This window comes from Rhinatrema bivittatum, chromosome 4 (assembly GCF_901001135.1).
Source record: "Rhinatrema bivittatum chromosome 4, aRhiBiv1.1, whole genome shotgun sequence".
In the NCBI taxonomy this organism is placed as follows: Eukaryota; Metazoa; Chordata; class Amphibia; order Gymnophiona; family Rhinatrematidae; genus Rhinatrema; species Rhinatrema bivittatum.
In genome coordinates this window covers 132545705-132970390 of record NC_042618.1, presented here as the reverse complement: position 1 = coordinate 132970390, position 424686 = coordinate 132545705, and the positions used below count along the sequence as shown (strand labels likewise).

Genomic DNA, 424686 nt, shown 5'->3' with positions numbered 1-424686 from the left:
TGCGATGAGGAACAGATGCGCTTGATTTTTTTTTTTTTTGTATTCAAATCCGGTACATGGCAGATTCGCCTGGTCTTCAATGCATCTCTGGAGTGTTCGAGAGATGAATAGTATCAGAGGGAATGAATAAATATGCATTGTGACTAATTGATGAGAAAGGCACTTGACCTCTGAGTGGGCTCAGAGAAATCGAATAAAGATCCCCAATTTTCTGTTGTCCCATGTTGCAAGAGATCCATTTTAGTGAGATGTGTTAATGAGAGTATGTCTTGGGTTACCTTTGCAGTTAGCTTCCCTGTGAGGGAGTGAAGTTGATGTTGAGTTTGTCCGGTCTGGAATCATCCATTATGGGCAGATAATTGATTGAAGTGAGATGGATATTCGATGCGGGTGATCCAGACTCTGAAATGACTCTTCGTAGAGGTTCCAGGAGCAGGATACAGTTCCTTTTTTTTTTTTTTTTAAACAATGGAAGTCAGATTCAGTGTGAATCTTATCTTTCCCTTGTAGGGAATCCTGAAGGTTTATGTGCAGTGTGTGTACGAAGTCGATAGAACTTGTGTCTGAGATTCGTTTAGATGCTGTGGTGAGTATTATTTGATGTCACAGGGAAGACAGGGGTGAGCCCGCTGAAAAGTCTATGGGAGTAGCCACCATTGTGAGTCCACCCCTTTTTTTTTATTGCAGGCCAAGGAATATGAGTGGTCAATGAATGTAGAAAAAGTGGAGTCCATTGGTGCCTGAGGCCGCATTGTAGGCGGTGGGTATGCAGGTGAGTATGCAGACAATGTAGGTGGCTGCCTTACGTGTTCCAGAAACTGTTATGATCTGGCGAGGGATCACTGTAGTACCATGAAGTAGAGTTGTAGCACATGTTGAGAGGGTTAATTCACTCGGGCGAGGTAGCAAAAGCCTTGTCATGAACTTTGTGATGTAGGCTCCTATGAATTGCAGTTTGAACAGACTGCAATGTTGACCCCCTTTTCCACCTTTTTTTTTTTTTTAAATTAGGAGTCCTAGTTTATCTAGGCAAAAAACCCCTGCATAGTCTGCCGCTTGGTAGCATTGAAATGGATGGCATCAGGGAACTAACGTGCAGATAGGGAATAAACCCATACTATCTGACAACGAATGGTGTGGCAACATTATGTCTCAGCATTTGGTGAAATCTTTGTGGGGAAAAAGCAAGGCTGTATGTAAGAATATTGTATGGTCGTATGGCACCTGCCTGTAAAAAAACGCCTGCTGGAAAGGTGGGGCGATTCCCAGGATGAAGGACTGAAGAATGGTTTTGAGAGAAGCAGTCCGTATCCATTAGTATTATTATTTGAATGAAGTGAGAGATACTGTCTCTTACTCACGCTGATGGAAACATTGAGTCCTTGAATTTGTTTATAGGGGTTATTTATTTATTTTGGGAGCTTGACAAAGGGTTCGAGAACCCCATCGCTCACCTTGCGAAGTGCAGAAGTTTAGATAGAAGTCATCTAGAAAGATGATCTGGATGGGTTATCTGCGAACAGAGAATGAGCTATACTTTCTGTTTTTATAGGTGACAAAGGTTGTTCACCTTGTATGTTGCCAGGTGGAATTGAATCCTGGCTGCAATGGTTTAGGGTCCCTTGTTCTGACCACTAGTCCAGAGTCTTGATTCTTTTCGCCAGCTTGATAGTAAAAAAGGGCGGAAATAAAACTGTACTCGCCCGCAAGGAAGCTCAGCGACTAGTGGAAATGGAGTTAGCGCAGGGACGTTTCCCCTTTGTCATGTGGTGGTCAAGACTGTGACAGATAAATTATGTGATTCTCTATTGGCACATGCAGGTGTGAGGATTGGAGCGGCTTTGTATCGAAAGAATGAGAGATACTTCTCTTGTCCGGTGGGTATGGGATGAAGGGTAGCACTGGGTACGTTCGTGATCCCCATATTTGATAGGAAGTTAGCAGTTCTCCGAAGGAGGATTGCTAGGTCACACTGTGGTGTCAGAAAAACTTGGAGGATTTCTAACCCTGTTGTGTGGTTACAGACTTTATAAGTCAGAACCCTGAGGTTGTGTGTCACTCTTCTCTGCCAAGGAGAGACTGAACATAATAGATGAGCAAGGTCTGGGAAGTATCTTGTGGGAAACAAAAATGCACAGATGGACTGAATCAAATCATGGTGAACCTAGAAGATGTGGTAGGCCTGATTGACAAACTGAAGAGTAGTAAATCACCTGGACTGGATGGTATACACCCTAGAGTTCTGAAGGAACTAAAAAATGAAATTTCAGACCTATTAGTAAAAATTTGTAAACTATCATTAAAATCATCCATTGTACCTGAAGACTGGAGGATAGCAAATGTGACCCCAATATTTAAAAAGGGCTCCTGGGGCGATCCGAGAAACTACAGACCTGTTAGCCTGACTTCAGTGCCAGGAAAAATAGTGGAAAGTGTTCTAAACATCAAAATCACAGAACATATAGAAAGACATGGTTTAATGGAACAAAGTCAGCATGGCTTTACCCAGGGCAAGTCTTGCCTCTCAAATCTGCTTCACTTTTTGAAGGAGTTAATAAACATGTGGATAAAGGTGAACAGGTAGACATAGTGTACTTGGATTTTCAGAAGGCGTTTGACAAAGTTCCTCATGAGAGGCTTCTAGGAAAAGCAAACTGGCTAAAAGACAGGAAACAGAGAGTAGGCTTAAATGGTCAATTTTCTCAGTGGAAAAGGGTAAACAGTGGCGTGCCTCAGGGATCTGTACTTGGACCGGTGCTTTTCAATATATATATAAATGATCTGGAAAGGAATATGATGAGTGAGGTTATCAAATTTGTGGATGATACAAAATTATTAAGAGTAGTTAAATCACAAGCGGACTGTGATACATTACAGGAGGACCTTGCAAGACTGGAAGATTGGGCATTGAAATGGCAGATGAAATTTAATGTGGACAAATGCAAGGTGTTGCATATAGGGAAAAATAACCCTTGCTGTAGTTACACGATGTTAGGTTCCATATTAGGAGCTACCACCCAGGAAAAAGATCTAGGCATAATAGTGGATAATACTTTAAAATCGTCAGCTCAGTGTGCTGCAGCAGTCAAAAAAGCAAACAGAATTTTAGGAATTATTAGGAAGGGAATGGTTAATAAAACGGAAAATGTCATAATGCCTCTATATCGCTCCATGGTGAGACCGCACCTTGAATACTGTGTACAATTCTGGTTGCCACATCTCAAAAAAGATATAGTTGCGATGGAGAAGGTACAGAGAAGGGCAACCAAAATGATAAAGGGAAGGGAACAGCTCCCCTATGAGGAAAGGCTGTTCAGCTTGGAGAAGAGACGGCTGAGGGGGGATATGATAGAGGTCTTTAAGATCATGAGAGGTCTTAAACAAGTAGATGTGGCTTTGTTATTTACACTTTCGAATAATAGAAGGACTAGGGAGCATTCCATGAAGTTAGCAAGTAGCACATTTAAGACTAATTGGAGAAAATTATTTTTCACTCAGTGCACAATAAAGCTCTGGAATTTGTTGCCAGAGGATGTGGTTAGTGCAGTTAGTGTAGCTGGGTTCAAAAAAGGTTTGGATAAGTTCTTGGAGGAGAAGTCCATTAACGGCTATTAATCAAGTTTACTTAGGGAATAGCAACTGCTATTAATTGCATCAGTAGCATGGGATCTTCTTAGTGTTTGGGTAATTGCCAGGTTCTTGTGGCCTAGTTCGGTCTCTGTTGGAAACAGGATGCTAGGCTTGATGGACCCTTGGTCTGACCCAGCATGGCAATTTCTTATGTTCTTATGAAGAAGAGACAAGGCTCTTGAAGTTAGGGAGTGCTATCCTTCAAGGTGCCCTACACAGCCCAAGGACTGGTCGCGGACCACCTTGTCCACTGCGTGCCCTACACAACCCGGAGGCTGGTCACGGACCATGCTAAGAACGGGAGGAGCACCAGACGGAGAGGAGTCAGGCAGCACTCGACGAAGTCCAACGGAGGGATTCCAATCTATTAAGCATAGACTGATTGGAGAGTCCGGGGAACACCAAGATCTGCTGATTATGTTCTCCAGGATAAAGAGGTGTAGTGAACAGAGAGGTACGCAGAAGGCAGTACCTCAGATCTTGACATCAGGAAACCTGGACATCTGAAGAGATGGACGACAGCAGGAATGGGCCTCTGCTTAGGGTAGGATCTGGAAGTCTTTGATAGAAGACAATGGACGGACATCTGGATGGAGGACGTTGAGACACCAAGGTATCTGGAACTCAGAACAGGTGGACTTCTGGATGTCAGCACATCGAGACATCGGAGCGTCAGGGACATCTAAGAATAGACGAGGGACCCCGAAGCTTGATGAAGGAAAACCTGAGACTGGAACATACCACGAGGAAGGTTGACGACAGGGAAGACCTGGACGTTGGACGAAGACATCACGAAGACGACATCACGAAGAGAGAAGACTTGAAGACGAAGTCTTCTGGACAGGAGCTTGAAGATAACCATGTTGAAACAGTGGCACTCCGAGGATGGAAGCTGGTGCTGATGGAACTCCGAAGATGGATTCTCTGGAGGATGTTACTCCATCTGAAGGCACTGAAGGAATGGAGCAGTGCCCTTTTATAGGGCAGGAGCAGGAAGAGCCCTGAAGACGTCATCTGGGAGGGCTGAAGAGGAACTTCCTGCTTTGTCCCTTTAAATAGAAAGAAGAGCCACGCAGCCAGCCCCTAGAGGGAGCCCTGGAGCACAGGGGGCGGAGCCAAGGCCTGCACAATGTCGAGGAGCGAGAGAGAAGGCCGGAGGCGGCTCCTGCCGCTGAAGAGGAGCAGCACTGGGGCTGGACCGGCCCTGAGGAAGAGGAGACAACGTTGGCGGCTCCCTGCTGCTGAAGAGGAGTCGGCGGTAGCACTTGAGCTGCGGTGAACGGGAATCCCTGTGAGCGGAGGTCTCCGGCGGCAGCACAGGCCGCGAAAAGAAGGGATCCCCGGCAGGGGGCTCCCCCGAAGATGCGTCAGCGGTGCGGCTCCAGCCGCGCAGTAGGGCCTGCAATAAGGCAGCAGGCCACGAAGAGAGGAGGCAGCGCGGCTTGGTGGCAGACCGGGCAGCAGAAGAGAAGGTAAGGCCCTGGCCGCGGAGCACAAGGTTTCCATGTGAAAATGTTTCACCTGCAGATGACAGTTGACACCTTTAAGGTCCAGGATGGGACGAAAGGAGCCCTCCTTCTTCGGCAAGACAAAATAAATGGAATATCGCTGCGTATTTTCTTGCAACGTGGGCACTGGGATCACAGCCTTCAGACTGAGGAACCTTGCCAATGTACTCTCCACTGCTCACTTCTTCTGCGGGGAGTGACAGGGAAACTCCATGAACACATCCTGAGGAACACTGCAAAACTCCATCGCATATCCTTCTCGTATCACTTCCAGGACCCACTGATCCGATATGATTTCAACTCATCTCTGATAAAAGAGAGAGAGCCTTCCCCCTATCTTCTGTTCCCAAGGGTGGGTCGGCAAACCTTCATCGAAAGGATCAGAAGGTGCCACTACCTGAGCCTGCACCCCTTCTGGGTTGTCTGGAACAAAAGGACTGAGACCTATTGAAAGGTCGAGTCCTCTGAAAGGTCGCTTCTCTATAGAGGTGAAAACGCCTGGATCCTCAAGCACATCCTCTCATGTTAAAGGAGTGCTGCGTCTGCCTCTTATCCTTCAGCAAACGAGGAATTGGAAATTCACCCCACTTATTTGCCAGTTCCTCCAACTCGCTTCCAAATAAAAGCGAGTTGTCAAAGGGCAATTTGGTGAGGTTAGCTTTGGAGGTCATATCGACCGAGCAATTTGTCAACCATAACTGATGCCTGGCTGCTACTATAGAAACCACCCCTCTGGCTGAAGTGCGGACCAAATCACAGTCCACAACTGACAAGAAGGCAGCGGCTGTTTCCATAACTGCCCTGGAGCTTACCCCAGAGTCATCAACCTCCTGGGAGAGACGCAAAAAAAAAGTAAGCCACCAAAGAAGCAATCTGCAAGGTCATTGCCACTGCTTCAAATGCTTAAGGATATACGCAATCTTTTTATCATAAGCATCCTTCAAGGCCACTCCTCCTTCCACAGAAATAGTGGTTCATTTGGAGACTGCACGCACAAGTGCATCTACCTTTGGAAAACGTAATTGCTCTCTTACCACTGGATCCAGAGGGTACAGGCCTTCTAAAACTTGATTCCCTTTGAAATTAGCCTCTGGGTTGCCCCACTCAAGATCAATCAATTCTTGAATGGCCTCCATCACAGGGAAAAAACAAAAGGTTTTACGCAAGGAAACCAAATGCGACATCTCTGTGGCTCAGACCCGGAATCTGCCCCAGGAACCTCGAGCATTTCCAAGGTCTGGGAGATCAGAGCTGGCAGTTCATTTCTATGAAAGAACCGTAGCATAGCTATATATGGTTCTAATCCTGGAGGAATTTCACCATCCTCAAAAGAGGCAGGATTGGCACCATCATCTGCGCCATCTGAACCTCTATCAGGAAGTCCCACTGCCGCTCTAAGAACATAAGAACATAAGAAATTGCCATGCTGGGTCAGACCAAGGGTCCATCAAGCCCAGCATCCTGTTTCCTACAGAGGCCAAAACCAGGCCACAAGAACCTGGCAATTACCCAAACACTAAGAAGATCCCATGCTACTGATGCAATTAATAGCAGTGGCTATTCCCTAAGTAAAATTGATTAATAGCCATTAATGGACTTCTCCTCCAAGAACTTATCCAAACCTTTTTTGAACCCAGCTACACTAACTGCACTAACCACATCCTCTGGCAACAAATTCCAGAGCTTTATTGTGCGTTGAGTGAAAAAGAATTTTCTCCGATTAGTCTTAAATGTGCTACTTGCTAACTTCATGGAATGCCCCCTAGTCCTTCTATTATTCGAAAGTGAAAATAACCGAGTCACATCTACTCGTTCAAGACCTCTCATGATCTAGGAGTACTCCGGCACTTAACAGAAGGTCCGGGCAAGGTTCTTATCTACGCCTCTGCTCTGGGAGCATTGGACAGGGTTTAAGACTTCGCCTGAAGAAAAGATTTCAACTTCTGGAAAAATTCTACCCATGAAAAAGTAGAAGTATCCAAACCAGGAGGCACCTGAGGTGTACTCACTGAGTACCACCCTCTGCTGAGGAACCAGTTAGGAGAGGTCCAAATTCAGGCGCCCCACCTGAGTCATCTTTACCCAGACCTACATCCAGCTGGGAAGAATCAGGTTTAGTGAAATCAGAGGAAGATAATTCTCCCTGAACCTCCAAACAGTCCTGGCACAAGTTAGCATGCACTCCTGGCTGAGATGCCCTAATATAACAGGCACTGCAAAGAGAAAGGTGCTTAGGCTTCTTAGGTATAGGTGCCATTATGGCTGACAGTGTGCTAAGCAGCAACTGGAGGTCTGTGTCTCGCTGGTTTTTTTTTTTAATATATACTTCCAACTTAGGTGCCCAAAAATTAGGCATCCACACTTAAGCGACCTATACCTAGGCGCCTAGCTAGGCATCCAAGACATAGGCGTCCCAAAGATAAGTGCCTCATAAAACCTAAGGGGCGGATTTTAAAAGCCCTGCTCGCATAAATCCGCCCGGATTTACGCGAGCAGGGCCTTGCGCGCCAGAGCGCCTATGTTCCATAGGCCTACCGGCGTGCGCAGAGCCCCGGGACTCGCGTAAGTCCCGGGGTTTTTCGAGGGGGGCATGTCGGGGGGCGTGTCGGATTGGTGCGGCGTTTTGGGGGCGGGACGCGGCATTTCAGGGGCGGGCCCGGGGGCGTGGTTTGGGCCCGGGGCGGTCCGGGGGCATGGCCGCGCCCTCCGGAACCGCCCCCAGGTTGTGTCTCAGCGCGCTAGCGGCCCGCTGGCGCGCGGGGATTTACTTCTCCCTCCGGGAGGCGTAAATCCCTCGACAAAGGTAGGGGGGGGGGGTCTAGATAGGGCCGGGGGGGTGGGTTAGATAGAGGAAGGGAGGGGAAGGTGAGGGGAGGGCGAAAGCGAGTTCCCTCCGAGGCAGCTCCGATTTCGGAGCGGCCTTGGAGGGAACTGTGGCAGGCTGCGCGGCTCGGCGCATGCCGGCTACACGAAATCGGCAGCCTTGCGCACGCCGATCCTGGATTTTAGCGGCTACGCGCGTATCTACTAAAATCCAGCGTACTTTTGTTGGCGCCTGATGCACCAACAAAAGTACGCGAAGGCGCGCTTTTTGAAAATCTACCCCTAAGTGCACAGAACAACTTGTGCGCACAGGTAAGCTTGCGGCCACTACAGCACCGCGTAACTTGGACACAGACTATAAGGCCCAACTGTGCGTCCAAAAACTGGGCGCACAACCTGGACGCACAGCTAGATGCACATGCTGAACCGACAGTCCTGTAGAGAGCAGCCCGAAAAGGTGTGCGAAATGCCATTGCGGCCTACCATGCGGCACGCAGCGAAAAAGCCTCAGAGCGGGGTCTAGCCTAAGAAGGTTGCTCAACCCGCCAGGCTGCCCACATCCCTCAATCTCCCACGGAGCGGGACGAACATCAAAACGGCGTGCCAGCATGGAGACCAGGGAAAGGAGGAAGCCCTATGCAACAAAAGCCTCCTTCTAACTCTCTGTATATTACTTAAAAAAAAAAAAATACCAGAGCTCAGCCTTACCTGGCTGAGTACAGAGACGGTCTCCAGCTGTGGGGGGAGAGGGCATGTGCCATCACCGCCGCACTTGGCTTCCTGCACCCAGTCTTTCTGCTGCTTAAGCAGCTAAGTCCACACCAGCTGGAAACTAGCTACCGACCAAGGGACCATGGAAATCACCTCAGGAATTCGCAACTGGGGGAGGGACCATTTGATATCACCGCAAGAGAGCGGGGCAAATTCATTTCCTTAATTCTCCTTTTTCAAAATGAAGCAATTCCCAATAGGGATATGTACGTCCACCATCTGCTGGAGATGGAGAATACTGACAGGCTGATGTCACTGCAGGAGTATATATACTGTGATGTCAGTTTGCTCCGTCTCCTGCTGGTAGAGGTGAATAACCCACTTGTTCTGGATTTATCTGACTGGACGCTAAGAAAATGGCAGATGAAATTTAATGTGGACAAGTGCAAGGTGATGCATATAGGAAAAAATAACCCATGCTGTAGGAGGTTCCATTATAGGAGTTACCACCCAGGAAAAAGATCTGGGCATCATAGTCGATATTACAGCTCAGTCTGCTGTGATGGTCAAACAAAGCAAACAGAATGTTAGGAATTATTAGGAAGGGAATGACATATAAAATATTGGATGTCATAATGTCTCTGTATCGCTCCATGGTGAGACTGCACTTTGAATACTGTGTGTAATTCTGGTCACCGCATCTCAAAACAAGATATATTTGCACTGAAGAAAGTACAGAGAAGGGTGACCAAAATGATAAAGAGCATGGTACAGCTCCCCTATGCAGAAAGAATACTATCTTGCAGAACACCACTTGTAATTTTCGCACGGAAGATCCATCTCCCAGTCAAATAAGAACTGAACAAGGAGTATAGGCATCCTCCAATCCCAATTAATCGACACAGCAATAAATTATGATTCACTGTGTTCAAGGTTGTGGAAATATCTAAAAACAACGCAATTACTGCATTCTCGGTATCTACCTGACGAAGTACAATATCGGAAGCAGAAATTAATAACGTTTCCGTACGTCATTATCACTATGCCATGTTTCCGAAAAAAAAACAATAAATCCAGGCTTTTTTTTTCCTGTATTAATGAAAATATCAATTCACGTTTCTGCTTAATAGACTGTATATTAATATGGTTCATTTTCAAATTAGTATGCATCGGGGGGAGCACAGTAATTGTTCACACAGGGCAGCAAAAAAGCTAGCACTGGCCCTGATTCAGTTACCAAAACCAGTGAGGCCAAAATATTTAGCAACCCCATATTTGTTAACTTAGGGTTTCATGGCTGATCAACAGAGATCATCCCAGCCTTCTCAGAGACGGGATGCAGCCAAACTGCTACCAAGAGTTGTAACTACACTTTCCTTAAATATTCACTGCCTGGCTCGTAGTATTAAAATTCTTGTTGCGGTCATTGATTGGGATGCGAGGGAATAGGTGGCTTTGGATCAGTGTCCATTTAGCTGTTCTTCAATACTTTGCTGCATGGACTTGAGTGCCCTCCTCATGCTTTATAAATGCTTTATCTATGAATACTTCACTTCTATTTCTCTCCCGCTCTCCAACTACCCAGTCCTCGCTCTTCCTCACACTCCAGGTAGCAAGAGTGCCTCTCTCTTCCACTTTGCTCGCAGCCGGCGTCAAAGAAACCAGGCTGCCGTCTTGGCAACCGGGAGAAAAGCGACACCGTGCGGCGTAAACGCGGAAAGAACGAGGGGAGAGGGAACTAGGGAAGTAACATTCGTTCCTCTCGAAGCCACGCCTCTGTCGCTCTCTCCTTCCTGTCACTAATGGACTCAGCTGACAGCGGTCACGTGATACAAGAGCCAAGATGGCTGACAGGTTCACGAAGTAATTCGGCCGTGGGAGGAAGGCACGACACCTTCACCTTATCCTCTGGGTGGGGAACGTATGAGGAAGGGTCTGCGGTTTAGGAGAGCTCTGGGGAGGGTGCAACCTAGAGGGGTGTGCAACGAGGGGCTGTGTCCCGGGAAACCCTGAGGCGCGTTTGATGAGGGGGGTTGCGGCTCTGGAAGCCCTGAGGCGTATGTGAGGAGGGGGCTGCGGCCTAGGGGTGCCCTGGGAAGAATGTGAGGAGGGCGCGTCAATCCGGGGAAGTGCTGTAGAGGGGGACTTTAGCGAGGGGTACCTGGGGGGAAATGTATGAGGAGGGGGTTACTGACTGGCAAGACCGGGGGCACATGTGAGTAGGAGACCGCTTCAGCCCAGGGAAGTGTGCCTGACGATACATGTGAGGAGGGAAGTTGTGGTGTAGAGTATCCTGGGGAGCGTTTGTGGAGGGCACGTGGTCTGGTGACTAGCAAGATGCACCCATTTGGAGAAGAAGAAGAAGCCTCAATGAGATGCCTCTTCAAGTTTTTCTGTGAATGTTTGGAGAGGGGAGACTGGGTGTTAGCCCGGGCCTGCATCCCGCAGCTCCATCACTGGAGCGGGGATGGTGCCCAGCAGGTGGAAGATCTCCTCAGGGCCATGGTGGCAGTGCCCTCAATGTTGAGGTAAGCAGGAGGGATTAAACAGGGCTTCATATTAGTGGTAAATAATGTGTTTGGAAGGAGAAGACTGAATCTGGATGGGAAGCCAACCAGTGATGCTTCTGCACCATAATGGGATTGGGTAACAAAATGTGGGATGGAGTCTGCACTTGTCATTTTTAATTTCATCATAATCTCAGTACCACCACGTTCATTTTGTCCTAGGACTCAGAACAGGAGTTGACACCAAGAATAGTTATGGCAGTGCCTGAAAAAATGATATAAATATCAGCCTTTCTTGGGCCTGTTGTAGGGTTCTGGGTGGTATTCTGGATTTGCAAAACATTCATTCTGTCCACCTAGGCATGTGTGGAAAATGTAAAATAAGCAAAGATAGAAAAGTATTTTAAATTTATTTTTATTCCAAAAGGGTCAATAGTATTAATTCTGTAGAAATACAGGTATTGGCCTACCTTAATACCTTTTTGACTAACTTTAAATTGCTATGTTTTCTTCAGTAACTCTGAGCAAAGTGAACTAAGCATAAAGCTGCTCAAATACACAAGTAAATTAGTTTGTATTACAGTGGTAGTGGTTGTTTTCAAACAGGCTGATACAGTAAAATTCGCGGGCGAGCGCACAGGCCACTCTCCTGTGCACGTGATTCAGTATTTAAATGAGGGCTTGCTGTAAAAAGAGGCGCGAGGGACACTAGCGCCTCTTTTTTTGACAGGAGCAGCGACTGTCAGCGAGTTTGACAGCTGACGCACAATTTTGCCGGTGTCTGTTCTCAAACCCGCTGACAGCCACGGGTTTAGAAATCGGACGCTGGCAAAATTGAGCATCCGGTTTTCAACTCACGAGCCGAGGGCCAATTTAAAATTTTTTTTTTATTATTATTTAAAATTATTTTTTACTTTGGGACCTCCGACTTAATATCACCATGACTTTATATTTTGTATTGCTGCAGTGGTAATATTTGGTGGTAACTAGTTCCTTTACACCCTATTGATAGAGCAACAAGGGAACAGCTAATTTAAATGGAAATCATTTTAAGAACATTGGGATAATATTCAGCCTTGGTCCGGCTTGCAAAGTTAGCTGGATATTCAGCAGCAAATCTACACCACTGAGCGTACTCAACTATCTTAGGCCTGGATTTATCAAAATGCACTAAATATCGCATGTGATAGGAAAAGGGGTGTGTTTTATGGTAATAGTGCACTTTGCGATAAACAGGCTATCTTAGCACTTCGCATAGGTATTACCACAGACTGCGATAACTTTTTTCGCACTATGCAGTAAATACCACAGTTGTTGCAATTCCTACTTACAACCACTGGGGGGGGGGGGGGGGGCGGGAGAGAGAGAGACTAGTTATAAGGCTCTCATACTAGGTAGGTATTTATACCTCTACAGGAGGCCCACCTAGCTACTTGAGGTAGGTTTAGGTATTAGTGTAGGGGTTAGGGCCACTTGGACATACAGAGTGCGACGTATGAACAGAACAGTGCACTCTGAAGATTTGATGACCTTGATGGACTACATCAAGCTAGGTTGAGAGAACATTGCCCAAATCTCATCTTTGTGCGAGTTTCCTCACTCCGAATGTCAGCAAATCTTCACAGGAGTGCACTGTTCTGTTCGTACGTCACACTCTGCATGTCCAAGTGGCCCCTAACCCTTACACTAATACCTAAACCTCACCTCGAGTAGCTAGATGGGCCTTCTATAGAGGTAAGAACATAAGAACATAAATACCTACCTAGTATGAGGGCCTTATAGCTAGTCTCTCTGTCTCTCTATCTCCCAGCAGCTTAAAATAGTGAAAATGCTATTTGTGAAAACATCGCAAAGTGCGATAAAGCCATATCGCACGGCTTAACGCAAATGAAAAAGGTGTAGTTAATTTCCATGTTAAAACTGTGCGATATGGCTTTGCAAATTGCGAAGCCAGCCCTCTTGGCCAGAAATCCCGCCCCAAACTCCTCCCCTTTTCATAATTTGAATCGCACCATGCGTTATGATGTTTTCGCATGCGTTAAAGGTGTTTTTCGCATGCGAAAACACCATATATCACTTTGATAAACTTATCCAGCTAAGGGGGTCATTTATCTGGCTAACTTGAGGACTACTCTATGGTATGGCTTGAGTTAGCTGCATAAGTTATGTGGCTAACTCTGAATATTGGAGTTAGTGGGATAACTTATCTGGCTAGCTTGACTCCACCCCAAAACACCCCTACATTACACGAATAAACTTTTAGCTGGACAATGAGTTATCCTGCTAAAGTTTAGCCGGATGCATGGTGGAAATTTAAATAAGTTGGCCTTTAGCCAGATTACTCACGGATCCGATTATATCTAGAATCCTGTGCTGGACCAGTATATTGCTTCAGTCAAATGCAGTGGTGCGTGGCTGTGGGCCTTGAGCATCACGAACAGCTGTAGTTTACAGAACACCCAAAATATGCAAATTGCCTGGTTTCTTAGGCCAGGTGTTTGCAAATATATCTGCTAACTATTCAGCGTAGGTGGCCTGAAAACCTGACTTGACTCTGGTTATTGAGGACCAGAGTTGCTGATTTTTGATCTGGTTAGTAGATGTTGCTGAGGCATATTCAGTAGACAGCATATTTATGATATGTGGTGATATTGCCTGAATTAAATTTTATGATTCTAATTTGAGCACAATACATGCCCTGTTTTCTTCTTTTTCACTTTATGTTGCTTTGGACAAAGCATAAGCACTCACCAGTGACTTAACACAGCTGTTTTAATTGTGCCAGCATATAGCTCTCTGTCAAGTGTCACAACCATCTGTCTTGAATTTCTTGGACTCTGATTGATTGATTGTGAAGTTTACCTATACCTGATTGTGTTGTCCTCATGACTGAAGAGATCATATAGCAAGGGTAGGTAACTCCAGTCCTTGAGTACCATAAACAGGTCTGGGTTTCAGGATATCTACAATGAATATGCATGAGATACATTTGCATGCACTGCCTCCACGGTATGCAAATATATCTTATGCATATTCATTTTAGATATCCTGAAAACCAGGCTTATTTGTGGCTCTTGAGGACTAGAGTTGGCCACCCTGACTTCTGGTGATATGCTTCTGTACAAATTGCACAGACTAGAGGTAGATGACCCTGGTCCTGGAGTGCCAGAAACAGGTCTGTTTCTTAGGATATCCTTAATATGCATGTGAGAGACTTGCATGCATTGCCTCCATTAAATTCAGATATATCTCCTACATATTTGTTGTGGATATCCTGAAAACCCGTTCTGTTTATGGCATTCCGCAAACTGGAGTTGCGTACCTCCTCTGTCAGTTACACAGACCCCATTTTTTTAAACAGAAAATAAGGTTTTAGAGACAAGATGTGCTGCTCTACTGTAAGTAGTTTGTGTATGACCACTGCTGTAAAGAGATGTTGGTCATTCAGTAGTAATGAATTTGCTCTTTATTTAACTGCAGATTGATTGATTGCTGCAGTTGGATAGCCAACTTTTTTTTTTTTTCTTCCCCCTCCAGATGTGATGAAGAGATTACACCGCAACGACTTGCCTGGTTCTGGCTTATTGCACTAGAGAAATGGTTGTCATGGGATCAGGTATGTAAGAATCCATCTGGTTGAAGCAGTCTTCAGGATGCTTCAAAATGTTTGCACATGGGATGTAACCATGCAATCCTGAAATGGAGTTGTTCTGGTCCTCTCTTATGGGTGATGGGGAATTACTTTTTCTTGTAATGTAATCGTAGATTCTACAGGAAAATAATTTCTTGGACCTTTTTGGTTTTTGTTTATTTTTTTGATGGCCTAGCAACTTCCTTCTGCTTCTTTAAGCTTTCAGCTGCGTCTAAACTGGCCTCCACTGGAGCTCTGGCACCCTGAATCTTCATTCACATATGATTGCACTACAGAATGGAAGATACTGAAGAGTTGTAGTAACTGTTGGTCCTGAAGAAAGCTGACAAAGGGAATTATGTGGCCTCAAAAAATTCTTGTACTGAAACACAAAAAATGTTGGCAGATAAGAACCACTTGGTCTATCCAGTCTGCCCACTTCTACCTTCCAGGTCTTCTTTTGCTGTACATACTATTCAATTTGTGTTCCTCTCCTGACCTTTTCCTACCATTGATTCATCCCAGGATACTTAGGGGACTCTGTGAAGTACTGATGGATCTGCTGAAGGACCTGTTCAATAGAACCTTGGATTCGGGAGTAGTGCCGCAGGATTGGAGCTGGGCGGTGGTGGACCCGCTTCACAAAAGTGGTAGCAGGAAGGAGGCTGGAAACTACAGGCCGGTTAGCCTTGTCTCAGTGGTGGGAAAATTAATGGAAACATTGTTGAAGGAAAGGATTATGAACTATCTACAATTGAATGGGTTCCAGGATCTGAGACAACATGGTTTTGCCAGAGGAATGTCCTGTCATGAATCTGATTTCTTTTATTGGGTGACTAGAGAATTGGATAAAGAAAGAGCGCTCACTGTGGTTTATGCGGATTTCAGTAAGACTTTTGATATGGTCCCGCATAGGAGGTTCATAAATAAAATGAACAGCCTGGGAATGCGTCCCAAGGTAGGGGAATGATTGCAAATTGGCTGACATACGTCAGTGAGTAGCAGTAAATGGAACTTATTCTGAAGAAAAAAGTGATAAGTGGAATTCCTCAAGGTTCTGTTCTGGGACTGGTTCTATTCAATATTTTTTGTGAGCGATAATGCATAGGGATTAGAAGGTAAAATCTGTCTTTTTTTTTTTTTTTTTGTGGTTGACACTAAGACCTGAAACAGAGTGGACACATCCAAAAGAGATGAGAGAATGAGACGTGACCTAGAAAAACTGGTTGAAGGGTTTGGCAGTTGGGATTCATCCAAGAAGTGCAGAGTCATGCATTTGGGGTATAGTAATCCAAAGGAGTTGCATGTGTTGGTGGGGTGAGGTGCGAAAAACTGATCAGGATCTACTGAGAGAGAGACCTTGGGATGATATGACAAGGTGGTAGTTAAGGCCAGAGGGATGCTAGGCTGCATAGAGAGGTATAACCAGCAAGAAAAAGGAAGTAATGCTCCTGTACAGATCATTTGTGAGGCCTCCCCTGAATTACTGTGTTCAGTTCTGGAGTTCTCATCTCAAACAAGATAAGGACAGAATGGAAGCGGTCCAAAGAAAGGTGATCAAAATGGTGTGAGGTCTGTACAGCAAACCGTATGAGATGAGACTGAGGGAGCTTGAAGAGAGAAGAAAAAGGGGACATATGATATAGACTTTCAGATTCTAATGATGCACAAAAACCAAATCTCTTCTGTTACCTTACCTGCAAAGACTATAACTTTCTGCAGGACCTATATGGCTACTAGAACTCTGTGCTGCATTGCTTGCTGATTGTGTTAGGAAGAGTAAAACATATGGTAGGGTCCAGTGGGGGCTTGAATAACTGATGAGAGAAGTGAGAACTTTCCTGGTGTATACAAGCTGAATCTTTACAAAAAAGCAATCTTTTATTTTCCTGATTTAATATTGCCCAACTATTACAGGGACCATAAACAGCCACTCCCTCGTAACCCAGCTAATGTGGACTGGCATGTGTCGCTTATAAGCAATGGCTGAGATTTTCTTCTCTTAGGGCCTACAGCATCCCTAGGCTTAGCTGGCTCAGGATCAAACTCAGGTCTTCCATTTGGCAGTGTGCACCATTGTTACTGAGCCTACCACAAATAGTATCTTTTATAAAACTTTTTTTTTTTTTTTTTTTAAATCCAGGTGGTATGTAGTTTTATTCACTTGTACATTAGGTTTTCAACAGAGGCACACCAGTTACATACTAAAGCCTTCAAATTGATATAATTTTTGAAGTGCATACTTAGATCGTGAAAGCTATATTTTGAAATATGAAAAAGATGTCTGCTGCACCATAAACCTTATCCATTTAGAACAATCTGTTTACTTCTAACATCTTGAATACTATATGTGATTTTTAGTAGTTTGTTCAGATTTTAAGAGTTCAGTCTTCTTTGATTGAGGATCTATCCACACACAGCAGCCTGAAGTACCCTGTTTCACTCTTGATTTTTACTAGTGTGGTTTCACCTTGTGACTCCTTGCTAATCTTCCTTGATCTACTTTTGGGTTCTTATCCTGAAGGTTGAGAATTACTGGCCTTGACTGGCTTCTAGTCCTGCTTCTTTCATCAACACTGTGAATTTCAGCAAGTTATTTGATCTCTGTGCCTCTGGTTACCCACCTGCAACTGGAGTACACAGTACTAACATTGTTCCATCCTCCCTTTTCTACTACACAGTGTAAGGCCATTCACACAGCTTGTACATTTGACTTCCTGACTTTCAGATAGATAACATTTTATTTTCTTTTGAGAATTAAAGTAAACATTTATTTTTTCAAATTTCTCTCTTCTTTTCATGGCAATCCTAAGAAACCACTTCCAGCCTTCCTCCGAAGTGAAACAGAATTCCTATTGCTAATGGAAGAATTGCAAGATCAGGTCCCAGAAGTCATCCTGAAGGTGAGCTGGTTTTTATTTTGGCCTATGTTCCTCTCTAAGAGGGTCATTTGCTAAGGTGTTGTAAGGGTATAACATGCAAATGGGCAATATTTTCCCCCAAAAAGCACTCCTATTAAAATGAGCTGCGTTGCATGTGCTTCACAAGCATACTTTTTTTTCAAATGTATGTAAAGCAGATCATGCCTAGCTAATTCTATGTAAATACAATGAGGCTTGCCAAAAATAGCCTAAGCCGTGATATTTCCTGAAAAGTTATCCTCGACTTAGGGGCTGTAGCTAACTTTTTGAGAAGGCATCAATTTAAAGGGCCACCAGCAGCCCTAAAATTGCCCTCCCCTATGTCGAAAAATCCCGCTCTGGGTTAGACCCCTGCCTCCCCCACCACTTCTGCTGCCCTCTAGAGGTGACTCAAAAGTAAGAATAAAATACATTTTACAATTGTGTGGTGACAGCCTGCCCCCTAACCAAACCCTCCCCTTTCACCAAAAAGTCACTTGCCCCTCTCCTCCCCCTTACACAGAAAAGATTCCTTAGTGTCTAGTGCCCCCCCTCCTATTTGATAAGGGCAAAGACCAGGTGGCTCAATTTTGAAAATAGCTGCTACCCAGGCCCAGAGTCTACGGGGTGCTCTGGCCCCTTTGGATCAGTAGGGAACCTTTTTGATGTGTGTGGGGGGGGTCTACTAGATATCAGGGAGTCTGTTCTGTGTAAAGGGGGGGGGAGGCGGGAGGGTCCACTTACTACCAGGGAGTCTGTTCTATGTAAGAGAAGGTGGGGTATGAATCGTGGGGGAGGGGGGTGTTTACTTAAGAGGCAAGTGAGTTTTTGTGAAAGGGGATGGGTTTGAGTCGAGGGGGGAGGAAGGGGGGCACAAGGACTTCGCTGTGTGATTGTGAAATGTATTTTTTTAAATTTTTACCTTTGGACTGCCTCTGGAGGTGGCGGGTGGGTGGAAGTCTACCCAGACCCCCGGGGGAGGGGGATTTTTCAACATTGAGGTGGGGTTTAGAGCCATTAGTCACCCTTTTAAGACCATGGTGGCCCTGTGCGAAGGGGTCCACTATTGTGTGTTTTTCCCTTTTCCCTCTATTTTTTTCTCACAGAGTTTTTTCCATGAGAGAAAATATCACGGGGAGCAGCCACAATATTTTTTCGTGGGAGGGGAAAAATACTGCAGGAATGCCCCTCGCATTATTTGTCCCCTCTTATGATTAAAATGTCACAGCTTACTAAATGACCCCCTAATGTAGTTGTTGCTATGCTCTTCCCATAGTATCGTGTAGAAGTTTGATCCCCTGCTTCTGTCTGAGGCTTATGTCCATATCGCATGTGCTTTTTCTTTTTGGAAGTCTTAAGAAAACTGATTTGGTTATAGATCTAGACATATGTAATCTGTCAACCGTTCGGTTACAGCAGATATGTTTTTACCTAGAAGAGAAGAAAAATAGATTTCCAGTGCAGCAGTATTAGGAATGTAAGGGCCCCTCCGGGCATATTACTTTAAAGTCCTGGGTGCTCCTGTTTCCGCTAGTGCAGTCTAGGACAGCGAATATGGGGATACACCATTCTGTACAACCCCTCCCTTTGTGGGTGCTGCTATGGCCATCCCCTTTGCAAGGATTCATAAGCAGCTCTCTCCCTGAGAGCTCTGGAGGCAGTAAGAGTTACTTTTGTATTTACTAGAAGAGGTTGGAGCCTTTGCCTATGTTGGATATTTGGACCTTCTCTTTTGGACTCGAGCACACCCTGCTTGGAGTCTGTGAGATCTGCCCTACTTAGGCACTTCCTGGTGGGTAGGATCTGGATCCCGGAATGTTTTGTGGTTTTTCAAAGAGACTTTTAATTTGTAAGAAGCCTGGTGGGAGGGCCTGGGGAACCCTTTTCTCTGGAAGTCCCAGGCTAGGAAAGATCATCCTAACTGCACCCTCTAAGATAGTGGTTCCCAACCCTGTCCTGGGACCCCCCGCCAGTCGGGTTTTCAGGATATCCATAATGAATATGCGAGAGAGAAAATTTGCATGTTATGGAGGCAGTGCATGCACATTTTCTCTCACGCATATTCATTGTGGATATCCTGAAAACCCGACTGGTTGGGGGGTCCCCAGGACAGGGTTGGGAACCACTGCTCGAAGAGGACAGAGGAATGGTGGTGACCCGGTGCTTGGACCTTCTGGTGTTTTACTTTGGTTTTTTGGGAAGAAGAATGTTGTTGAAACATCTGGGAGGAAATGTTTTGGCTTTCCCTCTTCTTACCCAACCATGGAACAATTGGAGTTGCTTGTTCCAGAGGAAGATAATCTAACTCTGAGTTACAGAACCGTTTCAGATTATTGAGGACACCCATCCAGAGTCTTCACCCTGGGGGGGGGGGGGGGGGGGGAGAAGATTTGGGCACTCTGTGCAGAGACTATTTTATCTTTTACCAGTTTGGAGGGGTTATCAGATTTAAACATAGGTACCCTGACTACCTGGGAGCTCCACTTAGCCAAGTTCTGGAGGGTGGAGATTTCCCTGGTCCTGGAACTACACCTGCACAGATAGAGCTATTGTAGTGTCTAAAAGTTCACATAGCAGCCAGTGGAGGCAGCATTGGAAACTGGTTGACTGTGGTAATAGGGAGAATAGGAAGGTAAGAGAGGGTGAAAACTGAAGGAGAGGTATAAGGGGGAGGGAGGGGTGATGGAAGGAGCAAAGGAAAGGAAGAAGAAGTATTCATAAGTTTTATTTTTTTAATACTTCTGATGAAAATTGAATCTTTACTCTTTTGATTTCTAACCTTTGTCTCTCTTTCCAGGAATTCTATGAAGCGTTTTTGTACAGTCACAGTGAACTGGTTGACGGCAGAAAGGATGCTGATTCTTACAGACTTAGTTTAGAGGCATCTTCCTCTCTCCAAAATATAATTTTCTTGAATCCCCGACTTGCCCAGGCTATAGTTGGTTTCCTCCTGGTAGAAGAGAAACAGGTCTCTGGAGCTGAGTACAACCACTCCTTGCAAAAGATATTCATTGACTTTCTCTTGGATGCTCTGAAGTCTCTACAGGAGACTGAAGGAGACTCTGAATTTTCACAAGAAGGTGATGCCAGAAGGACAGCAGATCTGATTTACAGTGTCCTTAGTGTTTTACCTGTCAGCATGGAGCATCAATGCCCTGAGCTGCGACGCCTGTGCTTGGAGCTTTTTGATGCCTGCTGGGATGAAGAAAGCCCTCTCAGCGAGAGACGGTTATTGGGCTGCATGGTGAGGAAGCAGAACTGTGCTTTGATCTCGCTGTATGGCTTGGTCTCCACTGAAAGAATGAAGGAGAAACTCTTAGGACAAAGGACATCAGAAAAAGGTTTGTGTGTTTAATTGATTAAGAAGCAGTTTACAAAGATACACCTGCTGAATCAATTTGGAGAGTTGACTAAGTTGAAGTGCTACCTGGGGAGTTTTTAAATGTGTTTAAATGTTCTCTGAAATTCAGGAAATAGCACTCAGAGAATGTATTTCTTTGTCAGTATTGTATTTTAGCAACGCCCTCCAGCCCCACCCCCACCTTCCCACAAACACACATACAGCATGGTCATGTGCTCCTATAATGGCTTCCAGGTACTACAGATCCAGGAAAATACCCAACAGGAGACCAGAGGGCAGCCAGAGTCAAGAGCTTGTAATATAGCCACACTGTATTTTGGCCTTCTGCACTTGTGCCTAGTATAGATGTGCAGAGGGACGCCATATGTTGCATTTGGGATTCATATTCGTCAGGGGGCAGATACGTTGCATTCGGCAAGGGGGCCCCCGATAACGTACAAGCGTTAATTCTTATTAGTTTCCCGGCTAAAATTGAATTAAGTACAACGTCCCACCCTCCTGACCCCCCCCCCCCCCCCAAGACTTACCAAAACTCCCTGGTGGTCTAGCAGGGGGTCCGGGAGCCATCCCCTGCACTCACACCCTCGGCTGCCAGTATTCAAAATGGTTCCGATAGCCTTTGACCTTCTATGTCACAGGGGCTACCGGTGCCATTGGTCAGCCCCTGTCACATGGTAGGAGCATCTGTGACATAGTGAGGGCAAAGGCTATCGGCGCCATTTTGAATACTGGCAGCCGATGGCCTGAGTGCAGGAGATAGTTCCCGGACCTCCGCTGGACCACCAGGGACTTTTGGCAAGTCTTGTGGGGGTCAGGAGGGTCCCCCATCCTTTGTTATAAATAGGTTTGTTTAAAAAAAACAAAAAACAAACAAAAACCCTTTTGTATTCTATTCTAAGTTTATTGAAAGAAGACACTGTCAAAGTGGCACATGTGTTAAGTGTTATTTAAGACATTAAACTGACTGCAATTCTTATGCATATTTTTTTTTAAATATAACCATTATTGAAAGAGACAAATATTGAACAGATCCAACATACTGTTACATGCAAACAGTGTACCCTTATCTTTTAGTGGTTCTACACCAGACTAATATTAACAAATGTATTTATAAAATTGATAGCCTGCTGATCCACAGAGCTCAGTGGATTACATTTCAACATAGCAACCAGGACCCATAAAGAGACATAAATAGCAACTTTCCTAGTGTGTAGCCAGATGAACTCAGGACCAATGGGTTGTGCTCCCCTGCCAGCAGATGGAGATAGTCAGTCAGGTTTAAAAGCTGATGTCACCCTAGATTCACCCATGCAGTGACCTCGGCCCTTCAGTATTTCTCCATCTCCAGCAGCTGTAGACATGCTTTCCCTATGGGGATTGCTGTACCTTTTGGAAGAAGAAATTTAACTTTTAAATTGGAGAAAAGACTGAGCCGTGCTCTCCTGCGGTGATAAATAAAGGTCGCTCCTCCAGTTGAGAATTTTTGAAGTGATTTCCGAGAATCCTCAGAGATGTGCCTTAGTTTGGTAGCTAGTTCCTGGCGTGGACTTTGCTGCTCAAGCAGCTGAAAGGCAGTAGGTTCAGGAAGCCCAGTGCAGCGGTGACGGCCAAAGCCCTCTCCTCCCGCACTGGAGACAGTCTCTGTACTTAGCCGATAAGCACTGAGCCCAGGTAAGGTGTTTTTTTTTTTTTTTGAAAGATTTACCTTCAGAGAAGAGGGGTTTCAGTAAGACTTCCTCCAGTCTCCTTGCTCAGCGAGCCGTACCGATGTCGTTCCCGATCCCCCTTGGGGGGCATATGGGAACGGGTTGAGTGGCCCCCTGGTGGGCTAGGCCCTGTGTTAAACTTGGCCAGCACAAAGCGTGGTAGGTCGCAGTAGTGCTATCTTGCATGCGTCTTTGTGCTTCTCGTATTGCCTGCCATAGGCCATCGGTACGTGCAGTGCGTGGGCTCTGCGCATGCGCCGCGCACATAACGTCGTGCGCGTACTTATGCGCAGGATACAGGAGAAGCCGAGCACCCAGGCTGTGCGTGCCCCTCACCGCGCCCCACCTAGGCGCTCAAAATTTGTGCGCATAAATTTTTAAGCAGGAGCCAATCGAATGCACAGTTACTGCTGCCAGTGGCACCGGCAGCCAAGAACATAAGCACCATGTTCGCTGCGCTGCTTGTCATATTAGGGCTTCTCAGCGTGACCTGAATTTCAACTTTGTGTCAGCACTGTGAGGAAGCCCAAGGGAATTTGACCTCCCTGGACTTTGCTGAGACCGGTTCCTCCCATTCAGATGATGGATTGGAAGCCTTAACTGGAAGTACTCCGGATCTGAGTAACCCCTTGGCTGGGTCTTCCATGGGAGAGGGAAACTCAGCTGGGCCTACCCCAGTTCCCCCTGGGCTAGGCATTGACCTGGCAGCCTTTTCTTGGGTGGAATTTTTCCAGGCACAGTCTACTTTCCTCACTTACCCCTGTTCGGACGGAACCCCAGCCAGCCGCTTCTCCCTCTCCCATTCCTGTTGGCAGACCTTGAGGCATGCCCTGCCTGACCAAGGGTATCCCTAGTGGGGGAACCTGATGGCACAGAACAGAGTAGGATCCCTTGCACGAAGGGGAAATTCCCCTGGGATTGGAACCATATCGAGCCATGTTATGGTTCTTTTATAGAAATGACTTGCCGGTCTTGGTTTCCCAGACCCTGAAAACACTGGGAGTTCCTGGAGCGGAATCTATGACAGAACCAAAGAAGAATCTCATTCTGATTTTCTTGCGCAAAGCCTCTTGCTACTTCACAGCCATCCAGGGGTTGATTGACCTGGAATAGGTGCCCCAGAAGCAAGTTTTTTGTAACAGTATATTTCAAACAGACATGAATATATCATTTAAAGTAATAAGTCCCAAATTTTAATTTTTCATACAGTTGAAAATGAAAACAAAGTCCAGCCTATATAAATTTCAAGAAAACAACTGCACAATAAATCTGAAACCTATTTGGCTAAATTCAAGAGAAGAATGTTTTAGAGCAAACTTTAAATTAAAATTGAAAAAATCAGCACACATACAGTTAGATTGTTTCTAACTCCTGAACATCAAACATCTAGGCCTGAGAAGCAAGTTTTAAAGGGGCCGGGCATTAGAAGCTCTATACCCACTGGATCCAGCAGTGAGAGAACATTTGCGTTTCCTTAAAATGGATGCACTGGTCTGCGCTGTCTCTAAGCAAACAACTATCCCAGTCGAGGGAGGAGCGGTCATAAAGGATGCGCACAGTAGACGTTTGGAGTCTATCCTTAAACAAGCCTTTGACGTAATAGCAATGATCTTACAGATTGCTTCTTTCCTAGCATGTAGCCAGATGGACTCAGGACCAGTGGGTTATATGCTTTTCTGCTAGCAGATGGGAGACAGTCAGATTTCAAAGCTGACATCACCCTAGATGTACCCCTGCAGTGACCTCAGCTCTTCAGTATCTCTCCGTCTCCTAGCAGATGCGGACACTATCCCACACTAGCACAGTGTTAGGAAATTACAGCAAGAAGACAAAATTTACCTCAAGAAGATGAGCCCCGCTGTCCTGCGGTGATACCTAATGGTACCTCCCCCAGTTGAGAATTCCTGAGGTGATTTCAATATCCCTCAGAGGCGAGCCTTGGCCCGGTAGCCGGTAACCCTGGCGTAGACTTAGCGCCTAGAGCGGCTGAAAGGCAGTGGGTGCACATCCGAGTGCGGTGAAGGTAAAGCCCCCCCCCCCCCCCCCCCAGCTGGAGACCATCCTGGCACGCAATCGGTAAGAGCTGAGACCACGTTAGAGGAAAACTTTAAACTAAGGTCTCCAGTCTCTGGGGCTCAGAATGCCGTCCCGATTCCAAATTCACCCAGCAAGGTAAAAGGGAGCACCGATCAGGTTGAGCAGCCTTGGTTGGGCTAGGCCCTGGTTTGGTGCAGGGGGTCCGAACACGTGGAGACCATGCTATACGCGGGGGCATCGGTGCCATCTTCCCTTCTCGTCTGGTGGTACGCACAGGGCAGGCCGGTCAGTCAATGCACCCAACTTGTGTGCCCTCAACTTAGACGAGCGCACAACCGCACGTATAACTATACGCACAGCCATGCTTAAAACTACACGCGTGCATTGTGCTCACACTCATAACTGCGCGCATATTGAAGCACAATTCCTGTGTGCCTAGACATAGAGGCAATGGCACCAACATCCAAGAAGCCCAGAAGGCACTCTTTGCACAGTCTGCCACATCAGAGCCGCACAGCCTGAACTAGAGTACTGCCTGTGTCATCATTGCGAAGAAGCCCAGGGGGGACCAAAGCCTGGTCCTTCACTGTTGGAGGATGGGTCCGGAACTACTACATACGATAGCACCCCGGATCGATGCAGCTCTGAAATGGCATCTCCGAAGAGGGCACCTCAGGGGCCCCTACTCAGACTCCCCCTGAGGTTAACATGGACCCCAGGGACCTTTTCCTGCCTAGAAGTTTTCCAGGGGCTGCATGCTTTCGTTCAGGCACAATCAGCCCCAGCTGTGACCTGGGTTCAACCCCTGCCGGAAGCACAGGATCCTCCCGGCCCTGTTCGGATGCCTCGAGTCATGCCTCGCCTAACCAAGAATTTCCCAGACGGGGACCTGGATACCTCAGATGATGGTGGCGGCTCTCTGGAAGAAGGAGAAATCCCTCCAGGCCTGGAACCATACAGAACCATGCTTCGCTTCTTCCACAGGGATGAATTACCAGCCCTTGTTTCCCAGACTCTGGGGATCCCAGGCACGGACCCTATGGCGGAACCAAAGAAGGACCCCATCTTGGTGTCCCTTCGTAAAGCCTCATGCTACTTCCCAATGATGGAAGCCATCCAGGAACTGATTGACCTGGAGTGTGATGCCCCGGAGGCCAGCTTTAAAGGAGGTTGGGCCTTGGAAGCCTTGTACCCTCTGGAACCAGTGACCAAGGCAGGCCTGTGTTTTCCGAAAGTGGATGCCATGATCTGTGCCGTCTCAAAGCAAACAACCATTCCTGTTGAGGGGGAGGGGCTGTATTGAAGGATACTCAGGATAGACGATTAGAATCCATCCTTAAGCAGGCCTTCGATGCAACAGCAATGACACTGCAGATTGCTTCCTGCTGTGCTCTGGTGGCACGTTCCTGTTTGCTCCTCTTGAGAGAGGCAAACAATGCAGGAACATATACCGGTGAAATGATTGAACCTGCAGCAGAGCTTCCTGATGGATGCAAGCTCCGATCTGGTGCGTACCTCAGCCAGAGGAGTAGCCTCGGTAGTGGCAGCCAGAAGACAGTTATGGTTGCAGAATCGGTCTGCTGACGCGACCTCTAAAGTGAATCTCACAAGGATGTTTTTTAAAGGATTTCTCTTATTTGGAAGCGAATTGGAGAAGTTAGCTAGCAAGTGGGGTGAATCTCCAGTGCCTCGGCTACCGGAGGACAGGGGTAAAAGATCCCAGTGCCCATCCCCGAGAAGAACTAGGGGCAGAGGCTCTCAACGCTTTTGCTCCTACAGGAAACATAGAAACATAGAAATGACGGCAGAAGAAGACCAAATGGCCCATCTAGTCTGCCCAGCAAGCTTCACACATATTTTCTCTCATACTTATCTGTTTCTCTTAGCTCTTGGTTCTATTTCCCTTCCATCCCCACCTTTAATGTAGAGAGCAGTGATGGAGCTGCATCCAAGTGAAATATCTAGCTTGATTAGTTTGGGGTAGTAGCCGCCGCAATAAGCAAGCTGCACCCATGCTTATTTGTTTTACCCAGACTATGTTATTAGCCCTTATTGGTTGTTTTTCTTCGCCCCTGCCGTTGAAGCAGGGAGCTATGCTGGATATGCGTGACGTATAAGTCTTCTCCCATGCCGTTGAAGCAGAGAGCCATGCTGGATGTGCATCGAAAGTGAAGTATCAGGCCCATTTGGTTTGGGGTAGTAACCGCCGTAACAAGCCAGCTACTCCCCGCTTTGTGAGTGCGAACCCTCTTTTCTTCTCCCCTGCCGTTGAATCAGAGAACTATGCTGTATATGCATTGAAAGTGAAGTATCAGGCTTATTTGATTTGGGGTAGTAACCGCCGTAACAAGCCAGCTACTCCCCTCTTTGTGAGTGTGAATCCTTTTTTCCACATTTCCTCTTGCTGTTGAAGCTTAGAGCGATGTTGGAGTCAAGCCTGTGTATGTTTATTTAATAAGGGTATTGACTCCAGGCAGTAGCCATCATTCTGGCGAGTCACCCACTCTTCATTGGCAGCCTCTTGACTTTATGGATCCCACAGTGTTTATCCCACGCCCCTTTGAAGTCCTTCACAGTTCTGGTCTTCACCACATCCTCCGGAAGGGCATTCCAGGCATCCACCACCCTCTCCGTGAAGAAATACTTCCTGACATTGGTTCTGAATCTTCCTCCCTGGAGCTTCAAATCGTGACCCCTGGTTCTGCTGATTTTTTTCCTTAGGAAAAGGTTTGTCGTTGTCTTTTGATCATTAACACCTTTCAAGTATCTGAAAGTCTGTATCATATCACCTCTGCTCCTCCTTTCCTCCAGGGTGTACATATTTAGATTCTTCAATCTCTCCTTGTACGTCATCCGATGAAGATCCTCCACCTTCCTGGTCGCCCTTCTCTGTACCGCCTCCATCTTGTCTTTGTCTTTTTGAAGGTACGGTCTCCAGAACTGAACACAGTACTCCAGGTGAGGCCTCACCAAGGACCTGTACAAGGGAATAATCACTTCCCTTTTCTTACTCGATATTCCTCTCTCTATGCAGCCCAGCATTCTTCTGGCTTTAGCTATCGCCTTGTCGCATTGTTTCGCCGACTTCAGATCATTAGACACCATCACCCCAAGGTCCCTCTCCTGCTCTGTGCACATCAGCCTTTCCCCCCCCATTGAATACAGTTCATTTGGATTTCCACTGCCCATATGCATGACTTTGCACTTCTTGGCATTGAATCTCAGCTGCCATATCTTCGACCACTTTTCCAGTTTCCTTAGATCCCGTCTCATTCTCTCCACTCCTTCCGGCGTGTCCACTCTGTTGCAGATCTTAGTGTCATCCGCAAAAAGACAAACCTTACCTTCTATCCCGTCCGCAATGTCGCTCACAAAGATATTGAACAGGACCGGTCCCAACACCGATCCTTGCGGTACACCACTTAAAACCGCTCTCTCTTCAGAGAAGGTTCCATTTACCATCACACATTGTCTTCTGTCCGTCAACCAATTTGCAATCCAGGTCACCACCTCGGCACTCACTCCCAAGCTTCTCGTTTTATTCACCAGTCTCCTGTGCGGAACCGTATCAAAAGCTTTGCTGAAATCCAAGTATATGATATCGAGCGCTCTTCCTCTATCCAATTCCTTGGTTACCCAGTCAAAAAAGTCAATCAGATTTGTCTGACAGGATCTTCCTCTGGTGAATCCATGCTGCCTCTGGTCCATCAATTCTCCGGACTGTAGATAGTTCACTATTCTCTCTTTCAACAGTGACTCCATTACTTTTCCCACCACTGAAGTGAGGCTAACCGGTCTGTAGTTACCAGCCTCCTCTCTGTTCCCACTCTTGTGAAGCGGGACCACCACCGCTCTTCTCCAATCACTCGGCACCACTCCCGTTTCTAGGGATCTATTGAACAGGTCGCACAGCGGTCCCGCCAGCACATCTCTGAGCTCCCTCAATATCCTTGGATGAATCCCATCAGGCCCCATGGCTTTGTCCACTTTCAGATTCTTTAGCTCTTCCCATACATTATCTACTGTAAATGGATTTTCCTCTGTTCCGCTTCCCTCCAGTTTCTTGTTGTGTAGAGATGGTCCTTCTCCAGGGTCTTCTTTAGTGAACACAGAGCTGAAGTATTTGTTTAATATTTCTGCCATTTCTTCGTCTCCCTCCACACATTGATCATTTCCATCTTTCAATTTCACTATACCACTTTGGACCTTTCTCTTTTCGCTGATGTATCTGAAAAATGTTTTGTCACCATATTTTATCTCCTTGGCAATCCTCTCTTCTGCTTGACTTTTTGCCAACTTGATTAATTTCTTTGTCTCCCTCAGTTGATACAAATATTCTTCTTTGTGCTCCTTCCTTTGGGATCTTTTGTATTTCTTGTATGCAGTTCTTTTAGCTTTAATTTTGTCAGCCACCTCCTTTGAGAACCAGATAGGTTTCATTTTTCTTTTGCTTTTCTTTACATTTCTAACATATAGAGCAGTTGCCTTGGCGATTGCTCCTTTTAGATTGGTCCACTGTTGATCCACATCTCTCTCATTTTCCCATCCATTTAGTTCTTCCTCTAGGTACTTCCCCATTTCCTCAAAGTCTGTGTTTTTGAACTGTAAAACTCTGGTCTTTGTGCTCCTTTTCCATATTCTTTTAGTGATATTAAACCATACCGTTTGATGATCACTGGTGCTGAGGTGGGCGCCCACCTTGACATCAGAGACGATTTCTCCATTATTGAGCACTAAGTCGAGAATAGTTCCTTCTCTCGTGGGTTCCAATACCATTTGTTTGAACAAAGATACTTGCATGGCATCCAGTATTGCTCTACTGTTTTTAGATTCTGCAGATGGGATTTTCCAGTCTACATCTGGCATATTAAAGTCACCAATGATCACCACTTCCCCTTTCTTACCTATCTTATGGATGTCTTCAACCAGATCTCTGTCCAGCTCTTCCTTTTGGTTTGGAGGCCTGTAAACCACTCCAATATAAATGGATGCTCCATCATCTGTTTTTAGGTCTACCCATAGTGCTTCTTCCTTGCCCCAACTTCCTTGCAGCTCAGATGCTTGGATATTATTTCTGACATAAAGAGCCACACCTCCCCCTTTTCTATCCACTCTGTCCTTCCTTAACAAATTATAGCCTGGTATTGCTGTATCCCAATCATGAGATTCTGTGAACCATGTCTCTGTGATAGCAACGATGTCCAGTTCTGCCTCTGTCATTAGGGCCTGCAGATCTGGGATTTTATTTCCCAAACTATGAGCATTTGTAGTCATAGCTTTCCAGGTACTCTCTTTACGGTTATTGCTTTTCCTGTACTCCTTATGAGACTTTAGTTGAGATTTGTTATTCACTTTACTTGTTCCTTTTACAGTTGTGCCATTGATGACAGAGTTATCCATCTCAATGTTTTTCTCTAGAATTTCTTCAGTTAATATAGGGAGGGCTTTATGTTCTTGTTGTATTTGATACTGTGTGTCTCTCCTTGTTACAGGTCTAATTCTACCAGAGCCCACTGTGATCCTGTTTTTTAATGATTTACTTGATGAACTGATTGAGTGGGGGGGTATACTTGTTGGCTTCCCATCTGTCAAGAATGGGTGACTGTGGGACACATGTGTTATCCTACCTGAGTCTACTGTATTTCTTTTTCTTGACTCCTGGTTATTCTTTGGTGTTGGGGAATTATTTTCTGAGTAATGCAATGTGGGTGTAATTCTTTTAATTGAAGCTAATTGAGCTTTAACCTCAGTCAGCTCCGTTTTCAAAGAAGAGAGCTGTGCACAGATCGGGCAAGCTCCAAGTCTCCAGATGCTTTCCCTCAGAATAAAGGCACTACAACAGTTGCATTGGATAGTTCTCATATTGGTTAAGTTTTGGATTGGTATGTCCTTAGCTGTTAACTTACTAATTGATCTTGTTGCTAATGCTAATTTAGACAGTCTATATTAGTAATCTAATCCCAGGGGTGGGTGGGTAGAGGGGTAGGGTGCGAGGGAAACAGTTGAACCTGGGACAAGCAGGACACTTTCTGGAACTTTATTAGTCCTTTAGCTATTAAAGGACCCCCTCAGCACTTCTGTGCCAATATTAACCAGATTATTAAAGAACAGCTATACAATAATAGAAAAGCAGGTATACTGGATCTTAAAAATAACAGTTTGCAAGCAACAGTTACAATTATTGTATAATAACAGACCTAGAGAAAGGTATAAAACACAGAAGTTCTACTGCTCAGAGAGCCCAGATTTTAGTGCAGCACAAAGCAATTAGAAGAATAGTGAAAGAAAACAAGCAGGGGTTTTTTTTTGGTTTTTTTCTTTTTTCCCTCAGAAGAGCACCCCAGAAATTTAAGAGTCTTTTATCCCCCAGAAGAAATTTAAGAGTCTTATCTGCACAGGAACAGAAGAAGGAACCTCTCTGGGACTGCCTCAAGTAGTCTGCAATGCCCAGCCAGGTCACTATTTACCTTCTCTGCCACACCCAAACTGGCCTTAACTGGACACCTTAGGAAACTTCTAGTTCTTACCTATTAAAGGACCCCCTCAGCACTTATGTGCCAATATTAACCAGATTATTAAAGAACAGCTATACAATAATAGAAAAGCAGGTATACTGGATCTTAAAAATAACAGTTTGCAAGCAACAGTTACAATTATTGTATAATAACAGACCTAGAGAAAGGTATAAAACACAGAAGTTCTACTGCTCAGAGAGCCCAGATTTTAGTGCAGCACAAAGCAATTAGAAGAATAGTGAAAGAAAACAAGCAGGGTTTTTTTTTGGTTTTTTTCTTTTTTCCCTCAGAAGAGCACCCCAGAAATTTAAGAGTCTTTTATCCCCCAGAAGAAATTTAAGAGTCTTATCTGCACAGGAACAGAAGAAGGAACCTCTCTGGGACTGCCTCAAGTAGTCTGCAATGCCCAGCCAGGTCACTATTTACCTTCTCTGCCACACCCAAACTGGCCTTAACTGGACACCTTAGGAAACTTCTAGTTCTTACCTATTAAAGGACCCCCTCAGCACTTCTGTGCCAATATTAACCAGATTATTAAAGAACAGCTATACAATAATAGAAAAGCAGGTATACTGGATCTTAAAAATAACAGTTTGCAAGCAACAGTTACAATTATTGTATAATAACAGACCTAGAGAAAGGTATAAAACACAGAAGTTCTACTGCTCAGAGAGCCCAGATTTTAGTGCAGCACAAAGCAATTAGAAGAATAGTGAAAGAAAACAAGCAGGGTTTTTTTTTGGTTTTTTTCTTTTTTCCCTCAGAAGAGCACCCCAGAAATTTAAGAGTCTTTTATCCCCCAGAAGAAATTTAAGAGTCTTATCTGCACAGGAACAGAAGAAGGAACCTCTCTGGGACTGCCTCAAGTAGTCTGCAATGCCCAGCCAGGTCACTATTTACCTTCTCTGCCACACCCAAACTGGCCTTAACTGGACACCTTAGGAAACTTCTAGTTCTTACCTATTAAAGGACCCCCTCAGCACTTATGTGCCAATATTAACCAGATTATTAAAGAACAGCTATACAATAATAGAAAAGCAGGTATACTGGATCTTAAAAATAACAGTTTGCAAGCAACAGTTACAATTATTGTATAATAACAGACCTAGAGAAAGGTATAAAACACAGAAGTTCTACTGCTCAGAGAGCCCAGATTTTAGTGCAGCACAAAGCAATTAGAAGAATAGTGAAAGAAAACAAGCAGGGTTTTTTTTTGGTTTTTTTCTTTTTTCCCTCAGAAGAGCACCCCAGAAATTTAAGAGTCTTTTATCCCCCAGAAGAAATTTAAGAGTCTTATCTGCACAGGAACAGAAGAAGGAACCTCTCTGGGACTGCCTCAAGTAGTCTGCAATGCCCAGCCAGGTCACTATTTACCTTCTCTGCCACACCCAAACTGGCCTTAACTGGACACCTTAGGAAACTTCTAGTTCTTACCTATTAAAGGACCCCCTCAGCACTTCTGTGCCAATATTAACCAGATTATTAAAGAACAGCAGTTCCAGGCACCTCATCCCTCAGGAAGGTCTCAGCCCTTTCGGAACCGACAAACCAAGAGAGGAACAGGCCCGGGGGCAGGTATGGGCTGTACTCCCCAATGAGAATGGGATGACCCATCCACACGAAGAGGAAATAAGGGGTCGACTTTCCCTCTTCTATCAACAATGGTTCGAGATCACGTGCGACAAATGGGTACTAAACATCATTCGAGAAGGTTACTCTGAAGTTCCACAGCATCCCTTGGGACAAATTTATGTCACCCTGCCACTCCCACACCAAGAGACTGGCAGTGGAAGTCACTCTGACAAGACTACTCAGTCTGAAGGCAATAACTCAGATTCCTACGCCCCAACAAAATACGGGGCGCTATTCCATCTATTTTATCTTTCCCAAGTAAGAAGGGTCATTCTGACCCACCTTGGATATCAAGAATGTCAACCATCATCTGCGGATACTACACTTCTGCATGGAGACTTTTCGCTCCGTAATAATGGCAGTACAACCAGGAGAGTTCCTAACCTCCCTGGACCTCTCCGAAGCCTATCTTCACATTCCAGTCCATCAAGATCACCAGCGTTTTCTATGCTTTGCGATACTGGATCACCATTACCAGTTCCGAGCGCTACCCATCGGCCTACCAACCGCCCCTAGAACATTCTCCAAAATTATTGTGGTCGTGGCGGCAGCACTGAGGAAGGAAGGGATCTTGATACACCCTTACTTGGACGACTAGCTGATCAGGGCAAAGTCTTCGGAAGAGAGCCGGCAGGTGACCAGCAGAGTCAAGAACCTACTGCAGAAACTCGGTTGGGTCATGAACACGGTTAAGAGCAGGCTCTAGAGTACCTGGGGCCCTGTTTCGACACTAAACAGAACCAAGTCTTCCTCCCTCTCCCGAGGAGAAGGAAGCTGATGGAACAATTAAGATGATTGATGACCAATGCACGCCCCAAGGTATGGGACTATCTTCAAGTCCTCAGGCTCATGGCATCAACCCTGGAGGTCGTTCCGTGGGCAAGGGCTCACATGCGACCACTCCAGGGTTCCTTACTGTCACGCTGGAACCCACTGTCCCAGTACTACTCAGTTCGCCTCCAAATACCAGCAGAGGTATGTTCTCAGCTTCAGGAAGACCACTTAAGCAGTGAGTAAGCCTATCCCCACCAAACTGGATCGTGCTCACCACGGATGCGAGCCTATGAGGGTGGGGAGCCCACTGTCATGAACTGACGGCCCAGGGACAATGGAGCAAGGAAGAGACGGGATGGAACATAAACCGCCTGGAAGCTCGAGCAGTCAGACTAGCATGCCTGCGATTCAGTCACAGACTCCAAGGCAAAGCGATTCGAGTAATGTCGGACAACGCTACAACGGTTGCCTACATCAACCGCCAGGGAGGAACCAGGAGCCAGCAGGTGTCTCTGGAGATAGACCCTCTCATGGCATGGGCGGAGATAAACCTACAAGGGATCTCAGCCTCCCACATCTCAGGAAAAGACGACGTCTCAGCAGACTTCCTCAGCAGAGAGAGCCTGGACCCGGGGGAATGGACGCTGTCGATCACAGCTTTCCAACTGATAGTAAATCGCTGGGGCCTCCCAGGGTCAAGCGGTCCACATAATGTCGGACAACGCAATGATGATAGCCTACATTAACCACCAGAGAGGAACTGAGAGCCAGCAGCTGTCTCGGGAGAGAGACCTCCTTATGGACTGGGCAGAAATACATCTACAAGCAATCTCATCTTCACACATTGCAGGAAAAGACAATGCCAGAGCAGACTTTTTAAGCAGGGAGAGTTTGGATCCAGGAGAGTGGGTGTTGTGCGGCCGAAGCCTTTCAACCGATAGATTGCTGGGGCCCTCCCGTCCAGTGACTTGCTGGCTGCATCTCACAATGCGAAGTTTCCCAGTCACAGAAGAGATCTATGGTCCCTGGGGATTGATGCTCTCGTTCAGACCTGGCCGGAAGAAGAGCTACTATGTGCCTTCCCTCTGTGGTTCCTGCTGGGCAGGATTATTTGCAGAAATGAGCACCACAGGAGGTTAGTTCTACTAGTAGTTTCAGATTGGCCCAGGCGTCCATGGTATATGGACATGCGGAGACTCCTGGTGAAGACACCCCCCGCCTCCCACTGCCAGGGACCAACTTGATTCTGTCTTACGGTTGCCCCTTGAGAGGGCTCACCTGATGAAGCGAGGATATTCTACGGTGATAATTGCCACCGTACTCCACTCGGAAGTTCCTAGTGTATGTGCGGGTCTAGAGAGTATTTGAGGTCTGGTGCGAAGAACACTGTGTCCCTCCCTCCCCCCCCCTTGGGCAGTCAAAATCCAACTTATTCTGGAATTTTTGCAGGATGGCTTGAATAAAGATTTGGCCTTTAACTCCTTGAAGGTGCAGGTAGCAAGTCTTTCCTGTTTCAGGGGTGAGGAGAATGGAACCTCCCTGTTGGCTCATCCGGACATGGCCTGTTTTCTGAAAGGGGTGAAGCACCTTTGGCCATACCTATGGTGGCCGGTTCCCTTGTGGAATCCTAATTTAGTACTGCAATTTTTGGCAGGGCTTTCCTTTCAGCGCTGCATGGTCTTTCCTTGCGTTTATTAACCTTGAAAATGGTGTTCCTGGTGGTTATATGCTCGGTGTTTCACATCTCTGAACTGCAGACTGTCATGTCGAGAACCATTCCTCCGGATGACACCAGGAGCATTACAGCTTCGTACTGTTCCATCCTTCTTGCCCAAGGTAGTCTCGGAGTTTCATTTGAATCAGTCCATTTTATTTCCTTCCCTAGATAGACACAGGGATACAGAGGAATACCGCCTCCTCTGTCATTTGAATGTCAGTAGACTTTTGGTGCGGTATCTGGAAATTTCAGAGATGGTCCAAAAAATGGACCGCCTGTTTGTCCTTCACGGTGGAAGGAAGAACATAAGAACATAAGAAAATGCCCTACTGGGTCAGACCAAGGGTCCACCAAGCCCAGCATCCTGTTTCCAACAGTGGCCAATCCAGGCCATAAGAACCTGGCAAGTACCCAAACACTAAGTCTATTCCATGTTACCATTGCTAATAGCAGTGGCTATTCTCTAAGTGAAGAAGGGTGAACTGGCTTTGTGGGCTACCATAGCTCGCTGGATTAGGGAGGTAGTTATGGGAGCCTATGTGGAGGCAGGAAATCCATTACCTTCTCAGGTTAAAGCTCATTCCACCAGGGCTCAGGCAGTCTCATGGGTGGAAATTAGACTGCTGCCCCCCGTCGATATCCACCAAGCAGCAATGTGGTCCTCCTTGCACACCTTTTCCAGGTTCTATCGCCTGGGGGTACAGGCCTGAGAAGATGCAGCCTTTGCAAGGGCTGTATTAACTGGACCACAGGCAGCTTCCCTCCCTGATCAGGAGTATCTTTTGTACATCCCATTGGTCCTGAGTCCATCTGGCTACACGCTAGGAAATGGAGAAATTACTTGCCTGATAATTTAGTTTTCCTTAGTGTAGACAAATGGACTTAGCATCCCGCCCACGGCTGCCCAAGAGCAGAGCCAAGGATTTGCCTGTGGAGTGGATATCGATTCCAAGACATTATGGGTAAGCCATCATCCAGTCCCTAGATCAGGGCATCTATAATCTTACTGGGGTTCCGTGTTTAGCTTTGGTAGAGTACAGTTACAGTTATGTGTTTTTAATCAAGTTTTTTCGATAGTATGTCCACAGTGGCTTTAGAAGAGCATACTGAAGGGCTGAGGTCACTGCAGGGGTATATCTAGGGTGACATTGGCTTTGAAACCCGACTCCCTATCCATCTGCTGGCAGGGGAACAGAACCCATTGGTCCTGAGTCCATCTGTCTATACGAATGAAAACAAAATTATCAGGTAAGTAATTTCTCCAATTAAAACAAAACTAAAAAAAATCATGTTATAACATAATAGCAATATCTGTGGGCCATGCAAACCTGGTAACATGTACAGGTTATGACTATAATTACCCAATCTTCAAAAGAAATCCTGCAGATATTTAGTCTCCTGCTTTTGCTGCGTGTTAAGATAAGTCTTCAATAATTTTCTAAAACATAACACGGCTCTCTGCTTTTAAGAGATTTGGGAGCTCATTCCAAAGTGTGGGCCTAGCAACTCCAAAGATTTGTTCTCTGGATTCCTTTAATTGAACATGTTTATGTGAAGGTACCACCAGTAATTGCTTAAAGGAGGACAGTAAACTTCTACCTCAGGGAAGCAGCATCATGTAAGGCCATTAAGGGATTTAAAAATGAATACGAGGATTTTAAACCTAATGCGTCAGAAGACCGGACATCAGTGTAAATCAGCTAATACTGGGGAGATATGGGTATGCAGAGGGCAACACGAAACAAGGCAAGCAGCTGAATTTTCTATGAATTGTAGCGTCTTGAACGAAGACTTTGGCTGACCCAAGGTCAGGGAATTACAATCAAGTGATGAAAGAATTAAAGCCTAGGTTACAAGCTGGAAATCCACACCAATTAAATGGTTTTAATGAACACAAATGATGTGATTTTAAGAATGAACCATGAACTAAAATCTGTATCTATGCATGTAGAGAGAGTGGAGTTTACCACCCCCAGGTCTCTCGCTTGGGACTTAATTGGAATAGGTATAACCTTAAAAAGCCAACATGCAGGAATATCTGCTGTCTCAGAGCAGGAAAGCAAATATTGTCTACCTTTCTAATTTTCTTCTTTCTGTTCTAGTTTACTCTGAGCAATTTGATACAGAGAGAGCAGTGCTGGCTTTGTTCTCCGACCCTGAACGAATACGTTCTTGGAAAAGAGTGTTTTTCTATTGCCTGAGCAGTGGCAAGCATTTTTTGGAGCAGGTTCTGGTATGTATGTATGTGGGGTGGGGGGGGGGGGGGATGGGACAAGATTTGGGGTTTTCTTCTGTATTAAGTTGGAACAACACCTAGTCCTGTTTGATTTCAGATGAAATCCATTTAGAGCTATTACTAATAAGTTATTGCCTGTACGTACCCAGATCAGTCCAGACACCTGGGTTTTGCCTCCCCTCCAGCAGATGGAGACAGAGAAGTTTTCTCAAACATCCCTGCTACATATATGAAGTTGCCACCCACAGTCCCTCAGTCTTACTCTGTCTCTAGCAGATGGTGGAGGTGCAAAACCCACAGTCTCTTCTGATCCCTGATTGAAACTTTTGGTAGTGTAGGATTTAGTCAGGGTCTTGTTGTATTTTGGTGAGCTATCTCTTTAAGGTTAAGAAAAAAATAAAATTAATAGGAGCACAAGTCCCTTGTCAGCAGTTCTGAGAGCCTCCTGGGGGTTGTAAGGTTCTGAGGGGGACCATCCCCCCATGTGTAATTGGTGACCTTTCCAGGGTTACACACAGTATGTCCCAGTTGTACTCTAATCTATGAGCCAGAGTTTCCCAGAGTCAAGGGTTTTAATTCTTTTTAATTTCTATTTGATATTTCTATACTACCTTTCTTCCAACAGCCCCAGAGCACTTTACAAAAAAAATGCAAAAACATTGATACAACAATAAATAATAAATCACATTCAGATCACCCAAATAAGTAATCAATCCATCCCATAACAAAAATTACCAAAGTATAAAATAACATTCAGAAATCTACAGTACCTTTGTAAAATCTCACACCCTTGTACAATTTTCACAGCATCAAAACCTGATGCTGTACTTTCTGTGACCTGTACCTTTACATGACTTACCATTTTTGTAATTTTCCCTCCTTTTTCCTTTTTAATCGTTCTATATGGTTACTTTGACATTATGTAAAATTGTCATGTCAAAGTGAATCTGAGACTGATATCTAAAAATAAAAATGCTTTAAAGTATTTATTTATTTATTTATTTAGCATTTGTTTATATACCGAGGTACAGCTGACAATGCCTTCACTCCGGTTTACATTACAACGAACCAGTTACATTTAAATTCATAACATTAAAACAGATAGAAACAGAGTATTAACTTAGTAAAAGTTAACAAGTACATTGAACAATAGATAAGAATGTATGCAGTTCTTGAAGTTGACGGTTGAAGCCGTTAAAGAGAAAGAAGGTTTCTGCAAGTCGGGCGAGAGTCAGAAGGATTGTTGGAATAAAAAGGGGGCGAGAGGTGGATATGAAAAAGGATTTATGCTCTGTTATCATTGGGTGAACAGTCATTGTAAGACTGTGAGAGTACAAAAAACAAAGAGGAAGGCGGTCAAGAAAAGCCGTGAGGAACAAAAGAAGAAGGAGACCGGAGGTCCTTCAAAGGTGCTTTATTAGTTGCCCGACTCTAGGCCTGAGTTTCGCCTGTAAAGGCTGCTTCAGGGGCTTTTATAGATATCTCTAACGAATTTAGAGATATATTCTTCAATGCAAAAAGATGTTTATTCATCCATCAATCGGAAATTCCTCGATTGTGATCAAAAGCAGTTTAAAATTCAACCCTTTAAAAGTCACAAGAACTTTCGTATTACTTACTGCGCGTCTGGGATCAGATAAAATTTAAACAAAAAACATGTTTTTTGTTTAAATTTTATCTGATCCCAGACGCGCAGTAAGTAATACGAAAGTTCTTGTGACTTTTAAAGGGTTGAATTTTAAACTGCTTTTGATCACAATCGAGGAATTTCCGATTGATGGATGAATAAACATCTTTTTGCATTGAAGAATATATCTCTAAATTCGTTAGAGATATCTATAAAAGCCCCTGAAGCAGCCTTTACAGGCGAAACTCAGGCCTAGAGTCGGGCAACTAATAAAGCACCTTTGAAGGACCTCCGGTCTCCTTCTTCTTTTGTTCCTCAAGACTGTGAGAGTAGCCATTCTTTAAGTTCCTTTTTAAAGGATTTAAGATTTTCTTGTGAATTGAGGTGTAGAGGTAATTTTCACTGATCTGCACAGCATACTTTTATCATGAAAGAACAATTATAGAAATATTGCAAAAGTAATTTAAGACCCCCCCCCCCCCCCCCCCCCCCCAAAGCCTTGATTAATTACCTAAGTCTTGACATCCTTTGTCATAGCAAATCCAAATTAGTTCTGGTTCAAAAAATTGCCTTAAGTTCCATGATAAAGCCCACTTTTGTTTTATCACTGTAGTTGAGCTTATTTGAATACTTCTGGGTGAAGAATCAAACTGTTTCTGTTGAACAAAATGAAGGTGGTGGAGTGTGCTTAAAAATCCTCCTTAAACAATACTGGCATGGTCCACCTTAAAAGTGGTGAGGGTGATTCCTTTCTGCATAATGCAGTGTTGTGAAATGAGTAATACTGCTTCATTAATGATACATTTTTAAGGTTTGTTTGTTTTTTAAATTATATAAAAAGGTATACACTTTTTCTGTTGGGCTATTCACCACTTGTGCACTATTATTGGTACCACCTTAAAAGTTAGATATACAGGTAGCTCTGTGGGCGGGTCCCCTGAGAGCAGGAATAGGGGCATAGGCCCAGAGGGGAACAGAGATGCCCTGGATCTCCAAGAGAAGGCAGCTTCTGATATGTCTCTGTCCTGAAGGTTAATGCTGATTGTGACTACTGCTGAAAGTGGGCAGTTTATGTGGAAAATAGTTTTATCTAAGAAGAGCCAAAGACCTGTGTGTGTGTGTGTGTCCTCTGGCAAGCTGCAGTTGCTCGGCTATGCCACAGTGAATTTGAAGCAAAAGGGACTTCCACCATACTGAACAAAGAGTTCCTGAAAAACTCCTGGATAAAATTATTCAAAGGTACAGATTGAAGACAGGGTTAAAGGAAAATTTGAATGTCCCTCGGGGCACTGTCAGCTCCATCATTGTAAAGTGGAAATAGTTCGGCACCACCAAGACGCTGCCAGGATCATGCCGTACTTCCAAAATCAGTTGCCTTGGGATAAGGAAACAGCTGTGAAAGCTGACTGTGAGGCTTAAGGTTATATTAAAAGAACTACAAAGGTCTGTGACTGAGACTGGGGAAAGTGTTGACTGTTTAAGAGCTTCCAGATTATTCCACATACATGGTCTGTATGGGAGGGTGGCAAGAAGAAAGCCACTGCTAAAGAAAAGTCATATGGCATGCTGTGTAGTGTTTGCAAAGAAACCTTAAGGGACACTGCAAGCATGTGGGAGACGGTTTTGTGGCCTGATAGACCAAAGTGTAACGCTGGACTCTGCTATACAAAATATCTGGCATAAAACAAACACAGCACGTCGCCCTGCTAATACCATTCCTGCAGAAAAGCATGGAGGAGGCAGCGTTACATTGTGGGAAGTCCTTGCTGCTGCAAAGCAAGGGAGGCTTATGACGTTTGAGGGAAAGATGGTGCAAAAAACACAGGCAGATCCTAAAAGAACCTATTCCAGTTTGCTGTGAATCTGGGGAGAAGGTTTACCTTTCAGCAGGATGATGATCCTAAGCACAAAGCAAAAGCAACAATGGAGTGGCTCAGCAAGAAGAAAGTAAATGTTCTTCCCTGTACGTACCAGGATCAGTCCAGGACACCTGGGTTGTGACTCCGCACCAGTAGATGGAGACAGACTAAAACTTGTGGGCGGAGCATATATGCCCCTGTGCCAGTCACAGCCCCTCAGTCTTACTCTGTCTCCAGTAGGTGGTGCAGGTCTGGTCACAGCCCTGTCGGGCCTGATTCTGCTTTTGTTGTCAGGTTCGCTTTTGGCTTTTATTTTCTATTAGGCCTATTTGGGTTTTTTTCTGCAAATTGAGGTTTGTTTAATTGTTTAGTTTAGTCCCGGTTGCCCTGCCTCCCTGGGGAGTTGAGAGGTCCTGAGGGGACTACCCTCCCCAGGTTGAGGCCGCTGCTAGGGTCGAGGACCCGGCTGGTCTAGTAGCAGCGTCAGGGGTGACACCGGGGAGCCCGGTTCACTCACCCCTGCAGGACATAGGGCTTTTCAGTACCAGGGACAGCGTTTTTTTCTGTAAAAAAAAAAAACAAAAACAGTGTTTTATTTTTATTTTCTGTCTGCTCTCCGTTTCCTGGCGTTGCGCTCCGTTCCGCTCAAGGGGGGGGCATCGTCGGCAGGGGGGAGGTTGCCGTTGTCTGCCGCGGTGATTTTCTAATTTTTTTCAGCGTCCCTCATTGTTTTTCGGCGTGTACTTTTCTTTCCCGCGGTTTCAGCCATGCCGCGCGGCTCGCAGTGCAGGGCCTGCGGCTCGGCGCGCGCGCGCGTCTCTCCCGGGACGGCCTTTACTCGGACTGCGTCCCGGGAGACGAGGGATCATCGGGGGCACCTCGGGGGGCCCGTTCCCGGGTGGCACGATCGCCGTCGCAGGTGGGGGGAGCCCCTGACAGGCCTTCTGATCCTTTCCCGATTTCTGCGGGAGTGGTGGCCATCTTGTCTCGCGCGAGACGGTGGGGGGCCTCGGTCTTGCCCCCTGAGCTATCCCCGCAGCGGGGTGCGGCGGGGGAGGGCCCCTCGGAGGGGCCCCGGTCCCGGGGGACTTCGGAAAACGATTCCTCGGATTCAGGCGAGTTCTCAGAGGTTTTGGTGCTTTTGCTGCGCAAGGTGCTCCGATATAGGCGAAGTAAGCACAGCCGGGGGGACGCCTCGCGCGCGTCCACCGGTCCCCGCCGAAGAAGAAGCCGGCCAGGAGGGCGGCGAAGGTCGCCCAGGGCGCGGACCGGAGCAAGCGGCTTCCGCGAGGGGTGCCGCAGGACTCGGAGTCCGAAGAATCCGCTGGGGCGGACACGGAGGCCTCTGAGGAGCCCGGGCCGGGACGGCAGCGTCAGATGGCTCCGCGCAGCCCAGTACAGGGAAAGGAGCACAGGCCGTCGATGGGGATGACCCCAAGGTGGTGCGTTTGTTCCGTAGGGAGGAACTGTCGCCGCTTATCCCGGCCATTCTCCAGGAGTTGGGGATTGAAGCCCCTCCGGTGGTGGTCCGTCAGGAGGCAAATATGGATCCCGTTCTGCTCGGGCTCACAGGGCCGGCGGTCGCTTTTCCTTTTCATTTTTCGGCCACGGATATCCTCTTCAAGGAATGGGATACTCAGGAGTTGGGTCTGAAGGTCAGCAAAGCCATGGACAAGCTTTACCCTTTGCCGGAGGACGCGCTGGAGCTCCTCCGGCTTCCAAAGGTGGATTCGGCGGTGTCCGCTGTCACGAAGAGGTCTACCATCCCGGTCACGGGAGCAACAGCCCTCCGGGATATTCAAGACCGGAAGTTGGAGGTTCAACTCAAAAAGATTTTCGAGGTTTCTGCCCTAGGAGTGCGGGCCGCCATTTGCATGAATTTTGCTATGCGGGCTAGTCTGCGCTGGGCTCAAGTCCTTCAGGCGAATGCGGATCTCTCTGCAGAGGAGGCTTCTCAAGCAGACAGGTTGGAGGCGGCCATTGCCTATGGGGCTGATGCTCTCCATGATCTTTTGCGCACCTCAGCTCGCTCCATGGTGGCAGCGGTGTCGGCGCGGCGTCTTCTTTGGCTGCGCAACTGGGCAGCGGATGGCTCTTCCAAGGCTCACCTCGGGGCATTGCCATTTAAGGGGAAATTGCTATTCGGCAAGGAGTTAGACGATTTGATGGTTTCCCTGGGTGAGAATCGAGCGTTTAAGCTGCCGGAGGATAGGGCCCGGCCGCGATCTTCCTTCTCAGGAAGAGCCCGGTTCCGGGGGCCCAGGAAGTCCAGACCGCAAAGATCCTCTGGACCCACGTATAGACCGTCGTCCTCGCGGAACGTTCAGTGGCAGCAGTCCTTTCGGGGCAAACGTTTTGGCCGGCAAGGAGGGGCTCCGTCTGGTGCGGGGTCCAAGCCTTCACAATGAAGTTCGGCCGGCCCATCCCTCCTCGCGTCCTCGGCACGTTGTTCCAAACGTGGGGGCGCGTCTCTCCTTCTTCCTCGAGGAATGGGCCAGCATGACGTCGGATCAGTGGGTCCTCGACGTGATAAGACACGGCTACGAGTTAGATTTTGCTCGCATCCCAGCGGACAAATTTCTGGTCTCACCCTGCAAGGATCCCAAGAAGAAGGCGGCGGTGCTAGACACCATCCAAAGACTAGAAAGCTTGGGAGCCATCTCTCCGGTTCCGGCCGATCAGTACGGCAAGGGCCGTTACTCCATTTACTTCATAGTCCCCAAGAAAGACGGCTCTTTCCGCCCCATTCTGGATCTGAAGGGAGTCAACAGATGCCTTCGGGTCCCTCATTTCAAGATGGAAACCATTCGTTCCGTGATCGCGTCAGTGCGCCCCGGCGAATTCCTGGCGTCCCTAGATCTCACAGAAGCAAACCTTCATGTGGGCATCCATCCAGCGTATCAGCAGTTCCTGCGGTTTTGCATTCTGGGCAGGCACTTCCAGTTCCGGGCGCTCCCGTTCGGCCTGGCAACAGCGCCTCTGACATTCACGAAAGTGATGGTGGTCGTAGCGGCGCAGTTGCGACGGGAAGGCCTGCTGGTTCACCCTTACCTCGACGATTGGCTGATCCGGGCGAAGTCTCAGAGTCTGTGTCGGCAGGCGGTGGCCAGGGTGTTACAGCTCTTGCAGTCCCTGGGCTGGGTGGTCAACTACAACAAGAGTCATCTCGAACCTTCTCAGTCCTTGGAGTATCTTGGAGCCCTTTTCGACACGAAACGAGGCAAGGTGATTCTCTCTCAGGAACGAATATGCAAACTGCAGTCTCAGGTACTACGTCTTCTGTCGCTACACCGGCCACGAGTCTGCGATTACCTGACGGTTCTGGGATCTATGGCATCCACGCTGGCGTTAGTCCCTTGGGCGTTCGCTCATCTACGGCCGCTGCAGTCCTCATTGCTTTCCTGCTGGAAACCAGTTTCAGAGGAGTTCTATCTACCTCTACCTCTCGAGGGGAAGGCGCGATCCAGCCTGAGCTGGTGGCTGGATTCCACACATCTCTCCTGTGGCGTGTCCCTTATGGTGCCCGACTGGACGGTGGTGTCCACGGATGCCAGTCTTTCCGGCTGGGGGGCAGTGGGCCAAGGGAAGTCGGTTCAGGGTCTGTGGTCAGAGTCGCAGACCCGGTGGTCTATCAACCGGCTGGAGACCAGAGCGGTCCTTCTGGCGCTGCATGCCTTTCTACCCCTAGTACGCGGACGGGCGGTCCGGGTATTGTCGGACAACGCTACCACCGTGGCTTACATCAATCGCCAGGGCGGGACAAGAAGTCCTCTAGTGGCGGAGGAGGCGCGGCTCTTGATGCTCTGGGCAGAGCGGCATCTCAGCCATCTCGCTGCGTCCCACATCGCAGGAGTCGACAACGTACAGGCGGATTTTCTCAGCCGTCACCGCCTGGATCCCGGAGAGTGGGAGCTGGCGGACGAGGCGTTTCTCTTCATCTGCAAGACTTGGGGAACGCCCCACATGGATCTGATGGCCACGTGGCACAACGCAAAGGCTCCGAGATTTTACAGTCGACGTCGCGAAAGGGGCGCAGAGGGAGTCGATGCGTTGGTGCTTCCCTGGGCGGCGGGAGTGCTTCTGTATGTGTTCCCACCGTGGCCCATGATCGGCAAGATTCTGCGGCGCATAGAATTGCACCGGTCCAACGTGATCATGGTGGCGCCGGAGTGGCCGCGCCATCCCTGGTTTGCGGACTTAGTCCAGTTGTCGGTGGCTGCACCCCTTCGACTTCAGGGGTTCGCGGGGCTTCTTCGGCAGGGCCCCGTCTGTTTGGAGGATGCGGATCACTTCTGTCTCGCGGCATGGCTTTTGAGAGGTATCGCTTGAAAAGAAAAGGCTACTCTGATGCGGTCGTTGCTACGTTGCTGAGATCCAGAAAGCAGTCTACATCCCTAGCTTATGTTCGGGTCTGGGTCGTCTTTGAGGAATGGTGCGTGGAGCGGGGTCTGGATCCCACTTCCGCTTCTATTTCCGATATTTTGGCGTTTCTCCAGGCGGGGCTCGCCAAAGGCTTAGTGTGCAATTCCCTTCGGGTTCAAGGTGCGGCGCTTGGGTGTTTGCGAGGTAAGGTCCGGGGAGTCTCTCTGGCTCTTCACCCGGATATCTCCCGTTTTCTTCGGGGGGCTAAACACCTCCGTCCTCCTTTGCGCCTCCCTTGCCCGTCTTGGAACCTCAACTGGGTGCTCTCTGCCTTATGTTCCGCGCCGTTTGAGCCCCTGAAACGTTCTACGCTCAAGGATCTCACGTTAAAAACTGTATTCCTGGTGGCGATTGCGTCGGCCCGTCGTGTTTCGGAATTACAGGCATTGTCCTGTAGGGAGCCCTTCTTGCGCATCTCCGATTCCGGGGTTTCCTTGCGGACGGTTCCTTCCTTTCTTCCTAAGGTCGTGTCGCCTTTCCATTTGAATCAATCGATTGAACTCCCCGCTTTCGCGGTTGGGGAGTCTTCGGACCCGAAAACGAGAGACTTGAGAAAGCTAGATGTGCGGAGGTCCCTTCTTCGCTATCTTGAGGTTACCAACCCGTTTCGGGTGACGGATCATCTGTTTGTGTTGACTTCGGGCCCAAAGAAAGGTTCTGTGGCGTCCCGCACAACCATTGCCCGTTGGCTCAAGGAAGCCATTGGTTCCGCGTACATTCTGTGCGGAAAATCGCCGCCGGTGGGTCTTCGGGCTCATTCGACGCGGTCTCACGCTGCGTCTTGGGCGGAATCTACTCAGGTGTCGCCTCAAGAGATTTGCAGGGCGGCTACCTGGAAGTCGTTGCATACCTTCATTAAACATTACCGGTTGGATGTTCAAGCTCCTGAAGCTGGGGGTTTTGGAGAGAGGGTACTCCGAGCGGGACTCTCTGCTTCCCACCCTTGGTAAGTTAGCTCTGGTACATCCCAGGTGTCCTGGACTGATCCTGGTACGTACAGGGAAAGGAAAATTAGTTTCTTACCTGATAATTTTCGTTCCTGTAGTACCAAGGATCAGTCCAGGATCCCGCCCACAGTGCTGCGCTATAGTAACGGAGAGTCCGCTCATTATTGTTTTCAGTGCGCTGACCCCTTGTTTATTCGTTCTCCCGGTTGGAGAGTCTGGTTCCTGTAGGGGTGTTGGAATTTTTTTCCGTTTAAATAGCAAGTTTGTATGGTTAGCTATGGTTGCCTTATGGCTTTTCTACTTTGACATTACGTATGACTGAGGGGCTGTGACTGGCACAGGGGCATATATGCTCCGCCCACAAGTTTTAGTCTGTCTCCATCTACTGGTGCAGAGTCACAACCCAGGTGTCCTGGACTGATCCTTGGTACAACAGGAACGAAAATTATCAGGTAAGAAACTAATTTTCCTTTGAGCAGCCCAGATAAAGCTCAGATCTGAATCCAATAGAAAATCTAGGGCAGGACTTGCAGTCCATGGATGATCCCCCAGCAAACGTCGGACAGCATGAGCTCTTCTGCCAAGAAGAATGGGCAAAAACTACACCATCTTGCTGTGGAAAGTTGGTAGACGTTGATCCTAAATGACTCGTGTCTGTGACCTTGAGCAAGTCACTTCACCCTTCATTGCCTTAAGGTACAAACTGAGGCCTGGACTCATCATTTCGCTATAATTATAGCAAAATGATTGCGGGGCAATAGTGAGCAGGTAGCTGCATCGCGGTGGTGTGTTTTTTGTCCGCCACAATTGCAGCAATGCTGCACACTATCTCCCCCGTAGCGCCATTGAAATAGCTGTAGCTATTTTCGGTGCTAATGCAGGCGATTAATACATGATATATTATCGCCCGCAGCTCTACGGGCCTCTAAATTTCCTTAACCCTGCCCAAACTCCTCCCCTTCCCTTAATTTGAATTTCCAAATCACGATGCGCTGTTTATCGCGTGTGTTATGGCGCTATTGCATGTTATACCGCCATAACGGCCCATTGCAATTTGATGAATGACCCTGTTAGATTGGAGTCCTCTGGGGACAGAGAAATACCCACAGTACCTGATTGTAATCTGCTTTGAAGTGTCTGAAAGTTGGAATATAAAATAAATAAAAATACTGCTGCAAAAGGGGCTTCTACCAAGTATTGAGTCGAAGGGTATTAAGACACATGCAATCCAGACTTTTTGTGGTCAATATTCAGCCGTTTACCTGGATAATTCTCAAGTTATCTAAATAAATGGCGGTGTTTTGAATATTGGGGCATTTATCCAGCTAGATTGTAGCTGGATATATCATTATCCAGCGAAAATCTAGCTTAATAAAGAAGCTTTCTAGGCTGGCTTAAGATAGCCAGCTAACTTAGCTGATTTTCATTTGTATCTGGCTAAATTAGCTGGGTAGTTTTAGGCATACCTTAAAGCAGGTTTAAAGTTATCCAGGCATGTGTGGCTGGATACATTGTAGCTTAACCAGATACTTTTAAATATATCTGGTTAAGTAGCAGCAAAAGAAAAGAGTGTAAAAAAAAAAAAAAAAGGTTTGGGCCTTTAGGCCTGATCCTGAGCCGCGCCCCCCCCCCCCCCCCCCACATAATTGGAGCCATAATCACCTGGCCTCCCCTCCCATCTTTCAATTTTAAATTAATGCACTGGAGGGATACCACTCTGAGCCTGGACCCTTCACTTCCTTCTCCATTGTTGGCACAAAATAGGGATTCCCTGAACGTACCTGGATCAGTCCAGACTCCTGGGTTTATTCACCCCTGCCAGCAGATGGAGACAGGGAAGGTTTCACTTTCGCTTGATAAACCCTGGAGTTGTGGTGATTGTTTGTTTGTTATTGGTTATAACTGTCATTTTGGTTGATTTTTCTGTACCCACTTTGGGCTGGTGGTAAAGTGGAAATTGAAACAAATATAAATTAATCTAGATTTAGATTAGCTGTATATAATTAAAACTCATGATGACTCATTATGGATTTAGTGAAATGTAAACCTGGTTGATGACTCCCCAGGACTGGGTTTCTGAAGCCCTGTAATAAACTATATTGCTCACCTGACACTCTGTGAGCTATACTCCTGTTATGCATTAGTCCTCACTTGAGGAAGTAGCAGTGCTTCCAAAAGATGACTTCATCTCGCGCTGACCTACAGTGAATATTATAAGGGAAGATAATCCATACCTAATAGACTTGAATATCTGCTCCAGATATGACTAATACTTCATTTAAGGCGGCATGTGTAATTTAGGATCCGATAGGCTCTGGAGGAAACCCCCAGAAGTCTTAAGGGTACAAGTTGAGGGGCAGTTAGTTTCCCTCCTCCCAAAGAAATGATCAGTGGGAGGAAGTCCCCCAAACCTCCAGAAATCATGGGGAGGAGAGTTTCTGCTCCCCCCCCCCCCCCCCCCAAAATCAGAGGGTGCAGAGCCTTTGCACAGGTCTTACTCTCTCCCCTTACCTCCAGGTCCTGTCCGCTAAAGCAAGAATGTCCCCAAGACAAACTTGGGGCCTATTGCACCAGCACATGCATTCTCCACACCTGCTATATAACATGGGCTTTCTGTTATCAGAGCAACCCAGGCTAGGGGTTGGAGCACCACAGGACCTGCTGTGAGTGAATATGCGCCAGGGCCAAAAACTCTGCATTTGAGAGACATTCTCGCTGCAGCGGAGGTGGGACCTAGAAGAAGAAAAGAGTTTTGTAGGCTTAGATGGGCAGCAGCATTGGCAATGCTCTGGCGCCTATCAAAATTTGGCACCAGATGCAGCTGTCTATGCCTAAATCCAGGCCTGACTTCATTTCTTGATCTTAATTTGTCCTTACTTTCTGGATGGCATGTACACCTGATTTGTAAAAGTCTACTGTCAAGGTCATTAACCAGCTGTTTTACAAGAATCTTGATACACATTGGAGTTTGGGAAACAGAATTGGACGATCAGCCTCTACCTGGTTTACTTCCTTCTGAAATGGGGGTACTGCTAAGCATCAAGAAGTTGCAAACTTTCATTTAAGGAATGAATAGAAATTTTAAAAATAAGTTACAGATTTATTTTTGTTATTGACTGCATTCTATTGAAACAGTTTGTTACTGCTGCTTTATGCATTTTTTTGTAGGGTTTTCATGGTATAATTTCCTGATGTTGCATACTTCCTCTGATGGTCGTTTTGTGCATTGTAGGTAACGGCAATTGCCTTAATGAAGAAGGAGGATTTCTCTGCTTTAAGAAACCTCCTGAAAAATGAATTTAAACCTCTTAGCCGGCTCTTACTGTTGCTTGGCTGGACTCACTGCCAGAGCTTAGAATCTGCAAAATTCTTATTATGCACTCTTCATCAAGATAAGGTAAGTATGATAGAAGGCATTTTCCGTAAGTTGCTGTAAGGCCTTTCAGATAGCTGTATATTTTATGCCAGAGCTGTGTGCTGCATGTCAGTCTCTATGCACACTCCAGTCCATTTAAAAACTTTTCAATATTACCAGACTGATACGTCTGTCTTTCCTGTTATACCTCTTTATCTCCACCTCCTTCCATACTTAGCCTTCAGCATTGTGTCAGTAGCCTGAGAATAAGCTGTGCCACTAGTGCGACCCTCGCTCACCAACCTTGCTCAGCATGTGGCAACATTTTCTTTTTAGCCTCTGTTTGCTTGAAAGTACCTATGTATTTTCAGTAGAAGAATTATTCAGTATATATATTCTAAAGAATTGGTCCCCAACCTGGATCCATGAGACTACTTGAGAGGTTCACTGGAAAGAAATACATGAAAGTTTAGCTGGGGACAGTGTTATAGATTCACTCTGTGTGTGGTAAGATACAAGGACAGTATCCGCCAGGCAGCTTCCCTGGCAAGATCCACTACCGCAGACACAAAACTGGTGTCTTGCAGGCACCTCCCTGCTACCCAAAACACGAAGCCAGTATCCAGCAGGTTTCCTTCCTGATGTGAACTGCTACTCAAAAGCACTTTCACACTTGCACCATGAGTTAGCACAACTGTAGATGCCAGGATAAGCAGTGGTTTTATTAGTAATGCTAAATTATGCTCCAGAAAGCACTACAGTAAAAGCAATATACAAGTGTAGCAAAGACGATAGCTGCAATAATGTAGTACAAACTTTTCTTACAATTAGGAGGGTGGCTGAAATTTCAGGATTCTTTCCCTGTGTCCCTTTCCCTCCCATGTCTCCGTTAGCTATATCCTTTTCTTCTGTACATCTGAATGCTTGTTTTGAGAAATGCATCAAATTTTCCAAAACATGGTTCAGGGAGAGAACTAACTCCCTCACCTGAGAGTCTTTGCATATGTTTACTTCTTTCTTTGCCACTTGTTTTTTATAATCACTTTATTTTGATTTTATTTTGTCATTAACCTCTTTCAAAAAAAATGGTCACTGATTTAACGATCCACTTCAAACCAACTTTTCACACAAAAAAAAGTTTCCACCAAAAAATTTTTAAAGAGCATAAGGTGATGTTTCATAAAATGTCAGGGCACCATCCCAGTATCCCTTGTTATTTTTAATCATGAACACCACCATCCACCCTATATACCTTTTTATTATTTTTATCAAAAAAACTTTTTTTTATATATCCAGAATTTATTTTTAAAAATGTGAAAAGTTCAAAGAAAAGGAACAGTTCACCAATTTATCTTTTAGAACTCAAAAGCCATCGAGATGGCACTTTTGCAATATTATTGTCTCTGAATGTTACTTAGCTTTAGATCCTGAGACTCCCATTCAGCAATGGCTCAGGATCTAAAGCTAAGTAACATTCAGAGAAAATGAATGTTACTAACTGCTCTGTTATCTTACTCTAATTCTCTACCCAGTTATATGAACCTTGTTGTAATGTAACTTTACGAACTCTTTGCACTTGTTAATGTTCCATTTCTGTGTTCACACCCCCTGTTATATGTAAACCGGCATGATGTGATTTTTTAATCTCGAATGCCGGTATAGAAAAACTCTAAATAAATAAATAAATAACTGCCGCATGTCCAGCAGAGGCGGGGAAGAGAGGGACTGATCACAGCCCTCGAGCCATATAGCACACTGCTGTACATCAGGAGCGTGTGGGGAAGAGAGGAGCCGATTTTGGCTGTCAGAATGTTTATCAGCCTCCGCTACATGCTGAGGAAAGCAGAAAAAAGCTGGGTTATCACAGCAGTGAGAAATATTTCCCTATTGCCATATATAGGAAGGAAGAGATGAAAGCCAGGGATCAAGGAGGAGGGGGGAAGAGACAATGGCCAGGTGTGGATATGATATTAAACACACCTGGCGACACACAGACAGATCTCAAAAACAATTTTTCCTTTGAAAAGCAGGCTGTTTTGCTTGTTCCAAATTGTTGACTCGTTTTGTGTGTTTGGTTATAATCATAAAAAAAAAATATATAAAAAATCAGCTAAATGATGAGGGGGTCAGATTTTAAGGAGGGTAATTTTGAAACTATCCCTCTTAATCCCTGGAAGTGGTCTCTTATGATTCCTGGCGACCTCTCTCCTTCCCATCCCAGTCTCTGGTGGTCCTCTCTGCACTGATAAGCTGCCACCCACTCTTACACCCTTAACCAGCTCAATCATGGGTTCCTGTCTCCCTCCTTATCCTCCTCTTCTTCTATCATTCCGGTCTCATTTCTTTTTCCCTCCGTCTATATATATATATACAAGCCGTAAAGCCCGTTAAAACGGGCTACATCCCTCTGTCTCTCACCTCCCCCTCATTCTCTCTCCCCTCACTCTTCACCACCCCCCTCCCCCACTCCTCTCCACCCTCCCTCTCCTCTCACTCAGTCCCCCCTCTCCCTCACTCCCTCCTCTCCCTCCCTCCCTCCCACTCAGTCCCCCCTCTCCCTCCCTCCCACTCACTCAGTCCCCCCTCTCCCTCCCACTCACTCAGTCCCCCTCTCCCTCCCTCCCACTCAGTCCCTCCCTTCACCCACCTCCATTTCCTCCCGGCGCCGTAAGCGCGACTTCCCGCAACCCTCACCCGGCTCCATTAACTCCTCCCGCTCCTGCCGGCAGATCTCGGGGGGGGGGTGTCACTCCCGCGCGCGCGGCAGTGACCCCCCCGAGATCTGCCGGCAGATCTGGGGAGGAGAAGTAGCGGCACCGCGCGCGCTGCTTCTCCTCCCGCTCCTGCCGGCAGATCTCGGGGGGGGGGGGGGGCGCGGGAGTGACACCCCCCCTCCCGAGATCTGCCGGCAGATCTGGGGAGGAGAAGTAGCGGCACCGCGCGCGCTGCTTCTCCTCCCGCTCCTGCCGGCAGATCTCGGGGGGGGGGGGGGCGCGGGAGTGACACACCCCCCCCCCGAGATCTGCCGGCAGATCTGGGGAGGAGAAGCAGCGGCACCGCGCGCGCGCGGCGCCGCTGCTTCTCCTCCCGCTCCTGCGGCCCCACCGCCATTTTTTTTTTCTGACCGACGTCCTTGCCCGCACATGCGCAGTAGAGCTGTGCTCTACTGCGCATTTGCGGGCCGTCGGTCACAGGCCATTTATAAGGTAGATATAGGCTTTTTGAAAATTGTCATTCCCTGCCACTAAGGGCAAAAGTACCTATACAATGAACAGCATGCATACGTTTGCTCTTGGGGGGGGGGGGGGGGGGGAGAGGAGCAAGGTTAGGGTGGGGGAGGGAAAGTACATGCAGGGATTTAATTTTGAAATCCTTATGCATACTTGCACCAGTGCATTTTGCACCCGCTTTCCCATGCTGATCTCAGCTTTCAAAGGAAACCTCTGCAGGGAATTTCCCTTTTAAAATCCAATTACAGCTATCAGTGCTGATTTTCTGTCAGTTCACACCAGGTCGCTGGCCTGGAACCGTTTTAAGCTTTCTTTCCTCCATTGCAGCTGGGGTGAAAAGTGGAAGCTGCTGCTGGTCCCGACCTGCAATTATGCAGGCAATTCTTAGTTTTGGGAATTGCCCTTGCCATGTATTCATTTTAGATCAGTAAGCATTACTTAGTTTGAAATGTTATAAAATATGAATAATTCTGGCTTGCATATCATTTCTTTTGTTATGGCAAACAAAAATGAAAGAGAACGGGGGTGGGGGGCTGAAAAGGGGTCTGCGTTCCCTGTTGGGAACCTCTGTTCTACAGCTTATTTTTACAATCAAGTCATAAATGCAACTGTTTTAGTCATAAACAAGCTAAGTGGGCAAAGAAGGAATATCAAATATTTATAAATGAAAATAAATGTTATAGTGTGCGTGTTTTGATTTGTACATTTTAATCAGGATCTATGCAGCGATTCCGTGTTAAAGGACTTTTGCGATGGTCTTTTGGCTCAAGTTGAGTTGCTGGAGTGGTGCATAAAACAAAACAGGTAACATTTTTTAAAGCACTATATTTATATTACATTTCTGCAATATTCTTTCACAGTCCTTGAGGTCTGATGTCTGAATTCTCATTTGTCAGCACCCCCTGATTAGTTACTGGTGACTTACACCAGTCATCGGTTTACTTGTTTCTGTATTTGTTCATATGCTTTATCCTCTTCCATTCCTCCTCATATACCACAAGCCCATAAGAATCATTGAGATACAGAGCTTTGAGAAATCTTCCAGGGTTTGACTGAATTAACTTTCCATGCATCATTTGTGCCCCAGTGTGCAATAAAGGTAACCTCCTCCTCCTCCATAGCTTCAGTTGAACTGTTTGGTCCACAGTCCCGCCTAATGCTCAGGTTTTGGTTGAAATGGATTCTTGAGAAGTATATAGTCCTCTGCTTCATCTGGTGGAATACTGAGCGTATTTTAACTGAAATAGAGTTGTGTATAAAGAATTGAACCTCCACCAGTTCAACGAAGTGGGGAAAATGGGGAGGCTCGATTGCCATCCACAGATATGGGAGAGGCATCAGAGCTAGGGAGCCCAGAATCCCAAGTAGGAAATAAACCATAGACAACCATTCTGGCTGTCTATGGTTTATTTCTAACATTACCCATCTCTTTATCTTACTGATGCACAAGTTTCAGTAATACTGTGAGGCAAGATTTTTTTTAAAGAAAAATTAATAGTAGTAATGTAATCTGTAATATGTGTGCAAAGTAGTTATTTTTATTTCCAAATTATTGTTGGTTGAAGAGAAACATACAGTGATTTATTTATTTATTTATTTAACATTTTTTTTTATACCGACCTTCATAGTAATAACCATATCGGATCGGTTTACATAGAACAAGGGTATAACTGAGGCAATAAATAAAATAGTAATTAACAAGAGAAGAATAAGGCAAAGTTACATTTAACAAGGAGTAAAAACTTGGGAAGCTTAAAGCTGGAAGAAAGGAAGGCAGAAGGAATTATAACATAATACAAAAGGAATTTAAGTTATTTATTTATTTATTTAAAGTTTCTTTTATACCGATGACCGTTTACACATCGCATCGGTTTACAGTTAAAAAGGAACAAATGGGCAGAACCCTTACATATAACATTGAAAAAACAGGTTAACTTTTGGGCAGGGCCCTTACATGTAACTGAGAACAAGGTGGTTAAAAGTGGGATAGGGTATAGAGCTGACTATGCCGCGAGCGTCCGTGATATCAATAAATAGATACAGCAAAATCAGTAAAATCACAACTATTTACAAAAGCTAATTACATAATTAGCCGAGTCAAAGTACAAAATCGATGGGCATGAGACATATTCCGAGAAATAGATTCCTAGTCATGTAGCAAATTCTTAGTTACTCAATTTTTAGTTAAACAGTGGGGGTTTATGTAATGGCAGGTGATGTGTGGTAAGCTTGCTGGAAGAGCCATGTTTTCAGTTTTTTCTTGAAAGTGGGTGTGTATGTTTCCAGGCGTATATCGGGAGGCAGGGAGTTTCATATGGAGGGGCCAGCGAGAGAGAAAGCTCTGCTTATGGTAGATGATAATTTGAAAGATTTGATGGGTTGGGCACGTAGGGTTCCTTGGAGGGCTGTACGTGTGGGTCTATTCGAGGTACGGGGGAGGAGTGGGGGGTTAATCCAATTGAGGTTAGAGTTCAACAGACTTTTGTGGATGATGGAAAGGGCTTTATAGAGAATTAAAGATTATCTACAATTCTCTATCTACAGATTAAAGCATAATATGCTTTAATCTGTGATTGTTCATCGTTCAAAAAGGATAGTGGACCTCTATCCTCTACGTCCATGAGAACTAAAATATGATTAGAGATTGTCTGGGGGGTCATCGAATGCTTGATGAAATAGCCACGTCTTGAGTTTTTTTCTGAAAGTGGTTAGGCAAGGTTCTAATCGGAGACCTGAAGGAATGTTGTTCCATATAGCTGGTCCTGCTATTGAAAAAGCTCTGTCTTTGTAGAGGAAAGGCGTGAGGCTTTGGTGGGGGGGAAATTCAATGTGCCTTTGTGAATCTCTCTAATTGGTCTGTTGGAAGAGTGTAATTTGAAGGGGATTTCAATGTCAAGATGGAGTTGATGATGGATAGATTTGTGTATTATGGTGATTGATTTGTAGAGGAATCTAAAATTTACTGGTAACCAATGTAGTTTTCTGAGGATGGGTGAAATGTGATCACCGCGGATGGTGTTGGTTAGTAATCTCGCTGCCGCATTTTGTATCATCTGCAGTGGTTTGGTGGTCGATTTGGGGAGGCCGAGGAGAAGGGCACTGCAGTAATCTATCTTAGCAAATAGTAGTGCTTGGAGGACTGTCCTAAAGTCTTGGAAGAAAAGAAGTGGTTTGAGTCGTTTCAAAACCTGGAGTCTATGAAAGCAGTCTTTGGATGTAGTGTTGACCATTTTCTTTAGGTTTAGTCTATTATCCAGCAGTACCCCTAGATCTCTCACATGTTTGTGGTGATGGATTTTCTGTTTTAGTATCGCTGTTTCTAAGAGGGAGCTTTTGCGGCATCTACATAGTTTGGATTGCCATTCTGCACTTTATTTTCTGCATCACCTGACCAATCTTCCAGCGCTAAATGAAGATCAAGTCGTCAAGCTGCTTCAGAAGGCCCCAGCCAGCAGACAAGAGGCACCTGGTAAGTACTGGGGGCACTGTCTACTCTGTCTCAAGAATTGATTTCAAGAGACTTGTCACATTGTGATTTCAAATCTTTTTATTTTAAGTTTTCAGTTAGTCAATATATTTAATCATGTGTGTAATGAATGCAAATTATGTACAAGACTGATATCTTAACTTTTCTTAAAGCACTTGTAATCCTCTTATTTCAGCATTTTGCAGCTGGTGTTGACATCTTGAAAGATTTCTAATGCCGTAGTTGGCATTTAATTTTAAAATTCTGGCATATGTTGGCTGAGAGAGTGAGTGCCGGGGAAAGAGGAAATAGATGTGCTACCCGCTAGTTGGGTCTGTGATGTTACAGCAGACTGAAAGCTGTCAAGCTTATTCCATGGCACTAGAAATCTTTCTTCAGGTCTCTTCTTACCATCAACAAAAATCATTGCTGTAGGATATTCAGATGTTAATGAGCACCACATACTTAGTATCTGCAGAAAAGGGGTTCCCACATGTTAAGAAATCCTGGTGGTGTGCAAATTTTGCCACAAAATATATTGCCTTGCAATATTTTATTTTGCATAATTAAAGAAGAAATGATGTGAATAAGTTTTCCTGTAAAAAGTAATTGGAAGAATATTATGAACATGGCTTGTTCATTTTGCTCAGTGGGATAGAAAGACCATGGACCTGTATGCTCCTTCATGAGGCAACTTTTAAGCAGATTCATTTAATAATCATTTCACTGTTTTCAATTAGCTGTAATAAAGACAATCCAGTAGTTGTTTTAACTGTCCAGACAGTTTCAGGACAGCGGATTTTCAAAATGGATACTAGTGAAAATAACTGATACAGTATTGGCATTGATAGTGGTTTATACCTCATGCAAAATCCAGTATCATTCTTGAAGATTAGCTCAGTTTCCGAGAATTTTTCACAATCCCCAAATATTCTTGCATTCATTGATACTGACTATTTGAGGCTTCATAGTGATGGATGGTACCCTGGAACTCCGAACACCACTCTCTTCCCCCAGTCATTTAGGATTCACTTCTACTATTCTGTCTTGGCATACTTAATTGGAATTTGTTCCAGTGCCACACTGATAGCTTAGGACATTGAAGGCCATAGACAGAGGCACCATAGCAGCATGGTCCCTACTCACTGAACTTTTTCCCCTTAGGCCCAGTCATCATTTTGCCACTTTCCCAGACTGCAGATGGGTCTCTCATGAAATCCTAATTGAGGCAACATAATTCTGTATTCGTATAGGGGTCAAATTCCTAGCGTTTTCCTCCCCATTGTGATGACAGCAAAGTTGATACTATTCCTGTAATTTGGAGAGCAGGTGGGGTGTAACGCTTGTACGCTGTTGAGGTTAGTTTGCCAACAGGATCTACTCAAATCACAGTGCTGATACCTTAATTGAAGTGTTACCAAATTCTGCTATGCAGTGTTGTGTGAGGTTGCATTGCATCCCATTAACTGTAGATCGCAGAATGGTGGTGGTGGGGAAGGGGGGCAGGAAAGCTTGAATGAAATATTACATGTTAAAAATTAAAATCTTCACAAGGTTTCAGTTAATTGGATTATTCAACTTATTTTTTTAATGTAATTTTTATTGACAAAAAAAAAGCTATCATAGTATGACAACAACAGTTAGGTCAATACAGTTATCCAATGAGAAAACCTTATGATCCCTACCCCCTCCCCTTCCTGTCTCTTCCCTTAAATACACTATATGTTATCTATACAGATTAATTGTTACAATAGGTATAAAAATATTATCCAGACCAAAAGTTGGCTGGTGTAAACAACTATGTGGATCTCTTCTCTGCACGTGTGTTGTTAAACCCATACATGCCGTGAACATGACTCTTGGTGTTATTTCTCTTAAACTTTTAGAAAATAAAACTTAGCTCATCCAGATGAAGATTGAGCAATTAGCCAATTAAAGAAAGGTTTCCAAGTTTGTTGAAATGCAGGCAATTTGTCTCGTCTGATTGCGGTGAGGTATGCCATCTGGTATCTCGAATGAAGTCTGTGGATTACTTTTGAAAGAGATGGAGGGTTAGGAAGTTTTCATACTTTAGCTAGTTCACAGCGGGCTGCTATAAATACTTGTGAGGTGAATGATTTTGTTGATTTATCCATAAGAGTCAATAAGACATGAACAGGCTTCATCGGTGGGTCCACACCAGTCACTTCCTTCAGCCACCCTCTGACCATGTCCCAGAAAGGGGCCACCAAAGGGCAAGTCCACCATACGTGGATATATGAACCCGCTTGACCACATTGTCGCCAGCATTTATCAGATACATGAGGGTAGATAGCATGTACTTTAACTGGAGTCATATGCCACCTATATAGTAATTTATAACAATACTCTTGAATTGTGGCAGAGAGATAACTTTTGGCTGTCCTCTGAAATACAATATCCCAGTCCTCTTCACTTAGCACATCCTCCAACTCAGACTCCCAAGCACGTATATGTGTAAATGCATAAGGTGAATGCATATTTAGAAGAGTATACAATTTGGAAATAACTCCCCGAATCTTATCAGCATGTTCACAATACGATTCAAACAGTGATTTGGTAGGGTGAACTGACTGAGTGGTCTGGAGCTTTTTCAGAAAATGTCGGATCTGTGCAACACCCAAAAAGTCCTGCGTACCTCCCCAAAATCTTTCTTGAAAAGCATTGGATGTCATCAGATCCCCCTCCTTCCATAAATGACTTATGCACACAATACCTTGGCTTTGCTCATTTGTGGAAAAACTGGGAATGGAGACCCACTGGGAAACATATGTTGTGGAATAAGTGGGTTGATTGGAAATACAAAAAAGAGCCCACCATATTAGCCCTCCATTGAGACCATATTGTAAGTGTAGTCTTCAATGCTATCGGGAGGAAATCTAAAGATCTCTAGTTATTTTTAGGCTGCCAGAATATTGCCTGCAAGGCTAAGCGTACCTACTGTTTAATATCTGTCTTATATGTATCTACAATTGCCCGCATGTGTGCTGCCCCATGATACCATGATAAATTGGGGATCCCCTTCCCCACTTTGTCTAGAAAGAAATAGAACGGCTCGAGCCACCTGTGGGGATAGTTTTTTCCAAATTTAGTCGAAAAATTTCTTCTGCCATACTTTTAAAATCGCACTTGGTACTGGTATGGGAAGGGTAGAAAATAAATATAATAGGTGTAGCAAAACATTCATTTTTAAGATCGCTATGCGACCCATCCAATAAAAATTTTCCCTGTTCCAATTATGAAGGTCGCGCTCTATTTTCTTCCATATGGGAGCATAATTATAGTTAAATAGCTCCATCAAATCAGCTCCAATCTGGACTCCTAAATATTTGATTTTTTTGCCCAGCGAAAGGGGAATGTCTCAGTTATACGAGCTACCTCTAATTGGGGTAGGTTAACATTCAACACTCAGCAACTCTATGAAAATCCTCCAGCTCATCCACCACAGCTGCTAAGGAGTCCTAGGGTTGTGTCGGAGTAAATAAGACATCAGCAAAAAGTGATAGTTTACAATGTATTCCCTTAAGCTCCAACACCTGTCACCTTGGTCGAGGTACACTCTCGATGCTAGGGGGTTCCAAAAAGAGGGCAAATAACATTGGGGAAAGCAGACAACCTTGTCTGGTACCTCGCTGTATATTAAAGCAAGGGCCGTAACCACCATTCATCTTCACCCTGGCTTTCGGGGAATTATATAACGCCTTCACCCAATGCTGAAAATACTGGCCAAAACTCAATTTTTGCAACACTTTAAATAGAAAGGGCCAATGAACCAGGTCAAAGGCCTTTTCAGCATCGATAGCTAACAGTGCGGGATCTGTTTGTCCTTGACCCAATCGCTAATATCAATTACCTTTCGAATGTTATTGCTGGCCGTCCTAGAAAGTACAAAATCAAATTGTTCATTATGGATTAGGGTAGGTAAAATAGTCTTTAATCGCTCCGCTAAGATGCGCACCAGAAGCTTGAGATCAAGGTTTATGAGAGAGATTGGTCTGTAAGAACCACAGAGATCTGGATCTCTCCCAGTTTTCGCTGTAACAGTGATGCCCACAACATTGGCATGTGTGGCTAGGACTACATTTCTCCTCAGTGCATTGAACATGTCCATCAGAGGGCCAGATAAAGTGTGTGCTAACTTTTTATAGTAAGCTCCCAAAAGTCCATCAAGATCCAGTGACTTGCCATTTTTCAACATTTTAATAGCATATTGAACCTCCATTTCCAATCTAGGCCTATCTAACTGCGCCTGTTGTTCCGGTATCAATGTTGGCAGTGATATCGAATTCAAATAACTATCGATAGCCTCATCTTTAATATTCTGCTCCATTTAAAGCTGAATAAAACTCAGTGAAGCAGTGGCATATATCATCAGAGGTCGTGAGTACCTCCCCACTAATATTTTTAATTTTGGCAATGTTGTTTTGGGCTAGAACTGCCTTAAGACGCCTAGCTAGGAGGCATCCCGCCTTATTGCCGCCTTCATAATATTGTTGTTTTGTGATTTCTAAGGCCAAGGCTGTAGTCTCCGCATCTCAAAGTTGTAAATCTGATCTAGCCTGTTCCAACTACCGATAGAGTTTTGGACACTGTCTGATTTGGTGTTGATGCGCTAATTGGGTGATTGTGGCATAAAGGCGAGCTCTCTTTTCCCCTTTCTGTTTTTTTACAAAATGTAGCTTGAGAGATAATCAAACCCCTAGTCACAGCTTTAGAGCATTCCCACACTAGTGGGGGTGAACTCTCTGAAGTATTATTCATCTGAAAATAAGTGTGCAATTCCTGCCCTAATCTAGTCAAAAAATCCGTATCATTTAATATGGTTTCATTTAGTCTCCAAAATCTTTGTCCCTTTTGGGGTGTGGTTAATTTAAGTGCCAAACTCACTGGTGCATGATCCGTCCAGGTGATTGGTTCGATTCCCACACCCACCACTCTTATTTTGCACGCACCTGAGAATCAACTAGAAAATAGTCAATTCTAGAGTAGGAGTGATGTGCAGTAAAAAGATATGTATAAAAGCGTGGATTTGGAAATCTATGCCTCCACACATTTTTAGGTCCCATCTCGTCATGACGGATTTCAGAGAAAGTCTCACTGCCTGTGAAGCAAATGAGGTTTGAGCAGAGTTGTCAAGGAGTGGGTCAAGAGTGATGTTAAAATCCCCTCCCAATATCAAGGGCCCCTCAGCATGCTTCAGCAATAAGTTATCTATAGCTTTATAGTAGGGGCCCTTTCCAGTATTCAGGGCATAGATAGTGACTAATGTTAGGACTTCATCACCTGTGTGGATTTTCAGTAAGACAAACCGCCCTTGGGGGTCAGAGATGAAGGCAAGAACTTCGTGAGTAGAATCTCTAGCTATCAAAATACCCACCCCTGCAAATTTGGAGTCTTTAGTACTTGCCAACAAAGATTTATGGGGGTATTGTCTATACGATAAGAGGTGTTCATAACGCTTCCAGGGATGGGTTTCCTGAATGAACCCCAAGGGTTGCTCCATTAGCCAATAACTCTAGCTCTAGAAGAGAGCGTTTGTGCTGGTGGTTGAGACCTTTTACATTTAATGTAAATACATATTATCCCAGCCATGTGTCATAATCATAAGAATCCCTCGCCATGCGTGAGCATATAATCACTAGTGTCCAGAAATTAACCTCCAAGACATGTTGCTTAGTGAGTATTCTTGCAGAAGAGACAATCCCACCCCCCTCCCTCCTCCCCCCTTCCATCCATCTAGCAGGATGGCTTGCTCCAGTACTGGAAGCGCTCCCAGTGCAGTCGGGGATGGCTACTTCCAGATCTCCCTCCCAGAATAGTAGTAACATACAAAACACATGCAATACATAACAAACGTGAACAGTTATAACCGGTAGAATACTAGTAGAACCTGCTTCCCTCATATTGAAGGATATAGTGTTAAGGCGGCTGGAATTGGATCAAAAGCCACACATATGGACAGGGCAGTTATAACAGAAGCCTGTCGAGCTATATATAATCTGGATCCTCATCCCGTCAGCCTTGATCTGAAAGGGCTGCTCTTGAGTCCTCTGCCTCCTAAGTCTCCTGTCACCCTTGCCAACTCTGTGCCATCTCGGTTGATCCACAATTCTCTGTTGTTTGGATGAAGGCCTGGCAGCTGTTATGTTTAGGCTGTAACCTGCCTTTTCAAGATCCTCCACTGCTGCGCTCAGCATTTTGACTCTGTGCGTCGTACCTTTCACCCCAAACTGTAATCCAAACAGAAAAGTCCATTTATACCTTATATTCTCATTTCTCATAAATGAGGTTACCTCTCTCATTTCAAATCTCCTAAGTGTGGAGGAAGCCAGATCTTGATAAATGGCAATGGAGTTGCTCTCCCACAGCCAGGTATTTTGCTTTTTAGCAGCGTCCATTACTGAGGTCTTTTGGGCATAACTATGGAAGCAGAGCACGATATCTCACGGTTTAGCGTCTGATCTGGGTCCAAGAGCTCTATGTGCGCTCTCCAGTTTTATGCAAACAGGTTGTGCATCCTCTGCTCCATTAGGTAGATTTCCTCCCATTAGTATAAAGCTGCAGATCTTCTCAGCCACCTCTGAGATGTTGGAGTATACAGGAGATTCAGGCACTCCCCTTATTTGCATGTTGCACCTCCGTGTGCGGTTTTCAAGATCTTCAATCTTGTCTTGTAATGCGGTAAATTCAGATTCTAGATGTCCCTGCTGCAAGTTTAAAATATTCAGCTCAGCTGCGTGGCTGAATACTCTCTGCCCCAGTGCTGCAAAATCCATCGCAGATCTGAAATAGAGGCCAGTAATTCTTTTTTGTGGTTCTTAAGGTCTGCCCGAAACTCCACAAACCACCCCCGAATCTCATCTCTCAGCTGTGTGACCAGTACGGGGTGCTCGATTTCGGTGGCTGCCGCGTTTCCTGTGTCCTCTCCAAAATTTATCGCGGTGTCATCTGCGGCGGCCTGCTCGGGCCTATCGGCAGGATCATCAGTCAGCTCCGGCGGCACTTTGGTAAAAGAAAAACTGCTTCAAATCTGCAGTTTTTCTTTTTGCTGCCATGGTTGTTGTCTCTGGAGCTTGTGGCCACTTTGCCCTAGTATTTGCCAGTTTCTAAGCTTAATTTAGGTTGTGGAAGTTAGCTCTGGGAGGGAGAGCTCGGGTTCATGCGACCATCTCCGTTGCTGGCGGAATTTATTTCTGTTTTTAATTGCCATGTTTTAATCTCTTGTCCACATCACTACCCAGCTTTAGATATAATGTAGCAGAAATCCAGTGGTCCATGTCAAGCATAAAGGATTTGATTGCCAGATGTAGGGATTTTTACTACTCTAACGGTATTGCACGTGTTAATGGCATTCTGTTAATAATACAGTTCTTATTTCCATGTATAGATTCCTCAAGCAAACTGCCCACCAACCTCCTGGTTCAGCGTCGGAACCTGGTTCTTTTCCAAGCATTTTGTGCCATGAAATATGCAATCTATGCACTGTGTGTGAATGCGCATAAGCATTCTGCATGCAAGGAATGTCTGAGCAGCCTTTTGAGTCAACATATTGAAGAATCTGGGCTTGATACAGAAGCCAGAAGGGGCGAGCTTCATTGCCAAGGTACTTGTTTTTTCCTGTTTAATACATGCACAGTAATGTCTTGCTCTGTCTCTTAATACCTCTCTAACAATGAGATTCTCCAGTGGTTAGTACTATACAGACTTGCGCATAGGAGAGCCAGGTCTGGGCACTTTACACCTGGAGCTACAAGTCCTGAAGTGGATATGCTTGCAGCCCCGGACAGGGAAGACTGTTACTGTATGCAACCATTTCCTACCTTCTGGTGGCTGTTCAGGATTAAAATGAAAGGGGACATCTATGTGGAGACCTGTGGAAAAACCTTGAGCCTCTTAATTTTCACCTTCAGGGATTCTAGGGTATGGAATGGAAATAGCGATAAACTGGGACAAAGCCATGTTAGCAGTTGGGTTTGGGAAGCAAACAGCTAAGGAAAGGAGATACTACGTGCACCAAACCACAGACTGGATAGAAGATGATTAAAAACAAAACCTAGAAAGCTTAATTTGCCTGTAAATAGGATTAGTTTTATATATATATATATATTTATTTATATATTGCTTGTCTTGAAAACATCATTTTCAATGCGACAATTCTGTTAGAGATTGCATGGTTTTGGAAATGCCATTTGCAGTCGCAGAACAACCAAACAAGGGAAAGGAATTTAAAATGCACAAAAGAGAACTTATATTTATTTATTTTTTTATGCTTTTTGTATACTGTTGTTCCAATAGAAGATCACAGCGTTTTACATAAATTGCATTTGATTATATTGTATTAACAGGTTCTTATTTAAAGTAATGGTATCTATTTTAATACTATTTTAGTACATCTTGCCTCCTATTGATTTGTAATGAAAATTTTCATCTGTTGAGTCTGTGTCCTTGTGGCACACTGAAATATAGGCTCTGGTAATAAATAGTAATATGTATGATTTTTGTCAGGTGAAAGCTGTCCAGATAGCAGTTGAGATGTTTTTCTCAAGGAGAAGCACATGCCTAACCTAGGGACATCTGGTTCTCATACCCAGCTGTCTCCTCATAGACTCTGCTGGTGCTTATCTGGGTGGCAAGGTGGAGTGGTGTGGAGAAGTTGGACTGTCTTTATAGATTATCCAAGGTGGGCTCTGATAAACCTCTTACAGGGCTGTATAAAACAAGCCTTAAATAGTTAACATTTTGAAGAAATTTTCAATAAAAACATGAATAAAGAGGGGGGAAGAAGGGACAGCCACGGTAAAATTAAGAGCAATAAAACTAACAAATGATTGTAACATAAAAAGCTGAGGCATGTTAATAGCCAGGATACCTACAAGAGGAGAAAATTAGCTATTTCAAAGTGAAAATTAATTTTTTGCTGTCTACCAATGATTTCATTATTTTCCATAATTATTGCTAGGAAAATTTCATCTTGCCCTCAAGTTAATTTTTCTTTCTTATTGTTTTGTATGCAGATTATCCTTCTCTTTTCAAACACTATCTTGCCAAGTGCAAGCATTTTTTGCACATGATTCCTGCATGGCTGCGCTTGGAGGTTTTGGAGAACATCTTTTCCCTGTTGTTTATTTCCTTTGGTGATCTCTGTTCTGAGAACATGCATCCCGAAGACTATGCTTTTGAGGAGGATGAGAATGACCTGGAGAGAAAAAGCGATGGGGCAAAGAGTTTGGACAGCAGTACGGACAGGATAGACAGGCAAATGTTGTCCTCTCCCTCAGGAAGCCCACAACATGAAGCTGTGTGGGCTCACAGAACAGATTTTGCCAACTTGTGCATGGCTGACTCAGAAAACCAAAGTCTCTTTGCTTCGGAAGGGCTTGAAGAAAGCATCTGCAAGTCCTATAGGCAGGACTTCCTGGATCTGAAGCACTTTACCTGCAGTGCAACAGGTTTTTTAGTAGATGAAGTGGCTATCAGTGCTTTTCTAGAACTATTGACATCACTCCTGGAGGAAATTAAGAACTATGTGCCATGGGATTCAAGTAAGGTGTCCAGGGAGGAGCTGGAGCTCTTGGATTGCCTGCATTTCTCAGTCGGCAAAGAGAATTTCATGAGCCGCCTGCTTCAGTTCTCCAAAGTTACATCTGAGGCCCAGTGGAGGTACAAAGTGGTGATGAGCAACCTGGGTGCAGGTGAGATTGTATTAGGAAATTGGCAGCTACTGCCGACGCTGAAATGATGAGCGTGAGTTTGAATGAGCACCATGATAAGTTATTGGGTGGCTGTTCTGCTGCATATGGGTGTGGTGCAAACACAAGGGCCCGAGTCCTGCAGCTTCCTCCTCTGACAAGCTTCAGTACGTTTCACTCTGTGCTCACACACACAGCCAGCCAAAATGATGATAGATTCGAGGAGAATTAATATTTATTATATGTGCTCAGGTACAATAATAATACAACGAGAAATGTTATATAGTAGGAATAATAATAATGAAAAGTAACACATCCCTTACATAATATCTGCAAAAGGGTGCAGGGCTGCAGTATCCCTCTCTGGTCTTCTGTCTGTCTTCTCTTTCTGTGTCAGTCTGCTGAATTTATTATTATGCTGTGTTGCTGGCAAGGGAAGATAAACACCCCCCCCCCCCCCCCCCCCCCCCCCAAAAAAAAGAGCAACTGCCAGGTAGCTATTTTCTGCATATCAAATGAAAATTGTATCGGAGGTCTGTTTAAACTATAACCTTATTTGTATGTGTCTTTCTGCCAGTAGAAAGCAATTGTGTGGGGACTAACTGCTAACCCAGATGTGAGGGACAGTTCTCTGTGGCCCTGCACATTTGTACCAGTCCGCCCAGCTTTGGGTACACAAGATACAGCGATTCAGCAGCCAGTAATGAAGAATTCAAAGCCCTTGGTTTACGATATGTATCCCAAGTGCGTCCTTCATCACTGAAGTACTTGCAATTGTGCATGCTGCACTACATAGAAATAATGAGCTTGCCCAGTCGTGTAGATCTTAAGGACACAAACTAGCCATGTTGAGTAGGACAGACAGCTGAGTCGTCAGGTAGAACTAGGTCTCCATTTTGCCTGCGAAGTCGGCTGTTCCTCTTGCTGACGTGTTGCCAGGCCGGGAGCGTACTTCTAGGAAACTTGCGTTTGTCCGCAGGCAAGGGCTGCACGGCTGTTTTGAAGCCTCGGGGTTTCAAGATGACAATTGCTTCAGACATATTGCGAATTTTTGTGGAGGCCCCATCACAGGTGAATGAAAGTCTGAAGGGGTGTAGCCACCTACTCTTGATATTTTCTTTATGAAGGTACGCAGTAACTTCCTTCAATTCAAAACGACTCTGCAGGGTCGCCCAGGATAGATCAGCATAAACGGAGAGCTTTTGATTTTTCCATGTCGATATTTGCTGCTGTCTGGCTGCATTTGCAATCTTCTCTTTAATTATGTAGTCACGAAAGCACACCACTACATCTCTGTCGGTTGTTAGCGGGCAGCCCCAGTGAGCGGTGCACCCTGTCAATTTTGATTTCCATTGTATCAGCCATTGTCTCTGTGGAGTTGGTACCAAGAATAAAGCGACAGAGCCTCTTTACCTTATCTGTACAGTCAGTGTTCTTGGGCATCTCTTGTAGCCCTGAAAACCACAAATTATTTCGTCTGGATCTATTCTCCAAATTCGCCAGTTTTTCTTCTAGGGATCAGTTGTCATCCTGTAAGGTAGTACAGATTTCTTGCAGGCTCTTGTTCGCTTTCTCTTGGCAATCTAAACGCGTATCAAGCTCTCATCCACGCGATGTCCCAAGGAGGAAATGTATTATTTTATCTCGGCCATGCTCTGCAACAGTTCTTGTTTATTGGTTTTGATATCTTTTTGCAGCTCACAAAACCAATCCCTAAACTCCTCTCTAGTTGGTAGCTCAGTGGAGGTGGAAAGTATAGTCTCCACAAGGTTTGGGCCTACTTCATCCTCCCCAGGCCTGTCCTTGCGGCCTTCCTCCTCATCTGTTGCCTTGCTTTTCCGGTACGAAAATGGCGAAAGTCGACTGTTTAGCGTCTTGCAGCCGTGCTCACGATTTATAGTATCTTATTCAGCAAAAGTAGAGTGGATGATGGTATTTTGGAAGGTTTGATGTGGATAGATTCGCCGGGAGTTTGAGGAGACCCACGATCAAGCTGCTGCCACCATCGAGGATGTCACTTCCTCCCCATCGATGACATCACTTCCTCCTGGCCCTGCACATTTGTAAGTTAACTTGGTTCTGAGTTAGCCAGGTCGGAACCAGCACCTATACATATTCCATCCCCCAGGGCTCAGCGAACATCACTGACGTATGTCAGTAAAAGACGTCCTGCTTAATAGACACATTTAGTATGAGTAATACATAACGCAAGATTAGGAATTGGCTACCTCAGAACCGGCTAAATTACAGTGATTTCAATTTAGACTGTCACCACGTAAATCGTTTAATCTGTATGATATTGCTGTGGTGAGTAAGAGTTCACAGTCTGTCCCAATTAAAGAATGTCCTCTTAGAGCAGAACTGCTCTGCTCCATGGACTGTAGAAAGCCATGGCAATCCTTGTATTTTAAGTGAATTTATATTCCAGTCTTTAAGTTATGGAACAATGTATATGCCAGGTAACATTAAGAAAGTAGTTTTTGTTGAAAAATGTTGACGTGCTACATTGTTCTCACCAGTATAAAACCACTAAAACAGAAGCGTATGTAAGAGAGAAAAATACAATTCTGCTACTTCAGTAAACTTAGGGTAATTTTCAAACAACTCACAATAGTGATAAAGTTTGTGTGTAGAACAACTTACATAAGTTTGTTTTGAAAATCCTCGAATACTTGGCTGAGTACATGTGTGTATTCGCTCATATGTATAGTTACACCTTCTCTTCAGAGCTATAACTTGGGCATGCACACTTGTGTGTACTTTTTAAAATAAAAATGCACGTAAGTTTAGAATCTGCTGCTGTCCCCAGATCACCTCTCTGCAGTTCTTGTAAAAGTACATATATAACAGGGTTATACACGTACGCTTACATGCAGAGTCCTCAGCTGTTTTAGTAGAGACATTATGTGCATAAATGGCTTTGAAAATTACCCCCTTCCTCTATATCCAGTCAGACTATTCCAGATGAATGGGTTATGCTCACCGACCAGCAGATGGAGACTGAGATCAGGTTTGCTAATGTTACCCCTTATATTCATCTGTATTATCTGTATTCTGTCTCCAGCAGGTAGTGGGCAAGTATCCCATGCTGTGAGCTTGAGGGCTAGTTAGGCTAGATGAAAAAGAAAAATTTTGGCAAAGGCAGCTCCTGCGGTGAAAGGCCAGTCCTCCCTCTTCCACTTGTCATAGCTCTAGGGGAAGAGAACAGCTGTTCCTGAGGTGAACAATTTTTTTTTTTACTCCCTTTTTGAGTTGAGCAGTGTCTGGTACACGGGGGGGGGGGGGGGGGGGGAGTGTGCTGTCAGTAAGTGCTGATAACTGGAAACTCCAGTTTACACTTTCACCCTCCTCCCCCATCATCTTCCTTTGCAGTTTTAAGGCAAAAAAAAAAGAAATCCAGAGAGATGCATATCTGATGTTTTCAGAGTAGAGTTTTGGATCTGATCAAAAAAGAAAAGGAAGGCGGACAAGGTTTCTGCAGATCTTTTGGAGCACTGAGCTGGTCAATGGGTGCCTGAGCTTCAGTGAGTCTTTGCTCTTTCCTGAAAGGTCCCTTGACCGTGGCAGAGCAGGACTGGGATCCTCTCGAGACACCAAATAGATGTTTGGGAGTCCTATTTTTGGCTCCTGAGATTGGTGACAATCTGTCACATGCTTTTGGAAATGGGCCTGTATTGTCAAAGTTCAGTGGGTCTTTGAGATTTTATGAAGAGGATATGCCCTAGCGTTTCCCAAACATTTTGTTAAAGTCCTGTTTTTCCATATCACTTACCGGGAAGAGAGACACTGTAGAAGTATTGCTGAGACAGCTTCTTGGATTAGAAGCAGTAGTAATGGTCCCAAGGGGGCAAACATGTCTGGGACATTTATTCTTTTTCTTGTGATCCCATGATGGAAGAATTCTCCTTTCCTATTCTAGGTGTGGAGCAGGTTAGGAGCATCTGCTAGTCTCTCAATTCAGAACTCAAACTTCAGATTCAGTGACTTTGAATGCAGCCTTTCAGTGAGTCAGAAAAGAAGATTCTAGCCTCTAGCTAGGTGAAATCCAGTTTGAGACTGCCCTGGTGCACTCTGAGATAAGTAGAATTCTATTCTTAAGTTTGCTGGAGGGCTATCTTCACATGCTGATAAGGAAAGTTGTGTGTGGTTTGTTTTTTGTTTTTTTGAAAATTCTTTTTACTCAACAGCAAACATGATACAATCCACAATGTATAAAATTATCATCCAAAAACTTGTATACATGAATGATTGTGACTCACTTAGGATCCACCTTAGACACTATACTGTGATTCCACAACCTTAGAGCAAGAGAAATTATAAAACAGCATAGAGCCCGAGAACTCATCTGATTGTGACATAACCGTCAAAATTGACACATCACAGTTCACTATTGCCTTTTTCCAGAGTCTATGCCTATCAAATTCTAACACCCTACCCCTCCTCTTCCCCCCCCCCCCCACCCCAGTCAAGCCAGTCTTACATGTTCAACCTCTGCAATCATTCTCCCATCCATTGTATTCACCTTTCCACTTACATATTTACTTGTACAATCCACGCTGATCTTAGGGAACTCATCCATACATCAATCTCAAGTGGACTCACTGTCTGCCAAAACCTTTTAGAGTATTCCTCCAACCTCCTGGTTTGCCCATTCACCCAATCAAACCATCTCAAATTAGAAAACATACTATTTGGGGTACTGAAGCTTCCTAGCTTACAAAGAAGGAGAGGTGACAGATGAATCGCCCCACTGTGTAGTATAGCCCAGCAATGATAACTTCTTCTTTTCCTTTAAGGATGACAACTGTAAACCGTTGTGATGGTGCTCTACTATACGACGGTATAGAAAAGTTTTTAAATAAAATAAAATAAATAAAACCCATGAAAATTTGTCCAAGCTGCACTATATTTTTCTGTGGCTTTCCTTCTATGATATAGAATATTGATTCTCTCAAGCAGCATCAGTCCAAGCATTTTTGATTGCCACTATGTTATAGGTGGGGGTGAAGCATCAATCTACATATGTTATATACATTTACATGCCAACTGTAGTGCCAAATATGTAAAGAGATCCTTTACTTTTTTAAGGTCAAAAATCTCCACCACATCTCCTAAGATTAGTATGTTTCCCAATTTGGGAATTGAACCCCCAACACAATTACCCACAGAAAGCAGTATGCCATCCCAAAAAGAGATCTGCTCTGGACATGTTAGAAATTTATGAAGTAAGGTACCCCTAGCTAGCTGGCACAGAATACATAATGGGATTGTAGCAATTTTCATATTACACCTGAGAACATCATCTATATAAGCATGATATAATATTTTGTATTTCATTTCCTGCATGTTCACATCTATGTTGTAACTGTAGAAGTTGCAGATATCTCTTAATCACAGATTCTGAACCTCTTGTAGCAACACTCAACTATGTCCACTACTTTGGTCATGAGTACCTCCTGGAGTAAAGTGCTACTTGCAAACGTTATACCATGAAGAGATGGAATTTCGACCTTCACTCAAGTCTTGTACCTCCATAACAAATGAAATTTTCTTTACCAACTCATGAGACCATTGAAGAGAATGCAAATAGTGTCTGGCCTACAAGAAAGCAAAAAAAAACTGCATTGAGCAAGCCAAATTGCATTTGTAGAGTCTCAAAATCACAACACATTGACTTCTCTATCAAGCATATGGAATAGATTACGAAGGCCCACAGACTGCCAGCCTTGAAAGATGTATGCATATTCCTGTCCCAGTGGGAAAAATGTTTCCACAAAACAGCAAAAGCAAGAGAAATTTTTGTGGATATTTGCTATTTCCTTCTGGTCCATCTCCATGCCTGGACAACTGGCTATATAAGAATATTGTCTTGTGTTAACTATGGCGTCATTAACATGCAAAAGATACAGTGGAGACCATGGCATGCTAGTACCTTCCACCATATTATCGAGAGAGTTTATATCTGTCAAAACACCATTCCTCCAGAAACCATAATTGACAGGCAATATTGTAATGCCTCAGACTGGGCAATTCAAGCTCCCTGATCTATTAGTTAAAATTTGTAACCTATCATTAAAATCCTGAAGACTAGAGGGTGGGTAATGTAACCCCAATATTTAAAAAAGGCTCCAGGGGCAATCCGGGTAACTATAGACCAGTGAGCCTGACTTCAGTGCCGGGAAAAATAGTGGAAACTATTCTCAAGATCAAAATCATAGAACATATATAGAAAGATATGGTTGAATGGAACACAGTCAACATGAATTTACCCAAGGGAAGTCTTGCCTCACAAATCTGCTTCATTTTTTTGAAGGGGTTAATAAACATGTGTATAAAAGTGAACCGGTAGATGTAGTGTATTTGGATTTTCGGAAGGCGTTTGACAAAGTCCCTCATGAGAGGCTTCTAAGAAAACTAAAAAGTCATAGGATAGGAGGCGATGTCCTTTCGTGGGTTACAAACTGGTTAAAAGACAGGAAACAGAGAGTAGGATGAAATGGTCAATTTTCTCAGTGGAAAAGGGTAAACAGTGGAGTGCCTCAGGGATCTGTACTTGGACCGGTGCTTTTCAATATATATATAAATGATCAGGAAAGGAATACGATGAGTGAGGTTATCAAATTTGCGGATGATATAAAATTATTCAAATTATTATTATTATACTCTCCAGAGCTGGGACAAGTGGAAACATCTCCTTGTAGGGAACAGGCAATATTTCTTTAATACCCATTTATTCTACAACAATAGATTTTTACTGGGCTAGAATTCTTCTTATTCCAAGATATGGAAGGCGAGTGGCATACATACCTTGGGCCAGATATGTAGTAATGTCGCTATGTTTTCTTTTCCACAACTTCAGGAGACATATTTGATCCCATCCTTAGCTTTTTATTATTATCTCCAACTCCGCCACTTTGTGGCGCAGGAACTCATTCAAAATGATCTCGGGAAGGGCAAATCACAATTTGAAGGTTGGTGTGATTTAGCTGACCGTATTAAAGGAGGATTATCTAAGATATATATATTACTACAAGGGTCCCTAACAGGGAGACCTGCCTATACTCATAAATGGGAGGTGGAGCTGGGTCAAGAATTCACAGATGAGGATTGGGATCAGATATTCACCAGCACCAAACGCAGTTCTATTTCTATTTCACTTACTGAAAATGGCTATAAAGTACTGTTTCGTTGGCATCTTACCTCATACAGAATGCCTAGGGCAGGCCTCCGCGAAGATGTCTGTTGTTGAAAGGGGTGTGGACAGATAGGAACATTCCTCCATTTATGGTGGGAGTGTGTACATGTACAGAGACTGTGGCAGGATACTATGGATATTATCTTTTGCACACTACACAAGAAGGTGGTACTGTCTCTGACTCAGGGATTAACCAATGTACCTGTTGATGGTTCCACTTCTGAGAGCTTGTTGATTAATCAATATTGTATAGGGACTCGCTGTATTTTGGCCGCCTCTTGGCGACAGCTCAGAGTCCCCACCAAGGAAGATTTGTGTCAGAAACTTGATGTTATGAGCTCCATGTACAAGATAGCCCAAAAGCAGCAGCATTTCCCTAATTTTCAACGGATCTGGCAGCCATATCTTACATGGAGGGATAGCATGCAGTCAGATAGCCATGTTATCGATACATAAACCAATTACGCTTATTTGCAGTATGACAATGTGTTTAATTGATTCTGTTGCTTATATACATTATTCATGTTGATCAGATGTATTTAGATTTCTTACAAGAGTCATATAGGCCGTTACAATCTCAAGATTGCGGATTACACACAAGTATCACATGTTACAATGCTTTTGGGGACAGCATAATCTATATGACATGTGCTTATTTATTTACCTGTTTACATTGACTGTATACACGTATGATGTGCTTATATTTGTTGTTAAAACTGTTCAATAAACTTTACATTACAAAAAAAAAAGGAAGGTGAAATCTAATCTTACCAGATAATTTCCTTTCCTTTAGTCCTAGCAGACCAGTCCAAATACCCTCCTGAAAAAAAGGGGCGTAACCCCCCCTCCCCAATACAGAGCATCAACCTAATAGGCTAGGGCAAGAGGCTACTGAGAGACCTCCCAGCTATCCCAGGATGATATAAAGTGACATAAGCAGAAAAAAAAAGTGGAAGAAGTTCTCTTCCTCCACCTATTGGCAAACAGGAATCCCGCTGGTGTGGAATGGTCTGCTAGGACTAAAGGAAAGGAAATTATCAGGCATATATAAATTTCACCATCTGCCAGTTAAAAGCTTTAGGCGCTGCTGGGCCCACTTCCAATTGAAGTGATATAGGTGCATGATCTGAAATGGCAGTAGCTTCAATTGAGGCCTTGAGCCTAGTGAAAAAACTGCTTGTTAATAAAAAGTAATCAAGTCTGGAATAACTATTCTGAGGATTATAGAAAAATGTTTTCCCGCAGATAAGCAGGCTGAATTAGCCATACTGTCTGGGACGTCCCTCCAGGGCAGCCGTGGTAGAGCTTCCAAAAATGACAGAACTTTGCTCTGTGTGCGACTGCGTGTCCTTTCCCATGTGGCTCCATTTTCTCCTCAGTCTATTTTTTTCTGCGTTGCAGGCCGCACACAGAGCTTCGCATCTCCTCAGAGATCACCTTTTTGTTTCTACGGCGATTGTTTCATTGCGACTTAAAGATGCCTCCCAGACTGCCTGGCTTTAAATTCTGCCAGTACGGAAAAATTATGTCTGTCACTTGTGGACATAATTACAGTTATCTTTGCCTGGGCCCAGACCATGATCAGGCCTCCTGAAGGGACTGCAGCCGCATGTCCCCCCGGGCCCAGCGTCAGCGGGCTGCAAAAATAGCCTGGCTTTGAGAGGAGGAATCTGGGTCCTATGCCCCCAGTACCGAGCGCCTATCTGCCCATTCTTCCTTGGGGCTGTGTCACGATTGCCCCAAGAAATCGAAGAGGACCACCTCATTAGGACCACTGGACAAGCGGCTTACACAGGCCTCCGTGCCTCAACGCCCCCACGACTCCAAAGTGCCTGGAGCATCAAGTGATGCGCTGCCACTTATGGCAAAGTTGAGGGCATAAGTGTCAAGGCTTCAACTCAGTCGCTGGCCCTGGCTGATGCGATGCATAGGCCAGAGCACCACGCACAGGATGTTCCATCAATGCACTCCTCGAAGCCAAATCCTCCACTTGAGGAGTCTGAGCCTGACGCGTCAACCCGCCATCACCCTGCGTCGGCCAGCTCGAAGCATGTTCTAGCCTCGATGCAAAACTGAAGCAAGGGAAGAGGATGCTGACGCACTCGGTACAAAAGACATCGAGGAGTTGCCAGCATCAGTCGACCTCCTCCTCAAAGAAATCCACTAAAAGAATAGACCCGCGGGTGGTCTTTACCCCTGATGAATTGATCAGGCTGGGATTTTCCGATATGGAATGGGTATCTGAGTCACCATCAGTCTCCTCTCAGTCCTCGGAGAGAGTGTTCTCAGACATTTCATCTGTGTCTAGGAGGAAACATTCTTTGCCTCAACTCCAGGAACCCCTCCACAAGAGGCAGAAAGTCTTGGCCAGGACACTCTACTTTGTCTCAGGGGCCCAGACTTGGACATTCTGCTAATGGCCTTGCCCCCTTCTACAGGATCGATGCCTTGTCAGGGGCAGAGAGATCTCATCTCACAGGCAGTTTCTTAAATATCTCAGTTCTTCATCTCAGTGGAAGATCAAGGCGTTGACCAGCCTCATTTATACTCTGCATGAGGCTTCCCCTCAGAGAGGTGCCTCTTCACCTATACGTGACCAAAGCAGTCCAGAGCGAAGGCCCAACAGTCCAATCTCTCTTAGCCGGACATTTCCCCAGAGTTTTTGCCATCTACTTCACCAGGCTTCTCCACAGTCTATCCATTGGTTAGGAGCCAGAATGATTTGATAGATCATTGGGAATTTGTGCCTTTATGCTTGGGCCAGTCTGGGCTATTGCCCAACAAAGCCTCAGTGGTAGTATGTATATACCTATATCAGGAGAGTCCTAGAGTTCTTGGAGGTCCTTGCATGTGGATTACTGCTTGCTTGAGTGGAAAGCAATTAAAAGGTTTAGCTGGTGTCACACATAGCAGATGATTTTCAAGTGTTTGGTCTCGGATGCAATATGGTTGGGCCTGTAGAACTGTTTATCTTAAAAAAACCTTTGTTTGAGTTATGGCCAGATGGTGAGTTCCAATAATGGATCTTATAGCATCCATCTTTAAAAAAAAAAAAAAAAAATTGTTCTCTTCCGGCTGAACATACTCTCAACCAGTGGTGATCCTCTCGTTCCGATCTGGCTGATGGACAGTCCTGTACACCTTCCTTCAAGAACTATGACAGGGTCTGGTATTCGGTTACATCCACACTGACTGTATTTATTTATTTATTTATTTATTTGGCACTTTTATATACCGATATTCATGTAACAAGTTACAAATCACCTCTGTTTACATTCTAACAATAACCGTTGCAAAAGGATGCATTACATTGAACTGTAGTATCCTTGTTAACCGGATCATATAAGTTTGTTATGTGGGAGACCCTTAAGACTTCCCTCCTGCAGGGTTTTGTCAAAGGATCTGGTGCTGTTCAAAGATCCGATTTGCTTTTGGCTTAAGTCCTTGAGAGAATACGATTTTAGGGAAAAGCTGTTTTCTAGTTGTGGTGGCTACTCTTCGAATGGCTAGAAACCTTCTACTTTATTAGCATATATGTGCATTGGTGCATTATTGGAGGATTAGAGTACCAGTAAGCAGGTACTTCTAAGAATGCTCTGGTGCCAGTGATTCAGGATCCTTGGTGGAGGGTCTTTTCAGGTTTTGAATCTTTGTTCTTAGAGAATATAGGGGGCAGCTCTGATATACTGTGGAGGTTGTATATTGAATAGTCTTTTGTCTCTCCTCCAGAGGTGTCGTTTGTTTGGGAGGAGGATCTAGTGTATTAGGCCTCCACCTATGGCTTACTATTTTATCTTGGGGCCTGAAGCAGGATTTTGTCCTTAGTGGGGTAAAAGAGACTTTTCTTGGCAGCTGTGGTTCTAATGGTTTTTGTTTAGCCCAAGGAGTTTGTTGGCAAGGTCTTCTTGCAGAAAATAGTTTTCCTTGTTGGTTATAGAAGACATAGTTGAGGTTCTTACGTTTCCTTCATTTCAGTCAAAAGTGATCAGTCCATTTGATTCAGATGTTTGTTTGCCTTTCCTTAGCTAACAAACAGACTTGGCTGAGAACAGGCTATTTCATTCCTTAGATTTGGAGAAAGGTCTTTGAAATTTCTCTGGGTCTCCATTGCTGTAGAAGGTCTGATTGCCTTTGTGGTAGGTGGTGGAATGCAGAAAGGACTTGAGCTGCTTCTTGGGCAGTGCTTAGCTTGATATCTCCTTAGGATTGGTAGGGCTGCAGCTTAATTTTTCTTGCATTCCCTTTCTAAGCAATTCCGCTTAAGTGGCAGAGGGAAGGTCTCATTCACCTCAGAGGTGTAGAGTATGACGTTTTTGGCAGCATCCCGCCCTATTTAGGAGTAGCTTGGGTACATCCCATTGGTCTGGACTGGTCTGACTGGATGAAGTGGAAGGTGAAATTAGTTCTTACCTGATGATTTCCTTTCCTTGAATCCACTCTGACTAGTCCAGAACCCTCCCTGTGCTGCCAAACTTGCGTATCACTTCAATGTTAATTTGGAGTGATATTTATGATCTTCAAGTTTCTGCTTTTATGCAGGTGAGTGGCTTCATGTTGATATATGGAACTTGCTGTTTCTTCAACTGCCACGTTCTTTCTGGGAGTATACTGGTAGTTGATTGCTATGAATCAAACTTGTCCACACTTAGCTTGTTACAGATAATACTGGCAGGATGAGGTCAGCATGGGTGCATATATAAAGGGTGATATCAGCGAACCTGTTGGTCTCTGTCTCCATCTGTTGGTTGGTGAGCATAATCCATTTGTCTGGACTGGTCTGACTGGACTCCAGGAAACGAAATTATCAGGTAAAAACTAATTTCACTATAATGAAATAAGATAAAATGGCCCTTTTTGTATTGGATTTTTATTAAAGTGCTACTAAAACTGTGAAAGTTCAATGTTAGATTGTAGAGTTATGCGGCTATTACCATCTAGGTGATATGTGGCAGTTCTCCTTTAAATTGTTCTGGTTGAAATGTCAAGTGAATGCTGTTCTCATGCAGTTCTCCTTTTCTTTGTTATTGTGGGTTGCTTCTTCCATTTTGGCATGGGAGAGGTATGGGTGCTTGTGAAGTATCTGACATCTCAGCAAAGTTTATTTTCAGGTATTGGATGCAAGCTCTTTGTTGGTACTAGAAAGTATTTTTCCTATCCAGACAGCTGTTTTGCTGTTGATAAATAGCTTTGAGTTTGCTGGGTGTAGCTGTGATGTCACAGCTGCTCACCTGGCAATTGACTTTGTATTATTGAAAATATGTTTTTAGATCGCTCATTTGGCAGATAATACAAGGTATTAAGTTTTATGTTTTTATTCTTATTCTTCTCTAAGTGCTAATCCTCATCAGTAATCTTACTAAAATGCGTGAATGAGGACTCCAGGTGAGTCAGTCTGAGGAAATGTCTTTTCCAGCCCAAGTCAGCTGCATGATCTCTTTATATACCCAGAGAGATCTGAGGAAATGTATTTTAAAAAGGGATAATATAAAAAAAAAGTAATTTGAAAGATGTTGCTGACACTGCTTTTTTGCAGTAAGGGAAGACTCTGTTGATGCTGCTCAATGGATTGCTCTTGGCTCGGAATTGCTTTGCATTTACAGTGACGGTGTGTTTTCTACTGTCATCAGTTGTTCAGGGTTGTAGGGAATACTACAACTTCTGTTGCTTAGAGTATAATTTGTATTTAGGATCAATTGAAATTGGAACAAGAAACCTCTTTAATTTGTCTGAATTCAGTAATTTCTTTAGGGTTTTTAATTAAACTTGATTAGGTATTACAAGATAAATTGCAACTGCTTTAGTGATTCAAGACAGATACTTTCTCACAGTTTCTAAATTAACACAAAAATCAAAAGTATGCACAGATTTAAATCATAAATATTGCAGGCTAACTAAATCCAGATTACTTTTAATCAACTCTGACCTTAATTGGGTCAAATATTTTGTCACCACTGTGATAAACAAGTGATTGATATACTGTGCATTTTCGCTCTCTCTCTCTCTCGCTCCCCTGGCCAGGAAGCAGGAGTTGGTTTGTTCAGGTGCAGTTATTTCAGTGGTGGTGTCTGTCTTAGAGCATAGGGCAGAAATGTAGGCAGGTCATAGTAGCTTGAGCAAAGGTGCAGTTTTTGTGTAGAAATCATCTGCTTTTGTTGGTGTTGGCCCTTGGGGGTTAATGACTATTGATGATGACAGTTGCTCATGGTGATTGTTCTCTTTGATCCTTGGATTTTACTTTCTTTATAAGAGCACAGGCATAGTGCATATATATGGATGAGTACCAAGCACAGGTTTTAATTGGAAGATTTGCCTATTTTTATTTTATTTTTTTAGAAGTGGAGTTCATCATTGCCTAGATTACCACATAGTCTTAGGAAGCTTGAAGATGAGCAATATCCAGTTAGGATCAGTGTTCTTTGTTTCAGGCAAGGCCAGAGGTAAACAGATTTAGGTCTGGTCAAATAAACTTTTGTGAACTTTTTCTATAATCTCTGCATTTTCTGAGTCTTCCAGAGTGTGGTGGAAAATCCTAGGTGCTTGCTGTTTCATTTTAGTTTGGTTCAAAGAAAATGGCTCTTGGCCTAACTCAGATTTGTGCCTACAGGTGTGAGTAAGTTCTGTTACCTGAGTTCAGTACCCCTCTCTGCTACTGATATTGTGTGATCCCGTGCCTCTGGGACACAGTGAAAAACTAGGCATCTAACTTAATCTTGTCTACTAATTGACTGATACCTTTTCAATGGCAAAGCTTGAGTACTGAGAATAGTTATTATTTATAGACATTTGATATTGTTAGAGCAACTCTCATCAGTGATTTATGGATATTTACTGTGTACACTGTGTTGAACATATTTTGGAAAGCTGTGGAATATAAGAAATGCTGAATAAAATAAAATTCTTACTCTTTCAGAAAAGAATCTTGCATCCTCCAGGAGACTACTCCCTCGAACAACCAAACGCTCAAACCTTAGGAGGCGAAGTCCAAAGAACAAAACTGGTCAGTATTGATGTAGGCTTGTTTGGGGATTTTCTCTCTCTCTAGTCTATATTTAGTTTTCATTTATGATCTTGCTCATGCTGTTTAACTTCTCTGTTTGGTCTGGCATGAAGTAGAGTAAAGCTCTGCAATGGTAAAGCGATCCCTTGACTAAAATTTGAGTGTTGCTAAAGCCATTCCTGTTTGCCTCAGACACAAGGGCAAGCCTCTCTTATTCCATGTATGACACCTTTATAAGATCCGCACTTTTTTACCCAATTAGATAAACCACAAAATGCTGTTAACAGACGCGCGCAAGCCAGTAATTCAGAGCCTTAATTGGGAGCTCTTTTAGGAGGAAAGAATCCTCACTTACTTCACTTACATGACAATAAAATATAATGTACCTTTATGTATAATACACACCCCAACTTAACTGCCCAAATCCCAAAAAACTCTGTGTATATATGCATACTCACTTTATGATAACCCCGCCCCTCCAAGTTCTGCAATTGTCTTCAGTCCCCATGTTGCTGGTCCCAGGTCTGCTGGCACTATTGTAGATCCCCCTCTGACTCTGCCGCCTTTTCCTCCACCTACAGCAGCACTGTGCAGATGGAGGCTGCGATGCTGAAGGGTACCACAAGACTACAGTAAGCCCCATTTGTTCAAATATGTGAAGTTTAAACTTCTGGGGTCACTAGAGTCTTGCAGGATCTGGCAACATGACCTCCAACTTTACAGTGCTGCTACGGGTAGAGGAAAAGGAGGCTGAGTGAGTGGGAATCCACACTAGTAGCCACATACTGGGAAGCCAGTAGTGTGGGTATTTTGGGCAGACATGGGACCACCTCATAGAAACATAGAAATGACGGCAGAAGAAGACCAAATGGCCCATCCAGTCTGCCCAGCAAGCTTTCGCACTTTTTTTTTCTCTCACATACTTATCTGTTTTTCTTGGTTCTTAGTAACCTTTTTTATTCTATTTCCCTTCCACCCCCGCCATTAATGTAGAGAGCAGTGTTGGAACTACATCTAAGTGAAATAGCTTAATTAATTTAAGGCAGGGGTGGGCAATTCCAGTCCTCGAGGGCTGCAAACCGGTTGGGTTTTCAGGATATTCTTAATGAATATGCATGAAAAAGATTTACATATGACTGAGGCAGAATGCATGCAAATCTCTCTCGTGCATATTCATTAGGGATATCCTGAAAACCTGATCGGTTTGCGGCCCTCGAGGACTGGAATTGCCCATCCCTGGTTTAGGGGTATTAACCACCGCAATAAGCAAGCTACACCCATGCTTATCTGTTTATCCAGACTATATAATTCAGTCCTTGTTGGTTGTTGCCTGAATATAGATCCACCTTTCTTCATTCCCCCCCTGCCGTTGAAGCAGAGAGCCATGCTGGCTTTGCATTGAAAGTGAAGTATCAGGCTTATTTGGTTTGGGGTAGTAACCACCGTAACAAGCAAGCTACTGCCCGCTTTTTTGTGAATGCAAATCCTTTTTTCCACATTTCCTCATTGCCGCTGAAGCTTAGAGCAATGTTGGAGTCGCATTAACCGTGTGTATGTTTATTGAATAAGGGTATTATCACCAGGTAGTAGCCATCATTCCCGTGAGCCACCCACTCTTCATTCACATCCTCTAGACTTTATGGATCCACAGTGTTTATCACACACCCCTTTGAAGTCCTTTACAGTTTTGGTCTTCACCACTTCCTCCAGAAGGTCATTCCAGGCATCCACCACCCTCTCCGTGAAGAAATACTTCCTGACATTGGTTCTGAGTCTTCCTCCCTGGAGTTTTAAATCATGACCCCTCGTTCTGCTGATTTTTTTCCAACAGAAAAGGTTTGTCGTTATCTTTGGATCATTAAAACTTTTCAAGTATCTGAAAGTCTGTATCATATCACCTCTGCTCCTCCTTTCCTCCAGGGTGTACATATGTAGATTCTTCAATCTGTCCTCATAAGTCATTCGATGAAGACCATCCACCTTTTTGGTCGCCCTTCTCTGGACCACCTCCATCCTGTCTCTGTCTCTTGGGAGATACGGTCTCCAGAACTGAGCGCAGTACTCCAGGTGAGGCCTCACCAAGGACCTGTACAAGGGGATCATCACTTCCCTTTTCTTACTCAATATTCTTCTCTCTATGCAGCCCAGCATTCTTCTGGCTTTAGCTATCACCTTGTCACATTGTTCACCGACTTCAGATCGTTAGACACTATCACCCCAAGGTCTCTCTCCTGCTCTGTGCACATCAGCCCTTCACCCCCCATTGAATACAGTTCTTATGGATTTCCACACCCCATATGCATGACTCTGCACTTCTTGGCATTGAATCTCAGCTGCCATATTTTCGACCACTCTTCTAGCTTCTTTAAATCCCGTCTCATTCTCTCCACTCCTTCCGGCGTGTCCACTCTGTTGCAGATCTTTTTTTTTTGTGTAAATATTTTTATTGGAGTACAGTAGGTAAAAGAGCATCTGAAAACACACAAAGTGCTAAGAGTGCGACAACAACATCAAGAAGAGCCATAGTGCAATGAAACACAAAACCAAGAGTCTGATCTGGAAGTCAGCTATGAAACACAGGACCCCAGTTAGGTAATCGCACAAAGAAACCAAACTGTAAACCGGTTGTTTTTTAACAATAATAAACTACAGAGATACCCTCCCCGCCTCCCCCCCCCCCCCTTTTTCCCCCGGGCAGAGCACTGGTGTATAAGCTAAGAAACAGAACATTATCAGCAGAGGTTACGAAGAGCCATATACTTAACTAATAAAGTTAGTGTAACGTGTAGAAGTCAAAAACAGGGGACAGAATACAAAAGTAATAATACACATCATGATATGACTCCAGATTCCTCCACTGGCAGAAGTTTCACATAGTCCTTCCATAATAATTGGATTTTTTGGTATTTCTCACTAGAACTGTGTTTGGCAGTTAAGAGTTCCATATGCATGAGGTTGTGAAATTTAGTTTTCCAGACTGGAATGTAAACAGGCGTGTGCTGAGTCCATTGCGCCAAAACCGCTGCCCGCGCAATAAGAATAATCTTTTGGAATAAGCCCTGTTGGAGGCCAGTAAGTTCGGTGTCCGCCAGCTCCCTCATGCCAAGGAGCCAAAGTCGAGGGTCTAGAGGAAGATCAAGTTGCCACATTGAATGAACTAAAGACTGCAAATACCCCCAGAAAACCTGTAAAGTTGGGCATGACCAAAAACAATGATAGAAATCAGGGTGTGAGGCGGCACATCGAGTACAGTGTATATCTGACGTAAGTCCCATATAATAAGCATGACATTGAGAGTAGAAAGCTTGGTGTAGAAACTTGTACGTCTGGTCCCGTAGCGTGACATTCACCACAGTTCGAGAGATATGTGTAAAGCAGGCCTGAAGGTCCCGCGAGGAGACAGCCTGTGGCAAAACCTTATTCCATTTTGCAGTAACGCTCTCCAAGGTTGGTGCTAAAGTCAGTATCGCCAGTGCCGAGTAATATTGGGAGGCAGACATTCTTTTCCCGTCCTCACCAATCAAAAAATCACGGACCTTGTGGCCCTGAAAAAAGGTCGGATTTGCCTTTTGCTCCTCCACCATAAAATGCCGAAGTTGTAAGTATCCATACAGATCAGAATGAGGGACAGAAAAACGGTCCATGAGGTCTTGAAAACTGCACAGCCGATAGCGATCTGCTTCCGACTCCAGGAGTTGGTACATACACTGTAAACCTTTAATTGACCACAACTTGAAGATCATTTGCGACATTCCGGGCTGGAATGTTTGACAGCCACGAATGGGTAAGCAAGTGGTCACTCCCGGAGTAAGTTTAAATTGCCGACACAGCCGCCTCCACACTTGACGCAGGGGCCGTACCACCACACTGGTAGTTATTAATTTTGGAAGGGAGGAGTCCGATAGGTGTAGAGTAGCCCCAGGAGCGTGTGGAGAGAGCCAAGCTGTGTAGTGGTCCATTGGAGAATAAAAAGCCGTGCCACAGATCCAGTCCCTTACATGCCGTAATAAACATGCTTGATTATAGCGCTCCAAATCCGGGCAATTGAGGCCTCCCTGTCCTTTGGGTTGCATTAGAGTCTTTAAGGGAATGCGGGCCTTTTTACCATTCCATAGATATTGCTGAAGTCCTTTGTTAACATCTCGCACATCCTGTTTCCTAAGCCATAGCGGCAACATATGAAAAAGATACAACCATTTTGAGATTTCCATCATCTTTAATAGCAAAATTTTTCCAGATAGTGACAAGGGTAAGTCCCTCCACGCCGCGAGATGGGTAAGCAATTTCTGCTTCAGAGGGGTGACATTTAACCCATAAAGCTTACTAGGTAAGGCAGGGATGTGGATACCCAGATACTTTAGAGAGGTGCCCACCCACCTCAAGGGGAAGGTACCCGGCCACGTCGAGTGCAAAGTCCCCAGTATATCCAAAGCCTCTGATTTTTCCACGTTGATTTTTAACCCGGAAAATGTCCCAAACACAGCCTGTAAATGGAGGACATGTGGTAAGGAGGCAGCAGGGTTACAAAGAAAAACCAACATATCGTCAGCAAAGGCCGCTACTTTGAAATTCCCATTCTTGTAATGGAGACCCTGAATAATAGAGGATTCAGCCAATTTCCTTAACAGGGGGTCAAGGGTAAGAATATATAGAATCGGGGATAGCGGGCATCCCTGCCGTACCCCACGTGCAATACCGAAGGCTTCCGATATAGTGTCATTAGCTACAATATGAGACATTGGTTGATGATATAGAATAGAAATGGCCTGTATAATCTTATTGGGAAACCCAAAACGCCGCAGGACAGAAAACATATAATCCCAGGAAACTCTATCAAAGGCTTTTTCTGAGTCAAACCCTACCGCCATGGATTCAAGACCAAGGGAATGCGATGTTTCTATGGCAGAGAGTAGGCGAATAACATGGGCCCCTGCATTTCGGCCCCCCACAAACCCTGCCTGGTACTGTGAAATAATAGAGGGCAAGACAGAATTCATTCTTTGTGCCAAAATCCTTGCATATAATTTTAAGTCGCAATTTAACAAAGATATGGGGCGGTAAGAGGAGGCTAAAGTGGAATCCTTCCCTGGTTTGGGCAAAACAGTAATAAATGCTTTGTTAAACGAAGGGGGAAATTGGTTAATATCACAAGCATGGTTGAAAAAGGCTGCTAAAGGCCCCGCCAACGAAGCACTCAGAATTTTATAATATTCTAAGGTAAACCCATCCGGACCTGGGGACTTATGGTTTTTACCTGTTTTAATAACACCCCGTATCTCCCCTTCAGTAATAGGTCTGCAAAGAAAATCCCTCTTGTCCTCTGGGACCTGAGGCAATCTTATATCTTGAAAGAAGGCCTCTTCTTCTGCCGAACCCCCTGCTCTGTCCTCACTGTAAAGTCTTTCATAAAAATCACGCAAAACTGTACAGATCTCTTTAGTAGAGGTAACATGATGGCCAAGGTGGGTTTTTAGGCCCCCAATAAAGGTTTTTCGGCGTTTTATGGCTACCATCCGTGCTAGTAATTTACTAGATTTATTCCCATACTGAAAGAAAAAATTTTCAGAGGCTTTAAGTGACTTTTGCGCCCGAAGATGAAGGTGGGAATTTAAGGCAGTGAGGCAAGCGTTATAGGCATCTTTATGCACCTGGGACGGAGAGTTAGCTAACACTCTCTGGGCTGTGTGGAGCTGGGAATCAAGCTGCAAAATGAGTGCGTTTAATTTTTTCCTCTGCGCAATAGAATAGGCTATAACCTCCCCTCTTAACACTACCTTGCTCGTTTCCCAGTATAGAGTGGGGTCTACTACATGCTGCTCATTATTCTGAGCATACTCATCCCACTTTGTCCGGAGATACAACTGAAAATCCTTATCTGCATGTAAAGATCCAGGGAAGCGCCACGTCCTCTGTCCTGTCCTGGGAGCAGCTAGCCAGAGGTCCACCCACACTGGGGCATGATCAGCTATCACAATAGATTCAATATCTGCTGTGTCCACCTTGTCCAACAAGGGTTTGGACAGTAAAATGTAGTCTATTCTTGACAAGGTATAGTGCGCCCTAGATATATGTGTATAAACTTTATTTTCTGGATTTAAGAGGCGCCAAACATCTAACAGCCCCAGACGTTTACAGAATTGGCGAACCCCAGAGTCCGCGGAGTCCTTGAAGCTTTTTGGAATGTAAGATTTATCCACGCCAGCCTGAAAAACACTATTAAAGTCTCCCACCAAAAGGAGTTCGCCCTGAGAGCTAGTTAGTAAAATATTAGTTACCTTAGTAACAAAGGCTGGGTCCGGAGTATTGGGAGCATATATAGTGCCAATAGTTACCGTGTTCCCTGCTAGAGTTCCTATAACTATTAAAAACCGTCCTTCCGGATCCTTAATTTCCTGGATAAGTGTAAAGGGGATATTCTTATTGATAAGTACCGCGACGCCTCCCTTCTTCCCCTTAGCTTCCGAGAAATAGCAAGCAGCAACCCAGTCCCTGCAAAGTTTCTTACTTTCAAGGGCAGTTAAGTGTGTTTCTTGTAAGCAGGCGATACCCACCTTTAAACGCTTTAAATGTTGGAAAACTTTCTTTCTTTTAATAGGGGTACCCAACCCATTAACATTCCATGAAATTATCCTGCATTTACTACCCATAACGGCCAAGGTATGGTGTGAGCCATAACACAGGATGAATAAAAAACGGAAGAGCAAGCTCCCAGCCTAACTCACCCTCCCTAGTAAAGAGCTGTGTCCAGCCAACAAAGGTGTTCATCACACAGAGAAATACCAGTAAGAAAGGAAAATGAAAATTCAAAAGCATACATAATCCCAATAACACCAGTGCCCTCCCCCCCACCCCCATCCCCGATCCCATAACCCCAACAACTAGTAACCCGTCCAGACACATAAGCCTGGTAGTGGAGTCAATCATGAGTGCTCGGACCTTCCAGAGCTCCCCCTCCCCCTCCATTTTAACTATATAGCCTTCCATGCGGTATTAATACTTAAGGGCTAGAATTCAGGGAGTCCAAGAACTTCGTAGCCTCTGCCACTGTTTCATACGATTGCCATTTGCCTTCATAATTAACGCGGAGCTTAGCTGGAAACTGCATGATAAACCGTAAGTTCTTGTCAATTAACTTTCCGCAAACAGGGGCAAAGGCTCTCCTCATTGCAGCCACCCTCGCCGAGTAGTCCGGTGCAAGCCGAACGTTTGCTCCCTGGAATTGCACGGTACCACATTTCCTAGCTGCTTGCATCAGTAGTTGCTTGTGATGGAAATTGAGTATTTTCATAATGACCACTCGCGGCCGTGACTGGTCTTGACCCTTGGCTCCCATCCGATGGGCCCGCTCGATTTCTAGACAGCCCTCCAATTCCGGCAGGCCCAAAGCCTCTGGCAGCCATTTTATAAGAGAAGGCCTAAGCAGGTGTTCCTCTACGCTTTCCGGTATTCCTAGGCATCGAATATTGGACCTGCGGGCCCTATTCTCAAGGTCATCAGTCTTAGCAATCTGCTCTTGTAGCATTTTATCAAAAGTAGCCACCTGCCCACGCAGGCCCGTGACTTCGTCTTCCAAGGAGGACGTGCGGTCCTCGATTTGATTGAGTCGTGGCGCATAATCCGTGATCACCTCTCTCAGGGCCCCAATCTGGTCTGAAATGCCCGTCAATTTGCAGTCCAAAGCCGCTAAGACTGCTTCTTTAATTTCAGTCACCGTAAGCGAAAGCGGCACAGTTACCTGTGCTTCGCTCTCCTGCATCGGCACAGCCGTTCCGGGCGCCATCTTGGGATCCGGCCCCTTGCCTTTTTCTTTATCACGTTTTGCCAGCTTAGGAGGCATGGGGGACGGCGTTTTGGACATAAACGAGGTAATCGACATAGGCTAAGTCCGTCTTGAGCAGAAAAGGGGTACCGCAGAAGATTGTTGCCAGTGGATGGAGGCGGAGGGGAGCCTGGCGTCCGGAGCGAGATCAGATGCGTCCGATCCCGTTCACCACATCACGTGACTCCCCCTGTTGCAGATCTTAGTGTCATCCGCAAACAGACAAACCTTACCTTCTATCCCATCCGCTATGTCGCTCACATAGATATTGAACAGGACCGGTCCCAACACCGATCCTTGCGGCACTCCGCTTAACACTGCTCTCTCTTCAAAGTAAGTTCCATTTATCATCACACATTGTCTTCTGTCTGTCAACCAGTTTGCAATCCAAGCCACCACCTCGGCACTTACTCCTAAGCTTCTCATTTTATTCACCAGCCTCCTGTGCAGGACTGTATCAAAAGCGTTGCTGAAATCCAAGTAGATGACGTCGAGCGCTCTTCTTTGATCCAACTCTCTAGTCACCCAGTCGAAAAAGTCAATCAGATTTGTTTGACAGGATCTTCCCCTGGTGAATCCATGCTGCCTCTGGTCCAGCAATTCTCCCGACTCTAGATAGTTCACTATTCTCTCTTTCAGCAGCATCTCCATCACTTTTCCCACCACCGAGGTGAGGCTAACCGGCCTATAGTTACCAGCCTCCTCTCTGCTCCCACTCTTGTGAAGCGGGACCCCCACCACTCTTCTCCAATCACTCTGCACCACTCCTGTTTCTAGGGATCTATTAAACAGATCACACAGCGCTCCCGCCAGCACGTCTCTGAGCTCCCTCAGTATCCTGGGATGAACCTCATCGGGCCCCATGGCTTTGTCCACTTTCAGTTTCCCCAGCTCTTCCCACACATTTTCCACTGTAAACGGAGGCTGACTCGAAGCAGATGCTGGAAAAACCTAAGCAGTGAAGCAAATGACAGAGAAACTAGGGAGATGCATGGCTGCTTTTAAACTTAAGATGGAAGAAGTTGCTGAAAAAAAAATTGTTACACAGTGATGGCACATAAGTTGAAAATTGAGAATAATATTTCGATTTTGGAAGAACTAAAGGGAATGGCTAAAGCAAGGGTTCTCAATCTGTTCTCAATCTAGTCCCTGGGACACATAGAAACATGATGGCAGAAAAAAAATATGGCCTATCTAGTCTGCCCATCTGCCTGACTAATTCAGTTTTACAATTCCCATCGCTTCCTCAGAGATCCCTGATTTTATCCCATGCGTTCTTGAATTCAGATACTATTTTTGTCTTCACCACCTCCACTGGGAAACTGCAGTGCAACCACTATCCTCTGTAAAGAAATAGTTCCTTAGATTACTCCTACCACTTTCATCCTCCTCTAATAACCCCTCGTTTTAGAGCCTCCTTTCCATTCAAAGAAGTTAGTCTTCTGTGCTTGGAAACCCTTTCTCTAGGGTATATCTCTGTACCCATATGCTTTAGAACAAAGACCATTGACCACTTTAATAGCCACCCTCTGGATTGATCCAAACCAGTTTATATTCTTTTTGAAGGTAAGGCCTCCAGAATTGAGGACAGTATTCCAAATGAGGTCTAACCAGTGAACTATATAGGGGCAATATCGCCTCACTTTTTCTGCTGATCATTTCTTTCCCTATGCAGCCATGGTGTTTGCCATGTTTCTGGTGTTTGCCATTTCATTATCCATCTGTTTGGCCACCTTAATATTATCATAAATGATCACCCCCAGATTCTGCTCTTATTTAATGCTTAGAAGAATTTCACCCCAATACCCTTGGGTTTTTGCAGTCTAAATGCATAGCTCTACATTTTTTTAGCATTAAATCTTAGCTGCTGGATCTTAGACCATTCCTTGAGCTTCACTAGATCCCTCCTTGCCTTTTACACCTTTCTGCTTGTCTACCCTGTTAGAGATTTTGGTATCATTAACAAAAAGACAGTTTTCCAACAATCCTTCCACAATGTCGTTAATAAAAATGCTGAAAAGAAGCTGTTCGAAGACTGATTCCTGAAGCACTCTGCTAGTAATGCCTCCCATCCTCAGAGTGAAATCCATTTACCACTATAATTTGTTGCCACCCACTCTCTTTAGGGCCCATGCCAAGGGCGCTCAATTTACTTATAAATCATCTATGTGGAACCATGTTGAACTTGGATTCCAGTAAGACCTTCATGACATTCATTGTTGTCCTTTGATTGGGTGACCAAAGTTGGATCAAAGAAATTGATCAGATTTATCTGACAAGATCTACCTCTGGAAAAACCATGCTGCCTTGGATCTTGTAATCCATTGGATTCCATAAACTGCATTATCTTCTGTTTTAGCAGTCATTCCATTAATTTGCTCACTACAGAGGTTGGTCTAACTGGCCTGTACTTCCCAGCCGCCGCCTCATGTCCACTTTTTATGAATTGGAGTGGAGGAGTAGTTTAGTGGTTAGAGCAGCAGGATATGAACCAGGGAAGCCAGGGCTCAAATTTCACTGCCGCTCCTTGTGAGCTTGGGCAAGTCACATACCCTCCGTTCCTCGGGTATAAAATTAGATATTATGCCCTCTGGGAATGGGGAAATATTTACAGTACCCAAATGTAATCCGCTTTGAAGTGCCAGAAAATATGCTCTTCTCCAGTTCTCTGGAACAAATCTTGAATCTAAAGAGGCATTTATTTATTTATTTATTCTTTTAGGATGCTAAATGGAAACAATTTTATTCAGAGCGATGTACAACATTAAAATACCAATAAACAATATTGACCAGCATAAAATCATACATTAAAATGATGACGTAATCGGTTACAAATAAAAATTAAAGCAGTAACCCCTAGCAGAAACTACAAATTTTCATAAGGTTATAATTAAAACAACCAGGCTTTTACTTGCTTCCTGAAGACAAAATAATTTGTTTCCAGTCTTACTTCCCAGAGCAGTCAAATCTTCTGTAAATTCTCTTGGTACCTTCAGATGTATCCTGTCTGGCCCTATCACCTTATTTACTTTGTTAGCTCTTCAAGAACATGCTTTTCTGAAAATCGGTTGAGGTTTAACTCACTTGCAATCTTTTGTGTTCATTTTATGTGGTCCTGCTTCTTGCCTTTCCACAGTGAACACCAAACAGAATTATTTGTTAGGCAATTTTGCTTTCTCCTCATTAGTCTCTACATATTCCTCCCCTTCACCTTAGAGTCTCACAATGCCACTTTTGCTCTTCCTTCTATCACTAACATATCTAAAAAAAAAAGTGTCTTGTTCCCCCCATTTTATCATCTTAGCTATTTTTTCTTCCATTTGAATTTTTGTTTTCCTGACTGTTTTCCCAGTTTCGTAGCATTTCCAGATTTTATCACCTGTCTTCCTCCTTTCTGTGATCTCTTGTAGTTTATAAATAATAACCTTTCTCCCTTTATCTTTTCAGCTACTATTTTAGAAAGAGTAGCTTTCTTAGGTTGTTTTTGTTTTTTTTTTTTATGTAGGTTTCAATTTTGGCGCTATTGTGGACAATGCTTTGAAGTCTTCAGCTCAATCTGTGGCAGTGTCTAAAAAAGGAAATAGAATGCTAGAAATTATTTGGAAAGGAATTGATATCAAAACAGAATATAATATTCTTGTAACAATGTGTGATGCGATTGCTCCTAGAGAATTGTATGCAACTATAGTTGCCAATTCTCAAAAAACACATAGCGAAAAAAGAAAAGGTACAGGGAAGGGCTACAAAAATAATTAAGGGATGGAATAGCTCCCGTTTGAAGAGAAGTTCCACAGGTTAGAGCTCTTTAGTTTAGAGATAAGGAGACGTGATGATAGAGGTGTACAAAATCATGAGTGATGTGGCACAAGTCAATAGGGAACAGTTATTTACTTTTTCTAATACTAGGGCTAGAGAACACACCATGAAGCTAAATATTAGATTTATATTTAAATCTTTTATTATTAATAGGCATGAACCATACATACAAGTGCTGGCACTTGCTTGTTTCTGGTAAGCGCCAGGACAAGAGTAAAATTACATAGAGCTTAAAGTTTTACAATTTTCTCCCCCCTCAGACCTTCCCCCATTACATACTGAAAAGCTAACCCAAATAGCAATAACAAATATACACCATTACATCTGAGACTGATCCGCCATCTTCTTGAGCCATATCCTTCTCTCCCCTCCCTCCCCCTTACCCTTTCAACACCAAGAGTTCTGTTGACCTCTTTGCACACAGCATAAGCAATTAGGTAACCCAAAGACATACAATGTGCCCACCAGAACTGTTATACTAACGAGCCTTTTCATTAAATTAAATTTGTAATATGTATTCATGCAATATGCAGAGTCATACTCACTAAGGGTAGTTAAGCACCAGACTCCTCACTTTAGGGGGAAAGTGATTGTAGATACTTATCCCAATTTGCCATAAATCACAATTTATTTTTAAAAGAGCTTATAGTATTTACATTTTCTAATTGCATTAGTGCATGCAAATTATTTTCACGTAGATAAACAGCTGAATTAGCCATGCTGTCTGGGACGTCCTCCCGTTCTGTAGGTGGCGGAGCTCTCACAGCAAAGTTCTAAGTCTTGCTACAGTGTATGCCTGCTTGGCATCTCCCCCTCCCCTGTGTAGAGTCTCCTCAGTCCATTTTTTTCCGCGAGCCTGACAGCACGCGGAGCTCTCTGCCTCCTCCAGCTTTTTTCTCTGAGAGAAAAGTTTGTTTTTCAAAAAAAGATTTCTGAAGTTTTAATTACTTCTTAGTAGTTAGGCTTAACTACATTTCAAAATTTTCTTAAAGTCACTTAAAAAATGCTTCATCCAGGATTCAAATTCTGTGACTGTGGGAAAAATGTCTGTCACAGACAGGCATCTTAAATGTTATATTTGTCTGGGGCCCCAGCATGAACAGAGTACTTGTGCTGATTGCGGATGCATGTCCCCCAGAGCACAACATCAAAGAAAAGCCAAAGTTGAAAAAATTGAGGAGTTGAGAAAATTAACAGTAGGATATGCCCCCTCAGAGGAATCAGCAAAATCCTCCCCAGGGCCGCAGCGCACCCCGAAAGAGCCGGAACGGTCGTGTGCAGTGTCGCTGAGTCACACTGCATCGATTGCTCCACACAAAACATCATCCAGAGTGGGCGATGCACCCAGTGGAGCGAGTGCGTTGACCATCATCGCACCGGCACCTTGACGCTCCTCATACATCTAAGTCAAGCCATGCTTCGGGCTTGAAGCAGCTTCAGCATTCCTCGATGCATCGACGCAGTTTAGAGCCAATGCATCGCAAAAAACATGTGCATTCGACTCCAGCGACTCATAAGGCCTCTCAACCCCCCCAAAAAGCATATATCAGGACATAAAAGGAGAAGGGAACCTTCTCCACTCCTAGTTTTGGAAGATGATCTCGCATCCTCTCCTCCAGGACACTCTTCCTTGACAATTCAGTCTGAACCAGAGGAATCATTACCAAAGAAACTGCATAAATCATCAAAAGATAGACCCAGTCCGGCTGGACACCCTGTACCGACTCCTATGGAAACACCACTGACTACTTCCACACAACATGTACTAGCATCTCAGGCAATGTCTGAAATTTCCATGATCTTAGTAAATTTTTTAGCATCTTTGGCTAATCTGGAGCAACCTACTGGTCAACTACCATTAGAGACACCCCAGTTGCCTTCAGATAACCCTATTCTGGGCACTGAACCACCACCACCAGCGTTTTCGCCACTAACATCCTCCCCTGGATCTTCTACGGGATATCCATCCGACCAGCCAGAGCCAATTTCACCTCCGGAAGATCTTACATATTCGAAATTCCTGGAGAAGGTAGGAAACACCCTGGGAATAGAAACCAGAAAATTACCAGATCCCAGATGAGCGGTCCTCGGACTACTGAAGGTTTTCAAGACACCATCAGAACCAATAGCTCTGCCTTCCCATGAGGTACTTGACACCCTCATGAAAAGAGCTTGGGAAACACCTCTCACAGGACAGGTTACTTCAAGAAAATCTGAGCTAAAGTACAGGATGCGAAAATCTTCCTACTACACCCACCTACAACTACCGCACGCATCAGTGGTGGTAGAATCCGCCATGGAAAAGGTGCACAAAACACGACTTCATGCCAACATGCCTCCAGGTCGTGAAAACAAGCTTATGGATGACTTCGGGAAAAAGAGCCTTTCAATCAGGCATGTTAAATGCCCGAATTCAACAGCATCAGTTCGTAATAACCCAATATCTGTTTGAATGCTTACAATTATTAAAGCCAAAACTACAGGAATCATCTGATGCTCAGCTGCCAACCGAATTCCACAATATGGAGGAGGGACTGCGCCACCTTATACGCACAGTATATGAAGGCTTTGAAACTTCATCAAAATCTACAGCTAATGTGATTGCCACAAGAAGACTTGCTTGGTTAAGGGCTAGTGCGATAAGGGAAGATGTACAGGAAAAACTAGCGAATCTCCCTTGTCTCCCAGACAATTTATTCGGAGATCATTTCAAAGACACCATATCGCAACTAAAAGAACAAAAGCTGGCGGTCCAATCTTTGACCACTCCAACTACCTTCCCATATTATAGAGGATATTACCGCTCTTACAGGCGATTTCAATATCAACGGCGACAGTTCAGACCTTATCCACCTTCCAGTCTAGCCTATTATACTCCATGCGCTTTTTCGTCGCAAATTCAAATATCCCGTCAGCGATAAAGAACTCCTAGGCAGACAAAAAATCCTCGGGCTCAGGCACAGCCTGCGACTTCTAAGAGTTTTTAGACCATCGGAAACCACTGCTACCTCCCTTAGTCGGTGGCAGATTAACTCAATTCTTGTCTGCATGGACATCCATAACCACCGACAGCTGGGTATTAAGCATTATAAAACAGGGTTATGTGTTAAATTTCAAAACCCCTCCCCTGTTACCACATTGGATACCCGAAAAAAATCAACACAAGCATTCTCAAAACTTACACCTAGAGATCAACAACCTCCTACAACAACAATGCATACAGGAACTCCCGGTGTTGCATCCCCGCACCGGTTTCTATTCCCCATACTTCTTCATTCCAAAGAAATCAGGAGGACTTCGTCCAATCCTAGATCTCCGGTCACTCATCAAACATCTCAAAACAGAGAAATTCACGATGACTTCTCTCAAGTCTATTCTGCCCTTCATTCAACCCAGAGACTGGATGTGTTCCATCGATCTCAAAGACGCATATTCACAAATACCAATGCACCGAGCCTCCTGGCAGTACCTTTGTTTCATGGCAATGAATCGTCACTTCCAATACAAGGTTCTTCCATTTGACCTCTCATCAGCACCCAGAGTGTTTACAAAATGCCTAGTGATAGTGGTGGCCCATCTAAGTCGCCAGGATATTCAAATATTCCCTTACCTGGACGACTGGCTTCTAGTAGCACCCAGCCCCTCTATCCTACAGAACAATCTTCTAAAGACAATCCAATGTCTAGACATGTTAGGACTACTAGTCAACTATGAAAAATCAAATCTACACCCAATACAGGTGTTACAATTCATAGGAGCCATCATAGACTCTACAAAAGACAAGGCTTTCCTTCCTCAACCAAGAGCAATAGCTCTAACAACTCTGGCACAACATCTATCCCACTCATTAAAGGTACAAGCCCGTCAGATTTTGATCATACTTGGCCATATGGCGGCTTCGATATATGTAGTCCCACAAACACGACTACACATGAGACAATTGCAGTGGGGCTTAAAAGCCCAATGGAAATAATACTCCAACCATCTCTCCACTCCAGTTTCAGTGACAAACAGCATGAAACAGGATTTGAATTGGTGGCTGCATTCACCAGCCCTTACTATGGGAGCTTCCTTAAGACCTCTGGTTCATCGGATAGTACGACAGATGCCTCCCCGAAAGGCTGGGGAGCCCATCGTACCCGCCTAGAAACTCAGGGCCCCTGTAACGCATGGGAGAGGAAGCAACAAATAAACCTCTTAGAACTTTGCGCGATTCGGAACGCACGTCAAGCCTTCCTTCCTCAACTACAAGGAAAAATTGTCATGATTCACACAGACAACCAGGTAGCGATGATCTACATCAACAAAGAAGGTGGGTCAGGTTCCTGGACACTGTGCCAGGAAGCGGTATCAATTTGGGAATGGGCAACAGCCAACTCCATCATTCTGCAAGCAACATATCTTCCAGGGATAGACAACACCAGAGCAGACAAACTCAGCAGAATTTTCCATCCCCATGGAACACAATCGGAAAGTCCACCATTTTTGCTCCATTTATCCCAGCCCACATCGGATGTCACAAGATGCATTCCTCATGGACTGGTCACATGACCTACTTTACGCTTTTCCCCCTACACCACTAATTTCACGCACAGTACAGAAATGCATCAGGGACAAAGCAAATCTCATTCTCATAGCTCCAGCATGGCCCAGCAGCTATGGTACGCATATCTAGTTCAACTCTTGATAGACACTCCAATGCCACTGGGAGACAACCCTCATCTACTTACACAAGCCGGGGGAACACTTCTCCATCCACTCCATTCTGTGTTGAACCTAACAGCATGGAGGTTGACTGGCTGCTATTTCAAGACCTAAACCTCCCACCTCAAGCAGAAGATATCCTACTTTCCTCCAGAAAACCTTCCACCCTGCTCATGTATTTCCACATACTGTATCAGAAAGGATTAGCGATGGCTTCCCTCAGAGTCCACCTCTGTGCCATAGCTGCTTTAATGCACCAATTTCCACTCATCCTCTCATCTCTAGATTTATGAAGGGCGTTTTAAGACTCCGCCCACCGGGCTCAAAACCACCTGTACCATGGGACTTAAATTTAGTTTTGGAGCAACTAATGCTTCCCCCTTTCGAACCATTAAACGCCTGTCACCTCAGATACCTGGTGTGGAAAGTACTCTTTCTCACAGCCCTCACCTCAGCAAGACATGTCAGCGAGCTACAAGCGCTAGTCCATTACCCACCTTACCTAGTATTTCATCACGACAAAGTGGTTCTACGACCACACCCATCTTTCCTTCCCAAGATGGTTTCATCATTTCATCTCAATCAATCCATCACTTTACCAACCTTCCACCCTCGTCCTCACACTGATGAGGCTCAATGATGTTTGCACACATTATACTGTAAGCGAGCACTGGCATATTATAGACAACGAACGGCTTCTCCTTCAAGACCTTCACAATTATTTCTATCCTTTAATCTGAATGCACGAGGAGTACCAGTCTCCAAAAGAACTTTGTCAATCTGGATAACAAATTGCATCCATTTCTGCTACGAGACGAAGTCAACACAACTTTCGTCCAACCCTAAAGCACACCAAGTCAGAGCAGTAGCAGCTTCTGTTGCCCATCTTTGTGAGGTTCCAATCCTGGACATTTGCAAGGCAGCCACTTGGTCCTCACTGCATACTTTTACCACTCACTACTGTTTAGACAAACTGGCTTCGTCAGACGCCTCCATGGGTATCTCAAACACCACAAGAGACTATCCGCACTCTACCTCAGCAATTTGAGCACCCACATCAAGAACAAAATCAAAACAGCTCAGATTGCTAGCTGGGGACTCCCAGACAGCATGGCTAATTCAGCTGCTTATCTACATGAAAAGAGCAAGTTTGCTTACCGTAAACGGTGTTTTCCATAGATAGATGAATTAGCCATGCTGACCCTCCCGCCTCCCTGGACAGTCTTGCACTATATACTTGCTTAATTACGAACTGAAGAGACTCTACACAGGGGAGGGGGAGGTGCCAAGCAGGCACACAATGTAGCAAGACTTAGAACTTTGCTTTGAGAGCTCCGCCACCTACAGGACAGGAGGACATCCAAGACAGCATGGCTAATTCATCTGCTATCTACGGAAAACACTGTTTACGGTAAGCAAACTTGCTCTTCTCCATGCCCAATACATAGGAGCACCCATATCACACTACACCTATAATATGGCCTTTTTTTCACCAGTAGAAAGACTTTCCAGATAAATAAGCAGTCTCCTTTACCCACAGATTTAAAATGAATTCTAGAAAGTGTTTTTTCAGTCAGTGAATAATTAAATGATGGAATTTTCTGCCAGAGAATATGGTCAAGGCTAATAATTTAACAGAGCTTAAAATAGGTTTGTAAAAGTTTCTAGAGGACAGGTCTATTAACCATTATTTAGTCAGATAGCCTTGGGCGTTTCCACCTCGTGCTACTGGGAGCAAGAAGCATAAAATGGGATTTCTAATTTGGGATATGACAGGTACTTCCATGTGACCGGGACTGGCCACTGTCAGAGACAGGATAATGGGCTTACAGGACCCCTGGTTAGACCCAGCTTGGCACTTATGTTCTTATCATTGAGTTCAAATGTTTTGTGTATTTCTAAAATTCCCTTTTAAGCACCCTGGTTATGAGATTAATGGAGTGATCTTCTTTTGAGAAATATTGCTTTTACTTTCTGTAATGTGAACCTGCCATTATCCACCATAGCATATGATTATCACTCTCTTGAAGAGAGAGTTTCATCATGGCAGAATAAAGTCTACAAAATAGCATGTGGCAACTAAGATATTACTTAACCAGTTGATTGATTGCAATCTTACTCAGGAAAAATTAAATGCCTTGGATTGATAAGCAGCTATTTCAGTCTGGATTTGATAGCAAGGAATTTCCATTTCATTTTTTGTCTAAATTGGAGCCTTGCTTTTAAATCCAGACTTGTATTTTTTTCCTGTAGGATTGACACACTTTTATCAACCAACTCTCTCCTGGTACTGTGCAAAATCTAGCTTGGGAAATATCTTGGAGTTATGTGAAACATGATATAGACAATATATAGCAATGCAGAAGGTTAGCTCTTTATTTTCCTTTAGTCTCTTGCACATTTTTATGTCCTATCCCTCGCATGTCTCTTCCACTCATAATGAAGACCACCCGAAGCCCCCACTGAGTGCCTCTTGTGATCAGTATTAGGGATGTGAATCGTTTTCCATATCGTCTTAACGATAGAAATCGTGTGGCAGGGCAAGAAAATCGTCTTAGGCACGATTTTTTAGTTAAAAAATCGTTAAAAATCGTTTTTTCCGATTAGTGCGCACTAACTCGAGTTAGTGCGCACTAACGGGAGTTAGTGCGCACTAACTGGGAGTTAGTGCGCACTAACTGAAAATGATACAATTTGACACTTTTCAGGTCAGTTAAGGTCAGTTTAGGAATGAATATGTATTCCTATTGGCTGCCCTCTTATTTATTCATGTTACCAAGTTTCCTACTGACAGTATATGGGGGATGGGAAATGGAAACAGTTGGTAGCTTGACAAAACAAGTAATGTGATCAGTCAATGTGACTAGAACTTGTGCCCTAACCCTGATACCAGGGGTATTGTGATCTTCCTGCACACAGTGCCCTATCCCTATTAATACCAGGAGTGTTGTGATCTTCCTGCACACAGTGCCCTATCCCTAATACCAGGGGTGTTGTGATCTTCCTGCACACAGTGCCCTATTCCTGATACTGGGGGTGTTGTGATCTTCCTGCACACAGTGCCCTATTCCTGATACCGGGGGTGTTGTGATCTTCTTGCACACATCCCGGTATCAGGGATAGGGCACTGCATGCAGGAAGATCACAACACCCCTGGTATTAATAGGGATAGGGCACTGCATGCAGGAAGATCACAACACTCCTGGTATTAATAGGGATAGGGCACTGCATGCAGGAAGATCACAACACCCCTGGTATCAGGGATAGGGCACTGTGTGCAGGAAGATCACAATACCCCGGAGGAGTGAGGGTCAGGCAGCTCCCCCCTGTCTGTGAAGCCAGCCTCTCACTAGTAATGCAGGGAGGGAGCTGTCTCAGACTTCACCATCCTCCCTCCCCCCCCCCTCACCCACACACCATTCACTAGCTGGGACATGGGGGAAGTCAGGAGTGAGGGTCAGGCAGCTCCCCCCTGTCTGTGAAGCCAGCCTCTCACTAGTAATGCAGGGAGGGAGCTGTCTCAGACTTCACCATCCTCCCCCCCCCTCACCCACACACCATTCACTAGCTGGGACATGGGGGAAGTCAGGAGTGAGGGTCAGGCAGCTCCCCCCTGTCTGTGAAGCCAGCCTCTCACTAGTAATGCAGGGAGGGAGCTGTCTCAGACTTCACCATCCTCCCCCCCCCCCCTCACCCACACACCATTCACTAGCTGGGACATGGGGGAAGTCAGGAGTGAGGGTCAGGCAGCTCCCCCCTGTCTGTGAAGCCAGCCTCTCACTAGTAATGCAGGGAGGGAGCTGTCTCAGACTTCACCATCCTCCCCCCCCCCCTCACCTACATACCATTCACTAGCTGGGACATGGGGGAAGTCAGGAGTGAGGGTCAGGCAGCTCCCCCCTGTCTGTGAAGCCAGCCTCTCACTAGTAATGCAGGGAGGGAGCTGTCTCAGACTTCACCATCCTCCCCCCCCCCCCCCTCACCCACACACCATTCACTAGCTGGGACATGGGGGAAGTCAGGAGTGAGGGTCAGGCAGCTCCCCCCTGTCTGTGAAGCCAGCCTCTCACTAGTAATGCAGGGAGGGAGCTGTCTCAGACTTCACCATCCTCCTCCCCCCCCCCCCTCACCCACACACCATTCACTAGCTGGGACTTGGGGGAAGTCAGGAGTGAGGGTCAGGCAGCTCCCCCCTGTCTGTGAAGCCAGCCTCTCACTAGTAATGCAGGGAGGGAGCTGTCTCAGACTTCACCATCCTCCTCCCCCCCCCCCCTCACCCACACACCATTCACTAGCTGGGACATGGGGGAAGTCAGGAGTGAGGGTCAGGCAGCTCCCCCCTGTCTGTGAAGCCAGCCTCTCACTAGTAATGCAGGGAGGGAGCTGTCTCAGACTGGTATCAGGGTTAGGGCACTGTGTGCAGGAAGATCACAACACTCCTGGTATTAATAGGGATAGGGCACTGTAAGAGATGACTGTAGTAGATTGAATAAAGATCTGATGTTTCTGCTCTCCTCACACCAAACAAAAACAACACACAAGCAGAGAAGCCCTTCTTACAAAGCTGAGCTAGTGAGTTAAGTAGGAGGAAAAGTAAACATACTTGTGCCAGTGTGGCTACTTAAAAAATACACTTACCAACAATCAATTACATATATTTGAACTGTGTACAGTTCCAGCCAGGACCACCTTTCTAAAATGCACAGTGATTGGCAAATTCAACATGCACTAGCATTTCAGGTGCCTGCTAACAAAAATAATAAACAAACAAGTTCTAGTCACGTGAGTGCTGATCATTACATTACTTTTTTTGTCAAGCTTCCAACTGTTTCCATTTCACATCCCCCCAACCATTACCTCAGTATTAGCCTTGGTAACATCAATAGATAAGAGCACAGCCAGCCAATAGGAATACATACATACATATTCATTCCTAAGTGACCTTTACTGACCTGGGAAGTGTGAACACTTTGTTTCATTTTCTGTTGGTGTTCGTTAGTTTCCAGTTCCATTTCCCATCCCCCCAACCATCACCTCAGTGGTAACCTTGGTAACATCAATAGATAAGAGGGCAGCCAGCCAATAGGAACACATATTCATTCCTAACTGACCTTCAGTGACCTGGAAAGTGTTTATTTGTATCATTTTCAGTTAGTGCGCACTAAATCGAGTTAGTGCGCACTAACGGGGAGTTAGTGCGCACTAACACGATTTAACGATTTTTAACGATAAATCGTTAGAATTTCTATTGTATCGTGTTCTATAACGATTTAAGACGATATAAACATTATCGGACGATAATTTTAATCGTTGAAAAACGATTCACATCCCTAATCAGTATATTCTGTCTGGTTATGATCCTTGTTGATGCTTCAAGAGTCATGGGTTGTAGCCCAGGGTTATGCTGCTCATTTGGAACTTAAGATCATTCAACATTTTTGGGGTGACCTCTGGACTCCTTTGCCCTTTACTTCCTCTTTCATGCAGCAAATACTTGTAGCACCTTCAAGTGGCTTTGAGATCAGTGGATAGCATCTCCCTAAATTTTTTTTCAGAGCTCTTGCTAGTGCTGCTGTTAACCTATGGGGGATACAAGTCTTCTGGTAATTTTTGTGTGCAGTTAAATTTATGGGAAAATGTATCTTAGTCCATCGTCTGTGATACCACCAATACCTATTGGCATTCTGTTTTTTTCCTTTATATCACAGACTATAAGGAAGAAACACAGCAGCCTATGGTGGAAAGCACAAGTGGTGAATTAAGCACCAGCACATCAGGTAAAGAAATGTCTTGGATTTTTTTTCTCCTTATAAATTTAGTTTTGGTAAAGATGCTTTATTGCTAGCACTAGAAGTTGACTGATGGTGAAGATATTGCTTGCCCCGGGAAATGACATGGGTTAGAAAGCATGGTCGGCAAATTGTCAGCATGCATTAGCACTCCACTTCTCGCTTCTGGGAGTGAGCAGCATGAAATGGGCTTTAAATGGGATCTGATGGGCACTTCATGTGACCCAGGCTGGCCACTGTCAGAAACAGAATGTCAGGCTTGATGGATCATTGGTCTTACCTAGCATGGCATTTATTATGATGGTGATGATTTCTACGAGCATATAAAAGCCATGAAGAAGTGTGTATAGAGTTTAAAAAAAAAAAAAAAAGGCAGAGTTTGACTACTTTATTTGAAGGGTAAAGGCGTGTGTAAAATATATTTTCATTCAATATCAAACATTCTCCCTCTTTTTTTTTTCCTTTTTCTCTGTTCCCAGTATCTCTTGGGTCTGTCTGGGTTGGTGAAGCACTACATAGTAACAGATGCAGTGTGGGTAGGGCTGTCACTTTCCAAAAAAAAAAAAAAAAGCTATGAACCTTTTTCTTTTTATAGCAGGGGCCAGCAGTAACTCATTGTAAGGCACATGGGCCAGGGACTGAAGCAGCACATGCTCTGCTTCCAGGCCTTTCCCTGTATGGAACCCAGGAGGGAGTCTGGCCACTGCAAGGCCTGGGAGCAGAGTGCATGCTGTCTCATTCTCTGGCCTGCATACTGTAATATTGAGCTACTGCTATTAAACCTCAAACCAACTTTTGTTTTTGCAGACGGGGAGGTGGAACATTGTCTCCCACCTCTCTCACTCTTCTGCTGCGATTAAGAGTAACTTAAAATGGGTAGACAAACTAAGGCCCATGGGCCAAATCCAGCCTTATCAATACCTTCTTTCGGCCCATCTACCTTTCTTAAAAGTAGCATTATGTGTGGCCCACGATGTTCTTACCAGCCTGCCTGAAGTCATCATCAGAAGTGGGAAATGTCACCTTTGACACGCTGAAATGTGCAACATCAGGTCAGGCCTTTGACGTCAGGCATGCGGGCAGATAGGTCAACATTGTGGTCTGGGCTGGACATGCCTTTTTCTTCAGCAAGCCAATCTGTGCAGCAGCTGCCGCCTCTTGCTTCTTAACTGCAGCAGCTACCTACACGAGGAAGCAGCAACCGTATTTTCTCACAGGACAAGCAGGATGGTAGTCCTCACACGTGGGTGACATCATCAGGATGGAGCCCAATCACGGAACACTTTTGTCAAAGTTTCTAGAACTTTGACTGGCACCTACTGGGCATGCCCAGCATGGCACTAACCTTGCATCCAGCAGGGGTCCCCCTTCAGTCTCTTTTTTTCCGTGCAGCAGTAGCCATGCGGGTTAAGGAGCTCTCCAGAGATTCCTGACAGGAATTTCCTCATGGAACTTTTTCAAAAAATTTCAAACAATTTCTACCCCATAGGGATCCCCCTATCGATTCCGTAGTCCGCGGTCATAAGGTAAGGCTTTACCCTCATTTGCGGTCGATTCCCGTCGAGTTTTCCCTTTGGGGCCTACTGGCCATCAACCGCACTGCGGCAAAATTTTTGTTGAAGCCATGGCGTTGGGATTTCGTCGATGCCCCGATTGTCCTTGTCCAATGTCCATCACAGACCTGCAGAGGGGTTTGTGTATTGTGTGTGGGGTCGGACCATGACATCTTAACCTACACTAAATGTGCCCAAATGACGCTGAAGGGCCGAAGGGCACGTTCCGAGAAAATGGAGTTTCTCTTTCAGGCAAAGCTGCTGACTCTATCGAGTGCTTCAACATCGTCTTAGCCGGTGCCATCGACTACTCAACAGCGGGACACCGCTGCTGCCCTTCCGTCACCGGCTACTCCGAAGGCGTCGACCTCTTCCTCTTCGGCCCCGGAAAAGGACAGAGGAGATCATCGAGAAAAGCACCGGCATCGAAAGGCTCAGTCCGCTGATCCAGGCAAGCCCTCGACATCAGCATCGACAGAGCCACTGAAGACGAAATACCGTCCAGAGAAGGCCCCATTCTCCTCTGCGGCCGGATCACCGAGGCATTCCCCACCTTCATTGGTGCCGGGAGCCGCGATTCCACTTCCGGTGGACTCTCTGGCTACGCCTGTGCTGCCTCCTCCGGAACTGGGGTTACATGCCCCAGGCTTCCGCGAGGAATTGGATCGGATGATCCAAGAGGCCATCGGAAAAGCACTGCAGGACTTCCAACCTCCATCGGCGCCGGCACCAAGACCAGCCCCCCGGTCCCCGACCCGATCCCCATGGTGCTCACACGGCTCCTCGGCAGGCTGGATGTGTTGATTGATGCACTTCCACCAGCGGACCCGAGGATACCGGTGTTTCCAGTGCCTTCTACCCTGATTCCATTATCATCATCAGAAGAAGATGCACTGAGACCGGAACCCATACCCTGGATGTCTACCACCGACTCGCCTGTCGATGTCACCGGTTCCATCAGTGCCTACTTTACTATCGATGCCACCCCGTCCGCGATTGGTGCTGCCATTGGTGCCTCCTCCGGTGCCATCGATGGCTAGGCCTGATCCTTCAGGATTAACACCATTTCTTCCCTCGGGTGCTCCTATGGGAGCTGGTGATCAGCCTTATGATCCTTGGACCGATGACTCTTCCCAGGATTCGGATGATCTGCCTTCAGAGCCCTCTCCCCTTGAGGAAAGACAATGCTCTCCTCCAGAGGACCTGTCCTTTATTAATTTCATAAAGGAAATATCTAAAACAATTCCATTTCAGCTTCAGACAGAAGAGGATTCAAGATGCTGGAAGTACTTCAGTTTGTGGATGCACCTAAGTAAATCATATCTATTTCTATTCCTGAAGTCTTTACTGACCTGCTAAAGAGGAATTGGGAGCATCCAGGCTCCATACCACCTGTCAACCGAAAGACAGATGCCACTTACCATGTTCAGACAGCCCCTGGTTTTCAAAAACCACAGCTGGATCACCACTCTGTAGTCGTGGAATCAGCCCAGAAGAAGGCACAACGTTCTAAACCTCATTCCTCCATACCCCCAGGGAAAGAACAGAGGTCCCTGGATGCGTTTGGCAGATGTGTCTTCCATGGCTCAATGCTCATCTCTCGCATTGCTTCATACCAGTTATACATGACCCAGTATAACAGAGACCTTTTTAAGAAGATCCAGGATTTCTATGAATCTTTACCCGAGCAATTCCAGGATCAAATCAATGCTCTGGCTCAGAAAGGCATAGATGCTGGCAAGCATGAGGTCCGCGCTGCCTATGACATTTTTGATACTGCCTCTAGAGTGTCAGCAGCGGGGATTAGTGCAAGAAGGTAGGCCTGGCTAAAGTTCTCTGACCTATGACCAGAGGTACAGGACCGGTTAGCTGACCTGCCCTGTGCTGGAGATAACCTCTTCGGAGACAAGATCCAAGAAACAGTAGCACAGCTGAAGGACCACCATGAGACGCTGCACCACCTTTCGTCTGTACCTTCTGATCTCCCGTCCACTTCTAAGAGGATATTCCGAAGGGACTCTAAGCGGCCGTCTTTCAAGCCACGGAGATATTACCCTCCTGCTACTCGAGGTTGTCCTTCCAGGCCTTACCTGAAGGGTCAGCCCAGACAAGCCAGACCTCAGAAGACCCAGCCAGCCCCTCCATCGAGCCCAGCGGCTGAGTTTTGACTCCTCGCTGGAGAGCATAAACCAACCTCCTCTACGTCCGTACCAGTCGGCGGTCAACTGTGCCACTTCACCAATATTTGGCACACGATCACTTCAGACCAGTGGGTACTAGCTGTAGTGTCTTACGGTTACCACCTCAACTTCCTGACTGTACCGGCAGACTCCCCTCCTCGGCTGACGGTGGGGATCATCCGACCATTCCTCTCAACTGGAGGAGGAGCTTTCCGTCCTCCTCAAATCCCGTGCAATAGAACCCGTGCCCCTCTCCCAACAGGGGCAGGGGTTCTATTCTCAGTATTTTCTCATCCCAAAAAAGTCAGGGGGCATTTCTCCAATCCTGGACCTCTGTGCCTTGAACAGGTATCTGCAAAAAGAAAAATTCAGAGTGGTAACCCTGGGTTCCCTACTTCCTGTACTGCAAAGAGAAGATTGGCTTTGCTCTCTAGATCTTCAGGACGTGTACGCACACATTGCCATCACGCCATCTCATTGAAAATTCCTTCAGTTCCTACTCAACCCCAGGCACTTCCAGTTCCGGGTGCTGCCATTCAGCCTGGCATCTGCACCTCTAGTCTTCACCAAGTGCCTCATAGTGGTCGCTGCCTACCTGAGGGATCCAAGGGGTCCATGTCTACCCTTATCTCGACGATTGGTTGATAAGGGCTCTGACTCACAAACACACACTAGAATCCTTATGTCTAACTCTCAATATACTTCCGTCTCTCGAGTTTCTAGTCAACTATGCCAAGTCCAAACTAGTTCCGTCTCAAACCCTTTCCTTCATAGGGGCAGATTTGAACACCTTACAGGCAAAGGCCTTCCTCCCTCAGGATCGAGTTCACACTCTCACGTCCCTGGCACAATGCCTCCAGGCTCGAGATTACTCAACGGCTTGTCGTTTCCTAATCTTGCTGGGTCGTATGGTATCATCGGTGCATGTCACTCCCATGGCCTGCCTGGCCATGAGAGTGACACAGTGGACCTTGTGATCCCAGTGGGCTTAAGCTTCTCATCCAATGTCCAGAATTGTCCACGTTACCAAACAGCTCCGCCTGTCGCTGGCTTGGTGGATACAACACTCCAATCTCCTTCAAGGCCTTCCTTTTCAGGCCCCAGAACCTCAGATTACCTTAACAACAGATGCCTCCAACTTAGGGTGGGGTGCTCATGTCGGCGACCTATAGACTCAGGGAACCTGATCTCCAGAGGAAGCCAAACATCAGATAAATTTCCTGGAGCTTTGGACAATCAGGTATGCCCTAAGAGTTTTCTAGGATTGCCTCTCAAACAAAGCTATCCTGATTCAGACCGACAACCAGGTGGCGATGTGGTACATCAGCAAGCAAGGGGGAACAGGCTCCTACCTTCTGTGTCAGGAAGCTGCACAGATATGGGCGTGAGCTCTTTCCCACTCGCTGTACCTCAGAGCAACCTACTTGGCGGGTGTGGACAATGTTCTGGCGGACAAGTTGAGTCTGACCTTTCATCCGCAAGAATGGTCTCTCACCCCACGAGAGCAAACGCAATCTTCCAACATTGGGGTTATCCACAAGTAGACCTCTTTGTGTCCATCCACAACCGCAAAGTAGGGAACTTCTGCTCGCTCACTCGCGGTCGCCACTCACAACCGAGGGACGCCTTCGCCCTCTTGTGGTCCAGCGGTCTCCTTTACGCGTACCCTTCACTTCCACTCATATCCAAGACTCTCGTGAAGTTACGAAGGGACAAGGGCTTAATGATTCTCATAGCCCCTTATTGGCCACGTCAAGTCTGGTTCCCAATCCTCCATGACCTATCAGTTCGCCAGCACATCCCTCTGGGGGAGAATCCGCTTCTGATAACTCAGAACGTCGGGTGCCTTCGCCACCCCAACCTCCGAGCCCTCTCCCTGACTGCCTGGATGTTGAAAGGTTAATACTACAACCCCTTAACCTTTCGAAGTCGTGTCTCGAGTCCTGGTAGCTTCACGAAAACCTTCCATGAGACGCTCTTATCGTTCTAAGTGGAAAAGGTTTACGGTCTGGTGCACGTCCATGTCCGTCAACCCTTTCACTTGTTCCACTGCCAAATTTCTGGACTATCTCTGGCATCTGTCAGAGACAGGCCTGAAAACGTCTTCTATAAGGGTGCATGTCAGTCAGGTAGCCGCTTTCCACAACGGCGTGGGAGATGTCTCTATTTCGACACAACCCTTAGTCACACGCTTCATGAGAGGTTTGCTTCACCTGAAACCTCCGTTGCGCCCCCCCCCCCCAGCCCCCGCTTGGGACCTTAATGTGGTCTTAGGACAGCTCATGAAACCTCTTTTTGAGCCTGTCCACTCCCGTGATCTCTGCTGTCTCACCTGGAAAGTGATTTTTCTTCTCGCTATAACATCTGCTCGCAGGGTTAGTGAGTTGCAGGCGCTAGTCACCTATCCACCCTACACTAAAATTCTTCATGACAGGGTGATCCTCCGCACACACCCTAAGTTTTTACCGAAGGTAGTATCGGATTTTCATCTTAATCAATCCATCATCCTATCTACTTTCTTTCCAAGGCCCCATTCAAACCCAGGAAAACAGGCTTTACATTCCCTGGACTGCAAACGTGCCCTAGCCTTTTATCTAGAGCGCACGTTAGTCCACAGGAAATCCACTCAATTATTTGTTTCTTTCGATACCATCAAATTGGGAAATCCAGTGGGAAAACAGACCCTTTCCTCCTGGTTGGCGGACTGCATCTCCTTTTGCTACCAGCAAGCAGGCATTCCGCTACAAGACCATGTGAAAGCACACTCTGTTAGGGCCGTGGCAACCTCAGTGGCACATCTTCGTTCAGTGCCACTTACTGATATTTGTCAAGCTGCGACCTGGAGCTCTCTCCATACTTTCACAGCCCATTATTGCTTGGATAAGGCTGGCAGACAAGATTCCATTTCTGGCCAGTCTGTTCTACGCAACCTATTCTCAGCTTAACTACCCAACATCCTACCAGCGACCCGTTCAGGGTTTTCAGGATGCCCTCCTACCCAAATCCACACCTGTTGTTGTGCCTGTTACACGGTTTTGGGTGCATTTGGTGCTTTGCCCGGGCATCCTCAGCTCGCTTTTCACCCATGTGTGAGGGCTACCATCCTGCTTGTCCTGTGAGAAAGCAGAGTTGCTTACCTGTAACAGGTGTTCTCACAGGACAGCAGGATGGTTAGTCCTCACGAAACCCACCCGCCACCCCACAGAGTTGGGTTCACTTGCGATTTGTTGTTTTATTTTTCACACTTAGTTTACTATACACAAGACTGAAGGGGGACCCCTGCTGGCTGCAGGGTTAGTGCCATGCTGGGCATGCCCAGTAGGTGCCAGTCAAAGTTCTAGAAACTTTGACAAAAGTGTTCCGTGATTGGGCTCCATCCTGATGATGTCACCCATGTGTGAGGACTAACATCCTGCTGTCCTGTGAGAACACCTGTTACAGGTAAGCAACTCTACTTTCAGCCTGCTCCTACTGCTAAATCCATCCCTCCCACCTCTACTCTGAAGGTAAGGAAAGCTGTTGAATAATGCTGTGGAAGTGGTTTGCAAAGCAGAAAGACTTCTTCCAATGTTTTGGGGTCTGCTTTCTCTTCAGGTGGGCTCACAATCCTTGGGTTGTGGGGTGGGGGGCAGGCTGCTGGACAGAGAGAAGAAAAAACACTTTTTTTTAAAAGAGATGTTTGGTGATATTTTTAGAAAGATGTAAGAATATATTAAGTTGTATTAGTAGTATATTTTTAGTGTTTGTTCTCTCTTGAGGAGCTCCAAGGGGGGTACCCTTATCCCCATTGTGGACCACAACTTATGTGGCCCCCAGCAGAAAAAATGTTTGCCTACCCCTCCTTAAAACATCTTGCTCAAAAGTTGAATACATTGTGATCCTTTGGGCACTTGTCTGGTATAGTATAAAACTCATATGGCCATCTAATGAGGTAAAGTAGAAGCTAAAAGGAAGTTAGGCGTCAACAGACTATTGAATTGGAGACAAAACCCTTACAGGTTTGGTAGTTGCACAGTCTGCTCCTCGTTGAACTTGCTATTTGCTATAAAGCATTGAATTTTTGCTTGTGGGTCATTCTTAGTGAAGGCCAAAATGAAAGGTCTAAGGGAAGGATTCTGGTGTAAGATGCATGCTGCCTTGCATGACTGCATATTAGGTACTTAGTAATACTAGGTACTTTAATAGTTTTACAGCCTGCAAGGATTATTGCTTCAATGCCCACAAAAGGAGAACATCTTTAATGGCACAGAAATATTGTCAGCTAGGGTAACTATTGTGGTCTTTCTGACCTCCTCTTTTTTAGAAGGCAGCACCAGTACTTTGTCCGGAAAGAGCGAGACGCAATGTAGACCACAGCCCCCACTGCACAGCCTGCTCATACCTATGATGCTCTCCCCACCCGAGTCCCTCCTCATTTCCTGTATCTTACGAGAAAATTTCATTGAAGCACATCAGGTAACTGAACCGTCCAATCATATGTGAAGATTTTATTTTTCATGTGGATTTTGTTTATATCAAAAACCAATTTTGATTAGGAAATGGATGTGAAACTGTAGACTCAAGTTGTGTTCTGTGACTGCAGCCAGCCTTTTTATTAGGAAATTCTAGGGGGGAAAAAAAGACAAATTATTAAAAAAAAACAACCCCCCCCCAAACTATCAAAAGTCTTATAAAGAATTTCATAAGCTAGATTGCACAAAGTATATGTATGCACCCTAAGTTAAGTGAATGGGGCATCAGATACCTCCTGTTGGGGAAACCTTCAGTCCATTGCTCAAAGAAACAAGGCAAACAAATCTTGTCAAAAATAAAACTGATTTTAGATTTAACTGGCAGAAGAAAATATATTAGTATTAGAGTTCTACTCCTGCCACATTTGTTTTGCTGAGGGTTCACCTCCATCAAGGCTGGACTGTTTCAAGGGATCGAAATGTGTTGCCCATTTTACTAGCCAGTCTAATCTCTGTTAGCATTTTACAGTCTCCTTTCCAGAGGGAGTGTGACAATGGAATCTTCATCTGCAGGAGGGTAAATTTGGACTTGCTGAGAGAAAGCGCTTACATCTTGAGAATTATTATTGCTGGCTGTTTGTATTGTGTGCTGGTTTTAAGGTTAGAATTGTATGTGTACTGGGAAAATAGACTTTTGATTAATTGTGCAAGCTAGTAAAAGTTAGTATTTGCCAGTGTTAGAATTGTGAGTTTGCAAAGGTCACTTGATCTGAGGTGGTGAGAGTACTGGTTCCTGGACAACTAGTCGTTGGTTTGATTCCCACCCCAGTCACATTTTTTGGTATAGATTACCTCCACTAAGAGAAAAAAACTTCAAAATAAGAGTTAATTAGTGATTTAGAATAACCTTCAATTAATGCTGACTTTAGTGATCAATTTTAATCCTGTTTCAGGTTATTTATTAACTAACATTAATCACATAATACATTTTTACAACTGTAGATTTAAAGAACACAATAAAAACCCTAGTCAAATTTAACACCCCTTATATAGAGACATACCCACTTCTTAATCAGCTATTAAGATTTTAGCAACTCAAAAAAATGAAGATGTAGACAGAAGCCCAGCAGTAAGATAAGGGCTCTCCATTCTTTTGTATTGAGTTCCACATGTATGATGATCTACGTTTGAGAGAGGTTTTATGTGTGCACCTGCTGCAGAGAGCTCCTGGCTATCAGAGAATGAGTCTGATATCTGGAGACCAGAGTGGGAAACGTGGCAGAGCTGAGGCAGACAGAGAGGAGACCTTCAGGGACTTAGAGCGGTCTCCACTTAAGTTTAGCAGCCCTTGTGCTGCTTTGAAGGAGTAAGATCGCATGACAGGAAGCGATGCTGCATCTAGGATTTGCCCTCCAAATGTTGCTTTATCCTCTTATACCAAAGTTCTGTCTAGGGGTCTCTGCCCAGGAGGGAAGGGTTAGGGTAGTCAGAGTAGTTGGTGATTTGATTATTAGGAAAGTAGGTAGCTGGGTGGCTGGTGGACATTAGTATTGATTGGTAACTTATTTTCTTGGTGCAAAGGTAGTTAACCTTACATGTCACCTAGATATGATTTTAGAGAGTGCTGGGAAGAAGCTGGCTGTTATAGTACATATGAGAATCAATAACATAGGAAGGTGCATGAGAGAGGTTCTGGAGGCTACATTTTGAATATTGGCCTTGAAGTACGCCGTAGCCTCCTTGCTTGGTTCTCTTGTTTCTTTTATCTTTCCTTAATTTTTGTTCCTTGTCCATGTTGCATGCATGTTTCTCCTCCCACCTCATTTTTCTCCATTTTGGTACCCCCCTTCTCCCCAGATGAGTGACTGAGACCAAACCTCTCAGTTCTGCACTTCTTCCTTATTTATTTAACAGGTTTTATTGACCATCGTTTAGTTAACACTTTCACAATGGTTTACAAACTTTAAGAAAATAAATACATCTTCCTGCAGCACTGAGACATCACTCCTGTAGCAGCAGCCGTCCTCTCTCCTGAGTGCATTGCAGCTGTGTGAAGCACCTGAGCTCTTCCAGATAAGAGACTCAAACCCTTGCCTATTTTCAACATGGCAACTTCTTAGAACCTGTATGCAGTTAGGGTCAGACTGTCAGGTATCTCATGTCATTGGGCCTTTCTACATTTCTTATATAGTGAAATGTTATTAGCATGTGAAGATTATTTTCTTTTTCACAGAAGCAACTTTAGATGGCGCGGTCTTATTTTTAAAAGTCTAACTTTGTAACTTTCTAAGAGGTATTTAGATATTTAGCAGCATGACAGTTTTCTCTCTGTGTGAATGTATACAGAATGTAGGGCACACTGTGGTGCTAGTGATACATAAAAGGGAAAGGTTGGTGCACAGCAGTACATGATGTAAGTCTGCCCCAAGGAGAATTCAGTATCGGTGCAGAACTTGTGCTTCTTCAGACTGCTACCATTTGCTCTTTATATTCTCTTGGTTAAGCTGTATGCAATGCACTAGGTTTCTTTTCCCTCCTCCTTTGTTAAAATATTCTAGTCTTTCAGATTATTCCCATGATAGAATTTAGCATCTAGAAAAATTCCCCACATTCTCCCCAGGCTATTGCTCCAAAATGTCACCTCCTTGTGTGACTTGACAAAATGCTGAAGCTGGTTTCCCATACAGATCCATCTCACTGAAAAAGCTGATTACTGTATTACATCTTATAGGTGGCTATAATGTTCAGTCTGGAGTCTTCTGCCTGCTACAGTGAGCTACCATTCATGGAGTGCTATCAGGAGGTGGTGAAAGAACTAACAAGAGTGGAGCAGAAGATTGAAAACCAAAGCTTGGACATCAGCAGCAGGAGATCTGGCGGTGGGTGCTCTACCCTGCAGGCCATTGGGAATGCAGCAGCAGCAGGTATGGGCCAGTCCTGTTAGCTCTCCAGTAGTAAGTCTCCCTTTTCTAATGCTAATCTACACCCCCTCGGCTTGTTCTGTTAGGAATTCATCAAGGAGGGGTTTTCAAAGTTTCATAGGTTACTTTGTCATGCTTTTGAGTGTTAATTTGAAGATTATGCCTATTTTTATCCACATTGGTGTTGGACATTGTGGAATATGAGAACAAATAAAAATAATAGACAGCGTTGATTATAGACCAGTGCGCAGCAGATAATTTATTCATCAACTAAAAAATGATGTGGAAGCATTTTGGCGCATGCTGTTATGATTATTTATCAGGCCTGCTTTTCAGAGTTGTTTATGGGCCAATAATGAAAAAAGCCCATAGGCCTACAAGCTAATTTTCTAAGGGAAATTCCCTATGGAATTTTCCTTTGAAAATGTGGGAATATAGGTATATTCCAACTACTTTGAAGCACGTACAAAAGCACCCTTGGGAAAGCACGTGCAGAGATTTCAAAATTAAATCTGTGTGTGCTTTCCTTCCTCTAACCCAGTGATGGCTAACCTATGACACGCCGAGCCGTTTTTGCTGACACGCGTAGCGTTTTGGGACTATCGAATTTTTTTTTTTTTTTTATCGGCTGTGCCGAGCCTTTTTTTTATCGGCTGCGCCAACCCTTTAAAATTAGTTTTTCAGTATCTCCCCAATGCCCCCGGGCGCAGCGACAGGCAGATAGGCAGGGCTGTGGTGAGGCTCACGTCACCACAGCCCAAAGAAAAAGATCGTGTTTGAACACGCTGATGCTCCTCCTCCTTCCTGCCTGTGCAGCCCCGGAAGTAAACGTTGCCGGAGCCGCGTGGGCAGGAAGGAGGAGAAGCATCAGTGCGTGCAGAAGAGGAGCATCACTTGCGCTTACGGGCCGCCGCGAATCCCAAGTCGCAGCGGCCCGAGAAGAGGAAGAGGCCCGGTAGCAGGGCCCATCCTGCGGCGACCCGCGAAGAGGAGGCCCAGAGGTGAGAGAGAGGCTGAGGGTCTGTAGAGGGTGTGTGCGTGCGTGTGTGCGCGCGTGTATGAGATGAGTTGAGAGATTGTGTGTGAGGACCTGAATGTTTGCAGAGACTGCATGTGCTTGAGCAAGACAGCATGTGGGAGTGAGAGAGAGCCTGTGTGTGTGAGTCAGACAGCATGTGCCAGTGAGAGCCTGTGTGTATGAATGATTGTATGAGAGAGAGCATGTGCCAGTGAGAGCCTGTGTGCATGAATGATTGTATGAGAGAGAGCATATGCCAGTGAGAGCCTGTGTGTATGAATGATTGTATGAGAGAGAGCATGTGCCAGTGAGAGCCTGTGTGCATGAATGATTGTATGAGAGAGAGCATGTGCCAGTGAGAGCCTGTGTGCATGAATGATTGTATGAGAGAGAGTATGTAACAGTGAGAGCCTGTGTGCATGAATGATTGTATGAGAGAGAGCATGTAACAGTGAGAGCCTGTGTGTATGAATGATTGTATGAGAGAGAGCATGTGCCAGTGAGAGCCTGTGTGCATGAATGATTGTATGAGAGAGAGCACGTGCCAGTGAGAGCCTGTGTGCATGAATGATTGTATGAGAGAGCACGTGCCAGTGAGAACCTGTGTGCATGAATGATTGTATGAGAGAGAGCACGTGCCAGTGAGAGCCTGTGTGTATGAATGATTGTATGAGAGAGCACGTGCCAGTGAGAGCATGTGTGCATGAATGATTGTATGAGAGAGAGCACGTGCCAGTGAGAACCTGTGTGCATGAATGATTGTATGAGAGAGAGCACGTGCCAGTGAGAACCTGTGTGTATGAATGATTGTATGAGAGAGAGCACGTGCCAGTGAGCCTGTGTGTATGAATGATTGTATGAGAGAGAGCACGTGCCAGTGAGAACCTGTGTGCATGAATGATTGTATGAGAGAGAGCACGTGCCAGTGAGAGCCTGTGTGCATGAATGATTGTATGAGAGAGAGCATGTGCCAGTGAGAGCCTGTGTGTATGAATGATTGTATGAGAGAGAGCACGTGCCAGTGAGAACCTGTGTGCATGAATGATTGTATGAGAGAGAGCATGTGCCAGTGAGAGTCTGTGTGTATGAATGATTGTATGAGAGCATGTGCCAGTGAGAGCCTGTGTGTATGAATGATTGTATGAGAGAGAGATGTGCCAGTGAGAGCCTGTGTGTATGAATGATTGTATGAGAGAGCACGTGCCAGTGAGAGCATGTGTGCATGAATGATTGTATGAGAGAGAGCACGTGCCAGTGAGAACCTGTGTGCATGAATGATTGTATGAGAGAGAGCACGTGCCAGTGAGAGCCTGTGTGTATGAATGATTGTATGAGAGAGAGCACGTGCCAGTGAGAACCTGTGTGCATGAATGATTGTATGAGAGAGAGCACGTGCCAGTGAGAGCCTGTGTGCATGAATGATTGTATGAGAGAGAGCATGTGCCAGTGAGAGCCTGTGTGTATGAATGATTGTATGAGAGAGAGATGTGCCAGTGAGAGCCTGTGTGTATGAATGATTGTATGAGAGAGAGCATGTGCCAGTGAGAGCCTGTGTGTATGAATGATTGTATGAGAGAGAGCATGTGACAGTGAGAGCCTGTGTGTGTGTGAGAGAGAGAAATGCATGTGAGAATGAGAACCTGACTGTGTGTTTGAGGGAAGAAGATGGAGAGAAAAGAAACAGAAAAAAAGACAATATAAAAGGAATTGGCAAAAAAAAAAAGAAAAAGAAAGGGAAGGTGGAAAAAAAAAAAGCCTGTGACCAACCAATTAGAAAACTAAGATCAGACAGCAAAGTAAAAAAAAAAAATTCTTTTTAGTGATTGGCACATGTAATCTTTGGGAATGTGCAAGAATAGCAACATCCCCAATAGTCATGTGGCAGCAGTGACAGTGGCAGCAGAGGAATGAGAGAGGCTCCGAGGTTGCTGGCAAAAGAGAGGGGGATCTGCCTTTAGTGTGTGCATGTGTATGAATGGGACTCTGCCTGGGGGTGTATGTGTGTGAATGCATGGGTGTCTGCCTGGGGGTCTGTGTGTGTGAGAATGAATTGGTGCCTGCCTGGACGATGGAGTGGGAGTGGTGTGAAAATGAATGGGAGCCTGCCTGGGTGTGTGTGTTTGTGTGTATGTGAGGGAGCCAGTGAGTGTGAGAGCATGAGTATGTATGAGAAAATCCAGGGGAGTAAGAGTTTTTGTGGGAGGGGGGTGAGTGGAGGGGGAGAGAGTGTTTTAATTGAAGATTTAGCTGATGAAATTCAGCAACAAAAAAGTCACTAAGCAGGTAAGGTAAAGAATTATTTGTTTTTGCTTTATTAGTAAATACAGTACATATATTAAAATTATAACTTTGTTATTAATTAGAGCTACAAATATCACAATTATGGATTTTTCTAGAAGTGACACACCACCCGAGTTATGCTAGTTTTTTTTAATGAATTTTGACACACTGAGCTCAAAAGGTTGGCCATCACTGCTCTAACCTAACCCCATTCCCTTTTTGCCATGGATATTAGTACCTGTACTGTAACCAGTGTGGGTACATTAACCCATGAAAGTGAAGGAGAGCAATTTTTTTGTAACTCCCCAGTTCCTAGTGTAAAAAGCTGTTTTACCTATGGAAATGACTTTAAAATTGCCATCTTAATGATGGATTGTCAGAGCAACCAGCTTCCTGCCGGTAACATTCAGATCCTCTGCTAGGCCTGTGCTAGCAAAGATATTCCCATATAGGTCATATTCCTCTTCAGTGAGTCAGAGGGCACCTGGTGCAAGCACAAAAAGGGCACAGGTAAATAACTTTGCTAAAAGGTCATCTTTACCTTTTAAAACTAGCAGTTCAACTTAGTATTAGTTTCAAAATGCTGTTTTCAAGCTAGTTTTCAAAAGCTGACTCCAAAGCTATAAAAATAAAAATGTGTCTAAATTTAATCAAAGGTTAATGTTACTTTGAGACATTTGAACCCTGTTACCCAGAGGCAAAACGAAAAAAAGATTTAGATGTACGTAGACACAAGTAGAGGACTTGCTATAACTCTCAAGGGGATATTTAACTGTGGACTTAAATGTTAATATTCACTTTTTTAATTGGATCTTGCCTGGGAAAGGTATCTTGGTAATGCTTTTTTCTCTTAAATCATAAATCTTGGCTTATTCTGTCTCCACCTTTTAAGCCCTTGAATTTGTTATTTAAAAAACATGCTGGATGGCTGCTGGGCGTGAGGATCGCTTGGTAACTTGCCTGTCTGGTGCAAATCTGTTGGACCTCACACACCACTCAGATAAGGTTTTAGAGAGTGCTGAGGAGGGAACTGGCTATCATTGAATGTCCGCTAGCAATAACATCTGCTTTAGAACTGGTATCAGTGCAAGAGAGGCATCCAGCCTTTCTGTTCAGTAAATTAGCAGCCCAGCAGAATCCCATGCATGACCCAATGCATCCTTGGATGTTATGATCAAAGAGAATTTTCAACTCAAAAGAAATTTTTTTTTGTTTAATATTCTTTATTTTACTTTTTCAAACGTCAACGAATTACAAATACACTAAACTCCCTCAGGAGTGTAAACAAGGATACAGCATTGACTCCCCCATCCCCCCTCCCTGCATATAGCCTCAGTTAAAGCATTGACACTTGGAGGATAAAGGTCCAGCTTCAGCACCTCATAGAATACAGTGTGCTGTAGCTTCTTAAGTCATGTCAAACAGTCTACTCCTCGCTTTCACCGACAAGAATATGATATATGGATTCCACCTGTCCAGATATTCTTGGTATTTTGCAGCAGAAGACCTTCTAGCAGATAAATGTTCAAACACCGCCATCTGGTGTAGTTTCAACCGCCATTCTGTCATCGTCGGGGCCTCTTCCTTAAGCCGCCACTCTAGAATCGATTTCTTCGCAAGCCAGAATGCTTTTTGTAGAAATTCCCATTGGATTGCCATGGTTGAAGAATACGGTATATGTCAGTCATTACTCCAAAAAGATAGAAGTGCGCCATCTCTGGTAAAGGTGCAATTTGTAGGCTCTTTAAAAAGAAGGCAATAGATCGCGTATGAACTTGCATTCCCAAAATTGGTGGTAAAGAGTTCCCTTATCCGTCTTACATTTAATGCATTTATCATTGTCTGTCAGGTTTACCCGGTGTGCCCAAACTCTAGAGGCACATAGTCGTCTGAGAAACTTAAATTGAGTTTCTGTTAAAAGTACTTTCTTTGACACGTTTTTAATACCCATAAATTCAGTTCTCAATATATTAGTAGTGAGTGGCTCTTTCAGTTCTTGGTTCCAGCGTTCCACCAGCCCATTCATTTGCCCACAGACCCTTATGTTCTCCAATTCCTTGATCAAGAATGCACAGGACATTTTCTGGCCTTTGGGGAGAGAAAAACATTTTATAAATCTCGGAAATGTCATTGCGCTGGTCTGCATCTACAAGCCATGCTCCTCAAAGTGACGTACTTGGAGGTAGGCATAAAATTCCCTATGATTCAGGTCATATTTTTGCTTAAGTTCAGTGAATAGTATCATTTGGCCTGTCTCCTTATGTGTGAATTGATGGAGAAATTCTAAGCCCTTATTTTCCCAGCCCTGGAAAATCGGATTTTCCCACCCTGGTGAGAAGCCGGGGTGTCCTCGTATAGAGATAAAAGGTGATACTTACTTCCCATGAAACCCAGAGTCTGCTGCATAACCCTTTCCAGGCTGCTCGGCAACTGGTAAAAATAGGGTTCGTCTGCACAGTTCTCGGCATCTTGCTGCTATGGATATACAGCAGATTTTGAATTTTTAGAGGGTGACAACAGGCTTGAAGAAATTGTAATGGAGAGAACCGCTCAGTGCCCAACAGCCAGAGAAGGCAGGCCAGATTATAGTCCTGTATCTTGGGACACTCCATACCCCCTTTCAGATAGTGCAATTTATTTACAATGCTATCCAGAAGAATAATGGTTACAGGTAAGCAATTTCACTTTAGTACTATTGGAAAAGGATAAATAACTGTTCCCTGTTTACCCATTTCACCCCGTTCCTGACTTTATAGATGTCTATCACATCTCCTCTGACATCGCTTTTCCAGGTTGAAGACCCCTAACTGTTTAGCTTTGCCTCATAGGGGAGCCATTCCATCTCCTTTATCATTTTGGTCTCCTTTCTCTGTAACTTTTCTAGTTCTGCTATATCTTTTTTGAGATGGGGCAGCCAGAACTGCACACAAGACTCAAGGTGCGGTCACAGCATGGATCAATACAGAGGCATTATGATATCTTTCGTTTTATTTTTCATTCCTTTCATAATAGCATCTAATGCCACTGTGCCAGCGGCAGTCAAAGCATTTTCCCCATTTATATTTATTTGTGCCATCCTTAAGCCACTTTCATTTCAATTTTTAATTTTCCTTTGTATAACTTCATTTGAAGACATGTTCTAGTATAGGACTTGCTAGTAATTCCAGTTCCTTTTGTGATGAGTCTAAATATTTTGTTGTTGGATTACTCAGGTATGGTGTGTTATTCTATCTCGGATGTTACTGATAAGCTGCTTGCTGTCTCTGGAGGTTCATTGCAAGAGGAGTTCTGGCTCAGCAGTGTCCCACTGGAAAAGACTGACCCTCTGAGGGATGTGCTGGAGGGCCTTAGCTCTTCTGCCATGGCGGCGTTTGACTTGGCTTGTACTCAGTGCCAGCTCTGGAAAACATGCAAACAGCTGCTGGACACTGCTGAGAGGCGCCTGCACAGTAGCCTGGAGAGCAGAGGTAAGTTCTCACTTGGCTGTCAGCAGAGTCAGCTCACTTATCATCACCAGCGGGAAAATAGGAACGGGTAATAGTATATTATATTTGAAGATTGAATATAATAAGTTATGTTTTATGTAAGTGGACATAAATGTCCTTCATACTCAGTTTCCTTTCATTTTGCTTCATTCAAGTAATTCTGCCTTTAGACATTGCAGCCTCATATTACATGCATGTCAAATCTTACTATGGGTATAGGTCAGAGGTTCCCAAAACTGTTCTGGGGAACCCCACCACAGTCGGGATTTCAGGATATCCACAATGAATATGCATGAGATCAAATGTGCATGCTATAGAGGCAGTGCATGCAAATCTCCCTCATGCATATTCATTGTGGATATCCTGAAAAACCTGACTGGCTGCGGGTCCTCCAGGACAGATTTGGGAACCACTGGTATAGATAACATGTAGAAACTGGAGAATGTTCACCTTATCCAGTGCTTTTTCTGGGTAAAGTCAGATTGTTGAGTTTGGTAATGCGAATCTTATTCATATAGGGGTAGATTTTCAAAACTTAGTGCGTGCGCTACCCCGCGCGCGCACATGGACACACAGTTTCATAACGTGTGCGCTGGAGTGTGCATGTTATAAAATTTCATGTCGGCGCACATAAGGGGGGGTATAGTTTAGCAGAAACGCACGGTGACTCATCAGGGCCTTCCCCAGTTCTCTCCCAGTCCGCTCCAATTAAGGAGCGGACTGGGAGGGAACTTCCTAACCTCCCTTCCCCTGTCCTGCCCTCCCTCTATCTGTATCCTAACTAGCCCTAATTTTTCTATTTAACCCTTTGTTCCTGCCAAGGAGCAGGAGCAAGTTGCGTGCGCCGACACAGTGGCAAATGGCCGCTGTACCGGGCACCTCTAGCCCTAGCCCCGGGACTTACACGCATCCCAGGGTTTATTCGCATGGCCGAGCCTGTTTTAAAATTGGCCCGGCGCGTGTGCACCGGGGGTTTGACAATCTACCCCATAATGCTGACTTTACAGATAAAGTGAGGAGTTAAAGTCAACATTATCCACAGTGAAAAGTACATGTTCGCTGTACACTGTGTATAGTTTACCTCATGGGAAAAAGGGGTGGGATTAGGGCAGGCCAGAAAAAGTAAGCACAAGGATTTCATTTTTAAATTCCCATGCCTACTTCACAGCACTTAATGCTGTGCACTTTCTACCTGGGAAAGCAGTTTATCAGAATGATAAATAAAATACATAGACTCCTTGTGGTACCAGTAAGCTCTGGATTTTCAAAGAGAAACTCTATGAGGTTTGCAAGCTTCATGTTACCAAAATCAGTCATTTGAATTTACCCAGTAAAAAGTACTGGATAAGATGGACTTTACCCGAAATAAATGTGTATTGAAACATTTTTAACTATACTATAGACAGTTGGTTCAATCACATCTTATCCTCCCATCTTAGATCTCTTTGCCAGTAACCCGCAAAATAATGATTAAAGCCAGGTTATTTTAAATGAATGAAAATAGATACATCAACCTGCACACTGTTGATGTTTTAGTCTTTAATTGTGCACCAGGTTGTTGTTTTACATACCTTAATAACATCTCTTGGGTAGATTGTAAAGCATAGACAAGTGCCCTAAATCATGCAGCATGTTTAGTTGCTATATAGATTGTACCCCAAACTCTGAACTGTTACACTTGCAAAATGGGGAAACCAAAAATTTGTGGCAGGCTGTAGTTCTGCTGACTTGTGCTACATATTTGTGCTATAATAGATATGCTTTTGAATGTCTTTATGGCCAGTTTATTTACAAATACTCAAACTGATGTCTTATATTTACAGGTCATAGGCTTGATACGGTTTTTAACCAACCATATGGCATTCAAGGCTTTCCAACATTTCTTCAACAAATCAGTAAAATCCTTAACTACCTCTACACATCTCAAGGACAATCTAAACTAGGTAACCGGCTTTTTCATTGTGTTTCAATGCCTAGCTTATGTATTGTACAGATGTAAAGGTGGGTGGTTGCATGATGGACTTTGGACTCTGGTTTATTTTGCATCACTTCTACACTGCTTGCCACAGTTGTGGGAAACTCCACTCCCTTTTCTGTAGGTCACTTAATTGTCCTGCCCTTAGATTAGATGGTAAGGTCTTTGGTATAGAGTACCTTGTATTGCCTAGTAGTTAAAGCATGAGGATAAGAACTTATAGACCTGGTTTAACTTTTCTGTATGCCATTCACTCTATGATCTTAAGCAAGTCACATATAAGCTGAGTTTCAAAGTGTTTAAGTGCCCAACTTTGGGAGTTAGACTTCTAAATTGGCCCTGTTGAAAATTTACAAGGTCTGGGTGTCTAAATTTAGGCTCCTAGTTTGACTAGGCCCCTAAATTTGAGTAGCCTAGTGGTTAGAGGAGAGAGCTGTGAACCAGGAAACCAAGGAACAAATCCCACTTCTCATCCTTGTAACCTTGGGCAAGTCCCTTTATCGTCTGTTGCCTCAGGTACAAACTTAGCTTGTAAGCCCTGTGGGGATAGGGAAATACCTACAATACATGAATATAATCCACTTTGAAGTGCTGAAAAGCAGAATATAAATCAAAATAAATAAAATATATAAAATGTGAATGGAGAAAAAAATGTAGGTGCTTATCATTGATTTCCTCTTTATCCAGGCTGGCCAGATTATATACAACTGGGTTTATGGATGCCAACCAACAGATGGCGACAGAGATTAACAGACTTTCTGATGTCACTCTCATATACAACTGTACTGACATCAGCCTGCTAGTATTCTCTGTCTCCAGCAGGTGGTGGACTTGCATACTGTCCTGTGGACATAGGCCTGTCAGGGTGCTCCTGAGGTGACAGCAGGGTCTCCTTCCCTCGGCTGAATTAATCCCTGTTGTAGAGGCCACTTACAGGGGGAGGTTGAGGGGTGAAGTTAAGGAGCCCTCTCCCTCTGAAATGAGCTGATTCACTTCCAGAAGGGTAAGGTAGCATTGGCCTCAGCCTTTTACTGTCTCCCTCCTTGCCTTTTTTGGCCTATTTTTTTTCCTTCTTTAGCCTATTATTCTTCTTCCTTTGTCTTGGCTCTGTGGACGTCAGGCAGTCGAGATTTTGGGTTTTTTTTTGGCACACTGATCCTTTTAGAAAAGTTTATGTGCTGGCCATTGGAACAGTACAAATAAAAAAATAAAAGGCATTTCCACGCAGCTGCAGTAGACGAAGCTTATCAGGGAAGAAGAGAGTGAAAGTGCAGACGGCATTTTTAGTCTGCAGATAGACAGACAATGTGGTGCAGGGGAGAAGCAAAATGGTGCCAAGCAGTCAGTGCGGAAAATGGTCTTGTGCTCTGTTCTGCCTGCAATATCAGGTCAATGCAGCCAAACTACTCATTAAGCTTGTGCCTCAAGTGCACTGCAGCCTGGTGGGGGGAGGTTGCACCAAAGGGAATGCGTTCCAGCTGGACAGTCTTACTCTGTCTAGTGAACTGGTGGAAGAAGTCCCCCGTTGGGGGTGGGGGAACTACCTGAAACCTTCCAGGTAAGAGGAGAGCTAAGTCCTCCTCTGTTCCTTGTCCTTCCAGAGGAGTTAGAGGTATATTCTAGTGTGGCTTTACCTGCTTCCCTGGTGCCTGGCATGGATTTAATGCCCTCTTGTGCATGACAGACAGGGGAGGGAATGGGGGCTGGGAGGAAGGTGAGGATGATCTAGGTGACTTAGAGGATTCCTTGGATAAGTTTAAGACCTCCCCAGGAGGAGATCAAGAGATTGACTTAGAGTATGAAAAGATTCCTCCTGAAGCAGAGGTGCACAGAACTATGCTGTGACTTTTCCTTCCGGATGAGTTATCCGGGTTAATCTCCCAGTTAATCATGTTTTTTTCTCTCTCCATGAGGCAGTATGGGAATTAATTGATTTGGAATGGGATTCTCCAGAGGCAAATTTTAAAGAGGGCAAATACAAGTGGGTATGTACCCTTTGGACCCTTGAGCAAAAGAACAATTTCATTTTCTGAAAGTGGACACACTGGTGTGCTCTGTCACTAAGAGAACCACCATTCTGGAAGAAGGTGGGGATGCTTTTAAAGATTTGCAGGATTGGAAGAGAGGCTATACTGAAGCAAGCCTTCGAGGCTATGGTCATGAATTTGCAGATCGCCACTTGTTACACTTTGGCATGTGCAGGTTTGCTTTTGAACCAGGAAGCCCAGGAGGCACTGGGAGAGAGTGGGCCTTCCTTAAAGTCAGAAGCAGCTTTCTTGGTGGACGCAGGCTATGATTTGGCACATATCACAGCTCATGGGGCAGTGTCAGTAGTAACAGCGGTACATCATCTTTGGTCACGCAACTGGTTGGCAGATACCATTACAAAGTTGCCTTTGAAAGGATGCCTTTTGTTCGGCAACGAGTTAGAGAAGATGGTGAATAAATGGAGAGATTCAAAAATCCCTTGGCTGCTACACAATTTAAAAAATCATTTTATGGTCCACCTTCTCTAAGGATCTGTTTTGCCCGAACAGGGGATCGGGAGGTCTCAGTTTTTTTGATCAAAGAAACCAGGTAAGGATGGGAACTCCAGAACCAGAGCTTCTCGTTCTTCACAATTAAATTTTGGGGTTCCATCCTCAGGTACCAGAGATAGGTAGGCATCCCTCTGTTTTATCAGAGGTGGGACCCATATTACTTCCAATTGATGAGCTATCCATGTCACTTTGTAGAAAAAATAGCCGCCATACTAGCCTCATTGCAATGGTTGGTTGCATTAAAGGCCATAGTTCCCTTTCTGAAGGATCAAGAAAGTACAGGTTGTTCCCTTTATTTTGTGGTTCCCAAAAAGGAGAGTTCCTTTTGTCCAATATTGTTGACAAAATAAAAGTTTTGTCAACAAACTTTTTACAAGTGACCCATTTCAGGATGGAAACCTTGCAATCAGTGATCATGATGGTACAGAAGGGAGAATTTTTCACTTTGCTAGATCTGATGGAAGCCTATCTTCACATTCTAATCCAGCAGGAGCATCCACAGATTTAACGCTTTGCAATGCTCGGCTGTCATTACCATTTCCAGGCTTTGCCATTCGGTTTGGCTATGGCTCCAAGAATCATTTTCAAAGTGATGGTAGTGGTGGTGGCAGCACTTTGCAAAGAAGGATATCTTAATCCATCCATATCTAGATGAATGATTAATCAGGGCCAGATCTGTTGCTGAGAATCGTAGCTTGTATCTCAGGGTAGTTCAGTTTTGCTGCATTATAGTGTCTTTAGTGTTCCTTAGAAGCTAGGGAGCTAGCCCTGAAAAAGACAAGGACCACTCCCAGGGCCTCAGGCAATTCAGGGCCATCAGTCTCCCCTGATTCCAGGAGAGCATCTTTGGTCGGCAGAAGATTCTGTTCATAGTAGTAAGGCAAGTTCCCAGAAGGAAACAGAATATTCTTCTGAGGAGTAGCAATTGTAAACTGGCGTGATGTGTCCTACGAACGTCGGTATATTAAAAGTTATTAAATAAATAAATAAATAAATAAAATCCAGTGTGGTGAGGTTGTTTAGAAAAGAGGTGCTTATGGCTCTCATTGCAGATGTCTTGGCCTCACTGAAAATCTCTGACAGTAAAGTAGAGTATCTGGCCAAGGGTGACTCCATTTTACTGAGGTTTTGCAGGCCACACAAGGCTTTTTCTCTTCATGAGTCATTAAAGGATATGGTTCCTACAGAATGGAAAGCCTATCTGGAAGGCCTCAAAGGGAGCAGATTTCTTGGCAAACTTATATCACTTACCATTGGATAAAAAGAGTGTTTGGCATTCTTAAAGTGGATGCCCTGGTGTCAGCGCTAATCTGGAAGACAACCATTTCGTTAGAAGGGGATTTGGCTCTCAGGGACCCCAAGACAGGAAAATTGAGGCTAGTTTGAAGCAAGACTTTACCACTAGTGGATTAGCAATTCAAGCTTCGATTTGACGTAAGTGGCGCGGGCTATTGTAGGAGGGTAGAGCAGTTACCAGAGAGCCCAGAAGTGGCATGCTTGGAGTCTGGTATGGAATTTCTGGCTGATACCCCATATGGCCTCTAGGTCAGCAGCATTGGAAGTAGTAACTAGGAGGCTGCTTTGGCTCTGTAATTGACTTCCAAGGCTTGCCTCTAAGCTCCCCTTCAAAGGGGACTTATTTGAGGGTCTAAAAAAAGTTAGACCTTGAAGAACCAAGTCACAGAAACTGCTAGATAAGCATCACCCTGGTACTAGATTATGGAGGTGTCAGCAAAACAAGGATTTTCAAAGGTTTAGGTCAACAGAGATCCCCTCCACGGGGTTCAAAGCCAAAATGTCATTCCTTTTGTGGGGCTAGGAAGTCCAGGGGAGAAACGACAGCTACAGCTGAAATCAGATCTCCCCCCCCCCCCCCCAAAAAAAAAAACCCAACAAAAAAGATGGTTGAATTATTTGCCCTAGTCCCAGAAGCCTTTTTCCATTTGCTGTCCTCATGGTCCAAGAGGGAAGCAATAGAGAGCACTTTGACAAGTCTGCAGGAATTGCAGGCATTAATCACTGTCCCCTTGACCCAGTGAGGCCAAGAGACATACTCAGTTTTCTTTATTGTACCAAAGAGAGGCAATAACATTTGCCTGGTGTTAGACTTGAAAGGAAAAAAACAAATCTCTGAGTACTGCACTTCTGGATGGAAACTCTCAGGTCAGTTATGTTAACAGTAAGGAAAGGGGAGTATCTTACTTCCCTTGACCTGGTAGAAGCTTATTTCCACATCTCCATTTGAGAAAACCACCAAAGATTCCTCTGTTTTTGTGTCCTGGGCAAGCATTTTCAATTTCAGACATTACCCATTCTGGCTGGCAACCGCCCAAAAAATGTACACCAAAGTTATGATGGTAGTTGTTGTAGCAGCCATATGCAAGAAGGGTGTGATAGTACATCCATATTTAATGACCATCTCATCAGGGCCAAGTCCTTTCTGGAGAGTCAGCAAGCAACAGCTACAGTGTTATGCTTTCTCAAGCACCTAGGCTAGGTAGTAAATTACCCAGACAGCAATCTAGCCCCCTCACAGACACTAGAATTTCTGGGAGCTTTATTTGACATTGAGAAGGGGTTGGTTATCCTAACTACAAGAAGGCCTTAAAGCTAGTAGACTTTGAGCAGAATTTTCAAGGGCAAATTGACTCCAGAATTTGGAAATACCTGCAGCTCCTAAGCCTCATGACATCCACCCTGGACTTAGTCCCCTGGGCAGGAGCACACATGTGCCTGCTGCAGCAGTTCTTTCTGTGGGCCTGGAAAAGCCTGAAGTGGTGGGGAGATCTACAAACCTACTGAGTAAAGTGGATCTAGAACCGCCTGACTGGTCATGGATGCCAGCATGGTTGGCTAAGCAACCCATTTTCAGGGAACATAAGGGGCATGCAACATAAGGGTGGTGAACAGAGGGGGAGACCTCCTGGTCCATAAACCGTTTATAGAGTTAAGGGCCATTAGACTAGCTCTAATACACTTCCTTCCTCTTGGAAAGAGAAGATTTAGTCTGAGAACTATCCAAAAATACAATAGCTGTGGCCTATGTGAAAATACAAAGGGGCACTCTCAGCCCTATACTGGCAAAGGAAGCCAGCAGCCTCTTTGAATGGGAGGAACAAAGTATTTGGGCCCTGTCAGCAGCACATATCACAAAAAGCAAAAATGTTCACATGGATTTTATCAGCAGGGAGTGGGAACTCAGCAAGGAGGCATTCTGAAGGGTAGTAGGCAGGTGGGCTTCCCTAGTGATAGATCTAAGAGCAACCATATCAAACACCAAAACAGAAACTTTTTCAGCAGGGAAATGGAGATAGGATCCAGTGGGGTAGATGTCCTTATCAAGCCCTGGCCAAGGGATAGGCTCCTGAATGTCTTCCCCTGTCCCACCCCCTTGGCCTCTGTTTGCCAGGGTGTTAAGATGGAATGAGAGCCATCCAATGATGGTGATATAAGTGGTACCAGAATGGCCACGTTGACCTGCTAAGACTCCTCTCGGGCCCTCTTCTTCTTCCCGAGGAGAAAGGTCTCCTTCATCAAGGCCCAGTGATGATAGAAAATGTGTCTCAGTTCTTTTTTTAGGGCATGATCCTTGAAAGGGCACATTAATGGAGGAATGTCAACTCTCTAGTAAACATATCAACTGTGTTGAAGACACGGAAGGTATCTACTGCCTTAGCATACGTATGGGTTTGGCACTTGAGAGATTCTGAGAGGTCTCTCCTTGGCGAACTAACATATCATCAATTTTGGATTTTCTACTCTACTTGAGAGGAGTTAAGTGAGTCTGTCCTCCTCCATTCAGGCCATTGGTGCCACATTGGGACATTAATTTAGTCCTTAACACCCTAGCAGCACTACCCTGTGGGCTTCTGAAGAGAGCACCTTTGAAGGACCTTGCCCTCAAGGTGGTTTTGCTTATGGCAGACTGCTTGCTACAATATATTTCAGAGCTACAATTGCTGTCCTTGAGATCTGTAGTTGATTCTTTTTTTCCCTTGGATTATATTCTGTCCAGTTACTACTTTTGGTAAAAAGATAGGGTCTCCCTTCCACATAAATCTAGTTCTCTCTCAGCCTTTCAAGATAAGAGAGATGCTCAGGGGGAACAGGAAGCTGCAGCTCCTGGATGTGAGATGTGCATTAAGATATATGAACGTCACCAATGCCTTCAGGAAGATGGAAATGCTATTTGTCTTGCATGGAGGCCCAAGGAAGGGTGAAGAGGCCTCAGATCAAGTACGTAATCGTATCGTCTTATCTGCTTAATGGCTCAAGAGTGCTGGCTGTGTTTTGGGCGCATTCCACCAGGGCACAAGCAGTATCATGAGCGGAGGAATCAGTGCTTCCAGACAAGATTTGCAGAGCTGCCACCTAGTCATCCTTGCACTCCTTCACAAGATTCTATAGATTTGATATAAGAGCCAAGGCAGATTCAACGTGTTTAGCATAGGAGTCCTTAAGGCAACTCTTGTCTTCCTCCCACCCATCATAGGTACCTCCCATTGGTAAAGACTGATCTAGCAGGAAGAGAAGAAACGTGAAATTAATTCTTTCCTGATAATTTTCTTTCCTCTAGTCCTGGTAGACCATTCCAGAGCTTGCCCAAGAAGACAGTGGTAGTCCATAAATCTTAACTTCTTGCCAAGGTAGGCAATTTGTTTTACTGTTCTTCCTCTGTTCCACCTTATTTTGTCTGTCTTCCCTTCTTTGTGTCTGGGAGAGGTTATTTGAGTACCCCCTGGTGCCTCAAAAAAAATACAGAAATTAAGAACAGTTATAGCTTTATGAGGCAGCAGCAGGACAATGTATTGGGGAGTTTCTCCCCCACTCCTATTGATATTGCACTGAAAAAAACAAGAGAAATGAATTTGATTTCCAGTTATTAAGCGAATACAATGCTAATCCTTTATTCAGTTTGTTGCTCAACGCACTGCTATGATAGTAGGATACTGGCATCTGTCTCAGAACACAATTCCCTTTACCAGGAGTGATACCATGGGTGTGAAAGGAATGTAAATGTGTCCTCTGTCTTGAGCAGCTATGGAACGGAGATAACCCATTAGTAAAGACTAGTCTAGCAGGACTCAAGGAAAGGAAATTATCAGGTAAGACCTAATTTCACATCATACAGCAGTATTCTTAATTAACTCCCACAGTGATATATGTATGTGATTTATGACCTGAAGAGCTTTCAAACCCTCTGGATAATTATATTTTTTCTTAAGAGAAATAAAAAAGCAGAGGGGAATCTTAATCTTTTTTTATTTCAAACAGAATGATTTAACTAAGCATTTTGGTAGTTCTACAATTACTTTTAAGGTAGAATAAATTTGGGAGTTTTTGTTTTCTTTCATTTTGTGTTTTATTCTTCCAGTTCCATTCTTCCTCCAGGTGTTGGGTTTTCCCTAAATAATGGCATATTTTGTATCTAGATATCTGGGCTTGTTTTTATTTTGAGTGGTGTTGCAGACTTCCAGTTCTTTTCTGTTTGTGTTTTGGCAGAGAATACAGAAGAGAAGATAAGCAGCCATTTCAGATGTAACATCATTGACCTTCTACAGAGTAGCTACCAATCCCTAACAGATGACTGCATAGCCAATGAGATTACTTTATCTCGACAGCTCAATCAAATTCTTCAAAAACTAACTTCTGCTATTGATTCTCTGGGTAAGTTCCGTGTTTGCATGTTTTCTCATGATAGGGATAAGTATTTGTTGCAGCCAGAACTGAAAGATTTTTGTCTGTTATTGACTTGAAATTTGCCTTGGCATTATCAGGCCTGCTCTCTGAACCTGTGCCACTTCTAGCATGTGGTACCACAAATGTTTGAATTTTCAGTATCGTTGATTGTCTGCGGGGCAAGCAAGAATTTTAGCCATACAAGTGGGTGACACACATCTAACCATGCTGATGTGGACATTTCCACAGCAGTCTAATGTCTAGAAGGCATTTTTGGACATGCACAGGCCTCCTCACTTTTTTTTTTTGTTCATGGACATGCCAGACATGTTTTCATAATGATGTCTGATTTTCATACTGTCTCATTTTTTCAGAAGTTCTGAGTTTCCAATCTCGTGGGCCTCCTTTTCCTTCTGCCTGTCTTTTTTTTTTTTTTTTTAAGGTTTTGACTGCATTTTCTAAGTTGTTTTCTTTGTTTTGTTTTTTTTCTTTTTAATGAAGGAAAAGAAAGTGTGTTTTTCTTCCCCTCAGAAGGACTGCTTATTGCCTAGGTTGGCATTTGTTTGCTATTCCAACCCCCTTACAATCCCTCATTCGTACCCCCTCCCTCAGAATACCTTGTTATCCCAAAAAGCCAACTTTTATCAGTTCTTACCAGTTTTGACACGTTACTCCCCATGCTTAAGCTGTATCCAAGTTTTTCTCTCCCCCTGTTCTATGTAAGACATCTTTGTCACTGTTTTTTATGGTTGCAATGTAAACCGGAGTGATAATTAACTCTGTTATTTGAACTTCGGTATAGAAAAGTTATAAATAAATAAATAAATATTCTGGATTTAATTTCATTTTGCCTATTTTTCTCATCAGGGCTAAAAAATTTCCAATGCCTTCAAGCTCTGCTCCTACTGCAACTCAGATGTTCCTCATAGATCATCAAGAAGTTTGCATGTTTGGGACTAAGGCGTGATGTCTTTGTGCATGGCATCTGCTCAGAGATGCCATCCAGGGCTATCAATCTCCAGCAATTGAGATTTCAGGACATTTCTACCAGAGAAAAGTCAAATTCATCGGTTCCAATACTGAGGGCATTGACATTAAAGAACCCAGCAACTGAAGTGGCTGCTGTAGACATTTGGCAACAAAGGAGCCATTACACACTTCAGTTCCAAAGCATAGGTCAAGGAGTAGGGAATAATCCTGCTGCTATTACTTGGAACTATAGAATGGTTCCTTGGGTTCAAGTTTGGATCAAAGGAGTCATGACACCAAGCACTGGAGAAATTCTTCTAAGCATTGGTCTTGATCTCCATTGGTGCAAGAACCTAAAAATGTGGAAGCTCAAATTATTGTAGATCCATTTTACAAATAGCCATGTCAGAAGGATTTTTTATTCTACTGTAGTCTAACAGTGTCCAAAGGTTGAGTTATCTGCTATCAGTACTTCATCCTTAGCTATCCAGGAGGACTTATTGCCTACTGAGTCCACTTCAGTGTTGGCCTCAGGGAAACTTTGAGAGAGAATGAGACAGAAGGATCTTCAAGGCCATCGCTTGTCATTTCAATAGGTCTAGGTTTGAGTGCCAATATCAAGTGCTTTGACACAAACAATAGAGATTTGAACTGATCCTTGAGACCTTTGCCCTGGCACTGAGGATATTGGTACTGAAGGCGGTTTTTAGACATCAAGACCTCACATTAGCCCTGTCCATGCCGTGTTGGAGCCAGTAGGCTTTGGATAGGGAAGCCTTCTTAGTTGCATGCCAACGCTTGACCCCAGTGACCAAAAAGACGGCTGAGGGGGGATATGATAGAGGTGTTTAAAATCATGAGAGGTCTAGAACGGGTTAATGTGAATCAGTTATTTACTCTTTCAGATAATAGAAAGACTAGGGGGCACTCCTTGAAGTTAGCATGTGGCACATTTAAAACTAATCTGAGAAAGTTCTTTTTCACTCAACGCACAATTAAACTCTGGAATTTGTTGCCAAAGGATGTGGTTAGTGCAGTTATTGTAGCTGTGTTTTAAAAAGGATTGGATAAGTTCTTGGAGGAGAAATCCATTACCTGCTATTAATTAATTTGACTTAGAAAATATCCTCTGCTATTACTAGCAACAGTAGCATGAAATAGACTTAGTTTTTGGGTACTTGCCATGTTCTTATGGCCTGGATTGGCCACTGTTGGAAACAGGATGCTGGGCTTGATGGACCCTTGGTCTGACCCAGTATGGCATGTTCTTAAGTCTTCTCTAAGGCCCTTGCAGGCTATGATCTAGGGTCAGTCCCCCACCCAGACTTCAGATCTGCTTCTGATTTTGAATTCTGAGCAGTCCTAGGATTCCACATCACGATTTGCAGAGAATTATTCTCTTGATCTCCCCTGGATCCCTCTCCTCCACAGGCTAGGAGTATGTCTCCAACCAGAAGACTTCTGCTTTTGTTGAGACAATGGCTTAGGCAGTTCCCTTTAATATAGAGGTAGAGACTGACACTACGGTACTCTTACCTGGCTTTCTCAAAATCTTCAGTGCCCCTAAGTTCATTGCAGTTCCTGTTAACTAACTCCTTCAGGATGTACACAAAAATGTGGGAGATCACATACTGTGTACTTCCTGTGCATAGGAAAGCTTCACACAGTATTGTCCAACTTGCTCCAGGATTCAACAAGCCCTAGTTACCACATCAATTTCTGGTAGTTTAATCTGCTCTGGAAAAGGCCAGGAATCTAAAAGCTCATGCCTCATTGCCTCTTGGATGCAAAGCTCAGGCATTGGACCTCTTTGTGAGAAAGTTCTTTCAGAATGCTATGTTAAGTTCCTATCAGATCTTCATGGCTGATTATATGCAGTCTATTCTGGAAGGGGCAAAGAAATTTTCTGCACAGCTTTAAGAGATGCAAAGAGATTTTGTTCTTCTTTTAAACTTAGGAAATAAAATATGGGAAACATAGTCTGTTCAATCTAAGATGCTTTCAAGATGGCATTGAGAGCCTCTGCCATGAGTATAGGAGCCTTCAGACATTCTTGTAGCTGCAAGCTGCTAGCTTTAGAGAGAATGTGCAGGAAAAGTTTGCAGATGGAGCCTTACAGTGGAAATAATCTCTTCAGAGAGAATTAAAGTAATGGTGGATCAAATCAAAGACCATTGGCACTTCAGAGAGACTGCGCAGTCATCTGATACACCCTCCACCTCACTGAGGTTTTAGAGTGGACCAACAAGGAAATAATTTTTTCTTCCAAAATGCCATTATTTTTCATCCACTCACCCCAGCAACAACAGACCTCCAGATGACATCCTTATAATCGGAGAAGGTCAAGGTCCTGCATAGCATCCCATTCAAAAACAAAATCTGGGTTTTGACTTGATCCACAGCACATACCCAATATTCCAGTCTTTTTTTTCAAAGCAATTATCTGTCAGGGTGACTGAAATTTTACACAAATCATTGGCCCCTTAAAGCTTCCAATAGGTGGTTCCTCCAAATTGTGAAAGAAAGCTACCATTTATGATGATCAAGATTCTCTCCAAATTGCCCTACAGCATCAGGATCTACTGCCAACTGGAGCTCTCCTCCCTTTTATAGGCCAATAGTTGAACCTGTCCCACTGCAGGAGCAAGGGCAGAGCTTTTACTACAAATACTTCTCACTTCCAAGAAGATCAGAGGATTTAGTTTCATCCTAGACCTAAAGACCTTGAATAAAGTGTTGGTGAAAGAAAATTGCAAGATGATTTCCCTGGGCACTGTTCCTCTTCTAAGCAAAGGAGACTTCCTATGCTCCCTGGATTTCAAGGATGTATAGACTCGCATAGAGGTATGTCCCCCTCTTAGGAAGGAGTCCGATTTCTAGTAGTCTTCAGGATTGCCTGTTGCTGTTTTGACCTTGCTTCAGCTCCCATGTGTTTTCACAAAATATCTTGCACTCCTTGTCATGCATTCCCTACTTGGATGATTTGCTGGTTAAAAGTACTTCTCAAGAGAATCTATGCGCAACACTATCCAGGTGCTGGAGTCACTAGGATTCATCATAAATTATCCCAGATCAAAGCTCAGTCCTTCAGTTTGGGACTTGCTGAGCATGTTGGATCATGGGGCCTCAACAGGCCTGGTCTTCCCCATGGTATGTCTCCATATGACACGAGCCCAGTGAAAAGTCCTAGTGAAACTAAGATACTTGGGGACTCTAGCTCAGAAATTCTCTGTCTTAGTGGCTGACCGTGCATAACTATAATTCAGCATGCGCATTGAGTTTTGCTCAACAGAATTTACTTAAAGTATCCTCTGGCTGGCTCATTTGGATGACACTTTGTGAACCAGTGGTCCAGTATAACCTTGGACCAGTGGGTTCTTTTCATCGTCAAGGGTACCAATTGAATCTATTGGGTGTCCCGCCAAATTGTCCTCCAAGCCCATTTTGGGAGCCGGTAGCGCATCAGGAGGTACTGCTAACGGAGCTCTCCTCCCTCTTAACAGCCAGAGCAGTCGAGTCTGTTACACCAGGGTGAAGAGGGCAGTGATTTTACTCCAAGTACTTCCTGATTTCAGAGACAACAGTACTCCTCCATCCAGTCCTAGACTTAAGGGCCTTGTACAAATTTCTCGAAAAAGAAAAGTTTGATATAGTTTCCCTGGGCACATTGATCTCCCTTTTTGCGAAAGGGACAGTCTATGCTCCCTCGATCTAAAGGACACGTACATTCACATCAAGATCTTTCCCAGTCACAGGAAGTATCTCTGATTTGTGGTGCAGAAACAGCACTTCCAGCACCAGGTGTTGCCATTCCATCTAGTGACAGCCCCATGTCTTAACAAAATTCCTGTCTGTGGTAGCGGTGTACCTCTGCAGGCGGGGGTTCATGATTTCCTTATTTGGACAATTGGCTAGTCAAGAGCACATCTCAGGCAGGGTCATCCGTTTCATGTGCTTGACCATCCAGGTGTTGGAGTCATTAGGGTTCGTCATAAACTACCCGAAGTCCCTTCTCAGTCTGTCACCTCGATTGGACTTCATAGGAGCCCTTCTAGACCCGGCTCAGGCCAGGGCCTCCCTGCCTCGTCAAAGGGCCATCACTTTGACCATTGTGGCAGAGATTCAACAGAGCCAGAGGGTGTCAGCCAGGCATATGTTAAGGCTATTGGACCATATGACATCAACCATCCATGTCACTCTCTTGGTATGTTTAAACATTCACAGAGCCCAATGAACCATGAGGTCGCAGTGGTGCCAGGCCACGCAGTACTTCCAGGATTGCATCCTAGTCACCCTGTCTCTCAGGGACTCATTGTCCTGGTGACGGGTATTTTAAAATCTGGAACGGGGGTATCTCTTTTCGAAGAACTCGTACCCAAGTTGTCCCAACCACCGATGCTTCTGCCCTGGGCTGGGGAGCTCATATAGATGGGCTGAGCATCCAGGATCTCTGGTTTGCTCAGAAAAGCTATTATCAAATCAACTTCCTGGAGCTTCAGGCAATCAGGTACGAGTTATGGGCTTTCAGAGATCAGCTGCCCAACAAAGTTGTCCTGATCCAAACTGACAACCAGGTAGCAATGTGGTATGACAACAAGCAGGGAGGTACAGATTTGTTCCTTCTGTGTCAGGAAGCGGTTGATCTGGTCATGGGCTCTGTCCCACAGGATGGTGCTCAGGACCATGTACATGCCTGGGACAAAGAATGGTCCCTGGAGCAGGGGGTGGCAAATCGGATATTCTGCCCTTGGGGAGCCCAGACATAGATCTATTTGTGTCCCCTTGCACAGGAAGGTGCTTGGTTCTGCTTCCTGTATGTCAGATGGCAAATCAGCCTCGGACACCCTAGCCCCTCATTGGGGCTAGGGTCATTTGTACACGTATCCTCAGATTCCCTTAGGGGCAAAGACTGTTTAGAAGCTTCATGAGGACAAGGGTACTATGATCTTCATAGTCCCTTATTGGCCGAGACAGGTCTGGTTTCCACTCCTATGGGAGTTGTCCATTCACAGACTGATCAGTCTGGGGACTTCCCCAGATCTCATCATGCAAGATCGAGGCAATTTGGATGTTGAGAGGTTAATTCTGCAACCATTCGATCTCTGAGGATGTGTCTCGGGTCTTGGTGGCTTCTAGAAAGCCTTCCACTAGAAAGTCCTATGGACTGAAGTGGAGGAGGGTTTCCATGCAGTGTGAGTAGAAGGCCCTAGATCCAGCCCACTCAAAAACTGCTTGATCACTTTCTACACCTGTCGGAAGCTGGCTTAAAAACCAACGTTGTTAGAGTCCATCACGGTGAATTTCGCAGATACCACCATGGTGTAGATGGTGCACCCATTTCTGTACAGTCTATAGTTGTACGATTCATGCAGGGCCTGCATCAATTGAAACCTCCCCAAGGCCTTCCACTATGTCTTGGGACTTCAGTGTTGTGTTAGCTCAGCTGATGAAAGCTCCTTTTGAGCTACTGCGCCCCTGTGACCTGAAGTACTCGACCTGGAAGGTCATATTTTTGGTGGTGGTGGTCACCTCTGCACGCAGGTCAGCGAGCTCCAGGCCTTAGTGACTTATCCAGCTTACACTAAGTTTTTATCATGACAGGGTGGTTTTGCGTTTGCACTCTAAGTTCTTGCCTAAGGTGGTGATGGACTTCCATCTTAACCAGTCCATTGTCCTGATAACATTCTTCCCAGGCACCATTACTACCAAGGTGAATGAGCACTGCACAGTTTCGACTGCAAGCGAGCCTTGGCCTTCTGTCAAGAGTGGACAGAAGCCCATAGACCGTTCACCCAACGTTTTATTTCTTTTGATAGGGATAGGTTGGGTGTTGCCATTGCCAGTTGGCTAGCAAATCGCATCGCCTTCTGTTATGCCCAGACGGGACTGCATCTTGGGGGTCATATCAAAGCTCATTCTGTCAGAGCCATGGCAGCATCGGTGGCCCATTTGCGAGCAGTTCACATGGAGGAGATCTGCAAGGCTACGACATGGCGTTCTCTCCATTAATTCATATTTCACTATTATCTGGATTGGGATGCCCGATGCAACAGTAGGTTTGGCCAGCCTCCCCTTCAGAATCTCTTTGAGGTGTAGAACCCAACTCTCCCTGCCTAGCGCCCATTGTTTGGGTTCAGGCTGTCTCCCCCCTTTGTTACCAACAGCACTGTTGTGCCCATTGACACCTGGCTGGGTGTCTGTTGGTCCCCTTTTGTGTTGGGGAGTAGCCTGTAGCTAGGGATTCACCCAAATGTTAGGACTACCATCCTGCTGGTCCTTGGAGAAATTAGAGATGCTTACCTATAACAGGTGTTCTCAGAGGACAGCAGGATGTTAGTCCTCACAAAACCCTCCTGCCATCCCGCAGAGTTGGGTTTCTCCTAATTTTTCATTTATTTATAATTCTATGTTATAAGACTGGAGAAGGACCCCGTGTGGGCGTGTGGTATAGGGCATATTGGGCATGCTCAGTGTGCCATTTCAGAGTGCTCAAAACTTAAGTTTTTTGTAACAGGGCTCCATCTCATGATGTCACCCATGTGTGAGGACTAACATCATGCGGTCCTCAGAACACCTGTTACGGGTAAGCAACTCTGCTATACCTCTGGTTGCTAAGGCCTTGTTGAAACTCATGATTTTCCCCTACTTAGGAGTTATCAATTGAGCGTTGATCTAGTTGAGCATTTCCCATTACTAATCACACAGGACCATGGAAGAAGTTGAATACACTGGTTCTCAAATTTGGTCAATATAGTCCCAGACCAGTCTGACTGTCAAAGAAATGAAAATATATTTATGTACATTTGGATTAAAAGGTGGGTTAACTTGCATAGTGATTGTGCATATCTTAAAAACCAAACCTGCTTGGAGTCCACAAGCACTGGAGTTGATTACTACTGGCTTAGTATCAGGAATATAAACTAATTTTTGAAGCATTTACATTTAGGGGTAAACAGAAGCATTTTTGAAGTGGGACCAGGGGGGAGGTGTGGGGGAGACAAAGGAGAGCACATGACTTCATCTCAGTATGTGGCTTTGAATTAATTCTGCTATATAGCAGAGGGTTCAGAGAAATTGGTGTTTTTTCTCCAGAAACATGTTTTGCTCAGAAAATACCTGCCATTTTACTCCTGGTTTCCAAAATAGGAGTAGTGATTCTCATGGCATACAGTGCAATACATGAAGGAGTTTGCCATGTATCTTAATATTTGAGCATGTGTTATGATAACATTGCTGCATTCTAGACTTCATACCAATAGTTTGTGAGGGGGTTTTTATTTCTTTTAACAGACCCAAAGGGAAACCTCATTGCTTCTTTGGTGGAGCAGGCCTCTCTGAAACCACATGATTTACAAGTCCATCCAGTTCGTACTCAAATGAAACTCCTCCTGAAAAACTTGGACCAGTCCATCCAGACAATGAGAGACCAGGATGTTAGGCCTGACTATCTGCGCAGCTTTTTTGATTACATTAATACCCTTGCGGCAGTTCTTATACGAAGCCTGAATGCAGAATCTGGTAAGGGATGATAAAAGAAAATTGTTTTAGATGAGACAAAATTACTATAGAAAAGAAAAAAGATGACTAGAGCTTCACTCTAGAGGTCAAATTACTTATGTTGATAGATTTGAATTCAAGAAGGGGGAAATCATTTGTTTACTATCTTCTGTACTACAGCTAGTTGCTGTCTCAAGTCTTCTCCCTTCCAAGCAGGGCAGGTAAAATTCTTCCCGTCTTCTCTCTTCCCTTCCTAGGGTAGCGGAGGATCTTCCTGGTGTGTGGGAAAGGAGAATTGGGCCAGTAGCAGCAGAAACAGATGGTCCATGTGCTTCTAGGGAGTAGTTTGTAGGGATGTTTCCCTCTCCTCTAGAAGCCCCAATAGGTCAGGAAGCTTGCTGCTTGGGTGCAGTATTGTAAGACTAGAGCTTTCCCTTCCTGAGGGGGAGGGAGTGTAATTTTTCCCCTCATCCCTACTGAGTGGCTAATAGGGGGTTACATTTCAGGGGAGAGGAAGAGTCCATATCTCCACTCTTGCATAGTGTGGAGTAGGGAGGAGAGAAAAGGTTTAGTTACATGAGAAATGTTAGAACACCTGCAGGTTTGCTGAGGTGACCCCAGAACATTACATTACATCTTGCATTTATATGCCACCTTACTCAAACCATCTTCTCTTAAGCCTCTCCACTATAGTGGACCAACAGAAGTAAATCTGCCAGTTCAGAGCAAAGCAAGAAGACTATTTTGGTCCCAGCTTAAGTGTTTCTAAACATTGTAATTTTGATCTGAGAGCTCTGTGTATTGCTTTAAAAAGTGCAAAAAGATGTAGGTGGCCAGCAACAAATTGTCATACTCATGCTTCTGTTTTATTTTCTCTGTTCTAGTGAGAGCTTAGTTGTTTGGCTATAGTGTGAGGAAACTTGCCTGCTTGCTTTACCAGAGGATTCAGTTGTAAGCTGTTCCAATGCCTCTGTTTACATTTATTGTAATCCTGTATTGTGACCATCTTTTGGGAAAAGACGGCATATGAATAAATAAATAAATAGGCCAGGGCTCTTCTGCTTCTTTGGGGGAGCTTTGGTTGTAGCTTTCCAACACAAGATCAAGAACTCTGGAAATCTTTAATCATACAGAAGACAATAGTTTATATTCGTTAGTAAAGAAAGATGGAGGCAAACTAGATTTTTACTTCAAAATGGTCTTTGAAAAAATGACACAAACGTAAAGGCAATATTTGTACAGTTCTTTCTTTTAACTCTTGCTAGTTTTCCCTCATGGCTTCCTTAAAAAGAAATCTGCATGATCTATGTTTTATATCTCATAAGAAATTGTGTGATAGTGGGATACTGCTATTAAATAACAGGGTCCCTGCAGTAAGTTTTTAGTTTGGGTAATATGGGTAACTGAATAACTTGCAGTTTCCTTTCCAACTACTTGCTGTCTGCCAGAGGAGGTTCAAAACAGATTCACAGCTATCCTAGCCAGAATTGTTTCCTCTCAGTATCTAATAGAAAAGCATTTTCTCTCAACAAGTTCCTTTCATTGTAGATCAGCCTACAGAGGTGAAAGTTGGCAATCCTTTCATTTTACTCCAGCAAAGACCTTCTCAGTTACTTTCTCAGCTGCTCTTTGAAAGACAAGTTCCTCCTGAGAGGTAAGGCCTAAACTTCAACGTAGTGTCTCTTGTATTTGCCTGGAGAGAGCAGGTGTGAGCAGCAAGGTAGAAGGATTACTGCTGTTGTGAAGAGAAGTTATGGAATATTACACTATTTTATAGGTAATTTCTTCTATTCCAGAATTAGAAACAGATGTGAGAGCTTTAACAAAAAAAAAGAGAAAAAAAAGAAAAGGGTTTTTAGGATATCCCCAGTGAATATGCATGAGTTAAATTTGCAATTACTGAATGTCTATGGTATGCAAACTTATCTCATGCATTTTCATTGTGCATATCCTGAAAACCCAATGGGCGGTGGGGTCCCCCAAGACAGGCTTGGGAAGCCATGAAGTATAGAAACTTCAGTTTGCTCTAAGAACTTAAATACCATTTTGGGTCAGACCACGGTCCATCAAACCCAGCATCCTATCTCTGACAGTAGCCAGTCCAATTCACAAGTACCTTACAGATCCTAAAAAGTACCTCTATTTCTTGTTACTCTCAGGGGGTAGTGATGGCTTTCACTATTCTACCTAGCTAATGTTTTATGGACGTTTCCTCCAGGAACTCTTCCAAACCTCTGAGGGAGTAGACAAAATGAAATGTGATCTAAGAGAGCTTGAGGAGTAGTCAAATGCTTGGCAGCTAAGGTTCAATGCAAAAAAGTTTAGAATCCTGCATTTGGAGCACAAATATTCAAGGAAGTGTTACATAGTGCACATCATTGTCACCTCTCCCCCACTAACTAGGAGATACACCTCAGGGTGACCATGTCTGTTGATCTCCAGGTAACAGTGTGACAAGTTAATGTCCAGAGCCAGAGAGAAGTTAGGGTGCAAAGGGAGATACTTTGCCTAAAATATTGTCACAACAAGAGGCTTCCAAAGCAGGAAGAATCAGGAGAGCATCAGAAGATTTGTTCTGTGAAAGTATGGTTGATGCATGGAATGAACTCCCAGTGAAGATGTGAAAGCAAAGAGTGATCAAAGATTTGAAAAAAAGGGCAATAATCCACAGACATGTTATATTGAAAAGCAAAATGGATATCCAAAATGCTTATTGAAAATGATTTGACAGAACTATAAGTAGAATTGAACAATTTGATAATTGTGAAAAGGTGGCCTAGTGAAAGGGCAGGGACTTATTACTGTATCTGAAATGTAATTTGCCTTGAGCATGTTTTGGAAAGGTTAAATAATTAAATCCAAAATCCATATCATAAAAAGGTATTGCTGTGCTATCCCACAAATTATAATCATGTACCTAGTCCAAAAAATAATGTCCAATTTTATTTCAATCTCAGAATTCAAGAATTCAAATCAAAACAGTAGTAATCCTCCAGAAGGCGAAAACATGGATAATCAGAGGGTCCCTAACTATGAAGTGAGATGAAAGCACTTAAACTGGGGTCCATGGCATTGCACATAAGTTGTTTAAAACATGGGAAGATCAATGCACCTCTGTGGTGTACTCTATTGAGGCATCACATAAGTTTTCAGACTGTAGATTTTTTTTGTGATCGATTCTGCCCCAGCCCATCCTAGAGGTGAAACCAGAGAAAACTTGCTAAGACAGGAACAAAAATGGATTTTTGAATTGGAGTTTACAACCAGCAGGTTTGAATTTTGACATGGATTGGGGACAATTCTTTTAAATTAAAACATTGGGCATGAGCAATTAATCCCCAAAGGTTTTTTGATTGGTCAGATTAGTGACTTGAAGAGCCCTGAGGCTGTTTGCCAGTATGATGAGGAGACCTATAAAGGGGAAGGAGCCCGAGAATCCGCATCCGTGAGTAAAGAAGATGTTCAGAGATGCAAATTCTTAAGCTCCTTTTTTATCTTCCCTACATAAATTTCTAAATGTGAAACTTTCTATGTGGTCATTTGGATTTACGCTTTCAGCATTCTGAGATGTTTTTGAGATTTGCCAGGCTGTAACACTTGCACATCATGATACTATTCTTAAGGAAAGTGCCATTTTTCACATTATAAAGTTAAAAATATTTACAAAAAGAAAGTTACTATTAAAAAGTCAAAATTATTTTAAAATAGAAAGTCACTTAAAAAATAAGAAAGTAAGCCACCACTGAGATTCATCGGAGGTTTTTAAACTAACGATGGTGCTTTGTTTCAATAAATCACAGGCAGTCATTGCTGAGATTAGGCATCTTAAGTTTTTCCTCCTAGAACAATTAACATTCTCATGTTGTGTGCCTTATATTCAGTGGCATACCCAAACAGTAGCACTCCACTAAATATTCATGATAGTTTATCTGGCTAACTTTAGCTGGATAAAGTGTATGCTTGCCATGCTGATGAATATTGAACTTTGTGTTTATGTATATTTTGCTTTCCTGCTTGTGGAATCTATTGGCCAAATAAGTTTTATGGTTGCCATTGGCCTCTATCTTTCTGTCACATTGTCTTTGAAGCTTGCTTCAAAGGTACTGTGCCACTTTCTGATAAAAACTGTTGACCAAATGGATTCTGGAGTTTTTTTTTTTTTTTTTTCACAATTGGCACCTACCCATTGCATTTTCACTCATCTGATTAACACTTAATTTGATAATATGTGAGTTCCCTGTACGTACCAGGATCAGTCCAGACCGTGGGTTATGTCCCCCTTCCAGCAGATGGAGTCAGAGCAAAAACTGAGAGGGCGGTCCCTCATAACTGGTGCGCCCTCTGTAAACCTTCAGTATTTCTCTGACTCCAGCAGATGGCAGTTGCACCTTTGGTTCCCCAGTTCATTTAGAGGATAGTTTATAGAATTTCTTTATTCTTTGTTTTCCTCTAATTCTTTCCTTGGATGGATCATAGTTATAAAGTTTAAAACAAAAAAAAAAGCGTGTGTTCAGCTTCTCTGGAGACTTGCAGGCAGAACTTTGTTTTCAGTGACAGATCTATCTTGTACATTCCATCTTATGTTATTCTGTTGTTTTGGGGGTAAGTGTTTACTTATTTCTTACAGCCAGTATTTCAGCTGCCTTATGGGTGAATGTTGGTGGTCCAACCTCTGCCCCCCGACCCCCTGCTGCCCTGAGATGCCGTTTCTTCCTCGGGGCAGCCTAACAGTTGCAGAGATGCGCCATTCCTCTGATTGAATGGGAGAGCGGGTCGTTTCTGACAGGTAGCAGCGCTGAATTTCTTGTTCCTGTGAGGAGCTGGGTGCAGGGGAAAGGGTGGTCCAATCCCTTCCCTGTGGAGACCCCTGAGAAGTCTCATACCTCAGGTTTCTCGTCAGAGAAGTAAAATCCCTCTGTCACTTTAACATCCCTGAGAAGTCTCATACCTCAGGTTTCTCGTCAGAGAAGTAAAATCCCTCTGTCACTTTCACATCCCTGAGAAGTCTCTGGTCTCTTGTTGTCAGAGAAGTAAAATCCCTCTGTCACTTTAGGCTGTCTGGAGGGGAAAGGAAAAAGAGGAAAGGTTTTTAATTTTTATTAATCAGTACCCTATACGGGGGAAGGAGCGGAGAGCAGTTCTCTCTCTCCCGCTCACAGCAGCCGGGCATAGAAGGTCTTTGCCGTTCCCGTGGCAACTCCTCACCCCCCCCCCTCCCTCCCGATGCCTCAGTTGCCATTTTGTATCCACATGTGGAGAGCCAGCCTGCTGCACCTGTTTCTTTGCCAGATGGGGGAAGGGAATTCTCATTTTACTACTTATTTTGTACTTTTATTGCACCTAATTTAAGCCCTGTGCAACTGGCTGACCTAGAGCCTGCCTCTCCTCCCAATGCGGCCTCTCCCCCAGGGGGGACCTTAAAGAGACAGCAGGTCTTTTCTTCTAAGTTTGTGATTTTAATGCACAATGCTTTTTTTAGAAGCGGAGGCTGAATGGCAGGAGGGAGGGACTTATACCAGCAAAGGTCCCCAGGCCATCAGGGGTGTTGGCTCCCTCTAGGGGACAGTCAGGACGGACAGCTGTTAATTCCTCGGGGTCTTTAGCTCCTAATCTGCCAGACCCTGGGTCGAGGACCTTCTCCTTGGGGATGCAGACGGGACATTGGACCCTCAAAGGAGGAGGTCATCCCTGGGTCACCATTACAAATGGGCAGAAGGATCCAGGCCTAGAGGAGCTGTAGCTGCATCCTCTGAGAATTCCTGATGCTATAAGCAGGACCTGGCTGAAGAGAGAGATATGCTGCGGTCTGCACCACCACAGTATAGCTCCTGACACAAACTGATGGCTTCCTCCTCCTCTTGGGTTCCCCAGAATACTCATCTCCAGGGGTACTCCTATTTGGAAAACAAAACTTGGAGAAACTGGTAAGACTTGGGTGAAACCAAGCCCAAAACCTCCTAGAGGACAGAAAGTGGCTGAACGTGCATGGGTTTAGAAGATAGCAGTTCAGACAACAACATAAGGGTAAAGTGATGGGCTTGGCATCAAAGTACATATCAAGAGGTACATTTCAATCCTTTCACAGGGCCAAGAAGCCAAGAACAGACACATCTGTGCTGCTGCAGTTAGCAGTTGCCTCCCACAGTGATGTTGTGTGGCCCCTCCATTGGTATTACTAGTAGGTTAACACCTGGCATGGTATTACACAGAGTGGGCCCAGAACATGATGGACCAATGGGTCCTGGGTATAATTTCAAGGGGACATGCACCCGAGTGCATCTCCCCACTGCCATATATTTTTATGATGTCTTCCTGCATTTCGCAAATCAAAAGGGACAAAGTAAGAACAACACTGCAAAGATTATGGGACTTGGAAGTGATACTTCCAGTCCCACCTTAAGAATAGAGGCAAAGAGCCTTTTCAGTTTATTTTGTAGTACCAAAGGAGGACTGAACCTTTCGGCCCATCCTAGACCTAAAAGGGGTCAACAGGTGTTTGAGGGTACCCTACTTCAGAATGACGAGCCTCTGCTTGGTCATGGCACAGTAAGAAAAGGAGAATTTCTGGTGTAATCTGATCTGGCAGAGAGTCATTTCAAGGTGTCTTTTGCATCGTTGACCTTCCCAGGAGAATTCTGCAGGGCTGCCACTTGTTCATTCCTGTATTCATTTTCCATGCACTACAGCTTGGATTTACAGGTAAAGAAGGAAACTGTCTTTGGGACTGGGATTCTTAGGGCAGCCCTGTCTTTCTCCCACCCAATCTAAGGGATAGCTTTGGTATCTCCCAAGCGTAATGGACTGCTCTAGCAAGCAAAAAGGAAGGTAAAATTGTTTTTGTGTTTTTATATATATAAACTGTTTATTGACGAGGAAGAAATAGCATACATACAATAAATGTCTGCCACAATTCAACAAATAATTTTCGCAGAATACAGATATGTATAAATGTATATACAAAACAACTATACTTCAGTAAGTTCTTTCATGAATTTTCATCTTTTTCCCCCTCTCATATCATTCATACACCATTCATACCTCAGCACAGTGATACTCAAGGTATCAAATCAATTATGTTTCCAACAAGTAAAATTGTTGTTACCTGACAATTTTCTTTCCTCAAGTCCTGCTAGCCAAGTTTAGGCCTTATCCAGGAATTCAGGGGCCATAAATAGAATTGTAAAGACTAACTCTCTCTCTCTATCTCTCTCACCCTTTTCTTCCCTCTTCTTCCCTTGAGGGACCTAAAAAAAATTAAAAGGTGCAAAGAGAAAAGTGTTAAAAAAAAAAAAGGGGGGGGGGGAGGGGCAAAGAAGGGGTTTTGTCTGGCTGCTTTGGCAGGAGGCTACTGGCAGGGGCCTGCCACCACTCCTCTTTATGAACAGTAGTGAGGTCATGGAAAGGTTGTTCCCTCTTTCTCAGATAGCTGAGGAATGGGGAAATTCCCAAGTGTAATAGATTGGTCTAGCAGGACTCAAGCAAAGAAAATTAGCAGGTAAGAACAATTTTACCGTATTACACCATTTTGTGGAAACTGGAGAGTTATGCATTCCAGGTCTCATTTTGGGATACGAGGCAGATTAACCTGTTTAGTCCCAACTGCTAGAAACTGTGGAGTACAGCAAGCGTTAGCCTGCCACCTGCCTGTTAGTTTAGGGATTGCAAGGGGAAGAAGGTCTCAGGGCAAAATTAGAAATTTCAATCGTCACAAAGATCCCCATTTTACCACAGATGGCAATTAGGAAGTCAGTAACCTGCCAGGTGAAGGGGTGAGTTATTGGAAATCACCATAGCATTTGGTCCATGTATGGGAGAGTATTTAGAAAGCAAAAAATAAGCAGGGTCTTTATTGAGAAGCAAATAGGAATAACTATAAAGAGAAGTTTTGGAGAATAATTTGAAAAGAAAAAAAAAAGTATGTTGTGTCTTGGAATGTGCCCACTAAGTTTGTTCCTTTTTTTGTTTCATTTCATAGGTTGTCTTCACTTTTGAAAAAAGAAGAGTTGAATCTAAGTGTGCAGCAGGTTATCATAAGCTACTGCTGTGAGCCACTACCACTGTGCAGCAGAAGCACCAGTCTGGCTCACTCCCTCTCACTTAACATTATAAGCTCAATCCAGGAGTGTGTGCAACTCTGTTTGCCTGATGCAGAGATTCTGATCCCAAATCCTGTTATGGATACAGCAGAGAACATTACCAGCCCAGTGTCATCAATGCCTGCTGACTCCAACCAGTATACTCTCACTGCTTCAGTGTTGGACTTCCTGAAATCCCAGTCCAAATTGATTGCAGCTCTTGCCTGTCTGAGTGCATGCAGAGTGCAGAGGGCTCCCAAACTGAGCCTATCCTGGAAAGAATTTAGAGGGAGCAAAAGAGAACCCTCCTTGGACATGGAACAGATTTCCAAGGAATGCGAGATCTTACTTCAGGAGTTTCCAATCTTGCAAAGCTTCCTCATGGTCATGTCTGAGCCTTTCCGGTGTGTCCTGGAGGAAGAGAGCAGCTCTGGCAGTGCGTTGTGTGGCAAGCCCTGTGTTTCTCTAGTCATCTCAGGGCTGAATTCTTGCACAGCTATTGATGTTTTGACACAAGCTTTTCAGCAAGCTGTCATGGCCAGGGATTGGTCTAAAGCATTGATGCTCCTAGATCTGTATGGGCATGATATTAATGAATTTTCTAATGTGAGAGATGCTGTGCTCTGCTGCGCTGCTGCTGAAGGTAAATTGTTTGACTTTGCATGTATGGTAAAACCACTTCACCATTGGTGTAGTACAAAGCAACCAGAATTATGGAAGATGTGAAAGCTCTAGGCTTGGAGAATGCCTGCTTTGAGTACATTAGAGAGTTGACCTCACTGATTTCTTTTCTTGAAATTTTTGTAGTTTGCATTAAGAAAGAAATAATAGCATTTGTGGAAAAATCACAACCTAGTCTGGGGGGGCCTATCTTGCTGCTTCTCAGCTCAGCTGGATTAGGTGAGCAGTGTTGGCTGCACTTATAATATCTAGGATAATAAGTTTGCCAGGGTAAAGGGTGCAATTTTGCTGTCCATAGCTCTTGGTTGAGTGGTCATCAATGTGACACTTGGATGGTAGAAGAAGGGAGGAGAGGTATCTTCAAAGGATATTAATGAAACAAGAGAGTTAGGGCATCCCAACAGAGAGGTTCCAATAAAAGCAAAAGTAGTCCATGTGCCTATAAGTAAAGAATCACCTAAGCTAAAGGATTTCAAATTATCCCTATTAACTGAAAAACAGGATGTTAATACAAAGAAAGAACACACTTTGAAATGTCTGTATGCCAATGCCAGAAGTCTGAGGAAGATGGGAGAGTTAGAATGTATAGCAGTGAATGATGATATAGACATAATTGGCATCTCAGAGACCTGGTGGAAGGTGGATAACCAATGGGACAGCGCTATACCAGGGTACAAATTATATCGCAGTGATAGGGAGGATCAACTTGGTGGGGGATGGTGCTTTATGTCGAGGAAGGCATAGAGTCCAACAGGATAAAGGTCTTACAAGAGATTAATTGCACAGTAGAATTTTTATGGGTAGAAATCCCGTGTATGTTGGGTAAGAGTATAGTGATAAGAGTATACTACTGCCCACCTGGCCAAAATGATGAGCTGCATGATGAAATACTAAGAGAAATCAGGGAAGCTAACCAATTTGGCAGTGCTGTAATATTGGGAAATTTCAATTACCCCAGTATTAACTGGGTAAATGTAACATTAGGACATGTTACAGAGGTAAAGTTCCTAGATGAAGTAAATGACTGCTTCATGGAGCAAATTGGTTCAGGAACCTCCGAGAGAAGGAGCTATTTTAGATCTAATTCATTGTGGAATGCAGGATTTGGTAAGAGGTAACAGTGGTGGAGCCATTTGGCAATAGTGATCATTACATGATCACATTTGAACTAATGACTGGAAGGGGGACAATATGTAAATCTACAGCTCTAACACTAAATTTTCAAAAAGGAAACGTTGATAAAATGAGGAAAGTAGAAAAAACCTGAAAGGTGCAGCTGCAAAGGTTGAGTGTACAACAAGCATTGTTTAAAAATACCTTCCTGTTCATACCCAGAGCAGTCCAGACAAGTGGGTTTTGCAATCCTACCAAGAGATGGAGGCAGAGAGCAAAACTTTGAGACACTGCTACATATTCGAGTGCCACCCTGCAGTCCCTCAGTATTTCTCTATCTCCAGCAGATGGTAGAAATGCAATCCTGCAGTCTGTTTAAAAAAAAAAAAAAAAGTAAAGAAGGTAGAATTTGATGCACTGCCCTGTGAGGTGTTAGGTACCTTTGTGGACCATCCTTCAGGTGGAGCCGGGCGGGTGGGGGTTTTCCTAACTCTGTCTGGCTTTAGCCTGCTACTTCTGGAGGGACTGTTAACTAGGGGATTGGCTCTCTCATTCTACTGTTTCTTTGAGTAATTAAGTTTAAAAAAAAAAAAAAAGGGAGCTTGGCGGCAGGGGCTGTTTTTCTTCAGCAGGAGCTGTCTGTGCTGAAAAGAGGGAGACGTTGAGCTGCTGTGGCCACCGGGGGATCTGGGGTGCTGACAGGTCGCTCAGGAACGTTTCTTCACCGCGCACCAAGTCAGGCCTGTGCAGTCCCGTGGCTCCGAATGTGGTCCCTGACGAGGGCCACCAGATCTTCGGGGCCCATGACAGAGGTCCTGGGGGGGACTAGAAGGGGGAGCCATCTGAGGATCACAGGTAGAAGACTGCGAATTCCAGGGCGCCCAGGGACTCTCCTCTGGCTCTTTCTCCCATGACACAGTCTGCAGCGTGAGACCTTAGCCTGGGAGGAGAGTCAAACGGGAGTGGGCTCAATGAGGACACCGAAGATCCAGAGGAGTTTTCACCGGATTTTGTTCTACTCCTCATAAGGCCCTTCTGGCAAGTAAGAGGGCAGGAGGGAAGCGACCCAGGGAATGACAGCTGCCATGTCTTTCTAAGAGACCTAGGGAGGTCTTGTCGAGAGGTTCAGGTGGTTTGTTCAGATGTCTGGGTATGGGACATAGTTTGGGAACTAAGCGTGGTCCAAGGAACTTGGGCGGTTTGGATAAATCTTAGGAAGATCCTGCAAGTGCCCCTTCAGGGGGTGATCCCAGTGGGGTGGCTTCTGATGTGGACCTAGATGCTGATCTGAATACAGACAAGGATAACCCTGATTCAGATAAGATGCCTGTGGCAGAGGTAGATGACCCGAGCATCGTCCGCCTGTTTAGAAAAGAGGAGCTGCATCCCCTGATTCCTTAGGTTTTGGAGGAATTTGGGCATCAAGGACAAGAGGAGTCAGACAATAAAGGAGTTAATCCAGTCTTGGAGGGACTGGGGAGTTCTCTTAGTGTCTTCCCGTTGCCTAAGAAGATTCAAAATTTGGTTAACTGGGAATAAGATTCCCCGGAGGTATGTCTTAAGGTGGTCTTAAGGTGGGCAGGATGGAAGAGACCTTAGACCTGTTGAAGCTGCCGAAGGTAGATGTGGCAGTCTTCACCATCACCAAGAAAACAACTATTCCAATGATGGGTTCAGGATTGTAGGCTGGAGATGCAGTTAAAATGTATGTTTGAGGTTTCTGCCTTGAGTCTCCGGGTGGCGATCTGTGGCAGTCTGTTGCAGAGGGCTTGCTTATGCTGGGTGCAGAAGCTAAAGAGCAGAGTTCTACACAATCCAACAGCTCCATGCTGTCGGCATGCTTCGAAGCTTGAGTGGTTTATGTGGCGGATGCACTGTATGATTTGGTGCGTATGTCTGCTAGAAGAATAGCTTCGGCAGTGGCATCTCGCAGACTTTTGTGGTTATAAAATTGGTTGGCAGACACATGGTCCAAGTCCCAGCTGTGTAATCTCCCCTTCAAAGGGAAACTCCTGCTTGGGGAGGATCTGGACCAGCTGATGAAGAGTTTGGGAGAGCTGAAAGGGAATAGATTGCCTGAGGATAAGAAGAGTGACAAGAAGAGTTTCTCTGCCTGTTCCCGATTTTGGGATACAAGATGGTTTTGTTCAGGCAAGAGTTCCTCGTCGTTGGGACAGCATTTATAATAATAAAAGCTGCTGGCTTTTTTCTCTTCTGCATTTATATATCCCATCACGTAATCTCAGCTCCCAAAATCAGTTACTCCTTCAGGTGCCTTCCCCTAGATCCACTAGACTAGCAGTCACTTGAACGTTCATTTTCAATTGCAGGTCCCATTGCATGGAACGCCATACCTCTTTCACTAAGACTGCTCTCCGATCCCAAAAAATTTTAAAAAAGCATTGAAACTTTATCTCTTTAGACAAGCGTTTAGAGATCTTTGCGAATCCCAGCCTTAATCTGATACTTGTTTTGTTGTTAGTTCTTCTATATGATGTATTTTTACTTTTTTATACTTTTAATGTATTAGCTTTATATTTATTTTTGTTTTAATCTTGTTTTATTCTTTGATTATTTATGAATGTACTCTTCTAAACCACCCCAAACTTTGGAGAACGTGGTCTGTAAATAAATTTAAATAAATAACTGTCGTTTTGGGGTTCCCGCAGATCCTCCGGAAAGTCTGCCGGTCAGAGGACCGGGGAGGAAGTCAATACAATGAAGCCAGAGTGGTCCATTTCTCCATGGAGGCTGTGGGAGGAAGATTAGCCCACTTCTATGGGGAATGGACCAAGGTCACCTCGGACCAGTGAGTTCTGGAGGTGATAAGAGACAGTTACACCTTAGAATTTTCACGTCCCATCAGGGAGGCCTTCCTAGAGTCCCATTGTTCATCTCAAAGCAAACATGAGGCAATGCGGGATATGCTGTGGGAGTTGCTAAGATTGGATACAGTTGTTCCAGTGTCTCTGTCCATGCAAGGATGGGGGAGGTACTCAATTTATTTTGTGGTTCCCAAAAAGGAAGGCACCTTTTGACCCATTCTAGAGCGCAGAGGGTCAGTGTGGTCCTGCAGGTTCCGCATTTTCGCATGGAAACTTTGTGCATAGTGATAGCAGTAGTGCACAAAGAAGAGTTCCTAGCATCGTTAGAACTAATAGAGGCCTACCTGCATATTCCCATTTGAGTGGATCATCAGAAGTTTCTGAGGTTCATGGTGTTGGAACAGCATTTTCAGTTCAAAGTTTTCCCATTCAAGCTGGCCACAGTGCTGCGAACCTTCACAAAGATGATGGTGATAGTGGCGGCAGCCCTGAGATGAGAGGGGATTCTGGTTCACCCGTTTCTGGATGACTGGCTCATCCAGTGAAGACTAAGGAGTGCAGTCGCTCAGTGCAGCAGGTTATGGACAGATTGTGATTGCTGGGTTGGGTAATAAACATGACTAAGAGCCATCTGGTTTCAGCCCAATCACTGGAATATCTGGGGGCACTTTTTGATACTCAGAGGGCAAGGTGTTCCTGACCTCATACAGAGTGACAAAGTTGCAGATGCAAGTGATGTGCCTGTTATATCTGCCAATACCCAGAGCCTGGTATTTGCAGGTTCCGGGTTCCATGGTGTCCACGTTGGGTTTGGTACCTTGGGCCTTTGCTGACATGCAGCCTTTACAGAAGGTGCTCTTGTCCAGGTGGAATCTGTTGTCAGAACAGTATCAACTGCCTTTACCGCTACAGGGGGAGTCCAGGTCCAGTTTCTCATGTTGGCTGTTGTATCACAATTTGGAGAAGGGAGTGGATCTGGAGACTCTGGACTGGGTGGTGGTGGTTACTACAGACACCAGCCTCGGGTTGGGGGGACGGTCTGTCAGGGACGGGCGGCCCAAGGTCTTTGGACCCTGGCTGAGACAGCCTAGTCAATTGCCTAGAGATGAGGGCGGTTCGCAGAGCCCTGGAGGTGTTCTGACCTTGGGTCAGGGGTCGGATGGTAAGAGTCTTTTCCGACAATGTGACAATAGTGGCATACATCAGTTGTCAAGGAGAGGGCGAAGAGTCGCACAGTGGCTCTGGAGGCCCAGCAACTCTTTGTGTGGGCGGAACTTTTCCTTAAGGGAATAGCAGCTTCTCATGTCATGGGAGTGGGCAATGTGCAGACAGACATCCTCAGCAGGCAACAGTTGGATCCGGGGGAATGGGAGTTATCCCTGGAAGTCTGGAATCTCATTTGTGACAGATCGGGCAATCCCCAAGTGGACGTCATGGCCACACAAGGCAATGCCAAAACGTCCCAATTCTTCAGTCGGAGACTAGAAGTCTGGTCGGAGGGAATAGATGCACTGGTGTGCCCATGGCCAAGGGGAGTTCTGCTGGATGCATCTTGCAGTGCATAGTGGTGCATCCGGGGAGGGTGGTTCTGGTGGTGTTGGAGTGGCTGCGCCAGCTGTGGTTCGTGCATCTGGTGCATCTCATGCTGGACTGGCCTTTCAGATTGGTCCATGTGCCAGGGGTTCTTTGACAAGGGCCCATATTCTCTGATCAGGAGGATTACTTTTGTCTCATGGCTTGGCTTTTGAGAGGTGGCAATTGCGACTAAAAGGATATTCAGAACCAGTAGTTTATACCTTGCTCCAGGCTAGAAGGCCGCCTACTTCTCTGGCTTATGTCAGGGTCTGGAAGGTCTTTGAACTTGGAGTTTGGAGCAGTGACTGGATCCACTTGGTGTGGACATTACTCACATTTTGGCCTTTTTACAACAAGGTTTATCAAAGGGCTTGGCCTATAGCTCGCTCTGCGTGCAGGTATCAGCTTTGGGTTGCCTTTGGGGCAATATGTGGGGGAGCGCCTTAGCCTCTCACTCTATCATTCATTTTCTGAAGGGCGCTAAGCATTTGTGTCCTCCAGTGCATAAGGTTTGCCCTGATTAGAGTCTTATTTTGGTTCTGAAAGTGCTCTGAGGGCTTCCGGTTGAGCCCTTGTGAGGAGCTTTGCTAAAGGACTTGTCCTTAAAGACAGTGTTTTTGTGGCCATTTGTTGGAGCTACAGGTTTTGTCCTGCAGAGATCCGTTCTTGCATATTTCTAGTCAAAGGGTTATGCTGTGTACAGTTCCATCCATTTTTCCAAAGGTGGTGACCTCTTTTCACGTTAATCAGATGGCTGAGCTGCTGGCCTTTCCGGAGTGGTTTCGAGATTAGCCGCAGTCTAAAGAACTTCATCTTGGATGTGCGCTGGGTTCTGTTACGGTATCTGAAAGTCATTAACAGCTTTTGGCAATTGGATCATCTCTTTGTGTTCGGTGGGACAAATAAAGGAGTCAAAACTTCTAAAGCCACGATTTCCTTTGTCTGAAAGAGCTAATTTGTTTGGATTATATTTGTAGAGGTTGAGAAGCACCATAGGTCTGTGCGTGCATTCTGCAAGAGTGCAAGCTGCCTCCTGGGCAGAGTGTCCATTTCACCTCAGGAGATATGCAGAGCCGCGACGTGGTCTTCGTTTCATTCTTTCACTAGACATCACCGTTTGGATGTTCAGGCGCAGGAAGTTGCCACATTTGGTGAAAGTGTATTGCGTATGGGTCTTTCAGGTTCCCGCCTAGTATAGGAGTGCTTAGGTACATTCCACTTGTCTGGACTGATCTAGGTATGAACAGGAAAGGAAAATTGGTTCTTAACTGATAATTTTGATTCTTCTAATATCACAGATCAGTCTAGATACCCATCCCCTTGCTGCCGAAAGACTGAATTTTCTGTTTGTATTCTCAGATTGTATCCGCAAATTGTAAATAGATTGAACTGCTGATATTAAGTGGTTATTAGTTCCTTGCTAGGAAGTGGGAGCTTCAATCCTACTTTAACTGTTCGCCCTGGATGGGGGATCAATTTTGTTTACACCTTGGCTTGGGTACAGGTTTAATACTGAGGGATTGCAGGTGGCACTCTTGGATTTGTAGCAGTGCCTCAAAGTTCTGTTCTCTGCCACCATCTGCTAGTAGGAATGCAAAATCCACTTGTCTGGACTGATCTGTAGTTTACAGGAACAAAAATTAGCAGGTAAGAACCAAGTTTCATATCTTAGAAGCGCCGTCCAGATGTATTGCACATTAAGAAAAGTGGAAGAAAGGATAAACGATTACTGGGAAGGTAAAAGAAGCTATTTTAGCCAAAAGAAATCCTTCAAAAATTGGAAGGATCCATCTGAAGAAAATTGGAAAAAAGCATTGGCAAGTTAATTGTAAAACTTTGATAAGACAGGCTAAGAGAAAATTTGAAATGAAGTTGGCTGTAGAGGCAAAAACTCATAATAAAAAGTTTTTAAATATATATGAAGCAGGAAACCTGCAAGGGAGTCATTTGGACTGTTAGATGATCTAGGGGTTAAAAGGGCTCTTAGCGATGATAAAGCCATTGTGGAAAGACTAAATTAATTCTTTGCTTCTGTGTTTACTAATGAAGATGTTGGAGAGATACCAGTTCCGGAGATGGTTTTAAGGGTGATGATTCAGATGAACTGAACCAAATCACAGTGAACCTGGAAGATGTAGTACACCAGATTGCGAAACTAAAGAATAGCAAATCAACTGGACCAGTTGGTGTACACCCCAGAGTTCTGAAAGAACTCAAAAATGAAATTTCAGATCTGTTAGTACAAATTTGTAGCCTATCATTAAAATCGTCCAGTGTAAGCTCGATATTTAAAAAGGGCTCCAGGGGTGACCCGGGAAAGTATAGACTGGTGAGTCTGACTTCAGTGCTGAGAAAAATAGAAACTATTCTAAAGAAGAAAATAAACATATAGAAAGACATTTTAATGGAACACATCCAGAATGGATTTACCCAAGGGAAGTCTTGCCTCACATGTCTGCTACATTTTTATGAAGGGGTTAATAAACATGGATAAAAATGAACCAGTAGATGTAGTGTATTTGGATTTTCAGAAGGCATTTGACAAAGTCCCTCATGAGAGGCTTCTAAGAAAACTAAAAAGTTATGGAATAGGAGGCAGTGTCCTTTCGTGGAATGCAAACTGGTTAAAAGTCAGGAAATGGAGAATAGGATTAAAGGGTTAAGTTTTCTCAGTGGAAAAGGTAAACAATGGCATGCCTCAATGATCTGTACTTGGACCTGGGCTTTTCAATGAATGAGGTGATCACGTTTTCAGATGACAGCAAATTATTCAGAGTAGTTAAATCACATGCGGATTGAGATAAATTGCAGGAGGACCTTGCAAGACTAAAGGTTTAGGTGCTCAAATGGCAGATGAAATTTAATGTGGACAAGTGCAAGGTGATGCATATAAAGAAAAATAGCCCATGCTGTAGTTATACAATGTTAGGTGCCACATTAGGAGTTACCAACCAGGAAAGAGATCTGAGTATCTTAGTTGATGATACATTGAAATCGTCATCTGTGTGCTGTGGCAGTCAAAAAAGCAAGCAATGTTAGGAATTATTAGGAAGGGAATGGTGAATACAATGGAGAATATCATAATGCCTCTGTATCACTCCATGGTGAAACCACACCTAGAGTACTGTGTACAATTCCGATCGCTACATCTCAAAAAAGATATCAAACCGTTACAGTTAATACAAAACAATGCAGCACGCATTCTTACAGGTACTCCTTTAAAGGAACATATTTCTCTGATTTTTGCCAATTAAATATTGGATTTTGTACAAAATATTGACCATAATTCATTCTCTATTAAATAGCCCTAATTCATCCTGGCTATGTTCTGTTTTGAGAATATACAAACCTTCTAGAGAGCTTCGATCCTCGAATATGAACCTTTTGGACGTGCCTTCAGTCAGATTAGCAAGATTAAATGTTACCTGTCATAGAGCTTTTTCTGTAGCTGGGCCTATACATTGGAATGCTCTACCAAATGCCCTATGCCAAATTTCAAATACTAAGGAATTTAAAAAATCATTAAAAACATACAACTTTAGAGAAGCATTTAGAATTACTGAATAAAAGATTAAGTAGATCCATTTTCTTTTATTATGTTGTGTTGTTATGATATTTTAATTTTCTATCTTTGTTTTGTTAAATTTAAAGTTAATTTTATTTTATTTTAATATCTTTTAGGATAAAGATATTTAGTAATATTGATAGTGATGTTACTATGTAATTTTTATTCATACTTTTTATTTTTTATTTTATTTTTATTTTTTCTTTCACTTTATGAAAGAATAGTATTTATTATTTTGCTCATTATTGTAAACTGTTTTTGTTCAAATCTAATTTGCTAAAGATGGTATTATAAAAAGTCTTAATAAATAAATAAATATAGTTGCACTGGAGGACAGTACAGAGAAGGGTGACCAAAATAAGGGGCATGGAACAGCTCCCCTATGAGGAAAGGCTAAAGAGGTTACAGCTTTTCAGCTTGAAGAAGAGATGGCTGAGGGGGGATATGATAGAGGTTGGACTAGAACAGGTAAATGTGAATCAGTTATTTAATCTTTCAGATAATAGAAGGACTAGGGAACACTTCATGAAGTTAGCAAGTAGCACATTTTAAAACAAATCAGAGAAAATTCTCTTTCACTCAGCATGCAATTAAGTTCTGGAATTCATTGCTGGAGGATGTGGTTAGAGAAGTTTGTGTAGCTGGGTTTAAAAAAGCTTTGGATAGGTTCCTGGAGAAGTCCATAAGCTGCTGTTAATAAAATTGATTTAGGGAATAGCCACTGCTATTACTGGCATTAGTAGCATGGGATTTATTTAATGTTTGGGTACCTGCTAGGTACTTGTGATTTTTTTATATTGGCCACTGTTGGAATCAGGATGCTGGGCTTGATGGACACTCGGTCTGACCCAGTATGACAACATCTTATGTTCTTAAGGAGGTGAAGGGGAATTGAAATGGGGCTCATGCCCAGCCAGTTAAGGAGCCTCATGACACCCTAATTCTGGCTGGCTGTCACTGTGGGACTGATTTAAGCTGGCATCAAGTTTTGATTTGGCTGAAAGTCTAGGAACTAGAGATGGCTAGTTGGCCAAAATGTCCACAGTCTTAATATTAAGAAACTAGAATAAACAAGTTTAAAAAGTGTGTGTGACATTTTATGGAAGGTAAATGTAATATCATGTTAAAAACTATCAAGAGAACGGTGATTACTGTATATCAGGCCGATTCAGTATGGTGCGCTTGGCCTAGAGCAGCGTTTAGCACCCGTTTGGCTGCGCATTTACGACGCTCGTCTAATAGCACCTTGAAAACGCACAACCAAACTCACAAAAACTAATAGCGCTCAGAACATGCAAATGCATGTTGATGAGCCTATTAGTCGCCCGGGATACTGAAAGTAAAATGTGCGGCCAAGCCACACATTTTACTTTCAGAAATTAACGCCTGCCCAAAGGCAGGCATTAATCATAGACAACACCAGGAAAGTGTACAGAAAAGCAGAAAAAACTGCTTTTCTGTACACCTTCCAACTTAATATCATAGCAATATTAAGTCGGAGGTCCCAAAAATAATAAAAAAAAAACCAAAAAAACAAACTTTAAAATAAATCTGTCCATGGGTTCAAAAACAGATGCTCAATTTTGCTGGTGTCCGTTTTCTGAACCCATGGCTGGCAGCGGGTTTGAAAACAGACGCCGGTAAAATTAAGCTTCAGTTGTCGGACCCGCTGACAGCTGCCACTTCCGCTAATAAGGAGGCGCTAGGGATGTGCTACTGTCCCTAGCGCCTCTTTATTAGCGCCCGGCCTCATTTAAATAGAGAATCGCACACCAGGAGAGGTGCCTGGGCGTGTGTCGAGAGAACAGGCGCTCAACACGGAGCGCAAGCTCTCCCACACTTTATATTGAATCGGCCTGTATGTAAACAACTGGAATAATTATCTGTAACAGACTTTATAAGAGAACTTGTAGTAGTATAGCTTGTATCTGAAAGATTCCCAATTGCATAAGCATGAGATGCTTAATTGTAACTTTTCAGCAGAACTGAGTTGTAAATACATATCTTGTATGTTTCACAGATGACGGTGGATGGCGGTACCTGTTTGCAGTAAAGGATGCCACCCTAAGAAGTAAGCTGGCCCTGTGCTTCCTGGAAAATTGGCCCCTTGATGTGTGTTTGGAAATTCTAGCGTATGCCATCAGTGAGCCTGCAGTGTTACAGGACTTGAAATTGGATCTGCAGAACAAGCAGAAAGAAATGCAGGTTTATCATAAGGTACAAAATGAAGCAAAGATTCTACCTACCTACTTCTGGCCCTAAATACCTCTTCCATTTTGTTTTGTGCTCTCCCTCCATGAATCCACTTAACCTCTGTCATTTGGTCCCTCCTCCCCTCACCTTCTCTGAATAGCATGGTTAGGGTGGGCTGGTAAGGTACACATCTGGCTATCTTTGCACTGAGTGTCACTAAAGCTTACTGCCTTCAGCTGAACAGAACAAGAATAATGTGCTGTGAAATGTATTGTCCAAAAGGGAAATTTTAGCATCAATATGCAATTTTGCTTTAGATTTCCTTGCATCTATCTCTTCTGAGAACTGGTAGTTCAAGGAAACCCCATGCATTTCATATTCAGAGCTGTCTCACACCATCAAGATGGAGTTTGAACCAGCGTGAATAAACGTTTTACTAAACTTTATCGATCACTTTCCATTCTTGAATTACCTTTTTTTCTTCCTAACTACTTTTGATAGATTTTGCATTTACAAGAAGCACCAGCCTGGGATAATTGGCAAGATTTAAAAAAGGACTGTGCTGAACATCCACAGACTATAATGGATATTATTCTGCAGGCAAAGGTGGGTACTTATGCATTACGCTGCATATATTCAACACAGTTTCTGTTGAGTAGTGTGCCAAACACCTTGGAGAATGAGAATATTTGGTTGTGACATCTGGGTGACATCACTACCATTTGTGCAGTACAGTTTTGGTTAAAACTGAAAATTAATTAATTAATTAAAGGAAATGTTAATTAAAACTACAGGCCTGATTCACTAAGGCTAGCAAAAAAAGCTGTGAAGTCAATTTCAAAAAGTTTGTGCCTAACTCTCAGGCCGATACAGTACAGTGCGCACTGTTAACCCGCGATTGGACACGCGTTTTCGACGCGCTAGCTTTACTCCTTATTCAGTAAGGGGTAATAGCACGTCGAAAACGCGCGTCCAACCACCCCGATACTAATAGCGCCCGCAACATGCAAATGCATGTTGATGGCCCTATTAAGTATTCTCGTGCGATTCAGTAAGTAAAATGTGCAGCCAAGCCGCAGATTTTACTTTAAGAAATTAGCGCCTACCCAAAGGTAGGCGTTAATTTCTGCCGGCGCCGGGGAAGTGCACAGAAAAGCAGTAAAAACTGCTTTTCTGTGCACCCTCCGACTTAATATCATGGCGATATTAAGTCGGAGGTCCCAAAAGTTAAAAAAAAAAAAAAATTTGAAATAGGCCCACGACTTGTTGGTTGAAAACCGGACGCTCTATTTTGCCGGCGTCCGGTTTCCGAACCCGTGGCTGTCAGTGGGCTCAGGAACCGATGCTGGCTGTCAAACCCGCTGACAGCCGCCGCTCCTGTCCGAAAAGAGGCGCTAGGGATGCACTTGTGTCCCTAGCGCCTCTTTTTACCGCCGGCCCTAATTTAAATAAATTAAATTACTGAATCACACGCACAGGAGAGTGTCCTGTGTGCACGCTGGGAGAGCGGGCACTCGCCCACGATTTTTACTATATCTGCCCGTCTGGGATTAGATTGTACAGAATCAGAAATAGTTTCCCTCGATTCGGGAGTACCTCAAGGGTCATCTTTGTCACCTACTCTTTTTAATATATATATGTCCCCTCTATGTAAGTTTCTTGCAGGACTTGGCCTTGTACACTTCATATACGCTGATGATGTACAAATTCTGCTCCCAATAGAAAGTTCGTTTGATTCCATCTTAAGAGTGGGAACTTTATTTTAAATCTATTCAGCAATTGCTGAAGCATATGTTTTTATCATTGAACCAATCCAAAACTGAAATTTTAGTAATTTCTATCTTGAGTGCAAAGGTCATTGCAGAAACAAAATTATTAAACACGTCTCATATGAGGTAAGAGACCTGGGCTTTGTTTTAGATACAGAATTTAATTTTAAGAAGTTTATTAGCAAAACTGTAAAGGACAGATTTTATAATCTTGGAGGAGAAGTCCATTAATGGCTATTAATCAATTATAGTTAGGGAATAGCTTCTTAGTGTTTGGGTAATTGCCAGGTTCTTGTGGCCTGGTTTTTGGCCTCTGTTGGAAACAGGATGCTGGGCTTGATGGACCCTTGGTCTGTCCCAGCATGGCAATTTCTTATGTTCTTATGTTCTTATAAATTACAGATTTAAAAAAAATTAAAGCCATTATTGCACGGAAATGATTTTAGGACAATTTTGCAAGCCCTGTTGTTTTCAAAATTAGATTATTGTAACACCCTATTGTTGGGCCTTCCTGTTTCTATAATTCGTCCGCTGCAGCTCTTGCAGAATGCTGCCACTCGGCTTTTAACTGGGAGTAAGAAGCAGGACCATATTTCGCCCATTTTAAAAGAACTTCATTGGCTCCCAATCTTCTATAGGATCCAGTATAAATGTTTATCTTTAATCCATAAATCGCTGCATGAAGAAAAAATAGAATGGTTAAACTCGGTTTTGCACATCCACACACCCCAACGTAATTTACGGTTGGCAGGTAAAGCTTTATTATCTATACCATCTTCTAAAATGGCACGCTTAAATTAAGTCCGTGACCGAGCATTGCCATTGGCAGGTCCAAAAAATTTGAAATGGTTTACCAACAGATTTAAGACTAGAATCTCAATTTAATACATTTAAGAAAAAACTGAAGACTTGGCTCTTTGAGCAGGCCTTTGCAAGCTGAAGTCAACCCCTCCTCCCTCCCCATTCTTTCCTGTAAAGTTTTAGATGTGTTTAATAAAATTTTATTGTAGTAACATATAGTTAATTTTATAGGTTTTAGTGATTATATATTATTTGCTATTGTTTTAGAATTTTAGATATGTTGTATTTATATTGTTTTATGCTGATATATTATTTGAATACTGGTATAAAAAAGTAAATAAATATAGGCTCTTAAATTGACAGTTTTAAAAATAGATTATAGCTAAGTGTCTAAATTTAAGGTCCTAGTGGGAGTAGAGTTAGGGACGGAAAACTTAAGGTAAGTGCTTAGCACTGATTTTCAGCATTAGGCTCCTAATGAATAGGCTTGCAAATGAATAGCAGACCTAAACGTAGGTGCATTTTCAGCTGAAAACTTAGGGATCTAAGTTTGACTGAAGTTAGTCATATAACTTATGTGTCTAAATTTTGGGTGCTCAGCTTTTTCTTGAATATCAGCCTCCTAGTGAATTAGGCCCTAATTCTATGTACCATATATTTTACACTGAAGCTCGTAAGCTCTGTGGATGTCTTGCTGTGTCATGTGCTTCAGTTCTACTCTTCCTGCCCTTCAGTGAAGACCTTTTTTTATGTACTAGATATGGTGCTAAAAGCTGTTAGCGGCATGAAACCCATGGCTTCTATATAACTAAATCAAAATCGAACTGGGAAGCTCAAATCAAGCTTGATTTCCCCACAACATAAAATAAACCCCTGAAATGATATTCTAGTTTAGTTTAGTTTAATTTAAAAAAAAAAAAAAAGACACTGAAATTTCCATTAACACATGCTGCTGTTATATAATCAGTAATATCAGACCCAATATTTGTATAACATGTAATTAAATACAGCAAACAAAGACCTGTTATATTTAGATGAAGATTGAGTGTACCTTCATACGATGCAGGGATTCTGCTATCGTGACTATGAGCCTTGTGTTGGCTTACAAAACATTAGGTACCTCAATGGTTGTTAAGTTATGTCAGTGTCCACAAATAAACGTGCTTCTTCAAAAAATTAATTTCAGTATTGCAGGTATTTAAACCCTGGCCTTAGCCACCACTTATCTTAGGCTTGTTTGAATGGTCAATCTTGTGCCGCCGACACCGGGGTGTTTCGGAGCGGGGCTCCTTCTTCAAGGGCTGTACATTAACAAGAACGACTGCTTAAGTGTTGTGGAAACCTGTGTGACATAAACATGCAACATTATGTTCATCCTAAAGTTATTGACAATTGCTGTCACTTAACTTGGTCGCTATACCATTGAATGGATACATACTTGCTTGTTGAAGCGGTTAGATTTGTTCCTGTGGACTTCGGAGTGAATGCTGTCAATTGAGCTCCGCTATAAAGTACACCAAAATGGTCAAAATAGGCTCGATGTCACTTTGTAAAAGCTGCTTGCTAATGCCACCAGCACATTCAAGAGCTAAATACAACAATTCTGTTACATATTGAATAATGCTTACTGTGTTTCGAACGGCTGCTCTGCACTGCTTCTTTCACTCCCGCGGGAGCCGGCGGCAGTGCGGCCATTTTTAAAGGGATTCCTCCGAGTGTTAGTTGTGACGTGTGGGGCGGTCTTGCTGACGTCACTGTGATTGATATAACATTATGAGAGGTACTGATTCAGATCTGCATGAACCATTCTATTTTGTCATTAAGTCCAGCATTATGAGAGTTACTACTTCAGATCAGCATGAACCATTCTATTTTGTCATTGAGTCCAACAGGTTCTAACGTGTTCAAACGGTAAATCCATTCATATTCTTTTCTGTTCAGGATGCTCTCGCGGTCCCCTCCTCTCCAGGACGGGCGAACCTGTTCTAACACAGACCACTTAAGGTCACTGAATGTGTGGCCGTGATCTACGCAATGCTGCGTGATGGGGGCTTTGAGATCCTGGTTATTGATTCTGCTTTTATGTTCCGTAAGGCGGACCCTGATTTTCCTCTTAGTCCTGCCTATTATAGGCAGGACTATTATAGGCAGGACTAAGAGGAAAATCAGGGTCCGCCATACGGAACATAAAAGCAGAATCAATAACCAGGATTTCAAAGCCCCCATCACGCAGCATTGCGTAGATCACGGCCACACATTCAGTGACCTTAAGTGGTCTGTGTTAGAACAGGTTCGCCCGTCCTGGAGAGGAGGGGACCGCGAGAGCATCCTGAACAGAAAAGAATATGAATGGATTTACCGTTTGAACACGTTAGAACCTGTTGGACTCAATGACAAAATAGAATGGTTCATGCTGATCTGAAGTAGTAACTCTCATAATGCTGGACTTAATGACAAAATAGAATGGTTCATGCAGATCTGAATCAGTACCTCTCATGATGTTATATCAATCACAGTGACGTCAGCAAGACCGCCCCACACGTCACAACTAACAATCGGAGGAATCCCTTTAAAAATGGCTGCACTGCCGCCGGCTCCCGCGGGAGTGAAAGAAGCAGTGCAGAGCAGCCGTTCGAAACACAGTAAGCATTATTTATTTATTTATTTATTTAAAGAATTTATATACCGGGGTTCCTGTATAGTATACATATCACCCCGGTTTACAAGGAACCAAAACTATCGCTAAGGAACCGTAACTATCGCTTCATTTAGCGGTTTACATTGAACATTTAGCGGTTTACATTGAACATAGTTAATTTGAGAAAACATAAATAAACATAAATAAACATAAAATAGTTAATTTGAGAAAAGGTATATAATATAAGCTGGGGAAGATACGGAGGATATGAAATGCCTTTTTTCTTGCTCATTAGTTCTATGGGAAAGCTTGTTCGAACAACCAAGTCTTAAGTTTCTTTTTAAATGTAGCGTGGCACGGTTCAAGGCGAAGGTCCGGAGGAAGCGAGTTCCAGAGAGAAGGGCCCGCTGTGGATAGAGCACGTTTCCTCAGGGAGGATTTCGCCTGTTGTGTGGTTAGTCTGTACTGATATGCGCTTCTAGTTGGTTTCACTGATGTGTGTAGCTGAATTTGAAATGTTAAATTGAGTGGAGCGATATTATGTAAGGCCTTATGTATCATCATTAAGGACTTGAATTGGATCCTGTATTTTATCGGGAGCCAGTGTAGATGATGCAGGATTGGGGTGATATGGTCTCTTTTTTTGGCATTTGAGAGAATTCTTGCCGAGGCATTCAGGACCATCTGAAGTGGTTTTGTGGTGCAAGCTGGTAGGCCAAGGAGGAGAGAGTTACAGTAGTCCAGTTTTGGGAGTATGATGGCTTGTAGAACCATGCGGAAATCTCTGTACAGAAGGAGTGGTTTTAGTTTCTTTAAGGTTTGTAGTTTAAAGAAACATTCTTTTGTTGTGTTATTGACGAATTTGTTGAAGCTGAATCCACCGTCTAAGATGACTCCCAGGTCCTATATAATTTCCAATTATTCAATATGTAACAGAATTGTTGTATTTAGCTCTTGAATGTGCTGGTGGCATTAGCAAGCAGCTTTTACAAAGTGACATCGAGCCTATTTTGACCATTTTGGTGTACTTTATAGCGGAGCTCAATTGACAGCATTCACTCCGAAGTCCACAGGAACAAATCTAACCGCTTCAACAAGCAAGTATGTATCCATTCAATGGTATAGCGACCAAGTTAAGTGACAGCAATTGTCAATAACTTTAGGATGAACATAATGTTGCATGTTTGTCACACAGGTTTCCACAACACTTAAGCAGTCGTTCTTGTTAATGTACAGCCCTTGAAGAAGGAGCCCTGCTCCGAAACACCCCGGTGTCGGCGGCACAAGATTGACCATTCAAACAAGCCTAAGATAAGTGGTGGCTAAGGCCAGGGTTTAAATACCTGCAATACTGAAATTAATTTTTTGAAGAAGCACGTTTATTTGTGGACACTGACATAACTTAACAACCATTGAGGTACCTAATGATTTGTAAGCCAACACAAGGCTCATAGTCACGATAGCAGAATCCCTGCATCGTATGAAGGTACACTCAATCTTCATCTAAATATAACAGGTCTTTGTTTGCTGTTATATAATCAGCATGAATGCAGAATCATGATTCTGCCAGCTGCTACTTCTTTGGGCTCCAGAGTTGCTCATAAACAAGATTGATGATGCTCATTAAAAAGCTAAGTTAGTAGGCGTATTAATGTATGCAGAGGTATGGTAAAAACAAGGGTGATCACAGGTAAAAGCTCTTCTGAGGAATACTTGAAAGAGTAAGTGTCCAAGAAAGGTTTTTAACATTATTACTTCCAGTCAGAGTAAAATCTGTTTTCCCATTTTTGATTTACACTGAAACAAAAAACCAGGTGCTTATTTATTTTTATTTACAGCCATTTACATTCTGCCCATCTTCTCTTCAGTGGTGAAAAATTATTTTAATAAACCCCAATCCAGGAACATTCCTCTCCTAGTATTGCAGAGGAGAACCTGATTCTGTGTTGGCTTGTAGCTTCCATGTACCTTTATGTCCAGAGGATTCTTTGATGCATGTTTGTTCTGGGCTTTTTGTATATATGAGTACTTTTTGCTACTCCTGATTAAGATTAACCACTCTCACAATCTTGTTTTTCCAGCTGGGGATTGCAGGAATTGAGCTTGAAGACTTCTAGGCTGTAATACTTGTAGTCTATAGCTGAGCAAAGGAGCCATTTCCTATTAGTGAGCTAGTTGTTCAGTTAAGTTTGTAGTTAATGAAAATTCCATGACAATGGTTATGATTGTAGTTTAGATAACATGGCTTAGGTATGTTTAGTTTGTCTTCAATAGCCTGAAAAATCTGAATGCTTTGGTAGTTTGCTTTCTCATAATGCTGTTGCAGAGAATTGTCCCTCCAAAACAGTAGAACCTAAAAGTGCAATTGAGTATTGTATCCCATAGGAAAGTACAGATTATTAATCAGTATTTCTGTTTGTGCTACTTTCCACAAAATAAGTGCTTCAAAGAGGTTTACATGAGTAGAATATATGTACATAATACAATTAAAAAAAACCCCTCACAATTACAATAAAATAAGAGCAGTAAAAAATCCCAATCCTTATTTAACCCATCCTCCCCAACAACAGTGTACTCAAACATTAAATAAGATTCCAACTAAATAAGGGCCCATAAACTTCAAAAAATCAGGACCACTGATAGTTATGAATCATTACCATTACTGCTGATATGGGATGGAACCAAAAATACCAGGATGCTGGGCTGAAGGTGGAACAGATGTCCTGAAGTAACTAGCACTGAAGAGCAGGAACTGGGGTAATTGTATCTGATGATCTTAAGGTAGCCTTAAACGTGGATAGAGTGACACAGCAAAATCCAGAAAGATGTTTGGGTGCCTAGGGAGAGGAAGAGTTAACAGAAAAATGAAAGTGATTTTACCCCTGATGAGACCTCATTTAGAATACTGTGTACAGTTCTGGAGACCGCACCATTTAAAAAGATATAAACCAGTTGGAGCTGGTACAGAGGGTGGCTACTAAAATGGTCAGTGTTCTTCATTCTAAATTATATCCGGAGAGACTTAAAGATCTAAACGTGTACACCCTAGAGGAAATGCAGGATGGGGAGTTACCTACTGTACCTGAATGTAATCCACTCTAAAGTGCCTGAAAGATGGAATATAAATAAAATAATAAAAAGATATGATAGACATTTAAATAATTTCAAGGTTTCAGTGCAGCGGAGGTGGGCCTCTTTTGACGGAAAGGAGGCTCTAAAATGAGGGGTTATGAGATGAAGGTGAAAGGGGGTAGGAGTAATCTAAGGAAATATTTATTTACAGAGAGGGTAATTGATGCATGAAATAGCCACCTAGGGGAGAGAAGCATAGTATATGAATTCAATAAAGCATGGGATAAATACAAAGGGATCTCTAAAGTAATTGTAAAGCTGAATAGTTGTGTGGATGGGCAGACTAGATGGCAGAAAAAGTCCATACAGTCTGTCACATTTCTAGAAGTCTGCAACGGGGACTGCAGGTAACCAGCAGCAGACAGATCCTTCTTCTCACTGCTGCTGTAGCATTTGGAAATTCTGCCTTTCTCTCTGGAAGCAGTTATCTCTTACCCGTATGACTCTAAACTAGAGTCTAATGCATTAGATCTCCTCATAGACACCATGGTCTGGTTTTACCAACTTATCCATTATTGCTGGATGTGAGCATTTTGCCCTCAAATCATTTTTTTTTAAATTTTTCTTGCTAGGATTATGCTTTATGCGAGGACTGGTGTGTTCTGTACCCGGTGCCACGAGAACTTCTGATTGGTCTTCACCGTGAGCATCTTCTTCACTTGCTTAAAGCTGGTGACACGCAAAAGGCCCTGCAGGTAATCTTGCTGTCCTCTTTATTTTGCTGCGGCTAGTGGGCGAGGCTGACATTGCTGGCTGGTGCAACAGCATTTTTGCCTTAGGGTTGGGGTTTCTTTGCCTTTTTCAAGTGGTGGTAACGGCTGCTGTCACTCAGAGTTGTGAGAGGATCCAACTTCAAATGTGTTTCCTGGTAGAGAAACCTGAATTACCAAGACCAGTCATCTTAGCAGGGTTAGAAAAAAATGGGGTACGCTACTAATAAAGTAAAACATTGCAATTTGAAAGTAGTATATTTTTGTTTTGATAGCTTAATCTTTTTGTGTAGACACACAGAAACTAAATCTGATTACTTTCAGGCCGATGCAATACCATGTGCTCAGACTAGTGCGCAGATTAAGCTGCGGTTGGATGCACGTCCATAACACCTGATGCAATAAGGGGATCAGTGCATCCAAAACACACTCGCTAATAGTGCTCATCACAAGTAAATGACATGTTGATGAGGCTATTAGCTATTACCCCCTTTGGTAAAAAATAACCCTGCGCCTGACGCACACATTTTAACCCTCAAACCTAAGTCCAGCCCCAAAGCTGGCATTAAGTCTTGAGAAGCCCCAAAAGTTTAACAGAAAATCAGAAAATACTGCTTTTCTATGGTTCCTCCGACTTAATATTGTGGCAATATTAAGTCGGAGGAACCACAGAAAGCAGCAACATAAGAGAATTTTTTTAGTTTTGATGGCGATCAGGTTAGGAAAACGGAGGTTCAGTTTACGAGCGTCCATTTTTCTACCCCATGGCGGTGCACGGGTTAGGAAAACGGACCCTTGTAAAATTGAGCCTCTGTTTTCCTAACCACACTTTCTCCTGGGCGCTTGATGCCAAGGGAGGCACTAGGGATGCATAGTTTCCCCTTGCCCCTCCTTTTAACGCAGTGGCTCATTAGCCTACTGCATTGTACGCCCGCAAAAGGTAGATAGGCATGCATTAGGAAAATGGGCGTTCAATTATGAGTGCCCATTTTTCCCGTTCAGATATTGCATCGGCCTGTATATTGAAAGGGTGTATCTGCTTGGTATTTCACCATTAATGCATTAACGCATTAACTCTTTGTTTATTCATCTGAAATATCTCCCTTTATATATATTTTCTCCCAGGTCAAGTAGGATGGTAGTCCTGACATGTGGGTGACATCATCAGGATGGAGCCCAGTCACAGCACACTTTTGTCAAAGTTTCTAGAACTTTGACTGGTACACAGATCATGCCCAGCAGGCCACCAACTCTGCATCCAACAGGGGTCCCCCTTCAGTCTCTCGCGCAGCAGTAGCCTCATGGATTTCTGGAGCTCTGTGAGAATTCCTCACAAATTTTCCTCACGGAAACTTATTTCAAAAATTTAAAAATTTTCCCCCATCGACCACTGACCTCCGTTGATGCTGATAAGTTTACCTCATCCCTTGCGGTCGGTTCCCGGCGGTGCTTTCTTCGGTGCCCAATGGCCACCGACCACGAGCCGCCTTAAAAAGATGGCGACCGGGTTCCGAAAGTGCTCCGAGTGCCCGAGGACCATGTCCATTACAGACCCTCACGACATAAGTGTCTTGTGCTTGGGGCCCACTCATGAAGTCAAATGGTGCACTAGCTGTGCCCAGATGATGCCAAAAGGCAGCAGGGCCTGCTTGGAGAAGATTTAAGCAAAAGTCTGTCTACTCCAGCCAAGGCTACACCGAGTCGGAAGCCTTCCTCTTCTATGACTCCATCGCCATCGAAGTCTCAGCGCCATCGAGACACCGGTGACTGTCCTTCTCCAGCTTCTTCACGTTCTAAGGCATCGACATCTTCCTCCTCGGTGCCGGAGAAAGACTGGACCGAGCATCGGGAAAAACAGTCACCGCCATCGACGTGAGCCTTCTTCCGATGCCGCTACCAAAAAGCCATCGACATCGGCATCGACAGAACCACCGGCCGAGAAGTCCTGGGGAGAAGGGGCCCCATCCCTCTCTGGACCCAGGATACCAAGGCGTTCCCCACTGTCCTTGCTGGGAACCAAGACTCCACTGATACATGTGGACCCTCCGGCAACGCCTTCCGAGCCTCCAACCCCGGTGGCTGTGCTGTCAACGCCAGCCTTCCAGGAGGAATTGGACCGGATGGTCCAAGAGGCAGTACACCAGGCACTTCGGGGATTCCAATCTCCACCGGCACGGCTCCCATGCCAACACCCAAACCGATGCCCACCTTGCTGGCTCCGCTTCTTGAGCGCCTGGATGCCTTAATCGGTGCATTGCCATCGGTGCCTGCCCCTTCCATGCAATCGGCACCTCCAAGACCACCGACACCGAACCTATTCTGTTGTCCTTAGATGAGGAACAAATTTTACCGATGCCGGAACCGGTTCCAGGACCATCGGGTCTGTTGCCTCCCTGACGTCCATCAAAAGCACCGATTCCATCGATGCCATCACCATCCTCGGTGCCTCCACCTTTCCCATCTGTACCACCACCAGATCTGGCTGGATTTGGACCCGTACCTCCATCTGAAGAGCCACATGGTGCTGGAGATACACCATATGACCCCTGGGGTGATGATTCTTCTGACACTCAGGACTCGGATGAACTCCTATCAGAGCCTTCACTCCCAGAAGAACACCGCAGCTCCCTCCTGAAGACCTCACATTTACAAACTTCATTAAGGAGATGTCTGAAACCATCCCTTTTAAACTGCAAACTGAGGAGGATGCCAGGTATAAGATGTTTGAAGTACTACATTTTGTGGATGCCCCTAAGAAGATGATGGCATTTCCAGTACATGAAGTCCTCCTTGATTTTTTACAACGCACCTGGGAACACCCTGACACAGTTCCACTAGTGAACAGAAAAACTGATGCTACCTATCTGGTCCAGTCAGCTCCGGGGTTTCAAAAAAGCCAACTGCCCCATCAATCTGTGGTCGTTGAGTCTGCCCAGAAGAAAGCAAAGAGATCCCGGGCTCCTTCTTCTGCCCCTCCAGGTAAAGAACAGAGATCCTTGGACTCCTTCAGACGGAGAGTCTTCCACGGTTCTATGCTGATAGCACGTATAGCAGCTTATCAGCTATATATGACTCAGTACTCAAGGAATCTTTGGAAGAAAGTCCAAGAATTCTCTGAAATCCTACCAGATGAATATCAGGAAGGACTTACTTCAATCCTTCAAAAAGGACTCAATGCTAGAAAGCATGAAGTGAGGGCAGCTTATGACATCTTTGAAATTGCTTCAAGAGTATCTGCATAAAGAGAATAATTTATGCATATAATATGTCAATATAATAACTTTATTGATATCACAAAATATAAAATCACATCTCTTACTAGACAATGTTAAAACTCACTAACCATTACATACACACCTACCATTCATACTATTAAAAAACTAACACCTGAAAACATTGTGACATTACATACATTTATCAATACGTTTCTTTAATACATATTTTTATCCATGTGTACAATATGTACTCCACTATTTATTACTTATTCTTGATTATCTATTACCCGGTAAATCCACAAGCCTTAAACTGATTATCTCATCAAACGTGTTTGAAATATATATTTTATATCGCAAAATATTCAAGTTTCTCCTCAATAATTTTTCTCTTAAATTCCTTTGCACACCACGGTATCTCCCGATCCGATCAGGCTCTTCTCCAAGTCGCTTTTACAAAGAACAATATTCCTCCTGGTCCGTCCAATCCGTCCTTGTTTCACCCCCTACCCGGTGCTTCCTCAGGGACTCGCCAATGTAACAGGTACCGACTCCCCACCTACTCCCAAAAGACATAAAACCATGTTTAGACATCCCTATGGCTTATCAATGTCTTAAACCCGTGAATTTTCAAAAAGGCTCCAAACTAACCTTCAAGTACCCCAGCCGTCTCGCAAACGATATTAAACTTCAAACCTCCTTTTTATCAATATCCATTAACATCAGTGTATTACTTCATGTTTATAATCCATCTCTCTAAAAATCAAACAGGCAGCTACCATGAATATGAGATCTTTTTATCCAGACAGAAAAATTACCACACACCCCCTACCCATACGAAGTACTCACCATTCAACCGGAACCAACAGGTATCACATGTCAAAGAACGTCATAGCGTCAAGTCACTTCCTCCTACTTATATATACCAATCCATCAATACTTAATTCAATCAGAAAATGAAAGACCTCCCAAATTCCAAACACCTACATACCAATTAGCAAAAATGCGTTCCATTCTATAGGGCCATTTAAGCACCCGGGGGAGACAGCACCCCATTTAAAAATAAAACGCTGTTCAATCCATCTCAGCATCGACGATAAATCACCCCCATTAGGTAAATACACCTTCTTGATAACAAAAATTTTTATGTCATCCAATGTGTGAGCATACTCAACCCAATGATCAACTAAAGGTGCATTCACCTTAACAGATCTAATCCTACTTCTATGTTCAATAATTCGCAATCGGAATGCTCTAATAGTTTGACCAATATACACTAGCCCACACAGGCATACAATTGCATAAATAACCCCACTCGTATCACACGAGAACAATTCTGGCAACCTATAAGGATATTTCAAAATAGAATATTGGAATTCTTTAAGCAGCAGGGCATGTTTACACACAGAGCAGGCACCACATATGGTTTGGCCATGCTCTTGATCAACCTGTCCCTTCAATCTATGAAATTTCAATTGGCCCCCTAAATTCTGCCTTTTTTTACTGCAAAAATGGGTCTTTCAATAAATGCAGATATAGATGATAACATATGCCAGTGTTTTAAAATACTGGCCTTAATATCATTAGTCCTAGACAAGTACGGGATGGAACAAATAATTCTCGAAGGGGCTTGTTTATCATATTGTATTAGAAGGTTGTCCCTATTTGCATATAGTGCCCTTTTATAAGCTTTTTTCACAATGGATTTGGTGTAACCACGAGCTATAAAACGATCAATTAATTTCTGAGCTTGAATTTTATATTCTGGAACCGACATACACAATCTTCTATATCTCAAAAATTGGCCAGTAGGAATGTTATCACATGGATGGAATGTTATCACATAGGATGGAAACTACGATAGTGAAGTAAAGTATTTCTGTCATATCTTTCTGTACACAGTGGTCACTAATCTATCATCTTGTGTGTATATATACTGACATATCCAGAAAAGTCACCGATCTTCTATCCCATGTACACGTGAATTTTAAATTGGGGTCACTCAAATCTAGTTCTTCCAAAAACATATTTAACCCTTCAACAGATCCCTGCGAAATAAAAAACAATACGTCATCAATAAACCATTTCCAAGTGATAACATGAGAGAATCATTCAGACCCATAAATCACTTTCTCCTCGAAAGATGATACATACAAGCAAGCTGTACTCTGTGCTGCTGGTGATCCCATTGGGATTCCTTTGGTCTGTAAATACATTCTTGTATCAGAACAGAAGATATTACATGTAAGTACAATTTCAGCTATTTGTAACAAGAATTGTAACCTCCTGGCTGAGAGATCCATTTTCATAAGTTCTATCTTAATGACTTGAAATGCCTCCATTTGGGGAATGTTGGTATAAATGGAAACAATATCTGCTGTTACTAATATCCAATCATCCGAAACCGGAGGTAATATTGCTAACTGATTAATAAAGTCAGTTGGGTTCACTTATATTTTATTATTTTATTTTTCACTCATACTTTTGCTACAAACGAGACTGAAGGGGGACCCCTGCTGGATGTAGGTTTGGTGGCATGCTAAGCATGCTCAGTGTGCCAGTCAAAGTTCTAGAAACTTTGACAAAATTGTTCCGTGATTGGGCTCCATCCTGATGATGTACCCACATGTGAGGACTAACATCCTGCTGTCCTGGGAGAACACCTGTTACAGGTAAGCAACTCTGCTTTATATGATAGTGTGCCTGTTTTTATTTAGGTGATAGCTATTATGTATCACATTGTTCTTTAGATTGCCTGTGCATTGTTTACTTTCTCTTTATAGCTATTACTAAGGATAGGGGACTCTGATATGCGACTTGCTGTAAGCTTGGAATCTCTGGACCAGCACCCAGGCATGGCTACATGTCATTTTTTAGCTGATTACCTCATTGGTCACTTCCACAAAGACCTATTAGCTACACGACTTAATGAAATACAGGCAGTATCCATAGGATCAAAGGTAAGCAAAAACTCTAGCTGGGCCAAAACCTGTCTACTTGGTTGGAAAGGGCAATTGATATTAAATTAGGGTAATAAATAAGGCACGTTAAATGTATACATATATATATAAAATGTCTTATAAATAAAAATATATGTGATATAACATACCAGTATTCTATGCATAAGAGTACTTTTGTGGATTCATGTGGTATTGACAAGCATAGTTGGTGCCTATTAGGAAAAGCAGAGATGGGGAGTGTAAGATTTGGAGAAGGACTAGAGAGGTTTGTAATGTGAAGAAGGGAATCCCAAGCAAGGGTGCAGCAATGGAGAAAGACCTGCCACCAGGCTCAAAGATTGCTAATGGTATTGAGAAGACAGTACATAGGAGGAGAAAGGAGTAAAACAAGATATATTCACAAACTATATGAACTGGACTCTTAAAAGGACAGGAATCTTAGGAAAAATTCAGTGAGGATGAAGAAAATGTCATGTATGAGTGGAGAAAAAGTTGGGCAGCTACTTTCTGAAAATCGGAATCTGATTGAAAGGAAAGCCATAGAACAGTATGTTGTGGCAGTGTAAATGAGAAGAGAAACATTTTCACAGAAGCACATGACAGATGTATGATGTGGTGCAGATGTGAGAGATGGGCGTGGAAGCTGAGGGGTATGTTTATTATTTTTCCCTCCTGTCTTATTCCTTCGAGATGCTGATGGTGCTTCCTGAATCAGCTTGTGCAGACTATGAACATCTGGCCTCCAGACCTCTCCTTATTTTGGAGCAGCTCCTCATGAACATGAAAGTTGATTGGGCTGCTATTGCCGTGCAAATGCTATACCAGCTTCTAGCTGGGCAGGAAGCTGGTTTCACTACAGAAGATATAGACAATTTGCTAACCACTTATGCAGGAAAAGCGCTGGACTTCCCTGACTTGTACAGAGAGCGAGAGAGAAGACCAGGTGATTAGAGATTAAGAGATTTTTTGTTTGTTTGTTTGTTTTTTCTTGTAGCAGTTTACTTGAGGGGACCTGACTTCAAGAACCCTAACCTGTGCCTTCCTTCTTTGCCTCCATTTTCTCTCTTACTATTATTATTACTAATTGCACTCCTCCATACTCCTCCCTTTGAGTACCTGAAGCAGTTTGCAGACCCAGCTTTGCCTATGTGTATGTCATTTTTGTATCATTGTGTATATAGCCCAGGCCACTCTCCTGTGCGCGCGATTCAGTAACTTAATTTATTTAAATTAGGGCCCGCGGTAAAAAGAGGTGCTAGGGACACTTGCGCGTCCCTAGTGCCTCTTTTTTGACTGAAGCGGCAGCTGTCAGCGAGTTTGACAGCCGATGCTCAATTGTGTTGGTTCTCAAACCTGCTGACAGCCACGGGTTCAGAAACCAGACGCTGGCAAAATTGAGAGTCCGGTTTTCAAGCCGCGGGTCCATTTTAAATTTTTTTTTAAAACTTTTTTTAACTTTTGGGGCCTCCGACTTAATATCGCCATGATATTAAGTCGGAGGGTGCACAGAAAAGCAGTTTTTACTGTGCACTTTCCCGGCTTTTCTGTGCACTTCCCTGGCGCCGGCAGAAATTAATGCCTACCTTTGGGTAGACGCTAATTTCTTAAAGTAACATGTGCGGCTTGGCTGGGAATATCGCGTGGGAATGACTAATAGGGCCATCAACATGCATTTGCATGTTGCAGGTGCTATTAGTCTCGGGGGGGTTGGACGTGTGTTTTTGACGCGCTATTACCCCTTACTGAATAAGGGGTAAAGCTAGCACATCAAAAACGCGCGTCCAAATGCCGGTTAACAGTGCGCTCCACTGGAGCGCACTGTACTGTATCGGCCTGTTGGTAAGGTATTGTGCTACTCTCCACACTCATCTATCTTGCTTAATTTTAATTTCCATACAATTTTCTTGATGAATTTTAAAGCAAACTGAGATTTCCAAGAAAGCATAGCTAAGAACCTTCTTTCTGTCCTCAGTAGAAAAGATCAGAGAAATTATCTTGACTTTTCAAGGTTGTTTTTATTCTGGGCTTGAGTTATTTGTCTGAGCTCAGCAAGGGGATAAGAAATGTCAACTATGCAGGGAAGTCAGGAGTAGAATTAGGATAGTAGCTTTCATTATCTGTCCACTCTGATTACAATCAAGTGACCACCATATAGTGTTAATCATGCCACTGATCCCTCCTGTTGAGGTTATTGTAGCAACCCTTTACTAGAACTTCAGCCAGGGACCACCTCTCTATTTATTATGAATGTTTGTTTTAGAAAATTAACAGGGCAAGAATAAAAATAATAGTTATGTTGAGAATAAGAACAAAAAAACCCCCCCTTCACTGGGCTCAGTCTGCAGCATTCTGCATTGCAGTATCAACGAGCCAGGCTCAGAACCTTCTGTCTAGTTGCAGTAATGCTCATTGGTACCCCGAAGGTAAACCTGCCTGGGGAAAGCTGAGATTGCTAAAGGATCGAGGGGAAAATAAACCCAGAATTTAATAATTGGAAGCTTCTAATGGTTTAATTCACTTTGTAACACTATATGAAATGATACTGGCTATCTACTATTTAATAGAATTTGTTGGACCCTATAGCCTCATTTTTGTAAAAATTGATGTTCTTGGTCCCAGTCTACCCTGCAGTCTGGGGATCTGCAGATTGGCTGATTTTATGTTTATGTATATAAATCAATCAGCAATTCTGAAGAACTGGACTTGGTGGGGTGGGAAGGAAGGTGGGTTCTCAGTATGCCCTTATTTATAGATATAAGACTTCTCTTGCATGGTAGTCACGGCCGCGAATGTGGATGCTAAAAATCCGTTGCCTACTCAGGTTGGGGCTCATTCCACTAGGCCTGGGACAGTGTCATGGGCGGAGGTTAGTTTGTTGTCTCCTGTCGATATCTGCCGAGCTGCAGCGTGGTCCTCCTTACATACTTTTTCCAGGTTTTATTGTCTGGATGTGCAGGCCCAGGTGGATGCAGCCTTTGCACATGTGATGTTGACTGGACCGTGGGCAGCCTCCCACTCTGTTGGGGAGTAGCTATGGTACATCCCACTGGTCCTGAGTATCTGTCTACGCACTAGGAAATGGAGAAATTACTTACTTGATAATTTTGTTTTCCTTAGTGTAGACAGATGGACTCAGCTTCCCACCCTCAGCTGCTGCATGAGTCTGTCAATAATCCTCCTGTGGGGATATGGATCCCAAGGAATTACTGGTAATTGTTCGTCCTGTCCCTAACTTGGGATACCAAGCATGAGTTCAGTGTTTCTTGTTGGTTTACTACAGTTCTGGTTGCCTGTTTCTAATCATGTTTTAATCAAGTTTTTTGCTAGTCTGTCCACAGTTGCTTTTGAAAAGAATACTGGCAGTCTGGGGGTCACTGCAGGACTGTGATGTCAGCTTGCTCTGTCTCCATCTGCTGGCAGGGGAACATAAACCCACTAGTCCTGAGTCCATCTGTCTACACTAAGAAAAACAAAATTGTTAGATAAGTAATTTCTCCAGTAGAGGGACAGAGGCAGGCAAGGCAAAAGGCACCTTTATGAAGAAAAAGACAGAAAACTAAAGAAAGTGGAGAAAGAAAGTTATGAAAAGCTGAGGTAAGATTTTAAATGGAGAAAAGAATGAAAGAAAAGCAAAAATGAATAATATACCCAGACACCCATCAGGAAGGTTAGAAAACAACTTGGCTGCAATCCAGGAACTTTACTGTTGAGTTAAGAGTAGCTCATTGAGTTTGGGTATCACTATCTTATTACATTATGAAATCTGGTGGCCAAACTAGTTTTCATCTGAAATTTTCTGCTGCAATGAGGCTATAATGTTGTACTAAGATGTAGGACTGAGCCCCTGAAACCTCACACCATGTTTTATCCTGCGCTAGCTCTGTAGGCCAGTTTCCTTTTGCATGTGTGTGTTTGTTATAATTTATATTAACAAACTAAGCTTTTTTTCTTTATCACTTAACATTCCTTCAATAATACAGAATGTCAATTTTCCCTTGCCTCTCACCTCTAAAGGGAGGACTTTTTAAGTATGATGAATAGTTCTGCCTTCTGAAATGTACACGGGCATGGGGCCTTCAGTATTTAATTATTTGTAATCCTCTGTTCTTTGTCTGTGACCATTACTATTATATGTGACTCATGGTTCTTTCTTCAGTGAAGAAAGGAGCTTTAGTGAAATGTTTGTTCTTTGTTAGATTAAAGGGGAGCCCAGCTCGCCTGCAAAGCAATAACTATGTCATGGCAGATAACTATCAATATATTTGGCAATTTGTTACTGACCTACTTAATGTATGTTCTAGGCAAGATTCAATAGTATAAAAATCCATCGTTGTCTAATGCAAGGAAAAAATTCTACACAATTGAAATGGAGATAATGCATAGCAGAACTAAGCGAGAGTGGTTAAAAACAAGACATGATGGCAGAAAAAGACCAGACTGGATAGACTGTCATGGTGTCTTTCTGCTGTCAAGTTTCTGTTTCTAAGCTTATAAAACTCTTGGCCAATCCTAGTGACAACTTTTGCCACCAGAGCCTGGGATAACTTTTTACAAAATCTTTTATTTCACAGTTATGCTGTTTTTAGTAGTGATGTTAAAATTATGAGGGACAAGACCCTCTGGGCCAGATATAGTATGCATTTTTCTCCTAGATGCAAATTGTGAGAAACCTCTTAGTGAATTACCTTGAATTAATTTTGTAAGTTCAATTTCAAGAAAGTACAAATTCTAAAAATGATTTTATATTAATTAAGCATTCCTCATTCTGTAAAATTATTAGAAAAATACCTCCTGTGTATTAAATGGTTTGTGGTAGCATTCTTTTTCTCTTCTCCAGGCCTCCATCTTCAACATTACAGTAAGTTTGAAGATGGAGGTGATTTGTATTCTTTGTGGTAGTTCACCCCAGATAACATAAAATCAGCATAGCACAGCACATAGTTTGTGATGGTATGGAAGTCTGGCCCCAGATTTCAAAGGTCTGTGTATATTTCCTGGATTTGTTTTTTGATTATACTGTTTAAAAAAAAAAAAAAAAAAAGCAACTGAGACTGATGGCTTTCCCTCAGTATTTACTTTCTTGCTCTTTTCCTGGGGAAATTCTGTGCGATTCCCCCACAGAATTTTAGTTACCATGTTGAATTTGAGCAGCTTTTGGGCCAAAAGGAGCAAAAGTCACTGAGGTTCTCACACTTCTCTCTTCTGCACCACCAGCCAGCCAGTTCCTTATCAGCTTGCTTTGCTGCTGGGAGTCAGACCCACACTGCCCCTGGAATAGCTATGGCTTACAGCATCGTGCAGCTCTCACTAATATGGTGCCTGTACTCTCGTGCTGATATCATGGTTTCAGCCTCGCCAGACTGTGAAAGCAGTGTGAGAGTACAGGCATCATGCCCCTCAAACTCGCTGAGAATCGCATGGTGCTGGAAGGCAGCAGGAGGCTTGGTGGCACTGTGGGATTGACTGCTAGTGGTGGAATAAGGTAGGAGGAAACCAACAGTTGGTTGGGGGAAAAAGAGTGTTGGGGTAAGGGGGGGACAAGCTAGGGATGCTGTTTGGGTGGGTCTGTATATGTAGGCGAGCTGGGGATGGGGAAATCTAGTGGGGATGAGTGGTATATTGCATTATGGTTAGGGCAGCACTTCTCAGACCTGTCTTGAGCACCCCCACAGTAAGTTGGATTTTCAAGATATCCACAATGAATATGCATATGAGAAATCTGCATGCCTTGGAGATCCAACTTATGCACATTAATCTCATGCATATTTGTCGTGAATATTTGAAAACCTGACTTGCTGCAGGGACTCCAGAGCAGGTATGGGAAGCCTTTGGTTAGAGCTTTTTTTTTTTGTGGATTTTTAAATTCTGGCAGTCTGTAAAGCCTGAGAGGAACTCTGCGCTGCTAGCAGTGCTGTCTTCTTATTGCTAGTATTTGTGGCAACAACCACAAATACCACTGTGTTGTCGCCAGTATTGACAGCTGTACAAAGCTGGCACTATCTGCAGCTTGGATCTCTTGGGGTCTACAGATTGCCAAATTGAAATCTCAGAAAACCTGAAGCCCTAACCATAAGGCAATAGAGCACTCATCCCTATCCTACTTTGTCTTGATTGAGGCACATAGGAAAGAAACTAGCCTTGTTTTTATGAAACCCATTACAAATGAACCAAATCTATGTAGTCTGTTTTCATAATGGCACATTTTAACGGGGTTTGGGTGCATTAGGGAGATAATATGCTTCTAAGTTTGGGACTGGTGAGGGGTGACGTGATAATAGTCCATTAAGGGATGAATCAGAATATGATGAGGTAAAATAAAATAAAAAAAATAATTAAAAAAAATCAAGGTGAGAGCGTTTTAATCCAGACTTCTATCATTTCCTAAGAACATAAGAAATTGCCATGCTGGGTCAGACCAAGGGTCCATCAAGCCCAGCATCCTGTTTCCAACAGAGGCCAAACCAGGCCACAAGAACCTGGCAATTACCCAAACACTAAGAAGATCCCCTGCTACTGATACAATTAATAGCAGTGGCCATTCCCTAAGTAAACTTGATTAATAGCAGTTAATGGCCTTCTCCTCCAAGAACTTGCTGGCTATGGGAATATCATTCTTGTCATATGCTGCATTGTGTTATCACTTTGTTTTTAATTATGTTGTGAGCCTCCTTGAGCACTGGTAGAATGGTTAGTTCTAAGTCTAAAAATAAAACAAATGTATTACAACATTTCCATTTAATAAAAAATAATCAGTTTGGTGTGTTTCTCCATACACAGTTTGTGCTGTTTTGTTTTTTTTTAATTCTGTTCAGATGTAATCTGTATCTGCCATGACCTAGCAGTGACTTTGCTGTTAGTGTGCTGTTAACATTCATGTTTCATTTATTATCCTGGACATTATCGCACATGCTGATCTACTAACCATTGTGTGCTGTGTTCTCTGTTGTAGTCTTCTTCCAAGTAGATGAATGCATGACTGTTTTATCTGCTATTTCCTCTACCCAGAATCTGTGACTCGTCTCCCAGAAAACCTCAGTCAGGCATCAGAGCCAGATACCTTGTCAATAGCATCATCATCAGAACAGTCTACTCTCTCTTTTCCTGGTAAGGAGAGAGCTAACTCCATTACCAAAGAAGAACAGTTTCCATAGTGACAAAGGCTAACATTTCCATGTTGCCAGGTTATAGACCATAGTTTTATATTTTGTGTGTAAGCTAAAGTGAACCTCAAGTCTTTGCTCTGCAGATAGGGATGAATAAAATGTTGATATTGTTCTTTTATAAGAAAAGGAAAAGGTGTGCTTTAGTTCTTTCTAAAAAGTGCACAAACACAAAACAAAAGCTTTAATGAAACTTTGCAAAGTGTTTTGCCCTAAGGCTGGAGGGACAAACCAGTCTGAATGAGGATTGAAAGAGTCACTTAATATGTAACAATGAGTTCCTCATTCTGATTGGGTTGTCCCTCCCAATGCAGCCTTAGGGCAAAACACATACCGTATCGGTGAACCTATTGTTTTTTTTATTATGTTGCAAAGTTTCATTAAAGTTTTTGGACTTTTTAGAAGGAATTAAAGCACCTCTTTTTCTTTGTATATTGAATGCAGTTTTTGTTTTTTTCCACTCTTTGGTTTAGGGGGTTTTTTTTGTTTCTGTTTGGGGATTTTTTTTGTTTTTTAACATTTCCCAAGAGTTTATGCTGGATGTTTTCTTTGTTTTGAAGAAAATGTGATGAAACGAATGGGAAAAATGTGTCCCCCCCATTTTAGGGATGCCACTTTCACATTGGCTTCTGGAAGATGGCTGATACAGGGGGCCCATCTCGTCTGGTTACGTAGAGATTGCAGACTCCAGGTAGTTGGTGCTTTAGTCTGTGCGTTCTCCAAGAAATTAGATGGTTAGTCACCAAAATAAAAGAACACTGGCAAAAAATCAGTCTGCTCAGCGAGTACAAATTAGTTAGTTTTTTTTTAAAGATAATGATAATTTCTATATATTTCCTTTCCTCTCCCTTCCCTCTTTTGTTGGGGGGGAGAGGTTGCCATTCATGTACTCAGCACATTTTTCTCCCTCATTTCTTCTTCTTTTCCATCTTATTTTTTCCTTGAAGTTTTATTACTGCTGTGAATGGGGTAAAAATGACAGAAGGCTGAAAGTATTTTACTTTACATCAGTTGGTAAAAAATGACTTGGAAATATAGGAGAATATACGTTTTGTTCTTATTTTAAGTAAGTGAACCTCCTGGAAATCTGTGGGAACATGTGTAAATACTGCTTTTTGTTGATCCTTGTGTATGGAGCAGACCATGTGTCTTGATATAAAATCTTTTTCATTTACTTGGAAAATGGCCTAGCTGAGCTGCTGTTGCACCTTATTCTGCAACAGCTCAAGTTAAATATTAAAAGGAATGCTGCCATTAACATGTCTCCATGGGGGGGGGAGTCTGTGAGAGAGGTCAGTCTGTGAAGGGCAGACATTTAACATAGCAGAGACTATACGGAGGAAGGAAGCTGATCACAAGTATTCATTTATCTAGCGCCCTATAATAATAATTTGTCCCGGTGCCAATAAAGCTGTCAGAGTTGGGAGAAGAAAGGAGCAGCTCCTGAAAGTTGGAAGACTGAATGCTTTCTCGGCAGAGGTTAGGCATGGAAGAAAGGCCCTTCCCTACCTCCAAATGCTTCCTGTGTGTGCAGCAGAGAGAGAGCTTCACCACTGTTCCAGTGGATAGCATGGTCCATTCATGATAACATGGGAAGATTTGTTTAAAAGTATGCTAAAAGGGAGAGTTCATGTCTTATAGCACCTAAAATATTGGAAAACAAGTTTATATCTCCTTTATCACTGTGATATTCTTGGTCATGGGCAAGCTACCTTTATCATCCTGTCCCCCATTGTTTCTTCTCCCTCCCCCCCCCCCCCCCCAACCAGAAGCTCTTATGCAGTGCAAGTGCCAGAAATGTGAATTTGTATCAACCATGTAGAAGTGACTCTGGGTATTCTGAACATTTAACTTGTAATCTGCATGATGATAATCTAAAAATACAAAGTTATTAATGACTTGTTGTTTGCCACAAAAAAAAGTAAATAGAGTACTTTCTTTACTCTTGATATGTTTGTCATCGTTGTACATGACACTATAAAATTGCATAGCAGGAGACTTAGTCATTACAGAATGATTAAGGGAAGCCCACAGAGAATTGTGATCACCTTGTGATCAAACAGTTGTGAGTGGCATAGAATTATTTATTTATTTAGATTTATATTCTGCTTTTCACACTATTTCAGCACTTCAAAGTGGATCACATTCAGGTACTGTAGGTATTTCCCTATCCCCAGAGGGCTTACAATTTAAGTTTGTACCTGAGGCAATTTCAAAGCAAAGAAAACTCAAGTTTTCTGCTTTAACCACTAGGCTACTGTAATCTTTAACTTTTATTTATTTTAAATTTGTAGACATTCCTATTGACATTCCTAGGCGGTTAACATAGTACCATTCATAAAATATACTTAAAACAATCATCATATGACATATTCAATTAAATAACAGACTAAAATGTAAAACAAAACAAACCAATGCATATTCAAAATGTAACACAAACCATACTGATGCATAAATTACATAAACATTAACTAAAAACAAATCAGTTAAAATTGCAAACCCTAAAGAAATTAAAAAAAAATAAAATCATAAAAAACAAATGGAAGGCAGTTAAAAACCTACTGCTAACCTTCACTATAAGGCATATAATAATAAGTTAAAGGCATGTTAGAATAAATTACCTTTAACATCATCCTGCTGCTAACCTTCACTGCAGCACATAAAATCATAACCTGAAGGCTTGAAATAAAAATACCTTTAGCAGCTTCCTGAATTTTAACAAAACATTTTGTCATTTAATACATTGAAGTAGTGTGTTCCATAATGTTGGTCTCTGGATATAGAATAAACATTCCCTTGACTCATCATAAGAACATAAAATATGCCATACTGGGTCAGATCAATGGTCCAAGCCCAGTATCTTGTTTCCAACAGTGGCTAGTCCAAATCACAAGTACCTAGCAAGTCCAAGCAAACTACTTTAAAGGAAGGCACATCTAAAAGTTGTTGGGAAGCTGATCTTAAAGGTCTCATTGATCTGTAAATTTTCAAAGCCATATTGAAACTATGGGGAGCCAGGCCATTAATTCCCTTGAACACTAGCATCAACACTCTAAATTTGATATGCCAAAAAACAGGCAATCAATGAAATTTAATCAATGTGGGAGTAATATGATGATGAGTTGGGATCTGAGCAAGTATTCTAGCTGCAGAATTCTGGGCACACTGTAAAGCACATATGGTGCTTTCAGGTAGGCCCAGATACAGAGCACTGCAGTAATCTATAGGTGACATAACCAAAGAATGGTCTACAGTCTTTAAATCAGCTCTATTTAAAAAGTAGCCAAGTCTCCTGGCATTTGCATTTTGAAATATACATTGTGAACTACATAACTGATGTTGGGGTCTCAATGAAAGATTCATGTCCATTATTACCCCAAGATTTCTAACCTCTTTTGAAGTAGCTATCTTTACACCATCAACATTCAGTGTAGATGGCATGCTTTCTGAGGGGCATCGAGATAAGTACAAAATCTCGGTCTTAGGTTCAGAACACGTTTATTAGAGGATGACCACAAGTTAAGTTTTTCAAGACATATTGAAGCCTTATGAAGGGCATCTTTATAAGTGCCCCTAAAAGGAACATAAAAATGCATATCGGTAAAAATTTGGTAGTTGTCATCCAGTTCAGCAAAAATACGACCGACAGATACTAAGTATATATGGAACAATGAGGCCGACAGAGCCGAGCCCTGAGGCACTCCAGTTTTCTGAACAAATAAAGCAGATTTAGTATCCATATTCACAACCCTGAAACTTCTGTCCTTGAGATACGATACAAAGCAATTTAGGATCATGTTCCCAACTCCGATATCTCTCAGCCGTTTTAACATTGTGCTGTGGTCAGCAATATCAAAGGCTGCTGTCAGATCCAACAATACTAATAAAAAATTCCGTTCCATTGTCAAACCCACATCTAAAGATGTCAAAAAGTGATAGAAGCAACATCTCAGTGTGATGCTCGGGTCTATTTCACCTTTTGCAAATGGCTAGCCATTTCGAAATGGATTACATTGTGGTAGATTACACCAAACATTAGGTATTACATTATAAAGATTCACTTTGAGACAAAGTCCAGCATTAGAATTATAAATCTAATTTTTCTTTATAGGTGTTATAAGATTTAAAACACCCCAAACCCTGAAAGAGAAAGGACTAAGGCGGAACAAATCTGCTGAATTTGTGCCACCAGAGAAAGCACCAACAAAAACAGAGTGGGTCCCAGATGAAATGGAAGTTGCCTGTATGGTCTGTAAAAGTGGCCGATTTACTGTGGTAAGTAACAAGCATCAAATATAGACAGCTTGATATATTGTCTTAATATTGTGGCTTAGAACAGCAGTGTTATTCAGATCCCTCAAAATAGCCATTTGTATCTTTGTGGTTTACAGTTTTGATCATAGCGCAAAGATTCCTTTCTTTTTGATCCTGATAGAGTGAATGTCTCTAATATATTTTTCTGAAATAAGACTGCAGATTTTATTGTGGCCAGGCCCCTTTTTCCTCCTTTCCGTTGTAGTTGACACTGCAGTTGCTTACATTTATGTTTATGTTCTGTGGGTAGGAGCGGGATACATGCCTGAGGGTTCTTATGGGGATGCAGGGCATTGGATAAAAAAAACCTAGCTTCCCTTGTACGTACCTGGATCAGTCCAGACAGTGGGTTATGTCCCCAATCCAGCAGATGGAGTCAGTCAAAGCTTCGAGGGGGCGTCACCATGAGTACTACTACCCCCTCTGCAGGAGTTCAGTATCTTCTGACTCCAGCAGATGCGAGTAGTAACTCCGGGTTGCTCCCGATTACCTTAGGCATTTCTTGTGCTTCTTGTATTCTTATCTGAATCTGTTTTCTCTCTGACTGCTGTTTGGATCAAGTTTGTTTTTAAAAAAAAAAAAAAAAAAAAAAAAAAGGTAGAGGGTTCTAATTGGGAGGCGTGGCTTCCCTCTGTGTTTGTTTGCTCTCTCCATCTTCTCTCCTTGCGAGCGGGGTAAGTGCAGCGTTTTTGGTTTTGTGCTTTTTCCTTGCAGCTTTTCTTCGTCGGGGCTCGCGGAGGCCAGCAGGACCGGCCTCTCCGCGCTCCCTCCCTCGCCTGCGGCCATTTTCGCAGCTCCTCGTGGGCTGCGGAGGCAGGCAGGGAGATCGTCGCCGGCGGGTCGCGCGGCCAGGAAGGCCCCCCCCGCGGTGCTGCTTTGGTTTTGGCGGGTTGTGCAGGCCGTCCGGGCCCCCCCGCAGCGGCGGCCCCTCCCGCGGCCCCCCCCCCCCCCCGAGGCTGTGCCGGGTGGTTTTCTGTTTGCCTGCCGGCTCTCTTCTTCCGGACGGCTCCGGGGGGGAAGGCACCTCGCGGCTCCGGGGGGGAAGGCACCTCGCGGCCTCTTACTGATTTCCCTCGGCTGGCAGGCTTGCCCGGGCGGCGTGGGCCAGCCCCTCCCCCATTCCTGGCGGGAACGGCGGCCATTTTACATACTATGCGCGCTGAAGGGGAGCAGGCAGCGCTGGGGGCCGGGGATGCTGAGGACCCTCCTCCACTCTTGCTTGCTGAATCGGACTCGGAGACAGGCCCGCAGGGGCAGGGGTCCCCGGGGGCCCCCCCCTCGGAGACCCCCTCGGGTAGACCGGGGTTTTCCCCGGAATTCATCCTTTTGATGCACACTGCATATCTGCAGGGACTTGATGCTCCCACGGGACCTCCTCCAATCAAGATACCGCGGCCCTCGCTACCTCCCCCGGCCCCCCCTGCTCCGGCGGGTGTGGGGGCCCCCCTACCCCCCGCCCGCGCCCGGCTCCCGGTGGGCTCGGGGGCAGCGGGCACAGGGCCAGCTTCCCCTGGATCGGACCCGGCGGACCCGGGTCAAGGGGACTCCACTTCCGAGGGGGATGATCCGCGCACGCTGCGTCTGTTCCAGCGGGAAGAGCTGGATGACCCGCTCCCACAAATTATCAAGGAGTTGGACCTCGATCCACCGCCGGAGCCGCCCGCTCCCGTAGCGCCCGCTGTGGTCACTTCCTCAAAGAAGGGGGATCCGGTCCTGGCAGCCCTGAGGCCGAGAGCTCGGGCTTTTCCCATTCATGAGTCTTTTATTCAGCTCCTCACCAGGGAATGGGATGCCCCGGAAGCTGCGCTTAAGGGCAGCCGGGCCATGGAGAAGCTGTATCCGCTGCCGGAAGATTTTCTAGATCTCATCAAGGTACCTAAAGTGGACTCCGCGGTGACAGCGGTCACGAAGAGGACGACCATCCCTGTGACGGGGGGAGCGGCCTTAAGGGACACCCAAGATCGCAAGTTGGAAGTCTTCCTCAAGCGGGTCTTCGAGGTCTCCGCGGTAGGGTTGCGGGTGGTGATGTGTAGTTCGCTGGCACAGCGGGCCAGCCTCCTCTGGGTGCAACAGCTGCTCACCTCCCAGGTCCTACCGGCCGGGGAGGCCGACCAGGCGGATAGGCTGGAAGCTGCGGTGGCGTATGGAGCCGACGCTTCCTATGACCTGTTTCGGATCCTCGCCCGCACCATGGCCTCCGTGGTAGCGGCACGCCGTCTCCTATGGCTCCGCAACTGGGCGGCGGACACGTCCTCCAAGTCGAGTCTGGGCTCCCTGCCTTTCAGGGGCAAGTTTCTGTTCGGGGAGGATCTGGATCAAATCATCAAGTCGCTGGGGGAAAACGCAGTTCATCGCCTGCCGGAAGACAGATATCGCTCCACCAGGGCGTTTTCGTCCTCTCGGACCAGAGCCAGGGCGCAACGGCGCTACCGGAACTACAGACCGGCGGCGGCCAGGTCCTCGGCCCCCAGGTCTCAACCCTGGTCTCGCTCCTTTCGCGGGCGCCGCCCCGCGCGTCCCGCCATCTCAGGTGGACAGCCCTCTCCCAAGTCCTCGCAATGATGTTCGGCTCGCCCACTCCGCCGTTCCCAGGATCGGGGGGCGGCTGGCGTTCTTCTACCAGGAGTGGGCGCGGATCACCTCGGACCAGTGGGTCTTGGATACCATCGGACAAGGTTACGCGTTGGAGTTTGTCCGCGCTCCAAAGGGACGGTTCGTATTCTCCCCTTGCGGCTCGGACGACAAGCGAAGGGCGGTGCAGTTGACCCTGGACAGGCTTTGGGAGATAGGCGCCATTGCGCCCATGCCCTGCGGAGAGGTGGGCTCGGGCCATTATTCCATCTACTTCGTGGTGCCAAAGAAGGACGGCTCCTACCGCCCCATCCTGGACTTGAAGGAAGTCAACAAATCACTCAGGGTAGTTCGGTTCCGCATGGAAACGCTGCGGTCAGTGATCGCGGCGGTGCATCGGGGGGAATTCTTGGCCTCCTTGGACCTGACGGAGGCCTACCTTCACATCCCCATTCGCCGGGAGCATCATTGTCTTCTACGGTTCAAGATCCTGGATCAACATTTTCAGTTTGTGGCTCTCCCGTTCGGGCTGGCGACGGCGCCGCGCACTTTCACCAAAATCATGGTGGTGGTAGCGGCTGCCTTGCGGAAGGAGGGGATACTAGTTCATCCTTACCTGGACGATTGGCTCATCCGAGCGAAGTCTTTTCGCCATGGACAGGAGGCTGTGGCCAGGGTCATAGAGTTTCTGCAGTCCCTGGGATGGGTGGTGAACTTCTCCAAGAGCTCCCTGGTACCCTCGCAGCGCTTGGATTTCCTGGGGGCGACCTTCGACACCCGTCTCGGCGCGGTTTTCCTGCGTCAGGACAAGGCGCAGGCCCTGCGGGAACACATACAACGGTTCTCTGCGTTTTCGGTCCCTACCTCCTGGGACTATCTGCAGCTCCTGGGGGTGATGGGTTCCACCATCGACATGGTCCCTTGGGCATTTGCGCACCTCAGGCCTCTACAGAGATCGCTTCTATCCCGGTGGAAACCGCTTTCGCAGGACTATCAGGTGCTCCTCCCCCTGCCGCAGTTTGCCAGGAACAGTCTAACCTGGTGGATGGATCCGGAGAACTTGGCCCGCGGCATGTCTCTCGATCTGCCAAATTGGGTCGTGGTAACCACCGACGCCAGTCTAGTAGGCTGGGGAGCGGTCTGCGACCGCAGCGCCACGCAGGGGACGTGGTCCGCGGAGGAATCAAAGTGGTCCATCAATCGCCTGGAGACCAGAGCGGTCAGACTAGCGCTCCAGCACTTCCTGCCGCTCCTTCGGAACCGGGAGGTCAGGATCTTATCGGACAACGCAACGACGGTGGCCTATATCAACCGACAGGGCGGCACCCGCAGTCCGCAGGTCGCGCTCGAGGCAGAGATGCTGATGCAGTGGGCGGAGCAGCATCTGGACCGCCTGGCGGCCTCGCACATCGCGGGAGTGGACAACGTACAGGCGGATTTCCTCAGCCGTCAACTTCTGGATCCCGGGGAATGGTCCCTCTCCGACGAGGCAATGCAGCTGCTCGTCCGGCGGTGGGGATCCCCCCACCTGGATCTCATGGCGTCCGCACGGAACACCAAGGCGCCCCGGTTCTTCAGCCGCCGGAGAGAGCGAGGGGCGGAGGGCGTAGACGCTCTCGTGCTCCCGTGGCCGACCAACCTGCTGCTATACGCGTTCCCGCCGTGGCCACTGGTCGGAAGACTACTCCGCCGCGTGGAGGCCCACCAGGGACCTGTGATCTTCGTCGCTCCGGAGTGGCCAAGACGACCTTGGTTTGCAGACCTGCTCCAACTGGTAATCGACGGACCCATCCGTCTGGGACATCTCCCCCGCCTCCTTCACCAAGGCCCGGTATTTTTCGACCAGGCAGAACTCTTCTGTCTTGCGGCCTGGCTTTTGAGAGGCACCGCCTTCGGCGTCGGGGCTACCAGGAGGCGGTAGTGTCAACGCTGCTGCATTCTCGAAAGGCTTCGACGTCGGTGGCCTACGTGCGAGTCTGGAAGGTGTTCGAGCTGTGGTGTGCCGGATTGAACACGTGTCCCACGGAGGCTTCGGTTCCCCAGATTCTTCAGTTTCTGCAAGCGGGGGTGGACAAAGGGCTTGCCTACAACTCACTCCGGGTCCAGGTGGCCGCCCTTGGTTCGCTCCTGCGGGACGGGGGTTCTCTGATGCAACACCCGGACATTCTTCGTTTTCTCAAGGGTGTCAAGCACTTGCGACCGCCGTTGCGAAATCCTTGTCCCTCCTGGAGTCTCAACCTCGTGCTACGGGCCATGTCGGGACCTCCGTTTGAACCACTGCGGAATGCGACGCTTAAGGATCTCACGCTTAAGACGGTGTTTCTGGTGGCTATCTGCTCTGCTCGGCGCATCTCGGAGCTGCAGGCCCTGTCGTGCAGAGAGCCCTATCTCCGTTTCTCAGACTCCGGGGTTTCGATTCGCACTGTTCCCTCCTTTCTTCCGAAGGTGGTGTCCGCGTTCCATGTGAATCAGACGGTGGAACTTCCTTCCTTCTCCCCTTCGGAGCCGAGGTCTCTCCGACTACTGGACGTCAAGCGCACCCTGCGCCTCTATCTGGAGGCTACGAATGATTTCCGGACTTCTGACCATCTCTTCGTCCTTTGGTCCGGTCCTCGGAAGGGATCTCAGGCCTCCAAGACGACCATTGCCAGATGGTTGAAGGCTGGCATTGCCGCTTCCTACATTGGGGTGGGGCGGACTCCCCCACCCGGTATTGTGGCGCATTCTACACGAGCTCAGGCGGCCTCTTGGGCGGAGACTCGCTCGGTCTCCTCTCAAGAAATTTGTAGAGCGGCCACCTGGAAATCGTTACACACGTTCTCGAGACACTATCGTCTACACCTCGCTTCTTCGGGCTTCGGACACTTTGGGGAGCAGGTGCTACGAGCGGGTCTCGCAGGACCCCACCCGGTTTAGGGAAGCTTGGGTACATCCCACTGTCTGGACTGATCCAGGTACGTACAGGGAAAAGAAAATTATTACTTACCTGCTAATTTTCGTTCCTGTAGTACCATGGATCAGTCCAGACGCCCACCGCATTTGGGTTCTAATTCCTGCTCGACTGTTTTCCTCTATGGGACGATGGTGCTTTCTGTCTCTCACGATTCCTCAGTTTTCCCTGTTTGTCACAGTTACGTTTGGGGTTGGCACGCTGACCTCCCGACCTCCCACCCGTTGGTGGGACGGGCACGGGTTTTGTTGTTTACGTTCTGCGGCTTTTGTTGCCGTTACTTTAAACTTGATCCAAATTGGGGGTTCTTTGTTTACTCGGGCTTTGATATACTCGATACTGAACTCCTGCAGAGGGGGTAGTAGTACTCATGGTGACGCCCCCTCGAAGCTTTGACTGACTCCATCTGCTGGATTGGGGACATAACCCACTGTCTGGACTGATCCATGGTACTACAGGAACGAAAATTAGCAGGTAAGTAATAATTTTCTTATCTCCTCAACAATTACCTAATTGGAACATAAAAGAGAGAGGTCTTATTGAATTTGTTTAAATGCTAACTGAACTGAGTACAATAACAGCAGACCTAGCTTTTTTTTTTTTTTTTTAATTTGCCCATTTCTTGAAACCCTTGGGTTAGAATGTGTGTTTGTTACCAAATAGTACTTATTAGCCTTAAGTAGACATGCCAAATATGTAACTTATGTATATTAGATTCAGCTATTTGAGTAAAAAGATTAGAATTGAAGCCTCACCAGACTTTTCATGTTGTGTTGCCTACCTTTTGGTGCATAAAACAGTGAAATCAGAAGAAAATTAAACTGAAGACACGTGATGTAACTTTTCAAGGTTCCATTTTTGAGAGACCTGCTCATACGGTCTTTTTGTCTAAATTTGTTTTGTACTCTAGCTATCATGAAAATGATTAGTTATTTTTTCTCGCGTTTGACTCCCTGTGAGGATGGACGCTACACTTAGATATGTTCTTAGATACAAGGAAATAGATATTAGGGATGGGAGAATACTGGGTTGCTTTGGGAAAAGTTTTCGACTGGCCACTCTGAAACCCTTGTGAGCTTCAGAGATTTTATTTAAAGTAATGACCAAATCATAGAATGCTCCGACTGCTTACCCACACAAGCTGGTCTTCTGGATTAATTAAATAATCCAGAACTGAATCTTGACATAATATAGTTTAACCTTGTTCTGTTCATACGTATTAAACTTTTAAAGAATGAATGTGGCTTAGTGTCCTTCTTCACTTAACTACAAAAATTCATATATTTTGAATTCTGCATTAATTACTCCTGGAGTAACTAATCCAGGTGAAACTACTATATTGGGTGCAATAAATTACTCCAGCATTATTGTGGAATTTACTTGCCAATCTAGTGTGAACAAAAGCACTAGTGAATCTAGAATGAGTAAGCATTCACTAGTTTAGTATAAATGCATTTTGTGACAATATTATAGTGAGTTGCATATACAGCTGCCACTATGGTACTTGTGCAAATTCTGATTCCATCATGAACATCTGATTGTTAGGTGACAAAATCTTAATTTTACAGCATATAAATTAAAGCACTGCTTTTAAGAGATATATGAAAAGTAATAAAACCCCAAACCTGTTGCTTTACACAAAATAGGAAGTGAATATTGTTTCCTGTATGTACCCGGATCAGTCCAGAATGCTGGGTTTTGCCTCCCTTCCAGCAGATGGAGACAGAGAAAAACTCGAAGAGCACCCCCTCTTAACCTGGTGTGCCACCTGCATCTCTTCAGTATTTCTTTGTCTCCAGCAGATGGAGGTGGTGCAAAACCTGCGGTCTTGACAGATTCTTCAGTTTAAAAAAAAAAAAAAAATTTCCATTCAAAAACAGAAAATATACTTGGAAGATCAAACAGGGACATTAAACAGGTCCCAGGGGGCAGGCAGATCCTAGTGGGGCCATCCCCCCCTGGTAGTCTCGTGGAGCTGGGGTTGGTGACCCTGCGGGGCTCCCCTATAAGGTAAGGCACCAGGGGTGACTACAGGTGATCTGGTCCCTCCCCCTTCTTCCTGACCCGGTCCAAGAGCAGACTGTCAGCCTTCTTTGTTCCTTGCTGCCGCAAAAAAAAAAAAAGTAAGAAAATTGGTCAGTGGTTCTGAAGGGCAGGCTTCTTTTCCGGCGCGGCGTTTTGGTGTCAGGTGCACTCCGGAGCTCTGCCGGCAGCTGCGAACTCCATTGGTGCCTGTGGGGGGGGGGGCTCGCTTCTCTCCCCTATACTGTCGGCACCTTCCCCGAGTCCTCCCAATGCCGCATCCGGCACTCTGTGTGGCCTGCGGGGAGTCTGCTTCGCAGCTCTCCTGCGCCAGTCTTTGTGTTAGGTGCCTCCCCAGTGGGAAGGGTCCCTCGGAGCGGAGGCTGGGATCCCTTACTAAGTCCCCAGGTGCAGCGAAGCTATCCACCACTCAGGAGGGCCAGGCCAACCCGTTCCCACTGAGCGCAGGAACAGTGGCCATCTTGAATTCTTTTGCCGACACATGGGCTAAGGCGTTGGGGGGGGGGGGGGGGGAATCTCCCGCCCAACTTCTCTTCGGCTCACAGCAGTCCCAAGGACCTTCAGGACTCATTCCAGGACTTTTCAGACGGCGAGCACGATCCCTTGGTGAGGGAGGTGGGCGGTCCAACTGCTTTTCTTTGTATTTTGTGCTGTTAATGTACAAGACTTTCCTGGCTACCCAGGCTCAGCAGGGTGGGGGACCGCAACAGGGGCAGCCAGAGGGGCCTCCCAAGACGATTCCCAGGTGCTTAGAGTCCCAAGGGTCCCTTTCAATCAAGAAGTTGCGGGGCTTCCTGGGGCTGGGGCCCCTATTCTGGACGCTTCTGGTCCCGGTGCTTTGGACACTCTCTTGGCTCTCCCACCCCTTCCTGGGACAGACCCAGACGAAGAACCAAAGAAGGCATTGCCTCTGGAGGGAGATGACCTGAAGGTTTTTTGTCTATTCCACTGGGAGGAGTTGGACCCTCTCATCCCATGTGTCTTGTCAGAGCTCGGAGTGGAGTTCACTCAGGAAGACTCTGCCCAGGATTCAGTGGATCCGTTTCTGGCGGGGGTGCATGGCCCAGCCAAGACATTTCCATTTCATCCCATGGTTCAGCAGTTGATGGACTGGGAGTGGGATGCTCCTGAATTGGGCCTGTGAGCGGGACGGGCTATGGACAAACTTCATCTTTTGCCCGAGGAGACTTTGGAGCTGTTGAAGTTTCCTAAAGTGGACGCCTCGGTGTTGGCCGTAAAGAAGAGAACACAATCCCGGTTGCAGGAGCAGCAGCTCTTAAGGACCTCCAGGATAGAAAGTGCGAGGTTCATCTGAAGCGGAAATTTGAAGTTTCGATGCTTGATATCTGGGTGGCTGGCTGTAGTAGCTGGGTCCAACAGCTATTGACTACCAAGGTCCCTTCCACCTCAGGAATCAGCACAAGCGGAACGCTTGGAGACGGCAGTGGTGTATGGGGCTGATGCCTTATATGATCTTCTGGGTACTCCCTCCAGGACATGGTGTCTGCAGTTTCAGCAAGGAGGCTTCTGTGGTTGAGCTACTGGTCAGCCAATGTTTCCTCCAAAGCCCAGTTGAGTGCTTTGCCCTTTAAGAATAAGTTTCTCTTTGGCGAAGACTTGGAGCAGCTGATCAAGTCGCTGGGGGGAAACAAAGTTCACAAACTACCTGAAGATAAATCTAAGTCTTCAAAAGGTTTCCTTTCGACCCATTCTCGTTTTCGGGGACAAAGACATTTCTGGCAAAGCAGGGTGCCGGCCTCGGTTCAGAGACAGTCTGCTGGGAGGTCCAGAGCTTGGTCTCATTCCTTTCGGGGCTGTAGAACCTCTCACGATGGGATTGGTTCCACACCTGTCTGACCCAAATCCACTAATGTGATGCGGTTGGCCCATTCCTTTTTTCCTCTGGTGGGCAGACAGCTGTCCCGTTTTTACAAGAAGAAGGTCAAGATAACCTCAGACAGTGGGTTCTAAGCATCATCGAACACGGCTACATGTTAGAATTTGCTTGGCCTCTCCAAAACCTCTTTTAATCTCCCCTTGTGGCTCTCGCTTGAAAGAACAGATTGTTTGCCAAACCCTCCACCGGCTGCAGTGCCTCAGGGCCCCCGTTCCCCCAGGCGGAGTGGATGGTGAGACGCTATTCCATCCATTTTGTGGTCCCGAAGAAGGAAGGCTTCTTCCAACCGATCCTGGACCCGGAAGAAGGTGAACAGGGCCTTCAAGGTTCCACATTTCCGGATGGAGACCCTGCGCTCAATCATTGCGGCGGTCTGCAGCGGGGAGTTCTTAGCTTCCCTGGATTTAACGGAAGCGTACTTGCACATTGCTATTCACAGGGATCACCAGTGGTTTCTTTGGTTCATGATCCTCTGAGTGCATTTCCAGTTCTGTGCCATTCTGTTCGGTCTCGCTATAGCACCTTGCACATTCACCGGGTGGTAGCAGCAGCTCTCAGGAGGGGAGGGTGTACTGGTTCACTCGTAGCTGGATGACTGGTTCATTTGGGTGAAGTCGAGAGTCCTATGCGAGATGGCAGTCACCAAAGTCGTACATCTTCTGGAATCCCTTGGCTGGGTTGTCAATCAGGCCAAGAGCCATCTTCTCCCATCTCAAGTGCTGGACTTCTTGGCAGCCAGATTCGACACATGTGTGGGCAAAGTGTTTCTCCAGCAAGACCGGATCATCAAATTGATGCAGCACGTTAGTCTCTTGTCGCTTCCACTCCCCAAGGTCTGGGGCTATTTGCAGGTCCTCTGCTCCATGGCGTCCATCCTGGAGTTGGTCCCATGGGCATTTGCTCATTTGAGACCATTATAGAGAGCATTACCCTCCCGTTGGGATCCGAGGTCGGAAGAATTTCAGGTGCCTTTACCTCACAGAATACGCCAAGTCCAGTCTTGGATGGTGGCTTGTCCCAGATCACTTGAGTCGCGGAGTGGACCTCGAAGTGCCACAGTGAGTGGTAGTGACCACAGATGCCAATCTCGCCGGTTGGGGAGCAGTGTGCCAGTCTCGGTCAGTCCAGGGCCAGTGGTCGTCGGAGGCATTGAGCTGGTCCATCAATCACCTGGAAACAAGAGCGGTACGTTTGGCACTGCAGCACTTCCTGCCACTGGTATGCAACCAAGCTGTGAGAGTCTTGTCTGACAATGCAACGACGGTTGCATGCATCAACCGGCAATGGGGTACCAAGAGGCGGCCGGTAGCCTTGGAAGTGGAGCAACTCATGACCTGGGTGGAACAGCATCTCGCCCTTCTTGCTGCATCACACGTTGTGGGATCCGACAATGTGCAAGTGGATTTTCTGAGCCGACAGCAGATAGACCCTGGAGAGTGGGAACTTTCCAACAAAGCAATGACCCTCTCCTCGCCTCCCCATCTGAGCTTGATGGCAACTCAAAGAAATGCCAAGGCTCCTCACTTCTTCAGTCGCGGAAGGGGTCTGCGCACTGGTGCTTCCATGGCTGACCGATGTGCTTCTCTATGCCTTTCCTGTGTGGCCTCTGATCGGCAAGATTCTTTAATGGATAGACGTCCATCCACCATCCAGCTGGCCCCGACAACCATGGTTCGCGGACCTAATCAATCTCGCAGTGGACGGTCCCCTGAGATTTGGTCATATTTCCTTTCTGCTGGTGCATTTTTTCAGAAGGGCAAAGCCTTTGAATCCTCCTATCCATCTGGAGCTTTAATTTGGTACTCAGGGTCTTGAGTGAAGTCCCGTTTGAACCTCTTAAGAAGGCCACTTTTCAGGGGAATCAAGATGGCTACTGTCTAGTGTGCACGCTTAGATGCTCTCTCCTGGATTGCCACAACTTATTTCTTTGCTCTTCAATTTTAAAATGCCGTATACCAAAAGAAAGGCAAAATTAAGAGAAACTTCAACATCTTCCCTGATACCTGATTCTCGCTAGCAATGAATTAAGCAGTTCTTTGGCACTGGAGGGAGGGGCCGCTTTGAAGTCCGGTGGGGAGCAAATGCCAGCTCCTCAGGCCGAAGAAATATCTTTGAGTCCCGGTGTGCCGATGGTCCCCCTGCTGCCATCTACAGCCTTTGAACATCTTTTGACAGATCTTTCAATGTCTTGGATAAAGGACCCAAGTATTGAAGAGAGAAATTTTATTGCCCCGAAAAGAGTGACCATTCTGATGCCATCTTCAGAGAGGTCTTGCAAGTGAGACTCCACAGGCGCCTTGGGACCTTCATAGATTCCTGAGGCTGGGAAGAGCAACGGGAACCCCATGGAAGAAGGAGAAATTGACCCCAAGGTATGTTTGATTTTGCAACCTTCTCTGATTCAGCCACCTGTAATAACTTTGGATTCTATATGGAATGCTTTGACTTCACTGGAGAGAGCTATTACTTCTTTAACACAAGCTGTGAAAGATGCTAACGCTAATTCAATTACAATGGAATCTCAAATGACATCTTTAGGTTCCAAAGTGACAGAAATGGATACAAAATTGTCTTCAGTTGAAGTAATACAGAGTAAATTGGTCCAGTCATTGAAAGCATTGAAAATATGCTGAGAATTCTGAATTTGAGGGTCTTAAATTTTCTCTATTTGAAATTAATCCCACCTCGGGATATGTTTAATAATTACCTCATACAGATCCTCAGATTCCCTAAATAAGCACTCACCGCGATAATGAAGATTTATTATAATTCTTTATCTTTACAAGCAACTTCTGGTGATCAAGATGCATCTATAAATGCCTCAGATATTTTAGAACTCTCACGAGAAACAGAAATACAGACAGGAGGAATATTATCGGTAATCTTTGCTTTTTCATATGAAAGAAATTCTATTTTAAAATTTTTCATTTGAAATCAGACAGTTATTTCATGGACAGAAAATCTGGATTTATCTGGACTTAACAAGAACTACTCAAGAACGGCGTAAGAAATTTTTATTAATGAGACCGGAAGCTGTATCATTAGGTGCTAAATTTTGTCTCCAGTATCTGTGTAAATAATTACTTAATTATAAAAATTGTAACTACTTGTTTTTCGAACCTTCTCAGCTACGTGCATTCTTGGACTCTCACTCCTAATATTATCTTCTATGGGATACTCGGCAATTTAAATTTAATGTAGTGGATATCTAGAAAGCAATTCTTATAGTGAAAGATATCGCTCAATGTTATCCTTGGTTCCCCCCGCTTTTTCTTATTATTTTCTAGATACTATTGTTATTCTTGTATTGTGTTGCTTAATTTATGTGAATGGTAATTCACATTGTATAGTATCGCTTTTCTGGACAAGTTATACTTGTGATTATTTCAAAATGCAATAAAAAAAATTTTTTAAAAGGCCACTTTAAAGGATCTCACTTTGAAGACTATGTTTTTGGTGGCAATCTGCTCAGCCCGATGGGTGTCATAGCTCCAAGCCCTTTCTTGCAGGGAGCCTTTTTTGCAGATTTCCGATTCTGGAGTCTCTTAGAATGGTTCCATCCTTTCTGCCAAAAGTGGTCTCGGCCTTTCACTTGAACCAATCCATGGAGCTTCCAGCTTTTCCTCATGTCGAGTCTGGCGTGCCTCATGATAGGGAGTTGAGGCGCCTAGATGTCAGAAGGGCTCTGTTCCACTAACTTGAGGTCACAAATGCTTTCCAAGTTTTGGATCTTCTGTTCGTTTTGTGGAGCGGTGCTAAAAAGGGTCACAAAGCATCCAAGGTGACCATTGCCCATTGGTTGAAAGAGGCTATTACTTCCGCTTACATTTGTCGTGGACGGCCTGTACCTGACAGGTTGAAAGCACATTCGATTCGATCTCAAGCTATTACTTGGGTCGAGTCCCAATTGGTCTCGCTGGAAGAAATTTGCAGAGCGGTGACCTGGAAGTTTCTACATACATTTGCTTGGCACTATCGTTTGGCTGTCCAGGCTCCGGACTTCAGTTTTGGGAGCAGTGTCATTTGAGCAGGACTCTCAAGGTCCCACCCTAGATAGGGAAGCTTTGGTACATTCCAGCAGTCTGAACTGTTTCGGATACGTACAGGGAAAGGAAAATTGGTTCTTACCTGCTAATCTTTCTTCCTCTACTACCACCTATCAATCCAGACACCCTCCCATTGTCTGGGTTTGTCCTTCATCTTTTGAGAGTCCATTCTAATTATCCTATATGCTGAAAAAGGCTACAGGTTTCTTCTTATTCTGGATTTGGCTTTTTTTTTCGCCAGTTCATGTTTATTTTGTCAGTCCTCTGTTTTGTCCTTTGCTTGATGTACACTAGTTCTCATATTCTGCTTTGGTACTGTTCATACTGAAGAGATGCAGGTGGCACACCAGGTTAAGAGGGGTGTGCTCTTCAAGTTTTTCTCTGTTTCCATCTGCTGGAAGGAAGGCAAAACCCAGCAGTCTGGACTGATCCGAGGTACTACAGGAACGAAAATTAGGAAAGAAGCAATTTTCCTATAACCGTGCTCATGCTTCTCTCTGCTGCCCATGAGTAAAGGCTTGTGGATAAAGTGATGGAGCTCCAGTCATGGTTTCATCCTAGCAGCATAAGCACTTTTCCTTCTCATTTAAGTAGGTTGGGGCATCTTCAATTCAACTAGCTATAGATTGTGGAAGGGAGCAAAAGCATTCTAGGAGATTTCTGTCTTTAGCTGAACATGACCTTGTGTTCCCCAACAATGGCAGAAGAAAACTAAACTCTGAAGAAATTAAACACCAAAATATCTCATGAGTTTTGTACAACTTGAATGTGCAAAGTTGTAGTAGGTTATAAATTTAACAAATAAATATTCTCATCTCCAACTAAAGAAAATTGGGTCTGATTTGTAAAGTATTCCTTCAGTTTTCTTCCTTTGCTCCCATCTTAGGATGACTTGCATTTTTGACAGTGGCACATCTTACATTGTACTGTTGCACTATCTCACCCCAGTGTACAGCATGGGTTATGTACAATTGTGGCAAAAGAGATCCTCCAGCATCAGCTGTGTGCTCTTTCTCATGAAGGCTCTCAATGACATCACCAATACCACAGCTTCTTCCCCAGTTTTTTGGTTGGTGCATTTGGACCATGTTGTGGTATACTCCTTACACACTTTGTTTACTTAAGTTTGTCTCTAAAATAAAATTTAAAAGACAGAAGTAAAGGCAAATAGTTTTAGCATCTAGTTAATGCTTCCTGAGGCTTTGGTTGTTGAGCACCCATGGAGAAAGAGCTGTTAATGGTGAACTGGTAACTGAGCCTCAGGAACAACAGATTACGAAGATCACTCCCGAAGTGGTAAGGACCAGTCAGTAAAAGTGCTTATTTGAGACGCATTCACTTTAATGTGGCTGAAAAACATTCTCCTCAAGTGGCAGAATGTGCATAAACTGCCTGGAGCAGGCTCATTTTTGTCCCTTGAATAATTCCTGAATTCAGTCCTCAAGTAATGCTTGTCCTGAGCTTCATTGCCTTGTTAAAAGTTTGCTGAAAATCCTGGCTTCCCTTCTGTCTAGTCAAAAGTATGTCAGATCTCCAAAGGGACACAGGTGTTTCTTCTAATTCTGTGATCATGTTTCCTAAGCAGGCATGACTGCCTTAAGGCTCTCTCCATGGCAATTCAGAAGTTTTTGACTGACAATAATGAAACTACTACTGACAGATCCAGACTCTTTGAAGTTTCTCTCATGAGTCCCTTATTAAACTGGTGGCATAGTTACGCCTTCGCATCTATTTAAGCTTTCTGAACAGCTGCCTGCTACTTAGCAACCGGCAGACAAAGTCTCCAGATTCCAAGGCTTTGGCTTTGACCTGGCACAAGACAGAGTCATGATATGATCTGGGAGGAAGGAAATCATACAGGCTGTAAAAAAATGTTTGTTTCAGAACAGTCCAGAGCTTTACTTATGCCTCCAGAACTGTGATTGACTGGGTTCAATAGATGGATCAGGAAATTGCATCAAGCTGCTCTGAAACATAAATCTTATGTTTTTGAAATCTATTCTAAAATTTAACAGTAAGATAAATAACTACTTCTTATCTCCTTTTTAGCAACAACAGTATCAATGGCTACTGATATAACAGCCAGAGCCGTCTGAAATACTGCCATGTGGATGTCATCTAAAGCACATTTATTAAGTACTAGGTGCAGCCTGTTGAAACTTCAACAGGGCCCTTCAGTTCCCTGGGTCCTCTTTTTTTTTTATTTTATTTTTTACAGAGTATGCATGTTCTACAGCTCAGAGTGCCCCCTTGTGGTCAGAACTGGAGCGGCGCAGTCAGACGGAAACCATGAGTAAACTCATATATATATTGCCGTTTTTTTGGTATATATATATATATATATATATATATATATATACGCAAAAAAAAACCCCAAAAGAACTTTGGGGGAAAAAGCACTATCACTTATACAATAATCATACGGGAAATAGTATTTTTCCTAAAATAATCATACTTTATTGAAGATACAATAGAATGTTAATTTTTCAATTTTCATATAAAACCAATATCACTCCTTAATTCTTCATTGATTACTTTGTTTCAACAAAGTAACAATTGGTACTAAACATATTATTTTAAACCCACCTATTGAAAACCCTCAACTCTGTTCTATTTCTTACCTCAATCTTTCCCTTAATTCCCTTTACAACCCAAACATGTTAATATTGTAGTTGGTCTTCTATGATGGAAAACACCACTCTGTTCTTATGATCTTAATTATTAAATCTCCATAGACATGGTTCTGAATCCCTTGTTTGTGGTGTCTTCCATTTGTATGGTCTTATCTTCTATCCCAACAAGGGCCTTGTTTCGCCAACCTGGCTTCTTCAGGGGAATTTACTTCAAGAGACCAAACATCAATAGGAAATTATCACTTCCACCTCATGATTCTATTAGTACAGAGAACATTTTTAAAATAAAGTAAGATGAAATCACCTCTCACAGCACAATTAACAGCACAGGTTAATTCAATACATTGCCTTATTTTTGATTTATATATATATATATATATATATATATATATATATATATAGATAGATAGATAGATATACCAAAAAAAGGCAATGTGTAAAGCTAACTAGTGCTTATCACACAAAAATTCCAAAAGGAGAAGGAAAAAGCACATTGAACAATTCTATGTTCTCCAAAACGCAAAATGTATGTAAATATTTAAAGTAAGTTTTTATTCAAGCAATAATCCTATAAAAGCAAATTACATATATTCATCCCTCAAGTTTTCCTGAGAATGTTTATACATATATTTTAAAACACATTAAACACCTATTTGCTATACATTGATATATTGAATACATCAATAAACATTCCAAACCCTCAAATCTAAAATCTCAAGCTAACCTGAAATTAGGCAATGCTTCTGCTTCCAAAGAATACAATCACAGTCACTATTATAATGTAACAAGATATCACAAGCTTTGTTAGACAATGTAGCAATGAATTTCTCGATCTACTATTCATAACCAGAGACATTTACTTATGATCATATAAAAATAAGAGGTGTAACATTCTTATAAATTAGACCTATATACCAACTTCCATCCAAAATAGACCTCTTTCGATCAATCTTTTGGATGGAAGTTGGTATATAGGTCTAAGTTATTGAGTTACCTCCTCATCCATCGTACAAATCGTCAGCACTCTCTAATTTAATTTGTGATACATTCTTATAAATATTCAATATAAATAACCCCTTATTTCTGGTTAGCTTGAGATTTTATATTTGAGGGTTTGGAATGTTTATTGATGTATTAAATATATCAATGTATAGCACAATTTATCGCTGTGTTGCACAAGGCATTGATGGCTAGAAGATTCCTTATGCAGGACAAATACTTTTTGGTCCTTAGATTGAAGACGTTAAAGATCAAGCTGAAGAGGAGAGAGCTTTCTACCACAAGATAAGCCTAAAGTCACTGCCCAGCCCACTAGTCTTTCACAAAGAGACTTAAGAAAGAAATCAACTTGGACATTCCCTTCATACAAAAGCCAGTCTCATACTGAAAAATATTCTATTGCAATTTTCAAGAGAAAATTGTATAATCAGACACCTAACACTAAAGAGGAACACTGGCATTGTTCCTCACTCAAACATAGACATCTGGGAAAATTCAGTATCAAGACATTTGGGTAATAAACTTAAAAGTATGATTATGTCAAAGAATTAAAAAATATATTTTTTTTTTTCTATTCAGACTACCCAGAGAATCTATCAAAGCCAAATGATTTACTCATATTTTTTCATAAATTGAAAAAGGTCAGGAAGCTTCTATCTTCTTCTGGACTTAGTTGATTAGATTTGTCCTACAGAAGCTTTTTTTGTATGGAATCTTTAAAATGGTAAATTTACTCAGAGGGAAATGTGACATGTGATGGCAGATAATGACCATGAGACCCATCTAGTCTTACCAATTTGTTTCATTTTGCATTTCCATGAACCCCAGTTGATATCTCACTTTCCCTTCTTGTCCTCACATTCTGTGTTTGTACCATGCTTTCTTGAATTGTTATTTTTACCTTAACTGGATCACTATCTCTGTGCAACAGATCTTCAGGAAGAATGTTCACATTTCAATAGCCTGTCATCAAAAGAAGAACCCAATACAAAGGCTCAGGTACACCAAGGTGACATTGGTTACTCCCTAGGTACTAAGGACCAGTCACCAAAAAGTGCTACTTTGAAAGATGCAGGTGTAATTTTGTCCTGGGATAACATCTCTTATCTCCCACACATTTACTCTTTATAGCTTTAAATAGAATTCCATAGGGGAATGTCTTAATGTTCTAGGTCTTATGGTGTTATTTTATTTATTTTTATTTATTTATAGGTTTTTATATACCGACAACTGTTTGCACATCGTATCGGTTTACAGATAACTTAAAACTTTTTGACAGTGTCATTATATAGAACTTTTGGCACTGCCATTACATAGAACAGTAAACTCTGCATACAAGAGATAAACATCAACAAAAGGAAACTGGGTAACTATTTACAGGGAACGACGGTTCCTCAACCGGGAACGGATGAGGGAAAAATTAACAAGAGCACATTGTAAAGGTAATACATGGAAAGCACTGTAAACAATTCAGGAGGTCATCGGGGAGAAGGTTATTGAGAGAAAAAGTCAGCAAGAGCACATTGTAAAGGGTGATACAGGGAATGCATTATACACAGTTTAGGGGGTCATCAGGAAGATGGTTGTTGAGGGAAGGGTAGGCCTGTAAGAATAGCCAGGTTTTTAGCTTTTTGTTTTAATTTAGGTGTAGATGTTTCAGTGCGCAAGTCTGGGAGCATAGAGTTCCACAGGGTGGGGCCGGCCAGGGAAAAGGCTCTGTTCATTGTGGAAATAAGTTTCGTGGATTTGATAGAGGGGGTACGGAGTGTCCCTTGGAGGGCAGTACGAGTAGGTCTAGTGGATGTGCGGGTAAGCAGTGGGGGGTTGATCCAGTCAGTATTTTCATTGATGATGCTTTTATGAATGAGGGAAAGAACTTTGAAAAGGATACTAGACTGTATTGGTAGCCAGTGGAGTTCGATGAGGGTAGGAGTGATGTGGTCACGTTTTCTGGAGTTAGTGAGGATACATGCTGAGGCGTTCTGTAGGAGTTGCAACGGCTTAGTATGAGTAGCATGGAGACCAAGGAAGAGTGCATTACAGTAGTCTATTTTGGAAAAGATAATAGACTGGAGTACTGTGCGAAAGTCAGTGAAGAATAAGAGGGGCCGGAGTTTTTTGATGGTTTGTAGTTTGAAATAGCAGTCAGTAAGGATAGATCTAATGAAGGGTTGAGAGAGAGCTGGTTGTCAATGAGGACACCAAGGCTACGGGTATGGGAGGGGAAGAGCGTGGAGGAGTATGCAATGGGAATGAAGGGAGAGGAATGTTTGTTAGAGATGATGAGGAGTTCAGTTTTTTGTGGGTTAATGGCAAGGTGCATGTCAGTGAGTAGCTGGTTGATAACGGTTAAGCAGGATTCCCACTTTTGAAGAGCATTTTGGAGGGAGTCAGTGAAGGGGAAAAGGATTTGGACATCATCTGCGTAGATAAAGTGTTTGATGCCAAGATTAGTAAGGAGGGTGGTGAGGGGGAGCATATAAATGTTAAATAGAGTGGAGGAGAGAGAGGAACCCTGGGGGGACGCCTTGGTCAAGGCTAACTGGGTCGGATTCATTGTTGCTAGTGGATACTGTATAATGACGATCTTGTAAGTATGATTTGATCCAAGAGAGGGCAGTGCTGGAGATTCCTATGTTACTGAGAATGTTGATTAATATGATGTGGTTAACAGTATCAAAAGCTGCAGATATGTCTAACATGGCAAGGAGAAATGAGTTCCCAGTGTCAAATCCTTTAATAATGGTGTCAGTCAGGGATAGCAGCAATTTTTCAGTGCTCAGGTTTTTCCGGAAGCCATATTGTGTGGGAGGAAGGATATTGTGGTGTTCTAGATAATCAGGTAATCAGATAGGTGAGAGTTGACTAATTTTTCCAGGATTTTAGATAGGAAAGGGAGATTAGAGATAGGTCTGAAGTTAGCTAGAGTAGAAGGGTTATTAAGAGAGAGAGCTCCATAGATGAAAAATTCCATTTCAAAGCTTTCACAAATTGGTTGATTAAGGCTTGGCTTGACTCATACTTCAAGTTGCTGAAAAAGAAGAAACTTTACAGAAAGAAATGTATCTAGCCAGTCATTTAGGGAAATTCAGATCCTCAGAAGCAAGTTAGAAAGAATGGAGAGCAATGTTTACAGAATATTATACCCAAGGTCAATGGTCTCAACAGGAAATAAAATGTCACAATATTTTAGAGATGAAAGCTATATTTTATTCCTTAAAAATAATCAGTATCTAATCAGCAGTAAATGTTAAAATCAGATGAGACAGCATTATGGGAACTAAAAAAATGTTTTCCAACTAGTATGCCAAAATAAGGAGGAATCCAATAATGGATTTAATATCAATTTTTCAAAACAAAACTCAAAAGTATTTCAGCAGTCACAAGGAACATCAGGCAATAGGAACAGATGTTATTTCAGACTTGGAAATCAGATCTTTTGTACATTTTTCCTCCATGGGCCATCTTGCAACAAAGAATATCTGACAGACAGTCATTCTTATTGCTCCATGATGTCCAAGGAGACTGTAGCTGCCAGATCCATTAAGACATATCCAGTGCCAGTCTTTCGTCTGCTAATGAGTGACGCATGATCTACTACATAAGGACAATTCTTCATTCCAACCCATCTCTACTGAATCTGATGGTATTGAAGTTGAGAGGGATGTGTTAAGTACTAAGGCATACTCCCAAGTAAAGCAATATCAGACCTGTTATCAGCAAGAAAGTAATCAACTAAGAACATAAGAACATGCCATACTAGGTCAGACCAAGGATCCATCAAGCCCAGCATCCTGTTTCCAACAGTGGCCAATCCAGCCATAAGAGCCTGGCAAGTACCCAAAAACTAAGTCTATTCCATGTTACCGTTGCTAGTAATAGCAGTGGATATTTTCTAAGTCAACTTAATTAATAGCAGGTAATGGACTTCTCCTCCAAGAAACTTATCCAATCCTTTTTTAAACACAGCTATACTAACTGCACTAACCACATCCTCTGGCAACAAATTCCAGAGTTTAATTGTGCGTTGAGTAAAAAAGAACTTTCTCCGATTAGTTTTAAATGTGCCACATGCTAACTTCATGGAGTGCCCCCTAGTCTTTCTATTATCCGAAAGAATAAATAACCGATTCACATCTACCCGTTCTAGACCTCTCATGATTTTAAACACCTCTATCATATCCCCCCTCAGCTGTCTCTTCTCCAAGCTGAAAAGTCCTAACCTCTTTAGTCTTTCCTCATAGGGGAGCTATTCTATTACCCTTATCATTTTGGTAGCCCTTCTCTGTACCTTCTCCATCGCAATTATATCTTTTTGGAGATGCGGTGACCAGAATTGTACCCAGTATTCAAGGTACGGTCTCACCATGGAGCGATACAGAGGCATTATGACATTTTCCATTTTATTCACCATTCCCTTTCTAATAATTCCCAACATTCTGTTTGCTTTTTTGACTGCCGCAGCACAGTGAACAGACGATTTCAATGTGTTATCCACTATGACGCCTAGATCTCTTTCTTGGGTTGTAGCACCTAATATGGAACCTAACATTGTGTAACTATAGCATGGGTTATTTTTCCCTATATGCATCACCTTGCACTTATCCACATTAAATTTAATCTGCCATTTTGATGCCCAATTTTCCAGCCTCCAAGGTCTTCCTGCAATTTATCACAATCTGCTTGTGATTTAATTACTCTGAACAATTTTGTATCATCTGCAAATTTGATTATCTCACTCGTTGTATTTCTTTCCAGATCATTTATAAATATATGAAAAGTAAGGGTCCCAATACAGATCCCTGAGGCACTCCACTGCCCACTCCCTTCCACTGAGAAAATTGTCCATTTAATCCTACTCTCTGTTTCCTGTCTTTTAGCCAGTTTGCAATCCACGAAAGGACATTGCCACCTATCCCATGACTTTTTACTTTTCCTAGAAGCCTCTCATGAGGAACTTTGTCAAACGCCTTCTGAAAATCCAAGTATACTACATCTGCCGGTTCACCTTTATTCACATGTTTATTAACTCCTTCAAAAAAGTGAAGCAGATTTGTGAGGCAAGGCTTCCCTTGGGTAAAGCCATGCTGACTTTGTTCCATTTGTTCCATGTCTTTCTATATGTTCTGTGATTTTGATGTTTAGAACACTTTCCACTATTTTTCTTGGAACTGAAGTCAGGCTAACCGGTCTGTAGTTTCCCAGATCGCTTCTAGAGCCCTTTTTAAATATTGGGGTTACGTTAGCTATCCTCCAGTCTTCAGGTACAATGGATGATTTTAATGATAGGTTACAAATTTTTACTAATAGATCTGAAATTTCATTTTGTAGTTCCTTCAGAACTCTGGGGAATATACTATCCAGTCCAGGTGATTTACTACTCTTCAGTTTGTCAATCAGGTCTACCACATCTTCTAGGTTCACCGTGATTGGATTCAGTCCATCTGAATCATTACCCATGAAAACCTTCTCCAGTACGGGTACCTCCCCAACATCCTCTTCAGTAAACACCGAAGCAAAGAAATCATTTAATCTTTCCGCGATGGCCTTATCTTCTCTAAGTGCCCCTTTAACCCCTCAATCATCTAACGGTCCAACTGACTCCCTCACAGGCTTTCTGCTTCAGATATATTTTAAAAAGTTTTTACTGTGAGTTTTTGCCTCTATGGCCAACTTCTTTTCAAATTCTCTCTTAGCCTGTCTTAACAGTGTCTTACATTTAACTTGCCAACGTTTATGCATTATCCTATTTTCTTCTGTTGGATCCTTCTTCCAATTTTTGAATGAAGATCTTTTGGCTAAAATAGCTTCTTTCACCTCCCCTTTTAACCATGCCGGTAATTGTTTTGCCTTCTTTCCACCTTTCTTAAAGCATACTATGTAATTTGGAGAGTTTATATGCTGGTGCTTTTCGATTGCTCCATAAAAAGCTTCTATCCAAGCAGTATTGGATTTTTTTTTTGCCGAGCCCTTAAGGTATCAGCTCAAGTACTCAGTGATTATGTGGCAGCCATATCAACAATCAGAGGTGAAATTTAAGGCTAAGATCTCAATATTCACCTTGACATAATTCATTTTTTTGAAAGACTGTGAATGCTGATGTTTCATAACCATTCTTCTTGGGATTTAAATACTGTTTTAAATGCATTGATGAACCCTCTTTTGAACCTCTAATTCAGTAATGAAGGAATGATATCAACTCAGCTTGTCCAACAAGTTAACTATATGAAGAACAATTTTATTAGTTCTAAAGACAACAAACAGCATGTCGGATAAATTGTTGAAAGTATTATTTATTTATTTATTTATTTATTTATTTATTTATTTAAAAACTCTTCTATACCGTCGTTAAGAACATAAGAAAATGCCATACTGGGTCAGACCAAGGGTCCATCAAGCCCAGCATCCTGTTTCCAACAGTGGCCAATCCAGGCCATAAGAACCTGGCAAGTACCCAAAAACTAAGTCTATTCCATGTAACCATTGCTAATGGCAGTGGCTATTCTCTAAGTGAACTTAATAGCAGGTAATGGACTTCTCCTCCAAGAACTTATCCAAGTTGGAGAACCATCACAACGGTTTACATATAGGCACGATAAGTATTTAGAATAATAAAATTGTTCTTCATACATTTAACTTGTTGGACAAGCTGAGTTGATATCTTTCCTTCGTTATTGGATTATTGCTACTTTGGTCTAGTCCTCCATCATTGTACAGTTTTATGGATGGTGATTTTGTATATTTCACAGTGAACACTGGAGTGAGTATGGTAGAATCAGTATTTTTCTTGCCATTAGTTCAAGTTCTGTTAACTCACACTAGTGTGCACCCTGTCTCCAAGTTTGAACTCTTCAGTGGTTTTACTTTCATTAATTAGCTCATTTCCTTAAATCTGGTCAAAATATATCTCTATTCTGATTTTCTCTTCTATTTTGAGTCCCCTGTCTTCTAGTTCTTAATATTGGGAAAGTTATCACAGTTGAGGCAGGAAGCTGTGGTATTGATGTCATTGGGAGTCTTAGAGATGGTGTAAGGAGCCATTGATCTTTCATCCCATGGTGGTACGCAGACCATGATGCATTCTGGTGTGAATGTTAACAGAACATGGGTTGACAATAAGGAAAATCCAGGTTGTAGTAATAACTTGTAGCCCTAAAAACACAATCACCTAATTGCTGTACTTGTCATTAATACAGTCACCTAATTGCTGCACTTGTCATTTAATGACACTTGTGGGTGCTGTAAGATTCCTATATCAACAGTGCATATGGTAAAACCTGCAGCTCAAGTCTTTGCTGAAAGATGGGTGTTTTTATTTTGTATTTTACCCCCAAGAAGGGAGGATGTAAATAGTTGCACATATGTACATTTTTAAATGACTTTGCACCTACAGCATTGTAATTTATTTTTAATGACAACCATTTCCCTTCCCTGGATCTCTTTGAAGTTCAATAGGCGCCATCACTGCAGGCGGTGTGGCAGGTTGGTGTGCAGTTCCTGCTCTACTAACAGAATGGTGGTGGATGGTTTTAGGGAAAACCCAGCCCGTGTGTGCGACCAGTGCTATAGCTACTGTGCTAACAAGTAAGTGGCATTGCACGTAAGTGTCTTCAGCCTCTTTCATAAAAGGCAGGGGAAAAGATCTCCAGTCTAATTTCCATGTACCTTAAAATGAATGCTCAGATGTTTGGTGACTTCTGTTCCAATCAAGTTCCCAAAATCGTAAATTTGCCATGAAGCCCTATTTGCCTTTCTGAGTATTTCAGTTGCTAAAGTAAATGAACTTCCTGTTCTAGGGAAAAATCCCTGGGAAGTGCAGGATATTTGTCTTACTTGTGCAACTCACCCCATCATTATAAAGTCTTTAGTAATTTAAACAGAAGATAAAATAATCATTTAAAAAGATATGCCAGAGCCCCAAAATGGACTCCATTCTTTTATTTGAATAAATAAGTGTTTTATGGTAGGGCAAGTGTTCAGAGGAGTTTCTCTGTCTTCATTGTTAGTATTTAGATCTTGAATACGTGATGATCTGGAATAATAGCATTCTACTATCCCATAAGTAGTTTCCATGAGAAATAGCCAAGCATGACCTATGTGGCTATTTTCTTGGTTTATAAAGTCTGATCTGTTTCATGGTCTAATGAAATATGTTGAAAAAGTATGACTGGACTACATGCTAGTAAAGTGAGGTGGACGTTGTGTAAAAGCCTGGTATGTATTCACCTGTTGATTAGTAGGGAGAGTGAAATTTCAAATTTTTCTCATGATACACTGAAACTCATAAGAGTCCACTATAAATGACCAGTATGCAGTATTGGACAGCATGGTGTTCATCTATCACGTCTGCAGTGTAAATCATGGTTTTGGTACCTGTATAGACTGCAGGGTGGACTTAGATTCGGTACTACAATATTATTCAGAAAATCTCATACTAATGTGTTTGCGCTGCGAAGGATGTCCTGCATTGGGCCAGAAACAAGAAACGCACATCTAATAGAATCCGTAGTTGTTGCATAACCACACATTAACACAGCACATAAAGCTCCAATCCCACTGTATGTCATTTCCTTTCCAAGAGGTTTAATAAATAGCATCCTTGTATGTTAACTTGCCAAATGTGCTAATACCTATAAAGATAGCTAACAAATTGTTTTATCACCAGTTCTGCTGTAGATAACTGTGCAATTTATTTTTTCAAAATTAACAGCACACAAGAGGAAGATCCTGGGCATGCAGAAGGTGAGGAGCACAGATTAGGTGGCATTTCATTTGAATAATTAAAAAAATAAAAAATGTATCAAATTATTTGAGACTGACTCTGATGGAGGAGGTGGGGGAGATAATCTAGACAGTTATCTTGGTGAGATAAAGTAAGGCTATGCAGTCCTTTCTGCAGCATTGTCTGACAAGCCCTTTTTTTTTTTTTTTTTAGCAGATATCTACCTTATCACCATCCTGTTTTAGACCTTGATTTCTTCTCTAGGGGCTCATGATTATCTGTTAGTACTGTCTGACCCCAAGTCCTTACCTCTTGCTTCAGTTTTTATTTTATCTAGCACCTTTTACATAGATTAATTTCACAATATGCTTCATGACAGATAAAAGCTGAATTTGAAAAAGACTGGGGAACATGAGGAGAACCGTTAGATACCAAAGGTTCAGAGGCCCAGATATGGGGTAGAGAGGGAGTCGAAGGCTGATGATGTAAGCTTTAGTTTTGGGGGACAATTCTCAAATGTCTGTGAGTAGTTAAGTGGCTATGGGAACTCTGCACAGTTCTCAAAGAGAAAGTATGCACTTTGAAATTTGCTTAAGGAACAAGTATTCACAGAGATTTGCATTTGCTTTTTCTATGGGCAATTTTACCCTTCAAAAAAACACTAGTAGTTTTGACAAAGCAAAGCTCTACATGTGGTGATGCATTCCCCACCCTGTCCCCACACCTAGGAATGCCTCCATTCATGGTGGATAAAAGATATGTGATGTCCTACAATGCACTTGCCCACCCTTCCTGAGGGTAAAAGTAATTTTCAGAAAGCCCTTTTACCTGGCTAAATAGCCATTCACCTGTGTAAATGACTATTGAAAATTGCACTTTGGTGGGTAACTTCATAACGGCTTGCTTAAGAAAGTCAGCAAAACAACGCAAAAGTTCAAACAATTTTCAAAACAAACTTATGTGCGTATGTTTGCTTTGAAAATTATTCCACCAAAACTGCCTATCCACATTTACCTCCTGACAAAATGTACACAGAAACTTTTCAGGGAAATGTTTACACGTGTACCTTTTGAAAATCCCAAAGCATGTGCTGGGCCAACTCCTCCCCTGGAAACACCTCATTTCAGTCCAGATAAACTTGCCATTTTTGCAGGTAAAGCACTGATACCTTAAGGAATGCCTTTGAAAATTACCCTTCCTGTGTACTGTGAAGATTTTTGGTGAGTGCAGTCTGTGGCTTGCAGCACAATGCACTTCTTTGGGTGTGAGTAAATTCAGATGTTTAATGACCCTGAGCCGCTCCTTTTTGGAGCTGCTGTTTAGCTGAGTAGTCTCACTTGAAGCCTTTTTTTTTTTTCTTGTGTCATTGTTTTTGCTTACCTAAAGAATGCTTAAAAATCTTATGCAAAGTTGCTGCTACTCCAGCCTAAGGAGGTGGTAAGAGTGTAATCCAGGTTTTCTGAGCAGCCCAAAAACATATACAGAAAAGAAAATTCTGCTTTTCTGTACTTCCTCCATCTTAATATCGTGGTGATATTAAGTTGGAGGAGCAAAAAGGATAAAGTTAAAAAAAACAAAAACAAAAAACTGCCGGCGGTCAGGTTAGAAAAAAGGATGCTCAAATAATGAGTCCATTTTCCTAACCCAAGTTAGGAAAAATAGGCGCTCATAAAATTGAGCATCCACTTTCCTAACCCTCTGACAGCCGAATTCTCCTGGGCGCCCGCTGCCGAGGAGGCACTAGGGGTGCACATTTGTCCCTAGCGCCTCCTTGGCAGCGCAACCCCTCATTTAAATATTCTATCGCATGCCCAGGAGAGTTGGCTGGGCACATGTTAGGAAAGCGGGCGCTGAACACTGAGCGCCTGTTTTCTGTGCCGCTTTATTAGATTGGCCTGACCGTGCTAATGGTGTTACCAGGTGATTGGGAAAGTGCTGGATGTGCCCTGCAAGTTGCAGATTCCATTCTTTGCCACAGAAGAGTCACTGTGGTACTGGATTTAGAGAAGATCTTTAAGGGCAAACAAGGAACTCAAATAGCTAATGCAGTGAAAAGAAATGTGTGCGCTTAAACAGGACATCCAGTAATGGGATATTCATATACGCAATTGTGCGAAAAAATATGTTGGGAATGAATGTGCACTGGATTGGAAAGGCATGTCTCATAGCTTGTGCATTCTTTTGAACCATTTCTCACATCCTGCCTGCAGAGATCCAGGCTGAGGAGAGCCTAGATTTAGCTGAGGTGATGCAATTATTCAAAACGGCCAGTCTTCAGTGGAGGTTGACCTTGAATGAAGAAGAGAATGAAATAGAGCGTAATGAGTTCTATTATGAACAGGTAAAGGGAATCTGTGGTGGCACATGAGTCATGACATGACTTTAGTTCTCCTTCAGAGCATCTGGATTGCTTATTTATCACCATAACTGCTGCTCTGAGACTCTCCTCCTCTTCTTGGTCTCATTTCTTGTCCTGCTTTTCTTAATGTATGCTATTTCACATACATTTATAGATTATTGCAATATATTGTATAAACAATTTTATAGCCATCGTTTCTGTTTTGACCACTTGCCTACCATGAGGTCACATTTCAGCTGTCCTTGCTACATTTGTGATTCCAGCATATCTGAGTGATGCTATTATTGAGATGAGTCAGAATAGTGCCATCCTTATTTACCTTGATCCATAATAGTAGAGGAGGGTAAGTAAAAGGAACAAGATTTGCAGTGACATGCAAACTAGAAGGGAAGGTATTAGGTTGCTTGTTTAGTCCTAAGTGCTAAATATGCTTTGTTGTAGTGGTGATGCTTGAATACATTATAATTTGCAACCTAGGCTCATACCATCATTTAAAGCTTTTTTTTTTTTGTTTTTTTTTTTAATGGTATTGTGCTGTCCAGGCTCCCAGTGCTTCCTTGTGCACTGCCATCCTAAATCTGCACAGTGATAGCATTACCTGTGGTCATCAGCTGATACAGCGCTGCTGCTTATTGTCACGCAGTCTGACTAATCCAGAAATGGACTCCAGGTTGTTGCTTGACATTATAAAAACTCTGCTGTTCAGTGCCAAAATGATGTTTGTAAAAACAGGAAGGACTCAGGATTTAGCACTCTGTGACAGGTTAGTTACTTTTTATTCTGTTCATCTTCATGTCAAGGGAACTTTAAACCAGACTGTTGTATGCTTTGTATTCTGTAATCTTTCTCATTTTCAGAGATGTTAAAAATAACTATATTGTTCCTGATGACTTTTATATCTTCTGTGCCAGAGGAGATGAGCCTATTTAATCATGTGCTGAAGCCTAGGACACTGAATATATTACAGTATGGCATCAATAGGATAAGCCAAGTGCATAGGAAGCATTGTCTCTGTTTTCTATGTCATATAGGCATAGTCCCTGGTTTACTGCTTCTGATATTTCAAGATTCTGCAGCAAGAGTTGGTAAATTCTGTGGTAAATTTGCATATGTTTGCATGAAGTTTCACATCTTTAACTATGCAAAAAGTACTTTTTTAAAAAAATCGACAGCCTTTCACATTATTTTAAACATTTAATTTAATTTATTAATTTATGGTCTTCCTTCTGGTCTCTCTCAACCTCTCCAAAGTGGATTACAAACATAGATTAAATAACATAATGCAAATACAATAAAATGACAAACTAGCATCTGTCAGCCAGTTATATCAAAACATCAACAGACACAAGCTTACACAAAATAAAATGGACTAATGATCAGCTTAAATCAAGAGCACAAAACCTTACCCGCAGATGTCGCATGATCAATCCAGTCAGAGTGCCCATCCCAAATATAAAATAAACCCATAAAAATAGCAATTAGTAAAATCAAGACATCATGTTACCAAATTACATATTAAAAACTAAATACCAAAATTTCATCTAATCGCAGCAGAACTTACCATCTCAAAAAAAAAAAAAGTTTCAGCTTTAAATAGGGTAAAAGAACCAAGTTTTTAAATGATACTGTAGCGAAAATAGTTATAAAAATTCCTTAGCTTTACAGGTAAAATGCTCCAAAATACAAGGCAGCTCCTAAAAAAGAACAAGACCTAGTTCTCGTCTGTGATAGTTTTAATTGATGATATCATCAGTCTGAGTTCCTGGGATAAACAGCTTCTTCCCTGTGTTTGAGTGATCATATTCATGAGTTAAGAGTGGCCAATACCACCTAAAGCCTGGAATATCAAAGATAAAACCTTAAAATGGTATCTGGGAGGAAATTGGAAGTCGAAGCCATACAAAAAGGTGTAGCTCTCTCCCGCTACTTGCTATTTGTAATAGGCCTGGTTGTCACATTCTGTACAATTTGAGTTGTCCAATTAATCTCTTAGGAAGGCCAATATAAATGGAATTGCAGTAATCCAGATGTGAAATGACAAATACAAAATTTATCAAGTACAAAAATAGACTATTTATCAAGCAAAGACATATGTTACAAACTTTTAATTGTGAAGTCACTTTTGTTTTGAATTGAAATACAGTGCAATTATCCTTTTTATATTTTCTTGAAAAAGTTCTTGTTTTTCTGAGTATATGAGTTTATATATGATGATGCTGCCCTCAACATCAGTGATTTGTCATGTTGTTGTTTACACATGTCCATATATTGGTCGAATAGTAACAGACTCAAAAAGGGGTTAAATTAGCACAAAGTTTGAATCTTAGTAACACCAGTCATCAAGGCTTCTTTAAATTGAAATTAATGCTGACTCTGCTGCAGATGTTCAAAACACATCTCAGGACTCTGTAGCTAGTGTATGGTTGGTCACATGTGCAGGTGCACAAACCTTTTGTATAAAGATTATTCTCCATCAACAAGCAGAGCAAAATTAGCCATGACACATGGGCAACATCATCCAGTGGCATTGAACAGTTCCTTCTCTCTTCAGTCTTAGAGCATTTGCTCTAATAAGCATGTTCAGGAGTTGCCTCATGATCCCCTTAAGTCTTTTTCATCTAAGTATCAGCACAGGTGTGTACCCTATCTGTTTTCTTTAAGTGATATCTGTTAGTATCTTTATTCTAAATTTTTCTATAACTATATTATCTTGCTGCTGCGGCAGCTCCCCCAGCAGCACTTTCCAGGGCTAAATTTAAAAAAACATCCAGGAAGATATCCATTACTGATGGACATATTTGTTACCAGTGCCTAGGTCTGAATCACAGCCAGTCTACTACCACTGTGGCTGGATGTCCGAGTTCTCAGAATTCCAGAGCCTGAAAAATGAAGAATCTGTGTAAGTCTCTGAAGAGCTACAGCTGTTCCTCCCAGAGCAGAGCCTCTTCTAGCTCCCCGGGAGCCAAGTTGAGCAGGAGCTTCTTGAGTAAGCCTCCTTCCTTGTTGGAACAGGCCTGGGGCCCCTCCACCTTGTCAGGGTCAAGTAAGCAGTAAAAGCATCAGTCTCAGGTGTTAAGTCCTTGTGTAGTTCATGGGCCTCGGTGCTGATAAAAAGAAGTAATGCTGTTCCTCAGCATTGAAGAAGCATTGGGCCTTGGCACCAATGATGAAATTGAGTGGAGTACCAGTGCCAGCAACGTAGCATTCACCGGTGCATTGATCCTCAACACCGGCAATGCTTCCTTCCTCAAGCCTCAGACTGGGGCTCTATACAATCCATGCACCAGGCCTAGGTGTTACCAACACAATTATTCTTCAAATCTTCAATCCCTTCAATTCACTCAGGGAGGATGGGAGGTACGAAGGAAGATACACGCCGCGTAACTCCTATTTCAAGGGCGATTTCCCCATTGAGACTACTTGAGCAAGGCCTAAGTCTGAACAGACTAGATCCCATCTGCTCTATAGAGCCCTTAATTTCTTACTGGCCCCTGGGTCAAATATTGCAGAACTTTTCATGATTTCGAACTTGGCACACAAGTTGTGCCATGTGCCTTATCGGGTTTACTTCTGCGGCGTTTCAGTTTTGTGCACATAAATTTTTGAGCACGAGCTGTTCAGATGCATGTTTCCCACTGAGATGGCGCCAGTAAACAAGTCTAAGCATCTTCCTATTTGTGTTACCTGTCATATTAGGGCTTCTAACCTGTGTCATCACTGATCAAATGTTCAGGGAGATTTGTCTTCCTCAGATTTTGCTAATCCTGGCTCCTCCCATTCTGCTGATGGGTTTCAGCCTTGTTGACAGGAGTGACACCAGACCTTGGTTCTCCCTTGACTGGCTCTTCTGCAGGTGAGGGAAGTTCTGTGGGACCAGCTCCAGTTCCTTCTGGGCTTCATCTGGATCGGGCTGCTTTTTCTTGGGTGGAATTTTTTTTCAAGACTTACAAGCTTTTCTTCAGGCGCTATCCTTGCCACATTTAACGCCAGATCAGAAGGAAGGGCTCAACATGCCTATTACAGAAGCGGAGGTTAGCTTCGCTATCCATCATTCAAAGGGCTTTAAAGCCCCAGGACCGGATGGATACACGGCAGAGTTCTATAAGCTCCTGCGGAACTCTATCTCCCCCACGTTGGCAGGTGTATTCACGGACTTGATAGATCAAGGTGCATTCCCCACAAATGCCAATCTTGCTCATATCACACTTATACCAAAACCCGGTAAAGACTTGATTTTGCCGGAATCATATCGGCCCATATCCCTTCTAAATTATGATCAGAAACTGTTGGCAAAGATACTGGCAGACAGGCTAGCACTCATTCTCCCTAATCTAATTGGGGACCATCAAGTGGGCTTTGTATGCCAGAGATATGCATTAGCTAACATACGCAGAGTATTAACAGCAATGACAATATGCCAGCAAATGTCTACCCCCTATTTGGCCATTAGTTTCGACGCCGAAAAGGCCTTCGACAGAGTGGAATGGGATTATCTATTTTATGTTCTGCACAAAATGGGTTTTGGAGGGTTTTTTCTCAATGTGATCCACCTGCTATACCAGGATCTTCAGGCAGTAATCACTGCCAACGGGGTACAATCACAATCCTTTCAGATAACCAGGGGCACCCGCCAAGGTTGCCCCCTATCCCCACTATTGTTTATATTGCAATTAGAACCTCTTTTACTCGCCATTCAGACCGAGCCTGATATCCGAGGTGTCCGCTTCGGCCCACAAATCTTTAAATATGTGGAATTTGCGGATGATTTATTGGTTTTTATAACTAAGCCTCAGGCCTCACTACCCCCATTGATGCGAATTATAGAGAATTTGGGGATTTTCTCCGGACTACGATTGAATGTATCAAAGTCCTCGGCATTAGCGTTTCCAGCGACATTGCAGGTGCAATGGCGTGGGCAGTTTCCCCTGCGGTGGGCGGGAGACGCATTTCGATACCTGGGTGTCCGTATACCGGCCGACCCAGAGCAAATTTATGAGGTAAATATCCCAAGCTTAATTACTAAAACACAAGATATGTTAGCTCTTTGGCAGTCCCTCCCAATTTCCCTGGGAGGCCGGGTAAATCTGTTCAAAATGGCTATTCTTCCTCGCTGGCTCTATCTTTTCCAAATCTACCCTTACTGGTACGGAAGAAAGACCTGGCTAAGTTAGAGAGTGTGGTTCATAGATTTATATGGAAGGGGGGGAAATCGAGGATACCACTTTCCTGGTTAAAAAATCGCTGGGGAGGAGGAGGCTTGGGGCTCCTGGATTTGGCTCTATATAACTTGGCATGTAACATGCGATTGATACGGGATTGGCTAAATAACCACACCCTATTATACAGCAATTGAGGCGGACAACTCAGTTATGTATCCCCGAGCACCTTCATATGTGCTACAAGCTCAGTCTATTAGTCTTCCTCCTTTCCTAAACCAATCGGCACTCATTAAGCCCATTCGGCAAACTTGGATGAGACTCTCGAAACTACTGCAAAACTCTAGAGTATGTGCTTACTTTCTCCCTCTAATAGGGAATGATGACTTTTCCCCGGGATCTCAGTCAAGGTCATACCGCATATGGGTGACGAAAGGTATTGTCTACCTTGGACACCTTCTCAAAACAGACGGAGAGTTGTTGAACTTTCAAGAAATTGGTGATATGTATGGATTGGGGGCCCCACATATATTCCCATATCTACAAGTGCTCTACTACCTAAGGGCCTTGCCTGCGGTATCAAAGTAACCTGTGGTATTTCACACACTGGAAAAACTTTTTTGTTTTGCCCGCACTAAGGCCCCCTCTTTGTCTAATTATTATAAAGCCTTACGTCAAAAGGTAGGGTTGGATACATGCTCTTTGCTGGCAGCTCGCTGGAACCATGATGGAGACTTTACTGTGACTAGCTCTATCTTAAAGGTGGGCTTTAGGCGTATAGCCAGGATCTCTTCTAATATGTATTACAGGGAATTGCAATTTAAATTTTTAACTCGGACATATGTATCGCCCTTAGTAGCAAAACAATTGACAATAGCACCTTCGGCGTCTTGTGTTCGATGTAACCTTGCCGTTGGTACTTTATCTCATGCTTTTTGGTCATGTCCTACAGTGAAGCGTTTTTGGCGCAAAGTGGCAAGTTATTTGGAAGATCTTTTAAATTTGCCTATCCTGTTCTCACCCCAGTGGTTCTTATTTGGTTGTGTTTCACCCATTCGGATAAGAGATCCTGGCTCACGTCTATTTTTCCAAAAAGCCTGCTTAGTGGGAAAAAAAATGATATTGTTGTTATGGCGCTCTGCAGATTCGCCATCCTTTTGGGTATGGCGGAACCATCTTCATGCGATGATGACTATGGAAAGCGTGGGGTCACGAGAATTGCCACGTCTTCGGCGAGCATTTCTTAAAACCTGGGACCCATATATACAAAGCTTACCACATCGAGCACGTAGTTTAGTTGTCAACGACTAACTTACGATATTACTGGCTATTGAGTTTCTTTCATTGTACGATCCTTGGCTTGTTACATATCACTGCCAATGTACCTGGGGAGGGGAAGGATGGGATGGAGGGAAGGGGGGAATTTGAGGCAGCCGGAAATGAGTTGTAAATAGTTGCTAATGAGGTTGGTTCAGGAACACGTCTTCCTCACTGTTGTAATTGTTCATTTATTTGACAAAATCAATAAAACTGTTTGAACATAAACCATCCTCACATCCCTCTGAAACAATCCCCTCCAAACTTCTACTATCCATTCCCAAAGAAATTGCCAAACCCCTGGCAAACATCTGCAACTGCTCCTTGGAACAAGGCACAGTCCCCAACTTTCTCAAACAAGCTGTGGTCAAACCGATCCTCAAAAAACCTAATCTCGATCCCTCCATCCTTTCCAATTTCAGACCTGTTTCCAACCTCCCCCTCCTAGCTAAAATCCTTGAAAAACTAGTCAACTCTCGCCTCTCTCTCTACCTTGAACAACATAACATTCTTTCCTCAACACAATTTGGTTTCAGGAAGCATCTTAGTACCGACACTTTACTCCTTTCTCTTACCGACACCCTAATCAAAGGAATTGATTCCGGTTCTTCTTATCTGATTGCCATGTTGGACATCTCTGCGGCATTCGACACTGTCAATCACACTATCCTTATCAACATCCTAAAAAGTATTGGGATCTCAGGTACTGCCCTCTCCTGGATACAATCTTACCTGCAAGATCGCTATTTCACTGTCCTAACTAATCACACTGAATCTGAGCCCATCAGTCTTGATCATGGCGCCCCCAGGGATCCTCACTCTCTTCCACCCTCTTTAACATTTACATGCTTCCCCTTACCACCCTCCTCACTAACCTTGGCATCAAACACTTCGTCTATGCAGATGATGTGCAAATCCTCTTCCCCTTCTCTGACTCCCTCCAAACCGCTCTCCAAAACTGGGAATCCTGCCTCTCATCTATCAATCACCTCCTCACGGACATGCACCTCGCTCTCAACCCTCAAAAAACTGAACTCCTCATTATCTCCAACAAACATCCGTTTCCCCCTATCCCCCTCTCTCACTCCACCACTCCCTTCCCCTCTCACACCCGTAACTTGGGTGTTCTTATTGACAATCAGCTCTCTTTCAAACCCTTTATTAAATCCATCCTAAGGGACTGCTATTATAAGCTACAAACGATTAAAAAACTCAGACCTTTACTACATTTCTCTGACTTTCGCACAGTACTACAGTCTATTATATTCTTCAAAATAGACTACTGTAACGCTCTCCTCCTCGGCCTCCCCTCCACATACACTAAACCGTTACAACTCCTACAAAACGCCGCTGCACGTATCCTTTCTAATTCCAAAAAAAGAGACCACATTACACCTAAGCTTATCGAACTTCATTGGCTACCAATACAATCACGAATACATTTCAAAGCTCTTTCCCTTATCCATAAAAACATTACAAATGAAAACCTCCAATGGATCAACCCTCCTCTCCTTCCTCGCACTTCCTCAAGACCCACTCGCCCTGCCCTCCAAGGAACACTCCGCACCCCTTCAATCAAGTCCACCAAACTTACCTCCACTTTGAACAGAGCCTTTTCTCTTGCCGGCCCCACCCTATGGAACTCCCTACCTCCAGATCTTCGTACAGAAACCTCCATGCCTAAATTTTAAAAAACAACTAAAAACATGGCTGTTCTTACAGACCTACCCTTCACTTTCCTCCCTCACAGAGAAGAATTCCTAAATTCGGTGTAGTCGAATCAATTGTTATAATAACTACGTCAGTCCCCCTCCCTATACCCCTTCCCATCAATTTCCCTGAGGAACCTTTTTTATCCATTTACTTATCTGAGCTCCCCTTGATCCCCTCCTCAAGATCTTTATGTAACCTTCCATTCAGCATAGACGTTTATTTTACTGCCCTGTAAATTTTCCACGAGCGTTGCTCTGGAACGACCAAAAGTTTCTGTACCTTTGAACTTTAGATCACCGTATCTCGTTCTTTAGTACTCTAGAGTAATATATTTTTCTTAGTATTTTAGAATATCATGTATTATAAGTTCCTCGTATTTTTAACATACATTTGTTTTACTATCTCATTCCCTCACATTATTGATTGTTTCTTGTTCCTTGTAAGAGCTCTGCCTAATTGTTCCAAGGCTCGTCTAATTGTTTTTGGTTATATGTAAACCGATACGATGTGCAAACGGCTATCGGTATAGAAGAAATTCTAAATAAATAAATAAATATAAATTGACTGTTCATCTTCATGATGATATTCCGAGGACTGAGAATACCTGGAGTTCTTTTATATCTTAGCGGGCTCTTGCAGGTTCAAGATAGGGGATTTATTGGTTCAGGGCTCCTTACAGATGGTGTATTTATCCATATGAGTCCTAATCTTGGGTGAGATGGGATGGGTGGAGTGGGTTGTTTAGGGGTGAGGCTGGGGAGGAGGTGGGTGTAGGGGTAACTAAAATGTTGATGGAGCTAACATTCTGTGGTCAGTGCTGTAGTTTTCTGTTTTGATTATGATCTGATTCTTTGTTGTATTTTGTACAAACAGTAAATTTAAAAAAAGATAAAGTCACCTTGGAGAAAATTTCTATATTTGTTCCTGAGGTTTTTCTCAATCAGTGACAGAATTCATTTCATATCCTGTGGTTTGGGATACATTTAAAGCTACATTAAGGGGTGAGACTCTTCCATAACTGAGAGAGAGATTAATCAAGCCATTGATATTCTTTCACCAAACAAAACCCCGGGATGGATGTCCTGTGGAATTCTGTAAAATGTTTAAACCTTGTTTCCTTCCCAAACATAACGCTTTATATTCACAATATATTAAAGATGGAAAAGCTTCAGATAATTTTTTGAAGGCTAATATAGTATTACTAGAAAAGCCCGGAAGACATCCTTTATTAACTCAAAATTATAGACCCATCTCTCTCCTGAATGTAGATTGTACAATTTACACTAAAATATTAGCTACTCGACTTGATTCTGACTGATCTAATTCATCCGGATCAAGTGGAATTTATTAAAAAGACACATTTTTGATAATGCTAGATTATTTCATGATCTGATCTCAGTAACAAGATCACAGAAACAGAGAAAGCATTTGATTGAGTAGAATGGGAGTATATATGCAAAGTTCTCACATGGTTTGGTTTTGGAGATTTTTTCATTAAATGTATTGGGATGTATACAGTAATCTGCATTCAAGGATTCTGGCTAACTGTGTCCTTTCTGGTAGTTTCCTCTAGGCTAAGGTATGAGGCAAGGATGCCTGTTATCAACTTTGCTTTTATTTTATCATTAGAACTACTCGATGTAATCTGAAAATATTTTGGGGATTACTGTGAAAGGCCAGAATTATAAAACAGCTACATATGCAGATGACATTACTTTATCTAACCCTGAGTATTCTATTAATAAACTTTTAGATTTTATTAGTGAATTCTCATTTTTTTTTCTTGATTCAAAGTCAACTGGGACAAAACAGAATTTATGCTGCTTAATACCTTATGTGTTCAATTGGATCTCCCTGATTTAAATTACAAATGGTTTCCCAATGGTTTCAAATATTTGGGAATTACTTTCATGCCAGATAATGATTCTATGATGGAATTCTATACAAGATCCTCTCCTTAATTCACAAAACCCTCTACAACCCAGACATGCAATGGCTAAACAAATCCTTATACTTCCACACTCCTACCAGACTCACCAGATCCTCCTACACCGGCACACTATTCATTCCCCCCACCAAACACACACACCTCAACTCCACCAAAAACCGTGCTTTATCCATTGTTGGCCCCCAGCACTGGATTTCGTTGCCCCCTGATATTCAACTTGAGCCTTGCACCCAGACCTTCAAAAAGAAATTAAAAACCTGGCTCTTTAAACAGGCCTTCTCTCAACACCCCTCCACTCTTATTTGACAACCTCCTACCCCCTCACTGTACATTCACCCCCCTTTTGAGTTAACTCTGTTTTCTTAAACCAGTTACCTGTTCCTCTAACCTCTCCTCCTTTTCTATCCGCTCTTCTCTATCCTGTTCACTTCTCTTAGCCTCTCTTATTTTTCTAATCAGTTATTTGTTATAATGTAACTTTTTTTCTTCCGATCTCTCTTCCTCCTCTTCCCTATCGTTTTATGTAAACCGATGTGGTGTCCATACGAACTTCGGTATATAAAAATGTTTAAATAAATAATAAATAAACATCAGTGAAAAATTTACAAACCTGTTGGAAGACGCTATACAGTGATGGTCCCCATTATATCTATCTTGGTGGGGAAGGTTGGAAGTCTTTAAAATTACATTATCTCCCAGAATAAACTATATTTTAAGTTTGATATTTTTATTTCCAAGTCCTTTTATGTAAAAATTGACATACTATTGACATTATTTCTATAGAAAAGGAAACCATGAATTGTTTTACAAACACTAAAACTATGTGGGGTTGACTTTCCAGATTTGTATAACTATCACTGTGCTTTCCTCTTGTGGTATGGAATCAGTTGGGTCTTGGAAAGAAAAGACTTGCATTATATTCCAATTAGTTGAACCTAGAAGAAAACTTAGTTGATCCTTACCTTTGAATCTATTGCCTGGAATGAAAATCTCTAAATACATATAGATAATTCCTATTCTAGAAGCCACTCATTCAGTTTTATGTGCTTTAGATACATTTTTGGAAACCAGATGGAATTATAGCATGTGTTCTCCCCTCTGGCATAATTCTCTTCTACTTATTAATAAAAAAATAAATAATAATTAACTGGTGTATGAGGCAAACAAAAGGAATATGTACCCTTCAGCAGATGTTAGAGAGAAAGCAACTTCTATTGTTTGAGATGTCTCAAAGATACAGATGTCTTCAGCTATGCCATTGTATTACACATAGCATTACTTCTTTAGATTCTCTGATTGAAGTTCCTGAGTTGTATTCTTTAAGTCTTAAATTTCATCTTTCGGGACATGAAGCATCTTTATTTTATAGGTTGCTTCGTTCTCATTCATCATTTAGAGGTTTGGGAAAAAGAATTAGCTCTGGATCCTTGCTCTTTTAACTGGAAGTGGTTCTGGAGCCAATCTATAAGATTAACGCATTCAGCAAATATAACCCATTCTATTTATTTTTTGCTTCATCTCACCACATGGACCCTGGTAAAAACGGGCCGACTCACCTCGTGTGGGGAGGGCCCCCCCTTAACATGGCGTCCGCCGGAGGGGAGGGCCCCCCCCCCCCCGTCCCGAGGCGTGGGTGTTCGCGCGGCGGTGCGGGCTGGTCGCGCGGGCGGCGCGCGATCCGGCCCCCGGTGCAGGGAGGGGCGGCGCGGCGGTGCGGTGACGTCGGCCCCCGGGAGGGGGTGGGGCAGCGCGAGGGACGGCGCTGGCGCGTCATCGACGCGATGACGTCGGCCCGCGGGTCTCTCGCGAGACCCGGGGCCTTTAAGACGCCGGCGAGCGCCGGCCTCGATCCTTTTTCCTGGCCAGCGCTCGCCGGTTCACTGGTGCCGATTTCGGGCGGATTTCGAACGGAGCATCAGGCCTGGAGCAGCGCACGGAGGCTAAAGCGCCTGGAGCAGCGCACGGAGGCTAAAGCGGCCCACAGAGGCTTAAAGTCGATCGACTCAGCCGGGGACGTCCGGGAGGACGGACGGAGCGGCAGGCACAGCAGTGGCCACCCAGAAAGACAAAGGACCCGCGAAAAAGAAAAAATTTAAAGGGAACAGCCCCCGTTGCAGCAGCCAGCGCCGGGAACGCTAGCAACTGGCCACGAGGGCAGCCCAAGCAGCGCGGAGGAAGGGCAGAGCAGCTCAGGTGAAGCTGCGAGCTGGATGTTGATTTAAAGAGCTTGCCAGGTGGTGGCCACGTGGGCAGCCGAGCAGAGAGGAGGAAGGACAGAGCAGCGCAGCATACTGAAGCAGGACAGTCGAGCCGCAGGGGAACCACGTGGCAGTGCACAGACGCCGGAAGGGCAGAGCAGCTCAGCAAGCTGAAGCAGCGATCCGGACCTTGATTCAAAGAGGCAGGCAGGCAGGCGGTGGCCACGTGGGCAGCCCGGGCAGGGCGGAGGAAGGACAGAGCAGCGCAGCGAGTGGAAGCATCGGCTGGAAGGACCAGGTGGGAGCTGGACAGCCGAGGAGCTGGGAACCACGTGCCTGTGCACCGATTTCAGCCCTGCAAAGAATTTTAAAGCAACTCACTCCCGAAGGCAAAAAAGAGCTGGAGCAGAGCACAGGAGCGACGCAAGGTACCAGCCAGCGCTCATCCCATTAGAAGCGGCAAACCGTGAGTAAAACAATAATAAACAATTAAATAAAGAACAGAAAGAGAGTCACTTGTATTGATCGCGAGCATGCCAGGTAAAGGGGCACAGAAAACCCGGGGAGGAGCAAGGCAGCAGAAAGCCCGAGGAGGAACACGGCAGCGGAGGGGCGCAGAGCCACGGGACGCACCGGCGGATCCTGCCCCAAACAAAGGGGAAGGAGGGCGTGAAGCCGGGGGGAGGCGGAGACCGCAGACCAGGAACCGGAAAGAGCCAGGATTGGCCGAAAAGGTCAAGGTGCAAGCGAAGAAGAACAGAGGCCGGCGACAGCAGGCGAAGCCAGCCCCGGCGGAGCAAGGCAGCAACCATGGGTCGCAGGACAGGCATTTGGAGTCGGGGCAAGGCGGCCCACCGCAGTGGGGATGGCCTTTCTGGCCGGCGATGGGAACAGGGGCTATGCAGCCCTCGGGAGCGTCCGGACCAGCTACAGTGTCGACACAAAGTGGGCTGGGAGGAACTCAGCACGGTGCACAGGCATGGACGGCTGCAATGGGTAATCCTTACCAACAACACATGTACCCCCCATGGTGGCAGGTCCCTCCGCCATGGTACAACCCGGCGACCGGGGGAATGACGGCTCCACAGGACAGGGTCACTGGAGCACAAAAGATATCGGAGCCCACCCAAGGGCGAGAGAGGAAGACTAAGTCGGGTATCCAACCCAAGAAACAGACCGCGGCAAACGGTGCCGGCAGAGGACAAGGAACGGAGAGCAGAGAGGGTGAGGCGAGCTCGGGGGAGGACGGTGAGACACGAGCTCCGGATGGAGCAGCAGACGTGGCGGTCGGGTCAGAGGCACCCAGCGAACAAAGCAGTGGAGGACGGGACAAGGAGGCAGTGACAAAAAGAAAGGGTAATAAGAGAAGGAGGAAGGACAGCGAATCTTCCACTGACTCGTCAGACGAGGAATCTGACGGGAGTGAAGGGGAAAGAGGGCCCTCTGAGACGGTTGGGCGCGTAGCAGCGGGCGCGACATCCGTAGCGGCCCTGCCACCTTTAGCGGAGTTATGGGAAAGTGTTCCGAGGGCATTGCGCTGTAAAATTAGGAGAAGGGAGTACATTGATATATTTTCCATAATGGAGGGCAGGAAAGGCGCAGCGGAAAGAAGAAAGAGGGGAAAGAAGGAGGAGAAGAAAGGGGGGGACGCGAAGGTGGCAAAGAACATAATAAATTGGGCCAGAGCCTTTTTGAGGATGATCAGTATCACGGGAAGGGAGGACCCGTCGCAGTATGCGCCCATGCTTAGCTACGCAGATGCCATACTCGAGGGTTACAAGGAGTATCAGGGCTGGTGCTGGTTGAATTATGACGAGCAGTTTAGGGACAAAATGGAAGACAACAAGAGTATGTCTTGGGGAACACAGGACGTCGGCCTGTGGCTGCGTCAGATGACTAGCAAGGTCCTCGATACAAGTGGAGCACATGGGACCGCAAAGGCGGGCAACGGGACACCTACGCCGGGGAGTAGTGCCTGGGGAGAGAGCGGGAATAGCAAAGTGTGTTGGAGATTCAATAAGGCAGGGTGCACCTTCCATGAATGCAAATTTAAGCACGTGTGTTCCATGTGTGCCGGACCGCACCCGGCAAGTAAGTGTGTCAGGAAAGGGCAAGGGCCGGCAGGAAATCTCGGTGGAGGAGGAAGGCAATAGTGTGTTCAGCAAGGCACCTTCGCCGATACAATTGGTGACCATGTCGGAATGGCTGGCAGAATACCCTAGAAGTTTAGACGCTGCCAGGCTGCGGGAGGGTTTTAGATATGGTTTTAGAATACCGTTCACGGGAAAAATTAGGAGCGCAAGTTTAGGTAATGCGGCCTCAGTGGTGAGACACGCGGGCATAGTACAACAGAAGGTACTTAAGGAGATCGAATTGGGCAGGATGGCAGGCCCATTCGCGGACCCCCCATTCCAGGATATGATGATATCGCCCCTGGCAGTAGTGCCCAAGAAAGAGAGAGGGGAATTCAGACTTATTCAGAACCTGTCCTATCCCCCAGGTGACTCGGTTAATGATCACGTGCCGGAGGAGGCTTGCAGGGTCCAATATGCATCCTTCGATGAGGCGATCACTTTGGTAAGGCAATGCGGCCGCGGGGCTTTACTGGCCAAGGCTGACATAAAGTCCGCATTCAGACTGCTGCCCGTGCACCCCGACAGCTTCCCGCTACTAGGTTTTCGCTTCAAAGGCAGTTACTACTTCGACAAATGTATGCCGATGGGGTGTTCCATATCTTGTGCTTATTTCGAAATGTTCAGTACATTCTTACATTGGGCATTGCGAGAAAGGGCAGGGAATGGCAATGTGGTCCACTACCTAGACGACTTCTTGTTTGTGGGACCGGCCAATACGGACACCTGTGCACAGCTGTTAGTAGAATTTCAGGGAATGGCCCGAGAGTTTGGGGTTCCATTGGCACAGGAAAAGACGGAGGGCCCCGCTACTACCCTGTCCTTTTTGGGCATAGAGATAGACACCCAGACAATGACATCAAGATTACCGTTAGAGAAGGTGTGTAAGCTACGGGACTTGCTTAGGCAGACACTGGCATCAAGGAAGGTCACCTTAACCGCGATGCAATCCTTAATAGGAAGTCTGAATTTCGCCACCCGGGTAATACCCATGGGAAGGGCTTTCTTGAGGCGATTGTCAGAGGCGACAATAGGGGTAAGGAGACCGCACCACCACATCAGAGTAGCGAGACCGATAAGGGCCGAAATTGTGATGTGGTTGCAATTCTTGGAAAATTTCAACGGTGTAGCAATGTGGCAGGAGGAGGTAATGTCCAACAGAGATTTAGATATTTACACGGACGCATCAGGCGGTTGGGGATTCGGGGCGTATTGCCAAGGCGCCTGGTGTGCTGCGCCATGGCCGCAGGCATGGCGGGACGACGGCTTGGTACGGAATATAACGTTCCTGGAACTCTTCCCCATATTGGTAGCGATTACAGTGTGGGCCCACAAGTTGCGCGACAAACGAATAGTCTTTTGGTGTGACAACTCGGCAGTAGTGACGGTGTTGAACAAACAGGCTGCCCACTGTCCCCGGGTGGCTGGATTGTTGAGGGAAGTGGTCCTGCAGAGCTTGCGAGGGAACATGACCATAGGGACAAAACATGTACCGGGTGCCCGGAACCAGGTGGCGGATGCGTTATCAAGGGCTAAGTGGGATCTTTTTCGCCAACAGGTGCCGGAGGCAGAGGCGGAGGGAGTCCCAATACCGGCCCATCTATGGCAGATTGGAGCAAGGTCGAGCAGGGATTGTTGAGGGCGTCGGTTGCCCCGGCGACCTGGAAAGCATACTGCCGGGGTTATGAGAAGGTCCAGGAATTTCTGTTAGAGCAGGGCAGCGCGCCAGGGGTAGTAGAGGCCAATCAGATAGTTCGCTTTATATCACGGTCAAAGGAGGCAGGCCGGTCCAGGGGAGTCACGATCAACCATTTGGCCGGTTTTGCCTTCTTCACGAAGGCGCAGGGGCTGGGGGATCCGTTCAGCTTCTTCATAGTCAAGACGTTGCTAGCAGGGTGGGCGAGGGAGGTAGCATGGGAAGGCGATAAAAGACGGCCCATCACGCATGAGCTATTGGTCAGATTGTGGCACGCAGTACAGCAAGTATGCACCGAGCCGTTTGAGGCGACATTGTTCAGGGCAGCATTCTGTACGGCCTTTTTCGCCGCGTTAAGGGTTAGCGAGTTGGTGGCCCCATCCAAAAACGATAAGGGTAATAACGGGTTATTGTACGGCAACGTACAAGCTCAGGATCGGCTCATTAGACTTCGAGTACACAAATCAAAGACAGACCAGATGGCGAAAGGGGTCGAGATTATATTGACAACAGCGGGGGCACAGGTAACCTGCCCGGTGAAGAACATAAAGAACTATTTGCGGGTACGGCCGAAGGGCGGGGAGCATTTGCTGGTGCATAGGGATGGCGTTCCGCTAACGAGGTATCAGTTCACTGCGGTGTTGCGCACAGCGTTAGAAAGCATTGGATTGGACCCGAGAGAGTATGGAACACACTCGTTCCGGATCGGGGTAGCGACCAGCGCAGCGCAAGCGGGCTTGCCGATGGAGACCATCCGTAAGATCGGTCGTTGGCAATCCGCGGTGGCCAAGCGGTATGTGAGGCCGGAGTTCACTCAGATGGATAACTAATGCGTTTAATTTCACCCGCAGATGCACGGAACCAAAGGAAGATAGCATGGGTAATAGGACATTCCTTCGTGAGATGGGCGGCCAAAAGGGCGCAGGAGAGACCTTATGGAGCGCACTTGGGGCTGGCTCCGAAAGGAGTCAGCCTGAAATGGATGGGAAGGTCAGGAATGAAATGGGAACACCTGTTATCGGACCTGCGGCAAAAACTATGCACGTCTCAACACCCAGACGCCATAGTTATTCACCTCGGGGGAAACGACCTGGGGGTGCATTCGGCCAAACAATTGATTGAGATGGTAAAGAGGGACCTGGCCGCGATTAGCGAGTTGACACCGGGAACAGCCATAGTTTGGTCAGAGATAATACCGAGGATTAAATGGCAGGGCAGCAAGTTATGGGGTAGGGGGAGAAAGAAGATTAATAGGCAGGTCTGTTTATGGGCGCAACAGGGGGGCATTCACCAAATCAGGCATGAATGGGCAGACGAGCCATGCTCAGGCCTGTATAGGCCGGACCAAATACATCTGTCGGACATAGGTTACGATTTATTTAATAACTCCATTCAAGAATCGCTGGAGCGGGTTTTGTGCAAGGTTGGGCCGCAGCAATTGGGGGGAGACTGAGACAAGTGGGGGCACTGTCCCAGTCTGGTGGCGGGGGTACCCGAGTCGGTAGGTAGGTGGGGACATAGAGGACACGGTCAGGACGGACCGGAAGTCCTAGGAAAAAGAAAGTGCATGTATACAGGCGTGGGCAGCCTCGAAGAATGGCCCCGTGGCTTTGGCACGGCGGGGGGCCGGTAAGATGGTGGCGGTCTGGCTTAAACGGCGGACGCCGGTTTGACGCCCGGAATGCACTAGGGTGGACGTACCGACGGCTCGGGTACCGGAAATGTAATTATGTTGATTTATTCTAATGATTATGGTGATTTATTCTAATTAATGTTAATAAATGCTGCGGCCTTGTTTCACCAAGCATTGAGTTTCTGTGTGATATGTGGGGCGGCGGGAAAGAGGGGGGGGGGAGGAGGGGACGGACACGGAAGTGCGGACTGCCAATGTTAAAACGGGCCGACTCACCTCGTGTGGGGAGGGCCCCCCCTTAACATGGCGTCCGCCGGAGGGGAGGGCCCCCCCCCCCCCCGTCCCGAGGCGTGGGTGTTCGCGCGGCGGTGCGGGCTGGTCGCGCGGCGGCGCACGATCCGGCCCCCGGGTGCAGGGAGGGGCGGCGCGGCGGTGCGGTGACGTCGGCCCCCGGGAGGGGGTGGGGCAGCGCGAGGGACGGCGCTGGCGCGTCATCGACGCGATGACGTCGGCCCGCGGGTCTCTCGCGAGACCCGGGGCCTTTAAGACGCCGGCGAGCACCGGCCTCGATCCTTTTTCCTGGCCAGCGCTCGCCGGTTCACCCACCCACCCGCCCACAGTAGCAGAAGGGGGTGGCCACGAAGTGACGGGGTATCGGGAGACAGGGGAGAAGGAGGGCGAATTACATGTGGATAAGAAAGGAAGGATTCGTCGCAGCAAGGCGGGGGTACCCGAGTCGGTAGGTAGGTGGGGACATAGAGGACACGGTCAGGACGGACCGGAAGTCCTAGGAAAAAGAAAGTGCATGTATACAGGCGTGGGCAGCCTCGAAGAATGGCCCCGTGGCTTTGGCACGGCGGGGGGCCGGTAAGATGGTGGCGGTCTGGCTTAAACGGCGGACGCCGGTTTGACGCCCGGAATGCACTAGGGTGGACGTACCGACGGCTCGGGTACCGGAAATGTAATTATGTTGATTTATTCTAATTGATTATGGTGATTTATTCTAATTAATGTTAATAAATGCTGCGGCCTTGTTTCACCAAGCATTGAGTTTCTGTGTGATATGTGGGGCGGCGGGAAAGAGGGGGGGGGAGGAGGGGACGGACACGGAAGTGCGGACTGCCAATGTTAAATTATTTAGAGTGGATTTACGTTCATCTAGTTTATGTTGGCATTGTGGAATTACAGATGGTACATTACAATTTATATGATTGTATCAAGATTAAATCTTTCTGGACTCAAATATGAGACTTCATAACCAAACTTTTCTCTTTGTCAATCCATTGATTATAAGACTGTTATTTTGGGAGCATATAAATGTCAAGATAGTCTGTCTTCTAACCAGTGTAAATTATTGGATATTCTCATTGCACTTGCATTACAGATGATACTTAGCAATTGGAAAGATGTCTATTAAATAGTACTTTTTGGTGGAATACTGTCTCTATTTTATAGATTTGAAGCTGCTGTAAGGGCTAAGTTAAATTTAAAAAAACAAAACAAAACATGCAATACAGAAATCCATGAAAGACCTTCTTGAATCCAGTACAAGACCATGTAATATTTTTCAATTTTCTTTTAGTTTAAGTTGTTATAACTGTAATTTTATTCTCTTTATTTTTATTGCTAAATCAGTAAAAAAGATTGAACTCTAAACCTAGTCATGATGATATATATTGCTTTTCTTTTTCTTTGAAATAGTTATTTTAGCAAGCTGGATTTGCTGAAGATTTTACTAGCTGCTACCTATCGCTACATACCATCTCTAGATGAAATTTTTCAGCCTGCAGCAGTGATAAAATTAAGGAATCGTCTTTTGGAAGCAGAGTATTACCAGTTAGCTGTTGAGGTAATAGAAGGTGGCAGTGGGAGGATGGAATGCATGCATTCAGTAAAGAAAACAGTTTTCATTTTTCTCCTTACTGACCTGCAGAAAGATTATATGACAGTTCCTGGAATCTAATAACTCTGCAATTCGGCAGACCCCATGAGTAGTTTTTGCCCATAGTTTGCCAAAATAATCAAAACAAAACTACCTGTTTAGTTTTACTCTGATTTTTGACCCTCAAACTGGCCAATGCAATATCAGCACACGGAAAACAGGAGCTCATGATTGAGTGCCCCCTCTCCCAACAAGCGCCAATGCACCTCTCTGGGGCGCCTGATGTAATATTTTAAATGGACTGCGCAGTAAAGAGGTGCAAGGGGAAATTGTGCGCCCCTAGGGCCTCCTCGGCAACAGGCCCCCAGGAGAGGGAGAGCGTCCATTTTCCTAACCTGTGCTCAGCCACAAGTTAGGAAAATGGACGCTCGTTAATTGAACATGCCTTTTCCTAACCTGACTGCTAGCACACTTTTTTTTTTTAATTTTTTTTTTTTTTTTAAAGTTCTCCTTCGGTTCCTCCGACTTAATGTTGTGGTGATATTAACTCAGAGGAACTACAGAAAAGCAGTATTTTCTGCTTTTCTGTAAACTTTTTGAGCTCCTTAAGAATTAATGCTTGCTCCAGGTCAGGCGTTAAATTTTGAGGGTAAAAAATGTGCACATTGGGTGCACATTTTTTTTTTTGCATTGGGGGAAATAGCTAATAGCCTCATAAACTTGAATTTACGTGTGATGAGTGCTATTAGCTACATGTAGGTTGGATGTGTGCTTTGGATGCGCTAACCCCCGTTTTGCATCGGGGGGGTTATAGACGCGCATCCAGTTGAGTGTTGAGTGCCTGGTATTGCATCAGCCTGAAAGTACCCACACAAATTTTCATTTGCCTTTTTAAGGCAAATCTGGATGGGTAGTCTTATTTGTTCCATTACTCCTTGAAATTCCTCCCATGACCAAACCTTGCTCCCCAGGAAAGCCTCTGAAGATTTTACACAGGTAAAGTTTTATGGAAAACACAGTTTACGGTGAGCAAACTTGTTTTACCTGTGCTACCAACATAAGCTGGTACTTTTAACCACATATAGGGTGGGCAATAATAATAAAAATAATTCACTTAGGTAAAATAGGGTTTCACCCAAAGAAATGGCTTCTATTATTGCCCTCCCTGGAGTTGATGTACTAGGCAAAAACATTTAGTACATCTGGTCCTAAACAAATAGCCAAGTCCTTATTTGAAAATGTTTGTTTAGTCTTAAATTAATTTTTTGTTTGTTGATTTCTTCTTTGTCTCATAGATGTTTGAATTAAGATACTAAGAAAATGTCTGTCTTAAAGCAGAAGTACTGCTAAGTATTTTTCCCCTTGGTACTTCTGGTCATCTCCTCCATTGATTCATTGTAGAAATGTGGAGGTTGATATTCAAAAGACATTTAGATGGATAACTGAAACGGTGATATTCATCGGGGGCAGACAGGAGGCTTTTGCGGGAAGTACTTTGTAACATGGATACATCTATCTGACTTACTTAACTGGAGTATTCAGCGGCACTGCCTCGCAACAGAATATACTTATCCAGCTAGCTTTAAGATAGCCAGGTATATTCAGCAGTGCTGCCGTGCCACTGAATATCCTGATTAATTTAGCAGGATAGGTATATCCATGTTACAAAGTAACTGGGATGATGGCAGCATCTTTAAGATTGGGGATGTTGAGTTCTTCTCCTTTTTTGTCTGAATAATTCTTGTTTCCTGCATGGATTTTTGAAATAGGTTTCCACAAAGACTGGGCTGGATCCCAATGGTGTGTGGCATGCCTGGGGATTGGCTTGCCTCAAAGTGGACGATTTGACTGGTGCTCGGAGCAAGCTCAGCAGGTGTCTGCGAGTTCCATATGATCTAAATCAGCTAAACCAGGGCTCAAGGTTGCTCCAGGATGTGATCCAGTATTTGGAGTCTGCAATAAGACCCATCCTGCCCATGGTAAGAAGGCAGTGTCCTGGTTTGCAAGCAAAATGAACTGCTGGCAAGTGCTACCCACAATACATTCATTTACCTTGAGCACTGGATAGTTCAAGGGAATTTTAATAGTATTATAGAGCCTTTTAACCCCAAGGTCACTGGTTCAGATTCAGCTTAGGTTGGTAGGGACTTAGATGGCCTGTGTAAAGAGAGTTGCTGTTCTTCAACAATGGTGCCAGTTAGCATCAGTCTCAGAAGAGGCCCGAGACTGGATTACCCTCTCACCCACAGAGGAGGTTCCCCCAGAACAGGGCTGAGGCACCTTGTCAGGGCAGTATGGGTGAAATTCAACTGTGCTGTACCTGTGCTGTGGATAAATGGGGGATTTCTGTTTTCAGTGCTCTTGTCACCTTTCACAAACACTAAATACATTCAATTCTTTTGACATATGGTCAAGGCAAATGTACAACTTGGCCATTGGCTAAACAATGTAAATGTAACCTTTTACAAGTGTCAGTTGAGAGAGTCCAGAATCTTGGGTAATCTAGACCAGGCGTGCTCAAACCGGTCCTGTGGGCCCCCTGACCCAGTTGGGTTTTCAAGATATCCCTAATGAATATACATAAGAAATATTTGCATACACAGGAGGTAGTGCATGCAAATATCATGCTTAATTAATCATTAGGGATATCCTAAAAACCCGACCGGCTGGGGATGCCCATAGGACTGGTTTGAGTATCCCTGACCTAGACTGATACTGCAATTGGGTGGATGGGAGCCCAAGCCAAGTACCAGTTAGCCCAAGGCTTGACAAACCTTAGGCATCAGGTCGCCAATTAAGAGATAGTTCCTATGGCACTGGCAGGCCAATGGGACTCAGTTTCAGCAGCTGTCATAGGGGACGCTGATGTCTGCATCCATAATCCATCCGGTGATGTCAGGAGGCGTGGGCAAGCCAGTGGGAACAGGAGAAGGAAACTGGTTCATCCACATCTGTGCAAACCAAAGAGAAGGCACTGTCTGTTGCCCATGCAGTTACAAAGCTGTTTAGCATCCAGCGGAAGCAGGAGGCGAGCATGGTAAAAGAGACTGGGATGGGTTAAGAGAGAGATTGCTTTGGTGGGGATGGGGAGAGGGGGATGCAAGAAGGGTTGAGATGGAGTGCTCCAGGGGAGAAAAGGGGTTTGAGACAGATTACTGGGGTTGGGTGGGGGGAGATTGAGAGAGAGGGATACTGGTGTGGACAGTGATATTGGGGGGGGGGGGGGGGGGGGGGGGGTTTGAGAAAGAGGATGACTGGTGCTGCTGCTGAAACTATACAATGACATGTTAAAGGCATTGCAGCAGATTTTGGCGGTGGGTGTGTTGCTCTGCCCACCTGCTTTTTAACTTGAGGCTGGCAGGTAGAGGCAGGGGTTAGAGCCAAAGAAAATGTGTGAAAGCACAACTTATCCTAAATGCACCCATAGAAGTAACTCTAGAAGGAAGGTCAGTACCACATTTGGGCTGATTATTGGGTGGGGTCAAATAGCCGTACTGGCCTTAGATGCTGAGTTTTTATCCAAATAAATACCGGATCAAAAGTAAAAATGTTAGGTATATATTTTTACAGATCCAAAGCAGCTAAGAATGTTTATTAACAACAAGTTTTCTCCTATACAAGTGGTTATTACTGTTTAAAGGGGTTGGTATGTCATCTTGGTGTTAGATGATGTATCCTTGAATAGATCTAGCTGGGCGTGTCACCTTTTGCATTTTTCTTTTTTTCCTTGTATGATCCTAATTTCCTAGTTCCCTCCTTCCCCCCCCCCTTTTTTTTTTTTTTTTTTTAATTGTGGACTAATAGGATTGTAACAATTGGGAGGCCTCAATTGTTTTTTTTTTTCCCTTTAATTTTATTGTATTGTTTCCTGAATAATCAGTGTGTCTACTTTAATTTATCAAGATTCTCTTGATTTATTTTTGTGTAACTTCATTAATTACAAAACTAGTTGACCTTTATTCTTTTTGTGTGGGATGACTGCTGCATGCCCCATGAAGTTATTGCTTTGATACAGAGAATTGGTTTATTTGTAGTTATTTCAAAGTCTAGCCTATTCCTGAAGTCATGGCCAGTAAAGAAAATGCATGGGGGAACTTGAGGGAGAGGGGGATATATTATAATTAGGGCTTCTAATTTTAGATGTTTCTAAAACATAAATTTAGTTTATTTTATAGCTAATTTAGAGATTTTTGTGGCTGCATAAAATAAATTGCTTTGTGTTCCCTTTCACTATCACTGTCTTCCCCCACCCCCATCAATCTACCCCAAAGGATGGTAAGATTTTCTAGTATTTATTGAATACTATTTTCTTTTTTTTTCCATTGGGTGGGGGGGGGGAATAATTGGGATTTTTTTTTTATTTAAACCAGAAGCTCCTGTTATAATTTAGAAGGGAAGTGGATTAGATTAACATTGTATACAGTGTTGCTATATTTATGGGTAACATACTCATCTAATAAATGTAAAAAGAAAGTGAGTAAACAAAACAGAATCAAGAATAAGACCAACAGAAAGGCAAATTCATATAATGTGGGAACTGCTCAGTATTTTTGCCATATTGTACTGAAATTTGAATCTGATACTTAACATAATAAAACCACAGAATTCTATGGAGGTGAATAATGTGGTTAAGAGGATGTTTATCCTATCATCAGCAGTGAAGGATAGAGAATTAGAAAAAGACTTTGTCCTTTATCACTACTAACTAACCTGTTGACTTTCCAGAAGGATGATGGCTACTTTGCCACACTGAAGGAGCTGGAGGCTTCACTGAATACCCATAGTTTATGGTCTGGAGCAGTGCTAGAAGGAAAGATCCAGAATAACACCTACTACAAGGAGTGCTTGTTTTACCTGCACACATATGGCACCAACCTGGCAATCATAGCATTTTACATGAGGCAAGACTGCATGAAGGAAGCACTGTTGCATTTGTTAAATAAGGTAAGGCACAGAAACCAGTGTGTTGAGCCTAATAGTAAGCCTAGAAACCTACAGGACAAACCTGTTTAGGGGGCTGGGCTGAGATCCCCCCCTCCCCCCAAGGAGCCTCTGATCCACTTTAACCCTGCATGCCTGATGTCCAATTGCAACTAATGCATGCTGACCAGTTTTGGGGTTTTGTTTTTTTTTCAATGAACTTTACTCAAAAGCAGAAAACAGATTTGGTGGGGAAAGGTGAAGAAACCCCAGAGGAGACATTTGGCTAGAAGAATCATTCCTGGATTAGCCCACTGCCTCCAAACTCAACCAGATCCCGAAGGGATCCTGGGAGCTGAATAGCGGGGCTTGCTCAACCTGGCACAGAAAACCTGGGACGAGGCCCACAGCCTGCTCAACTAGGGAAATAGCTGACAAGCTGTTGCCCCAAGAGCTTAATCTTGCTCAGTTTGGAAAACAGCCAAAACTGTTGCCCTAGGGATGGAGCTAAAGACACACTGTACCAGGTAAAGCCATAGGATAAAACCTAGAAACCTGCTACACCAGTCTAGAACTGCCACTATCTGCTAATGACAAAATACAGGATACCTGTACTTGCTTGAGCCTCACCATCTTATGTTATTGGTGATGTCACAAATTTTGCAGGACTCTGACTCCAACTGCTAGCAGGGAGGTATAAACCCACATGCCTGCACTGATCTAGCAGAATTCAAAGAAAAAAAATTAAGAGCCAAGACTAAATGTCTCCATATTTTCACATCTGATTGAAATATTTAGAGTGAACTGTTTGTTGCCACACTCCACATGTTTAAAACATTCCTCTAAGGTCATGCCTGATCTGCTTAATGTACCTGTAGGGTATTGGTACATTCATGTATCATTTTTGGTAGCAGACAGCACAGTAAAACCACATTTTTATTGAGATCCAGAATAGTGGGCGCAGCCAAGTAGATGGAGACTTTAAACACTTCACATTTTTGATTCAGGAAGGAAATAGATTAGAAAAGGTGGACTGATGATTTTGGCTGCTAACTGACTTATCAGTGAGTGTATATTTATTTCTCACAGGACAAGCAGGATGGTAGTCCTCGCATATGGGTGACATCACAGGATGGAGCCCAATCACGGAACAATTTTGTCAAAGTTTCTAGAACTTTGACTGGCACCTACTGGGCATGCCCAGCATGGCACTATACCTGCAGCCAGCAGGGGTCCCCCTTCAGTCTTCTTTTTTCCGCGCAGCAGTAGCTACGTGGGCTAAGGAGCTCCACAGATTCCGGACAGGAATTTTCCTCACAGAATTACTAAAAACTTTCATACCCCACGGGGGGTCCTTCTTTCGAATGTTTTACTCTGCGGTACTCTGGTAAGTTGTTTACCCATTTTCAGTCGATTCCCGTTGAGTTTGGCTCTCACGGCCTACTGGCCGTTGACCGCACCGTGGCTCAATTTTTCAAAGGCCATGGCTTCGGGGTTCCGTCGGTGCCCGGACTGTACTCGCACCATGTCCATAACAGACCCTCATAAAGTCTGTGTAATGTGTCTCGGGTGCGAGCATGATGTCCTAACTTGCACCAAATGTGCCTTAATGACACCAAAAGGTTGCAAGGCCAGAATGGAGAAAATGGAACTTCTCTTTCGTTCTCAAACTCAGATGCCGTCTATTGCATCAACGTCGTCTGAACCGGCACCGTCCACTTCGCGCCAGTATCAGCCACCAGCCGGTGACCGTCCGACAACTTCTCGGCCTTCGACTACTTCTACTCCCCCTCAGGACCAAGGGGATTGTAGAGAGAAACATCGACATCGGAAGTTTTGGACCATCGAGGAAGGAAAATCATCGACCTCGCCATCGTCCGAGCCGCCATCGAAGAGACCCCGTCCAGAAAAGGCATCGACCATTTCTGAGACCGGGTCACCGAGGCAACCCTCACCCGGACGGTATCGGGAGCTGCGACTCTGCCTTTAACGGTGGTCCCTCCGGCTATGCCTCTGCCTCCTTCTTCCCTTCCGGAGCCGGGGCTGATTGCTCCAGGTCTCCGTAAAGAACTGGACCGGATGGTTCAGGAGGCCATCGATAAGGCGATGCATAGATTCCAAGTTCCCCCGGCACCGACCATCGATCCCATTCCGGCAGCGTTGGCATCTCTGCTCTCGAAGTTGGAAGCACTTATAGCCGCTTTTCCACTGATGGATCTAGGGTCACCGATGGCTCCGGTGCCTTCTCCGCTTACTCTGTCATTGGGAGGAGAAACACCATTCCGCATCCCTCCATCAGGAGTCCTGCCGATGCCTCAGCCATCGATTCCGATGCGGCCATCAGCGCCACCGATCCATCCATCGATGCCCTTGATGCTTGCACCGGTGCCCTCGATGCCTTCATCGGTGCTTCCATTACTTCCCTCGATGCCTTCAGAGCTTAGACCAAGACCTTCAGGAATACCATTGTCCCGTCCTTCTCGGGTTCCTAGAGGGACAGGTGCTGATCCCTATGACACCTGGACTGACGATTCATCTCAAGACACCAATGATTTGCTATTGCCACCTTCTCCTACTGAAAGTAGGAAGCGTTCTCCTCCAGAGGACTTGTCCTTCATAAATTTTGTGAAGGAAATATCTGAAATGGTTCCCTTCCAATTACAGACTGAGCAAGATGATAGGCATCAAATGATGGAGCTGTTACAATTCCTGGATGCTCCCAAGGAAATAACCTCCATCCCTATTCACCAGGTTCTTTTGGATCTTCTCAAAAAGAACTGGGAATACCCTGGTTCTGTAGCCCCAGTCAACTGGAAGGCAGATACCACTTACATAAGAACATGCCATACTGGATCAGACCAAGGGTCCATCAAGCCCAGCATCCTGTTTCCAACAGTGGCCAATCCAGGCCATAAGAACCTGGCAAGTACTTGGTACAGTCAGCCCCAGGGTTCCAGAAACCTCAGCTGGATCAGCAATCTGTAGTTGTAGAATCTGCCCAAAAGAGGGCACGACGTTCAAAACCCCATTCTTCCTTCCCCCCAGGTAAGGAGCAGAAATTCCTGGATGCCATTGACCGGTGTGTCTTCCAGGGATCAATGCTCATCTCTCAAATCGCATCTTATCAGCTGTATGTGACCCAATATAATAGGGTCTTATTCCAGCAGATACAAAACTTTGCAGAGTCCCTGCCTCAACAATTTCAGGAACAGTGTCAAACCCTGGTACTCAAAAGTTTTGAGGCAGGGAAGCATGAGGTAAGTACCTCTTATGATATCTTTGACACTGCTTCCAGGGTCTTGGCAGCTGCTATTTCTGCAAGAAGATGGGCCTGGCTTACGTCTTCAGACTTGTGCCCTGAAGTACAAGACAGATTGTCTGACCTGCCCTGCATATGAGACAATCTGTTTGGCGAACAGATTCAGCAAACGGTGGCGGAACTCAAGGAGCATCATGAGACCCTTCGCCAGCTCTCTCTGATGCCTCCTGAGTATTCCTTCAAACAGCCATTCAGGAAGGATACTAAAAAGTCATTCTTCTGTCCAAAGAAGTCCTATCCACCACCATCTAGAACTCGTTCCATGAGACCTTTCCAAAAGGTCAACTTCAGAAACAAAAGCCGCAAGCAGCTCTTCAGCTGGGCCCTGCTTCCGGCTTTTGACACCTGCATAGAGAGCAGCAGCCAACTTCCACTGCCTCAGATACCAGCGGGAGGTCGATTGTGCCATTTCAACAACAGGTAGCACACAATCACCTCAGACCAGTGGGTCCTTGCCATAATCTCTCAAGGTTATCACCTGAACTTTCTCTCCATCCCACCGGACTCCCCACCTCAGCTGACGTGGGGAACATCCGACCACTCACCACTTCTAGAGCAGGAGGTTTCCCTCCTCCTCCAGTCCAGAGCAATAGAAGCAGTGCCCTACTCCCAACAAGGCCTAGGATTCTATTCCCGGTACTTTCTAATCCCCAAAAAATCAGGTGGCGTTCGTCCAATTCTGGACCTAAGTGCCCTCAACAAGTACCTCCACCGAGAAAAGTTCAAGATGGTAACCGTGGGTTCCCTCCTTCCTCTTCTGCAAAGAGGGGATTGGCTCTGCTTTCTAGATCTCCAGGACGTATACACACACATTGCAATAACTCCATTTCATTGCAGATTTCTGGTAGGCTCCAAGCATTATCAGTACCGAGTGCTACCATTCGGCCTGGCATCTGCACCATGAGTCTTCACCAAGTGCCTTGTAGTAGTAGCAGCCTTCCTCAGGACTCAAGATGTTCACGTCTACCCCTATCTGGACAACTGGTTGATCAGGGCTCCCACTCAGCAAGCTGCTCTGTCGTCCCTACATCTCACCTTACACACTCTGATTTCGCTAGGATTTCTCGTAGTTCTCAAACTTTGTCCTTCATGGGGCAGACTTGGACACCTTTCAAGCAAGGCTTTTCTGCCGAGACAGTGAGCTCTCACTCTTGCACACTCGCACCGCTCAACTGCATGCCACTTTGTCATCCTGCTGGGACACATGGTGTCCTCAGTACAGGTTACCCCAATGGCCCGCTTGGCCATGAGAGTCATGCAGTGGACTCTAAAGTCACAATGGACTCAATCCGTCCAACCACTATCGACCATTGTCCACATCACCGATCCACTTCGTCGGTCTCTAGCCTGGTGGAAAAATCAGGTCAGTCTCCTCCAGGGCCTACCCTTCCAGGCTCCAGGCCCTCAAATAATTCTAACCACCAATGCTTCCAGCCTTGGCTGGGGAGCACATGTGGCCAATTTGCAAACCCAAGGAGCTTGGTCTCCAGAGGAAGCCAAACACCAAATCAATTTCCTGGAGCTGCGAGCAATCAGATATGCTCTCAGGGTGTTTCAGGATCGCCTTTCCAACCAGGTCATCCTGATTCAAATGGACAACCAGGTGGCCATGTGGTACATCAACAAACAGGGAGGGACGGGCTCCTACCTACTGTGTCAGGAAGCGGCACAGATATGGGCGGAAGCCCTCTCCCACTTGATGTACCTCAGGGCCACCTACTTGCTGGGAGTGGACAATGTGTTGGCAGAGAAGCTGAGTCGCGCCTTTCAACCACACGAGTGGTCCCTCAACCCACAGTAGCAGACTTAATATTCCAACGTTGGGGCTATCCCCACATAGACCTCTTTACGTCGCCTCAAAATCGCAAGATAGGGAACTTTTGCTCTCACTCGCAGCCAACACTCACAGCCAAGAGATGCATTCTCCCTCTCATGGGCAACCGGTCTCCTATATGCATTCCCTCCATTTCCGCTTCTCTCAAAGACTCTCGTAAAGCTACGTCAGGCAAGGGAAGTATGATCCTGATAGCACCTCACTGGCCACGCCAAGTGTGGTTTCCGATTCTTCAGGATCTCTCCAGTCGCAGGCACATTCCCCTGGGGAAAGACCCGCTCCATATCACTCAGAACGACGGGTGGCTTCGCCATCCCAATCTTCAGGCCTTGTCCCTGACTGCCTGGATGTTGAAAGGTTAATCATTCAGCCACTTAACCTTTCAGAGCCCGTTTCCCGTGTCCTGATTGCTTCACGGAAGCCTTCCACAAGAAAATCTTATTCTTACAAATGGAACAGGTTTAAGTCATGGTGTTCTTCTCAGTCCCTTGATCCCTTTACCTGTTCCACCATGAAGTTTCTAGACTATCTCTGGCACTTGTCATCAGGTCTAAAAACTTCCTCCATCAGAATGCATGTCAGTGCGGTGGCCGCCTTCCATAAAGGTGTCTGTGATATTCCTATTTCAGTACAACCCCTTGTAACACTCTACTCCCTCCATATAATGTATGAAATCCATTTGTCCAGATGACTGACTCTCTTGTAAATATTCTTTCTTGTAAATATACTGTACATTAGTTCACAACTATTATAATTATTGTTTACTCTCTCCTTCGCAATACCTTTGCTCTTGTTATGCCTTGCAACTTTTAATTGTTATAGTTACTGTTCTATGTAAAGGCTCTGCCTACCATGTTTTGAGTTAAATGTACACCGATACGATGTGCAAACGGTTATCGGTATATAAAAAACGTTAAATAAATAAAATAACACGTTTTCTGAAAGGCTTGCTCCACCTCAAGCCTCCACTGCGCCCTCCGGCCTCTTCTTGGGACCTCAATCTAGTTTTGGGACGGCTCATGAAACCACCATTCGAGCCTCTTCAATCCTGTGATCTTCGCTATCTCACATGGAAAGTGATTTTTCTTTTGGCAATAACATCTGCTCGCAGAGTTAGTGAGTTACAGGCCCTAGTTACCTATCCACCTTAAACTAAACTTCAGCACGATCGGGCAGTTCTCCACACCCTAAGTTCTTACCTAAGGTAGTATCGGAGTTTCACATTAATCAATCCATTATACTACCTACCTTCTTTCCCAGGCCCCACTCCAATCCAGGAGAACAGGCTCTGCATACCCTTGACTGTAAACGGGCTCTAGCGTTCTATCTAGACTGTACAGCTGCCCCAAGGAAAAGCACTCAATTGTTTTGTCTCTTTCCATTCCATCAAATTGGGATACCCTGTGGGTAAGCAGACTCTCTACTCCTGGTTAGTGGACTGCATATCCTTTTGCTATCAGCAAACAGGCATTCCACTTCAAGACCGTGTTAAAGCACACTCTGTCAGGGCACCTGCGCTCGGTGCTGCTTCCTGATATTTGTAGGGCTGCTACCTGGAGTTCTCTCCATATCTTCACAGCCCACTATTGTTTAGACAAGGCTGGAAGACAAGATTCCATCTTTGGCCAATCTGTCTTGCGCAACCTTTTTGCAACTTGATGTACCATCACCCTTCCGCCTGCCCGTTAGGGTTCAGGATGCCCTCTACCAAATTCCACCCTAGTTGTTGTGCCTGTTGCACGTCTTTGGGTACATTTGGTGCATTCTCGGACATCCTCAGCTCGGTACTCACCCATATTTGAGGACTACCATCCTGCTTGTCCTGTGAGAAAGCAAATGTTGCTTACCTGTAACAGGTGTTCTCACAGGACAGCAGGATGTTAGTCCTCACGAAACCCGCCCGCTACCCCACGATGTTGGGTTTGTTACGTTTTATTATTTTACAAGCCGTTAAGCCCGTTAAAACGGGCTACATCCCTCTGTCTCTCACCTCCCCCTCATTCTCTCTCCCCTCACTCTTCACCACCCCCTACCTCCCTCCCTCCCTCCCTCACCCACTCCTCCCCACCCTCCCTCTCCTCTCACTCACTCCCTCCCCCCTCTCTCCCTCCCTCTCACTCAGTCCCACTCCCTCCGTCCTCTCCCTCCGTCCCACTCCCTCCCTCTCTCTCCCTCAGTCCCACTCCCTCCCTCAGTCCCACTCACTCCCTCTCACTCAGTCCCCCCTCCCTCCCCCAGTCCCACTTACTCCCTCTCACTCAGTCCCCCCTCCCTCCCCCTCACTCAATCCCTCCCTCCCACTCAGTCCCTCCCTCTCCCCCCTCTCTCCCTCCCTCTCACTCACTCAGTCCCACTCACTCTTCCTCAGTCCCTCTCCCTCCCTCTCTCTCCCAGTCCCACTCCCTCTCACTCAGTCCCACTCCCTCCCTCTCACTCAGTCCCTCCCCCTCAGTCCCTCCCCCTCACTCAATCCCTCCCTCCCACTCACTCAATCCCTCCCTCCCACTCAGTCACTCCCTCCCACTCTCTCTCTCCGTCCCTCCCTCCCACTCAGTCCGTCCCTCCCTCTCTCTCTCTTCTCCCTCCCTCGCTACTGGCCGCTACCGCCGCCCGCTACCGCCCGCTACCGCCGTCGCTACCGCCGCCCGCTACCGCCGTCGCTACCGCCGCCGCTCGCTACCGCCGTCGCCGCCCGCTGCCGGTACCGCCGCCGCCCGCTGCTGCCACTGGACGCCGCCATTTTTTTTCTTTCTGATGCTGGCTCAGACCGACGTCCTCGCCCGCACATGCGCGGTAGAGCTGGTCTCTACTGCGCATTTGCGGCACGTCGGTCAAGCTTCGTTTATCTAGTAAGATTTTTGGCACTTCCTATAAGCTTTAAACAAGACTGAAGGGGGACCCCTGCTGGCTGCAGGTATAGTGCCATGCTGGGCATGCCCAGTAGGTGCCAGTCAAAGTTCTAGAAACTTTGACAAAAGTATTCCGTGATTGGGCTCCATCCTGTGATGTTACCCATATGTGAGGACTAACATCCTGCTGTCCTGTGAGAACACCTGTTACAGGTAAGCAACATTTGCTTTATTAGGACATTCCTATGCTGCATTATCTAGTATTCTAAGTGGCTTACAAAATAACATTCACAGATAATACTGTTCAAGCCATGTCCTGAGGAAGGAGAACCAGTTCTGGCTTCCTTCAACAGCTCACCCCAGGGGAAAGGGTTTTTCACTGTCACTCAATCTGTTTGGTTATGGGTTTGTTCACAGTGGAACCCCAGCGATAAATCAGTGTCTGGGACTGGGTGCTGTGTATCCTGCTATCCTGTGTAAAACTTAGATTGTGAGCCCTCTGGGGACAGGGAGATCTGTGGAACGTGTGGTTAAGAAATTATTTTAAATAAATAAATACAGTGCCTCAGTGTAATCCACTTTGGATTTGGCTTGAGTTATAGTGCTCAGAGCTGTTCTCACACTTGAAAGAGCCCAAGAGGCTGCTAGAATGACACAGAGAGTGATTCGTGCCCTGATCATTTTCTTTGCGTCTTTTTGTCAAGGCTCATTCCTAGGGCTGACTGTTGCAGTTTTATTCATCATATCTGCTCAGTATTAGTTCATTCGTATATTTATTACGCTCTTTAATGCGGTTGTGTTTTCTACTCCTTTGATTCTTTAGTAAAAGCAGTACTTACAAAGTCATTGTTTCTGCAGTTTTCCGATAGCTGTATGCTGGGATCAGCTGACCACAGGGTTACACAATGGAGCACTCTGTTGCCTTTAGCACCATTCTTGAGACTATACTCCCCTCCTTTCCTTTGTCAGCAGAATATACTGAACAGGGGGGGTGGGGCAAATGTAATTAGATCTCCAGTTTGAAAGGATTAAACTGTAGTCTAAGGTGTAAATCCTTCTTAAATACAGAACTGACTGAGGATCAAGTCTAAGGACAGTGTTTTTATAGCTTCCCCCACCCACCCAGTTGAAAATGTTGTGTTTAAAGGCAAATTTGGCTCATCTGGGAAGTTGCTGTTTTAGGATTATTGTGGTGTGTAATCATTCTTTCTTACTTTTGGAAAGATATATTGGAGGCTCATTGATTCTGTAATGTGCAATTACCAGTGTTGCCTGAGGAGATTTTTCCCCCCGTTTTATATCCCCTCTTGATTTAATTTCGCCCATTCATTGCGGTCACATTCCTCAACCCAAGGGCCCTGCAGTCATGGGCTCTGAATCTGGCCACTAGATATCATCACTGCAGGATGATTGGGACACTTCTCCCCTCCCCCGGGGGCTGTAAATGTTGCCTGCACAGCATCCCCAGCCCTGGCTGGCCCAGGGAACAGAAGATATGAGCAGGTAATCAAATGCAAGTCCCTCTGCATGACAGTATGCAGCACTGCCACGAAGGAACCTGGGCTAGCCCTTTGGAACCATTTTTAGAGAGGAGTGATCTAGTTGTTAGAACACTGATCTGAGTCTGGAGAAGTCTTCAAGACGCCTTTCCTACAATTACTATGTGCCCCTGAATAAGTCGCTTTAACTCTGTGACCCATTCAATAAAGATTTCTGTCTTTCTTTGAACACATTTTTTTTTTAACTTGGAGCCTAGTAACTTTTGTCTTTTTTTTTTTTAATTTATATTCTGCCTTTCATGACACGTGAAAGCTGATTACATTCAGGATTCATATTTCCATGTCCCCAAAGGGCTTCATTAAGGGTCCAAGGTTACAGTGGTTGAAATAGTGCTTGTAATCTAATAGTGAGTTTGGGTAAATGCCTGACCTTGAGCTACAGAATAATTGTATGCATAACTTCAGCTGGAATTGTCCTAGATTTTTTTAAAACAAAAAAAACAAAAACAAATTTAAATGTTGTGTCTTGCTGTAGGACTGTCCTGGTGATATCTTTATTGATGGTATTTTTGTGCCAAGCTATGAAAAAGGCAAGCTACACTTGCTGGAAAACTTGCTGGAAGATATTGATCCAAGCCTGGAGAAATTTAGCATCTACCTAATAGCAGCCTGCAAACACTTGCAACAAAAGAATTATTATAACACTTTGTATGAACTGCAGCAGTTTATGAAGGTAAGCTTGACACATGACTTATCTTAACAGTTTTCTGCTTCATCTTTTCTGCTGCAGTTGTTCCAGACTTGGTTATTTCAAGGAGAATGTCACAATCCAGGTCCTCCAAGCTCAGCCATATAGCCTCCTACCTGCTGCAGAATTCAAAGGTGTCATGAGAAGTGCATTAGGCTGGGGGGGATGAGGGGGCAGAAAGGAGAGTTGGATTTTACTTTTTTAATATATTTGTATATTATACAAATGTTAAGAAAAAGCACTGTTTAAGAATGTGAACCAAGAAAATGGCTAGAACGTTCCCTCTCATCACTTCAGCATGGTGTTTTCTTCAAGTTATCTCGGGTCAGGCAATATTATTTTCACACACTGTTTTAAATGAGCTGACATTTTCACACTAACAGGCCGATGCAATATTAGTGCATGTTAAAGGGGGACGCTCATGATTGAGCACTGCTCCCTTAATGTGCACCGATCAACCTCACCGGGACGCCCAATGCTACATGCAGATGGGCTGCTGCGGTAAAAAGGAGGTGCTAGGAGAAATTGAGCACTCCTAGCGCCTCCTCGGCAGCGGGCGCCCAGGAGAGGTGGCTGTCAGCCCCTTAGGAAAATAGATGCTCAATTTTAGAGCATCCGTTACCTAACCTGTACACAGCCGCAGGTTAGGAAAATGGACACTCATTAATTGAGCATCTGATTTCCTATCCTAACCACTGGCACCCTTTAAATTTGTTTTTTTGGGGCATTTCTAGCTTTTTTTTTTTTGACTGAGTTAATATCACCACGATATTAAGTCAGAGGAAGTACAGAAAAGCAGTATTTTCTGCTTTTCTGTACACTTTTTTGGCTCCTCAAGACTTAACACCAGCTCCAGAGCTGGCATTAATTTTTTAGAGTAAAAATGTGCACCTCTGGCACACAATTATTTATTTATTTTTGCGGAATCAATAATAGCCTCATCAACATGCATTTGCATGTGATGAGCGCTATTACCTACGTGCGCGTTTTGGACACGCTAACCCCCGTTTTGCACTGGGGGATATGGATGCGCATCCAATCATGGGTTAACAGAGCGCTGCAGCCAGTGCATGGTATAGCATCGACCTGTAAGTAGTCTAAGTATTATCTCTGTGCTGATAATTGAACACAGCAGCGTTGAAGCGCTTTCTGTCTCCTCAGGGTTTGATTTGTAGTCAAAAAGAAAGTGAAACACTAGAGCTGGGGGAAGAGGGAGCAGGGCCAGGTGTGAACTGTGCAAGGGATGGGAGCTGGGTGTGAACTTTCTCTCTCCCCTAAACACACACACACACACTCATTCTGTCACAGACATATAGGAGAATACACTCTTCCTTCTTATCCCACAGATCTTGCATTACCAGCAGTGTCCAGCCATCTTTTGCCCACTAGTGCTCATCACTTCCCCTCTCCTTCCCTGTAGGGGAGGGACTGGAGCAGAACACGCTTGCTACTCAGCCTATTAAGTCTGAAAAGAATTGGTGGAACTCTGTTCCAGGTCGTTCCCACAGAAATTAGCCTTGCTTCCTCCTGGGATTTCTCTTCATGGTTATGTCATTGGAACTGCTCCTTAGTAGTATCTTGCAAGGGTTCTTGTGAGTACTGTGCAATCTGGACAGAGCTAGTTATGGGGAAAAAGAACTTGTTTTAAATCACGCTATCAGAGAACCATGCCAACATAGTTGACTTTTGAGTCATCTGTGATGAAATATTGCTTGTAAAAAAAAAATAAAAAAAAATGTAATGGTTTCCAAAGTGGTTTGGTCACATAATTGAAAGATAGTTGGTTTGTTAGGGACATATCAAATGTTTTATATGTTTGTAGTTCCTTGCTTCAGCATCCCCTCTGTAACCTGTACCTCACAGTTCCAGGAGATTAATTGGATTCAGAGATGCTTCGCTTGTATTGTCATTTCAGAATATATTCAGATGAAAGGGGCTACAAAACAATTCAACTCAAAATCCTACCTATTATCTGGGAAAGGTTGTCTTGGTCATATGTAAAATTTATTGTATAAACTTTGTGAAAGTATTTACAGGACTAAAAGTAGTTACAGGACTAAAAACCTTGTTTCTATTTTCAAGTTCTAAAATGTCACTGTGCCACCTCTCTGGTGTGAGAATCACCTTCCTAACTGCTGTCTTTATGCAGGACCATGTTCGAGCTGCAATGACATGCATCAGGTTCTTTACTCATAGAGCAAAATCCTACTCTGAGCTTGGAGGGGAATTGAAATGGCTGATCAAATCCAGAGATCATCTGAAAACATCCTTACAGGAGTCCACTAGGAGCTTTGGAAGAAGGAAATCCATGGGCACTTTCCGAAAGAAAATGGCTGCCTGTGATATTTCAAGGTGAAAAAGGGTGGATGGGGGGGGGAGGGAACATTAAATAAGGTGAAGTGGGCAGCACAGCACAGGACAAAATTACAAAGGCGGTAGTGGCGATCATGTCTGTGTACTTGCTGTGAGACAGTGCCTTTGCAAGAATAACTCTTCCCACCCACTATGCTTTGCCACTAATGAAATGAAAAGAATCCTTGCTGTCTTAATAACACTGGCTAGTAATTCTGCAGTGACAGCTGTGGATTCACATGCGTGCAATAATTAAGTTAACAAGGACTATTCCTTGCTATTCCTTTTCTTCATTGCAGATCAGTCCAGATGTTTGGGTTATGCCCACTGACCAGCAGATGGAGATAGACTAAAGAGGTTAGGAGGAAAGACTAAAGAGGTTAGGACTTTTCAGCTTGGAGAAGAGACGGCTGAGGGGGGGTATGATAGAGGTGTTTAAAATCATGAGAGGTCTAGAACGGGTAGATGTGAATCGGTTATTTACTCTTTCGGATAATAGAAGGACTAGGGGGCACTCCATGAAGTTAGCATGGGGCACATGTAAAACTAATCGGAGAAAGTTCTTTTTTACTCAACGCACAATTAAACTCTGGAATTTGTTGCCAGAGGATGTGGTTAGTGCAGTTAGTATAGCTGTGTTTAAAAAAGGATTGGATAAGTTCTTGCAGGAGAAGTCCATTACCTGCTATTAATTAAGTTGACTTAGAAAATAGCCACTGCTATTACTAGCAACAGTAACATGGAATAGATTTAGTTTTTGGGTACTTGCCAGGTTCTTGTGGCCTGGATTGGCCACTGTTGGAAACAGGATGCTGGGCTTGATGGACCCTTGGTCTGACCCAGTATGGCATGTTCTTATGAGCTTGCTGATTTCCTTTCTAGGCACCGATGCTGACCTCAGCCTGCCAGTATTCTCTGTCTCCAGCAGATAGTAGGCAAGCATCCCGTGCTGTGATCCGAGGCCTGAATAGATGGACAGGAATCCTGTAGGACTGCTCCTGAGGAGAAAGTACTAGTACTCCCTCCCTCCACTGAACTTAGTCTTGGATTTAGCAGATCCAAAAAATTTTGGCAGCTTCTGAAATGAGAGAATTTTTCTCCCTCCTTCAGTTGAGCAGTGCCAGAGCCCAGGGGGCTTCCAGTTAGCTGGGGTGAGTTTAGGATTAGCTTTGCTTCTCCTTTCTCCCCCTCTTCTCCTCTTCCTTTTGCTTTTATTCTGCCTGAATTCCTTTTCTTTAACAAAAATAAGTCTTTCTGAGCTGCTGCAGTAAAGTTTGAAGAAAAAAAAGCCTCAAAGCAGTTAGGAGTTATGTTTTGTCTCTGCGGGTTTATTACCAGGAGTTCTTCTTTATTTTGCTACTGTATCGTTTTGAGAATTGTTGCAATGTCTTCCTCAGTTGAGCACGGGAAGAAGCCCATTCTGTGCTCCGGCTGCGGCACACAGAGACTTTATGGGGGCTGCTCAGAAAACCTGTGCCAAGGGTGTCAGGAGCAACAGAGTTTGCTTAATAATGCTAATGCTTCTGTGTGTCGGGAGGGGGGTCTGTTTCAGCTGTTTCACTGATTGTGATTTCTGCAACTGAGTTTCTGACAGAGGAAAGTGCACTGAGCGAGCGCCTTGTCACCTTGGGGAAATGTCAGGGAGAAAGAGCCCCCCCTTTCTGACTCTCCATGATCAAGTTTTTGCCAGTACAGTTCATAGTGCAGCTTCAGCTTCATCTCCCGTGGCAGGAGATGTTTCCTCTGCAGTTTAGTCTTCTCCTTTAAAAGGAATCCACCCCAGGTTTTTCTTCTACTTCTGATTCAGCAGATGGAATAAAAAAAAGTCTAGAAAGGAAGACAAAATAGACAAGATGATGTGAATTATTTTGGATCTGAAGATTCCTTGGGTGATTTTAGATGCCCAAGGGGATGGGTGTTAGTGGTGAGAATTTAGATGAAAGAGAACTACCTCCTGTCTTTTCTGCTGGAAAACCCTATCATGTTTAGAATTAGGAAGCCTTTTAAGGTGTTTCCTTTGCACCAGGCAGAACAAGATTTCATGGGTTTGGAATGGATTTTCTCAAAGGCAAATTTTAAAGGAGGGAAAACTTTGGCTAAGTTATATCCCTTGGTATTCTAACAAAAAGAAAAAATTAAAATTTCCAAAAGTAGATGCTCTTATATGTTCTGTGACCACTATTCCCAGGACAGGAAAATTGTTTAAAAGAAGCCTTCGAAGCAGCAAGCATGGCACTCCAGATTGTAGCATGTAGTTCCCTGTACATACCCAGATCAGTCCAGACTCCTGAGTTTTGCCTCCCTGCCAGCAAATGGAGACAGAGAAAGTTTCACTGACACTGTACCTAACCCAATGTGCTACCTGCAGCCCCTCAGTATTGACCTGTACCCAGTTTTTCTCTGTCTCCAGCAGATGGTAGATGATGTAAAACCTGCAGTCTGGAGAGAGAGTTAAAAAAAAAAAATTAAAAGGCAACATTACTGGATCCTCCCAGGAGGTTGTGAGGTCCTCTGGTGGGGCTCTCCCTTTTAGTTTGAGGCAGACAAGCAGGGGGTTGGTGACTCTTCTAATAGCTCAGTCCGGAGGTTCGTGGGGTGGGCATCTGGTGGTCCAGATCCCTCATCCCCCACAAGACAGTGGTAGAACCTCCTGACAGTTCTGCACTGCAAGCCCAGTAGAGCAGGGAAGCATCCCTTTTATACGGTTTGTCCTGGGCTGGGTTGCTAAAGTTTGGCAAAAGGAGACTGATGTAGCCAGAGGTCTGGCTCTTTTCTGATCTGCCATGCAGCTTTCGCTCCTGGAATCTGAATCTCTGCACCAAAGGAAAGTATTGATCTCTATTTATCTTTATACGTATCTTTATTTGTTCTCAGAGAGTAAAAAAAAAAAAAAAGAGAGAACAAGGAATAGATAGAGGAATATGTGCAGCGGTGATGTTCCAGGGGGGGGGGGGGGGGGAGCTCAGTGATGGGGTTTTTCAGCAGTTTCTCTGTCTGCGGAGGAGACCAGGTGTTGGCTCCGTGGTGCTGAGGGTCTGTTCCCCTGCTTGCTGTTGAGGTGCTGGAGGTGCCACAGAAGTGGGGAGGGAACAGTGTGTGCATGCAGTAAAAGCATTCGGGGTTCTGCGTCAAGCAAGACCGCACTGGGTGATGGGATCTAGCGCTGAGGCTTTCCCTGTCTTCGCAGAAATGGTGGCCATTTTCGATTCCCTAGCATCTTTTGGCAAGAGAGCTAGGGGAATCCCCTCTTCAACTATAGCTGGCGGTTCCCTGTCCCGCAGAGGTGCAGGGAAGCACTTGCACTGGGGAGGAGTATCTGGTTTTGGTGGAGTTCTTCTGCCAGTTTTAATTTGCTTATGCGCAAAGTGTGTTTAGCAAGATGCTGGCTCTTGACCCCAGTCTCCATGGATTCTCAGCCAGTCAAGAGGCCTGAGTTGTTGAGAAGTTCTTCCGGACGATGATTTTTGGTGCCGGATGTTAATCTGATCTGGGCCTAAATGCACTGAAGGTGCAGGCAGGCTTTACTTAGCCGTGTGGTAGACCACTGCAGTGGTTCTTTTCTCACGTGCATAGGCATGTGCATGCATTCTCACCGTGTGGCAGTTGCATGTGCTGGGACCTAGACGTATAAGGCCATGGCCTAAATTTGAGTATATAAGTCTGTGACCTAGACTTGAGCGCATATTTGTGCAAGTACTTGTGCGCGTGAGGCCACAGTCTAGACTGGAGTGCGTATTTGCGTGAGTACTCATGCACACAAGACTGCAGCCTAAACCTGAGTGTGTATTTGTGCAACTACTTGTGCGAATACGACCATGGCCTATACGAGCATGTATTTATGTGCGTATGACCGCAACCTAGTCGAGCGCATATTTATGCAGATCCTGGAGGGGGGGGGGGGGGGTGTACGCCCAGGTGGCAATGGTGTGTGCACAGGAGGGCGCCTATAGAGGCAAAGTTCAGGAGAGCTAGGCACCAGGGACAAACTGGTCCAAATGCCTTGCTATCTGTGAGACTTGCCATTTGATAGCAATTCAGTCCTCACTCTCTCCCTGTGTCAGTGCTATTTAGATGCTCAAAGCTATTTGACTACTATAGCTTTTGCAGTCCAAAACAACGGAAGCTTCCTCCTCTCAATAATCACAACAAAGCAATATCATATGAGAGGGACAAATCTTATTAAACCCAATTCATATAAAAATATTCCAAAAATCTCCTACTATCCACGATTTATTTAATATAAGGCAGACAGTATCAGAATGACTGTGCTTATGATGTAATCCACTGGCTCTCGCCCACAAAGGGCCGCATGCTCTTTGGAAGTACACTCTATATAAAAAGAGATACTTAGCCGATTTTAGTTGTTCAGTTGAACATGGTAGCCATATATGGAATATAAGTGAAAAGAGGTGCCAAAAAGGAAAAAGATAACATTTTTAAAATACTTTTTGGATAAATAATAAAATTTTGAAAAATTGAAAATAAAAAAATTCTTATGAGACAGTAAATGATTAAAGTATCAGTGCTTTCAAGGCTGATACTGCCTGCGGCCCTTTGTGGGCGAGAGCCAGTGGATTACATCATAAGCACAGTCATTCTGATACTGTCTGCCTTATATTAAATAAATCGTGGATAGTAGGAGATTTTTGGAATATTTTTATATGAATTGGGTTTAATAAGATTTGTCCCCAATGGGGACTGGGTTGCAATTTCATATATTTTGTGTTTCCCAAGAAGGAAGACACCTTTTGTCCCATTTTGGATTTAAAGGGACTTAAGTTTCTCAAAATCTCTCATTTCAGAATTGAAACTTAAAGATTAATCATTATGGCAGTAAGGAGGGGAGATTTTGCTTTCTTGGATCTCACAGAAGCTTATCGGCATATTCCCAGAAGGAAGGATCATCAGAAGTACTTTCATTTCACTATTTTAGGTGGTCATTTTCAGTTTTAAGATCTTCCTTTTGGTCTTAATATGGCTTCATGGACCCTTTCAAAAATAATGGTAGTGGTGGCGGCAGCTTTTCTGTACTTTTTTAAAATAAAAAAACAAAAAACTCAGCAGACCGCCAAGTTATGAAGACTGACGCCAGTAAACTCGGAGTCTGTTTTCATAACCAGCCATCTGCTAGTAATGAAAATAGCTGTCGATAAACTCGGGGGCCGTTTTCATTACTGGTAGACAGGCAGCCGTGGCGGGTCACGCTAGGAAGGAGGCGCTAAGGTTGCACAAGCGACCCTAGCGCCTCCTTCCTAGCGTGATCCCCCCCTAATTTAAATATTGCATGGTGCACCATGTGCGCATTAGAGCGGGCACTGTCTGTTCAGTGCCCGCTTTCTACATGCCTTTATTTATTTATTTATTTATTTTGAAAGTTTTGTATACTGACATTCGTTAAGAAAACATCACATCGGTTTCCATAGAACAATAAATAGCCAACAGGGCTTTACAATGAACCTGATAAAATAAACTAGGGAGGGGGTGAAGAAGGGGAGGGGGGCGGGGAGGAGGGGGGAGTGGGATTAGAGGGTGCGGGAAACCAAGGTTATGCTGTACATATAGGTTAACATAAAAACATAGTTAAATACAATTATAATTAGCGTACATGAGAATTATAGTTAAAACAAGTATAGATAATGTATAGATTAAACAAGTATAGATAATGTACATTATTGATTCGGGCCCTTTATTTTTTAAATGTGTTTTAAGTGAGATAAAGTGCAAAATATCAATCATTTCTTCCCTCATTACTTCTATGCATGGTGATGCTCAAATGAACTTTTCTTGTGCATTATCTACTGCAAAATTGAATCAGATTTATCTCATCTCTCAATTTTGGAGTGCAAAATGTATAGAAATGCTGATGTTGACAATGTTTCACATACCTCCTATTTCATGGCTTTTTGTGTAGTTGCAGTTCTTGCACTACCTCAAACAGAATTTCTCCATGACATGTGCCCTCATATTTTAAAATGTTGTAAGCAGGAGAAATGAGGGGTTAAGATTAGAAAGCAAAATCAAAAGCGTGGGTTTTAGATTGGATTTGTATAAGGCAAGAGAGGGAGCAATGTGCACCAACTCAGGAAGTCTGTTCCAAGCAAAGGGTGAGCCAGAAGAAAAGCATAGAGTTGGGAATTAGCAGTGGAGAAGAAATGGTATAGATAAGTGACTTTCCTGATGAATAGAGTAAACGAGGAGGGTGTAGGGAAAGATGAGGTAGTGAGAAGCTGAAGAGTAAATGCTCTTGTGGGTAAGAGGAGCTTGAACTGTATGCAGAAACAGATAGGGACCCAATATAGTGAATTCAGGGGTTATATGAGTGTGTTACTTTAGCAAAAGATAAGTTGTACAGCCGGATTTTGGATAGATTGTAATGGAGAGAGGTGTGTTGGTGACTGGATGAGGCTGTGGGGGGAAGAGTGTCTTAGTGTGAAAGTTACCACATGGTGGTCTGAGAGGGGAATTTCTGAGGTGGAAAAGTTGGAGAGACAGCAGTTGGAAGAAAGGACAAGGTCAAGACAATGGTCATACTTTTGAGTAGGGGCAGTGGAAATCAAATAAGGAGGTTAAGGGCTAAGAATCAGAGGGTTCGTCAGCATGTATATTAAAGTCCTCAAGATTTCGAAGGGGAAGATTAGGGAAGAAGGAAAGCCAGGAATCAGTTGGTGAGCGAGGAGGAGGGGGATTTATCAGGGGGGGGGTCAATAAATGACAGCTACCCAGAGAGGTAGTGAGGTGAATAGGGAGATGGAGTGGAATTGAAGTGGAAGAAGGGGTTGAAACCTACAGAAGAGGCAGGGTAGCAGTCCAACACGATTACCTCAGCCTGTTGTGTGAAGTGTATGGGAGAAAGGATAACCTCCATGACAGAGAGCAGCAACTGAAGCAGAATACCTGGAGGAAAGCATCTTCTTGTCTTGACTGAGACTTGAAAGAGTAAGAGCGAGAGAGAGGAAATGAACATAGTCAAGCTTGTTGGAAAATAGAACTGGCATTCCATAGGGAATATGAGAGAAGAAAAGAGGGAAAGCGGAGGGGGAATAGGAATAAGATTGGAGAGGGTTAACGGTTTGTTATGCACAGATAGAATGAAAGGTGATTTGGGAGAGCAGGATTTGGATTGATATCCCCAGCTGAGTGTAGGAGGAGCAAGAGATTATGGAGAAGAGTAGAAATGTGATGTCAGACTAGGATGAGATGCTGTCAAGGAGAGTGGAGATGGATGGATGAGAAGAAAAAACTTTGAAGCTCAAGAGCAGTGGACAGGAAAGAAGACAAAAGCAGATAAGGTAAAGAATGTAGAGAATGGGGACAGTGGACTTAATATTGGTAGTTATTTGCAACAGGGAATAAGATTGGGGAGGATTAGCATCCTGAAGAGTAGATGTAATGGAGCCATAGGAAATTAAAGAAAAAAAAAAAGGGAAAATCTACTGACCTAAGGTAATATGGCATGCACCTCCTGCAAACTGGTGGAAGCCTAAGGGGGGGGGGTGTTAGAGTGGCCTTTTGAGGCATCTGGGAGAAGTATGCAGATGTGCTGCAACCTCCCCAGTATCTGGCTGGCAGCACAGGATAGGAGCAACTCAGGCCCAAGGTGGTTTGACATCCAGAATCAACCACTGAGGTAGTTGAAGACGTATGCAGATGGGCTGCAACATTTCCAGTACCAATATCGTTTCAAGGTTTTTATGTATATTTTTCCTTTGTGATTGGTCAGCCACTTCAAAATGGATTGCATTCAGGTACTGTAGTTCCTAGTCCCTGATGGGCCTAATCTAAAGAGTTTCTTTCCTTTTCTAACTACCTTTCTTAACAGATGTAATCTTCCTAGTTTGGCTAGGGTCTAAACAGTATGGTATCTCCAGTGAGGTCAAATGGCAAAGTATTAACCCTCATAGTTTCCTAGTCTCAGGCAGTGGCCAAGAAGAAATCATACTTGGCTCATGTTTCAGATATTACATTTTATTTTAGCCAGGAAGAGAGGCTGAGTAGCAAGGGTGAAAAATACAGTATTAAGAACCAGCCTGTTTCTTAACACCCAGTTGCAATCTCATTTTTTTTAGCCTACTTTCCAATGGAAAAGAAGGCTTATGAGATTGCTATTTCCATGTGTGTGTGTGTGTGTATATGAAACCCCTATTAACTTTAGTGTAGATAAGACAAATTTCAGGACATGTCAGGGGAATATGAGGACTCTTGACGGGGTGGGTGTGTGTGTGTTTCAGATGGTCTTTGTAGATGTGCAAATCCCGGAAAGCAAGCTCCTTTAGCTCTGAGTAGAATATCTTGCATTCATCTACTTTCAGCTGACTTTTAATTTTTGTTTAAATACATTGTATTCTGGAATGCTGTTGTAGGACAAGGTGTTCAAGATAACTATGAAATCTGATTTTAAAATCTAGGCACATCAACACAGTTGAGCTGCAAATTGATGTGACAAAATTCCTACACCGCTGCGAGAGTGCAGGGACCTCCCATATCATTGGCATGTCCCCACCTACACTTTTCGGACTCAACCCCATGAAAATGGATGTAGCTTGCATGGTGAGTACAGTTAAAGCAGGTATTGTAGCCAGGCCCTTTCCCATCAAAGCTTATTTTGGATAAAAGTCATTTTCTCAAATATTTTCCTTAAAATAAAAAGTACTATCCAAAAGCAGCCTTACCTATTTTGCAGTAACTTTTCCTGCAGTACAAGAATCTGTATTATCAATGAAAGTACTTTGACAAATAACCCTGGTCTCTGAATACTTTAAGCCAGCTAAATAATAAAGGGATATTTGTTGCAAATTGTTTTATTGGGTAAATCGTACAACATCAGTATATGCTTGCAATACTGAATATCTACTGCAGTGGTTCTCAACAAGTGTGTTGCCAAGAACTCACAGGTGTGTCGCCACACTTCCTGGTCCCCCGCTGACCCAGCTGCTCCCCCTCCCGAGCAAAATAGGTCCTCCGCCCGGGCTTAAAATGCTGATAGCCCGGGCGTAACGTGGCTGGGCAGCTGGAGTCAGCGGCACCGGCATGCTCTCTTCTTCCTGCCCCCCCCCCGCGGTCCGGAAGAGGAAGTGGTGAGCAGCGGGTGCGTGAGCGGGAAGAAGAGACCATGCTAGTACAGGCAGCGTCGGCCCGAAGAAAAGAAGAGAGACGCAGCCTGAGGAATGCGTGGCTCGGAGAAAAACAAAGAACGTCGTCAACCCCCGCGGCCGATGGGACTCCTTTCTCCGCGAGGGCTGAAAATGAAGTAGGTTGCTGCTGCCTTTAGGGTTAGAACTGGAGGAGGCTGCTGCTGCTGCTAGTTCGGGGGAGGGGGGAGAGTGAGTGAATGAGCAAGCATGTGTGTTTGAGATCCTGTGTGTGTGAGAGCTTGTATGTGAATGATTGAGAGCCTATATATGTGAAAGAGAGCATGTGTGTGATTGAGAGCTGGTTTATGTGAGGGAGCATGTGAGTATGTGATTGAGAGCCTGTGTGTAAATGAGAGAAAGAGAGAGAGCATGTTTGTAAGCATGCGAATGAGTCTGTGGGTGAGTCTGTGGGTGAGTGATTGTAAGCCTGAAAAGATAGACAGCATGTGCAATTAAGAGCCTATATAAGTGAGAGAGAAAAAGCATGTGTATATGTGAGCGATTGGGAGCCAGTGTGAGAGAGAGAGAGAGGAGAAAGTTGCAAGCAAACCATCCCTCCTCCTGCTAATTCAAAACAATCTCAGGGCACCTGGATATCAAACGTTCCCAGGTATGCAGAGCAAATCATTTTTTGTATCCTTATTATTTTTCATTACTGGGTCTTTGTGTTTGCTATTTTGAAATATTTTATTGGTATCTAGAAATATTTTATGAGTTTTTAATTATTGGATATTCCATTCATCTGCTGTTTTGAAATAATCTGTTCTTTTTGTTAGTATGGTTTTACTGCTACAGATTTTATATTTCTTGATGGGTGATGTTTCTTTTTTTCCTTTGTTGCACTGCATACAGAGACTCTGGCTTGCTGCGGTTTCCTATTCAGTTTTTGTCTGCATGCTTCTAGTTATGCGTTTTGGTCTCTCTATTCTTTGTTAGGTGAGGGTCAGCACATGTGATTCAGGTGAGGTTTTCTGCTGGCGTGTAGTTTCTGTGTAGGGCTCTATAGCAACCTGACTTGGTCCGTTTTCCTAATAGGAGATGTATTGTCTTAAGGCCTGGTGTAATATTTTCAGTGTTGCCTTTTCTTAGGTAAGGTTGTTACTGTTAAGTGCTGGAAATTGGTGCTGTTTTGGTGTGGGATGTTTACTGTTTATGCAATTTCTGTTCAGACAGAATACGTATCTTTTTCTTGTATCATTCTTAACAATAAAAATAATACTGGACCTTTATTTTTTATTTCCGTCGTAAATTGTAATGAGCAGTGTGTCACACATGTGAGCGTGGTCTGTCAGGTGTGTCATGATGGGAAAAAGGTTGAGAACCACTGGTGTATGGAACAAGAGATATGGCACTTAAAGGGGGTGGATGCCTGGAACAACCTACCAGTGTAGGCCAATACTGTGACAGAATTTAAACATGCTTTGGACGGATATAGGGGGCAGTGGCAGGAACAGGGTTGAGAGGTTGGGGCCTTAAGTGTTGGCTTAAGTATGGGAACTTTTATGCTCATCTGCTTGGAACAGTAGAGGATCATGGGTGAAGACAATAAACATAAGTGATTTGTGGGCCGATTCAGTAAAGTCCGCAGGAGAGCGGGCGAATGCCCACTCTCCCGGCGCATGCACAGGCCAGTTGCCTGTGCGCGCGATTCTGTATTTAAATGAGGCCCGGCGGTAGAAACAGGCAAAAGGAGGCGCTAGGGACACTAGCACGTCCCTAGCGCCTCCTTTTGGCCCGGAGCGGTGGCTGTCAGCGGGTTTGACAGCCGACACTCAATTTTGCTGGCGTCGGTTCTGGAGCCCGCTGACAGCTACGGGCTCGGAAACCGAACGCCAGCAAAATTGTGCATCCGGTTTTCGACCTGACAGCCGCGGGCCGACTTCAAATTTTTTTTTTTTTTACTTTTTTTTACCCTTCAACAGTTTCCAGTAAAAACTTATGGTCCAGAGTACTGAGGTACAGACAAAAGCAGTTTTTACTGCTTTTCTGTGCACTTTCCCGTTGCCCGAAGAAATTAGCGCCTACCTTTGGCTTGGCTGCACATTTTGCTTTGTGAATCGCACGGGAATACCTAATATTAGGTTCGGCGGGTTGGACGGGCGTTTTCGGCCACTTACTGAATAAGGGGTAAGGGAAAACGCGCGTCCAATGGCAGGTTAACAGTGCACTCCGTCGGAGCACACTGTACTGTATCGGCCTGTTGGATAGGGAAAGAGATCCTGAAGACAGGCATAATAACATAGTAATGACTGTAGAAAAAGACCAAATGGTCCATCCAGACTGTCCAGCATGTTTCTTATGGTAGTAACTACTGCTCCATACAGGTTACCCCCAAGCCTTTTGTTAAGGGGGTAGTAATATTTATAATCAAAAGCAAGTAACTGTCAAACCCATAACAAAATTACTGCTAGCAACATTTTTTCAGGATGAGCAGCCTTCTAGATAATTAAGACAATGCTGCTGCTTGAACGTGCTTTGCTATTGGACTTAGCTGTAGAATCAGGCCTGCACTTTTTCCCTAGTGTCTGTACATCAGTACTCTGGACCATAAAAGTTAGGGCTCAGTGTTGACTGTCGTCTGAATTCAAGTCCCCACTTTCCCCCCACTGAAGCAAAGAGCAATGTTGTAGCTGCATTAAAAACATGAAAGCTAATTGGTTAAGGGTAGTAATCCCCATGCCTTCTGTTAAGGAGATTAACTGCCCCCACCCTCTAGCCTTTAGGATTACCATGCCTTTTTGAATTTGTTTGTTTCCATCCTCACCACCTCTTCTGGAAGAGTATTCCAGGCATCCACCGACATCTCCATGAAGAAAGCAAACTTGTACGGCTTATAGCTGGGATGTATCCTTAGATCAGTGTAGATAGAAGCAACTGGGCAGATTGGGTAAAAGCGTGAGAAGTAGGGCAAGTAGATAAGTTTTTACTGGAAACTGTTGATTGAATGTGACTACCTAAAAACTAGTACAAATGTAACAGTAGTTACTACTTGGCATGGTTTCAAAGTTATGGGAGGATCAGAGAGCAACCAGAGTGAGCTGGAGTTGCAAATATGGGCAGGCAGCTCAGAGCACCCCCAGTCAGGAATCAGAAGGGGACCAGCCCGGAGGACAGAGGACACAGTTCCTGGGGAAAGGAGGAACTCTTGAGAGGGCCCTGGCAGAGGCAGCTGAAGTCAGACTGTCTGAGCAGCCCTGATAGGATTGGAGAGCAGAGGAAAGAATACCCCTCTGACAGAAATTTCTATGAATCGCTTTATAAGTCCCCAATGGTACATCACTGACTCTGGCAATATCTTTCCCCAGTGTTAATGCTTTCTTTTAGATCCTTGATAATAACTTTTGATGAAAAATGTTCTAGTACTGGCAGCTTTCCTTTGAGTCCACTACTGGGACTGTCAGGCAGCTAATATAAGTAACTCAGTAGGGGTGGTTACATCATGGGGAAAAACAAAAGTTCTTTTGGCATACAGTAAACTCCAAATAACAGAGAAACTTTCAGTATTGAAGATACAATGGAACCATTCAAATACCAACACACTTTAATAAGAGCCCCCCGCAACAAAGCATTGCGGCAAAATGTGCATTGATGATCCAGATCTTTGCGGTTCACTCGTTCAGCCCAATGGGGCCAGAACAGAGGGATATTTTTATTCTGTATGGTGGTAGACTCATGTTCTCTCTTTCAATAAAGTACATTTGCCATTAAAAAGGGTGGTCAAGGAATCACAACATAAAATTGCAAGGAGGCAGCTCGCAAGAAATGTGAGAAAATGCTTTTTTTTCTGAGACTGGTGGATGCATGGAATAACCTACCAGCAAAAGTGGTAACAACCAAAGCTGACCAAATCTATTCACATTTGAGACAGAGAGGATATTAGTAAGAGTCGGAAATGACTGATGACAAAAAAGGCTTTCAGTAGAATGGGGGCAATTGACTAGACATTGTTGGCCAAGAGGTCTTTTTCATTAAAAAAATAAAATAAAAAAATACTGTATATATTTAAGGACCTTTTCAGTTTTTATTTTATATTTTCCTGGGAACTTATCAATGTTTGTTTTAACAATAGCAAAAACAGGAGAAATCTGTGGGAAAAATGGCTCTTCATTTTTCTGGATAAATATAATTTTGGTTCTTGCTGTAATAAACACTAAATTCCCCGGAAAAATAAACTAAAAACCAAGGTATTTTCTCCTCCTGTGGCAGTGTGATGCTATGTTTTTATTGTGTGGATCCTTAGAAAAGCATTTCAGCCCAGTCATCTGAGTCTGCAGTGTTAGTGGTGCTTAGTTTAGGACTGTTAATGTCAGTGTGAAACGTGGTTTGTATTCAGTTTTGGCATGGTGGGAGTTGTATGCTAGATTGAAGAACCTCAATTTAAAAAAATCCACTGCAGAGTGAAAATCGAAAATTATATTAAAAAATACACCCTACCCCTAACCACAATGGACAAAAAAAAAACAGGCTGTCTCAACAACATATGTAATGGTGGGAGGTGGTAGTTTTATACAAAGTCCAATAATGGTACCATCCAGGTTACTGTGGACAACCACCATAATCATCAACACCCACCCAACCACCTAAAATAATTTGTCGTGACAGTCTCTTGAATTAATATTTTTTTATAGAAAAACATTTTTATGCAAAGTTATTGATTAAAAATGTGTACAAAACATCAAAAGTAGTACTACCATTATTACCCCATGCTGAAAAGTTCCATTCTCATGTCCATAAATATGGTTAGATAGATATTTCTCACCGCAATAGCTGAACCCTACGTGGCCCCATTTTGGATAACAATCCTTTCTCAAGGAATGGTGATAAATCAGCAAAAAGCTTCAACAATTTTTTCTATAGACCTGATCTCCCTATTTAGTGTATACCTTCTTGAATAAATCCACAAGGAGTTTCACTATTTTATCGAAGAAACTCTCGCCAAGTGGCATCACCTTCTTGCGCTTTGTTCAATGGAAACTTGGGGCATCCATCTAAACATACCCATATGACTGGAACCAAGAGTTTGCACAATAAAAAAGAAATGAAACTCCTTGTGGATTTATTCAAGAAGGTATATGCTAAATAGGGAGATCCGGTCTGTAGAAAAAACTGTTGAGGCTTTTTGTGAATTTATCACTATTCCTTGAGAAAGGATTGTTATCCGAAACAGGGCCACGTTGGGTTCAGTTATTGCACTGAGAAATATCTATCTAAAAATTTTTATGGACATGAGGATGGAACTTTTCAGCGTGAGGTAATTATAATGGAGTACTATTTTTGATGTTTTGTGCACATTTTTAATCAATAATAACTGTTTGCATAAAAATATTTTTCAACAAAAAATATTAATTCAAGAGCTTGTCACGACAATAAACTATTTTAGGTGGTTGGGTGGATGTTGATGATTATGGTGGTTGTCCACAGTAAGCTGGATGGTACTGTTATTGGACTTTATATGAAACTACCATCTCCCAGCATTACATATTATATGTTGTGACAGCCTGTTTTTTTGTCCATTGTGGTTAGGGATAGGCTGTATTTTTTTTATATAGATTGAGGAACCTGACAGTGGTAACTGCATGCCACAGAATGATCCATCAATCTTTGTCAGTGCAAAGTCGCATGTTGCAATCCTATCATATTCTGAGCCCTGTCATATTTTTCAAGCAGCATCAAAAGTATGAAAATTCTTTTTGGGAAAAATTGCAAGAATAAATTGCCCTAACCATAATTAATCTACTGCTGCTGAACCTTTGTCATCCAGTGAATCACATCAAGAGCAAACCAGACCTTACTCAATGAGCCACATTTGTTCAACATTAAGTTGTTTCTATTTGATTTCAAAATATTTTCAAAATTCTGTGGTAAGTGTCACAGCGAGGGCCTTGATCCACAGATTGGGGATTGCTGATCTAGGCTTACTGTACTAGGGCTGATAATTCAGAGGACCTTGTAGACTTAAAGTAAAATAATTATTTACTGAGTCTTTTGTTTTGACTATGGCACGTTATCCTTCGTGGATTTGCGCAAATGCTCTTTTAAGACCTTGTTCAAATTCCTATATCCCAGTCAGGAAACGAAAAGTATATTTGCCATAAAGTAACAATACATTTATCATCCTCTGAAGGAAGGAAGGGGTGGAGGAAGAACATGTCAAACAAGTTTTTCAAAACCGAACCCTTGCTTGTACCAGGCCATCTAAAGTAGCTTCCGATGATTTGTACCCAAAGGGAAAGCAGCAGCCTTGTCCCTTAATGTTCTCTCCCCTCCCCCACCACCCATAGGCTGAGGCAAAATGTGCATACACCTAGCTGAGGGACAGCTATTGCCCAGCATCTCTCCTTGAACGCCTGGTCCTGTTGTTCATGTTCCTCCTCACAGGGCGCTGCCTCACTTTTCCTGCGATGGCCTGTGTACTACCCTACAGGCTTAACCACTTGTAGCTGCTTCAGTTATAAGCTGTTCAGCATCCGGCTGTCCTACTGCCACAACACATAAACCAGTCCAGCAGTTGGGAGCTGAAGCAATGATTTTTAATAGGGTTTTGCTATGTTTCTTCATGTGGCATCCTTTTGTATTTTACAGGTCATGCTGGGAGGGAAGAACGTGGTGGATGGTTTTGGCCTTGCCTTCCGTATCATACAGGTGTGAGAAAGGTGCCTTTGCACTACAGAGCTTTGAAATGGTTTTCATTTGTAAGCTAAATTGAATGCAGTGTTTGATCAAGCATGGGGGTGAATCCCCTAGAAATGCCTTGTCTTGCTGATTTAATTGGGGAAGAATGAGTTGGCAGGTTTGGTATTTATATTTGAAGCTCATTTCGCAACAGAGCCATAGTGTTCTTGAGTAATCTTTTATGTACATGACATTGCAGTTATTTTCAGTTTTGTGCAGTGCTTTTTATACAGTGTGTCTCAAAATATTTAACTGTTGGCAGTAGGAAAGTGGAATGTGGACTACCCTGGTAGCTCAGTGGTAGTGCTGTGCTCCCCCATACAGAAGACAGTTTCAATTCCCAGGCTCAGCCTCTGCTCCTTAGGCCCAGGGATGCTTGCACTGCTGTGGAGGAGGTCTCCACTGTTTCACAATGGTGACACTTACTGGCCAGACTCTTGATGCATGTGCGCACTGGGTTCTGGAGGAAGAAGTGATCTGTGGCCGCTGGCCAAGAGCCATCAGCGTAATAGCTGATCTAGCTGAGAGGTTATAGAATAGCAGGAAAAAAAACGCAAGTAATTGTGAATGAAGGCTGCTGATGCTGTTACCCAATAGAAGCTGGTTCTGATAAGCTGGAAGTCTAAAGAAGGAAGAAACTGCTGAGCTAAAAAAAAAAAAAAAAAAGCTGAAATTGGTGAATAAATGTTTAAAACAAAAAGCCATTGTGTCCTGCCCTCTCCTGCTGATATTAGACCATAAGAGTTAGCGTGTTGCAGGAAGGGAGGGATTTAGAAGGGTTAGGGTGTATTTTTGGATAGGGGGTTTGGTGGAAATATTTGGTTTAGTTGTCCTGAACTCTTGTAAGAGGAGGGTGAGGAAGGGGGATAAATCATGATATATATATATATATTTGCTGTTGTAGTGATATGTTGTATTATGTTGTATTTTTTATGTTATGTATTTTGATATGTTATATACTGTCCTGGGTCCATTATGGGAGGAGGGCAATTTATAAATTGAAAAATATAATGTAATTAATATTCACCATGAACTTGATCAGACACATCTTGGTCTCACAGGGTCCTTTACTTGTGGTAGGTAGTTTCTATTTCAGACAGTGCATGTGGAAGTTCCATGGATTTTCATACTTGCAACACACCCTGTTCAGTTGAAGAGCTTAGGCTTAGTCAAGTGCATATTGGGTCAGAAGAAAGAAATGGAAGGGGTTTTGATGAATGACACCTGGAAGATAAAACGAGGAGTGCAAGAGAAGTAATACAGAAGTTGGGGGGAAGGGAAGAAAGAATGAATGAATGAAAACATAGGACTGATAGGTTGAGTGCCTAAGATGACAGCAGAGGAGGTAGATGCTTCCACAGTGAGTGCAGTAATAGATTCAACCAGCTCTGAGAGATAGAGCTTTTCCTTGTAGTAACTGAAGTTCTTGCTTAGTGACTTTGTCTGGAAACATAGAACATGACAACTTAGATCATATGACCCATCCTCTTCTCCTTTATTGTCCCTTACTCTCTCCTTCAGCGATCCTCTGTGCATGTAGGAATAGCCATTTTGGAGTTTGTTTTCTTTGCTAGATTCTTGCACTCATTCTTTCTTTCCCCAAACTCTAGGACTTTCAGCTGGATGCTGCTACTGTTTACAACAAAGCATCCAAACACCTCATGAAACAGCATCACTATAGCGAGATCCAACAGCTGCTGAAATGTGTCTCCGAATCTGGCATTGCTGCTGCAGATGACTGTGATAACATCATCCTTAACTGCATTCAGGAGATTGAGGGCATTCCCTCAGATGTAAGCATCTACTTCCATGATCCTAGAAGGGGCTTCACTCACATTTAACTCCTCGCCTACTCCCCCATTCATCTTAGTTAATGATCTTTTTTTCTGTAGTATTGTCAGAGGACAAAAAATGTATTGCTAAAGATATGTCCTATGCAGTCACTTAATGACGGTCAGGTTTCAGAATTCAGCCCATGCCCTTAAAACAATCAATATGATTCACAAAAGGTGCATAATCAATCTTCAGTCTGAAAGGTGTTAAGTTGAAGCCTACCCCTTCCCAACAGAGCTCTGGTGATCACTATTAATGGACTGTGTACTCTGTAGGGATTTTCAAACAGCTTTTCTCTAATTAGGATCTAGTGCTGGGGTGGCCAACTTCATAAGAACATAAGAAAATGCCATACTGGGTCAGACCAAGGGTCCATCAAGCCCAGCATCCTGTTTCCAACAGTGGCCAATCCAGGCCATAAGAACCTGGCAAGTCCTCAAGACCCCCAACAGGCCAGATTTTCAGTAAACATGAGATAGATTTGCATGCAGATACCTGGTCTGTTTGTGGCTCTTGCAGACCAGAGTTGGTCACCCCTGATTAGTGGAAGAACATAACCCCCTTCCTCATTACTCATTCTCACCACTACACCTTGCCGCCCTGCGTATTCATTCTCACCCCTATCACCACCCTCTCCAGCACCCATTACTCTCACACACTGTCTCTGATGCTCCTGCTCATTCAATCTCTGTGCATCCCTGCCAATTTCAGTTGCACAGAGCTTGTACACTACGCTTCTTGACAATTATCACGAGAACAGTGGGGGAGTTTTCATATTGTGTGGTTCAGCCTTCATGAGAATGCACTTCCTGTAAACCCTGCACAAGCAGAACAGGTGCAAGAATGGGACTGTAACCCAATATAGAGTTGCGACCCTTTGAAAAGCATTACTTTAACATGGTTGTATTGCTGCTAGTTATGTATACTGCACCTGCATCTGTCCCCGTTGTCCTTGCAATTAATTCCCAGGTCTTTCAAGCACCTTCAGTGATCTCATTTTACTGCCTTCAGTCAGGGACTGAAGGATACTCAGGTCTTGCTCTGAGCAGTTGCAGTCCACCTCCTCTCCCTCAGGGCTCCAAAGACAAATGAGACCACTTATCCTCCCCTTCGGGGTGGAGAGCATCACCTCTGCTATCTTCTGAGGCCAACAGCGGTGATGCAGAGCCAGTAAATACCCAATAGCTCAACTATGGGGCATCCTCCAATCATGTCTGTCTGACTATGTACATTTGTTTTGTTTTATTTTACAATGTAGGAGCTAGACAAGCTGATCCAGAGCTTGAGAAGTATTGATAACAAGGTGAGAAATTTAAGACAGTATATTAAGCAGTAGAGCCTAAAATGGGATAAATAGCTTTCCTCCCCCTTGCAGCGGATTGCTGCTTATCTCAAGTTGCCGCTGTTCTCTTTTCATAAAGTACATCACAACAAAATTGTGGTAGGATGAACTTGTACAAAAAGTAAACAAAGTACATTTTACAACAAAATGTACTTAGGTTCTCTGTCTACAATCAGTATTAAATCGGCCATAATTAGTGGATGATGACATCCAATAGTGCCAACATATACTCAGCTTTTGGAGCTTAGAGAAGTCTCTGAGTATACGAAGGAGTTCTATGCATTGTCACTACCATGGGAGCCCCTCACTCTTTCTTTGAGCTATCATACCGATGGATTCCCACTCTCTCTCTTTGTGGCATTTCACTATTTTTGCTGGAAATTACAAGTTTTTATCACCATTACCTTGGCAGCCCTTCAAAAGAGCTTTTCAGTTCTTCAAAAAAAGAAAAGGAAAATCTAAGTTAAAGAAGCTTTTGGTAAGCAGGTATGAGTGCCATATGTCCAGCCAGGTCCACCCTCACCACCTGCTGTTGCTGCCTAGAACTGGACCATGTTTCCAATTGCCCGAGTTGCAATATGATGTCCTTGCAGGCGCTCCAGACCCAAGCCTGGAAGATGGAGGACCTGTGGAAGTCATGTCAGGTAAAGCACCAAAGCCTTGACATGAAGGCAGGCAGCGTAGTCACACTGCCTCCCTGTGTAAGGCATGCATTATCTGTATAATATACTCCTGTTTTGCCTACAGGTCGGTGTAGTTCAACTGCAGAAGCAGGGAGTCAGATTCCATATCTGAACAATTGGTTGTTGATGGACCCCCTCCCTAACAAGTGTGCTGGAGTCCCACCAAGGGACAATTCAACTACTTTAATCCCTGAGATTTGTCAATTTTTCAAAGTCCAAATTAATCCCATTCCAGAGGATCCACTTCATAGGAGCCTGGATCAACTCTTCAGCAGCAAGCCTTCCTGCCAGTTGAGAGAACCAGGAATCTAGTGGTCTTGCAAAGTCTCTTCTGCATTAGGGTCCTATGTCAGTAAGGTTGGCCCTTGTCCTGCTGAGGCATATAACTGCAGGAACCCATATGGTTCCTTTGACTCACCTGAACAGGAGGGTCTTCCAGTGGCCACTCCAGGATCAATTGCTCATACTGCTCTCATCACATATTTGTGATTCCTGTTCATACCCCAGATCAGTCCAGACCCCAGTGGGTTTGCATTCCTACCAGCAGCTGGAGGCAGAGAATCAAAGACTTTGAGGCACTGCTACGTAACTGAGAGTGCCTCCTGCAGTCCCTTAGTATTTCTCTGTTTCCAGAGATGGTAGAGGTGCAAACCTGCAGGCTGAAGTTTAAAAAAAAAATTAGAGAAGAGGAGATGCACCCTGAGGTGTTAGGTTCCTTCATGGGTCATCCCTCAGGTGGAGCCAGGCAAACGGGGGGGAGAGGGGGGTTGGAGATCCCTGGGCAGCTTGACCTGAAATGGGTCCAGGGATCTGACAGCCAGGGGGGTCCTGGCTCCCTCTGCATCTCTGAAGGCTTCTTCCCAGATGAGTGACCAGCAGTAGTAAAGTATCTCTAAGGTTTTTTTTTCTGCCTGTTGGTTTGTTCTTTGCTGAGCTGTTCATCGTTCTGAGTATTTGAAGGTAAAAAAAAGAGAGAAGCAGAGCTGTTTCCTTGCAGGGCAGGGTAGGCCAGAGCTGGGTAAAGAGCGTCGCAGAGACCGTAACTGTCAGCGAACAGCTTGGGGAGTCAGGCACTGTATGGAGCTGCCTTTTCCCTTGCTTTCTTGAGCAGTGAGTTGCAAGCTTGACCTCATATGCGCAAAATGGTGCCAATGGCAGGGTCACACCACGAGAAAGAGTGTTGTTCGTGCGGATTGCCCTGGGGACAGCTTAATTCAGCGACATTATGCCGCGATGGTGGGGAAGGTTCCTTGGGGGGGACTGGGCACAAGACCATGCAATCCCAGGGTCTGACGTTGCAGGGGAACTGGAGGGCCTTCTTTCAGAGGGAACGTGTCAACTAGAGTAGAGCCCGGAGATTTCCCTCCCCCGTTGTTGCCATCCTTCTATCGAGATAGGCATGGGGGGTGGGGGAGGAGATCAGGCTAACCCTGGGCAGATGAGGAGGATGACTTGGGATTTTCCACAGAATTTGTTCTCCTTATGCACAAATCATTCCTTGCCAGGAAGAGTGTGGGAGCTAAACATTCTGCAGGCCTTTAGTCTCGCCCCACTGCAAAGGTGCCGAAGACCACCTTTGGTCGCCTGGGCCTGGATCATCCAGGAGAGCCTGGTGGTTTGGGAGATTCTGACCTGGATGCCCAGGTGATGATCCCGGGATTGTTCCTGGAGTGTATCCTGGGGACCCAGCGGATCCTGATCAGGATCTGGATAAGGACTTTGCAGATCCTGAGGGGTTCCGGTAGCTGAAGGAGATGATACCTGTGTGGTTTGGCTGTTATGTGAGGAGGAATTGAAGCTGCTTATTCCCCATGTCCTACAGGAGCTGGATATTAAACTGGTCCAGGAGGAATCTGACAGTGAAGGGGTGGGATCCGGTCTTGGATGGTCTTCGGGGTCCGCCTTTTGTCTTTCTGCTCCCGAAGAAATTCAAGAAGCTGGTAAACTGGGAATGGGATCTCCCAGAGGTGGGCCTGAAGGTGGCCAGGGCTATGCTGAAGCTGTATCCTCTAATGGAGGAAGTTCTTCAGCTGTTGAAATTTCCCAAAGTGGACGCTTTTTCGGCAGTCACCAAGAAGATGACTATCTCAGTGACTGGGTTGGCAGCCTTAAAGGATGTGCAATATCGTAAGCTAGAGATTCACCTGAAGCGAATGTTTGAGGTCTCCGCTTTGAGTCTATGAGCCGTGATCTGTAGTAGCTGCATGCAGAGGGCGTGTTTGCACTGGGTCCAGAAGGCTCAGGAGAAGTCTTCCGCTGTGACTGGGGATGATAGCCAGGCAGCCCAGGTGGAGGCCAGAATTGCTTATGTGGCAGATGCTCTTTATGACTTAATCTGGTCTTTCCAGCCATGTGGTCGCAGTGCTCTCGGCCCAACATTTGTTGTGGTTGCAGAATTGGTTGGCTGATATGTGATCCAAATCTCAACTCTCTAATCTTCCCTTCAAGGGAAAATTGTTGTTTGGGGAGGATCTGGAACAATTGATCAAGGTACTGGGAGAGTCAAAGGGTCATAAGTTGCTGGAGGACATAAAGACAGCTCAGAAGTCTTTTCCACTTCATTTTCAGGAAGGACGCCAATTTTGTTCCCTGAGGAGTTCTGCGTCTGTGGTGGGGAAGAGACAGAGATCTGGATGGCAGCAGTCCTTTCGAAGGACCTGTAGGAATGCCAGAGACAGCTCCAGCCAGGGGACCGGAGTCAGTAAGACCTCTCAATGAGACCAGCGGGATTCACTTTCTCGATGTGGTGGTTGGAGGCTGTCTGTCGTCGTTTTATGAGGAGTGGACCAGAATTACCTGGAATCAATGAGTCCTAGTAGTAATAAGATGGCTACGCTTTAGAATTTTCTTGCCCTATCAGGGATGCTTTTGTAATATCTTGTGGTGGGGCGAAAGGAAAGCAGCAAGCAATTTGAGCTATGTTGGGGCGTCTTCTGAGCCTGGGCGCGATAGTCCCAGTTCCGAAGATGGAGCAAGGCCATGGTTAGTACTCAATTTTTGTCGTCCCAAAGAAAGAGGATTCTGAAGTTGCAAGCTCAAGTGGAACTGCTACTGAGGATGCCACTAGTGTGGCACATATTAATAGACAGGGGAGAATGGAGAGGCACGCAGTTGCCCAGGAGGCTCAGGAACTTTTTGTCTGAGCAGAGCTACATCTGAAGGGAATAGCCGCTTCGCATGTGTTGAAAGTGGACAATGCGCATGCGGACTATCTCAGCTGGCAACATTTGGACCCGGGAGAATGGGAGCTATTGGGAGAAGCCTTCCATCTTATCCAATCCAGTTGGGGCAGTCCAAGCCTGAATCCGATGGCATCCAGGCACAATGCCAAAGTGACGAGGTTCTTCAGTCGCAAGCGGAAGGTCAGAGCTGAGGGCATAGGTGCTCTGGTTCTTCCGTGGTCTGCAGGGATTATTCTCTGTGCCCCACCCCCAGGGGTCTCTAATAGACTGGGTGTTACGACACATCGAGAGCCATCTGGGTCGAGTGGTGCTAGTCGTGCCGGAGTAGCAGTGGCATCACTGGTTAGCGGATCTGGTTCAGCTCGCAGTGGACAGACCCCTGAGGTTGGCCCATCTACAGAGACTGTTAAGACAAGGTTCTGTTTTCTCAGATTGAGTGCATCATATTCTGTCTTGCAGCCTGGCTTTTGAAAGGAGACTTTTGGGATTGAAAGGTTACTCGGAACCAGTGATTTCCACTTTGCTTCAGGCTACGAGGCCAGCCATGTCTGTGGCGTATGTCTGGGTGTAGAGAGTGTTTGACAACTGGTATGAGGAGGAAGGCCTTGACGTGTTGTGGGTGGATATTCCACAAGTGTTGACCTTTCTGCAACAGGGCCTTTCCAAAGGCTTGGCTTAAAATTCTCTGCAGGTTCAGGTGGCAGCTTTAAGTTGTCTCAGAGGCAAGCTCCGAGGGAGGTCATTGGCTTTGCATCCGGATGTGGTGAGGTTTCTGAAGTGGGTCAAGCATCTGCGTCTGCTCGTGTGTAGGTTGTCTGGCGTGGAGTCTAAATTTAGTCTTGCGGGTGCTTTGTGGACCTCTCTTTGAGCAGTTGAGGAAGGCCTCATTGAAGGACCTCACACTGAAGGTAGTTTTTCTGGTGGTGAATTGTTCAGCTCAAAGAATTTCGGAGTTGCAGGCTTTGTCCTGTAGGGAGCCTTTTCTGAGAATCTTAGACGAGGGAGTGTCGTTGTGTACTGTTCCTTCATTCCTTCCTAAGGTGGTTTCTTCCATCTGAAACAAATGGTAAAGTTCCCTGCTTTCCTGAATTGGTCCATCGAATTGTCTGAGTCCAGGGACCTCCATCTCTTGGATGTTCATTGGGTGCTGTTGTGTTATTTAAAAGTCACCAACAGTTTTTGGCAATTGGATCATTTGTTTGTGTTATTTAGAGGTGCAAAAAAAGGTTGCAAGGCCTCCAAGGCCACAATAGCACATTGGCAGAAGGAAGCAATTGTGTCTGCCTACATTTGCAAAGGAAGGAATTTCAAATGGATTACATGCACATGCTACTAGGGTGCAGGAGGCTTCTTGGGCTGAGTGTCAGTTGGTTTTGCTGCAGGAGAGTTGTAGAGCAGCAATGTCATCTTTACACACTTTTTCTCACTATTACTGGTTGGACATTCAGGCTCCAGGTGAAGCAACTTTTGGCAAAAGCCCAGTATATAGGGTTGCTTTGGTACATCCCACATGTCTGGACTGATCTGGGATACTAACAAAAAAGAAAATACCTGTTAATTTTTGTTCCTGAAGTACAACAGATCAGTCCAGAAACCCATCCCTCTGTATTTTTTACTCAAGATCTTTGCAGCAAGTCAGTTTTATGTCACACTTTCAGGGAAGAACAGTCAGGTTGTACATATTTAGAGCCTTCAGAAGATAGCTTGGCTGTTTAGTTCTACCTTGGGCTTGTTAGTGGTTATGCTATCTTTCGAGTTAAGCTTTTTTCCCTCATTTACTCAATAGTTGGGATGGTTAGCTAATCTGGCTTTGGTACAGGTCAATACTGAGGGACTACAGGTGCCACCTTCACTTATGTAGCAGTGCTTCAAAGTCTTTGGTTCTCTGCCTTCATCTGCTGGTAGGGATGCAAAATCCACTTGTCTGGACTGATTGGTGGTACTTCAGGAATGAAAATTAGCAGGTAAGAATCCATTTTCCTTTCCTGAGATATGGTTCTCTCTGCAGTGTAACAAAAACCTGGAAGCTCTGACTTTAGTTTTTCTGCTACATATCCCAGTGCATCAAGTGGTGCTGTCCACAATGCTTTCAACAGAGGTTAGGGAATGCACATCAGTGCTTTGGGGACCCAAACAATGTGGTCTAAAGCAGAAAGTATTCTGCACATTCAGCCTTCTGGAACTATGGACCTTCCACTATGCATTAACTTTCTCCTGCCTGCTTTCTGATGAGAGACTTTTGATCCAGATAAAATCAGGTGGCCACATTTTATGTACAAAAAAAAAGCAAGGAAGCATTGGTCTTCCTTTCTCTGTAGAGAGGTCCCACAGTGCTGTTTGTGGGTGTGTCATCACAGATTTTTACTTTCAGGTGACCAAAATACACTGGGGGAATAGCTCAGCAGAGTCCTGTGGCCTTAGGAGTAGTCCCTATAGCAGATGATCACAAACGACTTGTTCCTCTATTAAGAAACCCCAGTGATTGATCTCATGTCGGATGACAACTGGAAGGTTAGTTGGCTTGTCTGAGTCAGAGCAGTAACATTTTTGTTTCAGATATTTTCATGCTAAACTGCAGCATCTGTCTGCTCTACACATGCTTTCTAATTGTACTCATTGCCAGGACTGGCCAGAAGATTCTACAGGACAGGGTGAGGGTTATTCTTACAGCCCGTTTGGCCACCTCAGTTATGGCATTCTTTACCTCCTTAGTTTCAGTTCAGACCCCAAGTCTGCTGGTGGCGTCTCACTCATCACCCTGGGAGACGGAAAACTCTGCCACCCAAATCTTTCAACCTTGGCTGTCATAGTCTGGATGTTGGGCACACAATATTCTCCTTACTTCTTCTGATGCTGTGAAGGACATTCTAATCTCAGCTAGAACATGTTCCACCAGGAAGTCCTACAGTTTTACGTGAACCTGCATGGGTGGAGAAGGGTCATTTGGACCTCTTCTCTTGTGGTGTGAGAGACCACTTTCAATCTCTCTTCTTCCTCTCATCAAGCCTCAGCCCTTCTTTAGTCATGCTGTATCTCAGGGCAACTGAGATGCACTTACCCTAAGTTTCTTCTGAAAGGGGTATCTGCATTCCTTATTAATCAAATGATGTGCAGTCTCTCTTCTTTCTAAGACCGCTTACACAAGGGAAAATGGGCTCTTCAGCTCTTTGACTGTAAAAGTGCCCTAACCTATTACTTACAGAGGACTCAATCGTCCTATCTAGATTCTCTCAACTGTTTGTGTCCTTTAATCCCAAGTGTGTGGTGGCGGGGAGGGGGGCAGTAATTAAAAGAATTCTAATTGGCTAGTGACCCTTATAATGCACCACTACATGCTGACTGGCTTCTAGATTACAGACACTATCAAGGCTTATTAATTGACAGCCAAGGCTTCTTTTGAAGACACATGAAAAGCTGCTATTTGGTCATCAGGTCATCCTACAACAGTCTGGACAGTACCTTTTGGACAAGAAGATCTATGGAGCCTGTTTACCCAACAATCTACTGTCCACTGGTGAGGTTAAGTTGTCAATAGCTCCACATCGCAGCCTTCAGCTTGGGACTCCCCATGGTTTATGGCTGATTTCATTCTGCTCTTTGGCAGAAAAAGCAAAGTTATTTACCTGTAATGATGGTTTCTATATAGGCAGCAGGATCCAATCAGCCATACATTTATTACCCTTTCCCTCCCTGGACAATAGACTTAAGCTTAAACTTAAGCTCTGAAAGAGACGGAGGAACGTATGAGACAGCCACTGCCTGTGGGAATTCTCGTGGATGTTCAAAGACTTCTGGGTCTGTGTTGGCACTGTTGGATGACATCTACTTGTTACGACATTTATCCTGCTGTTTACAGAAAAGCCCTATTATACAAGTAAGCAACTTTACTTTATTATATTACCCTCTGCATTCCTTAGTGTGTGACCATGGGCAAGTCGCTTACCATGCCTGTGTTCAAAATCCTAAACTATTAGTGTTAAAGGCAGTTACTTTGTATTTATATTGGTACAGTTTGCAAGATAAAATATCAATATAAATTGCAAACTGTTTAAAGGGTCCTTGTTCTTTTTGGCCCAGAACTTTTCTGTGGCCTCTAATTCAATCTGAACTAGCCTCTGATGGGGTTATGGTGCTATGATCCCTCATTTGCAATAACCTGTATGTATTCCCCATTTTTTTTGTAGTACTACTTGCCTCCCCCCAACCAGCCATGCCTCTTTAAAACATGTTAAAAACCAGTGGAGCAAATTCACCCACTGTGTCCTGCGATGAGGCTAAAAGGAGCATCTTGATGATCTACCTTGTCTTCTTGTATGCTAACACTATTCTGTGGTTTCTCTAGATCAAGGCTTGCCTGGCATGCAGTCGGCTGCGCTCTGCCTACCTGATTTCGGTGAAGCTAGAGCAGGAGCGAGCTGTGCAACTGGTGCAGGATGTGCTGCAAGCTGCCACGGAGCAGGGGGATGAGATTATCCGTCAGATATGTTCCAAATGGCTTTCAGAGCACCAGACGCAGTCCAAAGCTGGGCACACCCAGAGTTCAAGGAAATAAGATTTACAACCAGGGCAGGGTGAAGAGCTCCATAACCAGCAGTGGTGACAAGAAGACAGGCACTGTTGAAGGGACTTGTATAGTCTTCATGCCAGGATTGCTTTCCTTCTGCATAAGAGCCACATGATTCATGAACCAGTCTACCTCAGCAGGGAAGGGAAGTTAAGATCTCCATAAAGGAAAATACTTATTATGGCTGGAAGTTGATATCTAACATTTAAAAGTTATTAGATTTCCTACAACTGTTTTCCTATCAAAAACAGTGATATCTTCCACATCCCTCCTGGATCCTACCCCTGTTAATAGATCTTGGAATTTCTGATTTCAGCTGTAAGACTTTGTGATTTTTTTTTTTTTAACCAAGCAAATAATTTGTGTAAGAATTTATGGGTGGGGGAGGTTTAAATGAAGGACATGCACATTTAATTAAACAACTGTTTAGCATCCTCCCAGTTACAGATTTTTTAGATAAATGAGCACATCTTAAATTATATATCATAAAACAGTTATGTGGGCTTAGGTTATGAGAGCAGGTGTCAGTCCAAGTCTAGTACAGCAACAAGGATTTGGCCTAGGCATAGAAAAGTCTGAATGTACTTATGCACTTTTTACTGCATGAAATAAACAGCAGTACTATGGAGGCACGCTGAAGCTAAAAAGGGAACAGATTAGCACACTGTCTGACCAGTAGAGGTATGAAAAAGTTAAACAAGAGCAAATTACTCCAGCTTAGAGCAGACTATCCCCTAACCAGTCCCAACTACCACTATTGCAGTATGAAAACAAAAGCCACAAGCTAACTAGCTTCAGTAGCTTGCCCTTTAAGGAGCTCAAAACATTTGCAGACAAGTGAGATTATTTAGTATAATTGATCACATGCGATGAACATAACTTACATTTTAAATGTGTGAAACTAGGTTATCTGTTCTAAGGCTAGAGGAATGCACTGCATGCGGCAGACTGGAAAATATTTTCCTGTTGTAATTAGAATTGAGAGGAGGGTGGAAGGATGCTGCTGGCTTTCTAGAGCATGACTGTTCAACTCTATCCTACTGTGGGAAACTGGAAGCAGGAGATATAGATCTGCCTCATGTAGTATTTTGCACCTTAAAGGTTATCAGCTCAAAGGGATCAATTGAGACTTTCTACTCTGTCTATCCTTTACATGGAAGTGTTCTATATTCCCAAAAGGTTGGCAGATATAACCTCCAATACCAAACGGTTTAAATCTGCTTCAATTACAGCCCTTGCACTGTAAGAAAGAGGATGTTTCCCCTTTCATAAATGGTTAGTGGGCTAGCACTGTGCTGATTTGAAGTTTAATGCAGCAGTTGATGTATAATAAATGCACTATTTGTGCTGTGTTAAATTTTATACTGCCCAAGTGGGTCAGGCTGGGAAACAGATTGAGATACAAATTGAAGACATTTTTACAAGCAAAAAAGACAGGTCCATCGTGTAAGCCCAAATGTCACACTATCTAATGCTCCCCAAGCCCACATGGGCAGGAGCAGTGAAATGACTGGCAACCTCTTATTGAATCAACCATGGACTTCTAGTATTTTCAGCAATGATCATGCAATTCACTTTGCTATACAACCAGCTTTGTAACACACAGGGTTCATTAATGAGGCATATGAAAGCTGGTTTTAGCTTCTGAACTAAAGGAAGTTTTTCGTTAAAGCTGCCAATGACCAGCCAACTGCCAGCTAGGTGGAGCTATTTATCCGCTTGTGTTTTTAATATAGAACAAAGATACCCTTTACCCTTTTATATGGTTTATACTGCATATTAGTATTTGCACTTTATACTGAATTGATACAATTTGTATAATTTTTCAATTTACCATAATCTTTTAGTACTAACAAGAACAATGCTGAAGTTATGCTGAATTCTACCAAGTTACTTTAGTGCAGGTAACACTAGATTTAGAAATGACTACATGTAAAAAAGTATAGTTAACTACTCCTAAGTCTGTTTCACCTGTGGAATTCTTTGTTTAGGGTAGATAAATAAAATGTTATCAGTATTAGTTCAACTTCTGTTAGCTTGGACTTTACTAAAAATGAGGTACTTGATGGAATGCTAACTGGTTTTTTTTTTAATTAGGGAGGGGAGAAATTAAAAAGTGCAGCTGGGAACTGCCCATTCCTTGTACGTACCTGGATCAGACCAGACTCCTGGGTTTATGCATCCATGCCAGCAGATGGAGACAGAGAAAGTTTAACTGACACTGTTTTATAATCACTGGTGCCACCTGCAGTTCCCTGTATTTCTCTGTCTCTAGCATAGGGTGGCTGATGCATACACTTGCAGTTTGTCTTGTTTTCTCCTTTTTTTTTCCCCTCTTAGGAGCCTTTCTCCCAGGGGTAGAGTTCCCATAGGGAAACCCTCCCTGTTTGGTTGAGGTGGACGAGCTGGAGGTCAGTGACTTTTTTGTATGCTCGTTCCAGTGTGATCCGTGGGATGCAAATCTGGTGGTCCAGATCCCCTCCCCTTCACAAGGCCACCTAGGCGGCTTTTTGGGCTCTGGTCAGCTGCTTTTCAGGGCTCTCTCTCCTTTTTTCCTTCAGGCTGGGCTGAAGCTGGCCAGCTCCCCTCAGCCTTAGGAGAGGAGAGTTCCTGTTTCCTTAGTAAAGTTTATAAAAAGAAAGAAAGAGAAAGAAATGAAGTCCGGAGCAGAGCAGGAAGCAGCTGGAGCTGAGCGGTGAGTTCTCTGGGTTCTACTGGGCAGCCTCTTTGTTGGGGAGTGTTTTTTGTGGCGGATCCCGGGCCAACCCCGTGATGGTTCAGAGCCAGGCCTGCCACGCATGTGGCGCGGTTTCTTCGCGCTTCAGCAGACTCTCTTTATGCTGCGTGTATTTCTGGCAGTAAAGGGTAGTCTTTCCTCCCTCCCCCCCCCCCCACCCGCCCGCCTCTACTGCACCTGTTGCTTCTACTGAGGAAAGTTTCTCTCGGGCTGGGCCCTCGGGCTGTGACAGCTCAGGAATGGTGGCCACCTTAGCTTCTCCTGCAGGCCTGTCTGTGCCATTAGAGGGGTTCCCCCCCTGTGACTTTCCCCAGTTCACCTGTAGAGGGGCAGGGGAGCACACAGGAGAGGTTCTGTCTAGCATTTTTTCACAGTCGGGGAGCAGCAGGCCTGCAGTATGGGCCCCCCCACGGGTTTTCCCCAGAGTTTGTTTTATTGCTTCATCACGCCTTTTTGGCACAGCAGGAGGGTCTGGGGCTTCAGCAAGTAGAGCTGCCCCCTCGCCCTACATCCCGACTCCGGTGGCTGGCACTGTTCGATGCAGGGGCTATGTTTGTCCCCAGGGGTTCAGCATCTGTTGTGGCCCCGGAGTGGCTGCGTTAGCCATGGTTTGCTGATCTGATCAATTTGGCAGTGGACGGGCCGCTGCGGTTCAGCCATCTTCCTCTCCTGCTTCATCAGAGTTCCATGTTTTTGGATCAGGCAGTTCCCTATACGTACCCGGATCAGCCCAGACTCCTGGGTTTTACCTCCCCTCCAGCAGGCGGAGACAGAGAAATATTTTGTGGACTCTGTCAGTATTCTTCTGTCGCCAGCAGGTGGACGAGGTGCTTTCCTTGAGTCTGGTGGTTTCTGTCAGGATTTAGGATTTTGGTTTGCAAATTTAATAGTCCTTATTGTTAGAAAAAGGTCAGGTTTTGGTCTTTAGGCTAGTTTCCCCTTTTCCAGCCTCCCAGGGGGTTGTCAGGTCCTGGTGGGGCCATCCTCCCTGGTAATAGAGGCTTCGGAGCAGAGGGTTGAGGACCCTGTAACTGCCTACTGAGGGTGATCCTGGAGGACTCGGGCTCTCACCTTCAGTCAGACCTTTCACAGGTTACAAAAAAAAAAAAAAAAAAAGGGGGGTACTATTTGTTTTTAAATTCTGCTCTGCTGGCCTAGCCTTCTCTGCACGGGTTTGTGGCATGCGATCGGCTTCAGACCGTGGACAGCTCCTGATTGTGTAATTGTTTTGTTTTTCGCCGCTCCTCTCTCCTGACAGGCTAAATTTAGGCCGCTGTTCATGCTGCGTAGTGTGGCATGTGCTGTGTGTGGCAGCACGCATGCGCGACTCTCCCGTGCCGGCATTTGCACAGGGTGTTTGTCGGGAGGAGGGGGGTCGCTGCACCGGCGAAATCGAGGGGCAGTGACTCAGGATCACGTCGGGGGGCTGGGGTCCTGGTTTTGTCATGGCAGGCCCCAGATCCGTTCCTGCTCAGCGCGGGAACAGAGGCCATTTTGAGGACTTTGAGAGCAGGAGAGAGCTGCTATGGGGGAAGGGCTTCCCCCCTCCCCCGTGGTCTCCGCGGCCTAGTTCGCCTGGGGGGGGGCCGGCTTGGATGGGGCTGCGGAGGATTCTGTAGGGGATGATGAGGGGGACAACTCCGAAGTGTCGTCTTCATCGTTCACCTCTGATTTTTGTGCTTTTAACGCACAAGGCTTTCAAGGCTCACAAAGCTGTTAAGTCTCAGGAGCCCAAGGCAGCTCGCAAGGCAACCACGTCAGCAGGGCTCGGGGATGGGTCCTCTTTGGCCCGAAAGTGGGTTCAGGCGCTGAAGTCCAGTAGAGCGCCGAAGAAGAAGTGTCCGCTTCGGTCCGGGGTACAGCAACTCTTCGGATCAGTCGGATGAGGGGGGAGTCTCCGCTACAGGCTCCTGATCAGGGTCCGGAGGGGGATCCGGATACCCAGCCCCCAACCAACCAAACACATGGGCTCGCCTCCAGTGAGGGTGATGACCCCAAGGTGGTTCAATTGTTCCGGAAAGATGAATTGGGACCCCCTCTCTTGGTCATACTGGAGGAACTGGAAATTGAGATCCCTCAGGAAGGTTCTAGGTTTGGTGCTACTATGGATCTGGCGATGCTGGGACTCCTAGGTCAGGCATGGTCTTTCCCATTCCACTTATCAGTGTCTGACCTTTTATTTAAGGAGTGGGACACTCCTGATCTGGGTTTGAAGGTAAGTTGGGCTATGGATAAGTTGTACCCGCTCCCAGAGGACTCGCTGGATCTTCTCGGTGCCAAAGGTGGACGCTGCTGTCTCAGCAGTGACGAAGAAGTCGACTATCCCAGTGACGGGAGCCACAGCCTTGAAGGACTTGCAGGACTGCAAGTTGGAGGTCCAACTCAAGAAGATTTTCAAGATGTCAGCCTCTGAATCTGGGCCGTCATCTGCAGCAGTTTCGCACAGCGGGCCAGACTATTGGAGGCCGCAGTGGCTTACAGTGCGGATGCGCTTTATGATCTTTTGCAGACCTATGGGAGGACGATGGTCTCAGCACGTCGACTCCTATGGTTGCAGAATTGGTCAGCGGATGTGTCCTCCAAAGCGCATTTGAGTTCTCTACCCTTCAAGGGGAGAGTGCTGTTCGGGCAGCAGTTGGAGGATATGATAAAGTCGCTGGAGGAGAACAAGGTCCACAAGTTGCGGAGGACAGGCCAAGGACGAGAGGCTCTTTTCCTCAGCGGACAAGATTTCGGGGAAATCAATGTTTTCGCTCCTCCCGGTCCACTGGTTCGTCTTTTCGTCAGGGGCAAAGCTGCCAAAATTCGTGGAACCAGTCCTTTCGGGGCCAGCGGCCCTCCAGGGAAGGAGCCCCCCAGTCTCATGGGGGTCCCAAGTCCTCTCGAAGTATGGCCGGTTCACTCCTCTGTTCCAAGAATTGGGGGCATGCTGTCCCCAATACAGTGGGCCACTGTAACATTGGATCAGTGGGTCCTAAGCATAATCTAACACGGCTACACTTTAGATTTTGCACATCTGATCCACAACCACTACATGGTTTCCCCATGCTCTTACTGTCAAAAGCGGCGAGCGGTACAAGACACCCTGCAATGCTTACAGGATCTTGGCGCCATCGTTCCGGTTCCTACAGGAGAACTCAGGCGCAGGCGTTAATCTATTTCGTTGTGCCGAAAAAGGAAGGCACGTTTCGCCCTATTCTTGATTTGAAGAAGGTCATTCGGACACTGAAGGTGCCTCATTTTCGGATGGAAACTCTGCGCTCGGTTATAGCATCCGTGCACAAGGGAGAGTTTCTAGCATCATTGGACCTGACAGAAGCTTACTTGCACATACCCATACATCTGGATCATCAGAAATACATACGGTTCGTGATCCTCTGACAACATTTCCAATTTTGTGCACTTCCGTTTGGCCTAGCAACGGCGCCCAGGGTTTTCACCAGGGTGATGGTGGTAGTAGCAGCGGCCCTGCGGCAAGAGGGCATACTGGTGCATCCCTACCTGGATGATTGCCTGATTCGCACAAAGTCGGAAGACCTATGCGGGGGGAAGGCGGTCCAGAGCGTGCTGCAGCGGTTGACCTCCTTAGGCTGGGTGGTCAATCCCGACAAGACCGGGAAAGTGGACAAAGCCATGGGGCCTGATGGGATTCATCCAAGGATATTGAGGGAGCTCAGAGATGTTCTGGCGGGTCCGCTGTGTGACCTGTTCAATAGATCCCTAGAAACGGGAGTGGTGCCAAGTGATTGGAGAAGAGCGGTGGTGGTCCCGCTTCACAAGAGTGGGAACAGGGAGGAGGCTGGCAACTACAGACCGGTTAGCCTCACTTCGGTGGTGGGAAAAGTAATGGAGTCACTGCTGAAAGAGAGAATAGTGAACTATCTACAGTCCGGAGAATTGATGGACCAGAGGCAACATGGATTCACCAGGGGAAGATCCTGTCAAACAAATCTGATTGACTTTTTTGACTGGGTAACCAAGGAATTGGATCAAGGAAGAGCACTCGATATCATATACTTGGATTTCAGCAAAGCTTTTGATACGGTTCCGCACAGGAGACTGGTGAATAAAACGAGAAGCTTAGGAGTGAGTGCCGAGGTGGTGACCTGGATTGCAAATTGGTTGGCGGACAGAAGACAATGTGTGATGGTAAATGGAACCTTCTCTGAAGAGAGAGCGGTTTTAAGTGGTGTACCGCAAGGATCGGTGTTGGGACCGGTCCTGTTCAATATCTTTGTGAGCGACATTGCGGACGGGATAGAAGGTAAGGTTTGTCTTTTTGCGGATGACACTAAGATCTGCAACAGAGTGGACACGCCGGAAGGAGTGGAGAGAATGAGACGGGATCTAAGGAAACTGGAAGAGTGGTCGAAGATATGGCAGCTGAGATTCAATGCCAAGAAGTGCACAGTCATGCATAGGGGAGTGGAAATCCGAATGAACTGTATTCGATGGGGGGGGGAAAGGCTGATGTGCACGGAGCAGGAGAGGGACCTTGGGGTGATAGTGTCTAATGATATGAAGTCTGCAAAACAATGCGACAAGGCGATAGCAAAAGCCAGAAGAATGCTGGGCTGCATAGAGAGAGGAATATCGAGTAAGAAAAGGGAAGTGATTATTCCCTTGTACAGGTCCTTGGTGAGGCCTCACCTGGAGTACTGTGTTCAGTTCTGGAGACCGAATCTACAAAAAGACAAAGACAAGATGGAAGCGGTACAGAGAAGGGCGACCAGGAAGGTGGAGGATCTTCATCGGATGACGTACGAGGAGAGATTGAAGAATCTAAATATGTACACCCTGGAGGAAAGGAGGAGCAGAGGTGATATGATACAGACTTTCAGATACTTGAAAGGTTTTAATGATCCAAAGGCAACGACAAACCTTTACCATAAGAAAAAAATCAGCAGAACCAAGGGTCACGATTTGAAGCTCCAGGGAGGAAGATTCAGAACCAATGTCAGGAAGTATTTCTTCACGGAGAGGGTGGTGGATGCCTGGAATGCCCTTCCGGAGGAAGTGGTGAAGACCACAACTGTGAAGGACTTCAAAGGAGCGTGGGATAAACACTGTGGATCCATAAAGTCAAGAGGCCGCCAATGAAGAGTGGGTGACTCGCCAGAATGATGGCTACTGCCTGGAGACAATACCTTTATTCAATAAACATACACATGGTTACTGTGACTCCAACATCGCTCTAAGCTTCAACAGCAAGAGGAAATGTGGAAAAAAGGATTTGCACTCACAAAGACGGGAGTAGCTGGCTTGTTACGGCGGTTACTACCCCAAACCAAATAAGCCTGATACTTCACTTTCAATGCATATCCAGCATAGTTCTCTGCTTCAACGGCAGGGGAGAAGAAAAACTGATACTTCACACATCCAGCAGAGCTCTCCGCTTCAACGGCAGGGGAGAAGAAAAAAAAAAAGGTTCGCACTCACAAAGCGGGGAGTAGCTGGCTTGTTACGGCGGTTACTACCCCAAACCAAATGTGCCTGATATTTCACTTTCGATGCATATCCAGCATAGCTCTCTGCTTCAACGGCAGGGGAGAAGAAAAACTGATACTTCACGCATATCCAGCATAGCTTCAACGGCAGGGGAGAAGAAAAAAGGATTCGCACTCACAAAGCGGGGAGTAGCTGGCTTGTTACGGCGGTTACTACCCCAAACCAAATGTGCCTGATACTTCACTTTCGATGCATATCCAGCATAGCTCTCTGCTTCAACGGCAGGGGAGAAGAAAAACAACCAATAAGGGCTGTATAACATAGTCTGGGAAAAAACAAATGAGCATGGGTGTAGCTTGCTTATTGCGGCGGTTACTACCCCTACTAAATCAAGCTAGATATTTCACTTAGATGCAGCTCCATCACTGCTCTCTACATTAATGGTGGGGGAGGAAGGGAAATAGAACCAAGAGCTAAGAGAAATAGATAAGTATGAGAGAAAAAATGTGTGAAGCTTGCTGGGCAGACTGGATGGGCCGTTTGGTCTTCTTCTGCCGTCATTTCTATGTAAGAGCCATTTGGTTCCTTCCCAGTCATTGCTGAGGGCCAGGTTCGATACGGTCTTGGGCAAGGTTTTTCTTACAGAAGAGAGGCTTTCCAAGTTGATTACCCAGGTGGAGTTATTCAGGTCCATGCTGCGGCCCAGGGCCTGGGATTACTTACAAGTTCTTGGGTTAATGGCTTCCACACTCGAGCTGGACCCGTGGGCTTTTGCACATATGCGTCCTCTTCAATCAGCGTTGCTCTCCCGCTGGAGTCCACTTTCCCAGCAGTTTCAACTTTGCTTACTGCTGACGGACTTGTCGTGTTCCAGTCTACATTGGTGGCTTTGTCCAGACCACTTGCATCTGGGAGTGGACTTAGAAATTCCCACATGGATCATATTCACTACTGCCACCAGCCTCTCCAGACGGGGGACAGTGCAAGGACAATGAACAAAGACGGAATCCTCCTGGTCGATCAATCTTCTGGAGACCAGGACGGTTCGGTTGGCGTTACAGGCCCTTGTCCCCTTAGTAGAGGGGCGGTTGGTGAGGATACTGTCAGACAATGCCACAGCAGTGGCTTACATCAATCTTCAGGGAGGAACCAGGAGCCATCTTGTGGCAACGGAAGCATGGCTGTTGATTACCTGGGCGGAGCAACACCGTTACAAGATTGCGGCCTCCCACATTGCCGGGATGGACAATGTGCAGGCCAATTTTCTCAGTCGGCACCACTTGGATCCAGGGGAGTGGGAACTCTGACGAGGCTTTTCGTCTTCTGTGCAAGCATTGAGCCATGCCCTCCATGGATCTCATGGTGATGTACCGCAATGCCAAGGCTCCTCAATTCTTCAGTCGTCGACGAGAACCAGGAGTGGAGGGAGTAGATGCTCTGGTCCTGCCCTGGCCAAGGGATGTTCTGTTGTATGTCTTTCTGCCATGGCCTTTAGTCGGAAAAGTGCTGCGCCGCATCGAAGTTCATCCGGGCACGGTGATTCTAGTGGCTCCGGAATAGCCTCGGCATCCGTGGTTTGCGGATCTTCTGACTCTAGCAATCAACGGTCCACTGAGGTTTCATCCGTCCCCGACTCTTCTGCATCAGGGTCCCGTCTGTTTTGGAGAGGTAGATCGCTTCTGTCTAGCGGCATGGCTTTTGAAAGGCAGAGGTTGAGAACGAGGGGTTACTCCCCTGCAGTTATCGCCACGCTCTTGCACTCCTGTAAAACCTCTACCTCCAGAGCTTATGTTAGAGTTTGGGGAGTGTTTGAATCCGGAGGTTCTGGAATTTCTGCAGGCGGGATTGTCCAAGGGTTTGGCCTTAAATTCCCTGCAAGTTCAGGTGGCGGCGTTAGGTTGTTTGAGGTAAGTACAGGGTGTTGCGCTGGCCTCGCATCCCGATGTGGCTCGGTTTCTGAGCGGGGTTAAACACTTGCGCCCTCCGGTTCGAAATCCCTGCCCTTCCTGGAAACTTAATTTGGTTCTTTGCACCCTTTGAACGGGCAACTCTGAAGGACCTCACCTTGAAAATCGTGTTTCTAGTGGGAATTGCATTGGTGAGGTGTATTTCAGAGCTCCAGGCTTTATCTTGCAGAGAGCCTTTCTTAAGGATTTCGGAAGCAGGTGTTTCATTGCGAACGGTTCCCTCCTTTCTCCTGAAGATGGTCTCTGCTTTTCATTTGAATCAGTCAGTGGAGCTTCCTTCCTTCGCGGGTCTGGACTCTTCTATGCCAGAGGCCAGGGATTTGCGGAAGCTGGATGTAAAGAGGATGTTGTTGCATTACCTGGAGGCTACAAACAGTTTTCATCTTTTGGATCATCTTATGGAGTGGACCCAGAAGGGGTCATAAAGTTTCTAAGGCCACTATCGCACGTTGGCTGAAGGAGGCTATTGTTTCGGCATACCTGGTACATGGTTTATACATAGGTCTACCTGATACAACAACTAGACCTCTGCAACTAATTCAGAATTCTGCAGCCAGATTTCTTATTGCTACCCCTCTAAAACAGCATATAACTCCTGTTTTGCAAAAACTTCACTGGCTGCCAGTTAAATTCAGGGTACGCTACAAAATCATTACACTAATTCATCCATTACTAAATAGCACAGATTCCATCTGGCTATGTTCCATCTTGCGAGTGTACAGACCTGGGAGAGAATTAAGATCAGCGGGAAAAAATCTTTTAGAGGTTCCCACAGTGAAAAAGGCCACGTTAAATATAACAAGGCAAAGAGCGTTTTCTGTCGCGGGCCCTATTCTGTGGAATGCCTTGCCTGACGCTTTGAGACTAATTTCGAATCGAAAAGAGTTTAAGAAAGCTTTAAAAACTCATTTGTTTAAGGAAGCATTTGTGACCATAGAAAGTATGAATTAGTAACCTTATAGCCATGAAGTTAGGTCTTCCTAACTACTACCATTATTACCATAGTTGCTTTTTCGTTTTTCCTTCTTTTAGTTTTGTAACGTAGCAGCCACTTATTTACTATCCTAGTTCATCAAAAAAATTTTTGTTATTGATCATGTCATTAATTGTATTTTTATTCAAACTTTGTTTAGATGTTTATTTTATATTTTATTTAGTTTATTTTATTTATATTATTTCAGTTTTATTTTAAATGATTTTGATTATAAGTACATTGCTGTAAACCGTTCTGATCGATTTTTGTATTGGTAAACGGTATATAAATACGTTAAATAAATAAAAAATAAATAAATGGTCGTCCCATTCCATTCGGGCTTAAGGCTCATTCAACGAGCTCGCAATCGACTTCGTGGGCTGAATGCCAACAGGTCGCCCCGCAAGAGATTTGTAGGGCGGCTACCTGGAAATCTACTCATACTTTCATGAGACATTATCGACTTGACGTCCGGGCACCAAAGCCCGGTTCATTCGGAGCTAGTGTTCTACGAGCGGGATTCTTGCAGGTCCCACCCTGGTTAGGGAAGCTTGGGTACATACAAGGAAGGGAAAATTGGTTCTTACCTGCTAATTTTCGTTCCTGTAGTACCACAGATCAGCCCAGAGTCCCACCCAGGGAGAGTCCGCGCGGCTGGTGATTAGCCAATTTTTGCTGTAAGATACATAATGCCCCCCTTTTCAGGGTAAGGATTCTAGGGCACAGTTTTGGTTTTCGTCAGTTACATGTTTTTCATTACCTCTGCTCTTCAGGGGGAGGCTGTTCAGGAGAAGTGGTTTATTATCGTTCTGCTTGGGTACAGTGGAATACTGACAGACTCTAGGTGGCACCTCAGGGGTATACAACAGAGTCCACAAAAAATTTCTCTGTCTCCGTCTGCTGGAGGGGAGCTGATCCCTGGTACTACAGGAATGAAAATTAGCAGGTAAGATCCAATTTTCCTATCGCTTCTGTCTAGCAGCTTGGCTTTTAAGAGATGGTGTTTGAGGCGCAGGGGTTACCCAGAATCAGTTATCACTACCCTTCTTCACATTAGGCAGATGTCTACATCTCTATCTTAGGTTCAGTATGGAAGGTTTTTGAGGCTTGGTATATATCTAGGGATGTTCAGGCTTTGCGCTCTTTGGTGTCTCAAATTTTGTCTTTTCTGCAAGAAGGTTTGAACAAAGGCTTGGCCTTTAACTCTCTCAGAGTACAGGTAGCAGCTTTAGCGTCCTTACATGGGACAGTGGATGGGGGAACTTTGTCCTCATCCAGATATGGTCAGATTTCTTTGAGAGGTTAAGAATTTGCGCTCTCTGATTAGGAGAGTCTGCCCATCCTGGAATCTTAATCTTGTCCTGCAAGTTTAGTGAGCTGCCCTTTGAGCCTCTCTGCAGGGCGACTTTAAAGGATTTGACTCTGAAGGTTATTTCCCTGTGGTGGCTATTTGTTCGGCGAGAAGGATATCAGAATTGCAAGCATTATCTTGTAGAGATTCATTCCTTCAGATTCAGGCATGTCCTTGCGGATGGTTTCCTTCTTCCTTCCCAAGGTCGTCTCATAGTTTCATGTTAATCAGACTGTGGAACTTCCAGGTTTTCCAAATTTGGATGCTTCTGCACCTCATGCATGACAGTTCAAATGTTTGGACAGCTGGAGAGCCTTGATGAGGTATCTCGAGGGGACAAATGATTTTAGGAGGTCGGATCATCTGTTTGTGTTGTGGCATGGTGCAAAGAAAGGTACCCAGCCTTCCAAGGCTACCATTGCAAGGTGGCTTAAGGAGGCTATTGGGTTGGCCTACATAATCAAGGGTTGTCAGGTACCTGATGGTGTGTGGGCTCATTCTACTCTATTTACGTGGCCTTATGGGCAGAGGCTCAATTGGTGTTGCACAGGAAGTTTGTAGGGCGGCAACATCAAAATTGTTGCCTACCTTTTCATGTCATTATCACCGAGATGTCTGGGATCTGGAAATTCTCTCTTTTGGTGAGAGTGTTTTGTGAGCGGGACTCTCCAGATCCCACCCCGAGTAAGGAGCTTTGGTCCATCCCAGGAGTCTGGACTGATCTGGTACATACAGGGAAAGGAAAATTGTTTTTACCTGCTAATTTCCATTGCTGTAGTACCACTGATCAGTCCAGAACCCACCCACCCATTCTAGGGGGTGGAGAGTTAGCTGCTTGGCTCTGGTTGCTTTCAGTGCTGTAATATCTTTTTTTTTGGGGGGGGGGGGGAGTATTCTAATACCTTTTAAGTTGTTTGACTTTTTGGTAAAAAAAAACAAACCACTGGTAATGTTTTTTTCTGGCTTGGGTACAGTTCACTACTGAGGAACTGCAGGTGCCACCACTGATTATAAAACAGTTTGTTACACTTTTCTCTGTCTCCATCTGCTGGCATAGATGCATAAAGGCAGCAGTCTTGACTGATCTGTGGTACTACAGGAATGAAAATTAGCAGCTAAGCACCAATTTTCCTTTCTATATTCAGATACTGGCTGAAAATCAGTGTTTGGGTACCTACTAAACACACAGCCCTGCAGCATAGTTACTGTACCTTGACCTGTACTGAATGAACAGAAGGAATGGTAAACAACTTCTGCTATACCAACATAGCTTTCGGCATCTACTACTTCTTATGCTATAGGTTTTAAAAACTTTGACAGATCTCAGCTTCTGAAAATCTCTGCTGAGCCATTCCCATTGAGTTAGAGCAATTACCAGCTATTCCTTTATCAATGGATACAATATGTATTAAAACTGAACTACATGATAGGGAAATTGAAAGATAATATTCATAACATACATTCTACTACCAAAGGAATAGTACCCTATAAACCTGCTACCCCTATGGGGTTTGGAAACTGTTTATACCAGCTTTTGCCATCTTCCATACCTGAAAGGAATGTCAGCCCTTACTTTTTTTTTTTTTTTTTTTTTTACTGGTCTGCCATAGCATGTGCTAGGAAGGTGACAACCCTAAGGATGCTGTATGGCTGCAATGACAACTTTGGATTTATTTATTTATTTAATTCTTTTATATACCAACCTTCACGACAGGTGTCATATCAAATCGGTTTACATGGAACAAGGGGAAAAAAACATTGTTATCAATCATTTAACAGTAAAATAATCAGGAGGTAAAAAAGTTATATATAACAAGGAGATCGAACTTGGGAATAGAAGAAAGAGAAAGACAGAGGGATAACCAGTGATAAAAAGGGTATCACTATGTAAGTTGTCTTGTAGGCTTGAGATGTGGAGTTCCGAAAGTGAATAGATTAAGGGAAAGCTTGGCTAAATAGCCAGGTTTTAAGTTTTTTTCGAAATGTTTGTAGGCAGGGTTCCTGTCTGAGGTCCAGAGGTAAATTGTTCCAAATAGAGGGACCTGCTATCGAGAATGCTCTTTCTTTGGTTGCGGTGAGGCGTGAAGTTTTGTTAGGAGGTACATGGAGAGATCCTTTGTATGATTCTCTGATGGGTCTAGATGAGGAATGAAATTTGAGGGGGAATTGGAGGTCCAACGGGTGTTTGTGGATCGTTTTGTGGATTATGGTAAGGGATTTGACTGTGGCCAATAGTTCCCTATCCTTAAGACCATGGACCTGCTCTCCCCCAGTTAATCTTCACATTTTTCTGTATTTTGTATATATATACTAAATCTAATTCTTTATATTTCCTATGCAATGGTAAGATGACTTTAAATTACACTCCTCTAGCCAGTTTAAAGTAGGTACATGCTTTACCCAGGCAGTGTACTATGTTCAGGAGAGGTATTCCCAAAGGAGCAACAGCATCTAGTAGAAACTTTCAGAAGTACTGATGCTATTTTACCACCTCTGTCACCCACACCAAGGGCAGCAGCAATTGTCTGACAAAGCACATTCGGGCCTCTAACACTCATGCTTCAATAAATTGGTTAAAATAGAAGGTGCTACCTACCTCATCTTAATTTTCAAGGAACAATTACTGCAACATGCCCACCTACCTTACAACTGAGGCAGGCTGTTCAAAACCAGTCCCTAAAATTTGTGAGAGAGACTGATAATGAATTTGTGTTCAGTAGCACCACTACCAAGAGAGGACTCCTCTTAGCCACCTGCCAGGCACTGCCACTGTAGTTAGAAGTTATAGGGCCTATCCAGCCAATATATCTCTGTACTATCCTAGAGTAATTATTCCTCTAGGAGTGCATGAGGCAGTGGGAGCACTGTGAGGAGAGGCTTACCGTGCTGGTGGCTGGAAAAAGTAAGTACTGCTTGGAGAAATTTTAAATCTTGAAAGTAGTAAACTATTGGGGTATAGTAGAGTGTTTTGTTTTAAATAAGTAGGCAGAAAGGCACAGGACCAACAGAAGTTTGGGTGGTGGTATTTCCCACCCCTAGCTCATCCTTTGATAGGCTTTTACACTTAAAAGGTGGAGTTTTATTTTATTTTTTATCTTAATCTCAAATTCCTCCCACCTACTAGGAACTGAACAAATTTAAGATGAAGGAAGCAGTCCAGCAACAAGAGGGGGGGCCTCCCAGTCTTTTGCATAGAGGGTCACCTGTATAACTTTTTTTACCTGCTGGTGAGAAATTGTACATGTGCATCTAATGCAAAAAGCTCCTGTAGCTTGGAGAATAAGTCTGATTGCTGGAGGCTAAAGTAGCAGATGTGGAAGAGCTGAGGCAGACAGAAGTATATAGATGAAGACCTTTAGGGAGATACTGGCCAAGTCCCAATTCCACTCAGGCAGCCTTGGAGGAGGAAGATCTCATGAACAGAGAGCATCAACCTGGTGCAGCAGCAAATGATCCTGTAGCAAGGATGTCCTCTCCAGGTGATGCATTGTCTTTTGCACTGAGGATGTCTCTCCCGGAGCTACTGCCAAGGAGGGAAGGGTTAGGTTGGCTGGCATCGTTGGTGATTTGATTATTAGGAAGGTAGACAGCTTTGTGGCTGGTAGGTGTGAGGATCACCTGCTAATATGTCAAGCTGGTACCAACGTGCAGACCTCACCTGTCACCAAGACAGGAGTTTAGACAGTGTTGGTGAGGAGCCAGCTGTCATGGTACATGTGGGCACTCAGCCATAGGAAAATGTGGGAGGGAGGTTCTGGAAGCCACATTTAGGCTCGTAGGTAGATAGCTGAAAATGAGAACCTCGAAGGTAGCATTCGCTGAAATGCTCCCTGTTTCACGTGCAGAGCTCTAGAGTCTCCCTGCCTGGATGAGATGATGCTGTTAGGAAGAGGGATGCAGTTTTGAAAGGAACTAGGGCACCTTTTGGGGAAGGAGTCGTCTTTTCCAAAGGGATGGGCTCCATTTTAACCAGGGTGGCACCAGGCTGCTAGCACTAAATTTTAAAAAGGAGATTGTGTTCTGAGGGAGGTATCTTCAAAGGATACTAATGAAGCAGAGTTAGGGCATACCAACAGAGGTTCCAACAATAAGAAAAGTAGTCCAAGTACCTATAATTAAAATCACACCTGAGCTAAAAGATTCCAATTTATCCCTAGCAACTGAAAAGCAGAATGTAAATACAAACAAAACACACTTTGAAATGTTTATGATAATGCCAGAAGTCTAAGAAGTAAGATAGAAAAATTAGAGTATATAGCACTGAATGCGACAGACTTAATTGGCATCTCAGAGAGACATGGTGGAAAGAGGATAACTAATGGGGTAGTGCTATACTAGGGTACAAAGTATATTGCAATGACAGAGGAGCATCTCAGTGGTGACATGGCATATAGGGTCCAACAGGATAAAGATCCTGCATGAGACTAAATGCATAAACTAATCTTTATGGGTAGAAATTCCTTGTGTGTTGGGGAAGAGTATAGTGATAGAAGTATACTACTGCCCACCTGGCCAAAATGGTGAGACTGACAATGCAATGCTAAGAGAAATTAACCAAACTCGTAGTACAGTCATAATGGGAGATTTCAATTACCCCAATAGTGACTGGGTAAATGAAACAGGACATGCTAGAGAGATAAAGTTCCTGGATGGAATAAAAGACAGTTTTATGGAGCAATTTGTTCAGGAACCAATGAGAGGGAGCAATTTTAGATCTAATTCTCAGTGGAATACAGGATTTGGTGAGAGGTAATGGTGGTAGGACCGCTTGGCAATAATCATAATATGAACAAATTTGGGTTAATGACTAGAAGATAGACAGTAAGTAAATCCACAGCTCTGGTGCTAAACTTTCAAAAGAGAAACTTTGATAAAATGAGAAAAATAGAAAACAACTGAAAGATGCAGCTGTAAAGGTAAAATGTGCATCTTAGAAGCACAGTCCAGATGTATTCCATGAATTAAGAAAGGTGGAAGTAAGGCAAAACAACTACTGCCATGGTTAAAAGGTAAAGTGAAAGTGGCTATTTTAGCCAAAAGATCTTTATTCAAAAATTGGAAGAAGGATCTAGTGTAAAACATTAGCATTGGCAATTTAAATGTAAGACACTGATAACAGGCTAAGAGAGAATTTGAAAAGAAGTTGGCCATTGAGGTAAAAACTCACAAAAACTTTTTAAAATACATTGAAGTAGAAAGCTTGTGAGGGAGCTGGTTAGATAATAAAGGCGTGAAAGGGGCACTTAGAGAAGATTAATCTTTCTATGATGGCCTTAACAACTTCTTTGCTTCAGTGTTTACTGAAGAGGATGTAGGAGAGATATCCGTTCCAGAGGTGGTTTTCGTGAGTGCTGATTCAGCTCAACTGAACCAAATCATGGTGAACCTGGAAGATGCGGGAGGCCTGTGACAAACTGAAGAGTGGTAAATCACCTGGACTGAATGGTATACACCCCAGGGTTCTGAAAACTAAAAAATGAAATTTCATACCTATTTCAATTAATTTGTAAACTATCATTAAAGTCATCTGACGTACCTAAAGATTGTAAGCTGGCCAATGTAACCCCTATATTTAAAAAAGGGATCCAGGGGTAATCCAGGAAACTATAGACAGGTGAGCCTGACTTCAGTGCTCGGGAAAAACCGTGGAACGTGTTAAAGAATAAAAATCACAAAACATTTAGATTAGAGATGGTTTGATAGGACACAGCCCACATGGATTTACCCAAGGATAGTCTTGTATAACAAATCTTACTTTTTTTTTTTTTTAAGGGTGAATAAACATGGACAAAGGTGAACTGGTAGATGTGGTGCATTTGGATTTTCAGAATGATTTCGACAAAGTCTTGCATGAGAGGCTTCTAAGAAAACTAAAAAGTCATGGGAGTAGAGGCAATGTCCTTTTGTGGATTGTAAACTTACCCCAATTACAGTAGGATTAAATGGTCAGTTTTTACAGTGGAAAAAGGGAAACCGGAGTGCCTCAGGGATCTGTAGTTAGACCTATGCTTTTTAATATATTTATAAATGATCTGGAGAGGGATATGATGAGCTGATCAAATTTGTGAATGACACAAAATTATGCAGAGTAGTTAAATCTTAAGCGGATTATGATAAATTGCAGGAGGACCTTGTGAGACTGGAAGATTGGGCTTCCAAATGGCAGATAAAATTTAATGTGGACAAGTGTAAAGTGATGCATATAGGGAAAAATAACCCTTGCTGTAATTACACAATGTTAGGTTCTATCTTAGGAGTTACCACCCCGGAAAGAGATCTGTGTCAGTGGATTATATATTGAAATCATTGGCCCAGTGTACTGTGGCAATCAAAAAAAGCAAACAATGTTAAGAATTATTAGGACGGGAATGGCAAATAAAACAGAGGATGTCATAATGCCTCTGTATCACTCCATCGTGAGACCACATCTTGAATACTGTATGCCATTCTGGTCACCACATCTCAAAAAGGAATATAGCTGCACTGGAGAAAGTGCAGAGGGTGGCATCCAAAATAAGGAGCATGGAATGGCTCCCCTATGAGGAAAGGCTAAAGAAATTAGGGCTGTTCAGTTTGGCATATCTTATGTTCTTACACCTGACTACATATTGGCTCTAGTAAGATTAAACCTCAGAAACCGCTATATGAGGATGGGACTGTCTTCATTATGTCATTTGGCATGAGCCATTGGTCCAGCACTAAGCTATTAAACAGGCTCTGTTCCAGCCTTTGTCCTGAGAAAATTTATCACTACCATCAGCACCTATGCAGAGAATAGGAAATGAAGTGGTAAGAGGAAAACCCAACAGTGATTGTGTTGGGTTCTGATGCCTTTTATTAATGCAACATAATTATCCAAAGATGCAGGGCATGAATTGTTAGGATCATGGCTCCTTCATCCATAAGCTCTTGGAATGTCATGTAGTGGCTTTGACTTATTGTAAAACATGTAATTGTAGCCTACACTATATCTATTTTTCCTAATTAATGTTCAATATAACATATGTCCTGGTAAGTTTGAGTAGTATACTGTTACTTTCCAGAGACAGGGAGAGTAGATCCTAATAGGGGAAAAAAGAAATATGGCCAGAAAGCCAAAAAAATAATTTTCAGTTACAGAAAAATTTCTCCATAGGAATTTGATTGTGTAGTGGCACTGGCTTTTTTTTTTTTTTTTAGATGCAGCTCAGTTCAGCCTGTGCTCTTCCTCAGTAAAGGGCCTATTTATGAAATGGGTTTGACACATTCATATAGGATGCAGGAGTTTTCCTCCTTAGAGGGAGTGTTTGCATTAAAATTTAAATGATAATATAACTGTTAATCAGCTCATTTAATTTTACCGCAACCATCCATAGTAGCAAGTATAAAGTTTACAGTACAAGCACACAGCCATGGGTGTTTTTAAAGCAGTACAAAAAAAGTATGTTAACTGATAAAGGGTATAAAACTTTCCTTAAACAGCAAAATTTAAACATTACCATACACATTTACTGCATTTTAGGGAACAAGCCCCTTGGTTGTCATAACAAGCAGGGCAATACAGGTAATAATTACTTTCACAAGCAGAGGAACACTGGTTATTTAAAAGATTTTAAGAAGAGGCAGTGGTTCCTAGCACCTATTCAGATGAGAATGTCTATAAAGTTTTTACATCCTTTTAAACAAATGCAAAAACGGTGCTTATTATTTCAAACCAAAGTATTTGGTTACCTGAATCTGCATTCAGGGAAGAAGTGTCAGCCCCCTTTCAGACCAGGGATATGTCAGACGCACAGCTACATGATCTATGCATGTTCCTTCTAAATAAATATCCGCCACTACTCATGGCAGACCTGAGCTTTTGCTCTGCTGGTGAAGAGAGCTGATGCTGCAGCTCTAGCTGGTATTTCTCATTGCTCAGTCCCACTGGATTCCAAGTAGCGTACAACTGACATCCCAGAGCTTCCTTCCTACGTCATCACTCTGTGCTTCAGCAGAAATAGATGCTGGGCTGCAGTCACTACAACAAAATGACATGAAACAGGATTCATAACAGAAAAAAAAAGTGAAGACGGGAAGATGACTAACTTCCAATTTGTATTACACCTAAAAAGTTACTTTTATTTAAGTCAGTGTACTTACAAAGACTAGTGATGGTAAAAAGCCATAAAAAAAAAAAAAGGTAAAATGTATGATTATTACCTTAGGGAAAAAAAACATGTCACTGTACTCAGGCACTATAAGCATCAAATTATATTATGCTGGTGATGGGTGACTGATTTTAAAACCAGTGCACTATACTTTATTAGGTGAAGTGCTATTACTATTTATCACAGGAAGAGCAGCATTTCCATCTGCAAGCATAAAGCAAGAGGGTATGTTACCTTATACAGAGAGATTGCTAAATGGCATATAAACTAGCTGTGGCCATGGAAGCAGAGCGGACTAATCCGCTCCAATACCATCTACAAGGATATCTTGAGGCACACAGCACAGCTTTCTACTGAAAAAATGTAGAAGAAAAAAAATAACTTTTTTTTTTAAACTAAGTTTCTGGCATGCAACATTTTAGATAGTCATATAGCTATTTCATTTGTTCAGAATGCTAACAGATAGCCAATACATTTTGTAATAGTGTTATATAGATACTAACTAAATGTTACACAGTAAAAAGAACCAAAATCCCAAATTTACTATTGAGATCAAATTAAATCACAGTAGACATGTACAAGGATGCCCATAGTATTGATAGTAAATACCCCAAATATTCTCATACTTAAAAGATTCCCCTTTTAAAACAAATCAAAGTTTTTTAAGCTCAGTCACATTGCATACCTGCTCTCTCCAATCTTTCATATTAGGGTGAAATTTGTAGAAGATTGCAAACCTTGCCTTCAACAATAATTGACCCACCAATTTATGAAATTTTTGAGGAATAAGCGATTCAGTCCATCTACCCAAAAGAGTGACAGGCACAGGAATATTGAGAATATCAGATATTTCTTGGGTCACTTGTAACCAAAACTGGTGTATGCTCAGGCACATGTGAATGAAAGTTCCCTGATGCCCATTGGAATCACAATGTTCACCTAACAGATAATTCAAGGTTGCCAGCACAGTTCTAGGCCAAGTCAAACTGATGTCCCATTACATCATGCATGGCAAGAACAGAAAGATAGCAGCCCATGCTTAAAAGAAAACATAAAAGATCCTGCCCATATGTCCACAACCTAGAATCTCAGCTATATGATCGATCTTACATGTGCTGAAGAATAAGATGACTCTAGTAGAGGCAACCAACCATTCTCCTCCCCTCACTTTAAGAACTTCTGTATGTGGGAAGAAGCGTTTAGGGCAGCCTGGAGTACCTTTAAAAAGTTTTAAGTCTGTTTCTACAGACAGAAGAGATAAATCAAGGAACGCTGTCAATACTGCCTTTTACAGACTTTAAAGTAACCTATAGGAAAGAGGTGTACACCACTGTACCAAGCCACTGCCCCCTCCTGTACTGTGACTTGCATAGAGCTTAATGCAATTCTCTGTTTTTCAATTTTATCCTAAATACTTTTGCCAATTCCTAAAAAGCTGCATAATGTAATACTCTTTTTTTTTGTCACCCCCACCTACAAATGGTTAAGTCATCCTCCCCTGTTGCTGTAAATCCCACAGGTGTACAAACCTGAAATACTTCCCTGACGTAGACTCCAGCTCCTCTGCTACGGCACAGTAGATGCTGGTCTGTGCTCCTTGTACAGGGGTTTTGAGAAAGAAAGAGCAAAAAACCCAGCATATCTTCAGCATCAAGGAATGTCTTATTAACTCGGATGAGACGGAACCTGGATGCAAGGCATTGACTGTTACACTTGTGCCTAGAGAGAGAGAAAAAATATTTTTACTTCTTTCTCCCCCTTATTAGTCAATCCTCCTTAGTAAGCATGCCCAGGCACTGATTTTCACTGATCTGAGGAATTAGGGTGGGGGTCCTTTACCAAGGGCCAAAACTGTAAGGCAGCCATCTTCCCTCATCCTGGGCTGGAATGAGCCACATTCATACCACCCCTAAACTCAAGTGGTCCTGACAGGGAGACTCAAATCTGGATTTTCCACCCCCTCCCCCAACAGTACAGGATAAAGCTGTAGTATTCACTCCAATCCATGAAAGCTGCCAACAGGTTGGGTTGTCAGAATATCCCTAATAAATATGCATGAGCAGCTTGCACATTCTCTATTGTATGCAAATCTCTCATGCATATCCTGAAAAAACCTGACCTATTGGCAGCCTCGCATGCTGGACGTGAATACCAGTGGTATAGGGGATGAAGTTCTATGCACAACACAAGCAGGATCCAGGGATGATCATATCAGCTGATCTTAAGGTGCCCAAATAAGTAGACAATGTGACAACAGAAACCAGAAGGATTCTTCAGTATATAGGAAGAGGAATAGCTGGCAGGAAAAACGTGATGATATTGGTTGTGTATAAATCTCAATTGCAACCTCATTTGGAGTACTGTACCGTTCTGAAGACCACACCTTCCAAAGGATAAAACAGTGAATAGAGTGTCTAGAGGGCAGCTACTAAAATGGGCAGCGGTCTTCATCGTAATACCCTTAGGGACATGTTTAAAGAGTAAACGGTATATCCTGGGGAAAGCAGAGTTGCTTACCTGTAATGGGTATGCTCTGAGGACAGAAGGATGTTAGTCTTCCCACAAGGGTGACATCATCAAATGGAGCCCCGCTGTGGTAAACTTACATCAAAGGTTTCTAGAACTTTGACTAGGCACACTGAACATGTCCAGCATGCCCTATACCACATGTCCATGCGGGGTTCCCCTTCAGGCTTGAAACATAGAATTAAGATTAAAATTTAAAAAATAGGAGAAACCCAACTCCACAGCGTGGCTGGTGGGTTTCGTGAGCACTAACATCCTGTCTTCAGAGAACACCTGTTACAGGTAAGCAACTCTGCTTTCTCCGAGGACAAGCAGGATGGTAGTCCTCACACATGGATGAATCCCTAACTATAGTCTGCTCCCCAAAACAAAAAGGGACCAATAAACACCTAACGAGCCAATGGGCATAAAAACACTAGTGCTTTGGGTAACAGAGGGGGAGACAGCCTTGATCCAAACAGTCCCTAGGTTGGGAGAGTTGGGTACTACACCTCAACAGGTTCCGAAGGACAGACTGGCCAAACCTACTCTTGCGTCAGCCATCCCTATCCAGACAGTAATGGGATGTGAATGGGTGGAGAGAACTCTACGTCACAGCCTTTCAGATCTTCTCCATGGGTACTGCTTGCAAGTGGGCCACTGACAGAATAAACATTGACATGACCTCCAAGATGCAATCCCACCTGGGCATAACAGAAGGAGATGCAATCTGCTAGCCAAATGGATAGTGTCAGTTTGGCAATGCCCAATCTATTCTTATCAAAAGAAATAAAAAGTTGGGTAGGTTATCTATGGGCTTCTTTCTGCTCCAGATATAAGGCCAAGGCTCTCTTGCAGTCCAAACTGTGCAGTGTTCATTCACCTTGGTGCAAATGGGGCCTGGGAAAGAATATTGGCAGGATGACTGACTGGTTAAGATGGAAATCAGTCATCACCCCGGACATCATGCACACAAGGCCACCCTGTCATGATAAAAAACTTAGTGTAAAGTGGATAAGTCATTAAGGCCTGGAGCTTGCTGACCCTGCGCACTGAAGTGATAGCCACCAAAAAATGACCTTCCAGGTCAGGTACTTCAGATCAGAGGTGCGCAGCAGTTCAAAAAGAGCTTTCACCAGCTGAGCTACCACCACATTGAGGTCCCAATTGAAATGTACAACTATAGGCTGTACTGAGATGGGTGTATCATCTACATCTTGGTGGTATGCACCAATTGCATTAAGATGAACTCTAACAGAGTTGGTTTTTAAGCCAACCTCCAATAGGAGAAGATAATCAAACAGTTTTTGTGTGGGGCAGGAGTACTTCTGCTCACACGACATGGAAAACCTCCACCACTTCAGACCATAGGACTTTCTAGTGGAAGGCTTTCTAGAAGCGACCAGGACCCAAGACACATCCTCTGAAATATCAAGAGGCTTCAGAATTAACCTCTCAACATCCAGGCTGTGAGCGAGAGGGCCTGGAGATTGGCATGCCACAGCCTGCCCTGATCTTGTGTAATGAGATCTGTCCTCATGAAGCTTCAAGAAAATCTTCACCACTAAGGGAATGGAAGGATATGCGTACAGAAGACCCTTGCCCCAATGATGGGCAAGGGTACCCGATGCTGGTTTGCTATCTAACCTCTATAGGGAGCGGAACAGAGGCACCTTCCTTTTGTAGGGGGAAGTGAACAAATCTATGGCCAGGCTCCCTGAGCAGCGGAATATCTGATTCGTTACCCCTGGTCCAGGGGCCACTTATGGGGTCAAAAGGCTTGACTCAGCCTGCCCCTACCATGTTCTTTATCCCAGTCAGGTCCATGGCCCTGAGCACCATCCTATGGGACAGGGCCCACAACTAGACCTGGACTGCTTTCTGACACAGGGAGGTACGATCTCATGCCTCCCTGCTTGTTGATATACCACATGGCTACCTGGTTGTGGGTCTGGATAAGGACATCTTTGTTGGACAGCTAATCTCTGAAAGCCCATAGTGCGTACTGGATTGCCCAAAGCTCCAGGAAGTTGATTTGATAAGAACGTTCCTAAGCGGACCACAGACCCTGTGTACAGAGCCCATCTACATGAGCTCCCCATCCCAGGGTCGATGCATCTGAGGTTAGTACAATTTGAGTAGGTAGACTCCAGAAAGAGATCCCCTGTTCCAGATTGAAAAGTACCTGCCACCAGGACAATGAGTCCTGGAGAGACGGGGTAACTCTGATGCAATCCTGGAGACTCTGAGTGCCTTGGCACCACTGTGACCTCAGGATCTAGTGGGCGCAGAGCATATGTAAACATGTCAAGGGAGTGACATGGACGATTGCAGCCATATGGCCCAACAACCTCAATGTGCCAGGATGACACCTGCTGGCTCTGTTGAATCTCTGCCACAATGGTTGCCAAGGAGACAGCCTTCTGGTGAGGCAGAAAGCCTCAGCCATGTCTAGCAGGGCTCCTATGAAGTCCAATTGAGGTGACAGGCTGAGATCGGACTTTGGGTAGTTTAGAACGAACCCTAGTAACTCCAGCACCTGAATGGTCAAACGCATGGCCCTGACAGCCCCTGCCTGAGACATGCTCTTGACCAGCCAATCATCCAGATACAGGAAGACATGCACTCCTAGTCTGCAGAGGTGCGCCGCCACCATGGCCAGGCATTTTGTGAAGACCCTTGGGGGCGGGCGCGAGCCTGAATGGCAACACCAAGTACTAGAAGTGCTATTTTCCCACCATGAATCGAAAATACTTCCTGTGACCAGGGATGATCTCGATATGGGTAGAGGGAGCATAGCCAGTTAGGAGGTTCCAAGAACTGGAGGATCTCAAATATTTTGTGCCTGGCATCCTCCTCTGTTAAAAGCTGAAATGGGATGGCCTCTGCCATCACCCTCACAAACCCCGCGTTGGTCAAGTCCTCAGGCAGGGACTTCCTTCGCTCATTTGGAGGAGAAGGGTCTGATGGGAGACTATCAGAGTCCTTGGAGGAGGACTCCATCTGATCATTTCTCTAGGAGTCATAGGGACCCTCAGCCTTATTGTATGCTACAGGGGATGGGGCCCTAGGTGCTCAACCTTCGACCAAAGGTGCAGACACCGGTAAAACTGGCCGGGGGTCTACAGGCTCCTGGCATATCTGCTGGCCTCAGTGGAGCTTACTCCTCAGAGGAACCGGAAACAACCTCTCTATCAGTAGGGAGGAGGCCTCTGTGCCCTACTGGCACCAGATGGGTCGGTAATGCACCGATAAGCACTTTGAGCTTCTCCAGCAGTAGTAGGATGATGGGCTGCACCAGCTAAGGTTCCATCAATGCCACAGGCCCAATGCCCTGCAGTGCCCAATCCACCGACATCTGGATTTGACACTCCAGCTCCTACTCAAAAAATGCTGATGCCGACACCAACTGGGAGGGATGGAGTGGTGGCCAGATCATCTTCGGACCTGCGAGGTGGATCAGTGACTGGCACCAGGACCGGTGGAGACCATCGCAGACCCCTGACTGATAAGTGGATGGGCTCTCCTCGCCACGGGGTTGCTTGAGGGGCATAAGCTAGTGCATACCAATGCCCAGCACCGATGCTTCTTAGGCTTCCCTTTATGCTTGGCCCTGTCTTTTGCCGGTGCTGAGGACAAAGATAATGAACCTGGCAATGGGGATAGACAATGGTTGGACTCTGGCGCCTCTATCCACCAACGGAACAGATGATCCTGAAGATTTCGATAGCGTGGTGTCCATCGGTGCAGTTCAAAGGTCCACAGATGCCGATGGCTCAGACTTCCTCAACCTGAAGAGATGATCCATTTTGTCAAGTCAAAGCCAATGTCCCTTCAGAGTCATTTGGGAGCACAAGCAACAACCCCGGACATCATGCAATGCCCACAGGCAGAGGACACATATCTCATGGGGATCCGTAATGGGCATAGTCCTTGAGCACTGAGAAACCTGACATGGCCATGACGGAACAAAAAAAAAAAAAAGGGGGCCATAGACACTAAACAGTGGCAGCCGTCGATGGCCAGTGGGCACTGCTGCCATGGGGGGAAATTAACCATGAAAGGAAGCTTACCAGAAGAAAACTCTGGGCTAGGACACTATGGGAAAGCACTGAGAGTGACCTGGCGACAGAACTATACCAAAAACTGTGATGAAAAGAAAAATGTTTTCCACTAGGCCAGAAACAGCTCCATGGAAAAGAAAAGACTGAAGAGGGGACCCTGCATGGACGTGTGGTATAGAGCATGCTCAGTGTGCCTAGTCAATGTTTCTGGAACTTTGACAAGACGTTTTCTGCATCAGAGGCTCCATCTGATGTCTTCAGAGAAAAGGGTAGTGTCATTTTTAAATACCTACAAAGAACAGATGTACAGCAGGTAGGCCTCTCAATAGAAAGGCTCTGGAAAGAAGAATCATGGGATGAGGGTAGAAAGGGGCATAATCTATGGAAATATTTCTTCAGATAAAAGATGGTAGACATGAGGACAGTATTACAATTCAAAAAAAACATTGTAAAGGGTGGGGGAGTTCAGAGGGAGAGGATGGGACTATAAAGCTGAATAGGAGATGTGGATGGGATTGTATGATCTCCATCTCACGTCCCAAGAAACGGAGGCGGCATCCTCCTTGCGGCAAACAAGAGACTTCAAATTGCTCATCACCCCACCTTCCCCCCTCACAAATTGGAAATTGGTTTATTCAAATCAAGATTAACCCCCCACCTCCAAGTATGCCTAATATACGCCCCACCAGGGACGCTTGAAAACAACCCCTACCTATTCATAGAATTCATCACCAAAAACATCAATATCAACCTTCCGGCCATCATCCTTGGGGATTTCAATCTCCATATTGACTCCACTCCCCAATCAGCATCCTGCGACACCCTGATTAAATCTATGACAGCCTTAGGCTTCCATCAAAACATCACAGCCCCCACGCACAAGGCAGGCCACACCCTGGACCTCATCTTCACCAACGCCCTCATCCACACTGAACCCCCCCACTTGCACACCTATCCCCTGGGTCAGACCACTATCGCATTGAAACTACTTGTGCTATTAAAAACATCAACAACTCCCACCCACCTAAACAAACCATCTCCTTCCGCTAACCATGCAAAAGTGACGAGCTGATACCAGCCCTCTCTAAGGAACGCCACAAAATAGATCTCACCAACGCGGACACTGCTCTCTCCTCTTGGTACAATATAACAAATTCAATTGCTGATCACCTCTGCCCGACACTGACCCGTGTCATCAACCCAGCAAAACACAATAAAAAGCCCTGGTATACCCCTGAACTAAAGAATCTGAAGCTCGCCCTTCGCAAAAGTGAAAAAAACTGGCACCAAGACCCCTCCACTGCCCAACTCTCAAAATACCGAACACAGCTCAGTACATACAGAGAAGCCACCAATAAAACTAAGAGACTTCTATGCGCAAAGAATTCACCAATACCAATTCAATGCCCACGCCCTTTTTGAATTTGCAGCCAGCCTAACCAAATCACACCCTCATTCTGATCCTGACAAGGATACCCTGGCTAACTGTGAAAAACTCGCTCATTACTTTAATGACAAAATCCTCAACATTATGTCCCGCTTCCCCCTACCCCCATCGCCAACAAGCACCAAGGTTACACTACCCCCCATAAACACCACCTCCCCACTACCCCCCAAAAACATCAACTCTTCAATACCGTCAGTGGTCTCCCCCAACTGCACTACTAACCCACGCCAAACCAAACTACCCCCAAAACTCACCTCATTTATGAACACTACTGAAATGGAAGTTGAGACCCTTCTCAAGAAAATCAAACCAGCAATACACCCATCAGACAACATCCCCACAAAAACCCTCCTCACCATCTCGAACACAATCGCCAAACATATCTCCAACATACTCAACAGATCCATTTCTCTAGGCTCAGTCCCAAACCAACTAAAACAAGCCATAATAAAACCCATCCTCAAAAAACCATCCCTGGACCCATCTGAACCTGCCAACTTTCGCCCCATCTCCAACCTTCCATTCCTAGCTAAAATACTTGAAAAAATCATAAATCGCCAATTAACATATTACTTGAATGATAACCACATACTTTTCCCCTCACAATACGGATTTTGGAAACACCACAGCACAGAAACCCTCTTCATCTCACTAACCAACCACATCCTAAAAACCCTAGACAACGGTCAATCCTACATCCTAGCCCTTCTTGATATCTCTTCCGCCTTTGATACCGTCAACCACAAGATATTAATCCAACGCCTCCATGAAATCAGCATCACAGGATCTGCCCTCCTCTGGTTTCAATCCTTTCTCAATAATCGTCAATACAGTGTTAAAATGGGGAGTCACAAATCTAAATCTTACACTCTAGCACAAGGTGTCCCCCAAGGATCCTAGCTTTCATCCACCTTATTTAATATATACCTCCTCCCCTTTTGCCACCTTCTCTCTGACCTTGGTCTTCCACATTTCATATATGCCGACGACATTCAGAACCTTATCCCTATCACAGACACACTCACAAATGCCCTCAAAACCTGGGAATCTGCACTCCCCGCCATTAATGCCCTACTTACTGACAACTTCCTTACCCTCAACACAGCCAAAATGGAACTGCTTGCCATTTCTCCGAACAACACACCCCTTATCCTCCTACCTATTAACTCCCCTGCACCACCCAACCTATTCTCCTCTCACGTCTGCAGCCTCGGGGTTATTCTAGATACCCACTTCAAATCTAAAGAACTTCATAAATTCCACTCTAAAAGAAGGATTTTTCAAACTACACACTCTAAAAAAACAAAAAACTCAAACCCCTTCTACACCTAAACGACTTTCGCACCATACTTCAAGCCATCATTCTCACGAAAAGAGATTACTGCAATGCCTTACTCCAAGGGCTCCCAAAAAGTACTATCCAACCGCTACAACTCCTACAAAATGCTGCTGCACGTATCCTCACCAATGTACACAAGAACGAACATATCGCCCCCGTACTCAAACACTTACACTGGCTACCCATAACTCCCCGTATACAATACAAAACACTCACCCTCATTCACAAATCCCTCCACAATGACGACATGCAATGGTTCAAAGAACACCTCTACTTCCGCGAATCTAACAGACCCTCCAGAAAACAACACGCAGCCACGCTACACACCCCATCCTACAAAACAACAAGACTTAAATCCACCGCAAACCGAGCCCTTTCCATTGCTGGCCCGTCGCTTTGGAACAACATGCCTCACACCCTACGCCAAGAACCATGCTATAAGAAATTTAAACAAAACCTCAAAACATGGCTCTTCAAGCAATCCTTCTCATAATATCCCTACCCTCATAAAGTCCTTCACTTCCCTCCTTTCGGCCCCCCCCCCCTCTCCCATTTGTCTCCACCCTGCTGTCTCACCCTCTCTCCTCCCTTCCCTAATTTTTATTTCTTCTCTTCCATCCCTCATCTTTACCTTTGTGCCCCAGAGCTGAGATATATGCCTAATAATGGATATCCCTATTAGTTCCATGTGACAACTGTAAATACCTGTATATACCCTGGATTATTTATTATTTCCCTTAGTTCAACGACATGCCCAAATTTATGTTTTTGTCTCTTTTCATAGCAACATAGTAAAACTGTCCCTGCTGTTCACTTAGAGTTACAAGACTGTATTCCCTCTTATCGTTCCGTCCCCATGCTGTTTTATTCTGTTAAACACTAAGTTATATGTAAAGCCTGTTGCTGAATTTTAATGTTTTACTGTAAACCGATCAGATGTTCCAAACGATGAGCGGTATATAAAAACTACAAATAAATCAATAAATGATCTCTGCCATCATGCTTTATATACTTAAACAAAAACAAAGAAAAAGGGAAAATATTTTGAAAGGTTAGGAAGGGTTTTTTTTTTGCTTTATTTGGTGTATGTCGTGGGGGGTGGGGGATAGAATGCTAGGGGAAGGGTTCATTTTTCCCTCCCCCTCCTTAAAGGAGCTCAGCAGCAGGGGAGTTAAAACTTTAAGTATGCATCTATCCTGGATTCCTCCCCCGCATTTACATAGAAAACCAGGGTTATCTATGTGTGTGTATAACATGTGCATGTTTAGATGTGGAGACATGCACACGTATGCAATTACATAAGAGCTGGGAAAATATATATTATATGCACACACACATGGAAACATAACAGCAGTTTTCAGACTACATCTGGTGCAGTTTTATGGCGATTAAAACCAAGAAATATTTTAAAAGCTGGGGGGGGGGGGGGGTTTGTTGTTTTTTTTACCTTGTAAGCGCTTTGCAAGCTCCCTAGTGAAAAGCACATTTGCCAGCTTGCTTTGGCAATATGCTAGTCCACCGTCATAGCTCTTCTCACTCTGTAGATCACTGAATTTTATCTTCCCAATACGGTGAGCCAGGGATGAGATGTTCACTATCCGTGCAGGAGCAGACTGCTTCAGCAGGTCCAGCAGTAGGAAAGTGAGAAGGACATGACCTTCAAAAATCAACAATGAGGGAAAGGGTAGTTAGGATTACCTGCTGGGTCCACAACTGGGGCATTAATTCATTGCCAGACCTTTATATCCAGGATTCTGTTTAATCTGGCCATTGCCCTTGGGATTATTCCTCTTATCCAGGCTAATTAATTCTATTTTGATAAGTTGCTTGACTACCTGATGAGCCAGGATCAGTCTACCACCATGTGTCTGTGCTCAGCACGTTTGGGCAGTTAAAGAAAGGAGGCGGCACGTAGGGACTTTTTCCAATCAGATTTGCTCAGGAAGAGGGTGGCAGGAGAAAGAATAAAAAATTATGTACAAAAGGATTTTTTCAGTAAACCCCAAATTGAAAAAAAAAAAAAAAAAGGTGCTTTCAAAACATGAGGTGATCTGTGGTTAATCTATCAGGCCAAGTACACTGAGGAGATGCACTCCAGTTGTGTCTAAAGGAAAAAGTACAACAGCTTATGTGGCTTCTCATGTTTTTAAATACCATTTGTGTGTATCTGGCTGAACATCTTTTAAACAACAAAACCTCAATCTCTTTGGTAACTACTCCGTCACTGAATGTGCACTACTAAATAACCCTCCCCCACCAGAACACATGGTACTTTATGGCAAGGTCATCCCAGTTGTTTGATCAAAGAGAATCCTGAGTTACTGATATCGTTGGATAAACACAGCCTTGACATTAGGTTAACATTTACCTCCTAGGAAAGCATTTCTCAAACATGGCCCCCACTAAAAAGAAAACCAAATATAGAAAATACAGAGTGACCATCACTCTGTATGATGTACATGTGCAGGTCATGATCTCACTTTTAATCATTTTCTGACAGCTCTGTCAATACATAAAAGTTCTCCTGTCCTGGCAACTACATCAGGCAGTCTCCTGTCCTGCCAACTACATCAGGCAGTCTCCTTCCTAGCCCTGCACTCATGACTCACAGATGCTTTTCCACTTCCTCCATCCCATCGACATTTTTGACAGCAAGCTTACCCAAATGATTAACTCCCAGTTGCATCTCAAACCCATCAGCTGTCTTGGAGTAGGGACACATCATGACTCCCGCATTGTTGATAAGGATGTGAATCTGCTTCTCTTCTAGCAAGAAAAGAAATTGTTGCTTATATATGTATTTTATTTTTTAAAGGCAAGGAATAGCAAGGGATGAGTTTCACGCTATGCACAGATGGGTATGAGAGAGAAGCCAGAAAACATAGTAAATCAGAGAATCGAAATACTTACAGGATAAACAGGATGCTGAAGAAGTCTTGATATTTTCCCCCTCAGATAGTCCTAGCCTGATCAGGATCTTTTCACTTCTACACACTGTGGCTTCTTATCCAATTGTCATAGCTCCCAGTAGTGCAGTTCAGCATTAGAAAAACCTCCTCCCATTATACTCATATAAATCAAAGTAACCACAGAATTGTGGCTTTAACAATGCTTCTCAATCCTCTGCTGGAAGCACAACTATCCAGTTAAGTGTTCAGGATTGCCACAATGAATATGCATGAGAGAGGATTTCCATACATTGGAGTCTCAGAGTTTGCTAATCTCTCATATAGATAAGCATTACAGAAATCCTGAAAACCTGATTGGTTAGGTGTGCCTCCAGGAGAGGGTTGGAAAACAGTGTGGTTTAGGAGACCAGCAGTGTCTCCTTTCAGAGCCTGTCTGATGGAACAGAAGCCGTCCGGCTCGTGTCATAGGCAGCACTAGATCCCCTGCTCTTCCCCACAGAAGCCATCCAGCTGGTGTCACAGGCAACACTAGATCCCCTGCCCCAGCAAACACAAACCAAGAACAGATCCCACACAGGGGCATGGAGCACTATTGTCACAGATTTGGGACAAGCCTACTATAGGTAGGTACCATACCTTGCTGGATCTTTTCTGAAAACTCTTTGATGGACTTGGTATTAGCAAGGTCCAGTTTTCGGACAACAACCTGCTCATTTCCTGTGGTAGCCCGAATCTCGCAGGCTGCTGCTTCCCCCTTCAATATGTCCCTGCAGGCAATAATCACGCGTGCACCTAGAAAGGCAGAACACAAACTAATGAAGACTTCAATGACCATGCAGGGGTGTCCCCTACTGAGACAGAACAAATGCTATAGAGAGGGCCAGGGACCAGGCAGAAGCACTCTAATATGGGGGTAATGTTTGATCTTATTTCCAAGATATAAGGTCCCCTCTCCTTCAAGGTTTGAGATTTCAAAAAATGTTTCCATCTATTTTTTTTTTTATTTTTTTTTTAATGAAAGCAAAATGATTTTTTTACAGCAAAAGTTAAAATCTTTAGTATTCTCCCTCTGCACAATAGTAATGCTGAAAGTTTTTGAAAGCTGTACTTACATGGCCCTTCCCACTACTATGACTGTATGTAAATCAGAGTGCTATTCCTCATCTGAGCCCCAGTCGGAACTGCATTGATATTTGCAGAGCACAAACATAGCAAGAACTAGTGAATGACCTAGGAAAACCAAGTTCCAAAAATAGCAAGGTATGTCTTTAATAAGAAGGCCTTTTATTCCAAAAGAGTTGAAGACAGCTCCCATTTTTCCCCATATAAAACTTTTTCTTGGTCTTGTTTTTAAATTCCTGACTTTTCTCAACTTAGTTTCTTACCCCAATGTACTGCCTTCTACTATGGCAGTAAGTTTATTTTTTCAAATTGGCAGGGTTGCTGAATGTCATGCATGACAAAGAAGAGTATAGGAGTGAGGGGTACACTATCACTCTTCTGACCAAAATGGCAAGACAGACAAATTAGGCAGGCTACTAAAGTGAGAAACACTTTAGTAATTTCAATTACTCTAATATTGATTGGCTAAATACATCTAAAGGGTATACTATGGAAGTAAAATTTCTAGATGCCATAAATGATGGCTTTATAGAACTGCTGATCCTTTGAACACACCAGAGGGGAAGCTACTTTAGATTTAGTTCTCAGGGAACACAGTATTTGGTACAAGAGGCAATGAGATGGTAGAGCTGCTTGGCAATAGTAATCATAATGCAATCAAACTCAAGATAATGCTTAGAAGAAGAATGCTAAATAAAACACAGCAACATTTAAATTTAAAAAGGGAGCCTGACAATCAGGCCGATAACGTTTGGCCAACCCCCCCCCCCCCCACCACCAAAAGTAATAGCGCTCGCACATGCAAATGCATGTTGATGGCCCTATTAGTTATTCCCACGCGATACAGAAAGTAAAATTTGCAGCCAAGCCACACATTTTATTTTCAGAAATTAACGCCTGCCAAAGGCAGGAGTTAATTTAGGCCAGCACCGGGAAAGTGTACAGAAAAGCAGAAAAAACTGCTTTTCTGTACACCCTCCAGCTTAATATTAAGTCGGAGGCCCCAAAAATTTAAAAAATTAAAAATAAAAAAATGTTAAATGTGCCCGCAGGTCAGATAACGGACGCTCAATTATGCCGGTGTCAGTTTTCCAAAATAGTGGCTGTCAGCGGGCTCGAGAACAGACACCGGAAAAATTGAGCGTCTGCTGTCACACCCGCTGACAGCCGCCGCTCCAGTCAAAAAGGAGGCGCTAGGGATGCACTAGGCTCCCTAGCGCCTCTTTTTACCACGGGCCCTCATTTAAATACTTGATCACGCGCCCAGGAGAGTGGCCTGGGCACACGTTGGGAGAGCGGGCGCTCGCCTCTGAGCGCTGGCTCTCCCGCGGGATTTACTGTATCAGCCCGAATATGAGTTAGAAGAAAACTATAAAGGCACAACTGTGAGGACTAAATATACATGAGGTATGGAGATTTAAACATACAATCTTGGAAACCCAGACAGAATATATTCCATAAGTTTAAAAAGATACCAAGCCAACCAAATGTCTGCCAGCAATGTTATATGCTGCTGTGAAAGAGGCTATTAGCACCAAAAGGCATTCTTTAAAAAAACAAAGGACGTTGTAATGAGGGAAAATAAGTTTGCCAGTGCCTATGCTTATTAAGTCCAAAACATTAATAAGGCAGACCAGAAGAATTTCAGGATGACTTAGAGGCGAAAGCTAATAAAATATAATTATTTCATGTACCTGAAAGAAACCTCTGAGTATGTCACCTGGACCATTAAATGATTGGGGGTGAGTGGGGGGGGGGGGGGGGCAATTAGGAAGGACAAGGCCATAGCAGAATAACTAAATGAATTCCTTGCTTTGGTTTTCACTGCTCATGTTGGAAACTATCCACATTGGAACTATTCTTTGTATGTGATACACTAGCAAATCACCAGGTCCTGATGGTGTTCACCTGAGACTACCAAAGGCATTCAAATATGAACATGCAGACATGCTACTGGTCATCTGTAATCTATCATTAAAAGCTGCTACTGTAGCAAAGGACGGAAGGGTAGTCAGTATACCACCATGTTTATTTTTATTGGACTATATGTACATATATTGAGCAACCAAACATTTATGACAACAGAAGTCAATCTGACAGCAGAAGACATCTGCTGCATTAATATATGAAGACCCTGATAGCAAATTAATTTAATTTTAAATGTAGTATTTTAATCCTCCTTGGAGTGGCCATTTGCTACTTCAAGGCAATTACATAATCAATGGTTAAGGCACAAATAGTTGCATCACATTAAATTACTTTACAGGCAAGTTTGTGTCAATAAAGTAGATGAAAACAGAGAATAAACTTATTTTTAACTTACTAATTATTTATATGCAGTGTCCATAGACAGATTAGAGGTATTACATTAGAAAAAACAAAAAATAAAAAAAATAAGACCATATGGCTTATCTAGTCTGCCCATCCACACCAACTAACTCCCCTCTCTCCCTCAGAGATCCCCTGTGTTTATCTCATGCCTTCTTAAAATCAGATATTGTCTTTGTCTCCACCACCTCCACAGGGAAGCTGTTCCATGCATTCGCTTCCTTCTCTGTAAAGAAATGTGATTAGGTTACTTTTGAGTCTACCCTCTTTCATCCTCATCCTAGAGCAATGATGGCGAACCCCAGTCCTCGAGTGCCACCAACAGGCCAGGTTTTCAGGATATCTACAATGAATATGCATACAATGGAGGCAGTGCATGCAAATCCCTCTCATGCACTGTCTTAGAGCCTCCTATTAAAAAAAAAAAAAAAAAGGCTCGCCTCCTGTACATTGATCTCAGAGGTATTTAATGTCTCTGTCATATCTCCCCTATCTCGCCTTTCCTCTAGGACAGGGGGGTTCTCATCCTTGCAGGGAAGATGGACTTCAGCTTCAAAAACTTTCACGGACCTCCCTTTACACTTCTTTAATTTTTGCATGCCAGAATCATTCATAATGTATAAAACTAATCTAAACTGAATGTCTAAGGAGGGCAATTTTCAAAGCTATTTAAAAATTGCCTGAAGGTTGAAGCCACTCCCCCCTTCCACCCCAGCTGCAATGGAAAAAAGGAAGTTATAAAAAAAAAAAAAAAAAAAAGTTCTAGGTTAGCAACTTCATATGGCCTGGCAGAAAATCAGTACCGGTACCCGCAGACCTGCAATCTAATTTTCAAAAGGAAACTACCCACGAAGTTTCCTTTTGAAAACTTGGACCGGCAGGGGAAGTCAATACTTTCTGTTCCTGGGTACTTTGCACCTGCTTCAAAGCAGATGAAAACTGCATGTGCAAGAGTATGCATAAGAATTTCAAGATTCAATTTCTGCATGTACTTTCCTCCCCTCTTCCAACCGATCCCTGCATATGCATGCTATTCCTAAGAACATGCTTTACTGGGTCAGATTGAGGGCCCATCGAGCCCAGCATCCTGTTTCCAGCATTGGCCAATCCAGGTCACAAGTTCCTGGCAATTACCCAAACATTAAACAGATCCCATGCTACTGATGCCTGTAATAAGCAGTGGTTATTCCCCAAGTCTACATGATTAAAGCAGTTTATGGGCTTCTCCCCCAGGAACTTATCCAAACCTGCTTTTAAATTCAGCTACACTAACAGCACTAACCACATCCTCTGGCAATGAATTCCAGAGCTTAACTGTGCGGTGAGTGAAAACACATTTTCTCCATCTTGTTTTAAATATGCTACTTGCTAGCTTCATGGATTACTCCCTAGTCCTTGTGTTATCCGAAAGAATAAATAACCAATTCACATTTAACCATTCAAGTCCTTTCATGATTTTGTAGACCTCTATCATATCCTCCCCTCCGCCTTCTCTTCTCCAAGCTGAATAGCCCTAACCTCAAGCCTGGCACAACTGGGTGTGTATACCGTGCATTTGCACGGAGCAGCACACCTGGAGAGGCGGCAAGCCAGTGGCAGAGCCTAACCAGCTGGCGGCCAAAAGAGGAGAGGCCCCTCTTCTGGGAATGAACATGCATGCACAGCTTCCATTCCCCCTCCCCAAGCAAAAAGATCAGTGGGCCATATGGCCCGAAGATAGCAAGAGGCCCTTAGGGCCATGGTGGAGCTCATTCCAACACAGCCCAATAACAGGAGACCATGTGTGTGAGCGTGTATGTATGTGTGAATGAGTGAGAGCCTGTATATGAGAGAATGAATGTTATTGTGCATGTGTGTGAAAGAGAAAATAAAATTTGTGCGGCCCTACCTCCCCCAATCCATGACAATCTCAGGGTGACTGGAAATCAGATCCCAGGTATGGAGAGCAGATTTTAAAATCCTTATTAGTTTTAATTATTGGGTGTAATTTGATGATTCTGCTCTTTTGAAATATCTTTTTGGGGGAGGGGAATAGAACATTTTTTAATTGGATTTTTTATTCATCAGATTACATTTTTTTTTTTGCGTTTGGTCAATTTTCGATTAACTGGTTTGAAATATTTTTATGAATATGAATTTGTTATTGTTTTATATTTCTTGATTTTATTTAATGTTTTATGAAGAATGATGTTTCTATTTTTCCATTGTTGCTCTGCATATACAGGCCAGGTTGTTGTGGGATCCAGTTCAGTTCTTCTCAGCACGTTTCTGTTTATACTTTCTGATCTCTTTATTCTGTATTTGGTCAGGGTCTGTCTGGTTCTGCATATGTGACAGAGGCGAGGTATTTTGCTAGCATGTAATTTCTGTGTAGTATCTATAGCGGCCTGGTTTCCTAATAAGAGCTTTTATTAGTGTTCTAGGGCCTGGTGTGATATGTGCAGTGTTGCCTTTTCAAAGATAAGGCAGTTAGGGTTGTTTTGGTAAAGGAGGTTTACTATATTGTAATGAGAATTTTGTTTGTTCATGGCTTTCCGAGGGTCAAGCTCACATCCAATACGTATTATAAAAAGTGGGTTGGCACCACAGGAGTGCATGTAAATATAATATGCATGTTTAAGTGATATTTTTGTCTCAGAAGACTGTACTCTTGAATGTTCTTTTTCAGGTAAAATTAGTTATAAATGCATAATTTGTGCGGGTGTGTGTGCAAAGCTGTAAGGTTTGCCTAGGGCACCTAATATACTTCCTTATCCATTGGTTCTGGGCAGGGGTGGGACTTGTCAGTTTTTAAAAATATAGATTCCAGGGCTTTATTTGATAAGCACTGAATGAATCGGGGGTGGGGGGAGGGCAGCTCAGTAATTCTTTGAACAGGGCAGCAAAAAAAAAACCAAAAAAAACCAAACAAAAACTAGCACCGTTCTTGCTTACCCTCTTTATCCTTTCTTAATAGGGAAGCTGTTCCATGCCAGTTATTTTGGTTGCTCTTCTCTGTACCTTCTCCAGTGCAACTATATCTTTTTTTGGGATGCAGCAACCAGAATTGCACACAGTATTCAAGGTGCGGTCTCACCATGGAGCGATACAGAGGCATTATGACATCCTCCATTTTATTCACCATTCCCTTCCTAATAATTCCTAACATTCTGTTTGCTTGTTTGACCGCCGCAGCACACCGAGATGATGATTTCAATCCACTATGATGCCTAGGTTTTTTTTTCCTGGATAGTGGCTCCAAATATGGAACCATCAGTGTAACTACAGCAAGGGTTATTTTTCCCTATATGCATCACCTTGCACTTGCCACATTAAATTTCATCTGCCATTTAGATGCCCAATCTTCTAGTCTCACAAGGTCCTCCTGAAATTTATCATAATCTGCATATGATTTAAATACTCTAAATAATTTTGTCATCTGCAAATTTGATCATTCACTCATATCTTTCACACCACAGCTACTTCCCTCAGTAATGGGGAATAGTTATTTTCAAAAAGGCCTTTTTATGTGGGTAAACAAGATTTTAGAAGCAAAATAGCCTGCTGTTCAAAGGGAAGAAGGCTCCATGTCTGTGTCTCACCTAAACAACTTTTGCGTTTAATGTCTTATCCAAATCTGGCTGTTGACATCCTCCCTCTTCCTTGATCTCTGGCAGTCATCTTTCCCTTCTTTCCCCCTGGACCATGGTAGTCCTATATCTCTCTCACTTTCTCTGTCCAGCATGATTCCTGGGCGTCCTCTCCTTCTCTCCCTGATAGGCTGCCATCCACTCTCACTCCCCTTAACCCAGTCAAGCATGGATACCTGTCTCCCTCTTTATCCTCCATTTCTTCGTTCCTGTCTCATTCCTTCTTTCCCACTCCTGCTTCCTTCCTCTGAGTTATTCTGCTCACTTTTCTGGTGTAGCTCTCCTCTCCTCTCTCTGTCAGGTCAGTGGCAGAGCACATGCCAGTGGTGGGAAAGGTTTCTCACCGCCGTGAAAACCCAAGCTTGCCTCTGCCTTCCCTAGTGTGCCGCAGATGCTGCAAAGCTGAATTCGGCCCCTCCCTTCTCTACTTCCTCACGAATTTCAGAGGTGGGGTTTACAATCTGACCCTCTTGTCCCACCTCTGCTAAAAACATGTGGCAATGCAGTTTGAGGCTTCAAATGGGTCTGAGTAGCCCCTCTCTGTCCCTCCTCCTCCTGGGCTGCAGCAGTGGGGGGGGGGGGGGTGAAGTTTTCAGGGTCGTTATAGGCCCCACTCTCACTGCCCTGGCCTGTGGCAGTGGCCCACTCATTTTCTCCCTAGCTAAACTTTCTGGCACCCCTTCTGGAGGGACCCCCTGACATAATCTCGTGGATCCCAGATTGGGAACCACAGTTCTAGGGTGTCCAGGTTTAGCTCTTTGTCGCCATATGCTTTAGAACAAAGACCACAAACCATTTTTAGTAGCCACCCTCTGGACCGATTCCAACTGGTTTATATTCCTTTACATTGTAACATAGTAAAGGCGGCATAAAAGGACCAGATGGCTCATCCAGTCTGCCCAGCAAGCTGCCCCATGTAGGATACCCCCATGTTTCTTTCAAGGGTTATAATTGCCGTTCCATGCAGTTACCCCCCAGGCCTTATGATAAGTGTAGTAATATTTACAATCAAAACCAAGCAACTGTCAAACCCATAAATTACTGCTAGCAACAATTTTACTGAGTGAGAGCAGCCTTACTGAAGGTGTAATCTCCAGAACTACACACCAGTATTCCAAATGAAGCTCATCAGGGACTTATACAGCGACAATATCACCTCCCATTTTTTCCTTTTTCTCTCCCTATGCAACCAAGCATCTTTCTGGCTTTTGCTGTCACCTTATTCACCTAGTTTGGCCACTTTAAGATCATCAGATACGATGACTCCCAGATCCTGCTACTATACTGTACCTCTCCCATGGGTTGTTGCACCCTAAATGCATAACACTGCATTTTTAGCATTAAATCTTAGCTGCCAGACCTTACATCAGAGGTTCCAAAATCTGTCCTGGAGGACCCCCAGTCAACCAGGTTTTCAGGATATCCACAATGAATATAACTAAGCTAAATTTCCATGCACTGCCTCCCTAGAATGTAAATTTTATTTCATGCATATTCATTAAGGATATCCTCAAAACCCAACTGGCTGGGGGGTCTCCCAGGACCGTTTTGGGAACCTGTCCTAGACTATTGCTTGAGCCTCTCTAAATCCCTCATTTGCCACACCTTCCCTAGCTGTCTACCCTGTAGCAGATTTTGGTATCATAGGCAGTAATCCTTTCCTGATAATCCTTCAAAAATGTCACTCATGAAAATGTTAAAAAGAACAGGTCCAAGAACCAATCCCTAAGGCACACCGCTAGTAACGTCTCCCTTCTCAGAGTGAACTCCATTTCCCACTACCCTCTGTTGCTTCTGTAGATAGGCCTTAGGCCTGAGCTGTGTATTTCCTGACTTTGCTGGCAACATATTTCACAACCATGTGCTTTGGCAAGCTCAATACCGGAAGAAGGCAACACCCCAGAGACGGTACCTGATTGGACTATAAAGCAACGTTCATAATTGGATATTAGAAGAAGATAATACACCCAGGATGCGCATCAATGTATTTCTATTGGACAATGAAAAAAGTTTAAAAACTCCAGCCGGGGAGCTCCGCATTTGAGAAGCAAGCTGAATGTCCTTTGCCACTGACCTGCGTCTCCAGAGAAACAACGACTTCCTCTTATTCCTTGTTCCTCTTTCTATATTGTCTTTGTATTGCTATCAATAAATTTGCCTTTTAGATCATAAAGCTGTCTGAAGGTGCTTTCCGAATACCCGCGAAAAACACTTCCCATTCAACCATTTTCTAACCCAGTCATCACTCTAGGTCCATACCAAGGGCACTCAATTTACGCATAAGTTGCCTATGTGGAACTGTGTCAAAGGCCTTACTGAAATCCAAGTACACTACACCTAGTGCGCTCCTCCGATTCAATTCTTCTCACCTAAATGAAGAAATTAATCAGATTTGTCAGACAAGAGCTACCTCTAGTAAAACCATGTTGCTTCAGATCTTGCAGTCCACTGGATCCCAGAAACTGCTCTATCCTCTGTTTGAGCAGCAACTCCATTAATTTGCGTACCACAGGAGGACAGACTAACCGGCCCAACCTCCTCCTTACTTCCACTTTTGTGAAGACGAACCAAACCCTCCCTTCTCCACTCCTCCAGATCTACTCCCAATTTTAAAGCAGCATTGAAAAGCATCAGCCAGCAGAGATGTCACAACTTCTCTTAGTTCCTTTAGTATCCTCTGATGTATCCCATCTGGCTCCATCGCTTTATCTACTTTTAAAGTTTCATTAGCTCCTCATGAACACACTTTTCTGAAAAATCGATTGAGATTTACCTCACTTCCAATCTTGTGTTTGTTTTATGTGGTCCTACTACTGGTCCTTCCATAATGAACAGTGAACAGAAATATTTAAGCAATTTTGCTTTTTCCTCATCAGCTTTTACACATTCCTCCCTTTCAGCTCAGTCTCACAATGCCACTTCTGCAATTCCTTACATTCCTAACATCTAAAAAAAAGTCTCTTCCCCCTATTTTACTGTATTGGTTTTTTTTTTGTTCCATTTGCATTTCTTACTACTTTCCCAGTTTTTTAGCTTTTCTATTTATTGTTGCCTGTCCTCCTCTTTCTGCAATCTCTTGTAATGTATGACTTCTCCCTTACCTTGTCAGTTACTTCTTTAGAAAACCATAACAGCTTCTTTTTCCTCTATTTATGTTCCTAACAAAAAGGTGAGTTGCCTTTATATCTCCTTTTTGTTCTGTCCACTGCCTTTCTACTTCCTCTAGATTTTCCCATCCAGCTAACTCCTTGAGACACTCCCCCATTTTAACAAAATTAGTTTTCCTGAAGTTTAGGACTCTCGCCTTTGAATGAAATTTCACCTCTTGGGCCTAAAACTGAACCAAACTGTCCGGTGATCACTGGATCCCAGATGAGTGTCCACTACAACATCAGAAACACTGTTCCACTGGCAAGCACCAGATCTAGTTTTGCTCCCTACCAGTGGACAGCAGAGACAGCATTTGGGAGAAATGAAATAGGAAATGAGATTAAATTTCCTATTTTGTTTTGGGCCATTTTCAAAATGGAACAATTTAAATTCCAGTGAAATTTAGTGGACATTTCATTCTTTTAAAAATTGGGGAGGGGCGGTGTGGTGGGGGAAGTCGCCCATCAGGCCTAGGCCCGAAGCCTGGGCCTTACCAAGGGAATTAGACAGAGATCCAAAAAAGGGGCTGCAACCTACGCCCAAGCGCAACACTGCATCAGGAGTTAGAAACTTTTTTTAAACACTTGCATTAAGAAACTGTCAGGCCAATGCAGAAATCTGGGCTTTAACCTTTTAGGTACCAACGTTCCACAAGTGGAACATTTTTTCATAAACTTAATTATTTGGAAATTTTTTTATACCATATTTATACCATATTTGGGTCTAGTTAACTAAGATATGTAAAAAGGGGCATCAGGAAATAATTCCTTCAATGAGCAGGATCTAAAAGGTTAAAACTGGATTTCAATGCACAGTTTTAACACTCAAAATGTATTTTAACTCCGGATGCAGCAAGCTAACAATATGCATCGGGAGTTTAAAAAAGCACATTGACCTTAAAATGTGCACTCGGCAGAGGCCAAACTCACATTTTAACTCAGAAAAGTGCCCAATAGAGAGGAGAGTACTTATCCGGCTAACTGTCAGCTGCCACCACTTAGCTGGATAAATCAGAACTTATCCAGATGATGTATCTTACTTTTGTGGGGGGGTTTGAAGCGCAGTAGTACTGGAACCTTCTCTCTCTCTCTCATGCTAAAATATCCGGGCTCTACATCAGGGAGTACTGCTTAATGCCCTCTTTTGCATGGGATTTACATGAGGCCACTAGGCAGTACACCATAAAGGTCTTTTATCAATTCCCACTATTAAATCGGCACACCTTAGTCAAATACGAGAAAGGGCACTCAATTGCAGGATCAAAGCTGTGGAATACATTACCAGTTCAACTGAGGTCGCAGCAGGAAAAAAATAAGTTTAAAGCAGAACTTAAAACATGGTTATGCCATGTGGCCTATAGCGAAGAGGAGAAATAGATATGTAACTGTACAATCACAGGTGGCTTTGGGGGTTTTTTTTCCCTATTTTAACCTTAAATAATACTGGAAGTATATTTTATGCTTTTAGTATTCTATTGGTTTATTATTCATGGCTTCAGATATTATTTTTATTAATTTATTTCTTTTGTATCTTTAACATTATCTGTTTTATTATTATAATCGATTGTAATTTCTTTTAATGTATTTTACTGTAATGTTAACCGCTGTGAAGGCTATGCTGAGACAACGGTATATAAGCAACAATAAACCTTAAACCTTTAGGGAAGCACATTTTCTGCGCACATAACTCCTTGCTGCATTGGCAGTAAGTCTGGTGCACAGAAAATGTGCAGTGAAGGGCAGGCAGGAAGGTGCATTCAGCTGAACGCGCCTTTCTGCTTCGGCCTGCGTGTGTTGAATTCCAGCACACAGTTTTATCCCACATCTTATTACACTGTAATCAATATCAGAAACTAGCGGACAGATTTTAAAAGGGTTACGCGCATAAGTTATGCATGTAACCCTTTTAAAACCCTCCTGCGCGCACCGAGCCTATTTTGCATAGGCTCGGCGGCGCACGTAAGTCCCGGGGCTTCGTGATTTTCGGGGCGTTCCGGGGCCTCTAGACCAGCCCCCGGGTCGGGTGATGGCGCACCAGCAGTCTGCTGGCGCGCGCAGAGTTACACCTGCCTCCGGCTGGCGTAACTTTGCCAACAAAGGTAGGGGAAAGGGAAGGTGCGGGGGGGGGTAGAAGGAAAGTTCCCTCCGAGGCCGCTCCGAAATCGGAGCGGCCTCGGAGGGAACAAGCAGTGCACACAGGGCTCGGCGCGCGCAAGTTGCACAAATGTGCACCCCCTTGAGCGCCGACCCCGGATTTTTGTTCACGCGCGCGTAGATTTAGAAAATCTACCCCTAGGAGAATAAAACAATTTCACAATGCCTTGATATGGTCTGATTTTATGACCATACCTTGAATATTGTGTGCAGTTCTGCACATGTCCCCTCTCCCTTTAAAAAAAAAAAAAAAAAGTTAGAGAAGAGAAACAGAGGACAACAGAAATGATAAAAGGGATGGAACAGCTCCCTTATGAAGAAAGGTTAAACAGGTTAAGACCCTTCAGCTTGGAGAAGAGACAACAGAGGGGAGGAGAGAGGTTTAAAGGATCATGAGTGGGGTGAAACAAGTAAATAGGGGAGGATTATTTATGCTTTCAAATATTAGGAACAGAGAACATGCAAAGAAAGTAGCTGGTAGCAAATTTAAAACAAACTGAAGTATTTTTTTCAATCAATGCATAATTAAGCTGTAAAATTTATTGCTGGATGAGGTGGACAAGGCCAGTAGCACAGCTGGATTTAAGGTTTGGACAAGTTTCTGGAGGACAGGTCCATTAACAATTATAAGACAGGAAGGAAGGGCATCTCTTATTGCTGGCGTGAACAGTGAATGAATCTTCCAAGCAACCCAGAGTGGCCACCGACAAGAATTCAGGATGCTGGGCTCAGCGGATCACTGGTCTGACTTAATATGGCATTTCTTATGTTATTATTATACGAAATAAAATCTCCTCGGTGACTGCTGAGGCAATGTGCCTCCAGATGTGAAAACAAGAGCATCCACTCTCGCAGCAGGAGACAGCTGGGGCTCACAAAACCAATTAAGAAATTACTGACCAGCTAGAGAAGTTGTCCATCAAATGAGATTAGCAGGGTCAGCCCAGCGGCAGTGATGGCTGCTGCCATCTGGAGGATCAGAGTCAGGTCTTCTGTTCCCCAGTCAGCTGCATTCACAACCCCATGCAGTGACCTTGTGGCTGGATTTAGAGGGCATGACCCCAGTGTTCTAGGAGTTCTGGGGCCTGGCCCTGTTGCAGTGATGACCAGGCTAAGTGAGTTAGGAGGGGGAAGTATCTGGTTGGTTGCAAATGAAGGCTCATGGTGCCGGCCCTAGTCCTGACTGAACTAGAAGCTCAAATTGTATAGGAGGGAAAAGTTCAGTCTGAAAAAAGGATTAGAAGGAAGTGCTGGATTAAGTGGTGAGGGCGAGGAGGGCAAATGGAGCAGTAACCCCAGGGATCAAGCCCAGGAGGGGTCCACACAAGACAGATCAAGGGTAAAGGAGCAGAAGGGTACTGTCTGGGTCCCAAGGCACCCTTATTCCCCCTCTAAGTGGTACACTTGCCTCTCTGGGCGAGGTCTCGTGCTGTCTCCTTCCCAATACCGGTATTTGCACCTGTAATTATCACAACCTTGCCATGAAGCTTTGCTGTCGACTTGCACACTCCTCCTGCAACATACCGCCTAGAACAAAAACACAAAATTTTGGAGTTAAGGAGTGCAAAATATCTTTAAATTACACTACCAATGCAAATTCACGCCGCAGCAGAGAAACCAGCAAAGCCTGCATGCTACAGAGGAAGCCTAGCACTGCCCCCATCCCCACGCTTCTGTGAGACCTCACGAGGGACTGAGAAGCAGAGGCACTATGGCTCCACGAAAGCAAGGAAGGGCCAACCTCACAGGCCGATGGAGAAAGGTGCGTTCTGGCCCCCATTTAAATGCTCATTTTGTGAGCGTAAACTTTACAGCCAATGCAGCAAGGCGTTTTATGCTCATAAAATGAGCGTTCTAAAGCAGGAGTAATGCTTAGTGATCTCGCATGGAAATCCCATGCAAATAAGGGCATTAGGCAGTAGCACAGTGCATGAGCCCGGCTGGCATTTTCTTAGCGTCGGAAAATTAACTCTAGGGTCAGAGATTTATTTATTTATTTATTTTAGATTTTTCTATACCGGCGTTCGTTAGATACATCACATCAGTTTACATTATAACATAAAAGGTAGCAAACGTTGCTTTTACAGGGAACGTTAGAACTTAATACATAAAATAGTGGCTAAAGGATAAAAGTATATAGGAATGTACAATAGAAAACTTAAAAAGAACTTATATGATGAAGTTATGTTTCTAGTGCTACTGCGCCGGCTCTTAAAACCAGTGTAATAAAAAAAAGGTCACATGCTTTGTGGATAACTAGCAACTTATCTGAGTAAGTGGTAGCAGCCAACGCCACTTAGCTGGATAAGTACTTACCGGGCTAAGCAGCAGTGAACCACGACAGAGGGCTGGATAAATGCTGACTTATCCGGTTCTGTGGCAGGGGTGAACTTCGTCACATAGCTGAACAAGCATGGACTTATTCAGCTAAGTGGTGGTGGCTGCCGCCGTATGACCTACTTGTCAGAGAAAATGTGCATTCACCTGTGTCGACCACTCGTTTTACACGCAGCCCGCTCTCTTTTTTTTTTTAAACTCCCGATGCATTAGCCTACTGCATTGGGAGTTGAAAATATATACATTAGCCTTTGCGTTAGGAAATTGTGCACTGAATTGCAGCGCACAGTTTTAACGCTCAGGTTTCTGCACTGGCCCGTCAATGAACTTCTTGTGCGCATAACCCAGGTGCGTTTCCTATTTATTTTCGTTATTAGATCAACTCATTCCCACCTTATCAATAAGGACAGGGCCAGCCTTTTTTTTTTTTTTTAGGAGGGGGGTGAGGGGAGGCAAAGGGGGAAGTTTGGGATTTTTCTCTCACTTGTTGCCCCCTTAAGCCACTGAGTCACTTAAGCTAAACCCTCTTGCTCACCCATCTAGTGATACCATTTTACTTCCCTCCATTTTACTGGCTTTAGCCAGTCCCCTGCATGGAACAGGACACTATCTAGTGGCTGGTTGATTTATCACATGTCTGGCAAACTGAACAACTAAGACTGGAACTGCATAAAAATGTTTAAGTTGAAAATAATTACTGATGCAACAAGGTCCCTGAAGGGAGTAAGAACATAAGAACTTGCCATGCTGGGTCAGACCAAAGGTCCATCAAGCCCAGCATCCTGTTTCCAACAGAGGCCAAACCAGGCCACAAGAACCTGGCAAGTACCCAAACACCAAGAAGATCCCATGCTACTGATGCAATTAATAGCAGTGGCTATTCCCTAAGTAAATTTGATTAATAGTCGTTCATGGACTTCTCCTCCAAGAACTTATCCAAACCTTTTTTGAACCCAGCTACACTAACCACATCCTCTGGCAACAAATTCCAGAGTTTAATTGTGCATTGAGTGAAAAAGAATTTTCTCCGATTAGTCTTAAATGTGCTACTTGCTAACTTCATGGAATGCCCCCTAGACCAGTGGTTCTCAACCAGTGTGTCGCCACACTTCCCGGTCCCCCGCTGACCCAGCTGCTCCCCGGTCCTCCTCCACCCGGGTTTAAAATGCTGTCAGCCCGGGCGGAATGCGGCAGGACAGTTGGAGTCAGCGGCACCGGCATTGGCATGGTCTCTTCTTCCCGCCAATCCCCCTCCCCCCCCCGTGGCCCAGAAGAGGAAGTGGTGAGCATCGGGTGCCTGCGCGGGAAGAAGAGACCATGCTCATATGGTCAGCGTCGGCCCGAAGGAATGAGCAGTGCGGCTCAGAGAAAAATGAAGAAGAACGTCAACCCCCATGGCTGATGAGACTCCTCCTCCACGAGGGCTGAAAATGAAGGAGGTTAGGGTTGGGAGAAGGCTGCTGCTAGTTCCCGGGGGTGGGGGGGGGGGTGGGGGAGAGAGAGAGTGAATGAGTGAGCAAGCATATGTGTTTGAGATCCTGTGTGTGTGTGAGAGATTGCATGTATGTGAGTGATTGAGAGCCTGTATATGTGAAAGAGAGTATGTCTGTGATTGAGAGCCTGCCTGTGAGAGAGAGAGCATGAATGTAAGTTACAATTGGGAACCTGTATGTGTAAGTTTGTGATTGAAAACCTGTTTGTGTGAAAGAGTATGTGTGTATGATTGAGATCCTTTGTGTGGGAGAGAGATCATGTGTATGTATGAGTAAGAGCGTGTGTGTGTGTGTGTGTGTGTGTGTGTGTGATTGAGAGCTGGTTTAGGTGAGGGAGCATGTGAGTATGTGATTGAGAGCCTGTGTGTAAATGAGAGAGCGCATGTTTGTAAGCACGTGAATGAGAGTGTGTGTGAGAGAAAAAGACAGCATATATGTGTGTGATTGAAAGCCTGTGTGTAAGCGTGAAAAGATAGACAGCATGTGTGTAAATGTGTAATTAAGAGCCTATATAAGTGAGAGAGAAAAAGCATGTGTATATGTGAGTGACTGAGAGCATGTGTGTATAGGTGTGTAATTGAGAGCCAGTGTGAGAGAGCGCGCTGGTATGTGACAGAGAGAAGAGAAAGTTACAAGCAAACCACCCCTCATCCTAATTCAAAACAATCTCAGGAGACCTGGATATCAAACGTTCCCAGGTATGCAGAGCAAAAACATTTTTGTATGCTTATTTTTCATTACTGGGTCTTTGTGTCTGCTATTTTGAAATATTTTATTGGTATCTAGAAATTTTTATGTGAGTTTTTAATTATTGGATATTCCACTCATCAGCTGTTTCGAAATAATCTGTTATTTTTGTTAATATGGTTTTACTGCTACTGATTTTATATTTCTTGATTTGTTTTATAAGGATGGGTGATGTTTCTTTTTTCCTTTATTACACTGCATACAGATACTCTGGCTTGTTGCAGTTTCCAATTCAGTTTTTGTCTGCATGCTTCTAGTTATGCGTTTTGGTCTCTTTATTCTTTGTTAGGTGAGGGTCAGCACATGTGATTCAGGTGAGGTTTTCTGCTGGCGTGTTGTTTCTGTGTAGGGCTCTATAGCAGCCTGACTTGGTCCGTTTTCCTAATAGGAGATGTATTGGTGTCTTAAGGCCTGGTGTAATATTTTCAGTGTTGCCTTTTCTTAGGTAAGGTGGTTACTGTTTAAGTTCTGGAAATTGGTGCTGTTTTGGTGTGGGATGTTTACTATTTATGCAATTTCTGTTCAGACAGAATATGTATCTTTTCCTTGTGTCATTTTAAACAATAAAAATAATTACCGGACCATTACTTTTTATTTCCACTGTGAATTGTAATGAGCAGTGTGTCACACATGTGAGCGTGGCCTGTCAGGTGTGTCACGATGGGATAGACCTTCTATTATTCGAAAGTGTAAATAACCGATTCACATCTACTTATTCAAGACCTCTCATGATCATAAAGACCTCTTTCATATCCCCCCTCAGCCGTCTCTTCTCCAAGCTGAACAGCCCTAACCTCTTCAGCCTTTCCTCATAGGGGAGCTGTTCCATCCCCTTTATTTATTTATTTTATTTATTTATTTATTTATTTTATATACCGACATTTGATCTCAATTGAGATATCACACTGGTTTACATTCAGGTACTGTAGGTATTTCTCTATCCCCAGAGGGCTTACAATCTAAGTTTTTGTACCTGAGGCAATGGAGGGTAAAGTGACTTGCCCAAGGTCACAAGGAGCGACAGCAGGACTTGAACCCTGGTCTCCTGGTTCATAGTCCACTGCTCTAACCACTAGGCTATTCCTCCTCCCTTTATCATTTTGGTTGCCCTTCTCTATACCTTCTCCATTGCAACTATATCTTTTTTGAAATGCGCCGACCAGAATTGTACACAGTATTCAAGGTGCAGTCTTACCATGGAGCGATATAGAAGCATTATGACATTTTATTAACCATTCCCTTCCTAATAATTCCTAACATTCTGTTTGGTTTTTTGACTGCTGCAGCACACTGAGCCGACGATTTTAAAGTATTATCCACTATGATGCCTAGATCTTTTTCCTGGGTGGTAGCTCCTAATATGGAACCTAACATCATGTAACTACAGCAAGGGTTATTTTTCCCTATATACAGCACCTTGCACTTGTCCACATTAAAATTCATCTGCCATTTGGATGCCCAATCATCCAGTCTTGCAAGGTCCTCCTGTAATGTATCACAATCCGCTTGTGGTTTAACTACTCTGAATAATTTTGTATCATCCGCAAATTTGATAACCTCACTCCTCGTATTCCTTTCCCGATCTTTTTTAAATATATTAAAAAGCACCAGTCCAAGTACAGATCCCTGAGGCACGCCACTGTTTACCCTTTTCCACTGAGAAAATTGACCATTTCATCCTACTCTCTGTTTCCTGTCTTTTAACCAGTTTGTAATCCACGAAAGGACATCGCCTCCTATCCCATGATTTTTAGTTTTCTTAGAAGCCTCTCATGAGGGACTTTGTCAAACGCCTTCTAAAAATCCAAATACACTACATCTACCGGTTCACCTTTATCAACATGTTTATTAACCCCTCAAGAGCTGCTTAGCAAACTAATGACTTTAAATCCATGGCCTCAATTCTGCAAAATTCCCAAGTCACAGCTGGAGATATTTCGGATGCAGCATTCTGCATCAACCTGCAAACGGAGCTATTCAGGACAGCTGGCTGAGGAGCGAGAAAATGTTTGCCTGCATCCTATGAAAGAAGATTTCTGTGCCTTGTCTTGTATATAATTTTGCTGAAGAAAGGCCAAAATGGTTGCAGTCTGAAGAATCCCATAGTGCCCAGCAAACTACAGAACTGCATAACGGAGTAACAGTCAGACGATCCCCAAGGCCAATGATGTGACCTTAAAGGTACTTAACCTCTCTTTGGGAAGGGAAACTACCTTGCACCTGGACACTGAGTTACCCCCCAACAGATTTCAGTGAGTCAGATCCCAGTTCATGCACTAACTGGAACACCAGTTTAAGGATTTTCTTCTGATCTTAAGTTTGAGAAAGATAAGATTTTCCCTAACTTCTTTCTCTCCCAGACTCCTACTCCCACCTCTGGAGCCGCAATGCTCCTAAAGTGCATCTATAGATTATTTTGGATCTCAGATGATGCTGTGTGTTAATTCTTAAGTTTTATTATGTATATTAGGTTTGAATAAGTATTGTTTTTATCATTTACAAACTGCTTTGATGTGCATAACAAGAGAGGGTTATTCAAGTTAAACTCAACTTGAAAACAAAGGGCCCCAAGTATGAATGTGTTTTACCAATTTTGTGTCTATGGTAAAAATATTCAGGTAATTCAGTGAGCAGTTAAACAAAGGGCTATAAGTTTTCCAGGAAAAGTGGGCAAAAAAAAAAAAGTCTGCAAATCAGTTTGCACAATTTAGAGGTAGGGAATCTCCCACAGCAAATCCAGCGGCAAGGCATGCTTGCCCAAAAGTTTGCTTGCCGACTTGTGTGAAATCTTTTCACTCAACAGCAGGTGCAGGGAATTAAATCCTTGGCAGAATGATATTTTTCTTGCAGTTACTGGGGGACAGGGAGTGATCATTTGGTGCTATTTTGAGACTGTGAAGCAAAGGAACTGGTCAGCTTTTTGCTCCAAACAGAACTGGCCCAAAGCCTTACCTGCAATTTTTGCACGATGATTTTAACATTTTGGAACTCGCCCCCCCCCCATTACAAATCTAAATGAGTCAGGCCACTGCGGTGCTTAACCTCATCAGAATGACAGGCAGCCATCAAACAGAAAGCAGGAATTTACAGCATAAAGGGACTCTAGATAAGGACCATTTTACAAACAAAGCACAGGACTACCTAGGACAAGATTGGGACAACTAAAATGGAAAACTAAAAAAGCAAAATGTACCCCAAATTACATCAAGAGGAAGCAACAAAGTCAAGCAACAGAGAAACGGGACAGCAGAAAGATACCAGATAGCCAATCCAGTCTGCCCATCTGCGCAACTAATTTAGCTGTACAATTCCCATCACTCCTCAGAGATTCCCTGTGTTTATCCCATGCTTTCTTGAATTCAGATACTGGTTTTGTCTCTGCCACCTCCACTGGGGGCTGTTCCATGCATCCACCACCCTCTGTGTAAAGAAATATTTCTTAAGACTACTCCCAAATCTACCCCCCTATTGCCCTCATTCCATGACTCCTCATTCCAGAGACTCACCTCCTGTGCATGGAAACCTTTGAGATATTTAAATGTCTCTATCATATCTCCCCTACCTTGCTTTTCCTCCAGGGTGTATACACGTTTAGATTTTTGTCCCCATAAGCTTTAGAGTGTAGCCATCAATGTTCCTTCTCATTTTTGTAAGGCTATGTGTACAAAAATTTTCTTTTGTGCAACTGTTTTATAAACAGAGTTCAAAATGTGTGCACTATGAGCCAGTATAATGCAAATATTGGGATTTCTTGTGCGCGCGATATTTTGCCATTTGGACCGGGCTCACAACCTGTGTACTCGCATACATACCCCCTTAAAGGGGACAGAGATAGCCACCCTCTGAACAGACTCCAACTGGTTTATATCCTTTTAAAAGGTACGGTCTCCAGAATTGTACATGTTGCCCCTGCATGAGGTCTTACCAGGGACCTAATGCAGGGGCATTATCAACTCCCTTTTCCTGTTGACCATTCCTCTCCAGCCAAGCATCTTCCTGGTTTGGTCAAAGTCATCAGCTACAGTCAACCCCCACTCTTCTGTTATGCTTGGAAGAACTGTACCTCTCAGTTGGGTTTTTGCAGCCCCTAAATGCATAACTCTGCATTTTTTAGCATTAAATCTTAGCTGTCAAACCTAAACCATTTCTCAAGCTTTGCTAAATCCATCCTCGTTTTCCACACTTTCCTGGCTGTCTACTCTACTGCAGATTTTTGGTATCAGCAAAAAGATAAATCTTTCCCACAATCTTTCTGCAATGTCATTTATGAAAATATTGAAAGAGACCTGTCCAAGATCCCGATCCCTTTGGGTATTCATTTATTCCCAGGGCATATGGAAACCTGGCAGATCCTTGGTCTGGTGTATCAGGAGGATGGATGGGTGGGTGGATTGGTTGGAGCGGTGAGCGAAGAGAATAAAGTCAAGCAATGAGAAACTGATTCAGGTTCACGCATAGTCTCCAGTGCTGGAACCTCAGCTTACAGTCTGCTTGAAGATTAACAATCTATGCCAATTTAACTTGGACACCACAAGCTGCTGCCTAGTTTGTTTCGAGGCAATCACGCTGTCTGCAAACATCCAAATTCTTGGTCCTCTTACAATCTTCCGGATGCTGAATAATCCAAAACTGGCTACATGCTGCCAGCTGCCTGAAGGGCTATATCAAAGTTTTCTGCATCAGCACTATGCTAACTGAATTAATGTATCAGTTCATCCTTGGTACCAGTGCCTAAAAGAAGGCTGAATAACGGCCACAGGTGAAGTAACTGATCTCTAGACGTTTTATTCAAGAATTACAAAGAGAGGTACAAAAAGCCAGCGTACCAGAATCTGCCATGAAACCAGATCCTGGGCCACAATCTCATGCATTTAATTCTGAGGAACAACACAAGACTGTATAATCGGAAGACACTGGAATAGTCATAAGCACTACTGCCTGCAAAGGCAGGCCAAGGTTTTCAGACTTTGCTCTCGGAGAAGTGAATTAAAACAGCTCCACAGGGCAAGATTGCATCACAGCAACAAGTGTTACCCATTGGCTGATGTTATTCCTGAAAAACAATCGGTCATATCACATTGTAAAACTGGGTCACTCCTCCCTGTTAAGTAATCCACCCCATCTATACTTGTAGCAAAATCCTTCCAGTGAAAGTTTTTGAACTCTTCCACAGGCGATGCCTTTAACAAATTACAATTTAGCATTCTGGTATATAGTAATAACACAGTTGTTCCAACAAGCCTTTGAGTTATGAACTAAGGGTAGGCTTTAGGATCTATTTAACATTTTTAGATAGATGTACATTGTTCTTTATTGATTTTAAAGTTATATTCACTATTATTGATATTTATTTTATTGCCATAAGATTTTTAAAATTGATTTTGTATTTTATTTGCTGTCCACCACTTTGAGCATTTTATGGAAACTGAGGTTCATAAAGTCTTAAGAATTTTTTTATTATTTAAATTAGGCTTACATACTACTGAAAAAAAATAGAGAATAGGCTATTCCTTGTTAAATAAGATAATTTCTTAACTTTCTCTCCATTTTAAAAGTTCAGCTACAATGGACATGTTCTTAAACTCTTTTCTTGTTCTTGGGGTATTGACAGGAGGGTACTATAGATTACAAATCCACCCTTGGACTCCAATGAAGCCTTTAAACAAGTAGGCATAGATAAGGTAAAGCAAGGACAACTTTGTTTAGTGCTAAGCTTTCTCATCTATTAGATTTTCTTTCATTTGTTCAAATTTTATAAATCAAAATTGAAAAGACACTGTATTTCACAAATCCTGTACACGTTAACACATCAGTGCATTAAGTGGATCTTTTTCTGTTGTCGGGAGGATGAAAGCTTACCTTAGCTACAATTAGTTACAGCTTGTTTCCACAGGCTTTTAGAAACATTAGGAATAAAGGTCAAACAAATCAGTACTCCATTAGCCACCTTCCTTTTGCCAGTGCCTCAGTGGATAACCCTTACCATAAAGTTTAAAGTTCAAAAAGAGAATCAGGCAATAGAATAGCTGGAGACTAGAAATACTGGATCAATTTCTTTAGAAAGGAAATATATAAAATGTTCAAGATTTCACACTATAACAATAAGACAAGAAAACGTAGGAAGCAGTAACAGGAAAGGGTTAAAATAAAGACCACACCCCTTAATAGTGGTGGCTCCAAGGGGGCGCTCCTCTGTCCTCCGATTACTAAGGGCACTACGCTTGCCAATTAGGATAAAGAATCACTTGAGGGCAAACTCCAGACATCTCATCTTTCGCAAAAGAACTTTCTCCCGTGACGTCCCAAAGCGTCGATTAATCCGTATGAACATCTAATCGCCGCTCCCCAGCCTCTGCTCTGACCCAGGATTAGTCCCAGACTCCCAGCTGCTACCCGACCCCCGCACAGAACTTGCAGCTTCCGTTAAGAGACCCTGGGCTGAAGATAAAAGGCGCCGCCCGCAAGATTATCGAACACCGACCTGATATAAGGCGCAGCAAAATAAAGCAAGAGCGCCGGGAGCAACCCGTAGAGCAGCAGAACTCCACTCCCCTCCATCCTCCTGGCAGCTCTCAGCTCCACTAAGCCCAGCCGGCCTGGGACACGCAGGCAAAAGGCAGCGGCGTGCCTCCGGGCATCCTGGGAGTTGTAGTCCGGTCGGTAATGAGGGCGGGGGACCGCTGGGAGAAGCCCCAGAGCGCTAGAAAAATCGTTTACTCACGTTACTTTCTTTTTAGTAGTCTGACGCTGGATCCTTGGTACTGCAGTGAAATTAATGAAATCGCCCTTCTGGTGGGCATGGAGGAAGACTGCGGTTGACTCTCAAGACAGTGAGAGTAGTGCAGTAGCAGTGTAGTGATGGGGAGGACTGAAGACAGCAAGCAGTAGTGCCGGCTGGCCTGGACTTACTTGTGCACAGGGGCCTGCTACTCTTTCTTTTAATGAGTACAATCAACCCTGTACTTTGATTCTTACTCATATTTCTACAGGCGTTACAACCTGACAGATGGTTCTCACATATGTGACATACTGCTCATTACAATCTAGGGTGGAAATAATAAAAAAAAAGGCCAGGTATTACTTTTATTGTTAAGAATGACACAGGAGAAAAATAAGAGTACTCTTTCTAACTATAAATTATATACATAGTAGACCTCCCATACTAGAACAGTACCAACTTCCAACACTCCAGCAGGAACCACCTTACCTAAGAAAAGGCAACACTGAAAATATTACACCAGGCTTTAAACTCCAATATTTCTATTAGGAAAATGGAACAAGCCAGATTTTAAAAGCACACGCATGTTATAAAATAGGGTGTACATGTGTGGGGCTGACGTTGCTCCTCATTTTGCTTCAGGCTCACGCTGCTCTTTTTCGGGCCGGTGCTGCTGCTCTTCTTTGGGCCAACTCTGCAGAGACTTTATCTAATAGGGTCACGGCCGCTGCACTTCACGTCCTCTTCCGGGAAAAAGAGACCATACTGGTGCTACTGACTCCAGCTCTCCTGCTGCATTCACCCGGGCAGAGGAAGAGTTCCATTTTGCTGGAGCAAAACAGCTGGGCCAGTGGGGGACTGGGAAGTGTGGTGACATACTTGTGTGTGCTTGGCGGCACACTGGTGTGTCGTCACACACCAGTGTGACGACACACCATTGACAAACCCATTGACAAACCCATTGACAGCCGACGCTCCTTTAACCGTGGGCCCTAATGTTGCAGTCTGGGAAGCTGCAGTTCGAGAGTGGACCCTTGAGCCGAACCACCCTGGGTAGAGTAGCTTGGGAGGCGGAGCCACAGGCACAGATCTTCACCCGGGAACCAGGAACCCCCCAGGAGGAGCCCGTAGGGTCCTGGAGCCTTGGGACTTAGGAGACACACGTATGGATCTTCACCCGGGAACTGGGAACCCCCCAGGAGGAGCCCGTAGGGTCCCAGAACCTTGGGACTTGAGAGTGCAGATAAGCTCTTCACCCGGGAACCGGAACCCCCCAGGAGGAGTCCGTAGTCCCAGTCCCTTGGGACTTATGCACAGTGTCAGTCTCTATAGAAAGGCCCGGGCAAGGAGTAGGCACAGAGTCCAGCAGCAAGGGCCAATAGGCCAGGGAGCACAGAGCAAGCGGGAGCAGGGTCAGAGTCAGTAACGTCTTGAATGGAACTTGCAGGGTGCAATATGGGAGCCAGCAGCGAGTAGGCCTGAGCCTGGCAGGAAGTAGAAGGTATCAAGGCCCAAGACAGTCTGGCCGTAGTTCCAGCCCAGACCTGCGTAGGACGCTGTCCAGAGGACAGGAGAGCAGCAGCTGCGCCTCGATGACAGCCCGCCGGCTACCGCCTCGATGAACTCGCTCCCGCCTCGAATGTGCGCCCGCCGGCTCCCACCAGTAAGTTAACTTTTTTTACACTTTTGTTTTTTACACTTTTGTTTTAATTTTCGCCTGCGCCTTGCTTCGGGAGAGGGGTGGAACCATCCACTTCCTGGTACCTGTCATTTCAAATGTCAGTTGAAATGACATTTGAAATGACAGGTACCAGCGCACCCAGGATACTGTATAGGCGCTGTATTAAGCGCCTATACAGTAAAATGGGTTGCACGGGCCTAACCCTTCGCCTAACGCTTCGCAGACGCGGCTTGCATTTGCAAGCAATTTAAATAGAGTATCGAGCGGTATGTGAGCAGGACTGTGCGTGCGGGGAACGAGGGTGCGTCCGGTACTGCCGCACTCTTTCTAACGCGGCCTTGCTGTATCGACCTGAGCAAGTAAGCAGTACACATTCCTTTACTTAAATCAACACCAGTTGCCCTGGGTCTTTTACCTGACCTCTCAATCCTGTTTCTAATATTGTCCCAAGCATACTTAAGGTCCATAGCGTCACTAGAATTATTTTGTTGCATTCGTTTCTTTAGCAAAACAGAAGAGTGGTATAGCCCAGTGTTTCCCATCCCTCTCCCAGTTGTTTTCAGGATATCCATAATGAATTTGCATGAAATAGATTTGCATACATTAGAAACCCAGGGTATGCAAATCTACCTCTTACATATTCATTGTGGAAATCCTGAAAACCTGACTGGCTAGCTGTGCCTCCAGGAGAGGGTTGGGAAACACTGGTATAGTTTTAGGAACCCCTTTGGTGGGTGTAGACATGGGATATGCATTGCCAACTGAGAGTTCAAGGGGATTTCTTGCGGTAGTGACAGAAAGAAGAAAAAGAAGAGAGAGAGACAGGAGCAACAGGGAGGGACTTGTCCAGCTGTTTGGAGAGAAGGAAGAGAGGAATTGCAATTGGTGCAAGGAAGGAGTTTCATACCAGTCCAGAACCAATGAAGGCCAAGGTTAATTGACAATTGGCACTAACTGCTCACAAGCTTCAAACTTGTTTTAAGAAACCCCTTTTTGAGTCTCTTCTTTGCTCTGTAGTGTCTGCGCTAAGTTCACCCCGTCTCCTTTTCTTCCCTGTAGGCTGCCTGGATGGGAAGGACAGGAGCAGATCAGCCTGTTAAGTTTGAAACGAGGTGGTGGAACTCCTTCTGGGCCTTCCCTCACAATTAAAGCCCTGTAAATAGTTTGGTAATGGATTCACTGGAAAGAGCTATGCATTTCATCCAATTAATCATTTATTGCCAAGCAATCTTTTTTTGTTTGAAATGTTTATTAAAGTAGTAAAAAAAAAAAAAATCTTTCACACAATTCACAATACAGCTTACTACTTGTGCGCGATACAGTAAAGTAATTTATTTAAATTAGGGCCGGCGGTAAAAAGAGGTGCTAGTGACACTAGCACGTCCCTAGCGCCTCTTTTTGGACAGGAGTGGCGGCTGTCAACGGGTTTAACAGCTGACGCTCAATTTTGCCAGCATTGGTTCTCGAGCACGCTGGCTGTCGGGGCGAAAACCGGACGCTCAATTTTGCCGGCGTCCAGTTTCCAAGCCCGTGGCGGTCAGCGGGCTCGAGAACCAACGCCGGCAAAATTGAGCATCGGCTGTCAAACCTGCTGACAGCCGCCACTCCAGGCTAAAAGGAGGCGCTATGGATGCGCTAGTGTCCCTAGTGCCTCCTTTTGCTCGATTCTACCGCACCACCTCATTTGCATACTGTATCGCACGCATCGGCGAGTGGCTGGTGTGCACGCTGGGAGAGCAGGCGTTCATCCACTCTCCCGCGTACTTACTGAATCGGCCTGTAAGTGTGAAGGAATGAAACAGCCCCGATCACCAGTCTTTTTATTTCTCTTTTCAAAGTGAGAAAGTACAAAAATATCTAGATATATCACCCCAGACTCAGTTATTTCCACACAGCTGCTTTAAAGCCAAGGGAAAGTCTTCAGAACAGACATTATTCAAAGAAATCCCCTGCAAATCCTCTTAAAGTCAATATGAGCATGCAAGTTTCTCAGAACAGCTTCTACAATAGGGAGAAAGATACCAAAACGCTAAAACGACTGTCCACAGTCGCATGCCTGAATTTCAGGATCCTAGTCCCAGAGTGGCTCATTTCAGATCTGAGTCTAATATTGAACACAGTACAACGATCGCTAGCCCCTAATTGTTTCCTGTCTATGGAGTCAGTCACACTGTCGTCATTTGTCAATAGCACAACACTAATTTATTTATTCATTGATAGATATTTGATATTCCACCTTTTCCCAAAATTGTTCTCAAGGCAGATTACAGTAAATTTAAATGAACAGGTGCATTTGAACAGCTTACAGTCAAATTAGAGTAGTATTGGGATCCAGCATAGGAAGTCTGTTTTTGTATAGCAGGTTTTCAAGATATCCACAACAAGTATGCATGAGATAAATTTGCATATCATGGAGAGTCAGTATATGCAAATTTCTCATACATATTCGTTGTGGATATCCTGAAAACCCAACTGGCTGTGAGGGTCCCCAGGACAGGGTTGGGAAGCCCTGGTGTATAGTTTGGGGTCCCAGTTGTTTTTAACACTGTTTCCCAACCCTCTCCTGGAGGCACACCTAGGCTGTCAAGTTTTCGGCCTTTCCACAATGAATATGCATGCGGCAGATTTACAAACCCTGGGTCTCCAATGTATGCAAATCTATCTCATGCATATTCAATATGGATTTCATGAAAACCCGACTGGTTAGGTATGCCTCTAAAGGAGGGTTGCGAAACACTGTTCTCAGTAATTTCTATTCCTGCAATGGCTAATTCTGGTCCTCAAGAACAACAGACAGGCCTGGCTTTTAGAATATGCATAAGAGATTTGCATACACTGCCTACGTTTATGCTAATATATCTCATGCATATTCATTGTGGATAACCTGAAAACTGGGCCTGTTTATGGTTCAAGGACCAGATTTGGCAATTCCTGCCCTATTCTATGTGCACAACTACTGTGATGAATGATTTCTTCAAAACGCTTGGCATAGTTTCAGCAAACAGGAAGGGGCACCCTGTTTCCTGTCCTCAAATTTCTTCAAATTGCTGAAGACGTGATTTCTGCAAAAAGGAAACGTCTCTCTCTCAGTTCCATGTCCCCATGTCAGCTTCAATCACTCACTTCATAATTCAACAGGAAGTGACTCTCTCCACACTCACCAAACTGACTGAGGACCACATAAAGGAATTTTTGTGTGGTTCCATCTGCTGGGAAGTCTGCATAAAAATCTTATTTGCTGGGACAAATAAGTCTGCATAAGAGTGACATTTCATTCACAAGGAATCTTTATGTGGTTTCAATATACAGGCGTTAAATTTGTGTTATTTTGGTCACAAGTATGAACTGTTTCTTTCCACATCTCTCAAGATTTATGAAATATTCTCCTTGATATTTAAATATAACAAACATTTTAAAATTAATAAGTCATTAAAATGGAGCTGAATTATTACCATACAATTGAAATGTTTTGCCCTGTCAATTATTTATTAAGTCACTACGTGTTTGTGAAGTTTTATAGGTGTGTTTTGATATATTTTAGTTTATTTATATAGGACATGCTGCTTTTCCCAATTTATTTATACCCATAGCATGCTGTGTGCCATACATGATTTGCTTTAGGTAGCCAGTCAGGCAGAGGGCTGGAAAAGAAATTTGATTGTGGTCAACGTCAGCAATGAAACAGATCAAATAAAAGAACACAAGAAATGGCCAGTGTTGTAAAGGCAACTTTACAAGAAACTTTTATAAATCACAACATTGTTACAGATTATAGTTGCGATAAAATGACAACCACCACAAATTCCATAGCACTCTCCAACAAGATGAAGGAATATTCTGGGTCTACTTAGTGACCCCTGCGAACACAGAGCTGTTTTTTTCCATTCAATTGAGCACTGATCGTTTGAGCAATGCAGTGCTGACTGCAGCCAGAGTTACTGCACAGAAGCCTAAGCATGAGCTGTGAACTGTGTACAGGATCAGGACATGAAATTTTTTAATTTTAATCTAGAAATGTTTTTAAAGCTTTTGTCATTTGGCCCTTATAAATGGCATTTTGTCTAATTGTGTTCTTTTATGAAAAAAAAAAATAGCTTAGTTTATTATGACAGATCACGTGACATATGTATACTTATGGGTTGTGCTTCTCAACTGTGGCATGCTCTCTGTTAGAGAATACGTTACTTTTTAAGTGATGGATACCATAAACTTTCATGCATTCAAATATAAAATGCTTATTATTTTGGAAAATAGACATAATAGTAAGATCCAAAATTTCAAGAAATGTTGCTTTTTTTGAGAGGTGAGACACCCAGTTCTATTCTGAGTTTTGAAAGATTGCTTTAGTATCTGTGGCAGTGTTCATGGGAGCCAACGTTTGAAAATGATTGGGGGTGCTGAACTCAACACAAATTACAGTGCTCCCAGCAAAAAGAGAAAAAGCAAAACATAGTGGGTTATGTATTTAAATTTCCAGAGAGGAGCAGGTAATGTGGACATAGGGAAGACTCAAGTGGTCAAAACAAAAGCTAGGAAAAATTCAGATTCCTACCAGTCATTCTTCTCACCAACCCCAACTCATGTCCACCAGTCTCCTTCCTCCTGCTCCTCCCCCCCCCCAGCTCCTTCCCACCATAGTCTCTTCACCCATCCTCACAAGTCACCACCACTCTCTCTCAATCCCTCCCCCCTTTCCTCTTAGTCTCCTAATCTCTCCACATCTTTTTTCCTCCCCTCCTTTCTCTCTTTGCAGCTTAATTCTCCCGCTCCTGCATGGGCATACTTTGAATTTTATAACTGGGGGAAGAGGTTTAATTCTCCTCTTCCAGCTCCACTCCCCACATTCCCTTAGCCTGCTCTGCTCTCCATTTCCAATTGACCTGTTCTCCTGTGTTCCCCTCCCAGTTCCTTTTCCTATCCCTCCCTGTCTGCAGCTGGTTCCTACTCGCCTCTCCTTACTCAACTGCCCTCCTTTGCAGGCTTGGTTCACCCATCCCTTCACTGATTCCCACTTCTCATGAGCAAGTTAAGTTTCTTTTCAAAGACTGGCTCAGCACACCTCTCAATCTGCGATTCCTCCTCCTCACTTCCCTGATCTGCACCCCCTGAGATCAGGCACTTTTCCTTTTTAGGGAACTACCCTTGCCTCCCCATCCCCTACAGCACTTCTCTTGGCACTCACAGATTCCAGGCCAAAGCCAGTCGCAAGCCTGCAAAGTCCATATAAGGCCCTCCACCATCTGCATGTCCTGAGCCCCAGCAGCTCAGCATTCAGTATGAGGCCGAAGGTCAGCGCCACTTAGCTAGATAAGTTCTGACTTATTCGGCTAAGTGGTCATTGCTGAGATAGAAGAGGGAGCTGAGAGCCAAGCTGTGCTGTGAGAGGACCAGATCCAGTAAGAGGAACCCTGTTCCAGAGAGAGATTCACACTACTATTACTACTACTAAACATTTCTATTGTTCTATTCAATGTATGAGGTGCTGTATAAACAGCAATTCATAAGACATTCCCTGCTCTGTAGAGCTTACAATGTAATCAAGGCAAACATATAGGACAACAGACAATTGTTAAAATTAATTAACGAGGCTGAATGCAAAAGAACAGGCTTACTTACACTCCAGACCAGATCTAGAGGTGAGAGACCAGTATCAGGGAGAGGAAGAGCCTAGCTTGCTGGCAATGTGAGTCCAGTTAGAGTCTGAGAGCCGGTTACAAAGAGATTGTTTCTGTGAAAGCTAAGAGAGGACTTTAGAGCTGAATAAATCCAAGAAGAAAGACTCCTGAGATGCCTCTGTCTGACAGAGTAAAAGTGATTGTGAGCTGTAAGTTTCTCTTGCTTGCCACATTTAGATAAGAACACTGAATGTTTGTTTCTTTTCTTAACAGCCCTGCCCCTGTCCACCCAGATTATACGATCCAGACCCCGTTGGTTGCCGTCCACACCCAGATCCTCTCATCCACACTCCCCCTGCCGCTGAAGCAGAGAGCCATGCGTTGAAAGAGAAGTATCAGACTCTCTCCCTCGCCGAAGCAGAGAGCTACACTGGACATGCATTGAAGGTAAAGTATCGGCCCAGCTACACCTCGCTTCCCTGTGAATACAATTTTTTTTTTTTTTTAATTTTTCTTCCACATTACCTCTTGCCGTTGAAGCCCAGAGCCATGATGGAGTCTCATCAACCCTGTGCATGTACACTGAACAAGGGCATTATCTCCAAGTTGTAGCCCCATTTCCATGAGAGCCACATTAACTATCAACAAATATTGAATGAGCCTAATAATTGGCAATACCTATAGCCTATGACCTCACCGTTAATTTTACATACTCTTACCCACCCCTGTTTTTTTGGGTTTTTTTTTTGTTTGTTTGTTTTTTGGAGATGGCAGCCCTCCATCCTTCCGCTCCGTGAAGGTGGAACACCAACCACTGGCATCCCGCTCCGTGAATGCCTCTGTGGCTACTGCCGCTCCTTGCAGTGTTTTGCTGCCTCCTCTTTATACACGTCCTCTAGACTTGATGGATCCATAGTGTTTATCCCATGCCCCTTTGAAGTCCTTCACAGTTTTGGACTTCACCACTTCCTCCGGAAGGGCATTCCAGGCATCCACCACTCTCTCTGTGAAGAAATACTTCCTGACATTGGTTCTTAGTCTTCATCCCTGGAGCCTCAGCTCGTGACCTCTGGTTCTGCTGATTTTTTTCTGACGGAAAAGGTTTGTCGTTGTCTTTGGATCGTTAAAGTTTTTCAAGTATCTGAAAGTCTGAATCATATCACCCCTGCTCCTCCTTTCCTCCAGGGTATGCATATTTAGATTCTTCAATCTCTCCTCGTATGACATCTGATGAAGACCCTCCACCTTTCTGGTCGTCCTTCTCTGTACCGCTTCAATCTTGTCTCTGTCTCTTTGTAGATACGGTCTCCAGAACTGAACACAGTACTCCAGGTGAGGCCTCACCAAGGACCTGCACATGGGGGATAATCACTTCCCTTTTCTTACTCGATATTCCTCTCTCTATGCAGCCCAGCATTCTTCTGGCTTTTGCTATTGCCTTGTCGCATTGTTTCGCAGACTTCATATCATTAGACACTATAACCCCAAGGTCTCTCTCCTGCTCCGTGCACATCAGACTTCCCCCCCCCCCCCATCGAATACAGTTCATTCGGATTTCCACTCCCCATATGCATGACTTTGCACTTCTTGGCATTGAATCTCAGCTGCCATATCTTCGACCACTCTTCCAGTTTCCTTAAATCCCGTCTCATTCTCTCCACTCCTTCCGGCGTGTCCACTCTGTTGCAGATCTTAGTGTCGTCCGCAAAAAGACAAATCTTACCTTCTATCCTGTCTGCAATGTCGCTCACAAAGATGTTGAACAGGACCGGTCCCAACACCGATCCTTGCAGTACACCACTTAAAACCATTCTCTCTTCAGAGACAGTTCCATTTACCATCACACATTGTCTTCTGTCCATCAGCCAGTTTGCAATTCAGGTTACCAATTCAGCACTCACTCCTAAGCTTCTCGTTTTATTCACCAGTCTCCTGTGCGGAACCGTATCAAAAGCTTTGCTGAAATCTAGGTAGATGACATCGAGCGCTCTTCCTTGATCCAATTCCTTGGTTACCCAGTCAAAAAAGTCAATCAGATTTGTCTGACAGGATCTTCCCCTGGTGAATCCATGCTGCCTCTGGTCCAGTAATTCTCTGGACTGTAGATAGTTCACTATTCTCTCTTTCAACAGTGACTCCATTACTTTTCCCACCACCGAAGTGAGGCTAACCGGTCTGTAGTTACCAGCCTCCTCTCTGTTCCCACTCTTGTGAAGCGGGACCACCACCGCTCTTCTCCAATCACTCGGCACCACTCCCGTTTCTAGGGATCTATTGAACAGGTCACACAGCGGACCTGCCAGCACATCTCTGAGCTCCCTCAGTATCCTTGGATGAATCCCATCAGGTCCCATGGCTTTGTCCACTTTCAGATTCTTTAGCTCTTCCCATACATTTTCTACTGTAAAAGGATCTTCATCTATTCCACTTCCCTCCAGTTTCTTGTTGTGTAGAGATGGTCCTTCTCCAGGGTCTTCTTTAGTGAACTCAGAACTGAAGTATTCATTTAATATTTCTGCCATTTCTTCATCTCTCTCCACACATTGATCATTTCCACCTTTCAATTTCACTATACCACTTTGAACTTTTCTCTTTTCACTGATGTATCTGAAAAATGTTTTGTCACCATTCTTTATCTCCTTGGCAATCCTCTCTTCCGCTTGACTTTTTGCCGACTTTATTATACTTGCACAAAGTTAAGTAAAGGAAACTCTTTTTGAAATAGAGAGTAGTTAGGGTTTTTATTTCTCCATTTTGAGTTGTGTTAAATCAGGGAGACAGGAACCTTTGTGAGTCAAAAGGCCTGAGAAGAGTTACAACATGGGATGTGGGAACCACGTCTGTGTTTAGAGGAAGCAGAATCATCTGAACTGCAGCTCTTTGTCAGAAGGATCACAACAAATTGTGAGCTCACTATTTGCATCCACATATACATTGGGGGATCCAATTTACCCTATTTTGTTGGGCTATTGAATTCTGGATCTCTGGTAGTATGGGTAGCTTAACACTGCCAAAGGTAGTCCAGATATTTCTGGGAGGACACAGAGAAATCTCTAAGACAAGTCAGACATTTGAAAAGTGTTCTGGGATTAAAGGTTTCACCACAACATTGAATTGGTGCAGAGTGGACATAGCTTGTTGGCCTGAAAGGTATTTGGATAAGTTTCTTTACCCATCTGAGAAATGTTTCTTGTGCTATTTCAATAAGAGGAGTACATAAAAGATTGACACTGGTGCCACTCAACTCACTGATATTACAACTCTCTTGTATTACGTGGCATTATGCAGCTTTCTGTACATCCTAGTTCTTACAGCGAGGGGATTCTTGAAGGATAGGTAACAATGGGGGTTTATATGTGACTGGTATGTGAAAAGTCTGCCAGGTTCTCTGTATGTGGGGATGGGAAGGAGGGGTGGGGGGGGGGGTAATTGGGTGGGTGTTATTCTTGAAAATGTGTTGAGGTGTTGCTTTTCAGTTTATCTAATGTTGGCTACTGTGTAATCTTCAACAAAAAGAGATTTCACAAAAATTGACACTGACATCTTTTAGTTGTGATTGCTGATTTATTATTATCTAAAAGCAATTGAATTGATTTGTTTGTACAGAGAAGGGCTACCAAAATGATTTGTTTGTACAGAGAAGGGCTACCAAAATGATAAGGGGAATGGAACAACTCCCCTATGAGGAAAGACTAAAGAGGTTAGGACTTTTCAGCTTGGAGAAGAGACGACTGAGGGGGGATATGATAGAGGTGTTTAAAATCATGAGAGGTCTAGAACGGGTAGATGTGAATCGGTTATTTACTCTGTCGGATAGTAGAAAGACTAGGGGACACTCCATGAAGTTAGCATGGGGCACATTTAAAACTAATCGGAGAAAGTTCTTTTTTACTCAACGCACAATTAAACTCTGGAATTTGTTGCTAGAGAATGTGGTTCGTGCAGTTAGTATAGCTGTGTTTAAAAAAGGATTGGATAAGTTCTTGGAGGAGAAGTCCATTACCTGCTATTAAGTTCACTTAGAGAATAGCCACTGCCATTAGCAATGGTTACATGGAATAGACTTAGTTTTTGGGTACTTGCCAGGTTCTTATGGCCTGGATTGGCCACTGTTGGAAACAGGATGCTGGGCTTGATGGACCCTTGGTCTGACCCAGTATGGCATTTTCTTATGTTCTTATGTTCTTATGTCAGGCAAGTCAATTGATACTGTGAGCAAGGGAGGACGTGTTTCCTGAGATTCTGGGTGCCTTCCCTCTGGATCCAATTCCATCTGGATCCTAAAATCTTCCTTTTTGTTCGTATCCACTTCTTGGTGGAAGTTGTGACTCATCCTGCAAATTGTGGATGGTTTGCCACCACGGTATGTCCACCCGACTAACAAAAAGGGAGAAGAAGAGCACAACTGAGGGGAAGATGGCCACCACGAAGGAGCCTGCCTCAACGGTAACATTTAATGCCACTGCTGTTGCTGACCTTACCTCTGCAGTGGTGATGGCCTTAGCGTCCCGATTTGATGACCTATCTGCCAAAATGGCAGAAATTCGAAGCTCCCTATCTGATTCTCATGTGCACTTTGAAACTATAGAGGGCTGTGTTGGCCTAGTAGATGACATGCTGGTGCTCACTGCTAAGGTGGAAAAGTTTGAGAAATTGGTTGGAGCACAAGAAACTAAGATCGAAGACCTCAAGAACTGTCTACGCCTTTCTAACTTGCGTTTTGTGGGATTTGCTGATACCATTCCAGATGGGAAGCTTCAGGAGATTTTGGAACAGTGGCCACCAACAGAACTGGGCCTGGTAGACCTTCCCGATCGACTGCAGATCGAACATGTACACTGCGCGGGCTCATTTTCAGCAGATAAGAAACAGCCCAGACTAGCTCTTGCGAAAATTTTGAATTTTTCTCATATTGCAAGAGTATCAGAAACGTAAGGAGCTTGCCTATGACGGTCTCCACATTCTGATTTTCCAGGACTTTTCCTGCAAGTTTTGGCCAAGCGCTGTGAATTCAGGCCGATCTGTGCGGCTCTTGCACAGCAACAGCAGAGATTTGCCCCGATTTATTCTGCCAAGCTGAAGGTTTGGCTGCTCAAGGGATCCGATGGTATGAGTCTGTGCAGGCAGGAACTTCTGTCATCACTACCTGGGAGAGACAGTGCGCTGATGTTTTTTATTTATTAGATACCATGTTTTCTATGTGTACTGCCCAACTGACTCGACCTGAAGTAGCTGGTCTCAGCTTGTTCTGTCCCTGCTATTGTGCAGTTCAGAATTATATGTATTTTCCTTCTTAGTTGCTGGGGCACCCGGGATCCATATGTGACACACGCGGGAACTGCTGCAGCGAGCTGATGTTCCAGAGACATCAATTCAGCGGCTCATATACGTCTGGGATTGTTATCTTGAACCCTGACAGTTTGCTATGGAGATTCTCCTTTTTTGCATTGTTATAGGATCATAGACAGTGTTGCAGTTGGGACATTTGTACTTTTTTGCAGCTTTACTTGCAATTTTTATTTTTTATAATTTTACAAGGCTAGAAGGGTTTGAACCCCTGATTTCGCTTTAAGGTCATTACAACCCGAGGGTGATCAATATTTTCCTACATTGGGCTTGTACCCTCATGTGTAGTTGCAGTTATCTTTCTTTCCTCTTTTTATTTTTATATATAACTTGCTTTCTTTTAGCTTAGGGGGAGGTGGCTTTTCTCCCTCTTGCTTTCTTTTCTTTTTTGGGGGAAGGCATCCGTGTGCATCAATGTACCTCGTACTCTCTATTGGAAGGGAGTATTCTAATGTTTACCTGGTATTGGAGGGTAGGGATCCACAACAGCCCTCTTCATATGACCCTATATCTCTTTTGAATGTGGATATTAAAATGAATGCAAAATTACTGGCTAATAGATTGGCAGATATAATGCCTTGCTTGATCTCTCGAGGGCACAGGTCCAGTATAAATCTAAGACGTATTCATTTATTGCTGGATCTTTGTAAGCGAGTCTTTTTTTGTGGATCCTGTCTTAGTGGGATTCAAAGTGGAAAAGGCATTCGACAGGGTTTCTTGGGATTTCTTAAAATGTGTCTTAGGGTTATTTGGCTTTACTGGTTTTATAACTCAAGGGATTGAGGTTCTTTACAGTAATCCGATGGCCAAAATTATGGTAAATGGTATTCTTTCAGAGCAGTTCCAATTGACCAGAGGGACCAGACAGGGGGGCCCGTTATCCCCTTTATTGTTTATTTTAATTTTAGAGTCCTGGTTTCGGTGGTGACAGCTGTACTGCAGGAACACATTGTTTATCATGGTGTTCCTTTTCTGACTTCATTTCTATTCGCAGATGATATTTTGTTTATTCCTCAAGCTAAACACTTGCTCCTGATGGTGTTAGATATCTTCAGCGAATATGAATTGTTCTGTGGTCTGAAGTTGAATTTAGACAAATCTAAAGTGTTAGACATTATGGGCCATTTACATGGGAGCTGGGAACCTTTCTCCCTGAAGTGGACAACACCTTACATTAAATATTTAGAGGTTTATCTACATACGGATTCAACTGAGTGGTATCAGGCCAATATTCCTACCATTATTCATGGATTTCACTGTCGCAATCTCAGTTGGATGAATTTCCCACTGTCCTTAATGGGGAGGATAGCATTGCTTAAAATGTTTCTCCTCCCTAAGTTATTATACCCCCTGCAAATGCTGCTAATAGGGATCTTAGGACTTTGATGCAAATTTGTGCTAAATGCGTTTGGAAAGATCGTAAGGCCAAAGTGTTTATAGGAAGGTTGATGGTCCCCAGGCTGGGGGTTTCTTAATATTCACTATTATAACTTGGCATGTTCACTGCGTGCCTTAGGAAATTGGTTATTTGGCAGCTGCTCTTTTGCAGATGTTACTGAGGAAACTTGCTGTGTTCACCTGTACAGTTTAAGTTTTTTACTGCATGCAAGGCCTCAGGATTTTCCTAGTCATCTAGCTAATAGTCTCATCCAGTATATGCAATATAGGTACCTGGCAATCCCTGCGGAAATTGCTATTGCTTTCTTGGAAGTGCATGCCTTGGTTGTCAATTTGTGGGAATCCATGGTTCTCTGCAGGTAAGACAAATACATTTTTTTACATTTATCCTAACGGGGGTGCAGGGGTGAGGTAGGTTTATTGACATTATTGATTACGCGAATAGTATGAGGTTTTCAATATTGTAAAGAAAATCTTAATTTTCGCATACAGGATTTTCAGTATTATTTATTGTCAACTTCATAGCTTTATTTCCAAGAAGATTAAGATTACTTCTCTTACCCAATCTTCGGGTCCCTTCCAGAGACTACTTACTTTATGTAATGGGAGGAAGCAGTCCTTAGCAACTCTGTACAGAGACCTCCACTCTGTTACTATCATACTCTGTCCACTTTAGCTTCGGGGTGGAATTTTGAGCTGGGAGTGGACCTGGACAGGGATGACCTCTTTGATAGCATGGCTATGTTTAATTGTAATATACCTTCGATAATGTTGAGGGAACAACATTTGCAAGTAATTCACAGGCTTATAATATCAGCGTACAGAGCATTCCAAATGAAGTTGAAAGCCTGGGATGTAGGCAGTGCCCTGAGCCTCAAGCTACTTTAAGTCATGGGCTGTGGAATTGTCCACCTATACAGATGTATTTTTTTGGGGGGGGGGGGGAGGGAGAGGAGTCAGGGAATTCTTCCTGGATAAATTGAAACTACAAGTCCCAGTGTAGGCGACAGTGTGTGTTTTGGGAGTGTTGTCTGATGATGTGATCGACTGTGAAGCCGCGATTTTGAAAAAAGAGCTTTGTATTGCGTGGCAGTGTATTTTGGCTAGATGGGTGGTGGGTGATCCTCCCATGCTATCCTTCTGGCACGCTGAGATGTTAGACCTTTTATTAATAGATTAAAAATCTTGGTGCCTGGGAACTGGCGGTAAACAGACCAAGGGCTTTCCCAGCATTTGGAGAGGTTTTATAGCGCAGTTGCCACTGTCTATTAGGGATCAGTTCTCTCTGTCCTGTGGAACTACCCATGTGACAGCTTTTTCTGATCTGGCTTCTACAAGACATGCCCAGATGTGATGGAGCTTTTTCTGAGTTTCCTCCTGGTTTTTCTTGGTTGGCTTTACATCAGTATGGGGGGGAGGGGGGGGGAATAGGGGATCTAAAGTCTTGTTCAGGATATGTTTGAATATTTACTTTTTTTTCATCCTTTAATGGGTCATATATCCTTGTTTATATTATGCTATGATGCAAATGACTCCTGATTTTGTCTGCTTTTTTCTGTATTGTACTAATGTTGGATACTAAAAAGAATAAAGACATCATTTATAAAAAAAATAATAAATTGTCAGGCCGATGCTATATCTTGCACTGAGCCTAGCGTACAGGTTAACGAGCTCTTGGACACACGTTTTGGGTGCACTAGGCTAACACCCAATGCAATAAGATTAGCACATATAAAACGTTCGTCCAAACCAGCATGTAGCTAATAGCGCTCATCACATGTAAATTCATATAGATGAGGCTATTAGCTATTACCCCGATGCAAAAAGCTCACTGTGCGCCCGAAGCACACATTTTAAAATGGGAAACTTAATGCCAGCCCCTACCCTTTCCGAGTCATCTAAAAAAACAAAACCTTCACAAAACCACAAAAATACTGCTTTTCTGTGGTTCCACCTATTTAGTAAATTCATGATACTAAGTAGGAGGACCCACAGGAAGCAGCAAGAAAAAAAAATGTTGCTGGTGGTTAGGTTAGGGAAACGGATGCCCATTAATTGAGCATCTGTTTTCCTAACCTGTGCTGTGAGTGGATTAAGAAAACGGATGCTAATTAATTGAGCGTCCGTTTTCCTAACCAGCACACAGCCACTTCTCCTGGGTGCCCAATGCCATGGATGCGCTAGGGACACACAATTTATCCCTAGCACGTCCTTTTTTGTGCGTCCCCTCATTTAAATAATGCATCGTGTGCCCAGGAGAGATGGCTGGGCATGTGTTAGGAGAGCAGGTGCTCAATCATGAGTGCCCGTTTTATACAAGCTGATATTGCATCAGCCTGTGAATTTGTTTTGTATCTATCCCAGCCTCTTATTCCTACTAAACTGCAGGCAGGATTAGCCCTTGTCCCAGTTACCTGGCAGAGGGGGTAGGATCGTGGGAAAGGGAGTAGGCCTTTTCCCCTGTGTCTTTTTACTCCTCAGGTGAGAGGAGCTACACGTCCATCTTTTTTCTGAAGGTCACCGTGGAGATGCTCTTCATTGCCTGAGGGGGCACCAGGTTTCATTTATTTTTTTTTTGTATATTTTTAAAGATAATTTAATTATGAACATATATGAAAGATGCACTAATGAACAATAGCTACAATTAAAGTTTTGACAATTGGCACTACTAATCACAAGGTACAAACTTGTGCTGATTCAACCTCTTTCTAGATATAATTTGAAATGCTTTTCAATTGAAGGTTAACTAAAGCCCTGGCCCCAGCAAATATAAACTGTAATAATTTATAGTAAACTAAATAATTAATTAACAGCTTATCCAGTGTCTCTCATGTAATGCAAAGTACTTTATCCTAAATCTAAGATTGAAAGAACATAACTAAACATTATAGGACATGGAAATGTGTCAGAAGACACCATGTCCACAAGAGGGAGTTACAAACTAGAGCATGATCACAGCACAAAAACCTCTTTATTTATCATTTGGCAACTCACCTTCAAACTGTCATACCAATACATTTTCCAGAATCTGAATCTGTACGGATATGTGCTACTCACAAATACCTATTTAAGACATTGTTCCAAAAAATCCGCAAGGGAGGTCGCATGCAGAAATTAACTTAATAATCCTTTGCGGCCACTGCATCCCGCAAATGGCCACACTGAAAATGCCTTAAACTGATATCACAGATCATATTGTGACTCATTTACCAGTCAGGAAGGGATATCTGTGGCGGGAGTAGTCTTTTGTCTCCTGAGCGGCAGAGAGGGTGGGAAAAGTGGAGGGAAGAGTGCCTTATTGCGTTGGCATCGTGGTTTGGGGGTTAGCCGTCTTCATGGACTGGGAAAAAGGGTTAGGAGCCATTACTCTGGCAGGGGAGTTTCAGGGTCTCTCCCGCTTGTCCAAGCGAGACCCCAAGGCTGTGGCTGAGTAAGGGTGGGAATGCCGCACTATTTCCGTACATGCCCTGAAAAGGGCATGCACCACTGTCCTGAAAACAAAGTCCCAATTCTACTTTTGGATAGATAAGCATGGCTAGAGAAGGGTTGGGTACGGAGGGCACCGAACAGAGAACTTCTTTATTCTCCCGAATTTATCGATGTGGGTGGTGGACGCTGCATGTCGGTGCTCTGCCCTCCTGCATTCCCCTGGGTTGCCTCCGTCAAGTTTCTCGATTCTGGTTTTGTGAAATATCAGCTTCGCGAGGCTATCAAGAAATTTGCCAGACGGTGCTACTCACATAACAGATTGAAGTCTGCAGTACTACAATTCCCATCATGTATTGCCAGCAAGGTCCTCTAGCCTCTGATTTGAGGTATCTTTAAAAGTGCCTGATTAGTCAATTGGAATCCACGGCTCCTAAATCCCAATGCTGACGTTCAGGATTATCTGGCGCCACTCCGCTGTTGGGGGAGGAGAACATGGGTTTTAGGGAGAGCGCGGACGCTCGCCTAGACGGGCAGGAGCTGTTTGGGAGGCAGGCATCTGTCGAGGCCGTAGACGGGAGGACCCCATAGGGAAGAGGAAGTCCTGGCTAGGACCGGTGCTTGGGAGAAATCGCATCATGTCTTCCGAGCAGTTTGAAAAGTTGCAAGAGCTTTTTCTTGGGCTTTACTCCGAATTGCAGGCTATCCCCGAGCGGGTCCGCGGCTGCCATGGAGCTGGTAAGAGTTGGTGGCTCCGGACTCCTTCCTTTTCCTTAGATCCTGTGAGGTGGAGTAGCCCCATGGATGGAGATCTCTCTCCACAAAGCGGCTACGAATATCCGGGAGCTTGCTGCGCTGCGAATAGCTTGTTAACGGAGCTCTACAGCCTTTGGCGTCTTTCTAGTTGGAAATATTCTCAGCTTCCAGACTCCGTTCTATATTTTCGGGCTCCCCATTCGTTGTCGCTTGTCTTGTTACACATATCATGGGGCTTTTCTCCGGGCTTTCTTGTAACCTCACCCCCACTCCATTTTTTCATCTCATTACAACCCGTGTCACCACTGTTACCGAAGGAAAAGGCTTATGAGATCAGCGTGGAACGGGGGAAGTATTAATTTTTTGGACATGTTAACGGAGATATGAGGACTCTGGTAAGGGTGGATTTTTTTTTTTTTTTATAGAATCCACGCATATCTGCGGAAGCCCGCGAATCTTGGAAAATAGCTATTTGTTCTCAATGGAATCTTTTATTTCATCTCATTACAGATCTCGTGTTATTGTCCACATCTCATTACTGGTCTTGCGTCTCATTGCACCCCCTCCTCCCTTTCACTCCTTTTGTTTCTCACCTCCATTCTTCTACGTTACACCCCTCCGCCCCCGATTTTGAATCATCTTCCAGGTTTGGCATCTAATCCAGATAAGAATGATAAATAGTAATATCTTTCTGCATTGGGATTATCTGGAGAGGTTTGGAGGACACTACTTTTCTGGGATGTAGATTCATAATAGGTAACCTGTTCTTGTTTGTTAAAGGCAAAGATATAGTCGGCATTCATCAGTTTATCTACACTATTTTCTGTAACTTCAGTATAAACATATAGGGAATCATTTTCATATTCCCTGTGGTGCAATGCAGAGCAGACAAGGCTTTTAATAATATAACAAAACACTGAACACGTTGATTAGAAAATGGACTTTCCAGTTAAAAATTGGATGGCTGGCAACCCTGATAAGAGTCAGCTCCACTCAGAGATGCCCATCAATTTTAAGAGGAAAGTCAAGGATTTAGATTATAAAAAAGCATCTCTATTATAGTTCATAAATAGACATAACATATATAATGTGCCTCTGCTGGGACATACCATGAGTCTTCAGTCACAACTACACAAGATTAGATATCTAACCATTTCACTGATCTGAATTAATATTTAAAAATACTCCAGCCTAGTGCATGTTTTTTTTCTTCTGCTGTCCCAATGAGTTAGCTTCATATAATCCAAAAGGTGACTTCATATTACTATAAACCAAAGCATGAATGTGTCATCAAACCTTGGTTGGTATGAAGAATCTTGGGCTCAGCTCGTCTTACTTAGTGGGAAATGTCTCTAACCCCACAGGGGTTATCTGGGGACAGCTCTTGCATTACCTCTTATTGTAGAGGATTTCATTGTTTCAAGTGGGTGCTTGGTTGTTGTCGTCATTTATGTTCTGTAAATTTGAAAGCAGATTTTGAGAAGCCACGTCCCCTCCTCTTGCCTGGAGCTGACAGTCCTGCTGTCCTTCTCTTTGTGAGTGTGATTAGTGGGATAAGTCTTGGAGTGAGGCAGTTAGTGACCCACTGTCTCTGCAGTCAATTTATCATATATTTATATACTATTAATCCCAGGCCTGATCAATATTTCTTTAAAATGTATTAAAAAAAATTAAAGAAATATTGGTCAGGCCTGGGATTAATAGTTTATAAATATATGCTAAATTGACTGCAGAGACACTGGGGGTATATTTATTGTTTCAGAGATTCTGGTTGGATATACCTTGGAGCCCTTCGGTAGAAGCATTACAGCTCTTACAAAATTCAGCAGCCAGGATGGTATGAAAGGCCTCACATCAGGATTATGCAACTTCTTTGCTCCACTGGTTGCCTGTGAGCAGAGGGTTAAATTTAAGATTTTAACCCTAGTGTTTAAATTGGGTGCAAGGAAATGCTCCATCTTTTTGTACCTTATCTTTTTAAGTCCTAGGTTCCTTAGAAAGATTAGATAAAGGCAGAGCATAACTCTCCCAACAAACAGTGTCCATGGCCTTGTATCCTCAAAATGCTAGAAAGTATTACCGAAGAGCCTTGTCTAGTTACAGTATTTTCAAAGTTTTTGAACAGAGTTGTTACTTTTACTACTTTGAATGTAAACTGCAATTTCTTCTAGCATATTTGTACAATAATTTATTAAAAGTGTTTCTTTATAGCTTAAACTGTGACATTATTTGTCTGATAATGCTCCCATTCACACCTGTAGTGAGCCATGAGACCATTTTCTTTATTCAGTCCTAGGGTGATGGTATCCAGTTTCTTAACAAGTTCTAATTCAGCAGGAAAGGAAGGACAGACTGGGATTTGCACCTGCTGATTGTAAGATATCTATTGTTCCTCCACTTCTGCTGAACTCCCCAGCAAATTTCAGATACATTTTCAGCCTCCAGCACACATGCCACAACAACTTTTACATGATAGCAGGACCTTTTTGCTGTCCGTCTAAATGGGATTGTACCTATTCTTGTGGCTGGTGATCAAACTGGCTTTGTTCAGGGAAGACATGGGGTTACTAATGTTTGTAAGTTAATAGAAGCGATCATTTCTGGTGAACAATGTAACCCCAGGGCTCTTGTTATCGGTTTAGATGCGGAAAAAGCATTCGATAATGTTTAGTGGGATTATGTGTTTTGGATTTTAAATCAATATGGGATACCTGATTCTTTTATTCAATGGATCAGGCTGTTCTATACATTTCCAGCGGCACAAATCTTAATGATGAGCTGTGTAACTCTTTTTCTTAATGGGAGCACTCGTCCAGGGTGTCCACTGTTGCTGTTGCTATTTATTCTTACAATAGAGCCACTTGTGCAGAAACTTTGATTGGACAGCTCAATTCAAGGTTTTGTTTTGGGTAAAAGCAAATACATTGTTTCTGTTCTCAGACAATATGCTTTTGTTTTTGCATGAGCCTTTTAATCTTTTTGGGTAAAACTTTGGATATGATCAAACATTTTGGGTTATTTGCAGGTTTAAAAATTAATTTTTCCAAATTGGAAGCACTACCAATAGAGGATAATATTAGATGGGATTGGATTAGAGAATTCCCCTTGTCATATTTTACCGGCACATTGAAATACCTAGGAACCTTAACCATATGTATACACTTAATATAAATAAATGAATAAACTCCCTGGATGAACAATTATGACTTTGGAAAGACTCTCCTATTTCCTTACTGGGGAGGTGTGCTCTGTTTAAGATGTCTTTATTACCTAAGTTACTATTCAAATTGCAATTGCTTCCTATATGGTTAAAATCTAAGGATATTGCTCATTTGCAGTCATCTTTAATACAATTGATTTGGAGGGGAAAGTGGTGAAAATTAATTACAAGACACACTCATGTGCTCAAAAACGTATGGGGTTCTACGCCTTCTTTGTTTTTACAATGTTGCTGGTCAATTGAGGTTTGGTTGGAATGCTATAAACAATGTTTTAAATATGAGGTGCCTAATCTAGTTAATGAACTCCTCTTTCCGTTGAAAGCGATACATGTTCTACATCTATCTGATAGGACTTTGGCTGCCAGGATTTCTAGACATACATTATTAAAACCAGTACTACTTGCATGGAGGTTTATGTGTAAATGGTGATAAACCCTATACGATTGACTTGATAGAACTCGTGGGTAATCCTGCCTTTGTTCCAGGACAGGACAACCCTTTATTTCAAGTATGGTACAGAAAAGGAAACCTTTATTCTTCCGCCCAAGGAGTAGAAATGTCATTGGAACAAATACTACAAAGTTTTAATATTCCTAATGCGTGGTTTTATATGTATTTCCAAATGGTTCAGGCCAAACTTATCTTGGCATCCTACGGAAATTTCCTTTATTAACATTTTTTAAAAAGTGACTAAAAATTCTAATACTTTTGCATTCTGGCATAACTTTAGATTTCGGGGTGAGTCTGGGGTAATATTTTCTACCAAGCTGGGGGAGGCCTTGACGGTAGTCACATATTTTGAACTAGCATGCAAAGTACACATAGATGATAAATTGCAGGAATTACAATTTTAAAGTTTTACATGTGGTGCAAATTGATAAGGTTAGGGCATATAAAATGAAAGTGGTGGATTCTGAACTATGTGATAAGTGAAAAATCCACAGAAGTATGTTTATACATCAGCTTGTTTTTTGCCTTGCTTTGTTTTCTTTCTGGGAGGCTGTGTTGTCATTGATTGGGGAGTATTATCTGCCTAAAACCACCATTTGCTGGATCATTTCTGGTTATGGGTTCAATGCTTCAAAATATAAAATTAAGTATGTTTGTTTGAATTATGGTGTTATTGACTAAAGCTGCTATTTTAACATATTGGATTCAAAATGAGTCCTACTATTGCTGAATGGTTTTATAAAATTGCGGATTGGATGCAGAAGGAATGCTTGGATGCACGCCACCAACAGGAGGATTCCTCCAGAATATGCTCAACTGTGGAAAATGACACACAGAGGGTTGCCTGACAAGATACAGAAAGTGTTAACATCTGGTGGATTTGATAACCTATAATATATTGTGATTTACTGCTATACCATACTATGAAAACAGGGATATTGATGTATTACCAAGTTGTATACAAATGTCAAGAGCTAATGGGAAGGGTGATGATGCATGTGTGGGTAGGATGAGTGGTTGGTTTGTGTGTGTGTGTGCATCAGTGGGATGAATGGGCTGTCCGCTTTCTTGTGGCTTTTTTTTTTGTTTCTAGTTGCTTGGGTTTCTTTTTGTCTTAGTTTATTTAGTTATAATTCATACGGGGGACTACATGGATTGGATGTGCATTATATTTGATATCCTGACCAGTCTCGCCCAGATTTTCTTGCTTCCTCTATTCTTTTCTTTTTGCTGAGACTAGATATTTGATAGGGCAATTTGGTTTATGTACTTACACAATCTTACAGTTTTGTGTACTTGTTTTATGGTATTGCTTTTTTTTTTTTTATGTCCCTTCTAATTCTAAAACAATATCAACAATCAAATGGTACCACAAGTATAATTTAAACACCTCATGTATATGCAAAACCAAATGTATGTAGGCCCCTTACTTTAAGGGTCTGTATTGTGCAACAGACTCTATTATTGTATAGGGTCACCTTGCTTTAATTTAAATTATCCGTTTTTAGTGATTTTTTTCTATTTTCTTTTATCATAAAATCCATTGTCACACAATCTCCGCAAATGTAAGGAGGGGGACACAAATACTCATCTACCATGGAGTAGATGAGTATTTGTGTCCCCCTCCTTACATTTGCGGAGATTGTGTGACAATGGATTTTATGATAAAAGAAAATAGAAAAAAATCACTAAAAACGGATAATTTAAATTAAAGCAAGGTGACCCTATACAATAATAGAGTCTGTTGCACAATACAGACCCTTAAAGTAAGGGGCCTACATACATTTGGTTTTGCATATACATGAGGTGTTTAAATTATACTTGTGGTACCATTTGATTGTTGATATTGTTGTTGAACAGTTCGGTACACTGGAATACAGTGGTGTTGGGTGAATTAGTTGTGATTGATATCGTACCTTCTAATTCATGTATGTAACATATATAAACTGGTTGGGTGACAGGTAACAGAGGGTGGTGGTAAATGGAGTTCGCTCAAAGGAAAGGGACATTACTAGTGGTCTGCCACAAGGATTGGTCCTTGGATCAGTTCTTTTCAGTATTTTCTTAAGATATATTGTGGCAGGATTATCGGAAAAAGTTTGTATTTTTGCAGATGGTTTCAAATCCTGCAGCACAGTAGACACCCAGGGAGGTGTCGACCTTAAGGATGGATGTAGCAAAGCTTGAGGAATGATCTAGAGTTTGGCAGCTAATATTTCATGCTAAAGAAATTGTCATGCATTTGGGCTGCGACACCGCAAGGGAGCTGTACAAGATACGGGATGAAAATCTTCAAAGCCCGATCAAAGAGTGGGATCTGGGGATGATTGTATCTGACGATTTTAAGGTGGCTAAATGGGTGGGTAAGGTGACAGAAAAAGCCAGAAAGATGCTTGGGTACACAAGGAGAAGAATGGTCAGCAGAAAAAAAGAGGTGATATTGCCCCTGTATAAGTCTCTGGTGACAGCTCATTTGGAATATTGTGTACAATTCTGAAGACCACAACTAAAGAAAAATGTAATTGGAATGGAGTCAGTCCAAAAGATGGCTACTAAAATTGGTCGATGGTCTTCATTATAAAACATATCTGGACAGACTTAAAGATCGAAACATGTATATTCCAGAGGAAAGGTGAGATAGGGGAGATATGATTGATACCTCTGAGGTGTTTAAAATGTTTCTATGTAGAGAAGCCAGGCCTCTTTTTTAATGGAAAGAGGCTCTAGAAGGAGAGGTAATGGGATGAGGGTGAAAAGGGGGTAGACTTGGGAGTAATCCTGAGGAGATATTTCTTTCCCGAGAGGGTGGTGGATGCATGAAACAACCTTCCAGTGGAGACAAGGAGGGTAGCTGAATCAGAGCCGTATTTAAGATTTTATTTATTGATTGATTTGAAATTTTTTATATACTGCCTATAAGGACAACCATGCTTGTCACCCATAGGCAGAGTGTGCTGGCATTGCCCTTTGAAGCTGTGCCAACATATGGCCCTAAATCAAGCAAAGATAAGCTTCTCCTTGGTCTGCATATTTGGCATCTTCAAAATTTGGTACCCTAGGCAATTGCCTATGTTGCCTATGCATAAATCCAGACCTGATATGAATTTAAGAAACCCTTGTGCTTATGTCATGCTATCTTTGAGGGACTGAAAGGAATTATTGACCAGATTAGTTGGTGCGGATGGCCAAACTAGGCATAGCGTTCTTTTTCGGCTATCATTTCTATTTCTCTCTATATATAGACAGTACTGAGATTAGCAACAGTAGGTAGGCTGGTTCAGTCAATCTAATAACGTCAGTCAGTACTGAAAATGTAATGAGCTAAAACAAATTTGTGCACATAATTAAAGTTGTATTTTCATTTTTCTGTATTGTTGATGAGTGATGGGGACCCTTAGAACATAAGACTCACTAAGACCACTGCAGGTTTTGCAAAACACAGCTGCAAGATTTTTAACTGGCAAAAGTAAAAGAGAACACATCACGGAAACAATGGCTGAACTACACTGGCTTCCCATTGAACAAAGAATTCAATACAAAACACTGTGCACCATACATAAACTAATACATAACGAAAACGCAGACTGGTTAAATACAGCCCTTCGAGTACACGTCCCTAACAGAAACCTAAGGTCAGCAAACAAAGCACTCCTAACTATTCCATCAGTCAAAACGGCAAGACTAACACAAGTAAGAGAGAGGGCGCTATCATTGGCAGGACCCATACTATGGAACTCCATACCCTTGGATTTAAGATTACAAAGAGACAGCAAAACCTTTAGAAAAAGTTTAAAAACCTGGCTCTTTAAACAAGCTTTTCAAAAAGAGAAGGGAGAATAGAAGCCAGGGATGGGCAAAGCATGAACAATTAAACAACTATACACACTGCAGAATTCACTAAGTGTGTAGTTTAATAGATAGCACATCATCACTAAAGGACAAGTTACAATTATAAAGTTAGTTCTGTAATTAAAACTGAGATAGAGAGACATGGTCATGATTCATCACATTTAACAATGAACATTGATCACAAACTGTTACCAAACCTTATGGCACCTATGTAAACGGACAAATTGTAGTATCATTACTTTTTATGTGCCTTAATGTAAACCATGTGACGGTCCCCACCAAACGACGGTATAGAAAAGATTTCAATAAATAAATAAGATTTGCCATACTGGGTCAGACTAAGGGTCCATCAAGTCCAGTATCCTGTTTCCAATAGTTGACCAATCCAGGACACAAGTACCTGGCAGGATCCCAAGGTAGATAGATTCCAAGCTGCTTATCCCAAGAATAAGCAGTGGATATTTGCAACTCCACTTTAATGGTTTATGGAATTTTTCTCCAGGAACTTGTCCAAACTGTTTTTAAAATGCAGCGACACTAACAGCTTTCACCACATCCTCTGGCAATGAATTCCAGAGATTAATTATGCGTTGAGTAAAGAAATGGATTTTTTTTCTTATTAGTTTTAAATGTATTACCTAGTAAATTCATTGAGTGTCCTCTGGTCTTTGTTCTCTTTGAAAGAGTAAATAACTGATTAACATTTATTCCATTCCACTCATATTTTATATATCTGTATATTTCCCCTCAGCCATCTCTTCTCTAAGCTCAACAATCCTAACCTCTTTACCCTTTCCTCATTGGGAATCATTCCATCCCTTTATTTTGGTAGCCCTTCTCTGTACCTTTTCTTATTCTGCTATGTCTTTTTTTTTTTTTGAGATGTGGTGACCAGAACTGTACACAATACTCAAGATGAGGTTGCACCATGGAGCGATACAGGGGCATTGTGATATTCTCTGTTTTGTACTCCATTCCTTTCCTAATAATCCCTAGCATTCTGTTTGCTTTCTTACCTGCTGCTGCTGCACACTGAGCAGAAGATTTCAACATATTATCAACGACGAGGCCTAGATCCTTTTCCTGAATGGTGACTCCTAATGTGGAACCTTGCAATGTGTAGCTGTAATTTGGGTTACTCTTCCCTAAGTGCATTACTTTGCACCTGTCCACATTAAAGGGTGAATTTTTAAAGGGCCACTTGCGCATTTTCAAAAAGGCCCGGCCACGTGCACAAGTGCTGGGACCTGAAAAAGGGGCAGGGCGTGGTCTGGGCAGGGTGGGAAGGAAGGCTATTAGCCGCTATTCCGGGGAAGTGCATACTGGCAGCCAGCCAGCATACAGAAGTTGCTTCTGCTCTGACGGAGCAGTAAGTTTTAAAAAAAAACCAACCTAACCAGCCCCCCCCCCTTTTTTTTTTTTTTAAGGGTCTGGTGAAGGGGGAAGAGGTAGGAAGCGTAGGGTTAAGGATAGGAAAGCTCCCTCCCAGTCCGCTCCTTAATTGGAGCGGACTGGGAGGGACCTGGGGAAGGCCAGATTGCATCGCCGTGCATAATTTACAAAGATTCATCCCTCCCCCATGTGCACAGCCCCGCACAAGCACGCGGCCAACGGATTTTATAACATGTGCGCACATGTTATAAAATTGGCGTGTCCATTTGAGTGCACTCCTTTTAAAATCTATCCCTAAATTTAATTTGCCATTTGCATGTCCAGTCTCCCAGTTTTGCAGTGTCCTCTTACAATAGGCTCACAATCCTCTTGTGATTTAACAATTTTGAATGATTTTATGTCGTCAGCAAATTTGATCCCCCAAGTTTTACTTGTGAAGGGAAGGCGATCATAACTCTGAAGCATCCTGCAGAACACCATCCTTCTTAGAGGAAAAGGTATTGTTTGGTTTAATAAAAGCTTCATGCTGTGGAAAAGTACTAATCAGTGTTTCTGGGCTGATCATCAGAAATAGGTTCAACAGGGAATTTTTTTTTTCATTGCTGCAGATGCCCAGTGTTTGTTTATCTTCCCCTCTATTACTATTTGAACCAATGGTTCCCCACCATATCCTCCCATACCTCCGAGTCCTGAATAGGAGGTATAGTTTCATGCACTGTTTCCATGTAAATATCTCATGCATGCTTATTGGATATCCTGAATATCTTATGACAAAAAGTAAGTTGTTGGGCAGTCTGAAGAAGATGGACTTCTTGTCTCCCAGTTGTCTTATAATCTAACCATTTTGGTCTTTTATTTTTTGGCTCTTTTTTTTTTTTTTTTTTTAATTTTGCTCTTTTGTCCTTTCCCTTTCTCTTGCCTTCCAAGAATTTGCCCCAAATACTACCTTCCTTCCAACTTTGTCCCCTCCCTCCAGGCACTGTTCACTCTCTTCCCTTTCCTTACTGCTGCTGGCAACTGCAGTGAATCTCTCAGGCATTGGTTATTTGTAAGACTCCTCAGAAACACAAAGATTTTCATCATCAGTCCCAAGTAAAAATGATTTTTTAAATAAAATTAAAAAAAAAAAAAGCAAATATTTTATGAAAACTCAGCCTGCCATTTGCCAGGGCAAGTATACTTTAATTCACTTACAGCCCTTTAGACGAAACTAATGAACCAAAAAAAAAAAAAAACACAAAGATTTTTTCAATAAAAACTTATCTTTATAATGTTCAAGTCCATCGAAGTCAATAAACCCATCCCAGGCCATATGTGATGCCATGCGATGGGATGGGTTTAATCTCCAGAATGTGGCGGGGCCATTTTGGAATGGAAGTTTGTGAAGATATTAGCTTGCATCTAAATAGAGTTGGTAATAAACATTCACCTCACGTTAACACCTCAGATGCAGATTTTCAATCAAAATACAGCCTGTGTTGGATTTGCTTTCATTGGGCATTGTGAATGTTTTATATATATTTTTTTATTTAAAAAAAAAATTTTTTTTGATTTATGAGTTTCATCTGAGAAGCTGTAAGTGAATTTATGCTTGCCCTGGGATATGATATACTGAGTTGCTGCAAAATGTTTTCACTTGCATAAAACTTCCCCCCCCCCCCCCCTTTTTTTTTTTTTTTTTTTTTTAATTATCAATTTTAATTGGGATTGATGATAAATGTTTTTGTGAGGAGTCTTATGAATACCCACAAATACGAATCAGAGTCCTAAAAATATTCTATTAATTCTGTGAATTTACAGTAACTATTGATTTTTTTTTGTTTGTTTGTTTTGTTTGAATTCTCTCTGGTAGTAATTTTTCTGGGTATAGTTTGATTTTTTTATTTCATCGCTAATCTCAAGTGAAATTAAAAGAAGTTTGGCCCATCACTCAGGCCTCAGGATAGTGTTTTACCATTCTCTAAGGGTTAGGCAGTCAACTTAGATTGCTTTGCCCCAAGCAGCTGGAACAAGGGGGAGAGAGGGGGAGAGAGGATCAGGTGAAAGTTCTCTGTTAACCTGCTCTTTTTGGGCTAGCAGGGCGTTATTACTTCTGGCATTGAAAGTCTTGTGTCTTAAGCCATAGGAAGTCAGGGCAGCCTTGGCTGAGTAGATGGCAGGAGAGGGAGGCAAGAAACTGGAAAGTAGAAAACCTTTAGAAGGTTCGTACGTTGGCTCCAAAGGGAAGTTCATTATAGATTATATTTTCCCTGTACTTTTAACACTGGCCATTTTCTTTTCTAGAGGAAAAAAAGAAGCTCATACGAGAATTTGATGAGAAGCAGCAAGAAGCCAATGAGATGGTAAGAAAAGCAGGAAGATGGGTTTCTGTTTTTACCTGATGTAAACAATTTAGCAAATAATTTTTTGGCGCAAGGAAATGTTTTACTTTAATTTATATAGTAGGTGCTTATGTTTCCCCTTTCTCTGAATTTGTGGATTCAAATTTGTGCAGCTTTGCACAAAAAAAACCAACAAAGGGCCAGCTGATCTTTCCCATTTTGTGTATCTGGTAAGGATGTTTGTACATCTGGCCCAGGGATATTCATTTTACTTGCCTATCATTTTTCTCTACCTGAACTAGTTTTAGAGGGACCTTTTGTGGCTTTCAGCTGTAGAATCCCACACCTTTTATGCTCAGATATGTTCTTTCTCCCTCAGATAGTGGAGATGGAAGAAGAGCTGAAGTATGCACCAGTGTCCTTTCGCAATCAGATGATGAGCAAACTCCGATCTTACAAGAAAGACCTTGGAAAGCTGCAGCGAGATGCAAGAAGCACAGACTTGGGAATTGGACCAGCATCCCGGGGTGACATCCGATATGGGATTTATAGCACAGAAAATGAGCAGAGTGTGAGGACTTAGCAGATTCTTATTTGCACATTCCATAATATTTTGGGATTTCTGTAGCAAAAATGTTTAATGCAGCCCTGTGTTGTAATGATGTGCAATATTCTCCTTAAGCTTCAGAGTGCTCTCCTAGACTTTCATCTCTGGAGGCTTGGATTTGAATCTGGTTGCAGAGCATTGGTTTCCGTTTAGTCTGTAGTGAGCATGTGCGCACACTGCAGAATTGGTGCTCACTGTGACATGGCTGACAATGAAGAGGTCAGGACGAAAATATCTAAAAGAACAAGGACTTAGTGTGGAAGGGAAATTGCACAGGATTGTCTGCACTTCTGTTGAGCAACCCAAGGTATCAGTAGCATGTTTTCATGAGCACTGACATTCCTTAAAATGAAAAAACCCCAAAACACTCCTAACCATCCAACAGCCAATGGCATTGCTTTAGTCAGATGCCATCAGTCACAATATCGCTGTTGAATGGGTGAGAAAAAGCGGCATGGGATAAACACTGTGGATCCATAAAGGCTAGAGGATGGGAATGAAGAGTAGAGCCATGGGAGTGGCTTGCTGAAATGTTAACTACTACCTGGTGATTACTACCCTTACTCAAAAAAAATCCCTTGCACGGTTAATGCAATCCCACCATTGCTCTCTGCTTCAACGGCAAAGGGAAATGTGGAAAAGAGGATTTGCATTCAGATAACAACCAAAAAGGACTGAACACAATCTGGGTGAACAAATAAACATGGGGGTAGCTTGCTTATTACGGCGGTTACTACCTTAAACCAATTAAGCCTGATACATCACTTTGAAAGCATATACAGTGTTGCTATCTGCTTCAATGGTAGGGGGAAGTGAGGAAAACAGGATTTACATTCAGACATCATCCAACAAGGCATCGATATGTGCAATCTGGGTAAACAAGCATCGGGGTAACTTGCTTGATGCGGCGGTTACAACCCTTAACCATAAGCCTTACGCTCACCTTTGATGCAACTCAATGAGTATCTGTGGGCTTCCCTGTTGAGGCAAGAGATAGGTGGCTGCCTATCTTTTTCTTTCTTTTTTTTTTTTTTTAAATCATAGGAGGATCCAGGTTACTTCGGATCAATGGGCCCTTGAAGTGATTTGGGAGGTATGCTGTAGAATTTCTTTGCATTCCTCCAAATGCCTTTGATATCTTCATGTGACTCCACTCCAGAGACGGCAGAAGCAGTGTAAGCTACATTGCAGTAATAGAATCCGGGCCGGTATAACATTTATTTTGTCATGCCTAAGAAGGAAGGGTCCTTTCAACCCATACTGGATCTTAGGGACATCAATCGTCCTTTGCAAATCACTCATTTCAGGATGGAAAAGGTGCGATCTGCCCTAATGGCGTACAAACAGGGGAATACCTCTCGACTCTGGAGCTGATGGAGACATATCTGCATATTCCCATTCACCAGGAACATCAATGGTTCAGTTTACAGTTCTGAATTGCCCTCACCAGTTACAGGCCTTGCCTTTTGGTTTAGCCACTATGCCCAGGACCTTTTCAAAGGTCATGGTGATGGTAGCAGTGGCCTTGCGCAAAGACAGGCATGGTAGAGGATCTTCTCATTTCTCGCAAGGTAGTTTCGTTGCTTCAGGAGCTAGGCTGGGTAATGAATCTGGCCAGAGCAGTTTGTAGCTGACTCCAACTCTGGAGTATCTCTGCATTCGCTTCAACACAAAGCAAGGGAGAGTATTTTGGCCAGAGTCTTGAATTCAAACATTAATGGCTTGAGTTCACACCCTGATGAACCCTATTTGCCTGACCATGTGGGTTTATCTACAGGTCTTAGGGTTGACGGCTGCCACATTAGAAATAGTCCCCTGGGTAAGGGCATACGTTGAATCTGCAGTTAAAGATCTATGCAGTGAGGCTGCTGCTACCATTAGAGGTGAAGTCTCAGTGCGCTGGTGGTTACAGGCGTTTCATCTCAGGAAGGGAGTTTCCCTGGAGATGCTGGATTCATTGATACTCATGACAGATGCGAGCCTGCTGGGTTGAGTGGCTCACTGTCAGGAGTTGTTGGTGCAAAGTCACTGGAATGTAGAAGAGAGACAGTGGAAGATCAGCAGATTGGAAGCAAAGGCGGTTCACCAAGCATTTAGAGGCTCAGGTGGTCTGGCTATTGTAAGGCACAGTCAAGGCATTGTCTGATATCAGTCATCTGAGTGGAGCCAAGAATCAACAAGTGTTGGAGGAAATAGATGTGCTCATGGTGTCAGCAGAACAACATCTAGGCATCTCCGCCTCTCCCGTTGCCAGAAAGGATAATATCAGAGCCAGCTTCCTCGGCAGGAGAAACTTTGACCCAGAAGAATGAGAGCTGGCAGATGAGGCTTTCAGCTCCTTATGGACTGCTGGGGCCTACTGGCCCTAGATCTGTTGGCAACCTTCAACAATGCAAAAGTTCCATGCTTTTTCAGTCGCAGGCGGGATACAAAAGCACTGAGCACCGATGCCATCATTCAGGAGTTGGCTACATGGCGCTCTGTTGTATACGTTTCCCTCCTGGCCTCTGGTAGGTAGGATTGTCCAGAAGATTGCAAGTCAAACCAATACCATCCTTTTAGTGGCTCTCGGAGGCCATGGTATGCCGATTTCCAGAGATGGCTGGGGTTCCCTCAGACTACCATCTTGGAGGGATCTATTGTGGCAGGGACCTATTCTTCACGAGGATCCGGGTCCATTTTGTCTTGCGGTTTGGCTTTTGAAAGGATTAGGTTGTTGAAGCGTGGTTATTTACCTGCTGTGATTTCCACCATCCTTCGGGCCAGGAAATTTTCTACTCCCATAGCCTATGTTAGGGTTTGGAGAGTTGCGAGGCTCTCAACCTCTTAAGATGGATATTCCTTTAATTTTGAAATTCTTACAGGATAGCTTGCATAAGTGCTTGACCCTTAACATCTTCATTGCATCCTGGAATTCTTGGCAGGTCTGACCTTTCGGTCACTGCACACTCTTTCCTTGTGGCTACTTTGAAGACTTTTTTTTTTTTCTTGTAAATGTCGGGTTTCTGAGCTGCAGGCTCCTCCTTGCCATGAGCTTTTTCTGCTTATGCCTCCAGGCTGTGCCCTCTCTTTTGGCAAAAGTGGTTTTGGAATTTCATTTGAATCTGTCCATTTCCTTGCCCACCTTGGACAGAGATGAGTATCGTATCGTCATTTGCGTTTCTTGGATGTCAAACTACCTTTGCTGTGTTACTTTGAAATGACTAAAACTGTCTGGAATTTAGATTGCCTGTTTCTGCTCCATGGTGGTGGTGAACAAAGAGCCACGGCGACCCGGGTAACGTTAGCCCGTTGGATTAAAGAAGTCATGGCTGCCTATGTGGCGGCTGAGGTTGCTCTACAGAAACACATTTGACTGCATTCCATGGAGGCTCAGGCGGTATCGTGGGTGGAATTTAGTTTGGTGTCGCCTGCTGAGTGGTGACATGTTTATCTTTGCGCAGTTTTCCAAACATTACTGCTTTGTTTGGGCTACGGAGGATACTGCGTTCACGCATGCGGTATTGACTGGACCGCTGGCAGCCTCCCACCTTGTTCAGGATTAGCTTTGGTACATCCCGCTGGTGGGATTGACCTTCCAGAATGCAGAACAAGGAGAAATTACTACTTACCTGATGATTTCCTTTCCTCTAATGAGGATAGGTCAATCCCAGACCTATCCTAGGCTGCCAATGTTTCAATTATGGTTAGCCTTTTCAGGGCAAACATTGCAGTGTGTGCTTCTTGCTCTTCGTTGAAGACTAAGTGGCTTTTCTAATTCCTTAGATAAGTGCATACGTTGCTTCTTTTGTCTAAACTCGGTGTTTACATTGGGTTGGAAGCATGAGTGATTGGTTGTTAATGATTATGTTTAATCAGATTTTTCCACATTTGGCTTTTCCAGAGAATACTGGCAGGCTGATGAAGGGACTATATATTTGTGCCATCAGCTTTTGGTCTGTCTCCACCTACTGGCAGAGATGCATAACCCACTGGGGAGATTTACCTGCCCTCATTAGAGGAAAGGAAATTATCAAGTAAGGAGTCATTTCTCCTTGTTGTCTCTGTTTTGTTTAATCTTTCCTCCTTGCTTTCCCCATCCTGGTCTGCCTCTGTTATTAGTAAACCAAAAAGGCCCTCCGTGTTCTTGAACTTATTGAAGGGAAATGATCACTAATGTTTCACAAAATCTCTGAATCATCATTCAGCATTATTGTAAATATTAAAAACTTTGTAGAACCATCACTCATACGGTCTTAATAATTGTTTCTTTAGGCTGGGAACAAGATCCGGGTTCATTTGCTGTATTTTTTTTTTTTTTTTTAAATCCTATGCAGTCTCCCCTCTCATATGATCCTTTGCGGTCTCCCCTCTTCTACTCTCCCTCCTTTCTCTTCCCCCATCTTTTGACTATAGATATTCTAATAGTCACAAAGCAGATTTATATTTTATTTAAAGAAAATTAATAATCCTTTTATTTGAGGAGAAGAATTAGCAATCCTGAAAGTGATGAAAAGTTATGTGCAGCTAGTCCAGCTAGGTTATGCTCTTGGGGAAATTGGTGACCTCCAGAGGTTACGACCGCCACTCGCATTCCTTGTGAATTGATGAAAATTTGTGTTTGTTTGTAGACTAATTTGCAGTCAAAGAGGGCATTGCTTCTGCATGGCACAGAGAGCCTGAACCGAGCAACGCAGAGTATTGATCGCTCCCAGAGGGTTGCTGCTGAAACAGACCAGATTGGCACAGATATCATTGAGGAGCTTGGCCAGCAGCGTGAGCAGCTAGAGCGCACCAAAGGCCGCGTGAGTATTGACTATAGCAGGAGTCTGTGCTATCCATGATTCCCGTATCCCTAATCCTGCAAGGCAGTAATGTAGCAAGCTAGCTACAATACAGGATATTTTCCTTATCTGGGAGTGATACTACTAGTGATAGATACAGCAGCATGGAGGTAAGAACAGCCAAGTCTGCACACTTGAGTAACTGGTTATTCATTATACTAAAATGTCTTTGATTAATAAGTCTGACTATATCTATCTCCAATTTCTTTTACGTTTCTGCAATCTTTTGTGGCTTGTATAGCAGAATTTCTATAGCAATAGGAGTAGTATGTGCAATGCTATGTAAATAGGCTGAGGGGGGATATGATAGAGGTGTTTAAAATCATGAGAGGTCTAGAACGGGTAGATGTGAATCGGTTTTTTACTCTTTCGGATAATAGAAAGACTAGGGGGCACTCCATGAAGTTAGCATGTGGCACATTTAAAACTAATCGGAGAAAGTTCTTTTTCACTCAACGCACAATTAAACTCTGGAATTTGTTGCCAGAAGATGTGGTTAGTGCAGTTAGTATAGCTGTGTTTAAAAAAGGATTGGATAAGTTCTTGGAGGAGAAGTCCATTACCTGCTATTAATTAAGTTGACTTAGATAATAACCGTTGCTAGTAATAGCGGTGGTTAACATGGAATAGACTTAGTTTTTGGGTACTTTCCAGGTTCTTATGGACTGGATTGGCCACTGTTGGAAACAGGATGCTGGGCTTGATGGACCCTTGGTCTGACCCAGTATGGCATGTTCTTATGTTCTCTTCCCTTCATGCTAGAGCAGAGGCTTGAGTGAAAGACTGGGGATAGTTTGCTGGTTCCTAACCTGTTAAATACATTCCTGATTTTAGTGGTATAAAAGCCATTGTTTTGACACAAGGGAGATCCAAGTGGCAAACTAGAAAAGGGAATGGAAATTGGTTACAGTAACGCCACTTCATGAACCTGCTTTTAATCTTACATATAAGTATTTAGAGGGCTTTTTGTAATGAGGCATTTTACAGAAGTCTGATGTTAAGCCACCATCATTGTTTTTTATCATCATGCTTTTCCACCATAAGAGTTCAAAGCGTGTTACAGGGAGATTGCACAAGAAATGCATCAATCCAACTGCGAGTTACATATAATAAGCAATTCAGTAGCATATAAATTTAGCAAAACTCTAGTGGGACAAAAACAGGGGACTAGAAGACCTCCAGAGGATGACAGATTTGCCAGTTTTCATGCAGGGTGCCAAGCATTGAAGCCCAGGATCAGATGTATTTATAGGTCAAAAGCTTTAGTGTAATGGAAGAAACCATATAGGACGTTGCTTTTCTCTACTAAAATTGTCTGTCTTGTCTCCAAATCATATCAAATGATTGATCAGAATAAAGCCAGACTTATTTTTTTTTTTATTCTGAAATATTTTGAAAGTGTAAACTCCTGCTGTAATTTCTCATTCACAATATATAAGCTGCAGCTGCAGAGAGCCACCAGCCATGATGGAGCAGCCACTTGGTAATGGAGAAGTGGCTGAAACTGCACAGATATCAGGCTGGGGAAGGATGGAAAGAAGCTGTACTGAATGAAATGCTAGACTTCCTCTGCACTAGGGCAGGCCAATCCCCAGAAGTGAGTTATGCACCTCTCCAGCAGATGGAGACAGAATAAAAGCTGACACAACAGATATATAGCCCTGCCCCAATATCAGCCCACCAGTATTCTCTGTCTGCAGCAGATGGACATGCATTTCCCTACCTGCGATTGCTTGTAGAGACTGTAAAAAAAAAAAAAGTGGACAATTTCAGGAGAAATTGGATAGCACTGCTTGCTTCCTGAGATGATGCTGGTGGGTCCCTCCCTCAATTGAGTTCCTTGAGTCCGGTAGCCTTTTGAGGCATGGACATAAAGGAAAAAAAAAAAAAAAGGCAGTTGCAGGCTGAGAGGCTCAGCGGTAAAGGCTTTCGCTCTCTCCCTCCTGCCATAGCCAGGGAGGGCTGAGCACAGTCTGTTTTTTTGTTTTGTTTTTTTTAATCCTAAGTCGAAGACATGCTAGGGAGGTTTTCTTTTCCCTATCTCGTTCTTACCGGCCCTTCCTTTCTCAGTGTTGGTGTTCTGCAACCTCCTTCTCACATCTCTGGGGAATTTAGTGAGATATGAAGGCTCGGCAGGCCCCACTTACAAGCTTGGTATCTCAGGCCGCGTGGTAGGCCATAGTGGCATATTTTGCATGCTTTTGTGTGTGCCTTCTCGCTGCGCAGTGGTGTAGTGATGGCGTGCATATAAGACTGCAGCCTCTGTGCGCATACTTCTGTCATCTGGCAGTATGCATGTTTTGAGTGCATAGCTGACTGTGTGTTAAGCGTGTATGGCTGAGCGTGTTTTTTGTGTGTGTATTCTGCGCATAGCTGAGTGTGTACTTGAGTGCATATCTTTTCGGAGTGCACTACAAGCCAGTACAGCATTGCACCAGTGTCCAAAGAAGTCTAAGCGGTTAGCGATTTGTGCTGCTTGCCATATAAGGACAATACAGCCGGGGCATTCTTCGAGTCTATGTCAGCGCTGCCTGAATGCTGGAGATTTGCCTCCTGCTGATTTTTGCTGACCCTAGTCCATCTCCTTAGTCTGAGGGGAGTAGAACTACGGGCGAGACAACGATGGTGTCCCCTTCTTTGGTTGATCCTATGGCAGAGACATCTTCCGAAGATACTCGCTCAGAGGATGCCTGGTATGGACCCATTCTTTTCCTGGCTGGAACTTTTTCCAAGGATTACAGACTATTCTTCAGGGGCACCCCTCAGAGATGGTAATGCCGTCTAAATCAGGCTCACATACTGTGAGCCTGATTTAGGCTCCCACTGTGTGCAAATGCTGCAGTGCAGTGGTCCCTGATGGTGTTCGAAAGGATGTGGATCAAGATGTCACTGACAATGATTTTGGTTTCTCCTCTCTTGCGAAAGAGGAAATTCCCCTGGATTTAGAGCCACATGGAACTCTGTTCTGTTTCTTTCATAGAGATCAGTTGCTGGGTCTGTTATCTCAGACCCTGAAGACACTTGAGGTGGCTGGAAATGACTCTGCGTACACACAGAAGGAGGACCCCATATTGGTCACCCTATGTAAAGCATCATGTTTCTTTCCCCTCCTGGATGCGATTCAAGAGTTTATTGACCTTGAATAGTGTGTGCCAGAGGCAAGTTTTTCAAAGGGGGGCTGGCCTTGGCGGGTTTGTATCCCTTGGATCTGAAGGCAAGAGAATAGTTGTTTCTCAAATGTGGATGTGCTGGTGTGTTTGGTTACTAAGCAACCACCATTCTGGTGGAAGGAGGGGCAGCTCTAAAGGATGCTCAAGATAGAAGGATTGAAGCTATCTTTAAGCAAGCCTTTGAGGACATGGCAGTGAATTTGCAAATTGTTTCTTATTGTTCCCTGGTAGCTCAAGCTAGTCTGGGTCTCTTTCAGGAGTCTGAGGGAGTGGGTTTGGATAGCAGACCAGTAATGGAACCGGGAGCCCTCTTTTTAACTTATACAGGCTGTGACCTTGTTCGCACTACCACCAGAGAGGTTGCTTCTGTGACAGGGCTAGGCATCAGCTGTGGCTGCAAAATTGGTCAGCAGACGCCATTTCTAAGTCCAATCTCACTAGGTTGTCCTTTAAGGGTTCACTTTTGTTTTGTAGTGAGTTGGAGAAGATGGCACGTGGACCTGGGCTCTTCCCCCCCCCCCCCCCCCCCCCCCATTTGCTGGAGGATAAGAAGCCGGCTTTATGTCCTTTATAAGCAAGTGGCCGCTATTGAGACTACAAGCGATTTCGTTCTTATAACGGGGGGGCATCTTTTCAGAGACCTCATCCCTTCAGTAGGTCTCAGTCCATTCGCCTCAGAAGGATGCGGGCTCCAGAAGCAAAGCCTCTCGATCTTCTCAATGAAGGTTTGCAGACTCACCTGCTGGTGCAGGAGATAGATGGGTACCTATCTTGCTTTCATCAGAGGTGGGTCCAGATCATGTCAGACCAATGGGTCCTGGAAGTGATAAGTGACGGCTGTGCTCTAGAATTCCTTTGCATTCCTCTGTATGCCTTTGTCTCCATGAAACTCCCCTCAGAAGAGGGTGGCAGTGGAGACTACCTTAAGGAGAATATTGGACTTGAAGCCGTAATTCCTGATGCCGAATCACAAGAAAATACAGGCCGCTATTGCATCTATTTTGTCGTACCCAAGGAGTCTTTTCAACTCATCCTGGATCTCAAAGGAGTCAATTGACATTTGAGGGTGTTTCATTTCCAAATGGAGACTGTTCGATCTGTAATAATGGCAGTACAATTGGGGAAATATCTCACGTCTCTGCATCTGATGGAAGCATATCTGCATATTTCCATTCACCAGGAACATTAATGGTTCCTGCAGTTTGCCACTCTGGGATGTCGTCATCAGTTTCAGACCCTGCCCTTCCGGCTGGCCACTGCACCCAGGACTTTCTTCAAGGTCATGGTGGTGGTAGTGGCAATCTTGCGAAAGGACAACATATCTTGATTTACCTGCATCTGGACGACTGGTTGATTCAAGCAAAGAGCGTGGAGGAGAGCCACTGGGCTTATCACAGGGTGGTCTCCTTAATGCAGGATTTAGGCTGGGTGGTGAACTTTGCCAAGAGCAACTTACAGCTATCTCAGACACTGGAGTATCTCAGCATTCATTTCGATACAAAGCAAGGCAGAGTGTTTCTGACAATTTTATTCAGAAGTTGATTGCTCAAGTTCAAACCCTGAGAAGGATTATTCGCCTGACAGTGTGGTCTTATCTACAGGTCCTGGGTTTGATAGCGGCTGAATTGGAGGATGTCCCCTTGATGAGGGCACATATGCAACCTCTCCAGCACATGTTGTTTTCCCAGTTGAGTCTGCAGTCGTAGGATTACATGGTGAGGCTTCACTTACCTTTGGAGGTGAGCTTCTAATTGCAGTGGTGGTTGCAGGCGGTTCATCTCAGGAAGGGAGTTTCCTTGGAGATACCGGATTGGTTAGTGCTAAGGAAAGATGGGAGCCTCCTGGGTTGGGGCACTCACTGTTAGAAATTATTGTGCAAGGTGGTTGGAATGCTGAGGAATGGCAGTGGAGCATCAATCGATTGGAAGCGCAGGCAGTACATCTGGCATGCTTGTGGTTTGGGAAGTCAGGATAATGTCCCACAATGCGACAACTGTGGCCTACACCAATCATCAGGGTGGAACCAAAAGCCAACAGGTGTTGGAGATAGATGTGCTCATGGTGTGGGCAGAGCAATATCTGCTAGACATCTGCCACCCAAATTACCGGAAAGGACAATGTAAGGGCTGACTTTCTCAGCAGGAAGAGCTTGGACCCAGGAAAGTGGGAGTTAGTGGACAAAGCCTTTCAGCTCATAGTGGTGTGCTGGGGTCGTCTGCATCTAGACTTGCTGGCGACCTCCGGCAACATGAAAGTTTTGTGGTTCTTCAATCACAGAAAGGATCCGAAAGCGCTGGGCATCGATGCTCTAGTTCAGGTGTGGCCGCAAGGCAGGGTATTTTATGTCTTCCTGCCCTAGTCTCTGATAGGCAGGATCATTCAGAAGATTGCAAGTCAGGCCAGCACTGTACTTCTGGTGGCTCCAGCTTGGCTGTGGTCTGCTGGTGGGCAGGCCCCTCAGACTGCCGCTTTGGAAGGATCTGTTGTGGCAGAGACCTATTCTACACAATAATCTGGGTTGATTTTGTCTTATGGTTTGGCCCTTGAGAGGGCTGCTTTGAAGCATGGTTATTCTGCTGCTGGGATTTGCACTTTGCTTCGGGCTAGAAAATATTTTGTGTCTCTGGCTTACATTAAGAGTTTGAAGAATTTTCGAGACCTGGTGTGAGGAGCGAGGTTCTCAGCCTCTCAAAGTGAAAATTCCATTAATTTTGGAATTCTTACAGAAAGGATTATGTAACGGATTGGCCCTTAACACCTTAAAGGTTCAAGTGGCAGCTCTCCCTTGTTATGGGGACGAGTCAACGGTGGGCCTTTGTGCCCCGGTTCTTGAAGGCAGTTCAGCATCTTCGTTCTCCCTTGTGGCAGACAGTTCCTCTGTGGGAATTAATCTGGTCCTGAATTTCTTGGCGGGTCCTACTTTTCAGCTGCTACGTGGCCTTTCCTTGTGGCTACTTACCTTGGAGAGTTTTTCTAGCACATCAGGTTTCCAAACTGCAGGCTCTTTCTCGCTGTATGCCTTTTCTGCATGCGACTTGGGGTTGGTGCAACTTTGGACTGTAACTTTTTGTCAAAAGTGGTTTCGGCGTTTCATTGAAATCAGTCTATTTCCCTGCCCACAGTGGATAGTGATAGAGATTAGTACTGTCTTTTGCGTACCTTGGATGTCAAGCGGTTTCTGATGCAGTACTTGGAAGTTACTAAATCTGTCCAGAAGTCTAATCGCCTGTTTGTGCTCCATGGTACAGGTAAACAGGGTGAACCAGCAATGCAGGCAACTATAGCCCATTGGGTTAAGGTAGTCGTCATGGTCGCTATGTGGATGCGGAGATTCCTTGGCCAAAGCAAACTGAATCGCCGCCCACGATACCACAAGAGCGGCAATTCAATTAACGTCTCCTATCAAGATTTGCCAAGCAGCAATATGGTCATCTGTACACATGTTTTTCAGGGATTACCACTTGGCCATTTGGGCGCAGGAGGACACGGCCTTGTGCGAGCGGTATTGACTGGACTACAGGAAGCCTTCTGCCCTGTTTGGGAGTAGCTTTGGTACATCCCACTTGTGGGGACTTGCCTGCCTGAGTACAGAAGAAGGAGAAATTACTACTTACCTGATAAATTTCCTTTCTTCTAATGAAGGCAGGCCAGTTATCCTCTGCTGCTGATTTTTTTGCCTTTGATTCACCCTTTAGGTGCAGACGATGCCGTGTTGTTCCTGCTATTAGTTGGAGAACTGGTAAGTGTCTTAACCAGCCCCTCAGTTTAGTGAATGTTCTTTGTTTTGTCTGAGCTAAGTGTTTTCTATTGCTTGGAAGCATGAGTGGTTGATTGTTAATAATCATTTTCAAGTATAATCAGTTTGTCCACGGTTTGGCTTTTCCAGAGAATACTGGTAGAGGTGCATAAGCCATTCCTGGGGATTGGCCTGCCTTTATTAAAGAAAAGGAAATTATCAGGTAAATAGTAATTTCTCCTTAGTCCACTTCAGGTTGGAAAGGAAGTGTAAAAATAATGGGACTGCAAACAGCATCATGTACTCTTGTTTAGCACATCATAGTATTTATTTAATTTTTAAAATGTATAAAATATACTTCTCTGTACATACCCAGATCAGTCCAGACTCCTGGGTTTTGCATCCCTGCCAGCAGATGGAGATAGACAGAGTTTCACTGATGTGGTACTTAAACATAGTGTGCCCCCTGCAGTCCCTCAGTATTTTTCTGTCTCCAGCAGATGGTAGATGTGCAAAATCCTGCAGTCTGGAGAGATTAAAAAAATAAATAAAACGGAGAGCAGTTCCTTATTCTCCCAGGGGTTTGTAAGGGCCTATTGGGGTCATCCTTCCTGGTTCTGAGGCAGACGAGCAGGGGGTTGTGACCCTTCTGGTTAATCGTCTGGAGGTGCCATGGGGTGGACATCTGGTGGTCCAGGTCCCCCATCCCCCCATGAGGTAGTGATAGTCCTAACTATGACGGTGTGTTTACTCAGTTGAGCAGGGAAGTAGCCTTTTATTTATTTATTTTTTTCTTTGTCAGCTATTTGAAGAAAGTTTAAAAAAGAAAAAACAGTCTGTCTTTGCCATGCTGGGGCTTACTGGGTAGGTAAGAGAGCAGATCAGCAGTTTGGGCTCCCCGTCAAGAGTAAGGTGTGGCGCGCAGCACTTCTTGCCACGCCTGCGGGGGATCGCATAACAGGTTGAATAAGCAGGGCCTGTGCTCTGGATGCATAAAGGGAGGCGAGGGCTGTTCATGTATTTCTCTCTCCCTGCTCCCAGATCTGCCGCAGCGTCCTGAGTCTCTTTGTCCTTCAGTGGTGGAAGCGGGAAGGGCGGTCATTTTGGCCAGCTGCAGCAGCGTGTGTAGCAGGGAGATCTCCCTCCAACGCTGTCCCCTGCAGTTCCTGTGTTTTCAGGCGGTCAGAGTGATTCTAAAGGGAAGGATCTCCCTCTCGATTCAGCAGATTTGGGTGCTGGTGATTTTCCCCTTGGGGAGGATAAGGAGGATGCCCCGGTTTTTTTACGCTAATTTTGTCCTTTTTAATGCATAAGGCATATCTGGCCAAAAAGGCGGATGTGGAGCGCAAGGCCAGGTCGAGGGGGAAAGTCCAGGGGCAGGTCCCTCCAAGAAGAGATGTATTGAAAGCATTTGCAGGTCTCTAGGGCTGGTTTCAGCGCCTGGGAATCCTCAGAGGGGGACACTGATTCAGATGACCCTAATGGTGCTCCAGGGGGGCCCCCTGGAATGTGACCTTTTCCAGATGGCTCAGCAGACATAGATGCCGGGGATGTGGATCTTGAGGAGGTGCCCGTGACAGAGGGTGGTGATCCCAAGGTTGTGAGGCTTTTCCGCAAGGAGGAACTTTGGCCTTTTGATTCCGCTGGTGGTCCAGGAGTTAGGAATCAAGCTGTCGCAAGAGGAGTCCAACTTTGAGGGTGCAGATCCCATCCTGGACAGGTTGCATGGCGCAGCAAAGGCTTTTCCGTTTCACAAGTTTGAGTCCAGAGTATGGTGAATTGCCTCAAAATGGTTGGGAGCCATCATGCCAGTTCCACAAAGGGAGCAGTGAACTGGCAGGTACTCCATTTATTTCGTGGTATCAAAGAAGTAGGGTTCATTTTGCCCAATTCTGGACCTTAAAAGGCCTGAATATGGCCCTCAAAGTGCCCATGGTTTTGCATGGAGACTCTGAGGATGCGGAGCTGGTTTCGGGTCTTCCCAATCTATCCTCTGTGCCCAGACCTAAGCAGTCAAGGTTGTACCTTCAGGAGCTCTGGAGAAACGACCCAGGTGTGCTCCCGACGTGGAGGAGGCACATCCCAGAACTCTAGACTTGATTATTTGCCTGCGGCACTGCCTCCCAGACACCCTCCAAGGGAGCCGTCCTCCCCAGAGCCTCCCAGGCGATATCCAAGGAGCTTCATCTGGGTAAGAGGGCATTATCCAGGAAGGTGGTCCTTAAACTTATTTCCACATTCCCGGGCTCTTCGGGGTTACCCCCTGAAGAACAGCCTCGCCTGTCTTCCCCCCCCCCCCGCCCCCCCGCTGGAAAATCTCTTCCACTTAAAGTTCAAGGAGGAGGTGGGAAATACTCTCAGCGTGGAAGTCAGCAAGGTGCCAGACCTGTGCGAAAGTCCTTGGCATACAAAGAGCATTGAGCAGCAGAACCAACCGCCTTGTTGTACATGTGGTGTGGGATGTCCCAATCTTCACTCTACAGTACAGCCTAGCTCTCCCGCACTCCCGTTTAGGGAAAAAGGGAAATCACGCTACATTCCAGCACCCTCCGGGGTGTCATAATAAATATGAGTGACTTCAGAAAGCATACATTCCAAGCGGGAATGCTGAATGCAAATACAGTGCTTGTATGAGTGCCTTCAACCCTCGAAGCCAGGTCATTGCTGCCGCCTGAACAGTAACACACCCCCCCCCCCCCCCCCCCCCAGAACAGCAGGATGCTATGGGGAAAGGCCTGTGCCGTCTGAGGCACTGGACACATTGGCCAGAATCACCAGGAGCCATTACGGCCAGATGTGCGGCACAGCTCCAGACTAGTGTTCACTGGACAACTTTCAGAGAGAAACTCCAGAAGAGTGCTGGGGAGGAGCCAGCTGTCGTGGTACATGTGGGTACCAACGACATAGGAAAATGTGGGAGAGAGGTTCTGGAAGCCAAATTTAGGATTTTAGGTAGGAAGCTGAAATCCAGAACCTCCAGGGTGGCATTCTCTGAAATGCTTCCTGTTCCACGTGCAGGTCCCCAAAGGCAGGCAGAGCTCCAGAGTTTCAATGCGTGGATGAGACGATGGTGTAGGGAAGAGGGATTCAGCTTTGTAAGGAACTGGGTAAACTTTTGGGGAAAGGGGAGACTTTTCCGAAAGGACGGGCTCCACCTTAACCAGAGTGGAACCAAGCTGCTGGCACTAACTTTCAAAAAGGAGATAGAGCAGCTTTTAAACTAGAACAAGGGGGAAAGCCGACAGTCACGCAGCAGTGCATGGTTCAGAGAAATGTATACTTGAAGGATACTAATGAAACAGGAGAGTTAGGGCATCCCAACAGAGAAGTTCCATCAAAAGCAAACATAGTTCATATGCCTATATGTAAAAAATCACCAAAGCTAATGATTACCGAATTATCCCAAACAACTGAAAAGCAGGTTGTTAAAACAAGCAAAAACCACACTTTGAAATGTCTGTATGCCAATGCCAGAAGTCTAAGAAGTAAGATGGAAGAGTTAGTGTTTAGCAGCAAATGATGAGATTGATATAATTGGCATCACAGAGACTTGGTGGAAGGAGGATAACCAATGGGACAGTGCTATATCAGGGTACAAATTATATCGCAATGATAGGGAGGATCAACTTGGTGGGGGTGTGGCACTTTATGTCCGGGAGGGTATAGAGTCCAACAGGATAAAGATCATACAAGAGAGTAAATGCTCAGTAGAATCTATATGGGTAGAAATCCCATGTGTGTTGGGTAAGAGTATAGTGATTGGAGTATACTACCGTCCACCTGGACAAAATGGTCAGACAGATGATGAAATGCTAAGAGAAATCAGGGAAGCAAATCAATTTGGCAGTGCAATAATAATGGGAGATTTCAATTACCCCAATATGGACTGGGTAAATGTAACATCAGGACTTGGTAGAGACATAAAGTTCCTGGATGTAATAAATGACTGCTTCATGGAGCAATTGGTTCAGGAACCTACAAGAGAGGGAGCTATTTTAGATTTAATTCTTAGTGGAACGCAAGATTTGGTGAAAGAAGTAACGGTGGTGGGGCCACTTGGCAACAGTGATCATAACATGATCAAATTTAAACTAATAACTGGAAGGGGGACAATAAGTAAATCTGCAGCTCTAACACTAAATTTTAAAAAGGGAAACTTTGATAAAATGAGGAAAATAGTTAGAAAAAAACTGAAAGGTGCAGCTGCAAAGGTTAAGTGTTCAACAGGCTTGGACATTGTTTAAAAATACAATCCTAGAGGCGCAGTCCATATGTATTCCGCGCATTAAGAAAGGTGGAAGGAAGGCAAAACGATACCCTCATGGTTAAAAGGTGAGGTGAAAGAGGCTATTTTAGCCAAAAAAAATCCTTCAAAAATTGGAAGAAGGATCCATCTGAAGAAAATAGGATAAAACATAAGCATTGTCAAGGTAAGTGTAAAACATTGATAAGACAGGCGAAGAGAGAATTTGAAATGAAGTTGGCCATAGAGGCAAAAACTCATAATAAAAACTTTTTAAAATATATCCAAAGCAAGAAACCTGTGAGGGAGTCGGTTGGACCATTAGATGACAGAGGGGTTAAAGGGGCTCTTAGGGAAGATAAGGCCATTGCAGAAAGACTAAATGAATTCTTTGCCTCCGTGTTTACTAATGAGGATGTTGGGGGAGATACCAGTTCCGGAGATGGTTTTCAGGGGTGATGACTCAGACGAACTGAACGAAATCACTGTGAACCTGGAAGATGTAGTAGGCCAGATTGACAAACTAAAGAGTAGCAAATCACCTGAACCGGATGGTATGCATCCTAGGGTTCTGAAGGAACTCAGAAATGAAATTTCTGATCTATTAGTTAAAATTTGTAACCTATCATTAAAATCATCCATTGTACCTGAAGACTGGAGGGTGGCCAATGTAACCCCAATATTTAAAAAAGGCTCCAGGGGCGAACCGGGTAATTATAGACCAGTGAGCCTGACTTCAGTGCCAGGAAAAATAGTGGAAACTATTCTCAAGATCAAAATCGTAGAGCATATAGAAAGACATGATTTAATGGGACACAGTCAACATGGATTTACCCAAGGGAAGTCTTGCCTAACAAATCTGCTTCATTTTTTTGAAGGGGTTAATAAACATGTGGATAAAGGTGAACCGGTAGATGTAGTGTATTTGATTTTAATGATAGGTTACAAATTTTTACTAATAGGTCTGAAATTTCATTTTTTAGTTCCTTCAGAACTCTGGGGTGTATACCATCCTGTCCAGGTGATTTACTACTCTTCAATTTGTCAATCAGCCTACCACATCTTTTAGGTTCACCGTGATTTGATTCAGTCCATCTGAATCATTACCCATGAAAACCTTCTCCATTACGGGTACCTCCCCAACATCCTCTTCAGTAAACACCGAAGCAAAGAAATCATTTAATCTTTCTGCGATGGCCTTATCTTCTTTAAGTGCCCCTTTAACCCCTCGATCATCTAACGGTCCAACTGACTCCCTCACAGGCTTTCTGCTTCGGATATATTTTAAAAAGTTTTTACTGTGAGTTTTTGCCTCTACAGCCAACTTCTTTTCAAATTCTCTCTTAGCTTCTCAGACAATGTCACAGATCACGGGGCTTCTACAGGCCTTCTTTGATTCTATGGCACTACCCAACACCCTCATTCTCCCTCAAACCCCTCTGAGGAGGGTTTGAGACATTCCACCCCTTCTTCCCTCCCCCCCCCCCCCCCCCGCGGGGTACTCTCAGGGCCGAAGACTTAGAAGTAGTGGCTAGCCTGCAAGCATCCGAGCAGGGGAGAGCGCTAGACTACTCCTCTCCCCCATCACCAGGCTCCTCCACTGGCATTCCTTCTGACCACCCCCCCAGAAGGATCTCTGGGAGCATCATCATCCCTGGAGGATATTTCCTACTTCAAATTTATTGAGAAGGTGGGCTCAGTCTTGAATTTGTAAACCAAAAAAACCTACCTGATCCTAGGGCGGAGGTCCACGACCTTTTGAAAATCTTTGACATCCTGGCTGAACCAACAGCTTTATCTTCCCATTCGGTCTTGGATGCCATTATAGAAGAAGCATGGGAAGTGCCTTTCTCCACGTTGACCACATCCAGGAAGACTGAATTAAAATTCAGAATGCAAAAATCTGAACATTATGGCTCGGTGCAACTATCACATGCCTTGGTGGTAATGGAATCAACTATGAAGAAAGCCAGAAAGACCAGATTCAACTCCAATGCGCCCCCCCCCCCCCCCCCCCCCCAGGCAAGGACAACTGCTTTCTGGACGATTTTGGCAAAAAGGTGTTTCAAGGTACAACACCACTTTTACATCACTCAGTACCTATATGAGTGCCTCCAGAAGTTAAAATCTAATGGCAGTCAACCTTTAGGAACCAGTCAACATAAGCAGAGCATAGCTGACCTGGAAGAGGAACTGAGACATCTTCTCTGGACTGCATATGAAGGGTTTCAAATCTTGGCCCGTACTTCAGCGCCCTCTGTTGTGGCCCGCCGGAGAGCCTGTCTGAGAGCGAGCACCATTCGTGAAGATGTACACGACAAACTTGAGGACCTTCCCTGCAAGGGGGATAACTTGTTTGGAGATTAGCTTCGCAAGACGGTCTCCCCAACTCAAGGAGCAGAGTTGTAGCAGTGTCATCGCTCACGTTACCAACAGATCAAACCGTTGCAAAGCAGTACTACCTTGTCTACAGGAAGCCCTTTTATCTCCTGCGCTCTTACAGGTTCTATCCACCATACTGGCCTCCTTCATACCCGCCACAGAGGCCCCAATTCCAACTATCACAGTCTCGCGGCCATGGCCAATCCCAACACACTCCCAAACCAATGCCAGGTGCTGCCACCAAAACCCAACCATCTTTTTGACTTTACTGTGGCCTCAGCTATGAGAAGCAGTAAGCAGACGCCTTGCTGCATTTGCACCGGCGTGGGGCCGGATCACATCCAACCATTGGTTTCTCAATATCATCCAGAACAGCTACTTGCCTGAATTTCTGGAGACCTCCCACCTTGCCACACCTCTTCTCCTCTTCACAGGGAGGCGATGCCCTCTTCCTATTGCAAGAAGTCAGATACCTCTTGCAGCAGAAGGCAATACAGTTGGTGCCCCCTTCTCACCAATCTAGGGGGATTTTATTCCCAATACTTCCTCATCCCCAAGAAAAGCGGAGGACTATGGCCAATTCTGGACCTCAGAGCGCTCAACCGATTTATTGTATGGGAGAAGTTCAAGATGACCTCTCTTAAGAACATCTTGCCTTACCTTCAACCTAAATACTGGATGCGTTCCTTAGACCTCAAGGATGCTTATGCTCACATACCTATGCACCCCTCCTCCTGGCGCTACCTGTATTTCCAAATTCAGTCAACATTACCAGTACAGGGTTCTGCCTTTCGGCCTACTGTCAGCACCTAAGGTGTTCACCAAGTGTCTAGCGGTAGCTGTGGCCCACCTTCGGAGAGAGGGAATAAAACTTTTTCCCTATCTCGATGACTGGTTGCATGTAGCCCCAAGCCCGGAGCTGATTTGCACCCATCAGATTAGAGTTCTAACTTGCCTGGAAAGCCTGGGCTTCCTTATAAACTACGAGAATTCTCACCTCAACCCTTTTCAGCCTCTGCAAAGCTTTTCTTCCGGGGGACAGGATCTCCACCTTTCAGGCCCTAGCCACCATATTAAAAAGTCTCGCAAATCCAACAGCACGTCAAATCCTCGCATTATTGGGTCACATGGTGGCAGTAACATAAGTGATTCCGCACACACACCTCCACATGTACCGCCTTCAGTGGGGTTTAAAGTCCCAGTGGCCCCAGCATTCTCATCCAATGTCGCTTAAGGTGACTCTCACAAAGCCTATGGCAACAGATGTGGACTGGTGGCTTCAGCCGGATACTTTGCAGTCGGGTGCGCCTTTTTGGCACTCACCTCACCAGATGGTTTTAACTACAGATGCCTCCACAAAGGGGTGGGGGGCTCATGTTCTGCACCAGAAGACTTAAGGTCAATGGTCTCCCACAGAGAAGAAAATCCAACTCAACCTCCTGGAACTGCAGGCCATTTGTTATGCCATCCGAGCTTTCTCACACCTTCTCATCAAATCAGTCATAGTATAAATGGACAATCAAGTAGCCATGTTCTACATCAACAAGTAAGGCGGGTCTGTTCCAGGACTTTGTGCAAAGAATCGCTCCTTCTGCTGGAATGGGCACTTGTGCATTCAATACAGCTGCAGGCCAACTATCTACCAGGCATACGAAACACGGAAGCTGACAGGCTCAGCAGGATCCTTCATCCTCACGAATGGGACCTGGACAGGAACTTAGCATCCAACCTGTTTCACAGCTGGGGGATGCCCCGAGTAGATCTCTTTGCTACCAAGTGCAATGCGAAGGTACCTAAGTTCTGCTCCCTATATCAGAGCGGCCGGAGAATGGCTCAGGACGCCTTCCTATTAACGTGGTCAGGTGGTCTGTTCTGTGTGTTCCCTCCGATACTGCTGATATGGCAAGTAGTTCAGTAGTGCATTGCAGATGACTCAGACCTCATCCTGATTGCCCCGGTGTGGCCCAGACAGCTGTAGTATGCTTACCTGATACACCTATCCATTCAGCCACCAATTCCCTTTCAGAGCAAGGTCGGCTTCCTGACTTATCCCATGCAAGACTCCCTTCATTTGACAGCGTGGAGATTGAAAGGGAAGTATTAAATCACCTTCCTGTTCCGGGGGAAATTAAGGACATCCTCATCTCAGCAATGAAGCCATCCATGAGAGAGAATTATGCCGCTAAGTGGCTTAGGTACCATCGTTGGTGCATTTCCCTTGACCCCCCTTTCACTCCTCACCGGAACAATTACTCAAGTACCTACATTTACTCTTCAGATCTTGATTGGCGGCCTCACCCATAAGAGTTCACCTCTGTGCCATTGCGGCGTACCATTCATCTATTCAAGGCATCGCCATCTCCACGCATCCACTAATATCTTGCTTCATGAGGGCTGCTTTTCGGCTTTAACCTCTTCTCTTAAGACCGGCCGTGCCTTGGGACTTGAACGTAGTCTTAGAAACATTAATACTTTCCGCCTTCGAGCCCATGCAGACAGCTTCATTGAAGTTTCTAACATGGAAGGTGCTTTTTCTAGTGGCAATCACTTCTGCACAACAAGTTGGCGAGTTGCAGATAGGGGGAGTAGTGTACCAGTGCTTGCAATTCTACCATGACAAGGTAACCTTACAGACTTCTCCATTCTTCCTCCCTAAGGTTGCTTTCCACCTGAATCAATTACGCTACCACCTTTTTTTTCCGAAGCCTCATGTCTCAGGACAAAAAGCATTGCTTCATACGTTGGATTGCAAGAAAGCGCTGGCCTACTACAAGCAAAGGACCCATTTTGCTGAAGAGGCCTTCACAGCTCTTTCCTTTAATCCAAATGCTCCAGGACCACCAGTGTCTAAACGCACATTAGCTAATTGGTTAACCCAATGCAAACACTTCTGCTTTTCGACTAGATCATAACATTTAATATCAAAGGTGAAGACGCATCAACTGAGAGCTATGGCTGCTTTGATTGCCCACCTTCAAGTGCCTGTTCAAGACACATGCAAGGCAGCTACCTGGTCATAACTACATACTTTCACCTCCCACTACTGCCTCCAGCAACATGTCAGGTCGGATATGCTCATGGGGCAGGAGATATTGCAACATGCAACTAATGCTAAAGACTGTCCACCACGCTATAGGATCCTCCGCACAGCCAGGCCTCACCAAGACGCATCAAACGGGTCATTCCTGTTCTATGATACACACTGAGCTGTGCTTCAAATCCTTGGGCTGGGGACTCCCAAACAGCATGGCTAATTCAGCCTGCTTATCTGCAGGGGGGGGGGGGAGCAAGTTTTCTTATCAGAAACAATGTTTTCCGTAGATAGCAGGATGAATTAAGCTATGCATTCCCTCCTTGGACAGTCTGTTCTTCTACCTATTCTAACCTACTTTTGGGCACTCCATTTCTGTGCTTTCGGATCAACTGAGACTATATCAGCAGTCACGTGGGAAGGCACCGCACAGGCGTGCAGGAGCAAAGCTCTGCTTGTGCTAGGAGAAGTTCCCGCCTTAAGCTGCCAGGGGCCACTTCCAGACAGAATGGCTAATTCATCCTGCTATCTACGGAAAACACAGTTTGCAGTAAGAAAACTTGCATTTTTTTGTAGTAAATAACCAGTAGAAATGCTACAGCGCTGAAGAATCAAGGATCCTTATGATAAGTCTTAAGGATCCTTGATTCTTCAGCGCTGTAGCATTGTTGGTGCATTTCCCTTGACCCCCCTTTCACTCCTCACCGGAACAATTACTCAAGTACCTACATTTACTCTTCAGATCTTGATTGGCGGCCTCACCCATAAGAGTTCACCTCTGTGCCATTGCGGCGTACCATTCATCTATTCAAGGCATCGCCATCTCCACGCATCCACTAATATCTTGCTTCATGATAAGTTGCCTCATGATAAGTTGCCTCATGATAAGTCTTAAGGATCCTTGATTCTTCAGCGCTGTACCATTTCTACTGGTTAATTACCACTAATGTACACCACTCATCATCTCCACCTCCTATTGGCTGTTGTAGTAAATAACCAGTGTGTGTCTTTCTTTGCAGTTGGTAAACACCAGTGAAAACTTGAGTAAAAGTCGGAAGATTCTGCGCACTATGTCAAGAAAGTAAGTTTGTTTTTTTTATTAATTTATTTTTTTTAAAGTTGTTTTTAGTCACTGAAAGACAACATAGGTTTAATCTAGAAGGAACAGGTTCTCTAGTCAGGCAGCCAGTTTTCTCTTTATATTGCTACCATTTGCGAGAAATTAACCAGTGGTCATCATAGTATTCAGGTGGAGTTTGTCTTAAGACCATATCGCCATTCCTACCTTGAGGCAGTACCCTAGACCACCATTAAAAAAGAAAAAGGGGGCACAGAATGACTTTTCTCATTTCTAACTAAACTTTTGTGTCCCATGTGTGTTGTGCTGGAGGTGACTGCGCTGTTGCACTTGCCTGTGTCAGTTTTTAGTGCCTATTACATAGATCAGTAGAAGAAAAAAACACAACAATGAGTTCTGAGATTGTACTCATAAAGAGCACATGCTGGAAAGGGAATCCATAGCACAATCCTGAAGCATTCCTCTGTCTACCAGGGAGATGTGGTCAGCTTTCACAGGAAACAGCAGATAAGGATCAGGTTTGGAGAGGGCTCATGTTTCTGATTTTAAAAGAGAAGCTTTTGCTTTGAGTAGCTTCTTTCCTTTCTGCTTGCTTTTGTTGGCACTGTTACAGAGCAGATGTATACCGAGAATACCACCGTAAAGAAGGCCTCCATACTTTCTGAAAGATATGATCTAGCAGCCTGTTTCAGCCATGTAATCATGCACTCTTTCATTGTGCTAGCAGTACTTTCTTGAACAGTGGAACAGAAATGTTCAAAGTCTTTTAAATGTATTTTACACACAAATTACTAAATGTGCTATAAATATAACATCATTAGGTACTTTGTGATAAAATACTGAACTCCCTCTCTGATATGTTAATAAATGATTAGTATTTACAGCCTACATGTAAAGAGGAACCCCCAACAGTTACATATTAGCTGCCTTTTCTTTTTCTTGCAGAATTATGACAAACAAGCTGCTATTGTCTGTCGTCATTCTCTTGGAACTTGCCATTTTGGGAGGCGTGGTTTATTACAAGTTTTTTCGCATCCACTGAGCTTCCCCCACCATTCTGTCTTCGCTACCTTGTTCCACCTCAGACTGTGCCAGAGTTTTATTTGAAGACTGGCTCAGTTCTGAATGCCATGAAAGAAACCAAATTCCTAGGACAAACAAACTCATCACCTGTTTCTGGACCAGCAGTGAAGATCTAAGGTGTGTCGGACTGGGGACTTTGTCATGGACCTATGTAACCATAGGACAGGCTTTTGTACATAGAAAATACTGGTCAATAACAATCATTGTGCAAACGATCTTGTTTTATTACTCATTTAAATATACCTAAAATGCATCCTTTCAAACTAAGCAAAATGAATAAAATCTAGCTCGTACAGTATTGGTCAAGAAACACTACACTGAAGTCTTATTTTTATTTAAAAAAAAAATTCCCTGTAATAACTGAACGCACAACGTTCTCTTCAAACAGTATTGACACAGCCAATTTTAATATCCGTCCACTCGAGTGCTGGCTCAGCGCTATGGAATGCACGGTGAGAAACGTGTCACACGGCTCCTAAAGCCTCACTTTCTCCTCGCTGTCCGATTCATAGGACGCACCAGGTGTTGGGAGTTCATCAATGACAACATGTGCGCCTTCCCTTGTCTGCCCGAGACTGGATGCGATGACATCCACGGCTAGGCTGCTAGTAGCACTCACTTCCGCCTCTGTGGCTTCAAGCAAAGGATTTACTTCTACCAGATCCATTGCTGAGAGCATTCCTGGAAAAGGAAAGGCATGGAGATCAACAGGTGCAACAAGATAATGAAATAAAAAAATTGGGACAAAAAGCAGCTTTAATTGATTCCTTCCGAGACAGCATAACTTCTTCTTGCAGATGTGCTTGCCTCTGAGTGTTGCTTCGGCTGCAGAACAATTATATGGCACTGTTGTATGTGAACTGAGCAGCTATTATGATGTGCTATGTAATATTCAGCAATATAGTGGGCCTGGTGTAGTTTAGAGGCAGAGCCCTGAGTTTAATACCCATGTCAGATCTTTTGCTACAGAGGGGAGAACTCATAGTCCTGGGAGGAGACTCCCAGTCATCACACAATGGCAACATCTAGCGGCTAGATATAGGGCTTATTGCAGGAGTCCTGATGTGTGGCTTCTGGCTGCAGACTATGGCTACAGTAACTTGACCAAGCCATTTGGCAGGGGTTTGAAAAACAGGGGAACAGTCCCCAGGTAATAGCAAATGAAGGCAATTGGTGACCAGTGTTCCAGCAAAAATTGTTTGGCACGCTGCTATAAATTTTAAAGTTATTTATTTATAATTTATTTATTTATAACTTTTTTTTATACCGAAGTTCAGGTAACAATTACTTATCACTCCGGTTTACATTATAACAAGTAGAAAACAATGACAACATATGTCTTACAATGAACAAGGGAGTGAACAACTTGGATAATATAACATAACTAGGAACAGTAGCAGTATGCACTATTAGAGCGAAACTAGCGCATGGGGGGGAGGGGGGAAGGAAGGTTGTTCGTGGAGGGGGGGGAGGAGGGAGAAATTTCTTATTTATGAATAAAAACATGAGCATAGGTTCTGGAGCTTATAAAGTTAAAATGACTGCAGCTCAATCCTAAAAAGTGAAGAAGTGTCACTGGGCTTTATTTGCTACTGTTAACAAAGGTGCCAACTCTGACTGCCACAGGACCAAGGGTTAAGTCAGTGCATTTACTTCATGACTTCACTGCAAGCAAAGAAACAGCGCTAGCCTTGGGGATACTAAAGTTCTTAAATTCTTGAAAAACAGACTTCTGTAAAACTGGAGTTTTCTTGTTGGGTGATGCGCAAAACCTGTATTGCTGGTTCACGTTACCTGTGTTATGGATTTCCTCTGTTATGTATATGCCTTCTCTATACGTTAGTCCTCCCAGGACTGGAGTCCCTGTTCCTGGAGCCAAGGTAGGGTCAAATGCATCAATGTCAAAACTCAAGTGAACTGGCCTTTTTCTTCTAAAGAAAGATGAAGAAAAAATGTAATCTTTCCTGTCTGCACATAGCTAGCTAGTAAGATCTTTGTATGAAACTTAAATTGCTGTATAGCCAGGGTCCTATGCATTTCATGCAAACCATATCAATTGTAGAATTATTAGGAAAAATGTCTTAACTTATCTGCATTATAATTACAATGCTGGGCTATATTAACAAGTTATTACTCCATCCAGCTTATAACAAGGGTCTACAACCCCCATCACGCGTGGCACAAGAAGATCTCCCTCCGAAACCCTCTGTAATGCTTTTCAAAATTTGCAGCCTGTTCCTATTAATCTCACTGCGTATGAAATTAGCAGCGCTGGCTCGTGTGTATTGAAAAGGCAGGGCTGGCCTGAGTAGTAGAGAGTAAGATTTGGGTGTCCTCTCCACAAGGCTAGAGGACTTCCATGGGCCACCCTCCCCACTCCAAATATGCTGAGCCAGAGATCAGCACCATCATCTCTCAAACATTTCCCCTGGTTTATAGTCCTTAAGTGAAGCAGGATTAGAGGGAATGGACACGGGGCGATTTCAGGTGGCTTGCACTTGCACAGTGCATGTACAGAGGTGGAATTTGAAATTGGGGACTCTTTTCAGCTACCCGGTGGATCCTTTTAGTCACCTCTAGAAGACTCTGAACAGAACAGGACTCAAGTGCACTTTGTGAAGACAGTACAGCTGAAGCGGAGAATATTTTATTTATTTAGATTTATATTCCGCTTTTCACACTTTTTTTTTTTTCAGCACTTCAAAGTGGATTGCATTCAGGTACTTTAGGTATTTCCCTATCCCCAGAGGGCTTATAATCTAAGTTTGTACCTGAGACAATGGAGGGTAAAGTGACTTGCCCAAGGTCACAAGGAGCGACGGTGGAACTCGAACCCTGGTCTCCTGGATCATAGCCCATTGATTCGTGATGCCTGTACACTTCAAGGCAACTTCTGACGGAAGTGCTTTAGTGAAGGCCCTCATCTGTAGTGGCTTACAAAAGTACTGAGTTTAATAGAAGCTTTTGTAAGTAGTCTAAACTTCCCAAACATGCCAGTCAGTGTCTGTAAACCCTGTTCTGTAACTTTTCTCCTGGGTCTTGCTGTAGAGGCTGCTAATGCAGGTATTGGTTCTGAGAGAGTTTGTAATCTAGTTTAGTCTATATTTATGGTGAGCGTGAGATCAGCTAGTCTCATCCCAGCTCAGTGCCTGAGATGCAGTTTGAAGCAATGATAGGTAGTAGTGACATGCTTGGGTATCTACATGGCAGCTGGTTCAACTATCATTCTTTTGTTAGTTGCCTGGGCCACCTACAATGATTTGAATAAGGTAATATTATAAATACATACCGGCTTATAAGCTGTTCAAAAGTCCTTTCCATGACTTTCTGGATTCCAAGGCGATCAATATCCCTCATTGAAAAATAGGGGATATCATAGTTCTTCAGAATATAGCTGTTCAAAAAAAAAAAAAATCTGTTTTGTTGGGTTTTTCTCTTTTGATCCATTAGCTTCCTCCTGCCTTAGTTGGAATCAGGGCTAATCCTGCAGCCATGAGCCCGCATTTGCAACATCTACGCCCCCCCCCCCCCCCCACCATACACACACCTAGTCCGGTCATATCAGTGACAGTCCTTGCGTTGGGGGGGGTCATGAGCAGGGCTCCTTCCTGAACTCTTCAATTGTATGCCCTAATCCAACCACTAGGTGTCACCTATGAATGACCCTTGCAACCCTTCCCTCTTGGTGGGGCTGTACAAGCTCCAGGTATGTTTCTTTAGATATATATGTTTGCTAGTGAATCAAATGTTTTTTTCTGTTGGCAGTAAGTGACCATGGCTATGACCATACCAGGTTCTTTTGTTTTGAATTAAATCCAAATTCTTTGGATTTAATTACACATTTTTCCATATCCAAGCCCTGGGTGTGTTACGTGTGTGTAGAGTAGGTATTTCCCTGTCGCGAAAGGGTTTACAATCTAAGGGCTAGATTCATCAAACTATCGCATGCGATAGGAAGAGAGGCGTGCTTTATGGTAATAGCTTATTTATCACAAAGTGCGCTATCTTAGCCTAGCTTGATGGACTCTCTACCTGGGTAACATCAAGCTAGGTTGAGAGAACATTGCACAAATATAATCTTTGAGTGAGTTTCCTCACTCCGAAGGACATCAAATCTTCACAAGAACACTGTTCTGTTGGTACGTCTCACTCTGAATGTCAAAGTGGCCCCTAACCCCTACTCTAATACCTAAACCTCACCTCGAGTAACTAGGTGGGCTTCATAGAGGTATAAATACCAAACTACTAGAAGGGCTTTAAAGCTAGTCTCTCTCTCTCCATCGCAAAGTGTGATAAAGCCATATCGCACAGCTTAACGCAAATGAAAAAGGTAATTATTAGCTGCGTTAAAACTGTACGATTATGGCTTCCCAACTTGCAAAGCCAGCCCACTTGGCCAGAAATCCTGCCCCAAACTCCACCCCTTTTCTAAATTAGCATCGCACCATTTGTTATGGTGCTTTTCGCATGCGAAAAACGCCTTGATGCAGCTTGGAAAATAACCCCCTGAGTTTGTACCTGAGGCAATGGAGGGTGAAGTGAGTTGTCCAAGGTCACAAAGAGCATTAGTGAGAGAAGTGGGATTTGAAGTCTGGCTTCCCTGATTCTCAGCCCACTGCTCATGACCTTCATTTGTTACACACTTCATTGTTTGACCGTCTCTTTCTATTGTGTTTGTGTCCTACTCTAGAGCAGGAGCACCCAACTCTGGTCCTCAACAGCCCCAAACAGATCTGGTTTTCAGAATATCCACAATGAATATATATATGAGAGAGAATGGCATACAATGGAGGCTGCATCTGCAAATCTCTCTCGTGTATTCGTTATGGATATCTTGAAAACAAAATCTGTTTGTGGCTCTTGAGGACCAGCGTTGGTCACCCACCCTCCCCCATACAACCGCAAAGCCATACTAAAATCGGGCATCAGCACACATGCAGTGCGAATATGGGTTACCCCTTCATTTAGCTTGCCATCAAAGTAGCACACAGCCAGCCCAAGCTGTATCTTATATCAAGCTGAGAGTGCCCAGACAGAGGAGAGAAAAAGCAGTTATTACTTACTGTTCAGCAGGATCGATGTCCCGCAAACCGATGTACACAATATCTGAGCTAGAGAGGCAGGGTTTTAGCCAGGAGAAACCAGGAAGTGGTGGCATCTGAAAGCAGATGAGAAATTTCCATCTGTGCTGTGGTACTACATCGTCTCGATAAACAGTAGGCAACTTGGGTTATTTAAGTATTGGGCATGGTTAAGTTTAAGTTAACCAAAGCATATGTGAGGTAAGTTTATTCAGGTTACTCCCTGCAGCTATTTATTCTGGTTTTCAAAATCCTATTTATAGCCCTCAGAACAACAATAAATGATCCTTTAGAAATCCCAAGTGGATTTTTGTCATTCTGTATCAAAGTTGTAGCCTGTGATCCCATCTACAGTATATTCTAAGGAAATGTAATCTCTGTCCTCATAATGTTCCCTAATAGACTACATCCAAGTAAGGAAAAGGGTGACCTGACAGATGTGTTAAATTTAGAGCCAAGAGCTGCAGTGATGAGACCTGCTAGCTAATTTAAAAATAGCATTGAAAAGAAGGGCTTAAGGAGCTACCACCTACATTTTTTTTTTCCCAGTGGGTATCTTCCTCCAGTACCTTTTGGGCTTCTGCCTCTACTGGAATTATGAACGTTTGTTTGCAACTAGCTGCTAATTTTCCCTGCCAGTTTTATTTCCTACAATTTAGCTATTGCAACAACAGCTATTTCCTACAATTTAGCTATTGCAACAACAGTCTTTGAAAGGGGCTACAGCCCACCGCTCCCTTTGAACCCAGTATGCCTGCCCTCTGAATCTCACAGGCTAGGAACTTTCACCCAGAGACTGTGAATGTTCTCTCAATAGCATCCACAATAAGCTTGAAGACAAATCATAGAATCCAACCCAAGTTTATTAATGGCAGTTCCTAGCACTGCAATAGACTAAGCCAAGGATGACCAACTCTGGCCCTCAAGAGCCACAGAGAAGCCTGGTTTTCAGGATCTCCACAAAAGAATTTGCATGACAGATTTGCATGTGCTGCCTCCACTGTCTACTGTTATCTCGTGCATCTTTATTGTGGATATCCTGAAAACCAGGCCTGTTTGTGGCTCTTGAGAACCATAGCTATGCATAAAAAGCCTTGAAAGGGCTCTGACTTCTATTTCCACGTGCTAATATTTTCTAAAAAGTGTTAGAAGAGACATAGGAGATATATATATATCCTATTTTTTTTTTTTTTTTTGTTGTGTATCCGGATGGCACCACCATTTTGAAGCCTAATGCTGGACTGGAGCCAGAGGAGAGACATTGCTGGAACTGTTAAAAGATTCAGGCCCTTTGGGGAGGGAGTGATGTAGCAATGGTTTAAGAGCATTGGCTCAATCCATAAAAGGCACGGGGACTTACAAGTCGGCTGTTTTTCAGTGCCGAAAGTACTTTCTTCTGTGCTAGCTTGAAGCCTCCTGCCTTAAGGTCTGGCAAGGCTGAAAAGACACTTAAATAGATCTGAGGTACAGGCCCCAAGGGCCACTGCATTGTAATGCTTCTTGAATACTAGAGTCTCCATTCTGGGATCAAAGTGTTTTGCGTGATCAATCAGAATGATGACTCTAACAAGGGTGCAGCCTGCTGTGCTATTTTGTGTGTCTAATTTTGCTTTCATCATCCCAAAATGAAATCTGAAAGGACTTTTGCGTTGCACATCTTTCATTTGTAATTGGACATTTGCTATCTTGTACTACATTTTCTAACTGCAAAATTGCTTTTAGGGTGATAGATTAAGATGTGCAGTCAATAGTTATTCTGGAAATGCTAAATGCCTTCAACAAAATATGATACTGCAATTAGATACTAAGAGTAAGGTTTAATTAAAATGCACCACTTAATAAATTCCTCTTCTCTACAGTCTTATTTGCAAGTAGTGAGTTTCTAGTAGGCCATCTCTTTATCATGAAATATGATCAAGCTGGGCAGTTTGCCAGTTCTGCAAGCTACAAAGGGCTGGAATTTGCAGCAGCTTTACTTGGTATTTGTTCCTGGAGCAGCCAATGAGAGAAGCCATGGAGAACCTGCCCCTGCCAAGCCTCCCAGCTTGCTGTAACATGAAACGGTACTAAATATAAGTTCAATGAGTGAGAAACATCTACTATACCTTATCCTGAAGCTCTTTTAAGAGAAATGATACTGGCTGCCCATGGAGGTTTCCGGAGCCTGTCGTGAGAGGGGTGTTGACGTCTGCATGTGCATCTACCCAGATCACACACAGATCTGGGCACTGTTGAGCATGGCCGCTGACTGACCCTAATGCCAAGCTGAAAGAGGCAAATATTCTGCTGTAACTTAGGAAAAAATGAGAAGGCACAACATGCCTGCAATACCTCATAAGTGTGGTAGCTACTGCTGCCCACTAAGCATTGGTGCTAACTGCAGTCTAAGCTATTATCATCCATTTGTAATGGTGATTGCATGCAAAAGTAATCCAAATTGTTTTCAAGCTGATATTTTTCTCTTTGTAGAAATGTAAATGTTCCACCCAACTCTGGCTCCATGTTCATACCTCTCCCACACCCATTCCTCTCCCACACCCTTTTCATCCAATCCTACAAGAACCTACTCCCTCTAATATCCACCTGTCCAGATTCTGTCTAAACTTGAAAACTATCTGCTGATACTGGTGTTCAGCTTCATTCTTTCTACTTCACATTGGGATGTGATTGTTGAACAGTATTTACTCCCCTCCCACATGTTTTTTTTAAATGAGATGAATGTTTAGATAAGCAAGAATCACCAAATAAATGCGATAGGTGAGACTGAGACCTTTCTCCTCCTGTAAAGCAGTTATTCAAGTGGCAGAGGGTACTCACCTATGATCTCCACCCAGTGTTAAGCAGACATGGCCAGCACCCACTGCATTGCTAACTGCATCAGCCAGTACCTGACTGGCCAAGCCCACCGTACGAGGGAACTTGACAGTATTCTTGTAGAGCTCATCATCTGCTACCTGAGGAAAACTCAGATCTCCAAAGTCATACACACTGTAACCTAAAAAAAAAAGGGAGGACAGGAAAGCAGATGTTACTATATGTTCCTTTAGACTACTCCATAAGATGAGCTGGGGTTGATCTGAAGCCACTCTGTCAACCTGGAGGATGTGCTGAATGACAGTTTCTTGAAAGCACTGTAGGGGTGGGTTCAAAGAAGTGGACTGGGCTCTGCTTTAAGTGTGGGGGTGGAAGAGTGCGAGGATGCATAATGTAGCTTTGCAAGAGACTAGTGAGGTTTAAGGAAGGAACTTTGATGATTGTTTTTCCATTTTGTCTGTGCCCTCAGATCCACTCCAAGATGAAGTTCATAGCTCGTTTGCTCCTGGCGTGCATCAGCTGCGATGCGTAGTGGTTTTGTTGAGCTTTGTGTGTGCTGAGTTTTTTTGGCTTGGGTTTGTTTTTTTTTTTAATTAGTGCCTCTAAACTATTACTTGCAAACACACCAGAACTAGGTTTGCCAGCCCTGACTAAAAGATAAGGAACAGCTTCCATTCGGGAAAAAAATAGCAAGTTTTTAAAATTAAAATATGAGATGTGCTAATAACCAACAGCTGACAATCTGAACATCAGCCTTTGTGCTGAGGTTTAATCCTTTCAAGTGACCTCCCCTGCTCCAAACAAATAACTGCAACCAGAGGCAGAACTAGATCTTTTTTTTTGGGTGGAGCTTGGCATTTGCTGTGCCCCCAACTCCCTCTTCCAAAAAGCTGCATCACTGGGGCAAAAAACCATGAGGCTGCACCAGCTAAGCCCTGTGCTTCTGCTCTTCAATCCCACTTCCACCCTCAAATCAGCTGTGCTTCCTTTAAACTGGAAATGTGTGGAGGGATCAGGATGGACATCTGCAGGGCCTAGGAGCATATAATATCCCTGCCCTGCTCTTACACTTCCTGGTATTGCTCATGTCACAAGCTCGGGCCTGCTCCCACTGCTCGTGCAGGGGCCTAAGCCTTCTCCCAGCAAGGGTACAACCTCGTTTCATTATCCAAGCAAGGATGCGCCCTCTCCCTTCTGCTCATAGCATAGGGTCACTTTCTCTCCCATTTTGTCCTAGCACTTGTCTTAAAACTAGCAAAGTGGAGTGCAAGAATGCCGATCCGACATGATCAAGAGTGATGGAGTCAATTAAGGGAGAGGTGGTACAAGGAGATAGATGAGAGCAGAGTCCTTACAAGGATGGGCAAAACACAACTGATCTGGACTTGGAGGAGGGACAGAGTGGGAGAACATCATGCCTCCCTTCTGAATCAAGTTGTGAATCTGCAAGCAGATAAGCTCAAAAGGGAAGGTGGGTTGCCAAAAGCAACCTTTGCTCAGGTTGCCATTTTGGCTAGTGACTGCCCTGGAAGAGGGCACAGGAGGATGGAAATAGCTGGGCAGTGAGGGCAGAGCTGGTGTGTGAGTGGACTTACGAATATAAGGAGAGTTACAGATGGAGAGCTTGAGAAGAAACATGGGAGTAGTGGCAGAGGGAAGAAGTGGAAGGGTGGAAAATGGAAATTTAAAATGGAGAGGGCGGAAGGATAGATGATAAAGGGAGAGGAGGAGGAGGGGAATAGGTTGTAACAGAAGGGAAGATGGAGGTGGGAGAAATGGGAGGGGTGAAATGAACTGAAAAAGATGGAGATAGGAGCGATGAAAGGAAAGTTAAAATGAAGAGCAGAATAAGGAAACATAAAAGCAGAGATACGATAAGATGTATTTTTAATATACTGTCTTTTTAGAAAATAAAAAAATGGTGTACAAAATAATATTAAAAAAGACAATAGTCAACAGTAAAAAGACTTTACAACATATACAATATACAGTACACTGAGAAAGGACACCAAAGAGTTTAGATTCTGGACTCCTTAAAGGAGCAGGGGCACTTAGACCAGCAGCAATTTCAGTGCCGTTGGCCTGAGAACACCTGCTGCTTTAAAGGACTCAGCAGTAGGCATTTGCTTGAGTTCCCTCTCTTACTCCAGGTTCATGTCCAGCCAGCACCGCCAACACCTGGCCCACTGGCTGACCAGTACAACGGGTGATGCAAGAGGTGCCCAGGGCACCCCTCATCTCCTAGCACCCTGGGTGACCACTCTGTTTCCAGCTCAGTCACAACGCACTTACATCTCTATGAGGCTTGATGGCAGCATGACCCCTTATATAGTGTAAGGAGCATTTCTGGGTGTTACTTTCAAAGGCACACTCATAATATCCAGTTCTTTATGTATAAATGCCTCTTTGAAAACAGCTCTAGCAGGTATGTGCATAAAAGTACACATGGAATACAATTTTCTGAATACTAAATAGGCATTCCAGGTGGGCAGCGTTGGGATGAGATTGGAACTTGTGCACTTATTTTCTATTTTCAAAAATATGCATATAAATGCATACCAAGTTACAAGCAGGAAGAAAATGATGGAAAGGAAACATAGAAAGAGCTGGGAAAGTGATATTTTATGAGAGAAATCACCTGGCCTCACATTAAAAAGGGGGGTGGCGCTGTTTTTACTCAAAATGACTTAAGGGTTTGCATGAACACGTATGAATCATTTTTACTAATTAAACTGAAAGATATGAGCTCACATAGGCTCATGTAGGCATCCCGAAGATCTTGTTGTTACAAGATGACTTGTTGCAGAAATGCTTACTGGAATATATATATGTATACGTGTACTTTAGGCCATATTTTAAAAGCCCAGCGCATGCAAAAAATGGGGGGATATGCGTGTGGCTGGGCCTTGTGCGTGCTGAGTGCATTTTAAAAACAGCTCGGCCATGCGCTTATCTCCTGCTATGCGCGGAAGTGCTGGGCTTGGTAAAAGGGGCAGAACTTACGTCAACTCATTGGAGGAAGTAAGTTCTAAAACAAAAACATTTAGAATATTTAGGTGGGGTTTAGGGGTCGGGGCGGAGAGGAGAGGGGAAAAGGGAGGCATGCTAAGTATGGGGATAGGGAAGTTCCCTCCCAGTCCACTGGGAATGGCCGGATCGTGTCGCTGCGTGTTTTTTTTTTAAATCCCCCCCTTATGCGCGGGTATTGTATTTTATAACACGCACCCAGTGACGTGCGCATGTTACAAAATCGACACGTTCATATGTGTGCACCGGGAACCACGCACGTGCATGTTTTAAAGTCTACCCCTTTGTGTAATATATATATATATATATATATATATATATATATATATATATATATATATATATATATATATGTACACACACGTGCACACTAAGTAACAGAAGAACACTGATGAATCAAATTAACAAGCAAAATATAATAGAGAAAAATTTAAATTTATCAAAACACCAGCTCAAAAAAATATTTATCAAAAAGCACACGTGCCAAGACTTACAAACATGCTATCTAAATTATTCTAAAAGCTTCGATGTACAGAGAGTTTACAGTGTGACATTAACACAAAAACATTGCAATAAAAATGTCTTTTTGGTGAACCATAAAATAGAAAAAGTTCTCTTGTAATCCTTTGCATATATGAAGCTATCTGACAATTCCAAAAGAAACTGGAGCGATTTCTAAATGAACCTCTGCAATAGGGTTCCCTCTCTTCGCTGAGTACTTCTCGCCAATATGGCTTCCTTAGGGGGAACACTATAAGACCATTTAGGAATCAACAGTAACTCAAAACATCAAATGCAGTATTGTTACGCTTACCGGCATAATGACCTTCAACTAATTCTGCATGTTTAGACTTTCCAGCATTGACACATGGGCACACGTGAAAATATACCTTCTTCCGTAAGGAAGCAGCCATTTTCTACTCATTTAATATGGAGGGAGAGGGTCACACAAGCTGAAAGGAGGCTGAAAGCTCTACATACTGTATTCAAAGTGCTTATCACTCAGCCTTCCTTCTCTGTCCAAAGTCAGTCAGGAAATAAAAACAATAAACACTTTGAATAAAGGGCTCTACGCAATGTGCAATGGGGATGTTACCTAACATGACAAGTTAATGAAAATCTAATATTCTGGTCTATAAATCTCTGCATTTAATAGTCATTGGAGGTCAATTCGGGTACCTAGTTCACTAATCTAGCCAGTGCAATGATCAGTCTGGGGCTTCGCTCTGGTGGAATTTGTCAGCAGAAAAGCTTTTGGATCCTGACCAATGCAGTCAGCATGTGCAGAGTAAACAAGAAATTAAAGGAGCCTGCCTGGCATATTCTCAACGGACTGAAACCAATTTGACTTCCTATTAAAAGCCTTTCTATGTTAGGATCTTATCAACATGTTGAAAGGAAAATAAGAATATAATCACGTCAGGATAGAACTTCAATCTCACTCAAAGTGGAAAAACAAGACTGAAATACATTAAAGGCAGCAGTCAACAAGTGTAAGGTTTCTGACAGATGTTTTTGAACCCAAAGACCTTTATTCTAAAAAAAAAATACGATGATTTCTATGCTGATATGCAGTGTATTGGTATAGAGATCAGGAAAACTACTGATCAAACTCTAACACAGAGTGCTGGACTGTGTCCTGGAGCCTTCAGCGTTCAGTGGAGAGTGACCTTAAGGGCCAGCTTGGTAATTCACTGGCAGTGCAGCACACTGCCAGACAGAAGGTCCTTGGTTGAATTTGCAGAGTAGGCCTTTCCCACTGGGGCTAGGAAAGCTGCAGAGGCAGTATGCACAGCGCCTGAGGGGGTAGAGTTGTGGTTGTTAGGAGGGTCACATGGTGGCTGGATTTAGAGCCCATGATACAGGGCTCTCGAAGAAGTCCTGGTGCGGGGCTCCCAGCTTCAGAACTGCAATGATCAGACTGGAAGCAAGGAAAGGTAAACTGTTAAAAAAAAATCCCTAGGTAAAGGCTCACAGAGCCAGAATCCCGGCACTGAGCTAGAAGAAAATGGAGAAATGAGGAACTACTTTCCCCACCCCCCAAAAAATGACTAGGGACAAACCTCAAGAGAAACTAAACCTTTAGCATTATTTCTATGCATTTGAGGTTTTTCGATGTTTATCATATTCTCCCCTCTTCCAGCACATTAAGGTCTCACCTCACCTCATTAAAAAAAGGATCTGCATGAATTTTATTCCAATTCTCAGCTTTTCACTGATCAGGTTTTAATGGATTTTACTAGAGTAAATTCCAGGACCATGGTTGACCAGGCAGTCAGAATGAACCTGAAGCAAAAATCAGACTAAACCTTTATTTTTTTTCTTGAATCATTATTTGAAAACCTCTATCGAACTTGAACTGGAACAGATCCACAAAAAATAAAAATCAGGTTACTAATTCAGAATAAGGATCTAATCAAAAAGAAATACTAATATGGTAGTGGCTAGTTCCAAAACCACAAAGGCTGACACTAGTTACTGTAACAGATTTAGACCTATTAGCTTTCTCTGCCTCCCTTTATAAATGATCGTTGTAATTTATTTATTTATTTATTTATTTTTAGATTTTTATATACCGGTGTTCCTATATGAAATAAAGATCACATCGGTTTACATTGAAACAGAACATGAAAATTGCCAAAAGGCATTACATAGAACAAGGTTATGAAACTTGGAACAGTGTACATAAGTTCAAAATTTAACAATAACGTTGTAACATTGATGACCAAAAGATAAAGGAGAAAAAAAAAAAAAAAAAAAAGACTTAAACAATTAAGTTGACAGGTCTTATTGAGCATAAAAATTATAACGTATAAGTGAGAAAGTCTCAAGTGTCCTGCAGCAAGAGATTAGATACCGAAGTAGGTAGTGGTATGGAAAATGGGGGTTTGTGAAGAAGATATGTTCTTGCTGGTTGGAGGGGAAAAAATGATGATCATGGTCCTGGAAAAGCTTGGCTGGGAGCGCATTCCATTGAATGGGGCCTGCTGTAGATATGGCCTGCTGTAGATATGGCACGTTTATGATGCGAGGATTTTGTTGAAGGTACATAGAGTGTGCCTTTATATGCTCCTCTGATGGGTCTAGAGGAGGAGTGAGGGCGTAGTTGGTTACATAATTGAAGAGGAGAGATATTGTGAATGGATTTATGAATTACGGTGAGTACTTTATATAGGATCCTTTGCTTTATAGGCAGCCAGTGGAGGAGCTTGAGAATGGGGGTGATGTGATCTCTTTTATTCGTATTGGTAAGGATTCTGGCTGCAGAGTTCTGTAGCATTTGGAGGGGTTTGATGGATGAATATGGAAGGCCAAAGAGAAGCGAATTGCAATAGTCGACTTTTGATAGAATAATGGCTTGTAGGACCATCCGAAAATCGTTGAAATAAAGAAGAGGCTTCAATTTTTTTAAGACTTGTAACTTATAAAAACAGTCTTTGGTGGTTGTGCTTATGAATTTTTTAAAATTGAGCTGATTGTCTAGCATGATACCTAGATCTCGAACATGTGGTGAGTGATTTAATATGGGAGTGGATGAGTTGAGTAGGTCAGCTGGGTTTAGAAGTTTGATGTTGATGTCTTGATTGATGATTAGGATCTCAGTTTTGTTGTTGTTAAGAATGAGGCAAAGGCTGGAGAGAAGATGATTGATCTGTTGCAAACAATTGTTCCAGTGAGCCAAGGTTTTTTGTAAGGATTCTGAGATTGGGATGAGTATCTGGATGTCATCCGCGTAGAGATAGTGAGTTAGGTTTAGTTTAGTAAATAGATGACATAGAGGTAAGAGGTAAATGTTGAAGAGGGTAGGGGAAAGGGAGGAACCCTGAGGGACCCCCCGGTTGGAAGGGATGTGTAATGTAATGTGCCTTATATTTAAATATTCTCATGTGACCTGGAACTGAACCAGTTCCTGACCCTTTCTTGGCCTGAACTGGGACCAAACTGCAAAATTTAAAAAGAATAATTGTTTAGGGCTGACAAGCAGAAGATCCCCAGTTCATTCCCTAAGTCGGATCTTTCGCTCCCTGGGTCAGCTGGGGATGTTGCGAAGGCAGCGTTCACGGCCTCCCAGGGGTGGGGAAGCGGAAGAGGAAGAGATAGTTCTGGTCATCACTCAAGGGTGAAACCTAGCAGCTGGATTCAGGGCCCATTATTGTAGGGTTCCAGAGGGAGTCCTGGGGCATGGCCCCCAACTGAGAACTGTGGCTGCTATGACTAGACTAGGTACATTGGGAGAGGGATTTATAAACGCCTCATAGATCCCAGCCCTAGATCCAATTGAGCTGGAGATTCAAAGGAGCAAGAGGAAACTGCTGGATCAAAAAAAAAAAGTTTGAGTCGCTGATCAATACACATTAATGAAAGTTATTGAGCCTCTGGATGGCCAGACGAAAGGGCAGCATAAACACTTTTCAGACACTGCCGAAAAGGGAGGAAAACATATCATAAACAACTTGCAAGTTCAGGGAGCAACAAAAACATATTTTTGGATGTACGTTGGTAGACACAGCATGTAAGAACTACAAGCACATCCTGTACATTTTAACCTTCATTATTTTATTGCTAGTTGGAGAAAGGACGTCAACATGATTGTCAGAGACTCCCTAGACAGTTCAAGGTCAAGGCATTTTTCAAGAATGTGTTTACCTCATCCCGGATCCATGCCTGCTTTGACACAGAATCCAGCTTAGGTTTCACAGGATGACTTGCATATTCTCAGTCTACATCATCTCTGCACACGGAAGAAAGTCAATCTGACAAGTAAGTAATCATGTAAATGTCTTGCATATCCAGACCTGGGACATTCCTGACATAGTAGTTTCAGATCTCTCTACTAGGGTTGAAAAACTCAGTGATGTTTTTTTACACGTAAAGAAGAAAGCCACAGGCAGGTGCTTCCATTAGATGAACTAGGTGGTTGCCTAGAATACCAACCCTTAGAGAAGATGGCAAAAATGCTTGCACAATCTCCTGGCTGGCACCAGCCAAAGGCACGATTGGCAAGGCCTGACAAACAGGCCGATTCAGTAAAAGTAGCGGGAGAGTGCCCGCTCTCTGCGCGTGATTCAGTATTTAAATGAGGGCCCGCGGTAAAAAGCAGCGGCTGTCAGCGGGTTTGACAGTCGATGCTCAATTTTACTGACAGCCATGGGTTTGGAAACCGGTCGTCGGCAAAATTGAGCGTCCAGTTTTCAACCCACAAACCGCGGGCCGATTTGAAAATTTTTTTTTTTAATTTTTAATTATTTTTTACTTTGGGTGTACAGAAAAGCAGTTTTTACTTCTTTTCTGTACACTTTCCTGGTGCTGACAGAAATTAACGCCTACCTTTGGGTAGGCGCTAATTTCTGAAAGTAAAATGTGTGGCTTGGCTGCACATTTTACTTAGTGAATCGTGCGGGAATAACTAATAGGGCCCACAATATGCATTTGCATGTTGTGGGCGCTATTAGTTTCGGGGGGTTGGACGCGTGCTTTACCCCTTACTGAATAAGGGGTAAAGCTAGTGTGTCGAAAACGCGCGTCCAAACGTGGGTTAACAGTGCGCTCCGGCGGAGTGCACTGTACTGTATCGGCCTGAAGGTTGCCTACAGATTCCATTCCACTAGTGGCCAAAGATGTGAGCAGAAAGGCCTAGCATGGCCAATGGTGGACTCCATCCCACCAGCAGCTGAAAATACAAGTGGGGAGATCCAGTGGGGCCAATGGAGGGGACAAACTACCAGTAGCTGGACCTGAGGGGGCAAGCCCAGCATGTAAGAGCCAAAGAAAGCTGTCTGTATGTGAGGATGATGGTGTGTGTGAGAGAGAAATAGTGATCATATGTAAGCCAGTATGCAGTAAGAGAGTAAGCAGATGTGTGTATGTGAGTTAGAGTATTTGAGAGTAAGCATGTGTGTGATTGAAAGTGAATGTGTGTGTGTGTGTGTGTGTGTGTGTGTGAGTGAGAAGGTGTATATGTGAGAGATAGGGGGGGGGGGGAGTGTATGTGCAAAGTTGGTTCTTCCAGTAGGTGAACCAAATGGCCAGCTAGGATGCCAAAATTTTGAGAAGTGGCAAAACCCCCAAAAACCTCCAGGTGCTGCCTAACAACTTTTAAGGCACCAAAAGAGAGAAGGAAATTGACGCTCAGTAGATGTGAGGGAGCAGAACAGAAAAAAGCTGGGTTGATAGGGAATTTGTTCATTTAAGATGCTAGGTGGGTTGAAAGAGAATGGGTGCTGGGAGGTAAGGGTTGGATGGAGAAAGAGGACTCTAAGCAGGTAAGGGGTGGAGAGACAGAGGATGCTGGATAATACAAAGAGGGCAAAGAGATTTGGGTGGTAATGATATGCCAATCGGGGTGAAGAGAAAAAAAGAAGGAAGCTGAGGAGGAGGAGAAATGCTGGACAGGGGGGTAGAGAGAAGGCATGGTGGGCACTGTTGTCGGGGGGGGGGGGGCGGCAAAGGGAAAGGAATGCAGGATCGGGCAGAGGTGAGTGGAGAGTGAAAGGTGATGTTGACAGGGCGATAGAGGGGGATGCTGTGCAAGATTGAACATTTGTCGAGGGTGCCTAATACCCTTGCACAGGCCCTGCGTGTGTGTGTGTGAGAAAGAAAGAAAGGGAGTGTGTGGCGACTGAGTGTATGTGTCTGTATGAGAGAGATTGAGGAAGTATGTGAAAGAATGAACATGTGTGTGTTAACGTGTGTTTGTATGTAATGTATATGAGAACAGGAAGGAAAGAAAGTTTGTGTGTCCTCCTTCCCCCCCACCCACCGCTACTAATTCACAACAATTTCAGGATGACTGAAAATCTAAAGTTTCCAAGTATGCAGGGCCAGTGGAAACACTAGGCAGACTAAGCACCACAGGTGTGGAGATGGCTGCCTAGTGCTTCCATCGACCCTGATCGGCATCAGCTATGCTGTGTCTGCTCCTTCGGGCTGCATCAGTCAGGTCTCTGCTACTCTGCCTCCAAAGAAAGAAGAAGGCCCAGCCGGAACGACACAAAGGAGCGGAAGCATCGTCGGGGCTGCCCACCCAAAGAAGCAGCAATGGCTGAACCCACAGGGCTGAAAGAAAAGGAGCAACATTGACCTCCGCATGGCCTGAAGATAAACAGCAGGAGCATCAACTAGGCCTGTGGGGTCAGAAGAAGGCAGCAGTAAGACATAGTATCTGTGGGCCTGTGCAGCCCAAGGAAGAAGCAGCAGCAGCAGCAGCAGCTGGGCCCATGTGGTCCAGAGAAAAGAGGACTCAGGCAGCGCAGCAGTGTTGGCTTCGCCGTGTGGTCTGAAAAAGCAGATGCAGCATGGCTGAAGGCAGGAGCTGCTTCGTCTCTGCAAGAAAGAGAGGTGTCCTAATGGTGAAGTGCACCCAAGCAGGAGCAAATGTGTCATCACGTGTGTGTATCTGTGTGGACATGTGTGTGAATGAACATGTGTTTATGTGTGCGCGTGTGTGTTGTGAGCGTGCATGATTGTTAGAAAGTATGTGTATAGAGAGGAGAATGTATATGGCCTCCCCCCCCCACTAATCCACAACAATCTCGAGTGACTGGAAATCAAAAGTTCCCAGGTAAGAAGAGTCAGGGATTTTTTACTCTTATTAGTCTTAATTATTGGGTGTTAGATGTGTCTGCTTTTTAAAATATTTTATTGGTGTTTGGGGAAATTTAAAAAAATGTGTATACGAGTTTTTAATTATTGGGTATCCTATTCATCATCTGTTTTGAAATATGTATAATTTTTTTTAGTATAGTTTCACTATTATTTATCAGCTTTTTTATACTGATATTCGTGGTTACATCATATCGGTTTACAAGGAGCTAAGAGAAATACAGAGAACAGGGGGGAGAGGGAAAAAGCAACAACAAGGGAGGGGAAATTAACAAGGCAAAAGGCATAAGGGGCAAGAGATTAAATAGTTACAAATAACAGGAGATATAACATTGTATAATGTAATATAGAATAATAAATAACATAATAATAATAACATGGTAGAGTGATTGAGAGGAAGAGCTGGGAGACCTATGCTGGAAATGCCTGTTTAAAGAGCCAGGTCTTTAGCTTTTTTCCTAACTTTGTATGGGCAGGGCTCAATGCGGAGTTCAGTGAGTAGAGCATTCCAACGGGTGGGACCTGAAACTGAAAGAGCTCGCTCCCTCGTGGAGGTGAGATGTGCATTCTTGAGGGAGGGGGCGTGGAGGGTAGCTCTGAGGGTTGATCTAGTGGGGCGGTTGTGGAAGATGAAGCGAAGTGGCTCTTCCAGCCAATTGGAGTTCTGGTTGTATAAGGTTTTGTGGATAATGGTAAGAGTTTTGTAGAGGATACGTGACTATATAGGGAGCCAATGAAGACCTTTGAGGACAGGGGTTATTTGGTCGGATTTGCGGGAGTTAGTGAGGGTTCTAGCTACTGCATTCTGCAGCATTTGAAGCGGTTTGATGGCGGCGTATGGTAGGCCCAGAAGTAGAGAGTTGCAGTAATCCATTTTTGGGCAAATGGTCGCTTGTATGACTGTGTGGAGATCATGTGTATGGAGCAGAGGTTTGAGTTTTTTCATAACATGGAGCTTATTGGAGAAATTACTTACCTGATAATTTTATTTTCCTTAGTGTAGACAGATGGATTCAGGACCAATAAGTATAGTGTACTCCTGATAGCAGTTGGAGACGGATCAGATTTCAATCTGATGTCAGCCCTAGTACATATACCCCTGCATGAAGTGCAGCTCTTCAGTATTATCCTCGAAAAGCATTGTGGATATATGCATGACTGAATAATTTGAATAACTTGATTAACTTTATAACTTGGATAACTTGAAAAACATTATAACTTGGTTAACTTAATTAATTTGAACCGGTTGAACTGGTTATAGCTGGAGACCGCCAGTGCCCTCAACCAAGAAACGTCGACACCCGGTAGGATGGGTGTCCCAGCTGAAGGAAAGCATGGCTTACCCATGAATCACTCACTCCTGGGGATGTCACCCGAGAATTCCATGAGTAACGGCAGCCGTGGGTGGGATGCTGAGTCCATCTGTCTACACTAAGGAAAACAAAATTATCAGTTAAGTAATTTCTCAATTTCCTAGTGTGTAGCAGATGGACACAGGACCAATGGGATGTATAAAAGCTACTCCCGAACCGGGTGAGAGGCTGCCCGTGACCCACTTAGTACTGCCCTTGCAAATGCTGTGTCCTCCCGAGCCTGAACATCCAGGCCGTAAAACCTGGAGAAGGTGTGGACGGGGGACCATTTTGCCGCCCTGCTGATCTCGGCGGGTGACAGCATCTTGGTTTCCGCCCAGGACACTGACTGGGATCTAGTAGAATGGGCCTTGACTTGTAAAGGCGGTGTCTTGCCTGCTTCTAAGTAGGCCACCTTGATGACCGCGCAGACCATGGCATCCACTTTCAGACATGCCAGGAGATCTTTGGCAGCTGGGTCCAGAGGGTACATGGCTGCCAGAGCCCGCCCCCCTTTGAATGTAGTTTCCGGGGCATCCCATTCCAGGTCAATTAGTTGCTGGACGGCTTGTAATAGTGGGAAATGGCGGAAGGTCTGACGGAGTCCCTCTAGTAGAGGGTTCGTCTTAGGTTTCCCTGAGGCACTTGTGCCTGGGATAGCAAGCTCTTTTAAGCTGTGTGTGACCAGGTCTGGAAGCTTGTCCTTGGAGAAGAAGTGTCTCATGTTTCAGTGGGGCTCTGTCCCCAGAGGGAGTTCCCCTTCCTCCAGGGATTCTGAATCCTCATCTGAGTTGTCCGAGTCCCCAAAGGTGGGGCTTCTGGGCGGTGGGATCACTTCCCTGGGCATAGAGGGTCCCGGGATGTTGAGGTCCTCTGGTGGAGCCTGTGGCCGTATTATAGGAGGCCCCGGTTGCATGTGGACGAAAGTATGCAGACCTTTGAAGAATTCCACCCAGGAGATAGATGCTGGGTCTAGACTAAGGGGTGCCATATCCCTGGGGAGCCCTGTTTGAGGGGGGGTCCTGCTGTGCAATGCTAGGTCCGGCGTACTGCTCGAGAGGCTGGAACCCGGTACCGACTGGGGAGGGCCATGAGTTGGATCCCCTAGGGCCTCTTCGCACTGTATACACAGGGCCGTGGCCTCCTCATGCTGTGCAGATCTAATGTGGCATGCTGGGCAAAGGCCCTGAGCCTTGAGTTTCTTTTCTGGTGGTGCCATGGCTTGTGCGCGCAAAATACAGTTGTGCGCTCTGGTGCGTTGAAGTTCTGCGCATAGGTTTGGTGCACGCTCAGGGAGATGTGCGCGCTGTTGTGCGCACAGATCAAAGTTACGCGCCTGGCACAGTAAGCGCGTGGCTATGTGCGTCGCTTGTGCGCACGGTACTTGGGCGCATGGCTTGCCTCTGTGCGCACGGATCGGAACGGCAGACAGGGCGGCGAACAGATCAAAATGGTGACAGTGACCACGCGGACAATATGGCCACCACCTTGGAGGGTCTCCACGTGGGAGGACCCTCGGATCTGACCGGGGTCTAGCCCTGCTAGGGCAGATCAACCCATTGGCAATGGTGCCGACTGGCGACCTGTGCGACTCCTCGAGCTTCGGAGACCGGAGACTTTTAAATAGATTTCTACCTTACCTTGTCTCGGTGCTTCCCGGTCTCATTCCAGGTGGTCTCCGGCTGCAGGGGGAGAGGGAAAATACCTTCACTGCTGCGCTCGAAGTTGGACCCGTTGCCTCTCAGCCTCACCCGATTACGGGGGCTAGGTCCCCACCGAGGCCATCCTCTTGGAGTCGGCCGCCGGACCGAGGCTTACCTCCGAGGGATTGCGGAAATCACCTCGAGAATTCTCAACTGGGGGAGGGACCCAAAGCGTGTCACAGCAGGTGTAGAGGTAAGATTTCTTCTTATTTTGGTTTTCTTTGGTAAAATTACTCTAACGCTGTGCGAGCGTGCATAGAGTCCCTAACTGCTATGGAGACGGAAAATACTGAAGAGCTGCACTTCTTGCAGGGGTATATGTACTAGGGCTGACATCAGATTGAAATCTGATCCGTTTCCAACTGCTATCAGGAGTACACTATACCCATTGGTCCTGAGTCCATCTGCTGCACGCTGGGAAAAGAAACCTTCTTCTAGGACTGTGTTGATGTATTTTTTGAAGTTTAGTTGCTGGTCAATCATGTCACAGAGATCACGTACAAACGGCTGTGTAGAGATCAAGTTGAGTGAAGGGTCACTTGAGAGGGCTAGCCTAGGGTTCTGTGGATTGGATATGATGAGCAGCTCTGTTTTTGTAGTGTTGAGTGATAGGTGGGGAATCGTGAGGAGGGTATTTATGAAGGAGAGGCATTTCTCCCAAAATTTTAGAGATTTGGAAATGGATTCTTGTATAGGTATGAGGACTTGGACATCAGCGGCGTATATGAAAAATTTGAGGCCAAGGTCAGAGAGGAGATGGCAGAGGGGTAAGATGTATATATTGAAAAGAATGAAGGAAAGTGAAGAGCCTTGTGGGACGCCTTGGGAGAGGGGGATATGGGAGGATTCAGAATTTCCTATTTTTACAGTGTATTTTCCATTGGCAAGGTAGGATTTAAACCAGAGGTAGGCTGAACCTGATATGCCTATGTCTGATAGATGAGAAAGGAGGAGGTTGTGGCTTATGGTGTCAAACGCTAGGAAGATGTCAAGGATATAACATTGACCATGATCTAGGCCTTTGAGGAGGATGTCTGTGAGAGCGAGTAAGAGAATTTCTGTGTTGAAATCCTTACGGAAACCAAATTGGGATGGGTGGAGTATATTATGGGTGTCAAGGTAATCTGTGAGTTGGGAGTTAACCACTTTTTCCATGATTTTAGCTATAAAGGGAAGGTTAGAGATAGGAAGGTAGTTGGATGGATGCTTAGGGTTGAGGGTAGTTTTTTTGAGAGGGTTTTGACCACAGCATGTTTTAGAGTGTCAGGGACTTTGCCAAGGGAGAAGGAGCAGTTAATTATATTGGCTAAGGGTTTGGTGACGATGTTTGGAATAGATAACAGTGCTTCAGTAGGGATAGTATCAGAGGGGTGGGTTGCTGGTTTGATTTTTTTTAAGTATAGATTCAATTTCCTTAGAGAAGGTGAGATCAAGGGAATCAAGGATGGCGTTAGCAATTTTTGGGAGTGGGTTCACGGGAGTGGGGGTGGTGGGGAAACGGAGTAGGATGTTTGCTATTTTGTCATGAAAGAAGTGGGCGAGTTCTTTACTTTTACTTTTGGCTTCTTCGTCAGTGATGGGATGGGGGCAGATTTAGTGAGATTTGAGACGTAAGAAAATAGCGCTTTAGCATTGAACTTGTATTCATGTATCGTCGTAGCATAGTAGTCACGTTTCGTCTTGAGGGTGGAGAGCCTATAATTGTGGAGGGTGGATTTATATATGGAGGCATGTTGTGGGGTAGGGTCTTTGTGCCATGTTCTCTCTTTCAGTCTGAGGTCAATTTTCATTCTTTTTAGCTTGGGGGTATACCAGGGTTTTTTGTTTTTTTTATGCTTGGTGTAGCTCTTTGCTAATTATTGCTAATGATTGTTATGATTGATGTTTTATATTTCTTTATTTTATTGTTTGATATTTCATGAGGAATCGTAATAGTTCTTTTTTTCCATTGTTCCACTGCATACAAAATCTGTTTTCTTGCAGTTTCCAGTTCAGTTTTTCTCTGCAGATTTCTTTTTATACTTTATGGTCTCTTTATTCTGTATTTGATGAGAGTCTGTCTGTGTTCTGCATGTGTGACCGAGGTGAGGGATTCTGTTATTGTGTAGTTTCTGTGTATGGATCTATAACAGCCTGTTTCTTCTGTTTTCCATTTAGGAGGTGTGTTGTGTTTTAAGTCCTGGTGTAATATTGGCAGTGTTTCCTTTTCATAGGTATGGTTGTTATTGTTTGAGTGCTGTCATTTAGTTCTGTTTTGGTTTGGGAGGTTTACTATATTGTCATTGTAATTCAGTTTACTAATGAGTTTGAGGGCCAAACCCACACCCAACACATACAGGGGTAGAATTTCAAAGAAGCATGCGGGCGTACATGTGCGAGCGCTACCCGGCATGCACACATGGGCGCCCGATATTATAACATGCGCGTGCAGGTGCGCGCATGTTATAAAATTGGAGGTCGGCGCACACAAGGGGGTGCTCAATTGTGCACCCTGTGTGCGCTGATGCCTGTGGCCTTTACCCGTTCCCTTCCCCCTAATTTAACCTTCCCACCCCTTCCCCTAACCTATCCCCCCCAGCCCTATCCTAAACCCCCCCAAAATTTTATTTTACTTTCTTCGCCTGCCTCTGGGCCAGATTTTCAAAGCTCTAGGTGCGCCGGGCCTATTTTATAAAGGCCCAGCGACAAGCGTAAAGCCCCGGGACACATCTATGTCCCGGGGCTTTAAAAAAGGGGCAGGAGCAGGTTGCTCACGCCGGCAGCTTGCCGGCATGCGATCCTCCAGCACAGCGGCAAATGGCTGCTGTGCCGGAGGCCTCTGGCCCTGCCCCCGGACCACCCCACCCTGCCCCTTTTTTAAAGCCCCGGGACTTAGACGCATCCCAGGGCTTTACGCTCATTGCCGGGCCTTTATAAAATAGGCCCGGCGCACCTAGAGCTTTGAAAATATGGCCCACAGTATTTAAATTAAGTCTAATACCATAGTGGTTACAAGTGTCCTTTATGCACCACAGTAATGCAGGTAAATATAATATACAAGTTGTTTTAAGTGTTATTTTTACCTCAGAATGTCTTTATTCATGTAAAATCTGTTATCCTAAATGCATAATTTTTAATTGTGTATGGGAAGTTGGCGGGGGGGGGGGGGGGGGCACAAGGCTATAAGGCCCACCTGACACTGCTCTGCCTCCTATTTTCTTTGGGCTTCACAGGCCCAACCAATGTTGCTTCTTCTCCAGGCCCTGTGGACACTGCTATCCCTTAATGCCTCTTTCTTCCAGACCCATAGGCCAAGGCAATGCTCCTGTTTGCTGCTCCTTTGGGCTGCAGTCAATCTGTGCTGCTCTGCCTCCTTTCTTCTGGTCCTACAGGTTCAGCCATTACTGCTTCTTCAGGTGCGTGGCCCTGCTGACGCTGCTGCTTCTGCTTCTTTAGGCTGCACCAGCTGGGCCTTCTTTCTTTGTAGGCAGAGCGGAGGCCCAGCTGGTGTGGCCTGAAGGAGCAGGAACAGCAGGGCCGATGTAAATCAGGGCCTGTGGAAGCACTAGGCATCCGCCCCTGAACCTGAGGTGCTGCCTAGTCTACCTAGAGCTTTCACCGGCCCTGTCAGCAGCCCACCTAAGTACAAGGTCCCCAAGTATTTTTTTTTAGCTTTGATAATTAGCTACAAAGTGAGTGGGTTAAAAAATAGCTGCAGACGTTCTGCTTGGGAAGGCTACTGAACTTTTCCCCCATAATATACCCACATTGATTAAATTTTACTGTATTACTTGTCTAACAATACAATTCAGTAACCTCAGGCTATAGGCCTGCATGTTTCCCACTGACTTATATCTTCTTGTTTCTTGTGTAACTATTTACTGTTAAACAGGAATCTAATTTTGAAACTATTACAACTAATTCCCATCACAGAGCATATGCTTATGCCAACACTGGAAAAAATCTGGGCACCAAGTCACTTGGGCACTGAAAATTCGGTGCCTGCCACCAGTGTCAAGCCCAGGAAGGATGGAGCTGCCTCCACTGGAGTTGGACGTAGGCTGGCCAGAGAAGTCACCAGTGGGATGCAGAAACACTAATAAGAGTGTCTGAAGATGGCATGGGGGAGAGGGAAAGAATGGGCAGGGGTATGGGGAACAAAAAATGTTAAACAATGAAAAATGATTAAAAAAAAAAAAAAAACCCCAAAACAAATCTGAGAGTAAAACAAAAAAGCTACAAAATTTTGGCCTGGCTCCTAAATAGTTTGGCTTTCTATCCCAGACTTACGCCATTGCAATCTGTTGGTTTGGAAGCATTTGTGATGTTTTGTGCAAGGGAATAAGGGCACGAAGCAGGTGTGTATGAATTCTAAAGAAAAGAAAATATTCTTGCTACATTAAAAGACAGCATGAGAATGTACAAGATACAACTGAGATGTTTAAGTACAACATTATAATTTTTCTATAGTATTCCCTGATTTGTTTACAGCACTAATGTATGTATATTCAAAGAGAAGCTATTCCTGTTTAATAAACCTTCTACTGCTTTGGTGCACCCATCTTCATAGAATAATGTGGCTCACATATTCATCTACAGGTCAACATTTCTGATAGCTTTTCTTAAGCTGTTGATATCAACATAGAGAGCAAGATTGCAACACCTGACAGTCTATCATCTAAGCCCCTCCATGTTTATTTATAGGCCTCCATACCAAAAGAATTGCAACATCGCACAACCTGCTCTTAAGAGAGAATCTAATCTGAAAGCTTTAGAACGGGAGGCAGAAGGTCTCACATCATTCTTAAAATAGGTAACCTAATAAAAAAAAAACCCAAACCATGCATCTGTTCTCACTCTGGTATGGTCAACTCCTGTAAACAAGTTTTCCCGCCATATGCCCCATTTTAGGGGACCTCAATGTTTGCTATTTTCCAGCTTTAACTGAGCTCTTTCCAGGGCTAGGTTGCCTAATAGAAAAATATTAACGTCTGAAACATTTTAAACCAAGCAAATAAAAACTATCCAGGAAAATCTTAAAAGCATAGTTCCAATAAACCAGAGGTAGGCAACTATGCCAATGGGAGGTTTCCGTCTGACCCATGGCAGTGAGTCTGGTTCAAACCATCAGTGGCAAAAACATGTCATTTCTGGCGCACTAAAACTGAAAACAATCTGAATCGTTTTTGGGGGGTGGAGGTGTGGGTGTCTTATTTTGCAAATGGCACAAAGCAAACACCAAATGTCAGTGTTTTCATACAACAGAACACCTCTACATAACAACAACAATTTAACAGATGCAAACCTGCTCACAACTGCATTCACTCTCACAAAGAACACATTTGGAAACTCTCTGTACTCTAGACAGTCGTGCACCTTCCAAACCTGTTTCAATTTCTTGGTATCTGAGCAGAAGGAACATATCTATAGACTTTCCTTCCTTGCATTTCTACTTCTGCAGATGCCTTGCTTCTCAGTTCTATCAGAAGAAATTTCAAACCCCAAATCAAAAGAATATTCTTGCTTGTTACTCATATTGTATGCTATTTACTATAATAGGACGGTTAATGCATCTGGAGCAGGGATGGCCAGCTTTGATCCTTGAGTGACATAAAAAGGTCTGGATATCATAACAAAAACATTTGCTAGGTTCCTAGATCTTTATCTTTTATCTTTATCTAGATTTATGAATTGCCAGCAATACACCAGGTGATGTACAAATAAAACAAGTATAAATAAAAACTTACAAACAGGCACCAACACATAAAAAATCCATAGGCATCAAAAATATCACTAGAGGAGTGCTTCAAACAAAGTCCCAATGTCTAATATGTCTGTTTAAACAGCCATGTTTTCAACAAGGTTTTAAAAGTTTTCAATCCTTCCGCCAGGTGTAGAGCCTCTGAAAAGGAATTCCAGAGGATAGGAGCTGTGATGGAGAAGGCCCAGTCTCTAGTGCTACATAGTTTTGCATGGTGCACTAATGGTACATCCATCATGCCTCTTTGAGAAGAGCGCAAATGGCATGTTGGACAGTACATATACAGCAAAGCATTGCCCCATAGTGTCCACAGAGGAAGAAATCAATTTAAAAGCAATAATAGCAATTTTATACCTAATACATTCAGTGATCGGAAGCTAGTGAAGGTCTATAAGCACAGGGGTGATGTGGTCAATTTTTACAGCCGGAAATGAGACAGGCCGCAGAATTAAGCAGTAATTGCAAAGGATTTAAAGTCACAGTGGGTAAACCAATAAAGGGTGGAATTACAATAATCAACCACTGTTAAGACTGAAACTTGGACCATAGTTTGAAAATCTGGCTTCTCTAAGAGGTGTTTGAGACCACATAACAACATAACTTATAGAAACCAGACTTTAAGAAACTTCTACCATATACACGAATTGAGTGGAAAAATAGTATTCTCAATTACAACTGATGTCTGTTGAATCTTAGATGGAGAACGCTGAATCAGAACTCACTGGGGTACATTTTATAAAAAAGTGCGAGCGCGTACTTTTCTTTGCGCACCAGGCGCAAACAAAAGTACGTCGGATTTTATAAGATAAGCGCGTAGCCGTGCGTATCTTATAAAATCAGGGGTCAGCACGCGCAAGGGGTGCACATTTGTGCACCTTGTGTGCGCCGAGCCCTGCGTGCTGCCCGTTCCCTCTGAGACCGCTCCAAAATTGGAGTGGCCTCAGAGGGAACTTTCCTTCTGCCTCCCCCCACCTTCCCCCCACCTTCCCCTCCCTAACCCACCCCCCCAGCCCTATCTACACCCTCCTACCTTTATTCCCAAAGTTACGCCTGTTCGAGGCAGGCGTAAGTCGTGCGCACGGGCTGGCGAGCCAGGTTCCGGTCCGGGGACTGGTCCGGAGGCCGCGGCCACGCTCCCGGAACACCCCTGGGCCTAAACCACACCCGCAGCCACTCCCCGGATGACGCGCCACCGCGCCACGCCCCCAGGAAAGCCCCCAACACGCCCCCAGGAAAGCCCCGCGACACGCCCCCCCAACACGCCCCCCAGGAAAGCCCCGGGACTTACTATGCAAAATAGGCTCGGCGCGCGCAGGGGGGGGGGTTGGGGTAGGTTTTCGGGGGTTACGCGCATACGTTACACGCGTAACCCTTTGAAAATCTACCCCACTGAGTTTGAGTGTGTTTTAGTGAGTTTGTTGAAAAATAACCACTTCCTGATTGTGAAGAGACATAAGTTTACAAGCTTCACTGTGTCTGTCCAAGAAGATCGGACACAAATGAAAAACTGTATGTCATCAGCATAAAGTTTGTATCCATCACAAAGACCAGCCAAAACCTTGCACAAGGGGGACAAATAAAGAGTAAACAGCATGGCATACAAGGCTGAACCTTGCGGTAGGCCAGTCACAATTTCTGACCATTGTGAGATCTTATTATCATACTCAACGTGTTGGAACTGTTGTGAGAGGAAAGATCTGAACCATTGTAAAACTGGGCCAGTGATATCACATTCCTGAAATCAGTATAAAAGGATGGAATGGTCTACCTTGTCAAAAGCAGCTGTAATGTCTACAGATACTAAGTTGTAACTGTTACCAGAGTCTAGGCTCCTCCTTAAAGTCTCCAAAAGAGACAATATCAATAGTTCAGCACTCAGTGATTTCCTAAATCCATACTGATGTGGATCCAGGACTTGCTTCTTCTCAAAGTAGTCAGTCACTTGATTTAGGACAGTGCTTTCTATCAATTTTGTCAGAAAAGGAAGTGAAGAAATGGGTCTATGGTTATTAAGATCAGCTGGGTAAAGTTTGGGGTTTTTTTTTAGGAGAGGCCTTACAGAAGCTTTTTTTAGGGACTCAGGAAATACGCCTTCAGGTAACGATAAGTTGACAAATATGTTTAACAAAGATGCTACTGCGTCCTTAATTCCCTTCAAAATAAGTATATTGCAGGGATTTTACAGCACAGTATGAAGAATTCATCTTAGAGATAACCTGTTTGATTTCCAACATTGATGTCTCCTCAAATACACTCCAGGAAGAATCCACTTCTCCCTCTAAATGGGGGGAGCCAATTCCGCATGGTGGAAAAGCAGTCAGCGAGTTTAGCAACTTTTCCCTTGGATCACATGTATGCAAATATTTCTCATGAATACTTATTCAGGATATCCTGAGAACCAGCCATGAGGTCCACAGTGTATCAGCAAAGAAACAAAGATGTATGATCCAACACTGCAAGAATCAGCAGGCCCAAAATTTGTGTCACACTCTGAGGCTGATGCAATAAATTAACGTAGAAAGCGGGCACTGAACAGTGAGCGCCCGTTTTCTTAATGCACCCCAGGTGCCCCCAAGGGTGGCGGCGCCATGCAATATTTAAATTAGGGGATCGCATTAGCAAGGAGGCGTCTCCTTGCTAATGAGAACCCGATCGGTTTTCTTGACTTGGCTGACCGCCGGTAAGGAAAACCGACGTTGATAAACTTGGTGTCTGTTTTCGTGACTCGGCCATCCACCGGTAAGATAAACAGATGCCGAGTGTTCAGGAAACGAACGCTTGTCAGTCGAGCGTACGTTTCCTGAACCCGACTGTCTATTTTTTTTTTTAAACTTTGTTTCTTGGATTTTTCATCCTACTTAATATCACAACACACTGTTAACCCGCAGTCTGACGCGGGTTGAACAGGCGCTAATCAATCCCCTAATACAATAAGGGGATTAGCGCATATTCAACGTGCGTCCAATGCGGAGTGAATCTAATAGCGCTCATCACATGCAAATGCATGTGAATGAGGCTATTAGGCATTCACTCCCGATGCGAAAAAAAAATGTGCGTCTCGGACGCACATTTAACAGTCATCTATTAACGCCTGTGTGGAGCAGGCATTAATAGCTGAGTGCATCTAAAACAAGTACAGAAAAGGAGAAAAAACTGCTTTTCTGTACTGTCTCCTACTTAATATCACATTTGCATGTGATGAGCGCTATTAGATTCACTCCGCATTGGACGCGCGTTGAATATGCGCCAATCCCCTTATTGCATTAGGGGATTGATTAGCGCCTATTCAACCCACGTCAGATTGCAGGTTAACAGTGCGCTCGGCTGAGCGCACTGTATTGCATCGGCCCCTCTGTTGGGAATGAATTGAAATAAAGATTTCGCACTGGCTAATTTGTGCAGGCAGAAACAGCTTCAGTTTTCCAGAAGAACTAACTGCCGTGGCAGAGAATACATGAGGCACGCATAAGAATTGTTTCACAGACTGAGGGGCCAATGTAGGTTGACTGTTAATATGTGTTAATTAACTAGTGTTAATGGCCTATGTTATTAACTAGTGTTAATGGCCTATATTAATGGCATGAAAATTAGGTTTGCATTAATTTACTGGGGTTAAAGTTGGTACCTTAAGGTGGACATATTAAGTTTTCTGTGTTATTGGGTTTGTGTTAAGTTTTGTGCATTTTAGCACATATTATTTTTCTATGCAATAATAGATAATAGTTGGTTTTGCATTTCATTACCTATTTGCATTGGTTTTGTGTTAAAATTCTTACAAGCTAATTAACGTGCATTAACAAGACTGTGCATACTAACACTGCCTGTGAACATTGCATTAGTGCACCTTAGTACAAAGGCCTCTGAAAAATCTTTCATACTATCCAGTCCAATTTCTCCTGTTCTCTGCCTCTGGGGAAAAGCTTTTGATAAATCAGTCTCAAAAGGTTCAGAGTAGAGAGTTAATTAGGAATTTAAAATTTTACATGTTACAGCTACTTTCTGAAGAAACCTTTGAATGAATGGTAAAAATACAAATCTTTTTGCCAGACCTTATTTTATTGAATCTGAAGGGAAAGTAACATTAAAGTAAAAATATCTCAGAAGGCTTTTTAAAAAGGTGATACATAACACCTCAGCCATTTGTCTAGGCTTCATCAGTCATGCTCCTTCTCTATTATTCACACTGAGCTCTTGCTATGAGCCCCCCCTTCATGTCACAGGAGCCTGGCCCTATAGAAAGCAATGTTATTCTTTGAAAGCGACAATAGAGCTGCTCTAGCAATGCAATTCTTACTGAGCATTCAGAATCCTCTCAAACTGGTCCCGCCCTTCTGCTTTGTGATGTAAAATGCTTACATTGTTTTTTTATGTCTGGAGTGTAAGACATTCTAGGACCTCAGAGAACTTGAGGAACAATAAAATCTAAACCCCCAACTGTTTTTTTACACATTATTTCAGCAGGGAGATATTGATCAGCAGTAAGATTTCCCTCTAAACTAAAATGTGCTTTTTGTTTAGCCATCAGATATTTTACTGGCATACGGTACAGCCAAATTTTGTATACAGGATAGCCAAACTTTCTGTTTATATATTTTATATATTATTATAACCATTTGCTCCTATTCCTAAGTATTCTTTGCCTTTTGCCCTGTTCAATTTCTTAAACTGGAATACTTTAATAGAATGCAAGGTGTGTGTGCTGATCATATGTTAAAAAAAAAGTGCAAAGCGGAATATAAATCTAAATACCTCTGAAGTTCTGATAAGCACCAGCGCAGCAGAGCTTGTATTTAAATTCTTAGGAGAAGGAGTAGCTAAGCAGCAGGGGCTTTCAAAAACAGGAAATGATAATATCTCCTAAGGAATAATATAACAAGTAACTTTCAGGCCAATTCAGTAAAGTCCGCGGGAGAGCGGGCGAACACCTGCTCTTCCGGCACGCGCACCGGCCACTCGCCGGTGCGCGCGATGCAGTATTTAAATTAGGTGGCGCAGTAGAAACAGGGAAAAGGAGGCACTAGGGACACTAGTGCGTCCCTAGCGCCTCCTTTTTGACAGGAGCGGCGGCTGTCAGTGGGTTTGACAGCTGACACTCAATTTTGCCGGCGTCGGTTCTCGAGCCTGCTGACAGCCACGGGCTCGGAAACCGGACGCCGGCAAAATTGAGCGTCCGGTTTTTGGCCCGACAGCCGCGGGCCAAATTCAATTTTTTTTTAAACTTTTTTTTACTCTTCGGGACCTCCGACTTAATATCGCTATGATATTAAGTCGGAGGGTGCACAGAAAAGCAGTTTTTACTGCTTTTCTGTGCACTTTCCCGGCGTCAGAAGAAATTAGCGCCGACCTTTGGGTCGGCGTTAATTTCTGAAAGTAAAACGTGCGGCTTGGCTGCACATTTTACTTTCTGTATCCTGCGCGCATACCTAATGGGGTCATCAACATGCATTTGCATGTTGAGGGCGCTATTAGGTGCCGCGGGTTGGACGCGCGTTTTCCTCCCCTTACTGAATAAGGGGTAAGGGAAAACATGCATCCAATAGCAGGCTGCATCCAATAGCTGGCTAACAGTGCGCTCCTCGGAGCGCACTGTACTGTATCGGGGTATTTGTAATATTATTGAAAAAAGTGGACTAGAAATATGTAAAATAAATAAATAAGAGCAATTCATATGAGTACTTTCTTCCTTTGTTTAATGGGAATATTTTTTTTTCAATTTTGGGCTAGATTCATATGTTTTCTGGGAAAATATTATTTCAGATTCTTTTACATATATATATATATATATATATATATATACCTACCCTGACTTTTTTTTTTTGGTAGGTTAAATGGTTCAGGAGACAATGTGTACACAAACACACTCTCAGACAAAATGAATACATAAGTGACATTTTATAAACAGAAAGCAAAAAATCTGAACATAAAAGTGGCAAACTGATGACTTAATTTTTAGGGTACACATAAATATTTTTATAATTTCTTAGTACTGTTACTTTAAAATGAAAAAAGTAAGAGAGATGTGAGATTAACAACTCCCTCCCACACACATTACAAATAAATAGCCTGCTATCACCATTACCAAACCTGCCGTCAGATCATTGTTTTAAATTAAAATGGACTACAGACAAAAATCGATTCATCTCACAAATTTCTCAGAGGATTTGCACACCTGCCAACACTACAGCCTCCATAATTTCATCTAGGAAATTTCCGAAGTGTAAAAAGAGCTTCTGTAATTTTCCACACTTCAAGGAGAGCGCATGTAATCCAAGTCAGGGTAAGTATGCCTGCACACATCACAGCTGAACCCTAAAGGCTGACTCACAGCAGAAAATAAAGACATGATCCATTTACCCAAGCTACAATAGCTACTTGCCTGTTCTACCACTGAGAGTAATGATAGCAAATGTTTACATCATAAAAACAATCGGACACATCTTTTCAGCTATATTCACTGTAGATAATAAATTGTGTTTAGACTGGTCTGCATTGTAACATGCCATCACCATGACCCAGAAACTCATCTCAAAAGTTCACCTTACCCAAACCCGATATCCTTTCCAACAGTCCAGCACTTCTGATGGCAGCTGGGCCGTGCTCTACTCCTTTTCTTTTCTGTGGTGGGAGAGAAAACAAATAAAAAAAGATTTTTTTTTAAACTATCACATAACCACAAAGCTGTAGTTCCCTTCTACCTTACTGTACATGGATCATGCGGCCCTCATATAACCTCGACTCTTCCACCTCACTCCCCTTTTCCTATTTGTCTTCATAGATAATAAGAGAACCCAATCCGCGTTTTAGTTCCGGTGGTAGAATTATGAAAAGACGGTCGAGATGACTGTTAAACAATAAAGAGGCCGATTGATTTAATGGGTTGCGGGAAAAGGGAGGGTCCAGCTCCGAATCTGTTACGGGAAGATGTTCTGGGCAGAACAAAGCGGAAAGCCGCCGCTGTCCGACATCACGACGCTGCCAGCCCGCGGCCAGGCACTGACACAGCCGCCAGCACGCCTGGCTCTGTCGCACGCAGATGGCGAGCGACGCTCCTCGTTCATCTTTGGCGCTCAGCGAGCCGCATTCGTCTGTCTCACCTGCCCCTTGGAGACAGGTGCCCCGATCACGGCCACCGAGTGGGTGCATTTCTTCTGCAAAGTCACTGAATTAAATTGCTTTTTCAGCATGCGGACGAAATTGCTCCTAATGGACATTTTCCCCCTCCGGGATTCAAACGCTTAAACACAAATAATTACGTCAATAACTGAGAAAATATAATAAAAGAGCTTAATGGGTTGTGCCTCGCGGTTCCAGGACACTGAGCATCAGGCTGGCCGGATTGATGGAGATGCACTGCCAGCAGCGTTACAGATACAGCCGAGATAGCACCGGTTTCGGCCGCATCGCTTGACATCACCCTTTATGACTGAGCCGGCACGCCGGTGCCCGCCCTCTTCCGTTCTTTTGTCCAATCAGCGCAGGACATGGTGGAGGTGTGCCTGATACGTAAGAGGCAACACCCCCCCCCCCCCCCCCCCCCCCCCCAGTTCGCGCTCTGCTAGACTGGAGTGCTCCCGAGCGGATCTGGCTGGCTGACGACCGAAGCGTGTTTGCTGCTGTGCTCACCGATTCCCCCCGCCCTTAACCCCTCTGCTCTCTCTCTCCCAGCTCAGTAACTTGTACCTAACTCAGGTCAGGAATTTGAACCAATGATTTCTATAAACTGACGGCAGTGGTCACCGAGCTCAGGTCTGCGGGTGCTTACTGTGCGCGTGAGACAAGAGGGGGTTGGCGAGTGCCTTCCCGAGGTTCTGGTATAAGGACAGGTTGAGTGTTCCCAAGGCATGAAAAATGTTTTGGAACTTTATTATTGTTTGTTTTTTTTTTAACTGGCAGCCTTCCCAACCAGACTGCACTTAACGAGGCCAGAACCCACAGTTCCGGAGATAGGCTCTTTGGCTCATGACATTTTTACTGACATGAAATCAATTTTATAGGCATTTTTTTTTAAGTGTACTGAATCACATCACATTTCAGTAACGTTCCCACCACACCCTGCCTTGAGTGAATGTGCTTCCTGACGTCAGAGCGTGACTTGTTCTCATCTTTCAGGTTGTGGAGCTCTTTGTAAGAGCTATTACTCCGGTGGACACATATTTCTGAGTCAGGTCCTTTTTGCTGACTGAGTCAGCTGGTATGGCTGTTTCCCAAGACACAATCCCAACAGAATTCTATAATTCTGTTGGGATAATTTAAGCCTTCACTTAAAGTTATTAATTAATTTAAGGATTTAGGGATTAATTTAAGCCTTCACTTAAAGTTTTCGCTCAGAGCCAGGACCCAGAACTAGACTCATTCACGCATTTCATAATCACGTTAACCAGATGTCTGATGCCGCAACTCTTAATTGTATTTCTTGGTCTCATATTCCCAATCGTTAAATTTACAGCATGCTACACCAATACCTTTTAAGTCAGATGTAACCTCAGCTTTGAAGTCTA

General features: G+C 44.1%; 4 protein-coding genes and 1 long non-coding RNA gene across 6 annotated transcripts; 2 read left to right on the top strand and 3 right to left on the bottom strand.

Moving 5' to 3' along the window:
- Positions 1 to 10827: 10827 nt before the first annotated feature.
- Positions 10828 to 280741, top strand: ZFYVE26 (zinc finger FYVE-type containing 26). Of its 2 annotated transcripts, XM_029598857.1 has the most exons (41): positions 10829 to 11200; positions 14717 to 14795; positions 17624 to 17713; positions 20508 to 21051; positions 37555 to 37685; positions 49776 to 49940; positions 53844 to 53932; positions 56437 to 56597; positions 64000 to 64215; positions 65627 to 66304; positions 80407 to 80493; positions 102541 to 102609; positions 110658 to 110809; positions 113537 to 113729; positions 120237 to 120491; positions 122333 to 122452; positions 130527 to 130691; positions 138963 to 139190; positions 140718 to 140823; positions 147145 to 147887; positions 159024 to 159220; positions 159698 to 159802; positions 168109 to 168231; positions 174242 to 174418; positions 175109 to 175361; positions 181424 to 181522; positions 185690 to 185853; positions 210479 to 210615; positions 211742 to 211773; positions 213964 to 214094; positions 214655 to 214875; positions 233607 to 233754; positions 235557 to 235766; positions 238513 to 238731; positions 248744 to 248941; positions 251106 to 251308; positions 259714 to 259855; positions 267022 to 267081; positions 268722 to 268904; positions 270203 to 270247; positions 278494 to 280741. In XM_029598857.1, exons 1-41 carry the CDS (start codon positions 11010 to 11012, stop codon positions 278701 to 278703), a joined length of 7719 nt encoding a protein of 2572 aa, XP_029454717.1. In that variant the 5' UTR covers positions 10829 to 11009; the 3' UTR covers positions 278704 to 280741. The 2 variants fall into 2 exon arrangements, with proteins under 2 accessions (XP_029454718.1, XP_029454717.1); XM_029598858.1 differs by lacking the exon at positions 181424 to 181522 and having other exon boundaries at positions 10828 to 11200; positions 278494 to 278703.
- On the bottom strand, positions 118294 to 168042 carry LOC115090133. Its single transcript, XR_003856316.1, has 4 exons — positions 167062 to 168042; positions 159044 to 159181; positions 144118 to 144227; positions 118294 to 119112 (listed from the first exon to the last, which is right to left on the bottom strand). It is a non-coding gene; the product is annotated as an uncharacterized LOC115090133 (long non-coding RNA).
- Positions 280742 to 298325: 17584 nt separating the features above from the next.
- On the bottom strand, positions 298326 to 335176 carry LOC115090131 (retinol dehydrogenase 12-like). The gene is made up of 7 exons (XM_029598856.1): positions 335025 to 335176; positions 325375 to 325493; positions 312221 to 312376; positions 311337 to 311441; positions 310123 to 310332; positions 300850 to 301039; positions 298326 to 299190 (listed from the first exon to the last, which is right to left on the bottom strand). The coding sequence occupies exons 1-7, from the start codon at positions 335099 to 335101 to the stop codon at positions 299088 to 299090; spliced, it is 960 nt and encodes a 319-aa protein (XP_029454716.1). The 5' UTR covers positions 335102 to 335176; the 3' UTR covers positions 298326 to 299087.
- A 17993-nt stretch (positions 335177 to 353169) lies between these two features.
- On the top strand, positions 353170 to 389167 carry VTI1B (vesicle transport through interaction with t-SNAREs 1B). The gene is made up of 6 exons (XM_029598855.1): positions 353170 to 353465; positions 364679 to 364737; positions 365096 to 365287; positions 369934 to 370107; positions 387728 to 387789; positions 388732 to 389167. Exons 1-6 carry the CDS (start codon positions 353366 to 353368, stop codon positions 388826 to 388828), a joined length of 684 nt encoding a protein of 227 aa, XP_029454715.1. The 5' UTR covers positions 353170 to 353365; the 3' UTR covers positions 388829 to 389167.
- Positions 389076 to 423591, bottom strand: ARG2 (arginase 2). Its single transcript, XM_029598854.1, has 8 exons — positions 423283 to 423591; positions 422731 to 422803; positions 396768 to 396945; positions 396056 to 396215; positions 393933 to 394027; positions 392159 to 392263; positions 390664 to 390800; positions 389076 to 389550 (listed from the first exon to the last, which is right to left on the bottom strand). Exons 1-8 carry the CDS (start codon positions 423397 to 423399, stop codon positions 389345 to 389347), a joined length of 1071 nt encoding a protein of 356 aa, XP_029454714.1. The 5' UTR covers positions 423400 to 423591; the 3' UTR covers positions 389076 to 389344.
- Between the last annotated feature and the right edge of the window lie 1095 nt (positions 423592 to 424686).

Coding starts and splice junctions, on each gene's coding strand:
- ARG2 (XM_029598854.1), bottom strand. CDS start 423,399: ATGTCCATTAGGAGCAATTTCGTCCGCATGCTGAAAAAGCAATTTAAT. Junction 394,028..396,055: donor TAAAAGAGCTTCAGGATAAG/GTATAGTAGATG, acceptor ATCTGCTTTCAG/ATGCCACCACTTCCTGGTTT. Junction 389,551..390,663: donor AGAGGAAATCCATAACACAG/GTAACGTGAACC, acceptor TTCCTTTTCCAG/GAATGCTCTCAGCAATGGAT.
- VTI1B (XM_029598855.1), top strand. CDS start 353,366: ATGTCTTCCGAGCAGTTTGAAAAGTTGCAAGAGCTTTTTCTTGGGCTT. Junction 364,738..365,095: donor AGCAAGAAGCCAATGAGATG/GTAAGAAAAGCA, acceptor TTTCTCCCTCAG/ATAGTGGAGATGGAAGAAGA. Junction 387,790..388,731: donor CTGCGCACTATGTCAAGAAA/GTAAGTTTGTTT, acceptor TTTTTCTTGCAG/AATTATGACAAACAAGCTGC.
- ZFYVE26 (XM_029598857.1), top strand. CDS start 11,010: ATGCACCCATTTGGAGAAGAAGAAGAAGCCTCAATGAGATGCCTCTTC. Junction 147,888..159,023: donor CTGCTGCGCTGCTGCTGAAG/GTAAATTGTTTG, acceptor TATGTTTCACAG/ATGACGGTGGATGGCGGTAC. Junction 259,856..267,021: donor AAATGGATGTAGCTTGCATG/GTGAGTACAGTT, acceptor TGTATTTTACAG/GTCATGCTGGGAGGGAAGAA.
- LOC115090131 (XM_029598856.1), bottom strand. CDS start 335,101: ATGGAGGGGAGTGGAGTTCTGCTGCTCTACGGGTTGCTCCCGGCGCTC. Junction 301,040..310,122: donor GCTTGCAAAGCGCTTACAAG/GTAAAAAAAACA, acceptor CTCTCTCTCTAG/GCACAAGTGTAACAGTCAAT. Junction 299,191..300,849: donor ACGTCAGGGAAGTATTTCAG/GTTTGTACACCT, acceptor ATTTTGTTGTAG/TGACTGCAGCCCAGCATCTA.